General features: G+C 41.6%; 3 protein-coding genes, 1 long non-coding RNA gene and 1 other non-coding gene across 18 annotated transcripts; 3 read left to right on the top strand and 2 right to left on the bottom strand.

The window, feature by feature from the left end:
- Positions 1–7,277: 7,277 nt before the first annotated feature.
- Positions 7,278–7,542, top strand: LOC148148504 (RNase MRP). The gene has a single exon (XR_015758970.1).
- Positions 7,543–57,462: 49,920 nt separating this feature from the next.
- On the bottom strand, positions 57,463–77,069 carry ets2 (ETS proto-oncogene 2, transcription factor). 3 transcript variants are annotated; one of them, XM_087992518.1, is made up of 10 exons: positions 76,853–77,069; positions 71,991–72,059; positions 68,838–68,952; positions 67,209–67,328; positions 66,339–66,539; positions 64,658–64,747; positions 62,015–62,119; positions 61,528–61,788; positions 60,386–60,504; positions 57,463–59,517 (listed from the first exon to the last, which is right to left on the bottom strand). In XM_087992518.1, exons 2-10 carry the CDS (start codon positions 72,051–72,053, stop codon positions 59,302–59,304), a joined length of 1,290 nt encoding a protein of 429 aa, XP_087848644.1. In that variant the 5' UTR covers positions 72,054–72,059; positions 76,853–77,069; the 3' UTR covers positions 57,463–59,301. The 3 variants fall into 3 exon arrangements, with proteins under 3 accessions (XP_087848644.1, XP_087848642.1, XP_087848643.1); XM_087992516.1 differs by having other exon boundaries at positions 62,015–62,242; positions 76,853–77,066; XM_087992517.1 differs by having other exon boundaries at positions 62,015–62,242; positions 76,974–76,992.
- Positions 77,070–182,012: 104,943 nt separating this feature from the next.
- erg (ETS transcription factor ERG) lies at positions 182,013–451,807 on the top strand. 6 transcript variants are annotated; one of them, XM_087992514.1, is made up of 12 exons: positions 182,015–182,220; positions 238,198–238,286; positions 267,345–267,447; positions 354,731–354,948; positions 403,461–403,612; positions 413,918–414,121; positions 429,707–429,787; positions 432,203–432,274; positions 434,722–434,784; positions 446,224–446,283; positions 447,469–447,516; positions 449,778–451,807. In XM_087992514.1, the coding sequence occupies exons 3-12, from the start codon at positions 267,391–267,393 to the stop codon at positions 450,296–450,298; spliced, it is 1,476 nt and encodes a 491-aa protein (XP_087848640.1). In that variant the 5' UTR covers positions 182,015–182,220; positions 238,198–238,286; positions 267,345–267,390; the 3' UTR covers positions 450,299–451,807. The 6 variants fall into 6 exon arrangements, with proteins under 6 accessions (XP_043557271.2, XP_087848640.1, XP_043557266.2 ...); XM_043701336.2 differs by lacking the exon at positions 429,707–429,787 and having other exon boundaries at positions 182,013–182,220; XM_043701331.2 differs by lacking the exon at positions 267,345–267,447 and having other exon boundaries at positions 182,020–182,220.
- A 54,407-nt stretch (positions 451,808–506,214) lies between these two features.
- kcnj15 (potassium inwardly rectifying channel subfamily J member 15) lies at positions 506,215–572,975 on the bottom strand. 7 transcript variants are annotated; one of them, XM_087992512.1, is made up of 4 exons: positions 572,874–572,975; positions 549,713–549,831; positions 538,655–538,722; positions 506,215–509,093 (listed from the first exon to the last, which is right to left on the bottom strand). In XM_087992512.1, exons 3-4 carry the CDS (start codon positions 538,699–538,701, stop codon positions 507,971–507,973), a joined length of 1,170 nt encoding a protein of 389 aa, XP_087848638.1. In that variant the 5' UTR covers positions 538,702–538,722; positions 549,713–549,831; positions 572,874–572,975; the 3' UTR covers positions 506,215–507,970. The 7 variants fall into 7 exon arrangements, with proteins under 7 accessions (XP_087848638.1, XP_087848636.1, XP_087848637.1 ...); XM_087992510.1 differs by lacking the exon at positions 572,874–572,975 and adding an exon at positions 571,192–571,255; XM_087992511.1 differs by lacking the exon at positions 572,874–572,975 and adding an exon at positions 551,214–551,421.
- Positions 558,841–562,542, top strand: LOC148148503 (uncharacterized). The gene is made up of 3 exons (XR_015758786.1): positions 558,841–559,081; positions 560,275–560,556; positions 561,180–562,542. It is a non-coding gene; the product is annotated as an uncharacterized LOC148148503 (long non-coding RNA).
- Positions 572,976–576,716: the final 3,741 nt, after the last annotated feature.

The following is a 576,716-nucleotide window of genomic DNA, read 5'->3' as shown; positions in this document are numbered from 1 at the left end:
TTTACAGATGTGGGGTTGGAGGGAGAATGTGGACTGGGGGCTATGTCTGACTGCAGGATTGAGGGGTAGATAGGTGCTGTGGACTAGAAGTAAGAGGTGGGTATAAGTGTAACATTTACCTCTTGGGTCCTGCAGTTTGCATCTGCTAGATGTTGCCAGGCTTTTTGAGTCTCAGCCAGCCCTAAATCTCAAATGGTGAATCAATAGACCGCGTTAGGGAACTGGAGCTGGAGTTGGATGAACTTAGGATCATTCGGGAGGCAGAGGGGGTCATAGATCGGAGCTTTAGGGAAGTAGTAACTCCAAAGATGGCAGCTAGATGGGTGACAGTGAGGGGGACTGGGAGGAAGCAGCCAGTGCAGGGACCCCCTGCGGCCGTTCCCCTCAAGAACAAGTATACCGTTTTGGATACTTGTGGGGGGGACGACTTACCAGGGGTAAGTAATGGGGCTCAGGCCTCTGGCACGGAGCCTGTCCCCGTTACTCAGAAGGGAAGGGTGGAGAAGAGCAGAGCAATAGTAATTGGGGACTCAATAGTTTGGGGCACAGATAGGCGGTTTTGTGGGAACGAGAGAGACTCACGTTTGGTATGTTGCCTCCCAGGTGCAAGGGTACGTGACGTCGCTGATCGTGTTTTCCGGGTCCTTAAGGGGGAAGGGGAGCAGCCCGAAGTCGTGGTCCACATTGGCACCAATGACATAGGTAGGAGGAGCGCTGAGGATGTTAGACAGGCTTTCAGGGAGCTAGGTTGGAAGCTCAGAGTTAGAACGAACAGAGTTGTTGTCTCTGGTTTGTTACCCGTGCCACGTGATAGAGAGTCGAGGAATAGGGAGAGAGAACAGTTAAATGCGTGGCTACAGGGATGGTGCAGGAGGGAGGGATTCCGGTATTTGGATAACTGGGGTTCTTTCTGGGGAAGGTGGGACCTCTATAAACAGGATGGTCTGCACCTGAACCAGAGGGGCACCAGTATCCTTGGTGGGAGGTTTGCTAGTGCTCTTGGGAGGGGTTTAAACTAACTCTGCAGGGGCATGGGAACCCAGACTGTAGCTTTAGGGTGCAGGACCTGGAGTGTAGGGAGGTTAGGAACATGGCATCATTTTCAAAGGAGGGTGCCTGTAAACAGGGAAGTGGCTTGAAGTGTGTATACTTCAATGCAAGAAGTATACGAAATAAGGTAGGTGAACTTGCAGCGTGGGTTGGTACCTGGGACTTTGATGTTGTGGCTATTACGGAGACATGGGTAGAACAGGGACAGGATTGGCTGTTGCAAGTTCCAGGGTTTAAATGTTTTAGTAGGGTCAGAGGTGGGGGCAAAAGAGGGGGAGGTGTGGCATTGCTTGTCAAAGATAGTATTACAGCTGTGGAAAGGACGATGGATGAAGACTCGCCATCAGAGGTAGTTTGGGCTGAGGTTAGGAATAGGAAAGGTGAGGTCACCCTGTTAGGAGTTTTTTACAGGCCCCCTAATAGTCCTAGAAACGTAGAAGAAAGGATTGCGAGGATGATTCAAGAGAAGAGTGAAAGTAATAGGGTGGTTGTTATGGGGGACTTTAACTTTCCTGATATTGATTGGGAAAGCTATAGCTCAAGTTCGTTAGATGGGTCAGTGTTTGTCCAATGTGTGCAGGAGGGTTTCCTGACACAATATGTAGATAGGCCAACAAGAGGTGAGGCCATACTGGATTTGGTTCTGGGTAATGAACCAGGCCAGGTGTTAGAATTAGAGGTAGGTGAGCACTTTGGGGACAGTGACCACAATTCGGTGACTTTTACTCTAGTGATGGAGAGGGATAAGAGTGCACTACAGGGCAAGAGTTATAGCTGGGGGCAGGGAAATTATGATGCGGTGAGGCATGACTTAGGATGTGTGGCCTGGAAAAGTAAGCTTCAAGGCAAGGGTGTAATTGATATGTGGAGCTTGTTCAAGGAGCAACTATTGAGTGTCCTTGATAAGTATGTACCTGTCAGGCAGGGAGGAAAGGGTCGTGTGAGGGAGCCGTGGTTTAATAAGGAATTGGAATCCCTTGTTAAATGGAAGAGGGCGGCCTATGTAAAGATGAGGCGTGAAGGTTCAATTGGGGCGATTGAGAGTTATAAGGTAGCCAGGAAGGACCTGAAGAGAGAGCTAAGAGCAGCAAGGAGGGGACATGAAAGGTCCTTAGTTGGTAGGATTAGGGAAAACCCTAAGGCTTTCTATAGGTATGTCAGGAATAAAAGAATGACTAGGGTAGGAATAGGTCCAGTCAAGGATAGTAGTGGGAAGTTGCGTGTGGAGGCTGAAGAGATTGGGGAGACACTGAATGAATACTTTTCGTCAGTATTCACTCAGGAACAGGACATTGTTGTCGATGTGAGTACCGAGTCACAATTAAGTAGAATGGATGGCTTTGAGGTATGTAGAGAAGAGGTGTTGGAAATCCTGGAAAGGGTGAAAATAGATAAGTCCCCTGGGCCTGATGGCATTTATCCTAGGATTCTCTGGGAAGCAAGGGAGGAGATTGCAGAGCCATTGGCCTTGATTTTTATGTCCTCGTTGTCTACAGGAGTAGTGCCAGAAGATTGGAGGCTAGCAAATGTGGTTCCCTTGTTTAAGAAGGGAAGTAGGGATAACCCTAGTAACTATAGGCCGGTGAGTCTCACTTCTGTTGTGGGTAAAATCTTAGAGAGAATTGTAAGGGATAGGATTTATGAACATCTGGATAGGAATAATGTGATCAAGGATCGTCAGCATGGTTTTGTGAAGGGCAGGTCGTGCCTCACAAACCTTATTGAATTCTTTGAGAAGGTGACTGAGGAGGTGGACGAGGGGAAAGCAGTAGATGTGGTGTATTTGGATTTTAGTAAGGCGTTTGATAAGGTTCCCCATGGTAGACTACTGCAAAAAGTACGGAGGTATGGCATTGAGGGTGAGTTGGAGGTTTGGATTAGGAGTTGGCTGGCTGGAAGAAGACAGAGGGTAGTAGTTGATGGCAAAGGTTCATCTTGGAGTGCTGTCACTAGCGGTGTTCCGCAAGGATCTGTTTTGGGACCATTGCTGTTTGTCATTTTTATAAATGACCTGGAGGAGGGGTTAGAAGGTTGGGTGAGCAAGTTTGCGGACGATACGAAAGTCGGAGGAGTGGTAGACAGTGAGGAAGGATGTGGCAGGTTACAGCGGGATATTGATAAGCTGCAGAACTGGGCAGAAAGGTGGCAAATGGAGTTCAATGTAGCTAAGTGTGAGGTGATTCATTTTGGTAAGAGTAATAAAAAGATGGGGTACTGGGCTAACGGTCGGATACTTGGTAGTGTGGATGAGCAGAAAGATCTTGGTGTCCATGTACACAAATCTTTGAAAGTTGCCACCCAGGTAAATAGTGCGGTGAAGAAGGCATATGGCGTACTGGCTTTTATTGGTAGAGGAATTGAGTTCCGGAGTACTGAGGTAATGTTGCAGTTGTATAAGACTCTGGTGCGGCCGCATCTGGAGTATTGTGTGCAGTTTTGGTCGCCATACTATAGGAAGGATGTGGAGGCACTGGAACGGGTGCAGAGGAGGTTTACCAGGATGTTGCCTGGTATGGTAGGAAGATCGTATGAGGAAAGGCTGAGGCACTTGGGGTGACTTGATAGAGATGTACAAGATGATTAGGGGTTTAGATAGGGTCGACAGTGAGAATCGTTTTCCACGTATGGAGTCAGCTATTACAAGGGGGCACAGCTTTAAATTAAGGGGGGGTAGGTATAGGACAGATGTTAGGGGTAGATTCTTTACTCAGCGAGTCGTGAGTTCATGGAATGCCCTGCCAGTAGCAGTGGTGGACTCTCCTTCATTATGGGCATTTAAACATGCATTGGATAGGCATATGGAGGATAGTGGGCTAGTGTAGGTTAGGTGGGCTTGGATCGGCGCAACATCGAGGGCCAAAGGGCCTGTACTGCGCTGTATTCTTCTATGTTCTATGTTCTATGTTCTAATATGAGACAGACAGCCTCATTAAAATATCTAAACTGATAACTGATTCCCCTGCTTTCGATAAAACCATTAAAAGGTATGAGTTTGAGGCAGTTTGAGTTCATGGTTCTGATTTTTAAGACTAACCTTCCACCCAAAGCAAATTGTTTTGAGATTAATATGTCCCCAGCTAAATGGGGATAGATAGAAAAGGAAAATTAAAAATCCACAAGGTGGATCAAATGCCAGTAATTCACTTAGATCACCTTGTCATCATTGTTTGACGGAGGTTCCACTTTATGCACAAATCTGTTTCATGTCCTATCTTTGGAAACATAAGCTCTCACTCTGCATTGCTAGCATATAGTACCAGCCAGAAAGTTAGACTTGGAGATGCTAAAACTAACATTAACCTAAGGGACTACAAAGTATCTCAGACAGTACGATAATTCAGAGGAACATAAACCAATTGAATGGACAGGCAGGCGTATGCTGCAAATCAATGTGAAGATGTGTCAAGTGTATTATTTCTGAAGGATAAGCAGGGAATGTAAGTGTGTGCTCAATGAAAGAAGCTGAAGGGCATGGATGATCAGCAAAATCTAGGAATTTGAATAATTTGCCTTGAAAATAGTTAAGCTAGAAAAACGAACTATGGAATTTGATATGTTATGAATAAGACCATAGAATAAAACAGCTAAGTGATAATGATAAATTTCAACAAAGGACTAGTAAGGCCTCAACTTTACGCAGTTTTCAGGACTCAAAGAACAAAGAACAGTATAGTGCAGGAACAGGCTGTTTGGACCACCATGACTGTGCCGACACGCAAAGTAAAAACCTTTTGCCTCGACACAGTCCCTATTCCTGCCAATTCATTTATCTGTCAAGATACCCCTTAAGTCTTGCTATTGTACCCACCTCCACCATCTTCCGTGGTAGCACATTCGAGATGCTTAATACCCTCTATGCAGAAGAAACTATGTCTCACATCTCCTTTAAACTTATCGCCTTTTACCTTAAACCTATGTTCCCTAGTTATTGACATTTCTACCCTGGGGAAAGACTCCAACTATCCATCTTATCCAAGCCTCTCATAATTTTGTAAACTTTGATCACGTTGGTTCTCATCCTTCAATGTTCAAGTCTAAACAAACCAAGCTTGTTCAATCTCTCCTCATAGCTATTACCCTCCAAACCACACAGCAACCTGGTAAATCATTTCTGCACCCTGTCCAAAGTCTCCATATCCTTCTGGTAGTGTGGTGACCAGAACTGTACACAATATTCCAAATGTGGCCTAATTAAAGTTCCATGCAGTTGCAACATAACTTACCAATTTTTATACACTATACCAGGACTGATGAAGGCAAGCATGCCACATGCCTTCATGACCATCTTACCCATTTGTGCTGCCAGTTTCAGGGAACTGTGGACTTGTATGCCCAGATCCCTCTGTACGCTGATGCTTCTGATGGTTTAAAAGGTACTTGAATCCTGAGTTTTATATTCTTTCTGAGAGAGAAAGAGCATTCCATAGTTGTATATTGTGTTAGTAAAAGTACTTTCTGCATCCCACAGTGGGAATAAACCCCTTTGAATGTTAATTATTTAGTTGTTTCAATGTCCAAAAGATTCCAGAGAGATAATGGGGCAGAAATCCAAAATAACTGAGTTGCCACCATTGTGCCCTCATTTCCTGGAGTGTTAAAGTAAACATTCTCCTTGGCAGAGCCAAAATATCAAACATCACATCAAAGAATATCAAAGACATAAAAGGGAGAGTGGAAACATCTGAAATTTCCTCAGAAAAAAAGTAATATAACGAAGGGAATGTTTGCCCAAATTAAATGTTCTATATTTCAATAAATAAGAAATAAAGTTTAAATAGTTTATTTTTAATTAACTGTTCATCACCATTTAATGAACATTAAAATGTAATTAGAAGTCTTACACTCCCTTTTGTGTCTTTAATATTCTTTGATGCAACCTTTGATATTTTGGTTTTGCCAAGACGAATGCTATACATTAATACTTTAGCTGAATTTGCCAAACATTGTTGCTTTTGTCAAGTAAGCTGAGATGCCTTTGGGTGACTATTTAGCTTGCATGGCAAACCTGTCACTGGGACACTCAACCAGAGATAGTGCTCACTGTGTGGAAGTGAATAAGTTCTAATATAATAGTACTGTGGCTCATACTCCATCTGATGAAGGTGCATAGGCAATAGTGCAACGGTCCAGAGCAAGTTCACTGCAATGATGGGGTTTGCTTGAGCAAGGGGTGGCTCTATTCATGAAGAAGATGGCTGCTCAGAATATGTTTTGCCTTATGGGGAAATTGAGAATAAGGAAGCACAGTTTCAAAACAAGGTGTCTTCCATTTAAGGTAGAGGTGAGAAGGAATTCCTTCTCGCAGTGAGTCATTGACCTGTGGAATTGCCTCCTACGGCTAGTAGTGGAGGTTCTGGCACTTATTTATGACTAAGTTAGAAGATTTTTGATCTATCAAGAAGTTTTATTTTAATTCTTGTAATATGGTGTTCCTGGCTGGGCCTGCATTTATTGCCCATTCCTAATTACCCTTGAGAAGGTGGTGGTGAGCTGCCTTCTTGAACTATAGCAGTCCCAGTTGTTGTAGGTAGACCCACAATGCTGTTAGGAAGGGAGTTCTAGGAGTCTTGGACCAGCAACACTGAAGAAATTGAAATATATTTCCAAGTCAGAAGAGTGTGTAAATTGGAAAGAAATGTTTGAGTGAAGCCATTCTATCTCATGTGAGTGGAAGCAGGCAGAAAAGTAGAGTTAAACTTTCAATCAGGGCAAGATCCTATTATTTTGATCATAATTAAAATCTGCTTAATTTTAATGTGTGCAGAATCCACAGATTGTTGAACATCCCTCCTGATATCCTGTTCAACTCACTGCACATTTGTGGCTGATTATCATTCCACATTTAAATTGTATTAATTTATAAATGACTCTTGTTGTTAGATTGGAGAATTGTTTCAGTTTCAGTTTCAAAGTAAGTGTGGTATATCCATTAGCAAGCATTGAGTTCAAGAAAGCCATTTTGATATGTCAACTGCATCTTACCATTTAATCTAGTAACATACCCCTAGTTGCATGACTGGAATGTCAGCAATCAAATTGAACATCAAGTCACATAAAGTAATAGTACAAGTTGCCATAAGCTCAGTCAAAAAGGTAGTTTTATGGAGTATCTTAAAGGAGTACAGACATGTGGCATGGGGATGAGGTTCAGTGATAGATTTCCAATGCTTAGAACTTGGAAAGTTGAAGGTACAGCCTCCAAATATGCTTTAACAAAAATCAAGGCGAGGCATTCTGAAGACCTGCTTACTAGGCTACCAATGGAGGACGTTAGTTTCTCTTCAATCTAAACTGCCCAGGGAAAGTCCCCGGAGCTATGGCAGAGAGTGTTCCGCTTTGAAGCAATACCCTTCTGCAACCTCCGCATTAAAAGTGCTAAGATGTTCTCCACGACGGAGTGCGCGGCCACAGTTGGAACATCCATCACAGCCGGAAGTGATGCAGGTAATGTACAGGGTACATCAACAGCACGGGGCTCATTCTCAGAATGCTCACCTTTTATTGGTGAAGAAAAAGAAGGAAGCTTATGTCAGGTATAGACAGGATAGATCGAGTGAATCCTTAGAAGAGCATAAAGAAAGTAGGAGTATACTTAAGAGGGAAATCAGGAGGGCAAAACGGGGACATGAGATAGCTTTGGCAAATACAATTAAGGAGAATCCAAAGGGTTTTTACAAATATATTAAGGACAAAAGGGTAACTAGGGAGAGAATAGGGCTCCTCAAAGATCAGCAAGGCAGTCTTTGTGTGGAGCCACAGAAAATGGGGGAGATACTAAATGAATATTTTGCATCAGTATTTACTGTGGAAAAGGATATGGAAGATATAGACTGTAGGGAAATAGACGGTGGCATCTAGCAAAATGTCCAGATTACAGAGGAGGAAGGGCTGGATGTCTTGAAATGGTTAAAAGTGGATAAAACCCCAGGACATGATCAGGTGTACCCGAGAACTCTGTGGGAAGCTAGAGAAGTGATTGCTGGGTCTCTTGCTGAGATATTTGTATCATTGATAGTCACAGGTGAGTGCCGGAAGACTGGAGGTTGGCAAACATGGTGCCACTGTTTAAGAAGGGTGGTAAAGACAAGCCAGGGAACAATAGACCGGTGAGCCTGACCTCGGTGGTGGGCAAGTTATTGGAGGGAATCCTGAGGGACAGGATGTACATGTATTTGGAAAGAGAAGGACTGATTCGGGATAGCCAACATGGATTTGTACGTGGGAAATCATGTCTCACAAACTTGATTGAGTTTTTTGAAGAAGTAACAAAGAAGAGTGATGAGGGCAGAGCAGTAGATGTGATCTATATGGACTTCAGTAAGGCATTCGACAACGTTCCCCATGGGAGACTGATTAGCAAGGCAAGATCACATGGAATACAGGGAGAACTAGCCATTTGGATACAGAACTGGCTCAAAGGTAGAAGACAGAGGGTGGTGGTGGAGGGTTGTTTTTCAGACTGGAGGCCTGTGACCAGTGGAGTGCCACAAGGATCGGTGCTGGGCCCTCTACATTTTGTCATTTACATAAATGATTTGGATGTGAGCATAAGAGGCACAGTTAGTAAGTTTGCAGATGACACCAAAATTGGAGGTTTAAATTAGATTAGATTACTTACAGTGTGGAAACAGGCCCTTCGGCCCAACAAGTCCACACCACCCCGCCGAAGCGCAACCCACCCATACTCCTACATTTACCCCTTACCTAACACTACGAGCAATTTAGCATGGCCAATTCATCTGACCTGCACATTTTTGGACTGTGGGAGGAAACCGGAGCACCCGGAGGAAACCCACGCAGACACAGGGAGAACGTGCAAACTCCACACAGTCAGTCGCCTGAGGCGGGAATTGAACCCGGGTCTCTGGCGCTGTGAGGCAGCAGTGCTAACCACTGTGCCACCGTGCGAAGAGGGTTACCTCAGATTACAACAGGATCTGGACCAGATGGCCCAATAGGCTGAGAAGTGGCAGATGGAGTTTAATTCAGATAAATGTGAGGTGCTGCATTTTGGGAAAGCAAATCTTAGCAGGACTTATACACTTAATGGTAAGGTCCTAGGGAGTGTTGCTGAAAAAAGAGACCTTGGAGTGCAGGTTCATAGCTCCTTGAAAGTGGAGTCGCAGGTAGATAGGATAGTGAAGAAGGCGTTTGGTATGCTTTCCTTTATTGGTCAGAGTATTGAGTACAGGAGTTGGGAGGTCATGTTGCAGCTGTACAGGACATTGGTTAGGCAACTGTTGGAATATTGCGTGCAATTCTGGTCTCCTTCCTATTGGAAAGATGTTGTGAAACTTGAAAGGGTTCAGAAAAGATTTACAAGGATGTTGCCAGGGTTGGAGGATCTGAGCTACAGGGAGAGGCCGAACAGGCTGGGGCTGTTTTCCCTGGAGTGTCGGAGGCTGAGGAGTGACCTTATAGAGGTTTACAAAATTATGAGGGGCATAGATTAGATAAATAGACAAAGTCTTTTCCCTGGGATCGGGGAGTCCAGAACTAGAAGGCATAGGTTTAGGGTGAGAGGGGAAAGATATAAAAGGGACCTAAGGGGCAACTTTTTCACGCAGAGGGTGGTACGTGTATGGAATGAGCTGCCAGAGGATGTGGTGGAGTCTGGTACAATTGCAACATTTAAGAGGCATTTGGATGGGTATATGAATAGGAAGGGTTTGGATGGATATGGGCCGGGTACAGGTAGGTGGGAGTAGATTGGGTTGGGATATCTGGTCGGCATGGACAGGTTGGACCGAAGGGTCTGTTTCCATGCTGTACATCTCTATGACTCTATGATATGCAGTGGCTAGAATTAACGGAATGCAGAAATCTGGGTACATTATAGCTTTTGAGGGCCCCAAAGAGACGGCAAGAAGTAAGACAGTGATGTATTCAAAAAGCATGATGAGAATTTTAAATATCTTGGCATTGCTGGACTAGAGCCATTGCAGGTTGTAGAGAATGGGGTGAGGGTAACCAAGTTTTGGCATATGTTGGGCTAAGGACTGCAGTGATTGGAGAATGATGTAAGATGAGAAGTTGTCCTGGAGAACACTGGAATATTGAAGACCTGGAGGGAACAAAGGCATCAATGAAAGTTTCAGTAGAAGATGAGCTGAGCAAGGTTCAATGATGAGAAAGATTTCAGAGGGAGGCAGTCTTACTGATAAACTGTGTATGCACTGGATGCATGGTCATAAAGCATGGCAAGTTTGCCACCTCAGACTGAGACAGTGATCAAAGAGAAGGAAAGGGTCAGTGAATATGGAATGGAGCTGGTAATGAGGACTGCTGCCTTTGTCTTCAGCCTTTCCAACATTTGGCTGAAGAAAACCTGCTTTCCAGTCTGACATTCTTTCAGCACTCGATGTGAAACTGCAAGCAGCAAAAAATCAAAGGCAGTGGAGGAGTGTAAATTGTTAACAGTGAGTTAACAGTTTATTCCTCTCTGGCTGCAGGAGAGGTACCAGAGGAGTGGAGGATAACCAATGTGGTACCATTAATCAAAAAGGATGAGATGGATAAGTCAGGAAACTATAGGCCCTTCAGTCTAATCTCAGTGTTGGGGAAACTATTGGAAGAAATTCTGAGGGATGCATTTTGAGAGGCAGAGATTCATTAAGAACAGTCAGCATGGTTTTATTAAGGGGAGGACATAAATAGGGTAGACAGGAAATCATGTTTGCCCTTGATGGAAGGACCAGTGGCTGGTGAGGGTAGATTTAAGGTAAGAGGCAGAAATGTTAGAGGAGATGTGAGGAAAACCTTTCTCATCCAGAGGTGATGGGAATCTGGAACTCACCCCTTGTAAGGGTGGTAGAGGCAGAAACTTTCATAACATTTAAAAGGTATTTAGATGTGCACTGGCAATGCCAAGGCATATAAGGCTATTGGAGCAAGTGCTGGAAAATGAGATTAGAATACTTAGGTGATTATTTTTGACTGTAGTGGACAGGCCTTTTTCTGTACTGTAGACCTCTGTGACTATAGGTTAAGCTAGGTATTATCAATGTGTCTGTGAAACTCAATGTGTTTTCACATTAAGTTGGGAAAATCTGAGTTCTTATTTTTGTTTCCTTGACATTGCTGACTTTGAACGTTTGCTTATTGAGGAGTCCTACAGCATCATCATAGAATCATTCAGAGAGTCACAGAGCTGTATGGCATGGAAACAGACCATTTGGTCCAACCTGTCCATACTGACCAGATATCCTAAATAAATCTAGTCCCATTTACTAGCATTTGGCCCATTTCCCTTCAAACCCTTTCTATTCATATACCTATCCAGATGCCTTTGAAATGTTGTAATTGTACCAGCCTCCATCACTTCTGCTGGCAACTCATTCCATTCACACACCACCCTCTGTGTGAAAATGTTGTCGCACAAAAGTCTCTTCTAAATGTTTCCCTCTCACCCTAAACCTATGCCCTCTAGTTTGGGACTCTCCCATCCCAGGGAAAAGACCTTGCCTATTGACCTTATCCATGCCTCTCATGATTTTGTAAACCTTTGTAAGGTCGCCTCTCAGCCTCCGACGCTCCAGAGAAAACAATCCCAACCTATTCAACCTCTCCCTATAGCTCAAACGCTCCAACCTTTTATGAATGCTTTCATGTTTCACAACATCCTTCCGATAGGAGGGAGACGAGAATTGCACCCAGTATTCCAAAAGTGGCCAACTCAATGTCTTGTACAGCCGCAGCATGACCTCTCAACTCCTGTATTCAATGCTCTGATCAATAAAGGAAAGCATACCAAACACCACCTTTGCTATCCTGTCTACCTGTGACTCCACTTTCAAAGAACTATGGACATGCACTCCAAGGTCTCTTTGTTCAGCAACCCTCCCCAGGGTCTTACCATTACTTGTATAAATCCTGCCCTGATTTGCTTTTCCAAAGTGCAGCACTGCACAATTCTCTAAATTACACTCCATCTGCTACTCCTTGGCCCATTGATCCATCTAATCAAAATCACATTGTACTCTAAGATAACCTTCCTCGCTATCCACTACACCTCCAATTTTGGTGTCGTCTGCAAACTTACTAACCATATCTCCTATGTTCACATCCAAATCATTTATGTAAATGTCAAAAAGTAGAGGACCCAGCACCGATCCTTGTGGCATACCACAGGTCACAGGCCTCCAGTCTAAAAAACAACCCTTTACCACCACCTCTGTCTCCCAGCTTTGAGCCAAAGCTGTCTCTAAATGGCTAGTTGCCCCTGTACTCCATATGATCTGACCTTGCTAACCAGCCTACCATGAGGAAACTTATCAAATGCCTTACTGTAGTCCATAGAAATCATGTCCACCATTCTGCCCTCATCTATCTTCTTCATTACTTCTTCAAAAAACTCAATCAAGTTAGCGAGACATGGTTTCCCAAGCACAAAGCCATGTTGACTATCCCTAATCAGTCCTTGCCTTTTCAAATACATGTAAATCCTATCCCTCAGGATTCCCTCCAACAACTTGCCCACCACCGAGGTCAGTCTCACTTTTCTATTGTCCCCTGGCTTTTCATTACCACGTTTCTTAAATACTGGCCAACCTCCAATCTTCTGGCACCTCACCTGTGACTATCGATGATACAAATATCTCAGCAAGGGACCCAGCAATCACTTTCCTAGCTTCCCACAGAGTTCTGGGATACACCTACTCAGGTCTAGGGGATTTATCCATCTTTATGCGTTTTAAGATGTTCAGCACCTCCGTAATATGGACATATTTCAAGATGTTGCTATTATTTCCCAACATACTCTATCTACAGGGTTACTACATCCTTCTCCATGGTAAACACTAATGCATCTCCATTAATATCGCCATCAGAATGTACATTTTGTAATATATAGCAATTCTTTTTAATCTGGGTCTAAAAGGACGATAAATTAGGAAATTTGCCTACTTTTATAAAATCTTTAACTTTTGTGATGACTCCAGGAATATTAGAGCTTGATATTTTGCTGCGCAACCCCAGGTGTGACAGGTTTGCAAATGGTGGAAAACTAGAAACAATTGAGAAACAAAGGGGGTTCAGGTGTAGAGATGATTAGAATGTCATGGGCATGGACAGAAAATAATCAAAACGACTCATTTTAGTTGAGAATTTCTCACGTGGAATCTTTTAAAAGATGTTCTGGAATTGACTGCTGCCAGCTGCGATTATTAGTCAGGAGAACAGACAGATAGTAAACTGCAAAAAGAGACAAGTGGGGCATGTAAGTGGGCAGAAGTTTGTCAAATGAAACTTAACACCAGCATAAAGGTTGGATAAAGGAAAGGTATACAGGTGACATAAGCACTCCATTCTGTTGAACTAACAAAACGTTTTGAAACCAATTGAAGGTTTTTAGTAGATTTGAGTTCATCACGTCTGATTGACTAAGTGATCAATAAAGCAAAAAGAATGCTAAATGATATAAACAAAATTATAAAGTATAAGTCGGACAGAGTAATGCTTATTGAATATAGTGCCCTGGTCAAAACTCAGACACAGGGAGGCATCAGGGAGGCAGGAAGTGGTTCAGAGTGAACATCAAAGCTCATTCCCAGCATCGCAGAATATAGGAATAGGAAAAAGCTGGTTAGCCCCTTGATGCTGTTGTGCCATGATTAATATGTGACCTAATTCCTTAAACCTACATTTACTCCATAACCCACCCTATCTCTGGCTAATAGAAATTTTCAATCCCAGATTTAAAAGGAACATCAATTGCCATTTGTGGATGGATGTTCTAAATTTCTATCAGCTCAGGTGGAATTTAAGGCAGGTAAAAACAATGACTACAGATGCTGGAAACCAGATTCTGGATTAGTGGTGCTGGAAGAGCACAGCAGTTCAGGCAGCATCCGAGGAGCAGTAAAATCGACGTTTCGGGCAAAAGACCTCCATCAAGAATAAAGGCAGAGAGCCTGAAGGGTGGAGAGATTAGCTAGAGGAAGGTGGGGGTGGGGAGAAAGTAGCATAGAGTACAATAGGTGAGTGGGGGAGGGGATGAAGGTAATAGGTCAGGGAGGAGGGTGGAGTGGATAGGTGGAAAAGAAGACAGGCAGGTAGGACAAGTCATGGGGATAGTGCTGAGCTGGCAGTTTAGAACTAGGGTGAGGTGGGGGAAGGGGAAATGAGGAAGCTGTTGAAGTCCACATTGATGCCCTGGGGTTGAAGTGTTCCGAGGCGGAAGATGAGGCGTTCTTCCTCCAGGTGTCTGGTGGTGAGGGAGCAGCGGTGAAGGAGGCCCAGGACCTCCATGTCCTCGGCAGAGTGGGAGGGGGAAGTTGAAATGTTGGGCCACAGGGCGGTGTGGTTGATTGGTACGGGTGTCCCGGAGATGTTCCCTAAAGTGCTGTGCTAGGAGGCGCCCAGTCTGCCCAATGTAGAGGAGACCACATCGGAAGCAACGGATACAATAAATGATATTGGTGGATGTGCAGGTAAAACTTTGATGGATGTGGAAGGCTCATTTAGGGCCTTGGATGGAGGTGAGGGAGGAGGTGTGGGCGCAGGTTTTGCAATTTCTACAGTGTCAGGGGAAGGTGCCAGGATGGGAGGGTGGGTTGTTGGGGGGCGTGGATCTGACCGGGTAGTCACGGAGGGAACGGTCTTTGTGGAAGGCGGAAAGGGGTGGGGAGGGAAATATATCTCTGGTGTTGGGGTCTTTTTGGAGGTGGCGGAAATGTCGGCGGATGATTTGGTTTATGCGTAGGTTGGTAGGATGGAAGGTGAGCACCTGGGGCGTTCTGTCCTTGTTACGGGTAGTTGTGGGAGTCGGTGGGTTTGTAAAAAATGTCAGTGTCAAGTCGGTCGTCATTAATGGAGATGGAGAGGCACTCAATTTAAGGCACTCAACCTTCTGAAGAAGGGTTACTGGACTGGGAATGTTAAATCCGCTTTCTCTCCATAGATGCTGCCAGCATCTCCAGTAATTTGAGTGTTATTTCAGAACTCTAGCATCCAGCATGTTCTTAGTTTTATCCTACCTCACCTGATCAAGTTGGGATGTGGGAGGAATTTAACTGGGTCAAGGTGTGTCAGGTAAGGATCCTGCCACCTTTCTGCCTCTGGCCAGATTTAGACCAGGGCAGGAACGTTCATGGTCAATATTACTGCTCAGGCATGAATTGAAGCCTTTGAGGGTATTAATATCCATTTAAAGACCTCATCTGGAAGCTCAGCAAACTCCAGGTCAATCCCTTATTCAAAGACATTCTGTGTTTGATTGATGGACTGAGCACCGGGAGGGGGAGACCTGCTGAAATCCACTCCTCAGCTTTTGCTGCCCACTCCACTCACCGCCCACCAACCAATGGCTCTCTCTCCTCTCATCTGCTCCCTACTCATGTATGGTCTTGGGGCAATCACTGATCCTAGGCCTTTGGTGGATACACTAATAGCAGATTCTAACATTTTGGTTGTATTTCCTAGTCCTAGCCTCCACAACCAATGGGAATAGATCCATCTCCCCTATCAGATTGCCAGAATATCTTGAAAACTTAATGAACTTAATTCTCAAAATGGCCACAAGTGGATGCCACTTCTGCCAACACGATAGTGATATGATGCTTTTGGGGATGGCTGCCACCGACACCTGAGGTGACATGAAGACGTACAAAGATAACAGCATCACATATGGAGATCCAAAGCAGAGCATGAGGCAATCAAATAGGGTAGAGAAAAAGATTGGGTTTTATGGAGAAAATACAGAGGCATGGAATTGAGGGTGATTTAGCAGTTTGGATTAGAAACTGGCTTTCTGGAAAAAGGCAGTGAGTGGTGATTGATGGAAAATATTCAGCCTGGAGTCCAGTTACTAGTGGTGTTCCACAAGGATCTGTTTTGGGACCACTGCTGTTTGTCATTTTTATAAATGACTTAGACGCAGGCATAGGTGGATGGATTAGTAAATTTGCAGACGACACTAAAGTCGGTTGAGTAGTGGACAGTTTGGGAGAATGTTACAGGTTGTGGGGGATTTGGATAAACTGCAAAATTGGGCTGAGAGGTGGAAAATGGAGTTCAATGCAGCTAAATGTAAGCTGACATACTTTGGGAAGAATAACAGGATGGCAAAGTCCTGGGTCAATGGAAAGGCTCTTGGTAGTGTGGAGGTGCAGAGGGATCTTGGAGTCCATGTGCATAGATCCCTGAAAGTTGCCACCCAGGTGGATAGTGCTGTTAAAAAGGCATACGGTGTGTTAGGTTTCATTGGTAGAGGGATTGAGTTCCGGAACCGCAATATCATGCTGCAACAAGACAAAACGCTGGTGCGGTCACACTTGGAATAGTGTGTACAGTTCTGGTTGTCCCATTAAAGGAAGGATGTGGAAACATTGGAAAAGGTGCAGAGGAGATTTACCAGGATGTTGCCTGGTCTGAAGGTCTTATGAGGAAAGGCTGAGAGACTTGGGTCTTTTCTCATTGAGAAGAAGAAGGCTAAGGGGGAGATTTGATAGACATACAAGATGGTCAGAGGATTAGATAGGGTAGACAGAAAAAGACTTATTCCTAGGATGATGACGTCAGCTTGTACGAGACAGCATAACTACAAATTGAGGGGTAATAGATTTAAGACTGATGCCAGAGGCATGTTCTTTACGCAGAGAGTGGTAAGGGCGGGGAATGCTCTATCTGCTAAGGTAGTCAACTCAGCCACATTAGGGAGATTTAAACAATCCTTAGATAAGCACATGGATAATTTTGGGATAGTGTAGGGGGACGAGCTGAGAATAGTTCACAGGTCGGCGCAACATCGAGGGCCGAAGGGCCTGTTCTGCGCTGTATTGTTCTATGTTCTATGTTCTATGCTCTATGTTCTATGTGGCTGTTCTTGCACCGATGAAGGCAGAGAGACCTTGCATTGCATGGAGATGGTCCTGATCACAATTCAACTAAAATAGGCAATGACAGCAATGGAGTTGAGAAACAGCACAAGGCCCAGAGCCTTTCAGTGGGGAGTATTCTCCCAGTGGGGCCCAGACATTCTGCCAGGAAGTTTGACAGGCTTCTGTCTTGAGGGCCTTAATGTTTTGTCACAATTATGCAACTTTATGTTTTATGACAAAAAACTATTCTGACTTATTAAAATGAATGAGGTAACTAGAAGATGGTTTCTGGAAGTCACATAACTGCTCCTATTGATACACTATCAACCAAAAAACATGCAGATTGATTATCTCAGCAGCAATCACAAAGTGAGACATTTTGAATTTGGTTAACTCATGGACAGCATCATGAATCTTTTTACAACTTCGGAGAATTCAAAGGTTCTGAGAAAACAGGGGAGTAGATGACTCAGAGGAAATTTCTACATAACTGATTTTGCTTGGTTTGATAATGATTTACTAACATTAACATAGTAGCTGTCTTAGGTTTTGATCTGTAGAAGATAGGCCTTGAGACGTACGTTCATGAGAACTTCAAGAAGAACTCTAAGTATGTAAGGAAAGCTTTTCAGAAATTAAACACAATTTTGTTTGAAAATTCCAGACAATCCGTAGGTGCAGTAACCACAGAACTAGTGAGGACCAAGAACCCACTCTCTCTCAAACCCTGCTAGACTTATTGAGTCCACTTGTGCAAGTACCGCCAAATGTTTGATTACGGAGACCTTTGCAGCTGATTCAATATTTCAGCATTCACTTTGGAAAGAGAATCTTCAAGCTAGTAACAGGCTTGCAATGATACCAAACTGATATTACTTTAATCTTTATTGCTATCTTTTGCCAGTGCCTATTTTTAATCTTTACCTCCATATCGTAGGTAATAATTATGTTTCTTTTTCAGCAATAGTTGTATAAGAAACTAACCCTTGATTTTATTTAAAACTGATGATTTATTGCTTGTCATTTTTAATTTGGGGTACTGACCGACCCAGTGAGATTATGTCCAGGTGGGAAGGCAGTTTTTGGTACGGCCACTGTTGGAGTGCCATGGTCATCCGGCGATCGGAAGAATGTTCTTAAACTGTAAAGAATGCAAAAAAAAATTTACAAGGATGTCACCAAGAGTTTGCGTTATAAGGATAAGCTGGTATGTTTTTTCCCTGGAGTGTCGGAGGCTGAGGGGTGACCTTCTAGAGGTTTATAAAATCATGAGGGGCACAGATAAGGTGAATAGCCAAGGTCTTTTCCCCAGGGTAGTGGAGTCCAAAACTGGAAGGTATTGGTTTATGGTAAGAGGGGAAAGACTTAAACAGGACCTGAGGGGCAATGTTTTCACAAAGTGAGTGGCATGTAAATGGAACAAACTGCCTGAGGAAGTGGTAGGGGCAGGTACAATTACAATATTTAAAAGACGTTTGGACAGGTACATGAATTGGAAAGGTTTTGAGGCATATGGAACACATGCAGACAGATAGATCTAGTTCACTTTAGGAAACCTGTTCAGCATGGACGAGTTGGCCAAAAGTCCTGTTTCAATGCTGTATGACTCTGACACTATGACGTGAAAAGCTTAAAGAGGCCTAAACAAGCTGAACAAATTTACAGTTCATGGATCACTTTGTGGTCACTTTGGTTTGATTGTGGTAGTTTTTTCATTTTGTTTATACAATGTAATTTAGTTGAATAAATAAATGTCGATATCTAAGTTTGCAAGTTTTATAAATCAGAAGGGAGTGTAAATTGTGTAGATGAGAGTAGCATGTAACAAAAGGTATAGAAAAATTAAGTGCATTAGCTAAACTTTGTCCGATGGACATCAGAAGTATAATGGGATATCATTCATTTGCCAGGCTGGATGCAACTGAGAGGATTGATTGATTTTTTTGAGGAGGTGACTAAGTGTGTGGATGAGGGGAGTATGATAAGTGCCATCTAATGCTGATAAAATGCTGCATGAGAGATTGGTCAAGGGCAGCATGGTGGCTCAGTGGTTAGCAAAGCTCCCTCACAGTGCCGGGGCCAAGGCTTGATTCCAGCCTCGGGCGATTCCACCCTCTGTGTGGAGTTTGCACATGCTCCCAGTGTCTGTGTGGGCTTTCTCTGGGTGCTCCGATTTCCTCCTACAGTACAAAGATGTGCAGGTTAGGTGGATTGACCATGCTAAATTCCCCATAGTGTCCAGGGATGTGCAGGCTAGGTGGATTAACCATGGGAATGTAGACAAACATAGATAATATAGGAGGGGGAGTGAGTCTGGATGGGAAGGTCTTCAGAGGAGCAGTGTGGATGTGATTGGCTAAATAGGGATTCTATGACTCTAAGAAGGTAAGGTCCAGATGATCCAGAGCAACTTGACAAATTGGGTCCAAAATTGGTTTATTGGCAGAGGAAGAGGATGAAGTTTGAAGTATGTTTTGTCTACATCCACTGACATAAAGTTCACTGCTCGGTTCCCTACTGTTTGTAGCATACCTTAATGATCCAGACATGCATGTAGAAGTTTGATAAAGTGGATAAAAAGGCTCCTGTGGTACTCTCCTTTAGTAGTCAAAGTACTGAATACAAGAGCAGGAAGGTTACAATGGAGCTGTATAAATTGTTAGTTAGTCCACAGCAGGAATATTTTGTACAATCGTCATCACCATGCTATAGGAAGATGCGATTGAACTAAGTGAGGGGCACAGTGTTTTACAGGACACCAAAGGCCCTTTTGCCCATTGCACCTGCACCAGTCAAAAACAACCATTCCTACACCCATTTTCCAGCACTTGGCCCGTGGTCCTGTATGCCTTGGCATTACACCTATGACTTAAATATTTTTTGAATGTTGTGAGAATTTCTGCCTCTGCCATCCTTACAGGGTTTGAATGCCAGATTCCCATTACTCAGCGTACAGAGGAGATTCACCAGGATGTTGTCTGGTTTAGAGTTTCAGCGAGGAAGAGAGGCTAGATTGTTTTCCTTTCAGAGAAAGCTGAGAGAGGATCTGATAGAGCTGTACAAGCTTCTAAAAGCATAGGCAGCTTAGATAGGAAGGAACATTTTCCCTTAGCAGAGGGCTCAATAAAAGGTGGCATTGAATCAAGTTAAACAGCAGAGTGTAGCAAAATGGGATAAGAATAGATTTGATGACCAGCGGAGACACAACATCTCTCTGGTATAAACTATCAGCTGGAATAACACTCAAGGAGCTGACACCAATCAGACAATGCACTCGTGATCCGGGCCTCTTCCACTAGTCTAAACATTTGTCACATCCATCAGCAGTTTAAGTAGCTACAGTGAATATGCCTACAGAACAAATCCAGCAACTCCCCAATGCTTGTTTAGCAGCACTCCCAAGTCTAAGACATTTACAACCTGGAACATCAAAAGTATTGGAACAGTATCACAACAAATTTCCAAATCACATGGCATTTGACATGGATGCTTATCACAAATCTTTTCTTTCATTGTCACTGGGAACCATCCTGCAACTCCCTAACCAAAATCTGGGTGTGAATATCTTCATTGCAAACAAAGAAACATAGAAGAAAGAAGCAGGAGTCAGCTATTTAACCCTTCAACCCTGCTTTGACATTAATTATAATCATGGCTGTTCATTCAACTCAATAGTCTGTTCCTGCTTTTCTCTCATATCCTCTGATTGCTTTAGTCTCAAGAACAATGTTCAACTCCTTATTGAAATCATACAATATTTCAGTCACAACTGTTTTCTGTGTCAGTGAATTCCTCAGGCTTACTCCTCTCTGAGTGAAAGAAATTCTCTTCATCTCAGTTCTAAATGGTTGACCCTGTATCCTTAGACTGAAATCCAGGTCCTAGACTCTCCGTCATCAGGAATATCCTTCCTGCATCTACCTCTTCTCATCCTGTTAGAATTTTATGGGTTTTTATGGGATCCACCCCCATCCTCTTCCGACCTCCAGTAAATATAATCCTAAACAAATTCAATCTCTTCTCATAGTTAGTCTTGACACCCCAGGAATCAGTCTGTTAAACCTTTGATGCACTCAATCTCTAGTAAGAACATTTGTCCTCATATTAAAAAATCACAGCATACAATACTCCAAGAGCCGCCACACCAAAACTCTTTATTACTGCAGCAAGACATTCCTGCTCCTGTACTCAAATTCTCATGCTATGAAGATCAACATACCATTTGCCTTCCCCTTACACACCTATACAGACCAGCAACTTGCAAGGCACTCTATCATCTAGACAGGACAATCAAGGTTGGGTAATAAATACTGGCCTCGCCAACTGTGGCCATATTCCAAACTATTATCCATTCACCTTACTAAAAAATTTCCTTGAAAACCTCTTTGGGCTGAATGAAACAGAAGGTCAATCCTCAATCTGATTAACCATACAGCATTATGATTGTTGGTATAATACTGAGTGGGAGAGCAAATTGAACCACTGTTGTCATCTATTTGGTTTGGAGAAAGATTGCAATAAAAGAACTTTTGACAAGCATTAAAAACTGTCTGTTTGAGGAGAGACTTGAATTTTTAACAAAGATATAACTGCAATGTCTGCTTGGATCTTTCCATTTATTATACCTCTGACCCACCTACACAAATACAAAAGCTGCAGTGCAGCATGTCCTTCTGTGGAAAGCATGGGCGTTGCATTTACCACTCGAAAGACACATGCTGCGTAACATGGGGATGATTTTTAAAAGACTTTCTTATCTACGATTTTGTGTGTTGAAATATAGTGCGATTGTAAACAAAAATTTGTGCAATGAACAGTAATAGTAATTGGCAGTGTTTGCCGTAAATGATCCAGGTAGCTGATGCAGTGCCAAAGCAAAATAAATATTCTGCAGAAAGTTTTTTTTTAGATTAGATTAGATTACTTACAGTGTGGAAAAAAACGGGCCCTTCGGCCCAACAAGTCCACACCACCCTGCCGAAGCGCAACCCACCCATACCCCTACATGTACCCCTTACCTAACACTACGGGCAATTTAGCATGGCCAATTCACCTGACCTGCGCATCTTTGGACTGTGGGAGGAAACCGGAGCACCCAGAGGAAACCCACGCAGACATGGGGAGAACGTGCAAACTCCACACAGTCAGTCGCCTGAGGCAGGAACTGAACCCGGGCCTCTGGCGCTGTGAGGCAGCAGTGCTAACCACTGTGCCACCGTGCCGCCCATGGTTTCTGGTTTCCATATCTATTTAAGGTAGTAACTTCAGTAATGGTTTAGTTATTTTCTGTTCTAGGCATGAAGGATATTTTTGAATTTATTTTATAGTTTTGTTTTGAGCTGTATTTAACAGATTGAATGAGAATATAATTGGCTAGTAGGAATGGGGAAAGAGACATACAACAGAAACTGAATGCGAGGGAATGTAACTTTAACAATTTCTATGATCTCCTTCATCTCTCCAATGTCATGAATCTGAATCTTTGATTCCTGAAATCTGTTAACATGACATGCATACTAAATATTTTTGCACACTGTTAGTGAGAGTTTAACCTATTCATTAAAGAACATTTCTCATGAAGGAAGGCTTGGCTCATCATTGTTAATTGTTTCACAGTCCGTGGGTGACCACTTCAATAGTTCTTTCCTCCCTTCCCTTCTAAGTACCACATACAAGTGAAAACAGAGGACGGCAATTGTTGGCAACCTTAAACAAAAGGAGCAAATGCTAAAAATGTACAACAGGTCAGTTAGCATAAGTGAATGGGACAAGAGCTAAGATAGTGTTTCAAGTGAATACAGTTCTTCAGAAGTGAAACTTAAGCGATAGAAAGGCAATTGAACACAGTCTGAAATAAGAGTGGGAGGGAAAGAGGGAGCAAAAGGATATGTCTAAAATACAATGAGGAATCATGATTGGAATGATGATCACCGCCCATTTAGAAACAGTACTGAATTTAATGATAGACAGTGGCCTTACACCAGAGACGTGGAAGTGGATAAAACGGATGCTGTACCCCATGTTCCTGCTGTGATTGTATACCTAATGGCCAATTATCCGTTGGCTGGCAAATCGATAGCCTAGGCCAGAATGTCTTGGGGTGATGGGGGCAGACCCTGACTCTGAAGGATGTTCTGGCGCTTGTTTTAAAGGACACCCTGAAATATTATTGCTTCTAGACTGAGGGACTGCCTCTTGATCCTCAGGTCAGACAGGCAATGCTGGTTAGAACAGGGCAGGAGGGATGCTGTATTCTGGTTATTGCTTTGTCACCCTACCAAAAACTAAAGGCAAAGGTCACAATATCACCTCCAGGCCACACAATTCCTTCAAATTCAACTCAGGCAATGCTTTTTATTTTGTTACAGAATCGACAGAGACAATGAATAGAATATTTTTCTTCTGAGTCTCAGTGCCAAGGTAGGCCTGAAAAAGGAGAAGGACCTGCATCTAAGGACAGGTTGGACTTTTGTCTACAATTATGTTCCTCGCAGCTTGTGACATGTGCATGTGTGTGTTATGTTGTAAGGTGTATGATTTAAATACATATCAATGTAGAGTTTTTGAAATTATGTATTACTGAATTATATATTAATATAATTTATGTTAGAGTTTACTTGGGGAACTAGTGATGTGTGATGTTTTGGTCTGTGTCTTGGAGGAATTTTAATGACTACTTTGTCAGCATTTCTGGAATGCAGATTTTTAAAAAACCAATATGGATGAGAGAGAGCCTGGGGTTGAAGTGGGAATTGGTTTGCCCTGTAAGAGGTTTACAAATTGTCAGTGTTTTTTATTCATCTATGGGATGTGGGAGTCTCTGGATAGCCAGCATTTATAGCCCAATCTTGGTTACCATTGAGAAGGTGGTGGTGAGCTACCTTCTTGAACTGCTGCAGTCCATGTGTTATATATAGACCGTAGGAGAGATGGAGTTCAGAGATTTAAACCCAGTGACACTCAAAGAATAGTGATATGTTTCCAAGTTAGGTTGGTGCATTGTTTGGAGAGGAACTTGTAGATGGTGGTGTACCCATGTCTCTGCTGCCTGTGTCCTTCTGAATGGTGGCGGCTGTGTGTTTGAAAGGTGTTGTCTAAGGACCCTTGGTGATTTTCTGCAGTGCATGTTGTACATGATAAGACTGTTTTGTATTGGTAATGAAGGCAGTAGATGTTTATGTATGTGGTGCCAATCAAGTGGATTGCTTTATCCTGAAAGGTGTCAAGCTTCTTGGGTGTTGTTGGAGATGCAGTCATCCAGACTAGTGAGGAATATTCCATCACATTCCTGACCTGTGCCTTGTATTTGGTGGATAGGCTTTGCAGAATCTGGAATTGAATTGCTCACTGCAGGATTCCTAACCTCTGACCTGCTCTTGTAGCCATTGTGTTTATTTAGCTACTCAGTTGTGTTTCTGGTTAATGGTAACCCCAGGATGTTGATAGTATGGGATTTAGTCATAATGCAATTGAATGTCAAGAAATGGTAATTAGTCAACACTGAAGAGTTTTGAACAAGGGTCACTAACTCAAAATAATGACTCTGCCTACTCTCCACAGATGCTACCAGACGTTTTGAATTTCTTCAGCAATTTCTGCTTTTGTTTCTCATTTCCAGAATCTGCAGTTCTTTGTTTTTTATTAAAACAGATTTCGTTCTGAGGTCTGATTTGTTCAACAGTAACATCAGCTGGAATCTTAACAGTGTGAAATGCCAATTTTTATAAGCTGGAATTTCTGCCCATATACTGAGATATTCTGAGTTCCAATATCCAAATTTAAGAGGCATTCTGATAGCACTTCACTCTCTGCAATCCATTAACACCATTTAACCTCTGATCATCATTCCCTTTGCTCTTGGAGATGTCAGATACCAGGAAAAAAGCTGTGCCAGTTTTTGGAGAAACCTCTCTAGAGCTACTTCTGAAGGCTGTCCAGGAGAGAAGGGAAGTTCTTTTCTCTATGATGGCAACAGGAGGCGATTCTAACAGATGAGTGCAGCCTGGGCATAGGTGTCTATGGTGGTTTGTGTCCATAGATAGCTCAAGGCAATCTGGCTCCCTCCAGTGCTACAAGAGGATGAGTGATCTTCAAGTACCACTGGCTACTCAATGTTTTGTGCTCTTAAGCTTACATGAGATAACATAGTAAGGCTCCTGCTGCAGAGGACAGCAGCACAAGGATTAGTGGCAGGCATCTCTTTCAGATGTTTCATGTATGACCAATGCTCATCCCAGGGAGAGAGTGAGGAAAGAGATCTATCTGAGACTGTTAGAGTTGAGAAAAGAAGTGAGTCAAACAGTCAGGGCAGGCAGGGACAAAGCAGGGAACAAGGTAGGACTGATAAATTAAACTGCATTTATTTCAATGCAAGAGGCCTAGCAGGGAAGGCAGATGAACTCCGGACATGGTTAAGAACATGGGACAGGGATATCACAGCAATTACAGAAACATGGCTCAGGGATGGACAGGACTAGAAGCTTAATGTCCCAGGATACAAATGTTACAGGAAGGACAGAAAGGAAGGCAAGAAAGGAGGGGGAGTCATGTTTTTGATAAGGGATAGTATTACAGCTGTACTGAGGAAGGATATTCCCAGAAATACATCCAGCTAAGTTATTTGGGTGGAACTGAGAAATAAGAAAGGGATGATCACCTTATTGGAATTGTATTATTGACCCCCTAATAGTCAGCGGGAAATTGAGAAACAGATTTGTAAGATCTCAGTTATCTGTAAGAATAATAAAATGGTTATGGTAGGGGATTTTAACTTTCCAGACATAGATTGAGACTGCCATAGTGTTAAAGGCTTAGAAGGAGAAGAAACAAAAAAGAGAAAATGCTGGAAAATCTCAGCAAGTCTGGCAGCATCTGGAAGGAGAGAAAAGAGTTGACGTTTCGAGTCTAACTGACCCTTTGTCACAGCTCAAAAAAAGGAGAAATGGGGAGGTATTTATACTAGGCTGAGAGAAGGTGAGTCATGGCTCCAGAAGCAAAGGTAGCAATAAAGAGATGATAATGACAGTGCATAGAGAGATTATAGAGAGATTAGGAGCTGTGAATGACCAAGGCTGAAGCCAGTGCTATGTGACAAAATGTGTGGGGGATGGGGCAGATGGGTAAAGCAGAGGCAAAATGGAAAACAGGGGAGAAGGGTAGCAAAGGGGGGAAGAGGAAAAAGGTGATGAGAGAGTGGGGAGAAAGAGAAAGAAATAAGAGATACAGAACAGTGAAAAAAATATATAAAAAAGACAAAAAACAATAAAATTACATTGCAAAATGAAAACAGAGGTGTCGAGATGGGGTAATCATCTGAAGTTGTTGAATTCAATGTTGAGACTGGCAGGCTGTAACATGCCTAGTCGGAAGATGAGATGCTGTTCCTCCAGTTTGTGTTGACTTGTACACTTGTACCTCTTTCAATTTGGTCTATTGCATTCATTGTTCCCAATGTGGTCTTCACTGTTCTGTACCTCTTACTTCTTGATTGCCTCTCTTTCTCTTGCTCCCACTCTCTCATCACCTTTTTCCTCTCCTTTTCCCCCCTTTGCTACCCTTCTCCCCTGTTTTCCATTTTGCCTCTGCTTTACCCATCCGCCCCATCCCCCACATATTTTGTCACATAGCACTGGCTTCAGCCTTGGTCATTCACAGCTCCTAATCTCTCTATAATCTCTCTATGCACTGCCATTATCACCTCTTTAGTGCTACATTTGCTTCTGGAGCCATGACTCACCTTCTCTCAGCCTAGTATAAATACCTCCCTATTTCTCCTTTTTTAGCTTTGACAAAGGGTCAGTTAGACTCGAAACATCAACTCTTTTCTCTCCTTACAGATGCTGCCAGACTTGCTGAGATTTTCCAGCATTTTCTCTTTTTTGGTTTCAGATTCCAGCATCTGCAAAAATTTGCTTTTATTAGATGGAATGGAATTTATTAAGTGTATACAGGAAAATTTACTGATTCAGTATGTGGATGTACCTACTACAGAAGGTGTAAAACTTGACCTACTCTTGGGAAAAAGGCAGGGCAGGTGACTGACGTGTCAGTGGGGGAGCACTTTGGGACTAGCGACCATAATTCTATTAGTTTTAAAATAGTGACGGAAAAAGATAGACTGGATCTAAAAGTTGAAATTCTAAATTGGAGGAAGGCTAATTTTGACGGTATTAGGCAAGAACTTTCAAAAGCTGATTGGGGGCAGATGTTTGCAGGTAAAAGCACAGCTGGAAAATGGGAAGCCTTCAGAAACGAGATAACGAGAATCCAGAGACAGTATATTCCTGTTAGGGTGAAAGGGAAGACTGGTAGGTGGAGAGAATGCTGGATGACTAAAGAAATAGAGGATTTGTTTAAGAAGAAGAAGGAAGCATATGTCATTTATTGACAAGACAGATTGAATGAATCCTTCAAGAATAAAGGCAAGGTGGTACGTGCATGGAATGAACTGCCAGAGGAAGTGGTGATGGATTGTACGATTGCAACATTTAAAAAGCATCTGGATGGGTATGTGAATAGGAAGGGTTTGGAGGGAAGTGCCCCGGGTGCTGGCAGGTGGGACTAGATTGGGTTGGGATATCTGGTTGGCATGGACGAGTTGCACTGAAGGGTCTATTTCCATGCTGTACATCTCTATGACTCTATGGTCACTTCATTACAGCTATCAATGTAACTCTCCTGGTTCCAGATCAGTACTGCCTCTCTCACATCTCCTAACCTTCATACTTAAAATATAAAAGGAGCTGTAGCTTTCAGCAGATCACGCACCATCAGATCATTGACTTTTCATCACAGTTAATGAGAAGATACATATCTGATAGCTTTTCACCAAAGGTTTGCTTGGGATAAGGTCAGAAACACAAAATGACTTTTTGAGCTGAGTTTTGACTTCAGCTCCACTTGCCTGCCCTTGGCTAAGTTTGCTGAAGTCCATCACTGTGGCTCTCTCGCTTGGGCAAGCTTGTTCCACTCCTAACAACAAGTATTTTTATCAACAATATCCTGCATATGGCTGAAACTTCCTATGTAAAACATTGAGAGACTTCACCCTCAACACTGTAAGCTTTGTGCAAAGAAACAACTTGATTGTGAAGGAGCTGAGTAATTGAAATTTTTTGTACTCACTGGAGATTGAAAGAAGTCTGTTGTGCTCTGCCAGGTTCATGGTTGTTTGTGATTAGAGGTGTTCCCTATGTTTGGCTGACAAACACCCATGAGTGCAATTTCAGCTGGCTGGGGTGTTAATGAGTATTCATAAGCAGCTTCCTGACATCTCACCCTCCTGAAATATTCTAAGAATTTAACAGCAAAAGATTCACCGGCTTGGGAAACTGAAGTTTTTTTGCCTCCTGTCTAATTAGCTTCCTCCTTTTGCTTTTTTAAAAACTCTGGGTGGACCCAGAAAATCTGCAAATACATTTGGGAAGTCACTTAAAAATGCAAATGCATTTTCCAGGTGCAATCCCCTTCACCATTTCAGATTAAAGAGTTTTAAAAAGAACAATGGTCACTAGATCTATTGGTTACTTGAAGATGGGATTTCAAATATTTTAAAGCCATTCTGTCTGACAATCATAACTTGAAGTTTTGGTGGGATATCAATTATTTCCCCATTGTGTGTTGATTTCCGCTGTTCAACTTAATGTGTGGCAATGACATTGATACTGCCATTATATGACCAAGAGAGGCTGGAGGGGATCTCAGCACCTCATTGTATGACAAGGATAACCCACAAGGCAGTCTAGACAAGCACCGCAGGAAGACAGACTATTCAGTGAAAAGAACAACCCCTACTCTGAAAAGTTAGCCATCTAAGGCAGTGAAAAGTGGCCAATTCATCTTGTTAGTGTGATCAAATCTTATCGCTACAGAAGCTTGACTTGAAGTTTTGACCAGAGTTTTGACTGAAAAGCCAGCTATTTCCAAGTACTGTTTGTGTTCAAGGAACCAGGAAATAATACTCCAATTCTGCAATATTTTCAAACAGCATCTTAAGAATTTAAGAAATAGGAAAAGGCTATTTGGCTTGCGCTACCATTCAACAATATCATGATTGAGCTTTCCCAAGCCTCTACTCTGACTTCATGCCAGCTCATTACAGCTGTCAACTTCCTGATATTTCAAAAATGTACGTGACTCTTCTTTAAATATTTTCAATGATCTAGTCACCACAACTTTCTGGGATAAAGAATTCCACACATTTACTACGTTCTGGGAGACAAAATTTCTTGCATCTTAATTTTAAATCAATATCCCCTTATTTGTAACTATGTCCTTTAGTTCATGAATCCTCCTCTAGCGGATGCACCTTCTCAATGTCTACCCTGTCAAGCCATCCCAGACTCTTGTAAGTTTGAATAATATCATCCTTTATTCTTCTAAACTAATGAATAAAGACCTCGCGTGTTTAGCCATTTTTAATAAGTTAACTCCTTCATCCCAAGAATCAGCTTAATGGGTCTCTTTTGAATTGTCTCCAGGTGAAAGTCCAAATCTGTTGGACTATAACCTCTGTTATGTGATTTTTGACTTGTCCACCTCAGTCCAACACCAGCACCTCCACATCTTGAATTGTCTCCAATCCTTTTTAAATATGGCAACCAAAACTATACACAACACTTCAGGTATAGCCTCACCAACACCCTAGACACTTATAGACAATAGACAATAGGTGCAGGAGTAGGCTATTCTGCCCTTCAAGCCTGCACCACCATTCAATATGATCATGGCTGATCATCCTTAATCAGTATCCTGTTCCTGCCTTATCTCCCTAACCCTTGATTCCACTATCCTTGAGAGCTCTATCCAACTCTTTCTTAAATGAATCCAGAGACTGGGCCTCCACTGCCCTCTGGGGCAGAGCATTCCACACACCCACCACTCTCTGGGTGAAGAGGTTTCTCCTCATCTCTGTCCTAGATGGTCTACCCCGTATTTATAAGCTGTGTCCTCTGGTTCGGCACTCACCAATCAGCAGAAACATGTTTCCTGCCTCCAGAGTGTCCAATCCTTTAATAATCTTATATGTCTCAATCAGATCCCCTCTCAGTCTTCTGAACTCAAGGGTATACAAGCCCAGTGGCTCCAATCTTTCAGCATAAGGTAGTCCCGCCGTTCCAGGAATTGACCTCGTGAACCTACACTGCACTCCCTCAATAGCCAGAATGTCTTTCCTCAAATTTGGAGACCAGAACTGCACACAATACTCCAGGTGTGGTCTCACCAGGACCCTGTATAGCTGCAGAAGAACCTCTTTGCTTTTATACTCAATCCATCTTGTTATGAAGGCCAGCATGCTATTAGCCTTCTTCACTACCTGCTGTACCTGCATGCTTGCCTTCATTGACTGGTGTACAAGAACACCCAGATCTCTCTGTACTGCCCCTTTACCTAAATTGATTCCATTGAGGTAGTAATCTGCCTTCCTGTTCTTGTCACCAAAGTGGATAGCCATACATTTATCACATTAAACTGCATCTGCCATCCATCTGACCACTCACCTAACCTGTCCAGGTCACCCTGTAATCTCCTAACATCCTCCTCACATTTCACCCTGCCACCCAGCTTAGTATCATCAGCAAATTTGCTAATGTTATTACTAATACCATCTTCTATATCATTAATATATATTGTAAAAAGCTGCGGTTCCAGCACTGACCCTGCGGTACCCCACTGGTCACTGCCTGCCATTCCGAAATGGAGCCGTTTATCACTACTCTTTGTTTCCTGTCAGCCAACCAACTTTCAATCCAAGTTAGTACTTTGCCCCCAATACCATGCGCCCTAATTTTGCTCACTAACCTCCTATGTGGAACTTTATCAAAAGCTTTCTGAAAGTCCAGGTGCACTACATCTACTGGATCTCCCTCATCCATCTTCAGAGTTACATCCTCAAAAAATTCCAGAAGATTAGTCAAGCATGATTTCCCCTTCACAAATCCATGCTGAGTCTGACATATCCTGTTACTATTATCCAGATGTGTCGTAATTTCATCCTTTAAAATTGACTCCAGCATCTTTCCCACCACTGAGGTCAGACTAACTGGTCTATAATTTCCTATTTTCTCTCTCCCACCTTTCTTAAAAAGTGGTACAACATTAACCACACTCCAATCTGCAGGAACTGATCCCGAATCTATCAAAATCTGGAAAATACTCACCAATGCATCCACGATTTCTCGAGACACCTCCTTCAGTACCCTGGGATGTAGACCATCAGGCCCCAGGGACTTATCAACCTTCAGACCTAACAGTCTCTCCAACACCAATTCCTGGCAAATATAAATTCCCTTCAGTTCAGGTCCTTCAGCCGCTGTTACCTCAGGGAGATTGCTTGTGTCTTCCCCAGTGAACACAGATCTGAAGTACCAATTAAATTCTTCTGCCATTTCTTTGTTCCCCTTAATATATTCCCCTGTTTCTGTCTTCAAGGGCTCAATTTTAGTCTTAACAATTTTTTTGCCTTTCACATACCTAAAAAAGCTTTTACTATCCTCCTTTATATTTTTGGATTAGTGGTGCTGGAAGAGCACAGCAGTTCAGGCAGCATCCAGGGAGCTTCGAAATCGACGTTTCGGGCAAAAGCCCTTCCGAAACGTCGATTTCGAAGCTCCCTGGATGCTGCCTGAACTGCTGTGCTCTTCCTGCACCACTAATCCAGAATCTGGTTTCCAGCATCTGCAGTCATTGTTTTTACGTCCTTTATATTTTTGGCCAGTTTACCTTTGTACCTCATTTTTTTCTATGCGTATTTCCTTCTGAGTAATCCTCTGTTGTTCTTTAAAAGCTTCCCAGTCCTCCGTTTTCCCACTTACCTTTGCTATGTTATACTTTTTCTCTTTTAACTTTATATGTTTCTTAACTTCCCTCGTCAGCCACGGCCACCCATGCCTCCTCCTAGGGATCTTTCCTCCTTTTTGGAATGAACTAATCCTGCATCTTCTGCATTATACGCAGGAATATCTGCCATTGTTCCTCCACTGTCATCCCTGCTAAGGTATTGCACCATTGAACTTTGGCCAGCTCCTCCCTCATAGCTCCATAGTTCCCTTTATTCAACCGAAATATTGTCACTTCCGATTGTACCCTCTCCCTCTCAAATTACAGATCGAAGCTTATTGTATTATGGTCACTACTTCCCAATAGCTCCTTCACTTCGAGGTCCCTGATCAATTCTGGTTCGTTGCACAATATCAGATCCAGAATTGCCTTCTCCCTGGTAGGCTCTCGCACCAACTTTTCTAAGTGCAAGACTTCCTCGCTTTAAAAGGTTTTTAAGTAACTTATGTTATGAGATCCCATTCTCTAACCTTCTAAATTGCATCAAGTACAAACCCAGAGTATCCAATTGCTCCTCATATGACAAACTCTTTATTCCCAGGATTATTCTTGTGATCCTCCTCTGGACCCCAGCACATTCCTTCCTTAGATATGGGTGCCAAATCTGCTCACAGTGTGATCTGTCTAGAGTCTTATACAACCTCAGCAGTACATCTCTGCTCTTGTATTCTAGCCTTCTTGAAATGAATAGTAATATTGCATTTGCCTTCCTAACTGCTAACTGAACCTGCATGTTAACCTCGAGAAAATCTTGAACTAAGACTGCCAAGTTTCTTTGTGCTTCAGATTTCTGAAGCCTTGCCCTGTTTTGAAAATAGTCTATGTCTCTATTCTTCTGACCTTATACTTTTACACATTGTATTACACCTGCCACTTCTTTGCCCATTCCCCTTGCCTGGCCAAATCCTTTTACAGCAGCTCTGCGTCCTCAACACTACCTGGCCCTCCACCTATCTTTGTGTCATCTGCAAACTGAATAAATTCTGGATTAGTAGATCTGCAAACTGAGCAAAACTACCCTCAGTTCCTTCATCCAGGTACCTAATGTATAACATGAATAGTTGTGGTCCCAACACCTACTCCTGCTGAGGTTCTCTAGCCACTGGCTGCCATCCTGAAAAAGACCTTTATCCCCTGTCTCTGCCTTCTGCAGTTAACCAATCCTCGATCTATGCCAATACCTTTCTCCTGACACCGTGGGCTCTTATCCTACAAAGCAGTCTCCTGTGCGACACCTTTTCAAAGGTCTCTGGAAATCCAGATAAATCATGTCTACTAGATGTTCTTTGTCGAACTTGCTTGTTATTTCCTCAAACAATTCTAACAGATTTGTCAGACAGGACCTCCCTTTGACAAAGCCATGCTGATTCAGCCCTATTTTACCATGCACTTCTACATACTCTGCAGTCTGATCCTTAATAATGGACTCTAAAATCTTGCCAACAACCAAGGTCAGGCCTACAGACCTTTGGTTTCGCATTGTCTGCCTCGTTCTGTTCTTAAACAGGGTGTTACATTAGCTATTTTCCAGTCCTCTGGGACCCTCTCTGACTCTAGTGATTCCTGAAAGATAATCACCAATGCCTCTACAATCTCCTCAGCTATCTCTTTCAGAACCCTGGGGTGTAGTCCACTTGGTCCAAATGATTTATCCACCTTCAGACCTTTCACCTTCCCCAGCACATTATTCCTTAGTGATGGCCACTACACTCATCTCTGCCTCCTAACTCTCTTGAAGTTCTAGAATGCTGCTGGTGTCCTCCACTGTAAAGATTGATGCAAAGTCCCTATTCTGTTTTTCCTCTATTTCCTTGTTCCCCATTACTACTTCTTCAATTTCCAGCGATCCAAGGTCCACTCTTGCCTCTCTCTTATCTTTTAAACATCTAAAAGAACTCTTGTAATTTTTTTTCATATTACTAACCAGCTTATCCTCATATTTAAATGGGTGGCACGGTGGCACAGTGGTTAGCACTGCTGCCTCACAGCGCCAGAGACCTGGGTTCAATTCCTGCCTCAGGCAACTGTCTGTGTGGAGTTTGCACATTCTCCCCGTGTCTGTGTGGGTTTGCTTCGGTTTCCTCCCACAGTCCAAAAATGTGCAGGGTAGGTGAATTGGCCATGCAAAATTGCCTGTAGTGTTAGGTGAAGGGGTAAATATAGGGGAATGGGTTTGGGTGGGTTGCTCTTCGGCGGGTCGGTGTGGACTTCTTGGACCAAAGGGCCTGTTTCCACACTGTAAGTAATCTATTCTAAAAAATTTTATCTTCTCCCCCCAGTTGTTTCTTTAGTTATCCTCTGCTGGTTTTTAAAGGTTTCACAATCCTCTGGCATCCCACTAATCTTGTATACTTTTTCTATTGTATTTATGCTGTCCCTGGCCCCCAATTTTCCTTGTCAACCCTGGTTGCCTTGTTCTCCCCTTAATAATTTTCTTTTTCCTTGGGATAAATTAATGTTGCGTCTCCCGAATTATCCACAGAAACTCCTGCTGTGCTGCTCCACCGTCTTCTCTGCTCAATCCCCTTCAAAATCAATCTGGCCAGCTCCTCGTCTTTGTAGTTACTTTTGCTCAATTACAATACTGTTACATCTGATTTCAGCTTCTCCCTCTCAAACTGGAGGGTGAATTCTATCAGTTGCCCCTTGGGTTTTCTTTGCCTTAAGCTCCCTAATCAAGTTTGCCTCATTGCAGATCACCAAATCCAGAATTGTCTGTTCCCTAGTGGGCTGTTCCAAAATAGTCATTTCATAGACATTTTCTTGGGAACTGCTACCAACCCAATTTTTCCAGTTTACCTGCACATTGAAGTCTCCCATGTTTATTGTAGCCATGATGTGGAGATGCCGGAGTTGGACTGGGGTGGATAAGGGGAAAAATCAAACGACAACAGGTTATATTCCAACAGGTTTATTTAAAATTGCAAGCTTTCAGAACCCAGCTCTTTCCTCAGACGTGGTATGATAGAAAGGTATAAGGCACAATATTTATAAGCAAAAAGTTAACAAATTTGAAACTAATTGTCCTTGTTGAATCCTTTAATCAGTTAAGAGGTAAACTGCCTTTACTTATAGATATTGTGTCTTATATCTCTCTATCATACCACAGTTGAGGAAGGAGCTGAGCTCCGAATGATTATTATAATGTGCCTTTCTTCCCTGACTTTTCTATATCCTGATTTATTTTCTTTCCCACAATCTGACTACCGCTCAGAGGCCTGTACATAATTCTTATCGGTGTCTTTTCCCATTGCAGTTTCTCAGTTTTCGTTTCGGGCATAAACCCTTCATCAGGAATGAGGCTTGTGAGCCAAGGGGGTAGAGAGATAAATAGAGAGATGATGAAGGGCTTATGCCTGAAATGTTGATTCCCCTGCTCCATAGATGCTGCCTGACCTGCTGTGCTTTTCCACCACCACACTCTCGACTCTGCAGTCCTCACTTTCTCTTAGTTTCGCAATTCTACCTATACAGATTCTATGCCTCCCAACCCTGTTTCACTTCTTGCTATCAATTTGTTTTCTTACTAACAAGGCCACCCTGCCCCTCTGCCCACCTGCCTGTCCTTTCCATAGGATTTGTATCCTTGGATATTTAGTTCCCAGACCTGATCCCCTTGCAGCCGTGTCTCTGTGATACTGACAACATTGTACCTGTCAATTTCAATCTGCGCTACAAGCTCATTTACCTTGTTTCATATACAACTTCCTCAGACCTGCGCTGACTGCCCCACTTCTCACTCTTTGTCCTCTTGTCTGTTATGCATGAAGTTAGAATTCTGACCCTTTTCATACTCTCATATTACTTGTCCTGGAAACTTTAATAACCTCTGCTGAACCCTCCACCCTTCCCCTCCCCCCTTAACTCATTTGATGTCATTGTGATCTTGATTTACCTCGATTTGCATAATCATTTTTATTATTCTGAAATCTTCATGTGTTAAGATACAAAATCTTTAAGTTATCCTATTGTCAAATTTCCCTACACTTTTTTGAATACTAGGTACAATATGACATTCACACTTCTTGTCCCTTTTATTTTCTGGTAACAATCAACTCCATCACTAACCAGCAATCCTACTTTCTCCTTTACCTTTGATTTTATAATTTTCCATGCAACTGAACCCAATATAAAATAAACATACATCTCTGAAGGAGTTGCAGGAGCTTAGCTCCCAGATTGTCTATCATTGACGGTAACAGGATCCATAATGAAGTATATGAAATTCTGCGCTTTATCAGTGGAGCAAAGAATGGAAAAGTAAGGGGTTTGTGTTAAACTTATACAAAACATAGCTTTGTTTCAACAGGAGTATTGCACCTAGTTCTGGGCACTACCCTTTAGGAAGTATGTGAAAAAATTGGGGAAAGTATCAAAAGAATTCATGAGAATCATTCCAAGGATGAAGAACTTCAGTATCCAGAAAGATTTAATAAATTGGGATTATTCATCTTGGAGAAAAACATGTTGAGAGAAGAACTGATAGAGGTGTTCAAAATCAAAAGGGGTCTGAATAGATGGGGAGAACGGTTCTTATTAGAGGAAGGATTGAGAATCAAAGGATATAATCCTATGGTCATTGATAAAAGATACAGTACAACATGAGGAAAAGCTTTTTCATGCAGTCAGTCATTAGGATCTGGGATTCACTACTTGTGAGTGTGATGGAGACTGGGTCCTTTCAAAAAGGAATTGGTGCAAATTATGTCAAGGAAACTTGTTCAGTGCTGTGCTGAAATGGCAGGGAGTGGCACTAGGGAAATTGTTCTTTCAGAGAGCCAGTATAGATACAATGGGCTGAATGGCCTACTTCCAGCCATACTTCTAAGTTCTTTGGTAACATAATAACACAGTATGCATGAACTATTGAAGTGATAAATGTCACATGATTTTGCACTCACTTGAGATCTCAAGCTACAGTAAAATGTTTCTTAAATAAATAAAATGTTTTCTTTAACATTTTTGACCTCCAGTCTCCCTTTATCTTTCCTGACCTGTTACATGCTACCCACCTCCCATTTTAACAGCATAAAACCCAGGACTTTTCCACCTCTCTTCAGTTCTGAAAAGTCATTGGGCTCTAAACATTAACTTTTTTTTCCACAGGTGCTGCTCGACCTGTTATGTTTTCCAACACTTGCAGTTTTTATTACTATGAATGTTTTCCATGCCCCAGGGCACTCTAACTACTTTGACGGCACTGTGAGACCAAGGATATGATACTGAAGTGCTTAGATTTTGAATATGTTGAATTTTCTTTAACTTTTTAAAATTTACAGCTTTTTCTCTCCTATTGGTGATTGTTTTGACTATTCTGCACAACAGAACAATGAGGTACTGAGACTCCGGATAACCACTCAGTAGATGTACAATGCTTCTCCACGGCCCTTTAAAGATTACCTACAATAACAATTGTAGTATAATTGAATATTACATGTATGGTTTGGAATGCTCTGGGACAATATTTCAATAGTCTGCAGTGGTCTGATTATCTCAACTGATAAGTTTGCAATGAACGCAATTGAGACAATGACTCAATTGAGCTTTGCACTACAATAGGATCTTTATCATGAACATATTTCACACTGCAATAGAATCTCTTTTAAGTTTGATAACATTTGCTTCCATAAGCAATATCAAACAGAATACAAAAATATACATCGGCTGTTCTCGGTAGAGCTTACTGCTCTGACTGGGATTGACAGCATTAATTCTGTTTCACAGTATTCTGTGGGACCGTACCTACCAATCTCTTACATACTTATGGCATCTGAACCAGAATCTGAACCCAAGACTTAAGTTTATCAAAACATTCTACTTTAAACAATTCATAAACCTCTCAGTACAGCATTTTCAGAAATCCTTTAAATTCACAGAGAAAATATATTCCCATGAATCTACAGACATAACTCTGGATATGAAAGCAAAATCTGAACTCAAAAATTAAGTTGATCAAGGTAGTTAACTTTAAACACTCACTTAAATTTGCACTGTACTGATTTATTTTCCAAATGTTTTTCAGAATTCACTGCAGTTTCATAGACATCAATGAAGAAATGGAGGTGAAAGTAGATGCACAGTGTTGGTCTTAGTCCACATTTCATTGCTAGGGTGAGGTTGCGTTTCAGGTTAAATGAGTTAGTCTAGCCTTGCATAGATCATTGGCAAAGCCACATTGAGAGTACCAAGATCATTTTAAAATGGTTTTTGAGCAGGGAGTCCATTCATGCTGTTCATGACTTGACAATTAAAATAAGTGAATGCATAATCATGAAGAATAAACTCATAATTCTCAGTGAGGGAGGTCCGCTATCAGAAAATTGTGGCCAATGTTGAGCCATCTGTCTTCTGATAGTCATTTATATGTTAAAGACAGTTTCAAGGAGATCAAAAGGAATGATTGAGATGTAAGACTTCAAGTTATGAGAAGAACTAAATTGTTTTCCTTGGAAAATAGATTAAAGGGGAAATATGATCCAGGAATTGATGATGTTGAAGCAACCAAACTTTAAACATAAGAGGTTAAAAGTTTAACATTAACAGGTTATAAAAGAGATGAGATTTTTTTACTCTGAAAGCACTGGTTATGTGATTCAAATTCTTAACAAAAATTTTGATTAGCTCTTGGTGAACACAGATGAAGATATGTGGCTGAATACACATTAAGATGATCAAATAGTTAACCTGTGTGTTTCAGGGTAATTACAAAGATGCATTCAAACTATAAAAATGTGAAGATGCATATTTTAGATGTTATGGCCACAAGTAGCCTCCAACTCAAAGCAACCTAAGAATTGCCAAAGAAGCATTCTAATCTTATTTTCAATACATATGCTCTGGGAACATTAAACTTGTAATCTGGCTTGGAGTGTAGTATAAGATGCATGGCAAAAGGATTGTCTTTCAAAATCTGCCTGAACATTATTTTGGGATTTAGAGGATCTGGGTGTAGGGTAAATAAGTGCAGTTAAGGTGGAGGATCATCCATAATCTCCTTAAATGAATGTTCTCCTCTTGCTCTTATTTCTTATGGCTTTCTGAACCCATCTCTGACAAGATCAGCCTTTTAGAATAGCACCAATTTGGTGCAGCTGTAGGTGGGTGTTAATTGTAAAATTGTTGTAGATATGAAGAAAGTTATTATTGGATCTTCTATTGTTAAAACATATCATCCTACTTTCAGATATCAACCAAGCTACTTGATTTCAGTTGCCAGAATTTCTAACATAACACACCTAATATGCACAACACATTAGGTACTGTCCATTTGAGAAGAATGAGGGAGGGGGAAAATCAGTGCAAAATGAGCTCCTATGTAACATGCAATGACGCCTAATTTAATTTCTGTGGATAATGGGCAATGATAGGATAAATTGTGATGCTTTCCACAAGAAAGATAATCTACCTACAGTTATAATAAAGGCTCATCAATATATGATGGCCACTTGGGAGAGGTATGAGTCATATGTTTTGGAAGCACTGGCTTTCGAGAGAAATTAAACCAACATGCCCATTCTAAAAGATGAGAGAATTAACAAACAATCCAAGTCTTTTTCAATACATAATTTCAGCTATATCACACTGTAAACTTTTGCTATAAATTCTGTGTCCTATGATCTTATATTCCGCAACCACCTGAAGTGCTCAGAAAACTAGTGCTTCCAACTAAACCTGTTGGAATATAACCTGGTGTTGTGTGATATTTAACATTTTATTTTGTATGTTTCTATTCCATATGTTTTTTCAAACACTCACTGCTTCCAGTATCACCTACAAAGAAGAGATAAAGTACCAGAGAGGGGTGCAAGTTTGAGGGAAGCATTCCCATTGTTCTATTTCCATTCTCTTTGTGCAGCTTTCTGTGACCATGTCGGATGTGATTGTTATGACTATGCAGGGTTCTCTTTGAATAAATACCCTTTCTCTGAGATGAGTGGGTCATCAACATACCTGCATTCTGTGATTAGTCAGTAGGCCTGGAAATGCGATGTTAATGCTATGCCTGAGTTAAATGGTAATGCTGTTAAATGCGTTGCTTTGGTTCCTGACCTGCTGTTGACCTCCACTGCAAGCAGGTTGGTTGAAATTAAATTATACCCAATAACTCCAAAAAAGAACAAATTAATCTCTTATCAGCACTATGGGTGTATGTACACCAGATGGATTGTGGCAGTTGATGAACGTGACACCACCACCTTCTCAAAGCTATTAGGGATGGGCAGCAGATGCTGCTTTTGCCAATAATACTCACATCCCATGAAAGTGTTTCCTTGTGACAAGTCTGTGAGTAAGAAAGCAGCTGTGGACACTGAGAATTTATTGTTAAATTTGCATACCTTAAGGGTAGCCATTTTGTTCTCACCTTGATTTCAATGTTGAGTTTCAGTAATCCAGGGCATGTATGCAGAGATATACACTTTAACAATAAACACCAGTTAAAGCATTATTGTTGTAATCCACTGGTATGAAATATTCAAATCTTTAATCAGTCTTTCTTGAGGAGTGGTACACACATGCAGTGTTAAACCAGAAGCTGGAGCTAGTTACAAACCAACTCCCACCAACACCTTGATCCATGTGCTCTTCAATGTTAACTTTCCTCACCTTTTTATTTCTCTACACAAATGGTACCTGATCTGCTGACATTGGTTGCATTTTTCATCATTTTATTGTTGAAAAAGTGAGATGTGACACTAATTTCAATTCAACATTTTATTTATTTGCTTAAAAGTAATCTTTGCTTGTGTTATATCAGGATATTTATGTTAATAGGACACAAAATTCCATGGTCATGAGAATTTGTTTATTATTTGGATGAGATATGGTTTGATGCTCTACATCTCAATTCAGTTAGTGACTTTTAATTCTGTAGCAGGCAGCCACTGTTGACATCTGTCTGCGGGTTACAAATGGTGAAGTTCGGCAGTTTGGAGATTTCACAAAAGAACAACAGAATTGATTGTGCCTATCTCCAGTTTGCAATTATCTTTAAGCATCATTCAGTCAAGAATGATTTTCTATCCTTTTCAGAACTCTTTCAATGACTTTGTGTTGCTGTTTTGACATTGCATTTGTTCACCTGGAAGCCCAAATTCCCAATGTAGATTGATAAGAGGTAAAAGTGGTTACTTTAAAATGGCTGTTTCAAAGAGCTAGCACAGGCCTGATGGATCAAGTGGCCCTGGTCTGTGCTGCAGGATTCTATCAGGACCCTTGTTTTGTAAGATTCTATGGTTCCATATCATTGCTGTGATAATTCTGTACCTGTCAGAAACAAATAATTACTGATGAAATATCTGGTTTTGCAAGCCACTAATAGCAGCCAACCTGTGTACAAAATGTTCCACAAACAACAATATGGTGAATGGCCATTTCACAAAAAGCAAAAAAGATATTCTATTTCAGGAATCAAATATTTATTTGAAAACAAAGAGTGCTGTTAAATATCCCATTTGGAATATCAAAGGCAATACTATTTTGCAACTTAAAGTACCTTGCCTTGACTTGGTAACCATGAACTCTTGTTCTTTGAACAACACCCACACATAAGTTTAATGGGTTGGCTCATGGCCAAACCTTTGATTCGCTCTTAACAGAGTGTTCACAGGACTTTTCTGGTGGCATATCTCACTGATAAACTACACATTTTGCACATTTCATACTGCAACAAATTTTAAAAACACCTGCAAGTCTCTAAGAATATATTGTACTCTTAGTTCATGTGGAAAATAAAGAGAAGCAGTGGAATGATTTGCAGACTCATTAACAGCCTGATAGTGATACCCTATCCATAAAGAAGGCATTTGGCATGTTTGCTTTCATTGCTCAGAACATTGAGTATAAGAAGTGAGATATCATGTTGTGGCTATACAGGACATTGGTGAGGCTGCTTTTAGAATTTTCTGTACAATTCTGGTCACCCTTCTAAAAGAAGGATGTTGTTAAACTTGAGAGGGTACAGAAAAGATTTACAAGGGATTGGAAGGTTTGTGCTATATGAAGAGGCTGAGGCTTTTTTCGCTGGGGCATCTAAGACTGAGGGGTGACCTTATAGAGGTTTATAAAATCATGACGGCCATGGAATAGCCAAAGCCTTTTTCCTGGAGTGGGGTTGTCCAAAACTGGAGGGCAGGGGCTTAAGATAAGAAAGGAAAGATTTATAAAAGACCTGAGGGGTAATGTTTTCATTCAGAGGGAAGTGCGTTTATGGAATGAGCTGCCTGAGGAAGTAGTGGAGGTAGGGTTAGAGCTAAAAGGCATCTGGATGCGATTATGAATCGGAAGGGTATAGAGGGATATGGATTGAATACTGGTAAATGGGACCAGGTTGGATTGGAATATCTGGTTGGCGTGGATGAGTTGGACTGAAGGGTCTGTTTCTGTGCTGCATAACGTTATGACTCTATTAGCATTTTTAAGGCAGCCAAAGATTTGATGAGATCAATGTGGCTCCCACAGTCCATAGGCTGGGGTAGGAGTGATCAACTATATTCCATTCTTTCAGAATTAGGTCAGGTCTGCAGGAGGGGTTAGAACCTTACATCATCTGCCTTTACAGGTAAAAATATTGCCATGAAACCAAAGGCTCACTCCACTCGGGAGGTCACGCTGTTTATATAACCATGGAATTTTAACCACAATGACTGGGAAAGAATGATAGTGGGATTGTAAACATGACATTTACTGGATGTGTGAGCTACATGCTGACCAGTTCAACTCCCCTCCCACTCCACCAAGGTCAGGCAAGTCCTGGGCCACCTCCAATGCTATATCCAAGCCACCCGATACCTGGAGGAGGAATTCGTCATCTTCTGCTTTGGGACCTTCCAACCACACAGCATCAATGTTGATTTCATCAGTTTCCTCATCTCCCCTCCCCCCCCACCTCATCCCAGATCCATCCCTCCATCTCAGCACCGCCCTCTTGAACTGTCCTGTCCATCTTCCTTCCCACTTATCCACACCACCCTGCACTCCAACCTACCACCATTACCCCCACTTTTATCTACCTATCGCCTTCCAAGCTACCTTTGCCCCAGCACCCCCACCCGTCCCATTTATCTCTCCGTTCCTCGCCCCCACATTCCTGATGAAGGGCTTATGTCCAAAATATCGACTCTCCTGCTCCTCGGATGCTGATTGACCGGCTATGCTTTTCCAGCGCCACACATTTTGACTCTGCTCTTCAGCATTTGCAGTCCTCACTCTCTCCTAGTAATTATAACCTGACTGTGAAGCCTCTTCCAAGGATCATTAATATGTCATGTAGATATTTGGGACAGTTGAGGTGTCATTACCTTGTTCTCAACAGTCCTGGAATAATGAGGTAAACCATTGCCTGCACTTTCTGATCCTGACTGCCATCCAGTTACAACTGCCAGGTTTTGCAGTGACAGCTAATGTTTGAGCATTGAAGACAAATGAAGGATTTGGCTTTGTGCTATCTCATCATCGTTGAATACCCCACGAAAGCCTCAAACGTGAAAAATTCAATGATTTGCTGAAATGCTCCTTGAGCATTGTCCCACTGAATTCATACACATATTTCCAGCTTAATTTCTCACTGCCTAGCTCAGGGAGCATGAGGCAACTTGTAGTCCCAGCTATCCCTACATTTAGCTATGCAAGCATTGAACCCTGCAGATTAGCATGCGTCATACATTCACTGATGAAACTCACGAAATACTAATGTTCCAATTATTTTTCTAAACTTCAGTTCATTTGCCTTTCACTAAAGTACGACGCTCAATCTCAAATCATGATAACTATGACTTGCAGCTAAGTCCAAAGTCCTCAGACCTTTGTTTATCACAAAATACTGGAAATTTAAACAATTTAAATCAGTCCCTTGCCATAGATAGAGTATGGCATAATGACCAATTTAAGGTATTTTACATACTGTTAATGTTTACAATTATTAATTCAACCTGGATTCTAAAATCCGATCTAATGATTGTTAAGGGATCCAAAAAAACTTCGATCCTGTTGAATAATTGTAGCTTCTTTTATTCCAAAAGCTAACAACGCATTTACCTCATGGTATACATAATTGGAATATAACTGGAATATATAATGCACAATCTGCCAAAGGTATCTTTTATAATGCATGATCTAATTCGATTGCTCTGTTTTGCTCTGCCCACTTGTCAGTTTTGTGGTTCTGCAATCCCTTTGTGAAAAGTGCAATACATCTTGATCAAATGGTTAAGCACCTCCAACAGCGGAGGGATGACGCACACGAAACCTGCTGAGTGTCTGTTATTCCACCTACCTTACCTTTCTGTGGCTTTCTTATTCATTCACTGATGGGAGGTGGGTGTCACAAGCTATATCTACATTATTGTCCATTCCTTTTTGCCTTTGAGCAGGTGATAGTGAGTTGCATCTTGAACTGCAGTCCATTTGGTGTACACAGATCCACTGGGGAGGAAGTTCCATGATTCAAATTATTTCTGGTCTCCCTGCTATTGGAAATATTTTGTTAAACTTGAAAAGTTTCAGAAAAGATGTATAAGGATGTTGCTAGGATTGGAAAGTTTGAGCTATAGGGAGAGGCTGAATAGGCTAGGGCTATTTTCCCCCTGAAACATCAGTGGCTGAAGGGTGATCATATAGAGGTTTATAAAATCTGAAGGGCATGGATAGGGTGAATAGTCAAAGATCTTTTCACCAGGTTCGGCGGAGCACAGTAGGTTGTGCCTCAATGGAATGAACTGCCAGAGGAAGTGGTGAAGTCTGGTACAATTACAAAATTTAAAAGACATCTGGATGGGTATATGAATAAGAAGGATTTAGAGGGATATGGGCTAAATGCTTGCAAATGGGACTTGATTAATTTGGGATATCTAGTTGGCATGGATGAGTTGGACTGAAGGATCTGTTTCCATGCTGTACATCTCTTTGATTCTGTGACCCAGTGATATTAAAATGAATAGTGATAGTCAGGATAGTGTGTAGCTTGGAGGGTAACATACTGGTGGTGTTATTCATGGGTTTGGACAGTACTATCTGAGGAGTCCTCATGGATTTGTACAATACATCTTACAGATGGTACACATGCAATGCTACTGAGCATTGTTGTTGGAGGGAGTGAATGTGGATATGGTTGCAATTAAGTGGGCTGCTTTGTCCACAATGATACAAAGGTTCTTGAGCTTTGTTGTTGGAGCTGCACTCATCCAGACAAGTAGAGAGTATTCCATCATACTCCTGACTTGTGTCTTGTAGATTGGGCATAGGCTTTAAGGAGTCAGAAGGTGAGTTACTCACTGCAGGATTCCTAGCCTCTGACCTGTTTTCATAGCCATTGTATTTACATGGCTGGTCCAGTTGAGTTTCTGGTCAATGGCAACACTCAGAATGTTGATAATGGGGGTTTCAGTGATGGTAATGCCATTACATGTCAAGGGATGATGGTTAAATTATTTCTTCTTGGAGATGGTAATTGCCCAGCGTTTGTGTGGCACAAATGTTACTTGCCACTTTTCAGCCCAAGGCTTGCTGCCTTTGGACATGGACTGCTTCCAGGAGTTGAATTGAAGGTCACTAAGTAAGAAGTTGAAGATGTTTGGGCCTAGGACATTATCCTGAGGAACTCTTGCAGAGATGGTGCTGAGATGACTTACCTCTAACAACCACAACTGACTTCCCAAGTGCCAGGTATGACTACAACCAGCAGAGAGTTTTCCCCGATTCCCATTGACTCCATTTTTGCCAGGGATTCTTAGTGCCACACTCAGTCAAATACAACCTTGATGTCATGGGCAGTCAATCTCACTTCATCTCTAGAAATCAGTTCATTGGTCCATAATTGAACCAAAGCTGTAATGAGATCAGGATAGCAAATGTTGTCCTCTTGTTCAGGAGGGTGAGTAGAGACAACCCTGGTAATTATAGACAAGTGAGCCTTACTTTGGTTGTGGGTAAAGTGTTGGAAAAGGTTTTCAGAGATAGGATATATAATCATCTAGAGAGGAATAAGTTGATTAGGGATAGTCAACACGGTTTTGTGAAGAGTAGGTTGTGCCTCACAAACCTTATTGAGTTCTTTGAGATGGTGACCAAACAGGTGGATGAGAGTAAAGTGGTTAATGTGGTGTATATGGCTTTCATAAGGCATTTGATAAGGTTCCTACAGTAGGCTATTGCACAAAATATGAAGGCAAGGGATTGAGGGTGATCGAGCCATTTGAATCAGAAATTGGCTGGCTGAAAGAAGACAGAGGGTGGTGGTTGTTGGGAAATGTTCATCGTGGACTTCAGTTACTAGTGGTGTACCGCAAGGATCTGTTTTGGGGCCACTGCTGTTTGTCATTTTTTATAAATCACCTAGATGAGGGCATAGAAGGATGGGTTAGTAAATTTGTAGATGACACTGAGGTCAGTGGAGTTGTGGATAGTGCTGAAGGATGTTGCAGGTTAATGAGGAACATAGATAAGCTACAGAGCTGGGCTGAGAGGTGGCAAATGGAGTTTAATGCGGAAAAGTGTGAGGTGATTCATTTTGGAAGGAGCAACAGGATTAAAGAGTACAGCGCTAATGATAAGATTCTTGGTGGTGTACATGAGCAGAGAGATCTTGGTATCCATGTACATAGATCCCTGAAAGTTGCCACCCAGGTTGATAGCGTTGTTAAGAAGACATATGGTGTGTTAGCTTTTATTGGTAGAGGGATTGAGTTTCGGAGCCACGAGGTCATGTTGCAACTGTAGAAAACTCTGGTGCGGCCGCACTTGGAGTATTGCATACAGTTCTGATCACCACATTATAGGAAGGATGTGGAAACTTTGGAAAGGGTTCCTGGTATGGAGGGAAGGTCTTATGTGGAAAGACTGAGGGACCTGAGGCTGTTTTTGTGAGAGAGGAGAAGGTTGAGAGATGACTTAATTGAGACAAATAAGATAATCAGAGGGTTAGATAGGTTGGACAGTGAGACCCTTTTTCCTCGAATGGTGATGGCTAGCACGAGGGGACATAGCTATAAATTGAGGAGTGATAGACATAGGACAAATGTCAGAGGTAGTTTCTTTAATTAGAGAGTAGTAGGGGCGTGGAAAGCACTGCCTGCAACAGTAATAGACTTGCCAACTTTAAGGGTATTTAAATGGACATTGGATAAACATATTTTTACATTAGATTCCCTACAGTATGGAAACAGGCCCTTCAGCCCAACAAGTCCACACCGACCCTCTGAACAGTAACTACCCAGACCCATTTCCCTACCCTATATTTACCCCTGACTAATGCACTTAACACTATCGGCAATTTAGCATGGCCAATTCACCTGACCTGCACATCTTTGGATTGTGTGAAGAAACCAGAGCACCCAGAGGAAACCTGTGCAGACACAGGGAGAATGTGCAAACTCCACACAGACACTTGCCTGAGGCAGGAATCGAATCTGGGTCCCTAGCACTGTGAGGCAGCAGTGCTAACCACTGAGCCTCTGTGACACCCAATGGATGAAAATGGAATAGTGTAGGATAGGTAGGCTTCAGAATGGTTCCACATGTTGGAGCAACATCGAGGTCTGAAGGGCCTCTACTGTGCTGTAATGTTCGATGTTCTATGATTAGGAAAGTATCAAGTTCTGGAGCATGCGTCTTCATGTACTTTGCTGGAATATTGTCAGGACCTGTAGACTTTGCAGTATCCAATGCCTCCAACTGCTTCCTGCTATCATGTGGAGTGAATCGAATTCTTAGAGGACTGGCATTTGTGATTTTGGAGAAACTGAAATCTACTCAGCATCTCTATCTGAAATTGTCACGAATGCTTCAACCATATCTTTTGCACCAATGTATTGGACTTGTCCACCATTTCACTATCTGTGGAGGCTCCTCCTCCAGTGAATTGTTTAGTTTTCCACTGCCATTTACGACTGAATGTGGCAGAAATACAGAACTTAGATGTACAGAGGAACCTCGATTATCTGAAGGACACGGGCAGGGAGTATGTAGTTTGGATAATCGAATTCCTGATAATTGAATGCCCGATAACATAGTTTAGCCAAGCATCGGGACCTTGCAATCTTGCCAGATAATCCAATATTCAGATATTCGAATGCCAGATAATTGAAGTTCCTCTGTAGTCCATTTGGTATGGAATTGCTTAACACTGTCTATCACTTGTTGCTTATAGTTTTGACAGGTAATCAGTCTTGTGCTGCAGGTTCACCAGGTTAACACCTCATTTTTACATCTCATTGACACCTGGTGCTGCTCCTGGCATGCCTTCATGCACTTTTCATTGTGGGGGAGGGTGATTGAAGATCATAGCAGCATCCCAGTGTAAGTTTGTCATTGCTGGCTGAACTCATCACAGATCAATGATCTCCCTAAAGTGTACAGCATAGTAAAGCTCTGTCACCTTCTACTTTTTATCCTGAGCAGAATCAGATTTCAGCATTTGGCCTTTTTCTGTGTTAAAGTATTGCTCCATTATTTCCTTTACTTAATGATTCATTGTAATAAACAGTAAATTTCACTTTTTTTCAAGATTAAGACAGCCTTTAACATCCGAGTGACTGCTGTACTATGTCACAGATGTCAGGAAAGCTCCTGCATTTGCCACAGGTCTCTGCTATAATGATTGATTTCAAATACAATATCCTTTCAAAGTGTAACTTGCTTGGTATAAATAGTCCGATGGAGAGATGAAAAACAGCCCAGGTGTTGCTGTCATTATTTCTAAACACTGACTGACATTCTTTTCATATAGTTTATAGCAGCAAAAGTGCCAAACTATTTATTCATTTGCGTAACTGAAATTTATATCTTGTTGAAACGTGCAGTTGTGCCACTGGTTCGGAGTTAGTACGGGCAGAGATTATCTTCAATTTGTAGAAAGATCGCCAACTGCATTCCAACAGTCAGAGATTGGGCAGGCTTCAACAAGAGAATTAGTTGAACAACATAAAACTTGCAACAGAAGTCTATTTTTGTGCGTTGAAATAAATTGGATCCTAAAAACTGGGGTTTGGCTGGGAATTAGGAGGCAGATAGGAGAGATAAAGGGAACTAAAAGAGTAAAAGCAAATTACTGAGGATGCTGGAATCTGAAACCACCAAAAGAGAAAATGCTGGAAAATCTCAGCAGGTCTGGCAGCATCTGTAAGGAGAGAAAAGGGCTGACATTTTGAGTCTAACTGACCCTTTGTCAAAGATAAAGGGAACATTTTCTAATTGGTAGTTTGTGATCAGAGGCAGGTAATCAATTACTGAGAATATAAATCTATTTCATTTTGAACTGGTGCTGGCTCACCCCCAACCATCATGAGTTGAGGTCATTAATGCCAAAGTTTCCTTGCTCCATGACAGAGCAGTAACTCTGAAAGGCTATAGTCCCACCAATGATTAGGCCTGTAGAAGGATTTGCATTCCATTCTTATGTTCCAGCTGGTTTTGGGAGTCTTCAGTGTGACTATTCTCTATTGGCCGGCTGGGGACCCTCCATGTCCAGGCACCACTGTGATTTTCCAAGTTATCTTATCAGTACCCATCTCCTCCAGTGGGACTGCAAATGTTGAGTCAGAAATATCAGGAGGTGGAATTCAATATAGGGAACTGTGAAGTCATCTACTTTGGATCAAGAGGGAGGTTTTTTTGATGAAGGAGGGGAAGTGCGTGTTTCTGATAGGACTCTAATAGGGTTACACTACGTTGACTCCTGGGGTCGTCATCACTGCTAAGCCACTAAATGTGAATTCTAGCATGCATTTCTCATTGGCATCATGGATGAATGTTATGCAAACCACCCAAGTTGCTACCCTAGTAGGTATCTCTTTAAATCATAAATGAAGACCAATTCTCTTTTGTCATAGAAATCAAAAGTAAATCAATACTATTAATCTTTGTGTAAATACAAATTTGTCTATCTGTTTTTTCTGTTGTTTGAACACTTGCGGTTTTGTGCCTCGCTTTTTCTCAGGACTCTTGCAATGGTAATTAGCAACACTGCTGTTTTGTTACCCCATTGAAAAACTCCCGAAATACTAATTCAGAAACTTCTTTTCAGACTTGTAACCATTTCCTTCCTGTATGATCTGATCATCTGGGGTTGATATGACTAAGATGCACTATCAGTGTAAGAAAGAAGACATTTCAATGCTTCTACTTTCTTAATAACGACATCTAAATATCAATTATCAGAAAGCAGCAAAGTCATAGGGGTTTTTATACCCCGCAAAAACCCCAATGAATTTGCTGCTTTCTGATAATTGATATTTAGATGCTGTTATTAAGAAAGTAGAAGCAGTGAAATGTCTTCTTTCTTACACTTAATATTCAACAGAGGTAAGTTGTAATTCAACAAAACTATAAATGTAATGCATGAGATAATGCCTCTGCATGTCTCAGTTTAAAAAGTTAGTGTTTGAGCAAGTTTTAGATTCAAACCTAGGCCTTACATGTAATAATGCACCACCACATTTAGATTGACATTATTAAGTCTCAAGCCAAAAATAAAGCCAAACTAAAATATTTACCTGTATTAGTCACTTATGCAACTGTACTGAAGCATTATGAATTTTGTTGGAATTTTAATTAGGGCCATATATCATGAATTCTACTGCTGTAGATTCCAGACCAATCACTGCACATTAAGCCTTGAATAGCATACACTTTTGGCCTGAAGGTTGACTTTGGTTTTGGATTACACAGACGGTTGCAGTTTAGGTGCGTACAGCTCCACGATAGGCTTCAGTGTTTTCGGTATTGTAGGTTCTTCCAATTGGATAGTGGTGCATCAACACAAGACATTGGTTATTGGTCAGCCATTGTTAATGAAAATATGCCATTTGTTGAATTTCATATTTAAACAACATATCACTTGCTAAAATGATAGATCTCTTTCAGATATTACAACCCTTTCTTGTCATTTATTAGGAGAATTAACCTGTTGCAGTGTAACATCTCATGACAGATCCTGAAGATTTCTACTTTTACTCAATGACTATGATTTATGTGTGGAAATTTGTTGCATAATAATACCCAGGAACACTTTTCTTAGCTGATCTTTTAAATATCAATTTACTTATTGCTAAACATTTGCTGAACTTTTGCTTTCTGGTTGATATTTTAGATTTGCCTGAAATCACAAGACAAAGGGGTGAATTTTCGTTGGCATTTCACACTCAAAATCATCAAGGTTGGCTTGCATTCTGACTTCTGTTCCTTGTACACACATAATTATACCTGGCTGACTTGTTGGAGATGGCTCACATGCCTCGTTTACACCTCGGAAATCAAGAATCTGTGATAAATATGATAGGCTCGTGGCAGTTTCAGGTGCCAATTGATGAGGCCTTAATTAAAGCATTATTCAACCATACTACATTCCATATAATTTGTTTTGCACTTAACGTATCAACGAAATAAGACCATGTTGGATCTTGACACACTGCCATCTCCTGTGTTGGTTTCATTGGTTGGAGAATGTTTAGAGAGAGATCACTTAAAGAGATTGTTCCCGATTAGGTTCAAAATATTTAAAGCAAATGCCTTCAGTTCAATACAGCACAGGAGTGGGTCCTTTGGCTCACCAAGCCTGCACCAATGCTATTCCTTATTTAGACCCACTACTTATTGCCCAAGCAGGTTCACCTCCCCCGCCCCCCACACCCGACTGTTCATGTGTCTATCAAGGTATACCTTAAATGTTACTAACGTGCGTGCTTCCACCATTTCCATTGGTAGTGCATTCCAGGCACCCACCACAGTCTGTGAGAAACACTTTCTCCCTCTCACTTTGAGCCTGTGCCCAATCGACATTGGGGAGAAAGTGAGGTCTGCAGATGCTGGAGATCAAAGTTGAAACTTTATTGCTGGAACAGCACAGCAGGTCAGGCAGCATCCAGGGAACAGGAGATTCAAAGAAGAAGGGCCTGTGCCCGAAACGTCGAATCTCCTGTTCCCTGGATGCTGCCTGACCTGCTGTGCTGTTCCAGCAATAAAGTTTCAACCCCAATCGACATTGGCATACTATAATTACTGCTCCCCCTGACAATCTGACATGGCACTTATTTAACTATCTTTGCAGTATGAAAAGCTGTATGACACATAGAAGAATGAGGCTTATCAGAATTTGAATACTTCTGGGTCCAATCTTGTGTTCAGTCAAGTGATCTATATGAACTACAAATTCAGATAAAATAATCAGGGTACCATCACTATTCCAAGTGTATCTCAGCCAAGGTAAGATTTGCAGTTCATCTTTCATAGGTTTACAAAGTTGACAAATATTCACTTTGGAATCTTCCACAATTTTAAAATATTGTCATTAACTCTATGTGTCCATTGATGTTGCCACTGATAGCGATGACACAATCTAATCACATTTTCTTTGTAATAATCATTGCAACTCCTCCCATGCCACAAGTTGCTTAGGCACAATTGCTGTATGACAACCTTGAGCTAAAACTAAACAGCTGTCCAAATTAGGCCAATTTACTTACCTGACACACTTCATTACTACTGCCACACTGAGCTGCTACGTATGTCAAGAAACTGCATGCATGTTTTTCTTTCCTGCTCCTCCCAGTATTTTCAAAGGAGAATCAAGCATATTGGATCATATCATAGGAAAGAACGACTGCATATGTTGGATTCTGTACTGAAAACAACAAATGTTGAAGATCACAGTGGGTCAGACAGCATCCATGGAGAGAGAGCAAGCTAATATTTTGAGTTTAGATGACACTTCATCAGAGCTGAAGTGTGGAGGGAACAGCATTTATGCTATGGTTTTGGTGGGGTGGGGTGGGTTGGTAGTTCATGAAAAAAGATGTTGATAATTCAGATTATGTGAGAATAGCAGAACAATGATGTGTCTCCTGCCAGATTTGAAAGGTCAGTAAGTGGAATGGGGTGGAGGTGGGGAGGATATGATAATAAGCTAAAAAGAAGTGGGAGTTGTTTCATAATTTGAAGGTGTTGGACTCAAGTCCAGAAGGCTGTAATGTGCCTACTCTGAAGATAAAAATCTGTTGTAGTGGTCACAAGGCCTTCTTACCCATTTTCAGTACATGAGTAGGTTTAGGGTGAGAGGGGAAAGATATAAAAGAGACCTAAGGGGCAGCTTTTTCACGCAGAGGGTAGTACGTGTATGGAATGAGCTGCCAGAGCATGTGGTAGAGGCTGGTACAATTGCAACATTTAAGAGGCATTTGGATGGGTATATGAATAGGACGGGTTTGGAGGGATATGGGCCGGGTGCTGGCAGTGGGACTAGATTGGGTTGGGATATCTGGTCGGCATGGACGGGTTGGACCGGAGGGTCTGTTTCCATGCTGCACATCTCTATGACTCTATGAGTGTATTGAATCATGTGGAATAGGAAGTCCTAAATTTTGATTTATCATTGCTTCAGTTGGTATCAACTATTCCAGCCTAGCACAGTGATCCTCCTTGACTACAAAATTAGAGTCATAGAGATGGACAGCAGGAAACAGACCCTCAGTCAAACTTATCTATGCTGACCAGATATCCTAAATTAATCTAGTTCCATTTGCCATCACTTGGCCCATATCCTTCCAAATCTTCCTATTGATGTGCCCATTTAGATGCCTTTTACATTTTATAATTGTACAAGCCTCCACCACTTCCTCTAGGAGAAAGTGAGGACTGCAGATGCTGGAGATCAGAGCTTAAAAATGCGTTGCTGGAAAAGCGCAGCAGGTCAGGCAGCATCAAAGGAGAAGGAGAATCGACGTTTCGGGCATAAGCCCTTCTTCAGGAATGAGGATGGTGTGCCAAGCAGGCTAAGATAAAAGGTAGGGAGGAGGGGCGTTGGGAATGCAATAGGTGGAAGGAGGTTAAGGTGAGGGTGATAGGCCGGAGAGGGGGTGGGGGCGGAGAGGTCAGGAAGAAGCTTGCAGGTCAAGAAGGCGGTGCTGAGTCTGAGGGCTGGGACTGAGAAAAGGTGGGGGGAGGGGAAAAGAGAAAGCTGGAGAATTCCACATTCATCCCCTGTAGCTGGAGGGTTCCTAGGCGGAAGATGAGTCGCTCTTCCTCCAGACGTCGCGTTGCTATGGTCTGGCGATGGAGGAGGCCAAGGACCTGCATGTCCTTGGCGGAGTGGGAGGGGGAGTTAAAGTTTTCAGCCACGGGGCGGTTGGGTTGGTTGGTGCGGGTGTCCTAGAGGAACCCTCCAGCCACAGGGGATGAATGCGGATTTCTCCAGCTTCCTCATTTCCCCTCCCCCCACCTTATCTCAGTCCCAGCCCTCAGACTCAGCACCACCTTCTTGACCTGCAATCTTCTTCCCGACCTCTCTGCCCCCACCCCCTCTCTGGCTTATCACCCTCACCTTAACCTCCTTCCACCTATCGCATTCCCAACGCCCCTCCCCCAAGTCGTTCCTCCCTACCTTTTATCTTAGCCTGCTTGGCACACCCTCCTCATTCCTGAAGAAGGGCTTATGCCCGAAACGTCGATTCTCCTCCTTTGATGCTGCCCAACCTGCTGCGCTTCTCCACCACTTCCTCTGGCAGCTATGCATGAAAAAGTTGCCCCTTAGATCCCTTTTATGTCTTTCCCCTCTCATTCTAAAATGATGCCATGTAGTTCTGGACTCCCCCACCTGAAGGAAAAGAACTATTTACCCTATCCATGCCCCTCATGATTTTATAAACCTGTGTAAGGTTATCCCTCAGCCTCTGATGCTCCAGGGAAAACAGCCTCAGGCTGTTCAGCCTCTCCCTATAGCTCAAATCCTCCAACCCTGGCAACATCCTTGTAAATCTTTTCTGAACCCTTTCAAGTTTCACAACATTATTGCTACTAGCAGGGAGACTAAAAATGCATACAACATTCCAAAAATAGCCTAACCAATGTCCTGCACAGCGACAACATGAAGTCCCAACTCCTATACTCAATGCTCCGACGAATAAAAGAAAGCAAATAAACAGCTTCTTCACTATCCTATCTAGCTGCGACTCCCATTTCAATGAACTATGAACCTGCACTCCAAGTTCTTTATGTTCAGCAACACTCTCCAGGACCTTACCATTTAGTGGATAAGTCCTGCTTTGATTTGCTTTCCTAAAATGCAGTACCTTGCATTTATCTAAACTAAACTCCATCTGCCACCCCTCGTCCCATCTGAACAAGATCCCATTGTACTCTGAGGTAGCCTTCTTCACTGTCCACTACACCTCCAATTTTGGTGTAATCTGCAAACTTACTAACTATTCCTCAAATGTTCACATCCAAATCATTTATATAAGTGACAAAAAACAGTGGACCCAGCACCAATCCTTTTGGCACTCCACTGGTCACAGGACTCCAGTCTGAAAAACGACCCTCCACCATCACCCTCTGTCTTCTATCTTTGAGCCAGTTCTGTATCCAAATGGTGAGTTCTTCCCCATTTCTACGTGATCTAACCTTGCTAAACACTATACCATAAGGAACCTTGTCAACACCTTATTGTAGTCCATATTGACCACCACTCTGTCCTCATCAATCCTCTTGATTACTTTAAAAAAACTCCATAAAATTTGCGAGACATGACTTCCCATGCACAAAGCCATGTTGACTAACCCTATTCAGTCCTTGCCTTTCCAAACACATGTACATCCTGTTGCTCCTACTCCAACAACTTGCCCATCACTGATGTCAGACTCACTGGTCTATAGTTCCCTGGCTTATCCTTACCGCCCTTCTTAAACAGTAGCACCACATTAGCCAACCTCCAGTCTTCCAGCACTTCACCTGTGACTGTCGATGATTCAAATATCTCAGCAAGGGGCCCAGTAATCACTTTCCTAGCTTCCCACAGAGTTCTAGGGTAAACCACATCAACAAGGACAGAAACCCCCGGTCCTCATCTTCCACCCAACCAACCCCGCATACATTGCACCATCCTCCACCATTTCCACCACCTACAAACAGCCCCCCCAATCAATATATTTCCCTCCCACCCCATCTGCTTTCCGTAAAGACTGTTCCCTCTGTGACTACCTGGTCAGGTCCACGCCCCCTAACAACCCACCCTTCCCCCCATCCTGCCACCGCAGGAATTGCAAAACCTGCACCCCTACCTCCCCCTCACCTCTGTCTAATGCACCAAAGGAGCCTTCCACATCCATCAAAGTTTCACCTGCACTTCCACATGTCATTAACTGTATCTGTTGCTCCCGATGCGATCTCCTCTACATTGGGGAGGAAGAATGCCTATTCGCAGAGTGCTTCAGAGAACATCTCCAGGACATCTGCACCAATCAACCCATGGCCAAACATTTCACCTCCCCTCTCACTCTGCCCGAGGACATGCAGCTCCTGGGCCTCCTCCATCACCACTCAGCACCTGGAGGAAGAATGCCTCATCTTCCACCTCAGAACCCTTCAACCCCAGGGCATCAATGTGGACTTTATCAGTTTCCTCATTTCCCCTCCCCCCACCTTACCCCAGTTCCAAACTTCCAGCTCAGCATCAGCCTCATGACCCGTCCCATCTGTCCATCTTCCTTCCCACCTATCTGCTCCACCCTTCTCTCCATCCTATCACCATTATTCCCACCTCCATCCACCTATTGTACTCTCAGTTACCTTCTCCCCAGCCCCAACGTCCTCCTATCTATCTCTCTACATCGGAGGCTCCGAGCCTCATTCCTGATGAAGGGCTTTTGCCCAAAACGTCAATTTTCCTGCTCCTCTGATGCTGCTTGACCTGCTGTGCTTTTCCATCACCTCACGCTCAACTCTGATCTCCAGCATCTGCAGTACTCACTTGCACCTCATCAGGTCCTTGGAACCTTGATGCGTTTTAAGAGATCGAGCACCTCCTCCTCTGTAATATGGACATTTTTCAGTTGCTAAGGGTTTCATTTCCTGATCACTTTGCAGGAAACTATAAGGGTGTGGATGTTGAATCAGGATAGGATCGCTTTGATTGTGATGATTCGTAGAAATAGCTTTCAAGTGCTAATGCTATTGGATCAATTTAAAACTAATCTGGAATGAAAGCTAGTGACTGCAACAGTGAAAAATTAACCCATCAATTTCCATAAAGGCTGAAACATTTACTCATTATCAGTTAATTATGACAAGTGCTTGAGTTGAAAAATGGAAAATAAGAATCACACCATTCAATTGCCAGGCAATGACCATCTCTAACAGAAGTTCAATTCACTTCACTTCCTATTGATATTCAGTGACATTAAAATAGTGAAATGATTTGGTAATGGCAAAAACACTATGTAACTGCAAGGTTGGTCATTATTAGCAAGAAACTAACCTGTGCCACCTATATAAATGCGATTGTCAGCAGAGAAAGTAAAAATTTAATTCTGAAAGGCAAACTGGCTCACTTCTTGACCTGCAGACTGACAGAATGCGTCCAGAAATACATCCCATTTGTCTGAATGAGGTAACTTTACCAATGAGCTCAACACCATCTATTGCAAAGCTAATTGTGCTTCACATTCTCCCATTAATGATTTATACTCTCCATTACTTTAGTGCCAGGGCTGCAATTTCTACTATCTACAAGACAGGCTTTTGCAACATGCCAAGGCTTCTTTGGGAACCTTCACCAGCTGAAGGGACAAAGATTGCATGCAAACACTTATCTTCCAGTTTTTTTCCAAATCACATCCATCCCAATTTAGACATGCATTTTCATTGTGTCGTCATTTCTGGAATAAAATCCTGACATTCCTGACATAACACCATTGTAGGAGCACATGGGACCAATTTTCTTGCCTGGAGTGATTTATCATTTATTTTAAACAATCATTCAAAAAAAGTAAGTAAATCAAGTTTCAGAAAATGGATTTATTATTTCAAAAATATATTGAAACCACAACCGTTTATACAAAAAAATTAATATTACAAATTCTAATCACTGTACAGGAAATTACACGTTTTGCATCATTTGAAAAACCTCCAAAATTATGTAAAATATTTTCCCAGCTTGTTTCATACAATTCTCAAATTCAATGCAGATAACCAGCTGCAACACTTGCCTTTTCTAGGTTTCTTATAATTTATATATAAAATTAATCTCCTTGTACCTGACCCAAAATAAACTAATAACATTTTTCTTTTGCTTAGATGGTCTAAGTTCTGCATATCCAATCTGAGGCACACAGACATAGAAAACCTGAGGTGAACCATTGCAGGGTAAGATTCAAACTTCCTTGCCTTATAATTATTAACAGTAAAAAGACTGATCATAATGAAAGGGCAGTTTCATTAAATGAGCTTCTAGCATCTGGGAAGTTGTCTCAATTCATGACCCAGTCATGTAAGTTCATTCAAAACATTTTCCATTGATTAACCAACAGAAATACTTTAAGATAGCTCTTGGTACTTCAGCCTATCAAAAATATTTGCTGCAAGCAACCCTACAAGTAAGCCATATAAATAATATATACACATATTTACAGAAACTTTTTAATGCATGGTAAATTAGAAAAGACCAGTGATAGAATCCTTCACCAGTATATTGCTGTAAAAGGACTGCATTTTTAGTTACCTTCTAAAAAACGCTGTATTTGTACAACTCTCGCACACTTCAGCCACTCCAGCAGTCTTTTATAATGCCTTAACCTTGGCAGCAAAAAAAATGATAGCTGTGTGATAGGAAACAGCTGCCAGAGTCATTTATAAAGCTGTTAAATTACCTTGCAGTGTTTAAACGCTGACTTTTAAATGCTATCAAGCAGTTTCATGCCTTCACTAAAAGGACAGCACTAATTCTTGAAACAGTCAACACAAAAGGCAACGACATATGGGAACTCTTGGTTTTACAGGCTACAGATGTGACTACCAGTGCGAGGGATTAATGATTGTTTTGCATGTTAAACTATTTCCTGATAGTTGCTTAGCAACTGTTCAACATTTCCATGTTTTGATCAGAAGACATTGGCCTTTGGTCTCGGAGTAACATTTTACATTTATCAAAGAAATATACAAAGATGTGAACAACTCCAGTGTAGGATGCAATCCACTATTTTGAAGGACGTGACTATGTTGGGGCTGATGTGAACTTGTATCAACATTTGTAGCCCAATTCTCAGCAAACCAAACTGTTTCATGTGGCAGATAAATATTAACTAATTTGAGATGAAAGGTATCATAGAACAATAGACAAGTGTTGGGCTTGGGGGAGTGACCCTGAATTGCAAATAAAACACTCCCACTTTATGGAAACACCTTTGGTCTGAAACTACAATAGCACAACGGCACTCATGTTATTGTTAAACAATTTGTTGCTGGCACTAGATAGCTTGTAGAAGTTCTCAATATTTTCAACAAAAAGAAGAAAGAAAAGCTCTTGTTTAACATTCAGCAACTTGCAATCAGAAGGAAAAATGCATTGATGCACTGAATTGATGTAATGGATCAATACTTCACGCCTCCACCAGGTAAGCAGTAACTATATTAGAAGGGGTTCCATTGCCAGTTGTCACCTTTGGCAAAACAAAATCAAAGGAAGATGCCTCCTAACTGCCCCTCACTGCAGAACCCACATGTCGCCCACCACATTAGACCGGTCCATAGTGAAATCATTTGACCACTGCCAGTCCCATTCTCACTGTTAGGTAATTACAGAATAAAATAAAGTGGATATAAAGGGACAGCAAACACATCAATCCTCAGTGTCTGGCTGGACTCCGAGCATAGCGTGAAGTTCCTCTGCTGTGTATCCCAGCAGGTTGTGAAGGTCGCAGACGAAACGGTAGACATATCTTTTGCCACAGGTCTTATGGATGATGTTCTTGTCATAGTAATAGCGCAACCCCCTGCTCAATTTCTCATAGTTCATTTTGGGTTTGTTCTTGCGCTTGCCCCATCGCCGAGCAACCTGTGACCCAGCAAGAAAGCAGGAAAAGGTGTTAGCACATTCAGCATCACTGCTGCAGCAAACCAGCAGATCACTTTCTAAAACTGCTGTGCTGGTGAACATAATAACTTGGTCAATAAGACTCAAAATTGGTATGAATTGGCATTAGATAATTTTGACTATGTACAGTTACTTTAAATTCTCTCCTCTTTCTGTACAGTATTTAATTCCTCTAGGCCTTTCTGCATGAACTGCATTCTGGGGCTGAGTGTGACCAATTTTCAGGCCCATGTCAATATTGCCCTTGTCCCAAACACTAGACTACCATTCCTTTCCAGTGGAGCTTCTCTTCAGTTGCTGCCTCCCCAAGATGACTCAACTAGGATCATAACTATTGGTACCAGGCATTACTGGATGAGGAATGAGGACACAAGCCTTCTATCTGAGGGCTACAAATATGAATCCTGGTGTGGTGCACATCCTGGTCATTCACACTATGACTCAAGAGATTCCAGAGTAGCCAACATGTGTTAATGTCTATTCAATTCTTATTCTAATATTCCCCTTAGAAGAATCCAACATGAATTCAATTCATAATATGAATTTAAGTGACATATTAAAGTTTCAAACTCCTTAATAATCATTAACTGTTTGTGCACTTTCAAATCAGATATTCAACCTTAAAATTATTAAATACAAGAAGCCAAGGATTTCACATTGCAAACTCTGCATAAACTGATTAGGTGGTAGCTTCTTTTGTCTGAAACTTTCACTTTCTCTGAAAATAGCTAGGGACTGTCTGCCAAATGTCCAGTATTTTGCTTTATGTCTTGAAAATGTGACTGTACCCACCCCCAACCCATATGCTGATAATTTAGGAGGTTCTTACTTCATCAGGGTCAGTTAGTTTAAACTCCCATCCGTCGCCGGTCCAGCTGATAAACGTCTGACAGGATTTATCTGTCAGTAACTCCAAAAGGAACTGCCAAAGTTGAATGGGTCCACTTCCTGCACAAACAAGTTTAAAGAAGGATGCAAATTAAAAATGGAAACACATTGTGGTGGTTGAAACTTTCACAACAATGCCTCAGCTCAGGATCTTGGAAACGGATTATTTTTGCCAAAGTTGTAGATCAGTCAATTCTTATTATCAGGCATAAAAACAACACTGCAAATATTCCCAGATTCTGTAACCTAACATGAAAAGTCAAGTGGTTTCTCAACCACTGGCATTTTATTCTGAAGTAAGATATTTTGAAAAATGATAGTACTTTTGTGAGAAATTGTCAGCCATTCATTGCTAATCATATAAATCAAAACAAGTGGAATGGCTGATCATGAACTGGGATTTTTTTACTCAATAGTAATCTATTGCAAAATACTGCCTTAAGTCTAGTTAATGAGTCAGCAATTGCAACCTAATTTGCAGATCGTTAAACATGCAAGACACAGGGCTTTCTTTTTGCCAGCTGGGATATCTGATTATGACTAAGTCACAAGCTCTGTGGGAAGACCTCAGCTGTCTCTGCTGAAAGATGATGCTGTTACGTATTTCTTCAGAAATCCCAGCAACATGTACTGTGGAACAGGTCAAAAGACTAGCAATTGGTTTTACTTCAGTCCTCGTCCCCTCACTTTCCACAAGCGCTTGCTCTGTAATTTTCATGGGAACTGGCAGCCCTCCACTTCTCATGGTTGTGAGTTGATGTACAGGTACTGTTTTCCTTTTCCAATTGGGAAAAATTCAAAGATCCGTAGATAGCACAATCAAGATCCACAATATTACCATCTTGATGGACAAGTCAGCAGATACATGCGTGCACCAGGATTTGCAAGTTCCCCTCCAAGCCACTCATCAGCCTGATTTGGAAATGTATCACAGTCAGTTCCCGGATCAAAATCTTTGAATTCCCTCTCTTGCCAGTTCAGGAAAGAAGCTTACCACCACCTGCTTAGGGGCAAGAAATACTGGCCCAGCCAGCAAAGCTCACATCCCAAAAGTGAATTAAAAAAACACAAAGAATCGCTTACCAGTGAATCCGGCCAACACTGCCGCTGGAATGACCGGTTTTCCTTGCTCCAATGGCTCTTTTCTCTCTTGGATGTAATCTTTGAAGGAGATATTTGGTTTGTTTGGACACAGAGGCTGGCTATATTCATCTTCAAAGCTATCCTGAGAGGGTACACGTTGCATGTCACACAAAGATGACTGACTGTTCCAGGATTTCAGCATCGCCCCTGTACTGTCAAAACTATCCATGCTTTCAAGAGATCCTGGCTTCCTGCTTTCAACTGATAAAAAGAAAGAGAAGTTTGGTAATGCACATAAAAAGGAAATTACAGAAGTATCTTCTTCCCATCTCCCTTTATAGAATTCTTCAGATTATTTGACATTGCCCTTTATTCCAATTCTGTAACTTTCTGTATTGCCTGTGAAACTATGGACAAGATTACAACTCACAAGCTCATTCATCTGGCATTAAAAATGAGGCCCGATACGTACACACCACACACTTACCATGATCGATTATGCCAACTTGCAGACTGTTCACTTGCTTTTGCTGCACGGGGTAGTAGGTCATATCCACCTTATCCAGGTGTGGGTTAGAAAGATTCGGGAAGCTTTGGTTCAAATTGAGAAAATCTTGATTATTTGAATCCGATGAGATCTGACAAACTTCTGACAGGAAACTTCCAGTAAGATCAGAAAGTTGACCTCCACATTGGGTCTGATTGGAGAAGAACGCTGAAATATATTTCAAAACAAAGCAGCCAAATCAACTGGATTGTTATTTAAACTGTCACCTCCATTTGGTCTGAATGGGATAGAGTCAATAAGAACCAAAACTTCAACTATCACTTCAAATCTAAATATTTGCTACTGCAGTCATTATTTACTGGAATTATTTGATGCTCAATAGTGGCCATACCAACAGTTGGCCCCTATATGTCTCACACTCGATGCAGTTTTCATACCCTCCAGCTCCATTCTTCTTGCAAATGGCTGATTTGACCTTGCTGATGTACAATGAACTACTGCCTGAAAAGCTAGATTAACTCTGTATGCATAATGCCCATTAAATGTAGGAGTCAAAGTCAAACTAGAAAACTGATATTTTTCAAAGATAATGTGAATAAACTGCTGAACTTAACTTTCTCAGTGATTAAGCACAAATTATTCTGTTTAGTGTTAAAAAAAATCACATTTTTATTGAGTGAAGGATATCAATTTAAACCAAACCTAAACAAACCAGTCTAATCTGCATTCATCTTGGAGTTGTTCCTGACCAGACATGTTTCCAAACATTGACAAACAGAACTAACCTAACTAAATGTTTTGACAAGGGTAGGCTGTAACTCAGAACACAAAACCCAATATGCAAAAGAAAAGTAGTTATTATGAGTAATGTTATCTAACCTGACTGCTGAAATAAGAGCCAAGAGCTGGAAAAATTCCTCAAGCCACAACAATTAGATTCTTATTGATTTCAGAATGTGTCTATTAAGAGCAGGGCTGGAATTACATGGAGGTGTCACAGGGGTTTTGGACAGAGGTTACAGAGCAAGCAACAGAACCATGGTGCTAGTTTTGATAAGGCAATTGCTGAATTCTGAGCCAAATCAGTCAAAGGTCATCGACTAAGCTGCTAGATCAGGACCCTGGGGCAGTAATTCCTGCTTGCCAGGAGCTGCATGCTCTTCGAAGACTCCAGATAATGGACCAATCCAGTACATAGGCTGTTAGGAGGGATTTCACAGTGAAGGCTGGCTCATCAACAAGGACAGAGAGGGGGCTCTTAGTCATTGAGTCCTATGGGAACAGACGTTTTGGTTCAACTCATCCATGCTGACCAAGTTTCCGCCCAAACTAAACTAGTCCCACTTGCTTGCGTTTGGCCCAGCCCCCCCTAGAACTTTCCTATTCATATGCCTATCTTTTAAATGTAGTAACTGTACCTTCATCTACCACTTCCTCTGACAGTTCACTCCACTTTTGAAATACCCTCTGTGAGAAGGTTGCTCCTCAGGTCCCTTTTAAATCTTTCTCCCCTCATCTTAAAATTATGCCCCCTAGTTTTGAACTCCCCCACCCCAGGGAAAAGACCTTTGCTATTCATCTTATCTATGCCCCTCATGATTTTATCAACCTCTATAAAGTCACACCTTAACTTCCTACACTCCAGTGTAAAATGTCCCAGCCCATCCTTATAACTCAAACCCTCTGTTCCCGGTAACATTCTGGCAAATATTTTCAGAATCCTATGCAACTTAATACTATGCTTAGTGTCCTATCACTTCTTGGTGCTCAGCCCATTGACCAAGCCCAGTCTAGTGAGACTGCTTGCTTGGCATTTCCCTACCATGTGGTCTTTTCTGTTTGATTAAAAGGTTGCCTAGCCACCAAACCCACATTTGAGGAGGGCATTATACCTCCCCAACTGCCAGGATAAGGCAAATTGGTTTTCAATATTCCTAGCAATCTCGTATTGTGAAAAGACAGACACTCAGAACGTGGGTGACTTTTTATAAAAGGCTTGTTGGCTTGCTGAACATTCCATGTTCATCTTGTTTTCATGGGGTGGCTGCAATGTCTTTTCTAAAATTAGTGACTCAGAGAATTGGGCTCCCCCCCGTGACCCCCAACCCCACCAGACCCCGGTCAATCAGTCGAATTTTCATCCATACTCCCTGATCAAATTACCCCATCCACAAACTGGGTTTTGTTTTCATTCATGCAACAGGCAGTTAAAGAAACCCATCCAGGAATTTTGGTGCAAGTTCAAATAAAACTGTATGGTGCTCCCTTGTTAATGGGATATCTTGACAGGGCTGTATTTAATACCATATACGTTGATGATATATGAAAATGCATCATCTATAGACGGGAACTTTATACCAAAAATCTATTTAAACAGTTGCAGAGAACAAAAACCTCAAATGACACTGTCACCAAATATTTTACAAATTTTCAGTAAGACAGCTGCAGTATCTTAGTAGTCAATACAATCAAAGGAGCTTAGATTACAAGATGCTCCCGGTGATTGTTGGATTTTCGCCAGCATTAGTAACCAAAACCTATAAGGTGGATTGAGGTTGTTCAGCACAATCAGACAGATAATGTCAGAATATATTATGATCAGTGAACTTGGAAAAGACATACCTAGGAAACTGTTATTATCCACCCAGCGAGAACTTGTATTGATGAGAGAGGAGGTTCCAAAATAGTTCAGTTGTGGTGCTTCCTGGCAATCTAAAATTCAGAAAGATAAAGAGGAAACCAGATTAATCTTTTTGCTTGAAAAAAAAAGCAAAACTCCCCATTACTTCAAATACATAGAATGTAAAAGGTGGACTGGTTCCAGGCCTTTCCTTCATTACTTCAATAGTGTCTAACTGAAACATCTCTGAGAGGATCAGAGATCAGGAACTCCATGAAAATGTAAATCACATGCTCAACCAATGTCTGCAGTATACAATGGAATTGTGTACCGTTTGATCACACCAAAAGCTAAATCCAGAGTAAGAAGATATTAAACAAGCACTTTGGATTGACAATTACGTCCAGTATCAGAACCTTAAACTGTTCTGCATCAAGATAGCTCTCTGATGTCTGTGGTAGAAATCAGGAAATACTTGGTTATTTAGACTTCTTTTAAACTGAAAGCTTGTCCATTGGATGAGAGGTTCAAGTTTTTTTTTTGACACCCATACTCAAAAAGTAAATGGCCATATTTAGTTTAAACATAGTTAAAGACTGGGACTGTCAGATGGGATTAAACTGAAATGCTATTCAGTGGATCATTCTTGCTTAAGTAGCACCAAAAAAAAAGTGAATTATTCCTCTCACATCTTCCCAAGTATTTTTATCAAATACAGTCATGAGTGAGTAGGTCTTAGAGCACTTGTGGTGCAGAGATTGTGTCCCTTCCTCTGGGCCAGATGTTCTGGATTCAAGTCCTGTCTGCTTTGGAGGTGTGGCATAATGTGTCTGAACAGGATATTTAAAATAACTAGCAATCGGCTCTAAATTTTATAGGCAAATCCTTTATATTCAATGGTCTGTGCATTCCCAAACTAATCTTTGTTTGTTGTCCTTAGTGTGCATATTAAAATTAATTATTTTCACTAGCAATAGGCTGATTACTATAAGAAGCAGAAAGTTTTATTGAGACGTTAGAAGTCTTGCAGGAATGGGAGATTGTTAAAACAGTAATGAGGGGTTTTTACTCTACATCAGCCTTGTGGCACGGGATTAGAAATTATTGTACAGACATTCTTTTATCCCTAATGGACAAAAAACAGCCTAAGCATCCAACACCAAAAAGATATGAAATCTCCCCAACAGCACAGCTATCAGACAAAATTACAGACACTCAAAATTTGATTGCTGGGGTCTGTTACTAAGTTTGCTGATCCCAACGAAGATGATTATGTAGGTTCTAAACTGGTCTCTGGGTTAGACAAGGGATCAAAGAAACAAATAGGTCAAACTGATATCCAGAGACAATAACTGGATGAACAAAAAAAACTTGTTACAAGTAATATAGGTCATACTGACGAGTACAGTTGTGATGGACTTTGCAAGTGAACAGACATGCCACATTAAGTGTGACAAATCACACCAGTGCCATTAGGTTGAGATATTGGTAGGCAACCGATGGTTAGAAAACAGCACAAAGGCCATAAAAGACATCTGAGGTAATTGTTAGACAGGAAAACTCAATAATTAATAAGTTGTAGAGACTAGTTGATGAGGCTATTCCCTGTAGCAAGGAATATCTCATTAATTAGGGCCACTTGTTTCATGCTTTTAAAGGAAATATTTCTCATGATTGTTATACCTTTCATTAGTTGCTCCAAGTGCTCCCAAAGAATGTCTCCAATGAAATCAGGTGCTAGCTCCAGAAAACGTTCCTTCCCAAGATCACAGAGGGCCCGACCGGTCATGTAGAACTTTTGGAAATTGACATTCTCTAGACTGAATTCATTCACAGCCCAGTGGAGCCACTGATTGACATGTTGCTCAGTCCAAACATGAGGGTCTTGAAAGAAATCAAAAATCAAGTTTAACTGCAAAACCTGTATCAAAATCAGACTTAGACATGCTGATATTTATTATACTGTTTCCCAAAGATAAATGCTTGGGTCATTTGTGCTCTGATCAAAGCTCGTGTCAGAGTGATTGAATGAAAACATATGGTTCTAAATATGTATAATGTATGTGGTTACCCTTATATGAAATAGAAGGACTTTATATCCAAAAGAAATAAAAATGATCTGCATCTAAGATCATTCTTCAAAATTTTCCTGAAAGTGGTGAGTCATGCCACCAAGCGGTATGGCCATTCAGGCAGCAGCCCCCTCAGGTAAATAAAAATCACCCAACTACCCATTACTCATGGGTGAGTATTATTGAATCCTGGACTCACCCAGCAACAAAACACTTTGCAGTTGATATCACCATGCAACTACTAAGAATGGAATTTTAATGTTTATGGCCCATGGTGTGTATATCTTGACGTTTGACGCCATTTGCAGAAATTGTTTAGTCTATATTGAATTTGGATTGCCTTGTCCAATAACAAATACTTTCCATTTACTGTAATCACAACCCCTTAACAGTGGACAAGAATAAGAATTCCTTTGTGAGCAATTTTTGGAGAGGAAAGTTAGAAACAAACAAGTATGTTGACTGTTTTCAGGTTGGTTACCTTTTGGGATGCTGAGACGACGTCTTTCTTTAACAAAGCCACTAAAGCTTTCCTTCAGGGCCTGGCTCATGACTGCTTTGCTGCCAGGGGTTAGGAGTGGAACCTCATTAGCTCCAACATCTGCAGACGAGAGGAACAACAAAGTGAGAAATAATTCTTCCACCAGGAGTACATTTTCCTTCAGAGTTTCCTATTTAAACTTGTTCTTTAATAAATCTTCAAAGACAAATTTTGCAACTGTGACAATTGTAAGTAGTGTTCTATGAATTTCCAGTGCCATATCCCAATACCCAATTATTCAGTTTAACTGACATACTGGATAGTCAGTTAGTCCTCAAATAAAACTTCACAAATATTAATGCAGACAATTAAAATAGATCGAATTCTATAAAATGCAAATGAGTTTTAAAAATGTTTTAGAATACTTTGATTATATTGAAAATTAATGAGGTTTTGGGAAAATATTGGGTATAGATGTTATCTCTGCAAATTTATTGTATTCGAGTGTGATTTTGAGAGCTGATATGCATAAAACATTCCTTATTGTTCAGTAACCAAACATTAATAGATTTTTCACTGTTCTAAAGAGGCATATTCAGCTCAAAACATGAACTCGATTTTTCTGCACAGAGCGGAATATTTCTAGCATTTTCTTTATATTCCAGATTTCCAGAAATCAATGCTATTTGCTTTAAACCATAACTAATTCTGGGAAAGCAGTATTAACTTGGAAGGTGTTTCATCAGTCAGAAGGGAAGGAAATTGACAGAAACTCTAGTGAACATGTTTTGAGTTGTAAAAACAGATGGGATTGATGAAATATTAACCTAGCCAATGCCTTATAACAACCTGTTGTTGCTCACAGAATGGGACAAAACTACATTACAAATAGGATTTCAAATATGACTTAGAAAGCAGTCAAAAAACAAAACTGAAGATGTTAAAGCAAACATTTTCATTGTAAATGACTTTCTCCTGAAGCATTAGCTTATAACAGGATACAGCTCACTATATTTTGTTTATCCAACATTACCCAAGTGCTCATTTGTACTGAAGCCCCATTTTACTCAGAACCACTGTCCTGGAGCTAATTACACGGAGATTGGAGCATGAATTGTGTGGATAAGATCATAAGATATAGGAGCAGAAATAGGCCATTTAGATCACTGAGTTGGCTCCACCATTCCTCAACTCCATTTTCCTGCCTTTTCCTCACAACCTTGATTCTCTTACTGATTAACAATCAGTCTGTCTATCTTGGCCTGGAATATACTTAATATTCCAGTCTCAACAGTCCTCTGCAGCGAGGAATTTCACAGATTCAACAATCACTGAAAGAAATTCTCCATTCATCGATATCTTAAATGTGCAACCTGTTATTCTGAGATTATGCTCACTCGTCCGAGACCCTCCCACAAATGGAAACAACCTCTTCACATCTACTCTATCAAACCTCCTGATAATTTGTCAGATAAGGGATGTAATCCTCTCACTAAATCACTTTCAAGTTCCTGCAATATTATCTTCAAAAAGAGATGGGAACCAAAATATCAGTGTTATGTGCAAAATTCTAGCAATGACAAATTTTACATTTAAGCATGGATGTGTCTCAGTTAATTAAGCATTTACCAAATAAAAAGGAGGACATGCCAGTTGGAACCTCCTGCACGCTCTGTTCTTCATCTAAATGCGACAATAATCCATTGAGTCCAATAGCTTCATGCATGTCAAATGCTGCCTGGCGCTGAAACGAAAAATAACCAAGACTTGTATAAAAACGAGCAATGATTATGGTCATAACCAGATAACTCTTATCTCCCCCAGAAGTGGATGGTGTTGATAAATCAAAAATTTAACACAGGGAATTAGCACTGTTTTTAACACAGGGAATTAGAGATGGGATCATATGCCATCTTGATTTGAACACAGATAACAGTTCCTTCAATGTTAGTATGGTCAAAATTCCAAGATTATGGGAATCACTGGAATGCAGTATTACGTCATTATGAAATACTAACACCATAAGCACTGTCCCTCATTTGAAGGTGGAAAAGTAATGACAGATGGATATAAAGGTGGTCTTATTCTCGCAGTCACATGCCAACAACAAATAGAAGTGAACATTTCTGATGTCAGGAGTTTGAAGGGAGAGTGGATAGTTCACCAGACTCTTTTGTCACAATTCACAGATAACCTCAACTTGAGGCTCAGTTACTTATGGTTCAATTCAGTTGTGTAGAATATAACTGTCCAAATAATATAGTGTGTCAATACTGAAACTCATTAGCCTTGAGATACTCATACAACACTTCCCGATGTTGAAAAACAATTGTAGGATGTATGGCAAGAAGAAAAATTCACTGCTCATTCATTCTACTTACTTCTGTATATCTAATCCAATTTAACCTGTTTCACAATATTTCTACCACTTAAGAAAAATCTATGAAGGTACAGTAGAGTTGCCAATCTAGTGAACTTACATTTAATATTGGTCTCATTGAGGTAAAGGAAAGTAGTGCTGGAAAGAGAACACCTTCCATACCATCAAGCACTTCCAATTCAGGTTAAAACCAGCAGAGATGTAAAGTTCTTTCAACTTTATCCAATTGTGTAGCTCAGTTGACAAAAAGCATTTGGTATTCACATTTTATCATCCTAGACATTTTATCATCCTGTGTTCTCTCAAAAAACATCATCACCTCTCATCAATTAGCCAAGATTAAGGATTGTTTTGATATTATACCCCCTCTAAGATCTGGTTTTGCACTGCGTAAGCTTATTTTACACATAAATTTAAACAAATTTAAAAATCACACAGCACCAGGTTATAGTCCAACAGGTTTAATTGGAAACTGTGTCTTACAATCTATTCCACAACCACCTGATGAAGGAGCAGCGCTCCTAAAGGTAGTTTTTCCAATTAGACCTGTTGGACTATAACCTGGTGTTGTGTGATTTTTAACTTTGTATACCCCAGTCCTACATCAGCATCTCCAAATCAAATTTAAAACAAGACATTATAAAGTTGAAATCTCTGCCCATTATTAAGAGTTGGATTTGAATCAGGTCCTTTAACAGGAATGAAAATACAATGACAGGGAAATAAAGGTTACATTGAAAACACAAATAAAAACTTGAACAAGATTAAGCAGTAATAAAATGTGAAAACAATTCCACTGGAATGAACATTCTTACGTCTTTTTGCATACCAGCAACATTTCCTTAGCTTGGTTGCAGTTTGTCAACAATGGATGAATTTTTTGAAAAATGGATTATACAAGACATTCATTATCTCCAAGTTTGCTAAGTCTATCAATGAAACACACCTTAGGTAAACTGGAAAGTCAAGTATGGTATGTGTTAAACATTTACATGCTTACTCACCCAAGCAATGTCTGCTGATTATAATTGGGAGGAGAATTTTTTCATCAGTTCTTGATAATTGAAAATGTGTATGCACTGTGGAATGATCTCCATTCCAAAATAGCACAGTTTTTCAAGGCATAATGAAATGTAGAATATTAATGATCTCACACCAGGCAAGGACTGATTAGGGACAGTCAACATGGCTTTGTGCGTGGGAAATCATGTCTCACAAACTTGATTGTGTTGTTTGAAGAAGTAACAAAGAAGATGATGAGGGCAGAGCAGTGATCTATATGGACCCCAGTAAGGCGTTCAACAAGGTTCCCTATGGGAGACTGATTAGCAAGGTTAGATCTCATGGAATAAAGGGAGAAGTAGCCATTTGGATACAGAACTGGCTCCAAGGTGGTGGTGGAGGGTTGTTTTTCAGACTGGAGGCCTGTGACCAGTGGAGTGCCACAAGGATTGGTGCTGGGTCCTCTACTTTTTGTCATTTACATAAATGATTTGGATGCGAGTATAAGAGGTACAGTTAGTAAGTTTGCAGATGACACCAAAATTGGAGGTGTAGTGGACAGCGAAGAGGGTTACCTCAGATTACAACAGGATTTGGATCTGAATAGGAATGGTTTGGAGGGATATGGGCTGGGTGCTGGCAGGTGGGACTAGATTGGGTTGGGATATCTGGTCGGCGTGGGCAGGTTGGACCGAAGGAACTGTTTCCATGCTGTACATCTCTATGGCTCTATGAGCTGCGATGACTAAATTCAAAGAGTGGCCAATCAAGTAAGAAACTGTATATCCATTTAAAAATTTTAATTTGTACAGCTATATATGAAGAGATGGGGAGTAGGAGTACATAGTTCTTTCAAAGAGTCAACATAGACATTGTGTGCTAACTGACTTCTTTCTGTGCTTGCATGTACTTTATTCAATCTTCAAGTAACCAAAATAAAAAGTGCTTGTGAATCCAGATTATGCTTTAAATCACTTCCTCAGGAGAGAATTAGAGGAAAGCATCTTCAATGATCAAAGAATACATACACTGGATATATTCATCTCCTTACCACAACAGTGGACAGAATGATGGACACTACTGATTAGGAAAACAAAACACATTGTTTGCTTGCATTACAAACACTCACCCTTTTCTCCTCATAAGAGGCTAAAACTTTGCAAATACATCTACAGCTCTGTGACAAAGTTGGTAAAGTGTGCAAATTGAGACAGATATTGATTTAATTTTCCAATCACTGGGGAATTACATTACACACCTGCATGATCCTTGTGTACACGTGTAAGCTGAAGGTGTAGCTAGCTCACAAAACACACACAAGCTTCATCACATTCACCACAACTTGAAAGACTTATGTATACATGTTTCACAGAAGTAGGTTCAGTCTTGGCAAACCTTACCTTAAGCACTCCTCGAGTCTCCAAAGCCACAGGGGCTTCCTGATCCCTTAACAAATCACACATGTTGACCTTTGCAAAACAAAGAGGGGAGATAATTAAAAATTGACTGAAACAAAAAATCAGAATGAACTCCATTTTTATTTAGATCATATAAAGTCATGTTGAAAACAGTAAAAAAAGGTTTCTATAAACTGCAGCTCTTTGGTAATCAACACTCACTTTCTTGGGAAGTCAAGGCCAAATTCTAATCAGTACCTAGGCTGTCTACTGCATTCTTTTCTTTGATTAGCTGTTCATCTTTGATTGCACCAGACACATTTTATTCCATTTACACCTGGTGAATGTACAAGTAACTGTGAATCAGAAGGTTCAGGATTACAGCAATACTTGTGAAAATCACATTCACAACATTAACAGCTGCTCGGGGATATGACTCAGATGCATGCAAGGTGAGTTCAGATGTCTGGTCAAAATAATATTTTATAGCAATAGTACAACTTATCCAGGAATAACATTCTGAATTAGACTATCAAATATGCTCCCTTTTAGGAGATGAATAGCTCATCATTAAATCAATTAAAAGTTTTGGGCTAATACAGAATAATTTTAGATTGATTCGATTGTTTATTTTGTAGTTATTGGCCAGTAAAAAGAAGATTTCAAAGCTGGGAAGGACACATTTGTGGGGATTTTTCTGCAAAACCTTGCCCAGACTATTACAGTCCTTAAAATAGGTTAGAAAGTCCCCATGAAATAACTCCTCACTCCGTGCTCAGTGCCCTGGAATGAGTACTTGACATCTTCTTTCCTCGCAGTTCCTCAAACTATAACTCCTTATTTTTTCCAATCTTCCTTTTCTGCCACAAGCGGAAGACATTTTGCACTAGATTAGGTTATGTACAATGTGGAAACAGGCCCTTCGGCCCAAGAAGTCCACACTGACCCTCCGAAGAGCAACCCACCCAGACCCATTCCCCTACATTTACCCCTTCACCTAACACTACGGGCAATTTAGCATGGCCAATTCACCTCACCTGCACGTTTTTGGACTCTGGGAGGAAACCGGAGCACCTGGAAGAAACCCATGCAGACACGGGGAGAATGTGCAAACTCCACACAGACAGTTGCCTGAGGCGGGAATTGAACCCGGGTCTCTGGCACTGTGAGGAAGCAGTGCTAACTGCTGTGCTGCCTACTCTAGCATTACGTAATTCTGCTTCATTTTTTAACTTGTTCAGCTACCTTACTCTTTCAAATGTTGCATGGCATTCAGAACTACGGGCCTTGACTCTCAGAATCAGCTTCTCTATCATTACAGAAATAAAATAGTATAACATTGAGTGGCAGGCATTAATATAAAAACTAATTAGCATGAAAAACCAATTAGTTAGCTAAACAAAGAAAATTGCAACTACACAAGTATATGGAAACCATTCTAATATTACACCAGCATGAAATTTTCACAAAATCTTGCAGTGCAGGAGGTTACTTGGCCTGCTCCTGAGGGAAAAAAAAACCCTGTCCAGTCAGCCCCATTTCCCTGCTTTACTCACCTAAACCCTCACAAAATTTATTTCCAAAGATAGATCCAATTCTCTTCTGAAAGTTACTTTCATTTTTAAATTTGTTCCCATTATCTGTACAAAATGTTGGTTAGGGTTACAGCTATAGTACCATGTGCAGTTCTTGAATTTCCATTATAGGAGGGATGTGATTGCACTAGAGGGTGCAAAAGAGATTTGTCGTGACGTTGTCTGGGCTGGAAAGTTTCAGTTGTGAAAAAAAGAGGTTGGATGGACTGGGGTTATTTTCCTCTGCTCTGATGAAAGCAAAGGGGGACATGATTGAAATGTATAAAATTTGTGGGGCTTAGACAGTGTAAATAGGAAGCAACCTTTCCTCTTAGCAGAGGGATCATTGGCCTGGGGTACAGATTTAAGGTAATGGGTGGGAAGTTTGGAGGGAATATGAGAATAATGATTTTCAACCAGCTGGTGGTAGGAATCTGGAAGGTTGAGGCAGAAACCCTCATAATATGTAAGTAGTATTTAGATGTGCACTTGTAATGCTAAAGCACTAGACCCCATGTGCCAAGTGGTGGAAATAGAATTAGAATTGTTAGGTAATTGTTTTTGACCAGAGCAGACTTGATGGGCCGTAGGGCCTTTTTCTGTAGACCTCTATGACTATCATTCAGATTATAATCGGTGGGAGAAAAATGTCTTAGAAGAATCAATTAGTTTTTCACTTATAATTCCTAGCGCATAAACAAGCTGTTATTTGGCCCAGCTACTTAAATGTTAAATGTCTGTGCTCCACTTAAACCTCTCCCACCCTATTTCATCTTAGAATTTACTGCTCCTCCAGTTCTTCTCCTCTCAGCATAAGCATTTTACTGTAACTGAAACTTTGTAAAAACAGCTATATAAAGTGCGTGAAAGCATTACACAATCGTTCTCGGGCGAGCAGAAGGAACAATCACCTCACTAGTTATAGATGCAACAAGATTAAACAGATTACTTTTGTTAAGTGAAACAAACATGAAAGATGCCAAATCCTAAACAAGCAATCCTTCGAGAATGCATGCTTTGGGAAAGACAACCAGACAAGTATATTGTACATTTCTGCTTTCAATGTTTAATTAAAAATGGGAAGGAAATACCAGAATTTCAGATCTGACATTTAACATGTAAACTGTATTAGGGATGTACCCTATCAATTTGTAGAACAGCGTATAAGCAATATAAAGTAATGCCATCATATTTCGCTAGCCCTGCTCTTCGGACTCCATAATCAGCTTATCCTTCTGCTTTGTGTGAATACATTATCAGATGACAAGTATGGCTGAGGTTAATCATGTTATTAATTAGATTTATATGGCTCATACTCCACTTGCCAAAGTATCTCAAGCTCAGTTGCAGTGATAAATTCAACAGATATGCCCACAATTCAAGCAACCGGTCAAGGTAACCTCTGTCAACAATTACACTGATTAATATTTAATATAACAGATCGTGGATGGGGGGGAGGGTGCAAAAGTTTCATAATTACTTATGAAGTTTACTTCTTTGGTTACTTCAGAAGAAGGTTTCATAGGATTACTCTTTAACAAACTGTACAGGACCAACGCCCGTTTTCTTTTGATGGATTTATCAGATTAAGGTTTACAAAGCAAAACAAAAAAAAATCAAAAGTTAGCTGCTGCATTCATGATATGAAGCATTATTTAGAATTGACATAGAATTTTCCAGATAGGGTACACATAGCAAGAATAGCACCTAACCGGTTTAAGCAATCCTTTATTCTTGGCTCAGCAAATTGCTCATGGCTCAAAATAGACCTTTTTTTAAAAAAATGGTAACACAGTACACATTGGAAAAAAACTGAAAACTTTTTTTTGGCCTGCCGTGATTCTGGGCATCAGGGACGGTACTTATACAGCAACAATCTTGCCCATTGTGGCACTGCATTGTCTTTGTCTTTCAATGCATAAGATTTGAGACCTGAGGTCATCATTTAGCCTTACACTTCACTGCAACAAAGCAAGTTTTATGGTGTTGGAGGTGCCATCTTTCAGCTGAGATACTAAAGTGCTCTCTCATGTAAATGCAAAATTCCTCTGGCACTATTTGACAAAAAAACACGGTATGCCCTTTGTCTTAGCATACATGTATATTTCAGCCATCACTGATTTAATTGTTTTGTCTGTGCCCAAATGCCTTTTACTTAATCTTCATTTCAAAAAGGTGCTTTAAGTGCCTCCAAGCTACTTAAGAGTGTAAAGTATTTGGGGCACCCTGGATAATGAAGGATGTTATAAAAATGCAAATTAATTCTTTTGTTCACTTCTATAATGCAATCCCTGGAAAAACCCTTTTACAGGTCATCTGGTTTAAGATGCAGACATTTTTTCTGTTGTCACACCTGCTGATAGTTATTAAAATGTATAGATCAACCCAGATAATACACAAAGACCATAAAGTCTTGCAACGATATTACCTTGATCTCAGTTTACTTTTATCTTTATGTAAATAAATATTGAAATTAGAATGAAAGGTTTTGTCGTGTTAGTAGCATCCACTCCAAAGGTTGCAGACAATAGCACTTTCCGTGAAACAGTGTGCAGCATTATAGTAAACTATAGGTCCAACTTCATACAGAATAGGCTGAGGTACGGTCACTGGACCCGAAACGTTAACTTTGGGTTCTCTCCACCGATGCTCCCAGACCTGCTGAGCTTTTCCATTAATTTCTAATTATGTTCCACACAGTATATATTAGCGATACAGCTCACACTCCTGTCGCTTGAAACTTCCCACCTGAGCAAAGTACACATTATTCTCCAACTCAACCGAATCCATCACAATCGCTTTTTGAGCAGGAGGGCTCAAACTCGGGACTTACACTGCACTCTACGGTAGAGTCAACCCGGGCTGGCACGACTCAAGCCTGGGGTGCACTCACAAGTCGTGGCATTTTGCACCTTTCGTCTTTACGCATTCTCAGTTTGCTGGTTCGACTGTATGGAGGTCAGCATCGAAAGCACAAAGTGATTTGTATGACACCATAGCAAGCCCTGTACAACCAGGACTCTACTCTGTTCCACCTCTGTTGTAACAAGCTGACGGCATCATTTCCAACCAGCAGCCGGGCCAACACAAGAGTCGGGAGATCAAACTTCGTGTTAGGCCAAACTACAGAAAGACTGTGAAATACTAAACAGCATGAACAAACTAACCGTCTCCTTCATGACAGAGAGAGAGAGAGAGAGAAAAATTGCTTTTCTTCTCATAGCGTTTGGAGATCGGTCAGCTCACAATCTCAAAGCTGGACAATCTCAAAGACCTAAATAATGTACTTACGGTATCACTCCTTTCCTGCGTTAAGTTTGCGTACCGCGGAATCGGTCAGTTAAAATCCAGCAATGCCTCACGATCAGTGAGTTTGATCCAACAAAGTAATGATTCACGAAAGGTCGTTTACCTCGGAGGAATTTCAGTGTAAAAACTCCCCCTCAGTGCGAATAAGGTACAACTCTTGAGCAATCTGAAGAATTAGTACTGAGAAGCCTCGCCTTTTACATCAATTCCCACAATCTCTCTTACCGCGCCACTTCCTCTTTATTGGACCTGCTGGGGGGTAGGAGGAGCCGAGAAGCGAACCATCGCCAAACAAGGTTATCTCGTCAGACTGGTTTCCCTTCCCGCAGTCATGGTAACCTCCCCCGTTTCTGTGCCCGACAGAGTCAGATGACCGTTCAATGTTTTGCATCCGATCGTGATGAACAAATTGCTGGCGAAACCTAGCAGAGCTGGGGAGTAAACAAAGTCGTAGCGTCGAGTCCGGTGGCTCTTCGAAGAATTGTCAGATGCTGCCGTTTCGCCAGCAATTTTAGATTTCAAGCATCTGCAGTTCTTTGGTTTATTTTAGTGATAGACACCACTTCCTGTGAAGACTGTTTCTAACGCCAAAATTGACAGATCTTATTTCAGTAGAATTGCATATTTTGTCTGACAATGATATTTAAATTATACCTAGTTATATCTAATACAGGAGACCTACTATCCCCAGGAGGCTGAGGAAATCTAGCATAGGCAGGGGGGTGGAAAAACACAGCAAGCAGGGAGCTGCAGATAAAGAAGGTGATGGGGGCAGGGCAGGGTGAAGTGGGAATAGGCGAAGACAGGCAGAGGGTATGACATGGTTGGTCAATGGGAGGAATGAATCCACTAGGTGGCTGGGAGGAGTGGAAGGGATGGATAGGGGCTTGGAAAGGAGTCGGGGAAGGGAAGGGAGGTTATTTGAAATTGGAAAACTCAATGTTGAGTCCTCCAGACTGTAGGCTGCCCAGGTGGAAGATGAGGTGTTCCACCAATTTGCGGTTTGGTTCATTGTGGCAATGGAGGAGGAGAAAGTGAGGTCTGCAGATGCTGGAGATCAAAGTTGAAACTTTATTGCTGGAACAGCACAGCAGGTCAGGCAGCATCAAGGGAACAGGAGATTCGACGTTTCGGGCACAGGCCCTTCTTCAGGAATGAGCAGAGAGTGTTCAGCAGGAGAAGATAAAAGGTAGGGAGGAGGGACTTGGAGGAGGGGCGTTGGAAATGTGATAGGTGGAAAGAGGTCAAGGTGAGGGTGATAGGTCGGAGTAGGATGGAGGCGGAGAGGTCAAGAAGAAGACTGCAGGTCAGGAAGGCGGTGCCGGGCTGGAGGGATCCGGCTGAGACAAGGTGGGGGGAGGGGGGATGAAGAAACTGGTGAAGTCCAAGTTCATCCCCTGCGGTTGGAGGGTTCCCAGTCGGAAGATAAGACGCTCCTCCTCCGACCGTCGGGTTGTTGTGGTTTGGCGGTGGATGAGTCCAATGACCTGCATATCCTCGGTGGAGTGGGAGGGGGAGTTGAAATGCTGTGCTACAGGTTGGTTGGGTTGGTTCGTCCGGGTGGCCCAGAGGTGCTCTCTGAATCGCTCCGCAAGTAGGCGGCCTGTCTCCCCAATATAGAGGAGGCCACACCGGCTGCAGCGGATGCAGTAGATGATGTGGGTGGAGGTGGCCAAGGATGGTCATGTTGGAAAGGGAGTGGTTGGGGAAATTGAAATGGGTGGTGACTGGGAGGTCCGGTTGGCTCCTGTGATCTGGCTGAGATGCTTGGTGAACCGTTTCCTAAGTTTATGTTTGGTCTCCCCGATATGGAGAAGACCATATCAGGAGCACCTGATGCAGTAAACTAGGTCAGAAGAGAGGCAGGTGAACCTCTGTCTCACCTGGAAGGACTATTTGGGGTCCTGGATGGAGGTGAGGAATATCGTGTGCTGACAGGTTTTGCATCTTTTCCAGTTGCAGGGGAAGGTACTGGGGGTTTGGGATGGGGGAGTTGGTGGGGAGAGTGGCGCAAACCAAAGACTGTCAAAGGGAACAGTCCTTGCGGAAGGCAGAGAGGGGTGGGGAAGGGAAGATGTTCTTGGGGTGGGGTCTAGTTGGAGTTGGCAGAAGTGTTGCATGTGAAGGCTGGTGGGGTGGACAAGGGGGCTCTGTCTTTATTGCACTGGGGGGGGGGTAGAGCAGTGGAAAGCTGTCTGGAAGACAGAGGGGGAAAAGAATGTTGTTCAAAATAACTGGGCATCTGGAATGCTTGGGAGTGGGATTTCTCTTCGGCTGAGCAGTTGCAGTGGAGGTGGTGGAATTGGGAGAAAGGGATGGAGTTCTTGCGGGATACTGGCTGGGGGGAGGTGTAGTCCAGGTGGTTATGGGAGTCTGTGGGTTTGTAGTAAATGTCAGTCTAGAGACTGTTGCCGGAGTTGGAAATGGAGAGGTCAAGAAAGGGGAGGGAGGTGTCTGAGATGGACCAAGTGAATTTGAGGGTGAGGTGGAAGTTGTGGGCAAATTTGATGAACCGCTCCAGTTCAGCCTGGGTGCAAAGGTGGAAGTGTTGGGGCACAGTGCCTGTGTAGGTACTGAAGAGGACTGTTTGACATAGCCAACAAAGAGGCATGCGTAGCTAGTGCCCATGGCCGCCCCCTGGATTTGAAGGAAATGAGAGGAGTTCAAGGAAAACCTGGTGATGGTGAGGACCAGTTCGATGAGGCAGAGGAGGGTATTGGTGGAGGGGGACTGGATGAGTTTGTTGGAGAAGAAGAAGCGGAGGGCCTGGAGGCCATCCTTGTGAGTTATGGTGTGTAAAGGGACTGCACATCCATAGGGAAGATAAAGCACTGGGGGCCAGGGAACTGGAAGTTACTGAAGAGATGGAGGGCGTGGTTGGTATCACAGATATAGGTGGGAAGTGCCTAAATTAAGGGAGAGAGGGTGGAGTTGAGGTAGGACGAGATGAGTTCGATGGGGCAGGAACATGCTGAGACAATGGGTCAGACGGGGTAGTTTGTCTTGTGGATTTTGGCGAGCAAGTAGATCTGGACACTGTGGGGCCATGAGTTTGGAAGCATCGCTGGATGCAATGAGAGCGCAGACTGTGCAAGTGATTGTGGCATGATGGGTTGTAGTGGGGTCGTGGGTAAGGGGGAGGTAGGATGAGGTGTCGGCAATTTGGTGTTAGATCTCTGTGACATAGTGGTCCATTCTCCACCCTACCACTGCCATGCCTTTGTCAGCGGGTTTGATGGTGAACTGGGGGTTGCTGCATAGAGAGTGGACTTTCGGAGGGGGTAAGGTTGGAGTGGGTGAGCGGGGTGGAGAAATTGAGGCAGCCGATGTCATGTTGTCAATCTGTAATGATGTGGTCTAGGATAGGTACAAGGCTCGTGCGGGGGTGAGCAAGTGGAGGAGGAAGTTTGGAGGTGGGAGAAGGGGTCCTCAGAGGGAGGTTGGGAGTTTTTGTCAAAGAAGAAAGCACAGAAGCACAGGGGTGGCACGGTGGCACAGTGGTTAGCACTGCTGCCTCATAGCGCCAGAGACCCGGGTTCAATTCCCGCCTCAGGTGACTGACTGTGTGGAGTTTGCACGTTCTCCCCGTGTCTGCGTGGGTTTCCTCCGGGTGCTCCGGTTTCCTCCCACAGTCCAAAGATGTGCAGGTCAGGTGAATTGGCCATGCTAAATTGCCCGTAGTGTTAGGTAAGGGGTAAATGTAGGGGTATGGGTGGGTTTCGCTTCGGCGGGGCGGTGTGGACTTGTTGGGCCGAAGGGCCTGTTTCCACACTGTAAGTAATCTAATCTAATCTAATCTAAAAAAAGAAGCGGAGGTTGTGAAAGAAGAGCTCTATGTTGTGGTGGGTCTGGAATTTGTTGGGGTGGGGGTGGAGGGTACGAACATGAGCCCTTTCCTTAGCACAGACTGTTCAGCCTCAGAGAGTTCAAGGTAGGGAGGGGTTAGTAAATATGTAGCAAGGCTCTTGTGTGGGGTTTTGGGGTGTCCCTAGGTGGCTATGGGGAAGGGTGGGGGTGTCATGTGGTAGGTGAGGGTTGAATGTGGTGCGGTGGTGGTCGGGGCGGGGTAGTGGTTGTGGGAGAGAAAGGAGATGGGGCCGGGGAGTGGGCTGGAGAGTGGGGTGGGGAATGGGAAGGGGTTCTTCCAGGCTTCTGCCTGCCTTCTTTGGATTCCAGTATTTGCAGTTTTTTTGTCTCTAACCAGGAAATGTGACATGGCAGACTTTGACTCAATTGATGCAAAGAAAGGCTGTGGGCTAAAGAAGTATATTACTCACTGACACCTGTTTTCTCTGAGCTCTCTTTGACTTGAATACAAGAGCAGCGGGGTTATGATGGAAAAGACTCTAGGCCACAGTTGGAGTGCTGTATGTATTTCTAATCCACACTATTGGAAGGATGTAATTGCACTTGAGAGGAGATTCCCCAGGATACTGAACGGGCTAGTGCATTTCAGCTGTTAACAGCTGGGGTTGTTTTCCTTAGGGCACAAAAAACTGAGAGGAGATCTGATTGAGGTGTACAAAATTACGTGTGGCATAGATAGGACAAAACGTTCCCTCTTGGTAGAAATTTAGAAGATATTTAGGGAAGATATTCACACAAAGGGCAGTGGGAACTGGTACTCACTGCCTGAAAGATTGGTACAGGTGGGAATCATTACAACATTTCAGAAGGATCATTTGAAGTGTCAAAGGATATAAGGCTATGTGTTAAGTGTGGAAAATGGAGCTGTAGTAGATAGGTGCTTGACCAGCACAGATACAATCGGTCAAAGGGCTTCTTTCACTGTTGTAAAGCTATGACTCTTGGTTAACTGAACTTTGTGTCTTTTCTCTTCAGAACAATCATCCTCATGAGGTCTTGGTCACTGTCTCCCAGTTGACAGAGCCAAGGTCATAACTCATTAGTAGTGAAGGTAGTGATGCTCAAAGGTTTGTGACCACTGACCAATGAAACATACAGGAGCACTTTAATTATACAGCCATCATCCATCCAGTGAACATGGCCAAGCCAGTTCAGGTATTACTGGCTTAGCAATGGTGTGCATGTGATTAAAATAACATACCCCAGAAACTCTAGGTTGGTGACCTTGCCCTGCCAATGGATGCAAGGATACATCTCGAGGTGGCACAGTGGTTAGCACTGCTGCCTCACAGCACCAAGGTCCCAGGTTTGTTTTCAGCCTCGGGTGAATGTTTGTGTGGAGTTTGCACATTCTCCCCATATCTGCATGGGTTTCCTCCCACAATCCAAAGATGTGCAGGTCAGGTGAATTGGCCACATTAAATTGCCCATAGTGTTAGGTGCATTAGTCAGAGGGAAATGGGTCTGGATGGGTTAATCTTTGGAGGGCCAGTGTGGACTGATTGGGTCGAAGGGTCTGCTTCCACACTGTCAGGAATCTAAAAAAAAACTAAGACAGCAAATTATTCAGCATTTTCTCCTTCCTATCATGTGTGGTCTTGGTCTCACCACTGCAGAGCAATGTGCTGAGGATACAAGCCTGATGGAATCACATTTTCTGGTTCTCAATCAGGGTGCAGTTGTTCCACACTACCTTACTCAGATTGGATATTACAGCTTCAGCTTTTGTAATACATAAGTTGTTTTTAGCAAAAAGTGACTTCTTAAGTGTTAGAGCTGCATTAATCAAGACAAGTGAAAAGTATTCCATCACACTCCTGACCTGTACTTTGTACGTAGTGGAAAAACCTTGGAATACAAAAAGTGAGTTACTAACTACAGAATTCCTAACCTCTGATCTGCTCTTTGTAACCACAGTGTTTATATGACCGCACTAGTTCAATTTTTGGCCATCCTCCAGAATGTTGATACTTGGGACATTCAGCAATGGTTTAGCCATTGAATGTTAAGGAGAGATTCTGTCTAGTTGGAGATAATCATTGACTGGCACCCATGTGGTGCAAATGTCACTTGCCGTTATCAACCTAAGACATCCAGTCCTTGCTTCTTATGAACATAGACTGCTTCACTACCTAAGGAGTCACAAATGGTGCTGAATATTCTGCAATAATCAACTAACATTTCCACTTCTGACCTTATGATGGAAACAATGTCATTGACAAAGTATCTGGAGATGGTTGTGCCTGGATATTATACTGAGGCACTCCTCATCAGAGAAGGCAGGGGATGAAACATATCAGCTATGATTGAATGGGGCAGACTCAGTGGGCCATGGCTCAGAGAGAGAGAGAGAGAGAGAGACTTAGGGTGACATGGTGGCTCAGTGGTTAGTACTGCTGCCTCACAGCACCAGGGTCCCAGGTCCAACTCCAGCCTCAGGCGACTATGTGGAGTTTGCACATTCTCCCTGTCTCTGTGTGGGTTTCCTCCGGGTGCTCCGGTTTCCTCCCAAAATCCAAAGATGTGCAGGTCAGGTGAATTGGCCATGCTAAATTGCCCGTAGTGTTAGGTGCATTAGTCAGAGGGAAATGGGTCTGTGTGGGGTACTCTTCGGAGGGTTGGTGTGGACTGATTGGGCCGAAGGGCCTGTTTCCACACTGTAGGGAATCTAACCTATTCTGGAGGGAATCTATTCAAATGGTCTAATTCTGCTCCTATATCTTATAGTCTTATGGTCTCTTGCAGTGCTATCCTGGAGCTGAGATGACTGACCTTCAACAATCACTTCTTTCTTAATTGAGCCAGGCATGACTTCAACCAATGGAGATTTTTCCTCCTCATTTCCATTGACATTGCTATGGCACTTTGATGCCATTTTCAGTCAAAATTTGCCCCAACTCCAAATGCAGTCGCTGTCATTTCACAGCTCTTTTCTCCCTGTTTGGATTGATGCTATAATAAGGTCTGACCCTGGTGAAACCCAAACTGAGCGTCAGTGAGCAGGTTATTGCTGAACAAGAACAAAAGCAGTTTTTCACTGTCATTGTTTCCTTCTATCACTTTGCTGAAATTTGGAAGTAGTCTGATGGAATACCATTTGGCTGGGATGGATATGTCTTGTTTATTTGTGGGCAAACATGAGCGATTTTCCATTTTTCCAGTTTGATGTCATTGTTGTAGCTGTACTGGAACAATTTGTCTAGAGGCACAACACTTCTCTTGAAGCTGGCAGACTGAGAAGATCACATTATTTGCAGATTTTCTAGTTCAGAAACATCATTAAGATTTGGCGTAGATGTGTTCAGCCAAGATCTGCTAGCTGCCAAGGCCAATAAAGGAAGTGATATCCTGGAGCTGAGGTGATTGGCCTCCAACAACCACTACCATCTTCACTTAAACTAAGAATGATTTCCTCCAATGGACAGACCAGTTCTGAAGAGGAGCCAAGCTGGATTCAAACCATTGACTCCATTTTTCTTAGCATAGGTGTTGCCAGACCTCTGGAGTTTCTCCAGTATTCTCTGTGTTTATTTCAGATTTCCAACATCTGCAGAATTTTACTTTTATGCTATTTTTTCCCATAATGCTTAGCAGGGCGGTGCTTCAATAGTTATTGCAATTGTACAAACTGCCTTGCATATATACTGGGAACTGCCCCATCTCTCCAGCAGAGACAAAGAAGTTGTGAAGTTGCCATGGGAGTGCCAGTTTTCCATGCTTGGTGATTTAAGGTGTATAGCATCAGTTTTGTCCATGGGAAGCAAGTCAATAATTTTGCTAAGATACTCCATTGTGGGTTTAAAATCCAGTTATAGACAATAGACAATAGGTGCAGGCGTAGGCCATTCAGCCCTTCGAGCCTGCATCGCCATTCAATATGATCATGGCTGATCATTCCTAATCAGTGTCCTCTTCCTGCTTTATCTCCATAACCCTTGATTCCACTATCTTTGAGAGCTCTATCCAACTCTTTCTTAAATGAATCCAGAGACTGGGCCTCCACTGCCCTCTGGGGCAGAGCATTCCACACAGCCACCACTCTCTGGGTGAAGAAGTTTCTCCTCATCTCTGTCCTAAATGGTCTACCCCGTATTTTTAAGCTGTAAAAAGCACCTTATTTGGTGCTTAGAACTTCCTTGGTCATGGTATTCTCCATGGAGTAAATTGAAGGTAGTGTCTTACCCATCTCTCTAACTGCTAACTGAAGTTGTTGAATACATCTTCTGCCTTCTCTTTTAGTGGGGGCCATTTTCAACCCTGGTGGACTTGTTGCCTTTTTGATCTCATCATACATGGCTCTTGAAGGGCATTGGGTTACTATGCCTAAATTGTAATCAGTAATCAGTGGCAGACTGCCTAGCAGTCTGTTGGACTTTACTTCAAGTGGCTTTGAGTTCATTCAGAATTTTCCTGCTCATATTCCTCTTGAAATTAACAAGAACAACCACTTGGCTTCAATGACAGGTTAAATCACAATAACATTAACATCCAACCATATGTTTGCCATGTGTTAAGTGTGCGGTTTCGTAAATTGTGTCTTGAAGTATGTTCCAGCTCCACAGTCTGTGTGGAAATGCTGGGAAGTGCCCATTCAATCAAGTCAAGGAACTAATCAGTGATTTACGAACAAAAACTGGGTGCCCCAGTTCTGAAGAAGGGTCACCAGACCCAAAGTGTTAACTCTGATTTCTCTTCACAGATATTTCCAGACCTGCTGAGCTTTTCCAGCAACTACTGTTTTTGTTTCTGATTTACATTATCTGCAGTTCTTTTGGTTCTTATGTAGCCATTTATGAAGGTTTGTTTTGTATTTTATCAACTGAAGTCCAAGATGTTTGGCAGGGTGGAGGTTAGTGGTAACAATTGCACAGATGTAACTTGGAAGAAAATCTAGCTGCTCAAAAGGTTTGAGTTGAGTATAGTTGCCTCCCTATAATTTTATTTGTTCATTTTGGATCTCTGCAGTGCATCAGTGGGCATGATACTTAATGTCACAATTTAAACTCCAGTATTAAATGACCTATACAAAAAATGAATTTGGAGTATTTGGGAGATTTTAGAAAGAAATAGTGAGAAACATTCATTATGAATTCAGAACAGGTAAAGTTTGATAATTAATGATGTTTCTCTGGCTGCACTCAGGAGCAGGAGGGAGATCATTTTTCACAGCAATGTGAATACAAAACCTATTCCTCTCACCAAGAAAGTAAGATTGGAAGATTGGAGGTAAACAGGTTAAATCCCTCCCTGGATACAGTGCAAGGAGTGGTTTAATGACCTCACCAAGTCAGGAAAAATGAGTATAGTTGTTCCTCCAACTGAATCCTGTAAGTTCACCAAACACCTCCCATTTCCCACTCCACCTTGCTAAGTATAGTTCATTCCACTTATGTTTCAACAGCATCCATCCTTTACTTTTTGAGCCCTTCTCCATATTCCTATTTATCCACTCAGCACTGCCACTCATCCCAATCGTTATGAAATTGGATGCACTTGTCTTATGTTCATCCTAACCAAACATAGTGAATTAGTAACTTTGTGTGACTTTTATGTATGTTCATTCTTCATTCTTTGGAGGTGAGGGTGTAAACAACAAGGGAGAGAGTGGAGGGCTGTTCGCCACAAACTGTGCAGCTGATGCAGGCAGAGAAAGAGGCACCTCTGGAACTAAGTGGTACCTCTGCATTTCTCCGAATTGGAGGTGGAGAGACTGAGAACTTGCAAATGCCAGGTGACAGTGCTCAGAATTTTTCTGAGAAACAATTATTTCATAATGAACTAAAATTTCAGAATCATAATAGTCTTATAGTACAAAAGGAGGCCATTTGACCCATCGTGTTTGTACCAGCTCTTCTAATGAAATCATTACCTGCTACCGATCTCCTGCATGTTCCCCATATCCTTGCACATGATTTTTATCCAAATCATTGTTCAGTGTCCTCTTGAATGTGTCGACTGAACCTGTCTGCATCGGATTTCCAGGTAGTGCATTTCATATCCTAAAAATTCATTGAGTGAAAAAGTGTTTTCTCAAATCACTGTTGCTTCTTTTGTAAATACCTTTAAATATATGCCTTCTTATCCTTGTTCCTTTTATGAGCATTAACAGTTTCTCCCTATCTACTCTATCAAATTCGCTTATCATTTTGAAATCTCTTTTTGATCTTTATCTGAAGCTCAGAGGAACAGAGGGATCAAGGGTACATGCCCATAGATCCCTGAATGTAGCAGGACATGTGAATATGGTAGTTAAGGAGAAAGTGAGGACTGCAGATGCTGGAGATCAGAGCTGAAAATGTGTTGCTGGAAAAGTGCAGCAGGTCAGGCAGCATCCAAAGAGCAGGAGAATCGACGTGTCGGGCATGAGCCCTTTTTCAGGATTCCTGAAGAAGGGCTCATGCCCGAAACGTCGATTCTCCTGCTCCTTGGATCTGCCTGACCTACTGCGCTTTTCCAGCAACACATTTTCAGCTCGAATATCGTAGTTAAGGCATACAAGATGCTCAGCTTTGTTAGTCAAGGCATAGATTATAAGAGCCAGGTAAGTTACGTTGGAGCTTTACAGAACTTTGGTTAGGTCACAGGCTGGAATACTGCATGCAGTTCTGCTTGCCACATGAGAGGAAGGATGTGATTACACTGGAGGAGCTGCAGAAAAATTCACCAGAATGTTGGCTGGAAAGGAGCATTTCAGCTATGAAGAGATGCTGGATAGGCTTGAGTTGTTTTCTCTGGAAAGGAAGGTTAAAGGGGGACCTGATAGGGATTAGATTAGATTAGATTAGATTACCTTCAGTGTGGAAACAGGCCCTTCAGCCCAACAAGTCCACACCGCCCCGCCGAAGCACAACCCACTCATACCCCTACACCTAACACTACGGGCAATTTAGCATGGCCAATTCACCTAACCTGCACATCTTTGGACTGTGGGAGGAAACCGGAGCACCCGGAGAAAACCCACGCAGACACGGGGAGAATGTGAAAACTCCACACAGTCAGTCGCCTGAGGCGGGAATTGAACCCGGGTCCCTGGCACTGTGAGGCAGCAGTGCTAACCACCGTGCCACCGTGATGGATAAGATTATGAGGGACATGGATCAGGTGATAGAAAGCAGCTGTTTCCCTTCATTGAATGGACAAGAATGAGAGAATACTTTTAAATGAAAAGCAGGAGGTTTAGAGGGGATTTATGGAAAACTTATTTCACTCAACCCGGGTTCGATTCCAGCTTTGGGTGACTGTCTGTGTGAAGTTTGCACATTCTCCCCGTGTCTGTGTGGATTTCCTCTGGGTGCTCCAGTTCCCTCCCTCACTCCAAAGATGTGCAGGTCAGGTGGATTGGCCATGCTAAATTGCCCATAGTGTTAGGTGCATTAGTCAGAGGGAAATGGGTCTGGGTGGCTTACTCTTCGGAGGGTCGGTGTGGACTTGTTGGGCCAAATGGCCCGTTTCCACACAGTAGGGAATCTATTCTAATCTAGTCAGAGAGTGGTGAGAATCTGAAATGCACTGCCTCGTAGGTGGTTAATGTGGGAACCCTCACAATCTTTTACTGTTGCTTGGATGAACACTTGAAGTGTTAAAACAGTCAAGGCTAAGGTCTAGTGTAGGAAAGTGGGAGAAGTACACATAGAAATTTATTTTGGCTTTACAGATGTGATGGGCTGAAGGGCCTCGTCCATACTGTATGGTTCTGTGAGACTACAATCCTATGATTTCTGAATGCCTTTTTCTTTCCAAGGATATCAATCCTAACTTTTTTCCATCTATCCTCATAACTGATGTTTTATGTCCCTGGTACCATTATTATAAATCACTTCATCACTCTCTCCAATGACTTTGCATCCTTCCTGAAATTTGCTGACCAGAACTGTACATGGTAATCTGGCTCAGGTCTAACAAGTGTCTTACACAAGTTCAGCAACACCTCCTTGCTCTTGTACTCTATGCTCCAATGAATAACACTGAAGACTTTGTATGCTTTATTTACTGCTCTCTACCTATCCTGTTACCTTCACATATGTGATTTGTGCAGATATAGATCCAAGACCCTATGGCCCTGTACCCCCTTTAGAATTCTATTCCCTATTTTGTGTTGTCTTTCAATCTTATTCCTACATAATGCATCACCTCACATTTCTCTGAATTGAAACTCAACTGCAATCTTTCTACCCACTCCATCAATCTGTCTATGTGCTTCTGGAGTTCTACACTGTCTTACTCACATTTACAATTCTCCAACTTTCATGTTGCCTTCAAACTTTGAAATCATCCCCTATCCACCAAGTTCTGGATCATTTTTATATATCAGGAAAAACAAAGGTCCAAATACAGACCCCTGGAGAACTTCACTCCACATTTTCCTACAGTCTGAAAAGTATCAGTTATTCATTCCTCTCTGTTTCATATCACTTGGCCAATTTTGTATTCATATTACTACTGATCCTTTTATTCCATGATCTATAGCTATCCTTACAGGTCTGTTGTGCGACATTGCATCAAACACCTTCTGGAAATCCATATACACCACCTCAACAGTATTACCCTCATCGAGCCTTTTTTTAATTTCAAAAGTTTACTTTATTCATAAAAATATCTTTATATACATGGTCACTAAAACAATTCAATTCTGTACAGTTGCATATGAAGAATCAAACAAACATTGGAATTTGACACCCATCCAACAAGCAAATCAAAGGCATTTCTTACTTGTACAAGACCGTACTTACTAATATTTGAGGCACTAGGGTTCAGGCGATGGGGCTACCTGATAACTGAATGGACCCTGTTTAACTTCAACAGAAACATGCTAAACAATGGTCTTTCCAAAATACACAGCTTCCCCTTTTTAAATTCATGTTGGTCTATTCTTAATCAACCCACCTTTTTCCTTGTGATTACTAATTCTCAAATAATTATTTCTAGAAGCTTCCCCACCACTGAAGTCAAACTGATTGGCCTATAATTGCTGGGCTTATCTTTACGATCTACCTTGAACAAGACAATAATGTTTGCAATTTTTCAGTCTCTGGCATCTCCCCGAGACTAAGAAAAATTGAAAGTTTATGGCCAGTGCATCTGCAATTTCCACTCTCACTTCCTTTAAAGTCCTTTGATGCATCTCTTCTGGCCCTGTTTCCTTGTCAAATGTAATGGTCGATAGAACATGAGTTGCCACAATGACAACTTGATAATTTGAATTAATTTTAAAAACATCAGGTTCTCAAAATCTAGTTTTGGTAAAAAAGACCATAAAAAATTGGCAGGTTCACAAATGTCCTTCAGGGGAAAAAAATCTACCATTCTTACTCAAGTTAATTTATACATCCCGGTACAGTCAATGGACTTCTAACTGCCCCCAGAAGAAGTCAAGAAAGCCATTCAGTTGTAAGAGACTGTTACTGAGCACCTTCACCACATGAACTGCAACTGCATGAGGCAGTGTCACCTTCACAGAACCTAAGTAGGGTTGGGCAATAAATACTGGTCTTACTGATGATGCCAAAATCACAACAGAGAATTAAGCAGAATATCAATATAATACTACAATGTTTTCAGAATTATACCCTTACATTACCTTATCATTTATCTTACTTACTTAAGGATCTACAAATTATCAATAGATGTCAATTATTTTACTTCATCCTGCTTTTGTAAGTAATGCTACAGCTGTCCATTAATCCTCTTTTTGTATAATAAGACTATATTTTTCTACTCCGTAAGATTTGTACCTAGGTGCTTGTACCTAAGATGGCACCAGTAAAAGGCAGCCATTACGAAAACTTTTCACTGTACTCTTGTACTTCTGTACTGGAGTACAAGTGACAATAAAGGATATTCTATTCTATTCTATATTCTATTTTATTCTAACTCAGCTTCTCAGTTACTGTGTTCTGGCAGAATTATAGCCTGTATTCATCCTAACTACTCTTGGTGGTTGAATATACTGCAAATTGACTCACAGTGCAGAGATCTCAGGCTCCCAAAAGAAGGAAACCTTCATTTATAGCTTAACTTTGGAAGTAAAGTCAGTGATAAAAGGAGTTTTCTCATTAATGTGATCCAGCTATAATGCAGTTTTTTTTGGATGCTAATATCCATGTTAATACAAACTTTTCCCATAGTTATTATGAAAAATACTGCTGTATTTTCAATTAAGTTGCAGATAATCATGTCTGAAATACCAGCTACAATATCTGGAAACCACAGAAAGAGAAACACAGTAACAGTGTAGAAGGAGTTTTCTTTTCAGCTAAACCCGAACCTATACCAAAAACAAGCATAAATTATTACTCAAACCTTGCATTGTGAATCAAAGTTAACATACAATTTGTACTGAAACCCAATTTAGTTATATGATACCTGTATATTTCTGCAAGAATAAATAATTAAACTGTGTGTGGTAACAGATAAATCATGAAACCTGTACCTTTGGCTTATCCTTCTCAAGCTTGAGTAAACTTAATGTAAACTATCAAAAAATGTTTAAAATTGGATTAACTATTTCTTTGTCAGAGGAAAATCAGATATTGATTTGCAGTTTAGTAAAGTGTGAAGCCTTCATAGAATCTTAGAATCCATACGGTGTGGAAGCAGGCCGTTCAGCCAGTTGAGTCCATATCGACCCTTCAAAGAGCATCCCATCCGGATCTACCTCATCCCTGTTACCCTAAATTTCCATTGGCTAATTCACCTAATCTATGCATCCTGTAACTCAATGGGCAGTTTATCATGGCCAATCTACCTAATCTGCATATCTTAATACTTGTGAGTACAAAAGAGGTCAACTGAAATTATTTCACAACCTAGAGAGAACTTAGTGCTATTATCTCTTAGAGCCTCAAAGTATTCAACAAATGATGCAAAGTTTCTACTGATGGTCCATTGATTAGGGTGTCCACAAGACCATAAGAAACAGGAGTAGTATTAGGCCATTCAGCCCACCAAGTCTGCTCTGCCATTCAATCACGACTGATAAGTTTCTCAACCCCAATCTCCTGCTTTTCCCCTGTTACCTTTGATCCTCTTGATACTCAAGAGCCTATCTATCTCAGTCTTAAATATACTCAACGAACTGGCCTCCACAGCCTTCTGTGGCAAGGAATTCCATAGATTCACCACTCTCTGGCTGAAGAAGTTTATCCTTATCTCTGTTCTAAAAGGTCTCCTCATTACTCTAAAGCTATGCCCTCAGGTCCTTGTCTCTTCTAGCAATGGGAACATCTTCACAATATCTACTCTGTCCAGGGCATTCAGTGTTCTGTATGTTTCAATTATATCCCCTTCATCCTTCAAAGTTCCATTGAGTGTAATCCCCTTTATGTTAGGTTTTTCATTTCTGGGACCGTTCTCGTAAACATTCTTTCTGAGATATGGGGCCCAAAACTGTGCACAATACTCCAAATGTGGTGAAAGAAATATTTACAATTTTATAAGGCATTCTTGCACTTTTCAGAAACATCTAGTACTAATTGAAATACAATGAACACATTGCAATGCATAGAACCTTATATAGACCAAGAGCTTTCTAAATTTGATCCTATGCCTATGTTAGGACAGATGATCTCAGTTGGGCTACTACAATTGCCTTCAATGCCTCAAATTTAGGCATTGTAATATTTGTCAGCATTAGCAATTCTGCTGAATGTGCTTAGGACATGTACTTCAGATCAAGCATTAGGCATGAATCATGGCCACTTGAGCAAACGCCAATGAACCTCCTATTCACATGGACTACACACACCTCAGCAAGAAATAACTTTCTTCTGGAAAAGAAATAAGCATAAAAATTTGGTTCCCATTTTGAAGAATGGCTGTTTGAATGAGGTCACAACAATGAAAGCTGAAAATGTGTTGCTGCAAAAGCGTAGCAGGTCAGGCAGCATCCAGGGAACAGGAGAATCGACGTTTCGGGCATAAGCCCTTCTTCAGGAATGAGGAAAGTGTGTCCAGCAGGCTAAGATAAAAGGTAGGGAGGAGGGACTTGGGGGAGGGGCGTCGGAAATGTGATAGGTGGAAAGAGGTCAAGGTGAGGGTGTTAGGTCAGTCTGGGGTGGGGGCGGAGAGGTCAGGAGGAAGATTGCAGGTTAGGAAGGCAGTGCTGAGTTCGATGGATTTGACTGAGACAAGGTGGGGGGAGGGGAAATGAGGAAACTGGTGAAATCCGAGTTCATCCCTTGTGGTTGGAGGGTTCCTAGGCAGAAGATGAGGCGCTCTTCCTCCAACCGTCGTGTTGTTATGGTCCCTCTCCCACTCCACCAAGGATATGCAGGTCTTTGGACTCCTCCATCGCCAGACCACTGTTGACCCTGTTATAAAGTAACTACCATGGAGGGTTTCACAAAGGATGCACCCTGAACTGTAACAGTTTGTTACAGAGTTCGTAAATTTATTTAAGAATAGGTAATAAAGGTACCTGAAGGAAGGATAAGTTTCAATGCAGCTAAGAATATTGGAATAGAGCTATTGAAAGCTTGGAAGGTTAACGCAAACATAAACTGGTTGAGCTGAAATGACCCCTTTTCCATGTTGGATTTCTTTGTAATTTTATTTAATGACTGAAAATTATTGGTAAAGGGGAATAAATTGTGAAGCCTCCTTTAAAAAATTGAAAATTGGAAATGCCATTTAAAGGAGCAATGATGGAGTTAGTATAGAGCTAGACTTTCTATTTGTCTCACCCATCCTATAGGTTGATGTTGACACTGTAAGAGTGAAAAAGAAGTTTATTCGCTCTCATTTGATAAGAATTCCCTACCATATACTGGATGAATAAGAAAGGTGATTGTGAATATATTAAGATAACATAAACAAAATCAATATTAAATAATGTTCTGTCAGATAGCTATTTAAAGCAGTTGTTCCCTTGTACACTATTGATAGCATAAAATAGTCCTTGCTGATATAATTATGGTTGTGTTATAGCACACCCAACAGGCAGTGCCAATCAAGCACAATACTATTTCATTGCTGACCTAACAATTCAGTCAGTGCAAAATAGGGATTGATATATCTGTTGTTTAGGTGCAATACATGCTTTCTGGGGACCAAAATGGCACCTCTGCCAGGGAGGCAGATTGTGATGGCATGCTGGTTTAATTCCAGTGATACCATGTCGTAGCTCAATGCTCCAGCTAACAATGTCTCTTAACCTCACACAGCTGATCATGCATTCAGTACGAAGACAGCCCAGCGACACTATTTAAACAGGACACTTAGAGGTTAAATAGCTGGTTGATTTCTTATTTTGATTCAAAAAATGTTTCACTGGAAAAACACAGCAATCAGCAGCATCCGAGGAGCAGGAGAGTTGATGTTTTGGGCATAAACCCTTCATCAGGAATGTGGGGGTGTGATGTGGGTTGAGAGATCCGCCTCCTCATCACCTCAGGAGATTTCCCACCCACAGCCTCCAGCCTCATAGTCCCGGAACCCCGCACTGCCCAGTTCTACCTCTTACCCAAAATTCACAAACCTGGCTGTCCCATCGAACCATTGTTTCCACCTGCTCCTGCCCAGCAAACTTATTTCCTCATACCTTGACAGCACTCTGTCCCCCTTGGTCCCCATATTCATTCGGGACACCACCCATGCGCTCCACCACCTCCATGTCTTTCGTTTCCCACCCCCCCCAATCCCTCAACTTTACCGTGGACATCCAGTCCCTGTATACGTCCATCCGCCATGGCGAAGGCTTCCAAGCCCTCTGTTTCTTCCTCTCCGTGGGTGGCACGGTGGCACAGTGGTTAGCACTGCTGCCTCACAGCGCCAGAGACCCGGGTTCAATTCCCGCCTCAGGCGACTGACTGTGTGGAGTTTGCACGTTCTCCCCGTGTCTGTGTGGGTTTCCTCCGGGTGCTCCGGTTTCCTCCCACAGTCCAAAAATGTGCAGGGAAGGTGAATTGGCCATGCTAAATTGCCCGTAGTGTTAGGTAAGGGGTAAATGTAGGGGTATGGGTGGGTTGCGCTTCGGCGGGTCGGTGTGGACTTGTTGGGCCGAAGGGCCTGTTTCCACACTGTAAGTAATCTATTCTAATCTAATCCTGCTGGCCCAACTAGTATCCTCCACCAACACACTCATTTGATTGGCTGAACTGGTCCTCACCCTCAACAACGCCTTTGGATCCTCCCACTTCCTTCAGACCAAAGGGGTAGTGATGGGCACCCACATGGGCCCCAGATATACCTGCCTCTTCTTCAGACATGTGGAACAGTCCATCTTCCATAGTTATACTGGCACTATTTCACATCTTTTTCTCCGCTACATTGATGACTGTATCAGCGACACCTCGTGCTCCTGCAAGGAGGTTGAACAGTTCATCAACTTCATGAATACCTTCCACCCTGACCTCAAGTTCATCAGGCTTATCTTGGACACCTCCCTCCCCTTCCTGGACCTCTCTGTCTCCATTTCTGCTGACAAAGTCAACACAGGCATCTACTTCAAACCCACCAACTCCCACAGCTACCTGGACTACTCCTCCTCCCAACACCCCCCCCATCCTAGTAAAAGCACTATCCCTTGCTCCTAATCTCTCCGCCTCCGCCGCACCTGCTCTTCGGCGGAGCAATTCCACTCCAGGACATTCCATATGGCCTCCTATCTCAAGGACCACGATCTCCCCTCCCACGTGGTCAACAATGCTCTCCAGTGCATCTCCTCCACTTCCCTCAACTGTGCCCTTGAACCCCATCCCTCCAGCTGCAATAAGGATAGAAGCCTCCTGGTCCTCATCTTTCATCCCATCAACCTCCAGATACAACGCATCATCCTTCGCCGTTTCCACCACCTACAATCAGACCCCACCACCGGAGATATATTTCCCTACCCACCACTATCAGTGTTCTGCAGAGACCATTCCCTCAGTGACTCCCTTGTTAGGCCCACACGCCCACCAACCCACTTTCCACTCCTGGCACCTTCCCTTGCCATTGCAAGAGCTGTAAAACTTCTGCCCACATCTCTCCCCTCACATTCATCCGAGGCTCCAAAGGATTCTTGCACATCTGGCAGAGATTTTCCTGCACAGTCAAACACCTCATCTACTGTGTCCGTTGCTCTCGAAGTAGTCTCCTCTACATTGCAGAAACAGGACACCAGCTCATGGAATGTTTTCAGAGAACACACACCAGACAACCCCACCGCTACATGCTCACCCCGTCCTGTGGCCAACCACTTAAACATCCTCTCCCACCCTTCCAGGAACATGCAAGTCCTGGGCCTCCTCCACCACCAAATCCTAGCCACCCAACACCTGGAGGAAGAATGCCTCATCTTCAGTCTTGGGACCCTCCAACCGTACGGCATCAATGTCGATTTCACCAGCTTACTCATCTCTCCCTCCCCCACCTCTTCCTAGATTCAACCCTCCAACTCAGCACCACTCACTTGAACTGTTCCACTTGTCCATCTTCCTTCCCACCTATCTGCTTCAGCCTCTGCTCTGACCTATCATCATCACACCCCACCTGCTTCTACCTATCACTTTCCAAGCTACCTTCCCCCCAGTCCCACCCCTATCAGCCCCCATTTATCCCTTAGCACCCTTCCCACTTCCCACATTCCAGATAAAGTGCTTGTGCCCGAGACCTTGTCTTTCCTGCTACTCAGATGCTGCCTGACCTGCTGTGCTTTGCCAGAATGGCACTTTTCGACTCTGATCTCCAGCATCTGCAGTCCTCACTTTCTCCTTCTTATTTTTATTGTACAATTTGGTGATTTCTGTAATTTTGACTACAGGAGATGGTGTGATTGATTTTTGCTGACGTTGAGGCATCTGCACAAACTAGTTACTGCATGTGTGCCAGTACGTGGTGCATGTACTGGCACACATGCAGTAACTAGTTTGTGCAAATCAACAGAGGAGAATCAACAGAGACAATGAAGGGTAGGACTAATTGCTGGCAGACAAAGGATGAGAGAGAGAAGAGCTCTCAGAAAAAGCCTACACCCTCCTGGTGCTTAGTGAGCAAACCTCCAACCTGAACTTTGACCAGGTTGTGCAGTGTATCCTTAAATAAGGACAACCTTATTCATTCATGGAATGTGGGTGTAGCTGACTGATCAGCTGACTTGACTAATTCTCAGTTGCCCTTGAGATGAGTGGTCCTATTGAACCAATGCAGCTCATGGGCAGGTAGGTAGATCCACAGGGAAGGAAAGTTGATGTGCACGTGACATCATTAGCACTGGGGATCACTGACATACTACTCAAAGAGTACCAGTGACATTTTTCTCTAAAAGGTGGAGTGAGCATGTAGCTTCTTCAGAATTGCAGAGCTCCCTATGGTCCAGGGTACATTTGAGTGAAAACACTCGACTTTACTTGCTCCATAAATCAACACTTCCCTAACCTGGAATAGAAAAATGATTCTGGTCCTTTAACATCTAACTGGTGTGTGACCACAGGCAGAGAATAGTGCAGTTCAATGTTCATTGTACTGACATGATGCAGCTCTGCTGTACCAGCTATATTTAAGCTGCAATGCAAGTCAAAGATTGGCTACTGGGTTACAAGGTCTATCTATGGACCACGTGGCTTGTAAGTCTGGTGCACGTAATGAAAGCCATACAGCCACATAAAATGTGATAGGCAGGGAACAGCTGAGGAGCAGGAACATGAGGAGGCAAAGGGGAAACAATCTAGACAACCTAATTCTAGGGAGGCTGTCTGTGAAAACCTTTCTGAGTGCGATATCACTAATTGCAATCTCAATCCTAGACTGTGCCATACCTGACCTTCCCACTGTCATGGAGCACGAGTGTTCTCTTGACTGCAATAGAAAAATAAAGTCACCACAGATTAAGCAGTGCAAATCAAATGTATAAATTAAATCCCTCCATTTTGCACATCTGTGTCATTTCCTTAATGCTTGTGCCCTTGGAGTCTTTGCCTGTCCAGGCATTGCAACCCCAGTATTTTCAGTATGACTAGTGGAAGACTGACTTCTAGTGAAGGAAAGTACAAACAACCTTGAGCAGCACTAGAAGCCTGGATGTGGATTGTACTACGTCAGCATGGTCAACAATTGAATTATAGGAAATAGTCAGTGCACAGGTAAGGGTAAAAGGAGGAAGGCTGTTTTGCTAAAGAGGACACTGCCTGTCAGAGCATTGACACTTCCCGAGGTCAGCATATCAACACATCCTTTTCATCTGTTGAAGGACAGATTACCTGTATTAGACTACTGTGACACGCTGCAAGCTTCTTCAGCAGTTGTTGTGGCAGAATGACAGTTTGCTGGCCTTGCATAATCTCAGTCTGAATGTGCACTGGAACACTCAGACCTCTGGCAGAAGCTCCTTATGCTGTACTGGAAGCTGAAACATCAATATGGGGTTGTGTCCACAGGTATGCTGATAGAGTTAGTTACCATTCCATACCCAAACGGATTGACTCCAAACACTGTGCATAGACCTGTGCCAAGTTAGTGCTGGTGTCCCCCATGAATTAATATTGACTATTTGCTTCCAAAGGATTTTTTTTAAGATGACTATTTTAGCTCTCATCAAAAATCAAATATTAGAACTTGTGTATGACCTTGCCCTATGTTGAGCTTTATCATTGACCCCTCCCCAACATACCGTTGACTGAAAACCACGTTTTCTTATCACAGGCATTCAAGGGGAATGGGGAGAGAGTAGGAAGATGGTGCTGAGATAGCGGATGAATATGTCGTATGGTGGCGTAGACTCAGTGGGTCGAAGGGAGCTTTCCTGCTCCTATTTTCTGTGTTTCTGTTCTGGTCCTGTCTCCATTCTATCTTTTTTATATTTCAAATTCCAGTCAGTGGCTGTATCTGAGCTGGTGACTGAGTGTGAGATTGAGTGATGGCCCATTTTCATCATCATTTTCTTGTTGCTGTTCCTCCACTACCAGCCAAATTTTACTTCTTATCTGTCTGAAAAGATCAGGACCATTTGTGGTGCGAAAAGTGACAGAGAAAGGGAAAGGTTGGGAATGAGGAGAAAATAAGGGGTGCATTACTTACACCACATGGTGCTTATAAATCAGAAGACAGCACGGGATGAAACCTAAGAGGGCGGCACGGTGGCACAGTGGTTAGCACTGATTAGATTTTTTTAGATTAGATTAGATTACAGTGTGGAAACAGGCCCTTCGGCCCAACAAGTCCACACCGACCCACCGAAGCGAAACCCACCCATACCCCTACATTTACCCCTTATCTAACACTACGGGCAATTTAGTATGGCCAATTCACCTGACCCTGCACATCTTTGTGACTGTGGGAAGAAACCGGAGCACCCGGAGGAAACCCACGCAGACACGGGGAGAACGTGCAAACTCCACACAGTCAGTCGCCTGAGGCGGGAATTGAACCCGGGTCTCTGGCGCTGTGAGGCAGCAGTGCTAACCACTGTGCCACCGTACCGCCCACTGCTGCCTCACAGCGCCAGAGACCCGGGTTCAATTCCCGACTCAGGCGACTGACTGTGTGGAGTTTGCACATTCTCCCCCTGTCTGCGTGGGTTTCCTCCGGGTGCTCCGGTTTCCTCCCACAGTCCAAAGATGTGCAGGTTAGGTGAATTGGCCATGCTAAATTGCCCGTAGTGTTAGGTAAAGGGGTAAATGTAGGGGTATGGGTGGGTTGCGCTTCGGCGGGTCGGTGTGGACTTGTGGGCCGAAGGGCCTGTTTCCACACTGTAAGTAATCTAATCTAATCTAATCTAAGTACGATGCAAGGAGTGGTGGCTTGAATATTCTGTAATCTTCAATCATGTTTACCTTGATATGGCTGAAGCAATGGCTTTGTGCCAAAACTATCTCCTTCATGGGGTAAAGATAAATCTGTTCCCTTCTTGTTAATTCCTGTTTCACCTGGCTTGCGTTACATTGTTCTTTGAGAGAGAGAAATGTGTGATTGAGTATCATGTATTGTGAAATCCTCCCTGAGATGGTTGAATAGCAAGCAGTATATGCAAGCTTTGAAATGTGGGTGTGAGGATTGCAGCAGATTTAATTATGTGCGTGTAGGAAAGTATATGAATTGTATCCTGATTGGTAAACTTTGCTGATGGGTGAATGATGTGTGTTTGGTGAATTGAGCATTTTCTGAGGTTAGTGGGGCAGTTGGCATGATAAAGCATTTGAAGATGCATTCAGACACTTTGATCATTTGTGTCATATGATCCCAGTTGCTCAACACTTAAAACTCGAGGCTGAAATATGGTTTAGCATCATTTCTTTTGTTTTAATGAGGTTGTCTTTCAATGAAACATGAGGAAACAATGCTGTCAGTTTGGTTTTAACATTAAAACAGAAATTTATTATGCATTAAAAATGAAAATCAAAATAGAATAAACCAAACTATGTGTATATAACATAAATTTAAAATAAAATGAAACACAAGGTAAAATACAATCCCATTAATCCCAAGAGCACTCTTTTATAGGACTCACACCAGACAGAATTTCTCTCTCTTTCACACTATAAGGCTTAATTTGACTGTGGCCATAATTCCCCATCTTGAAAAATTGATAACCTTTCCCTAGAGCATCAGAAAACAGAGTTTAGACTTTCTCAAAGTTTTAGCCAAACACTTTTAAAGTAAACTCCTTATACTGCAGTAATCTATTTCTTAACAGTTCTCAGGAGCAATTGATTTACATGTCCAGCTTCAGCTAAAATTTCTGCTAAACTGGAACCCAAAATATTTTTTTCAAGCTAAAAACGTTTAAAAAAACACTTACAAATTAATCATTGAACCCCTTCGGACACAGAAAACTCATATTCAAAAATTCAATATAAATGATATTAGTATCAGATAAATCATCAAAATCTTGTTGCAGTATTGAAAAAAGGTTCACAGGAATTTATTCTGGGCCTTGATTTCAATCGTTACTCCTCCAAGATCCAACCTTTCCCCTCTGGAATTCTTTATATCTCACCAGAGGTGCAGGCTATAAGATCACAGATATTGGAGCAAAATTAGGTCTTTCAGCCCAGCAAGTCTGCTCTGCCATCCAATCATGGCTAGTATGTTTCTCAAACCCATTCTCTTATCTTCTTTCTGTAACCCTTGATCCCCTTATTACATTAGATTCTCTACAGTATGGAAACAGGCCCTTCAGCCCAACAAGTCTACACCACCCTACCGAAGAGTAACCCACCCAGACCCATTCGTCTACCCTATATTTACCCCTGACTAATGCACCGAACACTATGGGCAAGTTAGCATGGCCAATTCACCTGACCTGCACATCTTTAGATTATGGGAGGAAACCAGAACACCCAGAGGAAACCCATGCAGACATGGGGAGAACGTGCAAGCTCCATACAGACAGTCGCCCAAGGCTGGAATTGAACCCAGGTCGCTGGTGCTGTGAGGCAACAGTACTAACCACTGAACCACTGTGCCACCCAAGAAACTGTCTAACTCTGTCTTAAATGCACTCAATGTCTTGGTGTCCACAGATTTCTGCAGCAATGAGTTTCACAGATTCACCACTCTCTGGCTGAAGCAATTCCTCCTCATCTCAGCTCTCAAGAGTAATTCCTTCACCCTGAGGTGGTGTCCTCATGGGTCCTAGTCTGTCCTAATATTAGAAACCTCTTCTCCATGCCCACTCTATCCAGGCCTTTTAGTATTCTGTAAGTTTCAATCAGATTCCCCATCGTCCTTCCAAACTCCATCAACCTAGAGTCCTCAACCGGTCCTCATATGACAAGGCCCTTTATTCCCAGGATCAGTCTTATAAACCTCCTCTGGAACCCCTCCAATGCCAGCACAACCTTCCTTCGAAATGAGGCCCAAAACTGCTCATAATATTCTAGACCTTATAATGCCTCGGTAGTATATCCCTGCTCTTGTATTCTCACCCTTTTGAAATGAATATTAACATTACATTTGCCTTCGTAACTGCCATCTGAACCTGCATGTTAACTTTAAGAGAATCCCTAAGTCTCTTTGTGCTTCAGATTTCCAAAGCCCCATTCCACATTTAGAAAATAGTCTATGCCTCTATTTTTCCTACCAAAGTACACAACTTCACACTTTCCAACATTGTGTTCCATCTGCCCATTCTCTGAACCTGTCCAAGTCCTTTTTCAGCTTTCCTGCTTCCTCAACAGTACCTGTCCGTCCACTTTTCTTTCTGTCATTTGCAAGCTTAGCTAGCTTTAACTGGTGTTAACCACTGTCAGACATCCAGGCAATTAACAAGGTGATTAATATTGGATGGACACTGAAAAAATTTAAATTCTAGACAAATGCAGTCAACATCATCTTCTTCCATGCTCTTTGTTTGAAGCTCTCAGTAACTTTCACAGAAAGGGAAAATGAAAAGTTGTAATTTTGTTCATTTATTTCCTTTAAAGCAGAGTCAAAAGATATTATGTTATGCAAAGCTGGTGACTAATGCTGAAAATATTTAAAAGTTCAATAGAATAAGAGGAAAATACTTTTGCACAGAAAATCATTCTTCGATTTATATAGCACCAAACTACATTGTTAAAGTCTCTCAAAGTGCTTCATGTATGATTTATGCCTGAAATGTTAGACAGACAACAGCAATAGCCAGCAACATTTCATAACAAATTATGACATGAATGATAGGTTAATATTATTTCATGATGCTTGTTGGCAGAGAAAGGTTGACTGGGTGTTTGGAAAAAATTCTTGACTTTTTTCGAAGTACCAGCAATAGATGTTAATATTCACCTGAGCAAGCATGATCTTTCTGCATGAATTACGCTAAAGCACCTCCTCCCCTCGGATTCCAATTATATATCTTGCAAATATAGGTTTTCACAGTTAACCACAGAGCTCGTTCACATCTGGCTTTGTATTTATTTCAGTTTGCATAGTTACACACATTGGGCAATAAGCTCAAGCACATCGTGTCAGATTCTCAGCATGTGTTGACTTGTACCATGTTCCTTTTTTTCTTTTGAACAGTTAATTGCAAAAGAGAAACATGATCTGCAAATAGTTCATGTTTGGCAGCTTACATCAATAATATTTAACGTTTATGGAGTTTTTTTTCTTTTCATATAAATATTCATTAAAATGCCATCTTTTGATATTTTCACTTTGGAGAAAGTGCATAATTTACAATATGGGTTAATCACACTTTTAAAGACACACAAACAAAAAAAATTGTATAACAGATTGTTCATTACAAAGGGAAAGATAGCTTCATGTTACAGAAGCAACTCTTATTGAGCTAGTATGCATGAATTTTTTTTCTTAACACTTTCCCTCCAATTTCACCCCTGCATTATTTCTCCCCTCTTTATACTGGAGGATGCTTCCATGGATGTTAGGAAACATATGACACCTTATTGATAATTTCTTCTAGTCAATTGTGACCATTGGTAAGGTTTTTTTGGGTTCAACACAACTGTGACCAACCATGCACTCATTACATGCCTACATGGCAGAAGTAACTGCAAGGATGGGCAAGAATACTGGCCTAACTAACAACTCACACATACCTTGTCAAAGTCAGCTCATTTATAATGCATAATGTTTGAACACTGAAATCAAGGTTTTGAGAATTTGAAGAAATCCTTCAGAAAGAAAGACTTGCAAATGGTGGTGGAAGTAAATTTAGTAGTAATCTTCGAAAGGATATTGGATAAATAGTTGAAAAGAAAGCTTTACCAGGGGTAGCACTGAGGAAAGATTAAAGAAATGAAACTAAGAGAAACAAAGGCCTGGTGAGCTGAGCAGCAACTTTGAATCCATAGAATAGATGATTCCACAGAATCAAAGATTGATTCTATGAAACTTTACAATTATAGATAAGTGTGGCAACCGTTTTGCAGGCAGCATGATTTTGCAAAGAGCAGGGAGATCCATGACCGGTTAATTTGCTTTTAGTGGAGGTGGATGATGGAGGAGTGCGGATGTGTTGGACTCTTCCATCATTGAGAATGGGAGTATTTATGAAGCCTCCTCCTTCTGTGAGTTCCTTAATTTTCCACCACCATTCATGACTGAATGTGACAGCCTTCAGAGCTTAGATATAAACTGTCGGTTGTGGGGTCACTTAGCTCTGTCTATCACTTGCTGCTTATGATGTTTTGAATGCAAGTGGACCTATTTGGTAGCTTCTGTAGGTTGACACCTAATTTTCACATATGCCTGGTGCTGCTCCTTGACTCTCCATTGAACCAGAGTTGACCCCCTGACTGGATGGTAAATGTCACATGAGGGATGTGTGGGCCATGAGGTTATAGATTGTGTTGGACTACCATTTTGCTGCTTTTAATGGTCCACAGTACCTCATGGATGTCCAGTCTTGCATTACTAGATTTGTTTGAAGTCTGTCCCATTTGGCATAGTGATAGTGCCACACAATACGATGGAGGGTATTCTTTTTGGGAAGGTGGAATTTTGTCTCTACAAGGACTGTGCGGTGGTCACTCTTACTGATACTGTCATGGACAGATGAATCTGCAGCCAGCAGATTGGTAAGGATGAGGTCAAGGATGTTTTTCCCTCTTAAAACACCAATGGGCGGCATGGTGGCACAGTGGTTATCACTGCTGCCTCACAGCGCTAGAGACCCGGGTTCAATTCCTGCCTCGGGCAATTGTCTGTGTGGAGTTTGCACATTCTCCCCGCGTCTGTGTGGGTTTCCTCACATAGTCCAAAGATGTGCAGGTTAGGTGAACTGGCCATGCTAAATTGCCCGTACTGTTGGGTGAAGGGGTAAATGTAGAGGAATGGGTCTGGGTGGGTTGCTCTTTAGAGGGTCGGTGTGGACTTGTTGGGCCGAAGGGCCTGTGTCCACACTGTAAGTAATCTAATCTAATCAAAAGAACTGTGGATGCTAGAAATCAGAAAAAAAAATAGATTGCTGGAAAAACTTAGGTTTGGTAGCATTTGTGAACAGACATCAGAGTTAACGTTTTGGATCCCCTTCTTCTGTTGAAGGGTCACTGGACTCAAAATGTTAACTCACCACAGATGCTGCCAGACCTACTGTGTTTTTCCAAGCAGTCTCTAATTTTGCTTTCGCTCTTGTTGGTTCCCTCACCACCTGCCACTCTTCCTTTAGGACCCGACCAACACAATCAGTGGTATTGCTGCCAAGCCACACCTGATGCTGGATATTGAAATCTCTCACTTCCACCCTTGTCACCCTCAGTGCTTCCTCTAAGTATTTTCAATCTGGAGGAGTACCGATTCAACAGCCAAGGAAGAACAATTTATTGTATTCAGCAGGAGTTGTCTTTGCCATGAGGCTTCATGGAGTCTAGAGTCAATGTTGAGGACTCCTAGGGAAACTTACTCTTGACTCTATACCGTTGTGCAACCAGCTCTGCTGGGTCTGTCCTGCCAGTAAGATTGTGATGGTGGTGTTTGGGACATTATTTATCAGATCTGACCCCATGAGTATGACTATGTTGGGCTATTGCCTGGCTAGTCAGTGAGACAGCTCCCCGAATTTTGGCACTAGCCCTCAGGAGGACTTTGCAAGGTCGACAGGGCTCTTTCTGCCATTGTCCGTTTCATTGCCTTGGCGAATGCCAGGTTGCCCATCCAGTTTCATTTCTTTGTTGAGACTTTGTAGTGATTAATACAACTGAGTGGCTTGCTAGGCCAATTCAGGGGGCAGTTGAGAATCATTCGAATTGCTGTGGGTCTGCAGTCACATGTAGGCCAAACAAGGTGAGGACGACAGATTTCCTTCGTTGCAGGATGTTAGCAGACTAAAATAGTTTTTAACAAGGTAGAAACGTGGACCTAAAATGCTGCAGTGGTCACCTGACCAGAGATGTGGCAAGATTTGAAAGACCATTGTGGAATAAATAAAACCATCAGTACTGACTTAATATTTTTATCTAAAGACATTGAAACCAGGCAACTGAGTTAGCATCAAGAAGTTTGAAGCTCCTGTTCTAATTCACATACCTATGTTCATTTCGCATGTTGAGATATAAAAGATTGCCTGCTGATTGGCCAGCTTGGAAAGACAATGGAGCTGGAATATACCCTGAATTATAACAACTGTTGAGCAGAGAGAAGCAAAATGAATTTGTAAGCAAGATCTGGAAAATGAGTGAGAGAGAGGAGGACTCAGGAACAGTGACAGAGACACCTAAAAGAGCTGGAGACAGAAATTAACACCTTTGAGAAAGAGAGAGAGAGAGAGTGAGAGAGTGTGAGAAAGAGAAAGGACGTCAGATAAAGCAGCACAAGGAAAAGAGGCAAAGCTCTAAGAATGATATTGTAAGAAAGTTGTGAGTTGATTGGGTGTGAGCAGCTGCTGTTCAAGACGGTGTTTCAACTCCAGTCATTTTGAAACATACATGTCTGAACTGGCACAGGAAAAAGTACAAATTTATTGGCGCAGGAGAGGGGCTAATTTGTGAGTAAGTACAAAGACTTTGTACTTTCTACTAATCTCCTTTTTTTTAGTTAATAGTATAAGATTAAAGTTAAAATAAGTTAATTAAAGCTAGTGTAAGAAAAACAATTTTCAAGCATAAGTTAAGATATGGCAGCACAGACGGCCAAGCAGAATGCCCAACAAATGGTACATGTAGAATTGTGGCCACTTCTCATGGCCTGGATGACCCCATGTTCAGAAAGTGTCACCATTTGCAGAAGATATGACTCCAGTTTAGTTTGTTGCCATTCTGGTGCTGGGCTCAAGGATGTCACAGAATGGTTGCAGCACACCCCTTTGAGTTAGAGGCTGAACAGGAAGAGATTATGGCCCACACTGGTACTAACAACATACGTAAGAAGACAGATGTGATCTTGCAATTGGAATTTAGGGATCTAGGTTGAAAATGAGCAAGCAAGCCTTCTAAGATAGTAAACTCCAGTTTCCTCCCAGTGCCACATGCAACTGAGTATGGAAATAGGAATAGTTGACAAAAACAAAGTATGGTTAGAAATATTTGCAGGAGTGAAGGCTTTAGATCCATGAGAAATAGGACTGGCTCTGGGGAACAAAGAGCCTCTACAAACATAGGCAGGACTGAGTTTCTCATGGCATGTTTTGCTATTGGAGGATTTAACTAATTTAGCTTGAATGTGGGAATCAGGAGAGAATATTAGAAAGTAGTCCTAGGGTGCATGGAATGCTGCGAGAGGCAGATAGCACTAAAATTGATAGTACTAAGTTAATATTTGGAGCTTGGTAAGGAAAAAAGTAATGAAGTCTAAATCAGGTTTATACTGCATGAGCGTAAATACATGGAGTATGGTCAATTAAGTTGGGGGATTTACAGGCAAAGATTGCCTTGTAGGATCTTGATGTTGAGGTGATAATGGAGATGGGGCTTTTAGTGATTCTTTAGGGAAGTGGATGCATTCCTTGGAAATCTGGTGGAGGCGGGTTCAACTGATACATTCAAGAGGGCATTCTTTGGATGATACTTGCAGAGATACAATGTTCATGGTTATTGGGGTAACAACAAGAAATTGAGACAAAGGTGAAATGCTCAGAGAGCTAGTGCAGATAAGATAAAATATCCATTCATTGAGAACTCAAGGGTCTCTCCAGATTTTATCACTGCTAAGGATATCAGTCAGCAAATAAACAAGTGTCAGCTCAGTTTACCTTGGGATTAAATTTTCATTCATTCAAGGGGATCTGGGCATCACTGTTTGGACTGGCATTTATTGCCCATCTCTAATTATCCTGGAGAAGGAGCAGTGATCTGTCTTCATGACCCATTGCTGTCCTTGAGATTTAGGAGCATGCACAATGCTGTTAGGAACGGAGATCCAGGATTTTGACTCAGCAACAGTGAAGTTGCAAGTTCCAAGTCAGGATGGTGTTTGACTTAGACCAGAGCTTGCAGGTAGAGATGGTCCTAAGCACTGTTGCCCTTATCCATCTAGGTGTAGATGTCATGGGCTGGGAAGGTGTTGTTGAAGGAAACTTAGCAAGTAACTGTAGTGCATCTTGTATGCAGTACATTGCTGCCATTGTGTGTCATTGCTGAAGGAGGTGATTATCTGAGATGGTGGATGGGGTGCCGGTCAAAGGACTTTTAAACTGTGGAGCATTTATTTCCCTTTATGTAGCAGATACTCTCCCTTATAAATTTATTATCTTTGTGTTTGATGTCACAGTTTTAGAACCTTCAGGCTTTGGAGGTCACAAAATTCTTCATTCTTCGGCTCAAGAAAATCTTGTAATTGACTCCTTCATTTATACCTAGTTTCTTGCATTTTGATTTGATGCCTTATTTAGTTACATGATAAAAAAAATTAAAATATTTGTTGTGACCGATTGAGAGGGGAGCCATTCCCCTTCCTCACGTGGTCCTACAATTTGAATCAAACTTCCTTTCACCAGTACACTAGAATATAATGAATTGTAATGGGAGTTGAAGCAATATTTCACACAACTACAAAAGCATTAGATGGGCGCAGGTTACTAATTCTCTAGGAAAATTTGAAAGTTGGGTGTGAGCCAGCCCACAAAACCATCACAAGTAAAGAAATCAGCTACATCAAAACTGCTATTGAACATCAGGGAATGGCACAAATTCGGACTTGCTTGAATGTGAGCCGACTCCAGAGAGTTAGACATGTGCGACTACCCAGAATTGGACCTCACAGATTGAACTGAATCCACACAGAGAGATGAAATACAACTGAAGTCTTGCTGAACCAAATTATACTGTGACCCCAACCACAAAGAAACCTTGCAGTTTGTTGTCCAGGCACATGAGTAATGGAAAGGTGACAGAATCGTAGGTGTCACATGCACAATTTATCCCCACTTGGATATGAATCACTATTTCATTTAGAAGCTGAATGTAGTCCAAATTGGAATTCAGCCAAAGTCAGAGACCTCTGGATTTTCATTAAATAATCCGAGGAGAATAGATTGAGATCAGTTTGCATCCGATCTTCAGATTCTATGCTCATCCCAAATGCCTCTTTCAGAAAGAAATATAAAACTATACTACTCACAGTAAATTTCTCATAAAGGCGTCTGGATCTGAATCTACCATTTCACTTATTCCAAGAACAGGGAAAATCACATTGCTAGGACTTTTCAATCCCGTCTGTACATGCGATGTGGCATACATTCAAGAATGTGTAGCAGGATATAATACGATCATAAATTCTCATTTTTGATGGCTTATAAATCAGTGCAGATCCAAAAATGTGATACCTTGCCTTTATTGGGTACAGCTAAATCAATCTTTTAATGTTGCAGCTTTTGTTTAGGTTTTAAAATGGGATCTATTTCTTTTGTGGGGTTCTCATAATGTTGAAGCAGTGATGAATTTGCTATGTGTTTCCTAAACCTTAACAAAACAATTAATTGTGACCCGTTCAGCTGCACAGTACTTCATTACCACCGTGCTAAGAAAAACTTGCGGTCTGAAAAATGAACACAGCAGGCTGAAGACTTCACTAGGTACAATTTTTAATACTTCTACAGAAATGGCCGATGACATCACTATTGTACCTATGGTGAAGTATGCAAGATCTAGCGTGAGATCATCTTGGTGTCTGTGGGAAGGAATGTTTTCAACAGAGAGCACCCCCTGTTTCAGTCATAAAAGAAAGAGAATACTGGAAGCACTTAGCAGGTCAGGAAATGTCTGTGGAGTGAGAAATGGAATTAATGGACATAATTTTAACAGGGATGAAAAGGATGGCTGGGGTAGGAAGGGATGTTAAAAGTTTAGAAATCTTAGAGGTGACTCAGCCTATTCTTTCATTTAGTTTTGTTTCGTGTAACATATATCTAGGGAGATGCAATGAAAAGTGTTCTGTAACCAAACTCCGGCACCAGTTTGAGGTACAAAAGAATAAAAAGAAGCTATTTAAACAGAGTTCATCTTCATTGGCCAGGGTCTCAACCAGGACTTCTGCAAGGTCTCCACAAGGTCCCTGCTCTGTGCCTACCACAGCCAGGAGTCCCTGCTCCACCATTTCTGCAGCTAATGTCTCGCCTTCAATTCAAGGAGTCCATGCATCAGCCTATGAAGCCAGGAGTCCCCATTCTGATCACCACCACACCACTGTGGCATCCCTAACAATGGCAGGTAGATGGAGAAAAGAAGAAGAAAAAGAAAAAAAGGACAAAGATGTCTGGGTGTGTGAATGGATTTTACGTTTAAATATAATAATGAGGTGGCACATCTCACATTTAACTAGCCTTCCAGACTTATCCCTAGCTTGTTGCATTTCCTGAGCCTTTTGGAACCTTGCAGCTGAATGGAGTCAAGAATTGGTTTGTTCAAAGGTAATGGCTTTGTTGCACCTCTTATGGGTCAAGAAGAACAGCAGTGTGTCCCGCTAACTAAAGTCTTTCTTGCCTACCACAGGCTTCTCCTCACATATCAGATTTACCATCCTCTTTCCAAAAATCTATGGATTGTGGAATACCACCATTCCCCATATTAATGCAACTCAATTGCAGGCTCTCTACTTGTTCTTGGATCATCAGCTTCCTCCTGAGCTTTTCCTGCCTGACACTGACCAGGCCTTAGGCCTGGCTCTGTCTGAAAGAGGAAATGCAACTAAAATATCCACTCATGCAGCATACCCCATTTCCTGCAACACCACAATTAAACACAATTTTAAGCCAGGTAATCTTCCTAGAGTTTATTATTTTCTGCACCTTTCATGCAGGTCAACTGTTTTCAATAACATATTACACACACACACATATATTTGTGACAGATAAATGGACTGAATATTTATGGTGCCTAAATTTGCTAATGACACCCAGATTGTTGGAAAATAAGATGTGAAGAGGCCATAAGGAGGGGACAAAGTGATGTAGATAGAGTAAAAAAGAGGCATATAATCTAAATGATGAGAGATCGCAGAGGTCTGAGAGATATTGGGATCTGGGTATCCTAATGCCTGAATCACAAAAGGTGCAATTTCTGCAAGAAATTAGGAAAGCTAATAGAATGTTATTATTTATTGTGAGTAAAATTGAATGTTAAAGTGGGAGGTTATGCACTGACCACTAGTGACACCTGGTCTGGCATACTAAGTACAATATTGGTCTCCTTATTTAAGGAAGGATATAAAAGATTTGGAAACAGTTCAAAATTTACAAGAATAATATCCGGAATGGGCACTTATAAGAAAATGTTGGACAGTTAGGTTACCCAGAAACTGAACTGGACCAGCCCATTTACATGCTGCAATTACAAGTGCGGGTCAAATGTCAAGAATTGTGAGGTGAGTAACTTACATCTTGTCTCCATGGCACAAGGCCATAGTCTACAATACACCCCACTTAAAGTCATAGAGTCATACAGCACAAAAACAGATCCTTCAGTCCAACTCGTCCATGCTGATCAGGTTTCCCAAACTAAAATAGTCCCACTTGCCCGTACTTGGTCCATATCTTTCTAAACCTTTCCTATTCATGTACATGTCCAAATGTCTTTTAAATGTTATAACCATACCTGCATCTAACACTTCTTCTGGCAGTTCATTCCACAAGTGAACCACCCTCTATATGAAAAAGATGACCCTAAGGTTCCTTTTAAACCTTTCTCTTCTTACTCAAAACAAATGCCCTTTAGTTTTGAACTTCCCTACCCTGGGGAAAAGACTTTTGCTCTTTGCCTTATCTGTGCCACTCATGGTTTTGTTAACCTCTACGCTCCAGTGAAAAGAGTCCCAGCACATCCAGCCTCTTCTTATAAGCCAAGCCCTCCAATCTGGTAATATCCTTATAAATCTTTACTGCTCCCTTTCCAATTCACTAACACCCTTCCTATAGCACAGCAACCAGAGCTGTACACAATACTCCAGAAGTGACTTCACCAACGGCCTGTCAACTGTAATATGACATCCCAACTCCTATTCCAAAAAAAAAGCATGATGCTATCCAGCAGAAAGCAGCCACTTGATTGGCACCTTATTTACCATTATGAACATTCACAGCCTTCACCACTGACAAGACAGCAGCAGCAGCACTATGTAGTATCTACAAGCTGCACACCAGCAACTCATCAAAGTTTATTTGACAGTTCCTTCCAAACACATGACGTCTAGCATCTAGAATGACCAAGTCACAGGCCCAAGTCAACACCACCAACTGCAAATTCCCTTCCATGTCACTCACCATTCAGATTTTGATCCATATCACTGTTCCTTTGCTATCACTGAGCCAAAATCCTGGATCTGCTCACTGCATTGTGAGAGTGACCTCCACCATATGGACTATAGAACATACAACATAGAACGTATCAGGACAGTACAGGCCCAACAGCCCCCGATGTTGGGCCAACCATGTCGACCATGTCTGAAGCCCATCTATCCTACACTATTCCATTTTCATCCATATGTCTATCTAAAGACAATTTAAATGCCCTTAAATTTGGAAAGAGGATGTTTCTGGGAAAGCACAGCAGGTCAGGCAGCATCTGAGGAGCAGGACAATTGACATTTCAGGCATAAGCCCTTCATCAGGAATGAGGCTTGTGGGCCAGGGGCTGAGATAAAAGGGAGGGGGTTGGGGGAAAGGTAGCTGAGAAAGTGAGAGGTGTATGAAGGTGAGGGAGAAAGTGCAAGGTCGCGGGGGGGGGGGGGGGGGGTGATGGGCAGGTCAGGAGGGTAGTGCTGAGTTGGAGGCTTGAGACTGGGATAATATGGGGGGAGGGGAAATGAGGAAGTTGTTGAAATCCACATTGATCCTGTGTGGTTGCAGGGTGCCAAGATGGAATATGAGGTGTGCTTCCTCCCGACGTCGGGTGCAAACTGTTTGGCGGTGGAGGAGGCCCAGGACTTGCATGTCCTTGATCGAGTGGGGGAGGGAGTTGACGTGTTCAGCCATGGGGCGGTGGGGTTGGTGGATGTGGATGTCCCAACAATCTGCAAGAAGGCATCCTGTCTCACCGATGTAGAGGAGACCATACCGGGTGCAATGGATGCAGTAGATTACATTGGTTAGAGGTACAGGTAAATTTCTGACGGATATGGAAGGATCCTTCGGGGCCTTGGATGGAGATGAGGGGAGTGGAGTGGACACAGGTTTGCACTTCCTGCAGTGGCAGGGAAAGGTGTCAGGAGTGGGGTGAGGACTGGTGAGGGGCGTGGAATCTAGATTAGAGTGGTGCTGGAAAAGCACAGCAGGTCAGGCAGCATCAGAGGAGCAGGAAAATTGATGTTTCGGGCAAAAGCCTTTCATCGGGAATAAGGCAGGGAACCTCCGGGGTGGAGAGATAAAGGGGAGGGGTGTGGGGCTGGGGCGAAGGTAGCCAAGAGTACAATAGGTGGATGGAGGTGGGGGTGAAGGTGATAGGTCAGAGAGGAGGGTGGTGCGGATATTTGGGAAGGAAGATTGGCAGGTAGGACAGGTCATGAGGATAGTGCTGAGCTGGCAGGTTGGAACTGGGGTAAGGTGGGGGGAGGGGAAATGAGGAAACTGGTGAAGTCCACATTGATGGCCTGGGGCATGGACCTGATGAGGGAGTCGCTAAGGGAATGGTATCTCTGGAACGTTGATATGGGTGGGAAGGGAAATATATCTGTGGTGTTGGGGTCCGTTTGGAGGTGGCAAAGAATGATGAGTTATATATGTGGAGATTGGTGGGATGGAAGGTGAGGACCATGGGGACTCTGTCCTTGTTGCATTGGGAGGGGTGGGGTTCAAAGGCGGTGGTGCGAGAAGTAGAGGAGATGCACTGGAGGGCATTGTCAACCACGTGGGAAGGGAAATTGCAATCTTGGAAGAAGGAGGCCATCTGGGACTTTCTGAGGTGGAATTGGTCATCCTGGGAACAGATGCTGCGAAGGAAGAGGAATTGGGAATAAGGGATGGTATTTTTACAGGAGATAGGGTGTGAAGAGGTGTAGTCTCGGTAGCTCTGAGAGTCAGTGGGCTTGTAATGAGGTTAGTCGGTCACCGGAGATGGTGATGGAGAGATCCAGGAAGGGGAGGGAGGTGTCCGAGATGATCCAGGTGAATTTGAGGTCGGGGTAGAAGGTGTTAGTAAAGTTGATGAACTGTTCAACTTCCTCGTGGGAGCATGAGGCAGCACCGATGCAGTTATCGATGTAGCGGAGTATCAGGTGGAGGGTGTTGCCTGTGTAATTGTGGAAGATGGAATGTTCCACGTTCCTGACAAACCGGCAGGCATAGCTGGGTCCCATGCAGGTGCCCATGGCTACCCCTTTGGTTTGCAGGAAGTGGGAGGATTGGAAGGAGAGGTTGTTGAGGGTGAGGACCAGTTCACCCAGGCAGATGAAGGTGTTGCTAGCAGGGTACTGGGTGGGATGGCATGAGAAGAAGAAACGAAGGGCTTGGAGACCTTCATCATGGCAGATCAATGTGTACAGGGACTGTACACCTCAGAAAGTCCTAGATGGCCTCCTTCTTCCAAGATCGCAACTTCCCTACTCATGTGGTTAACGATGCCCTCCAGTGCATCTCCTCTCCTTCATGCTCCACCGCTTTTGAACCCCACCCCTCCCAATGCAACAAGGACAGAACTCCCTTGGCCCTTACCTTCCACCCCACTAACCTCAGCATACAACGCATCATCCTCCACCACTTCTGCCACCTCCAAATGGACCCCAACACCAAAGATATATTTCCCTCCCCACCCCTATCAGTGTTCCGGAGAGACCATTCCCTCCATAACTCCCTCATCAGGTCCATGCGCCCCACCAGCCCACACCCCACTCCTGGCACCGTTCCCTGCCACCACAGGAAATGCAAAAACTGTGCCCACCCCACTCCTCACACCTCTGTTCAAATCCTCAAGGAATCCTTCCACATCTGTCAGAAACTTACTTGTACCTCCACACAATGTCATCTACTGCATCCGTTGCACCCGGTGTGGTCTCCTCTACATCAGGGAGACAGGATGCCTTTGTGGATCATTTCAGAAAACATCTCTGGGACACCAACCCCACTGCCCCATGGGTGCACACTTCAATTCCCCGTCCCACTCCATCAAGGCCATGCAAGTCCTGGGCCTCCTCTATCGCCAAACCATTCGCACCTGACACGTGGAGGAAGAACGCCTCATATTCTGCCTTGGCACCCTGCAACTACATGGGATAAATGTGGATTTCAACAGCTTCCTCATTTCCCCTTCCCCCACATTATCCCAGTCCCAAGCCTCCAACTCGGCACCACCCTCGTGACCTGCCCATTTGACCCATCCACCCCCTCTGACCTATCACCTTCTCCGTATCCTTCATCCACTTATGGCTTTCTCAGTTACCATCCCCCAAACCCCACCCCTCTCCCTTTTAGCCTCATTCCTGATGAAGTGCTTATGCCCAAAATATCAATTCTCCTGCTCCACAGCTGTTGCCTGGCCAGCTGTACTTCCTCAGCAACATGCACTCGACTCTGATTTCCAGCATCTGCAGTCCTCATTTTCTCCTCCTTAAATTTGGCAAGTCTACTACTGTTGCAGTCAGTACGTTCCAAGCCCCTACTACTCTCTGAGTAAAGAAACTACCTCTGACATCTGTCCTATATCTATCAGCCCTCAACTTAAAGCTATGTCCTCCTGTGCTAGCCATCACCATTCGAGGATGGTCCACCATATCTAACCCTCTGATTGTCTTGTATGTCTCAATTAAGTCACCTCTCAACCTTCTTCTCTCAAGTGTCGCAAAGCTAGTCCTTTTTTCCCTAAAAGTTGTTCCTTGGCTCAAGGATAGTCTGTCCTTGATTTTTTTTCAGAGGGGTAATAAACCAGGCCGGGCTACGATCAGACTAGTTTGGTACAGAGATGGAAAGGAGTTTGAGATTTTGAGAGGTAAACAGATGAGACTTCAGGCCAAAGTGGTCATGTTTTAGAAGTGACCTGCAGAACGCAAGGAGAGTGGTCAGCTCTCTCACTGAGCAGTTTAGTTCTGTCCAGAACTGCTTGGGAGTTCAACAGTGAGCTGTGTGGAAACTCTCTCTTCTGCCCTTCTAACTTCAACCTGTAAGCATCTGACTCCTTTTTTGTACTGTGTTTTAAAGGGGCTTTGCTTATTGGGACTGTTGTGTATATATTGGAACAGTATGCTTAAGTCTAGTTTGGATAGACTGAGTTCTGTAGGGGTTCTTTGTTCTTTGTATTTCATTGTGTAATTTTGTGAATAAATTCTTTGTCTGTTTTAAGTTACCTAGCTAACTCAATCCGGGTAATTTTCATTGTACATCTATTGAAACAAATTGCAAAGTTATGGTTTGGGCTGCCTGCTTAAGAATGTTTTGAATGGTCTGGCCTCATCCATAACATTAACGAAAACAGCCTCAACTCCCTCAGTCTTTCCTCATAAGACCTTCCCTCCATACCAGGCAACATCCTAGTAAATCTCTTCTGTCGGCTCTCCGACGCTTCCACATCCTTCGTATAATGCGGTGACCAGAACTGCGTGCAATACTCCAAGTGCGGCTGCACCAGAATTTTTCAGCTGCAGCATGACCTCGTGGCTCCAAAACTCAATCCCTCTATCAATAAAAGCTAACACACCATATGCCTTCTTCACAACCCTATCAACTTGTGGTGGCAACTTTCAGGGATCTATGTACCTGGACCCCGAGATCTCTCTGCTCATCTACGCTGGCAAGAATTTTATGCGGAGACATTTCTTCCGCCAGAGAGTGGTGGGCGTGTGGAATTCATTGCCACAGAGTGCAGTGGAGGCTGGGACGCTAAATGTCTTCAAGGCAGAAATTGATAAATTCTTGATGTCACAAGGAATTAAGGGCTACGGGGAGAATGCAGGTAAGTAGAGTTGAAATGCTCATCAGTCATGATTGAATGGCGGAGTGGACTCGATGGGCCGAATGGCCTTACTTCCGCTCCTATGTCTTATGGTCTTATGGTCTTATGGCTTATCATCAGCCCAGTACTCTTTATTCCTGTTGTCCCTTCTAAAGTGAATCACCTCACACTTTCCCGAATTACACTCCATTTTCCACCTCTCAGCCCAGCTCTGCAGCTTATCTATGTCCCTCTGTAACCTACAACAACCTTTAGCAGTATCCACGATTCAATCGACCTTAGTGCCATCCACAAATTTACTAACCCACCCTTCAGTGCAGTGTTTCAAGAAGGCAGCTCACCACTATTTTCTCCAGGGCACTAGGAATGGGCAACTCTTCAAAAATTTAGAAGAAGTGTCTCTTTTTCCCAAGATAAAATTACATACAATGTAATGTAATAACATACATATATAAGAATAATGCAAAAATGTTTACAGAAAGAAAAATTGACAAATTTAGGAGTTAAAGAGCCGTAGAGCTTGTATATTCAATTGTCAGTGGTTTGTGATTGGTTTTCATGATGAATTGCTTACCAAACATAGACCTATGAGAACTTGAGATACCAAATATTAGAACAAGTGCTTCACACTCTATGTTAAAAATGGCTGGATTGTGCTTGCCAAAAAGTTTTGCATTCAAATGCAGCCAGTTCATCATTCTGCAAGGTGCACACTTTAGACCTTTATATGTTGCATCAACTCCTACGATTGTCTTCTTCTTTGGGTTGTAGAACTGTAGTGTTTATGTTTCCAAGGGCAACAGTTATTTGAGTATTTGGATGGTCATCAATGCCATACTTAGGGGATTTCTGTCCTTAAGATCTCTCTTAAAACTTCTGCTATCACAGTGAAGTTTGGTCTGTATGATGCTAAGAAGCTAAATAATTCACAACAATTCTGAAGAAATTTGTTGTCCCGTGAAGTAGGCATGAGTTGTGCATCTTTGACTTTGTCTGCATTGAGATGAAGTCTTTAACCTGAAAAGATAAAGGTGAAAAGATTGATCTGAGCCTGGATTCACTTAGTATGTTTTGCTGTTGAAAACAAGCCCATCATATCGAGCTGCCATCATTGGTAGATTTTGGGTCATGTCCCCCTTTGGTTTTGCCCATCATGCAGTATCATCAGCAATACACATAAATCCAGGAATTCTTTCTGAAGCTCTGTCCATATGCTGCTGGATACATCTTGATTGACCAATGGGCTGAAACATAGTGTCTGGAAGAAATATCATATATGCTGTCTGGTAGTTTCTTGAGACTACTTTGCAAAATGAACTAATCAACACCTGTGTTTCACATTAAGCTTGAAAAAGAATTTAGCAGCAGTGAATGTGGGATTCAATTCCTCACATATTGGAATTTAGCTTGTGTGCATCTCTTTAGAGAAAGATTTAGACATCTTAAATCCAAACTTACCCTGATTGTGCCACCTTTCTTCAGGTCATACATAATAGAATTGGATAAGTTTATGTGTTGATATACATAACAGATTGTGCCATCATGTACCACAACATCCAGCTCACCCTCAGTACTGGGACCGTAGCTTTTTACAATATATATTAATGATATAGAAGATGGTATTAATAGTAACATTAGCAAATTTGCTGATGATACAAAGCTGGGTGGCAGGGTGAAATGTGAGGAGGATGTTAGGAGATTACAGGGTGACCTGGACGGGTTAGCTGAGTGTACAGATGCATGGCAGATGCAGTTTAATGTGGATAAATGTACGGTTATCCACTTTGGTGGCAAGAACAGGAAGGCAGATTACTACCTAAATGGAGTCAAGTTAGGTAAAGGAGCAGTACAAAGAGATCTGGGTGTTCTTGTACACCAGTCAATGAAGGCAAGCATGCAGGTACAGCAGGTAGTGAAGAAAGCTAATAGCATGCTGGCCTTCATAACAAGAGGGATTGAGTATAGAAGCAAAGAGGTTCTTCTGCAGCTGTACAGGGCCCTGGTGAGACCGCACCTGCAATATTGTATGCAGTTCTGGTCTCCAAATTTGAGGAAAGACATTCTGGCTATTGAGGGAGTGCAGCGTAGGTTCACGAGGTCAATTCCTGGAATGGCGGGACTATCTTATGTTGAAAGATTGGAGCGACTGGGCTTGTATAACCTTGAGTTTAGAAGACTGAGAGGGGATCTGATTGAGATGTATAAGATTATTAAAGGATTGGACACTCTGGAGGCAGGAAACATGTTTCCGCTGATGGGTGTGTGCCGAACCAGAGGACACAGCTTAAAAATAATGGGTAGGCCATTTAGGACAGAGATGAGGAAAAACTTCTTCACCCAGAGAGTGGTGGGTGTGTGGAATGCTCTGTCCCAGAAGACAGTGGAGGACCAGTCTCTGGGTTCGTTTAAGAAAGAGTTGGATAGAGCTCTCAAGGATAGTGGAATCAAGGGTTATAGAGATAAGGCAGGAACAGGATATTGATTGAGGATTATCAGCCATGATCATAATGAATGGTGGTTCAGGCTCGATGGGCAGAATGGCCTACTCCTGCACCTATTGTCTATTGTCTATTGCTTCCCTCTTATGTGAACATTGCTCTTTGTAGGAGTGTCAATTGACAGAATTGCACCTTCTCTGAGGTGAAGTACAAGCAACAGTATGGTGCCAGATCTTTCTGAGTGTAATTGTTGAAAGGCCTGGACTGGGTTGTTGCAAGTAATCTTGATCTCTTCGCCTGTATTGCTATGTTGGTGAGCTCTTAAGTTGTCAAAATGTTTTTTTTTAGATTAGATTACTTACAGTGTGGAAACAGGCCCTTCGGCCCAACAAGTCCACACCGCCCCGCCGAAGCGCAACCCACCCATACCCCTGCCTTTACCCCTTACCTAACACTACGGGCAATTTAGCATGGCCAATTTACCTGACCTGCACATCTTTGGACTGTGGGAGGAAACCGGAGCACCCGGAGGAAACCCACGCAGACACGGGGAGAACGTGCAAACTCCACACAGTCAGTCGCCTGAGGCGGGAATTGAACCCGGGTCTCTGGCGCTGTGAGGCAGCAGTGCTAACCACTGTGCCACCGTGCCGCCCATGTTGAGTTCTATGCCAATGGTAATCCTGCTTTTGCTGGTCCACTTATGTCCACCAGGTAAAATCAATGCAGAATTGTCATAGCTGTTTATCACCATTAGTACATCAATACAAAGGTTGGGCGTCTCGTCATTTGCTTTCATTTTCCTATTGTAGGTTGTGTCATTGACTTCCAACAAACCAGGTACCTTCAGGGTTCTGATTGTTAGTATTTCATGCTAGCTCCTCTGTTGACTTTTGTCTTGTATGTTTTCGATTTTCTTTGGGCATAGTGGCGAAAGTTTCTAATTGTTTGACTTTGTACACATTAATTATCCCATTGACAATATGGAAAGCCACTTTGCCATCTTGTAAAAAAAAAATCCACCTTTTGTGCATTTGTTGTGTTTCTTTTTTTTAAAATGCTGCCCTAAGATGATTTTAGTTGAAGCCCAAACCTATTTTGGTCTTCTACCCTTTGTTTCACGGGAATTACACCTAATGTTGTCTCAATGGCCCTGCTGCTCTTACAGCCTAAATTAAAACCAAATGTCTTGAACAAATCTCAAATCAAGTACTCAATGTTTCAGTACTGATTATTTTCCTGGGTCTTAGTGTATACTGTGACTGTTTCAAGACTTTCCTGAAGTTTTATTCTGTTTCTAATCTTGCATCACTATTGATCACCATATTAAAATGTTTGTGTTATTGGTAAATAACACAGATTAAGTAGAGTGGAAACAGTTTACTTGAAAATCTCATGCAAGTTTAATTAATAGTTTAGACTGTACTTGCAGTTACAGATAATTATGCATCCCCTTCTTGCATTTTTCTGCTGGGTGTGCCTGGCTGTTGCTCAGGTAATTTCTGTTCTGATCCTGGGACCATTAGCATATCTAGGTCTTTAAAGCTACAGAACTTTTAAAGCAACTATACAACAAGTTCAGCCAGGTTTACAGGGGCCAGAAGCTTCTTGTGTACATTGGACAGTACTGTGTGATAGTGCTATTAATGATACCTTCCTCAACTGAACTACCGGGATGTGTAGGTCTTCAACTGCTCCAATGGCTCCTTACCAACAACTCTTTCTTATAAGTCTTCTTCTTTCTTGCATTTTGTCCTGGTGGGATAGATGAGGGAAAGAAGAAAAGTTGCCTGGAACTTGAAGCCATTGACATCATTAACAAGGGCAGACAAAAGACGGGGCACCAACTGATATTGGTACCAGTGGGCTTAGGACGAAGTGAAAAAAATCTTTAGATTAGGTTACAGTATAGAAACAGGGCTTTCAGCCCAACAAGTCCACACTGACCCTCTGAAGAGTAACCCACTCCCTCTGACAAATGCACCCAACACTATTGGCAATTTAGCATGGCCAATTCACCTAACCTGTGAGAGGAAACCCACACAGACAGTTGGCCCAAGGCAGGAATTGAACCTGGGGTCCCTGGTGTTGTGAGGCAGCAGTGCTAACCACTGAGCCACCATTGTTCATTTATATTAAAGCTAGCAATGTGACAGGTGATTTCCCTGCTCCAGTTTTATTGCAGCAGCTTTCTTGGCACTCATCAAAATGGGCTAGTTTCCTGAAGGTGAATCCCATCTTTAGAGTGGCATATCAAAGCTGGAGGTCAACTATTTCCAAAAGCTATTCACATTACTGATACGCAGACTCTATCAAACTACTGTCAACTGTTGAAATCACCTTTACTACCAAAATGGCAATAGAGATCAGGAAAGTTTCTTACAATCTTTTCCTTTTGCATTGATTTTTTTTTTGTTTATACTGAGTTCAGAAAGGTGGCAAAATCATCCATCTTGGTTTACCAATTCAGAACAATAAAATAAACTAAAATGATACAAGACAGAAAGAGGTAATTCAGCCCATTATGCTGTGCTGGCATTCTGACAGGCATATTCCTTCAGTTCCACTGCCATATCTTTGTGGTCTATTGTTTGTTTCCAGTGGACACAGCACTGGCTTATACATTAAAAGCATCTAATACTGTAGCGTCTGTCTCCTTGATTTGTAGATTTGAGTGGCAATGTTTCACTGGATTTCATTTGCAAGCTCTGAGAAAGTTCAGCATCACTGTAGGGTGCAGATGGCTGAAAATCATTTGTAAACCAAGCCTTTTTTTCTTTAAGTAGCATGTGCTTTTACTGCCAAGAAAGAAACAAGCAGTTCAATAAAAAAAACAAATTGTGTTGCCAAAAAAAAGGGTGGCAACCTCATAATTTCATAATAAGCTGACATTCTTTTTAGTGCTGCATACTTCGAGTGGCATTATGTTCCTTGGGAGCCAAAAGTGAGCAGACGCTCACTTGGGGGTACCAAACTTGGCAGAAACCTAAACATTTGTAATATTCCCAGTAGCAACACAAGGAAATACTTGAATTCTGGTATTATTTGCTCTGCATTTACTTACAGCAAATTCTGGCTACCATCAGTGCCACCTCTGAAAGTGACTGTCTGTGTGCTTTTCCTTTGCTTTTGAAGCAGTATGTGGTATGTAAAGCCTTGTACCATCTTTCACCGTTCTCTGACTGATAAATGTGCACCCTGCTTTTTGTCCCCTCAAGTTGGGTACTATCAGATTAAATAGAAATTGGAACATTTAACTTTATATTTTTGTTCCATTTTATCTGAATTTTTAACCTATTTCAGACGACTCCCAAGCATACAACATCCACCTTGGCTGGCCCGGAAGAATAGAGCAGCTGAATATTATAGAAATGGAGAAAGACTGCAGAAAGCTACAGAACAGAGGGATTTGGGAATCTCCATGCATAAATCACACAAAAAAAACTAGCATCCAGGTCCAGTGGGTAATTGGCAAGGCAAATAGAATGCTGGCCTTTTTTTCAAAGAGACTGGACTTTGGCAAGGCCTTGCTAAACTATACAAGGCACGAGTCAAACCCTAACTGGAATGCTGTGAACAGTTTTGGGCCCCTGATCTAAGGAAAGATATGTTGATATTGGGAACATTGACTAGGATGAGGTATGGAGGGTCTGTCTTATGAAGGGAGGTTGAGTAAGTTGGGCCTGTACTCACTCAAATTTAGAAGAGTGAGATGTACCCTGAAACATACAAAATTCTTAGTTGACAATGTAGATGCAAAAATATTGTTTTGCCTTGTGGGAGAGTCTAGGACCAGAGGTATCAGGTGTCAGAAAAGTATATTCATAGAATCATAGAGATGTACAGCATGGAAACAGACCCTTCGTTCCAACCTGTCCATGCCGACCAGATATCCCAACCCAATCTAGTCCCACATGTCAGCACCCGGCGCATATCCCTCCAAATCCTTCCTATTCATATACCCATCCAAATGCTTCTTAAATGTTGCAATTGCACCAGCCTCCACAACTTCCTCTGGTAGCTCATTCCATACCCATACCACCCTCTGTGTGAAAAGGTTGCCTCGTAGGTCTCTTTTATATCTTATCCCTCTCACCCTAAAACTATGCCCTCTAGTTCTGGACTCCCCAACACCAGGGAAAAGACTTTGCCTATTTACCCTATCCATGCCCTTCGTAATTTTGTAAACCTCTATAAGGTCATCCCTCAGCCTCCGATGCTCCAGGGAAAACAGCCCCAGCCTCTCCCTATAGCTCAAATCCTCCAACCCTGGCAACATCCTTGCAAATCTTTTCTGAACCCTTTCAAGTTTCACAACATCTTTCCATTAGGAAGGAGACCAGAATTGTATGCAATTTTCCAACAGTGGCTTAACCAATGTTCTGTACAGCCGCAACATGACCTCCCGATTCCTGTACTCAATACTCTGACCAATAAAAGAAAGCATGCCAAACACCTTCTTCACTATCCTATCTATCTGCGACTCCACTTTCAAGGAGTCATGTTCTCACTGAATTTCAGAAAAGACTTTATGAGTTGAATGCTACTTCTGCTCCTACATCTTATTGTCTTAACTATTGGATCATGAGTTGAAACTTTCCTCTTGTGGATTCCCAAAATGCACATCAACATCCTGCATCTTACATTTATTTTAAGTGCAAATATCTTAATTGTGATGGTTCCTGGAATAATGCATTCTCTGATTTTATCTCCACCTCTGTGATGAAGCATCCAATTGAATCGACTACCCAACCCCCTCAATCATGGGTAGAAACTGTTTTGAAATCAGCTGGTGCGTGTGATCAGGCTTCTGTATCTTCTCCCTGGTGGTAGAGGTTGTAGAAAAACATTGCCAGGGTGGGATGGATCTTTGAGAATGTCTTGAGAATCAGATGTGTACAGAATCCAGAAAGATGTGCATTTAGACTTTGAAGAATTTTGTCCCTTCCCTTTTCAGATTTCTCTCTGCCATTCCAAGAAGGCACTGAGTCTTGCTGGATTGTAGCCATGTTTCTCAGCAGGGATCATGGAATAGCAATTAGGTATGGGCTAATTGCTTCTCCCTAGCCCTGCTGTGTTGAAGCCAATAGTGGTACACCTATGACAAACTGATAGAGTTCTTTATAACTGGCACTATTCTACAGTTATGTATCAGCGTTTGGAATTGTTTAATATATGTAGACAGGGTAATGACTGTTACTGTAATATATTCACTTTTTGAAAAAGTAAAAATGTTTCTTTTTATCGCAGGAATGTTTTATTATCTGTGAAGATTTGCTTCTCCTGCACGAGGCCAAGCTGAATGTGAAAACACCCCTGGTGTATTGGAGGTGGTAATAAATTACATGATTTTAATAGCAAAACATTGAATACAGAAGTTTGCCCACAGTACAAGCTGATGATTGTGAGCTTTGGAAAATTTATGCTGCTGACCTGGAGCTTTGCGTGGTGATAGTGCAGCTTGGAGCATTAGGTGTGGAGAGCACATTGCTCCTTATTTTCTGCTGATTAATTTAAATGATGGTGAAGTCAGGAAGACTGTGAATTGGCCACACTGACTGACCAGCATTTGCTGAGACTAAGGCTCCAAAATATGCCTTTATGTCACATACATTTAACTACCTCTGCACTGAAGGCCCATTCACGACACACTGTGATATTTGGATCTGGAAAAGGACTCAAAGCCCTGCTCTGTGATGGATTAGCTGAACTGCGCCCAGTACTACTACAGAAATTCCCTATTAGTATCTCTGATTTTCACTCTGATTACTGATGTCTGTCAGATGACACCTGATGGAACTGATATTTATGGAGATTAGCAAAGGACAACACTGTTCTCTTCTGTGATGTTGCATGGTCAAGTAGCATGTTAACTGTAATCACTCAGGAAACCTGACCAGAAAGGAAAATAATTTACTGTTGAACACCAAAATAGACCCATTACGCATGATTTACATAAACTATTCTTCGCCCAGGACAGACAGTTCTGTAGAACCATCTCTGAGTCTGCTTTTCTATTTTTATATCCAGAATTGCTCTTACAAACAACTGAAGTTTTCTTTTCCCACCATCAAATCACTGGGTCTGCCTGACATATTTCTTTAATTAACCTGCTCATAGATTTTTTTTTACACACCCCTAGTGCAAGTGGGACCTGAAACAAAATCTCCTGGTTCAGAAGCAGTGACACTACCATTGCGCCATGAGAGCCTCCCGGGTTTGCCTTACTTTTTATTGAATTCAGATTTCCACATCTGCCTTAGTGGAAATCTGAACCTATGTCCCCAGAACATGTGCTTAGGGTTTTGGATTACCAGTTCAGTAATATTACTGAAAGACAACTGACTCCCTTGGCCTGCTTTGTTTTTTCTTGGACCAGGATCTACTTTCTTTTTTTAAAATCAGCCTGTTCAGAGATGTTATGACACACTTCTGGAGCATGTACCTGGGCTTTTTGGTCTGAAGTAGGGGCACTACCACTGCACTATAGGAGACCCCCCCCAGGGACCTGTTCTTTTCAAGTTAACCAATGTTTGTAATCTGTTTGGAGATGTTATTACATACCCTGGAACAGATGGGACTTGAACCTGGAGCTCCTCATGCCACATAAGTCCTCTAACAGAGGACTGCTTTGTTTATTTTTAATTTAACTGATTTTTCAAATCCAGCAGTTCAGGGATTTTATTACGCACATCTGGACCTTGAACCCAGACCTTTGGCTCAGAGATTGTTGACCTGACCAATGGACCACAAGAGCCCTCATTGTATCCACTTTCTTAAAAAAATGAGGACTGCCTTTGTTTATATATCAGAAGTCTAATCATACATGACTGAATGACTTTCCCATCACCAAATCACCATGCCTTTTTTTGTTTTTAACTATTATCCACCATCAGGAATCACACATGCAACCAATTTGAAGTTTACAAGCAAAGTCCACTGGGTCTGCTTTATCACTTCATTTTTTTAATACCCAGTAGTGCTGTCACACACGACTGGATGAATTACCAAATCACTGTGACTTTTGTTTTGTTTTTCTCTTTCCCAGTTTAAACTATAACTACCACCAGTAAAACACCCATGTAGCCAATTAAATATTCATATGCAAAGCCTGTTAAAGGAAATTGGGTCAGCTTAATAAAGGCCTCAGGTATTACTGCTGTTAGGTGGTAGTGCAGGGAATAAATAAAAAAGAAAAAATATAAACAGGAGGTAAAAAAAGAGGAAAAAGATAAGGGGCTCAGGTACTGAATCCAAGCTGGGCAGGCCATTGCCTGTTACCAAAGGAACTCATACTTAACGAGCTCTATGAGGAGATTAATTAGTTAATCCTAAGGATCCCCCCTTAGGCCATGTAAGGGTTATACATTAACATTCATTGTTTAAATCATGCGCAATTACAACCCACTTGGTTGAGTGACTGGAATACCAATGAGTTTACCCCAGGACACATTGATTTCTTTGGGAAGACAAAGGAGGGAAAAAGACAATCTGTTATTTCCTTATTCTGGATTAGTGGTGCTGGAAGAGCACAGCAGTTCAGGCAGCATCCGAGGAGCAGCAGCAAAATCGATGTTTCGGGCAAAATCCTTGCCCGAAATGTCAATTTTGCTGCTGCTCCTCGGATGATGCCTGAACTGCTGTGCTCTTCCAGCACCACTAATCCAGAATCTGGTTTCCAGCATCTGCAGTCATTGTTTTTACCTTGTTATTTCCTTAGCCAAACAAGGACAAAAACAGCAAAACACAGTTTTTGGTATGGAGCCTCACAATTTTCACCCTATAATTAACAATAGAGCAAAGCTTTGATAATCTAAGTTAAACACTAGTTTAAAGGTACAACTGTTACCGACAGTTGAAGGGATTGGGAAGTTGCGGAGTACAGTTGGCTGTATATGCTGTTTAATAGAGGTGATTAGTTGCTGGAAAATTTTACTCTACAAAGAACAAAACAGCCAGCTTCAAGTCAAACTACTAGAGGTCCTGATGAATCTGCTCTGGTAGTTCTTTAGTGTGGCCTCTTTGTTTGCTTTAACTCTGCAGGTGTAGATATGATTCTTCACTTAGGAGGAAAAGCCTGCACCATTGCATAAGTTTCAAGAATCTGGATGGCAGGTCTTTGGTAAAAGTATGAATTACTTTTGCAGTTTGACTTATCCGAATCTACATTTGCGCCAGACCCCCAACCACCTTCCTGTGCTCCACGGGAAATTTACAGTATTTGAACCATATCCACATTGCATTCCATCAAATTTCCTGTTCATGAGTGCCACGCAGATGTAGGCTTTCATCTATTTCAAATAAAAAGGATTAGATAATGACTCAACATAGAGCTTGGAGCATTTCCAGTCAAGTAACAGATTTCTGATAACCTATGGTTCAAAATTTACTGCTGTTCCCTATAACCCTTTCAGAAAAATGTTCAAAAACTAATTGGCATTTTCTTCAATTCAGTACACTAACTAAATCCCATGATTTCAGATACATTTAATTTCATCCACTTCACCTTCCCCCTAATATATTATTATAAATTAGAGAAATTGTTCTGCAGCTGTTTGTGAATATCACATAACTGAGGGGTTCAAGATGGTCCATAGTTCTTTGGCTATCATACCTAGTAGAAATCTTACCCTTGGGTCAGAAGAATGAACATTCCAATTCCTTTCCTGAGCAGATAATTTAAGCTAACACTTCAACGGAGTCTCGCGGAAATGTTACCTTTCAGATGAGATGTTGAATGAACTAGAGTCATAGAGTCATACATCATGGAAACAGACATTTTGGTTCAGCCAGTCCATGCCAAACATAATCCCAAACTACAAGTAGACCCACCTACCTGTGCTTGGCCCATATCTCTCCAAACATTTCTTATTCATGTACTGATCTAAATATCTTTTAAACGTTGTAATTGTACCTGCTTCCACCACTTTCTCTGGAAATGCATTCCACACAAGAACCATTCTCTGTGTAAAAAAGTTGGCTCTCATGTCTTTTCAAAATCTTTCTCCTCTCGCCTTAAAAATCCTGTGGTATTCTCTACCACAGAAAGTAGCCAAAACCAAAACATTGAACTTCTTCAAAAAGGAGTTAAATGTAGTTCTTTGGGCTAAATGGATCAAAGGGTTGGGGGTGAAAGCAAGAAAGCAATAAGTTGGATGATTAGCCATAATTGTATTAAAAGCTGGAGCTGCCATATTTCTGTTCCTATTTTCTATGTTTTTATAAATGTAAAGCAGTCATAGCACTATCTGAAGAATAGCAGGGAATTATCTAAGTGCCCAAGTCAACATTCGTTCATGAAACTTCATCCTGAAAACATATTAGCAATTTATCACATGAAACCTTATTGTGTCCAAATTGACAGCTGTCTTTCCACATATTAAAATGGCTGCCCTGTAAAAAAATATATAAAGTGACTTGAGATGCCTTCAATGCAGGAATGCAGCTATATTTGTTTCACTTCCTTCATTTCTTTTGTTTGCATAAATATCCAGAAAAGCGTAAAAGATAAATTGCATTGTATAAAAAAGTCTTTATTTTCTTCCGTCAGAAACAAACCTAATGTATGAGTCTGCATAAATAAATGCTAATGTATTGTTTAGCAAAATCCGTTGGTATTCAGCCACAACAAATTTACTCCTTCAGCAAATGAATTATAAAGACAAGGAAAGTTTTAACTTTGACCTTAATTTGGTTTCAAAACAGAGCTGAAAATGTGTTGCTGGAAAAGCGCAGCAGGTCAGGCAGCATCCATGGAGCAGGACAATCGACGTTTCGGACGTGAGCCCTTCTTCAGGAAGGGCTGCCTGACCTGCTGCGCTTTTCCAGCAACACATTTTCAGCTCTGATCTCCATCATCTGCAGTCCTCACTTTCTCCTTTGATTTCAAAACAGGTTAGTAGTTTTTTTAGGTAAAGGTAATATAGGAAGTGGAACCAAGGTGGGTCAATGGAGATAAGTTTAGCCATGATTGAGTTCAACAGTGGAACAAACTTAAGGGATTGCATGGCTTAATCGTCACAGAGTAATTACAGTACAGTGAAGAAAAAGGTTATTCAGCCCATCGTGTCTGGCTCTCCAAATGAGTATTTCACTTTGTGCCTCTCCCTGCAACCCTGCATGTTCTTCCATTACAGCTAGCAGTCTAAGTCCCTTTTCAATGCCTCAGTTGAATCTCCATCCACTACATTCTCAGACAGTGTATTCCAAACCTGAACCACTTACTGAGTCAAAACATTTTTCTTTGTTTCCTTTGCCAATTTCTTTAAATTCATGTGCTCTCACTTTGAATCCTTTTAAAAGTGAGAAGAGATTTTCTGTCCAGCTATTTTGTTGGGATCCCATGTGATTTTGAATATTTCTATCAAATCTCCTCTCAGCCTACCTTTCTCCAAATTGACTCAAATTTCTGCTAAGTCCCTCAGCTCTGGAACCATTATCATACATTTCATATGACTGCGCACGTTCAAGAAGGCAGCTCACAGCCACCAACTCAAGGGCAACTAGGGATGGGCAATAAGTGCTGGCCCAGACAACAACACCCACTTCCCACAAGTGAATAAAGAAAATTATTCTGCACTCTCCAATGCCTTCACAGTCATCCAGAAATATGGCTCCTGGAAATGGACACAATGTCTGACTGAAACTGAACTAGTGCTCTACACAAGCTCCTTGCTCTTGTGCTCAATGTCCCATTAATAAAGCCTAGGTTACTGCATGCTTTATTAACTGCTCCTACAGCTACTTCTATCATCTTCAATGATTCATGGATGCATACATCTAGACTCCTCTGAAACTACACCCCTCTAGAATTAAATCCTTTAGTTTGTATTTTCTCCCAGTGTTCCTCCAACCAGGATGAATCACTTCATCTGTCATTGCATCGAATTTTACCTGCCACTTGGTTACCCATTTCACCATTTGCCCATGTACTTTTGACATGCAACATTATCCTGCTCAGAGTGTACAATGCTGTCAAGATTTGTACCCTGTGGAAACTTTGAAACTGTGATCTCTACCCCAAGGTCAAGGTCATTAACATATATTATGAGAAACAATGCTGGCAAACTGGTCGCTGGGAAGCCATTACAAACACATTCCTCCAACCCAATAAACATTCACTAATTACTACTCGCTGTGTCCCATCTATCAGTCAATTCCATATCCATGTTGCTACTATCTCTTACATTCCATGATCTCTACCTTTGTTCATGAGTCAGTTGTGGGTACTGTATCAAGTGATGTTTTGAAGTCCATTTGCACCAAATCAACAGCATAACTCTTATCAGCTTTCTCTGTTACCTCTGTGAAAAGCACCAGCAAGCTGGTTAAAGATGATTTTTTTCTTAAGAAAGCTGTTCTGGCTTTCTGGCTTTCCTTAATGTTCTTGCATTTTTCCATATGTTTGCATTTTTCCATAAGACTGTCATTTTTGTTTTTAATTTTTTTTTCTCAAAGCTTCTCTTCTTTGAACTGACTGGCCTACTCCTGTTCCTACGTTTTGGTTAGTTCAGTTCAGTATGTCAGAACTTATACAACTCCCCTTGCTGCAGAGAAAGGGAACTCCTTGCTAGGATTTTTCACTTCAGTGACCTCTATTCAAAGTGCATATAGATGATCACAAACTGGGCTTGGAAATGATCCCTGACAATTGAATTGTCTGTTGATGTTCATTGTCAAGTTTCAAACTACTGGCTTTTTGGAAGAAAAGGTATATTGCTTGTCCAGAAGTTCTGCTTTTTAATAGGGTGGAACTTGACTATCAAGCCAACAGATACGCTGGAAAATTGAACAGAACTGGCCTCCACCTAATTTCTAGCTCTTGGTAGCTTCCATACTAAATTGCAATGACATTGAATGATATATTGTCACTTGCATTTTAATGTGAACAATGCAATAAATTACAATGAAAAGCTTGAATTGTTGCCACAATCTGATGCCATTTTGAATAGTTAAAGAATAAAAAGAATAATACGATATAACTGAAAGAGAGTCACAGGTCCTGAGCTGGCCACCCTCCTCCACCATCTCGCTGCTGATTGTGCCAGCACTAACAGTGTAGGCGTGGTCTCTCTTTATGTGCAAATCTGGTATGCAGGCCCACCTTGCCGATGCCAATGCCAATGCTAATACTGCATCCTTTGCTGAACCCACACTTTCCCCACAGCTTGGATTCCCAGCTCTGCTGCTGTCTCAATGACACCAGGAGTTCCTGCTGCAGGTGTACCACACTCCTGCCGCTGTAACTGCTGCCTCAAAAGTGCCAGGAATCTCTTCCCCGGGCCTACACCCACCAGGAGTCCTGACTCCCCTGCCAGGCCAGGCTGCTGCTGCCACCTTGCCCAGATTCTCACTTTGGCTGCCCTCCTCCAAAAAGTCACTTAGTTTGAGCCATAGGGAGAGCCTGAATAGGATAGGGCTATTTTCCCCAGAGAGTACGAGGCTGAGCGGTGACCTTACAGAGGTTTATACAATCATGAGGGGCATAGGTAATGTTGTATAGTCTGTCACCGCCTCTGATCACCGGAGGAACTGCCATTCTGCACATAGCTCACTCTTGCTGCTGTGTCAATGCTGCCAACTAACACACCACAAAAGGCTCAAAGAAAAGAAAAACAAAAGAAAGAGCAAAAAAGAAAGAGCAGACGGGAGCAGCTGAGCCCCAAGCAAGAGCCGTCATGCGGCCTTGCTACTCCACTGCCATCTTGGAACCAAAGAGGAAGAGTCTTGACCCACTCTCTCCCCCACTGCAATTCTGAGGCTTTGCCCTTGGAAATTCCACAAGGTACACTCATAACCCAACCAGCAAGAACCAGACATATGTAGTGTGTATGTAGTGAAGTTTGCCAAGTAGCTTTTCGTCAATTATATAAATGATTTGGATGTGGTCATAGGAGGTATAGTTAGTAAGTTTGCAGATGACACCAAAATTGGAGGTGTAGTGGACAGCAGAGACTGTTACCTCAGAGTACAACAGGCTCTTGATTAGATGGGCCAATGAAATGAGGAGTGGCAGATGGAGTTTAATTTAGGTAAATGCGAGGTGCAACATTTTGGAAAAGCAAATAAGAGTAGGGCTTATACACTTAATGGTAAGGTCCTGGGGAATGGTGCTGAACAAAGAGACCTTGGAGTGCAGGTTCATAGCTCCTTGAAAGTGGAGTCGCAGGTAGGTGGGATAGTGAAGTAGGCATTTGGTATGCTTTCCTTCATTGGTCAGAGCATTGAGTATAGGAGTTCGGAGTTCATTTTGCAGCTGTACAGGACATTGGTTAGGCCACTTTTGGAATAATGTGTGCAATTCAGATCTCCTTTCTATCGGAGGGATGTTGTGAAACTAGAAAGGGCTCAGAAAAGATTTACAAGGATGTTACCAGATTTGGAGGATTTGAGCTATGGGAAGAGGTTGAATAGGCTGGGGCTGTTTTCCCTGGAGCGTCGGAGGCTGAGGGGTGATCTTATAGAGGTTTATAAAATCATGAGGGGCATGGATAGGATAAATAGATAAAGTCTTTTTCCTGGGATGAGGGAGTTCAGAAATAGAGGCATAGGTTTAGGGTGAGAGGGGAAAGATATAAAAGGGACCTAAGGACCAACTTTTTCACTCAGAGGGTGGTGCGTGTATGGAATGAGTTGCCAGAGGAAGTGGTGGAGGCTAGTACAATTGCAGCATTTAAAAGGCATCTGGATGGGTATATGAATAGGAAGGGTTTAGAGGGATATGGGCCAAGTGCTGGCAAATGGGACTAGACTGGTTGGCATGAATGAGTTGGACCGAAGGGTCTGTTTCTGTGCTGAACATCTCTATGACTCCATGACTCTTAGTCAAACAGCAATTGATTCATTTTGGGGCTGGGCTGTACCATCCTGTGAACAGCAGTGAAAGATATACAGTTGACTAAATGACCAAATAAAATCCCTGAGGAAATAATGGATCATTACTATAAAATCCTATTGAGTACAAGGGTGGATACCAACATCGTGATCTCAGGATGTAGATGTCCTAATCTTCTATGAGTTTGGGAAGCCATAGCATTAACCCCAAGGTAAGTGAAGGTCCCATCAGGACTCACCTTATTTCATTTCTAGTGTTAGTTAGTAAATTATGGAAAGATTTCCACTGCACTGGAATTAGGTCTGGGGCATTTTGTTGTACGTTTGAAACAAACAGCACCCTGCCGAAAGCACTGTGCATTATTTTGAAATGGTTAGTTCTTTGGAAGTTTAAACTACATCAAAGAGCAGGCCAGATGTGATGAAATAATTCCAAAAAGCATTAATTGTGCATGACACAGCTTACAAACCTGGTAAAAATATTTTCCATTATACTTCATCAGAAGAATAGAGGAATGATTCTAAAATACATTTTATCATCATGATCCTGAGAGTGAGCACAGTTCGACATGTGCCAGATGTTCTGCGAGAAATTAACTACTGCACTTATTAGCACAGAAAGTTACACAGACATACATGAATGTCTGAAGTCAAAAGAAATCACTTTCTAGCTTGTTGCCCAGTAAATTATGGCTAAATCATAAAGTTAGAGTCACAGCACAGAAACAGACCCTTCAGTTCAATTTGTCCATGCAGACCAGATATCCTAAATTAATCTAGTCCCATTTACCATGATTTGACTCATATCCCTTTAAACTTTTCCTATTCATATACCGATCTAGGAGCCGTTTAAATGATGTAATTGTACCAGCCTCTACCTCTTCCTCTGTTCATTCCATACACACACCACCGTCTGCATGAAAATATTGCCCTTTAGGTCCCTTGTAAATCTTTCCTCTCTCACCTTAAACCTATACCCTCTCGTTTTGGACTCCGCTAACTTGGGGTAAAGACCTTAGCTGTTTTCCCTATCTATGCCCCTCATGATTTTATAAACCTCTATAAGGTCAACGCTCAGCCTCAAACTCCCTATCCTATTCGGCCTCTCCCTATGGCTCAAACCCTCCAGTTCTGGCAGCGTTCTTGTTAATCTCTTATGAACCTTTTCAAGTTTCACAATTTGTTTTGTTTAGCAGGAAGATCAGAATTGAATGCAGTATTCCAAAGGTGTCCTAACCAACATTCTGTACAGCCCACAACATGACCCCCAAATCCTATACTCAATATACTGACCAATAAGGGCAAGCGTACCAAACACATCCTTGATTACCCTGTCTACCTGTGACTCCACTTTCAAGGAACTACTAACCTGTACTCTTAGCTATCTTTGTTTGGCAACACTGTCCCATTAAGTGTATTCAACTGCCTCCACTATTTTTTGTGAAAGCAAAATATTATGGATTCTGGAGATCTGAAAGAAAAACAACAAGCTGAAGAAGTTGGGTATTTGTGGAGATAAAAGTCGAGGTTAAAGTTTCAAGTTCAGTTTGAGTCTTCTTTGGAACTGAAGAGAAGTGGAAAAATGATGGATTTTACACTGTGAGGATAGAGGATAAGTAAATGGTCATGAAGAGAAGATCAGAGAAAAGTTATAGGGTTTAGAGATCAAAGATGTCACATAACGCAAAGAGTGGCAATGGTTTTAGAGAAGGTACAAAGCATGCATGCAGAGTTGGTGTCAGAAACTTCGTATAGGTCACGTCTGCTGACAGCAAAATACTGGGGAGACGGTGGAAGCAAAATGGAGGACAAAGTTGTGAAGTTGACAGCAAAGAGGGTTACCTCAGATTACAACAGGATCTGGACCAGATGGGCCAATGGGCTGAGAAGTGGCAGATGGAGTTTAATTCAGATAAATGCGAGGTGCTGCATTTTGGGAAAGCAAATCTTAGCAGGACTTATACACTTAATGGTAAGGTCCTGGGGAGTATTGCTGAACAAAGAGACCTTGGAGTGCAGGTTCATAGCTCCTTGAAAGTGGAGTCACAGGTAGATAGGATAGTGAAGAAGATGTTTGGTATGCTTTCCTTTATTGGTCAGAGTATTGAGTACAGGAGTTGGGAGGTCATGTTGCGGCTGTACAAGACATTGGTTCGGCCACTGTTGGAATATTGCATGCAATTCTGGTCTCCTTCCTATCGGAAAGATGATGTGAAACTTGAAAGGGTTCAGAAAAGATTTGCAAGGATGTTGCCAGGGTTGGAGGATTTGAGCTATAGGGAGAGGCTGAACAGGCTGGGACTGTTTTCCCTGGAGCATCGGAAGCTGAGGGGTGACCTTATGGAGGTTTTTTGCAACATTTAAGAGGCATTTGGATGAGTATATGAATAGGAAGGGTTTGGAGGGATATGGGTCGGGTGCTGGCAGGTGGGACTAGATTGGGTTGGGATATCTGGTCGGCATGGACAGGTTGGACCGAAGGGTCTGTTTCCATGCTGTATATCTCTATGAGTCTATGATTCTATAACTCAACATTGACTCCAAAAGGTTAAAAAGTGCATAAATAGAAAATGAGGAGCTGTGTTGGACTTGACTGGAACAATGAATCCCATAGTGACCTCAGCTAAACTTCCTCAGTCTATTTCCTCTCAGAACTTCATTCCATTCCCCCAGATTCTGCTTTAAATTGCACCTCATCTGATGCTGCCTCTGACACGTCTTTTTTCTCCTCAGATAAGGAGTCCCTCCACTGTCCTGGCCAGGGCTCTCAACTATGTTTGACCTAGTTCCTGTTCTTCTGCCCTCACCCTTTCCCCACTCCCCCAGAATCACTGTAAATCTCCCTGTGGCTTCACATATTCTCATAAAAGCCTCCAAATTCAAACAGTAAGCCATTGACATTTCCAGGATCTTCAGTATGATGACACTCACATCTTTCCCTTCCTTCCCTTGTCAATATTCAAAAGGAACACACTATCTATTGCTTAGTCATGTCACAGCCTTCTGGATAAAACATCAAGTTCAATAGCTTCAGACAATGAACTCTGTCCTCTATTTTCTTCCCATCCTGCCCCATTCCCCCATTTCTCCCCAGTGTCTGGTTTTCATGCATTTGCTTTCTGCAGGAATGATCCACATTCTCAATAAGCATTACTACTCTCTTTGTTTTTTGTTCTGGAATGCCTCTGATCTCTAACCTATGTCAGTCTCTAACTTTCTCACACTGTTTCATTTGCTCCTCCTCAACTTTTTCAGTTCCAAATTCCATGATTACAGCTCATGGACCTAGCAAGCTTTAATTCTACAATGTATTTTTAAAAGAGGATTGATACAGCCAAAATGATTGCAAATGCAAGCTCAATAACCGTTTGAAGAGAGAGAAACCCAGGAATGAGACATCCGGTGGGGTGTCAAGAAAGCTTTAAAGGAATTGACTTAAAAATAGAGAAATGCGCCACAAACTGAATCATAATCTCCTGAAGATCATCTCAGATTCTATACATGATTATTTTTAAAAAACTGTATAGGAAAGGCACATATTCACATTTTCCCTTTCATAGAATTTATTGGGACAGGGGTTAAATGCAAACATACACTGTTGTGTCGGTATGTAAGTGGCCTGATGTCCTAGCATGTGGCCTATGTGCTGTGAAGAATGAATTTAATAATAGTCATTAAATAGACTTGGATTAGAAGTGAAGTTCTTCCAGCTAGCCACTGTTGAAAGGAATCAGGACAATGCAATTTCAATCAACTTCAAAGCTGGGAATCTTTAAATTGACTGACTATGGACATCAATGCTCACATCCACTTACACCCATTGTAAAGGCTGCAAAATCTACCATCTACTGTTCATGAATGATGCAGAGACTAACTCATATAATTTTTTCAAACTTTTATCTTTTTTCTTCTGCTCACTTCTTAATCCTAATTCATGAGTATGTGTACTGCGTTATTATTTTTTCTTGTGTTTAGTAACTGATAAACTCATTCTTTGTCAACCCAAGAAAGCTTGTTTTAACTTGGCTCTTTTTAATGAATAAATTAATTTGGTCTCGGAGAAAGATATATAAGGAAGTGGACGCTTTGTAAACTAAACTTGTTCCAACAAAACAAAGGAGCAGGTGAATAAAGAAATTATAAGAAATGATTCATCATTTCTCATCCAGAGGCTTAACAATTTGAGGTATCTGGAACCATAGTAATGCACTAGGCAGTGAGCACCACAGAGCTCTCAATGTTAGATCACTGAAAGTATTTAAAGAGAAGATAGATACATATTCTAAATTGTGGAGCTAATGGTATGAGGGGCTGGCATGAAAGAGAAGTTCAGATCTACGCGGATTATCCTTTATCTTACAGAGTAACAGGGCAGGTTTGAGGGGCTAAATTGCTTACTGGTGCCTTTATTTCTTAAGTTCTTATGCTGTTAGAAATAAATTAGTGAGCCTTAACCAAAGCTTGGTCAAACATGAGGAAGAGTACTATTGGAATTGAAATATTAACTCTGTTTCTCTCTCCATAGATCCAGTCAGACTTGTTGAGATTCTCCAGTAGTTTCAAACCCCTATGCTCCTTCTCACTTCTCTCATCCTTCCATTGTCCTCTGTTGAAATGCAAGAAAGACAGCAGTCAGTTTGTACAAAGCAAGCTCCCATGAACAACATTGTTATAATAACCAGATTAGAAATTGCCTCACTACAGCTATGGAGTTTCAAGCTTGTTTTTTTGCGCACAAGTGCTCAAACAGAGTGGAACATAAACCAATAATCCTGTGGCTCAGAGACAATTCTACTACCATGTGAAGCATTACTGACATTTCGATATTATCCAGTGAAACTGAGCAATAGGAAAGGAATGATCACCTTATTGCGGTTGTCCTGTAGGTCCACCCCCCTCCCATCCCCCCCCCAAGTAGTCAGCAGGAAATTGAGGAGGAAATATCTAAGGATATCTCAGTATCTGTACAAAAGTTAGAGCTGTAATGGTAGGGGATATTAACTTTCCAAATATAGACTGGGTCTGCTCTAGTGTTAAGGCTTGGATGGAAAGGAATTGCTTAAATGCATGCAAGAAAATTTTCTTCTTTAGTATGTGGACATATCAACCAGAGAAGGAGTAAAACTTGATCTTCTCTTGGGAAATAAGGCAGGGCAAGTGATTGAGTTGTCAGTGGGGCTTGAAATCATAATTCCTTTAGTTTGAATATAATTATGGAAAAGGATAGATCTGATCTAAACATTAAAGTTCTAAACTGGGGTAAGGCCAATTTTGATGGTATTAGGCATAACATTCAAAAGTTGATTCGGAGTTTATTCACAGGTAAAGCAATGGTCGGAAAGTGAGAAGCCTTTAAAATGAGATAACGAGAGTTCTGAGACAGTAAGCTCCTGTTAGTGTGAAGGGCAAGGCTTGTAGGTGTAGGGAATGTTGAATGACTCGAGAAATTGAGGCTCTAGTAAAGAAAAAGGAAGAGACATATGTCAGGTATAGTCAGCTGGATCAAGGGAATCCCTAGAAGAGTATAGGGGTAATAGGAGTATAATTAAGAGGGAAATCCAGATGGTAAAAAAGAGACATGAAATATCTTTGGCAAATAGGATTAAGGAGAATTCAAAGAGATTCTACAAATACATTAAGGGAAAAAGAGTAAATAGGAAGATAATAGGGCCCCTTAAAGATCAAGAATGCTGTTTATAGATGGAATCACTGGAGATACTAATTGAGTATTTTGTGTCAGTATTTCATCAGGATAATGAAGGAAGGCTGTGTGTTGAACTGAGCGAATAACTGAGATTCTGAATGATTACTTTGCATCAGTGTTCACTGAGGAGAGGAACATGATGAATGTTGAAATTAGAGATAAAAGTTTGATTAATCTGGATCACATTGACATAAATAGGGAAGATGTGTTGGGTAGGCTAGAGGTTATTATTCCCAGGACCGGATGGGATCTATCCCAGGTTGCTGAGGGAAGCAAGAGAGGAAATAGCTGGGGCCCTGACAGATATCTTTGTGGCATCCTTAAATACAAGTGAAGTGCCGGAGGACTGGAGTGTTGCTCATGTTATCCCCTTATACAAGAAGGGTAGTATGGATATTCCGGATAACTACAGACCAATGAGCCTGACGTCAGTGGTAGGAAAGTTGCTGGAGAAGGTACTGAGGGATAGGATCTATTTATATTTAGAAAAGAATGGGCTTATCAGTGATAGGCAACATGGTTTTGTGCAGTGGAGATCATGCCTTACCAACTTAATAGAGTTCTTCAAGGAAGTGACCAAGTTGATAGATGAAGGAAGGGCTGTTGATGTCATGTACATGGATTTTAGTAAGGCGTTTGATAAGGTTCCCCATGGTAATGGAGAAAGTGAAGTCACATGGTGTGTAAGGTGTTCTAGCTAGGTGGATAAAGAACTGGTTGAACAATAGGAGACAGAGAGTAGTAGTTGAAGGGAGTTTCTTGAAATGGAGAAAGGTGACCAGTGGTGTTCCACAGGGGTCAGTTTTGGGGCCACTGTTGTTTGTAAATGATCTAGAAGAGGGCTCTGTTGGTATGATCAGCAAGTTTGCAGGTGACACGAAGATTGATGGAGTAGCAGAAAGCATAGGGGACTGTCAGAGAATACAGGAGGATATAGATAGACTGGAGAGTTGGGCGGAAAAGTGGCAGATGGTTTTCAATCCAGACAAATGTGAGGTAATGCATTTAGGCCAAGTCTAATTCGAGAGTGAATTATACAATGAATGGAAGAGCCTTGGGAAAAGTTGATGGACAGAGAGATCTGGGAGTGCAGGTCCATTGTACCCTGAAGGTTGCTGCACAGGTGGATATAGAGTGGTCAAGAAGGCATATAGTATGCTTGCCTTCATTGGATGGGGTATTGAGTATAAGAGCTGGCAAGTCATGTTAAAATTGAACAAGACATTGGTTTGGCCGCATTTAGAACACTGTGTACAGTTCTGGTCACCATATTACCAAAAGGATGTGGACGCTTTGGAGAGGGTGCAGAGAAGGTTTATGAGGATGTTCCCTGGTATGGAAGGTGCTAGCTATGAAGAGAGGTTGAATAGGTTAGGTTTATTTTCATTAGAAAAAAAGAGATTGAGGGGGAACCTGATTGAGGTTTACAAAATCATGAAGAGTATAGACAGGGTGGATAGAGACAAGCTTTTTCCCAGGGTGAAGTATTCAATAACAAGAGGTCACACTTTCAAGGTGAGAGGTGGAAAGTTTAAAGGGGATACATGTGGCAAGAAGTTCACCCAGAAGGTGGTGGGTGTTTGGAACGCGTTGCCAGCAGAGATGGTAGAAGCAGGCACGGTAGATTCATTTAAGATGCATCTGGACAGATGCATGAGTAGGGGGGGGGGAGCAGAGAGATACAGATGCTTAGGAATTGGGCGACAGGTTTAGACAGTAGGTTTGGATCGGCTCAGGCTTGGAGGGCCGACGGACCTGTTGCCGGGCTGTAAATTTTCTTTATTCTCTTTGTTCTATTTACTGTGAATAAGGACGTGGAAGCTAGAGAGCTTGGGGAAATAAGACCATAAGACATTGGAACAGAAGTTAGAACATTCAGCCCATCGTCCCGCTTTCTCCCTGTAACCCTTGATCCCATCGATACTCAAGAATCTATCTATCTCACTCTTAAATATACTCAACGGCCTGGCCTCCACAGACTTCTGTGGCAATGAATCCCATAGATTCACCACTCTCTGGTGGAAGAAGTTTCCACTTATCTCCATTCTAAAAGATCTTCTCTTTACTTTAGATTAGATTCCCTAGAGTGTGGAAACAGGCCCTTTGGCCCAACAAGTCCACACCGACCCTCCAAACAGCAACCCACCCAGAGATTCCCCCTAATGCTACAGGCAATTTTTAGCAGGGCCAATTCACCTAACCTGCACATTTTTAGACTGTGGGAGGAAACTGGAGCACCTGGAGGAAACCCATGCAGACACGGGGAGAATGTGCAAACTCCACACAGACAGTTGCCCGAGGTGGGAATTGAATTTGGGTCCCTGGCACTGTGAGGCAGCAGTGCTAACCACTGAGCCACCGTGCCACCCCTGAAGCTATGCCTCAGGTCCTAGTCTCTCCTACCAATGGAAACATCCTCCCAAAATCTACTCTGTCCAAGCCATTCAGTATTCTGTATGTTTCAATAAGAATCCCCCCGCCCTCGTCATTTTAAATTAAATTAAATTCCTTCTAAATTCCATTGAGTATAGACCCAGAGTCCTCAAATGTTTCATTCCTGGGACCATTCTTGTAAACCTCCTCTGAACATGCTCCAAGGCCAGTACAACCCTGCTGGGAAGGAATAGTAATATTACAGGAGAGAAGGGATGGACATCTTAAAACACAGTAAGGGGGCTAAATTCCCAGGACCTGATCAGGTGTTTCCCAGAACTTTATAGTAAGCTAGGGAAAAGATTGGTCAGCCCCTTGCTGAGATATTTGTATCATCAATAGCCATGGGTGTGGTGCCAGAAGACTAGAGGTTGGCTAATGTGTTGCCATTTTTTAAGAAAGGTGGTAAGGAAAAGCCAGGGCACTATAGACTGGTGAACCTGATATTTATGATAAGTAAGTTGTTGGAGAGGATTCTGAGGGACAGAACTTACGTGCATTTGGAAAGGCAAGGCTGATTAGGGAGAATCAACATGAGTTTCTGCATAGGAAATCATGTCTCACTAACTTGATTGAGTTTTTTGAAGAAGTGTCAAAGAAGACTGATGAAGCAGAGTGTAAGACATTGTCTCTATGGACTTCAGCAAGATGTATGACAAGGTTCCACATGGCAGACTGGTTAGCAAGGTTAGATCACATGGAGTCTGGGGGAGCTAGCCAATTGGCTCAAAGCTGTTTATGTATGTTTCCTGCTTATTTAGTTTCCAAGTTTCATTATGGTATACTGTCCACACAAAATGACATTTGTTATTCACCGGCCAATACATTCAAACGTAACCTTGATTTGCTTGTACCCTATTGTCACTTGCACTGTCTTTTCTATAATAATAATACTTTCTTACTCCTCTTTCTATGTTTATTGTTCTTTTTCCTCACTGCTTTAGTGGTTTAAGAACTTCCCATGTTGCCTTTTTTTGTCTTATGTAAACATGATACCTGATACTTTCAGGTGGGGTCCATCTGAACTGCATATTTCACAATATCCCAGCAATTCTCAGTACTGCAAATCTTTTTAGTCAAGAATTGACATGTCTACCCTGACGGTCATTTAATTTTTCAACATATGTTACTGTTAATACTTCTGTGATCACTATCCATTTTCCTACGCCTTTCAGTTCTGAAGAAGAATTATACCAGACTCAAACATTAACTCTGTTTCTGTTTCCACTGCCCAACCTTGCAAAGTTTCTCCAGCATTTTCTGTGTTTATTTTAGATTTCCAGCATCTGCAGTATTTCACTTTTATTATTTTATAACTATCCTTGAAGTCTTACACGTCAGTCTAACCTCTCATATTCCTCCTATGAAACCATAGGGCGGCTCGGTGGTACAGTGCCAGAGACCTGGGTTCAATTCCTGCCTCGGGCAACTGTCTGTGTGGAGTTTGCACATTCTCCCCATGTCTGCGTGGGAAACCGGGTGCTCCGGTTTCCTCCCACAGTCCTAAAGATGTGCAGGTTAGGTGAATTGGCCATGCTAAATTGCCCGTAGTGTTAGGTGAAGGGGTAAATGTAGGGGAATGGGTCTGGGTGGGTTGCTCTTCAGAGGGTCGGTGTGGACTTGTTGGACCGAAGGGCCTGTTTCCACACTGTAGGTAATCTAATTTAATCATACTTTCCTAAGTCATTATTCTTGGTGCTGTTATTTTACGTCACACACTTTTATAAGTTTTATCTGCACGCCAGAGATGCAACTCATTATATTGGATTTGTGGTCATGTCCGCAAAGGTCTATCCACATAATCACCAAGTCCCTATAATTACCACTCTTCTCGCACCTAACTCTATCTAATGAGTCAAATAGAAGCCTATTCACCTCTTTCAACTAAAATTGCAATCAACACAATCCAGTTAACTTATCCAGTTAAAATACATGATTAAAAGAGTCCCAAGCAGCACAAATTGAGAACTGAATGACACCAAACAAAATAATCTATTGGCTATAGGTTTGTATTAAAGGATTATTTGTGTATCAGTATGCATCTTAGCAATGCAGTACAGACTGATGAAGAATAACATGCAGCAGTTTCCGAATTTTGAACATATTTTAATATTGGAAGTTTGTTTTAACGCCATGGTATCTTGGGTAAATATATACACCTTTTAGACTACCGCTCCAGCCAGTCTCTTACAGCAAGGAAGGAAGATATTGATGAGCTCTTGTAGTGCAATTGTAGTATCGCTACTCCAGGGCTAGAGGACCTAGATTAAATCCCACCTGCTCCAGAGGTGTATCATAACACATCTGACCGGATTGATTAAAAATATAGAAGGAAGACTTAGATTGCTGCTATTGCTAATTTACAGGGTTCAAGCCCCGCTTGTGATTTAATCCTCATTAACTGCAACATTAATAATTTAAAAAAAGTTGAAAAAAGAATATCCTCAATGAACTAAGTTTGGAAATGATAGTAGAAGACATATTATTTCACCTATATTGTCATTCACCCCATCTCTTCAGATGGCAGTAGAATATCCTGTGTTATAGTGCCACACAAAATGGCAGCTACCTAATTAAATGATAGGAATTACAATCTCTCCCAGTCCTGTCTTCATCCAATGCTGATTTGTCTCCTGAAGGCAAACTCATCAATGCCCCAGGGGAATCAATTAATCCCACACAGACTTTGTACATGTTGAGTCCGTACCTCAGTAACAAAGTATGCAAATTCACTAATCTTGGGGGCTTTTGCCAACTTTCAGAAATAGGTCACACACTATTGCGATTAATAATTTAAAAAAAGTTGAAAAAAGAATATCCTCAATGAACTAAGTTTGGAAATGATAGTAGAAGACATGTAGATGTCAGTTCCACAGAATGGCTGCAATACAGACATGACTGATATTAACAGTTCAGACAGTGATTTACAGAGCAGGTGTTAAAAGAGTTAATGCAAAGGTTTCATTCAAAGATTCTCCAGAAACTCCACTAACTTCAAAAACACTAGCTGACACTTTGTTTACCATTAGCCATCAATATCACCTTGCAGCCAGACTAACCAGTGACTCACTGCCCATTTATAGAGATGCCAAACATGTGACAGAGCACATAATGCTTGTGCATTCAAGACCATAGCTTTCAGTATCTGAGGAATTGGGTTATTCATTACACTTATCAGTCTCGGAAGGTCCTTTGGGGAATTAATGTTCTTAAGAATGACTAAAGTGAGTCAAAGCAAGTCAATGCTGAGAAATGGGATGAAGTAAGCACTAAGGACTTTCTGGCTAGTTACTGATAACTCACACCAGAAATTGATCCTGAAGAGTACAGCTGATGGGTAAAAAACAAAAACTTACTTTCATTTAAGGAAAAGATTGTGTCTCTGCCATGGACTGTTGAATGTCTCCTTCTTTCTCTGCCTCATTTCAATCAGTGGTTTGGTTTAGTAGCCAGGAATGGTGTAATGATACTAACTGGTGAAAGTGAAGACTGCAAATGTTTCAGTTCAGAGTCGAGAGTGTGTTGCTGGAAAAGCACAGCAGGTCAAGCAGCATCCGAGGAGCAGGAGAATTGACGTTTCAGGCCGGAGTCCTTCATTAGGAAATCCTGATGAAGGGCTCTGTCCTAATGATGCTGACTACTAACTTTGAAGCAAAGTCCCCACAGAGTTTTAGCTATCTCTGCGTCAAAGCTTTCTCCCTCTTCTGATGGCATTTTAAATTTGATGGCCAATCCAAGTGAAGACCCGAAGTACAACAACAGTGATGTCAACAAGTCGTATTCCCTCAAAGCAAACCAGGAAGCTAACAGCATTCAAAATCTTTCACTTTTCATTTAAATGCTCAGACAGTAAAATAAATGTGTGACCATAATAAGATAGATGCAGAAACAACAGGTGTTTAACAAAGATTTATTTCTAATGTTTTTTTTAAAATGAGAATTGTTTATCATTTGTGACATTCCACTAAGATCAAATAAGCCTTTCTTAGTTTGAAAGTGATTATGAAGTTAGTAAGCTATTAAAACAACAGTAATGCCTCCTTCAACAAGGTATAACCTTTTGCAGGGTTATTACAAGGGGACTAATAGATAGTTCTTATCAATTCATGATTGCAATGGAGACTACACTTTGCAAAAACCTCTAGATCCCATAGAAGAATGTACTCATTGAGAGAGTTTCATGTCGTTCTCTGCATGTCGGAATATGGTACGTGTATGGAATGAGCTGCCAGAGGATGTGGTGGAGGCTGGTACAACTGCAACATTTAAGAGGCATTTAGTTGGGTATATGAATAGGAAAGGTTTGGAGGGATATGTTAGCAGGTGGGACTAGATTGGGTTGGGATATCTGGTCGGCATGGACAAGTTGGACCGAAAGGTCTGTTTCCATGCTGTACATCTCTATGCCTCTATGACCCAATGGTAATGTTAGTTTCAGTGGCAGCTGTGACAGTGATCACTGATAGATTTGCCTTTTTCACCATGGCAAAATCAATATGTTCCTGAGGGGAATGAATCACCCAGGCAAAGAGTGAGAGGAATGGCTTGAGAAGGACAAGTGTTGGGAATAGGCCATTAATTTAACTTATTTAACTCATTGCCCACCATTGTGTTGCCCAAGCCTCCAAAGTATTTTTCCACTTCTCCCTCCACTTTCATAACATTGCTGACTTTTGCTTAGCATAGTTCCATGAGGGCCAGCTGCAATCTGATGCTTTGTCAAGTGGCAGTTCCAAACTCATGAAGAAACAATAAAGAAATCACACAAATTGAAGTGTGTGGAAACCACTGTTTAATCAAATCTATCTTCACCCAATGTCCAAATACATGTACTTATTCAACAGGAGCCAATAGGTAAGGCGCGTAATGTTTCTGTCTGAATTGTTTTTCTTCTGACAATGTTAAAATATCCCAATTCTCTTTACAGCAATGGAGATATTTTTGAAGTATCATATCTGGTGTAATGTAATAGACATATGAACACCAACATGCACAGAGCAATCTTCCACAAACAGCAATTAGAATGAAGACGTAATATGTTTTTTTTCAAGTATGTTACTTGGAAGATGAATCTTGGCCCACAATCCCTCTTCCTTCCTTCATTCCTGTCTTCTGCATTCTCTCCCAAAAATGGTGCCATTCATGTTTACTTTTATTTTTTCATGGGATGTGGGCACCGCTGGCAGGGCCATTGTTTATTGTCTATCCTTAATTGCCCTTGAGAAGGTGGTAGTGAAATTCCTTCTTCAATCGCAGCAGTCCACATGCTGTAGGTTTATCCACAATGTGGACCCTGTGACAGTGAAGGAATGGTGATTTATATCCAAATTCTAGGTGCATAGTCTCAATGTTCAGGAGAAATGTCAGGAATTACTTCTACACACAAAGGTGTAAGAGTTTGGAATTCTCTTCCACAAATGGCAATTGATGCTACATCTGCGATAGATATATTTTTGTTAAGCAAAGGTATTAAGGGATATGGGCCAAACCCAGGTACAGGTAGTTGTCCTATACCACAGTGGTTGCATTTGTGTGCAACCCTGCACTATCGAAAAATTGTGCCTTAGAAACAGGGAATAAAATGTTGCAGACGTAATTGCGTTACAGCCAACACACGGTTTAAATGTTCCCTCTTTAGAAACAGTGTCCCCAAATTATCAGTTGTATTACATTGAATTTGTATTATGAATGACCAATATATGGAGTTCGGCTGTAGATCAGCTATGATCTCATTGAATGGCAGAACAAGCCCGAAGGGCTGAATGGCTTACTCCTGTTCTTACATTCCTATATGTCAGGATGGTGAGTGTCTCTGAGAGGAACTTGCAGGTGGTAGGTTTTCCCATGTACCTTGTCCTTCTGGAGCATAGCAGTTGGAGGTTTGGAGGGTGCATTCTAAGAAACCTTGGAAAATTTATGCACTACATCTTGTAGATAATACATACCACTGCTCTTGAACATCAATGGTATAAGGACTGAATGTTTGGGAATGTGGTGTCAACTGAGCAGGCTGCTTTGCACTGAGTGGTGTCAAATTGCCGATTGTTGTTGGAGCTGCACTCATCCAGGCAAGTTTTGAGTATTCCATCACATTCCTCATATTTGACTTGTAGATGGGAACAGGCCTTGAGAGTCAGGAGAAGTGTCACTTGCCACAGGATTCCTATCCTTTGACCAGTTCTTGTGGCCACAGTAGTTATTTGGCTAGTTCGGTTTAGTTTCAGGTCAATAGTAATCTGAAAGATATTGATAGTAGGGATTTAGTGGTGGTAATGCCATTGAATATCAACAGACAATGATTAGATTCTCTTTTATTGGAGATGGGCATTGCCTGGCATTTGTATGGCACAAATGTTATTTGCCACTTTGTCATTCCAAACCTGGATATTGTTCAGGTCTTGCTACATTTGAGCACGAACTGCTCTGGTATCTGAAGTCACAAATGATGTTGAACAATGTGCAATTGACAGTGTACATCCCCACTTCTGGAGGGAAGGTCATTGATGAAGCAGCTGAAGATGGTTGAGTTGAGTACACTACCCTGAAGAATTCATGCAGAGATATCCTGGAGCTGAGGTGATTGACTTCCAACAATCACATCATCTTCCTTTGTACCAGGTATGATTCCAATTAGGTTTCCCCCTGTTTCCCATTGACTCCAGTTTGACTAGGGTTCCTTGATGAAAATGTGTTGCTGGAAAAGCGCAGCAGGTCAGGCAGCATCCAAGGAACAGGAGAATCGACGTCTCGGGCATAAGCGATTCTCCTGTTCCTTGAATGCTGCCTGACCTGCTGCGCTTTTCCAGCAACACATTTTCAGCTCTGATCTCCAGCATCTGCAGTCCTCACTTTCTCCTCTAGGGTTCCTTGATGCCACACTGAGTCAAATACAGCCTTGATGTTAAGAGCAGTCACTCCCACCTCCCCTCTGAGATTCAGCTCTTTTGTCCATGACTGAACAGAGGCTGTAATGAGGTTGGAGCTGAATGGCCCTGACTGGACCTTAACTGAGTGTCAGTGTGCAGGCTATTGGTAAACAGTTCTGCGTGACAGCACTGTTGATGTCACTTTCCATCACCTTTTTGATGGCTGACAGTAGACAGTGGGCAATAAGTTAACTGGGGTTGATTTGTCCTGTCCTCTGTGTACTGGGCACAGCTGGGCAATGTTCCATATTTGAAAAGTATGGCAATGGAAAAGCACAGTAGGTCAAGCAGCATCTGAGGAGCAGAGGATGCAACATTTCGGGTATAAGCCCTTCATCAGGAATGGATATATTGTTGTTGGGTAGATGACAGTGTTGTGGTGATACTGGACTAGGTTGGCTAGAAATTTGGCAAGTTCTAAAGCATATGTGTTCATTATTATTGTCAGTGTCAGGGCCAAAGAATTTTGCAGTATAAGTGATCCACCAATTTTTTTTCATATCACATGGAGTCAATTAAATTGGCTGTAGACTTGCATCTGTGATGTTGGGGATCCCTGGAGGAGACTAAGATGAACTTGTACTCTGAACTTCTGGCTGAAGATTGTTACAATTGCTTCAGCCTTATCAGTTGCACTAAAGTACTGGGCTCCCTCATCATTGATGATTGGGATACTTGTGAAGCCTCCTTCTCTAATGAGTTGTTCAATTGTCCACCAATATACTCCATGATGTTTGTCACCATCCTTTGCCTCCTCCACAATGACATGGAAGTCATGATAATGACAAATGGCTCCACCACCGACCAATTCCCCACTCAGACCAGTGTTCAGCAGTGATGTGTCATTGCCCCTAACACTGTCCTCGATCTACCTCACTGCAATGTTGCATCTCACCACTGACAAACTCCCTGCTGAGTGGAGTTAACTTAGAGCACTTGAGGGAAATTATCCAAACTCTGCCACCTTCAAGCCAAAACCAAAGTCAACCCAACCAGTGTCATCAAGTTGCAGTATGCAGATTATGTTTGTGTACGTGCAATCTCAGAGGATGTACTTCAGACCATTGTCAGTGTCTTTACGGAGGAAAATGAAAGTATGAGTCTAACCTTGAACATCCGTAAGATGAAGGCCCTTCATTAACCTGGCCCGGCATTGTAGAGCAAACGCACAACTCATCAAGGTCCATGGGGAGGCCTTAGCGAACGTTGACCACTTCCAAAACCTTGGAAGTGTCCTGTTGGCCAAAGCAGCTATTGATGAAGAGATTTAGCATTGCCTTCAGTGTACTAGCTCAGCCTTCAGCTGCCTGAGAAAAAAAGCACTGGAGCAGGACCACCTGCATGTGCAAGATCCTACAAATTCATTGGGAATTCCAGTGTCCTCAACCAGGCCAACATCCTCCGTATTGAGGCACTGACGACTATTGATCAGCTGCAATGGGCTGGAGACGTTGTCTGTGTGACCAACACAAGGTTCCCCAGACAGGTGCTGTACTTCCAGCTTCAAAATGGCAGGCAAGCCCCAAGTGAACAGAGGAAGAGCTTCAGGGATACTCTCAAGGTCTCACGGGTGAAGTGCAGCATTTCCATCGACACCTGGGAATCACTGTCCCAAGACCGTTCAAGGTGGGAAGGCGTTGAGCACCTTGAGACTTGCTGTCGGGAAAAATGGAAGTCAGGCGAACACAGTGAAAGGTGTGTGCTGCCACACCCTCAATGCCCCACCCACCCCTTTCTGTGACCACCTGTCCCAAGTATAATAGAGTCTGTGGTAACCACATTGGTCTAAACAGCCACCTATGGACTCACCCTGAAAGTGGAAGAGAGTCATCCTCATCTGTAAGGGACTGCCAATAATGCTGACTGGATACAGCAGTACTACAGAGCTTGGATCTGAACCATTGATTGTGAAATATTTATCTCTGCCTATCATTTGTTGCTTATGCTGTTTGGCACATAAGTAGTCCTGTTTTGTAACTTCATCAGTTGACACCTCAGTTTTAGATATGCCTGGTGCTGCTCCTGACATGTCCTCCTGGACTCTTCATTGACTCCCTGTCTTAATGGCAATGGTGGAGTGGGGGATATAGTTATAATCATAGAGATGTACAGCATGGAAACAGACCCCTTGGTTCAACTCATCCATGCTGACCAGATACCCTCAATTAATCTAGTCCCATTTGCCACCATTTGGCCCATATCCCTTCATATCTTTACTATTCATATAGCCATCCAGATGCCTTTTAAATGTTGTAATTGTATTAGACTCCAACTCTTCCTCTGGCAGTTCATTCCATACATATGCTGCCCTGCGCATAAAAAAAGTTGCCCCTTAGGTCCCCTTTAAACCTTTCCCCACTCACCTTAAACTATGCCTCCAGTTTTGGACTCCCCACCCTGAGGTAAAGAGCTTGTCTATTCACCCTATCCATGCCCCTCATGATTTTATAAATCTCTATAAGGTCACTCCTCAGCATCCAATGGTCCAGGGAAAATAGCCCTAGCCTATTCAGCCTCTCCCTATAGCTCAAAAACCTCCATTCCTGGCAATGTCCTTGTAAATATTCTCAGTTTTGGTCGCCATACTATAGGAAGGATGTGGAGGCACTGGAACGGGTGCAGAGGAGGTTTACCAGGATGTTGCCTGGTATGGTAGAAAGATCGTATGAGGAAAGGCTGAGGCACTTGTGGTTGTTTTCATTGGAGAAAAGAAGGTTTAGGGGTGACTTGATAGAGGTGTACAAGATGATTAGGGGTTTAGATAGGGTCGACAGTGAGAATCTTTTTCCAAGTATGGAGTCAGCTATTACAAGGGGGCATAGCTTTAAATTAAGGGGGGGTAGGTATAGGACAGATGTTAGGGGTAGGTTCTTTACTCAGCGAGTCGTGAGTTCATGGAATGCCCTGCCAGTAGCAGTGGTGGACTCTCCCTCATTATGGGCATTTAAGCGGGCATTGGATAGGCATATGGAGGATAGTGGGCTAATGTAGGTTAGGTGGGCTTGGATCGGCACAACATCGAGGGCCGAAGGGCCTGTACTGTGCTGTATTCTTCTATGTTCTATGTTCTATGTACCTTCCAAGTTTAACAACATCCTTCCTATAGCAAGAAACAGGATCATGAGGTGGTAGATTGTGAAGGAATACAATTTTGTTGCTGCTGTTGGAACATCATGCTTCCTTTCTTCCTCATTTTTCTGTTCAAAATCTATCCCATTTAGCACTTTGATAATGCCACACAACATGACAGTGGGTCCACATGAAAGAACAGGGACCTAGTTTATCCAGAGTACCATATCTTCACCAGTCTCTCAATTTTGCACTGAAATGCTAGGTTCAATTTACTGTTCATATCTTGGAACCTTCAATCTTTTGACTCAGGTGTATTAAGTGTTATCAAGAGAGCCACAACAACTGTGGCTAAGTCCAACTACAGTGTCAAAACTCCTGCTTTAATTCAGAACTCCAATTCAGGGAAGTAATTTTTGAGGATGAAAAAACAAATTGGGGCTTTGTGTGAAAGTGTAGAGCTGCCATCTACTGGTATAACCTCCTCAAGCTTCTAATCAAACCAACAGAAGAGCTCCTGGAATACTATTCCCTGAGGTAACGGGGGTGGGGTGTTCCAATCAGCACAGAACTTATCATTACAAATAAGAATTGATTCTTCAAAATGACTTTTCCAAAGAACTGTGTGTCCGAATATACAACAGGCCACTGTTGAAAAATCCCAAGTGTAACGAGGGTCTCAATTCGCTTGTAATTATTTTTGGCAAAAGAAGCAGGTGAACGGTAGATTGACACTTGGCTACAAAGAGCCTTTAACAAGCACTGGAGAGAACTTGTTCTAGTACTTGGCGTGAGGTGGGTGTAAGAATTTAAACATTAATTTAATTGTACTATAGGGCTATTTTATGGTATTCAGTTTTTGTATTAACAACCCCCTTGTGTTATATTTGGCTAAAAATGGGAAAAAAATAAGTAGGCAGCACATTTCATTTCAATGTAATCATGACTTTTCACATATAATATTATCCTGTCTTTCTAACAGACTTTGTTTTCCACTGAGAAGCTTCCGTCAGCAGAGTCCCAGTTATAACATAATACACTTAGAGGAAATGCATCAAACATTCATTTTATGTTCAACCCAATTAGACACATAATTTCAATGATGCTTGAAATAAGGCTATAAAGAAACCTATGATTTGACCATAACCACCCTGTTCCTGTTGGATGTGTTAAATTCTGGGATCAAATCCTTTTCTCCATTTGTTTTTCTGTCTCTGTTTCTTTGTTTGTGAGGCATGGGAAAATTTTGCCCTCAGAGACTGTACATTCAGTGCTGATGGCTTTGGGTTTCAAAGGTTATCTGGAGTCAAACTTGTCTTCCCTCAATGACAAACAGAAGCAAATCTACTGCTGGTGCACCACAATCATAACAGGGCAGAGTATCTAACCTGGGGTATCAACAGTCTTCCTGAACAGATTATCATCATCATCCTGTTCTTACTCAATGTCAGCATTGCAGAAGATCTGGACATTAGTCAGATTTGGGAACTTTAGCTGGCATCTGCCTTCACTAACTGAAGGGTATTATAACTAGCTGCAGTAGTTCAGAGTCCAACTTCTCTGCAATCACCTAGCCTTGATCAAGATTCAACCCTGAAATCCTCAGCATCTCCTCTGCAAAATGAAAACCGAAACTAAAACAAATTGCTGTGAAAACTCACCACTTCTGGCAGCATCTGTGGAGAGAAACCAGAGCTAATATTTCAGGGCTCCAGTGACCTTTCTTTAGAATTGATTGTAGTGATAAAAAGGTTGGGATATATGCTGAAGATGGAGTGGGGATGGGGGGAGAAGTAAACGATAGGTGGAGATGAAGCCCAGAGAAAGAACAACAGTTGGACACACAAAGAAACCCTGGGGGAGTCAACAGCTGCTAACGGGGACTGGTTGTAGCTGACAATGGGTTGTTTGTGATAGCAGTCCCTGTGATGACAAGGCCTGGTGTGTGGGGATTGGGGTAAAGACATGGGGGAAGGTGCTCAGGCCCTAAAATTATTAAACTCGATATTGAGTACAGAAAGCTGCAGTGTATCAGGTGGAAAACTTTACTGGAGCACTGCAGCAAACTCAAGACAGGGATGTTAGCCAGGGAATACAGTGGTGTTTTGAAGTGCTTGACAACAGGAAGCTCAGGGTCATTTTTATGGACGGAATGTGGGTGTTCTACAAAATGGTCACCGAGTCTGCACTTCATCTCCCTGATGTAGAGGAGACAACACTGTGAGCAGTGAATGCAGTGGACTAGATTGTGTGAAGTGCTGCTCCACCTGGAAGGTATATTTGGGGCCTTGCAAAGTGAGGAAGAAGGAAGTAAACAGACAGCTATTACACCTTCTGCAGGGTAGATGCCATGGGGGTGTGGGGGGGATTGGATTTGTATAGGACTTTGGAAGATCCTGTGGATCCTATAATGAATTTAATATTCAATTAACTACCTTACAAGGAATAGCTGCTGTTGTCATACTTGCAAATGTGTCTGCTAATCCACGGTAAGATCTCACAAAGCAAAAAATGAATGAGTGGACAGATAATTTAAATTTTATGTTGCTGGATAAGGAAGAGTGTTGGTTTGAACAACAGGAGATCTCTGGTTATGTTGAAGTAGTCAACCGTTCTCACTGGATGAAAGAGAAATCCAAAAGAAGGATACCCATATGTGGGGGAAAATCAGGATGGGTAGCACCAGATTAGCCAAACTTGTACAAACATGCTATATAACTACCCCAACCAGATGGAGTGAAGTTAGACCATGCTGCCATGTAATATCATTTTTCAACATTAATATTTCTCCATTAAAATGCGCAAGTAAAGCTAAACATGTGAGAAAGTTCAACATGCTTTTGATTGGAGACAACGTTGCAATGGCAAATAGGAAGTCATGGTGTGAAGCGAGAATGTCAGAAATTCCACCATCACACCTGTCAACCATTCAAAGGCTCAAGACAAATGCCTTGGATCAGTTTGACGAGAAGATATTCTTGCCAGCAAGGAAGCTGATGAGAATGGCTACTTAGTCTAATATCAACGAAGTCTGCTAATGTGGTTCAAGCCAGCTTGACAGAGAAAATTCCCATATCTGCTCTAATCCTACAGGGAAAGGGAAGTGTCCTGGCAAAGAGTATGGGCCACAAAGAGTTCACCTGCTGTGGAACAATTGAAGACGAAGCACATCATCAGTAAGTAGTGCGAGTGCTGATAGATGACTGGCTACAAAATAGTCTTATCTATCATTATGGTTTTCCAGAGCTTTACTGTTAAAGATAAAGCCATTGTGAGATGTGAATATTACAGACCAGACCAAACCCCCTCAAAACATGTCAAGGAGATAGTCGAGACCCTAACCTTTTCTTATCTTAAAGGCAAGTGCCAGGCATTGTGTTCCTGTTGCAATTCGATTAGATTTTATTCATACACTATAGTTAAAATACAGACAAAAACAAAAAAAGAGTTGGCTTAACTGTAACTCTATCAAAATGCTTAACAAAATAATAAACTACTCATTAATTGCTTCAATAAAGTAACATCCCAGAAGCACACCTTTGGCAAAGACAAATTCTGTAATGTAGATTGTCGACATACATTTCTAGCAGCAGGAGGAGAACCCAAGTTTTAAGGTCTGGAGATGTTGCAGCTTTCACAACCCCAACAGCCATTAAGTAAAATCCTGGCTCTGTGGGAGCTTGACTCCACCCATTCAGGCTGCTTCTGTTGTTCCAATTTTTCAAAAAACCCAAGGCCTCATGAGTTATTTACTTTACTGGCTTTGAGCAGATTGCTGTACACCTCTTCCTCAACAAGTTTTCATTAAAAAAAGACAAAATACACCTCTTAAGGCCATAGACTCATCACTGCAAATGAATTGAAAAATAGACATTTTTCACATATTTATCACATCACTGTGCTTTTATTTGTTTTTAGATTAACATCATGCACATTGTTAAACAAATCTGGTTACATAAGGATCTCTTCTGCTATCTGGAAACTCTGCTTAACACAATTTGAGAATGCCACCTGAATTCAACTTATTGTGATTTTACTGCATGTTCACTTTCTTTTTCTAATGTCTGAATCCCTCTCTGTGATTTAATACAGAACCATTTTTAACTCAGTTGTTTCTTTTAGGTAGTTAGACTTTTCCAATTTGTGCTTGAATTTTACATTTTTCAAGCTTCATTCAATGATTTGCTCTGAGCCTTTCTAAGGTACTAGTTAACTCTAGGAGCTCTGTAGTTAGGTTTCCTACTTCTTTATTCAATCAAAACTTGAGCTCTTCATGGCTTTCTAGTGAGACTCAGTTGCAGACATTAGCTTTCATTTGTACAGATCAATTACCTGTGAACTTTTACGATTGGCTAGATCCAATTTGGACCTCAACTTAAGCATTCTCCCTGGGTAGCTTTCCAATGGCAAGTTGCAGTTGCTTCTCCATCACCTCTCCTCAAATTGACAATTATCAATAAGACGGTAGATGTCATTTATAAAAGAAATTCCCCTGGATCCTGGTTGTACTAATTAAATGGCCCATGGTCTATAATGAGGTTATGCCATAAAGTAAAATAAGAATCAAGGGCCTTAATTATGTCATCATATTTCTTGTTTTTTCCTTCTGTCCCTTGTACAATGAGAATGGTTTGGAACTGCTGCCAATTGCCTACAGCAATAGCAATATGCTAACCTGGTGCTTATCTGATTTTTGACTAAGGTTCCTTGCAGTTCAGGACTTGCATAACTGTCACCACCAGTAGATTCTATACCTGGTTTGGTTGGGGCTCTACAAGCAGTTCAAAGTCTTGGGTAAATGCAATGTTTTTCCATAAATTGTTGCTTATATTATTTCAGTCAGCTGATATTTTTTAACTTTCTTCCGTTTGATGGTATTGTGTACAGTTTTCCTCCATGAAGTCTGATGGCCTCAATGTCCTTCACCCACTTTTCTCTGGGGATGCTGGGCTTCTTTTTATCTCTGATCATCATTTTGTTCTGGGACAAGTCACTGACTCCCACCACATAAAGAATATCATCAGGAGCTTCTTGGAGATGGAGACGTGTGGGTTGAATGCAAAGTGTTTTCGTTTATTGCCTCTGAGCAATATACAGAAGTATGGCACAGTACAGTCTCAGTTTCATGTGCTCTGGCATCATTATGACATGGGCGTGAAATGTTACAAGAGGTGTGAAGGCATGTAGAGTAAACCAGATCAGCCATTACCTTTTTTGCATAACAAACTAGGCTGAGTTGTCCTCTTCTGCATCAATTTAATATGTTCATATAGTTCCTTACGCGCACGCTCAGTAGCTGCTGTCAGAGTATTGTCCCAGTAAATCCATCTGCCTATAATGTGATGGCTACAGTTGGCCATGAACTAATTGTCTGTGCTATCAGATGACAGAATATCAGAATAAACATATCCACAATTTCAAGATATCAGCTTCCACTTGGTAATTTTCTTAGTCTGGAAAACATCATCTTTAAAATTATCTCTTTTGTCAAAAAAACTTAATGAACGATGACTTAAATTGCTAGGATAATTCTTGGTGTACGGTTTCTGTTTTGGACACAAATTAAGGTCAAAGGTCACCTGCGAAGTGAAGTGTTTTTCTGATTTATTTTCTTAAGCCTCCACTGCCCCTCAGAAAGCAGAGCAAGGAAAGTGGGTCTAAGGGCAAACCTTTTCAAAAACGTAAATTTGCTTAAAAGTGTTCTTTATATTTTGGAGTAATATCTTGGCAACTAATACACTGCAAATTGATTTATTGTGCGAAAGAGCACTTTTAATCAGGATATCAAGTTCAGTAGTGGTGAGTAATCTGATTTGAAAAGACTGAAGACTGTCTTCAAAAGTCTAGCGTTGTCTGGAATACCTTTCTAGTTTCATTGAGAACAGCATTCAGTTTCTTAGTAAATCAATAAGAAATTACGTTTCAAAAAAATCTTTTGAAACGTAAATCAGCAGTCTTGCACCTTAAATTCTTTTGTATGAAACAAAGAACTGGAGATCTGCAACAAATAAAAACAGATATTGCTGGAGAAACTCAGCAGGTCTTGCAGCAAATATGGAGAGAAAACAGAGTTAACTTTTTGAGTTCTGTGACCTGTGAAGTGGAAGCAGCTAGGAAACGATAGAATTTAAGTTGATGATGCCTGCGGGAAAGGAACTGAGTGGATAGGTGGAGAGGGAACTTGGAGAGACAGATGAAAGAATAAGGAGAGAAAAGGGCTGTTAATAGTATGCCAGGAAAGAAGAGAAGCTATACAGGGACTATGATTAGTTGAAAATGCACTGGCTGCACTGAAAGCAACCCATTGACAGCCAGACTACTGTGACCACTAGGACTCATAAAAGCACACAAACCAACAGCCACTCTCAGACAACAACTCACCAGAACGAAGGATCTGATACCCAGCATGAGCAAAACCAATGTAGTGTACAAAATTCCACGCAAGGACTGCACAAAACACTACATAGGACAAACAGGAAGACAGCTAACGATCTGCATCCAGGAACACCAACTAGCCACGAAATAACACGACCAGCTATCCTTAGTAGCCACACACGCAGATGACAAGCAACATGAATTCGACTGGGACAACACTACTATTATAGGACAAACCAAACAGAGAACAGACAGGGAATTCCTAGAAGCATGGCACTCATCCACAGATTCAATCAATAAGCACATCGACCTTGACCCAATATACTGACCACTGCAAGACATTTGGAACTGACAACTGGAAGCGGCAGATTCAAACCGCTATAAATGCCGGAGGAAACATCACAGAAGCACTTCACAGGAAGCTCCCAAGCACTGAGGATGTCACCTAGACAGGGGACGAAATGTCTGCAACACAAATTCTCAGCTCGGCGAACAGAACCACAACAACGAGCACCCGAGCTACAAATTTTCTCACAAACTTTGAACCCATTTCATGATGGGACCTTGGGTAGTGGGGAGGGGGGTCAAAAACAAGGAAGGGGATGTTCATGCTCTAAAATTTGTTAAACTCAGTGTTGACTCCTGATGGTTGTAAGTTGCCAAGCAGACACTAAGGAGTTGCTCCACTAGCTTTGCTGAAGCATTGCAGTCGGCCTAAGACAGAAATATCAGCATTGGAACATGGTAGTGTATTGAAGTGGAATACTGAAGAGACTATAATCTGATGTTATGTGACTTCTGACCTTGTCCACCCCAGTCCAATACCAGCATCTCCACATGGTACTGACTATAGTTAGAATAGAAATCAGGCAACTAAAAAGAACTTTTGAGCTGAAGGTTTGAGCCCTGCTCTCTTTAAGGACAATTAGTGGCTTATTGTTTCAAAATTGACAACACCTAACTTTTATTTTGCCACAGGCTCCATAGCAACAAGTTACAGTGAAGCACATTTGGAAGGTAGTAAAATCAAGCAGCTAATTACTGTATTTTAACGCAGTTTTGAAATTTAATGCTCCAGGACAATACGGTTCACATGAAATGCAAAACACTGCATAATACAGGCATGTAAAAGGTGCATGTTGAAATTGAACAGCAACAAATCCAGGAACAGGAGGAGGCAGATAATGATCATCTGGAACTTGTACAAACTGAATGATTAACCCCAGGCTCCTCTCTACCCTTGGTTATTTCAATTGATTATCTCCACCCTACACACTCTGCTGGCTATCCATATTGTGCCACTTGAATATGGCAAATGGGAACAGGATGGTCATTTGAATCATGAGCATGTGGGCACTGTGACATTGAGGTCCAAACTACAAACTTGGCTCAGAACTCAATGCTTCCGTAAATGGAATGACAAAGTAGCTTTACATGTTCAGGTGAAAGTTGGATTTGGTTCTCCACAGTTCACCCCTCTGGGCTGATAATTGTTTTGAACCGTAATGCTGTTGAGTGTTTTTGCTGGGAGTTTTTGCCTTGCTACTGGATCAGTTCTGATGAGATAAGAAGAAAAGTAAGGTATGTTTTCTGGTCCTGACTATACTGCCATATAAAGATGAAATAAACGGAAATCCAAACAGGGACACACTCAGTGGAGTTCAGTATAATTATGTGGCGTGGGTCAGGTTAGCATCATATTCTTTTTCAGTAGTCCATGTAATCAGAATTATGCTTCATGATGTGAATGTGAGGGCAGTTGGTATTCTAGAGGACGATCCCCAGAGGGCAGTAGTGCATCACACCTGGCTTGAGGCGATGCCCGGTTTCACTAGGCTGTACAGTATTTGCGTGACCTGCAAATGAATACAAATCGAGAATGTGCCGTGTATTTATCTGAACAAAATCTTTACAAGGCAGTGGTTCAAGAATTCATATCATGTTGCTTATCAGCTGGTTCCTCACATAAAGCTCACATAGTCATTTCTATCATTGCACTTCATTCTTACTCATACCATAGGTAAAAATCACACAACATCAGGTTATAGTCCAACACATTTATTTGAAAACCTGTTGGACTATAACCTGGTCTTGTGTGAGGTTTAACTTTCAAGATCAGAGTGGTGCTGGAAAAGCACAGCAGGTTAGGCAGCATCTGAGGATCAGGAAAAGCGGTGTTTTGGGCAAAAGCCCTTTATCAAGAATTTTTAACTTTGTTAATCCTCGTCCAACACTGACACTTCCACATCATGGATACCATAGTTAAGCCTTCATCCAAAAAGCAAATTACCATTGAAGGTTGAGGTATATTCTTATCTTATCAAAACATCACATGCCAAATCAATGTAAGGAATTTAACTGCATGGTCATTTAGAGATGCCTAGGTTTAACTGCAGAAGGCATACACATTGTTCACTGCATTCACTACTGGATAGTGTTTGTGTGCTGCTGTGTGCTGCTTCTCCCTTGGTCTCCAAATTGTCCACATTGTGTCCTTTTTCAAATCTGGCCTTTTGCATTTCCTTAATTGTATTTGGTCCACCATTGGAGAAGTTGTCTTTAGATGACTTTAATCTCAGCTCTGGAATTCACATCCCATCCATACCTATCAAGCAACAACCCCCTTCCACAATTCTCCACCTCTCCACCATTCCTCCTCCTTTGAGTGCCCCTTAGAACTTATTTTGTTTTGTCATCTATCCTAATAACTCCTTAAGTGGTGGATGTCAAATAATTTCTGTGAAATTGCTTGGAATAGTTTACTATGTTAAAGGTGCTATATCTGTGCATATTATATACATAATCATAATGGAAGGTATTATTCACTTTATCCTTGTCTGTCACTAATTACTCTGACTCTTGATCTCAGCAAAGACTATCACACACTATGCTTATGTTGTCTCCTTTCTCTGTTCCTCCCACAGAGGTGTAAACATAACTGCATACATCTCACACTTTCATAGTATCTTGCATTGAAGTCGTTGCTTGAAATTATTTCCTGTAGCCAGTATTCTAACAATTATTCCAATTCTATCATTGTAAAACTGGAAGAGCAATTGGTAAACACTGGCAATGGTTCTGAACAAGACCCATTGGAGATATTTTACATCATTCTCATGAAAACATCTCAGTGGACACAGGTCATGAAGAGTACTTCCAGCTTAAAGGATTTAGGTAGTAATTTTAAGAAAATAGATCTGCATGAATCAGACAGTATAGATCAGGAGAAGCAAGTGGTTGTAGCAAACTGGGAGAGAGGCATTTGCTCTCCAGGATGCTGTATGGGTTCCATTGTTGAGTTCATTCACATGAAAGATTAGCTACTCCAAAGTGGCAAGGTGTCTTGTCCTGCTGCTGGTGTCTTTCCATTCGAAAAAGTGTGAAATAATTTAACCTGCTAACCAAGACTTCAAGGGATATTCGAAATGATACAATGTACGGCAGACTGCCTGCAATGGAATATTGATAACTTGTGTGACATTAATCAATGAAATAGCAAGCAATGTAGTTTCAGAAAGGAGAGACTGATTACCCTCCCTCAGATCATTTATCAAAAGGTAATCCAAAAATCATGAAGAAAGCAATGGCGGAATCAGCATTAGCTACTCACAGGAGCTTCTGACTGGTGTTCTCATTCAGGCCAAAGCTACAGTGAAGCCGTGTTAATGATAAAATGTGACATCACGCAGTTTGCAATTTCTGCAACTGACTGCTTTTTCATCATCATCATAGAGATGTACAGCACGGAGACAGAACCTTCGGTCCAACTTGTCCATGCTGACCAGATATCCCAAACTAATCTAGTCCCACTTCCCAGCACCTGGCCCATATCCTTCCTATTCATATACCCATTCAGATGCTTTTTAAATGTTGCAATTGTATCAGCCTCCACCACTTCCTCTGGCAGCTCATTCCATACATGCACCATCCTCTGTGTGAAAACATTGCCCCTTAGGTACTCAAGTTCTTAACATAATATCAATTCATTTTAAACTGCAATGTTAGGGGGTAGCCTCTGAGTCACAAGGTCCTGGTTCAAATCCAGGGCAAAAATCAAGGATGACACTCCAGCACAGTCCTGATGGAAAGTTTCATTGTCAGAGGTACCATTTTCAGAAAAGATGCTAAACTGAGGCTTCACCTGCCAACTGGGATGGATAGATCCCCTGATACTATGTTGAAGAAGAATAAGACCAATATTTATCTCTCAATACATAACATACAAACAGATCAAGTGATCACTACTATATTACCATTTGTGGGAAATAGGATGTGGGCATAAGGGCTGTCACATTTCCTATCTTACATCAGTGAGTACACTTTAAAAGTATTTCACTGGTTGTAAAGCACTTTGGTGGCTACAGCATGTATTGTATAATTGTATGTCTACGTTTCAAGATTGAAATTTCTCATATCTGTACTGATTAGAAATCCCACAAACAATTGTCTGGTGGCTATTTTATGCACCTTGACTACAGAAGTCAAAACTGTGTAATTCGCATTAGCTTTCAAATTTATGAACACACAAAATAGGAGCAGCATTAGGCCAATTATCCCCCCAAGCATTTTTCACCATTCAATAAGATGATGGTCAATCTGATTACTCACATTTCTTTTTATCCCTGATAGTATTTTACCCCCTTACTAGCCAAGAATCTATCTACATGTGCCTTAAAGATATTCAAGGAGTCTGCTTCTATCACCTTTTGTGGTTCCAAAAACTCATGACCTTCTGTAAGAAATAAGTTTTCCCTACCACTGTCTTCAATGGTTGGCTCCTTATTTTTGGACATAATTCCAGTTCTAGATTCTGCCACAAGAGGAAACAAGAAATTTCAACATCTGCATTAAATTCTGATAAAGGTTCTAAATACTTGACTGATGCAAGCTGTTGTAACAATCTAAAGAGCTTCCAAGAAAAGGGATGCTATCCTTGGTGATTGGAAACTCAAAATGCTCAGCTAAGCTTTCTTCTGTTTACATTTACAGTATTTCTTATTTTCCCTTGGAACACCTTTTACCGTCCTGTTTGTCATGATAAGTTAGGAAATAGACTTTGAGATAATGATTTGAATACATGATCAGTGCATCCATGTCAATTTAATATTTATGAATCAAACTGTTTGTGCTGGAATTCATTAAAGTCCTCAGGACTGCTTTCTTTTCCATTTCTGAACAAAATAGTCTGTGAGGAGGTGTATCACTGGAGAAGTTATTTTTGGAGAGCTAGTCAGAAGACACAAACTTTGACATTGACATTGCAATGAAGAGATGCAATGATACTCAGTGTTCTGGCTGGTTTGGTGTAGTCACTTTTATCTACACCGTAATTCCCTTTATGATCAGTCTACAGGAGCCATTAAACATAGAACATAGAGTCATAAAGATGTACAGCATGAAAACAGACCCTTCGGTCCAACCCGTCCATGCCGACCAGATATCCCAACCCAATTTAGTCCCACCTGCCAGCACCCTGCCCATATCCCTCCAAACCCTTCCGATTCATATATCATGCCTTTTAAATGTTGCACGTGTACCAGCCTCCACCACTTCCTCTGGCAGCTCATTCCACACACGTACCACCCTTTGTGTGAAAAGGTTGCCCCTTAGGTTTCTTTTATATCTTTCCCCTCTCATCCTAAACCTATGCTCTGGACTGCCCGACCCCAGGGAAAAGACTTTGTCTATTTATCCTATCCATGCCTGTCATGATTTTGTAAACCTCTATAAGATCATCCCTCAACCTCTGACGCTCCAGAGAAAACAGCCCCAGCTTGTTCAGCCTCTCCCTATAGCTCAAATCCTCCAACCCTGGCAATATCCTTGTAAATCTTTTCTGAACCCTTTCAAGTTTCACCACATCTTTCCGATAGGAAGGAGACCAGAATTGCATGCAATATTCCAACAGTGGCCTAACCAATATCCTGTACAGCCGCAACATGACCTCCCAACTCCTGTACTCAATACTCTGACCAATAAAGGAAAGCATACCAAATGCCTTCTTCACTATCATTTGAAATATGGTGTCAGAGTGGTGCAGCTGAAAATATATGGATTTTCACAGCTGTTGGAGAGACAGCTACTGAAAGAAACAGTAAGGAAAAAGTAAAACAAAAGTAGCCTGTGGCTTTGAATAATTGAGAGAAAGTGAGGGCTGCAGATGCTGGAGATCAGAGCTGAAAATGTGTTGCTGGAAAAGCGCAGCAGGCCAGGCAGCATCCAAGGAACAGGAGAATCGACCCACTGGTCCTCACCTACTACCCCACCAACCTCCATGTACAACGTATCATCCGCCGCCATTTCCGCCACCTCCAAACGGACCCCACCACCAGTGATATATTTCCCTCCCCTCCCCTATCAGCATTCCAAAAAGACCACTCCCTCCGTGACTCCCTTGTCAGGTCCACACCCCCCACCAACCCAACCTCCACTCCCGGCACCTTCCTCTGCAACCGCAAGAAATGTAAAACTTGCGCCCACACCTCCCCCCTTACTTCCCTCCAAGGCCCCAAGGGACACTTCCATATCCGCAACAAATTCACCTGCACCTCCACACACATCATCTATTGCATCCGTTGCACCCGATGTGGCCTCCCCTATATTGGGGAGACAGGCCGCCTACTTGCGGAACGTTTCAGAGAACACCTCTGGGACACCCGGACCAACCAACCCAACCACCCCATAGCCCAACACTTTAACTCCCCCTCCCACTCCACCAAGGACATGCAGGTCTTTGGACTCCTCCATTGCCAGACCATGGCAACACAACGGTTGGAGGAAGAGCGCCTCATCTTCTGCCTGGGAACCCTCCAACCACAAGGGATGAACTCAGATTTCTCCAGTTTCCTCATTTCCCCTCCCCCCACCTTGTCTCAGTCAAATCCCTTGAACTCAGCACCGCCTTCCTAACCTGCAATCATCTTCCTGACCTCTCCGCCCCCACCCCACTCTGGCCTATCACCCTCACCTTGACCTCCCTCCACCTATCGCATTTCCAAAGCCCCTCCCCCAAGTCTCTCCTCCCTACCTTTTATCTTAGCCTGCTGGACACACTTTCCTCATTCCTGAAGAAGGGCTTATGCCCGAAACGTTGATTCTCCTGTTCCTTGGATGCTACCTGACCTGCTGCGCTTTTCCAGCAACACATTTTCAGCTTTGAATAGTTGGGTGAGTTAAAATGGCTGTGTATTTTCTATTCTCTCACTGCTGTATAAATGGACGGAGATATGAGACAGAATGGTATTTTTTTTCCACTTTCCATAATAAAACTTTGAAATAGCCGCAGAATTAATAAAAATTACACTCAATCAAATAAGAAGAGCAACCATTCTATCAATGTTACAGAAAGCGTGTTACAAGCTGTATTCCAGCCTGGCTCACTGAAGAGCAGAAAGGTTAGACGGGAAAGAGTTCAAACACTATGAATATATTCTTTGAACAACATATTAATACTTGAAATGTATATTATGTGTTCAACATCAGAGCTCAGGGGAAAGGGAGATTGGTGATCAGTATATCAGTGCACTAATATGTCTAGCTGACTTCTGAGCATTTGGAGAACAAAAACATGATGATGTTCGTGGTAGGACTGACTTCTTATTTGGATTAGAATCAATCTAAACATCATGGCATAGACAGAGAACACAGGGGGCTAACACCTTCAACATATTGTCTAGCTATCACCATTGTTAACAGCTAACCTGAGAATGCAACTTTTTAAAAAGGTTTTTGTGATTTACACATGAAAGAAGTGAAACAATCATGGCATTCAAACAGATGAAAGACTTAACAGACAATCAATTTTTCAATGTATAATTTCAGTTACATCACACTGTAAATTTTTGCTATAAATTCTGTGTGTTAGGATTGAGCCCTCCACTATCACCTGATGAAGGAGCGATGCTCTGAAAGCTAGTGTGCTTCCAATTAAACCTGTTGGACTATAACCTGGTGTTGTGTGATTTTTAACTTAGGACTGAGTTAGGCATGAAAATACCTGCTGTGAGTACATCTGCTGAGAGAAGAGAAACTTGCTCTTCGGAATCTATTGACAAGCATAGAAGCTCTGAAATTGTTAATCATCAGCTAGAGGGTACTAATAGGAGGCCATACAAAACTATACATTACGCTGAGAAACATTCCAGGTTGAATGAAAGATTCTGTTGAGAAAAGGGAAAGTATTTGCGGAAGAGCCAGGATAAAGATCAAGGCCAGAGGACAGGATGTAAATATTATGTAGAACTTCACAGAAAAGAGAAGTTAACACGTCCTTGTGGAGAAAGCACTGCATGAAATGAAATTACTTTGCACACTCATGTTTAACCTATGAAGTATCAGATAGACATCAGTACTTCAGGCATTGTTATGAACCATGCAAACCTTGACTTAAGATGCTGACTTAAAAATGAAGCCCTCAAAAAAAGAATGGAACAATCTTCATGCCAAAGGACAAATGAAACTAAGAGCCCAATGCAAAATGAAGGTTTGCATTTCCAGATAGTAGACATTAAGGAAAACCCACTTATCTTAGCTGAGGCAGACAGTATTAGCTTGTTAAAGAATGTTTATTTGCTTGCAGGGATATCTGGACATTACACACAAGCAAGGGAAGCAGATATACATTGCTGACATGCTGTTGAGAGAAACACTGTATAAGAAGAAAGCTGATGATGCTAAAATAATGTGTGAAATCTTGCAGGTTCAACAGGACACTTGGTATCCTCTGGAAGACATCAACGTAGCAGAGATATTGAATCTGAACGACAAACATCTGCTTAAATCAAGCAAACTTTATAACAAACTAAAAAAAACTCTTGCAGGAAGAAGTAATGAAACAAAAGTTTGAAAGCATCAAGGGCACAATTGTTACAGGTATTGAGCAGAGAGAATTAAATTGAAAATTCAAATGGAACACTGTGCAAAGGAAATGTAGTCATTATTCCTGAGGAAATGAGAAAAGAAATGCTGAAGCAAATCTTTGCAAGCCATCAAGGAATTGATTTTGTCTGAGAAAGGCAAGAGAAGTCTTCTACAAGCCAAACACAATGAGGTTAATGAACACATCAGCCAATGCAGTGCTTGTAACAATTGCCTAGAAAGCTAAAGAGCTACTTGTGACATATGACATCCCAGAGAGGTGGGAGATAAAGCCTGGAGAAGACCTTTTCACACTCACAAGAATGATTATCCTGACACCTTGACTACTATTTTGACTACTGGGATTGGAATAGTTTAAGTCAATGACTGCCTGAATATAGAATACCTGATGGCACACTTCAGTCAATATGACATTTCAAACTTAATAGTGAATGACACAGACCCACAATTTATGAGCGAAGAATTGCATTTCCAAGACTTCTGAAAATCTTATCAACCCCATTGCCCTCACCATTAACAATGCCTGCATGCAATTTCCAAGTCAGTTGCTTTTTGTGCTAACCTGAATCCACCCAAAGTGGATTGAAAATTGTTTGGTCTATTTAATTGAAACCTGAGTCTCAAGTTGATTCAATTTTCACAGCAGGCAGGCAGTCAGAGCATTTTGTTGATTAGCCACTTAAATGTTCAACATGACTGAACTTTTGACCAATCAGTGAACCATACTGAAAGTGATAACAGCATGGCTCTTTCCAATTGTCCTTTCCATTAAAAATGTCCCTTGTAAGCTTTCCTCCAGAGTTACAAGTCTCATCACAAATCAGGCATTGTTGATGTGAGATTCAATGATTGTCTTAAAGATCTCCATCTTGTAAGACTGTTCAGTGTTCCAAGTAATTGGTTTGTATGATTTATTGAAGTCTTTGATAAGCCATTAATAGTGTAAAATGCTAATCTTCCTCATGACTTCTGCTCTCTGTGGACAGCATAGACCATTCTGATTCTCCTGCATGACAAAAACAAAGTGTCAAAGATGTTTGAAGCTTAGTTTATTTCCAAAATGTTTCCTGATGTGCTGAATTTCTCCACCATTTTTGTTCTTATTCTGACTCTCTTGCTGCTGGTTTCTTAGACAGGGCATATGGGTGGAGCTATGGCTGCTTTATCATTGTGACTGTTTTTTATCCTTCTCAAGACAAAAACCTTATACCTGTTAGAGTCAGAAACCATTTCTTTGAATGGCTGATCTAGATGAGATGTGATCTGTCAAAAACCAGTAAAAACATACCATGTTTTGGAAATTATAAATAATGGATGGGTATATGAATAGGAAGGGTTTGGAGGGATATGGGTCGGATGCTGGCAGGTGGGACTAGATTGGGTTGGGATATCTGGTCGGCATGGACGAGTTGGACCGAAGGGTCTGTTTCCATGCTGTACATCTCTATGACTCTATGTCTAAATAAGCTCATTGCCCGGGTAATAAATTGACACCATGCATCTCACAAAAGAAATAATGGTGGACGATGCTGCTGTACTTTATGAATGGATCCTTTATGCTCCAGTTGTGACAAAAGTTGAATACACAGTTTGTTTCATGATGCTAGAGAAACAGATAGTAGTTATTTGTGTAAACAGGGCTAATCTCAAAGAACCTGCTGTTCTCCTAATCAGTAAATTTTTGGAGAGCAGCTTTCCAATCTGTTTTACTTGAGAAGGTTGGTTTTAATTGACAAAAACAATTAATCTTGGAAATAGAAGTCCAAATTTAACTCTACACAGGTGAAAAGACTACAACGATGTGTAATTCTGTCAGTTTTTTGATTTACTCAACTATCCTGTTTGTGGCAAAATTTATCAGTGAGATTTAGTGAAAGAGGAATTGATGATTAACACATAGAATAATGCCCGGCAGGGCCTAGTATGAAACACAAATGGTAGGGCTATTTTGGTCTAGCACAGAGATTCCTATTCTTTATTTGTTGCACGTCTCTTCAAGATCTATGTGCTGATCACATCCCCACATGTTTAGTGTTTTAATTCCTTTAATATCCATTTACTGTGCAAAGTTTTAATACACACCCACTTGATAGTGTTATTCACAATTAATGTGATTGATTAAGTTGTTTATTTAAGTAGATGTGCATTTTGTTACTGATAGCTTGAGTAAAAGGTTATTTCCTACACATTGGTTCCATTCTTTTCCAAATCTCTCCAGTTTCTGATCCTTTAAAATAATTCTGAAGACCCAACTTTTTGGCCAGTTTTAATGAACTGCTGCAATTCTTTCTCCCATGACTCTCATTCCTTTCCCTGCCGACTTCTATTGCGAAGTCCCTTTGGTCATTTTTCTTAAGCTTAAATGTACAATCTGAATTTTTAGAATGAATTTTATCCATGGATTTTGTATCATATCTGCACATGAATCAATTGAACACTTCTCAGCTAGACAAGACTCTGTTAAAAGTTAAATCATAATGCACACACTTGTCTGAAGTATATATAATTCATTTTGTTAAACAATGCAATGATTTTCTTTTATAGACAGATATTCATTGAAAAGAAAGAGAACTCTGAATTTCGTACCTGAATTTTTTTTCATGAAACTACCCATTCTGCACTAACTTGTATTATAGAAGATCACTGCTGTCTCACTTGCTCCTCCTGACATTCCTATGTACAGATCAGAGACAAGATCACGATGGAACCAAGTTACTCTCAGGGCATAGAGACTATCCATGGGGCTGAATAAAGTGCTTCCACTTCCCTTGGTTGGCTAACCTTAGACGTGGGTGTATCCTGGAGCCACTCGAGTGTTTGAGGTGAGAGATTTGTAGAGCAGTTGATCCCTCATTCCTCCAGACCTAATAATCCATCTTCAGTCAGGATTCTCATGATCCCAAATGCTGCTGGTAGTGGGTAGTTTCTCTCGCCAAAAGGCTGGGTTGGTGTTGATGATGGGCTCTTCCTCCCAGGCAGTGATTCTACAAGCTCCAAGTACTTTGGAGGACAGCGAGTTTTCTGTGGAGACTCCCAACCTGCATGAAGAAGGGCTGAGAGGCTTCTGACAACCAAGGCACATTTACCTGCTTCCCTAGATTAATCCAAGATCATTTGAGAAAAGTATAACAGATAGAGCATCCACAATGAAGTACATTAATTTTTTTCTCCATATACACATACAATAGTTTAGGAATCCCTGATCTGAAGGTTGTAGGAATGATGCAAGTGATAATGGGCAACATGATGGCTCAGTATTTAGCACTTTTGCCTCACAGTTCCAGGACCCACATTTGATTCCACCCTCGGGCAACTGTCTGTGTGAAGTTTGCACGTTCTCTCCATGTCAGTGTGGTTTTCCTCTGAATGCTTTGGTTTCCTCCCACAGTCCAAAGATTAGATTAGATTTGATTCCCTACAGTGTGGACACAGGCCCTTCGGCCCAACAAGTCTACACCGACCCTCCGAAGAGTAACCCACCCAGACCCATTTACCCCTGACTAATGCACCTAAAACTATGGGCAATATAGCATGGCCAATTCACCTAACCTGCACATCTTTGGAGGAAACCAGAGCACCCAGAGGAAACCCACGCAGACACTGGGAGAATGTGCAAACTCCACACAGACAGTTACCCGAGGCAGGGATTGAACCCAGGTCCCTGGCGCTGAGGCAGCAGTGCTAACTACTGAACCACAATGCTACCTTGTGTGGGTTAGGTGGATTGGCATACCAAATTTCCCATAGTGTCCAGGGATGTGCAGTCTAGGTGAATTAGCCTTGGGAAATGCAAATTTACAGGGATAAGGTAACTCGGTGGGATACTTTTCATGAGGGACAGTGTGTAATTGAATGACGGAATGACCTACTTCAACACTGTATGGAGTCTGTGATTCTATGATAGAGGCACAGCAGATGGAGCCCTTATGTGTTATTGTAAAGTAGGAGTTGCTAACTTATTTAGAAGGAATCTTAAAATCACAGGGCCCCAGATTTGGGAAAGGGTGATTCACTCAATTAGGAAGAGCTCTCAGTCCTATGTTTGCTCCTGAAACCAAACTAACAGCCAAGTTGTAAAATCCAGCCAACTGACTCAGTGGAATTAAAAAATGACCAATGCATTGAACTTCAGTGCCATTGGCAGCTTCCAGACAACCGCAAAAGACAAATTGGATTGAGCAGTGTGCTGCACACTGCTGTATCATGGAGTTAGCATTTCTCTCTGACTCTCATTGACCTATACCATATATGTGATTGGGAAATGCAGATTTAATTGTTGTGTTTTCCTGCAAGGCCAGGATCATACATTGCAAATGAAGCAAATGTTAGTTTTGTGGTAGCATGCATGCAACTAACCCACATCTTTCCAATTCTTGAAATGTTTCAATGTCAGTAACTATGCAGGTGGGGCTTTCCCAGTGTACATTTCATCAATGTTGACATTGAAAAGGACGTTCATGTGTTCACCAAAGGAACATGCAGCAAAATAGTTGCAGAAAAAAGGAGATGGGAATATGTCCTCTCAGTTCACTATTAGTACTTGTCAAAACAATCCGGAATTAAGAGTCTAATGATCACCATGAAACCATTTTTAATAGTTGGAAAAGCCAATCTGGTTCACTAATATCCTTTCTGGAAGAAAAGTGTAATTTTTATCCAGTCAGGCCTATGTGTGACTCCCGATCTACAGCAATGTGGTTGACGCAATGGGCAATAAATGCTGGCCAAGCCAGTTGATGCCCACATCCCACAATGAATAAAAAACAAATTACTTCTCTAACTATCGTTCAATAACCAGGAGGATAGAATGCAAAATGTTTTCAATATATTTTTGGACTTACATTGTCTTTTTCTTTGTACTTGATTTGGTGTAGTATCCCATTATGATGTATAAACCTAGATCTCCTGTGTTAATATATGTAATTCAATTTCAATTCATGATGAAGTGTCACATTAGCATTATACATATCATTTTATTCATTACACAGTATAAGAAAGTCTTGAGTAAGAAGTCAAACCAACCACAAGCACAAGTCTTTCATCCTTCCACCATTGGTGCTCAGTAGTAGCAATGTGTACCACGCACATGATGAACTGCAGAAATTCACCAAGGGTCCTTAGACAGCAACTTCCAAACCACACTACTATTACCAAGAAGGACAAGGGCAACACAAAAATGGGAATATCGCCATCTGCAAATTCCTCTCCAAACCACTCACCATCCTGACTTGAAAATATATTACTGTCCTTATACTGAAATTGGTTCAAAATCTTGGAACTCCTTCCCAAACAACGCTTTTGATGTATCTTCACCACATTGATTGCAGCAGTTAAAAAAGGCATGTAAACAAATGAACAAGGAGCAAGAGTAGGCCATTTGGCCCTTTGAGCCTGCTCCACCATTCAATATGATCTGATCTTAACCTGAACTCTACAATCCTGTATATCCCTGATAATCTTTTGTCTTCTTTGTAATCAAGAATCTATCAACCTCTGCTTTAAAAATATTTAAAAATTATGCATCCACCACTGTTTGAGGAAGGGAATTCCAGAGACAGTTAGCCTTTGAGGGGAAAATAATATTCCCTCATCCTCAGAGACTGCTCACCAGAGAAATTAGGAATGGGTAATAAATGCTGGCCCAGCCAGCCAAGCCCACATCCCCTGAATGAAGTTAAAAAAAACTTGGGAATATACAGCCAGGGAAATGCAATTCAGCCTGTTTTATCATTCAATTAGATCACAGCTGATTTTTATTGTAACTCCGTCTACTCTTGATTTTGTCATCCTTAATACCTTTAGCTAACAAAAATCTATCAATCTTCATTTTGAAATTTTTGAAATGCCCTTGCCTCATTGGTATTTTTGGTGGTGAGAAAGAATTTCTTAAATTAATCACTGAATAGATTAGCTCTACTTAGAAGGTTATGCACATTTTTCTGCACTTTCCCATCAGAATAGTTTCTCTCTATCTACACTGAAAATTTTAAACACTTTATGTGTTTACTTGACTTAAATATGATCCATTCTATTAAGACTCAATAAAGTGCAGGAAATCAATAATGGTTATAGGCTGAAATATTATTAGACAGATTAGAAACCAAGTTTAAAAATTAACAATAAAGGATCAGCAAACAACAAAGAGAGCAGAACCACTTAAATGACTTACAATAGCTTTGAAAATCATTTCAGCCAATTTCTCACTCTGTCAATAACCTAACAATATAGTACTGAAAATTTCTGTTGCCAAAAATTTGCAAAAATGAATCTTCAATTTTACTTATAAAAATTCTTCATGGCCTGGGGATGAATATTTATCACTAAAAGGGCCTTTCAGAGATATGTATGTCATTTTTTTAACATCCATTTTGTCGCTTGATTTTTACAACTGATAACATTTTTCAGGTTTCCACACAACATGATTTTCAAGCCTCTGTGACCTCAGCTTGCACAAAAGTGTTAACCACTTGGTGACCATTCCAACCTCAGCATCTAACCTATGAGCATCACTCAGTCAACTCTGATTTGGTACAATTCATCAATTACTAGTGGATATGATATTAAAACCAATTCTAGCCATGTTGTTATTATGTCTCTATGATTGATTTCTAAAGGCATTTTATTCTATTTGTGCAGCAGACTCGAATTCTCTCCCATCATAAATTAACTCATAGCCCACTTTCCAAACCAAACACTTACCTGACTCATGTCTTTATATTCTTGCCATTTTAGGGCCTTTGACTGTGCTTTCAGGTGAGCAGACCCATCCTCAAGCCTTTAGGTTCCTAATTGTAGTTATGAATGCTACAGAAGATGCCTTTGTTTTACAGAGTTATTAATAGCTAGGTAGTGATGAACATTATTGCTGTAAAGCTGGATTTATGCAACACATTTACCTCTGTAAACAACTATCTAGTTCCCAGGATGTCATTAAGCATCTTTCCACCTTGTTAGCCTTAGGTAATAACCAGTTGGGAGAATTGGATGTGGAGAATTGCTGAGGGGTCCCAATTAGAACCTGGTTAAAACTTTTTTTGCGTGTGTTAATCTTCGTGTGTTGCTCACTGTGTTTCCTGTGCATAAAGAAGAGTATCCTGGTTTGGTCTGCTTCTGCTGCTGTTTGTGTAGAAAGTAGATAGTGACAAAGGAGTGGCAGTAAGCTCAAAGTCATCTGGGATTCTCAGGAAGGCTGCCACCAGAAGCTGTCCTGATCTGTGTGCAGTTGTGGTTGTCTTGTGGTAAGGCTTTTGGATCCTTCTCTGTTGAATTTGTTTTCAAATACATCAAAACTGTACTGTACAATGTCCTTGACAATGGATCTTAATGTTTCAATATCACTTCCCCTTCCAGAGCCAAGCAGTTCAGTGTTCTATTATTTATTCAGCTCAACTTAGACAAGGGTCTGTGCAGCTGAGTATTTTCCTATGCAATATATTTACCCATTAAGCTATCACTGTAGCTGTTATCATTTATGTCAATGTACCTCAATGATAGCAAATCCACCTGATTCAGATGGTCTTGAGTTACTGACTCAGTCTAGAGACCTGAGCACAAAAATATACACAGACACTTCAATACAATTATTGGAAAGAAGCCATTCAGCCCAATGACCTGTACTGGCTCTTCAAAAGAGCATCAGTTCCTCCTTTTCTCCATACTGTTGCACATTCTTTTATTCAAATAAACATCCAACAATGATTGTATATATTACCATACCATCAGCAATTGTGTTTTGCAGACAATTTGTTAAACTGATGTCCTCACTGCATTTTCAGACTAAAAGACCCAATTATTCAATTTCAAAGAAGAGATTTTGCTGGTGTGTTAGCCAATATTTATCATTCAAATAACTTTATTAAGACAGATCACCTGGTAAATGTTACACTGCTGTTTATGGGACAAATTGGCTGTCACTTTCCCTGTTTTACAAGAATGATGATACTTCCAAAAATAATGGTTCATTGGCTGTAAAGTGATTTGATGTACTTGGATTTGAACACTGCTACAAAAATGCCCAAGCTTTTTGTTTTCATTTTCATGCTTATTATCAGCTCTTCCTGGTGCAATTAAAAACATTGACAATGCCAATCAGTGTATCAGAATTAGTGTGGAATATAAGGGGAATTACTGCTGCGGCCGCTGCCCACTCGGAATTTTCTCAGGTTTTCTAACGTAATTCTAAGGAATGCCAGGTGGAAATCCCATTTAGGAGTCGTCCCATTTTGACTGGATAAACTTCGTGGAAATTTCCAGCATCTATGACTGTATTTGGGAAGGTTTCCTCTGCTCATTGTTTCCAATGAAATTGCAAATTCTTTAAAGAAAAAAAATCAGAAAATCTGTACATTTAGGACAAGATTTCACAGAGAAAGTGAACTGATTCTTCACGGGAAATAACTGTGTGGCCATTTATTTGCAGATTCGGGAATTTCCAGGAAGTTTAACAGTAAGAAAACTGTTATTTTTGTAGTGCTGTGTAATTGGGGTTGACTTACATTGTATCAGAAAGTGTCTGATGTAGTGAGAGTTTCGAAGCCACTTTCCAACAGGTTTGATCCTCCCTTGGTAGATAGGTGGCAATTCCCATTTTGTATAAAAGCCTTTTTCAATATTATGCATCCTTTTAAAAAGGACAATTTTAGCTGATCTTAGCCCACTTTAAAAATTGTAAAGTGACTTGGGGTTGAAATTGCATGGTATAATGCTATAAATGATTGGAAACTGATTTACTGTAATAATTCCATCCAAGCTAATTTATCTGAGATCTATCTCTAAGGAGCAAATAGTAAATAATGGAAACCAGACCTTATTGGAAGATGCATTTATGTCATTGAATTAATCTGATGTGTTGTCCTAGCTCACCTCCTGATTTTCATACACTTGCCACCCCCACCCCATGACTGTTCAGCTCATCCTGCTGTATCCATATTGTATCTCCATCACCCTGTTACTGACTGATCTACACTGATGTGGAGATGCCGGTTTTGGACTGGGGTGGACAAAGTCAGAAGTCACAGGACACCAGGTTATAGTCCAGCAGGTTTATTTGAAATCATTTGACGTGACGAAGAAGCTGCGCTCTAAAACTTGTGATTTCAAATAAACCTGTTGGACGATATGTGACTTCTGACTTGATCTATACTGGGTCCCATTTCTGCCGTTCCTCGATTCTAAATTTCCATATTTTTGTTCATACCTTTCCCTGGTCTCCTCCAATCGACAGCCTGTTGAGATATCTGCATTGCAGTAATTCTGGCATCTTTCCTATTTCCGATTTTTGTCACTCCACTATTGGGTGCCAAGTGCTGCCAATGCCCTAAGGTCTGGAATCCCCTCCCTAGAAAAGATGAAGATAAAACAGCAGAGAGAAATTGCAAGTGTCTTGGACAGAGGCAAGGGATTAGCATGAAAACTTGACAATGTCATCTATCCCCCAAAATTCGATTTTAATCAAAATAAACCGGAACCAGGAGGGGTGGGGTGAAGAGGGGTTCATGGGTCGCAAATCAGTGAACTCATACAGCGTGCGTTTTGCTCAATAACCCTTCTCATATCTAAACATACAGTATACACCCTGGTTGGCTCTGTAGAGTTCCGTTCACATCTGAATCCCGCTGGGAGCGGAACGGAACCTTTACCTCCGCAGATATATTTGGAAGATCAAAACCGACGTTTCAAATGTTACACGGCGGAGCTAGGACTTTCAGTAAGAGTAGACCACGCCGGAATAAGGTGCTGTCTCCTGAGCGATCAAAGCACCTGACTGGGACGGTGCCCTGTCGAACGCTGCGGGCTCCTCGTCCTGTGTCCTTTCCCATTCGTTTTAGCAGCTCATAGGAGCTGGGCTCCTGAAATTCCAACGCATCCTCCAAAATTTGAGAGAAAGAGTGACAGTATGAGAATAGCTGCTATTCTGTGGAGTGAGCTAAAGGTTTGAGAGTAGCGCATATGTTGAGTGCAGTGACAATGGCTACAGCAATGGGGGATCTGGCCGCTTTCTGGTCCCATAGCTGACTCCATGCCCGACAACACACGTTTACTCTTGAGCTATGAGCCGGACGTCTCTCCCTGGCCGGTATCTCTGGAGACATATTCAATCGATTTTGTTCGGTCAGGGCAAACTGGAGGCTAAACTCCCAACCTCTGGCACAGCAGCAGCCCAGACAGTCAGCCGGAGGGAGTTAGACTGCAGTTAGACACATATCTCCCCGGTTGTGCATCTGATTGTGGGGTTATCCTGCTCCGCGTGTGTGTAGGTTGCTGGAGGCGGCTGAGAGAGAGTGTATGTGTATGTGTGTGAGTGTAAAGGGGTATAGGTCTGTGAGAGGGCGCGAGTGTCGGGGGGGGGGGGGTATGTGTGAGCGTATGAGAGAGAGCTTGTATATGAGAGAGGGTCTGCGAAAGTGTATGGGTCTGTAGGAGTGTGTGCGTTAGCACTGTGAGGCGGGACACCAAACGTCTTTCCCTCCATTGGGAACTGGTTTCCACTTTCTACCCACAGCAACCGTGCGATGTGCCAAAGGTGTGAAATTATCCAAATGGAATCACCCCCAGGAGGCGCTGTCACACGGCCCCGCCTTCACACAGGCTGCCACTGGTCCAAAGCTGAAGCCCCCCGGGTCCTCTCAAGTTTTAACGTAAAACTCTTGTTGAATGTTGGCAATCAGGTCACTGGGGCGCTGGCTTCTGGTAACGCTTTGTGAGTAAAATCGTTAATGCTTCCGCGTACTAACATCGCAAGCTTAGTCCCAGTGAACGTGCCAAGGTATGTGAATATTGACGAGGTCTCTTGTGGTTTACTGGAGAGCAGGATAGAGTTTGTGTTCTCACCCTGCGCTGCTAGCGCCTTGTTGCTCTGGGGAATCACTGCTGGTGAAGTGAATTAGACAATCTGAGGCAGAACATTTCGATATGGTTAAACTGAGTTCATATTTGAACAAAAGGTGTTAGGAGGCTAGCTCTTCCGCTTCCAATATATTTTTAAAAATCCATTTTTTCACTCTTAATTGAGAGAAGGAGTTTGTGCCCAGTTTTCCAGTGAAATCTGAGCTCGACATTTCTCCAATCAGTTCCATTCCACAGTAAGTGTTCCCAGTCTGGCCGAATGGCTTCCAGATTTGGACAGAATCTCTCCTGTCTAGACTCTACGTTGCGCGATTTTCTCTCTCTTTTTAGCTGCACAGACTGGAAAATAAAACGCCAAAAAAAAGGCACATCGTCTATCTCTGAAATTTTCTCATAAAGATGCGCGACAGATCCGCACAGTCGCGACGTCTCTGCCCCAAGAGCTTTGCAAAATACGTGTCGTCTGATCATTTGGCAGTTAATGCTTTTCCATCCAGTTCCTTCAGATAGTACATAAAGAAATATTTTATACAAGGCGGAATAGCAAACGGAATTTTATTCAGCTTCAGACTCTGAGGAGTACTGTTTACATAAATTAATATCTTGAAAGAAAACTTTTCTAAAAAAAATCTTCCATAAATTTTAGAGAAAGTTGAAACGATTTTGCATTTTGATAAAGATCGCTCGCAATTTCTTTTTTGCCAAAGTAAAGATTGTTCTGATGTGAACTGATTGAATCTTGAATTAAGAATAACACACTCAGAAGTTGATGGTGAATGAGAAGCGATTTTATCCCAGATAATTTGAACAACGACTCCACTCTAACAACTTCGACTCATTACTTTGCTAACTCACATAATCAGAAAAAATCCACCGCTCATTATGTTTTAAAATGGGTTAGATCACTTTCTCTTTAACTGTCTCAATTATTCCTAACATAAGACCACCTATTCCCTAATTAACCCTGTGCTGTCTTGAAGTACCTTTTCGGCAGCTTTTACTATTCTACGACTTCTGCATAATTGATTTTCTGCAATTTTTGAGGCTGAATATGACATAGCGAGAGTTGCAGAAATGCGAGCACAGTTCTAAGCACCAAACACAATTACCTAAACACTAGACAGAGATTAAACCTACTGTGTACATTCAAAAAAGATTAGCACGTAACATAAGGATGGCACACATGTATACGTGCTGACATCAAATATGCTACAACTATGTTCATCCAAAACATCATACACACACAACACATGCACAAACACATATGCACTACATATATACAGAACAAGCTACGTGCATAGAGAACTATCCCGCATGCATCAAAATACCATCAAAAAAGAACGAGTTAACATTATATACCAACTGCTCGGGATGGCTTGCGATACTTTCTAGCTAATGAAGCTCCTTTGAGATCTAGTCACTGTTGTAATCTGGATAAACTGCAACTAATTTGAGCAGAAGGCCCCATAAATAAAAATGAGATAATGTCCGGGTAACTCATGTTTAGTGTTGTTCCTAGAGGAACAAGCGTTGGGTGGGAAATTAGAGAGCTTTCCTAGTCTTCTTCAAAACCACACCAAGCCACACACCATCCTAACTTGGAACTATCAGCAATTCAGTGTTGCCAGGTCAAGATACTGGGATTCCCGCATTAACAGCACTGCGGGGTACCCCCACACTAGACAAACTGCAAAAGTTCAAAGATAGCACACATTTCACCCTCACAATAGTAAATAGGAATGGATGTTCTGGACTAGACAACACATTGACGTCTCATGAAAAAAAAGAATAAAAACAATGCTATCTTTATGTCAATCTGATATAGCAATTCGGGCTATTGGACAGCTTCATCAGAAAGGGATCAGCCTCTTTAGGCTGCATTGACGTCTGAGCTGGCATTTTGTGTTGAGGGCCTGCAGTGGGGTTTAAAACCCTACCGTTATGACTCAGAGCACTACCCACCACTCAAATCAATTGCACAAGCACAAGAGGGAGGAACAGGGAGAGAACCGGGACCTCATTATGTTTTAAAATGGGTTAGATCACTTTCTCTTTAACTGTCTCAATTATCCCTAACATAAGTCCACCTGTTCCCTAATTAAATTACTTATTACAGAATCCCTGCAGCGTGGAAATAGGCCTTTCGGTCCATTGAGACCACACTGACCTTCCAAAGGGCATCCCATACAGACCCACCTCTCTACCCTATCCCTGTAATCGTACCTGCAAACTCACAAAATTAATATGCAGACAAACGGATGTGTATATATGTATAACTGACAACTTACGAGTTTGTAGAAAACTACCTTAACTTACAGGCATGATATAAATATGTAAATATGTATGTGGTAACCATGGTAGCCATCCACCTTGGCAGATGATTGTTTGTGCAATTGCAGTCAATTCTGTGTTGAGCATGGCCTGTTGTAGTTCAGCAGCTTTACCCTGAGATGTCCGAATAAGACAATATGACAAAGGAGCAGAAATTAGGCCACTCAGCCCATCTGCTCCAGTATTCAATCAAAGCTGATAAGTTTTTCAACTCCATTCTCCCGCTTTCTTCCTGTAACCCTTGATCCCCTTGACAATCAAAAACCTATCTCCGTCTTAAATACTGTATACTCAATGACCTGGCCTCCACACCTTCTGTGGCAGTGAATTGCATAGATTCACCACCCTCTGGCTGAAGAAGTTTCTCCTTTTCTCCGTCCTAAAAGGCCTTCCCTGTGTCCAATATGGGTTAAAAAGTAATAGAAATTCACACAGAAGTGCGTAGGTGAATAATCAGGTACATTGGTGCAGTGATGGTTTCCTTATCTCTGAGCTGGAGTCGCTGCCTTCAAGTTCCACTTTTTTAAACAGGTTGATAAACAATATCTGGACTAGCACACATTTATGTGCACACCATATAACACTACTGTGCATGATGTTTAAATATAAGAACAGTTCATGACTACTCCCGAAATGTCAGGACATTATCGAAGGTGACACTTCAGTGCAGTACCTGGGTGTTGCTGCAGTAGAGTCGAGGTGATTTTGGGATGAAGCCTGAAACCCAGGCCCCATCATTCCGCTCAATTGGACAAAAAAGGATTACCCAGTCCATAGTCCAAGAACAGCAAGAGAGTTTTCCCAAAGTCCCGGTTAATATTTCTCACACTCACATCACGACTTAAAACAGGTAATCTTTCCATGAACCCAATTTGGGATCTTGCTGTGTGAAAATTAACTTCACTTTAAAAGTGTGTCTCCACCCTGGAGGCTCCCCGCCTTCAGTCCTGATGAAGGGCTTTTGCCCGAAATGTCGATTTTCCTGCTCTTCGGATGCTGCCTGACCTGCTGTGCTTTTCCTGCATCACTCTAATCTAAACTCTGGTTTCCAGCATCTGCAGTTCTCAGTTTTGCCTACACTGTAAAAGTGGCGATTCCCCAAAAGAAGTTCATTGATTGCAAAGTGTTTGAGCACCTCCCGAGATCCTAGATTTAAAAAAAAGCTACATAAATGCAAGGTTTATTTCACGTTTTAAAATACAGTTTCCTATTGTGAAGTTACGACTGAGCATTTACATTGGTCGAGAAAGTTGTATTGGAAACACATGATTAAAAAAACCCTTCATTTTCCACCAGAAAGTTCTATCGCGTTGATGTGTTGTCATGGGGAGGACTCGAAAAGAAAATCCTGATAATATTGTAATTCCTTGTAATATCCATCACCAACAGGAATACAAAAGGTCTCTTCATGTCTGTATCCATATAAACTAGCCTGTCCCCCGTGGTCACTTTTGAACTCTAGCCGTACTTTCATAGCGCGCTTCTGAGCATCATATCCGTCTTAAATGCATAAGAGCGATCGTTTCCCTGTTCGTTGGGAAGTTGGCTATAACTTTGCTCTCAGGCCTTAATCATTTTTCCACATCTGGTAGCTAATAATGTTACAGAAATGGACTTCCTAATCACTAGTGCAGTCTGATTGCATTTAAGGTTGTGTAAATATAGGAGAAAGGATGCAGGTCTGAGTGAGGGAAGAAAGGGGAGAGGATTGAGGAAATAACTTCAGCAAAGATACATGCATTGTGCAAGAAATATCGAGGAAAAGGGAACTCCAGTAATGAAACATGCAAGGAATAGTCTGGGTTGCGCGCAATTCTTGGTCTTTCAGACGCACTACCTTGTTTAATATCTGCAAGGGTTGACCCATGCTCCTTTTGAGTTGAAAAAAAAATCAGGAAACCGAGTCTTGGAGGTTCTTCTTACGTGGTGGTGTTGGGATGAAGGGGTGGGGGTGGCGGTGTGTGTAGATGGGGAGATTGGCATTACTAAAAGAAACGGCACACCCCAGTCTTCACACAGCACTGTGTCTGACCCAGTCTTGGGGGTCGGTGAGCTTTTTTTAAAACAACTTATTTTTTTAAAAGCAAAAAAAAAATTGGCAGACTTCAGGAATGTCTGGGAGCTGAGGGAATGGGGCATGCGCGTAGTCTAGCGTTCTGAAAAAGGAGAAAGTTATAGACTAAACCGCAGAAATGTAAACACGTCTGCAAAAAAAAGAGGAAAAAAAGGGCAGTGAGCAGGACAGGTACCACAATCAGACTTCTGTTTGAACAGAGCCCAATGCGCCCAGTGAAACAGGAGTGTCATAGGCTTATTGTAGCATCAACAAATATCGTCAACATTTCTTTATAGATTTCATTCAGAAAGCCTCTGTTTACATCTACGTGCAACTTTTAATGTAGTTCCCTCATCTAGTTTGTTCCTCCCTTTGCCGATTTATGGTGCCATTTTCTAATTGGAAACTTTTTATCTACTCCATCTTCCTTATTTCTTTTTTCGCTTCTTCTTCCCATTTTATCTCTTTTCCTCTGAATTCACTTCCGACTCTCATTCATTTGTGGGTTTGGGTTTCCGTCACTGTGTGAACGTATCTTTCCCTTTTCTCTCGGAAATCTTTTCCTCCTCGTCTCACCCGAACTTCTCGTCAGTTTTTTTTTAAAAAAAACGCTTCCGTCTTTGACTCCCTTGCCCTTGAGATTTTGCCCTCTCTTCCTCTGTCTGACACTTTCTCTCTCTCCCTGTCGATTTTCTGTTTTCCTGTCCAACACTCTCGCTATCTTCCCTCTTTTCCTGTCTAACTCTCTCTCTCTCTCTCCTCCCTCCCTCCTGTTTTTGTCTGGCCAGGCTGCAGAGTGTATGGGGAGTCTGGGCACTCTCACTGATCCGTGATTGGAGATCTCAGCGAAATAAGGAATTCCATTCACCGAGCCTCCCATTCACAGCAGAAACTGCATCTCCGCCACTCGACTGGCTGCCTGCTGTCCGCTCTGTAAGTACGCGCCCGTTATAGCCCACAGCCGCCCGGCTTCGTGTTAAAATGTATGTATAGGAAATACATGAGCATTGACTTTACAAAAAGAGACGGGCTCTACTTGGGTAGAAACGTCTTTTTCTTTCCCGGTCACGTTCTGATTTACAGCGAATGGGACGCAGTTGAAATGATTCTGCAGATGTTAGAAAGATGTTTACCTCCTGGTAGTCCATATCAGTCAAAGTATCTGCACTGTAGTGACGTGATATCCTGATTGGAGTTTTTGTGTATGCTTGAGAGAAACAGAATTTGCAGCCACAACGTGTTTTTGTTTCATGGAGAGAGAATAACGGAACCGCTCAACTCCGAGAATTTACTGTCACAGGCAGATCCGAAACTCATCAGGGTCAGGGGTTCCTTCTGCTCCCTCTCAAATGTTTTGTATTTTTTTGCCGGGCAAGTGTTGAAGCCGCAGTGTTAAATATTTACCTTCGAGCCCATCAAGACTCCAAACTAAAGGCGACGGGATTTTGCGGGCACCGTTTGCGCATGTTCGCCCACCTTTCCTGCTTTCAAGTGCGCTGTGTCATTTTTGCTGACTCCAAAATCGCCTCTTTCCCTGAGTCTTTTCATCTCCCACCCCCGCCCTTCAGGAGCGCTCACCTTTACGGTTAGATTCTCCCATTTGTCTCCGTTCAGCTATCCTCTGTGCAGTACCCCCACCAACTATGTTTTTACACTGTCTTGCCCCCATTACCCGGCTGATCCACACAGAGTAAAATCCCCCAGCCCCTTAGTCTGACACGTGTTTGAAAAGTGATTTCTGGGTTTATTTAGGCGATCACATTGCTTTGGGATTTTGAAAGCTCAAAGCCAGGAGTGAAGTTTGCTCAGTTATCCTGTCCAGATGCCTAACTAACTTGGTGCAAATGGGAAAGATTATTACCCTGGAACTTACCTTTTAATTGTAGTTGTGTTTCGACTTTAAAAAAAGTACTAATTTCACATTGAAAACTCTTAATTATTCAGCCTCCTTGGGAAAGGATTGAGTGAAGTCAGCTAACTTTTTGTTTCAGTTACATTTCTTTCACCAAGTTATTGCCCTTAGATCATCAGTTTCCATCATACTTCACAACGCCGTTATTCACATCAAGATAACACCATCAAATGCACACTCTTCCTTCATTTTACGTTTACCCCCTTCATGAACCAAGTTAGAAGTAAGTCGCCCAGTCTGATAAGCGTTAAAGCATGTTATTTCCCCCCCAAAATAAGGTAAAGAGAACAAAGCGAGGAGGGGAAAGGAGTGGAAAAGCCGAAAAGGAAAGAAAAGGGGTATAAGAATTACTAAATATGACGCAGTTTTGGTGTTTCAGTGAAGACATGAGCCGAGAGCGGGTAGAGGCTGACAGTGAGTCTAAGAGAAGAGCCGGAGCCCATCTCCATGACCGGCTGGTTTAGTTCTCCCTTACAGTTTAGCCCGGAGACGACAAATTAAACCATACCGTAAATCTTCTATTATAGGTAGTAAAAACTAATTTTAGATTTCCTGTCCATTGCAGCCGCTCGCCTGATTGCTACCAGTTGCAAGAATGCCCCAACGGCTTAAAAGGGCAATGCCTCATGGACTTTTTAACACAGTTCAGATTTTTTGGAGCCCCTGGCGCAGCAATTGTAAGATATCAATCCCCCTCTCACATATATTTTTTCATCCCAAATTCAACATGATCCCTTTATTAACCCAACATCTTAAATGATTAGTTCTGGAGGTTGCTGGGTCCGACCGTGGTTTCTTTATTGTATTTGTGTTGTACATGTAGTGTTACTAACATGAATCTGCCCTGATTGCATTGAAAAGTATGGAGTAAAACGAGAATAAGGAACTTTTCACACAATCTTTCATTGACAAAATCACAGTGATGTAAATATGCCCGAAGTGGCAGCTTATTGTTGACTGCTCTTTAGAGGGGTTGCATGTGATGGATTTGAAGTGTTTACAAAATATGATTTTTCTTTGCATCGAACTGTAAAGCAACTGGGCTGTGCTAAGTAATGTAGATAGGTATAACAGATTGATCTTTTGCAGTTTTAATTCAATCACGTTCAAAGTGCTAGAATTTTGATTGTTCTATTGGGGATCATTTCCTCATGAAATTATATAAATTAGAACTTCAGATAGTGGAAAATGTACATGCCCCACAGAAGGAGAAGCACTGAGAAACTATTTTTCTTCCTTCATTCTCTCTAATTGCAATTTGCATTTATATAGTGCCTTTAATGCAGTAATGTGTCTCAAGTGCAAAAAAAAACTAAGCCAAAATTAGGATAGTTGACACCAAATTTGGTCAAAGTGGAAGGGCTTAAGCAGTGCAATTAAGAAAAATAGAAGAGTGCTTGAGAGAGGAAACACCCAAGCTGGGCATTGAGGTGACTGAGTACATTGGCACCAATGGTGGGAAGAAAGAACCCAGAGATGGTCAGGAAGCCAGAATTGAAAGAATTCATAGGTCTCAGAGGTTTGTGGGGCTGGAGCAGATGACAGTTATAGGGACGGATGAGGCCATGGAGGGATCCAACAACAAGGATAATATTTAAAATTTCAGCTGTTGGTGGACTGGGAGCCCATGTGGGGAGTGAGCACAACAATGATGGTAGCATTAATTATATAATTTTGGATGTAAACTGGATGCATATAATATGTCTTATCATGGTGTTGGAATATTGTAAGTTATAACTTTGCTGGATTCTGGGCTTTTTTACATTATATTCCATTGCTTCTCCATAACTCATTCCTCTGAGACCCAATATCTAAGTACATGAATATGTCCAGATGTGATCCATTGAAGGCACTTACTCATGTGGCAAAGCAGTGTAAATATTCAAAAGTCACTGACTCACAGGAGCTCTGGCAATTAGAACATATAGTATCATCAGACTTGGCTCCATGATGGAAATATTTCATGTGGTATCATCATTTGGAAGAGCACAACTATGCAATGTACCATTTAATGATTTCCTTTCTAATTCTGCCTTTTCCACTTCGGTTTCTTTTCTTGCATTATTAAAAGTGTTCTTTCATTTTAGGTTATAGTCTTACAAATGTGTCCTTTTTCTAATATCCCATTAAGTGATCATTTTCCATGTGCAAACCTGAATGTTGCAAGATTGGCTGTTTGCCTCTTGGTCAAAGTCCAACCTCTCTTAGTTCCCACTTAGAAAAACTAAACATGATTAGGAATGGGATATTTGCATATTTTTCTCTCCATCCTAACATGGTGGCCTTGTATGTTAAGAAAGCTTGGTGAAGTGACAGTGTTTATTTCATATCTTGGCTGTGCTTGCTTCCTACTATTGTCACAAATCCACCAGAAAGATCCCTTTCAGTAGTATCAAATATTTATGACATTTTGTCTGAACTGAAATAGTAGCTACAACTTATTTATTTGTCATAAAACAAATACTGCAGATGCTGGAAATGTGAAATGAAAACAGCAAGTGCTAAAAATGCTTAGGAACACCTGGTAGCATCCTTGGAGAGAGAGAAAAAACTGAATTAAAGTTTCAGGTTGTGATCTTTCAGAAGTTCTAATGAAACACCATGACCTGAAATATTGTAAATTTTATTTTACTTTCTACAAATGCTGCCAGAGCTGATAAGCATTTTCAGCATTTTCTGTTTTTATTTCTTTCTTTGTCCTTTGAGTCAAGTCATATTCTTGAAACAAAGAACAAAGGAAGGATGTCGTGAAACTTGAAAGAGTTCAGAAAAGATTTACAAGGATGTTGCTGGGGTTGGAGGGCTTGAACTAAAGGGAGAGGCTGAATAGGCTGGGACTGTTTTCCTTGGAGGGTCGGTGGCTGAGGGGTAACCTTATATAAGCTTATAAAATCATGAGGGGTATGGGTAGGGTAAATAGACAAGGTCTTTTCCCGGGAGTGGGAAGTCCAGAATTATAGGGCATCGGTTTAGTGTGAGGGGGAAAGATTTAGAAGGAACCCATGGGGCAACTTTTTCATGCAGGCAGTAGTGCATGTATTGAGTGAGTTGTCAGAGGAAGTGGTAGAGGCTGGTACAATTGCAACATTTAAAACGCTGGATGGGTATATGAATAAGAGTGGTTTAGAGTTATATGGACCAAGTGCTGATAAATGGGACTAGATTAATTTGGAATATCTGGTTGGAATGGATAAGTTGGACCAAAGAGTCAGTTTCTATGCTGTACATCTCTACGATGCTACGAATAGTCCATCACAGGAACAAGTCCTTTGGTCAACTGAGACTGCGCCGACACATGATGCCTTTCTAAACTAAAAACCTTTAGCATCTATGTGGTCTGTGTCCCTCTATTCCCCACCTATTCATATATTTGTCAAGATGCCTCATAAACATTGCTACTGTATCCATCTGCACCACTTCCTCTTGCAGACCATTTCAAACACTTGCTACCTTCTGTGGAAAAAACATGCCTCCTTCCCACTTTCCCTCCTTTTCCATTAAACCTACATCCCCTTGTAATTTCTATCATGGGAAAAGACTATTCATCTATCCATGCCTCTCATAAGTTCGTAAACTTGTATCAGGTCGCTCTTCATCCTTTGACATTCAAGTGAAACAAAACAAGTTCGTTCAATCTCTCCTCATAGCTACTAATCCCAGATGAGGCAACATCCATTTTTGCACCCTCTTCAAAGCCTGCATATCTTTCTTCTGGTGTACCAATCAGAGCTGTAAACAATATTCAAAATGTGGCCTAAGTAAAGTTCTAGGAGAAAGTGAGGACTGCAGATGTTGGAGATCAGAGTCAAGAGTGTGCTGCTGGAAGCATAAAGCAGGTCAGGCAACATTCGAGGAGTTGGAGAAGCCCTTCAGAACTTATGCCCGAAATGTCGATTCTCCTACGCCTCAGATGCTAAAGTTCTGTATAGCTGTAACATGGCTTGCCCATTCTTATACTCAACGCCAGGACTGATGAAAGCAAGCATGCTAATATACCTTCTTGACCACCTTATCCACTTATGTTGCCACTTTAATTGAGCTGTGGACCTGTATGCCTAGGCCCATCTGCGTTAATGCTACTAAGTGTTCTGACAGTTACTGTATACTTCTCTTCTGCATTAGATCTTTCAAAATGTATCACTTTAAATTTGTCCACATCAAACTCCATCTGCCATTTCTCTGTCTACGTTTCCAGCTTATGTATTTCCTGCTCTATCCTCTGGCTATCCTTCTCACAATCTGCAGCTCCTCCAATCTTTGTGTCATCCACAAATTTACTAATTAGACCACCTAGATTCTCCTCTAAATTATTTACATATATTACAAACAACAAAGGTCCCAGTACTGATCCCTGTTAAACACAACTGGTCACAGTCTCTGATCAGAAATATACTCTTCCACCGATGCTGTCAACTTTTATGAATAAGCCAGTTCTGTATCCATTTTACCAGCTCACCATGGATCCCATGTGACTTCATGTTTTGAATCAGCTTGTCAAAGGCCTCACTAAAGTCCATGTAGACAACATCTATTGCCCTGCCCTCATCAATCATCTTTGTCACTTCCTCAAAAAACACAATTATGCTTGAGACACAAGCTTCCCTGCACAAAGCCATGCTGTCTATTGCTAATAAGTCCATATTTTTCCAATTGTGAGTAAATCCTTTCCCTAAGAATCTTCTCCAATAATTTCCATTCAACGAACGTAAGTTTCACTGGCCTGTAATTTCCTGGATTATCCTTTTTGCCTTTCTTAAACAAAGGATAGGCACTTAGTTTGCCTTCGTCTTTATAAAATTCTTGAGTATGCAAAATAAAGATCTACACAATGTGAATATTTAGAACCAAACAGTATTTATGATGCCTTGTTAACACAAGTTTAATACATTATCTCTGTAGCAATGCTTTTCAAAATATGAGCCAGTATTTCTAAAATAGACAAACAATTGATATAATGCTATTTCCCTTCCAAACAATGTGGCTTTGGTTTTTAAAAAACTTGTCTTACCCTTATTTATCACCCTGTGTAACATTCTGGATGAGGTAGAAAACAAGTTATTCACTTCCAGACCTCTGCCTTGATCCTGAGACGCATGCAATGTGGTCCAATGCCTGGGAATGTTCAGGTCAGAAACTCACTGTGAGACAGACACCAGATTCAAAACTATATCCCAACTCTCCATAATATGGTGAGTTGAGGCATGACAATGTAGTAGCTAACATAATTGGGATTGACAAAGCATTCTTTCTGATTTGAAGAATTCCAATAAAAATAAGTAAAGTAATTGTTTATATTTCAATAATCCTTATGCTCGGGACTGAGGTATAATGTAATGCTCCAAGAAATCAAATGGCCTAAAATTTCACGTTTCCAATTAAACATTAAACAATCAAGATAGGCTTGGACTGTCAGTATCCCAGAATTCTATTTTGGCCTGAGTGCAACAAAAGAAAACCAAAGTTTTTTTTTAAATTGGCCTTACAAATGCTGAACCATAGCAGACAGAATAATAAAGTATTTTTATTACAAATGCCATAAAAAAGTTCAAGCTTACTACAAATATCAGGGAGTGAATGGATGATAAAACAACCCACACTGCAATACTATGAAATGATATGACATAAAATGAAGAATTAAAAATATATTTAAAAATCTACTTATAATGATTGCTCCTAATGTTTGAAACAATACTACTTATTGATGTGTACATGTACAGGCAAACAAGAGATTATCCATTGGCTTAGACACCAGTCTTCTTGTTGACTAATATAGTCCATGCCTGACAACACAATGTGTTTTATTCCAACACTTCGATTCTGTGGCATGGACAATGTTTATCATCAGCCACCATCAGTAAAGCATATTATCTGGTCATAAGCAACATTGCTGTTGCAAGTGCTCAAGTTGGCTCCTGCCGTTCCATTATAACCATGGCTATACTTGCCAAATACCAGAAGCACTCCAAACTCAGTGACTTGCAACCCACTAATCCATATAACTTTGATTTGCATCTTGAATCAAGTTCCAGTCTACCTCATTAAAGTGTAACTTAAATAAAGACAATATTTATATAATATAAGAATAATTAATTTACATTTTTGGCCATATTATAATTGTGATTTAACTTTGGCTGGACAGTTTCTGACATCATCAGAACTTTTCAATTCGCTGATGAATAAACTTTAAACAAAACTCGTACTTTATAATATAAACCTTTTAACATTTACTTGTTTACATGGTGTTTTTAATAGCTGAGAATTACCAGAATTTGTGTGCAGTTTTGATTATGTAGCTCAAATGTAATGCAGGGATAAAAATAGCTAAAAACAAAGAAGTGAACAGGAAGACCAAATTTGTGCAGTATCACATTACTGCCATTTGTGATAGGAAATATAGAACCAGAGAATCATAGAAAGTTAAGGTAGAGACAGTGGACATTCAGCCTATCATGTCTGCACGTGGCTAAAAATGATCTTTTCTAATTCTGCATTCCAGCACTTGGCCCGTAGTCATACAAGTTGGAATGCTTCAAGTGCAGATCCAGGGTCATTTTAAATTAGTTGAGAATTTCCCTCTCAACCACAAACTGGGCAGAAAATTCCAGACACCAACCGTCCTCCTGATGCAAAGGATTTCCTCATGTCCACTTTAATCCTTGTGCCAACCACCTTCAGTCTGCAAACTTTGGTAACTGACCTCCATGCTTGGGGAAACAGGTCTTCACCATCCATTCTATTCAATCATCTTGTGTATCTCAATTAAGTACCCCTCAGTTTTCTCTGTTCTAAGATGAACCTTACTGAACCAATCTTTCCAATCATAGCTGCAGTTTTCAAGCCCTGGCAACATTCTTGTAAATCCTGTCTGTACTCTCTCTAGAGTAATGATGGCATTGCTGCAATGTGGTGATGGAGCTATATATAAAACTCCATCTGTGACCTAACCAGTGTTTTCTACACATCTAGTACTACTAGATATTTTATTCAAAAGTTCTCAAAATTAAGGAAAGATTCCAATATGCCTTGTTTGCCACAGTGTACGTGAAAGTCATTAGAACAACATTATTTTCATTTAAAGTCATCACTGGGTTGCACAAATGGACCTCCCAATTTGTTTGGCAGAGGGTTCAGTTCTTCAGTTCAGCATCTTAACCTTTAAAGTTCTTCCCATTTACATTATGGATAATCAAATGCTATCGCCTGTCAACCACAATGTGAAGGTCAGCATTGATCAAAAACCAACAAAGCCAGATATAGGATTATCAAGAACTTATAGGGGAAGGGACGAGTAGGCGCCAATACACACCGAATAGTTCACATATGTGGAAACTCTAAGATGGCAACGTTCCGAATCGATTGAAATTATTTGGTAACGGTTCAATTGTCGTTTGCTATTCTTAATTTCTCCTCAGGATGACACTATTATTTTTTATTTAAAAAGCCCTGAATTTGCTGGGGAAATAACAGTCCGCTCACGGCATTCTGCCAGGGCGAGAGAAAATTCAAAACGGCAATATGTGGTGAGGTGGGGAGAACCTGGGAGTTGCGAATGGCCACAAGTTGCTGGATGACTCGTTAGCCTGCACAGAGAGAAGCTTGCTGCCAACTTTCCCTTGGGTAACAAGAAGTCATTCGAGCTGCCCATAAATATGAATGAAATCCACTTTCAAAAGTTAGATCTGCTATTCCTGGTCTAAGGGCCTCGATAATAGGCAAATTGATGGTCCTAACGGCCTTCTAAATCAGAAACTCACAAAGGAAACAGTTCATAGAGCCATTGAGTCATAAAGCATAGAATCGGATCCTTCGGTCCAACTGGTCCACTCCAACCATGTTTCACTTTGCGGGTGATAGGTGGTTGTTTTCCTCCTCTCTCTACAAGGCTCTATTCCTGATGAAGAGCTTTTGTCCGAAACGTTGATTTTCCTGCTCTTCGGATGCTGCCTGACCTGCTACTTGACTACTCTAATCTAGATTCTGGTTTCCAGCATCTGCAGTCCTTGTTTTTACCCTGTTTTTCGAAGTTATTAAAATGGTTCTTTATGTTTTACTCTTCCCTGTCCCTTTTTCTCTCTCCCAATCTAATTTCTCCCTGTCTTAATTTCTCTTTGTATGTATCTGCTTTGACTTGAGTTTATTAACTCGCTATTCAAGCATTGTATAGCACATTGTTTGAGACTGATCAAAAGCAAGGCGAGGGAGATTGTATAGGTGTCTTTGTAGGAGACATCAAACATAACCGATATCAAACTATAGAAGATCCCATTTTGCTATCAAGCAAAAAAGTTGTAAAAAGACAATTATTGATCAGCGATTGAAATTTAAAGCTACATTCGACCTTCAATGGCCTTGTTTACAGCGAGCTACAATTCAGGTGTAGAGTTGTTTATTTTTTTCCCGGGATTTAGTTTTAATGAAAGTTCTTTCGTGTGACCGATATCCTATGTTTCTCTCTAAAGTGGAGTCACAAGGGCAGTAAAGAAGGCGTTTGGTATGCTTGCCTTTATTGGACAGTTATTAAGTGTAGGAGTTGGGAGGTCATGTTGAGGCTGTACAGGACATTGGTTAGGCCACTTTTAGAATACTGCATTCATTTATGATCTACCTGCTATAGGAAACTTGAAAGGATTCAGAAAAGGTCTACAAGGATGTTGCCAGGGTTAGAGGATTTGAGCTATAGGGAGAGGCTGAATAGGCTGGTGCTGTTTTCCCTGGAGCGTCGGGGTCAGAAGGGTGAATTTATGGAAGTTTATAAAATAATGAGAGTCATGGAAAGAGTAAATAGACAAGATCTTTTCCCCAAGGTGGGGAGCACAAAACTAGAGGGCATAGGTTTAACGTGAGAGGGAAAGATTTACAAGGCAACTTATTCACACAGTGGGTGGTGCGGGTATGCAATGAGCTGGCAGAGGAAAGTGGAGGCTGGTGCAATTATAACATTTAAAAGGCATCTGGAGAGGTATGGGAACAGCAAGGGTTCAGAGGGATATGGGCCAAATGGGACTAGATTAATTTAGGATATCTAGTCGGCATGAATTTCGCGCTGTGAGGTAGCAGTGCTAACCACTGAGCCACTGGGTTACCTTGAAACCTGGAGAATTAGAAGTTGCGTGACCATACAAAGAACATGTCAGGGACTAAATTCAGTCTTCTCATTCCATCTTTTCCTGCAAACCCATAGATTCGCATGCACCCCAACAGGTCGCTGCATAGACAGAGAGACAAAGGAGCTGGTCAATTCTCGATCGTTGCCACAGTGAGACTTAGAGCAGTTCCCTGCTTTAGCTGAGTCATCACATCAGCAGAATGCACATCGGAGCCTTGGCAAAGACTGGAGCGGTTAGCACTGTTTTTAGTTGTAGGGAGATCTGATTGACGTGTTCAACATCGTGAGAAGCTGGGACAAAGTAAATAAGGAGAACATGGTTATCCTCATGAAAGGATCGAGAAGGAGAGATTTAAAGCAAACGTGAAAAACCTTTTCACGCAGCGAATAGTTTGGATTTGGCATGCCCGGCTGATAGTGTGGTGGGGACTGGTCCATTTGGACATTCAAAGGGTTATTTGAAAAGGAACAATGTGTGGAGTTAAAGGGGCAGAAAGGAAAAGGGCACTAAATGGAACGCTTATTGGGAGAGCCAGCACGGATACGATAGGCCGAATGGCTTCCCTCATTTAATATTTCTATGAATGGCCTACTTAAAAGTGGTCTTGATCATGTAAGAAATTCGGTGAGCGTTTTGCTTTAATTCCATGGCGGGATTTCACAAGACAACTATTCAGAATCGTACATTGGGAATCAAGAATTGACAGTGTGGGGCCAACCATTTACTCGGTGCACTGTGTTCGAGCATTTCTGACAGTACATCTCCTTCTAGGCTGACCACATTATGAAGAGATGGGTGTTCAGGTCTAGCGCATAGAAGATAAAAAAAAGCATTACATTTGTTTAAAACGGACGCCGTTTAAGAACACTCAGGAACAGCCTATTTTTAATTCGTTATTTCAATATTTCGCTTCATCTTTTGTGAAAACAGTGCTTGGCATTGCAAAACGTTTTTGCAAACACGCACATCCTTTCCCATTATTGCCCAATTTCCCAATAAGTGGCTGTTCTTTTCCATAACACAGTTACAGCTTTCAATGTGGTCTCTGTCTATTCAGAAAATTCCATGACTATTAGTGTGCCTATTGCCTCCAGCTTCACTGATCAGGCTGATGCTAACATTTCTACTGCCATCGTCAGCCTCAGTGCAGACCACAAAACAGTGTTACCAAACCCCGCAATGTTGGTCTAACTGGTACCTGAGCAGGTCGCAGTGCCTGCAGAGCTGTTTCAGACTCCTACCCTCGGAAACGATGCAAACCAGCGGCACTCCGTCACATAGCGGCCAGAAAACGGCAAACAGCAGCTTCCACTTATGATCAGGCATACACTCGACAGCTTTCAGATGCCAATCCATTAAAATAAACGCGAATGAACTTGCATTAATATGTTTCAAAGTCAAACAAAAGAAATCCACATCTCCAGCTCACAGGGAAATGTTGCACTTTCTAAAATATTCCCAGTTCCTCCCTCAAGCCGCATTCACATTGATCAATGTACCGTTTGACGTGTAGCATTGACTTCTGCTGCACTTTTCATACTGCTCCCGATACCGGGGACTCATCATCTCTGTCTGGCTCAGCTCGTCCTTCAGTCACAGGGCTGGATGGGTGAGGGCGGGAGTTGTTGTCTGTCGCTGGTCAGTAGACTCTTCAGACTCTTTCTCTCCAGGATTAACCCTTTTTGGGGAGAAAGTCAGACATTAACGTGTGAATATCAAATTCGTAGGGCGTATCTGGACTCTAGAAAAAACACGGGTACCTCTGACAGTGACTGAAAAGCATCGTTCGCTTAGAAATCACAGGGAGTGATACTGACTAGCCACTGTTTAACGGGAAGCAGCGTTCTGATGCGTTGATAGAGCGAATTTCAACAGATTTGAAAAATTAACAATACAGATTCATTCTTGAAATAGGGAGCGGCCAACAGTTGGATTTGGAAAGGAGGACAGAGTGAACACACGTATTTAAATGGCATCTGTATTACAGATTCTTTAACGGTGATCTAGGTGCTCTGTATTGATGAATTGACTGGAGACACTCAGGATATGCATTTTTGCAGAGTTCACATCTCCTCTGTCATCTGACAATCTCCATTGTAAATCATTTTAAAAATGCGAAATGACAAGTATTTAAATAAACCTTTGAAATCGATGCCCCGGATTATAATGTGGCACAGTGGTTAGCACTGCTGCCTCACAGCGCCGGAGACCCGGGTTCAATTCCCGCCTCAGGCGACTGACTGTGTGGAGTTTGCACGTTCTCCCCGTGTCTGCGTGGGTTCCCTCCGGGTGCTCCGGTTTCCTCCCACAGTCCAAAGATGTGCAGGTCAGGTGAATTGGCCAGGCTAAATTGCCCGTAGTGTTAGGTAAGGGGTAAATGTATGGGTGGGTTGCGCTTCGGCGGGTCGGTGTGGACTTGTTGGGCCGAAGGGCCTGTTTCCACACTGTAATCTAATCTAAATAATACACAACCTTTCACTATTGCTGCGTATATCACTTATTAAATTCGATTCCCTACAGTGCGGAAACAAACCCTTTGGCCCAACCAATCCACACCTACCCAGACAGCCTCATTCCCCACTGACTAATGCACCTAACAATGGTCAATTCACCTGACCTGCACATCTTTGGACTGTTGGAGGAAACCAGAGTACCTGGAGGAGACCCACGCAGAGGAGAATGTCCTCACCCGAGGCTGGAACTGACGCTGGGAGGCAACAGTGCTCACCCCTATATTGGACGCATCTATTTAATGATTTTAAAATACATTGAAAAAGCAAAAAAACACTCCCCCGTTATTAGCATTCAACCAGAAACCCCTTTGTACTGTCACTGTGTTGCAATGCGGCTAACACACCACTAAATAGGGAACACCCAAACTCCATGGTTTAACAAATACACTCGAACCACTGAAACCCTCCTACCTGCTCCTGAAATAAACTCACCGTTTACGTTGGAACGACTCGTGGAATTTATTTTTGTTTTAGAACTGCCATTGCATTTCATTGGGGTGTCTTTTGAACAGAAAGTAAACCCACGCTGGTATTGCGGACTGCGCGTTCGAATGACCGATACCCAGACCTACTTGCTGGAACTTGGCTTCACCTTCACTGTTTGATGAAGCATTGCTGGGTTTTTTTGCCAGGACTTTGACTGTAAGGACAGTTCAGTAACTAATCATCAAGAATTGGCAAATGTGCATCAGAAGGGATACAGAGAGAAAAGCACGTTTTTCTGAAAAAAAAGAGAAATGTAATACCTGCATCAAATTGTCACATCCCCATGTGGTTTTGACAGACTGGGAGGGTATGAGATATTTACTCTGTTCGAGGTTTCCATTCCACTCAGTAACAGCCTCTGTCAATGCCTCTATTTATTTTACTACAGTTGCTATGTTGACAGGGTCGACAAGAGGAGAGGATGTGGTTGAGATTCTGCATTTTTCCAGCAATGACTTCGAGATATTAGCTGCTGGTGGCAGCTTTAGTCAGCTCGGCAGTTTGGAGGAGGGAAGAGCAAAACTTCTTCAGGGTGGGCATTCCTCGAAGACAATGTAGCAGTCGATTTAGCTCAATGTGGGCGGCACGGTGGCACAGTGGTTAGCACTGCTGCCTCACAGCGCCAGAGACCCGGGTTCAATTCCCGCCTCAGGCGACTGACTGTGTGGAGTTTGCACATTCTCCCCGTGTCTGCGTGGGTTTCTTCTGGGTGCTCTGGTTTCCTCCAACAGTCCAAAGATGTGCAGGTCAGGTGAATTGGCCATGTTAAATTGCCCGTAGTGTTAGGTAAGGGGTAAATGTAGGGGAGAAAGTGAGGTCTGCAGATGCTGGAGATCAGAGCTGAAAATGTGTTGCTGGAAAAGCGCAGCAGGTCAGGCAGCATCCAGGGAACAGGATAATCGATGTTTCAGGCATAAGCCCTTCTTCAGGAATGAGGAAAGTTTGTCCAGCAGGCTAAGATAAAAGGTAGGGAGGAGGGACTTGGGGAGGGGCGTCGGAAATGTGATAGGTGGAAAGAGGTCAAGGTGAGGGTGATAGGTCAGACTGGGGTGGGGGCGGAGAGGTCAGGAAGAAGATTGCAGGTTAGGAAGGCGGTGCTGAATTCGATGGATTAGACTGAGACAAGGTGGGGGTAGGGGAAATGAGGCTGTGCAGAGGAGATGACCTGGGGGGTGCAGTGAGAGAGGGATTCACTGAAATCTTTGTAGAGGGAGGAAGAGAGCTTCTTCAAGGAAGGCATCCTTGTAAGAGGATTCGCAGTAGGTTGAAATCTTTGAGGAGAAAGTGAGGTCTGCAGATGCTGGAGATCAGAGCTGAAAATGTGTTGCTGGAAAAGCGCAGCAGGTCAGGCAGCATCCAGGGAACAGGAGAATCGACGTTTCGGGCATAAGCCCTTCTTCAGGAATGAGGAAAGTTTGTCCAGCAGGCTAAGATAAAAGGTAGGGAGGAGGGTAGGGGTATGGGTGGGTTGCGCTTCGGTGGGGCGGTGTGGACTTGTTGGGCCGAAGGGCCTGTTTCCACACTGTAAGTAAGTAATCTAAAAAATACTGAAAACAAAACAAAAAACAGCGGCTCAGCCAGCATCAGCTCTGATGAAGAGTCATCCAGACTCGAAACATTAGTTTGCTTTTTCTTCACGGATGCTGCCTGACCCGCTGTGATCTCCAGCATTTGTTGTTTCAGTACAGATTTCAATATTGGCAGTAATTTGCTCCTACAGTTGAAAGGAGCCCACCCCGGAAGTTGTGTGATCTGTTTCGATCAGGGACCATATCCAGGGATGACCCGCCAGGCCAGACACTGTTGATGGAGGTGGGGTGGGATGGGGTAGTGTAGAAATACCATTTCAAGTTTCTAAAATGTATACATTCTAGGAATGTTAGTGAGCAGTTGAAGAGTATGTTCTGTCATTCAGTGACAAAATAAAATGGTGAGTTTAATCACGGTATGGACATTAAATCAGAGCAACGAGAAGACAAATAAGACATTATTCCCATTGGGTTGGCAACTAGAGTCATAGAGATGTACAGCATGGAAACAGACCCTTCGGTCCAACCCATCCATGCCAACCAGATATCCCAACCCAATCGAGTCCCACCTACCAGCACCTGGCCCATATCCCTCCAAACCCTTCCTATTCATATACCCATCCAAATGCCTCTTAAATGTTGCAATTGTACCAGCCTCCACCACTTCCACTGGTAGCTCATTCCATAGGGGAGAAAGTGAGGTCTGCAGATGCTGGAGATCAGAGCTGAAAATGTGTTGAAGAAGGGCTTATGCCCGAAACGTCGATTCTCCTGTTCCCTGGATGCTGCCTGACCTGCTGCGCTTTTCCAGCAACACATTTTTAGCTCATTCCATACACATACCACCCTCTGCGTGAAAACATTGCCCCTTAGGTCTCTTTCATATCTTTCCCCTCTCACCCTAAACTGATGCCCTCTAGTTCTGGACTCCCCGACCCCGGGAAAAAGACTTTGCCTATTTACCTTATCCATGCCCCTCATAATTTTGTAAACCTCTGTAAGGTCACTCCTCAGCCTCCGACGCTCCGGAGAAAACAGCCCCAGCCTATTCAACCTCTCCCGATAGCTCAAATCCTCCAACGCTGGCAATATCCTTATAAATCTTTTCTGAACCTTTTCAAATTTCACAACATATAGGAAGGAGACCAGAATTGCACGTGATATTCCAACAGTGGCCTAACCAATGTCCTGCAACATGATCTCCCAACTCCTGTACTCAATACTCTGACCAATAAAAGAAAGCATACCAAACGCCCTCTTCACTATCCTATCTACCTGTGACTCCAAGACCCAATGAGGGAGATGGGATGGTTTTTCTTTTGCACAAGGAGCTGCTATGACCGAGAAAGCTTTGTTTAAAAAGAGAGTGGAAGTTCTCCAGTGACTTCCAAGCTAGAAATGATAAGGAGAACTAGCAGGGTAATGGGGAAAGGACAAGATAGTCTTGTAATTTGGTGAATTTGTCAAAGATCAGGTGTAATGAACTGAAAAACCTCCTGTGTTTATTTTAAACAAATTGTTTTATGGGAAGTGGGCAAGGCCAACATTTTGAATCACAGTACATCATACAGCATGGAAACAGACCCTTCAGTTCAACCAATGCGATCCTTAAACAAAAACATTATTCTCTCTCCTCTTTTGCCCCTTTTCTATTCTTCCTATAGCATTTATACCCTGGAACTTTAAGCTACCGGTCCTGCCCTTTCCTAGGCTATGACTCTGTTATTGCTATGGTATCCCAACCATGCCCTAAGTTCCAACTCCTTAGCCTGTTAGTCCTTTGCATTGAAATAAATACTGTTTAATTTATCAGTCCTACCTCATTCTATGTCTTGCTCTTGCCTGCCTTGACTACTTGCTCCTCTTCTCGACTGTACCAACCTCAGACAGATTTCTTTTCTCACTATCTCTTTGTACAACCCCATCCCAAGCCTTGCTAGTTTAAAGCCTCCTGAGTCCAATCGCAAATCTCCCCTTCCAATTCAGGTGCAACCCATCCTTCTTATCCAGGTCACTTTGTCCTCAGAAGAGATCTCGATGATCCAAAGCTGTGAATCCCTGCCCCATGCATCAGCTCCTCAGCCATACATTCATCTGCTCTATTGTCCTATTCCTACTCTCACTAGCACAAGGCACCAGGAGTATTCCAGATATTACTACCCTTGCGAACCTACTTTTAAAACTCTTGCCTAGTTTTCTCTATTCACTCCTCAGAATCTTGTCCTCTTCTCTTCCTATGTCATCAGTTCCAATGTGTACAACGACCTTCTGCAAGTCAGTCTCCCTTTTGAGAATATTCTCCAACCTCTCTGAGCCATCTTGGCACCAGGAAGGCAACATACCATTCTGACGTCTTGGTGTTGGCCACAGAAATGCCTCTGACTGGAGAGTCCCCTATCACAATCGATCATTTGGAATGTGACATACCCCTCACTACAATAGAGCCAGTCACAGTACCAGGAATCTGGCTGTCACAGCTATATTCCCCTGAGACTCTATCAACCCTATAATATTCAAAACAGCATATTTGTTTGAGATGGGGATAGCCACAGGATATTCCTGCACTTCCTGCCTACCCCTCCTAACTTTCCTAGTGGTAACCGAACTACGTGATGTATCTGCAGTTTTTCGACTTTGCTGAAAGCGCCATCCATCACATTCCCTGGTTCCTGGAAACTTCTCATTGCCTCTAACCACCGCTCCAGCTGATCCATGTGATCTGATAGGATTTGCATCCAAACATACTTTCTGTGGACATAACCTCCAGGAACATTAAAATTCTCCCTGATCTCCCACATTCCCATGTGTAGAAGAGCACATCACCCTATTAAAAGCCATATCTGCTTCTTAAACAATTTCACACCCAGAATTGCTATGATTAAAAGTAATGTAAAACTTCTTCTGCTAAAAAAAAGTCCCGATCCTTTTTCATGAAGATTGTTACCAATCAACTTGATGTGAGATGACTCATCCCATGGGGGTTGTTGCTGGGTGGACAAAGCTTCCACATTAAATATTACATGAAATTCTGGGGCATTGATAGATCTGGTAAATTGCAACAGGAATGCAGGGAAGTGTATCTATAATTTTAAAAAAAGTCATTAGGTCTAATTACTTCTAATAACATTGTCACCCCAAACTTTCCCTGTAGGAGAAGAGATCCAAATCACTCTGTGGTGACTGCTCAGTTACACTACCTATTTCTTGTTTAGTGCTTTTTCTCTTCATTTTTACACAATTTTCCCTTTTTTCCTCCCTGTTTCTATGTCCTCTCTATTTTGTTCTTTGCATCCCCAAGTTCCATTTTTGCTTTACTCCAAGCTGCTATGTTCCTTCCTTTCCCCTCTTTTCCCACCATCTATCTCACTACCTAGGGTGGCTCAGCAGTAGTACTACCTATTGAGCAGGTCAGGTCCTAAGACTGGGTCTGTGGCTGGAGGTGAGGGAGCCAATGAGAGGGAAAAACATACTTCACCTCATCCTCACCAATCTGTTGCGTGCAGATGCATCTGTCCATGATAGTATTGGTAAGAGTGACGGCCGCACAGTCCTTGTGGAGATGAAGCACTGCCTCATTGTGTTGTGTAGCACTAGGACCATGCTAAATGGGACAGACTTTGAATAGATCAAACAACTTAAGACTTGGCATCTATGAGGCACAGTGGGCCAGCAACAGCAACAGAATTGTACTTCAGCACAATCTGCAACCTTAAGGCCTGGTATATCCTCCACTCAACCATTACCATCAAATCATGGGATCAAGCCTGGTTCAATGGAGAGTGTAGGAGGGCATGCCAGGAGCATCACCAGGCAGACCTAAATATGAGGGTCAACATAGTGAAACCACCAAATACTTGGATACCAAACAGCATACACTGCAAATGATAGTTAGAGCTAAGCAATCCCACAATCAATGGATCAGATCTAAACTCTGCAGTCCTGCCACATCCATCCATTTCTGGGTCTGAAAATTGGGTGGTGGTCAATTAAACAACTCGCTGGAGGAGAGGGTTCCACAAATATTCCCCTCCTCAATGATGGAATAGCCCAATAAATAAGTGCAAAAGATATGGCTGAAGCATTCACAGCAATCTTCAGCCAGATGTGCTAATTAGATGATCCAATTCGGCCTTCTCCAGTGGTCCCCAGCATTACAGAGCCAAGTCTTCAGCCAATTAGATTAACTCTACATGATATCAAGAAATGGGAAATGGTTTGAGGCGCTAGATACTGCAAAACCTATGGACCTTGACAACACTTCAACAATAGTACTGAAGTATTTACTGTATAGAAAAAGCAAAATAAATCAAATCCAGCCAATCACCACCCCATTAGTGTGATTTTGATTGTCAGTAAAGTGATGAAAGGTGTCATCAGCAGTGTTATCAATCAGCTTCTGCTCAGCGATAACCTGCTCAGTGATACCCAATTTGGGTTCCATCAGGGGGACTCAACTCCTGACCTCATTATAGCTTTGGTTCAAACAAGGACAAAAGAGCTGAATTCCAGAGCTGTGGTGACAGTGACACCCTTTAACATCAAGGCTACATTTGGCAGAGTATGGCATTAAGGAGCCCTATCAAAACTGGAATCAGTGAGTATCAGGGGAAAACTCGCCCCTGGTTGGTGTTATACCTCGCACATAAGAAGATGGTTGTGGCTCTTGGAGATCAGTCATCTCAGCTCCAGGATAGCTCTGCAAGAGTTCCTCAGATAGTGTCCTGGGTCCAACTATCTTCAGCTGCTTCATCAATGATCTTCCTTCGATCATAAAGTCAGAATTTGGGATGTTTGCTGATTATCACTCAACGTTCAGCACCATTCATGACTCCTTCAATACTGAAGCAGTCCAAGTTCAAGTGCAACAAGATATGGACAATATCCAGGCTTGGGCTGACAAGTGGCCAGTAACATTTATGTTACATCAATGCCAGGCTATGACCATTTCCAATAAGAGACAATTAACAACAGCCCCCTGAAATGTAATGGTGTTACCATCATTGAATTCCCATTATCAAGATCCTCGAGGTTACCAGTGACTGGAAACTCAACATGACTCACCGTATAAACACAGTCACTACAAGAATAGATCAGACACTAGGAATACTGCAGTGAGTTACATACCTCCTGTTGCTCTAAAGCTAACAAGTCACATCTACAAGTCACAAGTTAGGAGTATGATAGAATAGTACCAACAATACTCAAGAAGCTTGACACCATCCATGAAAAAGCAGCTCACTTGATTGGCAACATGTTCACAAACAGTCACTCTCTCCAGTCAGTAGCAGCAGTATGTACTATCTAAAAGATATACTGGAGAAATTCATCAATGGTTCTTAGAAAGATCCTTCCAAACCCCCAAACACTTCTGTGTGGAAGGGCAATGGTCGCAAATACATGGGAATTCCACCATCTGCAAGTTTCCCTCCAAGCCATCCATCATCCTGTCCTGGAATTATATTGGGCTTCTTGCACTGTTGCTGACTAAATCTTAGAATTACCTCCCTAAGGGAGATCAGCACATGGATTGTGGTGGTTCAAGAAGGCAGCTCAGCATTACCTTCTCATGGGCAACTAGAGACAGGCAATAAGTGCCATAGTCAGCAGCACCCACATCTCCAGCAGCGCCCACATCCCACAAGATAATTTTAAAAATTACCTCTTCCTAGTTATTATCATTTGACCTATCAATTTTCCTGAGTCTCTATCCGCTCTTCCTTGTTTTTTCTATCTTCCTTTGTTCCTATTGGCAAACATTGCCGACTGGGGTCTCTTTACTTCGTAGTTGGAGACTTTGGAACATTTTACTCCTCACACCTTTGGAAGATTGGCTGGTTACTACAAACATTGTGAACCGTCTAGTGCAAATCCAGGTCTGAACAGTCACATCTGCACACAGTATAGCTGACAAGTACCACATTCAGCAGCCAGTAAAGGTCAGAAAAACAACTGAAAGCTATAGTGCCAAGGAACATTGTAAAGTAGCGAGTATGTTACCTAATGTCTGTTTTCCTAGTGTGTTTTGAGTCAATTGGCAGGTTCCACTGATTGAACTGACGAAAAATTTGAACTTTGTGGAGTTTTGCTGTTAAGAGCAAGTTTATATAAAACATATTCATTCTATTTATGTTTACACTTCTATGTTTGTACTTACATCTTGTATTTGCAATAACTGACAAACTTTACAGTGTTACATTTATATTTAGCATTTTATGTTTTTACGTACCCAAAAACATTTTTATCATTCTTGATTCATGGTGTCATATTAATACTTTTAAGGTAAAACCTTTCAATCTTGTCATAGAATTTCAGTTAGAAATGGTAATGGTAGAAATATATGGTAATTAGTCACCCTTCACTGTTGAAAATAACCTGCATCATTAAGCAGTTTCTGAACCAAATATTTCTCTTAATCAAATAGTTGTTGTATACAACATGCCAAATATTAAAGGTTACTGCCCCTGCAAGGGTTTCATCACATTCATAACAGTCCCCCAGTGGGCAATCTTATTTTAATTATATATTCCAACCTCTGGTGCCAAATTGCCTCTGAATTCTTTCAGTATTACTTGTTTTCCAATTTAAAGTTTAAATGAACCCCTGGAACAAAAGAAAAGTTGTAATAGTAGCTTGTGATAGAAATTATACACCATTCAACCTGAAGGTCAACAACTGCTAGTTATTGACGTTTAGTCTGCCTTCACCTTTCATTCAACATTAGCCACTTCAGTCCTCTAACGCCATTTGATACTATGCTAACTAAAAACAGTTTGCAGATTGCTTTCAATTGTTTGTAAATTCACCTTGGAATCTCAAGGCTTCTCAAAATCAAGTTTGATCTCATCTAACTGCTGCTACAATGACCAGATTTGTTTCTCTTCCAATCAATTCATTTAATACTTACTGCCATCCTGCCCAATTGCCAAGGCATGTTTTGATTCATTTTGGATGAAAGTGTCTTTATTAACAATTAGAAAGTAATCTGATATGTTGAGATGGACTGGGAGGCTGGATAGGGGAAGGTGCATGTAAAATGGTGAGGCAAAACACTGAGTGGTTTATTTGTCATGCACTTGCTACCATATTGCTCATAGTTGTGAAAGTGACAGATGGATTCTCCCTTCGGGTAGAAGCTGGGTGCACTTCAGCTTTGGCATTTTAACAATGTTGGTTGGGCCCTCTACTACACAGGAGGCTGGCCAGTCTCCTAATGGGCTCGGAGAGGGATGGCCCCACCTAATTTGGCATTCATTGATTCCAGAGATGCCTACTCAAAGCACCTACCAGAATCCTGCCTGGTTAGCCTCAGCAGACCCACCCCACATGTGTTGGGATGTTAGTATCCTTCCATCATGCCCTCTTATTCCAGGTGTAGGAACAGACGTGGCCCCATAACCTATGAAGCTGCTGAATTGTTAATTCTGCAATTCCAAATATCACAGATCCCCTACAGCCATTTAGCCCAATGAGTCCACATCAATCCTCCAAAGAGCATCCCATCCAGACCCACCCCTTTACCCATCCTTGTCACCCTGCATTTGTCATAGTTATCCCACCTAGTATGCACATTCCTGAGCATTAAGCATGGCCAATCCACCCAACATGCACATCTTTGGACTGTGGGAGGAAACTGGAGCACTTGGAGGAAACCCATGCAGACACAGGGAGAATGTACAAACTCACACAGCCAATCACCCAAGGCTGGAATCGAAACCGGGTCCCTGATACTGTGAGGCAGCAGTGCTAACAACTGAGCCACTATGCCACCAAATTGGTCAACAGTTTCTGGCACAAGGCAGCTATTATTAACAGGGACAACAATCCCACTTGCAATTAAAGCTGGCTGACCTCCCTGCCCCCATCTGCCCCCACCCTGCCCCCATCCTGTAAAGTGTGCTCTACATATTGTAAATAGCCGAGGCAGGGTCACCCCTCATTTTTGCCTCTGTTTATTGGTCATACAAAATGGAGAAAAAGCAATCCAGCCCATATGTTTTTCATGAATAATGGTGATAAGAGGTGCTTCACAGTTGTGTACATACATACTTGCAGAAACACGGGGGAGGGCACTGTCTCAAGATAAAGTGCCTAAATCCTAATCATTTTGAACAATAGGGTAAAATCTTGTTAAGGGTCTGAGTGATGTGGGCTTCGGCGAGATGTGTGACAGAATCGGGTGACAAGTGCAGTGAGGGGAATCAGCTTGATGTTGAGATCATCTTGTTCCATCTTTTATGTTTTGCATAAATGGTGTGATAAGATAGTGCTAGGCAGCAAGGAGATGTCAATTAATGGGCTTAATTGTTCATTAAACACCTTGTTAATGCCACAACTTGCTTTAATAATATTTAGACTCTCATCTTACCAAACCTGTCAAAAACACTCGATGTTGGGAAAACTCGACAAGGAAACTAAAGCATGTATCTGGAGGATTCAGCTCAATGCTTGCTCAAAATGATCTCCATGTTGGACATCAGAAAGCAACACACCTTTCCATGGACATTAGCTTTCTGAACCAGCCACTCACCTTGACCATCTGGCAATTCCCCTGTGCATTGGTACTGCATTCTGGAGGCATAGGCTGACATTGCAGGGCACACCAGCAACCACCATTGAAAAGCTGAGGGATACTCACTTGCTCTCTTAAGGCTTGCTCACAGTATCCTGCCACGCCTTGCCTTGTTGTGCCAATTAGCACAGTCACACAAACAGGCAACTTGCTGTTAAGCAATCATCAGTCTAGAGGGTATACATCATGCTGTATCGCAGTGTGCTCCATCAATCTCACACCTGGATCAGTGTCAGCAGTGTGTGACAAATGCTCTGCATGTTTTGGAGAGGTAGTCCCTCATTGAAATCCATTGAGCTACCTGTCAGCTAGGGTTTCCCAGCAAAGTAAGCCACAGGCAACCACCCATCCCCGTCCATGGAGACTGGGCATGTGTTGCGTGGAGCTGTCTGGCCACGTCTGTCAAAGGGGTGGGCCACTTTCAATCTGAAGTATTCATCTACAGAAACTAAGGGGATAGGGTGAGTGGGGTGTGGGGTGAAATAAGGATGGCCAAAGCCTCAGCAGTTTTATTTTTGGCTCTAGAGAGTTGCAGGTTCTGGGCAAGGGCTCAGTGCAATTGTGAATAGTGCCAAAGGGTTTGTTGTTGGGTGATATTGTAAAGCAAGGCAGGGAATAGTGTAATCTGGGACATTGGGCATCCACAGTTTGGAGCACCCTGACTTCAAAGTGGGGCCAAGATGCAGGGAATAGAGTTATCAAGTCATAGAGTCCTACAGCATGGAGACAGGCCCTTTGACACAAACTGGTCCAAGGTGACCAAAATGTCCATTCACGCTAACCCTAATTCCCTACACTTGACCTATATCCTTCTAATCCTTTCCTATCCATGAATTTGTCCAAAGGCCTTTTAGATGTTGCTAATGTACCTGCCTCAATTACTTCCACTGACAGCTCATTCCATATGCGTGCCACCATCCTGTGAGTAAAAAAGTTGCCCCTCAGGTTCACTTTTATTCTTTCCCCTCTAACCTTAAACTGATGCTCTGTGGTCCTCAATTTTCCAATCCTGGGTAAAAGACTGAGTGCATCCACCAAATGACCACACCAAACATACGTTCACTGACATGGTCAGGCTGAGGCTGGGAGCCACTGGAAAAAGAGTGCTCAATGTCACCTTCCATCATGCTGGACATTGAAGTATACAATGGGGAAGTAAATGACTACAACCTGGGGGATTGGGCAAGTGACTACCTGTGAGGGAGGGAGCTGCAGTTCAAGGTGTTCAGAGGGCAACAACATCAAACACAGGCCAATGAAAGGTAGAGCACCCAACATACAAGCTGCCTACTCCTTGAACATCCTACAGCATTGACCCTCTCTGAATGTTGCACCTCCCTAGCATAGCCAGTGCTGGAGAACTGTTTGACAGTTACACCTCTTCACAAGAGAGAGCCAAGTATGATGGATGTCGAAGGAGATCAAAAGTTTCACGAGAACACAATGTCACGTGTATGCTGTGGAGTCCAATGGCCCTGGATGTTGGGTAGAATGGCCCGGGGGGGGGGGGGGGGGTGACTGTTTCTCGATGGGTCAGAAATGCCAGCGGCAAGTCGACTCTCCTCAATGCGAAGTTCGGAGGGTTGAATGAGGGCAGACAGGCTGCAGGTGGAGGGTCTGGCCACCTAAGCTGGGTCCTGAGAAAATGCGCACCAAGGGGCGTGTGTGTGGCTCCACTTCTGGCTGAGTATTTCTTGACATAGTCCTGTCTCCTTGTGTGGAAGGGGCACATAAACTGGGAACAAGGTTCCCCATGCCCCTGCCACAGTGTCCTCAGCCCTGAGGACCAATGCCAGGGCTAATGGAATGCAGATGTGTTTTCACCTTGAGCCGTCCCTGAAGGTGCTGAGCCTGTCTGGCCATGGCAGCTGCAGACAGACCATTGCAGGATTTGCTGCATTGATGCAGCTTTTGGACAATGAATGCCACTGTGTCCCAGATGCCTGTCTGCTGCTGCTTCTCCTTTGCAGTTGGATAAAACACCTGATTGTTGGTTCCACAGGGTCCTCTCCTGCTTGGGATTGAGCTGTTGCCTGGTCGCTGATCGGCCTCCGAGTGCCACCTACCTTGGTTGTTCCTTCCATGGCCAGTTGCAGAGCTGTCACAGCATGGTGCTCAACAGACTGTCTATCCACATTCTCTAGTTCGACTCTTTCTCCCTCAGTGTCAGTATTTGGTCTGCTGGGTGGTGCAGCGGGCGGTCTTGCTGTTGCTACCTCTGAAGCATTGATATCATTGTACTCTGAGGTCTTGGGACAGTTCTGTTGGACTGCCATTTTTCTGCAGATGTTGGTGGGAAAATTGCGGAACCTGCAAGACAGAAGAGAGAGAGAGAGAGAGAGAGGGTGGGGGGGGCAACGTTGCAGCCAGTTGTCGGGAGTGGAGTGCAATGACTGAGAGTGACAGTGGGTTAATGGCAGAGTTACAGTGGCATGCACAGTAGTACTGAGCCATTTGGAGGGATCTGGATGTTTATGCATTCTCGTAGGAATAGTCCTAGTCTTCTCCTGTTAGGACCAGGATTTTTGTCTTGTAGGGAGTGAGAAAACAGGTGTCGGGCCTCCCTGTACCTGCACAGTCTGCCTCCAATCTGAGAATAAGGGTGGAAACAAGTGCGCTGACATGGCTGTTAGTACTGATGAGGCAGCACAGAGGGCATGCAGGGTTAGTGGTATGACAGGCTGAGGAGGAAAAGCGGGTGAGGGAACATGTTGCATTTTAACGGTGAGGGTAGGACCATGAGCTTTGGTGGAAGTTGTGTGTAGCGGTACTGATAGATTGAATGTGAGACAGCAGAGAAAAGAATGTGGCACTTACCCTGGAGGCATAGAGAAGATAATTGACTGTATTTTTGCATAGCTGGCAGTTACTCTGCATCCTGGAGAAAGCACTGACCTGGGTGGTGATCTCAGACCTGGAGAAATTGATGAGTGTTTGATTATTAGTGGTGTCAAGTGTTATGAGTTTTGTGTGAGTAAAAGGCAGTGAAGTGTTGGGTCAGTCATAATTATATGAAATGGCAGAACAGGCTCAACAGCTTGCACCTGTTGCTATGATCCAATGTTCTTATGTTTCTATCATATAGAATTGTGGAGTAAGCTTGACTGCCCATTTGATATACTGCTGCTCCTATTTCTTGTGCTCCAGTGATTATGATTTCACGAAAGCCCTCCACCTTCATAATTTAAAGGTATTACCAAGATGTCCTTTTATGTCCTTTAGATTGAAGCAAATCATTTATTCATTACATTTGCCTTTTCTTTATTATCTATTAACTTCACGATTTCATCCACTAGTGGATTAGCCCTCACTGATTTACTTGGTTCCTTTCTCTCAATACATATAGAAACTCTTGTTATTTATTTTTGCATTTCTAGTTAACTTGCTGTCATGGTCTAATTTATTCCTCCAGATTAAAGTGTTAGCCATTCCTTGCCGATCTTTGTATTCTAACCAGTCATCAGAACTGTCACTCACCTCATGCAATTATATGCTTTTTCTTTAAATTTGCTGCTCTCCTTAACTACTTTAGTTAACCACTTTGGAATTTTTCTTTACAGTAGGAATGCACATATTTTGAGTATTCTGAAGGATCCTTTTATATGTTTGCCACTGCTTCTCCATTGATCTATCCTCTAGCCTCATATGCTAATTCACTCTGGTATAAACATTGTGTCTTTTCATTTTTGGTTCTTTAAAACAGAAACTTACTAGAATGGCTGTGTAATTGCACAGCAAGGAATTTAATGCCTATTGAAAACTCTGTTTTTGTGGCTATGTGATCCTGCCATATGCAGACAATCAGGTGCTGAGGTGCTGTTTACAAGTGAAGCTGATTGGTCCTTAGCTAACTGAGCAGGTTGGAATGGGAAACAAAAGACATGGAGAAAGAGAGAAAGACACAGGAGGGTGTGTTGTTGTTCTCCCTAGCAGATATTGTTTGTTCTCTTCCTTGCAAAGAAATCAGTTTAAACTTGAAGAAAACTTGCCTGTAGTAGTTGTTGGGAACTGTGAATTGATAAATCAGAGACATTTTCCAAGTGAAGCAGTCAGTTCTTATAAACTAATGGAAGCTTCCAGAGAAAGACAACTGAGCACCAAAGGGCTGGGCCAGCTGAAGTAGTATTACTTAACCATTGGAACTGGGAAGCAAAGACCATAAAACTGACTTTCCAGTCTTTTTCATCTACCTCTGCCAATAATCTATTTTTCCCATTTGTTTGTCTGTGTATGCTCAAAGAGGAGTTTATAAGGGGTGTAGAGTTTAAGTTAGTCATGTTATATGCTAATGGTTTATAACTGTCTCCCTGTTGTTTAGAGCCTAAGTGCTGACAATAAATAATAATTATTGTTTAGTCCAGAAGCCTGGTTTGTGCTTTATATCAACCTTGGTCTGAAATGTCAGGTAAATTTTGACATCTCTGCTTACTTTAGAAGAACTTTAAGATTTGGTATGATACTGGAAGAATGGGCTTAAATTACTGGGTGGATTGTAACATCAGCCAGCTGAGGTTTCATGCCAACATAGTTGCCCTCTTTAAGTTTAAAATACTAGTCTTTGGATGTAAAGTTCAATCATATTCTATTCACTGGAACCTGGAAACATCTTTACTTGGAATCATTAATTATTCCAACCTTATTACAAAGTACCAAGTCTAGTATAGCCTGCTTTTTGTTTGGTTCCAGAATGCGCTGCTCTAGGAAACTACCTAAAATGCATTCTATGAACTTTTGACAACGGCTACCATTACCAGTCTGATTTTTCCAATTTATATAGAGAATAAAATCACCTGTAATTATTGCTGCTTCTTTATCACAAGTTCCGAATATTTCTTCTCCAATGTTGTGATTATAGTTTTGGAGAAATATTAATTCCTCTAATATTTTTCATCTCCACGCAAACCAGTTCTACATCTTAACTCCTGAACCAAGGTCATCACTAACAGATGCACCAACGCTAGTTTTGATCAGGCATGTTATCCTATACCTTTATCTGCTTCCTGTTCTTCTAAAATGTCATATATCCCTCAATATTGAGAACCCAATTGTAGCCACCTTGTAACTATATCACCGTAATCGCTATCAGGTAATATTTATTCACTTCAACATGTACTATCAATTCATTTACTTCGTTATAAATACTACACCACATTCAGATATGAACTCTTTAGTTCTGTTTTCCTTGTTATCATTGTAGCTACTAGTTTTAACTGCTGTTATATTCTGCGGTATTTTTCTGTCTGTGCCTCCTTGTCCTTCCCAGACCCTTTTCTCCTTCATTAGTATTTTTCTGTCCTGTCTCGGCCATGTCACTTGATCCAATTCAATTGGGAAGACTGATAAATCATTTTACTTTTCCATGGTGTACTGGTGCTTGCTGTCATATTTTACAACTTTTTAATGTCAAAAAAATGTAATATACCAAAAAAACTAACTCGTGTAGCTAATGATCTATTGAATGTAATTGTTGTTATCTTCAGTGATTTTACATTGAGTCATTTGGACATAGATCACAACACATTCCAATTAAGCAATACTTTTACCGATAAACCCAACATTAGCAGTATTAACAAAACTACACTAGGTTATCACCTCTATATAGTTCAAAAACTACTTTATAATTAAATAAGCATCATTCTACATTGCATCTTTTAGATAAATAGAATGTGCAATGTTAGCTGATTGGTGAATAATCAGTAAAAAAAAAATTTGGAGTAACTCCATGAAGGCCAGTATCCTGTCACCAACTCACCCTTTATTTACATGGGCATAGTATATGACAGTATCCCAGCCAGCTCAGAGCTGGCTCCTAGAGTGAGCAGAACCTCTGATATTCCTGTTTATATCTGTAAGCCAGGGGTCCCTGATTAGACCAGGTTAAGATCCGCAGGTGGGGAACTCATATCCTATGAGGTCAACCTGGCTGACCTTGTTCGAATCTCTACAAAACTGGAGTCAAAACTTATCCAGAGATAGCAATGGAATGATCAGGACATCGGCAGCATGCTGTAGGGAAATAATTTCTGATGCACATGTGAGCCTTTCCAGCAAAACCCATTCTCAGCTCTTTGTTAGAGCTGACCTGTGGTGAGAGTCTTTGCACCCCTGCTGACAGCTGTGGATCTGCATTTGTACTAATTATAATATTAATACAATATAATGATTGAGTTCATGTTTTCTGAGCCACGTGCATTCTACTGTTTCAGACATTTCAGACATGGCCTTGATTATTCATGTCTGAGATGCAAGTGTAACTGCCAAAGTCAGTCTGTGGTACCCACTCGTAGTTACTTTTGAAACGTTGGTACTAATCCTTCATATTGTGCCACAACAGTCCACGTAATAAGGTGCTCTTACTATACTATCAGATAGCACATTCCACAATTTGATCCAGTGTTGATAAAGGAATGACAGGATGTGTTCAAGTAGGTGAACAGAACTAAGTAGGCAAGCATCTATTCCTTTAGGTGCCAGAGGTCACAGCTTTGGACCAGTTGAGTCAGCCAAATTCTGTACTTCTAAAGATATCACTGTATTAGTACATTTTCATGTAGGTTTAATACATTTCAACTTAAGGAAAGAAATGAATAGGTCTTGAACCTGGTCAATGAGTTATGTTAAAATTAGACAATAGAGCTTGTTTATTTTTAAATGACAAAACTATTCACACTCATTTAATCAAAGAGTGCCATAACCACTAATAACCCGATTTGTTATTTCATTGGTGGAATCTTTTGGGGGTCTGAACATTTTGGGCTTTTGTATATTTGCGGCAGAATCAGACAAGATGTCCAATGAAGCTGATCTTGACAGCACAACAGAGACACTACCCACTGTGCCTCAATATCATCCTTTTATTGAAATCAACCATTTATTTTAAGATTTAAAACAATATGAACTCAGACTCTGGAATGGCCAAGGTGGTATTAAATCCATTCTGGCTTATTAATCATGTCATATATGTTAGCAGATCAGTGACATAACCACTACACCATCATGAAAAGTAACTAATTGTGTTGTTTGTATTGTCTAAATAATCTTGGAACTACTAATTGTCAACAGAAGCCTAATGTGATCTGCTGATTTAGGGTAGAATCAGCCTGCAGCATGATGCTTGAGTTAGACTGATTAGTAATAAAAAAACACAAAGAATTGCAGATGCTGGAAATCAGAAACATAAGCAGAAATTACTGGAGAAAATCAGCAGGTCTCTCAGCATCTGTGGAGAGAAATCAGAATTATTATTTCAGGACCAATGACTCTTCTTCAGAACAGCTTGTAGTTTTGTTGTAATTTTTATCCTGTTCCTGTAGAACTACATTAGCACTATATCAATTAGTCAGAACATTTGGAAATAATAGCAATGTGTCACTAGTATCGGAAAACAGTATAATAAGTGTCCCTTCCACCACTCCCAAATGTATATTACCACATAATCCATTCATAAAAAAAATTACTGAATGGATTGATAGGAAAAACACTTACTTTTAATTTTCTGAAGGAGATTTTAGGCATTGAGCTCAGAACAAGTCAGGTAGACAGATTCGTGCTTTGGTAAATGATTACTTGTTGAAGAAAGGACATAGCACTTAGGAGTATGGATATGACAAAGGTCAGAAATTCACCTCGGCAGGGAACCCTAGGCATGAACCTATGTAAGCTGAAAATGTGTTGCTGGAAAAGCGCAGCAGGTCAGGCATCATCCAAGGAGCAGGAGAATCGACGTTTCGGGCATGAGCCCTTCTTCAGGAATGAGGAAAGTGTGCCAAGCAGGCTAAGATAAAAGGTAGGGAGGAGGGACTTGGGGGAGGGGCGTTGGAAATGCGATAGGTGGAAGGAAGTTAAGGTGAGGGTGATAGGCCGGAGTAGGGGTGGGGGCAGAGAGGTCGGGAAGAAGATTGCAGGTTAGGAAGGTGGTGCTGAGTTCGAGGGTTGGAACTGAGACAAGGTGGGAGGAGGGGAAATGAGGAAACTGGAGAAATCTGAGTTCATCCCTTGTGGTTGGAGGGTTCCTAGGCGGAAGATGAGGCGCTCTTCCTCCAGCCATCGTGTTGCTATGGTCTGGCGATGGATCCGCTGCACCCGATGTGGCCTCCTCTATATTGGGGAGACAGGCCGCCTACTTGCGGAACGTTTCAGAGAACACCTCTGGGACACCCAGACCAACCAACACAACCACCCCGTGGCTCAACACTTCAACTCCCCCTCCCACTCCACCAAGGACATGCAGGTCCTTGGACTTCTGCATCGCCAGACCATAGCAACATGACGGCTAGAGGAAGAGTGCCTCATCTTCCGCCAAGGAACTCTCCAACCACAAGGGATGAACTCAGATTTCTCCAGTTTCCTCATTTCCCCTCCTCCCACCTTGTCTCAGTCCCAACCCTCGAACTCAGCACCACCTTCCTAACCTGCAATTTTCTTCCTGACCTCTCTGCCCCCACCCCTACTCCGGCCTATCACCCTCGCCTTAACCTCCTTCCACTTATTGCATTTCCAACGCCTCTCCCCCAAGTCCCTCCTCCCTACCTTTTATCTTAGCCTGCTTGGCACATTTTCCTCATTCCTGAAGAAGGGCTCATGCCTGAAACGTCGATTCTCCTGCTCCTTAGATGCTGCCTGACCTGCTGCGTTTTTCCAGCAACACATTTTCAGCTCTGATCTCCAGCATCTGTAGTCCTCACTTTCTCCATGAATCTATGTAAAATCATCTAAGATTCCACATAATCACCTAAAATTTCTGATGTCTCTAGTTGATAATAGTTGGTTTTTCTGTTTTCTTTCCTCAGGTTTCCCTAGGCTTATAATCAATTATGAGAACTTCTGCCAATCCCACATTTTACGTCTTTCTGAATGGGCACAGTAAACATGGCATAGTAATGTTAGAATTACCAAGTTTATTGTCTTACATGGTATAATTGGAGTTTTGTTCCGGTCCCCAGAAAATTCCGAGAGTGTAAGTGTAAGGGCAGCATGGTGGCTCAGTAGTTAGCACTGCTGCCTCACAGCACCAGGGTCCCAGGTTCAATTCCAGCCTCGGTTGACTGTCTGTGTGGAGTTTGCACATTCTCCCGTGTCTGTGTGGGTTTCCTCCGGGTACTCCGGTTTCCTCCTACAGTCCAAAGATGTGCAGGTCAGGTGAATTGGCCATGCTAAATTGCCCATAGTGTTAGGCGCATTAGTCAGAGGGAAATGGGTCTGGGTGGGTTACTCTTCAGAGGGTCGGTGTGGACTGGCTGGGCCAAAGGGCCTGTTTCCACACTGTAGGGAATCTAATCTAATCAGAACATGTCTCACAGATTCTTATGGGAATTAGCTCAGTTGCCCAAACCCTGAGCAGAACTTTTGGTTAAATGCCACTTTAACTTACTTACTGCTAACCTGGAGGAAGCCGTTAGCCAGGTTTGATTCATGCAATACAAATGGATTGATTTGAGCTGTGTGTTTACATTGACTTAAGCTGTGTGTATAGGGTGACCTGAGCTGTCTGTTTAGTTATACTTGAACTATGGTGATAATGTAAGTCTAGAAAGTCCTCAATGTTTTCACTCTGTCTATTGGAAATGTAAACCATGTGATTTTAAAACTCTTATTATGAACTGGAAAGATGAATTGCTGTCAGTGTGTTCCTTCATTAATCACATTTATAAATTATTTAAAGTATTTTGCCTGCTGATGATCTAACATTTCATTGATGTACATTTATATAAATATTACGTTATCAAATTACACAATCAAAGTTGTATGAGAGGCTTTCTGTTCCCTTAAACACATAGAAGAGCAACAGATTTTTATAAGTGACTTGGCTCAAGATCATGTTTAAGAAATCAAATAGTTACAACACGATATCACTGCCAATCTTTTTTAATGTGGAACTTTTTTTTATCGAGAAAGATATTTTATTTAAGCAGTAAGATATCAGGAGAGGTACTAAACAGAGTAAAACACATTGTGCTGAAAAGTTTAATAGTTTTACACTGGCGGGAAAAAAATGCACGTTTGTTCAGAAATCTAGAGTTATTTTCTCTTGAAAACAATTGTTCAACATTTATCCTTAATATTCTTCACCATCTGAGTATGGGCCTCATCAAGGGCCTAAAATGATGTTGTTCATGGCCTGCCAGCAGATGGAGCCTCTTACTGCATTCCTGTGCTCCTCCTCTTTCATTATACTTCCCTTTTGAGTTGATCTCTTCACCACATTCTCCTGTTGTTCACTAGCAATTAAAAAGTAAGGAAAGTGCAAAACATTTTTCAAAAGCTACCTATAGTCCTGAGCACTGTGCACTGACATTGCATTTGTCATTACTTGTAATTAAGAATTATTAATCAATTAAATTTTAGTACATGCTAATATTTTTCATGGTTATTCTAAATTTTAATTTTATCACTGTAAACTGTGTGAGGGAAAACAAAAAAGAATAGGATTTCAAAGTGGTGTAATGCTATGTAAAACAGAAACAAAAATTGTTGGAGGAGCTCAGCAGGTCTTGTAACATCTGTGGGAAGAAAGCAGAGTTAACACTTTGAACCCAATGACTCTTCATCTCAATTTAGGGAAGATACTAGTCTTGGAGGGAATCTGAAATTTTCTCCTTCAAAACTTGCTGAGTCTTGATCAACTAAATATTTTAAAACTCTGAATGCTAAACGTAGGCAGAGGCATTGAGGGATATGGAACAAAGTCAGATAAATGGTGTTGAGGTACAGATTCACCAGGATCTATTTGAATGGTGGAATGAACTCAAGGGGCTGAATGGCCAACTTCTGTTCGTGTTTTGCTTCATGCCTCAGTGATATGTAAAGATGACACACGTTACTATGTCTAGACAGGAGCTTTATTTATAGAGCTTTTAAAAGTCTGCACTTTCATGCTTCTAGTATCATACTTCAGTTTAGTTTCTGTTTTTCTAACCACTCCCACAGGCTTTACTAACTGCACAAAAAACAGACTACGGACAGCCAAACAATGAGTAACTGAACTCAACATCTTTTTCCACCTTATAAAATTAAAGGACCTTATTTGAAATTAAACATCCAAAATAACATATTGTACACACATATATCAAAACATTTCTTAAAGTGCAGGTTATCCTTTTTCCCTAAGGAGAGAAAGTGCTGCAATTTACTAACTTATTTTATTCACTGAAGAGATGCTCATGTCAGCTGGGTCAGTATTTATTGCCTGGCCCTAGTCACCCCCTTGAGATGCTGGTAGTGATGTGCCTTCTTGAACTGCTGCAGTCCATGTGTAGATTGACCAACAATGCCTTTAGGGAAGGAATTCCACGATTTTCACCCAGGGACACTGATGGAATGATGATATCTTTCCAAAGTCAGAAGTCACATGACAGCAGGTTGTAGTCCAACAGGTTTATTTGAAATCACAAGCTTTCGGAGCGCAGCCCCTTCGTCAGGTGAAACTGAAAGCTTGTGATTTCAAATCAACATGTTGGATTATAACCTACTGCTGTGTGATTTCTGACTTTGCCAACCCCCCAACCCCCCACGCCAACATCAGTACCTCCACAACATAATATATTTCCAAATCATAATACTGAGTGGCTTGGAAGGGAACCTGCAGGTGATGGCATTCTCATATATCTACTGTCCTTGTCCTTCTAGACGGCAGTGGTCATGGGTTTGATAGGAGTTGTTTACAGAACCTGGGTGAATTTCCACAATGTATCTTATACACCAAGGTTGTATATACTGAGGATGTGGTACCAATCAAGCAGGCTGCTTTGTCTTAGATGGTGTCAGGTTTGTTGAGTGTTGTCGGAACATCACTCATCCAGGCAAATGGGGGGGTATTCAATTGTATATAGGCTTTGGGGAGTTAGGAGGTCAGTTTCTTGCTGCAGGGGTCCTAATCTCTAACCTGCTCTTGTAGCCACTATATTTTATACTGTGAATCCAGTTCAGATTTTGGTTAATGGTACCCTTGAGGATGTTGATAATGAAGGGGGTATTCAGCAATGATTATGCCACTCGATGTTAAGATGCATTAGATAGATTCTCTTTTCTTGGAGATGGTTATTGTCTGGCATGAACATTACTTTTCACTTGATGGCCTAATCCTGTGTAATGTCCAAGTCTAGCTGCATTTGGACATGGGTTGCTTCAGTACCTGAGGATTTGCGAATGGTGCTGAGCATTATACAATCATCAGCGAACATTCCCACTCCTGACCTAATGGTGGAGGGAAGGTCATTGATGAAGCAGCTGAAGATGTTTGGGCCCATGACACTACCCTGCGGAACTGCTGCAGAGATGTCCTGGAGGTTGTTGTTCAGTATGACCAATACCCTCATGTTCACTGTCCTCAAAGTAACCTACTACACTCACTATAAACCATCTTCATTGCTTGAGGAACTCCCGTCTCAGAGTTGATGAGCTGGAGTCTGCAATTTGAATACTGTGACACATCAGAGAGGGGGAGATGCTGTGTTTCAGGAGACAATCACACCCCTTAGATTAGCTACCTCAAATTCAGTCAGTGGTCAGGGACAGGAGGCTAATACTAGAAGCGACGCAGGTAGAGGTCTCCGGGAATTAGCATTGATGAACCTCAGCTCTTGAGCTTGTCTAACACATTTGAGATTCTTGCTGTGTTTGTGGATGAGAGTGGGGCTGTAGGGAGGATGAGCAAACTGACCATAGCGCCATAGCAATCCAAGAGGGAGGAGCAATGAGAAATATAGTTATAATTGGGGATAGTATAGTCAGGAAATAGACACTGTTCCCTGTAGCTAGGAACAAGAATTCCAAAGGCCATTTGCCTGCCTGATGCCCAGGTTTGGGATTTTTATCCAGGCTGCATAGGAATTTGGAATGGGAAGGGAAAGATCCAGTTGTTGAGGTCCATGTAGATATCAACAATATAGGTAGAAGGAGGAAAGAGGTTCTGCTGAGGGAACATGAGCAGCTAGGGGCTAAATGAAAAAGTAGAATCAACAAAGTAATAATCTCCAGATTATGCCCTTAGCCATGAGTTAATTGGCACAGGATCAACAAAACTAAAAATGTAAAAGTGTGACTCAGAGCTTGGTGTGGGAGAAATGGGTTAGAATTCATGGGACATTGGCACCGGTACTGGGCAAGGGGGATGGGCGCCCTCTGAATCATAGTGGGATCAGAGTCCTGGTGAATTGCAGAACTAGGGCTGTGGATAGGGCTTTAAACTAAATAGTGGGGCCAGGGATTCAGTTGTATGGAAAATTATAGAAGAAGTAAAACAGGGAAGAGTTCAGCATTGATTATCAAAGTTTCCAGAACAAATAAAAGGACGAAGTATGAAAAGGGTTGGGAATCTAACTTCATGCGCAGCAGATAAAGGGACAGTTATAAAAAGGGGGACAGTCAGTGCAGGACTGCGGGTGTTGTACTTAAATGCACACAGCGTGTGGAACAAGGTAAATGACTTTGTAGCAGATTTGAATTGGCAGGTACGATATGTGGGTATCACAGAGATGTGACTGTAAGGGGATCTGGGCTGGCAACTAAATTTCCAAAGATACACATCCTATCGAGAGGACAGCCAGGTGGGAAGAAGGAGTGGGTTTGCTCTATTAGGAAAAAATGAAATTAAATTGATAGAAATAAGTGATATAGAGTCAGAAGATGTAGAATCTCTGTTGGTAGGAGAAAAATACCTGATGTGGGTTATGTACTGCACTCCTAGCAGTAGACAGCATGTGGGGAAGAAAATAAATCAGGAGATAGAAAAGGTAAACAAACCGAACTGCGGACACAAGAAATCCAGAACAAAACAAAAATTTCTGGAGAAACTCAGCAGATCTGACAGCACCAGTTAACGTTTCTGGTCCAGTGACCTTTCTTTAGCACACGCAGATAATTTACATTAATCCTTTTGGCTTCAATATCCAGGTGAATTGGGAAAATCAGGTTGATCAGCGAATCCCAAAAAACAGAACTTGTGGAATATCTATGAGATGTAATGGTACTATAATTGAGTAAAGGTAATTACAAAGACAAGAGGGAGGAGCTGGCCAGAGTAGATTGGAAAGGGAACCTAGAAAGGAAGTCAGTGTAGCAGCAATGGCAGGGGATTCAGGGTATAATTTGGCAAGCACAGTAGAAATTCATCCCAATGAAGAAGAAACACACTGAGAAGCAACCATGACTGACAAAGGAAGTCAGTGACAGCATGAAAGCAAAAGAGAATGCACATGACGTGTTGAAGGTCAGTGGTTTAGGAATAGTCACCATCCTGCAAAGATTATGCTCAGTCATAGGTTTGACCGATATCTTTGCAGTCAGAAAGAGTGGGATAGATTGACACATGCAAAGACAGATATGAATAGATTGTTCAAATGTTTTCCCCATGAAATGTTAGCTCTCAGACTGTCCTTGAAAACCTTATTGAATCATCCAATACCACCATTCGATTCATGTTGAAATGTGATGTCAGGTGGTGATGCAATCTGTAGATGGGGAGCTAGGAGCTCTGTGAATTGGTGGTCTGCTGTGCTAGTCTTCAGCAAATTCTATTTTATGTACAATTACTTTACAGTGTCAATAAGTGAAGTGCTGATCATGGAATGTGTTGCAAAACATTCTATCCATTTGCTGCTTAGATCACAGACAATGAGCAAAAAATATTGATTGCTTGCACCTCTCCAAAATCTGTACGTGGTTTTATTGCATTGTTTTGTTGCTTGTGGCTCAATTATGGACACGGGTTTGGAACACAGTTTAACAGAAGGTACATTCTATGTAATTCTAATGAACGTATTGCTGGATGCCAGAGTGCTTCACAGGATCATTGTTTCATCTTTAGAACTGGCTGTACTTTGTGGCTAAATGGAATAGATGTTAATGGAGCATTTTCAGAAGAAATGCTCAAGCTCTATGTGATCCAGTGATTATCAAACAGTGTGGGTTCATTGTGTACTCTGTGATAGTTGATCAGACCTTCCTCTATTTCATGAGGCTACTCAACTACTGGCTTACTTTCTGCAGTTTCTCTATTTGTTCATGGGTTATGGCTATTATTGGCAAGGCTGGCATTTGTGCCACCTAATTACCCTGAGTGGTCCACAAGTTTAAAGCTAAGTATATTGAAAAGCATTTGCCTTTGGCAACATAGAACATGAACCTCTCTAGGGTGACACCTTTTAATGTATTGGAACTGATTTTTCTTCTAACACTGGGACAATTTACTCCCGTAAACTTGAAGATGGTCTCTTGCAAGATGAATGAAAGTAGCACAAATTCTCAATGTTACTGAGTGTTGTTTGATGTAGATATGCTGATGAGTGAATGAGTGACACTGGAATGCCTGTGATCTCCACAGATAATTCCAGAATATAACCAGGTGATTTACCTTACAAGATGGAATACATATGCCACACTTCCCTCTCAGGTACAGCCCCCTCTATGTATGAAACCAATTAAGTGTTTTTCAATAATACCTTTGAAAAGTTGTTCCAATTTAAGAATGTGTTTCATTTTTTTCCTCTTGTTATACATGGATACCAGTGGTACCTCCACAATTTGTGCACACTTTTAAGATGTGTGTTGGGCTTCCTGGCACCTCTGGTCAGATACAACCCATTTGATCATTAGACTTTTCCTTGGCCAGAGTATTTTCTAAAAGCACTTACCACCATATCACAAAGGATAGGCAACACACAATCAAACAAATTATACACTACAATTCCTAGACTCCTATAATCTTTCCTAGGTGTGGGATTTTGATGGTTACGTTTGGGACAGTAGGGATTCTATCTATTCTATTTTATGGGTGAGATCACTAACAAAGTACATGAAATTTGATGGGAAAGAGTTAACCAGCTCCATATCACATACAGTCATCTCTGAAGCTAACTTATGAATGCATTGTGATCAGATTGGATGAAAAGCAGATTAATGACTTACAATTGCTTCCTTTTCAGACCAAGGTTACAATGAGCTAAATTACTTGTGACTGACACAGTGTCTATTATGTCATTGGAGTTGAAACATGTTGTTGAGGCAAAGTGTTGTTAACATTGCATCAGTCCTTATGGGGATTCTTAAGGGCAAAATCTTCCAGCATGGACCTTACTCACTTTCATGGATATAACAATAGATTCACTGAAAAGGGGTCACTGATCCCAAAATGTTAACACTGATTTTTCTCCGAAGATGCTGCCAGATCTACTGAGTTTCTCCATCAATTTCTGTCTTTATTTTTGTAAATCTACCTTTGTTTTGTATCTGTACCAACTTTAACACAGCAAGCTCTATAGTATCAGAGGGCTTTTCTCTGACAAGCTATACTCAATATTCTCTTGGGTACAGTGGGTCTGGTTCCTCCATTAAGCTGTCTGAAAGCATAATTCTGAGCAATGTATTTGTTCTGCCTGTATCTAACAGTCAAAAGCTCTACTCAGGTGCAAGTTAAACATGTGTTTCACATGCAAATCACCAGTTATTTCAAAGGTGTTCTCAGAAACATTTGATGAAATGAGGTGAGAACTGAATTACTGTACTGTTTAATTTCACAGCAAGTGGATATACAGAATATTAACTCAATTTCACATGGTTAATTCATCATACTTCACTCTGTAAACAATTATAATCCATGCCCATTGTGAGCTAATATATTTTCAATTAACATGCCTTCTCTCTAGTCAATGTGTTATTGCAAAGCTTGATCTCCTGCATTTACAGCAATCAGTTTGTCTGGGACTTGTGTCTTGGAGTCATAGAGTTTGACAGCACATAAAGAGACCCTTCTGTCCAGCATGTCCATGCCAGTTATCAAGCACTATCTACTTTAATCTCATTTTTGGGACTTGGATGTAGGCATTTATGCTGTGGCACTTCAAGTGTTCATCTTGTTAATCTTCCCAAACTATAGCATTTCACACTTCTCAGAATTTAATTCCACTTTGTGACTATTCAGCCTATCCGATCAGTCTGCCTATATAGTCCTGTAGTCTAAGGCATTCCTCCTCGTTATTTAACACCCCATCAATTTTTGTGTCATCTGTGAATTTAGCGATCATACCTCATACATCATTCCTGAGAGGCCCAGCACTGAACCCTGTGATATGCCATTGGACACAGGCTTCCAGTCACAAAAACTAAGACGGACCATCATATTCTACTTCTTGCCACTAACTCAATTTTGGATCCAATTTGCCAATTTGTCTTGGATCCCATGACCCTACAGCTTTTTAATTAATCTTCCATGTGATACCTTGACAGAAATCTTAGTGAGCTCTATGTTGACTATGTCAACTGCCGTACCCACATCTACATGCCTAGCGACCTCAAAGAACTCTGTCAAATTTGTTAGAAATGATCTTCCCTTTACAAAACCATGCTGGTTATATTTGATTACATAATAGCTGTCCAAGTGGAGATTAATTTTCCTCAGAACTTTTTCCAATAATTTCCCTACCACTGATGTCAGAATCATTGGCCTGTTGTTTCTGGATTTATAGTCGAAAAGTGTGGCGCTGGAAAAGCACAGCAGGTCAGGCAGGATCCGAGAAGCAGGAGATTCGACGTTTTGGGCATAAGCCCTTCATCTTATGCCCAGATTGATTAATTCTTGATGTCACAAGGAATTAAGGGCTATGGGGAGAATGCGGGTAAGTGGAGTTGAAATGCCCATCAGCCATGATTGAATGGTGGAGTGGACTCAATGGGCCGAATGGCCTTACTTCCACTCCTATGTCTTATGGTCTTATGGAAACATCGATGCTCCTGCTCTGCGGACACTGCCTGACCTGCTGTGCTTTTCTGGTGCCACACTTTCTGACCCTGACTCTCCAGCATCTGCAGTCATCATTTTCTCCTAGTTTCGTGATTGATGCCTACTAATCTTCTTGAATAATAGCACCACATTAGCTGGCTGCCAATCCTCTGGCATCTCTCCATTGGCCAGAAACAAATTTGAACATTAATATCAGGTCAAAATTAGAAATTGCTGGAAAAGCTCAGCAGGTCTGGCAGCATCTGTGAACAGAAATCAGAGTTAATGCTTCAGGTCAAGTGAGCTTTCCTGAAACGTTCTTCTTAATCTCCAATGCAGACTGGAATACATTTCAGCTGGGTTTGCGTGTTAAAACTATTAATGCCTCTTCTTGCTTGATAATAATTTGTTCAAGTATATCACTGTTCTCTTCCCTGATTTCCAAACCTACATCTATTGTGAATACAGATGCAAAGCAGTCAGTTAAAATATCATTTATGTCTGATAGCTCAGCACAGACATTGCCGCTTGCATCCCTACTTTTTCCCTGGTTATCCTCTTGTACATAATATATTTGTAAAATGCTTTGGATTTTTCTTTATTTTATCCCACTGTTTCAAGCCCCTTTTTGTTATCCTAATCTCTTTTCTAAATAACCCTCTGTATTTTCTATATTCCTTTTGGACCTCCAATGTTTTAAGTCCTCAATATCTACCATAAGCTTCACTTTTTCTCCTTACCCAATTCTTTACAGCTCTTAACATCCAAGGTTGTCTGGACCTATTGGTTCCACCCTTCACCTCTGTAGGAACATGCAATCTTTACACTCTCACTATTTACTATTTAAATGACTTTTACCGCTCTGATGTGGATTTTCTTATGAGTAGCGGCTGGCAGATATCTTTGGGCAGGTCCCATCTTATATTAAAATCTTGTGTTAAAATTGGTTTTCTGCACATTTCAGAAATTTTACTTTCAGTGAAACCCCACAAATCTTACTGAGTTATGGTGAATATGACCAGAACATTCACCCATTGACACTTCTACCACTTGTTCAGCTTCATTCCCTAAAATTAGGTCCAGAACCAATCCCTCTTTTGTATGACTTTCTACATGCTAGCATAAAATACTCTCTTTGGTACATTTTAGGTATTCTGCTCCCTCCAAGTCTTTAACACTTCTATCCAAGTCTATCCCAGTTAATATTGGGGAAGATGAAATCTCCTGCTGTTATTACTATTTTTCTACATTTCTCTGAGATTTGGTGACCTACCTGTCCTTCTATCTGTCCCTGAGTGTTGTAGAATCTAAAGTACAGTCCCAGCAATGTAAGTGTGCTATTTTTGTTTTTAGTTTTTACCCACAGGGCTTCATTTGAAGAATCTTCTGAGATATCATCCTTCCTATTATGTAATTGACCGATCAATATTGTAACCCTAATAATCTCCCTTTGTCACACCTCCCCCACCCCCCTTTACTGTCTCAAGATTCTATACTCAGGAATATTGAATTTCCAGTTCTGTCCCTTCCTCAACCATATCACTATGATGGCAACATTATCAGGTTCCTATGTGTTAATCAACATTCTCAACTCATCTGACCTACTCACAAAGCTCCTTGCATTAAAATAAATACCACCCAAACTTGACATTCTCCCTCTGCTTTCCAGGCTAACTTCGGCTTTCCTTCTGTTTTTTGTCAGTCCAAAATCACCTTCTACATCTGCACTCTGTCTCCTATTCCTTTGCCAAATTAATGTAAAATCCCACTAATAGCAGCAGCAAACATCCCCACAAGGATGTTGGTCCCATTTTGGTTAGATGCAGCCCCTGGGGCTCAGAAGCGAACCCAGTGATCCAAGAATCAAAAGCCCTCTCTCCTGCTCTGAATCTTCAGCCATGCATTCAGCTGTTTGATCTGCCTATTCCTATACTCAGTAGTGCATGTAATCCAGAGATTACAACCTTTCTGACTTTCTGCTTTTTAACCTGCTACTAGTTTTCTAAATTTTTATTACAGTACCTCATCTTTTTTCCCACCTATGTCTTTGGTATCAATGTAAATCATGATTTCTGATAGTTTGCCCTCCCTTTCAGCATTTCCTGCAGCATTTTGTGACATCCTTTAGCTTGGGCCCAGAGGGACATCACACCATTGTTGAGTCGCATCTGCGGCCCCAGAAATGTAAGTCCATACCCCTCACTACTGATTCACTGACAGTCTTTGCTGTTTCTCTCTTTCTCCTCCTATCTTGTGTAGCAGCACTGACTGCATTCTCCAGAAGGACATCACTCTCAGCACTTTCCAATGTTGGAATTCAGTTCTTGAGTGAGATGCACTCTGGTGTTTTCCTGAGTACCTGTCTGCCTCCCTTCTTCTTACTAAGGTCCACACAAAAAAGATTGTGTACGTTTGAAGGTCTGTAATGCTGGACTTTTTATTTATTTATTTTTCTATTTTATTCCAAAGAATTTGTAGTCAAGAATCTGTACCTGGGGATCTTTGATTCTGAGATGGTGACATAAGTGGTGACTTGTCAACTTTTCATTGTGAGTACATGTAACAATAAAGCTAATTCAATTCAACCCATTCCCTCTCTAGCTATACTTCCTTAAGATGTAGGGTAACTATGTCAAATAAACAGGCTGTCCATGTAACTCCCAACCTCGTGGATACACTGCTATACCTCCAGCTGAAGGTCTAGCTCCAAAAGCTGGTCGTCTAGCTGATGAAACCAGTGACACTTGCTGTAGAGGTGGTCATTCAAACAATCAAGAATGTTAAGACTTCTCAGATTTTCACACTGCTTTTAAATTCAGTTTAAAATTCAAATAGTCCCTGCCATGGGTTTACTTTTCTTTCCTATTTATTCTGATCATTGGAGTGAAATGAATGGCATCACTGCTATCTTCCTGTTCAGAGACCCACAGCAGGTCTGCCATCCAAGCTCATTGCCTCTTCTCACACATGTAGTTTGTCCATAATCACCTTAGGTGGTTCGACATGAAGAGAAACATTCTTATAGCAATGGGCATGGATTTTACTTGGCTAACAGTAAAAAGACAATAAATACTTAATGTCTATAGGCTTTGGGGTAACGCAATTGATCCCTAGTTGTTATGCAAACAGAAAGTACTAGAAATTTTCAGCGGGTCAGTCAGTATTTATGGAGAGAAAAGCAGAGGTAAGGTTTCTGGTCTGTGTTGACATTCCTTGGTGTTTGAATTCGACTGTGAATTGTCACATTCCCTAAATTCATCTGGCTCCATTCAATATGATCATGGTTGATTAACAAACTCAGTACCCTAATCCTATCCTCCCCCGTATCCCTTGATACCTTTCCCCACAAGAGTTATACATCCCTCTTTCTTTAAAACAAATAAAGTTTTAGCCTCAACATTTTCTGTGGTCGTGAATTGCACAGGTTCACCACACTCTCAGTGAAGAAATTTTCCCTAATCTGTATGCTGAAAGAGATAGCGTAACTCGTATCCATGAGCTATGACCCTGGCACTGAACTCCCACACTGCTGAGAACACCTTTCCTATATCTAATCTGTCTAATCCTGTTAGAATTTTATAATTTCTATGAGATTCTTCTAAATTCCAGTAAAACAATCCTAACCAAATCAATCTCCCCTCATGTTTCAGTCCTGCCATCCCAAGAATCAATTTGGTAAATTTTGTTGTAATTTTTCAATGGCAAGAACATCCTTCCTCAGATAAGGAGACCAAATCTGCGCACAATATTCTAGCTGCAGCTTCACCAATTCTCCGTATAATTGCAGCAACGTATTCATGTTTCTGTATTCAAATCCTCTCACTTTGAATTGAATTGAATTTGTTATCACATGTGCTGAGGCACAGTGAAAAGCTTTGTCTTGCAAGCAATACAAGCAGACCGCAAAGTTAAATAGCATGGATAAGTTAATAATAGGTAAACAGTGGGAAAACAAAAATACAGGTACAGGTGAATGCTAAGAGTTTGTGAGTCCATTCAGTATTCTAACAACAATAGGGTAGAAACTGTTTCGAAACCAGCTGGTGTGTGCATTCAGGCTTCTGTACCTTTTCCCTGATGGTAGAGGTTGTAGAAAAGCATTGCCAGGGTGGGATGGATCTTTGAGAATGCTGGCGGCCTTTCCTTGACAGTGGGCCTGGTAGATAGAGTCTATACATGGGAGGTTGGCCTTTGTGATTGCCCGAGCCGAGTTCACCACTCTCTGTAACCATCTCCGATCTTGAATGGTATAGTTACCATACCAGGTAGTGATACATCCAGACAGAGTGCTCTCGATGGCTCACCTATAAAAGTTGGAAAGGGTATTCGCCGTCATGCCAAATTTTCTCAGCCTGAGGAAGAAGAGACGTTGTTGGGCCTTTGTACCCAGTGCATCCACATGAAGAGTCCAAGAAAGCTTGTTGTTGATGACTACTTCCAGGAGCTTGACATTCTCCACTCGTTCCACCTCTGTGCTGTTAATGAGTAGGGGGCATGCGTAACATCCCGCCGAAAGTCAATAATGAGTTCCTTGGTTTTGCCGGCCAAGTGAACATCCAATTTGTCTCTGTTTTCCCTGCTGCACCTGTGTACTTACGTTCAGTGACTGGTGTACGAGGACACCCAGGTCAGGTTGAACATTCCCCTCTCTCAATTTACAGATTTTCAAGTACTCATTTGCCTTCCTATGTTTGCTACTGAAATGGATAACCTCACACGTATCAGTTGTACAGCATCTGCCATGCATTTTCCCACTCACTAAGCCTGTCCAAAACACATTACAACATCTCTACATCCTCACATTTCCATGATCTGCAAAGTTTGACATATTATATTTCATTCTCTCATATAATCTATTAACATGTATTTGAAAAGCTGGGGTCCAAGTATCAAACTCAGCAGTAATCCACCTATCTCTGCTTGCCATTCAGAAAAAGGCTCATTTATTCCTACTCTGTTTCTGTCTGCTAACCAATTTTCAATCCATCTTAATACACTATCCCAATCCCATGGGCTTTAATTTTACATATTAATCTCTCATGTGGGACTTTGTCAAAACCCATCTGACAGTTCACATAAAGCACATCCTGCGGCTTCCCTGATCAACTCTGTGAGTTACATCCTTGAAGAATTCCAGTAGATGTATCAAGCACAATTTCCCTTCTGTAAATCCATGCTAATGGTTTGATTCTATCATTGTTTTCTAAGTGCTCTTCTATAATATCCTTGATAATGGACTCCAGCATCTTCCCACTGTTGACATCAGACTCACTGGTTTATAATTCCCTGTTTTCTCTCTGTCTCCCTTTTTAAATCATGGGGTTACATTAGCTACCCTCCAATTTGTAGGAATAGTTCCATAGTCTAAACTTTGATCAGGTCAATTTTGATGGCATTAGAGAGGAATTTTCAAAAGTTGATTGTTGGAGGCTGCTTGCAGGTCAAGGGATGTCTGGCAGTGGCAGGTTGTCACAGGCGAGATAATGAGAGTCCAGGGCTAGCATGTTCCTGTGAGTGCGAAGAGCAAGACTGGCATGAGTAGGGAACACCGGATTCTGAGAGACATTGAGGCTCTGGTGAAGGAAAAAAAGGAGGCACTTGTCAGGTATAGGTAGCTGGGATCAGGTGAATCCCTTGAGGAATACAGGGGGTGTAGGCCTACACTTCAGAGGTAAATCGGGAGGGCAAAAAAACGGACATGAGATAACTTTGGCAGCAAAGAAGACCACTGATTTCTTATGTGTGACTGCAATTATATGATAGAAATTCCCACGCCACCATTGCTAGTGTAGGCTGGCAGGTAATCTACGAGGTAAAAACAATGACTGCAGATGCTGGAAACCAGATTCTGGATCAGTGGTGCTGGAAGAGCACAGCAATTCAGGCAGCATCCGAGGAGCTTCGAAATCGACGTTTCGGGCAAAAGCCTTCATCAGGAATAAAGGCAGAGAGCCTGAAGCATGGAGAGATAAGCTAGGGGAGGGTGGGGGTGGGGATAGAGTAGCATAGAGTACAATAGGTCAGTGGGGGAGGAGATGAAGGTGATAGGTCAGGGAGGAGAGGATGGAGTGGATAGGTGGAAAAGGAGCTGGGCAGGTCGGACAAGTCCGGACAAGTCAAGGGGACAGTGTTGCTGGAGGTTAGAAACTAGGATGAGGTGGGGGAAGGGGAAATGAGGAAGCTGTTGAAGTCCACATTGATGCCCTGGGGTTGAAGTGTTCCGAGGCGGAAGATGAGGCGTTCTTCTTCCATGCGTCTGGTGGTGAGGGAGCGGCGGTGGAGGAGGCCCAGCACCTCCATATCCTCGGCAGAGTGGGAGGGGGAGTTGAAATGTTGAGCCACGGGGCAGTTTGGTTGATTGGTGCGGGTGTCTCGGAGATGTTCCCTAAAGCGCTCTGCTAGGAGGCGCTCAGTCTCCCCAATGTAGAGGAGACCGCATCGGGAGCAACGGATACAATAAATGATATTAGTGGATGTGCAGGTAAAACTTTGATGGATGTGGAAGGCTCCTTTAGGGCCTTGGATAGAGGTGAGGGAGGAGGTGTGGGCACAGGTTTTACAGTTCCTGCGGTGGCAGGGGAAAGTGCCAGATGGGAGGGTGGGTCGTAGGGGGGCGTGGACCTGACCAGGTAGTCACGGAGGGAACGGTCTTTGTGGAAGGCGGAGCGGGGTGGGGAGGGAAATATATCCCTGGTGGTGGGGTATGTTTGGAGGTGGCGGAAATGTCGGCGGATGATTTGGTTTATGCGAAGGTTGGTCGGGTGGAAGGTGAGCACCAGGGGCGTTCTGCCCTTGTTGCGGTTGGAGGGGTTGGGTCTGAGGGCAGAGGTGCGGGATGTGGACGAGATGTGTTGCAGGGCATCTTTAACCACGTGGGAAGGGAAATTGCGGTCTCTAAAGAAGGAGGCCATCTAGTGTGTTCTATGGTGGAACTGCTCCTCCTGGGAGCAGATACGGCGGAGGCGGAGGAATTGGGAATACGGGATGGCATTTTTGCAAGAGGTAGGGTGGGAAGAGGTGTAATCCAGGTAGCTGTGGGAGTCGGTGGGTTTGTAAAAAATATCAGTGTCAAGTCGGTCGTCACTGATGGAGATGGAGAGGTCCAGGAAGGGGAGGGAGGTGTCAGAGATGGTCCAGGTAAATTTAAGGTCAGGGTGGAATGTGTTGGTGAAGTTGATGAATTGCTCAACCTCCTCGCGGGAGCACGAGGTGTTGCCAATGCAGTCATCAATGTAGCGGAGGAAGAGGTGGGGAGTGGTGCCGGTGTAATTACGGAAGATCAACTGCTCTACGTAGCCAACAAAGAGACAGGCATAGATGGGGCCCATACGTGTGCCCATAGCTACCCCTTTGGTCTGGAGGAAGTGGGAGGATTCAAAGGAGAAATTGTTAAGGGTGAGGACCAGTTCGGCCAAATGAATGAGAGTGTCGGTGGAGGGGTACTGTTGGGAACTTCTGGAGAGGAAAAAACGGAGGGCTTGGAGGCCCTGGTCATGGCGGATGCAGGTGTAGAGGGATTGGATATCCATGGTGAAGATGAGGCATTGGGGGCTGGGGAAATGGAAGTTTTGGAGGAGGTGGAGGGCGTGGGTGGTGTCTCGAACGTATGTGGGGAGTTCCTGGACTAGGGGGGATAGGACAGTGTCGAGGTAGGTAGAGATGAGTTCAGTGGGGCAGGAGCATGCTGAGACAATGGGTCGGCCAGGGTGGTCAGGCTTGTGGATCTTGGGAAGGAGGTAGAACCGGGCAGTGCGGGGTTCCCGGACTATGAGGTTGGAAGCTGTGGGTGGGAGATCTCCTGAGGTGATGAGGTTCTGTATGGTCTGGGAGATGATGGTTTGGTGATGGGGGGGTGGGGTCATGGTCAAGGGGGCGGTAGGAAGAGGTGTCCTCGAGTTGGTGTTTGGCTTCAGCGATGTAGAGGTCAGTGCGCCAGACTATCTAACCCTCTGATAGTTAAAAATGACTCAGCTACTGACTCACTCCGAATTCTACCCATTCCCGACATTTCCAAATTTAAGCTGAATGTCAGTGATATGCCTGACTAAATCGTGAATTTATGTGAATGGGTCAACTATGATTTAAATGAGATATCAATACCATTTTAACTCTCCTAAATGGGCATATTACTGTGGCTCTCCCATTCAGTGAAACAGATAACAGGTGGTGAAAGAACAAAGGTACTTTTCAGGTAAGGGGGACCATTTATTGAATGGGACCAGGAAGGTCAGGTGAGCTCTTCCAGCTCCTTCTAAGAAAGCAGGTAGTACGTGCATGGAATGAGCTGCCAGAGGAAGTGGTGGAGGCTGGTACAATTGCAACATTTAAAAGGCATCTGGATGGGTATATGAATAGGAAGGGTTTGGAGGGATATGGGCTGAATGTTGGCAAGTGGGACTAGAGTGGGCTGGGATATCTGGTCAGCGTGGAGGGGTTGGACCGAAGGGTCTGTTTCCATGCTGTATGTCTCTATGACTCTATGATTTAGTGGCTTCCCCTTCCCTAGATCTGTTCTCTCTCTTACACATCTTCCCAGATCCTCCCTTTCCACCTGCAAGCTGGTGAATGCTGAGGGCTTTTTAATCTTACCCTGCTCTGTTTCCTTCTCCTGTCCAGAATGGGTCAGACATGGACTGTTGGCATTTAACATGGATGCAGAAATGTGTTTGACATTTGTTCCAGTTGTTTCCTGCTTACCCAGAAGGAAAATATGTATAATTGGTGAGTGGCACCAATACCTCAAATGGAGCTCCTGTATGAGCAGTATTTTATTTCTAATTTCTTTTGTTCACTGGGTTTTCCTCTGGGTAGGACCTGATTGGAATTAACCTCTTCCCCACATGTGACCTCACAGTCTGCCATTTGTCCCTTCACTAACATTAAATGGATGGTACTGCTTTCATTTGCATTATGTATTTTTGGTATTTCCATAACAGCATACCAAAACTTTTACTTCCCAGTGCCAAATGCTATTGTCTAAGAGGGACGGTTTTATGCTGTTATCTCTTTTCTGATGCCTTATAGTTTTTTGAATTGATTCAATCTTCTAATAGTGAGAACTTTCACCTGGTTTATTTACCTTCGTGTTTCAAATGTTCCATTTACATTTCTGGGTTACACTTCCAAAGTCCATTATGAAACAAAAGACATCCTGAGAAACGTAAGAGATTGGTAGCTGGGTAGTCTATAGTTTCCTAAATGATCTTGGCATAAAGTCATCCAGTACTTATTTAACCACAAATATATTTTCTGGTCTTAATAAACCTTGTTTTTCCTGGAGCTGCAGAACATATTGCCATCTGCAGTACAATGGTGATGTCATTAGAGAAAGCTTTCACCTTCATGTGACTAACATCATGAGAGGTCCATTAGCTTACTTAAGGTGTGGATGCCACATATCATATTTTACTGTTTATGTAAATGTTAGTGCCTCACTCAGAAAAAAAAATTCGGTGGTTTAAAAAGAAATCCGATCTTTTTTTCTGACTTTCTAGAGGAACTGGAGACTTAACAAACCTTGCTAATAAAAGAGAAACTTGCCTAGAAAATATGAACTGTCATCCAATTGAGCTTAAGGGACAATTATTGGAAGAAATTGGACCTCTTTAGTATTTTGCATAATGGAATAATGCCCTTTGGAAGATGGTGTATTTTATGACTCAGTACCATGAAAATGCCACAATTATGTAACAACATTTAAAATCTTGGCAAAGTTTCAAATATGTATGATGTTGAAAAAAGAAACAATTGCTGTTATGTAAGTATCAAATTTAAATAATGTAACAGTTACACAATACACACAATTCCAATAGCATCCAGTAATTCTATAAAATCAGTTGTATCTCCAATTAAGTCTTCAGCTATGAATGCCTGATATTTCACTTATTAGAAATATATAAAAGCCTAATTTATATTATGGAATGGTGTAAAAAATTTGTAAAAATTATTAAATGGTCATATATAAAGAAAAAGTCTAACCACTGCAGCAAAATCACCATCTTTTAGTGGCTGATAATGTATTTCACAATGAATGATGCCAGTGCCTTGAAAGAATGCTATAATGAGGCAGGCACAATGATCTTCTGCCCTACTTTCCTATCAGTCACCATTAAAGGGGCAATTCTGCTATTTCATAAATTCCCAAAATGTTCATGATACTGATGTGTACATCATCACTGTTAATAGTACTGAGAAGAAATTTGTTCCCAAGTGACTTGATAAATAGTGAAGTGCATTATATTAAATTTTCAAGTTAACCCTTCTGTATACTTCCAAACTAGATCACCAGCCCAAGGAATTTAATGGTACTGCATGAGTTTCAAGGGATCAATCTTTAAAAGCAATCTCTAGTCCTAATCCTAATCATCAAAACTCTTTAAGGACTCTCTTCAGAACTCCAAAACTCTTCAAGTCTTTTTATTCATCTATAATCAATGTTAAAGGTGCAAGTCCAATTTTAAAGTAGCACTACAATTTTTGATTTACGTCATGTTGAGTCATATTATTCTGGTGGTGCTCCATATAATGGGCCTCAGCCCTTCACTTCATCCTCTCAATAAAAAAAAAGACACCAGTTCTGGCAGCCTTCCCTGAAATCATTTTCCACACTTTACACTTTGCTGCTGAGACAGATTTCTCCAATGAAGGATTTTTTTTGACTAAAATGATGTGGTAAAACACAGTGCTGGTCTATAAAAAAATTCAGCTGCATTAAATCAGGCACCAATTATGTTTTGTCTACAAATTTCAAATAATTCACAATGCCCTCGTTATGTACAGTTGATAATGTCTTTGTCAACCAGTCAGAATTTAATAGACAAAAGAAGATGAACTGTATGTTGTTTTTGTAATTTTACCTGTTGGCTACTGACACTTTCAATAAAACTAGTACCCTCACAAAGTTAGCCTTAGTTTTGTGACTTGTTTCTGTGAATTGAGGATGTTATGAAGGAAGATGGACTTGTTGTTATGTTGTATCTTTTATAAACTCAGCATGTACCAGAATGCTTTACTTTACATTATGTAGTAGCACAAAAGAACAGAAGTAAGCTACTCAGCCCCTTGTGCCTATTCTGCTATTCAATTAGATCATGCGTGGTTGTACATCAACCAAATGTACATCCACCCACCTTAGCTCCATAATCCTAAAGGCATATATTTATACTGCAGTAACTTTGATCTCTGAATATGAGATGCAACTTCCTTCAGATTAACAGGGCCCACAGCTCCAGCAGTAATTCACATCTGCCATGTCACCCAATCTTGCTTATAAAGGCCTCAACTCTCTCAGTTTTGACTTGCATGTGACAAGTCAAACCGATAGGGCTGTTGGTCATGCTTACCCCTACACGTTTTCCACAGGCCCAGAATGACATCTTTGGCAGACAGCTTTTGGGCATTTGAGAAGGTGAGGACCCCTGTCAAAGACAGCCCCATGTCAACCCACGCAGGGGCAGGCTCAATCCAGTCGGGGCAGGTGTCAGTCTCTGGGACAACGTTTAAGGTGGGGAGCACAAGTAATGAAAAGTACAAACTTCCATTAGTCCTTTCCCTTTCTTCCCTCTGAGGACCTAGCTGCATTTCTCTGTTGATCAAAAGCGGGAGAGCACAGTGTGAAGTTGAGGCGCTGAGGTGGAAACTGACAGCCAGGTAGTGCAGGCCATTGAGATGGATCAGCATGAACTTGGTGGCCTGGTGAGCTTGGCTACTCTGTCAATGGAGGTGATGATCAGAGGGAATAGCTTGGGCAACACAGACATAAAGCTAGAAATGGACTCCTCTCTCCTCTGTGTTCTGTGCAAGGGCATGGACTGCCTCTGGAAATTCTGACCGAAGCACATGTATTTTCCACTGTACTGCATGAGTTACATTAGTGTACATCCCCTGAGACTCAGCATCTGTACCCAGCTGAGCAGAGCTTGGACTCACCTACATCCTTAGATATTTGCTGCTCACTATTTCCATTGTGGTACCTCTTTCTAGCACCTACTTCTGTTCATTTTCAATGTGGGGCTCACCATATGCCTAAATACCTACCATTACCCTGCATCTCCCCTATCCCTCTATCAGCAATATGCTTCTACCAACCTGTCAATCTCCAGGACTTTCCCCTCCCTCACAGTCAGGGTGGCTTTGACTTTCTGTGTGTTCTCCCTGGAATTGGAGACTCTTTGTTCCTGTGATTTCAGAATGCAAAGCTTTACAAGTGTGAGGGGTGAACTGATTGCTGAGGATGGAGGGTGAATGTTTGAGGAGTGTGACTGAAAATTTGGTGGAAGTGGGTGAGTGGGAATGCCATCTTTTGAGCTGAAGGAGGAAGCTGGAGCGAACGGAATGTTTGTGATGGGAAGTTGAGTCAGTTACAGGAGTGCCATGTTACAAAACACCAGGGTACAGAGAATTGCAGGAAATGCACCTTACCAAACTCTTCCAGAACAGGAGCTACACTTTAACGGTTCATCGCCTTTGCAGCTTGGGTTTAACGAGGCTGGCTAGATTCGTCTTGTTGGCCCTAGAGAATAGAACTTCCCTTTGAGCACTCACCAAATGAATGTCACCTCCAGGATAAATTTGTGAACCAGGAGAAGCCTGGTCGACATCTTCCTCCATTTTTCAGCTCATTTATCCTTCCCATTGGTTTGGAAATGGCACACACTAGTACCATTGTGAGTCTTGATGGCATCCCTTCAAATTGAGATCCCTCATTAGCTGGGTCACCCTGTCCACTCTCCTAGATTGGGTGGAGAACCTGCAGGAGGGTGAACAAAGGCAAGATGCACAAATTATTTCATCAGGCTTCTGGTCCGAAGATGCTCTAGCATGGACTACATTCACAAATAGTCTCCATTTTGGATGGCCCAAAATTCGGTTTTGTTCTGTCAGTGAAATTGAGAAAAGGTTTTGTATCATTGTGGTGCTTTTTTCAACGTCAGGACATCTCAGAATGCTTGGTAGCCCTTATAGGATTTTCGAAGTGTTGTTATTGTTGAAGTATAGGAACAGCCAGGCCCCATAAACAGTATGATCATATAATAGGGATATTGACTGAGGGATGATTAAGGACGAGGATAAAATCATAGAATCACAGAGTTTTTATAGTGCAGAACACATTCAACTCATCGTGTCTGCACTAACTCTCTGAGCATTTTGGTTTAGTGCCAATTTCCTGCTCTTTCCCTGTTGCCCTGCACAATGTTTGCTTTTAAATAATAACCTAATGTCTTCCTCAACATTTCAGTTGAACCTACCTCCACCACAATTACAGGTAGTGCAAGCGTTTCTTTTGCAAAACATTTTGAATCTGTCTCTCTGGTCTTGATCTCCTTACGAGCTGGAATGGTTTCTGCTGATGTACTCCTCCCAGACCCTTCATGATTTTGAAAACTTCTATCAGCTCTCCTTTTAGCCTTCTATTACCTGGGTAAAAATAGACCCACTCTCTCTGATCTATCGTCAAAGCTGAAGTTTTTCTTTCCTGGAATCATTCTCGTAAACATTTCCATAATCCATTCTGTATATTTACCTCATTCCTGAATTACAGTTCCCTGAACTGTACCCAATGCCCCATTTGAGGTTCGACTCTAGTCCTATCTAAGGTCAATTCTGCAGCTCTGTGGAGGAGTTATCGTGTTGCATTTAGAATAATGACAAAGAATCTTTAACATACACCGGAAAGGAAAAATGTATCCTTCAGTGTTTCATTCAAATTAAAGAATATAGAAGAAAAGTAAGTGAATAGAATAAAGTCACATTAATCATAACCTGAGTGGTACAATTGCCCTTTAATTGCTGAATAAAAAGTGGAAAATAGAAGCAGGAGTAGGCCTTTTGGACTTTTGAGCCTGCCCCATCATTCAGTATGATTATATCTGATCATCTCAGTCAGTATCCTGTTCCCACTGTCTCCATTTTACACTTTGATCCCTTTAGCCCTAAAATCTATATTTAACTCCTTCTTAGAAACATTCTGTGTTTCTGAGAGGCTGAATAGGCTGGGGCTAATTTCCATTGAGCATTGGAGGCTGAGGCATGAGTTCATAGAAGTTTATGAAATCATGAGGGGCATGGATACAGTAGATAGCTGAGGTCTTTATCTGAGGGTAGGGGAGTCCATAACTAGAGGCATAGGTTTAAAGTGAGAGGGGATAGATTTAAAATGCACCTGAGGGCTAACTTATTCACTCAGACAATGGTGCATATATAGAATGAGCTGCCAGAGGAAATGGTGAAGATGAGTACAACTATAATATTTAAAAAGCATCTGGACGGGTACATCTTTAGGAAGGGGTTAGAGGGATATGGGCCAAATGCTGGTAAATGGGACTAGGTCAAATTGAGATTCTGATCAGCATGGACCAATTGGACCAAAGGGTCTACTTCTGTACTGTACATCTCTATGACTTTGGGTGAAGAATGGCTTCATTTTCTTAATCATTTGTTTCTCTGATCTCTTTATTCTCTAACTTTTCAAATAAATTGCTCTTAAGTCATGGCTAGCATTTAACATCTCACTAAAAAACTAGCCATAAATGGCTTTGATGATTGACACACTTGTATTGTAGACACACCAAAACAATAGCAAGTTTGATCTGTGAGCAATACACAGGCATTCAGTTTTAACTGGATTGGCCCCAACAATTCAATCATTCCCCAATGTGATTATGTTGCCAGAAGAGTCAAAATCACTACTCACTTATTTTTCAATGTCCTATTCTATTTGCAAATATTCCAGAATGTGTATGGGTTATGTCTACTGTTTATGTAAAATTAAAGAGAAATCCCGGGACAAGTTCCTTAACCCAAAATGATTCTATTATTCAAAACATCTGATGTCATTGGGCTATTTATGATATTGGAAAGCTCAGTGTGCTGAGGTTAGTCTGGAATATAACTGACATCATCAGTTTCTGGCCATTTCAAATATATGTTTCCAGAGATAAATCTGTTCTCTTTAAATCTGATCACCCAATTGGCTGGCACCATTTGAATTTGTTGTTGCATTGGATTATTAATTAACCTGGCTACACGTGTAGAAGATTTCATCTCCCTGTTGGTCTAATCTTTCTTTCTCTTTGCATACAGGAATTGTGAGGCTTGTCCTGTTGTTACATCCTACAGTTCAGCCGAAGGACATGATTCAGACTGTCCCAGACTCAGTGGCTGATATCAAAGTAAGTCAGTAAGATACATTTCTGTTATTATTGCCTGTGAAGGGGAGTTGAGAATAAGGGAGTCGTTATGGTGCAATTCTGGTGCTGATTAATTATTTACATGCGTATTTCTCAGTGAAGCTCTGCAAAAAGTTGAAACATGTGACAATTAAGATTTGCCAATCCGAATCTAGCTCCAGTGTCTTTCATTGTCCTTTTGCTTCCCGTTTACAAGGAGTCAAAAGGAAAACAAGACTTGCATTGATATAACATCTTTCATATACAGCGTACACAGGATGTGGCAAAATACTTTGCAACCAATGAAGAAATTCTGAAGTGTAGCCCCAATGTAAGATAATATTGCAGCTGAGCAGCGTAGTATGTAAGACATGGGGGACAAAGTTGGGCAAAGGAAATATGAAGAAAAGAGTAGCACCTGACAGATAACATACTGACTGCTGTCAGTCATGGGCACTCAATAATGATCATTTATGAGTAGGCTGTGACCATTTCTGAGTTCAAACAATTAAGAGGCTGTGATCTCAGCTACACAGAAGGACAAGCAAGAAGTGAAGAGATGGACAAAGGCAAAGAATGAGAATCACTGTCGTTGACCCTCTGAATGTGGTTTCACATTGAAGCCTTAGGAAATGGACTTTAAGTTGATAATCTTCATTAACTAATGGCTCCCCTATCAATGCAATAGAACATTTAAAAAAAGGAACAGAAGTAGGTTATTCATCACAAGAAGCCTGTTCCACCTCTTTACATCTCTCCATCTATTTGCTTTGGTTTTGTAGCTCTTAACGTCTTTGTTAGAATAACAAAAATATGCATGTGAATATGAACGTTCAATTGATAGACCTAGATCAAATGGACAGCAGCGGTTCAAGAAGACAGCTCCCCACAACCTCCTCAAGGGCAGCTAGGGATGGGCAATAAATGCTGGTCAGCTAGTGACTCCCAAGTCCCATGAACAAATAAAAAGAAAAGGCAGTGGGCAATTTTGGGGTGTAAAATGCTGCTGTTTCTTGATGCAAGTTACGAAAGAGGAACAAAATACCAGCACCTTTCTAATAGAAAATATTTATTTCTATTTAGTGCCAGACATGTACTAAAATCTGGCAAGGTGGCTAATCCTTCTGTGAAGACATTATCCATAGATTCATGAAAGATGCACAACATAACTTCTGTCACTGGTATGCAACCTCCTCTAAAGAGATTAAAAATGATATACAATCATCTGTTGCAATTCCACCATTCAAATTATGACTAAATATAATGGGTGAAAGAGTGTCTATTAGATGACTTCAGTGTTGTTTGCAAAACCTCTGGTACTTCATTCATTGCTGAAACTAAATTCCTTAATTATAATTTTGCTGCGAATCTTGGGGATTATTTTTGCATCTCCTATATACATGCTTTAGTTTTATAATGATGTGGTTTAAGAGCAAGTGCAATCTTCCTGTACAAATCTGTGGGAAATGCACCTTAATATTGGATCCAAACATTTTTATCATCTTTCAGCTGTTCAATTTTTCTATTAAGGTGTGCAGCTTCATTAACATATATAAATGCTGTCCCTACCCTAACCCACCTCTGTTAAAATTGGGTGGACCGGTTGCAGGCAGATTGAAATTGGATTCAGACTTTTGGAATTACCCTGTTGAGTTCCCATGAAAGAGTGAAAAGGGAAATGTAACATGAATGGGTTAAGCATTCATATGATAATACTTGGCATTTGGAGAATATTAAGGAATTTTTTTCTTCCATGCAGAGCAGTCAGCATGGCTAATTCTTTTGACTTGTAACTTATTGCTTTTGCATTATTCTGTATATGTATGTGAATCATGGGACACTGAATCCCTGTGAATCATAAAATTATTATTGTAGGCAGGTTAAACAGAACAGGTCATCAGGAAAAGCAAGGTCCTTCAATTAATTGAAAAGCAACTAAACGTTGGGTAAAGATGCTAGATCCTTGGAATAGTTTTCGAGTGAAACAATAGGATATGCACAAGCTATGCGAGTTCCTGTCTTTTGAGGCAGAGCAGGAGCATGTGTTTAAAGTTTGATAGCAGAGATATAAAGATGAAAGAGAATTTCAGAGTTTGGTTTTAGAAATCAGTATTTATGCAGAGATGCTTCTCAGGACTTTAAAAGTATTGGAGATAGGATAGATTGTGTATGACCTTTAGATCGGTGGGAGATCGAACTTGGTGAGACAATTAGCCTTTTATAATTAAATGCTTTCTTCCATTGCAATGATAGTACATGTTTTTCTCTCTCTACCGCAGTGCAGAGACAGTACTGGCAAGAAAGCTTGGACTGCATGAACAAAAATTCTGATTGCTAAATATTTGGCTTCATGTTTTTTAAAAAATGACTGTGCTTCTGCAGTTTGAAGCATGTGGTTTCTATGTGCCAGGTCTAGCATTTTCAAGTGGAAAAGTAAATTATGGATTAGAACAACCCCTGATGCAAGCAAGGTTTTTCTTGGCAAATTGATCTTGATCTGCTCAGTGATTGACTTCAGATTAAATGGGCATATGTGTCTTTGCATGCGTGTGTGCAGTGAAAGAGTTGGGCAAATGATTTTCTTTAAGCAGCAACTATACTCCATACTTAATGCTTTTTTTAAACATTGCATCACGAGATACTGAGCAGTTAAATTCACATTATTAAATTGATTTAATGGGTTTTTCGCAGTGTGAGGACAGTGAGATCTGACATATAGGTCAAAAGTTAGAACAGGGCAGAGGACAACAGCTAAAAACACATGCATCAATTTTCAAGGATCTTTTGTTTCTCATGTAAGGCTTGTTAAGATGTGCTCTTTCATCATGCTGCTTCAAATTGCCTTTTATTTACTATTTGCTCTCTCACTGTATTATCCCAGCCATTTCTTTTATAAAAACACTCTATCCAGCCTTTCCTCTTATATACCCCGATTTTCTCCTCCCCTTCTTTGCCTTTCTAGAAGCCCTTCCTCCTTCTCCCTTACTCTTTTTGCTGTCTTACATTTAAAAAAAATGCAAGGTGCTGGGGGAAAAGAAATCATGTACAGAAAAGATCATACACATTCAAATCAAACTGAGTGGTCTACTTCAGCTCTATATAAATGTTTCTACCTCCTTTCTACTCACACCTGAAAGTAATCTTTGTCCGTTCTGGTTGTTGCTGCTTCTCTACTGCATTGTGTGACACTTTAACCAGACTTGTTGCATTCTCTCATGTGCCACATACTCTTGTCTGAGTCTTTTAATTGAAAACAGAGTCTGCACATGGACAGCTTCGGAAGGTATTGCAAGTAGATGACATTGGTCAAGCATGCCTGCAAGAAGAAAATAATTGAAACAAAAATAAACTTGAGATCCCAACTTATAAAACTTTCTGAATTAGTTACAATTTACAAATGAGAACAACATGCAAAAACATAAAACAATAATGCAAAAAATGTGTAGTCAGCGCTGTCATTCTAATTCTATTGCTATAATGACTCTCTGGAACAAGATTAAAGTATACTTTTTTAGATCTCACATATATATGAATGATTGCATTCCATTTGAAGTTTATCGGACTAATTTTGTTTGATATGGTAATTGTTTTTTCTTTCCAATCTTAGTCTCTCTCTTCTCTCATTGGTGACTACAGCTCTCTGTTACCTCCAATCAGCTGACAGCTGTTTATGGCTGAGTCCTGCAGTTTTTGTGGGTTTCTTTACTGTATCTTCAGTCTGAGATTTACAAATACCACCCATTCCAATATCAAGGCAAAGGGATACTTTATTGGTGGTGTTCAGAACACTGCATCTTCCAAGTGAACCATTGAAAGAAGTCATTTTCACTGGCTGGATCAGGTTGACGATATAACTTTGTAATTCTACCACATTTAAAAAAGATACAAATTGTTCTCAGGAAATGGACACTGCAGGCAAAGGCAGTATTCTTTGCCCAACCCCACTTGTTTTTGTGATGGTAGAGACTTTGTGGTGTTGGAAGGGACTTTGTGGGAAACAGCAGTGATGAGGTGTCACATGATGCATGTGTCAAGTTGACTTGTTGGGAACTGTGAGTGTCACATGTTCTCATACACCTGTTGTTCCAATCGTTCGAGGTAGTACGGTCCAAAATACCGGAAGGTGCAGAAGTAAAACGTAATGCCATGCAAAAAAAAATTGAAATGGTTTTAGTACTCCAGTCTTCTTGTTTGAACGTTCCTGTTAAATATAATTAGCCCTCAATTGAATGTTCCCACCTGCAGCCCAGGTATTGTTCAATGGTGGGGCCTATCTCTCCAGCTGGTGTTGTGGGGGAGGGGGAAACCCTGGAGGCAGATTGGAGGGGAATTGGCTGGCGTTGGGCCATTAAAATAAGAATTAAAGCACCCTTCAGAGAACCAGATTATATTTCACTTTAATATCGCACTTGTCAAACTGTTCAGTCAATTGCATAATTAATTCCAGAACTTGAAATACACTCAACTCTACTTCGATGAAAACCAGATCTGTGAAAGTTTTCAGAAAGTCCCAATTTGCTCCCAGTTCATTCCAGTGGTTTTCTGTGGCATTTTAATTCAAGTCTCTGAATACAACAGCCAGACAGATAGAAGTTTTTTCTCGTTTTCAAAATTATGGCTCGTAATTGATTGAATGAACTGTAAAGGTCAGATCAGCACTTCTTCTTCCTGACCTAGCTGTACACTTGAAAACAAGCATTACCTTTGAAGAGTTATATGACTGGCGAATGCTTAATACTGACATTTATGGGCCTTAGACTGTGGGATAGGAGATGGGAGGTCCCGGCAAATGGCGGAGATAACTCCCAAACTTTCATGGCTCTTGGGACAGTTTCTGAGGCCTGGGAAAGTCAGTGAATCAGTTGTCAATTCAATGGACTCAATCAGTTAACTTAAGCAATTAAAGAACCTATTTTGGGTGACTTTTCACACCATGCCAGAATTTTGCCAGTGAAGGAGTAGTTTCTCACCATGTGACACCATGACACCATGTGCGGAGTTCCATGGAGATGGTCTTATTGTGGCAGGCTGAATGGCCGTTGGAATTAAAGGGCCCTTTTCCCAGAGAGGGTGTTGTGAGTAGGGATATGAGTAACCCGGTCTGTCTGTTTTATTAATTTTTAACCCTTCCTAGGGTGTTTCCATTTTGAACTGCCCTTGGAAAATCAGAGCCACCTCAGCAGCCTCCTCATCTGCGGTTTGTTTGCTCAAGCTGGAAGAAATGCTTCTATTCCTGCTGGCCCACAAACTGCTGGAGAAAGCAGGAAATTGATGCAAGGTAATGATGCTTACCTGAAGAGTCTAAGTTGGGGCCGAATGGCCTTCTTCTGCGCTGTAACTATTCTGTAATTCTGTATAAATGGTTTGAGCCCTTTTTGCCTCTTTTTACCTATCAGGTTCCCCAAACATGGGAAACCTGCTGACATTAGGTAAAATTAAAAATGATAAAAGTGCAGCCTTCTTAGACGTTTCAGTTAATGACCCACCTCATGATAGCCTGCCCTGTCACACACCTCTTACAAAACTGGATATGCGTGTGTTCAAATTGAATTTAAACTTTTTAGAATTTTTATTTCCAATTTTCCTCAAACTGACCCGAATGTGAGAGTTAAAATTACTGTCTGTGTTTCTGAAAGTTTGACATCGGTTGTTCAACACTTTGAGACATCCAGCATTCATGAAAGGCACTATATAAATTCAAGTGTAAGAGGAAAATAAAAGGGTGTGAAGGATTTGTTCTCCTTATACTTAACTGAAGCTACCAGAAAAAGCATAGAACGCTTTGGAGAAGTGATTTTCTCTGACTTCCTTTTCCTTTCTATGCAGATGTATTTTCCCTTCACTTAATGACTGGTTTCCATGATATATTAACAGACTGTACACACAATAAGCCACAGGCCAATGTCAAACTTTAAATAATTGGCTAGTGTTCAGAATTTGTGGATGGCTTTCAATTAGCTTTTCCAACGAAAACAATAAACTGCAGAGAGCTTCTATTAGTCATTTCAGTGATGTTGGCTTATCCACTCAGGACTATTTAGCAGCCTTCACAGCAGCAACGAATAGCAGGTTATTAGCAATGTTTAAAACAAAATCTGAAGATATCACAATTCCATTCCTCAGCCCTCATCCTAGTGTACCTTGATTCAAACTTCCTTCCTGTACATCAGCAATCTAATATCTATACCTGCTTTTCAAGTCACCTGTGGTGATTTACTGGCTTTGTTATAGGGACCATTCCTGGTGTCCAGTTCTCAAATCGCATAATTTCTACTCCTTTACCTATTTCTTTAGTCAAATCAATCAGTCAATTCTTCAAAGGACTGTTAAATTTGTCCATCTTGTTTATCTTATTTTTGAGTAAGGTAATAGCTCTGAAAGAGTTAATGTTTGATTTATGCTGAGTCCTGCCCAGTCTAATGATGTTACACAGATTCTGGCTGTAGAATCACTTGGTTTCTGGCATTGTCTCCTAATGGAACAGCATGTGTTTTTTCTACCTTCTATTAGTAATAATTAATATACATCAAAGTTAATGTAACCTGTGTTTAATTACTGTTATGTATTGAACAATATTTTGTTATGAAGGACTGGAGCTTCTTGGCTGAGACCTATTTGTGGTCTGTCTTCCACCATAGACTACTGAATAGACCCTTAGACTAACATAGGAAGGAGGATTGGGGGCAGCACTTTCCCCCAATTGGAGTATAGGAGGGGTGTGATTGCGTTGGAGGTTTACCAGGATGTTGACTGGGCTGGAGAATTTCACTTAGGAAGAGTGATTGGACTATTTTTCTTAGAACAGAGGAGATTGAGAGGGAAAAAAAATACTATGCATAAAATTATGAGGGATGGAAAGGGTAGACGGGAGGAATTCTTTCTCATTGATGGAAGGATGAATGACACAGGGGAATAGATTTAAAGTAAGGGGCAAGAGGATTTAGAAAAGATATGAGGAAAACAGTTTTCACCCAGAGGGTGATGGGAATTTGGAACTCACTGTAAGGGGGTCGAGACAGAAAGTCTCACAGCATTTAAGAAGAATTTAGACCTTAGAGGTTTATAAAATCATGAGGGATATAGACAGGTAAATGGCAGGTGTCTTTTCCCTAGGGTGAGGGATTTCAAGACTATGTGACAATAATTTTGAGGTTAAATGAGAAAGATTTAAATAAAACATGAGCAGCAATTATTGCACAGTGTTTCGTGCGTGGCATGAACTTTGTGTGGAAGTGGTGGATGCAGGTGCAGTTACAACATTCAAAAGACATTTAGATAAGTACATGGATAGGAAAGGTTTGGAGGGATATAGGTCAAGCACATATAGGTGGGACTAGTTTAGTTTGGTATTATAATTGGTATGGACTTGTTATCCTGAAGGGTCTGTTCCCATGATGTATGAATGTATGTACATTTGTGATGTGAAGGCATGCAAAGCTATGGTTCAAGTGTTGGAAAATAGGATGAGAACAATTAGGTGTTTGTTCTTGACTGATATGGATGTTATGGGCTAAAGGACCTTTTTCTGTGCTGTAGACCTCTGAGACTGTGACTCAATGGCAAATGGTTGGTACCCAACAATGTTCCCTTTAAGCTCCAAGGTCCTACGCATAGTGGTCAGCATTGGCACGTTGATTGTGGCCAGTTCCCAGATGTTGCTGCCACGCATGGAACTTGGAGATCCTTATGGCCAGAATGAAAGCTAGAGGAAAGTTGGTACAAAGGCATCACAGTGGAATAAATCAGGGTGTTAGCTGTGAGCATCATTGCATGAAACTACACCAATGACTGACATTTCCTCCTGCACAATACTTCATAGAGCATTACTTTGCTCTCACGTTCAGCTTATGCAAAGTTCAGAATTCATGACACTGTAGTTATTCTCAAACTTTGAAGATATTTATTTGATATATTGGATGATTTTTTGTACCAGCAAATTGCAACTTCTCATGAGAGCTTTCCTTTCCTCATGAGAACAGCTCAGGACAACAAATTGATTAAATCTTAAGGAGAAATCAAAGATTTCTTTCCCATCGTGTTCTGATGTGGACCCTGGGTCTCCTGCAAACTCTTTTACAATGATCTGTTTTAAGGGGTATCCTTCCTAAAATCTGCAGTTTAATGATCACAAGTCTGAGAATCTCTTACCAATTGGCAGGCCTTGCTTCCTTATGTCTCCAACTGTCAGCATTGTTTCCTGTTATCGGTTCCTTCCGTTATAATCTTACACAGGTTCCATTACGTCTGGCTAGCCTTTATGTTTCCCTCTCCCAGCAGCCTGGGCCACAAGGCAGCATACTAAGTTTAATCCAAATACATTCTTCATGCAAAGATTTCGTTGAAGCCCTTGCTTTGCTTTTTCTTTGAAACATGTATAAAATAGCCAAAACCCTTCACTGACATATACTAACTCATCCAACTCCTCCACTCCAAAAGCTGACCCCTCCAGTTCCTCGATACAACCACTACCAAAGACTGACTCATGCAGTCTCTCCTTGTTTCCCTCATACCTGCTGGTTACTGTGCACTGAACTGCTAAGCAAGACACAAGCTCCCCCATCTCCCCCACTTCCCCACCTCTGAAATGATCACTGAACTGGACTGAATGTTTTAGTTGTTTCATTTGTGATCACCTAAATTCAAAAAGGAATCAAATAAATAAAGAAGTGAAAAAAAACTCAATACTCCAAATATATGTATATTTTTCAAAGTCCTCTGTGTTTTGCAGCTAGTAAATAGTGTGTTTTCTGTGGGTGTAACACAGTTTCCACCCAGAGAGGTTTTAAGCTTCCTAACTAGTGATTTGTAATGTTAGTTTTAAGGAAAGGTATACATAATGAACCATATACTATAATTATTTAAAAATGCTACAAAGGAAACCCACCAGACCTGGGCTTTTGGAAGTTGAATAGATTAAACGTGCATCGTTAGTTAATGCCAGGTTCTGCTCCTGGAACTACTTTGCTTTAGGGTTTTGGTGGAGAGGCAGGCAGAAGGAAAAGTCAGAATTCATTTAAAACATTACTCTTCTCTATTAGTTTGGAATATTGTGGCACTGCACAGATTATACTCGGTGCACTTAGAGGTAACAATAAGTGGTCTGGTCACGTTCCCTGATCTAACCATCCGATATACATGTGAGAAAAATATGGGCAGACATTGTGCAGATCCTGCGAGAGTTTTATGGGATGGAAATTGTTGTTTAGGGGTGGAGGTGGTGGGGGCGGGTAGGAAATGTCATTGCCAAGATGTGGCAGACACATACACACATTCTCACGTGCCCAGTCAGCTCACTCTGTACTCCAGATGTCCAACTAACTACAGCTGTCTGCTCCTCTCAGCCACACTCACAATAAAAGGTAAAGACTATGTTATCCTTTACTGTTCAAGTTTTTAAATTGCTGTTATTCTGCAGTGTGCTGGGGGAGGGAGTGGGCTGGGGGATCGAGGAGAGGAAAGGGAAACTTCTACTGGTTTCTGCTTTTCATACGGAGAAAAATGCTTCATAATTTAATGGAAACAGAAACAGCTTATTTAGGATAAATGAAGAGCTTGCATTTTTATTTGGCCAGAATGTCTTGCATAAAATTATGGTGAGGATTGGTTGAATCTATAGTTAGGCAACAATTTCATGACAGATTTTTATTTTGGAAAGGATTATGTATGTACAGACTCATAACAACTGCACAACCCAGGGTGAGCCAATTCATGACACTCGGCTTCAAACCACCAATTCTGTTCTCTCTGCTCAACTCATTTCAGAAACCTACTCAGTGTTGCTGCTCATTGCATTTCACATGGTGTTTTTTTTTCATGTACCTAAACTCCTGCCAGTTCAATAACCGTTTAAGTGATGCAAAGGAAGCAGTGTAGCACTATCGAGCAAGATCAGTAAGTTTGAGTACCAACAATAGCAACATGTACAATTCTCATTTTTGTAAGAGCTGCCATTCACTCCTGTATATAAGGAAGCATTTGGTTGAACCTAAGTATTAGAGATACTCAATAAAAAGGCAGACGTTGAAACTTTGAGAGAAGCTCAGCAGATCATCTACTAAAGATATACTGTCGAGAATCGGTTGCTGGAAAAGCACAGCAGGTCAGGCAGCAACCAAGAAACAGGAAAATCGATGTTTCAGGCAAAAGCCTTTCATCAGGAATGCCCTTCATCATGATTCCTGATGAAGGGCTTTTGCTCAAAACGTCGATTCTCCTGCTCCTTGGATGCTGCCTGACTGGCTGTGCTTTTCCAGCAACACACTCTCGACTCTAATCTCCAGCATCTGCAGTCCTCACTTTCGCCTACTAAAGATATACTACCTAGGCCAAGAGCTAATTTGCACAGGATCAACAAGATTAAGGAGATAAATGTGTGGCTCAAGGATTGGTGTGGGAGAAACTGGCTCAAATTCATGGGACATTGGCACCAGTTATAGTCATAGAGTCATACAACACGTAAACAGCCCCTTGGGTCCAATCAGTCCATGCCGAACATACTCCCAAACTACACTAGTCCCACTTGCTTGTACTTCGCCCATATCCCTCCAAACATTTCTTATACATGTACTTATCTAAATGCATTTTAGACATTGTAAATGTAACTGCATCCACCATTTCCTCTGGAAGTACATTCCACACACAAATCACTCTCTATGTAAAAAAAATTCCTCTTTTTTTTAATCTCTCTCGCTAAACTTTAAAAATGTGCCCCCAGTCTTGAAATCCCTCACCCTTGGGACCTGCCATTCAACTTATCTATACCCCTCATTATTTTATAAGATCACCCCTCAACCTCCTAGTATCCAGTGAAAAATATCTCAGCCAATCCAGTCTCTCCTTTTAATTCAAACCCTCCATTCCTGGCAATATCCTGGCAAATTTCTTCTGAACCCTCTTCAGCTGAATAGTAACCTTCCTATTACAGAGAGATCAGAACTGGACACAGTACTCCAGAAGAGGCCTCATCAACATCCTGTACAACCTCAATAGTGGTGGAGGGTTGTTTTTCAGACTGGAGGCCTGTGACCAATGGAGTGCCATAAGGATTGGTGCTGGGTCCACTACTTTTCATCATTTATGGAAATGATTTGGATGTGAGCATAAGAGGTATAGTTAGTAAGTTTGCAGATGACACCAAAATTGGAGGTGTCATGGACAGCGAAGAAAGTTACCTCAGATTACAATGGGATCTTGGTCAGATGGGCCAATGGGCTAAGAAGTGGCAGATGGAGTTTAATTTAGATGTGGGAAAAGATCTGCCACCCTGCCTACCCATAGTAGGCCCACACAGAACATAGGAATGCAAACTTGGCCAAACTACACCAGAAACACCCAGAATGCCTCAGCAGGGACCAAACAGGCAGACAAGTGAAACCAGACAGCACTCACAGATAAGGGAATACAATTCCCAAAACATACTAACAATACCAGGTCAACACAGCTGTCCCAAAGCCCTGAGGGCAGTCTCATAACACAGCAATACCAAAGCAACACAAAGAACAGGTCAGACAGAGAGGGACCATCAAAGACATCATTTCCAGGACAGGACAATGGAAGCAACTTACTTTTTCAAAAGAGACATTCTCACCTACCTGCAAAGAGAGCTGGAATCTCCTGATCCCATTGATACTGTCAGGATGTTGGATCGTATCGGGAATCAGGACATTCTTCTGATAACTGTTTTGCAATTATCATCATTGTAACTAGATTACTCCATTTCCAAATACATTGTATCTTTCCCCATTTTAAATAACCTTCTTGTACAAGATTCCTAACTAACCTGGCATCATCCTCAGCTCGTGGAAGAGAATTCTTGCTACCTGGACAGTCTGTCTGTGCTGTTTCAGCTTAGTCAATTTCTCTTCCATGATATCGTGTACTAATAAACTGTTTGTTAATTTCACTTCGAACTGTGCTTTGTGATCTCTAATTTATTGGACTAATTTCTCCGACATTAGATAAATGCGAGGTGCTGCATTTTGGGAAAGCAAATCTTAGCTGGACTTATACACTTAATGGTAAGGTCCCAGGGAGTGTTGCTGAACAAAGAGACCTTGGAGTGCAGGTTCATAGTTCCTTGAAAGTGGAGTCGCAGGTAGTAGGATAATGAAGAAGGTGTTTGGTATGCTTTCCTTTATTGGATAGAGTATTTGAGTACAGGAGTTGGGAGGTTATATTGGGGGTGTACAGGACATTGGTTAGGCCACTGTTGGAATATTGCGTGAAATTCTGGTCTCCTTCCTATCGGAAATATGTTGTTGAAAGGGTTCAGAAAAGATTTACAAGGATGTTGCCAGGGTTGGAGGATTTGAGTGATAGGGAAAGGTTAAATAGGCTAGGGCTGTTTTCCCTGGAGCATTGGAGGCTGTTGGGGTGACCTTATAGAGGTTTATAAAATCATCAGGGACATGGATAGGATAAATAGGCAAAGTCTTTTCCCCAAGGTTGGGGAGTCCAGAATTAGAGGGCATAGGCTTAGGGTGAGAGGGGAAAGATATTAAAGAGACCTAAGGGGCAACGTTTTCACGCAGAAGGTGGTACGTGTATGGAATCAGCTGCCAGAAGATGTTGTGGCGGCTAGTAAGATTGCAACATTTAAAAGGCATCTGGATGGGTATATGAATAGGAAGGGTTTGGAGGAATGTGGGCCAGGTGCTGGCAGGTGGGACCAGATTGGGTTGGGATATCTGGTCGGCATGGACAAGTTGGATCGAAGGGTCTGTTTCCGTGCTGCACATCTTTATGACTCTATGACCCTATAATATCCTAACATTGAAATTCAAAGATCTGAACAATGAAGGCAAGCATGCTAAATTAAATTAACCACCCTATCTATATGTGGTGCAAAATTTTAAAAAATTATGTATTAAAAAACTACAATCATTGTGTTCCTGTTGGAGTGAAAGGTAAGGCTGGTAGAATTAGAGAACAATGGATGAATGAAGATATTGAGGTTCTAGTCAAGAATAAAAAAAAAGTTAGATAAAGACAACTAGGTTTAAATGAATCTCTTGAACAGTATAAAGAGTGTAGAGGTATTCTTAGGATGGAGATCAGGAAGGCAAAAGGGAGGATATGAGATAGCCTTGGCAAATTAGATTAAGGATAATCCAAAGATTCTACAAGTATGTTAAGAACAAGAGAATAACTAAAGAGAGGATAGAGCCCTTAAAGATCAAAGAGGTCATCTTTGTGTTGAACCACAGGAGATGGGAGAGACATTAAGTAAATTGGTTTTTACTGTGGAGGAAGAAATAGAGACCTGAGATCTCAGGGAAATAAATCTTGATGCTTTGAAAAGAGTACATGTTACAGAAGACAAAGTGATGGAGTTTTTCCAGAAAATAAGAGGGGATAAATCTCCAAGACCTGACCTAGTTTGTCCCTGGATTTTATGGGAAGCTCTGGGAAAAGAGGGAGTTGTTCTGATGAAACAGATAACAAATGATTCATGTTGGGACCAGTATCCTGGCAAATCGCACAACTAGGACTTTGGATAGGGCATTAATCTAAGCAGTAGTAGGGGTGGATCCATTGCATACAATGTTCAGCTCACTGCAGCGATACCAGTTTTGGGACTTGATACTGCAGTAACTTCCCTCTCTTAACTTCATACAGCTGAACACACGCTTAGCATCAGGAGAGACCGCACACGGCTACTATTGAAAGGATCATTGCTACTAACAGGTTATCTGTTGTTTGATATTTTCCGGCTGTTGTTATGATCCTACAAGTGTTTGAAGCTTTCTATAATTCTTTCAGGTTGTAAAAGTCTACTTCAGCAGATGTATTTTCTAACTTTAAAGCTTCTGTGCAAATCAGTTATTCCCCGGCATGGGTGTATTCATACACATTCCCTGTAGAATATGGAATAACTTAGAGATTCAACAGGCCACACAGAGCAGGCTAGGCTCTGACTGCCTCCAATTGCACACCACCTTGTGCTGCAAAAGGGTAGGTATTGTCGGAGCGTGTCCTGCAATGTGTTTGCTTACTGTGGCCTATATGATTGAAGTGCTGCTCAATTTGGATTTGAGGTGTACAGCAGTGCTATGCATGTAACAGTGAGGAAATATATATGAATGTTGGTCATGCTCATTTAGAATGTTAGAGATTGTTGGTAGACGAGTGGTAGGTGTGTGGTGATTTTAGTGCCTGAACCCAATAGAGTGGGATAGAGCTTTCTAAATTAAGCTTGACACTTTGTGTGAGAACATTGAACTTTTTGTGGTTCTGCAATCAGGTTCCTTGAGTCTTAATTCTGGCATTGACTACCATGACTATTGTTCCATTCTTTTTACCATAGATCTGGAGGGCTGACTTGTCCCTTGTGCAGAATGGATATCCCTCCTTCTTTCCATGTCCTGCGCCAAGAACTCTAGTGTGGAAGCAGGAACCTTGGAACCTGCTCTCTCTCAGGTTGTGCCAAAAGACTGATATCCATGCTGTGCACCTGGACAAATGTTAGCAAGCTAGCATTTGCCCCTCACTGGCAACATCATGGTATATCAGCAGCAAAGCCACACTGCCTAAGGCACATAGCTGGCATGAATGGCACTCCCTTGCAAATGCTACCCCATTGTCTCATCCTTGGTGCTGTTTAGCCACAACACCACCCACTTTACTTGTCTTTAAGTCCATTCTGTCTAAGCGCCCTCTAAGTCAGTGTTACCCTGTCCCTATTGACCACTTCTCATTGTCCAAATGGGGGACTTCAAATTCAGGCAAACAAATAAAAATACAAACATGAGCATTCATTCATAGGATGCAAAAAGCAACAAAAAACAAAACAAACAGAGGCTGAAATTTGCCTCCACCACACCAACCAAATTTAAGAATCACTACCAATGAACAATCGTACTCTGTTTCCAATTCTCTTCCAGAAATGGGTCTCTCAATGAGATCTGAACTGGAGTGCCCGATGCAGCTGAACCCTGTCGTAGATGATGTTAATTTCCTCCTTCCCAATGTCCTTGCTCTTCCCTCTTCAAAAGACTTCACACATTCCCCCAGCTCCTCATAATCGTTGGTAGCTCCACTTGTGCAGAATACAGCACACAGAATGATGCAGCACACTCTGGCTGGACTAAACTGGAGGGCATCTCCCCCCCCACACACTGGTCAAAGTAACAGAATAATATTTTCACACAAATAGATTAAATTATTGCAGAGGAATGGGATATTATACATTTTTGGTAGAAAAAGTAAAGAGAAGCAATAATAGTTAGCTACTCCAAGGGTATGGATTCAAACATCACACTGAGCAGCTGGTGGAAGAATTTGAATGAATTTAGTAAATCTGGAATTGAGAGCTAATCTCAGTAGTGATGTCCACGAAACTATAATAGGTCATTATACAGATCCATCTGGTTTTACCAATGTTCATTACAGGAAAGAAATGCCACAAGATACACTGCAGCAACTTGATGAAGTCCATAGACAGTACCTTCCAAACCTGCAACCTCTACACCTTCAAAGGACAAGGGCAGCAGATGCAGGGGAACACCACCACCATATGCAACTTCCCCTTCCAGTCACTCACCACTGACTTGGAACTATTTTGTCTTTCTGAGCAATTTTGAACTATTTTGAGCAAAAATCCTGCAATCCATTCCCTGATAGCACTGTGGGTGTTCTTATAATAATAGGAAGGGGAGTCATGGCCCCTTAAACCAATCTCATGAATCTTTTTTGCAACTTCTCAAATGCTGTCACATTCTTCCTAAAGGGAATACACATATTGGACACAATGCTCCACTTAAGGCCAAAAAATGTTTTAGAAAGGTTTATTATAGCTTCTTACTTTTGTATGGTATGCTTTCCAAGTCCTAGCTATAAGATATCAATGTAGGAATTTGTATGCGAGGTTCATTGTTTTAATACCAGTACTTTGAAGGGATTAATACTACCATTTAAACAATGGATAAAAATAATTTCATTCAGATATTGTTAAGCATTTGTAAACTGATCGCATGATGCATAATTTCGTTTGAATTAATATTTATAACCAGTAAAATTAGGGAATTTATTTTATAAATCAAGTGAGGTGCATGTCTTATGAATGATGACCTCCTCCAGTCCTACAGAAAACATCATGCCTAACCTTACCACATATTTAATTCTGTTAAACGTACATCCGCTATTCCCAGAAACTGTATTCTTGGATTGGAGTTTGATTAGGATTAGGGTGTCAGCAAACACTCAAAAACACTGCATAAAAACTGAGCAATTTGTAAAGCATAGCCCACTCAATCACTCCTTCAGCGACCTAGTCAAAACACAGAGCTTAAGTTCATTTTTAAAGAGGAGTGATGAGATTTCTAAAATATACTGTTGCCTTATGGTAGAATCTGGGAATGAACTGAGCATATGTCAAAACTGAAATTAATGGCTGAATAACAATGGAATCTCAGAGGCTTGAGTCTTGAATTCTGGTACTAAAGTGGTAAGTTTGGATCATATGCCAACAATGAATAATAGGTCGCTATTACACACATTCAAAGCTTGTGTTTGAATAAGATGAATGATGTACATTCCATCATGGTTGTTATAAACAGAAATGTTACTACTTTTCTGCCAGCCCTTTGAGGCCACTTCAATGTAGAGAGCCTCTGTCTTGGAGGATCAGCTGTGGGTGGCAATGCCAAAACTACTGACTTGTCAGGGGTTCTGAAGAGGTAGACTGCAATCCTTAATTAGGCAGCAACCTTGTTGGTGACCTCTTAGTTGGCAGTTGGGGGTAAAATTGCCTGTGCAGGCACAAGGGGCAGAATTTTGTTCTCACACTGGGACATGTGGTGAGCCAATAGAGCTGTCTGTGATTTCAGTTCCACTTTCATGGAGGGTTTTGCCTGCAACACTGACCACAGTGAGGTATGAAGCCTGATGTCAAGGCCCTCTCGCCTGCAGTCAAGACTAGAGTGGTGCTGGAAAAGCACAGCAGGTCAGGCAGCATCCGAGGAGCAGGAAAATCGACATTACGGGCAAAAGCCCTTTATCAGGATTTTCCTGCTCCTCGGATGCTGCCTGACCTGCTGTGCTTTTCCAGCACCACTCTAATCTAGATTCCCCAAACTCTGTACAATTGTAACAATAGCTTCCAATTTTTCAGAATTTTCCTAAAGACCGGATAACTTGTCTATAGTTTCCTCCTTTCTATTTCCTTCCTTTCTTAAAAAGTGGTACTACACCTGAGTTTCCCAAACTGCTGGAATCTTTCCAGAATCAGGGGAATTTTGGAAGATTACAATCAATGCATCTAATATCTCTTCAGCCACTTTCTTTAAAACCATAGACAATGGGATCCAAAGAATTTGTCAGCCTTTCATCCCATTAGCTTTTCTAGTATTTTTTTCTAATAATCATGCTTGTTTGAATTCCTCCCTCCCTTTCTTCTCCCACCTTGAATTTCTACTATTCAAAGGATGCTGTCTATGCTTTCTACTGAGGAGAGATACAAAATATATGTTCAAACACTACTATTTCCTTGATTCCCATTATTAATTTGCTGTTTCATTTCACCTAATGAACAAAATGTCTTATTTCAGCTATACTCTTCCTTTGTGTAATCTTTTTACAGCTAAAAGTGTTTGTTTTTATATTCTTGCCAGTTTTTCCTTCCATACTTCAATTTTTTTTTCCATTTTTAAAAATCACCCCTACTATTTTCCAAAATTTTCCCACCTTCTAGACTATCATTAAACTTTGCATCATTGTACATCTTTCCTTACAATTTGATACCATCCAATAACATTCCTACTTAGCCATGGATGGTGCATCCTTCTTTCACAATAGAATATATCTTTGTTGAGAATTATGAAAATCTCTTTAACTGTCTGCTGCTGCTTCTCAGTGTTTTACCTTTTAGGGCCTATTTTCCCAAGATTTCTTTTGTGTTAATCAAAGCTGTATGGTTGGATTGGGTTCTGCTAGAACAGTTTCTTCCAGAAATAACACAGATCAGCGAAAAGAAGATGGTATTTTCCTTTCCTTCCTTTTGTGAAAGCAGTGGTTTTGTATTTAATTAAGAAGTCAGTCAAAATTACACCTTGTCAAAAAATTTACAACCCGAACTATAAATAGTTATATCAACATCACTTGTGAAGCATACAGTCACATTAAAACAAGTAAAAATGATTGACCCAAGGAATTACCTTTTGAGTGTAAGAAACTTTTGGCAAAGCTCGTGCACTTACCCTCAATCTTGGTCTGATGGCAATTTTTGTTTAGGTGTCAGTAATGAAGGTACTTTTTCTTGTGAAAATGTGCAAAAAAAGTTGGAATAACTTTAAAATTAGAGCAAGGCCATTTCACACAGATTTTGGGAAGCACTTCAAATAAACCATAGTGGAAATCTGGGAATTTCTCTGCTCGAGGACGGAATGGCTCATCCTGTCTGTGTGGGCTGTAGTGATATGGTTTAAAGAACCTCATCTCAACACGTCTGAGCCACACTTTAAGTACTGGCTGTGGGAGAGATCAGAATCTCAGTGGCCTCAAATAAGTGAACATCGTGAGGAACTGTTTAACAGGCTGAGGAGGTCAGAATTGCAGTTTTCAAATATGATTCAGATGAATCCAAACAGTTTGGTGCACATTAATGTACTACTCGTGGGTTCAAAGTGATGACAGGAAGATTTTCAGCCTTTGGGGGATGTTGAGGTGAACCAAGCATAATTATCTCTGATTTGGCTGTGTAGATGCTTTCCTAAGCCTTGATGCTGCCTTTCTCCTTCTCTTCTGCAAAGCAACAGCAGGCCACATCATGGCCGCCATCTGCCCTTGCTGCTCACATGCTATAGCCAGCTCTTGCCTTTTGGAGAAGCTCGGCATCACTAATTGGTCACTGAGTTCTCTTCAGTTCAATTAGACCATTCACATTTAAAAATAGCATCATGTGAGCTACATGTGAGATTGGGTCTTGACATTTATAAAGGTGTTAGGCTCCTAGTCCTGTTTTGAAAATCCAAACCTATGTTTTTATTTGCATGAACCCAAATGTCAGCAGTGCATTTTTACCATTGTTTCACCTACATATATTTATTCTGACTATTACTTTGCAATCTGTATGAGGGAGAAGCTCCATCATTTTGTTTAGAACATATCTTTTTGGATCAGAGATTTTTTGCTGTAAATCTTAACATGTGTGCCGAGCCAAGAACCATGCACGTACCATGAGATTGAGGAAAGCACTCCTTCTGAATTGATATATTTCCCTCTGCTGAAGTTTTTTTGAGTCCTTCAAAATTAAGATTGATTAAGAGTTGGGCCTTTCCTTTGCCAAGCTGTTCAATTCGTTTCTTTTTATGTGAATTATTTCTGACTGTGGATAACGTCTGCAAGAAGTGAATGCAGCCAAGTTTTCATAAGTGAAGCCATAGCTAGTTTAAGCTAAATGTTGTTCATTTTTAAGGGAAAATATGTTATATCTTAGAAATTACAGTTGGTGATAGGTTAATTTAACATATTTTCATTTAATACCTTTGTCTGCTTTTTAATGGAATCATTAAACCACTTATTTCAACCCATTGCTTTTATTTTAATTTGATTAATGCCTGACTTACAAATTTTTTCTAAAGCTTCAATATTAAAGCATTGCTACAGGATGATATTAAGGGACACTAAAGTTACTATCCCTTTCATTCTGTTATGTATTGAAAGAGATGGTCTTTTTTAAAAAAGAATATAAAAGCTTAACTTATATTTCATACAGGTAGGATAATGACAAAAAAACCTTGCAGGTCTATTAGCAGCTATGAAGAGAAAAGATGGCAAGTGTTTTAGATGGAAAGCTTCAGTTGAGAGTCAACCACAGGCAAAGAACTGGAGTGGAATATTAGTGGCAAGGGATTTGGAGCTTTGAAAAACCATTGAATGCCATAACCCCCACCTCAGTCCATTCTATTGTGCATCTGATTACAGACAGATTTCGTTGTCTTTAAAAAAGGGTCTCTCCTCACAATACTTATTTATATTTTCTTATCAGTAATAGTGTATTTCCAGATTTATTTGTTTCTTATTCTATTGTTTAAGAGAGTTAGAAAACAAAAGCAGAATGTATTGCTGAGGGCATATAAGGCTGTTGTCACATTGCATTTGAAATATTATGAGCAGTTTTGAGCCCCGAATCTAAGGAATGATGTGCTGGCCGTGGGTGGGTTCCAGAGGAGGTTGACATGGATGATCCTGGAGATGCAGGGCTTGTCATATGAGGGGCAGTTGAGGACTTTGGATCTCTACTTGATGGAATTTAGAAAGGGGATCTAATTGAATCTTACAGAATACTGAAAGATCTGGATACAGCGAAAATGGGGAAGAGACCAGAATATGCAAGAACACAGCCTTAGATTGAAGAAATGACTCATTTGAACTGAGATGAGAAGGGATTTCTTCAGCCAGAGCATAATGAATCTGTGGAATTCTTTGCCGCAGAGGGCTGTGGAGGCCAAGTCTTTGATGGTAGTTTATACAGAGATAGATAGGTTCTTGATTAGTAAGGGAATCAAGGGTTATGGGGAGAAGCAGCAGCATTAGGTTGAGAAACATATCAGCCATGATTGAAAGGTGGAACAGACTTGATGGGCCAAATGGCCTAATTCTGCTCCCATATCTTACAATCTTATATTCAGCCTTATGTATATTGTTCTTCTTAATCTCAGGCACATATGTTTTACTAAAATTGAAATTTGGAATCATGCTGACTGATGTAATTAGACACCCAATAAGAGCTGCTATTATATACCAGCCCTATCTCCCAAAGCTAACTGTTCTCGAAAACTGGAATTGAACTCAAACTGAAATGAATGTTGGCTCTGTGTATCTCAGCATAGTCACTGGAAGGAATCCCATTCAATTGTACACAGTTTCCAGCTGGAATCATCAAGTCATTAAGGGACACAAGTAATTGACCGGGTAGTTGTAGTGGAAGATTTACATTGGAATCAAAGAATACCCAAGCAGCCTTGAGGTGCGAGAAAGCCTATTGATGCTCCGAATGCCTTATGCTTTCATGTGTATCATGGTAATCAGGAGCAGAAAGCTACTGTTTGAGATAGCAGCTAACTCTCTACATACATGAGTTCATAACCTTACAACTTTAGCAAATTATACACTATTTCACCCAGGTTTCCAATTGACCATCTTACACAGAGGTAGAGTAAGAAATAGAAAAAATATGCAGTGTCAACACTGTACATGAGTGGTAATGTTCTGAGGTTGAACTGAAGAAATATTTTATGGGAATAATGATGAAAAGACTGAATAAGTGACATGAATAAGTTTTGTGGGCAGTTTTGTGACTTTCTCTTTTAAACTCTGACGTTCTGCTTAATAGGTAGCTCAAGCAAAATTTAGTACCTTATTTTATGTACATGAGTCATAAACTATATCCTTCTTGTGGTCCTAACAAGAATTCACTTGTCATATTGTCGTTTAGGAGTCATCAGATTAGTCACTGATAAGATACCAGCGAGAATTGGACTAGCTATATAAAGTGTGACTAGAAGGGCAAATCAGAGGCTGAGAATTCTGCAGTGATTGACTCACCTCCTCACTGTTCACCACCTACAAGGCACAAGTCAGGATTGTGATGGAATACTCCCCACTTGCCTAGATGACTATAGCTCTAAGAGTCAAGTAGCTTGACACCATTCAGGTCAGAGCAGTCTGTGTGTTTGGCACCCCATCTACTTTATTTAACATTCAATCCTTCTACCGCTGAAAGCACCTTCTGCAAGATACATGGCAGCAATTCACTCAGTTTCCTTTGACAGCACTTCCCAAACCTACAGCCTCTACCACCTTGAAAAATAAGGGCAGCATATATGTGGGACGCCCACCATCTGCAAATTCCTCTCTAATTTACACACCTGATTTGTTTTGGAGATACTGGTGTTGGACTGGGGTGGACAAAGTTAAAAATCACACAACACCAGGTTATAGTCCAACAGGTGTAATTGGAATTACTTATTCAGCAGGTGGTTGTCCTGATGAAGCACCACCTGATGAAGAAACAGCACTTCGAAAGCCAGTGATTCCAAATGCACCAGGTTTGGAAATAGATCACTGTTCCTTCAGTGTTGCTGGGTAAAGGCCTCGGTCTCCCTTCCAAAGAGCATTCTAGATTACCTACCCCACATAGTCGGCAGTGAAATAGACTGGGTAAAAACAAGGACTTCAGATGCTGGAAACCAGAGTCTAGATTAGAGTGGTACTGGAAAAGCACAGCAGGTCAAGCAGCATCCAAGGAGCAGGGAAATCAATGTTTCGGGCAAAAGCCCTTCATCAGGAATAGAGGCAGGGTGTCTGCAGAGTGGAGAGATAAATGAGAGGGGGGTGGGGATGCGGAGAAAGTAGCATGGAGTACAATAGGTGAATGGGGGTGGGGAAGGAGATGATAGGTCAGAGAGAAGGGTGGAGTGGATAGATGGGAAGGAAGATAGGCAGGTAGGACAGGTCATGGGGACGGTGCTGAGCTAGAAGGTTGGAGCTGGGGTGAGGTGGGGGAAGGGGAAATGAGGAAACTGGTGAAATCCACATTGATGCCCTGGGGTTGACGTGTTCGGAGGGGGAAGATGAGGCGTTCTATCTCCAGGCGTCGGGTGGTGAGGGAGCGGCGGTGGAAGAGGCCCAGGACCTGCGTGTCCTTGGCAGAGTGGGAGGGGGAATTGAAATGTTGGGCCACAGGGTGGTGAGATTGATTGGTGCGGGTGTCCCGGAGATGTTCCCTAAAGCGCTCTGCTAGGAGGCGTCCAGTCTCCCCAATGTAGAGGAGACTGCATCGGGAGCAACGGATACAATAAATGATATTGGTGGATGTGCAGGTAAAACTTTGATGGATGTGGAAGGCTCCTTTAGGGCCTTGGATAGAGGTGAGGGAGGAGGTGTGGGCTCAGGTTTGCAATTCCTGCGGTGGCAGGGGAAGGTGCCAGGATGGGAGGGTGGGTTGTAGGGGGACGTGGACCTGACCAGGTAGTCACGGAGGGAATTGTCTTTGTGGAAAGCGGAAAGGGGTGGGGGGGAAATATCTATCAAAGTTTTACCTGCACATCCACCAATATCATTTATTGTATCCGTTGCTCCCGATGTGGCCTCCTCTACATTGGGGAGACTGGACGCCTCCTAGCAGAGCGCTTCAGCGAACATCTCTGGGACACCTGCACCAATCAACCACACCACCCTGTGGCCCAACATTTCAACTCCCCCTCCCACTCTGCCGAGGACATGCAGGTCCTGGGCCTCCTCCACCGCCGCTCCCTCACCACCCGACGCCTGGAGGAAGAATGCCTCATCTTCCATCTCAGAACACTTCAACCCCAGGGCATCAATGTGGATTTCACCAGTTTCTTCATTTCCCCTTCCCCCACCTCACCCCAGCTCCAACCTTCCAGCTCAGCACTGTCCCCATGACCTGTCCAACCTGCCTATCTTCCTTTCCACCTATCCACTCCACCCTCCTCTCTGACCTTATCACCTTCATCTCTCATTCACCTATTGTACTCTATGCTATTTTCTCCCCACCCCCACACCCCTCTCAGTTATCTCTCCACTCTGCAGGCACCCTGCCTCTATTCCTGATGAAGGGCTTTTGCCTAAAACGTAGATTTTCCTGCTCCTCGGATGCTGCCTGGCCTGCTGTGCTTTTCCAGCACCACTCTAATCTAGACTGCAGTGAAATAGAGGCAGCTCCCCAGTACCTTTTTAAGGGCACATAGGATTGGGAATAAATACTAGCCTAGCCAACAACATACACAACCCAGGAAAGAATGATGAAAAAAATACAAATTAAATTTAACAGATATTCATTCTGCATTAGAACATAGAACATAGAACAATACAGCACAGCACAGCCCTTTGGCCCTCGATGTGCCAAACCTTTATCCCATTCTAAGATCAAACTAACCTTCATATTCTTCATTTTACTATCATCCACATGCCTATCCAAGAGTTGTTTAAGTGTCTCTAATGTATCCCATTCTACTATCACTGCTGGCAGTGTATTCCACGCATTATCCATATAGTGACATGTTGACAGGTTGACTACAATGAGTGGTATATTTTACAAGTAAAATGTTTCAGTTCATAAAGATTCTATACAGATTAAAATCTCCAGTGTGGAGATTTATTTTTCTTATATGCGTTACATTTTTAGATTGCTGGTTGTTTTTACACTTGTCCAATTGCACACTTAGCTTTCCGTTTCAAAAGATGATGGTTTGTGGTTGTCAACTCCATGTTAATTGTAGCCTGAAATGACTCAGGAAGACACTCTGTCATGGCAGTATCTGCCATATTAGATGCAGTGGAAAGTTGTGTGATGTGCTGCTCTCTATTATAATTGGCTCCTCTGCTTGGTCAGCTCACTTTTTGTTTCTGTTATGTTCATGCCCCTCCAAATAGTCAGCTTCCAGAGGTAATGGCCATCAGCAACTGGTTCCAGTTTTTGCTGTCGATGTCTGCCATTATAATATCTCATTTATATTTTTCCATGGAGTGGAGAAATGGATGGTCAGGAGCTTTAGACCCAATGGCTAATGAACCATGCAGAAGACCTTTTAGTGTATGCCGTCATCCATCTGATGAATGTGGCTGAGCCAATATACATGTCATTTGCTTAGCAATGGAATTAACACACTCTAGGATCTTTGCATTGATGGCTTTGCTCTGCCAAGTGATGCTGCAGAGACAGTGAGAGAGGAAACTGTATAGCTTTGTCTCGTGCCTAGCAAATATTGTCCAGGTCTCATCACAGAGTGCGCTGAGGATACAGGCTTGGTGGATGCACAGTTGATGTTTCTCAGTCAGGTTGCTGTTTCTCACTCCCTTACTCAGCTTGGATACGACAGCTGCAGTTTTTGTGATGCATCTGTTGATTTCAGCATCTAGTGACACATTGCTGGTGATTGTGGAGGTTAGACATGTGAAGCTATCAATAGCCTTCAGCATCAAACTTGCAAACTGAGGCAAGGAAATTCTAATGGAAGAGATTAGAGTGGCAGAGCGTGATAAACTGGAGACTGAGACTTTACTCACATTATTCATCAATTCAGACAAGAATCTGGGCCACAGTGCTTGTGCATTGGTCTGAGTCAGTTTGCTACAGATTTTTTTGATTTTATAAAATATGTGAAATGAATAAAGGGTGACACGTTCAACAAAGAAATATGATTATTGTTTAACCAGAAAATCTCTTCCAGCTGCTTATAACAGAGCACGCGACAGTAATCAATTCCTGCACATGCACTTCATCTGGACATTTTCCTGTTTGGTGAAGTTGATTTTCTGCTGAGTAAATGTGCCTCCGAAAGTTTTCCTTCAATATAAGAGCCACAGTGGGCCAGACTTGCTTCAGCTTTCCTGAATAGCTAATGTACACCACGTGATGTGATAGCAAGCCTTCTCCTCACTATAGTCTCGCACTCTCTCACTTTCACATACTCACGCTTCTCACTCTTTCACTTTCACTCTCATTCTCATAGGCTGCCATTTTCACATACTCACACTTTCTCACTCTGAAGCACTTGCTCTCTCTTTTAACACTCTGACACCCTCACTCTCACGTTCTCACGTTCTCTCATACACTCACTAGCTCACCCTCATACACTCACTAGCTCACCCTCAGTCTCTCACTTGCTCACAATTCTCATTCTATCTCACACACTCACTTTTACAATTCTGACCCATTTCTCACACTGTCATTCTCACATTCACTGTCACACAGTCTCTCTCTCACATGCACTCTTGCTCTCATTCTTACAATCATACTCTGACATTCTCTCACACATTAACTCTCTCAGACTCTCACTCTCACAAACTCACCCTCTCAAACAGTCACTCTTTCAAACAGCTACTCTCTCATACTCAATCTCACAAATTGATTTACCCATGCAATCTGTTGGGTGGAAGTGAAGGTGTGATGGTGTTGTCACTGAAGTAGTATTGCAGAGACTCAGATAATGCTACTGGAACCTGGGTTTTAATCCTACCACAGCAGATGGTGGAATATGTGTTTTAAAAATGTTAAAATGTGCCGGCACAAAAAACGAATTTGTGGCCTGGGACAGATCAGCCAATGATCTTGCTGAATATGGAGCAGGCTTGACGGACTGAATGGCCTACTCTGGCTTCTATTTCTTATGTTCTTATGTTATGTTCACACTGTCACTCTCTCGCATGCTCTCACGTTTACTCTCCAAGAAGATCCCAGCTTTTAACATGTCCCTTACTGAATTAGTAATGTTACAATTGGCATCATCGCTCCTAGGTGAGGTGGCAGTAGGATCACAGAGTTCTAATCTTCATTCCATGTAAGGGGTGTAACTGATAACTTTTCAGGATCAAATTATTGCTTTTTTGTTCAAGAGTATTAAGTCTTGAGCAGATGTTGGCCCCAGTTTTGTTCCAGTGTAATGTGTGCAGGGCCAGGAAAAATCCTGGTTCCATGAAGCCAACCTTGAAAATGGTTGACTGCACTCCCTAGTTTAGGCCTGGGCCAGGGACATAGGTTGCATTATGAGCCAGACCTGGTGATCAAGGAAGAGCTAGTTCCCAAGGCATGCTGGGTGGAAAGCCTGAATAAACTATCAAGTTCACATGGATGCAAATTAAGACTTTTGCTCCTTCCCTATGTTGCAAACTAAAACTAATATTTGGGTAGCTAAAATCCCCTACAATTACTGCCTTATTATTCTCACATTTATCTAAAATTTGATTGCAAATTTATTTCTCTTTCTTTCCATGTTTGGGGCATATATTGCACATCCAACACTATGCTTGCCATTTGTGTGTTTTTTAAACTATATATATATATATGTGGTCTCATTTGATGATTCTTCCAAGATACATCCCTCCTCACTGCTATAAATGATTCCTTGGTCAATGTTAAGACCTCCTCTCCTTTCTACCTCATCTGAATACCCTATAATCAGGCATGTTGAGCGGCCAATCCTACCCATCTTTCAGTTAAGTTTTGGTCTTAGCTATCATATCATACACCCATGTGCCTATCTATGCTTGGCTCATCTGACCTATTCCTCAAATTCCTTGCATTATGTTCCATTTAGTGCTTCTTGAATTAACTGTTTTTATCTTGTATACCTTTCCTCTGCCTTTCAGACTCATTTACTAGCATTTTAACTTCTAATTGCTTTTCTCCCATCTGACTTACTTGTTTGAATCCCCTCCTGCTGCCAATCTAGGTTTTAAACCACATTAACTAATCTCCCCAGAAGTAGCTTGGTTCCATTCCTATTCAGAGTAACCCAACCAATTTGTACTTGCTTGGATTGTATCATTGCTGTTTGTTTTTCAATTTGGGATGTTTGGGATTTTGAGATGGAATATAGGTTGCTCATTCCTCATAAATATATGTTAATGCAAGGGCCCTAAGTGAAAGGACAGATGAGCTGAGCATAGGCAGGCATACGGGTATACACAAGGTTTGTGAAGGTTTGTAGCTCAGGTTGGGATTTAGGGTGTAGGTTTGCTCGCTGAGCTGTAGGTTTGATATCCAGACGTTTCATTGCCTGGCTAGGTAACATCATCAGTGGCGACCTCCAAGTGAAGCGAAGCTGTTGTCTCCTGCTTTCTATTTATATCTTTCTCCTGGATGGGGTTCCTGGGGTTTGTGGTGATGTCATTTCCTGTTGAACAGGAACCCCATCCAGGAGAAAGATATAAATAGAAAGCAGGAGACAACAGCTTCGCTTCACTTGGAGGTCGCCACTGATGATGTTACCTAGTCAGGTAATGAAATGTCTGGATATCAAACCTACAGCTCAGCGAGCAAACCTACACCCTAAATCCCAACCTGAGCTACAAACCTTCACAAGCCTTGAGCAAACCTACACCGTATATGATCTAATAACTCATACTCATGCTCCGTCACAGAAATAATCACTTAACATGACTTTCCAAGAAATGGCCAATTCATGGTCTGATGTCAATGTACAGAGATGGCAGACTCCTGACCTTGGAGGGACAATTGGAGGCTCTTCAGCCATGAGAGAATGGCCACCATCTGTTGATGTGGGTTAGAATGAGAGAGAAACAGCAGGACAAGAGGTAGGAGCTCTCTTGGCACTTTGCATAAGACTGAAAAAAAGAACCAGCCAGAGCTAACAGTTTGCCATTGTGGAGGGGTGTGACCATACAGCGACAGTTGTGGGTCTTCTTTCTACACTGACAGTGAGGAAGAGCCTTTAAGTTATCCTGGAAGACTCCTCCCTCTTACTGATGCCTCTATCAACTCCATGCCCCCTCCCAGCCTCACCTATTCTGATCCCCTTATTGCTTCAGCCAACGAGCTGTTACACTTCCAACCTTCCAACCTTCTTGAAAATAAACTGGAGAAGGGACTGTGTAGTTCCATTTCAGTGTCTTTTTGCCCAGGCAGCTCCAGTCTGTTTTATCCAGAATGTTCCACACAATGGCAATGCCTTGTGTATTGGAATCTTTGCACAGCCTGCAGCTATGTGACATGCTGGATGAGACAAATAACCAGATAAAAATCTAACTGTGGAAAAACATCTGGAAAAGACTTTGAACCGGCTGGTTTGCAATGCAGAGTAATGCCAACAGTGTGGGTTTGATTACTATACTGGCCAAGGTTACCATGAAGGACTCTCTTTCTCAGCCTCTCCCCTTGCCTGAAGTGTTGTGAGTCTCAAGTTAAACCAACAACAGTCCTCATCTCTCTCTCTCTCTCCATCTCTCTCTCTCTCGAAGGAGAGAGCTGCCCTCTGGGACACCAAGAGACAACTTTGACCTTGACTATTGTCATGTGGTGCTTACGTTTTCAACCCATTGATGTCCTTCTATGCCACAACTAATCTTGAAGGACTTTAGTAGATCCTCAGGTTCCCTATTCCCTGGGAAAGGAACCAGCATTGTTCAGCCTTGCACAAGCTGAGCAGTGATCCCGGGTCAGTATGGTGTGAGGCCTGACTTAAATGATCATCCTGAGCAACATGCAGGATATAAAACAGTGCTAAAGGTTAGAGGCTGAGTGAGCATCAAGGTCCCAGAGATCTTGCAGTGACTGTCAATACAAATTTAATCTTTCAGTGAAGACGTCATCATTCATCAACTGAATGGAAAGTCCAGGCTGTCGATGTTGACCATGACACCTGCTGTTGGAAAAAATCCGCCTTCCACACGGCAACAACAGGTCAGACTCCCGTTTGCTTGTGATACAGTAACACTGCTCTAAATATGCATGGGTAAATATACCAAACATTATGCAGGGAAGTGGTCTTCACTGACCACACAAAGAGGAATCATAGGAAACCAGCTGAAACTGTGTGGTATAAACTCTGCATCCAGTGTAGTATTTTTATTTGATGTGGAATGTTTATGTTAGCCCATGACTTAGAACTAGATGTCAGTAATGAGTTATTGAAAGATTCAACAGACACTTATTACAGTCCTGGTATTGACACAGATATTACAGTCACAGGCACCTCAGTGTGTTGGCTAATATTAAGCTTTTCATTAACAAACACTGTGCGTGCTATGTTAAAGGTTATGTACATCAGTACATTCTGTTTCAAGTGGTCCCAGCTAAGATGGAACCTGACACCTTTATACACTCAGGACATATGCTGTGATCTGGTGATGATGTTAGGAGTTTTACTGCATGCTGGTAGTATGTGAGACAGAATACAACGCCGGCAGCAAATCTGTCATCTCCATGCTGTCCCTAAGCAAGTGCTATTCAACTAGTTACATTGCCCTACCTTTTTCTATAGCTCTGCACCCTAGACTCATTCTTGTAGATCTTTCCTGCACCCTTTCCAGTGCCTTTATATCCCTCCTAAATCGTGGTGCTGAGAATTGGACACAATATTCCAGATGAGGTCAAAACTCATTTTTAAAAGTTCACTATAAATTCTTTGCATTTGTAGTCTATGCTTCCAATTAAAAAGCCCAGGATGCTGTATGTCTACTTAACCACTTTTCCAAATATCCATTTCACCTTCAATGACATAGAAACATATGTTGCCTGGCTTCTCTTCTCCAGTCCCTTTAGAATTGTAATCGGAAATGTATAACTATATTCCAATGAGACAGTAAAGAGGTCCATTGACTGAAGACTAGGTTGGATGAATGAGGAGATTAAATTCAAAACTGAGATTAAACATATTGACCATGGCAAAAGATAAGGTAGAAAGCCATTGAAAACCTAAGAGTTTATGAAACTGAGAAAATGGTGCTGAAAGAGATCAACCAGGAATTTTAACAGCAAATTCCATAAAAGCATGCATAACAAATAAGTAGGCTTAGAAATTTTAATATTAAATGTTCGTCAAGGAAGGCTAGATGAAGCAAGATTTAAATTAGACAAACTTGTAGAGGAAGCTGAAGGGACAGCTGGGTACTAAATAGGTAAAACAGAAAATGGCAGTAACATCCTTGACAGGTCAATTTCTCTCAACGTTTCCAATTTCTAATTTACATCTCCAGCTTCAGCAGCATTTCTCCCTCACTATGTAAAAAGGTACTTTATTTCAGTTTCCACAGATGAGATGATCAGTAGAATTGCAGAACCATCAAATGTAGATATATCACATTATTCATCGATAACAACTTGTACTTATGTTGCATCACTAATCTCAATGCAGGCATTTCACAGAAAACTCTCAAAATTTTATCATCAGAAAATTGTAATTAAAACGTGACTAAACGTGGACAAATAACAAATGTAATGGTTTATATCAGGGAATCCAAGGAAAATAAAGCAGAGGCCTTGACTCAGTTTCTAAATTTTGAACTACCTCCTCCAATCCCACTATTGGCCCTAATTTGGTGTCATTTGAAAATTAACCATATGTGACTGGAAATGTCAAAGGTCATTGTTAGGTTGGCTGGATGTGCACTTTGGAGACAGCTCCCATTTATTGTAGAAATCTGTGGAGCAATACATTTTAAAGCATGGGAAAATAAACATGCTGAATTATTATTTTTATTGTGATGTAAAGGAACATAGAGATCAAGACGTCCAGGTCATCTTACACCATAACAAAGGCATAGAATATAAAAGCAAGATGCTAAATGTGGACCCAATATTAGTTAATTTGTAGCAGAAGGGTTGTGGACTGTTATTGGTGCAGTCTTTCTATACAGGATATAAAACTAATGGGGAAAACCTTATACAGTTTAACCAGTATATGATTGAAAATGAGGTGTTTAGAGTAATGTAGAAGGGTTTATCTTCAATGGAGCTGAGAAGGTTAACAGTGACTTGACAGATGTCATCAAGGAAATGGACGGTATATGGTTGTTAAGGCGATAATGAGAGAGTGCAAATTTGACATTGCCATGAAAAGCATTAAATGGGAGTTTAGAAAAATATTTTTTTCTGAGGGAGGTAAGAAGCTGGAACCAAGTTCTTTTTCAAAAGGAATTATGCTTTGAGCAGAAAAAGAGGCACACTAAAAGGTGTGGGTAGAGAGCAGTAGTGTGAGATTAGTATAGATGGCTTATCTGGACAAGTTTCCGAGCACAGACTAGGTGAACTAAAATAAATTGATCACTAGATGGATTAAGAAAAAGTAATATCATCAAATAATGGTGAGTTTGTATGAGAAAAATGCTAATCACAAAGTACAGCCCAAATTTAAACATGTAATTTGAAGTTTTGATTTTCCACCCTCAAGTTATATGACTTAGTTGGTGGAATTCCTGTGTCATCCTTAATTTCAGCATAATGTAGTTCAAAATAGAGACAAAGTCTCCTATTAGGCCCAACAATAGAGATAGACTTCCTCTTCATCAAAATGGTTCTGATTTTACTGCAGCCAACGCGTGGGAATTTCTCTTGATTGTCCTTAAATCTAATCTCAAGGGAACATCCCCATCATTATTAACTTTGTAAATGGCATATGAATATGCCTATTTCTGCTTAGCTGTGTGCTGTGGGCCTGTGCCCAGCAGGATCTGGGTGGAAACTACCGAAACGCATTTAATTAAAGTTCTTACAGCCTTCAGATGTTTTGTCCATCAGTGTCCTTGGACTTAAACAAAGGCCACAGAGGTCAAAGGATAGCTCTACCCTTATTATTTTTGTACAATCTTATAATTTCTTCATATTTTTTCAACATCTCCTCAGGCTGAGATGTAACTTGGATCTGGTTGTTGTTGACAGGATGAGGAAGAAGGTTTGTTGAAGGAATTTTAACAGTTACAATGAGCAATACGAACTGGCCCAGCGAGTGACAACAATGTCCCTCAAGTGATTTTAAAAATATATAATAAAATAAAAAAGGACGAGAAAGGCAAAAGTGAAAGTATAATACTTAGACAATGAGGATTGAGAATTAACAATAGGGAACCACTGTTGTGGAAGAATCACTCAATATTCTGTAAAGGATTACCAGGAGATGGAGAAAATCCTTCACGAAATTAAACTTTAAATTTGCAAAATCAAAGCTGTGACAGCTAGAAAATGTCTTCCCTGTCTGCCCACAAGACCTTTGTTTCTCAGCAGTTTATACAGTGTTAGGTTCCCGCACTTATCTAATGGCATTAGCATACCCAATCATGCTGGCTTGTTTTGTCTTCCTAACCTAATCATCTTCTGCCTCACTGATTCACTACATTACACTTAACCTATCACATTACAACAACATCGCCTTCAGTATTACTTCATCTATCAGTGATTTAACCAGCCTATCACAGCGCACAACCATTATCTGTTACTGGAGTCCTGGAGTTTGACTCTGTGCATGCATTACAACACTAAGTTAGTTACATAACTGCCAAATTAACTTCCATACCAGGAATTGGCAAAGGAGTTGAATAATACCTTGCTGACTAATTGTCTAATGAATAGAAGGTGGAGAGTTGGGATTAAGTGGGGGAATGGGGAGGGGGTGGGTCGTAGGGAAGAACAATGGTGGCAATTCCTGAACCTCAACCTGTACCAGTGGAGTGCCACAGGGATCAGTGCTGGGTCACAATTATTCATAATATAAGCCAATGATTTGGGTGATGGAAATGAATGTACTATTTCCAAGTTTGCAAATGACACAAAAAGATGGGAAAGCAAGTGGTGAGCATGACACAAGAATCTGCAGAGGGGCAGAGGCCGACTATAAGATCATAAAGCATAGGAGCATAAATAATACATTCATTCCATTGAACCTGCTCTGCCATTAAATGACATCATGATTGATATGAAAATCCACAACTCCACTTACCTGTCTTTCCCCAAAATCCTTGATTTCCTTACTGATTAAAAATCTCTTGCTCTCAGCCTTGAACATAACCTCTACAGCCCTCTGTGGTAAAGAATCACTACTCTCTGAGAGAAGAAATTTCTCTTCATCACTGTCCTAGATGGGTGACCCCTTATACTGAGATCATGCCCTCTGGCCTTAGACTCTCCCACAAAGGGAAACAATTTCTCTGTGAGTACCCTGTAGAGCCCCTTAATAATTGTGTATGCTTCAATTCATTCTTCTAAACACCAACGAGTACAGGCCCAACTTCCTCAACCTCTCCTCAGAAGAAATTCTCTCCAAGATCAAACTAGTAAACTTTCTCTAGACAGCCTCCAAAGCCAGTATGTTTTTCTTAAGATACAGTGACAAAATCTGTTCACAAACTTTAGGTATGGGTTGACCAGTTTTAGTAAGGCCCCCTACTTTTATAGAGAAAATGAGGTCTGCAGATGCTGGAGATCAGAGATGGAAATGTGTTGCTGGAGAAGCGCAGCAGGTCAGGCAGCATCTAGGGAACAGGAGAATCGACGTTTCGGGTGATTCCTGAAGAAGGGCTAATGCCCGAAACGTCGATTCTCCTGTTCCCTAGATGCTGCCTGACCTGCTGCGCTTCTCCAGCAACACATTTCCACCCCTACTTTTATACTCCATTCCAAAATATCAACACTTAACTTGCCTTTCCAATTACCTGCTAAACTTTGATGCTAGCTTTTTGGTGATTTTAGATTTCTGCAGTCATCCTTTATTTTAAATTATTTGTATAAAAATATAGGAGACATGCTTAGTAACGTTGTGGCTGGCACCAAAATTGGTGGTATAGTGGACAGTGAAGAAGGTTACCTAAAGTTACAAAGCAAGTGGGCCAGTGGGCTGAGTAGCAGATAGAGGTTAATTTGGATAAATATGAGGTGTTGCATTTCAGTAAGTCGAACAAGGGCAGGATTCATACAGTTAATAGTTGGGCTTTGGGTTGTGTTGTTGAACAGAGAGACTTATGGGCTCAGGTACATAGTTTTTTGAAAGTTGCATCACAGGCAGACCGCATGATTAAGAAGGCATTTAGAATGTTTGCCTTCATTGCGCAGACCTTAGAGTGTAAGAGTTGGGATGTCATACTGTCACTCTACAGGATGCTGGTGAGGCCACTTTTGAAGTACAATATATAGTTCTGGTCACCCTGCTATAGAAAGGATATTATTAAATTGGAGAGGGTTCATAAAGGTTTACCAGAATGTTGCACTAACTGGAGGGTTTGAGTTATAAACAGAGGTTGGACAGGCTGGGACCTTTTTCACTGGAGTATTGGAGGTTGGGGGGGGGGGGGTGACCTTACAAAGGTTTATAAAATCATGAGGGGCATAGATAAGGTGAATAGTAAAAATATTTTCTCTAGGGTAGGGGAGCTCCAAACTAGAGGCATACTTTAAGGTGAGAGGAGAAAGATTAGAAGAGACCAGGAGGCAACTTTTTCTCATGAGGATGGTTCGTATGTCAAATGAACTGACTGAAGATGTGGTAGATGCAGGTATAGTTACAACATTTAAATAACTTTTGGACAGGTACATGAATAGGAAATGCTTAGAGGGATATATGCCAAACATAGGCAAATGGGACTAGGTTAGTTTGGGAAACTTGGTCAGTATGGATGGGATGGACTAAGAGGTTTGTTTCTGTGCTTTATGACTCTCTGACTGTCTAAGACTCTGTCACTCTATTCTTCCTGCCAAGGTACAAACCTCACATTTTCCCACTTTATATTCCATCTGCAAAGTTATTTTTAATTGTTCACTTACATGCCTCTGCAGGCTCTTTGTTTCATCTGCAAACTTGGCACAGTATATTTACTTCCTAATCTAAGTCATTAATATATATTGTAATTGATTGTGACTCAGCACTGATCCCTGCGGCACTCCACTTGTTACAGGGTGCCAGCCTGAAAATACTCCTCTTATTTCAACTTCTATTCTTGTCTTGTATTAATTAAATAACCCTCTTTTCAAGTTAATACACTTTGCCAAAAGTATGTGTTCTTACTTTGCTTTTTTACTATTCATTGACGGGATGGGAGATCACTGGTTGGCCGGGATTTGTTGCCCATCTCTTGCTGCCTTTGAGAATGTGTTGGTGAGCTGACTTCTTGATCAGCTGCAGTCCAGTAGGTTGACCCAAATATAACTATGGAGGGAATTCTAGGGTTTTGACCTAGCAGCAATGAATGAACTGCAATATATTTCCAAGTTGGGATGGGGAGTGTATTGGAGCGGAACTTGTAAGTGTGGTCATCCCACTTACAGTCCAGTACAAATGCAACAAGATCTGGATAATATTCAGGCTTGGGCTGAAAAATGGCAAGTAATATTTGTGCCACACAAAGGACAAGCAATGACCTTTTCCAGCAAGAGGGAATCTGATCATCACTCCTTGATGACCTTGTCCTTCTAGATGGAATTGATTGTGAGGTTGGTAGGTACTTTCTAAGGAGCGTTGGTGAATTTCTATAATGCATCTTGTAGGTGGTACACAGTGAAGTTCCTGTGTGTCAGTGGTGGACGGAATGGATACTTCTGTGGATGTGGTGTCAGTCATGCAGGCTGCTTTGTTGTTGTTGTAGCTGAACTTATCCAGGCCAGTAGACAGTAATCATCATATTCTTCATTTGAGCTTTGTTGATGGTGGACAGGATTTGGAGAGTCAGGAGGTGAGTTACTTGCCACAGAATCCTAGCCTTGATCTGTGTTTGTACTCACTATATTTATATCACAAATCTAGTTTGATTTCTGGTGCATAGTAATGCCCCAGGATGTTGATAGAGGGGGATTCAGTATTGGTAATGCTACTGAATGTCAAGGGGTGATGATCAGATTCCCTCTTGCTGGAAAAGGTCATTGCTTGTCCTTTGTGTGGCACAAATATTACTTGCCATTACTTCCCAAGCCTGACTATTATTTAGATCTTGTTGCATTTGTACTCGGACTGTTTCGGTATCTGAGGAGTCATGGATGGTGCTGAACATTGTGCAATCACCAGCAAACATCCCCATTTCTGACTTAATGATGGAGGGAATGTCATTGATGAAGAAACTGAAGTTGGTTGAACTTAGGACACTACCATGGCGAACATCTGCAAAGATTACCTGGGACTGTGATAACTGGCCTTCAGCAATACAACCATCTTCCTATGTATTAGCTATGAACTTCAACCAATCTTCCCCTGATTCCTATTGACTCCAGTTTTGTGAGGGCTTCTTGATGCCACATTCGGTCAAATGTGGCCTTCATATCAAGAACAGTCACTCTCAGCTCGCCTCCCACTTTCAGCTCTTTTGTCAATGCTTGAACCAATGCCGTAATGACCTCAATAAACAAAGATTTGCGGATGCTGGAAATCTGAAACAAAACCAGAAATAGCTGGAGAAACTCAGCAGGTCTGGCAGCATATATGGACAGAAAGCAAGGTTCACATTTGAAGTCCATTGACCCTTCTTCAGAACAAGTTGTAGTGTGGTCAGGAACTGATTGGCCCTGGTGGAACCTAAACTGAATGCCACTGAACAGGTCATTGCTGAGAATGTGCTGCTTGATAGCACTGTTGATGACACCTTCTAATGCTTTATTGATAATCAAGAGAAGACTGATAGAGTATTAACTGGCCAGGTTGGATTTGTCCTGCTTTTTTGTGTACAGGACATGCCTGAGCTGTTTTCCACAATGTCAAGTAAATGCCAGTATTGTAACTATACTAGAACGCTTGGCTAGGAGAGCACCAATGCTGGAGAACAAGTGTTTGGTGGGATATGAATAGAAAGGGATTCATTCTATGAGGGATATGGGCCAAGTGCTGGCAAATGGGACAAGATTAATTTAGGATATCTGGTTGGCATGGACGAGTTGGACTGAAGGATCTGTTTCTGTGTTATACATCTCTATGACTAAGGGTTCAGAAACGATTTACAAGGATGTTGCCAGGATTGGAGGATTTGAGTTATAGGGGGCAGTTGAATAGGCTGGGGCTGGAGCATCGGAGGCTGAGAAGTAACTTTATAGAGATTTATAAAATCATAAGGGGCATGGATAGGATAAATCGACAAAGTCCTTTCTGTGGGGTGGGGGAATCCAGAACTAGAGGGCATAGGTTTCGGGTGTGAGGGAAAATATAAAAGATACCTAAGGGGCAACCTTTTCACGCCAAGGGTGGTACATGTACGGAAGTGCTGCCAGAGGAAATGGTGGAGGTTAGTACAATTGCAACATTTAAAAGACATATGGATGGGTAGATGAATAGGAAGGACTTGGAGGGATATGGGCCAGGTGCTGGGAGGTGGGACTAGATTGGGTTGGGATATCTGGTCGGCATGGACAAATTGGGCCGAAGGGTCTGTTTCCGTATTGTACATCTCTATGACTCCATGACTCTATGGACTCTAAGACTTCAGTACTATTGCCGGAATGTTGACAGGGCCCATAGACATTTCAGCATCCAGTGACTCCAACTGTTTCTTTATATCATGTAAAGTAAATCGAATTGGCTGAAGACTGATATCTGTAAAGTTGGGGACTGCCAGAGGAGGCCACAATGGATCATCTACTTGGCACTGCTGGCTGAAGATTGCTGTGAATGCTTCAGACTTATTTTTTGCACTGATATGCTGGATATTTCCATCATTGAGGGTGGGGGTATTTGTGAAGCTTCCTACTCCAGTGAGTTGTTTAACTGTTCACCAATATTTGCAAGTGAATGTGGCAGAATTGTTGAGCTTACATGTGATTTGTTGTTTGTGGAATAATTTATTTCTGTGAACACTGTTTAGCACATAGGTAGTCTTGTCTTGCAGGCTGTCTTTCAGCAAGACACCTCATTTTTAGGTATGCCTAGTGCTGCTCCTGGTATGCTCCTACCTTGCGTTCTTCACTGCATCAAGGTTAATCACCTGGCTTGAGGTTAATGATAGAGTGGGGGAATATGTTGGGCCATGAAGTTACAGATTGTGCTGGAGTATGATTCTACTGCAGATGGCCCACAGTGCCTCATGGATGTCCAGTCTTGAGTTGCTAGATCTGTTTGAAGTCTGTTCCATTTAGCACAATGATAGTGCCACACTATCATTGGTTAAAAAGGAATTATTTGCTTCTTTGCAGATCACAATGACTTATCTGACAGACTTTACAAACTTGTTCATAACAAAATCTCCAAGTGAGCTCAACATCACTTTTAGGGGATAAATTCATCACACAGACCCAAACCTGCATCACCTTGGCAGTTAATATTCTGCCTTATATTTTGAAAGTAATGAATTATCTGTGAAGGATTTTGAGATATTCTGAGAATTGGAAAGCAGCATATAAGTGCAAGGTCTTTTATTATGCAACTAATTTCCCCTAAGTGCTTGTGCCATGTGGATCATCAAGGTTACAGATTCAATCCAAGAAAAGCCTGGGTGCAAACCTATATGATACCACACAGTGGCGTCACACACTAGAACACCAAAGCACTGTCAGACTACGCATTTCCTTCTTTCTGGTTAATCCCTTCAGCCTACAGAGTAGAATCTAATGCCTCCAAACATTCAAAGTCTGGCATTCAGAAAGATCAGGAAGGACATACTCAGAAAACCTCTAGATATGGAATTTATTTTAAGAAAGGAATGAAAAATCTAATATTGAGACAGGAGTTAATATTTAACATAATTCATTGTCAAATATGTCTTGTTAATAACTTTTTGTTTTCAGAAATTAATATGGATATCTGAAAAATGTGAGATCACTATTTCCTGAGAAAGTTAGACTTGTATTTCTAGCCGTAACTCATCATGTTAATTCCTGAAGAAGACAAAATAAAAGATTTAAGATAAATTTAAGCATTTCTTCTACCAAATCTTTAGGCAATCACACTTGTTAGCCTCAATACATCATTTAGTGAATTTAACCATTCCGTATCTCCGATATTATCCATACCAATATTTAACACCCAGTTTAATCACGTTATGTCATTACTTAAATACTTACTCATGACCACAACTTTAAATCTTTGGTTGAATCCCATGAAATTCACCTGGAGTGAGGATTTCACTTTATACTGATACAGAGTATGCCATTTTGAGATGAAATGAACTACACAGGGGTTTTCTTTAAATATACCTCGGACACAATTAAAGGGAGTTGAAGGAGCACTTAACTTCTGATGAGTCTGTGGATGCCAGTGACACTGAAATGTCGGTGGTTATTTTGTGCTGGTGATGCCAAATCCCGGGAGTTAATGATTTATTTCTTGGGGAATGATTTTCCAGAAGTGGGATGGATGGAAATACCATTGGTGCAGGTTCAAAAATTAGATTAAAATGTTCCTTTTTTAATAAGAGTCATAAAGTCATACAGCAGGGAAACAAACATTTCAGTCCAAAAATCCACCCTGACCATGTTCCCAAACTAAATTAGCTCCACCTGCCTGCATTTGGTCCATATCCCTCCAAACCTTTCCTATTCATGAACTTATCCAAAAGTCTTTTAAACATTGTAACTTTCCCTGCATCCATCACTTTCTCTAACAGTTCATTCCACACATGAATTACTCTCTGTGTAAGACTGTTGCCTCTCATGTCCTTTTTAAATCTTTCTCCTCTCATCTTAAAATATGCTCCCAGTTTTGGACTCACCCACCCTAGGAAAAATACCCTTTTGCTTCACCTTATGCATGCCCCTGATGATTTCACAAACCTCAATAAAGTCAATCCTCAACCTTCTACGCTCAAGTGAAAAAAGTCCCAGTTTTCTAGTCTATTTTTATATCTCAAACCCTGAGTCATTTAAATGTTGGGCATGGAATGAATAGTCAAGAATCATCCAAGTGCTGATGAAGTGTTTGTTGAATTTCTAATTGGTCTGGAAGGTGCTGTATTATGGGGATAGTCATTTTGGGCAAACAGTGGCGAGTGTATAGTGGTTACGCAATTACAGACAGACAGCCATGAATGAGTCTTCCACAAATATGTGCAATCAATGTTGCTAATCCTGTCAGGTATCTGCACTTATTTTGAAGCAACAGTGAAAGAGATAACATAACATAATTAATGTGAAGTGAACAGATATTAAAAATCATCAAATACTGAAACCCACTGCAATCATTCCTCCTAAGCAAGCAATGTTATAAATCACACCACACTAGATTATAGTCCAACAGGTTTATTTGGAAGCACTAGCTTTCGGAGACTGCTCCTTCATCAGGTGGTTGTAGATGAAGAAGCAGTGCTCCAAAAACTAGTGCATCAAAATAAACCTGTTGGACTATAACCTGGAGTGTGATTTTTAACTTTGTACACCCCAGTCCAACACCAGCACCTCCAAATCATAAGTGAACAATGCTATTTGTTATTCCTGGTTCTATGGTATTCTAATTTTTCATCTATTTCCACATTTGAAACTCACCAACCTGCATTTCTACTGCATCACTTTTATGTCAGAGGCATATTAGAAGTATAATTAACACAAATACATATAGAACTGGATACTTTCCATAACTCCATGGGTAAATATGAAGTGCACCTGTTTTCCAAATTAGATTTCAGTTTGATTTCAAACATTGATTATAAAATTCATCTTTTCATTTTCAAGTTGCCAATCTCTGTCAGAACTTGTGATTTACTGAAACTGAGTATATTTAAGACCAGTAATAAGGCAATCAGAAACCAGTTTTCATTTTGAAAACTTACCCCCAACCGTAAAACAGATGAGAGAAACCACACAAACAGGGGAAGAATAGGTTATAAATAAAAGCAAGTAAGCCAAGGACAGGTGATTTGAAAACTTAGAAAAAAAGATTATCAGGCTACATGGTTTTCTAATCTGTCTTAATTGTTTATACTTGGCTGAGAGTGCACAACAATGTAAGTGAGATGTAGTGAATATGTTTTGAAAAACAAATTAAATTATTAACTGAACATGATTGACATCTTTAAGTGGCGAAAGTAAGTTTTAATTTCTGTGACCAATTTTGTCAATGTATCAATGCTTATTCTGACAGCATTAAGAGGATTGAAGTTTTTGAATGTCTACATGATCAAATAGTTTATAGTGCTGTAAAATTAACAAACATTCTTAAATGGATGCATTTTTTCTAAGTTGTTCCAGACATGCCATTGCTATCACATGACTCTTTGTTTGTGCACACTGGATAAATGTTCATGAGTTGGCATGGAGAGTACAAGAGCCATAAATAAGGTCTTGCGAAGGTTACCAAATCCAGAATTTTGTTCATTCCTTTCCTGAATGGTTGTGAACCAGGAGTCAGGGAGAAACTGCCTCAAGATGTTTATTTCTATCGTAGAGCTGGTTGGGTGGGAATTTCAGGTTGTGGGCTTGATACCTGAACCTTTATTTCATGCTGATGAAAATAGGGTAGAGGGAATAGTGTTAGACATCCAGGAAACAGATCTTTTTTGCCAATTCTTAAAAGCATCCTTTTGGTTTTGATAAAAAAGCAATTTTTTTCCACCATTCTGACGCCATTTGCTGTGGCTTTTCTGGTGGCCAGAAAAGTCATGAAAAGAAAATGCAAAGGTACCACTTCCAAAGCTGGGGTCTTCATTGTGAGGACCACAGGAAAGCATGGTTCTGCTGGTGTTGGTGTGGGGCCTAGTAATGCTAAAAAAAACAGACCTGCTTGGAATATTTGTGATCACTGGAAAAATCCTGCTACAGAGTCTGAAACATCCTGGAAGGTAAGTGTAAAATATTTTAACACCTCCAAATGTCATTATCTAATTGCTGTATTGTAATGTAGATATGATTTTAATGTAATGATTCAATATAGGATTCTGTTCTCCAAAGTGAAGCTAACTATTACATTAACCATCAATGTGTGAGTGTTGAAATGCATTACAGGACTGATTCTATTGAGGAAAGTAACAAATTATAATTCATTCGCAGACGTACAGAAACGTGTTGATAAACTCCCCTTGTCATGTTTGGTACTGGGATTTAAAGTTACTAGCAGTTCTGCTTGTGAAGAAAGTATACACTCTTGAAAAAAGTAAAAAGAAACTAAGCACCTGCTGCACTCTGCTGGTTAATCGGCAATCTTCTTTGAAATGGAGAAGCCATCATCCATTCTTTCAATTTCAGGCTCATGCAGTTGAAATAATGTTTCATTGTGGTGATATGTGTGGGCATAGTAAATGCTTGGCTGAGTTCTAAAACTACTGAAGTACAAAGTTCTGCTGACGCAGGTGTTTGGGGAAATGACTAACTGTTTCACAATGGTGTCATAATCTGTTTACGCAATTTCATTTATTTTTCACGGAGAACAGTTTTTGTGCATTATTGATGATATACTTTTCAATAGGAGTTTGATTATATTGTCAAAGGTTAAATTGTTTTGCATCTGCACTAGGAATATTTTCATTAGTATTGCACAGCTTGTAAGGATCATAAGTGTCAATTGTAGAGGGTATGGAGAGTACGTGGATGACTTAAGTGGAGGATAGTGAGGGATGAGATGTTAGAGGACCTTTAAATGATATTGAGAGCTGAGCTGATGTGTCGGAGAACGGAAATTGGCTTTCTAACCAGTTTGTTTCTGCACCTACAGACTTCCTTACTCCATTCCAGATCACCACTGCACTGTGAACCCAAAAGCTGGATGGGGAAAGGAAAGTCACTCATGCTCTTGATGCACAGTTTGCAAGTGCCAGACTGATTCCTGAGATTGCAGCACTGACATATGAAGGAAGACTGGATTAACTGGGCTTGTACTCATTGACTTTAGAAGAAACACAGAATGAACATGAAAGTATCCCTACAGTGTGGAAACAGGCCATTTGGTCCACCCAAGTCCACACTGTTCTGCTGAAGAGTAACCCACCCAGACCCATTCCCCTACCCTATTACTCTGCATTTCCCCTGACTAATGCACCTAACCTAAACATCCCTGGACAATTTTAGCATGGCCAATTCACCTAACCTGCACATCTTTGGACTGTGGGAGGGAACCGGAACACCCGGAGGAAGCCCATGCAGACACAGGGAGATTGTGCAAACTCCACATAGCCTGAGGCTGGAATCGAACCTGGATCCCTGCACTGTGAGGCAGCAGTGCTAACTGCTGAACCACTGTGCCGCCCATAGCATTGTGCCAGTCTCTGGGGAAGGTGAACCTCATAGAAATACATAAAGTCCTGATGGGACTGGACAGACTGGATGCAAGAAACATGTTCCCAGTGTTGAAGAAATCCAGAACTAGAGGTCACAGTCTTAAGAATAAGGGGTAAGCCATTCAGGACTGGGGAGAGGAAGAATTCCTTCACTCAGATAATTGTGAACCTGTGGATTTCTCTATCACAGAAAGCTGTTAGGGCCAGCTCATTAGATATATCCAAGAGGAAGCTGGACATGGCCCTTGTAGCTAAGAGGATCAAGAAGTATGGAGGCAAAGCAGGAATGGAATACTGAAATTGCATGATCAGCCAGGATCATATTGAATGGTAGTACAGGTTCAAAGGGCCAATTGGTCTACTCCTGCACCTAATCTCTATACTTTTTCTTCTTTTCTTTTAAAGGTATAAGTTTTGTTTTTCTCAACCCTCTCCTTTATTCTATTACCAATATTTTTTCACCTCATCCAAAACAACTCACTCACTGAAATCCTTAAAAATCACACAACACCAGGTTATAGTCCAACAGGTTTAATTGGAAGCTAGTGTGCTTCCAAATAAACTTGTTGGACTATAACCTGGTGTTGTGTGATTTTTAACTTTGTACACCCCAGTCCAACACCGGCACCTCCAAATCATGACTGAAATCCTTGGTAGTCATGATTTGGAGGTGCTGGTTTTGGACTGGCGTGTACAAAGTTAAAAATCAGATGGATGAAGGAACAGTGGTCCAAAAGCTAGTGCTTTCAAATAAACCTGTTGGACTATAACCTGGTGTTGTATGATTTTTAACTGAAATCTTTGCATTAGAAGCATTAGTTAACCTGGATAAACTAAGCAGTTAAACTTGTCTTATTTCAACAATAGAGGTGATGATGGTTTGGGTTAAATAGTCTCCAAATGGTGTTCCTGACAATGAAAGACCAGAATTCATTTAGGTCTGCAGCTAAGGCCTGCTATAGCTGTTATGGAGCAACCAACATCATAGAATTACAAGATAAATTGATGGAACATACACGGTACCTTTCCATCCCATTTCTAATGTTGTTGAAAGATTTAGCTATATAATCATAAAGGCAGCATTGAGATCAATCCATAATATGAAGACTGGAAGGTTTTGGGAGCCTAGGAAGAGCATGCATGTTGCACTGAGCTTCACAAAAATCTTCTGGTCTGCTCTCCCAACTCACTGAACCCATGCCATTGGCTGGCTGCCCAAGTACAGCCAGTTGCCTAATTTTCTCTTCAGGAAGCCAGAAGGATTGGTGTTCACTAATTAACTATTTATGCATTAACCTAAACATCCAGGGCATCCTACTGAAGTTGCATTCATTTGGCCCCCAATCTTAAAGTCTACCCTGGTATTTTCATACTGGAAACAGGCAGGTTTCCACATAACTGATATTTGACAATTTGCTAACTCACTAAGAAGGTATAATATCATAGGCAGGTCTCTTTGGGCCCGGATTTTTTTCCTTCTTACTTCCAGATAATCCTATAAAGCATACTAGAAGGATAGAGCGGTCGTTGATGCAAAAGGAATGTCAGTTCACCTCTCCCCTTATCTGTGAGTCAAATTGTTCATCCAATTCCCAACATACGTAGAAATTAACCCTTCACTTTATGGGTTTCTAATGCAGGGTTTAAGTAAGTATAAGTACCAGGAAGATTAAAACTATACAGCTTTAGAGAGAAAAGAAACAAGACAGAGCATAAAATTTATCAAGGCCTTTGACATGGTTCTGCACAGTAGACTGTTTAATGAAGTTCAATTAAATAGAATCCTGAAAGTTCACCAATTGGATACAAAATTGGCTTGTTGATAGGAGACGGAGAGTTGTGGCAGAGGGTTGTTGTTCAGATTGGAGATTTGTGAGAATCCGTGTTCTGCAAGAATCAGTGCTGGGTCACTGTTATTTGTCATCTATCTAAAGGATTTGGATGAGATATAGAAAGCACAGTTGGTAAGTTTGTGGATGAGAATACAATGGAATCTTGATCAACTAGGCCAGTTGTTTGAGCAACAGCAGAGTGTAATTCAGGTAAATCTGAGGTATTGCATTTTGGTCAGGCAAACCAAGGCAGGGTTTATACAGTTAAATATAGGGGCCTGGGGAGTGTTGTCAAACAGAGCGGTCTAGGCGTACAGGCACTTAGTTCCTTGAAAATGGCATTGCAGGTAGACAGGATGGTGAAGGTGTTTAGCATGCTTAACATCATCAGTTAGAGCACTGAGTACAGGAGATAGGGCATCATGTTTTGGTTGTACAACACATTGATAATGCCATTTGTTGTATTGCATCCAACCATGGTCTCCTACCTATAGAATTATTAAATTGGAAAGAGTGCAAAAGAGATTTATAAGGCTGTTACTAAGAGTGGAGATTTTAAGTGAAAAGGAGAGGTTGGATAGGCTGGAACCATTTTCTCTGGGACTGGAGTGCAGGGTTGAGCTTGAGAGATTTATAACTTCATGAGCAGTACAGATAAGGTGAATAGCCAAGGGTTTTTCCTCAGAGTGGGAGAATTCATGGATAGGAAAATGTAATGATTGTAATGTGGTCAGCCAGCTGGATCTCATAGATTATAGGTTCCTTGATTGGAGCTGTTAATCTGGTCCAATCAGGGAGCCCTGGCTGACAGACATAAACAAGAGTATCAGATTTTCTGAGGGCTGGCTTTGATGGAGCTGGATCAGTGTCAAGGACTTTCCATGTGTAAATAAAGAGTGACGTGGTGGTGGATACCAGCCTCTATATAGTTATTTCATAAAGATTTAGAGGGATATGGGCCAAATGCAGATGTATGGGACTTGTTCAGTTTAGGGAAACTGGTTGACATGGACAGTGTGGGCTGAAGGGTCTGTTTCCATGCTGTATTGACTCTATGATTCTATGACACCCAGAGCATTTTAAATGCAGAGGTATATGCTTGTAGAAAAAAATTATTTTGTATTGTATTTCAGCACAAACTGTGATAGAATAGTACAGTGAATAGAAGGGAGTTTTGTGAGAATAGCATCAATTTTCATTTCTATACCCTTATAAGCACTATTACTGAAAATCTGAAACAAAACTTGAAACTTCTACAAGCACAGAGCGAGTTAAGAAATAGGGAGAAACAGGAGTTCACATTTCAGCAGTGACCTCTCAGCCTTTAACATGGATTTTGGGACTTGTTCAGTAACTATTACCACACTCCCAAGTGCAACAGCACTCTGTGTAGCCCATTTGTATAATTTCAGCTGTCTTGGGCAGTGTACAGTTCTCAAGCATGTCTGGAGGGATTTGGAGCACCTTTCTCACCTGTCTGCTTCAGGTTTCAGCTCCATTCCGTTCAGCTTTCTAATCAGCAGGAAACATGGAGCATGGCCTGCAGCAATTATTACAAAATGCTGCAGTACATCTTTTTTACTTCTAACTGCACTCTCTGGGCTGATTGTGTTGAAATTGTTCAAAATGAGGAAGTTATTATTTTTATCCTTCAACTATAAAGAGTAGGTCTAATTTTATAGAATTTTTCACAGTTATAGAATTCAAGCTGGTAGCAACTTTAACATTTTTCAACTTAAAGCGTTTACAAATAATTCAGAAGACTTTTAAATTTTCATTGATTTGCGAGTGTTAATAATTCTAAATAGGCATTTATTCATTGCTAAATTATGGCATTGATCAGGGATCTTATCAGTTAACTGTATTTGTCTACATTGCTCAGAGGCAATGCTGCTCAAGGTAGGTGCTGGTGTGATGTATGGCATTGAGCTGTTATTTATTTGCAATCCCTAGTGTCTCTTTTCTTGACTAGTGAGCTCCATGTTCACTCTTACAGTACTTCCTTTGGCATAATGACTGTCTTTGAACTTCCCTTTGACTACACTTACTCCTTTACTATGGCATCAGTCTAAATAAGTTTTGCTTTACATCTGTACTATGAAAGTGAAGCAAGGTTTCTGAGACAGTGGTGGTAATGTTGAAATGTAAATAGTGTGCAGACTGACTACCACATGGCAAGGAGTGTAAGTAAAGAACATTGTCCTATTCTTACCTGGTACAACTGCTTCATATCCTCATCTGCCTTTACACTCTCCACCAGACACATCGGACTGGACTTTCCTGAAACTTTTTAAAATGATGGGTGAGTCCTTAATATGGATGTTGTACTCCCATTTTCAACAGATTCCATTTTTTTGTCAGTAGGGGCTGGAGTGTGAAACACACTAGATGGAAACCCGGTCTCAGACAAACCATTTGAAATTAGTATTAAATTCAAATAGACCCTTTTTTTGGTGTTAAGGGTCTTCAGTGTGGGAATCACAAATTTGTGGAGTTGATATAAATGCTTTTGAAGGGCAAATAAAACTTATTTAGCTGGCACGATTTAAAGTTACTTAAATGGTTACGTAGGACTTGGTGAGACCACACCCTGAGTGTTGTGTGCAGTTTTGGTCTCCTAGTCTGAAAAAAGACATTCTTTCTACTGAGGGAGTCCAGCAAAGGTTCACCAGATTGATTCCTGGGATGGCAAGGCTGACTTATGAAGAAAGACTGGACTGACTGGGCTTGTACTCAATGGAATTTAGAAGAATGAGGGGGGGATTTCATAGAAACATATAAGATCCTGATGGAACTGGACAGATTAGATGCGGGAAGAATGTTCCTGATGTTTGGGAAGTCCAGAACTAAGGGTCACAGTCTCAGAATAAAGGGTGAGCCATTCAAGACTGAGATGAGATAGAATTTCTTCATTCAGAGAGTTGTGAACCTGTGGAATTCTCTCTCACCGGGAGCTGTTGGGGCCTATTCATTAGATATATTCAAGAGGAAGCTGGACATGGCCCTAGCGGTTAAAGGGATCGAGGCGTATGGAGAGAAAGTGGGAATGGGATACTGAGATTCCATGATAAGCCATGATCATATTCAATAGTAATGCAGGCTCTAAAGGCTAAATGGCTACTCCTGCATCTTTGTTTTGATTTTTCTAAATCCCTTGAAAATTAAAAAAAAAGGCTACAGCAGGCAGTTGGAATTAAAGGATTGACTTCTGAGCTGTTTTAATTGATAGGCAATCTGGTGCAAGTTAGAAAAACCATTAGCACCTGTACCTAAGGTTTCAATAGAGCTCAATGTTCATATGCTAGTAAGTGTATTATGAATGTTTGTTTGAATTTCAAAATCTCAAATATATCTCAGTGAAGGTTGTGAATTCCCATTTTAATTGGCAGTTTGAAGATACTGTTTAATGCTTAGCTCATCTTTGTTGTCATGTCTGAATAAAATGGAGTTTTTGTAACAGTTTTAACACTGAGGCAAATTTAAAATTTTTGACTGGGTGTCAGAACAAGGGCATGAATTGACATTAGGGTGTGTATGTATTTGAGAAATGTTGGTCAGAAGGCATAACTATTTCTAGAACAACTAAGTCCCTGAAAACTGATTTGGGTCTTTTTACCAGCTTGCCTTGAGATTCATTTCCCTGTGCCCTCCCTCTGACATGCTCAGCAAGTCAATTCCCGTGCATGTGATGGATCCTTGAGGTGAGTCCGTTAAGTGGCCAACTTCCAGACTCATGGTAAATACTTTAGTAGCAAAATTCTGGCCAGGAGAGGATGAATTTCAAGCAAACACTTACATTGGAAAGTGAGAGAGTGAGGTAAAATCTGATGGGTGACATAGTGGTAGATTCAGTGATGGTAATATGCACTAAGATCTTCTTGTTGGCACTTGTGTGCGTGAGTGTTACTTGCCATATATCAGCTCAAGTCTGAATGCTGTCCAGGTTTGGTTGTGTATTGACATGGACTGCTTCAGTATCTGAAGAGTCATGAATCATGCTGAACAATGTGCAGACATCAGAAAACAGTCCACCTCATGATCAAATGGACATCATCAATGAGGTAGCTGAAGATTGTTGTGCCTAGGACACACCTGAAGCACACCTATAGTGATATCCTCAAGCTGCGATGACTGACCTCCAAAAATAACCCAACTATTTTCCTTTGTGTGACTCTAACCAGTGGACTACTTTCTCCTGATTCCCATTAATTCTTGTATTGCAGTTAAATGCAGCCTTGATTATGAAGGCCAGTCACTCTCACTTCATCTCCAGTGTTTGTGTTTTGATCAAGGCTATAATGAATTCAGAAGGCAAGTGGCCCCAGTGGAACCAAAATAAGAATTAGTGAGCAGGTTGTTCCTTTTGCAGATGCTGCTTGATAGTCCCTTCCATCATTTTGCTGATGATCGAGAGTAAAGTGATAGGCTGATGATAGACCGGTTTGGAATTGTCCTGCTTTTTACATTCAGAACATACCTAGGCAATTTCCCACATTGTTGGGATGTGGTTATTGTAGCTATTCTAGACCTTGGCTTGGGGTACTAGTGCTCCGCTGATGTTGTCACAACTGCATCCATGCAACATTAAACTCTCACACGGAAGCAAAGATTTTGCACTTGGGTAGCACTTGCCATTTTGTCTGAAAATCTCAACGTATTCCATAGTCAATGCTGTGCTTTTAAGAAGGGCTGCAAAGAAAAACCTGGGAACTGTAGACCAGTAAGCCTAACATCTGTGCTAGGTAAGTTACTTGAGAAGATTCTGAAAGATAACATATACATGCATTTGGAAGGACAGGGTTTGGTTAGGAATACTCAGCTTGGCTTTGCGCATGGGAGATCATGCCTCAAATTTGTTTGATGAAGTGACCAGGAAGGTTGATGAGGGCAGGGTGATAGATGTAGTCTATATGGATTTTGATAAGGCCTTTGATAAGGTTCCACATAGTAGGCTGCTCTGGAAGGTTAAATCGCATGGAATCCAGGGGATGATGGCAAATTGGATACAAAATTGGCTTGACTGTAGGAAGCAAAGGGTAATGGTGGAAGGATGCTTGTCAGACTGGAGGCCTGTGAGTAGTGGAGTGCGTCAGAGGTCGGTGCTGGGCCCAGTGTTGTTTGTTGTCTATATCAATGATTTGGATGAGAATATACATGGCATGATTAGTAAGTTTGCTAATGACACTAAAATAAGCACTAGAATGGATGAACATTTTGGTCGGCATGGACCAGTTTGGGCCAAAGGCCCTGTCTCTGTTATGTAGGACTTTGTGATTCTCTGACTCTATAACAACTTATATTTGGAATGTTGTCAAAATTGGTTTTATGACCCCAAAATCTGGGATAAAGATTGCATTTGGAGTCCTGAAGCTTTTAACTTTGGGAATCATGAGCAAAGGTTTCCATTAGGACTCTCAGCATGATGTGGATGTGTTAAAGGTTGTCACTTCTGTTTGGACTCAGTTTTCCAGCTTATTATGTTGAACAGTGAATCTTAAGGAGCAGGCAATGAGAATGTTTTGGGACCAACAGTTTAGGCCCCATATTTAAAGCCTGCTGCGATAGACCCTCTCTCGCTGTAAGTCTGCACCAATACTGGATGTTGCTTGCCCACTCAGGAACAGGGAAGGAATAGGGCGACAACTACCATCAGGCAGGATATAGGAGATCACACATGTGTGTGAATGAGGATTTGTGGAGGCCATTTAACCTCTTCAGCTATGGTTGACTTGATTATAATCTCAAATCAACATTCCTACCTACCACTGACAACCTTTGACCCCCTTTCTTAACAAGAATCTATCTCCTTCTACCTAAAACATATTCATGGACTCTGCTTCTACCACCCCTTCAGCAAGGGAGTTCCAAAGACCCATGATCCTTTGTTTCATCTCTATTTTAAATGGACAGCCAATTATTTTGAAATTGTAACATCCAAGTTCTAGATCTCCCCATAAATGGACATGTCATTTCCATGTCTATCCTGACAAGACGCCTCAGGATCATATATGTATCAATCAAATTGATACTTACTCTTCTAAATTCCAGATGATACAAGTCTAGACTGTCCAACATTTCCACAGAAGACAACCCATCCATTCCAGATATTAGTCAAGATTAGAGTGGCACTGGAAAAGCACAGCAGGTTAGGCAGCATCCGAGAAGCAGGAAAATCTATATTTCTAGCAAAAGTCCTTCATCAGGAATGAGCCACAAACATTCCTGATGAAGGGCTTTTGCCCAAAAGGTCGATTTTCCTGCTCATTGGATGCTGCCTGACCTGCTGTGCTTTTCTAGCACCACTCTAATCTTGACTCAAATCTCCAGCATCTGCAGTACCCACTTCTGCCATTCCAGATATTAGTCCAGTAAATCTGCTTTGAATTGGCTCCAATGTTTTCAAACAATCCCTATAATGTGAAAAAAAGACTACTTGGCCCATTGAGTCTGCAATGACCCTCCTACCCCGACACGTATTTATCCCAGTCGATATATCTAGCCTATACATTAGATTAGATTAGATTACTTACAGTGTGGAAACAGGCCCTTCGGCCCAACAAGTCCACACCGACCCGCCGAAGCGTAACCCACCCAGACCCATTCTCCTACATTTACCCCTTCACCTAACACTACGGGCAATTTAGCATGGCCAATTCACCTAACCCCTGCACATTTTTGGATTGTGGGAGGAAACCGGAGCACCCGGAGGAAACCCACGCAGACACGGGGAGAATGTGCAAACTCCACACAGAGAGTCGCCTGAGGCGGGAATTGAACCCGGGTCTCTGGCGCTGTGAAGCAGCAGTGCTAACCGCTGTGCTACCGTGCCGCCCATAATATTACTGGACAGTAAGGACAATTTAGCATGGCCCACCCTCATAACCTGCACACCTTTGTAAACTGTGGGAGGAAATCAAAACATCCAGGAGAAACAGAGAGAGCAAGAAAACTCCATACAGAGAGTCACCCAAAGGTGGAATTGAAATCAGGTCCCTGGCACTTTGAGGCAACAGTGCTAGCCACCATGCCATTTTCACATCCTTCCTTAAATAAGGTGACCAGTATCAAAAACAGTTCTCCAGATGTAGTTTCTGCAATGCCCTGCATAACTGAAGTGCAACATCCTTGCCTTTGTATTCAATTCCCGGCCTGATAACTGTTAACATTTGATTAGTTTTCCTCGTGTCTTCCTAAGGAATTTGGAAGCATGCTGTGAGGTGTGGTGTAATCTGTCTCCTTTTTGTTTGAGGCAAAGCCCAAAATCATTATAAGAAATACATAACTGAAACAGAAATGCACCCAATTTTAAGGGAACTTGACAAAGTAGATATGGAGGGGTTATTTCCCCTTGGTCTTCCCATCATTTAAAGCCATATTATGGTTATTACTAGGACAAAACAGCAAGCACTTCTTCCGAAATTCAAGAGCTTGTGTCAAGTTGTAATTTTAATGAGATGTTGATACACATGCAAATAAAGTTCTCACAAACCTGTAGCATGCTAGTTTCATCCAACATTTCAGGTCAGGAAACTTAATCACAAGAGTTTATCCTATGAGTCAGAATCTCCTTTTCTGACTGTTGCTCAATGATGGGGAATGGTGAGGTAAGGACCCCATAACACGCAGTCAGAGACAGAGCGAGGTTCATTGGAGCTAATTGCAATTTGTTCTGCTACAGAGAAAGAAGCAAGCTTTTTTTAAGCCCCTGGTAAGTGGTTAAGGTCCCTTCTATTCTTAAATTTAACAGACTATGTAAAATAATAATAAATAATCAAATATACTAAAGCCAATCGAAGTAAGTGAATAATATAATACCATAACTAAAACTTATTAAGATACTGAGTGAAGTCTGCAGTGATCTGAATCCCATTGTGATCCAGGATGAACACATCAGCGGTAAGCGTTTGATGTTTGAGCAGCTTTGCCTCAGAATTTATGAGCTGGAGATTGAACTATAGACACTGGGATACATCGGAGAGGAAGAACATCTCCTGGATTGTTTCTTCCAGGAGGCAGTCACATCACCTAGAATAGGGTCTTCTGATTTGTTCCATGGTAAAGGAACACTGAGTGATGCAGCCAAGAGAGCCCAGAGAGAAGCACAGCAACCTCAGCCTCTGTGATTATCCAATAGGTTTGAGTTCTTTCAGCCTGTTTAGATGGAAGTGGGGATTGCAGGATATATGTGTAAACTAACTATGGTACCGTGATACAACAAGCCTTTTAAGTTGGTGGGGGAGGAGGGAACAACAAGGAGTGTAATAAGAGCAGTAAGAGATAGTTGAGTAAGGGTGATTGTCATCATTGTCTGCAGCAAACACCAAGAGTCCGTAAGGCTGTGTTGCCTGCCCAATGCCTAGACTTAGGACATTGCTCGGGGCGAGAAAGAAATTTACAAAGGCAAGGGGAGGATTCAATGTCTGTGGATCATGTATGTGCCAATGACATAGACAGAAAAAAGAAAGATGTTCTGCATAGTGAGTGTGTGGAGCTAGGCACTAAATTGAATCTCGACAGTTATAACCACTGGATTACTGTCTGAGTCACCTGCAATTGGCATAGAGTACATAAGATTAGAGAAATGAATATATAGTTCATAGACTGGTGTTGGAGGAATGTGTTCCAGTTCGACGGCCTAATACAGGTCCTGATATTGGGGCAAGTGGAATGGTTTATACTCTAACATTGCTGGGGCCAGTGCTCTTGTGAATTGTTTACCAGAGAGGGTTTTAAACTAAATGTTGGGGCCAAAAGTCAAATGTGGAAGGAAGTATATTAAAGAGTAGAGATAAGGTAAGGAAAGGAAATAGTGATATGGGAGATGAGGGTCAGAGAATGCTAGGAAGGTGCGCAGAGAAGCAAATGCCAGCAATACACCAACAGTCAAGACATTATGTTCCAATGATCACAAAAAGACAAAACTAAAGGCCCGGTATCTGAATACATGTAGCATCTAAAACTCAGTAACTGAATTGAAGTAAATTAAGAAAAGTTAAAAAAATTCCCGAATGCCGTCCTTAATTGCCTCAACTGAATCTGCCTCACCTACTTCCAGTCAGTGCATTCCATATCCTCACTACTCAATGAGTGAGAGAAGTTTCTTTTTATCACCTTCACTTCTTTTGCAAATTGTTTTAATTTTATGCCCTCTGACTCTTGTTTCTATTATAAGCAGGAATAGTTTATCTCTCTAGTTAGTCCAGTCCAAGATGGCAGCATAGTAGAGCTCCTGTGCTGGAGCTCATCAGCTCTGACTGCTTATCTTTTTCTTCTTTTCCCTTCTCTTTTCCTTTTTTAACTTACTTACCAAATCCTTTGCATTGGCAGTGGTGAGAGCCTCGCATATGGACCTCAAGTGGGCTTATGGCATGAATCTCAAATGGTTTCGAGCCAGGCCCAAGGTGTGGATCTTGGGCGGGCCCAGGGCACAGACCTCAGGTGGGCCCACAGCAGACTTTGAGCAGGTCCAGCACAGAGGACAGTGAGCACCTAATTACTTTTCTGGAGCAAGCACCGGACCTGGAATTAGTGCTACTATATTGGTAGAGATGAAGTTAGCAAGATAGGCCTCATGGCAAAAGATGGCCTGAGGGTCAGCGACTTTGTTGTTGGTTGGGTCTGGTGCTGGTGACAGTGAAGCAGTAGTGGAAGGGCGTCAAGACAACATTGATGTGGTGGGCCCAGTGGTGAGAGATGTGACTCTGATGTTATTGGGTGTTGTGCAGAAGGGAACGAAGTGGTGGTTGGGGATTGGCTATTGTGGTGTTGGTTGGGTTCAGTGTGGATGGCGCCGAGGCAGTTGCAGAGGGTTGGTGGTGTAGAATCATTGATGGTGATGAGCTGGATCAGGACTCTCGTCAAGCTATATCTTTCTTTTCCATATTCTTAATTTATTCAAAATTGTGTCATTTTCTGGTGACAAATGAAAGTTTTTCATTGTATTTTATTGGATTTTTACTGTAAAATACATGTGCCAATGTAATCAAAAACCAAATTTAGCCCACTCACAATTTTGAAAATCTCTAACAGATCTCCTTAGTCTTCTCTTCAAGGAGAACAGTCTCAACTTTTTCAAGATATCCCTATAGTTGAAATTCTTATTCTTGGGCCCAGTCTTGTTAATAACTTCTGCACTTTCTCACATCCTTCCTATAAGGTGATGACCAAAACTGTGCACAAGGTAACAGCTAAGGTTTAACAGGTGTTGTCAACATCACCTCCTTATTTCTGTACTCTATACCCTTTTTAATAAAGCTGAGTACACTGTATGCTCTACTTACTGCTCTTTCTACCTGTTCTGCTGCTTTCAATAATCTGTACACTCAGTCCATTTTCCCTTGCACCTCCTTTAGAATTGTACTCCCTATATAATATATAATGTTGTTCCTGTAAAAATGCACCAGCTCACATTTCTCTACATTGAATCTCATTCTCCACCTATCTGCCCAGTCCACTAACTTGTCAATGACCTTTTGCAGTTCTACACTATCCTCCTCATGGTTTACAAATCTTTCAAGTTCCATGTCATCAACAAAGTTTGAAGTTGTTATTAGTACACCAAGATCTGGATCATTAACATAAGTATAACGTTAATTATCCGAACATCAATTATCCAAATCTTGGAATATCCGAACAAGATCTCCATGTCCCATAAAAACTGTATTAGGTGACTTAGTATTCAGTTGTCGGTTAAATGGCATTATGGTTGTGCATTCTCAGAAAACCGAGAAAAGTTCAGATAACCAACGCTCATAAATTACTGCTTGTTTACGATCAGATCGATTATCTGAAAGATCAGTTCTGCAAACAAATACTTCCTGCCTGTCTCATTCGAAAAATTGATGTTCTACTTTATTAGGAAAAGGAAAGGTCTCAATGCTGTCCCCTTGAGAACTTCAGTACAAATTGGGAGAAGTTTGGATCTGAGACTAATTTTTAAACCTAAATAAGGTCAATTATGTGAATGTGATAGCTCAGCTAGTTGAAGTGTACAAGTACACTAGACTATGGATAAAACACAATAAAATCTTCCTGCAGCCTGAAATATATTCAATTATCATTATTCTCTGCTATCCCTCATCCAGTATTGTACGCACTTTACTGCTGACCCTTTTATTCTGTGATTTATAATGTTCCTCACAAATCTGTTGTATGGCAATATATCAGAGATCTTGCAGGTGTCCATGAATACAACATTAACAGTGTTAGTTTCATTGAGTTTTTCTATTCCACCTCAAAAATTCCAGAATGTTAATTAAACAGAATGTCCCCATTAGAAATCCATGCTGAAACTTCCTAATTCTATCCAGAATAATTGTTTGTGGAAGCATCTCCTCCCTTGAAGTTAATATAGTTTCTTAGAGCAGCATATTTTACAACAGAAGACAGGTTAGACATCGAGTTGTACAGTGTGACAGGATTAATTAATGACGCGGGGCTTGATGTACTTCTAGGTTGCAGTGACCAAAATATGATCGAATTTTATATTCAGTTTGATTGGGAGAAGTTTGGATCTGAGACTAATTTTTAAACCTAAATAAGGTCAATTATGTGAATGTGATAGCTCAGCTAGTTGAAGTGTACAAGTACACTAGACTATGGATAAAACACAATAAAAACACAATGACAGATATTTAAAAGGATATTATACTTTACTCAAAATAATTATGTTTCTATTACATAGAAAAATTGTGAAGGGCAGTCCCACCTTACATGGTGAATTGCAGACGATAGGAAGAGCATTAGACTTAAGGAGAAAAGGCATTTGATAAAGTGCTACATCAAAGTTAAGGTGGAAAATGAAAGCGCATGAATGGAAGATTGACTGAATGACAGGAAACAGAAATGTGCAGAAATGGGTCTTTGATTGGAAGGATGTAACAATCGAGTCCGCAGAGGTCTATGCTGAAGCCTCAATATTTTGCAACTTACATCAATGATTTAGATGAGGAGAGCAAAGGTATGATTGCTAAAATGATACCTAGTTCAATAGGAAAGTACAATGTGAAGAAAGCATAAGGAAGATGGTGGATAGAGAAAGGTTGAATGTATGGGCAAAAATCTGACAGATGGAGTACAATGTGGGAAAATGTGAAATTGCTCACTGTAACAGGAAAAATGAAAATTAAGAGTATTAGTAAAACAAAAATAACTGCAGAATTTCGTAGTACAGAGGGAATTACATGTTCTGGTACATGTTCTGGTGCAGGAATTACAAAATATTAAGTTGTAGTTCAGCTCATAATCAAGAAGATGAATTCGATGCTGACTTTTAGTACTGGAAATATTGAGTGTAAAATGAAGGATTAATGTTTCGAATCTGATATGATTCTTCTTCAGAACTAGTCATATTGGACTCAAACATTAACTTTTGTTTCACAGGTGCTTCCAGACTTGCTGAGTTTTTGATGAAGGGCTCCGACCTGAAACGTCAATTCTCCTGCTCCCCTGATGCTGCCTGACCTGCTGTGCTTTTCCAGCAACACACTCTTGACTGCTGAGTTTCTTCACCACTGTCAGTTTTTGTTTCAGTGTTGCAACATGCATAGTATTTTGAGTTTATAACAGTGAGGATGTTTTGCTTCAGTTGTGCAGAACTATGGAGATACCACATCATAGAGATAGCGAAGAATCTACAATATAGCTCAAAGTCAGAAAGGTGAATGGCTTGGAGGGGAAATTATAACTGGTGGTTTTCCCATGCATCTGCTGCACTTGCCCTTTTAGGCTGTAGGTTATGTACATGCTGTTGAAGGATCCTGGGAATGTTGCTATCGTACTTTTTTGTAGATGGTGCATATTGCTGTCATTCAGTGTCACTGGTGGAGGGAGTGCCAATCTAGATAGTTGCCTTGTTGGGATTGTATCAAGTTGTTGACTGTTGTTAGAGATGCACCAACCCAAGCAAGTAGAGAGCATTTCATCACACTCCTCGATATGCCGTATCAATGATGGACAGACTTGGAGAAGTCAAAGACTTTTCAGTATCTGACCTGAACTGTGACCTGAGTAAAAGTTAACATTCTGGTCAATGGTAACAACCGAGATGCTGATAGTAAGGAATTCAACAATGGTAATGCTGCTGAATGTTAAAGGGAGACGGTTAAATACTCTTTTTTTGGAGATGGACATTGCTGCTTATCAGCGAAGCCAAAATGTTTTTCAGATCTGTTTGCATTTAGACATGTTATGCTTCTGTATCTGAAGAGTCACAAATGGTACTAAACATGTGCAAACATCAGCAAACGTCCCCATCTATAATGGAGGGAAGGGCATTGATGAAGTAGTTTGAGATGGTCGGGCCAAATAGTCATGGTAGGTTTTCAATTGGGTAGCATGGTGGCACAGTGGTTAGCACTGCTGCCTCACAGCACCAGAGACCCAGGTTCATTTCCTGCCTCGGGCAACTGTCTGTGTGGAGTTTGCACATTCTCCCTGTGTCTGCGTGAGTTTGCTTTGGTTTCCTCCCACAGTCCAAAAATGTGCAGGTTAGGTGAATTGGCCATGCTAAATTGTCCGTAGTGTTAGGGGAAGGGGTAAATGTGGGGGAGTGGGTCTGGGTGGGTTGCTCTTTGGAGGGTTGGTGTGGACTTGTTGGGCTGAAGGGCCTGTTTCCACACTGTAAGTAATCTAATCTAAATTCATATTTGTATGAAGTAGGTGTCTGGGTCATGACTCTGGTGACACAATCAATGTAAAATCAGAAACTGTTATTAAAATAATAAATCCGTTGGTTCTAATCTGATAACTATAGAACAAAACTATTCATTTATGAATGGAAAGACTCACTCCTTTTTTGTACATTTTGTACATTCAGTTTGGATCAGTCATCATGAGAATATTTCTTGATAACCACATTCACCTCCTTTTCCTTTGCAATTTATACAAGAGTTTGATTATTTAGAAATGTATCGCAGCAGAATAATATCAAGCAAAAATCAGCAAGGGCAATAAGCTTTGCATGATCAAGTAGCATTGATAACATCTAAATGAGACACAGCCCAAGATAATATATAGCTCTGGGAATTTGGAGCTCATGGGGGAATTTGGCTCAGAATTGAAGAGGCACTTTTTGCTTGCTTTTTGTCTTGGGTCCAAGTTTGTAAGGTTTTCTTTAAACAGGATAAGTTGGTCAGGGACCCAGCACAAACAGTGACATCACAGGTAAACCATAAGGTCATTGGTTGATAATAGCAACTTATTTGTCTGTCTATTTTAGGTTGCCTTTCAGATTGGAGGAAAAGAGATGAAATATTTGCAGGCTACAAATTAAAAGTTAAATTGAAATTTAAAAACAATTAAGACCTAAGTAATTAAATAAAGGTGCTGGATGAGATGATGTGTTGCACCTGCATAATATGGGAGCTGATGGATTCCATTGTGGTTCATAGTAGCCACATGTATAGCAAGTATTGGTTGCTTGAAGGATTCAAGCTCAGAGTTGATGAGCTGGAATCTGAGCTTTGAAAAACGCAACACATCAGGGAGGGGGAGAGTTACCTGGATGCTGTGTCTCAGAAGGCAGTGTCACACTCCTCAGACTAACGAGCACAAATTCAGTCAGTGGTTAGGGACAGGAAGGTGTGATTAGGAGAGAGTAAGGTAGAGGGATCCAGGAGGTAGTGCTGAAGAAGCCTCACCCCTTGAGCTTGTCTAACAGGTTTGAGCTTTTTGCTGTCTCTGTGGATGAGAGTGGGGGCTGTAGGGACGATGAGCAAACTGACCATAGCACCATGGGTCAGGGAGCCATTCAAGAGGAAGGGGAGAAAAGAGACATGTAGTTGTAATCTGGGATAGTATAGTCAGGGGATCAGGGCCTGTCTGATGCCTAGTTTCAGGCTATCTATCTGGAATTCAGAGGAATTTGGAGTGGGAGGGGATACAGCCAGCTGTCATGGTCCATGTAGGTACCAACGATAAAGGTAGAAAGAGGTTCTGCTCAGTGAATAAGAGCAGCTAAATGAAAAAGCACAACCAAAAAAGTAATAATGTCCAGATTATGAGCTCAGCCATGAGCTAATTGGCACAGGGTCAACAAGATTAAAGAGGTAAATAATAGCTCAGAGATTTGTGTGGAGAAATAAGTTGAAATTTATGGGACATTGGCACCAATACTGGAGAAGGAGGGAGCTGCTCTGATGGGACAGGCTCTACCCGACTCATGCTGGGACCTGAGGCTTGGTGAAATAACTAAAAAGAGGGGGAGGGGGTTCAGTTGCATGGAAAGTTATGGAAAAGGTTAAAGGATGCAGGGTTCTACAGTGATTATTAAGGTTTCCAGAGCAAGTAATAGGGCAGAGAGTGTAGAAATGTCAGGACTCTAACTTCAGGCACAGCAGATGAGGGGAATGGAAAGGGACCCTAGCAGGGAAGGCGGTGGAGCTGCTCTGGGGAGGGTTGTCAAACAGAGACCTAGGGTTTCAGGTGTATAGTTCCTTGAACATTGTGTCACAGATAGACAGGGTGGTGAAGAAGGCATTTGGCACACTTGCCTTCCTTGTTCACTCTGTTTAGTGTAGGAGTAGGGACATCATATAATGGTTGTCCAGGCCATTGGTGAGGCCAGTTTGGAGTACTGTGTATAGTTCTAGTCACCCTACTATAGGATGGATATTATTAAATTGGAGAGGGTGCAGAAAAGATTCACAACTGAACTGGAGGGTTGGAGTTGTAAGGAGAAGCCGGATAAGCTGAGACATTTTTCACTGGAGCTTAGGATGTTGGGGGTGACCTTATAGAGGTTTATGAAATCATGAGGAGTATGGATAAGGTGTATAGCAAAAATCTTTTCCCTAGGGTAGGGGAATTCAAAAATAGGGACATAATTTTAAGACGAGAGGAGAAAGATTTTAAAGGGATATGAGGAGCAACTTTTTTTACACAAAGAATGGTTTGTATGCAGAATGAATTTCCAGAGGAAATGGTAGATGCAGGTATAATTACAACATTTAAAAGACATTTGGACGGGTACAAAGACAGGAAATGTCCAGAAGGATATAGGCCAAGCGTAGGCAAGTGAGATTAATTTAGTTTGGGCAACTTCGTCAGCACGGACATGTTGGACTAAAGGGTCTGTTTCCATGCTGTATAACTCGATGACTCTATGACACTCTGACTCTAAACATATCAGCCATGATCAAGTCACTGAGTAGATTCGATTGGCCAAATAGCCTAATTCTTCTCCTATGCCTTATGGTCCAATCCTTATGCTGCTATTGAGCATACTACTTTACACAGGAAACATCAATCTTTCATAATATCACTTTACACTGAAATATTCAGCATAAGGAGATTTTATTGCAACCTAGGAGGTTTCAAAAGTTGATTACAGGCTGCACTGGCTACAGGATTAACCAGCTATAGTCAAAACATTACAGTTGACAAATGAGTTAAAAATGATGTATGCAAGAAAAATTTAACTTTCTTACATATATTACTTCCTACTAAAAAAAGTTTTGAAATCATCTATGGGTAATGAGTGTGTCACCTGACCACAATTCTCTCTTAAGGTATAACCAATGCCAAAAGTTTCAGAAGCTGGGTGTCCTTGACAATAAGTCACTGAAGCAGACATGCAGGCACAGCAAGCAATTAGGAAGGCTAATGTTATTGTTAGCCTTTATTGCAAGACGATTTGAGAGCAGGAGTAGTCAAGTCTTGCTTCAATTGTATAAGAGCTTGGTTAGAGTGCACCTGAAGTACTGTGTTTAGGTTTGCTCTCCTTAGCTGAAGAAGGATATTATTATCACAGAAACAGTGCAATGACCATTCAGCAGACTTGTTCCCTGGACAGTGGGACTGGCCTTTGAAGTGAGACTTTGGAAAAACTAGGCTTGTATTATCTAGAACTTCGAAGGTTGAGAGGTGATCTAATTGAAGCCTTCAAACTACTTTCAAAGATAGACAAGGTAGCTGCACTTGACATGTATCCCCAGATTAGGAAGCTGAGGATCAAGGAATATAATTTTAAATAAATTGAGAAACCACTTAGGAACAAGATGAGGAGAAATTCTTTTCCTCAGAAAGTTGTAAAAGTTAAATCATTAAGTTTGTTTAAACGTGATTATGACAGATTTCTAAATGCCAAAGGTGTAAAGAAATAAGTTAATAACACGGAATGGATTATCAGCCATGATTGTATTGAATGATGGAGCAAGGTCAGTCAACTGAATGGTTTATCCATGCTGCTGTACTCCTATGTGGATTGTTAACATATCCACATCACACAGGCCCTGAGAAGAAACTGTTCCAAATTTGGGTTAATGATTGCTGAAATATTTAGGGAGAATTTTTAGATGACCCCAATGTAATTTCAGGTCCATGGCTCTTTTGGACAGACTGTAATCCTGTAGGATTTTATTGTACTATAAGTAATTAGTAAAATCTTTGTTAGGGTTGAATTTATCTGCACATCCCTTGTCCCATATTTTAGATGTTATATAAGAGAAGGATTAATTTGACTATAATGTGTCTCACTGATGAGAAACAGCACTTGGGCAAGATACCAAAGGTCTGTTACATAGCAACATACATCAGCACCTTCAAAAGAGGAGGGGGAGGAAAATGCCAGTGGGGGCAAAGAGGAAATAATAATCATCATCACCGTAATGTACACAGGGCCTCAAGTTCAGACTTATGGTCAGATTTTTAAGTCCTTGTTTCAATATGACATCTGTATCCTGTGGTAAAGCTGTGTGAATTAGACATGTAACCATCATCTCACACCTGCCTTGAAGATCAGCTTTCGAAACATAGCAGAGAGAGGAGAAAAAAGAAATCATCAACTACGCATCAAGAAAAACAACATTGTTTTCTGGTCACTCTTATCTCTGTACTCCAAAATATCCTGTTTCTTAGAGCTAACCCAGCCAGAACCAATAGAAACCTCTTCCTGCTACAGACTGACTTCATTTCCCAGACTTAGCACAATCTCGCCGCCTCCAAAAAAAAACTTCAACAGCCCTGACTGGGCATAAACTTCGTTAACAATATATAGATTCGAAAAAGAGTTCTTTTGATTTAAAATGGCCAGTACAATAAAGGTAAGAGTCGATGGATTTTGTTTTGTGTTGTAAATGTTGGTCTACAAATCATTGCTCTTCGTCAGATGTATTAAACAGTGAATGAAGCAACACCCTCTTTTCCACAATGGAAGGCGATGAGCAGATTTCCTTTGTGCTGCCTGTAAAATTTCCTCTTTCCTACTTGAACTGTCCGGGTCGTTAGAACGACGTTTTTTGAGGAAAAGATAGAGATTTTCATGTGCGTCCTGGACAGAAGTGAGGTGCTTAATTGTTACTTTCTTCCTTCTCTAACTTTTTTTGTACCTCGGTGCCAGTTTCATGGGCTTGGCTGAGTGATCGCTTCAAAGAGTGAGTGTGAGTCTGCCTTGAGGATGTGAGGATGGTCTCTCATTACTGGTTTGAGGTCTAATTGTATCGAGCTCTCTGTGCATTCTAGAATGGGAGTAGCAGTAAACTGAGTCAACTAGTGCTAAATTATTGGATGAATTTGCAAGGGATTTCAAAACCATGTCTTGGTAAAGAACCCTTGTAAACTCACCTGAATGGATGGAAGTTGTTGATAAATCTCAAAACGTAACCTTGGCTGTTTGTAGAAATGGATTGTGTTTCTAGGCTTATTAATGACAAATTACTGTTCTGAATTGTTTCTTAGATTATGCTTATTCAGCTCAGCCCTGTAATTTTATTTTAGTTATGGGGAATTTTGATATGAATGAAAAATCACAAGTACCTTCTATGAAGCTAATTGAACATTTTCATTAACATTGGTGTCAGTGTGTCAAAGTGCATGGAAACTCTTTGATCTGAAATCTCAATTGGTTCATTCCAAAAGAGATTTGTTTTCCTTTAATTTTAAATTTCTGATGATTGAGGTATTTTGCTTGGTCAAAGTTGCTGAGTTATGTTTCAAAGGCGTTATTCTGTTTTAGCGTACCATTTTAACTTTTTGTAATTGGGGAATATTGTGAGTTTATGAAGGGATTTGTTTTAAAAATTATTTTCGAATTTGCTTGTGTGTGTATGTCTGTATATTCACACATAGTCATTGTAAGTATTTCATGGAGCGTAGTCTTTCCCCTGGGTTCTACCACAGTTACTGAGCCTTGTTTCCATTTTCATTCTTAAACTGCTACCTCTTGATGTCCAAGGAGTAAACAGATAGAATCTGCTTTTTGCATTCTTATCGAACTCTACATGAGATAAACATTTGAGTTTACAGATCCCCTCTTCTTTATTGAAATAGAAAAAGCGTGAAGCGTAAAGTCTGTTGGATAGAAAGCTTAACTGTGACAGGTCAGTCTATTTAAAGTTGGCATTGAACGCTAATTCTAACTGTTTTCAGTGTTTTTTCTCGCACTCTGGTGAATTTGTGCACACCACTGACAGTCAATAATGGTTTGTGGTAATGTAGATATATATCAGTTTGAAAACAAGAAGAGTAAATACTTTGAACTCCCTAGGAATGAATATGTTACCTCCTCTGATTAGTTAACTATACCGCACTTGGCATGAAACTATGCTATATTTCATTTGAGTCTGTTATTCCAAGTCAAACTGAAGCAGTTGAACAGAGTAAGCAAGAAATCATTCTTGAAGCAGTTTGTGCCAACCTTGCTTGAATATTCCAGCACATGCAGACTGTTTTTCTACACAGGCTGTGTGTGGGATGAATGCTTGGTGGCCCAGGTTTCAGCTTCACACTTTTGCTCATTGGGAGAGCATGCCATTCGGAAGATTCTGGCAGCGGCAGCTGGGGCTGTTATTTAAGCAGCAAAGCAGACAAAGTGTAGAAAGGCAATTCTAAAGAATGCTTGAACGCGCAGTAAATCTGTACCATCAGAATCCTTCTTCTGGTTTCACTTTGACGATTTAGCTTGAAAGAACTCTTTATATTTTTGACCTGTGCAGTTTGCTTAAGTTTTTATTTCAAGTAAATCTGCCCATCTTTCTTGTCTCGCTTGCATTGAAGGTACTGCTGGTAATTTTGTCATTTGCTCTCTCTTTTGTATACAACTTGAACAGTGATGTTTATTATTGAAGTCACACCCATTCCTTCTGCTAAAGTGGTGGAGAGTTGACTGGTTGCAGCAGAACTCTTAATATACCCATCCACTGGGAAGTGTTGAGAGAAATTCCCAGGAAGTCTTGATATGCCAACTCCCCATTGCTTTCCCCAGTATAGATCTCCAGCTTGTTGGAAGGCAAATGATGACTTTTCTTTAACAACATCAACAACTGTTCAGAAAAGAAATGAATGCATACTCTAGTTTTAACAGCACTGTACAAAGCCATATTATGTCTTCATAATGCCCTGAGGCTCAATCCTAAATCACAGCAGGATTTTATTACTGAAGACTAAGTGGCACCAGTAATAATTAAATTGATGAATAGTCTTTGTGTGCATTTCGAATTACTGATTCAAATCTTGAGTTAGGTTATATATGTCCAAGCTTACAGCACTCATAGGAGCTCAGCGGTCAGGGTATTCTGCTCTGTTAATTTTAATGCTACCAGAATAAATGTCTTCATACTGACAGGATGTTCCAATGGTCTCCTGGCTGGCCTCTCACCTTGTACACTGCAGGAACTTAAGCCTGTAATTCAAACTAAATGCCGTTCCATCTATACTTCTGTGTTTGCCGAATAACGTTAGTTCACAGCAAGTAAAGCAACTCATTTAAAATTGTGGACACTGATTTTGAATTTCTCCAAAGCCACACCATTCGCTTCCTCTGCCATCTCCTTCAGTTTTTTCTTGAGATATCTATGCATTGTCAATTCTAGCCTCTTGGGCATCCTTGATTTTCCACATTCCACAATTTATTGGCAGCTGCCTCTTCAGCTTCCTAGGTCCTAAACTATGGACTTAAACTGCTTGAACCTCTCCTCCTCTCTAGTTATGGGCTCTAGATTCATAGTGTTTTACAGCATAGGAAGAGGCCTTTAACCCGCTGTGTCCCTGCCAGTTTTCCATCTATTCTAATACCATTTGGTCTGTTGCCTTGTATGCTATGGTGCTTCAAGTTCTCAACTAAATAGTTTTTAAAATGTCTTGCACGTTTTTCCCTCTACCACCCATTCAGCAGTGAGTTACGGATACCTACAAAACACTTGCCAATTTTTTTCCCTCTTATTCCTCTAAACCTCCAGCTCTTTCCCTTAAATCTGTGCCCCCTTGTTAGTGACCCCTCTACTAAAGGGTAAAGTTCCTGCCTCTCTCCGTTGTCTTTACCTCTCAGAACTTTGTACACCTCAATCAGATCCCCCAATCAGCCTTCTCTGCTCCAAGGCAATCAGTCCTTCTTTAAGACATTCCTTCGAACCTACCCCTTTCACTATGGTTTAGTTTGTGGCCTGGTGTTATGTTTTAGCTGTTAACACCATTGTGAAGAGCTTTGAGACATTTTGCTGCCTTAAGCACGCTATTTAGTTTGTCTGACAGACATAAGCAATGATATTTGTTCATTTTATCAGTTTTCCTTTTGGACTTGTCACAACTTTATTTTAAATTATTTAATTAGTTATACCTTCTGAAAACAAAATGCCATCTAAAACTGTGTTACAATGTGGGGCAACTATGAACCTGCTTTACAATTTGAGTCTATGTGTTGGATCAAGTTTATGAATCCACCCTGAGTTGATTTAAAAGTTTTGAGGTAATGCTTGTTCAAACTATTGATGACCTGCAAAATACTTAACATGGACCCATTTGACTCAAGTTCTTCATGTGTTGGTGTAGAGTTACACTCAGATTGAGGTCTTCCAATCACTGCCAGGAATTGATTACAGTACAGCTGTATTTTCAGAATGTAGCAATTCCAATATTTAAATTGGAGTGAAGAAGTTTAATGGATGAGGTGTTTAAGATGATTAATATATTTGTCAGTGTATATGGAAACGACTTTCTGTGGGAGGGAATTTCAGGTAAAGTTGTGTAAACCAAGCTGTTCAAATAATGGTGTCAGGAAGCATGTTTTACAAAGGTTATTGGAAATATGGAACAGATTCCTCTAGAAAACTGTTGAGAGTAGATGTCAAGGGATATGCATCAAAGGTAAATGAGTGTTAAGTTGGTTATCAGCCATAATCCATTTGAATCATGGAATAGACTTGAGGGTGAGTGCCGAACCAGAGGACACAGCTTAAAAATACGGAGTAGACCATTTAGGACAGAGATGAGGAGAAACTTCTTCACCCAGAGAGTGGTGGCTGTGTGGAATGCTTTGCCCCAGAGGGCAGTGGAGGCCCAGTCTCTGGATTTGTTTAAGAAAGAGTTGGATAGATCTCTCAAGGATAGTGGAATCAAGGGTTATGGAGATAAGGCAGGAACAGGATACTGATTAAGGATGATCAGCCATGATCATATTGAATGGTGGTGCAGGCTCGAAGGCAGAATGGCCTACTCCTGCACCTATTGTCTATTGAAGGGCTGAATGGGCTATTTTCAAGTCCCTCACTGGAAGCGTTTAAATTAGCAATAACAATAACCACACCTAACAATGAGAATATCAAAACACTTTCAGGCCTTGTGGTTACTCTCAGTCATGACAACTGGAAAGCATTTTTAATACAAATATTGCTTCAATTATTTTAGCTACGTATGAAGAGTTATGTAATGTTTTCATTTTTTTTCCAATTTAAAGATATTAGTTTCCAGAGTTCCCTGCTCAGTATCCTCTATAGTTTGTAATAATGCAACATGGTGCTGTACAGTGCAGTGAATCTCCCTCAAACCATTAACTCCTATCACAGGTGAAGGGAAAAGGTCAGGAAAAAGGCACGGTGACTCTTAGTGGGCCCCTGTCTTTCCACTGTTGGGTCCCTTGGCCAGGTATTGGGTGCCTCTGAACAAAGGACTTCATTGGAAGCCTGCAAGCAACCTGAACAGGATATGCTTGTAATAAACAAGAGAAAGCAAGTACTAAGAAAATTTAGCAGGTCCGATGGCACCTATGGAGAGAAAACAGAATTACCATTTCCAATCCAAAGATTCTTCCACAAAATCTGAAGAAGGGTCACTGGACTCCAAGCATTTACTCTGTTTTCTCTCCACAGTGGATCTGGGGACTAGTGAAAAAGAGTGAGATCATAGTAAACTGTAAGATCATCGACTGGTAATAGCAACTCACATGACTCTCTAATATAGATCGTTTTCAGGTTGAAGGTAAATAAGGGAAATATTTCCAGGCAACAATCTAAAAGACCAGTACGAAACTTTTACTAATCAAGAGATGCCGGGTAAGGTAATGTGCTGTACCTGCATGCTATGGGAGCTGATGAATTCCATTGTGGTTCATGGTGATCGCATCTGTAACAAGTGTTGGTTGCTTGAGGAACTCCAGCTCAAAGTTGATGAACCGGAATCTGAGCTTTGAACAGTGTGACATACCAGGGATGGCAAGAGTTATCTGGACTCTGTACTTCAGGAGACAGTCACACTCTTTTGATTAACTACCTCAAATTCAGTCAGTGGTCAGGGACAGGAGGGTGTTACTAGGAGCAAGGCAGATGGAGGGATCCAGGAGGTAGTGCTGAAGGAGCCTCAGCCCTTGAGCTTGTCTAACAGGTTTAAAATTCTTGCTCCCGGGATTGATGAGAGTAGGGGCTGTAGGGAGGATGAACAAACTGACCATGAATTGTGTTATAGGAAGCTATTCAAAATGGAGGAGAAAAGAGGAATGTAGCTTTCATCAGGATAGTATAATCAGGGGAATAGATAATGTTCGCTGTGGCCAGGATTGAGAGTTCCAAAGGCTGTGTTACCTGCTTGTGCGTGGGTCCAGGATGTCTCATCTGGGCTACAGAGGAACTTGGAGTAAGAGAGGAAAGATCCAGTTATCATGGTCCATGTGACTACCAGTGATCCAGATACAAAGGGGAAAAAGGTTTTGTTGCGGGAAACTCAGCAGGAGTAGAGGGGTGCAGTTCAGGTGCATGGAAAATTATGGAACAAGTTAAAGAAGGAGAGGGTTCATCAGGGGTTATTAAAGTTTCCAGAATCATTAATAGGACAGGAAGTATGGAAAGGGTCAGGAATCTAACTGGAGATAAGCGAACAACAATGAGAAAGTGGGCAGTCAGCGCAGGACTGTTGTGATTAAATATACGCAGTATGTAGTGCAAGGTAAATGAGCTTGTAGCACAGATTGAAATCGGCAGACATGATGTTGTGGGTATCACAGATATGTGGCTGCAAGGGGAGCAAGTCTGGGATCCAAATATCCAAGGCTAGGGAAATCAGGTGGGCTAAAAGAGGACGTGACAAAGCTTTGGCAAACAAGGTTAAGGAGAATCCAAAGGGATTCTATAAATAAATCAAGGTGAAAAGGGTAACTAGGGAGAGAACAGGGCCCCTTAAAGATCAGCAAGGCTGCCTACATGAGGAACCACAGGAGATGGGGGAGGTACTAAATGATTATTTTGCAACAGTGTTTACTGTGGAGAAAGATATGGAAAATATAAACGTGGTAAAATAAATAGCAATGCCTTGAAAAATGTCCAAATGTCCAAAGGAGAAGGTGCTGGAAGTCCTAAGATGCATAAAGGTGGATAAGGTGTACCCTAGAAGTCTGTGAGAAGTGAGGGAAGAGATTGCTGGGCCCCTTGCGAAGATATTTGTATCATCGATAAACACAGGTGAGGTGCCGGAAGACTGGAGGTTGGCTAACGTTGTGTCACTATTTAAGAAAGGTGATAAAAAAAGCCAGGGAACTATAGACTGGTGAGCCTGACATTGGTGGTGAGCAAGTTGTTGGAAGGAATCCTGAGAGACAGGATTTACATGTATTTGGAAATGCAAGGACTAATCAGGGATAGTCAACATGGCTTTGTGCGTGGGAAATTATGTCTCACTAACTTGATTGAGTTTTTTGAAGAAGTAACGAAGAGGATTGATGAGGGCAGAGCGATGGATGTGATTCATTTGAACTACAGTAAGGTAGACTGATTAGCAAGGTTAGATCTCATGGAAAATAGGGAGAACTAGCCATTTGGATATAGAAATGGCTTGAAGGTAGAAGACAGTGGGTGGTGGTGGAGGGTTGTTTTTCAGACTGGAAAGATGGGCCAATGAACCGAGGAGTGAAAGATGGAGTTTAATTTAGATAAATGTGAGGTGCTGCATTTTGAAAAGGCAAATCAGGGCAGGACTTATCCACTTAATGGTAAGGTACTGGGGAGTGTTGCTGAGCAAAGAGACCTTGGAGTGCAGGTTCATAGTTCCTTGAAAGTGGAGTCGCAGATAGATAGGATAATGAAGAAGGCACTTGGTATGCTTTCCTTTACTGGTCAGAGCGTTGAATATAGGAGTTGGGATGTCATGCTGCAGCTGTACATTGGTTTGGCCACTTTTGGAATACTGTGTACAATTCTGGTCCCACTCCTATAGGAAGGATGTTGTAAAACTTGAATGGGTTCAGAAAAGATTTACAAGGATGTTGCCAGGGTTGGAGGGTTTGAGCTGTAAGCATAGGCTGAATAGGCTAGGACAATTTTCCCTGGAGCGTCGGAGGCTGAGGGGTGACTGTGTAGAAGTTTATAAAGTTATGAGAGTCATGGATAGGATAAATAGGCAAAGTTGTTTCACTGGGGTGGGGGGAGTCCAAAACTGAGGGCATAGGTTTAGGGTGAGAGGGGAAAAATGTAAAAGGGACTTAAGGAGCAACTTTTTCATGCAGAGGGTGGTGTCCATGTGGAATGAGCTACTAGAGGAAGTGATGGAGGTTGGTACAGTTGCAACATTTCAGAGGCATCCAGGTGGGTATATGGATAGGAAGGGTTTAGAGGGATATGCGCCAAAGGCTAGCAAATGGGACTAGATTAAAGTAGAATATCTCGTCAGCATGGACGAGTTGGACCAAAGGATCTGTTTCGATGCTATACTTCTCTATGATCTTTATGATATTAATCCTATCGAAAGGATAAGCAGATGTGCAGAGGGGGCCGGGTTGCCTTGTTAGTAACTAATGAAAATAAGTTGAGAACAAGGGGTGATATAAAAGAATTGAGGAACCATAAATGATAAAAGACCCTTATTAGAGCTGTGTTCAGGCCTCCTAGCAGTCATCAGGATGTGGGGAAGAAAATAAATCAGGAGATGGAAAAGGTAAGATTACAGTAATCATGGAGGACTTCAATTTGCAAGTGGACTGGGAAAATCAGGTTGGTCGTGGATCTCAAGAAAAAAGAGTTTGTGGAATATCTATGAGATGGGTTTTTGGAGCAGTTTGTGGTAGAGCTCAGTAGGCAAATGTAATAAAAACTGAAAGAACTGCGGGTGCTGTAATTCAGAAACAAAGACAAAAAGCTGTAACTTGGTATTCCTTGCTCTGTTTAATTACCCTATGAACTTTGTATGTTATGATCTGCTTATACTGCAAAACAAAACTTTTAATTGTACTTAGGTACATAAACAATAATAAATGAAATGAAATCAAAAATTTCTGGAAAAGATCAGCAGGTTCGGCAGCATCAATGGAGAGAAGTCAGAGTTAATGTTTCGGGTCGAGTGACCCTTTGTCAGAACAGATTCTGGATTTGGTAATGTGTAATGAGGCAGACTTGATTATCGAGCTGAAAATGAAGGAACGCCTTGTGGCCAGTGACTGTAATATGATAGACTTCACCCTGTAGTTTGAAGGGTGGAGCTGGAATTAGATATAATGGTATTACAATTGAGTAAAGATAATTATGTACACGTGATGGATGGGCTGGCCAAAGTTGCTTGGAAGGAGGACCTAGCTGGGAGGATGGTGCAGCAATGACAGGAGTTTCTGGGACTAATTTGGGAGGGCAGAGCAGAAACTCATCCCAACGAAGAAGAAAGGGGAGTATGGGGTAATGATGGCTGACAAGAGTAGTCAGGGACAGAATAAAAAGCAAAAGAAAAAGCATCCGAGGTGATGAAGATTAGTAGCAAGCTAGAAGATTGGGAACTCTTTAAAAGCCGGCAGAGTACAACTGGAAAAAGCAGCAATGGGGGAGAAGGTGAACTATAATGGCAAGCCAGCTAGTATTAGAAAAGAAGAATACGAGAGCTTTTTTTGATATCAAAAAGGTAAGAGATATAAGAGTGGACATTGGGACAGTGAAAAATGAAGCTAGAGAACTAGTAATGAGGAACAAAGAAATGGCAGAGGAACTGAGTAGGTACTTTGTGTCAGTCTTTACTGTGGAAGACACCAGCAGCATGCCAGAACTTCGAGAGTGTTAAGGGGCAGTGGTGAGTGCAGTGACTGTTAGTAAGTAAAAGCTGCTAGGGAAGCTGAAAAATCTAAAGGTGGATAAATCACCCAACCTAGATTGATTACACCCCAGAGTTCTGAAGGAGATAGCTGAGGAGTCGGCAAACGAATTGGTGATGATATTTCAGGAATCATTGGAATCCAGGTGGATTCCTGAGGACTGGGAAATGGCTAACATAACACCCATCTTTAAGAAGAGAGCGAGCCAGATAAGATACCACGCAGGAGGCTGCTAAGTAAGATAAGAGGCCATGGTGTTAGGGGCAAGATACTGGCATGGATAGACGATTGACTGACTGGTAGAAGGTTGAGAATAGGGATAAGGATTCCTTTTCAAGAAGGGACTAGTGGAGTTCTACAGGGGTCAGTGTGGGGACCAGAACTATTTACATTATTCATTAACAATCTGGATAATGGAACTGAGGGCATTGTTGTTAAGTTTACAGATGAACAAAGGTAGATGGAGGGACAAGGTAGTGTTGAGGAAGCAGGGAAGCTGCAGAAGGATGAGGACAAATTAGGAGAGTGGACAAAGAAGTGACAGATAGAATACAATGTGGGAAAGTGTGAGGTTATGTATTTTGGTTGGAATAGTAGAGGGGTAGAGTATTTACTAAATGGGGAAGGCTTCAGAAGTTTGAAGTACATAGGGACCTGGGAGTTCGAGTTCAGGCTACTCTTAAAGTTAACATGTAAGTTCAGTTGGCAGTTAGAAACGCAAACGTAATGTTGGCATTCATTTCATGAGGGCTGAAATACAAAAGCAGAGATGTACTGCTGAGTTTGTACAAAGCTCTGACCAGACCACCTTGGAATACTGTGAGCAGTTTTGGGCCCTCTATCTAAGGATGGATGTACTGACTTTGGAGGAGTCCAGAGGAGGTTTATAAGAATGATCCTGGGGATGAAAGGCTTGTCATTGGGGGTGCTGGGGGGGGGAAGGATCTAATTGAAATTTACAGAATACTGAGAAGCCTAAATAGAGTGGATGTGGACAAGATTTTCCACTACTAGGAGAGACTAGGATCTGAGGGCACAGCCTTATAGTGAAGGGATGACACTTCAGATCTGAGGTAGCGAGGAATTTCTTCAGCCAGAAGAAATCTGTGGAATTAATTGTCATAGAAGGCTGTGGAGGCCCAATCATTTTGTGTACTTAAGATAGAGATAAATAGATTCTTGGTTAGTAAAGGGATCAAGGGTTCTGGAGAGAAGGCAAAAGAGTGGGTTTGAGAAAGATATCAGCCATAATCGAACAACAGAGAAGTTTTGATGGGCCAAATGGTCTAATTCTGTTCCCATATCTTATGGTCTAAGATGACTGAGGCCCCAGTTATCTTGCTCCTGCCAAAGTAATACTCTTGGCCATCAAACTCACTGTTGGGGAGTGCATTATATTCCACTCATTATGTTGCTGTAAGATCATAAAAGTTCCTGTGATTTTAAAACTAACTGCTTAGCTGAGGCTTTTGAAACCGAGTCAAAAATTCATAATAGTGCAGCTGTCATAACGAATCTCCCCACTCCATTGATAGGAAAAATATGCATTTCTATTTCAGACAAAGTGTCTATCAATCAATGGGGGAAGGGGGAGAGGAACAGGTGCAGAACTATTTTATTATCGTCAGCAGCAGGTTGTTTTTAAAGCAACACTCCAAGTAAATTAGAACATAAAACCCTGACAGCAGAGGACATTTTTTTTAAATTGTTCATTGCAATTTGGCATTTTCTCTATTGGCTGAGAGCCCAGACTTCCATAAAAGGCTTCATATGATTGACACTGACACTGTTAGGTAGAAGGGAATTTTGTCTAATGGAGATGTTGTCATAAGCTAATTATTCTGTCCTTTTTTGTTAATGCCTCAATAATTACTTTTCACAAGATAAATTTATAGGGGAGGTGATAGCTAGTGGTATAATTGCTGGACTGTTAAACTAGAGACCCAGGTAATGTTTCGGCAATGTGGGTTCAAATCCCACCACAGCAGACAACAGCAGACATTAGAATTTGAATTCATTACAAATCTGGAATTAAGAGTCTGATGATGACCATGGCACCATTGCCAATTGTCAGAAAACCCATCTGGTTGACTAACGTCCTTTAGGGATGGAAACTGCCATCCTTATCTCATCTGGACTACAGAGAAACCTTGATTATCTGAAGGACACGGCCGGGCAGTATTTTGTTTGGTTAATTGAATTCCGGATAATTGAATGTTGGATAACATAGTTAGGCGAGCATCAGGACCTTGCGATCTTGCCAGATAGTCCAATTATCGGATAATCGAATGCCAGATGATCGAGGCTTCTCTGTACATGTAACCCAGATGTACAGCAATATAGTTGACTCTTAAGTACCCTCTTGACGGGCAATAAATGTTGGTCTAACCAACAATGTTGTCAACCTGTGAATGAATAAAAGGAAGTGTAAAGTTTTGTTACTGGCACTTTAAAGGCCTGATTAATTAGCACTTTTATATGGCTTCAACAAGACAGTTTCTTTAAAAGAAAATTATGATTGGTTGTTTCTTAAGCTTCCCACATATGCCATTGTTACTTTTATATTCTGTATGAATAGGCATGAAAGCCCAATGTGGTGACGTGGGGGGTATGTTTGGGGATGAGTTAAAGGGCATGGTTTGGCATGGGTTCATGTGGACATGAATGGGAGTGGATAGGAGTGTAAGGAGTCAGAACTGAAGATTGTGGTGATGACCCTAAGAACTGAGATCAGCTTTATAGCAGCATACCTCAGCATTCAGGCACTCCTCAGGCTGCTACCGATTTGCTTCTGCTCTATCCTGCAGCAGACCCCAGAATGAAAAGCAGGTCTGGAAGAACACTTTCTACCAAGGCTGGTCTGCCGGGTTGGGAAATTAGACAATTACTTTCACCCATCTTGAGGATGAAAGTCCATGCTATTAAATATATCTTTGATGTGATTCTTTTCTTGTTCATAAACTTAAGCCTTGAGTCTCTTGGTCCAGTATCAGTGGTAGATTATTAGACGTTTAGTGGTTTTCCATCCATTTTGTCATAGCTCCAGTTGCTATTACATGGTTCCTGAGAACTGGGTATTGTGCATATTGGGTAAGTGTCTATAGAGGGATACATGAGGATGGAGGAACATAAAGATAGTTTAGGGATTGTGAGCTGATAACAAGTGGTATGGAGGAACCTGAGGAGGCATGGGATAGCATGGACGATGTAAGGTAGCATGGGTCATTTTTGGGGTGCATAATATGATAGAGAATGTGGTTGCATGGTGATGGGTGTGGGGTGAGTGAGAAGAATGGTGAGGATGTGAATTGTGTGCTTCAGGGAATTTTTTAATTGATGTGGGAGCCAAAGGTGGGCCTTCTAACTAGCCTACTACCACTCCCACACTCTCTATTTACTCCATCACAATTCACACAATGAACTCAGAGATCGACCCTTGTGTGAAAAGTTGAAACTCCTTTATGAAGTCACAAATGCATGAGGTGTGAATTTTGTGTGCCATGAAAGTCCGGTTGAGTTTTCCCTGAGCTCAGAACAATATTCAGCTCTATATTCATGATTAAGAATAGGTTAAACAAATGTTTGAAAGATGATAAAGAAATAGGGGAACAAGAAGTGCAGGATTAGCACTGCTGCTTGTAGAAATGATAAACACCAGCATGGACAAATTAAACAATATGGATTGCTTCCGTGATGTAATTTCCATGTCACTTTAAAGAAATAACTTAAAAATAGCTCTTACCATTTACTCCAATATCTTATTTATCTCTATCATGTTTCTTGCTGTAAATGTCTTCTCAACAGTTCTTTAAGATGGTGCATTGTTTTGCCTACAAAATGTCCATTCTTACATTACATTTATGTGTTGATATTACCTATTTTCTGAAACTCATGTCAATATTTTTACATTGAGGTTCAACCTCAATTAATAAAAAATAAATAATTTTTCTGTAACTTTTATCTCACTAAAACATCAAAATAATGCTAAATTAGGGTCAAAGTTCCTGTTTACATTGTATGATGAAAAGCAAAACAGCATAGGAAAGTGTCTGATTTAATGTTTGGTCTGTGCTGTTACCTGGCAACCATGGATGAGGTGAAGGAGTGTAGTTGGCCTCAGTGCCCTGAGTTAGTATAGAATGATCAGTCAGGCCTCGTGCTCCTAATAACTACCCAGAAATTTCAGTTAAATAGTGTGTGGAAGAAACAGAGTTGCACTTAGCAATTTACTTTATCAACAGTTGTTGACGTATCTTGGGCTGCTGGCTTTTGCCGAACTATAATCCCACTTCCTTAGACCCACCAATTAATTTCACCAATTATTATGCGTAACAAGAGTACATGTAGTTCAATTTAATAGGATCATGGAGCTGAGAAAGAGTTTCATATTTTTATTAAGTTGAACTGACTTTGTCTCCACATTTTTGTCTCTTTCAAGAGTTATTAGTTTTATTATAGATAGTGAGGGTAAATGAGGAAAGATTGTGTGACAGGAGCATTGATAAACCTGACAGTCTTATCTTGCTCCTCTCTTTGCGTGTTTGCATGAGATAGTTGCTCAACTTTTCTTCAATGTAGCCTTGGGACATTTAGCTATTTAAAGAGATGATATAAATTTAAGTAATTTGCTCTTGTTGACAAGATGCACTTCAGATATTCATGTGCCTCTGCTGCACGAAATGAGTATGCTTGCAAGGGTGAAATAAAGTGGATTTGACCTGCTTGAGAAGAGGTTGCCTAAAGACTTATTTCCTCTTCCTGTAATCTCTCCCGCTTGACTCTCTGTATTCATTTTGTGATCAAATGTCAACAGAACTACAAGTGTCAATTGATCAGAGACAGATAATAACAATGTTTCTGCTAGAATATCCTCTTTGCTCATGACAGGAAGATACTGAGGTCCTGACCCAATACTGTGGCACAAAGTGTGTGGTTGAGTTTAACATCTGTCAAACCTCAGTGGGGACCTGCAACTACAGGTTAGTCCAATTTACAAAGCAGCTGCAAATCTCCATTACATGTAAATTCAGAACTGATTCACGCCCACATAATGTAGGGTCACCGATTATTTTATTGTTCAGATTAACTGTGCCAAGAAACAGATTATCTGTTGCCGGTGAGATGGATGTTGGTGAACCCTTTTGTATTTTCTGCAAAAATTTGGCAAATGCTGTAATTAGGCTTGTGCCATTTGAGAACCGAATCTTTCTTGCCTGAAGAAGAAGCACAGCTATAATTTTCACTTCTTTTTTTTTTGCCCTCAAAACTAGTCTACTTGTTTTTGCGCAGCTAATGACAATTTTCTTTCCTCGTTTAGGAAATAATACTGATTTTTCCGGCAAATCGTCGTGAAATCAATGGAAGCGGTGCAATTTTCAGACTAGGACAAAAACAAAATAAATTTCATTGACATTTAGGTCCACACCTTTGGTATTCCTCAAAGCAGTGAGATGGTCAAGTGATTGATGCCAGTTTGTTCTATTCCCAATAGAGCAAAGGACAGACTGTTTAACACCACTAGGCCCACCAATGGTTCTGCGTTGCTTGTCTTGAAATATTTATTGGAAATAGATCTTTTTTTTTCTTTTGCAAATTCTTCAAGATAACAAACTGCTACCCACAATCAATATTTGCTGCGGTTCTGGGTTATAAAAGAAAGATTTACATTGTTAATCACACTTTTCATGGTAATGGGACATCTCAAAACAGTTTACAGACAATTAACACTTTAAAATGTAGACATTGTTGTAATGGAGGAAAGCCATAGATAATTTGTTTAAAAAATTAACCTGTTTTGCTTAGTATTGTTGATCTAAGGACAAATATTGGTCAGGACAGTGGGAGTTATTCCCTCACTTTTCTTCAAAACAGTGGTATGGGATCTTTTACTTTCACAAGAGGAGGCAGAGGAGCCTTTAATCTTAGACCTTAGATCTTTTTGAAACATTTGGCTGAAAAATTCCTGAAGCTGTGATATTTCAGCTGCACATTCAACAAGTTAACACTGGTGAAGCGGGATTAGCTCCAAGGAATTTGTTGGCCATAATCGAAAGCAACCTTAGTGCAGGGTTAATAGAATCAGAAATTGCTGAAAAAGCCCAGCAGGTCTGGAAGCATCTGTGGAGAGAAGTCAGAGTTAATGTTTTGAGTTTAGTGACCCTTCTGTTCTGAAGAAGGCTCACTGGACCCAAAATGTTAACTCTGCTTTCTTTCCACAGAAGCTGCCAGATCTATTGAGTTTTTCTGGCAATTTAGTTTCTGATTTCCACCATCTGTAGTTCTTTAGGTTTTTTTTGTTCAGTGCAAGGTTATTTGGTCTATTATGTCTGCATCTTTAGGTGTTAATCTAATTTGCTCATAAATGTCATCCTTGTTTTAAAACCTCACCTCCATCCAATGTCCCACAGGATCCTTCCATATCCAGCAGAGATTTTTCTGCACCTCTAAACACCTCATTTACTGTGTCTGTTGCTCTTGATGTGGTCTCCACTACATTGGGGAGACAGGACATCAATTTGCGGAACGTTTCAGAGAATATCTCTGGGACACACACTAAAAAGGAAGAGAAAATAAGTCTTTGGGATGGCGTAGTGGCTCAGTGGTTAGCACTGTTGCGTCACAGCACCAGGGACCTGGGTTCGATTCCCACCTCAAGCGACTGTCTGTGTGGAGTTTGTACATTCTCCCCGTGTCTGCGTGGGTTTCCTCCATGTACTCCGGTTTCCTCGCAGTGTCCACAGATGTGCAGGTCAGGTGAATTGGCCACACTAAATTGCTGATAGTGATAGATGCATTAGTTAGAGGGAAATGGGTCTGGGTCGGTTAGTCTTCGGAGGGTTGGTGTGGACTTGTTGGGCTGAAGGGCCTGTTTCCACACTGTAAGGAATCTAATCTAAACAACCCCACCACCCTGTGGCTGATCACTTCAACTCCCCTTCCCACTCAGCCAAGAATGTGCAAATCCTGGGCGTCTTAGCCACCTGATGACTGGAGGAAGAACACCTCACCTTCTGTGTTGGGACCCTCCAACTACATGGAATCAATGTTTATTTCACCAGTTTCTTCATCTCCCCTCCTCCTACCTTATTCCAGATCCAATGCTCCAACTTGGCAGTGCCCTCTTGAACTGTCCTACCCGTCCATCTTCCTTCCCACCTATCTGCTCCACCCTCCACTCTGAACTATCATCATCACCTCTCCCACCTACATCCACCTATCACATTCCTAGCTACCTTCCAGGCAGCCACACCCTCCCATTTATCTCTCAGCCCCCTTGCGTGCCCCCCCTCTACACATTCCTGATGAAGAACTTATGCTTGAAATGTCAATTCCCGTGCTCCTCGGATGCTGCCTGGCCTGCTGTGCTTTTCCAGCTCTACACTTTTTGACTTATTTTAAATTCTATTAACAATATTACTTTCAGTTTTTGTAATGTGAAGGTTATGGTGGAATCTAATTATTTAACTTTGCTTTTGATACTAATAAGTTTATATCTCCTTATTAATTCATTGACCAATGGGAATACTCTCAGTATTTGTTCTCTAAATTATTGAATACTCCTATTGAATACATTGTCTTTTTCCAGTTAATGGATATTTTCTTAGTTTTCTAATCATATTCTAAATTAATAGGCTAGTTAATACAAACAGCTTTTCCAGGCTGTAATATACTTTCAATAATGATTCAACTTTAGCTTAGTTAATGTCTTGTCCAATATGTAGAAGCATAGGAAATAGGAGTAGGTGTAGGCCATTCGGCCTGCCATTCAACTAAATCATGGCTGATCTACCTTAAAGCCATTTTCCCACATTATCCCTGATCCCTTGATACCCTAAAGATTTAAAAACCTATCATTTTCTGTCTTAATGATTGAACCTCCACATTTCTCTAAGATAGAGAATTTTACAACTACCCTTTTCTCTCTGAATGAAGAAATTGCTCTTCATCTAAGCCCTAAATGGTCCACCTCTTATTCTAGATTGTGTCCCTGGTTCTAAATGTATGAGTCCTTCATAAATCAAAATCTATTGGAATTTTGTATGATTCATTAGCTGCTCTCCCCTCCCCCTCCACCTTCATACTTCTGTATGAAGTTGGATCTGTTTGAATTTTGTATGATTTATCACTTCTGTATTCAACACCCTTCTACATAAATGCCCAAATCCTATTTGTATTTTAGTCTCTTGAGGCTATGTACCATTGGATCACATCATGGCTAATTTGTTTTTACTCCAGTTACCAGATATTGATTCGTGCCTAAGATACAATTACTTATCCACATTCTATCGATGTCTGTTCTGAAATTTTTAAATGATCCAGCATCCATTGTCTTTTTAGTGGAGGGAGTGTCAAATTAACACCAATACTTTGGGATTTAAATCCTAAATTGTCCAGCTGTAATTTTAAGATTGTGTTCTTTGATCAGAATTTCCCTTTGCTATGGCTTCTCTGGGTCTATCTCATCAAATTCCTTCATTACTTAAACAGCACAATTAGCTTAGCCTTCAAACTCTTAAACTCAAGGGAATGCAAGCCAAATTTATATAATCTGATTTTGTAACTTAATCCTCTCTCAGATATCTCTGTTGCATAACAATTTTTCGATCTTCCGAATTGTGTTAAAATACATTATCTATATTTGCTTTATATCTCCCCATTTCTCTCCACTGTTTTCTTTTTCAGCCTTTGACACTATTTTTCTACAGTTTGCTAAATTCTCTAATTTGGTTTTAATGTAAGTTTATATGTTGGTCTGTTCAAGATTGTTTAAAGCAATTTGGTAAAATCTTCATAAACAAACCCACAATTTGCTAAGAGTTTCTGTATTTTGCTCAGTAGATTGATAACAATCAGAATAAAATATATACCATTCATGCTATCAATCATTCTAGGATTTGGAAGACACTGAACAAATAGATTTTATGTAAGATAGACAATGTGACATTTTGTGCCTAATGCAATGTAACAATAGAGTTTAATTTGCTGAAAAAGTGTGGCTTATATTTCAAATTTATCCTTCTATCATCATTTTATGTTTTAACAGTGTACTCAAATCAGGAATGATTAAAGCTGATTTGTCCTCTGGGACTTTAATTCAATGGAAATAATAGTTAGTCGTTCAGACAATTTTAGAGAGTCAAAATGAGAGATAATTAGTCTGTGTAGAGAACTGAGAATGTAGAAGAATGAGCAAGATTTGGCTCTTTGAAATTCTATGCTTGTATTCCAATTGTTTGGACTAAACCCTGTATGTATTTCTAGTTGACTTTTGAATCAATTTTGAAAGAACAGTTGGATCCTGTGTAATCAACTTTCCATACTTCTCTTCTGCAGTTTTTTAAAATTTTCTGTTGACACATCAGGTTTATGATGAAACAAGAGAATAACAGATATTGTGGGATTGCCCAATCAAGTCACTGTTTCATTAAACTGTAGCATTAAAGGGCAGAGAGGGAGTTGCAGCTTCGAAAAGGCCAAATATAACTTGAAGAAAGGAGGTTACAGCATTTAAATCTCTCACAGATTCGAAGGTGTTTGTGTATTATGTTAAATGGGCAGTTACATTGCTGCTGTTTCTGCTTTACAAAGTATCCACATGTATAAAGGGACCGCTGGAACCCTGACCTTGTTTTAAATGTTTAGAGAGTGTGGATGCAACTAAGAGAGCTGTATTCAGAGCTGGACATCATTAAAAAGGTTTTACAGGCCTGCAACCTGGTGCCATAACTACTGACCCGGGATTGTAACTGCAATACATGATCTCTTTGAACAGTGTCTCTTCAATTCAATGAATTTGAAAACCCAGGACAGCAGTGTGCATTGTTCCACCAGCCATCAACATCTGAAATGATCCATTTATTATTATCCATGGTATCTTTGTCATGGTGTACTGAATTCCATTTTTGTCACTAACAGAAGATCTCCAGGCAAAGTCTAATTTAGCTAGACAATGCACCTCAGTTGATTCCTCTCTTAACATTAAGAGATATGGAAACTATTTGGTGCATGAACCTCCTGTATCAATAATCTTGCCTGCAATAAGCAAAGGTTCCACTCCTCACATTTCAAAAAACTCCCAGGAAAGACCAGGACGCAGTTTCATTTCAGACCTTCTGGCACAATTCCATTCTAGTTACAGGAGAACACGTTACAAGGGCTGTGGCTTATTGGCTTTCAGGCCTTTTCCTGGGCTTTACATCATAGATAATTTACCTTTGAATAAAAGCAGGCCAATCTTGGATGTGACAGAATTGGTGAAGTCTAGGAAAATTCTTAGGAATTTGAGAACTGTTGTGATAATCTGCTACAAACCGGAATGCAGAGGTCACAGAAACTGAACTGAAAGGATGTTTGCCTAAATACTTGAGGGCATAGCCTGATTCCTTTCTCCAGCTGTGAGTATCTTTAGTGCCCAGGAATTAGCAAAAACAAACTAACTCTCTCAACTGGTTCTATTAAGTGAACTGACAAGTCTTACAACATTTATAAGACTTCTTCCTTTAATAGAACATAGAACATAGAAGAATACAGCGCAGTACAGGCCCTTTGGCCCTCGATGTTGCGCCGATCCAAGCCCACCTAACCTACACTAGCCCGCTATCCTCCATATGCCTATCCAATGCACGTTTAAATGCCCATAATGAAGGAGAGTCCACCACTGCTACTGGCAGGGCATTCCATGAACTCACGACTCGCTGAGTAAAGAATCTACCCCTAACATCTGTCCTATACCTACCCCCCCTTAATTTAAAGCTATGCCCCCTTGTAATACATAATGATTTGTGACAAGAAGATTTTTATTTTCCAATTTTTGCCTGAGACTATGCAGAATTATATTCACTTGAAGCTCATCGCTCTTAAATCACTAACAGTTATGGGTTTTGCCTTGTGTGCCTTTCTTTTAAACAGATAAGGGTTACTTTCACACATATATTTCATACATGCTTAATTTAGAGCCCATATTGGTATGATGTGCAAAGATTCAACCAGAATAATCCAAATTCCAAATACCTGCCAGGGTTCTCTTTAAATAAAGTTACCACTAATTGCACCTTACAATGCAGTAATTCCCCAGGCTTTTCTAGCAATGTCATCTAAATCTACAACCTCCACCATTTGCACGGTAAGGGCAGCAAATAAATTGGAAAACCATCACCTGCAAGTTTCCCTCCAGGTCTCACACCATCCTGACTTGGAACCTAATCACCGTTTCTTCCCAGTCACATGGTCAAATTCTTGGAACTCCCTTCCTAACAGTGGGTGTCCCTATACACCTTAGACTTGAAAAGTTCAAAAAGGCAGCTCACCACCTCAGAACAATTAAGGTTGTACAATAAATGCTGGCCTAGTTAGTAATGTCCCATGAATGAGTAATAAAATGCCCTTGCTCTACAATCCATTGACATGAATCTTCACTTTTCATGGCATTGCCAGTGGCTGCATTGGCAAGGTAGGCTTGAAGCAGGGTGGTGGCAGAGTCGAGTTTGAGCCAGTACGGTGCTTGATGGCATTGGTGGTGTCTGCATTGGCAAGGTCCAGCGAGGGTATCAATGGAGGTGAGGGTGTCATGGAGGCAGGATGGCACTGCAGAGTGGCGATTTCATTTCAGCAGCAGTGGTGCAGAGAAAGGGACTCGTACCTGGTCACTAGGCCCATCAAGGACTATAAAGTTGGACACTTTTTATTTCTTTCCTTTTCTGCCTTTATTTCTATATTTTGGGGTTTTTTTTTCAGTGTTTTAAGGTGGCGCAGGAGAGTGGCGACACAATAGAACCCTTTTCACTGTAGTTTGTAACAAAATGCATATGACAATAAATGAATCGAATAAATCTCTGATCTGTGTGAATCATTTTAGCTATTGTACAGAACAAGACTGCAAACTCACCCAAGTTGGGATTGTGAATTCCAACTACACCGTTCCCAATAAAAACAAATGAAACAATCAATGGAGAATAGTTTTAATATTCCTAAAAACTAAATTATTGGTGAAAATCTACAGAAAAGAGAAAATGCAGGAAATATTTAAATCTTTTATTTATATTTTAAATCATATGTGGCTATTAATAAAGGACACTGCATTTTTTCATCAAACTGGCTGAATTCAGCTGTGTCGATACCACAACACAAGGAATGATTCATGTATTTCATGGTGCTGTACACAGTGCAATCAAGCATTGGCAAATCACTAGGGAGCCCAAGAGGGCGTTTGCATAATCAGCATTTGTTAATTTCTCTCTCTCTCTCTTGCATTTCATTTTTGTGTTCTGTTTAACGGTTGGCTTGAGCCAGTCTGGTGAAGGTTAATTACTCTTTTGGTTAAAGCAGTTCTTTGCACAGATGGGTTATCAGACCCCAACACTTTGAACAGGTCTAATCTCATTTCCGACACCACTTCCTCTTCCTCAAACTGATTCTTACTCAGCCTTTGGGTCTATTGTCAGTCATTTGAGTGAGGTTGACTTACTGCTCGCTAAAGCACTGCCTGTTTTTTTAATTATACAATAACACAGAAGATTACTTGTAAATGCATAATGTATTTGTCACAACCCTATCAATGTTTAGTTCCTTCTCAGAATCAAAGGCTATGTGTCATCAGAAATTTTTAAACTGCAAGCCAAAATGACTGTTTACAAAATACCATTGAGGGTACTATGGATGACAATCACACAGCAGTATCGTTATGGAAACTGTATTTTATGTTTAGGGAGCTGAAGCTACTCAAGTTAGCTGACAAGTCAATCCTGGCTCTTTTGTCAATTACGCAACTTGTTCTGCTGTCAAACTGTTGGTTTCTCTTCAATAGTTATGGAATGCCACATTCAGAGTAAAACAGCTTGTAAGATATTGCTGTAAGCAAGAAAAAATTGTATATGATGTGACTAGAGGACATTACTAGCTTTCACCTAGTGTATTTTGCATCAAGAAGCATTTGTTTGAACTTTGAGTGAAAGCAGTCAATATCAATGTCCTTACCACTGAGCCTGGGATCAAACCCCAAGTTGCCATAACACATCTGAACAGGTTGATAAAAAAGCAATATCTCCTTTGATTTTTGTTTCCATTTAAGTCAATAATAAACAGATACAAAATTGGTGCTAAATTCATATCACTTTATACAATCACTCAATGTCAAAATGATCCTAATACACATTGAGCCAGCCTCAAATTTTACGTCTCTTGGAAAGGTTTGTATGCTCAGGTTATCAGCAGGAAAGTAAGTTTGCTGTAAGTTCTTTCATGTTAGACTGGCTAAGGAGTAGTATGCTTTGTAAAAGAGAAGCTTTTGGGTTTGGCCCCACACCACACTAAGTTATCTGTCCTCATTTGAGGCACTATAATTAACCTTTATTTCCATAGAATACAGAAGAGAAAACCATCAGCAGACGCAATTTCTAAATGCAAATCTGTAATTCCCACTGGCAAGTTTGGATGCGTGAATGTCCTGTATGAATCGGCATTGACATGGCACTGGGGATTTCCATAGTTTAATAAAATGGCTAATCTCATTGTCTCCGTTTTGAATCAGTGACATTCCTAGTGTGTGTGGCTCAGTTACTCACTGGATAAGCTTTCTGAGCTGTGAGAGCACCATCTATATGACAGCAGTGACAAGGGGCATAATGCAAGCCAAAAGCAGTAGTGCCTAGAAATCCTGCAAAGGGCTGAATTATAGAAGAAAACAATGCTAAGATCTTAGATTTTGATGCAGAGGATAAAGAAAAACATGTGGACAATTTCCTTTATACTAATTAACTTAATACCTATACAGGATGAGGTGAGTTGCTTCAGCAGACATTCAATATGATTCTGTGCACAATTCTGAAATATTCAGTCCTTTTATCAGTATCAGTCTGTAACCAAGAGGAAGCAGAGGTTTAAGGTTTTCCTGGTTTAAATTATGTAAGCAAGGAAAAGAACTGCTCGTCCCCCTTTACTACAAATAATGATTTGTGTGCCTCAATGAAAGTCCGAGATCCACTCCATTTTCTTTCTAGGTTGTAGAGCTTAAGTTTCCCATAAACTGTTCTCACACCAAATCTCTTTTTCTCACTTGAGATTATTTCCTTTGCTCACATTCTCCACTTCCTAGTGTTGTATTGCAGTCAGTATAAATAAATATCAGGCACAAAATATAATATGAAGCTGTTCTGATATTGCCTTTCAGCTTAACACTCATTTCTATTCCCTTATTTATATGTCAAACTAGTTTTAATGTACTACCATATTTTCCTTTTTTGCATATGGGGAGACAATTTCCTGTTTAGGGCTTGCCATGTGGGAAAATAGTGTACAAGGAGACATGGAGACAATGATAGCAGCACCTCACTGGTTAACTCATAAGTAAAAGGTACACATCATAACAGGAAATATTGTAATTTCAGAGATATTAGTTGTGCCATAAATGTTTACTTCCAGTCATTGATCTCTGATTAAAAGCAGTATATATGTATTTGACTCACCAAATGGAGGGAAGTTTCCATTTAAGTAGAACTCATGGTTGAGTCTTGTCTCAGAGATGATCACCTAGAAATTTAATGATGCCAATTACATTTTTTGGTGTAAAATTTAGGATTAAAGTATTTGATAAGGCAAGTGCTATCCACCTACACTTTATGTGCCAGACAGGTGCCACCCACTATATTGTTATAGGCATCAAAAGAGGTGTCCATGCCCTCTATCTATGATTTGTGTCCTTTATCTGTGCAAATGAAAGGGCCTCTTGTCTATTTGGTCCTCCTTTTATGAAATTGAGTAGCTCGAACCACAATCATTGCTTGGCTGACCGCATTTGGGGAAAACCGGCTGTAAATGTGAATAACCTATAATCCTTAAAGGAGCCACTGCAGACTGTCACCACACAGGTATAGTTTTTAAAATTACTTAAACAAATGTGTATTGTGGTGCTGACTCTGTCTCAGTGCTTCTTCCTCCCTCTTCAGGTTACCCATCTTCCATCCTGCTCAACATCACCCATCTGACTTTGAACACTGATTTGAGAGCTACTGCTAGTAATGTAGTGGTCTGATAACATTCAAATCCCTTTTGCAGTCCATTTGCCTGGAGAGATCAAACAGGCATCTATAACTTGCTGGTGTGATCTCAACAAGACCAAAGGACCAAGATTGGCCGGGCGACAGGCCTACCTTCCCAACACATTCTTTACGAAACACTTTTAAGGTCCATGTTATTTATTTATTCTTCAAGGGGTGTAGCTGTCACTAGTGAGATTCTCTGCAGATTTAATATAAACCAAATGGTGTGCTAAGCTATTTCAGAGAACAATGAGAGTCAGCTATATTCCTGTGGATCTGGTGTCACAAATAGGAAAGATCAGGTAAGTTTAACAAATTTTCTTTCCTAAAGGACATTAATGAACCAAATGGATCTCTATGAAACTGGTTTCATGGTCACCAGAAATGATAGGCAATCAGCAATTACTGAGATTAGCTTTTAATAGCAGTGTTATTAATTCCACCAGCTGCCATAGTGGGATTTGAACACATATTTCCAGAAGTGAATGACTAGATTACCAGAATACTGATATTATCACTACATTACCATTTCCTCCAAAGGCTTCTACTTCAACATGTATTGGAACAAAAGCTAAATTGTTTTGGCTACATAGACTGGAATGCTTTTACAAATAAAAGTGCTGTTGTGAAGATGCATTGAGGGGAGTTGATAGCAATGTCCTGGTTGCACCATCAGCAACTTATGCAAACGTGGTATGAAGCAAAGTGGAAAAGAACAGCCAACAATGGTAACTTTTAAAGTGAAAGAGAAAACGCCCAGCACAACATCTGAAACTGGATGTCACGTGTGGATTTTACAACAATAGCTTATTGCATTGCAATCTGCTGATTTTTGTTGGACATGTCCAATAATGTTGAAATGAAAGTCAAAGGCAGTGGAGAAAAGACTTGCATTTACACGGCATTTTTTATGACTTTAGCCAGTACTTTTTAAAGTGGAATAGCTGTTGCAATAACCCTATTCATAATACTCATTTTGGAAATGCAGGAACATATTTGTACATAGCAAGATCCCATAAACAGTTACAAGATAATCAACTATCATCTGTTTTAGCGATGTTAATTGTGTGATAAATTTGGAGGGCACTTCCCTGGTCTTCTTGGAAAAGGGACCAGAAATATTTGACTGAGTGAACACTCCTGGTTTAACATTGCTTAAAATAACTTGCGAAGCTGCAGACCTCTCTCAGCACTAAACTGCAATACAGCAATGTTTGAATTGAGATTTTGCTAAGGTTCAACATTGCATGTAACCTATAATGAACAAGATTGGGCATTCCTAATAACTTCTTCAGTAGCATCACAAAGCTTGATTTCAGTGATGTCATGAATGGGGTACAGCCAACTTGGAATGGAACTTCATGACATCAGTGAAAAAGGGATTCTGCAGCAAAATGTCTATTTCCAGGCTACCTCTGATCAGCAGTTTTAAAAAATGTATTTAATACAAGAGAAAGACACCTGAAATGTACCAGTAAGCATATAAACATTGCATAATTCTTTTGAAATATTACGTGACAAATAAGTCAGGAAGTGGTTTGAAAATATTCTGTATTACACATCAAAATAATAACATGCTTTCATGGAGGAGAAAAGGAGCATTGTATGTTTAGAATATGTTAGTATAAGATTTGTTTTGAAAGTTCATAGTACTGTATTTATACTGGCTGAGATTTTGACAGGTAAATAATGCAAGATTAAATTTTGTTCTGAGAACAGAGTGGAAATGTTTAATGAGAAGAAAGGGTTTTTGTTATTAAGTACTTAAGGGAACAGGTTCCCATGTAGACAAATGGAGGAAATGTTGACCATTCAAACTATATGCTGCAATAAACATACATGACGAATACATTGTGAGTCTGCTGCTTTCGCTGGACATCTCACAGATTTTCTGGTTTATCCCCATTTTATAGTTGCGACTATTAAGGATTTAAGTAGTGCTTTCAGCCTTTTTTTAAAAAAAAGTGAATTGATTTCAAAAGGAAGTAAGTTTGAAAATTTTTGCTTTTAAAGTCATTCAGCCAAATATGACTGCAGGGGTCATCAAGTACTGAAAAGGAACGGGATGGGTTAAATTAGTCATGTTATAGCAGACAGTGATGTTGAAAGCCTGCAGGGTGTAGATTGGCTTGTACTGTATTGTGTATAGAAGATGATGCGTAATGTAACTGAAGTGTTTAAACAGTTAAAAGGATTTGATAGTGGAGTTGCGGGAACTCCACTAGAGGGAATTAAGAGTATAGGGCCTTAATCTTAAAAATAGAAACTGGTCATTTAGTCTTTGGAGCATTTCATTTCACACGGAGGGAAATTCTGATAATGTTCAACTCCGTATGTAATTGTTCAGAACTCTGAAATTCTTTCCTCCAAAAGGGTGTGGCTATTGGGAAATTAGGAACTTTCAACACTGAGAGCAAAAGATTTTGAGTCAGGATATCAAGAGATATGGAATGAACTTGAGGTACTGAACAGCCAACACCTAATTATATATATCTTTAATCAACCTGTTTAGACTGACTACACCTGTTTCCATTTTCCAATGTGATAAGAAATATACATTTTTTTTGGTTTACTTGTTTGTGGCCTTGATTGTTTGTGTAGGAGACTCCTCTTCACCTGGAAATGTTTTTCCTTGCTTTCCTGGGGATTCTCTCCCCTGAATCTCTGTCAGACATTTCCTCTTAGGTTAGTGCCAAGTGTTGTATTCTCTGGTCCAATAGCTAGGCAGATGCTTCCTGCTGGTATCCAGGTAATTTCAGTCGAAACATAAGGCAGTGACCTGTTAATGAGGCCTGCTTGTTAGGCTGCCCTTTCACTGGGACTTAATCTAAAATATTGAGGCTGATTTTTAAGCTTGAGTTGAGTGTAAAGAGGAAGCATGTGGAGACATTAGTGATAAAGAATGTGGAAACTGAGAAACACATTGTTAACAACAGAGTAAAACTTGAGACACACACAGAAACGCAAATGCGGTGGATCTCAAGCTATAAAGACGATGGAAGAATCGAAGAAAGTATAGAAGGTAAAGTTGTTAGTTAAGGAAACATACAATGAGAAATATTAAGTTAAACATTTCGTAGGATACCTTGAGTAAACTTGATGTGGAGATGCCGGTGTTGGACTGGGGTGTACAAAGTTTAAAAATCACACAACATCAGGTTATAGTCCAAAAAGTTTAATTGGAAGCACACTAGCTTTCGGAGCGACGCTCCTTCATCAGGTGGTAGTGGAAGGCTCAATCCTAACATAAATTCTGTGTGTTAGGATTGAGCCCTCCACTACCACCTGATGAAGGAGCGTCGCTCCGAAAGCTAGTGTGCTTCCAATTAAACCCGGTTGGACTATAACCTGGTGTTGTGTGATTTGTAATCTTGAGTAAACTTGGGAAGGAGAAAAAGTGGCAAAAATATCTCTATTTTGGAAGTTTATTTAAATACCTTCATAAGGAAATACTCAGGGCCCTTGTGTTCATCTGTTCTGGATAGGAAACAGTATGCTGGTGATCCTGCACTGTGATTGGAGATAACAAACTGGTGTTATCGCACTGATCCATAGAAGTAGCCATTGCATCAATGGAAATGCCATAGATTTCCTTCATAAAGGATGACAATCGAATCCTGATCATATGAATCATCATACCACAGTGAATTAACAATACACCATATTTAGTAATGACTTATTTTGCCTTACTGAAGTCAATAAAACAAGTCTGTTATTCACTGACCCCCAATACCATGGTTGAGATTACACATTCCAAATGGGCTGCAATCGACTATTTTGTTCAACACTTTTTTTCACAAAAAAATTACACCAACTGCTTTACTCAAAACCAAATACAGACTGTACTCCTAATCCAAAGACGTTTGCTAAAACTATTGGCTTTAAATTAATTAGGCGGACTACTGCTGATCAGATATAGATTTTCATTTGAAATGGGAGGATAAACTGAGGATAATCAGATGGAAACTTGTTCATTTTGCAATAAAGTGAATAATAGCTTTCAAATTTGAATAACAGGCTATTCAGTTGAGAAATACTGTAAAATGAAACAAACAACAAATAAGCAAGGGAGTAAAAGAGGAAGGAGCGTGAGATGCAAAGATAGAATGAAAACAATAATTTTATATAATTATTTTTAAGCTTTTAACACATGGAAGATACAAACAACCATTTTCAGTATTAAAATCACTCCTTACATTTCAATGCCATTATATTTATAACATAACGTAAGAACTGAGAAACATGTAATGAGTTAAACTGTTAAATGAAAAGTTAAAAATGTGCCCCAGGGAATATAAATAATGTGGGGAGCTTAAGAGTTACAATTAGAGAAGTATATTGCAAATAATTGGCTTTTTCTCAAAGGATGAGTGTTAGCTGGGATTGTAAACAACAGGGAATGTCATGGCAATTATTATTTGGCAAATATATAAAACACTTGATAAATATTTACATTTGCAGCAAATTTTCCTGATCTGCTGCAACGTGAAGAAAGCGATATTTGAAAGAGGTTTCTTTAGAAGCTCCCTGTGAGAGCAACAGCCCACTTTACAACATCTACTCCATTTTTGGGAACAGGAAGCACTAACAACAAATCAAAAAACAATGTATTTCCAGTCTGTTGGAGTCATACTGCTCTTAATAGAAAGAGATCGTGTCACTTTGGTTAGAGGGTAAATGTGGGTGACCCACAGAGGAAACCCAAATGTTCTCCACAACCCAAATTGCAATAGACCTTCTCTGATCCTCATTCTTACCCAGGGGACTCAGTTTAGGAAACTAAGATACAGTTCTCAATTTTCCTCACTAGTAATTTTATCATAAATACGTTAATTTCTCTGATACAATGTAATGAAAATTAAATTAGGAATTATTTATTGTTGTTTAATTTGACAGTATATTTTGTGGGTATAAGTTGGTTTACTTACTTACTTTAAGATGTGTGCAGTGGAGGTGGATAAACCATGGCCTCCTAATTTAGCTGATACAAGCTAAGTTAAATGTGGACTTCTAGCCACCTCTCCTGTGGCTCATGCAATAGCCCAGTACAGAAAGGCTGATAATGCAGGAAGGAAGGTTTCAGGCTTGTGATGACAGAGGTGTTGGATACTGATTTAGTACCTAACCTGCAGTTTGGACCTTGCAGTCTGTATTTTGATGCTCTCCAAAACACTTCCAACTGAATATCTATTCAGCTGAAAGGAGGGCCAACCCCACTGATCATTTTTGGATTGAAATGCATTTGTGTACAAATGTTCTTCCTGTCCTCACATAGTCATATGACCTCTACAATGAGACACACACAGTCAAGGCAGATATTTTAAGTTCACTTCATTACAAACCTCATGTTAAACACTGTACTATATTTTACACATGAAACATTGTGTCACAAGTCCAACTGAGATAATGTCATTAACCCAACTCATGGAAACCTGTGAATTTGTGCAGTTTAATGATGATCTAATTAAAGGCATGATATATTAAAATAAGGTGTAAGAATCACTGCAGTTTGAAGACATCACCTGATAGAGGTGAAACATATACTCAGGGGAACAATTAACATGTGCAGAAGTTCTGAGGTTGCAAATTGGCAGTTAGAACAGATTTATGGCACAACAGACCAGGTCTTGCATTATGCTGAGAGATCCTCCAGGCACTCAGGGCAAAACAGTCACAGATGAAGGACAGGATTGAAAGGAGGACATCGTACTAAAGAGAAAAAGGCATATCCAGTTTTCTTATTGTAAGAAGCTGAATCATTTTGTGCAGAAGTGTCTGGCTAAAACAAAGCACAAGAAGCAGGTACAGATGACCACGGGAGAGGTATCAGCTGAAGATTCTGATAGATCACTCTCTCCAGTATAACAGATTGGTTCAGTCAAGTCGATAGGTGAAACATTATTGGTAACAGTTGGAATAAGACTGTAGAAGGAGAACTTCAGGTGAACATAGTGTCAGATAGATACTGGTGCACCTTATAACGCAGACCAATGTGAAACATAGCAATCCAAAAATGAAGCTAAAAAATAAAGTTAATGCTTATATAATGACATCACATTAGTATTGAAAGGTTGGATTACTCTGTGAGAGAAATGCAATAACATGAATGAGGATCAAGGGTTCCAGATCATGGACAGCAAGCATCTCAACTGGGGCAAGTATAAAACTTGGACTAATGACCCTCAGAGTGTCAAAGGAGATTTGCAATGTGTCATAGAACAACAAAGCATTGACATGGAACAGATTTTACAAAGATGTGTTCATGGCATTAAGAGAATATAATCTCAAAATAGGTAAGAATGTAAAACCAATTTAGCTTCTTCTGAGGAGAGCTGTGCTCAAGACTAACCTGAAAGAAAGGAAAGATTGGAAAAGAAAGAGGTAATTAACCACCATAGATGAGCAGCATGGTAGCGATTAAACAACCTGGAAAACTGAGAGTATGCATCAACCAAAAGAAGCTAAGTTAAACCTTGAAGAGATCTCACTACCCAGTGCCAACCATTGAAGGAATTTCCCACAGTTTGCAAAAGGCGATTATGTTCATTAGCCTCTGAAGGATGGTTACTGACAAGTGAAGCTGGATGAAAGCAATAGATTTCGAGCTACATTCTGGAAACCTGTTGGGCGATACAAATGGTTATGCATGGTATTTGACATTTCCACTGCTCTAGAAGAAAATCAACACAGACTTCGTAAAAAGGTTAGTGATCTTCCTGCTGTGATATCTTCCAAACTCCACATAAAGCAACAGTTCGTCATGCTCTGGAAGTCATCAACTCAGAGTTGAATATTGGACAACCAGGAGACAGTGAGGTCTGCAGATGCTGGAGATCAGAATTGAAAGTGTGTTGCTGGAAAAGCACAGCAGATCAGGCAGCATCCAAGAAGCAGGAAAATCAACATTTTGGGCCAGAACCCTTCCTGATGAAGGGCTCCAGCCTGAAATGTCGATTTTCCTGTTCTTCGGATGCTGCCTGACCTGCTGTGCTTTTCCAGCAACACACTCCTAACATTGAACGACCAGACAGAGTACAAATGCTTAATACTTGTAAAGAAAGTCTGCCAAATGACAAATTTGGAAGTATGGAACAGTTGGCACCTTGATCATACCAGTGCAAGTGAATGACCAAATATACCATCACCACCGCAAGTAAACAAGCCTAACTTGAAAATGTCTCCTCAACTTCAGGATGCCACACTGCTCGTCAGGAACAGGTGAACATGCCATGTGCCCAGGTCTCACATCAAACATTAGAACCAGAGGTCCATAGCTACCCGTTAGCAAAATGAAACAACAATGGGTACCATGGCAATAACAAATGGTATAGAAACAGCAATTCCTGTGGAAACAACATCAACTGGATGAACAGCCATGGGTACCATTAGGAGACCAGCACCATTTAATGACTATGTGTGCAATGGAAGTGTATAGCTGAGGAGAGCAACAATCTACTAATGCATGAGAACAATTGTGTATTTGGTAACTTAGGTATCTTAAAATATACACATGGTGGATGCAAACGTTTTCTTCTTTTGTATAAAGTGTAGTCATGTGCAAATGTCCCTCTTAGTCTGCTGTAGTCATGTGATCTCTGCTTTCATGCAGACATTTCGACGTCAGATCCGAAATTGAACACAATACAGAGTTCTGCACCTTAAACACACCCCCATCCCCTCACTCACACTATTTGAATACTTCATACAATAAAGCACATCCTGTTAAGACAACGTTTAACTAAAATAGTGGTATAGTAGTTAGTGTTCATTAATCATGCCTACAGATGAATGAGAAACAGTGATTGTGGTGCTTTAAAATCAGCATTGACAAGAGAAAAAAAACATTTTTTTATATAATTATCAATGAGGCTTTGTCACATTTACTACAGTCCTACAGTCCAAAGCAGATTTGACTTTGGAGCAAAGTATTAAGATTGTGCTGAAAGCAGAAACCAGGAATAAATGTAGACCTATCAAGAGCATAAAAGGACAACTCATCCCAAGAGAGCAACAGAACCTATCTACCTTTTCTGTACAGAGTTGAGAGTTTACAAAAGGGTCATCGCTACATTGTTGCATTCTGGAGCTACCATCCACCAATGATTGATTTGGATGAATCAAATGACAAACGCTTGATAACAAGTGTCTTCAGACTGTGATCAGATCCAGAGTCAATAGTCCCAGCCAAAGACCTATCAATCTTTCAACTCTAAAGAAAACAAATTCTGGAAGAATTGTGAAACCTCCAATTTATCTGAATTTTAAAATTCAGAGTCTTCAGAGTCATAGAAAGTATAATTATATTCATGAATATACAAACATTAACTATGGGGGAAACATTTGGGGGAAATATTGTATGAACTAAAGATGCAGAAAGTATTTATGTTAAAGATTACATTGAGTTCCAACAATCTGAGGTTGTTGTGCAGAACTAGATGGAGAAAAGGTAGAAGTGCTTCAGATCTTATCCTTGGTGTGTATCGTTGGTCTCCTCATCAACATAGTAATAACATTTAGATTCCTAATTTTACTTGTGTCTGATTGCATTCATGCAATAAACTGCAGCTTGTTAATACAAAAGTCTCTTGTTAAGATTCAGTAATGGTTGATCCTCTACAACTGTAAACCAATAGGCTGTTAGACCTAGTCAAAGGAAAGAGGATTAACGGCAGCATCTTTCCACCCACAGTAGTTCAGGAGTGATGTAAGTAAGTTGGGGGATTTTAAATTCCCAGTTTCCATGCATGTTGCAGGAATGGCAGCCCTTGTGGTTACTTGCACATTTGTTCCATGTTGTGGAGTCACTTTGGCAAGAACCTGCATTAAAACTGGCAGGCAGATACAAGTGAGGCCTGGGACTTAAAATATCTTTGGGCACCTTTTCTCTGGGCAATACATGGTTGTCAACGTGGCATCATACTGTACCTTCTAGAAAACTGGCCCATGGTTAAAAGCAGTTTGAAACAAAATACTGTCCCAAAGTGCTTCACAGTCAACAAAGTCATTTTCAGGTATAATTACTGTTGCAGTGAGGGAAAACACAGCAGCCAAAAATAACAAGGCCCCACAAACGACAGAAGAAATCACTTAGGATCAGTTTTGCTGGGCTTTGAGGGATAAATATTGATCAGGACAATAGCTGAAGATTGTTAAAGGCCAAGGTAAATAAAGAAAATAGAGAAAGATCATTGGTTTAGAGATAGAAAGAAACGTTGGAATATAGATCTGAAAGAAAAGTTAACGAGAAACATTTTCCTTGTATTCTTTTCAGGAACCTGAGTCCCTGGAATAAATACATAAATCATTAAGAGTTTTAAAATTTAAATCTTTATAACACACACTTCAAAAAAAAACTGGTCACACTGAACTCCAAACAAACAAGACCTTGTGTCAGCATCATTTATATTACAATTGTGCTCCAAACTTCCTGTTGAGGGAGGTTAAAATTTCTGACCTTAACCATCGAGTTGTCCAGTCCCCTGACAGTGATAGTTTTCTTTTCTACTGTTTGCTGCTTATTGTTCTGTGGAAGTCATTTGTTTTGAGTTTCTCACTTGCTTTTCCTGCTGTTTTCTTGAGGGTTTGGATGAGGTGGAAAGGATGTGAGAGTAGGAAATGGGTTTGCGTGGTAACTGTATAAAAAAAGAGAACACAAGAATATTCAAGGTCAAACAAGTAAATGGACGAGGAGAGCTGGTTTTCAGAATTATAAAATACATAAAAATGCATTTGATCAGTAATGAACCTCAATTTTTCTTGTAAGACTTCAAAAGAATATACTATCAATTAGCACAAAGAATGTCTTTGAGGATTACAATTCATCAATAATGTAAACAAAGCATGAATTTGATCTGGGGACACTTGTACGTTCCCTGTCAATACGCGCTGTTTAGGAGAAGTAAAGTGTCCTGGATTGTTAAAAGTTAATAGGATTGTTAGACATGAAAATGCATAAAAATGGTTAAACACAGTAAAATTGTCAAGTTCATTTGAACTGTCAAGGAAGCTGCAAACTTGTTAAGGGACTCATCAAGGACATTATCGCAGCTCATAGGAACCCTCAAGTGGTTAAGGAATTTTAAATCTCCTGGATTTTAAATTTAAAAAACTCCGAACATTAAACTCCATGCTTTTCAGTGAATAAAAAATAAGATTAAAGTTGGGGTGATATCCAATATTTACTTGAGAAGACCTTCTCAGCCTCTTACCTATACTCGTATCTCCTAAGGGATCCAGGCTGTGGCTGGTCACCTATTGTGGTGTCCAATTCATTCAGGCTTCTAGGAGTAATATGATCAGCAGCACTTCTAGCTTCAGTTTCTGCCTTCCTGTAGATCCTCTATTCTCCATTTTCCAGCCAGGAGTAGATCTCCCTGCACTGAATACATCTCCTGTTCCTCGGATGCTGCCTGACTGGCTGTGCTTTTTCAACACTACTCTTTTTGACTCTGATCTCCAGCACCTGCAGTCCTCACTTTCTCCTCCCTGAAGCTGTTTCCCTGCTTTGGAAACCCCTCTGACAGTTGTGGCAGACATCAATATCAGCAGCCATTCCAGGCCAGGAGCATTGCTGTCTGCTCAGGGCTGTGGTCTTTTCCATGCCTTGATATCCTGTTTGACATGGACTGCTCCCATCAGTTGACCCTTGAGACTGTCAGAAAGGATATACTGCTTCAGCTTTCTCTCCTGGTGATGAATCAGCCAATAGAGGACTCCATTCCCCTTTTCTGATATTTTTCCAGACCTCAGTAGTTTTCTTGCCAGTTTGACCTCCCTCCTTCCCTCCTCAGCTGGCATCAGTTGTTTGATTCTGTGCCTTCCAGTAATGGGGCAGTCCACTAATGTCCACTCCAACCAGATGAAGTTATCTGAGGTCCTCTTTCAAGATAGATGGCAAAGGTGAATGAGAACAGTGATCTACCTGTTTGAACCTGGTTTGGGTCTCACTCAGAAGTGCACTAGTGACTCTCCGCTGCATCTTAGTCTGAATGTTGTGGGGAATTGGGGTAGGAATGTTACTCTTGAGTAGGGATATGGACAAGAACTCTGGTTTAACATTATGCTGCTTTTGAAAATTGGATAGTGGTTACAATAATAAACAATAGTTTTTGTCTGTTTACGACCACAGAAATGGGAAAAGACTATTCCACCAGACAGTTCATTGGACGTCTCAATTTCTCCATAATGAGAAGTCTACTATTAGGCATCAATAGGTCAAAGAGAGTTGAAGACGAGTCCAGAGAGAAATATCAATCTCAATATTGCTCAAGGTCTGTAGAATCAACAATATGCAATACCAGCCAGGCTGGAACATGTGGAAGATAAAGGAAATCAAGAGGTTGTGGGTTTTAAACTCTGTAGTTTGTGGTCAGGGTTGAGGGAAATACGATTTTGCACAATTTTCAGCTGCTGGAATAACTTATAAGAGGATATGATGAAACCAGGGTCAGGGTCAAGATAAATATACTTACTATCAATGAAGCCCAAAATCCAGAAACTGCTCCTTCTTCAGCATGTGGGGATAGTGAATGTGGTGTGAAAGGTGTTGTGGGAGTGCTGGCAGGTTGGAGTAGTGCAACGAGAAGACCCAAAGGTCAGTGTGAAGCTAAATCCATCTGCTCTGTTTTCAGTTCAGTATCAGAAAACCTTTAGAACTGTCACCTACAGAGACTGTTTTAAGCACCACTAGTTAGGATGCATATTGTCCCAATGGCATCAGGCCCAAAATGAATATCCAGTTATGTGATTTGGGGCCCAAAGTGTAGGAACGTCTCTCACATGTAGCCCAGTTAAGGTCTGCCCAGTTTGTGTTGCAAGCCAATCAATGCAATCCCTAACCATTGTACAATCTTAAATGATATGACATTTTTTCAAATTTATTTAAGTCAGGTTCAGAATCAAAAAATATGAATTAAAAATTCCCAAACAATCTCAAAGATTAGTTTGTATTCAGTTGCTGAATGATTAAACATTTGCTTACTGCAAAAAGTAAATTTTATGGTTCAATAGATTCTGAGAATGTCAAATGATTTATTTTTGTAATAAATATTTTAATAAATATTAATAAATATATTAAGTTTTTTGATGCCTCAACGTTAAAGATATTATTGGGAACTCTGTTAACTTTATATCTATTTGAGTCACTGATGACCTTCACAGAATAAAAATAATTCCTTCTCTAGGATATTCAAAAGACACTGACATTATGGGAACCTAGACATCAACCTACCCCAAATCACTTGTCAAATCACTTGTCTTTCAAAAGGTGGGTAATTAATAATGAATAATTAACTGTTCTTCTAGCCTTCGATTTCTTTGACATAGAGTCATAGAAATATACAGTATGGAAACAGACCCTTCGGTCCAACTTGTGCATGCTGACCAGATATCCTAACCTAAACTAGTCCCATTTGCCAGCACTCGGCCCATATCGCTCTAAACTCTTCCTGTTCAAATACCCATCTAGATGCCTTTTAAATGTTGTAATTGTGTCATATAGTGTTAAACGCTAACACACCATCTTTGGCAACAAAATGTTTGTACTTAACATTATTGTGTAAAGAATTTAATGCAAAATAATTAACTTTATCTTCACTCTGCATGGAATGGTATTAAAAAACTTGATCTGGTCACAAATCATGTTAGAAAATCAAATTGTTTAAGTTCCCAACAAGGTCTTATCTGAACTGAAAATGTGTTGCTGGAAAAGCGCAGCAGGTCAGGCAGCATCCAAGGAACAGGAGAATCGACGTTTCGGGCATAAGCCTTTCTTCAGGGATGAGGAAAGTGTGTCCAGCAGGCTAAGATAAAAGGTAGGGAGGAGGGACTTGGGGGAGGGGCGTTGGAAATGCGATAGGTGGAAGGAGGTCAAGGTGAGGGTGATAGGCCGGAGTGGGGTGGGGGCGGAGAGGTTAGGAAGAAGATTGCAGGTTAGGAAGGCAGTGCTGAGTTCGAGGGATTTGACTGAGACAAGGTGGGGGGAGGGAAAATGAGGAAACTGGAGAAATCTGAGTTCATCCGTTGTGGTTGGAGGGTTCCTAGGCAGAAGATGAGGTGCTCTTCCTCCAGCCGTCGTGTTGCTATGGTCTGGCGATGGAGGAGTCCAAGGACCTACATGTCCTTGGTGGAGTGGGAGGGGGAGTTGAAGTGTTGAGCCACGGGGTGGTTGGGTTGGTTGGTCCGGGTTCCCCAGAGGTGTTCTCTGACACGTTCTGCAAGTAGGCGGCCTGTATAGAGGAGGCCACATCAGGTGCAGCTGATGCAATAAATGATGTGAGTGGAGGTGCAGGTGAATTTGTGGCGGATATGGAAGTATCCCTTGGGGCCTTGGAGGGAAGTAAGGGGGGAGGTGTGGGCGCAAGTTTTGCATTTCTTGCCGTTGCAGGGGAAGGTGCCGGGAGTGGAGGTTGGGTTGGTGGGGGGTGTGGACCTGACGAGGGAGTCACGGAGGGAGTGGTCTTTTCAGAACGCTGATAGGGGAGGGGAGGGAAATATATCCCTGGTGGTGGGGTCCGTTTGGAGGTGGCGGAAATGACGGCAGATGATACGCTGTACATGGAGATTGGTGGGGTGGTAGGTGAGGACCAGTGGGGTTCTGTCCTGGTGGCGGTTGGAGGGGCGGGGCTCAAGGGCGGAGGAGCGGGAAGTGGAGGAGATGTGGTGGAGGGCATCGTCGACCATGTCTGGGGGGAAATTGCGGTCTTTGAAGAAGGAGGCCATCTGGGTTGTACGGTTTTGGAACTGGTCCTCCTGGGAGCAGATGCGGCGGAGATGAAGGAATTGGGAATATGGGATGGCATTTTTACAGGGGGCAGGGTGGGAGGAGGTGTAGTCTAGGTAGCTGTGGGAGTCGGTCGGTTTATAGTAAATGTCCGTGTTGATTCGGTCGCCCGAGATAGAAATGGAAAGGTCTAGGAAGGGGAGGGAGGAGTCTGAGACGGTCCAGGTGAATTTGAGGTCGGGGTGGAAGGTGTTGGTAAAGTGGATGAACTGTTCAACCTCCTTGTGGGAGCACGAGGCAGCGTCGATACAGTCATCGATGTAGCGGAGGAAAAGGTGGGGGGTGGTGCCAGTGTAGCTGCGGAAGATGGACTGTTGCACATATCCTACAAAGAGGCAGGCATAGCTGGGGCCCATGCGGGTGCCCATGGCTACTCCTTTGGTTAGGAGGAAGTGGGAGGATTGGAAAGAGAAGTTGTTCAGGGTGAGGACCAGTTCAGTCAGTCGAAGGAGGGTATCAGTGCAAGGGTACTGGTTGGTACGGCGGGAAAGGAAGAAGCGGAGAGCTTTTGAGTCCTTCGTGATGGGGGATGGAGGTGTACAGGGACTGGATGTCCATGGTGAAAATAAGGCGTTGGGGACTGGGGAAGCAAAAATCATGGAGGAGGTGGAGGGCGTGGGTGTGGGCGTGAGCCCCTCCTCCCTACCTTTATCTTAGCCTGCTGGACACACTTTCCTTATTCCTAAAGAAGGGCTTATGCCCGAAACGTCGATTTTCCTGCTCCTCGGATGCTGCCTGACCTGCTGTGCTTTTCCAGCAACACATTTTCAGCTCTGATCTCCAGCATCTGCAGTCCTCACTTTCTCCTCCAACAAGGTCTTATCCTCTGGTAAACCCATGAACAAATGTTTTCGAATTGGTTTCATAGTCTCGATGGAGAGTGTATTTGCACAAGCTGTAGGTGATAGAGAATGTTATAAAATATTGTTCTGATTCTCAGGAATTCTCTGATCGGGCCATGATTTATTGCCTATATCTAGCTGCTTATGAGGAAGTGGTAGTGAGCTGCCTTCTCGATTCGCTGCAGTCCATTTATTATAGTACACCCACAATAAGGAGGGACTTTCAGGAATTTGACGCAATGACATGGAAGAAATGTTCGAGATGGTGAGTGTCTGGAGAGGAACTTTCAGGTGCTAGTGTTGTTTCTGTTGCTCTTCTCCTTCTAAATGGTAGTGACTGTGGATTTGCTGCATAAGGAGAATTGTTGAATTTCTGCAGTGCACCTTGTAGATATTAAGAAACTATTGGTACTGAGCATCAGTGGTGGAGGATATGTGTGAGGATGGGGTGTCAATCAAGCAAGCTACTTTGTTCTGGATAGTGCCAAGCTTCTTAAGTACTGTTGGAGTTGCAATCATTTCACCAAGTGGGGAGTATTCCATCACAATCCTGATTTATGCCTTGTAGATTGGGATCTGGGAAGTTAGAGAGTGAGCTACTTGCATGATACTGAGCTTCTGACCTGCTTTTGTAGTCTTTGCATTTATGTAACAAATCCAGTTTAATTTTTAGTTAATGGTAACCTTGAGAATTTTGATAGTGGGTATTTCAGTGATAGTAAAGTCATTGAAAGTCAAGGGGTGATGGTTGGATTCTCTTGTGCTTGAGATGGTCATTGTCTTGCACTTATATGACGCGAATGTTACTTGAATTGCATTGAATTGAATTGAATTTGTTGTCACACGTACTGAGGTACAGTGAAAAGTTTTGTCTTGCGAGCAATACAGGCAGATCACAGAGTTAAGTAGCATAGATAAGTAAATAATAGGTAACAGCAGCAAAAACAAAAACACAGGTACAGACGAATGTTAAGAGTTTGAGAGTCCATTCAGTATTCTAACAATAGTAGGGTAGAAACTGTTTCAAAACTGGCTGGTGTGTTTGTTCAGGCTTCTGTGTCAGCTCAAGTCTGGATATAATCCAGCTGTTGCTGCATTTGGATGTGGACTGCTTCAGTACCTGAGGAGTCACAAATGATGCTGAACATTGTGCAATCATCAGTGAACATCCCAATGTCTGACTTTAAGATATTGAGAAGGTCATTGATGAAGCATCTAAAGACATTTGAGCCTAGGACACTACCCTGAGGAACTCCTGCAGAGATGTCCTGGAGCTTAAATGACTAACCTCCTACATCTACAACCATGCATTTCTCATGTGTATCTTTTAAAAAATGTGCCATATTTATTTTGACGTGAAGAGTAGATAATAAAGTTGTTTTGCAGGGTGTACAGTGTTAATGTTACTTTGAGCTTATTCCTAGCTCCCTTACAGCTCAGTATTGATGAAAGTTATGACCATCTTAAGCAACTTCCACCAGTTAGTCCTTGTTTATAAACTTGTAATTTGTAGTTTTGCTGAATACTTCAGACCAGTGGTTAATCAAGGCAAATTTCAGATTCTATGAGTGTGATGAACGTTTTGAACACTCAAACTGGGATGAAACAGCATTCATTACTACTTATTATTAGGTCTGTGTGACAGGCTGAGCAGAATGTATCTTTATTTTCTCATGATCTTCTAGCAACATACTGAAAAAGGAAAAAGGAAGGAAACAAATCGAGAAAAGTCAGTGAATAAAGAATTGAACTATTTTGACATTTACAGCTTGCTCACGGCATGCAGAAGTCAGTTTTTCCCATGGGCAGAGTATGTCATTCTTTTGTATATCAGCGAACAGAGTTTAGCTCCACGGACATCTTGGTAACTATTCTGTTTGTGTCAGATGATCTCCTTCTCTGTTACCCTCAGGATATTGAGGAGAGTGAATACCAACATTAGGCCAGTCAAACAATTCTGAAGAAATTAGGTTTGTGTCACTGTGCTCATGTGCAACAGTGCAGACAGATGACTGAACTTGCACTTTATAGATGACAGAAAGCTAATGGAATACGGGCCTTTATATCGAGAGGTCTGGAGTATAAGGATGCAGACGTTATCCTGCAGTTTTACAAAACTCTAGTTAGACTCCACTTGGAGTACTGTGATCCATGCAGGTCCGGCAGCACACCTTAGGAAAGATACTTTGGCCTTGGAGGGAGTGCAATGTAAGTTTACAAGAGGTTAAGTTTATGTGGAGAGATTATACAACTTTTACAACTTATACAAGTTTTCTTTAGAATTTAGATGATTCAGGAGTGAAAGGATGAAAGTCTTCAAGATACTAGAGGAAAAGATAGGATAGATAAAGATAAACTATTTCCACAGGTTGGGATTCTAGGACTGGGTAGAATGGCCACAGAATTAGGGAAAGATTATTCAGGATAGATGTTTGGAAACACATCTAAACACAAAGGGTGCTAGAGATTTGGAACTCTCTTCCACAAACAACAATTGATTGCTAGATCAGTTATTAATTTTAAATCTGAGATGGATAAATTTTTGTTCAGCAAAGGTATTAAAGAGTGTGGGCCAAAGGCAGATCAGCCATTATCTCATTGAATGGCAGAACTGAAATTCCTCCCTAATGGCATTGTGGATCAACCCATAGCAGGTAGTCTGCAGCAGTTCAAAAGGCAACTCACCACCACCTTCTCAAGGGCAACTAGGGGATGGGCAATAAATGCATTCTCGCCAGCAACGCCCACATCCCAGAAATGAATAAAAAAATGGAACAGGCTCATAAGGCCAGATGGCCTACTCCTGTTTCTTTGTAACTAAACCAGAAATATTCTTTTCCAGTACTGAGTTCATGGAATCATGCGTGTAAATTTGGTGACAAGTTTGTCTACAAAGTGACATCATTCAAAGGTAATCCTGAAAATGTGGCAATGTACTGTTTAAAAGCAGCTTTCGTGCTTTAGGAACTTAGCAACCGCAACAGGCTATTCAGCCTCTTGAGTATGTTGTTGTACACAGGAAGTTAAATGCCTTTTGCCAAATTCCAGTCAGAATTTCATTTCAAACAACCACAAACAATAAAACTCTCTGACCTTCTGGCTGCTCTTATTTATATACTTTTGAAAACCTTTTTGCAAACCGACAAACTGAGTCATGTGAAAATTAAACAACTCATGAGGGCTGAGTAACTCTAAAGAAAACTTGGGGATCAAATCAAAATCTAATGAATTGGTGAAATAATACACTCCATCCCTACAGAGCCTCTCAGGAAAAACTTATACATTTGAATATAATTAATTAATTAGTTCACAACAATCATTTGCATTGTTTACCTTTAACTTTCAGGTATTTAGCATTCTAATAACCTATTAAATACTATTGGATTTGTCTCTTAACAAACAAAAAGAAATGCATATGAAAATATATACAATGATAGGACATTGTATGTCTCCTTATTATAGGTTCTTTAACACCAGTTATTTGCAAAGTTTTGACTATGTGCTTTGGGTCCTTTGATACTGATGTATCTTTATTACATGTGAAGAAAATGGAGTGCCACAAAAGTTATTATATTTAACTTGCCTTGAATTAACATGGTTTAACAGGAAGAATAATGTTGCCTGTCTATCAGAAAATTTATTTTGGAAAAGATGTGTTCAGATGGTTAATGTGATAAAGCTCTTGACTGATTGTTCATACTGTCTGGAACTTCCTCTTGCAATATTTCTGTCCCTCTGGCCTTCTGTCGACTTCAGAAAAGCTCTGTTTGAACAAAATTGTTTGTTGGACCGTTTAATCACTCCCTTACCAGCTGAACATCATTGTTCTCATGGCTGTTTATGAAGTGTATTCTTTTCTTTGTGTTAGATGTGATATGTAAAGATAAGCTGCAGTTAACATTTCTTAATCTGTCTCTCCCCCGGATTCGGATAACAGATAAGGATAAAGATTGGAACTTCTAACTTATTGCAAGTGTCCCTTCTCTGGGCCAGAAAATCTAGGACCAACCCTCACTGGCATAACAGGTCTGAAGAAATTGATCAGCAGTAGCTGCAGGGTGTTGTGATACAGTGCTAGTGTCCCTACCCCTAGCGTAGAAGATCCTGGTTTAGGTCCCATCTGCCCTGGAGGTATACCTGAACCATTTAATTGAAAATGTTTAAAAGGATAAACATCCATAATAATCTAATGGCCGTGCTCATTATTTTAAAAAGTAAGTTGCGAAACCAGATAAGAATTTAGCCTTAGTCGATAAGAATAGTTGAAGGCAAACTAGTGAGTTTAGTTCCACAAAACTGGGATTTCTGAAAGGAAGTGTTTGTTTTTGTTCATTCACAGGATGAGGGCGTTACTGGCTAGGCCAGTATTTATTGCCTAAGCCTAATTGCCCAGAGGGCAGATAAGAGTCTACCACATTGGTGTGGATTTGGATTCATTAAAGACCAGGCAATAATGGCAGCTTCCTTCACTAAAGAACATTAGTACAACAGATGGGTTTATTATGGCAGTGGCTTCATACTCATTATTAGGCTCTTAATTCCAAATTTGTATTGAATAGAATTTTCATCATTGCCAGATTCAAAACCAGGTACCCAAACTGTACTTGGATTGTTGGATTAATAGTGTAGTAATAATGCCACCACGCTATCACCTCACTACACAAATAAGCATTGAGAGAGCTAAGGTTTTTATTGTTCCAAGGCTGTGTGGAACACAAGAGGACTATATAAGTTGAGCTTTGATTTCCACACACTCCACATTCTCTCGTAACTGTTTACAATAAATATTTCAAGACTGTTGTCTTTGGAAATAATGTTGCACAATGCATATCTTTGTCTCAGAAAGGAAAACACTTTGAAGAGTCTTCATTTCTCTACTTTTATATTTTATGTTTTGGTTTATTTTTCTATGTTGATGCCAACAAATGGCGACATGATACCAAAAACATTTTTCACTGTACTTTGTAACAAGGTACACGTAACAATAAATAAATCAACTCATTACCATGTTGGTATTTGAGACTCTGCCACTTGAACTGGGGAATTGTTCAAAGCAAGCATATAGTGTTAACCAATTTCCATCATTGTCAATTACCGCTTTCAGCATGTTCAATTGGAGAAAGAAACCATAGTTCCTTGAGTAGTCTAAGGCATGTTTCCAAGTAAATAATATATCACCAACCCAATTTAAGTGTATCTAACCCAGCCATATTTACAAATACCTTTTGTATTTGCTTTTCAGCTGTTGTCCCATTGTGCTTCAGGGCTCACTTTTCCCTATGGCAGCCTCTAATGGAGGCGGTCACTATGACAGTAGATGCTAGCAAAATAGTGATATAGAATAATCACAGGATGCTTTCTCTGTGCAAAATACTCATGTCACTGTGCAAGGATTCTCCTGGAGGGTATTTCTTTTCCACTTTATGTTTCAGTGAGCATCAACATGTTGTTTTCATGTAAACATCCAACAGCATATTGTGGACCGATCACACTAGCACCAACTAAAAGTGATGATAACTATATTCATCATGAATGATATGTTGATATTTTTGAAGTAATTTCTAAAGTATCATTCATAAATATAATTTATAAATTTATAAGTTATAGGGAGAGGCTGAATAGACTGGGGCTATTTTCCCTGAAGCCTTGGAGCCTGCGGGATGACTTTATAGAAGCTTATAAAATCATGAGGGGCATGGATAGGGTAAATAGACAAGGTCTTTTCTCCAGGATGAGGGAGTCCAGAACTAAAGGACATAGGTTTAAGGTGAGAGGGGAAAGATTTAAAAGGCACCTGAGGGATAACGTTTTCATACATAGGATGGGACGTGCATGGAATGAGCTGACACAGGAATAGTGGGCGCTGGTACAATTACAATATTTAAAAGGTATCTAGATAGGTATATGAATTGGAAGGGTTTAGAGGGATAATGGCCAAACGATGGCAAGTGGGATTAGCTTTATTTAGGATATCTGGTCGGCATGGACGAGTTGGACTGAAGGCTCTGTTTCTGTGCTGCATATCTCTATGACTCTAAGTAGGTAACACTGGGACTACACATTCAATGTCTTCTCTCTTACAAGCATATTATCAATGACAAACTCAGCATTTACCATAGTTCCCTTCTTAGGCAAGCTATCATTGCAGATGGTAGTGAGGAAATCTCAGTCCTTCCAGAACCGACACACCTTTCATGGATATTCTAACATATGTATTTCAACTGAAATGAAGACAGCATTGACATTGTTTGGTGGCAAGAGTCTGTCCTGATCAAAAGTACAAATTGAAATGTGAACAAACTTCAGGAGTGCAGTTGGACACTACACAATAATATTCACAGCATTTTCTGATTTTATTTTATATGACAAGCACTGTACCTACTTGATTAACTGACTACTTCCAATCATTTGCAGGTATAAACATTTCTGGGTACAAATCCCTTCTGCTCCAGGAGTGCTGTGTTGTTGAGGTTGATTAAAAATGTCTATCTTCTCAGCATTTAACTATAATTGAAACAAGTTACCTAGTGAGACCATAATTAGAATATTGAGTGCAGATTTCAGTACTTGCTTCAAAAAGCAATTGAGGACAATTTAGAGAAGAATAATGAAGATAATTCTATCAGGGGAAGATCCTAAGATTGATTGCTTTCATCAGAATGGCAAAGATTAATGAAGAACATGCTTGATTCTTTAAAATGCTGGCAGGCATAGATGACTTATATGTAAACAACCTTTTGACCATCACTGCATTAACAGAACAAGCAAATATAGGTTAATAACCTCAAACAAGATTAAAGTGCAGCATAATTTATACGATAACATTCCAAACAAGGGCTTCCAATGTTGTATTGATAAAATTCTTCTAACAAGAATTGGTTGAACATCTGCTTGCGAACAGGATTGAAGGTGTAATAATTATAGCCTGAAATGGAATATGTCAGGTCCTACACTCTTTGAGTACGCTTGTGTGGGGATTGTTATTTTTGGAAGGAAGCCAGGCAGTGTTCAATTGTTTGGAAAGGATAAATCTGCAGCTTTGCCTGATTACAACTGGGCAGTAAATATTCATATCAAATATTAAATAAATGCAGGTGGAGTGCATGATGTGGCAGGTTGGACAATACAGGACTAATGGCTAATAGATGGAAAAAATTAATCCCACAGATGATTTGATGATAGGAGGGAAGTAAAAAAAGGGCTACAATTCTAAGAGCTCTTGTGGTAGATATTTTCCTGATCAGCAACATCATTATTTCAACCCTTTGGGGCAAGTGGGATTTGAACTTGGAATCTTCTTGACTGCCACTGCACCACCATGTTAGCATAGCTGAATATGATTTTTTAAACAAATGACACAGATCTGATATTCCAGCCTTTATTTATTCCATGCTTTATACTTGTGAATGTTTTTAACTGGCACAACATCAATTGTTAAGCAGGGCATCTATTCCAAATAATACAAAGGAAAATAAACCTTAAAATCTCAAATATCACTTTAGGTTGGTTTATTGTTAACTAAGAGAAAGTGAGGACTGCAGATGCTGGAGATCTGAGCTGAAAAATGTGTTGCTGGAAAAGCGCAGCAGGTCAGGTAGCATCCAAGGAGCAGGAGGTCAGGTCAGGTAGCATCCAAGGAGCAGGAGAATCTCTTGATGGTACATTCCTGAAGGAAGGGCTTATGCCCGAAATGTCGATTCTCCTGCTGCTTGGATGCTGCCTGACCTGCTGCGCTTTTCCAGCAACACATTTTATTTGTTAACTAAGTGTTCTTTGAAGAGCATATTGACATAATCAATTGGATCATATAAAGTTATATGGGAGCATTAAGACCAGCTTCCATGATAAGTGAAAATCTTTGTGGATGATCTGTGAGCTAAGGAGTGTACTAGTTATTGTGGAGATGACACTGCTTCAATATCAGAGTAAATAACACAAAATTATTGTAGTTTAAAATGTTGGATTGAATGTGCTGGAGTCCAGTACATCAGATTTTGGTTGTGGCTCAATTGGCTGCATTTTTGCCCCTGAGGCAAGACACATTTACTCCAGGATTTACCTGTAAAACAACAAGGATGGTAGTCCAGTGCTGAGGGACTGATGCACTGTTTTGTGAATGAGACATTGAACTCAGCCCCCTATCTGCCTTTGCAGGTAGACGAAAAAGCCCTATTGGCACAATTTCAAAGGCCAGAAGAGTTATCCCTGTGCCCTCATCAACATTGGAAAAGCAGATTAACTGGTCATTATTACATTACAGTTTGAAGGAGCTCCTGTGTGCACATTTATCTTGATTTTTCCTGAATTACAATAGTGATTACACTTAAATTAGTTGGCTGTCAAGCTTTGGAATATCTAACGATCAAGAAAGGCACTTTATAAATGCAAATCCTTTTATGTCAATGGAAATTATGAAGCTGGAGTATAGCCACACACTTGGCTGACATCCCATTGGAACAGTTTTAAGGAATTATTCAGGGTTAAATGTCATTAGGGCTCAAAGTACCAATCATATCCTCAATATGTCCCAAATTATAAACAGGTCATATTTTCCCTCTCTATTTTGATTTCCACATACTGTGCATCTTGGCTTGAGAAACTTGTTCCTGAGGAGCTCATGAAGGATTTTGGCCTGAACCTCCCTCTAGGTTTTAATCCTGACTTTTGAACAATATTTGTTTTTTGCTTAATAACTCTCTTGATGGTACAATCTGGGCAACTTGTGCCATTATGATGGTCCATGTTGGGCTGTTTGAGGACTTGCATTCCATCACCTTGAGACACAGCGTACTCGAGTACAATCTATTCTGCCACACTTGCCAACTCAATATGGCATCCATTCCACTTAGCCAAATTCAAGTAAAATGTTACTGTGTCTCAATCTAATGTCAAGTTCCAGCAGTAGAAAAGTAGTTTAACTTGTCTTCCAGAGCAAAGCCTGCAATCTAACTCTCGGAGGAGCAGCCACAGAAAACAAGATGATTCATAGTACTGGTCTGTTCTCCTTCATGGTGGGGAATCTTGCTGTTTTATTGTTAACAGGAACATTGATGGAAAGAACTGGCAGCTTGAGTGATCTTGGCCACAGTTTGACTGCTGAATTTGATAACTTTTGTTCCACAACAGATTTTCCATTCTGGCCTACTTATTGAAAACAAGGTGTAATGTTTCACACTCTTGTAAAACAGAAATAAATATTCAATAATGATTTAATCTAATAAATCATTGATACTAAATGAAAGTGTATCATATGCAATAGCAACTTCTACAGCACTATTTTACTTCTTACAGTGTAAAAAGGCTCTCCGAAAGCCCTTCATGGGAGCATTAATGACGAACTTTGACATTGAATTACATGGGAAGTATTAAGCCAGATGGTCAAGGCTTGGCCAGACAGGTAGACTTTAAGGAGTGTTATAAAGGAGGAAAGACATCGCAGGAAAGGTTTAAGGAGGATATTTCAAAGCTTGAGATATTGACAGCCCAAAGCGTGGCTACCATTATGAGTATCATTAAAATTAGGGATTTGATGAAAATGTATGAATGTGAACAAGTTATTCTATATCTGTAGCCATTCTGTCATTATATTCAAAAATGATGCTCCTGACTTTCACAGATCACTTTCAATTCTCTGCTGACCCAACAACACTGAATTCCTATTAGTCTGGGACATCTGTCTGTTACTTTCAGAATATTGTGGATGCTCATTATTAGTTAACATTCTCCCTGTTAGGGTATTACATATATTACAAACTCCAAAGGGTTTTCCAATTCTATGAAGGAATGTTTGGAAGCTCTTTTTCTGTGTTCCTACAACACAAGGCTATGGTGATATGATGTGCCCTGAAACACAATCCAAGCTGTAAAAATACCCTTGTTTTGTTTGCACTCAATATCATCATCACATCAATCAAATATAGTTATTTTGGTTGTCATCCTTACCCAAGACAAAGACAGCTAATTTCTACATTGAATTCAAAGATTCATATACCTTATTTTTCTTCTGGATTTACAAGTGAAATTCTCAACATTTTCTTAATGTATTTTCCTTCTGCTATTGAGAAATCTGATTAATTTAAGGAGCAATTTGTTCGACATACTGTGTTGCTGTCATGTGTGTGAAGCCAGGAAAATACACCATATGCAGCAGTACTGTAGTCAAATCAATATCCATTTTGGATCTGGATATTTGATTTACAAGCTCATGGTCTTAGACAAGAATAAAGTATAAAGAGAATTGAATTCCTTTGTGTTGTGTTATGAATTATAAATTATATATTATTCATGCCCTCAGGATCTTTACGCTGAAGTTTTTTTCTGAAATGAAGTCACTGTTGTTTGTAGGCAACCAATTTGCACATACCATTGTTATACAATCCGCAATAAGACAAATGACGGTTTTGTTTATTATGGATGGAGGGATATTGAGAATAGACAAGACCTTGGTTTAACATCTCATCCTTAGATAACCTGTCTGAGTAATTAATGTTCTCATGACTGTGGATTGGAGCTTGAATTTACAATCTTGTCAATCAGAAGCAAGCATTGAATGACATTGACACCTAGCATTCTATTTACATTTGCAACAGTTGCAATGCTTAAAAAGACTAATATACCTAATGGTTTGTCACCTGGTAACTTCTCATGACCAGTCCAACTCAATATCTACACTATTTGTTGTTTCTTTAGTGAAGTATGGTTACTCACAGAAAGATGGCAAACTTTGAAAGTGCTGGATTTTAAACTGATGTCAATTGTAACAAATGTGCTTGAATTACACTTTCAATGATTGCTCTGCTACCACACTTTTTTTTATGTTGTATCATTCACTGTACAATAACTTTTGTTTGGTTAGCACCTCTCAAATGTTAATTCTGATCTCTCTCTCTCTCTGCACCTTCTGTGTGGCTGTAACACTGTTTTCTGCATTCTGTTCTGCTACTCTAATGCACTTTTTATGGTACGATCTGCCTGTATAGCAAGCAAATTAAAAGCTTTTTGTGATGTATCATTCACCGTACAATAAGATTCATTCGTCAAGGGCATAGGTCAGAGGTAAATGTAGAGTAATAGGGTAGGGAAATGGGTCTGGGTGGGTTACTCTTCGGTGTGGACTAGTTGGGCCAAATGGCAAGATTCCACACTGTAGGGAATCTAATCTAATCTAATTTCACTGTATCTCGGTACATGACAACAATGAATTAATCAATAAACAGATATGCTTATTTACAGTATATAAACTTATAGCTATATATTTAGTCTATTGTGTTGGTTCCAGATTATTCCAATATTGGATAGTTCAAAACCAGAGTGAAACCTGGCTTGTTAGATCCTAACTTTGTCTTTTCCAAGTGTGGAGCTTTGTTACTGAATACATCCACACAAAGCTTTCAATGTACTTTTGGCACCAAGAATAAAACATTATTAAACAAGAAAAAAATGAACAATACAACATTAGGCAAAAGAAGGAGGAAAAAAAAGTTGTTATAGATCTCAGGAAAAGGTTAAATTTCTCACGACCTCTTTTTATCCCAACAATATTCTTATACCCACTCAAACATCAATAAAGATTCACAAATATCTTTACATTAAATCTTCCTGCTCTGACAAAGGTAGGATAGTTATAACCAGCTTTCTTTCAGCAGTTTTCTGACCAGTCACTTCTTCCATTTATCCCTTCATCTGGTAAAACAAACTACCAGCAAAACTCACTCTTACTTTCACAACAAAAATGTGTGTTTCGTGGGGTGGCATGGCGGCTCAGTGGTTAGCACTGCTGCCTCACATTCGATTCCTGCCTCGGGCGATTGTTTGTGTGGAGTTTGCACATTCTCCCCGTGTCTGTGTGGATTTCCTCTGGGTGCTCTGGTTTCCCCCCACAAATCAAAGATGTGCAAGCCAGGTTAATTGGCCACATTAAATTGCCCGTAGTGTCAGGGGTAAATGTGGGGTAGGGGAATGGGTCTGGCTGGGTTGCTCTTTGGAGGGTCAGTGTGGACCCGTTGGGTCGAAGGACCTGTTTCCATACTGTACGTAATTTAAACTCAGTTGTCTAGTTGAATTGCCTCCATCCTGTACACATATTCCATGCAATCTTATCACTTGCAATTGACTGGATTGTTCTGCTTGTCTGTGTTGTTGAGCTACTGCCACTGGCTCATAACAGGTTTTCTTTTTGCCCTACTATATTTAACACACAGAACCACTCACCTCAAAGGTTTAAACATCATTTAAAATTTACATAAAACAAAATGAATCTCTAGACTTAGATTCACAGAGTCATACAAAACAGAAATAGACCCTTCGGTCCAACCAGTCCATGTCAAACATAATCCCAAACTAAACTAGTTCCACCTGTCTGCTCCTGGCCCGTATCCCTCCAAACCTTTCCTATTCATGTACTTATCCAAATGTCTTTTAAATGTTGTAATTGTATCTACATCCACTACTTCCTCAGAAAGGTCATTCCACACACAAATCACCCTCTGTGTAAAAATCTGCCTCTCATGCCTTTCTTAAATTTCTTTCCTTTCACCATAAAGATTTCTCCCCTAGTCTTGAAATCTTCCATCCTAGGGAAAAGATGAACTCTATTCATACCCCTCATTATTTTATAAATTTCCATCAGGTTGCCTCTCATTTTCCCACTCTCCAGTGAAAAATATCCCAGCCTATTCGGCCTTTCTTTATAACTGAAACCTTCCGTACTTCCCAGTAGTAAGTACCCAACTTCACAACACAAGCACCAATATTAAATTAACCTATGTCTGCCACTTCTTAACACATAAAATACAAAACAAAATTTAAACACAAAGTTATGCATTATTCTTAACAATTCTAGATATATACTACATTTCTAAAGGTGAATTGTAATTTACTGCTTTGAAATAAAATTATAGAGACGGGTATTAAGATAATTTTTGTGCTATTTTGTATAACCGTTTTATAGGTAATTTACTCTTATTATTCCTGTCTTAGGGTAGAAGTGATGCCATGAATTAGTTGTGTTAGCTAACATTTTCCTATTGATTTTACAATATTGTTTATGGGTTTTGGAGAAGGATATTAAAAAAATCTATCTTATGTTTCATTCCACTGCTTTTAGCTATCCCCTTAATCTCGTGCTGAATACTGTTCTTCAAACTGAGAGTGCCAACTAAATCAGAAATTAAAACAGAAAATGCAGGTTTGGCAGCATCTGCAGAGAGAGAAAAAGTCAGTGTTTCAAGATGAAGCCTTTCAGTCCTTTCATTCAGAAGCCAACCCCTAGTCTCTGTCAAATTGTATCCCAGTACTTGCTCCCCAAGAGGTTTAAAGTCCAACTTCACTTTCCCAGGGTCATCCTCTTTATATATTGTGCAACAGAATAATATTTTCCATCTTGTTTATAACATAATAGAATGATACAAAGTGAGCTACAATAGAATATAATCCCTACAGTGTGGAAACAGGCCATTCTCTCCAACTGGTCCGCACCAACCCTCCGAAGAGTATCCCACTCAGACCTATCCTCCTACACTATCCCTGAACCCTAGATTTCCCATGGCTAATGCAGCTAACCGATGCATCCTAAACACAATGGGCAATTTAACATGGCCAATCTACCTAATGTGCATATCTTTGGACTGTGAGAGGAAACCAAAGCACCTGTCAGAAACCCACGCAGACATGGGGAGAACGTGCAAACTTCCCACAGCCACTCACCCAAGGGTGGAATCAAACCCGGGTCCTTGATGCTGAGGCAGGCATTGAGCCACCGTGCCACCCCTTGAGGAATCCAAAGATGAAAATGATTCCAAACACTGTGAGATTTCTGAACTGAGCTGAAAAGCAGAGATGGTGGAAAAAACCCAATGAGCAAGCTATTTGAGATTATTACTAGGTCATTCTTAGTTTAACTCCTGGAAGAGACATAATATATGAAATAAAGATGGGGGAAATAGAAATGGAAAACACTCCCAAAAACTTGATTATTAAAGACTTGCCTAAACTACAAACAAATTACACAACATAACATCATATATCTATTGAAGAGAAGAAGCTCTAAATATTAACTCTATCTCAATTGTTGCCAATCAACAACACAAAAATTCAAATTTTGCACCAATAATATGAATTTGAGTCTTTTGCACTACAACATTTGAATCAATCATTGATTGGGGTTAACCAATAGAGGAGAAACAATATTAAATTTCCTTAAAAACTTACAGACATAAGTGGCAATTTTTAAATTGCATTGTAAATTAAGGTGGAAAATGACATCTCAATAGCTTAGTCAAAGATTGAGGTGCTCTAGGAGACTGTCAGATTTTATCTGCATATCTTTCTTTCTGACAGGAAGCACTATCAGTAGTCAGTGAAGACCAGTCCTTATTTGAGTGTGCCTACGGAACATCTCACCTAGCGAAAACAGAAATGACAGCGTCTTCATCAAGCGACTATGGGCAGACCTCAAAGATTAGCCCCCGTGTTCCACAGCAAGAGTGGTTGGCACAGCCACCGACCAGAGTGGCCATCAAGATGGAGTACAACCCAAATCAGGTCAATGGATCCAGGTAATGAACTTATTCAAGGAGTTGATTCAAAATGTTATTTGGACACTGTGTACCAGATACTTCCAAAATTATAGAATTACTTCAACTTATATCTTTCACTTGCTGAACTGCATTTTAATTCAGTCATGGCTGATGTATTTTCTAAATGCTAAATATAAAAGTCATACCAAAATGATTTTGAATGGTTGTACAAAACTGGAGTATCTCTGGGAAAAAGACACATTTTTGCCAAGATTTTTCATCCTGTACACATAAAATCATACAATGTGGAAGGGGGTCTTTGGCCCAACAATTCCACCACCAAAGATATACTGCTACCTATGCTTTTGTAACTTTCCCATGCTAGGCTCAAAGCCTTGTAAGTCACATTACTTAAAGTGCTCATCCAAGAACTTTTTAAAGGTTCTGTTTTTGCCCACCTCAACTACTCTCCCAGACTCCCACCAGCCTCTGTGTGAAAAAAGCTTTCCTCATATCCCCTCCTACCTTTCACATTAAAATTATGCATCCTAGTTATTGATCCTTTAACAAAGGAGAACACTACTTTCTAGTCACCCTGACCACGCTCCTCACAATTTTGAACACCTCGATCAGTTTCCCCTACCCTAACTTTCTCTGCTCCAAAAGAAGCAACCTGAGCCTATCCAGCCTCTCTTCATGGCTAAAATGCTCCATCCCAGGCAACATCCTGGTGAATCTCCTCTGCACTCCCTCCAGTTCATTCACCTCTTTCCTATAGTTTGGTGACCAGAACTGCATGCAGTACTTCAGCTGTGGCCTAATTATAGCTCTGAGTTGAAGTTGAGTGTCTGCTTTGATTCTCACAATCTCAGTCTCACTGATAGGTGCTACCAACACAAGGCTCAAAGGCAGGACAGAGTTGCTTTTGTTCTCTGATGGATCAGATAGTGATTACATTGCCACCTTCACAACTCAAGCCAAGTAAACTAAGAACATTCAAGTTCAATCACAAGTATTACATTATCAGATCTCGCCTCGGTGGTGATAAAGGCAAAATTGACTCTGCATCTCAGGATCAGTTGAGAGACAACTGTCTATGTGAACTCAAATTCTGAATGTCATCCAATGGGTCTCACAGAGAAATGTATTATTGTGAGTAGAGCAAAGAAACAGAATCAGTGTCATGTCCTATTGTTGTCTAGTTAACTAGCACTTGATTCCGACTCATACATGGAAGTTATGTTTGGTATAGAACGATGTTTAGTAGCTGTGGAACAGGTATCTGGAATTAACGGCACCATCTTCAGAAAAGGAGGGATAGGTTTTTTTTTAAAAAACGTGCGAGAAGTTTCCTCAGAATAACTTCAAGGGGGAAATCTACCATTGAAGTTTATAGTTTATGATTCATTTGAATCTTTCGTTATATTAACCTCTTGTAATCATTGCCAGAATTCTGCCGACACCACATTTAGCAAATAAAAAAAAGACACTATGTGATTGTGTCAGAGCTTTTAACAGCATGGAAAGAGACCCTTCAAACCATCATATCCATGTCAGTCAGCAAGCATCTATCTATTGTAAACCCATTTTTCCAACATGTGTTCATCTAGATACTTTTTAAATATTGCGTGGGTTCCTGTGTCTACCAAAACTTTAGACAGTGAGTTCCAGATACCCACAAGAAAATAAAACTTTCCTCAATTCCTCTCTAAAACTTCTCTTGACTTTAAAATGGCACCCCCGGTTATTAACTCCTTCACTAAGGGAAAGGTTTATCCCTATATACTCAATCCAAGTCCCTCATAACTTTGTACAGGTCAATCAGGCTCCCCCTCAGCCTTCTCTGCTCTGAGGAAAACAGTCCCAGCCTATCTGGTTTCTCTTCATAGAGAGTCCAGCCCAGGTAATGTCCTGATGATTCTCTTGCACACTCTCTTTCCTGTTGTGTGGCAACCCAATGTGCACAATGTATTCCAACGATGGTAATATACACTGCCATCATAACTTCCTTGCTATTGTATACAATGCCTTGACTAATAAATGCAAGTATCCCATATGCCTTCTTAACCTCTTTATCTACCTGTGCTACTGCCTTCAAGGATCTATGGTCATGTACACCAAAATCCCTCTGATCCCCTGTACATTTTTGGGTGTTACCATTCAATTGTACTCCATTGCTTGTTAGTTCTTTCAAAATGCATCACCCAATACTTTTCAGGATTAAATTTCATATACCACTGACCAGTCTGTCTGACCAATCTGCCTATATCATCCTGAAGTCTAAGGCTTTCCTCCTTGATATTTACCACAACACCAATTTCCATGTCATCTGAAAATTCAACAATCATACCTCCTAAGTTCTAGACCATTAATGTACACAACAAACAATGAGGGACCCAATGCCAAATCCAACATCACACCACTGGACATTGGTTTCCAGTCAGAAAAACACACTCCTTCTAACTACCAAGTCAATTTTGGATCCATTGGCAAATTGCCCTAGATCCCATGAGCTCTTAGCTTCTTAACTATATGACATATGCCATATGACACCTTGTTAAACGCCTTAGTGAAAGTTACATCAACTGCACTACCCTCATCTACACATTAAGCCACAGCCTTGAAAAATTCAATCACACTTGTTAGACATGATCTCTTCTCGACAAAATCATGCTGACTATCTTTGATTACACCATTCCTCTCCAAGTGAGCATTAATTCTATCCCTTGGAGTTTTTTCCAATGATTTCTCTACAAGAGATGTTAGACTCATTGGCCTATAGTTTTCTGGTTTATCCCTACCACCCTTCTTGAATAATAGCACCACATGAACTGTCCTCTGATCCCCTTGCACCTTTGCTATGGCCTGAGAGGAGTTGAAATTTAATGTCAGAGTCCCTGCAATCTCCTCTCTTGCCTCCAACCATAGCTTGAGATACATCTTCTCTGGGCCAAGGGATTTATCCATTTCATGTTGGCCATGCATTCTCACTATTATGCTTTTGAATGACTCCCACTGCTCTAACGTGAATTTTCTTGCAAGTAGCTGATTCCAGTCCAATTTGGCCATATCTTGACTTAGTATGTTAAAATCAGCCTTAGCCAGTTCAGAATTATTTCCAATTTATCTTAACCGTTATCCATAATTCCTTAAATGTTAGTGATTTCTGGTCTCTATCACCAAAATGGTCTCCCAATAACATACCTACCACCTAATCAGTGTCATTCCCTAAAATTAGGTTCAGCACAATCCACTCTCTTGTAGTACTTTCTACCTGTTGGCTTGAAATTAAGGGCTTATGCCTGAAACATCAATTCTCTTGGTCCTCAGATGCTGCCTGACCTGCTGTGCTTTTCCAGCACCATACTCTTGATCTTGAAAAAAATTCATGGATATATTTTAAGAATTCCATACCCTCTAAGCTTTTCACATTTTGTCTATCCCACATTAGGGAAGTTGGAATCCCCTATTATTACTATATTATTTTTATACTTAGAGTCATAGAGTCATCGAGATGTACAACATGGAAAAAGACCCTTCGGTCCAACGTCCATGCCAACCAGATACACTAACCTGATCTAATCCCACCTGCCAGCACCCAGCCCATATCTCTCCAAACCCTTTCTATTCATACACCCATCCAGGTGCCTTTTAAATGTTGCAATCATACCAGCCTCCACCATTTCCTCTGGCAGCCCATTCCATACAGGCACCACCCTCTGTGTGAAAAAAATGTCCCTTAGGTCTCTTTTATGTCTTTACCCTCTCACCCTAAACCTATGCCCTCTAGTACTGGACTTCCCACCCAGGGTAAAAGACCTTGTCTGTTTACCCTATCCATGCCCCTCAGGATTTTATAAAACTCTATGAGGTCACCCCTCAGCCTCTGACACTTCTCTGAATGTTGCCAACATTTCTATCTTTCTATCTGTCCCTGTCTATAGTGCATCCAGCAAAGTGGTTTCCTTCTTTTTGTTTCTGGGTTCTATTCATATGGCCTCATTTGAGGAACCTTCTAAGATGTCATCCCTCCTTACTGCATTAATTGACTTCTTGATTAATATTATGATATTAACTCCTCTTTTATAGAATCCCTACAGTGTGGAAACAAGCCCTTCAGCCCAACAAGTCCACACAGACCCTCAGAAGAGGAACCCACCCAGACCCATTCCCCTGTATTTACCCCTGATGTACCTACCCTACACATCCCTAAACACTCTGGGCAATTTAGCATGGCCAATTCACCTAACCTGCACATCTTTGGATAGCCCACCAACTTGCCTGAAGATTCTAAACAATGCAATATTGAGCTTCCAGTCCTGTTCCTCCCTCAACTATGTCTTTGTGATTGCAATGATGTCACTTCCCATGCATTAATTAACACTTTCCACTCATCTGCCTTACCTGCAAAGTAGCCTTACTACAGATCAACTCCATTTCCAATCCCTTTGCCAAATTATTTTAAATGACCACTAACTGCACTTGCAAACCTCCCACAGGATTAGATTAGATTCCCTACAGTGTCGAAACACACTATTTGGCCCAACAAGTCCACACCAACCCTCTGAAGAGTAACCCGCCCAGATCCATTTCCCTCAACGAATGCACCTAACACTATGGGCAATTCAGTATGACCAATTCACCTGACCTGCACATCTTTGGACTGTGGGAGGAAACCGAAGCACTGGAGGAAACACGTGCAGACACGGGGAGAATGTGCAAGCTCCACACAGACAGTCACCCGAGGCTGGAATCGAACCTGTGTTGCTGGCGCTGTGAGGCAGCAGAGCTAACAAAGTGAGCCACCGTGCCACCCCTAGGCGTTGGTCTCATTCTGGTTCAGGTGCAATCCATTGGACTAGCACAGTTCCAACTTCCCTAGAAATGGGCCTAGTTATCCAAGAATAGAAAACCCTCCCTTCTGCTTCAACTCTTCAGCTCTGCATCTGCTCTTTCTGCCTATTTGTATTATCATTAGAACTGGGAGTAATCCAGAGATTACAAACTTTAATGTCCTGCCTTTCAATCTGTTACCTAGCTCCCTAAATTCTTGTTGTAGGATTTGCTGCCTCTTTTTGTCTGTGTCGTTGGACCCAATGTGAACCGCGATTTCTAACTGTTCACTTTTCTCCTTTGGGATGCCTTGCAGCCATTCAGTGACATGCTCTGACCCTGGCCCCAGGAAGGCAACCCCCCATTGTGGAGTGAAGTCTGCAGAAATACCTGTCTCTATCCCTCACTATTAAATCACCAAATATTATTGTTGTCCCTCGTTTGCTTCTTCCTCCTTGTAAGGTAGGGTTTGTGCTGCACTCCTCAGAAGAACAGTCAATCACACCATAAGACTATGTGTATGGGACAGCCTAAAGGAGAGCCACAGCACCTATCATCTTTCTAAAGGATGAAATCAGTCATGGTCAACATTAAGGAGCTGACATCTTGAAGATGAATTTGGCCGTATTTTTCAGATTTGAACCAGGGAAGAGTTAGGAGAGGTATACCACTTCCAGTGTAAGGGTGACACTTATCTATGTCTGAATAGATTCAACTGATAATGATGTGATTGATAATGTTTCAATAGCTTAACTAGGAGAAAAGAAACTGAATAGGAAAATTAGATTTAAGCCAGACATGAAGATGGCTTTTTGAAGACATTTGCAGGGATGTCTGTTACATTATTGATCTGCATTTGATGACTCATATTTAAAATGATTAGCTATTGACTTTAGTTTGCCTGTCCCCTGTTAGTAGTGGGTTTTTTTCAAGGGAGGTGGCTCAGTGACTAGCACTGCTGCCTCACAGCACCAGGGTCCCAGGTTCAATTCCAGCCTCGGCGACTGCCTGTGTGGAGTTTACACATTCTCCCCATGACTGCGTGGGTTTCCTCCGGGTGCTCCGGTTTCCTCCCACAGGATCCAAAGATGTGTAAGTCGGGTGAAGTGGCCATGTGAAATTGTCCATTGTGTTCGATGCCTTTGTTGGGTGGAGATGGGTCTGGCTGGGTTAATCTTTGGAGGGTCGGTGTGGACTCGTTGGGCTGAAGGGCCTGTTTCCACACTGTAGGGAATCTAATCTTAAATTTTATAGTAGGTTTGGATTTTATGGCATACTAGCTTTGCACAAACTGGAATATGCACTGGAGCAAAGGAAACATCTATTAATGTTCACACACTTTCATTACAGCAAATCAAAGTGCTTTATAGAGCAAGATCTGCAAAGTGTGGGTTTAGTAATTTCATATTTGGGCTCCAATTTGCAGAAAGAGCTGGCAAAAGAACAAATTCATCCAGACATTAGTGTGACATTTCCATCTATTGTATCATTCTTCAATGACACAGTTGAACTTGGCTCAATTCATCACATTGTGTTCTTGAGAAAAAAAATCTTGCAAAAGTTTACATTCACTTTTTAATAAATAAAAAAGAACGTTTTGATTTGGCACATTTTCACATCCCTCAGATATCCAACAATGGTCCACAGCCAAATATTTGCTTTTGCATTGTAATTTCAGTCCATGTTTACAAGGAAATGTGGAAACTGATTTGAACACAGTAAGATCCCAGAAACAGCAATGTGATGAGATGTCTGTTAAAACAATTCACTTAATTTATACAATTCAATACAGCTTGAGAACAGGACCTTTGGTCCACCAAGCCTATTCCAATTCCTAAACCTTATTTAGAAGCACTATTTATTGCCATGCATGGTTTGTAGCTCTCTGTTCACCTCCGGTTCATGTGTCTATCAGGTACACGTTAAACGTTGTTAACCTGCCTGCTTCCCCTACCTCCATTGGCAGTGCTTTCCAAGCACCCACCAACTGTATGTGTGAAATCTTTCCCCCTCTCACCTTGAACCTGTGTTCTCTTATAGTTGACCTTTCCACCTTGGGAAAAGGCCTCTGGCTATCCACCCTATCTATGCCTTGTAGTGCTCTATCAGGTTGTCCCTCAGCCTCCATCTTTCCAATGAAAACAATCTGAGTTTATCCAACCTCTCCTCATAACTAAAATCCTCCAGACCAGGCAACTTCCTGGTAAACCTTCTCTGCACCCTTTCCAAAGCATTCTACATCCTCCTGGTAGTGCGGTGATCAGAACTGCATGAAATATTCCAAATGTGGCCTAACTAAAGCTTTGTACAGCTGTAACATAGCTTGCTAATTGGTATATTCAATGCCCTAGCCCATGAAAGCAAGCGTGATGTAGGCCTACTTGACCATCTTATCCACCTATGGTGTCATTTTCAGGATCTGTCCACCTGTGTATTTCTGTGTATTTCAATGCTCCAATGGTTTCTGTCCCTCATTGTATAATTCACACCTGAATTTGGTCTTCCAAATGCATCACCTTATATTTTTCCCTATTAAACTCCATCTGCCATTTCTGAACAAATCTCTTTTGACTGACATTGATTGAGGGACAAATGTTGACAATAAAACTGAATGAACTCCTGATTCTATAAATAAAATGTCATGGTAATGTACCTGTTATGGCAACCAGAACATACAGACTCCTTGTTTGGCATAACACAAAAATTTTGTTGAGCTCGCTGTATACTAACTTTTTTAACTGTATAGACCTGACATGAGTACATTACTGTGAATGCTGTAAGTCTGAAATAAATGTGGAAAACACTGGAAATGTTCAATATTTCTGTCAGCAGCTGCAGAGTGAGAAATAGAATGAATGCTTCAGGTTGATGAACTTTTGTCAGAACTAGCAAATGTTCGCGATCAGTATGTACTCAACAAGTTCAGAGGGAAATAGCAGCAGGTACGAACAAGCTGCAGGTAGCATCTACGGTTGAATGAAAAGCAGGAGATTAAATTATAAAAGGTTTACTATGTAAAGGTAGTAATGGGACAACTAAAGAAACAAGAAAGGCATCTAACAGAACTCTTTTAGAGCAGTGATTCTGATTCTTGATACAACATCTCTTCTGAAAAACTGGTTAAAACACTTTGCTTCTCATAGTATATAGTGAGCTCAATTAACATTTGTGTGCTCTATCACATTAACTCTGAAAGTCACCTCATCTTGCTGATCCCTTCTCCAATAATGTTAATAAGTCTTCTTTGTTAAAAAATAAGAAAAAAGAAATTGAGATGAATAAATTATATTGCCACAAATGAAAACTCTTAGCAAATGGTTTAATTTTTAAAAAGTTTTATTACCAGTGAATGGGAGAATGGTGGAATGCACAGTACCCTCTGCAATCTTTCTGAATTCTATCCGGACTGACTGAATGAAAGTCCTCTTTGTCAACTGGAAAGACTCAGAATGAATTAGGTTTAAGACAGCCTCAGCTTAACTCCCAGTGCACCCACTTAGAAGAAAACATCTACAAGGTGTCACTAAATTAACACCCCTGTGAAGGTATGGGACTGGGGGCCACACGCATCAATACTGTTTGAGATTTCAATCGTCAAAATGGATGTGATGCTTTTTTATTTCCTTCAGATGGGCTCGATTTAAAAAAAATCATGTGTGTTCTATAACAGACAAACTGTTCCAATCTACTATCCAAGGAACACAGAGAAGTCCCATAAATGCAGTATGGAGTTCTGTTCTGAGTGTGGGGATCTTGCTTAGCATATAGGATTGTAATTAGATTAGATTACTTACAGTGTGGAAACAGGCCTTTCGGCCCAACAAGTCCACACCGACCCGCCGAAGCGCAACCCACCCATTTCCCTTCATTTACCCCTTTACCTAACACTACGGGCAATGTAGCATGGCCAATTCACCTGACCTGCACATCTTTGTGACTGTGGGAGGAAACCGGAGCACCCGGAGGAAACCCACGCAGACACGGGGAGAATGAGGCGGGAATTGAACCCAGGTCTCTGGCGCTGTGAGGCAGCAGTGCTAACCACTGTGCCACCATGACGCCCACAAATGTGTTGTAACAGATCTGAACTGGGGTACTTAATATTGGTAGTGAGTGAAAGCCCAGCAATGACACCCCAGCAACTTCTAAAGATTCCAAAAGTTGGATGATCTTTTGAGTAAGAAGATTTTCTTTTGCCTCTTCAGTAAGAAGGCACGGTGGCTCAGTGGTTAGCATTGTTGTCTCAAAGTGCCAGGGTTTGATTTGACCCTGCGTGACTGTCTGCATCAAGTTTGTACATTCTCCCTGTCTCTGTGTGGGTTTCCTCCAAGTGCTTGTTTCCTCCCACAGTCCAACGATGTGAAGTGAGGTGAATTGGCCATGCTAAATTGCCCGCTGTGTCCAGGGATGTGCTGGTTAGGTGGATTAACCCTGGGAAATGCAGGGTTACAGGGGTAGGGTGGGGGGTGTGGGTTGAGGTAGGATGCACTTCAGATTTTTGATGTGACTTGATGGGCTGAATGGCCTGCTGCCACACTGTAGGGATTTTATGAAAACATTGAATTTGTTGGATAAATCATATTCCAGATGTTTCTAAAAACAAAGTTTTTCAGGCAATGAAAGTCTGAAATAAAAACAGAAAATGCTGGAAATGTTCAGCTCTGCGGAATGAAGGTCACAGCTAGATTACCTCTCATTAGAACTGAGCCAAAGTAGTTTCTGAGCAAATGCAGCGATGGGGAAAGGGAGTGGTGTGAAGTGGAACGAAGGATCTTCCAGGTCAGCAGGGCTAAAACAACAAAAAGGTTCCAAGGTACAAAAGGCCAAAGGGGTAAAGTGGGCAGAGATATAAAAATGTGTCCATTTTCTGTTTTTATTTAAGCTGTTTATATTGTGGGTGACAGCTGACAAATAGGGAAGACATTGTGCTCTTGTACAGTCAATTGGTTCTCATCCTGCACTCAGCCTCAGAATCGGTCAGGGTATTGGCTGTGGACCAGCAGTTTCATTTAGGTATACCTATAGCCAGGTATCAAGCCTAGCATCATTGTTCTTGGCCTAGCGAATTGATGTAAGCCTGAGGGTTCAGCTTTCTTTACAGCCTGCCTAAAATCAGCTATAATATAAATTGAATGTCTGAAGTGTTTATGACATCAAGTTTATGACAGTGTATTAAGTTTGTGTATGAATGGAACATGAGTTAGAGACTGGAATACCAATTCCCTGCCAAAAGTGCTTCATTTGTGTGTACAGTGAGAGAATTTACCTGATGGAATTTATGTGGTTACAAAACAAGCATAGAACTGAGTAACCTCTGCCCTAAGCTATTATCCTTTTGCACTAAATAGATATTTGAAAGGAATAAGCATTTATACAGCTGATCACCACCAGTAAGACAGAAATGAATGGTGTTTCATGTATGGCCCCTCAATTTTAGGTTCATTGAACTCTGCCAAATGACACCAGAGACAAACATTGGCATCCTGCTGATTGGAACTGAATACATTCATTGTGCACTGGAGTATATTTTAATGAGTGGGGAGCCAGGAACAGCATGAAAAGTCACCAGGACAATCAGTTTTTGCAAAGTGTACAGTTCCAAACCTGTCAAATCATTCAGTTACCATGAGGGCTCACTCAGCTTGGTTTTAAAAAGTGATTTGGTGTGCTCTTAAAAATAAACACAGCCCTGTGTTTAAGCGGGTGTTATGATCTGTCTCAGTCTGATCGTAAATCTCCCTCTCAACATTTCTCTCACATTGACAGCTGTGAGCATGTGTGAAGAGGGGAATTGATGAATTACTTTAATAAAATTTGGTAAGAGGACAAAATTTTTAAAAATCAAAGCTTAAAGATATAACATTTATTCCAAAATTAGAGAACTGAAAAATAGAAGTTTTCTCAAACAGTTTTGATAGACACACCTACCAATTTCTTTCACTGGAAACACACAATGAATTTCTAATGTGGAAAACAGACAGTTGCAACTTATGGAAATGTATGCCATTTTCATCGAATGAGTCACTAAAGTAGAATATCAGCAAAAATACAAACTTCTGAGAGTGATGAATCTTCTTTTTCTGTTCAATATGAGGAACTTGGTTGAGTAAACAGGGACAAATCATTGTTTGGTAGCACAGAACTTAAGCATTGCTAAAAAGAAATATGAAGTTGAACCTTTACAGCTTGCACTCATAAACTCCAAAATGTGAGGAAACCAACATGGGAAGTGGAACAGCAATTTATACATGAGCAAAGTGTGCTGATTGGTTGGCATGGAGATGCAACAGAAACTGTTAACTGTTTTAGATTAAATTTGAAACAGACAAGTTGAATTTGATTGGTCAGAGGGTTACTATGGAGATTCAGCAGGGATCGACTGTTTCCTTAGCCCTTTCAGTAAAAAAGGTGCAATGTGTGGATAGATTCCTTTTGCCTACAAGAATAGGGGCCTGTGTGTGAATCAATGTAGCTTCTAGCATTTTCAAAGGAATCAATTAAAATACACCCACATGCATAGAATTAAAAATGGGTCCACCATATCCAATGGTTGGACTCACAATTCAGAAACCTCCAGGTAATGTGCTGGGCACCTGGGTTTCAATGCTTGAATTTTAATTCATTAGAAATCCAGAATTAGAACGTAATGACGACCATGAAATCATTGTGAGTTGTTATAATACCATCTGATTCACTATTGATGTTTGGGGAAGGAAAATCCCATCCTAAAGTGGTCTGAGTTACATGTGATTCTAGACCCACAGGTTAACATCTTGTGAAATGGCCTAGTAAGCCACTCAGTTTAAGGACAACTGGAGATGAGCCAACAACGCCGTCATCCCATGAGTGAATTTTAAAAAAAGGGTGAGGGGGAAGGTGATCCTGTAGTAACTTCAAAAGAGGAATTGTAAAATTAATCATTTTCTGAGCTATATGACAGATGAGTGAGGGGAAAATGTCTGATTGGATAACTCTCATAGAGCTAGCGCATTCCTAATGGGAGAATGGCTTCTTTCTGTGCTGCTTGATTTGATGATGATATGATTATGCTGATCAAGGTGTAATGTTGCTCATTGGGAGACAATCAGCTGGACGGTGTTTGGTATCTGACTGGCTGAGCCTCTTCCTTGTGCAGGGCAATGCTCAATTCTCAGTGTTCTCTTGCTATCTGTCTCCTTTGATTTGAAAATCCACTGAGCTGTTCTTCTTTTGTTCTCTCTCATTCCAATAGGAACCTGAAACTATTCTTTCTGTGAAACTTTCTCTTCTCTACCCTGAACGAGCAATACCAGTCTGTTCTCCTTCCTTTACTATCCATTTGGGTATCCAAGGTGATGGTGAGCTGACCTCTCTGTCGGAAAATGGTAAAAGTCTGTTTTTACCTACAAAACATATTGTTTTATTTGCTACAATCATGAAGAGGATGGGGACTAGAATGGACTGTGGAGACATATTACATAAGCATTTATATGTGTGTGTATACATAAATATTTGTATAATATAGTTAGATGGACAGTAAAAGCAGAAACAATACAGGGCAGCCATGTTTTCATCAAGTCGCAGAACAGGATCAGGCACCTAAATGGTCTACTCATGTTCCTGTTGAATGTTTTTATGAATATTGAATGTATGTTAATATATTGCCAATGTTGCACACTTGAGTGGAGATATTGTAGACTATTCTTAGTCTGGGTAAAGATATTGTTTCCCAAATCCCCCTCTCTGTCCCAGACTTGTATCTATCATTTCACGTTGACAGAGACAAATGGTGTTGGTAGAATTATTCAACTACTGTCTTTCTCAGTGGTGCATGGGCTGCCTGAGTTTACAACAGGAAAATTTCTTTTTAAAATATCTCAAAATGAAGATTGAGAGTTATGGACAAAATGAAAAAAAGTTTCTTCTCCTGGCCTGAGTTGTTGTTTTTATTGAGTAATCGTTAAATTGAAAGCGAGTCTTGTGTGGTGGGAGTCAGTGAAAGTTATAAGTGACTTAATGTTACTTTTATCCAAAAAAAAAGAAAGAATGGCAGATGCTAGAAATCAGAAACAAAAACAGAACTTATTGGAAAAACTCAGCAGGTTTGGCATAGTTAAAATTTTGGGTTGAGTGACCCTTCCTCAGAACAATTTTTTTGTAGGTAGAGACTGGACCAGAACAGAAAAGACCAAGTCAAGGTAGGAAGGGAGGCATTCTGTGGGGTGGGAGTAGGCAGAAACAATGGGTCCTTGTGGGCAGTCCTGCTTGTGGATTTTTGCAAGAAAGTAGAGGCGAGCTGTGCGGGGTTAATCTTATCTTTTAAAATTAATTGTATAAAATATATTACATAAAATAAATGAAAATAATTAAAATTAATTTTAATTAACGTTGTCTAATTTTATTGATTAGATTAGATTCCCTACAGTGTGGAAACAGGCCCTTCAGCTTAACAAGTCCACACCGACCCTCCGAAGAGTAACCCACCCAGACTCATTTCCCTCTGACTAATGCATGGGCATTTTAGCAATTCACCTAACCTGCACATCTTTGGACTGTGGGAGGAAGCCAGAGCAAATGGAGGAAACCCACACAGACACAGGGAAATTGTGCAAACTCCATACAGACAGTCACCCGAGATTGTAAGGCAGCAGTATAACCAATGAGCCACCATGCTGCCCCAAATGGTTGGTGTAAAATTATTAGGTTGATATCTGCAGTAAAAATTATAAAACACTTGCATTTATAAGGTACTTTTCATTACCTCAGGACATCCTCAAGTGTTTTCATAGCCAATTAAGTTTTTGAGAGTAATAACTGTTGCAATATACATAGTGCAGACAGAGGCATATTTGTATGGATGCATTAAGTATTGGTGTGGAGAAATTGTAGGTGCAGAATCTGCGTAGTACCTTGTAAAGAATGAATTGGGGGTGGTGACAGTACAATTTACTGACTGCAATGGCATGTGTGGAATGCGTCAATAAGAATAAAACATGGCATACTGAATCTCAAACTTACTGACAAATAAATTGATCCCCGGTGATATCTCATGAAAAGTATGAAAACTTTCAATGAAGGTAATGCACGAGTTGAACTTGACTGAAATTATACCAAATATTCCAAGCTAAAACCCTCTGTGGAATATTATGGCTCCAGTTCTGTTGGGCTCATGGAAATGCCATATGTGGAATGCAATGGAATTAATAAAATAGCTCAACTTGTTGGCTTGCTATTCTGCACATTTTGCTCCATTCCTACGTTACAACTGTAAGTATACTTTAAAAGTTGGAAAGCACCTTGGGACATCCTGAGGTCAGGGAGGCGCCTATAAGTCTTTCGTCTCCTTTAAGACTGATGAAAGAGAATGCTCAGAATCTTCAGTGATACTAACTGATTGGAGTACCAATTTAGAAAAAAAGGTGGATACATTGAGGCTGATAGAACTGGAAGAGATTGACAGAGTCCATATATTCCAATCATCTTATTTTGTCTTGGAGAAATGGTCACTGATGTAACAGGTATTATGTAAAATATTACTTGTTGATGTTCTAGAGCAAAGGCCAAATGGCTTTGATTTAATGTCTCATCTTAAAGACAGCACCTTCAATTATGCAGCAGTCCCTCAGCACTGCACTAAATGTGCATTATTTATTTGTTCAAGATTGCAAGATGTGCTCAGGATTTCAGAGCAAATTACTCCAGATGTTGGAATCTGTACTGAAAACAACAAATACTGGAAATCACAGCAGGTCAGGCAGCATTTGCCTGACCTACTTTGATTTCCAGCATTTTTTGTTTTCAGTGCTAAAGATTTAGATGCATGCACAGTGGGCGGCACGGTGGTTAGCACTGCTGCCTCACAGCGCCAGAGACCCGGGTTCAATTCCCGCCTCAGGCGACTGACTGTGTGTAGTTTGCACGTTCTCCCCGTGTCTGCGTGGGTTTCCTCTGGGTGCTCCGGTTTCCTCCCACAGTTCAAAGATGTGCAGAGCCAGGTGAATTGGCCATACTAAATTGCCCGTAGTGTTAGGTAAGAGGTAAATGTAGGGGTATGGGTGGGTTTCGCTTCGGCGGGTCGGTGTGGACTTGTTGGGCCAAAGGGCCTGTTTCCACACTGTAATGTAATCTAAAAAAAATCTAATCTAAACTTTGCACACAATCTTCCATAGGTCTGTTGGATCCTATCAGAGTCTTAATAAATTTGTATTGTTCCTGAAAAGAATTGCTCACATTTGTTGCTCAGCTTCCATTTCTCCAGAATGTGTTAATTTCTAAGTGACTAATGGAGTGGTTGCACGACAGCTGCAATAGTGGCCAGCATGTTCATTATAGTTGGGCATAATATTTTTGTGGATATACACTTTGTCCTCCACTTGCCATTATCTGCCATTATGGCCATTTTATCAGTCTTTAGCAGAGATATTCTCTGTGAGTAATGTAAGTTCAGAGGGTAAAGTCTCTTTTCTCATAATCTCTAAATCTCCAAACAATACATATACAATTCTCTGAGTCACAGAGTTATCTAGAAAGGAGGAAAAAAAAACACAACTGAGACAAAAAAGGTTTATATTAATATTAGGCTTAACAATTGTCTCGCAATCCCATTAAAAGCCAAGTACTCAGAGTTTAGCCTGCATGCCCATTTCTGATCAGTATCAGAAAATGTTTGGTCAGAAATCATATATACAGTAGTTTAGGATGGCTTCCAGTACCTTCACAATGAATATTTTTATATATATTAAGGCCTTCACAAAAGAAAGGCTAAATTCGTAAGCTATTGAAATAGACCTGGAATGGTGACACTAAATTCTGGCAAGCTTTGGCACCTTCAGATGAATTGGAGACGAAATTGTAGAAAGAGAAAATTAATGTCTGCTGAGTTTTGGTGGGTTTGGAGTCAAAATGGTGTGGTGAGGGACAGATACATTAGCTGGTGACTCAGTCATTTAATGTGACATTGGAAAAGGCACAAAGAGTGTACAGTGTTGGGGCTGGAGAATTGGTACTACATTTAGAGTAAATAATGAGCCAGAACAGCAGAGTTTGCAACAACCACTTATTTCAAGATCAGCTCACTTGCATGTTTAATCATTAAAGTTTGATATGTAGTGAAATCTGTTGGAAGTCATTTAAATTCAAAGAGAGCAACAACCATTTTGATTTTTTGGTAGATGTTTGGTAAAGTTTATAATTTGAATAATTTCAAAAATGATGAGTTATTGGAAAAATGATGAGTTAACTCACTGGATTAAAAACAAATGTGGCAATAAAATCCTGGAAATTGGATATGATGCAGTCTGAGGGCATTAACAAGTGACATTTTGCAGGAATCTCCTCGAGGTTCCTGTAGTGATTGGAGCCAGGTGGATTCTGTTGACTATGAGATCCTTGATTGGGTTTGTTAACCTGGGACAATCAGGGAGCCCTTGCTGACCAATATAAACAGGCGATTCAGAATCTCATCAGTTCAAAGATTGACTCCGAGCTGACTGGACACAGCCATTGTACCATGTGCATGTAAATAAAAGGTGACTTGGTGATGGGATACCAGTCTCTGTGCAGTTAATTCAGTTCCTGAATCTTTGCACTCTTCACAAGAACATGGAAGAGGATAATTTTAGCAATACAACTTTTGTTCATAATGCCAAGTTGTGCTATTGTGTGTTTTATTTACAAGCGGCTGGTAGAATTGAAAGCAATCCCTAAAAGAATGATTCAATTGTCAAAGAATAAAAGGTATTGTTTAATGTGGATAAATCAAAATCTATATTATGAATGTAAACAATAAGCTATGATGAATGAGTATTAATAACAAAAGAGGAAAAGGAATAGGATTTGAATGGAATTGTTTAGGTCATTCATGATACTGATTAATTTTCTCAAAACAGCAGTGAATATAGATTTTTAAAGAGAGTGATTTTATGATAATTTATTCAACATGTTTAGTGCATGATAAACTCTGAAAAATAATTGGTTATGGCATGAATAAAAACTTTGAATCCTCCCTGAGCTCCAAAGGAATGGCTTCCTGCTCCCAAATTCACGCCAACCAGCCTCTACTTTCTTCCTGCTCTGAGAAAGGGGTATTGGACCTGCAACATTAACTCTGATTTCTCTGCACAGATGCTGCCAGACCTGCTGAGCTTTTCCAGTGACTTCTGTCTTTGTCTCTACTTTCTTCCCACTGGCTTTGCATGCAATTCCCATTGGAGTGAAATCTGGGAATTAAAAATTGCCAGAGGCATCCCATCAATGTGTAAGCTAATGGATTTCTGTCTCAAAGGCATTGTTCACTCATCCCTCTCCAATACTCAGATGTGCACTCATAAATGCACTCACACTCATGAACACTCACACACATACTCTTGCACACACACATTTGCACGCATACACTTACACACTCTTACACTTACACATTCTTACACACTCTCTTTCTCTCTCTCTCTCACACCCACACACACACAGACACGCTCATGGTCTCTCACATTTTTTTAATGCATACACGACTACATTTGTCTTCTAATTAGGAGAAGGCGATGGCCCAGTTGTATTGTCACTGGACTGTTAATCCAGAGACCCAGTGTTCTTAGGACCCAGGTTTGAATCCCATCTTAGAAGATAATGGAATTTGAATTGAATAATAGAAATCTGGAATTAAGAGGCTAATAATGACCATGAATCCATTGCTGGAAAAACCCATGACCAGTTAAGGCGGGGCAATAAATGCTGGTCTAGCTAGCAATACCCTTAACCTGTGAATGAATGATGAAAAAAATTAACTGTGGCATTATAATCACCACACCCCATCTTTCAAACATTGGAGATTTACTCAGCAAACTAGCACAAAATTATTCACCCAAATGTCTCAGATTCCGTTCCCAAATTAGCACCAAACTTCTGCCCAAAATATTTGTTGACTCTGTTGGTAAAAATATCTTCAAGCCTAGACTGTTCTTTGATTCTGTCTCAAAGCATTCCCTTATTGTAACAGAAATAAAACATGCACTGCCACTATTAATATAAATACATTATGTAAATCAGGCACAAGCTGAATTTTGTATTTTGAGGTGGGCCTGACTGTCCATTTGGAGTTAAAAATTTATCGTGGTGTTATTGTGTTTTTATTAATTAATTTACAAGATGTCGACATCACTTTCAGGTCCAACATTTATTGCCCATCTCTGATTTCCCTTCTGAATCCACTTTCTGAATGAAGTAGGATGCTTGCTGTGTCAATTCAGAAGACAATTAAAAGTTTGCTACATTGCTGTGAACCAGTTGGATGTTCCAAATTTCTCAAGGGCACTAGAGATGGGCAAGAGATGCTGGCCCAGCTTTGTCATGCTGACTTGGAGACAGTAAGGACAATCGATGCTGGAAATCAGAGTCAATAGATGTGAAGCTGGAAAAGGAGAGAAGGTCAGACAGCATCCGAGGAATAGGAAAGTCAATGTTTGGGGCTGAAGCACTCACTTTCCTACTCCTCAGATGCTGTCTGACCTGCTCTCCTTTTCCAGCTTCACATATATTGACTTGTGATATTCACGTCCTATGAATGAGTTTAAAAAAGAAATTGGCATTTCATGAGCACCATTATTAACTTCGTATTTCCAGAATATAAAACTGAAATGATATTTCTAGCTTCTATGAGAGGATTTGAACTCATGTGACTGAATCATTTGTCTGGACCTCTGGATTTTTAGTATTAGCAATCTAGCCACACAGCTACCATATTGATAACACTTTCCTTTTGATGGTTTTTATTCTGCTTTGAATTAAGTGTGCTTTCAGCCTACTTCCTATCTGTTTTGTAAGGGACCTCCATGAAGGTTCTGCAGACAATGTGAAAACAGATTTCAAAAAAACAGAAAATAATGTTCCAATAATGTTATCAGGGTGGCATGGTGGCTCAGTGCTGCCTCACAGTGCCAGGGACCCCAGTTCGATTTCATCCTCGGCAAGTATGTGGAGTTTGCACATTCTCCCAATGGTGGATTGGCCATGCTAAAAGTTGCCCCATAGTCTAAAGGAATGTGCAGGCTATGTGGATTAGCAAATGGTAAAAGTCCCATGCAAGGTGAGAGGGTTGCTCTGGGTGGGATGCTCTTGGGAGGGTTGGTGCAGACTCAACGGGCTGAATGGCCTTTTTCTGCACTGCAGGGATTCTATGAACTCACCCACAAACAGATCGATCACATGTCATTACATTAAAATGAAATCAGCATCATTAATATTCCAGCCTCATTTCTGTCTGCTCTACAAAGCTTGTGCATTTCACAATTGCCATTGCTCCAATGCTATGAATGCTAATCATTACCTTCATACTGAAGAACATATTCTCCATCTCAAGGAGATATCTACAATGAATTGTGTGGTCAAGGCTGACAAACAGTCCTGAGAAACTGTACATTAGTTGAAAATATTCAGGAAGGTTCTTTTGAGGAGATCAAAATGTATTTAAATGCTTTATTTTAGTTTGTTTCTTGTATGTAGTTTAGTTCTTTGGGAATAAAACAAAGGGGCTAAATTTCCTTTGCTTCTGCTCACTACTGTAAAATGGGTGCAAGGTCAGCAGAAACTCAATTTATGGTATAAACTGAGTTATGGTAGCAAAGTGGAAGAAGTGCCCATCAAAATCACTCTCTAAGTAAACACATAGATCAACTATAACTCAACAAAACCATCAGGTCATCTTAGCATTTTTTTTCCCAGTTGATCTCTGTCTAACAAATAGAGGGTTGACCCCTGGTCCAAGCAGTTAGCTGACCTGATTGGTTCTGACAGATTTGAGTCCCACCCTTTAGCCAACCTGATTAGTTGTAACAAGCTTCAATCCTGCTCTCCAGCTGATCTAATTGGGTTTGACAGTCCAAGTTATCTCATTGATTGATACTGACTAACTTTAATACTTATAAAGTAAAGCTGTTTTTTGCCCCTGCGAAAACCTGACACATGGAGAGCTTACACATATGGCTCACTGCTGTGGCAGGCCTACTTTTTGGCTTCAGGCCTTTTCAGTTGCAGACTAGTGGGGTTTATCTTGGGGGACAAAGTTGAAACTGCTTTCACTAAAAAATATTTGATACAAATGCCTGATGAGCCTACATATGTTTCGATTTGATGGCTTCATTTGCAAGTCTTATACTGTAGGACTGGGCATTGTGATTGTCCTAATAAGCATGCAGAAGAAACAAAAAATTATTCAGAATTTTCCACAGGTTTAAGAAGGGATGAAGTTAAGAATCAGATTAGGATATGCAATGAATCACCTTAATCGACTTATCTACGTTACTTATGACTTACTTATCTTCTGGATGTGCAAGAGTTAACAATGCTGCTTGTTCTAAGCTGTATGGAAGGTCTTAATGTTTGGAATTAAAATGTTCCCTTATATTAAACAAAACTGCAAACTCTTACACATTTTGTGTTGGGTAAAATTGAATTGTAAATAAGGACATGTCTTGAGATTCAAATCATTGGGAATAGGAGGGTTGCAGGGAGAATAGGAGAATGCAATGCTTAAACAGCTATGCTTTTACTTTAATTGAATTTAACAGTGAGTACATTGCCTTGGATAAGTTTGATAACAGCTTATAAGCTTTGAGAAGCTTGTATAATACTGAATAGTTCCATTGTTGTATGTGGTTTGCTGGCACTGGAGTTGTTACTTTGAGAAGTCTCATTTGGCACTAGGGATATGGGACCCAGATGAGTAACATGGGACCCAGATGGCATCCATTTAAACAGCGAGAAAGTGATGCCTACCTTAATAATTAACATTTTCTTGTTCCAGATTTTCTTCAATGTTTCAGTGGCAGCTGTAATGGTGAGGTTGAGGGTGAGGGCACGGAGCAGAATGGTATTTATTGTAGAACAACAATTCACAACTCCTGATTTCACAAAGGCCATGACATCAAAATTAATCATTTAAGAAAAATTGACTAAAGAGAGAATTACAGCCAAGTCACCCATTGCTCCAACAAAATGAATAATTGGATAACAATCAGGAATGTGAACTCTTGCTGATTTTCATCTCCCAATGTCAGCGGTACTGGAGTTAATTGAACTATCACAACCCTTGCTTTCTTAGCTGATATCAGTTAACTGGAGCTGAACCTGGTTTGTGTGACTTAATTCTGGAGCCACAAATCCATTGGGAAAGAACCAACATGGAACTTTAGACATTTGCGTGAACGTACTAGCCCTGACAGGACAGCAATGGAAACTAGAGATGATGAGTCTTGGAAATGTTGAGGGTGTGAGCTTATCCTCATTATTCTGTATTCAGAAGGTGTGTCAGAGATAGAGTTAAGCAGGGTGGGCAATTCATCTCTGTAACTCCTGTGTAGTGGGTCCACTTTTGCTCTCAGTACATGGAGGCAATGTGGACTTGGGTATTAATGGAAACTCAAATTTTGCTGATGACAGAAGAGGATTAGCAAACAGGGTTGGCTGTCTAACTCTCCAGCAAGTGATAGTGGCAGGTTAGCAAAACTGAAATGTTGTTTAATCAAGTTAAGGTAATGCACGTGATGACAAGACACTGAAGAATAGAAATAAACTGGGGATTTTACATTGCCTGAAAATAATAATCAAAGAAAGGCCAATAGGTTTCCACATGAAGCCATGCAGCAAAAGACCAAATAATAACAACAACTGGACACAAAATGTTGGTCATATGATGCAACACCATGTATATTTTTAGGCACTTGATTCTATGAAGGGTTACATACAATTGCAGTGGCTGGTACTTTACACAGCTCCACAGGTTGGCAAGGAGGTGATGTAAAATCAGGTGGCTTAATGAATAGTACATGCCAGTCGCCTACCTTTCTCTGCTGGGATATTAACAGAGGTGGTCTTGGTTTGAATTTGTGTCATAAGTAAATAGATTAGTTTATTCTATTTTATCTTCATCCATTTTTCTTAATAAACTTCCATTTATTATTGAAACAAAATCTGCAACATTGTGTGCTTTGGTCTCAGTTAGAGATCACCTTGTTGAAACCAAACCAAAACAAACTATGATCTGTCAAGCCAGGTTTCAGCCTCAGATCTGACTTGTCCAATAATAATATCAGCTGGGATCATAACAATGTGGATATTTTCAATAAGTCAGAGAAGGCTAAGAGAAGTTGTCATAAGTTATTGTTTAATTATGAAGTATTTTGTTAGTGAATAATTTAAGACAATGGTTGGGATTTTGTTGGAGCAATGGGTTCATCCATCCTTTAGAAATAATCAGCAGAAAAATTCTGCACATTCTGTAGGGCAGGCTGATAGAATCAAGTAACCTTCAGGGATTTGTTGGTACTCTCAGTCCTTCCTGGTGTAAAATGTGGAAGTTCCACTTGATGGGAGCTGCTGCCAAGTCAAAACTGAGGTAGGGCAGAATGTGAGTGGTGGGATGGGAGTCTTGGGGCTTGGGGTTGTCAGTGACTGGTCAGAGATAAGAGCAGGGAAGGTTACACTCTGAAATACCTCCACAAAGGCTGGCATCCCATCACTAAGTCACCCTTTATTAACACCCAGACCGTGCTTGCCGTTGATCCAGCTCTTTCAGAGCCAGCTGTTCGAGTGTACAGGATGTCTGACACTCCCTTTCTTGTTAGTGCTCCCTGATTGAACCTGATTAACAGCCCTAATCAAGGAACTCATATTCCATGAGATCCACCTGGCTGACCTTGTTACAATCATTTTATGTTCACTGGTCATCCTCTGCCTCAGTCTTGATTCTCCTTGTGAGGTCTCCCATTTAATCCCTCTGCCACCACGATATTGCAATGGGTCAGGGATAATGGGTATCAATTGTCTCAATAATGCCGTCAATGGCTGGAAGTCCTGTGCAGCCCCGTCCACCCTTCAACTTAGTTAGGGGACAATTTGGCTGCCACTGGGACTCTGACACTGAAGATTAAGTGAACTCAGCCACCATTTTATCTGTCATTGTGGCTGGATTAAATCCAGGCCTAAGCGTGCAAACTTTAACATAAGACCAAAAATGGATACAGTGTTAGTAGAGATGTCCATCCTTGTCAGCCTGAGGCATATTCAGTGTTGGACCTCATTTACATGTGACTGGCTAGTTGTCATGTTGCCAACTACAACGTATGGTGAAGTTTCATGAAATATGAATCAGCATATGTTGTAAAACAAGCCAAGTGCAGTGTAAGAAATCAGGGCCCCCAGGACGGTGTGGGAAACAGGTTACTTATCTTCTTCAGGGCCTTTGTCATCTTGCTGAAATTATGAAAATTCAAGTTTGAAAATATCAAACATTGTTGTAGTGAAACACAATTTGTTTTAAGAACAGGCAGGTGTCAAAACTTTAATCTTTTTTTAATACAGCAGGTTCTGATGCTGTAAAAGCTGTAGCATAATACTCAATAAGGAGAAAAAAACAATGAAGTAAGCCCATATGCAAGAGATTTTAGCAAGATACTTAGAAAATCATAATATGGTCAGGCAGTGTCAACATGGCCTTGTGAAAGCAAACTCATTGTTAACTAATTTATTGGACCTTTTTAAGAAAGTTACACACCAAAGTAGATAAAGGGGAACCAATAGTGGACATGCTTAATATCCTAGGATTCCCAAAAGATGTAATAAGATACATCAAAAGTTGCAATCTACATTCAGAACCTATGGCGTACAGGACAACTTATATTAGCATTGAGAAAGGATTGATTCGCAAACAGAAAGCTGAGAGTAGAGATAAATGGATCTTTTTTAAATAGGCAAGCTGTGTCTTGTGTCACAGGGATCACGGTGTGGAGGTACCAGTGTTGGACTGGGATGGACAAAGTCAGAAGTCACACAACACCAGGTTATTATCCAACAGGATTATCTGAAGTCACAAGCTTTCCGATATTGCTCCTTCAGGTGTCACATCACAGGAATGTAGGGACGTCAACTATTTACAATATATATCAAGGGTGCCACAGTCCAATACATGGTCGCTAAATTTTTTAATGACGAGAAAATAGATAAAACCTAAGTTGTCAATTTGAGGTAGCGAATCTAAAATGGGATAGATTCAGATTGAATAAGTTGGCAAACATTTGGTTGTTAAAGTGTAATTTGAGGAAATGTGAATTTATACACTTTGGCAGAAAGAATATGAAGAAAAAATGTGCTATTTAGATGGAGAGAGATTGCAGAACAATGAGAGACGGAGCGCCTGGATGTACATGAATCACGAGACATTATTATGTCAGTACAGCAAGTGACCATCCTTCAACTCCATTCTTAATAACACCACGGGATCACTGATGCCACATCGATTTTTCAAAAAGGTGGATCACCATCACTTAGCTGGCACAAGGGGGCAAAGGGTACCACATACTGACTCATATCACATGAATGATTGAAAGTAGTTATTCCTTGTTCAGCAATTTGCCATGGTAGCTGGGCCTTCTGTGAATCAAAGCTTATTTGTCTGCATTTTTCAGATAGCGCAAGAAAGTTACGCTTCTGGTCAAAGATCTCATCCGAAAATATTTTCAGCCAGTGTTTCACTCGAGCATTTCGTGCCAGTCTAATTGCTTCAACTCCGTGTCACACATGAAAACAAAAGCTGCCATATTGTCTGCCTTGAGACAAGGAGGAATTATAGTGTGTGGTCAAACTTAAAACAGCTGCTTCTGTACACTGTTAACATAAAGAGACCTACTACTAATATTTATAGCATGTCTGGTCGTTTTGAAGACAGACACCCATGTGCCTAAGCACAGGGGCAGCCCAGGACGAGTGCAGTTGTGGGTTGTTTTTGGAATTTGTCAAAAAAAGAAAGCACACAGTGATCTATTTTTAATTGCGGCCAGTACCCAGGCTGATTAGAGATTTATAATGTGTCATGTGCACATTATAGTAAGCAAATGTGTGATTGAGAAGCCGGCTGCACAAGCTCCATTATTGTCATCTGGAGTTGATTTAATAATAAAAAGAATCTACTTCTGCCATGCTGATGTCCCCAGAGATTTGATATCCTTTGATTCATTTATCTGCATGTCTCGACAAAAGCAAAATCAGATAAAGGTGTTAACTATGGGGATAGATTCTCATTTGTCTGTGTCAGTGTTAGTGATAATTCTACAGATTATGATTGGGATATTTGACTAGTGTGCAATTTAAAAATAATGGTTAACCACCTGCTTTTAATTAGCACCCAAAAGGCCACACTAGGAGAAATGTCCCAGGAGAATTTTTAAAATAAAAACTAGAACAGATTTGGAGGGAGTGCAAATCTGGGATTTCAGTTGTTGGAACTGCAAAGAATTTCACTGCAGTGGATACTGAAGTTGTTTGTGTTCCACTCACTTCCACCCATTGGAAATTGTCAAAGATTATTTCTTAACACAGAATTGCATTTTGCTCCAAAGGGGCAATAACATCTCCCAGTGCAGTACTAAGGCATGGAGAGTAACATGTTCCACCCAAAGATGCTGAATTACTTCAAATCAGGGGTGGGATACTGATGTAGAACAGGAGAAAAAACTTAGTAAAGAGTTCCTATCCCTGAAAGCTACAACAACATGAATTCTTGGATTTTAAGAACCTATTAAGACATTGCATAAAATAAAAAAAAGACATGAGAATGAGCAGGTAGTCAAAAACGATTTATTTTGAGAAATGTTTTAAAGATGGAGAGGGTAGTCGAATAGTTTCACATACACGTGGCGGGGGGGGGGGGGAGGGCATATGACTGAGAAAGTTCTGAGGTAGGATAATATTTCTAGATATGGATTTTAGATCAAATGCATTAGGGGACAGGTAATTGGCATTGATCAGTGTGGAGGAGTAAGGATGGGGACTTTGAGAAATAAGGGTCACAGTTACAGTTTGTAAAAGAAAGGGAACATCTTATATGGCATTTCCTTTCAGGAGAAAGTGAGGATTGCAGATGCTGGAGATCAGAGCTGAAAATGTGTTGCTGGAAAAACACAGCAGGTCAGGCAGCTTCCAAGGATGCTGCCTGACCTGCTGCACTTTTCCAGTAACACATTTCCTTTCAGGAACTGTGCTAGTGGGGATACAGAGTGATAAGAGGATCTGGTTTGACTGCTAAGCCTGCTGTAACTTTTAAAAGAGGTTTTGCGATTTACATATGAAAGAACTGAAACCAACATGGTCATTCTAAAAGATGAGAGACTTAACAAACAATCCAGGTCTTTTTCAATATATCATTTCAGTTACATCACACTGTAAACGTTTACGATAAATTCTGTGTCTTACAATCTTATTCTCCACAATCACCTGATGAAGGAGCAGCGCTCTGAAAGCTAGTGCTTCCAAATGAACCTGTTGAACCACAAACCTGGTGTTGTGTGACTTTTAAGCCTGTTGTAGTACATAGTATTCCAGTACTCAATGCAACATGAAAAATGGCCAGTTACAAGTGCAGTGTCAGAGAGCCACTTGTCCCAATTTTGTACTGTCAAAAGAAAGTGTCATCACACTTTTAATTTAAGAAACACTCCTCACATCTTCAAGTGTTTGAAGAACTTCATAACCAATCAATTAGAAACTAAGATGAGAAAAGGAATGCAGGACAGCATTTTTGTAGAAGGTGACATCTTAATCAGCTGTACTCCATATGGTTCCATCTTGTGTGATAATGTTTCCTAACAACCTTCTCAAAATCATTGTTGTGGATATGCTCTGGGGGCTACCCCCTGCTGCCTCAACTTGACTCAAAAGAATTCTATAGCGAACAGAAGCATGATTTCTTAGCAACACCACGGACCTGAGCAATCGGGGATTGTTGTTTCACCAGTTTCTGATCTGTCTGCAGATGGGTCCCTCCATAACCTGTCACTTATAAGAACCACAGCATTCTTCCAAACATTTCAGCCAGCCAGTGCAAGTCATAAAATCTTCAGGGTCAAAATCAGCTTTTCATTAACAATTCTAGCTCATTCATGTTAAATAATCACTTCAGACAGTGGTGCACCGCAAAATCGTTCTCATAAAAACCACGACCATATTCCTTGTTGATGTAGTGCAGTATCAGCTGTCCTCAATGATCTGTCTTTCATTGCACTAATAAATCCATGTTTCAGGCAAATGAACAAAGCTTTCAGTGTGGCTTTTCTAAATGACAGTTATGGTACTTTTTAATCAACCCTATAATTATTCCCAAATGTGAGACCTTTTTTTAGGCATTTCCTCACGTTCACCTTTTGTGTGTCACCCTGTGACAGGTCAGCAGTGAGTGCCAGTGATGAACATTCCTTCTGATTCCACACAGAAATTGACCATTGGACTGGTGTGAAAGAGCAGTCATGTCAACACCTATAGTTTCGCTGGCAGTTTGTTGACCCTGTGCTATATGCACAGTTTAGGAGAGATGGTGAAAGAAAATTGTTCTCTACATTCTGTTAAACAGTGCAGAATCAATAAATCATTCATGAGACTCCCACTAGAACCCAACAGGACACAGCTATTGGACTGGAATCCTGCAGTAACTCAGTTTTGCCCCAATTTCTGGCCTCTTGAAATGAGACTTTTCGCCTTTTCAAACTCGAGCTCTTTCAAGGCTTGAATGTAATAAAACTGTCAGGGAGGGTCTGTTCGAATGTGTATTCACTTGACATCTGCATGTGCAAGTTATGGGAGAGTGACTTGGCGCTGGGTCCAGAGCAGGACAGAAATTTAAGCATAGAGAAAGGCCTAAAGATAAAATCTTGAAATAGAAGTTATAAATTGCGGAAGTGTCTTTGCTGTTATTTCTCATGCTAAGTCAGAGGAAGTATGTTTTATAAGGGCAAGAGCATATTACGATGGAATTCACAGGGTATTATACTGCTGCTAAGATGAATGTGTACATGCCCAACTCCAATAAAGATCCATAATACATCCTGTTTGTGTCCCAATATTCTCAGCCCTTATATCACCCATTCGTGGTTTCAATACCAATTCAAACTAGCCAAGAGTGTGACACTGTATACTCAATTGTTTAATTCTGAAAGACTCAAAAAAGGTCTAAATATTATATGATAGGTTATTTTATAAGTCTCTTGCTTGGTTATTAATTAAGGGATGCCTGTGATGCCACTGAGCTCTAACAGCCTGACACCAGCCACAGTCTATGAGATTCTTGACTGAAATATTGATATTGTATTTACGATTCATTTTGGCATAAAGCCTTTCTTTGTCCTTTATGTATATGTTCCATCAATCCTCAGATGCTCCAGAAGATTTTAAATAATAAAATCATGGAGTGATTCTTCAATGTGGTTTCTACAGATTGGTTAAATCCAATGTCATTTTATTGGGCTGAATTTGTTGATCACATTTTCTTTAGTTTTTGAGATGTGGGAAATGATGACATTTACTGTTTACTCCTAGCTTTCCAGAAAGGATATCAGTGACCTTTCCTTGAATTCCTGTTCCAATGGTGGATATTTAGTTGATAGATTTCAGACATTGACCAAGCCACTATAAAGAAATGGAAATCTATGTCCAAGTGAGGATTGTGAAGGTAGGAGGGGAACCTAGACATGAACATGCTTCCGTGACCTTGCTGCTCGATTCCTTCATGGTGGTAGAGGATATTAGGATTGAAGTTGTTGCAGGAAATTCTATAGAAAATGTGAATTCAGAATGATGTGTTAATCATGGAAGAGACACATATTGAATCTAATGTTAGGAAGAGGGATGCCAGGACATTGTCAAGCCTCTTCAGTGTTCTACTAGTTACGACGAGTGATGAGTATTTTGTCAGACCTCTGACTGGGATTTGTAAATGGTGGGAAGAATTTGAGGAATCAGTAGGTGGGTCAGACCCAGTGTATATGGCTTCTTCTTTCATCTTGTGGTCATTATCTTTAAATGCGGTCCAGCACAGCTTCTGGTCAATGGGAAGCTGCATCCCCATCATCATCTCAAGGATGTTGATGATGTGGTGAACTTTCTCTTATTGAGCTGCTTTACAAAGCATCTGTGGTACAAATATCACGTAAAGAAATGACCCTATCAAGGTTCATGGCCAACAGGAATGAGATAGCCTGGACCCATAGAGTCATAGAGATCTACAGCACAGAAGAAAGCCCATTGGTCCATCATTTCTGCACCAGTCAAAACCAGCCACCTAACTATTCTAATCCCATTTTCTAGCACTTGGCGTGCAGCCTTGAATGCTTTGGCATTACAAAAGTACATCTAAATGCTTCTTTAGTGTTACAAGGGCCTCTGTCTCTACCACCTTTATAGGCAGTGAGTTTCAGATTCCCACCACCCTCCGAGTGAAAAAAATGTTTCTTCACTTTCCTTTGAAACCTCCTGCTCTGCCCTTATATCTATGTCCTTGGTCATTGATCCCTCCATCCAGGAAATGTTTATTCTTGGCTACCCTATCTATGCCCCTCATAATTTTACACATCTCAATCATCACCCCCTCAGCCTCCTCTGATTTAAGGAAAATAAGCTCAATCTCTCTTCCTAACTGAAACCGTCCAGCCTAAGCCGGATTTTGATAAATCTCTTCTGCACACTCTCCAATGCATTCACGTCCCACCTATCATGTGGATTCCAGAACTGCACACAATTCTCTAGCTGTGCCCTAAACAACTTTTTATAAAGTTTCAGCATAAATTCCCTGCTCTTAAACAGTAAACCTTAGCTAACAAAGGCATATGCTTTACCATATACATTCCCATGTACATTCTTAAACACATTAACCCTCTGACATGATATTCTCAGGGACCACTGGACATGCTTCTCAGGGTTCTATTGCTCATCATGTATTCCTTAGATACTTGAATCTTAAAAAGAAAATCACTGTTTCAATCTGGCATGTGATGATTTTACCATTTCACATCAACCCATGCAGTTGTACTCAATTGAAATGAGTGCAGATTCTTTTATTTTACTTACTTTTTTATTTCTATGTTTTATTGCTTTGTTGAAGTGGGGGATACAAATGATCATGAAGGCAGTTTCTCCCTTTTCCTGCTACTGCCAGCATCAAACATTCCCAAACTCAGATGGGGCATAGGCCATCAGCACAGTGAGGCTTTCATAGCTCTGCTCCAATGTTATTTGTCAGAATCCCACCCTCTCCAGTGTAACAGTGTAAATTTTTCCATTTTCCACATCAGTCATCCTTATGGCCTCCTTGATTGAACTGGAATTATGGAAATAATTATGGAAACAGGAACAAAATTCCATTCTCCAGTACAGACAGCTCTCATCTTAATAAGATCAAACAATTCATTTTTAAGTTTTGTGCCAGTAAATAATATTGGAATTCAGAAACCAAGCAGGATTCAAATTTTGCCATGTAAAGTTAATAATAAACCTATTAATACATTTTCATAAAATTCCTTGGTCTGTCTCGTTAACAAAAGAGTTAACCCATTACAAATATGAGAGCTCATGCTTTCATTAAAATACCAGAATAAAAGATTTTTGTTGCTGATATGAGATGGCATGATTTTAACCCCAGAGATTCTTATTTCAGAATTCTTTGACCTCAGTAGTATTCTCCAGCTCTGACAGTGCTGGACCCAAAAAGTCAGGATGTGTCTCACTAACATGGAACAGACAGGTTCATGGCTGACTACAAACCATCTCTGGTGTCTGCCTGTTTATGCCTGTGGAAATGAGGGCCCTCTCCCAACCCCAACCTAATTTTCCTTGTCCCTCTCAAACAAGGGACCTGGTTGAATAGATTTAAGATTAAAGAATTCTAAGATTGAAGTGGAGAAATCACTGGAAGAATATGTAAGTCATCATTTTGCAACTGTTTTGTCCAACTTACAGTTCATTTGTTTCTGAAGGAGTCTTGTCATTTGTTTTCAATTCACCAAATTCTCACTCCATGGACTCGGTGATACAGTGGACGATCTGATGTTATAGATTATATCTACACCGAAAACTCTGTGTATAGCAGTTTTCAGAAATACAGTAAAAAGGGAATGAAAAGTCATGACCGACAGGATATAAGCATAGTGTAATTTGCCTGGGAGGAAACTGATGACTTTGAACCCATAGGTCTCTAAATTTTCCTCTCCTTTTGTGATGTCTCTGACATTGTGTTTGAATCTTTTGTCTGCTAACTGATGGAGATTAATCACAATGATTAGTCAACATCCTCATAGTTGTGTCAAGAAACTATGGGAGTGTCGAAGAAGAACTAGATAGGCCATGATTTATTTTTATCAAGTAATTTCTATTCCTTTAAGAACTTGCATTTAGGTTGTGCTGTTTCTGTGACAAAATGTCTCTCGTGCTGCCTAGAAGTGGTGGACATAGGGTAAAGAGTAGAGGCAATTTTGGATGAATTGACCAAAGGGGCACAGCATCAAGGGAGAATTAGGTGCATGATTCTTGGTTATGGGCGAGAGGTTACAATGCAGAGAAATCTAGTAAAGAATTCTAGAGTGCTGGGGCTTGCTAGCTAAAGTGTCTACAGATAACAGTGACACAGGAGGAAGGGATAATACACTATGTGAATCAGAATGGTACAACGTTTCTGCTAGGATGTAACAATGCAGAAAATCACAGATGGAGTGCAATCATGAGGATAGGAAATAAGAGAAAATGAAAAGGAGTAAATAAATGAAAATGGGGTAAAGTGTAATTTTTAAAATTGAATACACAATTGTAATTTAGCCCCCTAAGTTAATGGTAGACAGAAAATACTTCAGTTCTCTTCCATATTCTGAAGTATCTGTAACCTTTTCTTGTTCTAGCTATTTATAAGAGTACTCACTGAACAACACTTTGAGCATCACCTCACGATTTCCTTTGATCTTTTTATTTCATTTCCTTCTCTTGGTGAATAAACCACATAACATTCTTTTGTTATTTGTATTGCATTTTACTTCATTCCTAAGTCAGTAGTATTGCAGCACCATATGTAGGAGACCTCACTTTCATGACTGCTCATTATTTGCCAGCTTCCTTTGTTCCTGAGGCAGTGTTACCTCTATTTTTGCAGACAATGGAGTCTTTAGCCTTCTAAGTCTCTCTCATTTCTAACTCCAGCCCAGCTATTCCAGTGCGTTTCTCCAACCTTACATCAGTTGTAACCTTCTGTTTCCATGCTACCACTGGAACGTATGTAAACGTTTAAAAACAAGTCACCATCCTTTCTTTATTTGATTTGCACCCAAAATATTAAAAATAGTATTAAATATAAATATATTAAAATATTTTGATCTATGGGAATGTTTTTCATTAAATAACAAGGGATAGAATCTTGTAGGGGCCTAAATGTGTTGGCAACGGTGAGGTGTGTGGCAAGTATGGCCAGGCCCATTTTGAAATCAGTAAGAACTCATGCCATCGTTAATGCTTTTTACAAGCAGCATGGTGAGATTGTGACCAGGCAGTACTGAAATGCTAATTTCCAGAGGGAAAAACCACTTAAACGTGCAAATGATACATACTGGTTCAACTTGTCTTGGATACCACAGAACTGTGCTCCAGTATGACCAATACACTAACTTCCAAATGTTACTAGGTTTATACTGGATTTTCGTTTTGAGACAGGCATCGATACCTTGTTAACATTCCAATTCGTCTTGTTAATACTCAGCTTCCCATCTTAACAAACTCAGCAAATGAGATTGACGTCAGGAAAACGCAACAAGAAAACTAGAAAGAGCACTTGGTGGATTCAGTTCACCACTTGCTCTGTAAGCCCTTCATGTTTGTAAATGGGCACCATGATACAAACATATGAACAAGGAACAAGAGTGGACCACTCGGCCCTTCAAGCCTGTTCTTCTGCTCAATAAGGTATTGGTCGATCTGATTTTAACCTCAACTCTACATTCCTGCATATCCTCAATAATGTTTCATCCTCTTGGTAATAATTACAGAGAATAATGATGTAGATAAAGCAATTTATTTTGCTGTGGGCTACATCTTTCCACAATGCTGTACATGGGAGAGCAAGCACATGTGAGATTGCAGCATTTCCAGTAGTGATGTACACTGTAACGTTTATCACACAGGCTGAGTCCTTCAGGAAGTTCAGTAGAAAAGGCAAGAAATTGAGAACCTTTGGAAACTTCTTTCAAAGAGCTGGCATGGGCACAATGTGTCTAATAGCAGCCTTCTGCACTATAGAATTACCATTGGAACATGAGAATAGCATTGATCAGTTAAGAAGTTCAGAGATGTTGATGTTCATTTGAAATTATGTAGCTATTCCAATGGCTTGTTGTCAGGGATGACTTGAGGAGCATCAATATTTTCAAATCTTGTGCTATATAATTTAAAATGTAAAGCTACAATTTTTTTTCAGGAACAATTAGCTCAGGATATCAGTCCATAAAGAATGCTAGGTATGCAGGAAAATATATGTTTGAGTTGGCAGGAGATTCTTGAACCTCTCGTGTTCTAAATTCATAAACTGAAATGAAACTTCAGAAGCTATTTATGGAATGTAAAGTCAATGTGAAATTGAAAGGACGAGCTTTTCTTCCTTTCATAAAAAGCCTGAAAAGCTTTATCACTTCTTTGCTGCTTCAAGCTTAGATACTACTGACTTAGGGTTCTCACTTCTTGAGTACATGAGGTCAGAGTGAGATAATTATGATAAAGTCAGGTGGCTGCCCAGCCTAACTGGGCCTGTCTTGGTTAGCTGCTGAGGGAAGGATATGGGATAGATGGTTGCCACATGGAAGGAGGCCACTGACAAGTCTGCCCAGAAGCTGAAATAAGAAATAGATGGAGATCCTTATGAAAACGGAGTCAACCATAAACAGAAAAGATGTTTGGTGAGTTCCAACTTATGACAACAGGCCGGAAATCCAAATTAGCCTCATTTCTGCCTCTTAGCTGACCTGTCTTTGTCATATAGCGAAAAAAAAGACAGGAAAGACAAATTTAAATCCCACCCAAATTTCTAGGCTAATTCTGCATTCTTGATCACCAATGCCAGCTGGTGTGGCCCGTTGTTACAGAGGAAATTCAAGGACAGCCAGACCTTTGGATATTTTTATCTCAGGGTGGGGTTGATGATGCATGTTCGGCAAGTCTGGGTGAATGGCAAAATTGCCAGCCAGAAGGTTACAACTGTTCAACCATTTTTTGCTCAGAAGATGAAAGGCCAACTCTTGGCCTGTTGTACACACTTCAAGACCTGCCAAGGTTATTAATGTGTTGTTGATGCTTACTAACATATTCACTCTACTCTTTTGTCCCTCCATTTGTAACTGACAACTCATTTAATTCTTGCATTAAATGTATTGTGCTCTTAAAGCCTTGAGTACAGTGCCTTTGCAAGTCATGACATTGTAACAGACATTAAAGAGGCTTCAGCTGTTTAGTGCTGTCAGTTTAGTGTGGATTGAATTTACCCACACCTCAGCATTATTTGCAGTGAAACTACCTCAGCAGGCATGGTAATGCTTCTTATAATTGATGTTACCATCAGAGAAGGCGATTCCACTCGTTATTCCACACATTGACAAGTAAGAGTCTCATTTCTTTTTAAGTGTTGAAAGAAAGATCTAGCATTTTTCATGACTTCAGGAAATCCCAAATTCTGATGCAGCCATTGAAAGATTTTAGAATTAGGAAATAAGGAGCAACATGGTTCAACAAACAGCAATGTCAAAATGATTTTAGTGATAGTTCTTGAGAGGTAACCAGACCAAGACCAAAGCACAGCACTTCTTTAGTTATACATGTAATCTGGTCAACAGTATGCACAGAAATTATGCCCCATTCACCAGTAATCTGTCAATATTGTCTGGAATCTCATGTAAAACATTATTGAGATTTATAAAATTCCTTCAATAGCGTTGACATTTATTACACATCCCCAGATGCAATTGATGGAAGACATTTTTAACTTAGCGTGGAATTAACATATGATTTCAAATCCTCCACCATTTTTGTTTGAAGTGTGACAACCTTCATTTGTTGAGTTACAGTCATAGAGTCATAGAGATGTACAGCACGGAAACAGACTCTTCGGTCCAACTCATCCATGCCGATCAGATATCTTAAATTAATCTAGTCCTTTTTGCTAGCATTTGGCCCATATCCCTCTTAAACAGTTCCTATTCATATACCCACCCAGATGCTTTTTAAATATTGAAATTGTACCAGCCTCCACCACTTTCTCTGGCAGCTTTGTTCCAATCACGTACCACCTTCTGTGTGAAAAAGTTATCCCTTCGGTCCCATTTCAATCTTTCCCCTCTCACCTTAAACCTATGTCCTCCAGGTTTGGACTACTCCACCCAGGGGAAAAGACTTTGCCTATTTACCCTATCCATGCCCCTCATGATTTTATAAGCCTCTATAAGGTCACCCCTCAACCCCTGATGCTCCAAAGAAAACAACCCCAGCCAATTCAGCCTCTCCCTATAGCTTAAACCGTCCAACCTTGGCAACATCTTTGTAAATCTTTCAAAACCCTTCCAAGTTTCACAACATCCTCCCTAAAGCAGAGAGACCAAAATTGAATGCAGTATTCCAAAAGTGGCCTAACCAGTGTCCTGTACAACTATGACATGACCTCCCAATGCCTATACTCAATGCACTGACCAATAAAGACAAGCATACCAAATACCTTCTTCACTATCCTATCTATCTGCAACTTTATTTGCAAGGAACTATGAACCTGCACTCCTATGTACTTTGAGACCTACCAACTGCTTGAGTTCAGCAATGTTTCATTGATGATAACCACGGAGCAGGTTCACTCCAATAGTCTGTACTTCAGCTTGTAAAAAACAACTCATTTCATTCAGCCTCTTGTGGTAGATGTTGTTAAACCCTTGAGTATATTGCTTTTTTAATAACTGATACCAAAGGCTTGCAAACACTGCAATGTGGGGCTGACATTTATTCGCAATTATTGCCTCTGCAGATACATTGACTCAAAGTTAATTCATCACCAGTGTGCAGATGAGGGGAAGAGAAAGCTATTGTTTTGTGCACTGTGAGTAGATGTGTGCCAGCTGAAAATACTGAAAATAAATAAATAATTTCATCACACATAGCGCCCAACATCTTCCACAACACTGGAACAGATATACAGGGACATTGCTGGTCAATACAAACCTGATAAAAAGACACCAAATGATATTCAGTTTATTTTAATCTTCTCTCTCCCAGTATGTTAACAATGAACTAAGCATTGTTTCAAGCTATGTATGTCAGGATCACTAATGGTCCAGTAAGGGCCAGACTCCATGATGCACAGATCTCAGTGTAATCACAATTCATAATATTTGAACCACATTACAATGGTGGAAAGACCATATTTGAAACAGCTGAGTGAGTTGAAGTTGAAGATGTTCTCAAAGTTGATCTCTTACACTTTGGCAATAGCCATTGGGAACAGTTGCAATCATAAAGATCAACAACTAGATAATCTGCTTCAGTGACTTTGACTGCGGGATAAATATTGACCAGGTTGCTATGGAGAACCCCTTTGCTCCTTTTCAAAATAGTAAAGTGAGAACTTTCATATCCTACTGAGCTGGCAGGCGGGCCCTCATTTTATAGATTAATCTATCAGTACTTACAACTTTCTGACTCAGAGGCAAGTGTGTCATGACTGAGCCATGGTTGAATATTCCATTTGGCAGAATTCCTACTTCTGAATTCTTTCCAGTGACCAGTGCTTGACTGTTAGGTGAGCTAAGGGTTAGTAGTGATTCCCTTCAGTTGAGTAATTTAGAAACTATATTGTCAAGACTTGGTTCACGTAACTGAAGAAATGGAAGACTGCTGATGTTGATGCATCTGTACCCTGTGAGTTAGAAACCATATTTTCAGAAGACATTAGACAATTAGGTGCTGAATGTCTCTGGAATGAGACATAGCAGTGGATTGTCGTGTTGGTGGAGTGAATGGTTATGAGGTCCAAGGTACTTTTCAGCTTTCCAAAGTAATCCCAAATTTCTCAGTTGAAGGATAGGCTACCTTGGTTATCACTGTGAATGTTTATCCTATGGACCCAGATCATTGCCGAGATTGGTTCTTTCAGTATTAAAGTCTTGCATCTAGAGCACATCCACCCTAACCTCAGCCTTCACATTTCAAAACTTTCAAAGGACTGAAAAAAGACAACGTAAACCAGTCATATCCTGTTTTTTTTTGGATCAGGATAACCTGGCTTCTATCCAGAAACTGGAGCCAGGAGTTTTGAAGCGGTTATCTTTGAATGGGCCTCAGGATATATCTCTGCAGTTCACTTTTCCTGAGGAAGTAGCTGACCTCTGACATTAAAGGACAAGAAAAGTTAAAACACAACTGCATCTTATGAGCTAACTATCGCAACCATTCTCCGACACCAAAGGTCACTCCCAGCAAAACTGCAGGAAGTTGACTAGTAAATGTTTTCAATTTGAGAATAATTAACATTCCTATTCTACGCCTCTTGTTGCTCAATATTGCAAAAAAGGGTAGAGTTAGCATACTTACTAATACATTCATACAACATTTAAAATAAATTGGTTAAAAACGTTAAAAGCCCAGCAGTCATAATGCACTGGAATATTCAATGTATAACCTCCAGATGGTGCTGCAGGTTGAAGCAATGTTTGTCCTTCGCAGGTGAATCAGGATTGTGAATGGGACTAGGTCATTGTCTGGTTGTTCTGATTTGAGTTCTAATATGAAGAGATAATAATAAAAAATTATTGCACCGAGGTGGATTTTCATCTTGTGTTAACTGTGCTGTTCTCCTACAACTTATAGGGTTCATCTCAAAATTCATCTGTATCAATAAATACTTGACTCACTGTGAACTCAATCCAAATCAGCGCTACCCTCTCATTAATAGAATAGCTCTTAACATGACCTAAAAGCATTAACAATATGCTAAGTTTTTAAAAAGGCTAAAAGTTCTTTTAATTAAACTTGAATAAATTTGGCCTGTTATGTTTAAAGATCCCAGAATTGTTGTAGTGAATGTAATCATTATTACATAAGTGCTTGAGATGAAAGGACAGGCATTATTGTCAAAAGGAGAGGAAAGAACTTGTTTTTTTTATTTGATCATGTGATGCAGATGTGGCTGGTTGGCACAATGTTGATGCCCAACCCCAACTGTCCTGGAGAAAGTTGTGATGAACTACCTTCTTGAGCCACTGCAGTCCTTGGGCTGTAGGAACACTCTGGTGTTGTTAGGAAAGGGGTTCCCTGATATTGACCCATCAACAGTGAAAAAACACAATATAGTTTCAAGTGAGGATGGTGTGTAAGTTGGAGGCGGAGCTTGTAGGTGATGTGTACCCAGTGTATCTGCTGCACATGTCCTTCTGAGTGTTAGAGATTGTGGGTTTGAAAGATGGGGTATGTAGTGTCTTTCATAGTCTCCTGATTTCCTAAAGCAGGAGAAAGTGAGGACTGCAGATGCTGGAGATCAGAGTCGAGAGTGTGGTGGTGGAAAAGCACAGCAGGTCAGGCAGCATCCGAGGAGCAAGAGAATCGACGTCTTGGACATAAGCCCTTCATCAGGAATGAGTCTCATTCTCACACATTCGCTCTAATATCCTAAAGCACCTTACAGGCAACTACTTGTACATACTTTTTCTTTTTTCATTGGTCTTGTGGTGCACCTGAGAGTTTGAGTCAAGACTGAAGAGTTCAAGAACTTTCTTCATAGTTAGGCTTCTGGAAAATTCTGATTATTGTGTTGTAACACTATATATAACTATACACAATAATCTGAGATGCACCAGATTGTTCAGAGATTGTTATCTACATGTGCTTCTCTCTTCAAATCTAATAACTATGATCCCAGAACTCTACTGATATTTCATCCTCCATCTATCTCCACCCATGCTGTGCTATTTATGCCGTCTGGGAAGCAACTCTGTGACATCATCACAAGGTTTTTCCATGGTCTTAACACCCTTATACAACACTTTTGAAGTGCTGTTATTGTTATAATTTAGGAAGGACGCAGTCATACTGCAAACAGCAAAGGCCCTGTTAACAGCTATGAGATCATCATTAGATAATCTGCTTTTATCATACTCGTTAATGGATAAATAATGACCAAGACAGCAAGAACATCTTTTATTCTTCTTCAAGTAGTGTCAAAATATCTTTTGCATTCATCTGATGGAGTAGATGCGGATATTCTTTAATGACTCAACTAAAGATCAGCACTTCCATCAGTGCACCACACCCTCAGTACTGGACAGTCAGCATGGATTTGGTGACAGTTCTCCAGAATGGCACTTTGGACAGAATAACTTTCTCATTCAATGTTGATTCACTGAGCCAAACCTGACACTAACAACAATAGTTATACTCTGAATGAAACCAAGTTCATTGCCAGTGAAGACAATAAGGGTTTGTCAGCATAGATCCACAGGAGGTCAAAAGCAGCACTTCAAAGTAAAATTTCAGACCGTCGTTGCAAAAAAAAGCACAAATAAAGCTGAAGTGAGGGTCAAAGGGAAAATTCTCCAGTGGCTGAAGTCACACCTGAAGACAAGAAGGATGGTTGGAGTTGTCAGAGGCCCATCTTCACAGCTCCAGGGCACTGTTACAGGAGTTCATGATAGATGCAAGCTGCATCCAGACCACCTTCAGCTGTTTCACCAATCAGCTCCTTTAGAACATCAGGTTAGGAGCAAGGCTGAATGCTTCCAAGCTGTAGACCTCCTTTCACAATCCTCTGATCTTGATAATGAATTCAGAGCCTGAATAACATCAAATGAGTACCAACAAGTGGAATTTCCATGACTGGACGAGGATATCTAAAGTAAGAAAAGGTTCATCAATCTCCTTTAGAACATGGTATCAGCATGAAAGATCCCAGGAACTTCTCATTAATATCTTTAGAATTAATCATTGATTAGAAGCTGACCTGAATGATCCATACCAATAAAAGTTAGGGTGAGGTTAAGTGCTCTGTGATGCTCCAATTGTGCAAAATTATTTCCATATCTAAAAGTGTCAAGGTGAGAACATTAAGCTGTTAGTGTACATATTAATTTGTGTAGGTGGGAGGAACAAAGACTTTTAAGTGTCTAGATTCACAAATTGTTAAAAGCTAATGCGTATAAGTACAAAAGGTATTTGAAACAGCTGGAGGAAAGGGGCTTTTATCTGAAGGGGACTGAAATTCAAAAGTAAAGGTGCAATGTTTCAGTTGCACGGGAGCTGAGTGTCATCTGATTGCACTCATTTGGATACTATATCTCAGGAAAGATAAATTGACCTGGTAGAGAATGCAGCACAGACTAATAGCAGAGTTTGGAGTGTTAAGTTATTGTAGAGATCTGGAAGAGAGATAATTAAAATCTTTAAAATGATAGCACAATTCAATAGGATTGAAACTGGAAAGAAGGTGAATGGATGTTTCCTCTCACGGAAGAATCTATAACTCGGAGTCACAGTTTGATGTCACAGTTTGGTACCGTTTGGTCTCCCATTTAAGACACAGATGAGAAGGAATTTCTTCTCTCAGAGGGTCATTAGTGTTTGGAATGTTCTTCTATAAAAATCCATAGAAGGTTTAGTCATTGAAAATATTCAAGGCCAAGTTGAACAGATTGACAAGAGAGTCAAACATTAGACAGGACAGAATGGAAAATGGAGTGGAGATGAGGGGTCTTATCAAATGGTGGAACTGGATGGTGAGGTTACATAGCCTGTTCTTGCTCTTATTTATTATGTTCTTTCATTGAAAACAAGTAAATCATTTCTATTTTCTCATTGAAGAATCCACAAACCAGTATGGTGGCTCAGTGGTTAGCAATATGGCCTCACAGCGCCAGGGACTTGGTTTGATTCTACCCTCAGGCAACAGCCTGTGTGGAGTTTGCACATTCTCCCCTCTGGTTTCCTCCCACACTCCAAAGATATGCAGGTTAGGTGGATTGGCCATGCTAAATTACCCATAGTGTCGAGGGATGTGCAGGCTACATGAATTAGCCAGGGAAACGCAGAGTTACAGGAATAGGGTAGGAGCTGAGTCTGGATAATATGCTCTTTGGAGACTCAGATTGGACTTGATGGGCCAAATGACCTGTTTCCATACTGCAGGGATTCTATGATTCTGTGAGCAGTGAAATCAGGAAACACGTCTTTATACAAAAAATAGGGGAAATCTGGAATTCTTGTTCCCATCCCCAAAAACTGACCTGATACATTTTTGTTAGGTAGGGGTATCAAATGATACAGAGCAAAGGCAGATAATGGAGTCAAGGTACAAATCATCCATGAGCGAATTGATTGATCAAACAGGCTCAAAGGGCGAAATAGTCTACGTCTATTCAAAGTTCCGGCTGAAGGTGAATACAGCAATGACAGGATTTCCATTACAGCTCTTTAAGAAAGTCCCAGCTGACCTTGTCTAAGAAAAAGGTAATTTTTCCTGAATAGTTTTGGAGGTGCTGTCACTTCTGAGAGCAACACAAACATAAAGAAGGTTGCAATCTGAGGTAAAAGTGGAAGGCAGGCTTGCTTGGGTACTGCTTGAGTAGCTGCATCAGTGTTGAAGAAGAGTCACTGGACTCCAGTTTCTCTCCACAGATGGGGCCAGACCTGCTGAGACTTTCCAGCAATTTCTGTTCTTGTTGCATCGGTACTCATCTGGATTCTTCAGCAGCGTTTGTCATCTGTTATTGGGAGATTTATGGGAACATTTCAAAGCAGGACTGATTCAAAACATTCCTGTGGCAGTGAAAACGCCAGGGCCTTGAAATGAAATTTCAGCACCTCAGGCAGGGAGAGGAGCAGTCAGTTCTGAAAGTGAGTGGCACTGTGTATAAACATGCAACATCTCTGTGAAGAGCGGCTAAATAGGCTGATGTCAGGAAATGGAAAAGGAGCAGTGAGGCCAGCTGAAGGCCACATGCTAATTGAAAGTACATGACTTAGTGCAATCCCCCTGAAACCTAAATCTCTCCCCAAATCTCAAGCACTGATTTCTGACCTTGTTTGGACTTAGCAGTACTCATGGCAATTATAAGTAAATAGGTTTTAGGTTTTCAAATTTTGGATTGTTGCTTCACAAAACTATGGCATGAAAAATCAATAAGTCTGTTTTCTAATTTAACTGAACATCTCAGCACCAGCATTTCCCACTGTCTCAACTGGCCAAAGTCAACGATGTCAGATCCATCATGAATCAGGTCAGAAATTGGCTGCGGCCAATTTCATTCATATGGAAACAAATCAGATTCTTTTCAGTGAGTTGTTAGTGGGCTGTCTAGAGGCACAGACCTCCATTGGCACATAACAGCAAGCATTTTTTAACTGTGCATTCCTCTGGGCATTCTGCAGCACCATTCTGCTCTATGCCTGCCATTGGCTCAAGATTTGAACCAGACAGTCTTGTTTATAAATGGGCTGTAGGGAAATGTCTAAACTTCATACTGAAGAACCAGAAATCTGTATTTATTTTAACTAGAAGGCAATTCTTTCCACTTAGAATATGATAGTGTTATATTGAAGTGTTATTTTATGTGATTTCAGCAGTAACAAACCAAACATCAGAACTGAGGCCTGTCTCACCCCAATCCTCCTCCAATTTTAGGCTTAGGAAAAAAAAACCCAACTCACCTCTAATGCATATTATCAAGTGAATGGAGGAGAATCGGTTGTACCCCAATATCTGAGGCTGGAGGAGGGTCTTGATTTCAATCAATGCTCAGTCAATGCAAACTGTTACACATGACTCAAAGTTTCAAAGTTACAGGGAGAAGTCACTGATTGGAATCAACTTTCAGCATGGAGATATTGCTGGATACTGACCAAAGCTCCCTGCTTTAATGAAAAGAGATTCATTTAGGTTTGATTTCTGTCTGCATTGCACACATGGGTTGTTGCAACTACTCAATTTCCACAGAATCGTGCATTTTCAAGGATATACAAGTGTTTGGAAATCATTTTCAAATCATTTGCTAGCTGTCTGAAGTTATATATGACATGGAACTGAAATCTCCTGTATCTTTCACTTTTTTTCTTTCTATTCAGTAATGGGACATGGGTGTCACTGGCTAGGCCAGCAGTTGATGTTCAGCTAGATGGTGATTAAGAGTAAACCACTTTGCTCTGAATCTGGCACCGTTTAAAGTCCAAATGCCAGAATGTCTTCCTGAAGAAATTTAGTGAACCAGATGGGTTATTTTTATGGCATTATCACTAATTTTTTTTCATTCATTCATGGGCCTCACTGGTTGGGTCAGCATTTATTGCCCATCCTCGAGGGCAGTTAAGAGTCAACTTCTTTACTCAGCGAGTCGTGAGTTCATGGAATGCCCTGCCAGTAGCAGTGGTGGACTCTCCCTCATTATGGGCATTTAAGCGGGCATTGGATAGGCATATGGAGGATAGTGGGCTAGTGTAGGTTAGGTGGGCTTGGATCGGCGCAACATCGAGGGCCGAAGGGCCTGTACTGCGCTGTATTCTTCTATGTTCTATGTTCTATGTTCTATGTACATTGCAGTGGGTCTGGAGTCACATGTAGTGACTCAAAGAACTTTCCTAAAGCACATTAGTGAACCAGATGGGTTTTTTTCCCAAAAATTAACAATGAATTCATGGTCATCATTAGACCCTTGATTTCAGGTTTTTATTGTATTCAAGATGCATCATCTGCCATGATGTGATTTGAGCCTGGGTCCCAGAATATTCCCTGGATTTCTGGATTAACAGTCCAGCAATAATATCGCTAGGCCATTGCTTTCCCTTGTGTATGGTTGTCATTAGGCTAGTATTGTTTTTAATTGAATTCAAATTTGACTGTCTGTCACATTAGGATTTGAACCCATGTCCCCACACATTAGCCTGAGGCTCTGGATTACTTGTCTACTGACATTACCACCACTTCCCCATTTCTCATAAGACATAGAAATAGGGGTAAACCATTTAGGCCTGTTGGGCCTTCTCCACCAGTCAAAATGTTCACAACTGATCTTGGACGTCAACTTCACTTTTGTGCTCACTCTCAATACCCTGTAATTCACTGACAGACCAGAAACTTATCTTACTCAGCCTTAAATATTTCAACGATGCAATATCTACAAAGCTCTGTTATAGAAAATTCCAAAGATTTGCAACAGTGTAAAAATTACTCCATCATCTCAACCCTAAATGATTAATCCCTTATCTTGAGACTGTGTCCCCATGATCTAGATTCCCCAGCTAGGGATACAACTTCGGCAGTATCTACCCAGTTAAGTTCCAAGTAGAATCTCATATGAATTTATAAGATTACATCTCACTCTTTTAATTTAATTTTAAGTTACTCAGTCTATCACCAAATGAGCTACAATCCTGGAGCTCCGAGAGACCAAACACCTGTTTATCTTAGGTTTAAAGACATTCAACCATGGAACATCTGCAAGCCTCTGAGGTCGAGAATTCTAAAGATTCATAACATGTTCCATCACCAAATGATCTTACCCCAGCAACCAATCTGGTGAACTTTCAAGGTACTGTCCCCAATTCAAGAACTTTCTTCTTTAAGGATGGAGACCAAAACTGCAGGTAGTGCTCCAGGTCTCACTAGAGGCCTGTACAGTTGTAGCAACACTTACTAATTCTTGCACTCAAAATCCATTAAAAAAAGGGTGACATGCCATTTGCCTTCCTAACTGCTTGCTGTAATCTGCAAGCTAAATATCTGAGTTCCTTGTGTTTGTCTGGCTATGTCTGCTTGGGTATAATCTCGGATTTGTCAACACATGACCACCTACCTCCAATTGCCCCACCCAAACAGTCTTTTTCCTCCCTCAATCATTTCTTGAATACCAGTGTAACAAATTCATTAAAGAAAATAAAAGCAAAGCAGTTATTAATTCTGTATGATTTTTCTCCTGCTTGCTGGCATCAATTCCATGGCAATTATTCATTAATTCCTGGAGATTTTAGGATAGTCTCAGAGGGTTGGCCATCCTGTGAATGCACGGCATGATTCCAACAAGCTGCTGCTCAAGGATCTTTTTTATATAAACATTGAAATGTTACCCTTTTCATACGGAACAGACTCAAATTGCTGGTGACAATATAAACCAGAGACACTCACACTTGGCCAGGCCTTCAGGATAACTATTGCTTCCAGCCATTGAGGGCGATTAACCCAATTGGCTTTGCCAAACTTGATCATAGCAACCAGGCAATTCCACCGACTGGAAGGAAACAGCATTTTATTTGTGCCCAAAGCATCTTGTTTCACCACTGCTGTGCATTTTGATGGAGCGTTACTTGCACATTTTACATTGGGGTTGATGAGAAGAACAGGTGGAGAAAGTGAGGTCTGCAGATGCTGGAGATCAGAGCTGAAAATGTATTGCTGGAACAGCGCAGCAGGTCAGGCAGCATCCAGGGAACAGGAGAATCGACGTTTCGGGCATAAGCCCTTCTTCAGAGATGAACAGGTGCAAAATTTTCATTCACTCTATTCGAAAAGCTATCGTCAGTATGTATTGCATGCAGAATGGTTACCAATATTCAATTCTCTGACCAGTAATCATAGGTTTTTATTAAAATTATGCTCGTTCATGGGGCTAATTTTAACTGGGGCTGATAATGTAATATGAGCAGTATTAGGTTGAAAATCACACAACAGCAGGTTATAGTCCAAGAGGTTTAATTGGAAGCACTAGCTTTCGGAGCGACGCTCCTTCATCAGGTGATAGTCTATCACCTGATGAAGGAGTGTCGCTCTGAAAGCTAGTGTGCTTCCAATTAAACCTGTTGGACTATAACCTGGTGTTGTGTGATTTTTAATTTTGTACACCCCAGTCCAACACCGGCATCTCCAAATCATATGCAGTATTAGAGTATTTACAACTCGATTGCATTCCATTGATGTCAATGGCATTTGGCAACTGAGAGACTTATATTAATGGTGACTCATTTCACTTTTGCAGAAATGAAAAAGATCCCCTGAAAGCCCATTTAACAGATGTAATCTAGAGTTTTTTTTACACATCGTGGTATGAGGCAATGCATCAGGCTCATGGATCCTGACAATACTCCACAGCTCAGATTCGCTGAATGCTAAAATCTCTGGCTGTGCTAAGACGGAGAGTAAATTTTTCATTCAAAACGTTAAGAATCTTTGGAATTCTCAACGCCAGAGGCTTGTAGATGTTCCGTCATTGAATGTCTTTAAGTCTGAGATAAACAGGTGTTTGGTCTCTCGGAGCTCCAGGTTTGCAGGTCTCACTATAGCCATGAGTTTCTGCTCTATCCCACTTTCCAGGCTGGTGAGTTGTACAGCAAAACACTTGATGGCCTCATTAATAACAGCATTTTAAAATTTGCTTCTGGCAAGGCTATAATTATGAGATGATGTTTGTACTGCTATGATGTCTTTAAATAGTGACTTTGAAGATTTTCTTATGGTAATGATATTGAAAGAAACAGAAACCTCCCAGTAATCATGATATGTTACTTGTGGGGGAACCCATGACACTATTAAATGCTGCTTATCCTTCAGAAGGGAATTGGATGAAAGGAAATTGTTTCATCAATTACTTTGATGTCATTGTAGTAATCAATTGAAGAACTGTGATTTATTTACATTAATTTGAATTTTAATTCCTGTCAGGACATTTCTGAAAATATCCTAATCATAACAATTGACTTCATAATCCCTGAACTGAATTCTATTCTTTTTTATTGTTTTAGAAGGCTCACATGTATGGGTATTGTTGAGAATGCCATTCGGTTCAGAAGTGACGTAAGACTACAAGTTTGTGATGATGCTGTAGCTTTAAGAAGTTACTTTGTCCTGGTTTCCTTTAAGAGAGAAATTGAATGAGAGGTGCCAAGCTAGCTAGTTAAGACAACTTGATTAAACAGCTTGGAGGCCTTGGTTGTTCTTTAGAAGCAGAAGCTATTGGGGTGTCAACAGAGTTTGAAGCTTCAGTGAAGGTTGCTGCTAATCTGTCTGAATTATCTATTCATGGTTTTTCCTCCTGGATTGGAGAACTGCATGTGAGAATCTGTGTCTGAATTTTCCTTTTTTGCCAAGGGCTTTATTTACGAGATGTTATGATATTGGAACTGTTAATTAGTAATAGTTACTGTATCTATTATTCTGGTAAGTTTCCAATAGAGCTAAATTATTCGAAATTCCTCTTTCTTTGGTTATATTTTAACTACAGTGTTTAAGTAAGTTGTATTATGCTTAATGTCGAGTAGTGTGACCAGTCAAATTGCATTTGGAACAGACACTTCACATCTGCTTTTACAATAAGAAAAAGTTAGGGTTGAGGCTACCTTCTTAAAATATTTTGAGGGGGTCTGGACTAGTCTGTAACATTGTGAGGCACTTGCATGAATTATAGCAATTCCGTTTGTTAAGGAAGGTGAGATATAGATAGATTGCACAAAGAATTTGACCAAAGCAACAGTTGGCATGTTCAAGAGAATTGGAAGGCAACTCTAAAAGTTGAAAATGTATTGCTGGAAAAGCGCAGCAGGTCAGGCAGCATCCAGGGAACAGGAGAATCGACGTTTTGGGCATAAGCCCTTCTTCAGGAATCCTGAAGAAGGGCTTATGCCCGAAACGTCGATTCTCCTGTTCCCTGGATGCTGCCTGACCTGCTGCGCTTTTCCAGCAACACATTTTCAGCTCTGATCTCCAGCATCTGCAGTACTCACTTTCAACTCTAAAAGTTGTTAAGCTACTGGGGAGAGTGCCCAGTATGAAGTTAGTGGGGTGAAGTGGTAAATTATTCCAGGCCATTTTAACATCGAGGCCTTATTACCAAAGTACAGAACCCAACTCCCACCTGAACCTACCAGGAACAATAGGGAGTTGGTGAATGGGTGGAGGTAATATGTCAGGGCACTACCAATAAGTCGCCGAGGTAACAGCTCCAATCGATCCGGTGAATACTGTGTGATTAGGTGGCAGAGAAGTGATCTCTGCGCGGAATTATAGGCAGAGGGAGCATATCTGGGGCAAGAAATGCCAAAACTTTCCTTGTGGGATTGGAAGGAGCATTCCTCTTCCACATAGCCCATAGAAAATCCTCTGAAAAAGCCAATTAACTTCATTGATCCTTAACTCTGGTTTGGGCTTTGCTGCTCCTTCTCACCTGGCAGAAGCATGCCAAGTTCCCATCACACACCACGGCTTAAACGAATCATGGTGAGAGTTAATTTGACATCACTCTGTAGCACATTAATGAGATTGTCGTCCAGTCTGGGCCCAAGATCCCAAACCCCACTCAAATGTGTCTGGCAGGAGCAAATTGGCAAGGTATGCACTACGCTGCTGTTGTCTAAATGTCCCTTATTCCCCTTTTCTCATCAGCTGGGGTTAAAATTGGAACTTTGCCATAAACAGGATAAAAGGATGATGCAGTGACTGATAACTTTGAAATTGTGTTGTCAAATTGGCACTCAGGTAGGGAGCTTATTCATTCCAGTCACTGAATCACTATTTCACTGAGCAAAACTTGATCACTACATCACATGTTGCCTTTGCCAAACGTAACCTCGTTAAATTGTTTCGTGCCCCTTGCAGACCCCAAATCACTAACATTTTGTTCTGCCAAAAGAACCCCCTGCATGGAATTTTATGCAATGCATCTGTTGTTTAAAGGGATGTGAAATGCACACCACATAATAAAACATTCATTCTATTTAACACTGAAGTGTGTGCATTTGTGTGTGTGTGTGAGAGAGAGAGATTATGGAGGGCTATATGTTCTTGTGCAATGCCAAGCTCCTTCTCCTTCCCAGCCACCCCCAGGTACCCCAGCCGCATAACACCTGCATTTGGCTTGTAAATATTCCATTGGTTTTTTTTTCACACAACCTTTTCACTCGCACAGAAATTCACCAGAACACTGCAGCATAGCGAAAGCGGGGAAGATGGTCAGCGGATCCGACAGCGTTCCAATGAGCTACAGCAGCTACATGGAGGAGAAGCATGTGCCACCTCCCAACATGACGACTAATGAGCGGAGAGTGATTGTACCAGCAGGTAATTGTTTCAAAGGATACTCTTTGTGCTTGTAGCTGTTAACTTGAAGAACAGGCCACCTTGGAAATACACACAAAACTAGAAATGGTCAGGTCCGTAGGGAGGGGTGGGCTGGCGGCGAGATGGATCAAGTCAAACATGAGCAAGTGTGCAAGATACGTAGGATCACATTTGTGGTCAAGCAGTGCTCTTATCGTATTTGCCTCTGATTATTTAAAGGGATGTATGCTGATGCATTTCCTTTTCTTGTTGTTTGGCATCCCCAGCCCATAACCAAATGGCCTAATTCAGTTCCTATAATTAAAGGAATATTAAAGCCATGAATGTGTCTGTGTTTGGAGGTGTGGCTGGGGAGCAGGGAGGCATTGATTTGGAGACAAATACATAGGGCGCTTGATCCGATTTTAACCTCAACTCTATTTTCATGCAAGTTCCGAGGTCACACGACACCAGGTTATTGTCCGACAGGTTTATTTGAAATCACAAGCTTTCAAAGCTTTCACCAGACGAAGGGGCAGCGCTCCGAAAGCTTGTGATTTCAAATAAACCTGTTGGACTATAAGCTGATGTTGTGCTTTTTCTGACCTGATTCCTGATGAAGGGCTTTTGCACGAAACGTCGATTTTCCTGCTCCTCAGATGTTGCCTGACCTGCTGTGCTTTTCCAGCACCACTCTAATCTTGACTTTTTCTGACCTTGTCCACCACAGTCCAACATCAGAACTCCCGAATCATATTTTCATGCATATCTCCAATAATCTTTCATCCACTTGGTAATCAAGAATCTATTTATCACTGCCTTAAAAATGTACAAAGATTCTATATCCCCTGGCTTTTTTGCATTTGCAATGAACTTTAGTAAAGGTTGTTGGGGTGTGATGTGAATGACCTCGTGATTTCACAGTCTGATCACATTTTTTTCCCGAAATCTCCCCAAAAGAAACCCAAAGAAGCTGACTCTGAACTAGGTCAGACAAATTCTAATCTCTACACAGACCATTATTTCTAATCTCTACATAGATCACTATTTCTACCTGGATTTTCTAGAAGAAAAGGATAGAGAAGGAGGGAGGAACCAGCTCGTTTAAGTATTTTTGTAAATTTGATTTGATTTGCTTTTATTTTCACATACCAAAGTACAGGAATACAGTGAAAAGGTGATAATATCGCCACAACAGGTGCCACCTGAGGTACAAGTATCTAGGTACAGAATCTTAAGAACAAGTGGAAAGAATGAAAGTTTAGAATGAATGAATAGCTGTTATTGTCATGTGCACTCGAATGTGTGCAGTGAAAAGTTTGTAGTGTCACCTGTCAGCACCATCTTAGGTACAGGGTTTCTTGGTACAGATATTTAAAGTGTTGTCACAGTGTTGAAATAGTAAAAAAAAATTGACATGTAAATACAGAGTTTAAAAGTCCAGAATGAGAATAAAAAATGTCTATAAAGTACTCAAGTTATAGTCCTATAGTCCTTTTCCAACACGAGTCCATGCCTGCTGGGCTTCAGAACATGAGACCATGCTGTCTCCACAGGCTGGTCTCCGTCCAGGACTGCTCTTCTCCCTGCTCCGGGACTCAGCACTGATCCCTGCTCTGGGTCTCGCTCTGCTCCCAAACACGCTCTGCACCCTGCTCCGGGACTCAGCACTGCACCCTGCTCCGGGACCTGCTCTGCCCCAGGACTCTCTCTGCTCTCCGCTCTGGGAATCACTCTGCTCCCCACTCCGGGACTCACTCAGATCCCGGCTCCTAGACTGTCTCTGCTCCCCGCTCCGGGAATCACTCTGCTCCCCGCTCCAGGACTTGGCTCTGCTCCCCACTCCAGGATTCTCCCTGCTCCCCGCTCTGGGACTCTCTCTACTCCCCGCTCCCGAACTCACTCTACTCCCCGCTCCGGGACTTTCTCTACTCCCCGCTCCGGGACTCTCTCTACTCCCCGCTCCCGAACTCACTCTACTCCCCGCTCCGGGACTCTCTCTGCTCCCCGCTCCGGGACTCTCTCTGCTCCCCGCTCCGGGACTCTCTCTGCTCCCCACTCCGGGATTCTCTCTACTCCCTGCTCCTGGACTCACTCTACTCCCTGCTCCGGGACTCTCTCTGTTTCCCGCTCCGGGACTCAGCTCTGCTCCCGGCTCCGGGACTCTCTCTGCTCCCCATTCCGGGATTCTCTCTATTCCCTGCTCCGGGACTCACTCTACTCCCTGTTCCGGGACTCTCTCTGCTCCCCCCTCCGGGACTCACACTACTCCCCGCTCCGGGACTCTCTCTGCTCCCCGCTCTGGGACTCTCTCTGTTTCCCGCTCCGGGACTCTCTCTGCTCCCTGCTCCGGGACTCACTCTACTCCCCGCTCCGGGACACTCTCTACTCCCCGCTCCGAGACTCACTCTACTCCCGCTCCGGGACTCACTCTACTCCCCACTCCAGGACTTGCTCTACTCCCCGCTTTGGGACTCTCTCTACTCTCCACTCCGAAACTCGCTCTACTCCCCGCTCCGGGACTCTCTCTACTCCACGCTCCGAGACTCTCTACTCCACGCTGCGGGACTTTCTCTACTCCCAGCTCCGGGACTCTCTCTACTCCACGCTCCGAGACTCTCTACTCCCAGCTCCGGGACTCTCTCTGCTCCCCGCTCCGGGACTCTCTCTACTCCACGCTCCGGGACTCTCTCTACTCCCCACTCCGGGACTCTCTCTACTCCCCGCTCCGGGACTCTCTCTGCTCCCCGCTCTGGGACTCTCTCTGTTTCCCGCTCCGGGACTCTCTCTGCTCCCTGCTCCGGGACTCACTCTACTCCCCGCTCCGGGACACTCTCTACTCCCCGCTCCGAGACTCACTCTACTCCCGCTCCGGGACTCACTCTACTCCCCACTCCAGGACTTGCTCTACTCCCCGCTTTGGGACTCTCTCTACTCTCCACTCCGAAACTCGCTCTACTCCCCGCTCCGGGACTCTCTCTACTCCACGCTCCGAGACTCTCTACTCCACGCTGCGGGACTTTCTCTACTCCCAGCTCCGGGACTCTCTCTACTCCACGCTCCGAGACTCTCTACTCCCAGCTCCGGGACTCTCTCTGCTCCCCGCTCCGGGACTCTCTCTACTCCACGCTCCGGGACTCTCTCTACTCCCCACTCCGGGACTCTCTCTACTCCCCGCTCCGGGACTCTCTCTACTCCCAGCTCCGGGACTCTCTCTGCTCCCCGCTCCGGGACTCTCTCTACTCCACGCTCCGGGACTCTCTCTACTCCCCGCTCCGAGACACTCTACTCCACGCTGCGGGACTCTCTCTACTCCCCACTCCAGGACTTGCTCTACTCCCCGCTTTGGGACTCTCTCTACTCTCCACTCCGAAACTCGCTCTACTCCCCGCTCCGGGACTCTCTCTACTCCACGCTCCGAGACTCTCTACTCCCAGCTCCGGGACTCTCTCTGCTCCCCGCTCCGGGACTCTCTCTACTCCACGCTCCGGGACTCTCTCTACTCCCCACTCCGGGACTCTCTCTACTCCCCGCTCCGGGACTCTCTCTACTCCCAGCTCCGGGACTCTCTCTGCTCCCCGCTCCGGGACTCTCTCTACTCCACGCTCCGGGACTCTCTCTACTCCCCGCTCCGAGACACTCTACTCCACGCTCCGGGACTCTCTCTACTCCCCGCTCCGGGACTCTCTCTACTGCCCGCTCCGGGACTCTCTCTACTCCCCACTCCGGGACTCTCTCTACTCCCCACTCTGAGGCTCTCTCTACTCCCCGCTCTGGGTCTCTCTCTGCTCCCTGCTCCGGGACTCTATCTTCTGTTCCCCACTCCGGGACTCTCTCTACTCCCCGCTCCAGGACTCGCTCTACTCCCCGCTCCAGGACTCTCTCTGCTCCCCGCTCCGAGGCTCGCTCTACTCCCCGCTCCGGGACTCACTCTACTCCCCGCTCCGGGACTCTCTCTGCTCCCTGCTCCGGGACTTGGCTCTGCTCCCCGCTCCGGGACTCTCTCTGCTCCCCGCTCCGGGACTCACTCTACTCCCCACTCCAGGACTCATTCTGCTCCCCGCTCCGGGACTCTCTCTGCTCCCCGCTCCGGGACTTGGCTCTGCTCCCCGCTCCGGGACTCTCTCTGCTCCCTGCTCCGGGACTCTCTCTACTCCCCGCTCCGGACTCTCTCTACTCTCCGCTCCGGGACTCTCTCTACTCCCCACTCCAGGACTCATTCTGCTCCCCGCTCCGGGGCTCTCTCTGCTCCCCGCTCCGGGACTTGGCTCTGCTCCCCGCTCCGGGACTCTCTCTACTCCCTGCTCCGGGACTTGGCTCTACTCCCCGCTCCGGGACTCACTCTACTCCCCGCTCCGGGACTTGGCTCTGCTCCCCGCTCCGGGACTCACTCTACTCCCCAGTCCGGGACTCGCTCTGCTCCCCGCTCCGGGACTTGGCTCTGCTCCCCGCTCCGGGACTCTCTCTGCTCCCCGCTCCGGGACTCGCTCTGCTCCCCGCTCCGGGACTTGGCTCTGCTCCCCGCTCCGGGACTCTCTCTACTCCCCACTCCAGGACTCATTCTGCTCCCCGCTCCGGGACTCTCTCTGCTCCCCGCTCCGGGACTCGCTCTACTCCCCGGTCCGGGACTTGGCTCTGCTCCCCGCTCCGGGACTCTCTCTACTCCCCGCTCCGGCACTCGCTCTGCTCCCCGCTCCGGGACTCTCTCTACTCTCCGCTCCAGGACTCTCTCTACTCTCCGCTCCGGGACTCTCTCTACTCTCCGCTGCGGGACTCGCTCTGCTCCCCACTCCAGAACTCTCTCTACTCTCCGCTCCGGAACTCTCTCTACTCTCCGCTGCGGGACTCTCTCTACTCCCCACTCCAGAACTCTCTCTACTCTCCGCTCCGGGACTCTCTCTACTCCCCGCTCCAGGACTCTCTCTACTCTCCGCTGCGGGACTCTCTCTACTCCCCACTCCAGAACTCTCTCTACTCTCCGCTCCGAGACTCTCTCTACCCTCCGCTCCAGGACTCTCTCTACTCTCCGCTGCGGGACTCTCTCTACTCCCCACTCCAGAACTCTCTCTACTCTCCGCTCCGGGACTCTCTCTACTCCCCGCTCCGGGACTCTCTCTACTCTCCGCTCCAGGACTCTCTCTACTCTCCACTGCGGGACTCTCTCTACTCCCCGCTCCGGGACTCTCTCTACTCTCCGCTCCAGGACTCTCTCTACTCTCCGCTCCGGAACTCTCTCTACTCTCCGCTCCGGGACTCTCTCTACTCCCCACTCCGGGACTCTCTCTACTCCCCACTCCGGGACTCTCTCTACTCTCCGCTGCGGGACTCTCTCTACTCCCCACTCCGGGACTCTCTCTACTCCCCACTCCGGGACTCTCTCTACTCTCCGCTGCGGGACTCTCTCTACTCCCCACTCTGGGACTCGCTCTACTCCCCGCTCCAGAACTCTCTCTACTCTCCGCTCCGGGACTCTCTCTACTCCCCGCTCCAGGACTCTCTCTACTCTCCGCTGCGGGACTCTCTCTACTCCCCACTCCAGAACTCTCTCTACTCTCCGCTCCGAGACTCTCTCTACCCTCCGCTCCAGGACTCTCTCTACTCTCCGCTGCGGGACTCTCTCTACTCCCCACTCCAGAACTCTCTCTACTCTCCGCTCCGGGACTCTCTCTACTCCCCGCTCCGGGACTCTCTCTACTCTCCGCTCCAGGACTCTCTCTACTCTCCACTGCGGGACTCTCTCTACTCCCCGCTCCGGGACTCTCTCTACTCTCCGCTCCAGGACTCTCTCTACTCTCCGCTCCGGAACTCTCTCTACTCTCCGCTCCGGGACTCTCTCTACTCCCCACTCCGGGACTCTCTCTACTCCCCACTCCGGGACTCTCTCTACTCTCCGCTGCGGGACTCTCTCTACTCCCCACTCCGGGACTCTCTCTACTCCCCACTCCGGGACTCTCTCTACTCTCCGCTGCGGGACTCTCTCTACTCCCCACTCTGGGACTCGCTCTACTCCCCGCTCCGGCACTCGCTCTGCTCCCCGCTCCGGGACTCTCTCTACTCTCCGCTCCAGAACTCCCTCTACTCTCCGCTCCGGCACTCGCTCTGCTCCCCGCTCCAAGACTCTCTCTACTCCCCGCTCCGGGACTCGCTCTACTCTCCGCTCCGGGACTCGCTCTGCTCCCCGTCCAAGACTCACTCTACTCCCCGCTCCGGGTCTCTCTCTACTCCCCGCTCCGGGACTCTCTCTACTCCCCGCTCCGGGTCTCTCTCTGCTCCCCACTCCAGAACTCTCTCTACTCCCCACTCCGGGACTCAGCTCTGATCCCTGCTCTGGGACTTTCTCAGCTCCCTGTTCCGGACTTAGCTCTGTTCCCCGCTCCGGGACTCAGCTCCTCTCCCTGCTTCAGGACTCACTCTGCTTCCCACCCCAGAATTTAGCTTTGCTTCTGGCTCCAGGACCCAACTCTGCTCCCTGCTCCGGGACTCTCTGCTCCCCGCTCCAGGACTCACTCTGCTCCCCGCTCTGGGACTCTCCCTATTCCCCGCTCCAGGACTCTCCCTACTCCCCGCTCTGGGACTCAGCTCTGATCCCAGCTCCGGGACTGTCTCAGCTCCCTGTTCCAGACTTAGCTCTGTTCCCCGCTCCGGGACTCTCTGCTCCCCGCTCCAGGACTCACTCTGCTCCCCGCTCTGGGACTCTCTCTACTCCCCGCTCCAGGACTCTCCCTACTCCCCGCTCCGGGACTCTCTCTACTCCCCGCTCCGGGACTCAGCTCTGATCCCAGCTCCGGGACTGTCTCAGCTCCCTGTTCCAGACTTAGCTCTGTTCCCCGCTCCGGGACTCAGCTCTTAGAACATAGAACATAGAAAAATACAGCGCAGTACAGGCCCTTTGGCCCTCGATGTTGCGCCGATCCAAGCCCACCTAACCTACACTAGCCCACTATCCTCCATATGCCGATCCACTCTTCTCCCTGCTTCGGGACTCACTCTGCTTCCCACCCAGAATTTAGCTCTGCTTCTGGCTCCAGGACCCAACTCTGCTCCCTGCTCCGGGACTCACTCTGCTTCCCGCTCTGGGATTCTCTCCGCTTCCCGCTCCACGACTCAGCTCTGCTCCCCACTCCAGGACTCAGCACTTCTCCCTTTTCCGGGATTCACTCTGCTTCCCGCTCTGGGGTTCACTCTGCTCCCTGCTCCAGGACTCAGCTCTGCTTCCTGCTCCGGGACTCACTCAGCTCCTCGCTCCAAGACACACTCTGCTCCCCGCTCCAGGACTCACTCTGCTCCGGGATTCACTCTGTTCTCTGCTCCAGGACACACTCCAGTCCCTGCTCCGGAATTCACTCTGTTCCCCGCTCCAGGACACACTCTGCTCCCCGCTCCAGGACTCACTCTGCTCCCCATTCCGGGACTCAGCTCTGCTCCCCGCTCCAGGACACACTCTGCTCCCCGCTCCAGGACTCACTCTGCTCCCCATTCCGGGACTCAGCTCTGCTCCCCGCTCCAGGACACACTCTGCTCCCTGCTCCAGGACTCTCTCTACTCCCCGCTCCAGGACTCACTCTACTCCCCGCTCCAGGACTCACTCTGCTGCCCGCTCCGGGACTCAGCTCTGCTTCCAGCTCCGGGACAGCTCTGCTCCCTGTTCCAGGACACGGACTGCTCCCCACTCCGTGCTCTGGTGAGGACTTGTCTCCCTTTGTGTCACCTCCATTCTCCCAGTAGAGTAGGGTTGTTTCAGAAGTTGGGGGTGTGTGGGGAATAAAAACTGCTGCAAAGAGGTTAAAAAAAAGAAAAAGGAAAAGGAACTGGCGACCACTGGAGCTCCGAATGGAGCATCTTACTTTACTGTCATCTTGCAGCAGAATCCACTCCAGTGCAAAAGAACAAAGTTACCAATTAAACATTGCAGTAATTATGGTACAATGACACTTTCTTAGTCAGATGTAGAAAATTAGGAAATAAAATTGAAAGTTCAAGCATTACAGTCTTTTTTAAGCGTTGAAATCCTGTTTAGGACAGTACACATCTGGGAAAGGGAAAGGGAGGAGATTTGACTTTTCTCTTAGTGTTCCATGCAAATTTGGATCTTTTCAATTTTTAGTTTCAGAACTAGGTTCCAACTTATTGAGTGACCAAAGCATTCACCATTTGTCTAATCACACAATCTCAGAATTGTTACAGCACAGAAAGAAGTGATGAGCAGGTCACTGAGTATCATATTTTCTGCCTTCTTCCTGCAAACCTGCACATTGTTCCTTTTCAAATAATAATCTAATTTTCTTTTGAATGCCTCGATTGAGCCTACCTCCACCATGCTCTTGAGCTGTGTATCCTAACCCTAACTTCCCACTCTGTGAAACTTTTATCTCTCAAATAATTTTTACTTCTTATTCTTTCTTTAAATTCACTCATGAGATGAGGGTGATGCTGGCTGGGCTCACACTTATTGTCCTTTCTTGAGAAGGTGGTGGTGAGCAGCCTACTTAAGCCACTGCAGTCTATGTACTAGGTGAACACATAATGCCATTTGATGGGAGTTCTAGGATTTTGACCCAAAGATACTGAAGGAATAGCGATATATTTCCAAGTCAGGATGGTGAGTGGCTTGGAGGGGAACTAGCAGGTGATAGTGTTCCCATATATCTGTGCCCTTCACTTCTAGATAGTAGAGGTCATGGGTTTGGAATGATACCGTCGAAGGAGCCTTGGTGAATTTGTGCAGTGCATCTTGTCGATGATGCATATTGCTGCTCCTGAGGTGATGGAGGGAGCACATGGTTTTGGATGTGATACCAAATCAACTGGGCTGCTTTGCCTGGATGGTGTCAAGTCTCTTGAATGTTGACACCATCCACTTATTACAAATTACTTTAAATTTGTGCCCCTCATTCTTGGTCCTCCCAGTATTCTCCTTATTTAACCTGTCCACAATTCTCATAATTTTAAATACCTCAACCACATCTCCTCTCAACCTTCACTTTTCCCAGGAAAATTGTCCCAACTTATCCAATCTATCTTTATAATTGAAATTCCTCATCCCTGAAATAATGCCCAGGAGCCATTTCTCCACTTGTCCCAATATGTTCACAGTCTTTCTAAAGTGTGGTAGTCAGAACTGGACACTGCATTCCAACTAAGGCTGAACTTGTGTCAAACTACCCTCGTGACTTTTTCCCATGTTTGTGGCATCACTTAGCTGTTGGTGAGAAGGGAGATCCTTCTTGTACACCCAGGCTTTCTGCACCACTGCACGCTACCCTCAAAGCAGATGTGGGGGAGAAATAACTGTCACACATCTCCTGTTGAAATGTGCCTTTGCAGAGGAAGTGCAATGTTTTTTTTGTCAATGTTCACCTGAGCAGGTGCATGACACAGGACTCTGTGCTCTACAGTGTGTTCCCTGGGAGTTGAAGGACCATCAACTCTTTGGTCTGTCTGCAACTTGTTGGTCTTCCGGAACAAGAAGTTGACTTCGACTGACTGTTGAGTCAAAAGTGTGGAGCTAGAAAAGCACAGCAGGTCAGGCAGCATCCGAGGAACAGGAAAATTGACGTTTCGGGCAAATGTCCTTCAGGGAACTGGCACTAAAGCTTGGGGCAACTGCCACCAAGGTGTAGTGTGAAAAGACCACTGTCTAAGGTCTTTCTTCCAAAGCTAAATGAGGATCCATTCAGTTATTGGAAACTCCTGATGCTTCAAATACATGTAAATATAGCCTGGTTCAAATAAGAGGTACCTCTGGTTTGGTTGGATAGAGTCAAACTCCACAGTTTCTTTGTTTCTGTGATATGCTACTGTATAGAACTGAACTGCATTTGTGACTGTGTGTATATACAAATATATAAAGATATTTTTTATGAAGAAAGCATATTTTGAAATTTTAAAAATCGCTAAGTTGAGGGACAAAAACAGAAGTTGTTGGAAAAGCTCAGCAGGTCTAACAGCATCTGTGAAGAGAACCAAAGTTAATTTTTCGGGTCCAGTGACTCTTCTTCAGACACTGGATCCGAAACGTTAACTTTGATTTTTCTTCACAGATGCTGCCAGATCTGCTGAGCTTTTCCAGCAACTTCTGTTTTTGTTTCTAATTTACAACATCTGCAGTTCTTTCGGTTTTTACTAAGTTGTGGAATCTTAATGTTGAGAATAGAACAGCTTTAACTCAAATGTTTAGTCTCAGCTTGAAGCACTAAGGTCAGGTATAACACTTTTAGGGCCAAGTCGAGTTTGCTCAGTGCCTCTGAGTTACCCTTATTAAATGTAAGTGTTTGTTTTTCTCTGAAACACCCCAATTCCCTTTCACACACATACATATATATATAGATCCTACACTATGGTCCACGGATCACGTCAGGCAGTGGCTGGAGTGGGCAGTGAAGGAATACAGCTTGATCGATGTCGACGTGTCACTCTTTCAGAATATTGATGGGAAGGAGCTATGCAAAATGACCAAAGAAGATTTTCAACGTCTCACCCCAAGCTACAATGCGGATATCCTCCTGTCGCACCTGCACTACCTCAGAGAGAGTAAGTGCGGATTCAGTCTGGAATGAAATACTATTAACACTAATGGTAATGATGCTGAAACTACCATAAAAAAGATTGGTTTACCAATGTCCTTTACATATGGAAATTTGGTCCTCAACTGGTCTGATCTTGATATGGAGCAGGAGAATCGACGTTCCCTGATGAAGGGCTTATGCCTGAAACGTCGATTCTCCTGCTTCTCGTATGTTGCCTGACCCGCTGTGGTTTTCCAGCACGACCCTCTCGACTCTGATCTAGGTATGGCTATAGTGCCACTGTAATATAATTGCCTCTTAAATGTTTTCTGAAATGGTGTAGCAAGTCACTCAATTGTAACAAATCCTGATGATAAAGTCTGTGACAGTCCTGTCAGTATTTATGCACTATATGGAATGTGGTAACTCAAGAAAGCAGTCTCATGACCTCCTTCTCAAGGTCAATCAGGGATGAGCAATGAATGTTGGCCCAGCTAGCAACGCCCACATCCTGTGAATGAATGAAAAACGATCTCTTCAAGGTGAAGCGGGGTTGAACCTAACTTTGTAAGATACTGTAAGATAATGAAAACCAGTTGTTTTACATGTCTCACTGTTTTTTTCCAATTGAAGTCAATTCACTATCATTCTTCCTGCACTGTCACACAATCCATGCCAAACTTCAAGGTTCCAATCAATGGAAACATCAGCAACATTTCTTTCTTTTCAGATGCTTCCTGACCTGCTGAGTCAGGTCCTTGGCCCACAACTTTCATTCCCAGGTAGGGAGCATTCAGACTGGAAGTTTCAAGTATACCCCCCACCACAGTGTTGACCCAGGGAAACTGGATTTTCATTCTTAGATGGTGGAGTTCCCTTGGGATCAGGCTGGGCAACTCTGAAATGAGAAAGGAGGATGCTGGCTGTGGATGTGGGCATGAGGCACACCTCTTTGCAGCAAGGCCTTAATATGGTTTAAACGTAATCATTGCATTTGCTCCCGTCCCTCTCAAACCATTTTCCCTTCACATTCCTCATGCCCCATCTGTGTCATCTCATGCTCGCTCATACCTTCATGCCATCCTATTATACCCCCTTTGCCATGCTATGACCCTCTTTTCATTCCTTGTGACCTCTCATACACCCTTTGCTAACACCCTGTGCCCCCATACTCACCACTCTGGTCCGTTATGACTCCTGTGCCAACTTAGTGAGAACTCAAATCAAGCCATGCCCTCACCCCATCCATTACCCTGTGCTTTCCTCTGTCTGTGCTTATTAACCTCCTGTCCATCTCGGGAAATCCAAAGGAGCCATTAAGTTATGGGTCTATTCATTGTTTAAAAATTCAATACATTAAGATTCTTTCAACTTATCTCTCATGAAAACAAATTTTTGACAGCTTTTATAGTTCCAGTAGAACCTTTTACGCACATTCACATATAATTTTTAACAGTTCAAAGTGGTACCTGAGAACTATCCTCTAAATAAAGGTACCTGACCCTCGTTCCCCTTTTAAATAACCATTGTCTTTGGAAATCACATGTGTGAGAAATCCAGGCTGTGCAAACCCACTCTCTGAATATTGTAAATGGGGAGGGGATGCTTTTATATTACAGGGATTTTCACAACTAATGCTGTGATAGAGTAGGTCTCCATCAATGCAGAAATCAGGCCTTTGTTTCAGTTGTTTTGATAAGCAGTTGAAAAGTTAATCCTCAAAAGAGTTGTAATGTTTACTTTAATATACATTTGTGACTGTCCTTTGCAAAAGATTCCATAGCTTTTCCACAACATATCACTCTATCTAATAGTTTTTGCTGAATAGCAAAGCTCCCTTCTTCCCCTCTCCATTTTTCTGCTGAGGATACAGTCCCATGTCCCTTTGTTGTTCTTCTGTATCTTGGCCAAGAAGACATCCTTAAGGCTTGGTGTGTGAGAAGCTGCAGGCTATTCAGCATGAGGGAAAAGTCAGAGGGTGGAACATGAGAATTACAAAGAGTTTGAGCACCAAAACAGGTCATTATACCAATAGATCCATGCCGGTGTTTATGGTCGACATATCTCTCTTCACACCATGCAACATTTAAAACTATCAGTGTGATCTTCTATTCAGCTCCTGCTCATCCAAATTCCTCTTAAAGATGTTGATACCAATTGCTTCAACCACTGCATTGGTATTAAGTTTTAGTATCATCTTGACAATCCAACCATTTCCTGGCTTTATCTAAGGCTCATACAAAAGCAGTGTCCTTGATGTTGTTATGACACAGAGTATACCCCTCTGCTAATTTAGACCCAACAAACAGAAGCTCACTTCACACCATAATCTGTTAAATTTCGAGACGCAAGAACTATCCCAGAGGTCACCATTTAAAATAAAGATTAACAGTTTTATTCTTTAAGTCCAAAAGAGAATATTAAACAACTATTTATAACTCCCTTCTCGAAAACCTATCTTTTACCTCCCACTCTTCAATACTGGTCTGATTAAAAAAAACCCTGATTAAGATTTACTAAAAAAAATCACATTATAAAACCAGTCAGCTTTGTCGATTCTCCTTTGTAGATTTTCCTCTGTAGATTATTCTCTAGGTCGGCTTCAGGGTTCTGCTGTAAAAATCTCTTATGGACAGGTACCTTTCAGAGAGTTCTTCGGCTAGAAGTCTGTACTTGTTGGTTTTCTTGGCAGTTCTCCCTCTAACTTTTCAAAATGTCCAGTTTTATATCCTAAAACATTGGATCATTTCATTGGTTTGATGTCATCAAAACACTAAATTCAAATTCGATTGAATTTTGGTATCTGAGCATAATTTAAACTGATTGACTGAATTGAATTTGTTTTTGTTCCATGCCAACACAGCTCCAGCTATTTGTTTCAACAAGTGTTACATTATTACCTTGTTCAGCACACACTGTGCTTTCAGTCAGTCCTTGCTAGCTTCCTCTCTCTCTTAAAGGTAGATTACACATCTACACTTTCACAACAAAGTTAATGCTAAATTTTTTTCCCTTCCCTGTTCAGGATAAAATGCAACAACTACTGCTGTAAGCTTTGTAATAAATGTATAATAGAAATACTGACAACAGACTCAGCTGGGTTTTTCCTGGTTGGTATGTCTCCCTAACCTTCTCAATCGCAGAGAAGACGTTTTGTTTTTCAAATCCTATTCCTCTAATTGATTTCCTTTGTTATCTGTTTCTCCTACCCAGGAGATCACATGATTGTGGATACAATGGAGAATGCCATGTCTTGTAACATAACAACAATGTCCTGGGATGGACAACAAATACTGCCCTTGCCAGTGATTTTCACATCTCATTAAAATCTGATGAAAGGTCAAAAATGACAAGTCCCTGCAGCTGCGTTGGACAATTTGAATTGAGCTGAGGATCTTTTCATGTCTGCCACTTTTCGCATGTTTATATAAACACAAACCGAGGAGTATATTTAATTGATGAGCCACTTAATTTTCCAAAACCTGTCCTTTGAGCTCCCATTTTTTTCCTTTCCATAGAATTTCAAAGTAACACACAAGGGCAGGAAATTGCATGGCTGAAAATGTAGGGCAGTAGATAATTATTGTAGATTGAATTTAACATGACATAAATTATACTATAGATAGCAAGGCTTGTCTCTTAGGATAGTTATAGTTACTGACATATTGAATATATGATCATCCACAGTAGCATGTGACCTCTGCACTTTATTCTAATGCAACAAGATTCTGGTAAATGCAGAAGGGTGCATCGAATAAGCGGAACAATTGGGAAGGGAGCAGTAACTGGATTGTGAGATAGTGGTGACTGATGGCAATAGTGGTGACTACTAGGGGGGAAAAGTGGTGAGCTCAGACAGGAGTGGGGACAGGGGACATTGAGGTAAGTGGTAATGGGGTTAGTGACCAACATAGCCTATATTCCTTCGGTGTGGCCTTCTCCTCCTTATCCAAGCTGAACAATCAGGTTAGAGTAGTGATTGTAATGATGTCAGCCAGATGGACTTCATGGAATATGAGTTATTAGATTGGGGCTATTAATCTGGTCCAATCAGGGAGCTCTGGCTGACAGATAAAAACAGTGTCAGGTCCTCTTCACTCTGAGAGCTGGCTCTAAGGGATGTGGATCAGTGTCAAGCACTCTCCATGTGTAAATAAAGAGTGACTTGGTGACAGGATACTGGCCTCTGTGGAGTTATTTCAGTTCACAAATTTTAAAAACTCACTGGCCTAACAGGTAGTGCCTTTAAGAACCACCTTTGAGGCTCTATGTAGGCCTGGATTTCCTGAATGCAGCTGCCTTGGGATAAAACAGTGTGGGAGTTGGGAGCCCAAATACAAAGGGCCTGCTGCCTGCTTTCAGGTTTAAGAACTACACTTTGATTTTTACCAAAATGTCAAGTGGATGACTTCTGTCTCATAGATGGCTTGCAACTCCTATCTAACCTTTAGGTGACTTAGAAGGGCTTTAAATGGCAGAAAATTACCCTCTATGATGATGAGTTTCTTTAGGTCTCAGTCCTTATTAAACCTTAAATGACTACAAAACAACATGGAATTAATTAATTAAATTGACTGGTGGTGGTTTGGTTTTTCCACGTGAAATTAACGCTTTCAGAAGTAGGCTCTCAATCTATTATGTTCCCTTGCATTTTAATTGGCTTGCATGAGTGTGAAATACTCAGAAACCGATGTGAAGATAACTCTTCCTGCAATAATGCGTATTACATAAGCTCGAAGGTTGGAATTGATATGGAGCACAAATAAATAAATGGCTGAATGGAAAGGTGCAACATTAATTCTTGCACTAACGGTTACTCTTAATCAGGCTTTAGTCTTCTGATTTTTGGGATAAAGTCAACTGAACCCTATAAGCACTGGTATTGGAATTCCAAAATCCAGTTCAACCTGGAAGCTGGGTGTGATAGTGTTGACAAATTGCAGTGTCATGGTTACATATCATGGTCAACAATGTCACTCAAGGCACTGGGAGAATACCTCTATCGCCTGTTAAGAAAACTGCACTTTCTGTTTTTATTGTAAAGGGTTAGAGATAAGGTATAAAGAGACTTATCAGAAAGCTATAAATATTAATTGTTTACATAAGTAATTGACTTTTTTAAATGTCCGATATGGTTTACATCAATTAAGTGTAATTATGTACAAATTGTAATCTACATTTCTGTTCAAAACTGACAGCAGTTAATTATGGTCTGTTTTCTGGTATGTTATGCAGACAGACAATCCAGAAGGCTCAGGCCTTTCTGTTATTTGGGTCTTGGGCCTCATTACAATATGTTGATGGCATCAGCGACTTTTTCCATGCCTTGACTGAGTAGGCCACTCATTTTAAATAGATTATTTATGCTCTACTTACTAGCCATATCCCTCAGGTAGGATATCAAGAGGGCATTCATTGGAGGGAAGGGAGTGTGGAGTTTTGGAGGGGAACTTGCTTCTCCACATTGACCTTCATGTACTGTAGATTTGGAAGGAGCAGTCGAGCTCTGTCTGAGGCACCTAAAAATAGCAATTTTACACGGCTTTTGAATGGTGATCATCCAATGGAATTCATTGATGACAGGAATTATTTTGCTTTGTGTCCATGTTTCTGCCACTAAACAGCAATGCATTGGTTAAATTTGACAGTGAGTGCTTGTGGATATTGAGGGTTGACAGCTTTTTCCCATGACAGAAGCTAGGATCATATCCAGTTGTGATCAGTGTGACACAGGAAATCACAAGTCCTGGAGGTCATAGAGAAAAGAGCAGTGTTCTCAGAGAACAGAATATGACGAAAAACTGGAGAAATAGGGCTTTCAGCCTTGAAACAAGTCATAAATGAAAGCATGATATCAAAAGTAAAGGGAACATAGGTTCAAATTGGATAAAGGTTAATTAAGTTGCAAGGTTCATTTCCAGACATTTCGTTACCTTACCAGGTAACATCTTCAGTGGGCCTCAGGCGAAGCAATGCTGAAAATTCCTGCTTTCTATTTATATGTTTGTGTTTCTTTGGGTTGGTGATGTAATTTCCTGTGGTGGTGTTATTTCCTGTGGTGAAGTCACTTTCTGTTCCTTTTCTCAGGGGGTGGTAGATGGGGTCTAACTCCATGTGTTTGTTGATAGAGTTCCGGTTGGAATGCCATGTTTCTAGGAATTCTTGTGCGTGTCTCTGTTTGGCTTATCCTAGGATAGATGTATTGTCCCAGTCGAAGTGGTGTCCTTCCTCATCGGTATGTGAGGATACTAGTGAGACAGGGTCATGTCTTTTTGTGGCTAGTTGGTGTTCATGTATTCTGGTGGCTGGTTTTCTGCCTGTTTGTCCAATATAGTGTTTGTTACAGTCCGGTAATTTGTAAATGACGTTAGGTTTGCTCATTGTCTGTATAGGGTCTTTCAAGTTCATTAGCTGCTATTTTAGTGTGTTAGTGGGTTTGTGGGCTACCATGATACCAACGGGTCTGAGTAGTCTGGCAGTCATTTCCAAGATGGCTTTGATGTAGGGGAGAGTGGCTAGAGTTTCTGGATGTGTTTCATCTGCTTGTTTGGGTTTGTTGCTGAGAAATCGGCCAACGTGTTCATTGGGTACCCATTCTTTTTGAATACATGGTGTAGGTGATTTTCCTCTGCTCTGCATAGTTCCTCTGTGCTGCAGTGTGTGTTGGCTTGTTGAAATAATGTTCTGATGCAGATTCGTTTGTGGAACAGGAAATGACTTCACCACAGGAAATAACATCACCACAGGAAATGACATCACCAACCCAAAGAAACACAAACACATAAATAGAAAGCAGCAACTTTCAGCATTGCTTCGCCTGAGGCCCACTGAAGATGTTACCTGGTAAGGTAACGAAATGTCTGGAAATGAACCTTGCAGCTTAATTAACCTTTATCCAATTTGAACCTATGTTCCCTTTACTTTTGATATCATGCTTTCATTTATGACTTGTTTCGAGGCTGAAAGCCCTATTTCTCCAGTTTTTCTTCATATTCTGTTCTCTGAGAACACTGCTCTTTTCTCTATGACCTCCAGGATTTGTGATTTCCTGTGTCACACTGATTACAACTGGATATGATCCTGAAAGTGCAGACTAGCCAGATCACTCTGAGGTCTAAGTACAGCTTCCTCCAATTTATCCAAGAATTTAGATAAGACATTCAGTTATTCACTTGCTTTTAATGAGTATTGAATCTATTAAATTCATTAAGTCCCTACACGTTCGCCATGCTTCTCTGGAAATGGAAGGTCAGCCCATCGCCTGCTATTATTTTCAACTCATCCTTTGTCATCATTGCCAAAGGGCAGGTAACATGCTGTACTGTTCTATGTTCAATGTTCTATCACATCATGATGAGGGAATCCTACCACCATGCAAACCTCCCTGCCTACATACCTCTCTTCAGCTACATACAAATCTCCCTGCATTTACCCTACATAACTCCTTGCATCTATCTGCAAACTGCCCCATATTTACCTAAATACCTCCCCATAAGTACTTACATACCTTCAAAATGTACCTACAAATACCCTTGCATCTACCTTCAAACCCACCTGTATTTATTTGTTAAATACAAGTGACTATAAGTCATTTTATTTAATTCAAATCAACACAAACCTCCCTGCATCTAATTATAAACCTCCATGCATCTCTTTAAAACCTAAAAGTCTTATTGTGACATAGACTATGTTGAACAGAGTGGTAGAATTAGATGAGAAGTCTTGTGAGTCCTATCTCAACAGAGGCATTGCTCCATACTATTGAAAGGCATCAGGCTTATTTTCTTGTGAAGCAATAGTAAATTGTCAGTTAAAAGGATTATTGCTTCTTAATGGCCTTGTTAACAGCCCAACACCTCTCATTAATATTCAGCTTTGGATTTTACTGACCATACCAACCAAGTTAAATGTTGAGAAAAAGTGACAGGTACTGGGAGAATTCAATACTCCTTTTGAGCGAAAGGACCTCCATGTTAGACATCAAACACCAACATCTCAGGGTGCGCTTCTTGATCACCCAGTGACACACATCTCCACAGACATTGACATCTGATATACACCAGCCTCGAAGAACCTTCATGGTATATCTCCACTCTACTTACAAGGTTGACCGATAGCTGTATTTTTGGCTCAAAGGGCTGAACGGCCTCTTCCTGTACCTATGTTTCTAAGATTCTATCCCAGGCTACACTGGCAACTATCATTCTAATCCTGTAGCAAGGACACTGCTCACTCTTGGACATGCACCAAACTCTGGGACTGGACCCAACTACATCTCCAGGCTCTTTGCTCGCTGTTATAGGACTCACTCACTTTGACTCTGCCAGGGTACTCACAGTAACGCAGTCTTGCATTGCAATGCTTTGCCATATTGTGCTTTACCCTCTTGGCCAGAAACACTAGACTCATCTTACTTTTGTCTTGCTTTGCTGTCTAGCATAGACACAAGTGCAGGAAGCTCCCCTTGATTGTCTGCAGGCCTCAGTGAAGTCAAGGGAGATGGCAGGCGATCCCTGCACAGTAAGCCAAAGGCAGCCTCTGATACCTTTCTGGGGGCTTGGACACAGTCAGCCAGCCACTCGGAGTGGTCATGGTCAAGATGGTCCCCACATGAGGGGTGAGGAGTCAAATGTCAGGCAACCCACCATCCATCTTGAATTATTCAGCCGTGTCGTGAGCTCTTTTCTTCCTGGAATGAGAGAGAAAGAGAGAGAGAGACAAGAGTGGACAGTGCACAGAATATGCAGAGTTCAAGTTGTCAGGATGGGCAAGAGTGAGTGAGGGAAGATGTTGAAGGCAAAAGTGAGAGTGAAAGAGCATGCGCTTTGCTGGGAGTTAGGTACAGTACCAGAAAGAGAGTGAGTGTGAGGTATCAGAGAGAAGTTGGGACCCCTCTATTGGCAGAATGAAAAAATACTTCCTTCCTACAAATCTGGCATTCCTCCAGACAGCTGAGACTGCTTTAATCCAGGGAGCAACCTTGATCCAGCTTGACACAGCCTAGTCATAGAGATGTACAGCACAAAAGCAGACCCTTTGGTCCAATCCATCCATGCTGACCAGATATCCCAAACCAATCTAGTCCCACCTGCCAGCACCCAGCCCATATCCCTCCAACCCTTCCTATTCATTTACCCATCCAGATGCCTCTTAAATGTTGCAATTGAACGAGCCTCCACCACTTTCTCTGGTAAAGCGCAGCAGGTCAGGCAGCATCCAAGGAACAGGAGAATCGACGTTTCGGGCATAAGCCCTTCTTCGGGCTTATGCCCGAAACATCGATTCTCCTGTTCCTTGGATGCTGCCTGACCTGCTGCGCTTTTCCAGCAACACATTTTCAGCTCTGATCTCCAGCATCTGCAGTCCTCACTTTCTCCACTTTCTCTGGTAGCCCACTCCAAACACGTACCACCCTCTGTGTGAAAAAGTTGCCCCTTAGGTCTCTTTTATATCTTTCTCCTCTCACCCTAAACCTATGCCCTCTAGTTCTGGACTCCCCCACCCCAGGGAAAAGACCTTGTCTATTTACCCTATCCACACCCCTCATGATTTTATAAACATCTATGAAGTCACCCCTCAACCTCCGATGCTCCAGGGAAAACAGCCCCAGCCTGTTCAGCCTCTCCCTATAGCTCAAATCCTCCAACCCTGGCAACATCCTTGTAAAGCTTTCCTGAACCCTTTCAAGTTTCACAACATCAACAAGACCAGAATTGCACGCAATATTCCAAAAGTGGCCTAACCAATGTTCTGTACAGCTGCAACATGACCTCCCAAATCCTGTACTCATTACTCTGACCAATAAAGGAAAGCATACCAAACGCTTTCTTCACTATCCTATCTACCTGTGACTCCATTTTCAAGGAACTATGAACCTGCACTCCAAGGTCTCTTTGTTCAGCAACACTCCCTAGGACAGTACCATTAAGTGTATAAGTATTGCTAAGATTTGCTTTCCCAAAATGCAGCACCTCGCATTTATCTCAATTAAACTCTATTTGCCTCTCCTCAGCCCATTGGCTCATCTGATCAAGATCTGTTGTGTCCACTACACCTCCAACTTTGGTGTCATCTGCAAACTTACGATCTATACCTCTTAAACTCACATCCAAATCATTTATATAAATGACGAAAAGTAGTGCACCCAGCATCGATCCTTGTAGCATTCCACTGGACACAGGCCTCCAGTCTGAAAAACAACCCTCCACCATCACCCTCTGTCTTCTACTTTTGAGCCAGTTCTGTATCCAAATGGCTAGTTCTCCCTGTATTCCATGAGATCTAACTTGCTAACCAGTCTCCCATGGGGAACCTTGTCGAATGCCTTACTTAAATCTATATAGATCACCTCTACCACTCTGCCCTCATCAATCCTCTTTGTTACTTCTTCAAAAAAAAATCAAGTTTGTGAGACATGATTTCCCACACACAAAGCCATGTTGACTATCCCTAATCAGCCGTTGCCTTTCCAAATACATGTTGGATTCGCTCCAACAACTTGCCCACCACCGATGCCAGGCTCACTGGTCTATTGTTCCCTGGCTTGTCCTCATCACCCTTCTTAAACAGTGGAACCACATTAGCCAACCTCCAGTCTTCTGGCACCTCACCTGTGACTATCAATGATCAAAATATCTCAGCAAGAGGCCCACCAATCACTTCCCTGGCTTCCCACAGAGTTGTAGGGTACACCTGATCAGGTCCTGTGGGTTTATCTATTTTTAAGTGTTTCAAGACATCTAGCACTTCCCCCTCTGTAATATGGACAATTTTCAAGATGTCACCATCTATTTCCCTACAGTCTATATCTTCCATGTCCTTCTCCACAGTAAATACTGATGCAAAATACTTGTTTAGTATCTCCCCCATCTCCTAAACCTCCACACAAAGGCCACCTTGCTGATCTTTGAGCGGCCCTATTCTTTCCCTCGTTACTCTTTTGTCCTTAATGTATTTGTAAAAGCCCTTCGGATTCTCCTTAACTCTATTTGCCAATCTTGTGTCCGTTTTTTGCCCTCCTGATTTCCCTCTTAAGTATACTCCTACTGCCTTTATACTCTTCTAAGGATTCATTCGATCTATCCGGTCTATACCTGACATATGCTTCCTTCTTTTTCTTAACCAAACCCTCAATTTCTCTAGTCATCCATTATTCCCTATATCTACCAGCTTTTCCTTTCACCCTAATAGGAATATACTTTCTCTGGATTCTTGTTATCTCATTTCTGAAGGCCTCCCATTTTCCAGCCGTCCCTTTACCTGCAAACATCTGCCCCCAATCAGCTTTTGAAAGTTCTTGCCTAATACCGTCAAAATTGGCCTTTCTCCAATTTAGAACTTCAACTTTTAGATCTGGTCTAACCTTTTCCATCATTATTTTAAAACTAATAGAATTATGGTCACTGGCCCCAAAGTGCTCCCCCACTGACACCTCGGTCACCTGCCCTGCCTTATTTCCCAAGAGTCGGTCTAGTTTAGCACCTTCTCTAGTAGGTACATCCACATACTGAATCAGAAAATTTTCTTGTACACACTTTACAAATTCCTCTTCATCTAAGCCCTTAACACTATGGCAGTCCCAGTCTATCTTTGGAAAGTTAAAATCCCCTACCACAACCACCCAATTATTCTTACAGATAACTGAGATCTCCTCACAAATTTGTTTCTCAATTTCCCTCTGACTATTGGGGGGGTCTATAATAAAGTCCCAATAAGGTGATCATCCATTTCTTATTTCTCAGTTCCACCCAAATAACTTCCCTGGATGTATTTCCGGGAATATCCTCCCTCAGTACAGCCTAACGCTAACCCTTGTCAAAAATGCCACTCCCTCTCCCCTCTTGCTGCCCTTTCTGTCCTTCCTGTAGCATTTGAATCCTGGAACATTAAGCTGCCAGTCCTGTCCATCCCTGAGCCACGTTTCTGTAATTGCTATGATATTCCAGTCCCATGTTCCTCACCATGCTCTGAGTTCATCTGCCTTCCCTGTTAGGCCTTTTGCATTGAAATAAATGCAGTTTAATTTATCAGTCATACCTTGTTCTCTGTTTTGTCCCTGCCTGCCCTGACTGTTTGACTTGCTTCTGTTCTCAACTGTACCCATCTCAGATCGATCTCTTTCCTCACTATCTCCCTGGGTCCCACCCCCCCACCTTACCAGTTTAAATCCTCTCCAGCAGCTGCAGCAAATTTCCCTGTCAGTATATTAGTCCCCTTCCAATTTAGATGCAATGTATCCTTCTTGTCCAGGTCACTTCTAATCCAAAAGAAATTCCAATGATACAAAAATGTGAATCTTTCTCCCATAGATCAGCTCCTCAGCAATGCATTCATCTGCTCTATTCTCCTATTCCTAATCTCACTAGCTCATGGCACTGGGAGTAATCCAGACATTACTACTCTCGAGGACCTCTTTTTTAAATTCTTGCCTGACTCTGTGTAATCTCTCTTCTGAATCTCAACTTTTTCCCATCCTATGTCATTGGTTCCAGTGTGTACAATGACCTTCTGCTGGCCTCTCTCCCCCTTGAGAACATTCTACACCCTCTCTGAGACATCCTTGATCCTGGTGTATAAAGACTGTATCTTTATTTGGTTTTTCCATCTATCTTTGAGAGTTACAAAGGTTTATTGTTCCACCTTTTCCTTCAGGATGCCTTAATTATCGATAAGCCAACACCTGATGGAGAAGAACCCAGTGGTTTGATATTTTCTAATTATGCTCTTCAGTTTAGAGATGTTACTATAAATCTCTGGAGCAGGTGCAATCTGAACCCAGACCTCCTGGTTCAGAGGTAGGGACATTACCACTGCCTGAACCCTGTAGCCTTTTTTTTGTAAAACCACCGCCAAACATTTTATTGTTTTATATTTCTGACTGGGTGGTAGAATACCAAATGGTTTATTTGACAACCATAACTTGTGGAAGGAATTTGTAAAGTTACTTATGTTTTATTTTACTGAAACTTGTTTTAAGTCATGTTAGCGCAGCTAGTTTATCTAAATAATGGGGAAGGTTGTTTGTAGGTGGGCCGGCACTGGGCTGTTTGCACAAAGTGCGATTCGACTGGAAACAGGTTGCTGATTTGTTTGTGGAGTTGACAATAACTCTTTGATTGGCTGCTGCATAGCTGTACAGCTTGTGGGTGCACACAATATTGGCAGAAGCCTTCAGACTGCTGAAAAATGTAGATGTTGAGTCTTTCTCTGTTGTAAGCTACTTGAAGCTTTCAAATAAGCCAATTTATTTTTGCGCACTAGTTGCTGTGCACTGAAGCCCTTGTCCAGTAACTGAGATATCTTGTTGTTGATGTATCAACCATATGCTTTCTGCAAAGGTGTAAAAAGAACTTGTGGAAAGAAAATAATTGAAGAAAACAAAGTCCTGGCCTGGCAAGCAAAAACAAAAACTCAGTGAACCTTGAGGACTGGGGCCATTGAACTGCATCCCCAGTATACTTTTATCTCCAACCATAACAGCAATATTTTTCTGTCTGTGTTTATCTGTGTGAGACAGACTAAGGGGGGTGATGGATATGGTTTGGAAGGGTGTTGAGGTTTAACAAGTAGAGTTATATGTCAACAATTCATTGTATACTTTTGTTTAGAATCTTGTTTTTGTAATAAATAGCTCTTATGAAATACGGAAATCTGGTCTGTGTTTTCTGTTAACTTGGGTCTAACAGGCAGGTATTTTAGAGACCTTGTGTACTTTGCTAAAGTTTTTAAATTTTGTGATGACTGGGATTAGTGGAGCTTGATTTCCAGCATACTACCCACTCAGTTGTGACTTGTGTTGTAGCCTCCTCTATTGGTCATAGGGTTATACAGCACAGAAACAGACCCTTCGGTCCGACTCATCAATGCTGACCAGATAGCTTAAATTAACCTAGTCCCATATCCCTTTAAACCCGTCCAATTCATGTGCCCGTCCAGATGTCTTTTAAATGTTGTAATTATGCCAGCTTCTTAGCTTAAAAATGTGTTGCTGGAAAAGCGCAGCAGGTCAGGCAACATTTTTTATCTGGGGGGTGCAGTGAGAGAGGGACTTCCCTGCTGCGCTTTTCCAGCATGCTGCCTGACCTGCTGCGCTTTTCCAGCAACACATTTTTAAGCTCTGATCTCCAGCATCTGCAGTCCTCACTTTCTCCTAGTTGATTATGCCAGCTTCCACCACTTCCTCAGCCAGCTCATTCCATATACACTCACCTTCTGTGTGATAAGGTTTCTCCCTTGGGTCCCTTTTAAATCTGCCCCCTCTCACCCTAAACCTATGCCCTCCAGTTTTGGACTCCCCTACCCTGGGGAAAAGACCTTGACTATTTACCCTATCTATGCCCCTCATGATTTTATAAACTTGTCTTGTAGGATAAGGAAGTCCTGCGTCTGCGGTACCCCATCCAGCAGGAGCTTCAGATTCCTTCCTGTACAGTGGGGTACCAACTTTCCCCTGTCTCCCATGTCTAAGGCAAATGTCAGGACCTGTGCAGAGTAGCTCCGCACTGATGGTACTTATCTGGCTAAAGATGGTGTGGGTGCATAAGATATTGCTTAATTCTGGGATATCACGGCAGTTTCCAGGTTGTTCCAGGAAAGGCACATGATAAAATATGGCAGGAATTGGATGTGAAGGATGATATAGGGATGGGGTAGGTAGCCAATGAGGTGAGTTTGGTGAGATCGGGTGAGAAAAACTAATAGGTCTCATGGAGAACATCCCTCCAAAAACCGCAACACACTCACACTTAGCCAAAGAAAGCATCAGATTCAGCTACAAACCTTAGTGCTGCCTAATCATTTCCTCTGGTTTATATTTGGCACTTGTTTGATTATTCTCAGTCCTAGTGGTTTCTACTGGAAAGACCTGGGCCCTTTAGTTAGGCTGCATTGTTTAAAAAGAGGTGAATAATTTTTACATCCTCACCAAAGGCTAATCAGCAATACTGAGCCATGCAGATGGTATGGCTGTATAGAGCTAGGGCTTTGCAAAAGGCATCACTGATTCAGCAGTGACAATAAATTAGACATTGATATTGCATAGAAACTTAAAAGAGAAATTTGCATTTCCATAGCACCCTCTGTGATCTCAGAATATCCTGAAGCACTTTACAACCAATTTGAAGTGGTGTAATTCAGGAAATTCAGCAGCCAATTTGCACACAAGCTCCCACAAATAGCAATGTGACAATGGCAAGACAATTTGCTTTTGCGATCTTGAGTGAGTGATAAGTATTGATCAGAAATACTGACCTTACTCCAATCCACAATGGCACCATAGGAAGTTTTTCTACCTACAGAGATGATTGACAGAGCATTGGTTTAAATTCTCATCTTAATGACGGCACCTCTTACAGTGCAGCACTCCCTCAGTACTGCACTGAAATGTTACCTTTGATTTTTCTGTTCTCAAGTCATAGAATCGGACTTGAACTTGTAACTTTCTGTCACAGAGGTGTGATTGACAGCATTGGTATCACAGGGTGACTGTTGAGCCAATTCTTCCATAGAGCAGAGCTTTCTTTTTTAATCGTTGGCACAAGCATCTTCCTTTGTAACTGTCACTTTTTAATGTTTTGGTGACTGTTGAATCAAATCATTTCCTATTTTGCAGCACCACTTCCTCATTTGACTTCAGATGATGTCGATAAAGCCTTGCAAAACTCACCACGTCTGATGCACGCCAGAAACACAGGTAATATATTAAAGCTGAGCTGTCATGTTCAGATCTTTAGCCTGCCAGCTGTCAGCCCACCACCGTTTCCCTCACTCCCCCACACCATGGGGTTCACAGTAACTTAAAATAATAAAATATATTCATTGATAAAACAATAGTCAGCACTGCCCAAATGTAAGAGATACTAAAGGCATAACCAAATCCCTTCCAGTTCATTGCCACAAAAATGTTGCAACGATGCATGGGATGGTAGGACATGCATTTGACCTTGAAAATTCCCTGCAGTTCTCTAACTTTGAATTCTTACTGTGAAAGTCAAGGGAACAGAGTAGATAGGAGGAGGGGGTGTGTGGTACAGGGTTGTTGGTGGATGGTAAAGGTGGAGTGTGGTGCGGTGCTGCTGAGAGTAGAGGTGGTCAAGTTGCTTTTGTGCATCACCAATTAGCTGTTCACAAATAGACTTGGCAATGACTGTGGGATGGGGCTTTTGCAATTCCTTTTTCACGTGTGCCCACAGGAGGGATTTGGCAAAAGAGTTTGAGTGCATTTAAGTAATTGTGATTATGTGACATTTCTAGTATCAGTGCTGTGGATAAGATACACATTCCAGCATCTGCCATCTGCAAATTGTCCTCTCCATTTGTGTCACTCTGAAATTTGAATCTGGTGTGCAGAACGCTGCAATGAAATAATCCATTTGAAGATGTCTGCAGAATTTCACTGCTTCCAAGTGCCAACAGCGGTGGCCAAAATAGCTCCTTGTGACCTAATGAGTTTTTCGGGCAGCTCACAAAGACAGGTGACTGGTTCTGGACCTTCATTGAGATTCTTTCGTATATAATCTTGCTGATACTTTCATGGAAGTTAAGGATTGCCCCTCCACAAAATCCCACTCCTTTCACTCCTGACACCAGTGAAAAGGTAGATTTTCTACTAATCTTATGTTATAGTAGAAACTTAGCACCACTTTGTACAAATCCTGTGTGGTAATATTCAGAGCATCATTAACAAAACATAGAATTTGGGGAAAATTGAACACAAATAAATGTGTGGAATACTGATCACAGAAATGTCAACCACCAAAAGTAACAAGTCAAGGATGTTAATATAGCAACCAAAATATTAGGTTAAATTCGGTAATAATAGAATACAAAAGGTAGTATTACTTTTATAAAGAATCTTGGTCAAACTAAGTTTGGAGTACTGTATGTAGTTCTAGTCTCTATGCGCCACAAAAGGCAAAACATAAGTAGAATTGAGATGATATAATGATTAGGAAGGATTGAGCAGGTTACAGCTCTTTTGTACAAACAAGATTAAAAGAAACTCTTATAACAATCATTAAAGGATAAAGAACACCAGGGAAATAAAGGTGCTAAAGACCTATGACTAATCTATGATTGATTAGTTTAAGAGGAAGAATTTGCAGTCAAACGGAATGGCTGAACAGGTAAATATAAGGGGAGGTTTGATACACGCTTGAGGGAGAATGGAATGGGGTGTGAGGAGGTGGGAGGATGCAATTAGGAGAAGGTTTGTTTTGACACCAGCATGATCTGTTCATATGCTTTAGAATCAATGTAACCTGTTGAAAATTGTCTGCTATTCTGCTTTTAGATAATATGTTCACAATAGATCTTCACCTCTTTCTTTTGAACAAAATGATCAATTCCAGTTTAAGTTCCCTTTCTCAGTTTTTCCATCAGTCATCCCTATATACTGTATGCGCCTTGCTCTTTGATATTGTTTCTTTGGCAACGTTCAAGTTGCTAACAGCAAACTGCAGAAATTGCCCGTTGTGGCTTGTACGTTTATGTTGAATGGAAAAGACAACTTAAGTTGTACCAGAAACTGATCTGGACACCTTTAAAACTTCTTTTTTATTCTCTCCTCCACCCTGTCAAATATTACCTCCAGGTTTCTTCTGAATGCAATAATGCAGCCTCAGATCCCCTGCCCAATGACTATTCTTCAGGCATCAACATATCAAAGGAGCTCTGGGCTGTTTCTCAGAGAGAGTCATCTCCAACTGAACCTGGTCCTGTTCTCACTGCAGCCAAGAATTGCTTTGGTTGCTCCACTCAGTGACATGGTAGAGCGGTCAAGAAAATATCGACTGATTGGTATCTGTGTAGAAATCATAATCACATTCAAACTAATTCTTCAGTGCTGGACCACTATCCCTCCCAATGACCTTTCCAACTACTCCATTATAATGATTGCTAAATAGCAACCTGGAATCTTGCAAAGTCTTCCATTCCTTGAGGAATGCTCTAAAGCCAATCTTAGAGTGATTTCAGCAGTCACCTTCAATCAAGGATCAAACCTGAGGATGATTGATTTGAAGGAAGCTGGAGTATAAGGCATTTATATCCATTTGCTCTCTTTTGGAACTCAATTTCATGGCTGCTATTTCTTGTTTTTTTTTTGCAGGAGGTGCAACTTTCATCTTTCCAAATGCAACAGTTTATCCCGAACCATCTCAGAGACTCACAGTTAGACCAGGTAGGAACTTATATGTTAAACATAACTGACAACAGGCTACACACATGCTTTAGGTGAATTTGAATGGAAGATTCGATAACAGATGTTTGTTAGATGTTTTGCTTCCTTTACTTAACTTTTGGCAATCAAGCTTACCACTTTCTCATGTAATCTTCAGAGTATGTTTCCTAAATCTCCCTACCTCTCTACTATTCTTTCCTCCTTTAATGCTTTCATTAAAACGTGCCATTTAGATCAAGCTTTTTGTCAGGTAATCTAATAATTGTGTGGTTTTTGTTATCAATATTTGATATCGATCCTGTAAAACATTAAAGGTACAATATAAATGTAAGTTTTGTAGTTAAGTGAAAAAAAAATCATTTTTTTTTAGTTCTTGCTCTCCCCACAGTGCAGCAGCTGAATCTTCCTGAAGTGTGTGTCAGTTTGGGCCTGTCCAGTTACGAGGCAGTCACTACAGTATAATTTGGTTGAAGGAGCAATTGAAAGCATTTTTGAAAGAAAAAGGAATGAGGTTTCTTGTAGGCCGGGCTGATGTTTTTGAATTTCTGTAGTGGTTTGACTGTACTGACTTGCAAGGCCACTGCAGGAAGTGGTTAATAGATAACTATATTGCTGTGAGACTGGAGTCACTTGTAAGCCAGACTATGTAAGAATATAGATTCCCTTCCCTAAAGGGGATTGGTGAACAAGCAAGCCTTTCCTGACAATTCGTGTCATCACAAAGTCTGGCTTTGAATTTCAAATTTATTAATTTTAAGATTTCAAATCCTTTCAGCTGCTAAGATGGGATTTGAACCAATGCCCTCACACCATTAGCTTGGGCCTTTGGAATACTAGACCGGTAACATGACTAACACCCAACCATTTCCTCCTATCAGCTAAAAAGAACGAATGCTTTTAAAGACCAATGATCCGGTCCTGTAATTAAAATTTCACACGTTCTCAAAGACCTTCCCTTAGTTCTTCCTTTATAAAACACCTGTTTGCAGTAAAGTGAAACATCCTTTTATATTAGATGAACAGTTCCCCATTGAGTAAAGTTACATACTGTGATCAAGTACTGAGTCATTATAGATTAGAGGGTCTCTATTTGATCTTTGTCTATGTTAAGTTCTCTGATTTTAGTTAAGCAGTGGGTGAGGATCTTGTCATTGGCTTCAGCGATTCTAGATTCAACAGGGCAGTGGGCAAGAGGTGAACATTCTCCACTGACCCTTGAAGTTAAATAGACATGAAGTCGTTGACATGTAAAGCAATGTTGGACTTTGCTGAATAAGGTAATGATTCTGAAGATGATATGAAGCCAGTCATAGACTCCCTGCAGTGTGGAAGCAGGCCACTCAGCCCATCAAGTCTATACCAATCCTCTCAAGAACATCCCACCCAGATCCAACTCCATCCTTATAACCCTGCATTTCCCATGGCTAAAAGGTCTTGCCTGCACATCCTTGGGCACCATGGGAAATGTAGCATGGCCAATCCACCTAACCTGCACAACTTTGAAATGTGGGAGGAAACCAGAGCACCCAGAAGAAACTGACACAGACACAGGGAGAATGTGCAAACTCCACACAGACAGATGCCCGAGGGTGGAATCAAACCTGGGTCCCTGGCACTGTGAGGTGGTAGTGTGAACCACTGTGCCGCTCCTTTCTCTAAGTGGAGACATTAAATTCTGTTCAATCTTCCAAAAGGAACAGATATGTCAATACCAGCTCCTTAAAGTCCTGACGACTGACCAAATGTAGTTCTACTTACAATCATGCAATAAACCTTCTTGTTATCCAGGAACAGTGCCACTTCTATAAATACTCTGTGATGGTGTATCCTCTCCCGATTATCACTGGATAAGCTAAAATCAAAACGGAGACAAAGCAGGATCAGTGGCAACAAACTATCTAAAAAAAAACCCTTTCCAGCGCCACAAACTGGCAAAGATGGTAAATAACCACAAGGAATCAGAAGTAGTCATCTCAGAGAACGCCACATACTTGCTGGTCACTCTCTCTCTCTGGGTAGATAGTATACTCTTAATGCGAGAGGTGCATTTGTGGAATGGCCACTTGGGAGAAGGACTGTGAGAGGCCACAGTCTGGGGAAGGGGAGAAAACAGAAGAAGAAAAAAAAACTGAGTAAAAAGACTTCTAGGAATTTACTAAATGGGGTGGCATTGGGTTAAAAAAACAAATGTTACAACAAATTCCTTAGCTGGAAACAGTTAAAGTATAATAGTTTTTTTTCTCTCTCGGGTGGGATTGGAGTCTGATTGCAACACCAGCCGCCCACATTTTAATTCCATAAAAGAATAACCCAGATGTGTTTTCTTAATACCAGATGTCTCGGACTATCACCAAGCAGTACTCAGCAGTGGTCTGGTGGTCTGCAGGAGAGTCTGTCAGATTTCTCAGATTGATGAATATTTCATTTATTCTGCTTTCTATTTTTAGATTTGGCTTACGATGCAGCCAGACGGTCAGGGTGGGCAAGTCATGCTGGAGTTCCGCCAAAGGGTAACAAGTTTATGTTACTGTAAAGTTGATCAAAGGAGACCTTTGTTCTCGTAGAGATTGAATGGGGTTGTAGTGGGTCAAACATTTTGAAAAGTCTGCGCTCAGAAGATACCAAAGGCTAATGCTAGGGAAATGGAACTCTGTCCCATTGCCAGTGCATTTCAAATCAAGATATACACAGAGAATAAAATCTCCCTTATCAATGCACCTTAACCACAGAATGAGAAAAACACCACTCTTCCTGTACAAATGTGAATTTTATCCCTTCCTAGTAATTTACTTCCATTCCATACAACAAGTAATTTGCTTGTTGTATTCTTTAGACCCAGTTTTTTTTAAAATAAAAGTTAGCTTTAGAGGGATGGCAGTGAAGGCAGTGCAATGTTCCTCCTGCAACATGTATGAGGTGAGGGATGCCATCGACGTCCCTGCCGATTACACTTGCAGGAAGTGCACCCATCTCCAGCTCCTCCAAGACCGTGTTAGGGAACTGGAGCTGGAGTTGGATGAACTTCGGATCATTCGGGAGGCAGAGGGGGTCATAGATCAGAGTTATAGGGAAGTAGTAACTCCAAAGATGGCAGATAGATGGGTGACAGTGAGGGGGACTGGGAGGAAGCAGCCAGTGCAGGGACCCCCTGCGGCCATTCCCCTCAAGAACAAGTATACCGTTTTGGATACTTGTGGGGGGGATGACTTACCAGGGGTAAGTAACGGGGCTCAGGTCTCTGGCACCGAGCCTGTCCCCGTTACTCAGAAGGGAAGGGTGAAGAAGAGCAGAGCAGTAGTAATTGGGGACTCGATAGTTAGGGGCACAGATAGGCGGTTTTGTGGGAACGAGAGAGACTCACGATTGGTATGTTGCCTCCCAGGTGCAAGGGTACGTGATGTCTCTGATCGTGTTTTCCGGGTCCTGGAGGGGGAGGGGGAGCAGCCCGAAGTCGTGGTCCATATTGGCACCAACGACATAGGTAGGAGGAGTGCCGAGGATGTTAGACAGGCTTTCAGGGAGCTAGGTTGGAAGCTCAGAGTTAGAACGAACAGAGTTGTTGTCTCTGGTTTGTTACCCGTGCCACGTGATAGAGATTCGAGGAATAGGGAAAGAGAACACTTAAATGCGTGGCTACAGGGATGGTGCAGGAGGGAGGGATTCTGGTTTTTGGATAACTGGGGTTCTTTCTGGGGACGGTGGGACCTCTATAAACAGGATGGTCTACACCTGAACCTGAGGGGCACCAGTATCCTTGGGGGGAGGTTTGCTAGTGCTCTTGGGGGGGGGGGGGGGGGGGGTTTAAACTAACTCTGCAGGGGCATGGGAACCCAGATTGTAGCTTCAGGGTGCAGGGCCTGGAGTGTAGGGAGGTTAGGAACATGGCATCAATTTCCAAGGAGGGTGTCTGTAAACAGGAAAGTGGCTTGAAGTGTGTATACTTCAATGCAAGAAGTATACGAAATAAGGTAGGTGAACTTGCAGCGTGGGTTGGTACCTGGGACTTCGATGTTGTGGCTATTACGGAGACATGGCTAGAACAGGGACAGGATTGGCTGTTGCAGGTTCCAGGATTTAAATGTTTTAGTAGGGTCAGAGGTGGGGGTAAAAGAGGGGGAGGTGTGGCATTGCTTGTCAAAGATAGTATTACAGTGGTGGAAAGGACGATGGATGAGGACTTGCCATCTGAGGTAGTTTGGGCTGAGGTTCGGAATAGGAAAGGTGAGGTCACCCTGTTAGGAGTCTTTTACAGGCCTCCCAATAGTCCTAGAAACGTAGAAGAAAGGATAGGGAAGGTGATTCAGGAGATGAGTGACAGTAATAGGGTGGTGGTTATGGGGGACTTTAACTTTCCTGATATTGATTGGGAAAGCTATAGCTCAAGTTCGTTAGATGGGTCAGTGTTTGTTCAATGTGTGCAGGAGAGTTTCCTGACACAATATGTAGACAGGCCAACAAGAGGTGAGGCCATACTGGATTTGGTTCTGGGTAACGAACCAGGCCAGGTGTTAGAATTAGAGGTAGGTGAGCACTTTGGGGATAGTGACCATAATTCGGTGATTTTTACTCTCGTGATGGAGAGGGATAAGTGTGTACTACAAGGCAAGAGTTATAGCTGGGGTCAGGGAAATTATGATGCGGTGAGGCATGACTTAGGATGTGTGGCTTGGAAAAGTAGACTCCAAGGCAAGAGTGTAAATGATATGTGGAGCTTGTTCAAGGAGCAACTATTGAGTGTCCTTGATAATTATGTACCTGTCAGGCAGGGAGGAAAGGGTCGTGCGAGGGAGCCGTGGTTTAATAAGGAATTGGAATCCCTTGTAAAATGGAAGAGGGCGGCCTATCTCAAGATGAGACGTGAAGGTTCAATTGGGGCGATTGAGAGTTATAGGGTAGCCAGGAAGGACCTGAAGAGAGAGCTAAGAGCAGCAAGGAGGGGACATGAAAGGTCCTTAGTCGGTAAGATTAGGGAAAACCCTAAGGCTTTCTATAGGTATGTTAGGAATAAAAGAATGACTAGGGTAGGAATAGGTCCAGTCAAGGATAGTAGTGGGAAGTTGCGTGTGGAGGCGGAAGAGATTGGGGAGACACTGAATGAATACTTTTCTTCAGTATTTACTCAAGAACAGGGCATTGTCGTCGATGTGAATACTGAATCACAAATAAGTAGAATGGATGGCTTTGAGGTATGTAGAGAAGAGGTGTTGGAAATCCTGGAAAAGGTGAAAATAGATAAGTCCCCTGGGCCTGATGGCATTTATCCTAGGATTCTCTGGGAAGCAAGGGAGGAGATTGCAGAGCCATTGGCCTTGATTTTTATGTCCTCTTTGTCTACAGGAGTAGTGCCAGAAGACTGGAGGATAGCAAATGTGGTTCCCTTGTTCAAAAAGGGGAGTAGGGATAACCCTAGTAACTATAGGCCGGTGAGTCTCACTTCTGTTGTGGGCAAAGTCTTAGAGAGAATTGTAAGGGATAGGATTTATGCACATCTGGATAGGAATAATGTGATCAAGGATAGTCAGCATGGTTTTGTGAAGGGCAGGTCGTGCCTCACAAACCTTATTGAATTCTTTGAAAAGGTGACAAAGGAGGTTGATGAGGGGAAAGCGGTAGATGTGGTATATATGGATTTTAGTAAGGCGTTTGATAAGGTTCCCCATGGTAGGCTACTGCAGAAAATACGGAGATATGGCATTGAGGGTGAGTTGGAGGTTTGGATTAGGAATTGGCTGGATGGAAGAAGACAGAGGGTAGTAGTTGATGGCAAAGTTTCTTCATGGAGTGCCGTCACTAGCGGTGTTCCGCAAGGATCTGTTTTGGGACCATTGCTGTTTGTCATTTTTATAAATGACCTGGAAGAGGGGTTAGAAGGTTGGGTGAGCAAGTTTGCGGATGATACGAAAGTCGGAGGAGTTGTTGACAGTGAGGAAGGATGTGGCAGGTTACAGCAGGATATAGAGAAGCTGCAGAGCTGGGCAGAAAGGTGGCAAATGGAATTCAATGTAGCTAAGTGTGAGGTGATTCACTTTGGGAAGAATAACAAAAAGATGGGGTACTGGGCTAATGGTCGGATACTTGGTAGTGTGGATGAGCAGAGGGATCTTGGTGTCCATGTACACAGATCTCTGAAAGTTGCCACCCAGGTAAATAGTGCGGTGAGGAAGGCATATGGCGTACTGGCTTTTATTGGTAGAGGAATTGAGTTCCGGAGTCCTGAGGTCATGATGCAGTTGTATAAAACTCTGGTGCGGCCGCATCTGGAATATTGTGTGCAGTTTTGGTCGCCATACTATAGGAAGGATGTGGAGGCACTGGAACGGGTGCAGAGGAGGTTTACCAGGATGTTGCCTGGTATGGAAGGAAGATCGTATGAGGATAGACTGAGACACTTGGGGCTGTTTTCATTAGAGAAAAGAAGGTTTAGGGGTGACTTGATTGAGGTGTACAAGATGATTAGGGGGTTAGATAGGGTTGACAGTGTGAACCTTTTCCCGCGTATGGAGTCGGGTATTACAAGGGGGCATAGCTTTAAATTAAGGGGGGGTAGATATAGGACTGAAGTTAGGGGTAGGTTCTTCACTCAGCGAGTCGTAAGTTCATGGAATGCCCTGCCAGCAGCAGTGGTGGACTCTCCCTCTTTATGGGCATTTAAGCGGGCATTGGATAGGTATATGGAGGATAGTGGGTTAGTATAGGTTAGGTGGGCTTGGATCGGCGCAACATCGAGGGCCAAAGGGCCTGTACTGTGCTGTATTCTTCTATGTTCTATGTTCTATGTTCACTGATTCACTGAGAGGTCCAGCATATATCAGTCATGACTAATTGCCCTTGAGAAGGTGGTGGTAAATTGCCTTCTCAACATGTTGCAGTTCTCGTTGTGGAAGTTACTCCCACACTGCTGTTAGGAACACATGAATACAGAAGCAGGAGCTAGCCACTTCATCTCTTGAGAATGCTCTACCATTCAATGAAATCTATGTCCTAGCTCCATATACTGATGTTTGCCCCGTATTCTTTAATGCATTTGGCTCAGAAAAATATACTAATCTCAGTTGTAACATTCACATCAATTACTGCTTGTAAAGAGACAGAAACATTTATCACCCTTTGGTTGAGGATATGTTTCCTAATTTCACTTGTGACAGATTTTACCACTTTTTTTTGCCTTTGTTTTTCAGTTGGGTCGATTGTTCCAGGATTTTAACCCAGCAGGTTATTTCCAGTACTCCTCTGGATACTTACCCTCCACAGCTTCCCAGCTCATAGACCCCTACCATGCACAGTCTGCTTCTCCCTTCTTCCCAAAATTCACAAACAGCACAGTCCTGGCGGACAAATCATTTCATAGTAATTTCATAGTAATAGAAGCAGGAGTAGGCCATTTGGCCTGTTGAGCTCAATCTGCAATTTGAGAGGGAGAGGGTACAATCAGAAGTGACAATATTTCTGTTGAATAAAGGGAACTATGGAGCTATGAGGGAGGAGCTGGCCGAAGTTCAATGGTGCAATATCTTAGCAGGGATGACAGTGGAGGAACAATGGCGGATATTTCTGTGTATAATGCAGAAGATGCAGAATCAGTTCATTCCAAAAAGGAAGAAAGATCCTAGGAGGAGGCATGGGATGCCATGGCTGATGAGGGAAGTTAAGAAAAATAGAAAGTTAAAAAAGAAAAAGTATAACATAGCAAAGATAAGTGGGGAAACAGAGGACTGGGAAGCTTTTAAAGAACAACAGAGGATTACTAAGAAGGAAATACCCAGAGAAAAAATGAGATACGAAGGTAAACTGGCCAAAAATATAAAGGAGGATAGTAAAAGCTTTTTTAGGTATGTGAAAGGCAAAAAAATGGTTAAGATTAAAATTGGGCCCTTGAAGGCAGAAACATGGGAATATATTACGGGGAACAAAGAAACGGCAGAAGAATTGAATTGTTACTTCAGATCTGTGTTCACTGGGGAAGTCACAAGCAATCTCCCTGAGGTAACAGTGGCTGAAGGACCTACACTTAAGGGAATTTATATTTGCCAGGAATTGGTGTTGGAGAGACTGTTAGGTTTGAAGGTTGATAAGTCCCCGGAGCCTGATGGTCTACATCCCAGAGTATTGAAGGAGGTGGCTCGGGAAATCGTGGAAGCGTTGGTGATTATTTTCCAGAGTTCGATAGATTCGGGATCAGTTCCTGTGGATTGGAGGGTGGCTAATGTTGTACCACTTTTTAAGAAATGTGGGAGAGAGAAAGCAGGAAATTATAGACCAGTTAGTCTGACCTCAGTGGTGGGAAAGATGCTGGAGTCTATTATAAAGGATGAAATTATGACACATCTGGATAGTAGTAACAGGACAGGTCAGAGTCAGCATGGATTTTTGAAGGGGAAATCATGCTTGACTAATCTTCTGGAATTTTTTGAGGATATAACTCTGAAGATGGACGAGGCAGATCCAGTATATGTAGCGTACCTGGACTTTCAGAAAGCTTTTGACAAAGTCCCACATAGGAGGTTAGTGAGCACATGGTATTGGGGGCAAAGTACTAACTTGGATTGAAAGTTGATTGCCTGATAGGAAACAAAGAGTAGTGATAAACGGCTCAATTTCGGAATGGTAGGCAGTGACCAGTGGGGTACCGCAGGGATCAGTGCTGGGACCGCAGCTTTTTACAATATATGTTAATGATATAGAAGATGGTATTAACAATAACATTAGCAAATTTGCTGATGATACTAAGCTGGGTGGCAGGGTGAAATGTGAGGAGGATATTAGGAGATTACAGGGTGACCTGGACAGGTTAGGTGTGTGGTCAGATGCATGGCAGATGCAGTTTAATGTGGATAAATGTATGGTTATCCACTTTGGTGGCAAGAACAGGAAGGCAGATTACTACCTAAATGGAATCAATTTAGGTAAAGGGGCAGTACAAAGAGATCTGGGTGTTCTTGTGCACCAGTCAATGAAGGTAAGCATGCAGGTACAGCAGGCAGTGAAGAACATTAATAGCATGCTGGCCTTCATAACAAGAGGGATTGAGTATAGAAGCGAAGAGGTTCTTCTGCAGCTGTACAGGGCCCTGGTGAGACCACACCTGGAGTACTGTGTGCAGTTCTGGTCTCTAAATTTGAGGAAAGACATTCTGGCTATTGAGGGAGTGCAGCGTAGGTTCATGAGGTCAATTCCTGGAATGGCGGGACTACCTTATGCTGAAAGACTGGAGCGATTGGGCTTGTATACCCTTGAGTTTCGAAGACTGAGAGGGGATCTGATTGAGACATATAAGATTATTATTGGATTGGACACTCTGGATGCAGGAAACATGTTTCCACTGATGGGTGAGTGCCGAACCAGAGGACATGGCTTAAATATATGGGGTAGACCATTTAGGACAGAGATGAGGAGAAACTTCTTCACCCAGAGAATGGTGGCTGTGTGGAATGCTCTGCCCCAGAGAGCAGTGGAGGCCCAGTCTCTGGGTTCATTTAAGAAAGAGTTGGATAGAGCTCTCAAGGATTGTGGAATCAAGGGTTATGAAGATAAGGCAGGAACAGGATACTGATTAAGGATGATCAGCCATGATCATATTGAATGGTGGTGCAGGCTGGAAGGGCAGAATGGCCTACTCCTGCACCTATTGTCTATTGAGCCATTTCAGCTTATCCCTGTCCCATTGAACTTATTTCTTCCTATCTGAGTTCTATTTATTCCCCCCTTTTTCAGTATCTTCCTGCTTACATTTGTGATTCCTCTGACACTTTGAATCAGTTCCAGAATTTCCAGTTTTCTAGTTCTAGCTGTCTCCTCTTCACTATGGATGTGCAATCGCTCTACACATCCAAACCCCATCAAGATGGTGTGAAGGCTCTCCAATTCTTCCTGAAAAGAGGCCTGAATAGTTCCCATCCACAACCTCCCTGCTTCACTTAGCTGAGCTTGTTCTCACTTTAAACAAATTTTCATTTAACTCGTCTCACATTCTCCAAGTCAAAGGTGTTGCTTTGAGCAGCTGTAAGGGTCCTAGTTATGCCTGCCTCTTTGTGGAAAATTCTTGTTTCAGTCCTAGGGCACCCACTCACAGCTCTTTCTCCATCATTGGTGTTACTTTCTGGAATTGGGAAAATCCATCAGTTTTACTTCCAATTTCCATTCTTCTCTCACCTTCACCTGGTTCATCTCTGACTCTTCCTGACCCTTCTTTGACTTCACTGTTTCCATTGTTAGGAATAGGCTGTTCAACGATTGTCACTATAAACAAACCAACTCTCACAATTAACTAAAAGGGTTCTGGGTAATCCAAGATGGAGGATGGGAAAAACTTGTGGAAATAAAAGCTGCTCCATTTTTGAGGTATTTTCAGTGTTGGAGCTGATTTCCTTGAATTCTACGAGCAGTAGTTACTGTTTTATAAGCTGTTGCATTGTTTTCGAACTTTGGAAAAAAGACATCAAAACAACTTTAAAGAGGAAGAGAAACAAAGCAGGAACAATGAGGAAGGTGAAACAAATGGAGCAGTAAACATGCACAGCTGTCTGACCAGGCAGTAAACCTTCATTGCTGACTGCTTCTATTGTTTAGTTTCGAGTATATGGAATGAACCGCCAGAGGAAGTGGTAGAGGCTGGTACAATTGCAACATTTAAAAGATATCTGGATGAGTATATGAATTGGAAGGGTTTAGAGGGATATGGGCCAAATGTAGCAAAGGGACTAGATTAATTTAGGGTATCTGGTTGGCATAGACAAGTTAGATCGAAGGGTTTGTTTCCATGTTCTACATCTCTATGACTCTATGACTGTATGATTACACTATCTCACATCATGTTTCTTGCAAGATTCCATTCCATTTCCAGTTTCTCCATCTTTGTCACGTTTATTCATATGATGCCACCTTCCACAGGGCTGTCTCTGTCATGCCTTCATTTTTCCTCAACCATGGATCCTTCCCCACTCTGTGATTGACATGTCCTTCAGCCATGTTTGACTATTGCCTGCATGCCTGTCCTCACCTTTCCCCCCCTCGCTCCCAGAACAATGATAAGATTCCAGCCTACTGGTATTCATATTCAAAGGACGCATGAAAAATGTTGATTTTGTGTTTGACTTGTAGTTGTCCTATGTACTGAGATGCAGTGATATATATCTTTACCTCTTCTCAATTGTCAATGTTCCACAGGACTGTACCTTCCACTCCGGTCCATTGCTCCATCACTCCTAATACTTCCTCATGTTCTATGGTACCTGTCTGTTCAAGTGGTACCTGTCTGTACATTCACCTCCTCCTTCCTCAACATCTAAGCCCCAAACACATCTTCCAAGTCAAGAAGCATTTTATTTGTAGTTCTCTTAATATAGTCTACTGTATTTGCTGCTCACAATGCAGTCTCCTTTATGTTGGTGAGACCAGTTGCTTGCCGTTTCAATAAACCCCTATTCTCTGGTGCTACCTTTTCTGTCCTTGGCCTGCTGTAGTGTTCCAATGAAGCTCATGGCAAGATGGAAGAACAGCACCAAGTTTTCCACTTAAGCACTTTGCGGCTTTTAGGACGCAATAATGAGCTCCACAGCTCCTGACCTCTGTATGACCTCTATACTCCATTCTTCTTATGTTCCCCCACCTTTTCCTGGCCATATTTTGTTTGTACATAAACACAATAAGCTGAGTGGGTCTGACAGCATCAGTGGAGAGAAATCAGAGTTAACGTTTCGGGTTGAGTGACCCTTCCGCAGAACCTGTTCAGAATGAGTTCTGAGGGAGAGTCACTTAACCCAAAACGTTAACTCTGATTTCACTCCACTGATGCTGCCACACCTGCGTTTTGAGCAATTTCTGTTTTAATTTCTGATTTACAGTATCTACAGTTTTTTTGGTTTTTATTCATATACTTGTTTGCTATGAGTAGAATGGACAAATTTATTTTTTACACCTAACATTCACACATCTATTTTGTATGTCCACCACTCCTTTACCATAATGATCATTGCCTTTGTCTTTTGGTCTGGGCACACTCTGTTCCACTTGCTCCTCCTCCCCCTAGCATAACAACTATAATTTCCTGCTTCTTCCCGTTTCAAAGAAAAATCACCCTGGACTCGAAACATTAACTCTGTGTCTCTCTCTACAGATGCTGTTAGACCTGCTGAGTTTCTCCAGCACTTCTTGTTGTAATGAAAATGACAATTTTCCCAAGCTGACTGCTACTCAGGCAAAAACAATTCACACCAGATTGTATCAATAACAGAAAATAACTGTGTTTATTGTAAAGCTTTGACAAAAGCAGTTAAAAGTTACAGTTTCTAATTTGTGCAACTTAAACTGTACCCCTTTAAAACCCAAATGCACACACACATACACTCAATCACAATTAAGACACAAAAGACAAACAGTGTTATACATATACTCTGGGTAGGGAAGAACATGTACAGATTAAGCAAAATTCTGAAGATGAAAATCCCAGACCACAAGGTGGCAAGTTATTTTCTTCTCAGTCTTTTTGATTTTTGCAACGGTGAGATGCTGTTGCCTATAGAGTGACAAAAGGGACCCAAGGGGCAATTTTTTCACACAGAGAGTGGTGCACGTATGGAATGCACTGCCAGAGGAAGTGGTGGAGGCTGGTATAATTACAACATTTAAAAAGTATCTGGATGGGTATATGATTAGGAAGAGTTTAGAGGCATATGGGCCAAATGTTGGCAAATGGACAAGAATAACTTAGGATCTCTGATTGACATGGGCGAATTGAACCAAAGAGTCTGTTTCTATGTTACACATTTCTGTGACTCTATGACTTGAAGTGCTGACAGCTTGAGTGCCAAGGCAGCCTCAGCTCTCACAAAAATGCTTAAGAGGGGGATTTGGAGGATGTCATGGTTGGCGATTGAGGAAAGGGAAGCCAGGGGTAAGAGATACTCGAAATTTCATCCATTTCAAGGAAAATTTTGAAATAAAATCAAAAAGGATAACTTTGCCCAAGTTGATTGAGAATTGTCTCACTGTCAGGTTTTACCTAGTAGGTCTCATAGAATCCCTACAGTTTGGAAAGATGCCATCAGCCCATTAAGTCTGCACTGACCCTCTAAAGCGAATCCCAGTTAGACCCAGCCCCTAAACATATCCCCACATTTTCCATGGCTAACCCGATTAACCTACCCATCCCTGGAGATGGCAAGCAATTTACCATGGCCAATCCATCAAACCTGCACATCTTTGGACTATGAGAGGAAACCAGAGCAAACACCCATAGACACAAGGAGAATGTGCAAACTTCACACCCTCAATCAACTGAGGGTGGAATCAAACCCAGGTCCCTGGTGCTGTGAGGCAGCAGAGCAAACCATTGAGCCACCATACTACCTAAAGGTACAGCACTGGGACAGACTCACACAAATTTCAATGAAAATGCTATTGGAATCCAATTGCATCCTAGGGCCCCAATCATAACTTACTCTGATGACCTCATCTTGTGATGATCTCTCCCAAAAGTAAAGATAAAGTTGGCATAGTCCTACTGGACTACAGGCTGCTCCCTCATTAGAGAGAGATGACTGGTAGTTGTTTAATCTGCGAGCTATTCCCCAAGTGAGGGGAAAGGCTGAGAAGGAGATTGCATCATGGTTACCACAGCTGGTTTGGGAATTGAACCCATGCTGTTGGTATTACTCAGCATTGCAAAACAGCAATTGAGCCAACTAAGCTAACTGAACTCCCCTCCTAAATGTTGCACTGGGCAGCCATATGCTGTCTGTGCATTGATTGATCCTTTACTGCTGATTTATTTATCAATTTCCTTCAGGCACAAGGGGTTAAAACCCAGAGCTAATAAAGAATGCATCATAACTCTCATGTTTCATTGCAAAACAATTTTAGCTCAAACTGCCAAAGAAATCAAGAACTGTGTATAACAGCTTCACATAAAAACTATTGGTTTTGAATTCATATTTTTCTGCCTTTTTCCCTAGGAACCCCTTCATCTTCCTCAAATGTAACCAAGGTGGAAGACCAACCTCGTCACCAAATAGGTACTTGAATTCTAAACTCAAAACAATTAACTATTTAGCTGCATTGATGTTTTCAATATTTGTGCAAGCAAGCTACAATTACAGTTTATAGTTGTAATTTACAGACCTCTAAATCTTTGTACATTTCAAGCAGACAATTGTTGTACAGGGCATTAAATCCCTATTTTAATGCAATGTATCAATCTGTCACTAACACAATCTCTCTCACCGTATCAAAGTGGCACATTGTTTTGATCCTATACAGCACCATCATTGGGGGTAGAGTGGAACAAATATTTTCTCATATCTCCCATTCCAAATTTCATGGCTGCAAACTCTCTGAAAACAACTAGATCTGAAAAAAAACTGCATAAAACATCTGAGTTTGACAACATAAACATATATGATGAATGTGGCATTGACACTGGCTCTCAGCAATGTGCTGTAAAAGGTCCAGTTGGTTGAAAAAGAAACAATGCTCTAAAGATGAATTCACAAACCTCCCTCATGTAAAGGATACTAGGGAGGTCATCTGTCATCTCCCAACTGTTGCAATAGCTGATATCATTTCACTTACTAAATGTTAGACACCAAACTTGAATGGTAGCTCAGTGGTTAGCACTGCGGCCTGACAGCCTGACAGTTCGATTCCAGCCTCAGGGCTTCTGTCCACATGGAGTTTGCACATTCTCCCTATGTTTGTGGGTTTCCTCCCACAGTCCAAATACGTGCAGGTGAGGTGGATTGGCCACGTTAAATTACTCATAATATCTAGGGATGTGCAGGGAGAGGGTGGCTCTGGGTGGGATGCTCTGCAGACAGTTGGTGTGGAATCAAGGGGCTGAATGGCCTGTTTCCACACTGTAGGGATTCAATGAAACCAAAAGAACTGCAGATGCTGTAAATCAAAAGCAGACATTGCTGGAAAAGCTCAGCAGGTCTGGCAGCATCTGTGGAGAGAAATCAGAGTTAACATCTCACTCGATTCGAGGTTAACTCTGATTTCTCTCCACAGTTGCCGCCAGACCTGCTGAATGTTGAACTTGTCGGGTCTGTATGGCTGAGCATCTAAATAATTGAATCATTCAGAAGGCTAAGATAATTTTATTTCTTAAGTCTTAACTCTAGGGACTTCATAAAATTGGAAAAAACTACCTTCATTCAGAAAGAGATCAGTATGTTAATACTTATTTTTGATTTTCACAGATCCTTATCAGATTCTTGGGCCTACAAGTAGCCGTCTTGCAAACCCAGGTAAGTTCGATATAAAGTTCAGTAAAAGGAAGTAGAGTAAGAATTAATGTACTTCTTAATTAATTATTCTTCTTTCATTTGTCTTCCTCACTTCACCTTCAATATTGATTGTCCCATCATAATATCTTCCCAAGGCCTCAGTATTGTGGAACTCCTTATTTTACTCAGTTTCCATTCTGCTACATCAAGTAGTATGGAAATTGATATACTTTATCTCTCATGTGAACATTTATTAATTTATTTCTTATTCACTTGTGAGTCATAAGCATTGCTGGCTGGACCAGCATTTATTACCCGCCCCTAGTTGCCCTTGAAAAGAGCTGGTTTCTTGAACCATGTTAAAAATCAGCCAACACCAGGTTATGGTCCGACAGGTTTATTTAGAAGCACTAGCTTTCAAAACACTGCTCCTTCATCAGGTGATTGTGAAGCAGGACCACAAGACACAGAATGTATTGCAGAAGATTACAGTGATACAATGATACATTGAACAAACCTAAATTGTTAAGTCTTTCATCTTTTAGAATGGGTTTGCTGGTTTTGGTTCTTTAATATGTTAATCCCAGAACTTCTCTTAAGTCACATTCTCAAGATAATTTAACAAAATGTGGTATCTCAACTCAGACAATGCCTTAAAGGAGTGAGTCAGACCAATCTTGAGTCAGACTGGTTCTATTTCCAAAGTGGAATTTACAAATATTATATGGATTCACTCCCTGCATTTTTTTCTGCATTTTTTGAGCAAAATAGAAGATATCCGCAAGTATAATTCTGCAAATATGAATTCAACCCATAAACTTACATGTGTGTGCACGTGCAGGAGAGAGAGACAGAGTGAGTGTGTGCGTGTGAGTGACTGCACATGAGAGAGTGCGTGTTTGAATGTGTGTAAGCTTGGTAAAGTGTGTGTGTGAGTGTGCTGGGTTATAAGGCCATGAGAGGGTGTGTGCGTGGGTATGTGTGTGGGAGGTGTATGTGTGTGTATGAGAGAGAGCTTGTGTATGAGAGAGGGTCATCATGTGTGTGTGAGTATTTAAGAGTGTGTGTGTGAGTAAGAGAGAGTGTATAGTGTAGTGGACTCACCTGTAGTGTGACATGAACCCAAGGTCACGGTTGAGGCCTCTTCATGGGCACCAAACCTGGCTATCATCTACTGCTCAGCCACTTTGTGTTGTTGCGTATCCCGAAGTCTGCCTTGGAGGATGGTTACATGAAGATCTGAGGCCAAATGTCCCTGACTGCTGAAGTGTATCCCGACTGGGAGGAAACACCCCTGCTTGGTGATTGTTGTGCAGTGTGAATATGACTTAAAAGAAGTTCTAGGATTAACATATTAATGAACTGAAACTAGCAAATCCATTCGAAAAGATGAAGGATTTAACAATCTAGTTTTGTTCAATGTATTATTGTATCACTGTTAAAAATCATGCAACACCAGGTTATAGTCCAACAGGTTTATTTGGAAGCACTAGCATTCGGAGCGCTGCTAATTCATCAGGTGGTTGTGGAGTTTAAGATCATAAGACACAGAATTTATAGCAAAAGTTTACAGAATGATGTAACTGAAATTATATATTGAAAAAGACCTGGATTGTTTGTTAAGTCTCTCATCTTTTAGAATGACCATGTTGGTTTCAGTGCTTTCATTTGTAAATTCCAGAACTTTCTTAAAGTTACATTCTCAAGTGAACTTTAACAATCGGTGCCATGTTGACCCAGATAATGCATTGAAGGTGTGAGGTGCCCTGTGTGAGGCTGTCTGTGCCCCAATGTTCAGACTGATTCTATTTTTAAAAAAGGGATTTACAGAATCTTACATAGATTCAGGCAGTTTTTGAGCAAAATAAAATATAATTCTGCAAGTAAAAATTCACTCCACAAACTTATATATGTGTGTGTGTTGTGTTTGTGCATCATTGAATCACTGTAATCTTTTGCTATGAATTCTGTATCTTATGGTACTGCTTCACAACCACCTAATGAAGGAGGAGTGTTTTGAAAGCTAGTGCTTCCAAATGAACCTGTTGGACTATAACCTGGTGTCGTGTGATTTTTAACTTTGTCCACCCCAGTCCAACAACGGCTCCTCCACATCATTCTCGAACCATTATAGGGCAAATGCTGTAGGTTGACCCTCAATACCCACAGGAGGGAAATTCCATGATTTGACCATGGCACTCACCTTTGTATCTCAACAAAAAAGAGTCTTTTTGGAAATGATTTTCCATGAATTAACATAAAATATATTTATTTCATTTCAGGAAGTGGGCAGATTCAGCTGTGGCAGTTCTTGTTGGAACTTCTGTCTGACAGCTCCAATGCTAACTGCATTACCTGGGAAGGAACTAATGGAGAGTTCAAAATGACAGACCCAGACGAAGTGGCAAGACGCTGGGGAGAGAGGAAGAGCAAACCCAACATGAACTATGATAAGCTGAGCAGGGCCTTGCGTTACTACTACGACAAGAACATCATGACCAAAGTCCACGGTAAGCGTTACGCTTACAAATTTGACTTCCATGGGATTGCACAAGCTCTGCAACCCCACCCCCCTGAGTCTTCCATGTACAAGTACCCAACAGATATCTCATATATGAGTACCTATCATGCACACCAGCAAAAGGTGAATTTTGTGGCTCCTCACCCTCCTGCTCTACCTGTGACATCCTCTAGTTTCTTTGCAGCTCCGAGTCCATACTGGAATTCTCCAACTGGAGGTATCTATCCAAATGCCAGACATCCGTCCACCCACATGCCATCTCACCTTGGAACATATTATTGAACAATGCTCATTTTTTTTCAATTAAGACTTGGGTTACTGCTCTGGGAATGGAGCATTGGGTTAAAAACTATGAATTTAAATTGGAGGTAAAAAACACAAAGTATAGTCTCAAACCATACAGGAATACCAAAGATGTGATGTCTCAAATACTGGAAGAGGTAAAACCATGTGTTGACATATAGATATAAGCTTGACGTCTGTCTGTTGAAGACATTATAACTGGCTAACTGACTGGAGTTGAATTATTAAAAAGAGGAGAACTTTATGGAGAGCGTATGAACTGAAAGAAGATCTAAGGATCGACTGATCCCTGCTGAAAATCAGGAACGACAACACAAATTGTTAGAAAGGCAATGTGTGTTGCATGTGAAATAAGATTGTGGAATTTAAGAAACAAATATCAACACATGGCAAGAGAATGAAAAGCATGTCAGAAATAATGTAATAGTCGAATCTCAAAATCAGATACCTGAAGTGTAACGTCTTGGATCTTCTTCAGCAGTTAAACTCTGGCTGTCTGAAATGAAATATTTATACCTTCTGGAATTTATTTGTTAACAGGATTTATCATCGAAGTATATTAAAAACAAAATTGTGGGAGACTGTTGGACAAGACTGTATGATTTGGTACAATGATTTCTTACTTTGCATGGCTTGAGCCAAGCATTTGGATTTGAGTATGTGCAGAAGGCTATGTGTTGGAATAGAAATTAGGCAATGGCAATGGAAAAAAAGAGAACTGAAGAGTTAGGCGTAAAGGAATAAGCTGGTGTCTGTGTGATTTTTAAAAGGACATGCAAAAACAAGGCTATATCAATTGGATGTAAAAAAGGATTCTCCAAAGAAGAATCAAAAATGACAGACCTGTCTTCATAATCATTAATATGAAGGAAAGAAAGAAAACAAAACAGAAATCTGGAGCCAAAACACTTCATAACCGAGGGAAAAAATACATCTCTTAAGAATTGGAAAACTGGGATTGTCTGGAATTATTACATTTTGAAAAAAAAAACCGGGGATCTTGTAAATGTGCTTGATGTAAAACTGATCGGGACCTGAAACTTGGGAGGTTACTACCGTTTTTCTTTATCCTGCACATTTGGGCCAGGACTAGCCCACTATCAAACCTGAGGAGATCTCAAATGCATTTTTTTAAACCAAGGCGGTCGCCAGATGTGAAGAGTCGCGAACGCTGTGCGTTTGTAAGAAATAAGTATTCAAATCAAGGTTATTTTGCATTTTATATTGTGAACTTATTATGTAACTTATGCATTTATATATTCCTTTGTTTCTGACACTACGAGTTGACCTCGGCCAACCATGAACCCAAAACAAAAACAAAACAAAAACAGAAAAAAGTGAAAAAGAGGAAAAAAAAAATGCGATTAAACATTATGGCCTCGATTTATAACTCTTTTTAATGAAATATGCTTTATGTTTACATATGAAACTCTTAGCACATAGGATGCAAATTATATATGTATTAAAATAAGCCTGGCTTTCATTTCAGAGTTTGTTTTTCCCATTGTTACTTATACCTCAAGCTTATCATAGCACTATATGACACAGAAGGTGAGGGGGTTGGTTAAGGTCAATTAATGTGATGGCAGCCACACCTACGTGTGGACAACCTGTTTACTTGCCTGAAGATTGAATAGATGGAGACTCACACCTTACAAGATTGGATATTATTAGAAACCAGTTCGAAAGGCTTAATGGACTTTTTGAAAAAAAATTAAGTAGTTTTTCTCAATAAAGTTAATTTTATTGCTGCAAAATGTGCCAAGATAACCATTTACATGACATAATCCTCTCTTTTAATGGGATTCTAAGGTTCACTTTCTCAAAAACTGACTAAAATCATGCAGCCTTTAAAAAGTAATTAGGAAGAGAAATTAAGTTTTTATTTCATTCACGGGATATGAGTGTGGCTGGCAAAGCGTAGCCAGCATTGATTGCCCTTGAGAAGGTGGTGTTGAGCCTCCTCCTGTTCTACACCAGTCCATGTGACTAAAGTACACCCACAGGTGCTCTTAGGAAGACAGTGCTTCAAGAGTTTGACCCATGCAGCGAGAGAAGGCACAACAGAAGACATTGAATTGCGAAGGTTTCAACAACCAAGTCTTCACAGCTTCATTCTAATCCAGATAAATATACATTAGAAAAATGATTTTTTTGTCCCTCAAGTTACAGTCCATACTTGGCATTTGGTTCTTTGCTGCATTGTCATGTCAATTTAGAATAAATGTTTGATAATAATGAGATTAAGCTTAATGAGATTCCATCAAGGCATCTTTTCTTAAATTTCAAAAATATACTTTATTCATTAAAATTATCTTTATATATACATTGCCATTAAAGCAGTTCGGTTCTGTACAGTAGAGTGTGAGGAAACAAGCAAGAAATGGAGTTTGATTCTATCCAATAAACAAACCAAAGGCATCTCTTACTTGTATAAGTTTATATTTACCTGCATATAAGGCATGGGGAGAGTCCGATAACTGAACAGATGCCTATTTAAGTTCAGGAAAAAGATCTCTAGCTTTAGTATGTCCTTCAGCACGTAGTCCTGGGTCTTGGAATGTGTCAGTCTGCAACATTCAGTTCAGGTCAACTTCTTGCTCTGGAAGACCAACAAGTTTCAGGCAGACCAAAAAGCATCTTTCACTGAGTTGATAGTTCTCCAGGTGCAGTTGACATTTGTCTTGGTGTGTATCCCAGGGAACAGACTGTAGAGCACAGAGTCCCACTAGTGAGATTCCATCAAGGAATCTTACCCTGGAGTCAAGCTGCACTCTAACTTGGGTTTAACTTGCACTTATACTGCAGCTATATTGTCAAATGTGAAACATGTACATTTTGTGGTGTTGGTGACATTTATACTGAAAATGTATCCTCACTTAGGGCAGCACAGTGGCTCAGTGGTTAGCACTGCTGCCTCACAGCACTAGGGTCCCAGGTTCAATTCCAGCCTCAGGTGACTGTCTGTGTGGAGTTTGCATGTGTTTTCTCTGGGTGCTCTGGTTTCCTCCCACAAGTGTGCAGGGCAGGTGAATTGGCTGTGCTAAATTGCTCATAGTGTTAGGCGCATCATTCAGAGGGCAAATGGATCTGGTTGGGCTGAAAGGCCTGTTTCCACACTGTTGGGAATCTAATCTTAAAAAAAAAAAAATTTTGGTCCAATATTTGCAAGTACAGTATGCAATAAACTGTTATAACTAGTCAGAGAATGATATGTTCAGAGCTGCTATTTTTCCTATGTACACACTTCTCAAATCCTTCTGAGAGTTAAAAATCATACAAGACCAGGTTATAGTCCAACAGGTTTATTTGGAAGCACTAGCTTTTGAAGTGCTGCTCCTTCACATCCACATGATGAAGGAGCAGCAATCTGAAAGCTAGTACTTCCAACTAAACCTGTTGGACTATAACCTGATCTTGTGTGATTTTTAACTTTGTACATCCTGGTCCAACACCGGCATCTCCAAATCACGAATTTCTGAGAGTGACCTGAATTCAAATTATTCAGAAGCTCGCCACCCAAGCTGCAATATTTCTCAGAGCATAAAGGTAAAAACAATGACTGCAGATGCTGGAAACCAGATTCTGGATCAGTGGTGCTGGAAGAGCACAGCAGTTCAGGCAGCATCCGAGGACAGGCAAAATCGACGTTTCGGGCAAAAACCCTTCATCAGGAATAAAGGCAGAGAGCCTGAAGCGTGGAGAGATAAGCTAGAGGAGGGTGGGGGTGGGGAGAGAGTAGCATAGAGTACAATAGGTCAGTGGGGAAGGAGATGAAGGTGATAGGTCAGGGAGGAGAGGGTGGAGTGGATAGGTGGAAAAGGAGCTGGGCAGGTCGGACAAGTCCGGACAAGTCATATTTCTCAGAGCAGTCTAGGCAAGAATAGAAGAAGTAACAGAGTTTAGCAGCACAGTGGCTCAGTGGTTAGCACTGCTGCCCCATGGTCCCAGGTTCAATTCCAGCCTTGGGCAACTGTCTGTGCGGAGTTTGCACATTCTCCCTGTGTCTGTGTGGGCTTCCTCCCACAGTCCAAAGATGTGCAGGTCAGGTGAATTGGCCATGCTAAATTGCCCATAGTGTTAGGTGCATAGTCTGAGGGAAATGGGTCTGGTTGGAGGGTTGGTTGGGCCAAAGGGCCTGTTTCCACACTGTAGGTAATCTAAAAAAAAACCTTCAACATTTTATTTTACATTGATAGGACTGAGAGATACATCACAGCTGCTTGTTGCTACATATGAGTAGCATTGAGTTGAAAAAGTGCTTTTAAATATTGGCCACCACTGTTTACAAAGCAAAACCTGTTTTGTAGACAATGGTAAAAATGTACATTTCAAAGGTGCATGCTCCTGGCTTTAAATAAATGGTTACACAGCACATTGAAACATGCAATATCACAATCCGTCTCTTACCCCATTTTTCTTCATAGGAAAAGCAATATTTATCAATAGGGATTAAAATATTGTTCTTGTTGTTGAACTAGCTGTTGTAGTTGCTGCAGTAATAGCTCTAATAGAGGCCACTCAGGCCAACAGGTCTATGCTAGTTTTATGTACTGTACAAGTCTATCCCTACCATACATCATCTTACTCTAGCTACATATCCTCTTGCTTTTATCACCCTCATATATTCACACATATAATTTCCCCTTTAATGTGGCTGTGCTATTCATTCATGTGGCAACAGGTTCCAATTCATAACCACTCTGTGGGTGATTGGACTTGAAAGCACAGTCAAACTTCAACGCTAGAAAAGGGTACTTCACTTTTTTTGTTCCAACAGTAGCCTTCAGAGAGAAAGAAGGACATTGACAACCGATCATTTAAAGGTGATGGATTCCACATTAGATGCTCAGCTGAGTCAAACAGGATGTCTAAATTCCATTCACATCTGGCTCTGTCTGATCAAGATTGAAAAGAGGTGATGGACTTGGAGGTAAATTAGAAACAGGAACTTTACTGGCTGCCAAAAGAGATTATTTTGGCATTCGCATTGTTCAGTTAGAGGAAGTTATAGCTTATCCTGATGTCTGAAAGATGGTCTGGCAACATAAGGATGCTGGAATAGAGATAGAACTGGGTATAATCAACACACAGGAGGGTATAGGTTTAGGGTGAGAGGGGAAAAATATAAATGAGACCTAAGGGGCAACGTTTTCACACAGAGGGTGGCACATACATGGAATGAGCTGCCAGAGGAAATGGTGGAGCTAGTACAATTGCAACATTTAAAAAGGCATCTGGATGAGTATATGAATAGAAAGGGTTTGGAGGGATATGGGCCGGGTACTGGCAGGTGGGGCTAGATAGTGTTGGGATATCTGGTCGGCATGGACGAGGTAGACCGAAGGGTCTGTTTCTATGCTGTACATCTTTATGACTCTATATTGAGAAACTACCCCTTTGTCTGCAAATCAGCCATCTTGGCTTCCTCCGAAGGTCCCCAGAATCACACATGCCAATCTTCAACCAAATCGTTTCACTCTAAAAGATATCATAAAATGGCTGAAGTCACTGGGGGTGCAAAGTCTACGGGCTCTGAAAACAACAGTTCGGCAATTGTACTGAAGACTTGTGCTCTTGAACTAGCTGTGCTAGGAGCCCAGTTGTTCCAGTACAGCGATGACACTGGGTTTCTACTCAACAAAGTGTACAATTGAAGCAAAAATAAAAATTGCTGGATAAACTCAGCAGGTGTGGCAGTATCTGTGGATGGACAGCAGAATTAACAGTTTGAGTCCAGTTAAGGGTCAGTGAGTGTCTCCAACAATTTCTGTTTTTTTTTCAAAGTTTCCAGCATTCTTTGTGCTATATTAATGTGTAAAATTGCCTGGGTGTGCCTATTAACAAAAAACAGAACAGATCCAATCAGTAATTTACCATTCTATCAGTCTCCTCTCAATCACCAGCAAAGTGATGAAAAGGGTTGTCAACAGTTTTGTGAGCAGCATTAGCAAAGTGATAATTTGCTCACTGATAATTATTTGAGCTCTTCCAGGGTCACTTGGCCACTGACCTCATTACAGCCTTCATCTGAACATAGCTAGTAGAGTTGAACTGCAGAAGTGAGGTGAGAATGATTGCTGTTGTCATCAAGGCGATATTTGACTGAGTATGGCATTCAGAGAGCCCTAGCAAAATTGGTGTCAACGGAAAAAAACTCTCTGCTGGTTGGAGTATAACTTAGTCAAAGGAAGATGGCTGTGATTGTTAGAGATTAGCCACCTCAGCCCCTGGACATCTTTGCAGAACCTCCTCAGGATAGTATCCTAGGCCTAGCCATCATCAATTGTTTCATCAGTGACCTTTCCTCTATCGTGACGACAGAATGGGGGATTATCACTGACAATTGCATAATGTTCAGTACCATTCATGACTTCTCAGACACAGAAGCATGTTTATATTCATATCCAGCAAGTCCTGGGTAATATCCAGGATGAGTGGCAGGAAACATCTGCATCACACAAATGCCAGACAATGACCATCTCCATTCAAACAGATTCTAACTATCACTTCTTGACATTCAATGGCATGACTAGTATTGAATCTCCTCAATATCAATATCCTGGGGTTTACCAACATCAAAAACTGAAGTGCACAAGCCATATAAATACTATGGCTGCAAGAAAAGGTCACAGGCTAGGAATCTTGCAGCAAATAACTCCCTTCCTGTCAGCTGCAAGCCTGTCAACCATCTGCATGTCAAAGTCAAGAGTGTGATGGATTACACCCTGAATGAGTGCAGCCCCAATAATAATGAAGTAGACATGATCCAGGTCAAAACTGCCTGATTGATTTGGACCCCAAATATCACATGAGTCATTCCCTCCCTTCACCACTGATGCTCAGTGCGACAGTGCATCGCATCGACGCAATGCACTTCAGTAAGTCACCAAAGCTCCTTCAAAAGCAGCTTCCAAATCCATGATCTTTTATCCCTAAAAGGTCATGGGCAGCAGCTACCTGGGAACATTTGCCAACTATTAGTTCCCCTCCAAACTACTCACCAGCCTAATTTGGAAATATATCACTATTTCCTCACCATCACTGGGTCAAAATCCCTTCCTAACCATACTGTTGGTATTCTCACAACCTAAGAAGACAGTTCACCATGACCTTCTCCAATTAAGGATGGGCATTAAATGCTGGACCATCCAGTGATGCCTACAGCCAATGAATAAATTTTAAAAATTGAATTACACATGAGGAAAAAGGAACTTCACTATTTCAATAGCACTACACATTATTGTTGCGGAAAGAGGGGTCCATGTCTTCGGGATGCACTCATCTTTATTATGTTATTTATGTTATCATTTTAATTTTCTGGTTGGTCATGTGAAGGTGTTGGTGTTGGACTGGGTGGACAAGGTCAGAAGTCACATGACACCAGCTCATAGGCCAACACGTTTTTTGAAATCTCAAGCTTTCGGAGCAGCGCACATCTAAATGATTAGATTAAACCTCTGGATTGCTAGGCCAATAACACCACCATTTTCCCAAACAGCAAGATCAAAAGATAGGTTTTTAAGGAAGAAAGATGTGTAAAGAGGCAGTGATGCTTTGGGGTTAGAATTGCAGATCATTGGGCCTTGGTAACCTCAGACACAGCCATAGAATCTGGAGCAATTAAGATCAGAAATTATAAAGAGACAGGACTAGAGGAATGTGACTCTTTTTTTGTTTTGATTTGAGTTATTATTGTCACATGTGCGTAAGCACAGTGAAAAGTTTTGTTTTGTGTGCAGTACAGGCATATGATACCATACAAAATGCATTAGGGTAATAGAACAGAGCAAGGAATACAAGTTGTGGCTGCAGAGAAGGTGCACAAGCAATTAAATTAAATTTAATATTTGAAAGGTCTACTTAGAAGTCTAATAACAATGAGGAAGAAACTGTTCTTGAATCTGTTCTTACGTGGGTTTAAGCTTTTGTCTCTTCTGTCTGTTAGAAGAGATTATTGTCGCGGTGACATCTGGATAAAGTGCCTTCTGTGGTACATCTATCAAAATTGGTAAGAGTCTTTATGGACATGCCAAATTTCCTTAGCCTCCTGAAGAAGTAGAGGCATTGTTTTGGTTTCTTGGCTGTGACATGGGTGGACCAGGACAGATTGTTGGTGATCAACACTTCGAGGAACTTGGCACTTTTGACTATCTCCAGCTCAGCAACATTGAGGTCTTGTCCTCCATCTTGCTTCCTGAAGTCAATGACCAGTTCTTTTGCTTTGCTGACGTTGAGATTGTTATCTTCACACCTCACCACCAAGCACTCTATCTCTTTCCTGTATTCTGTCTCGTGGCAGTAAGAAATCAAAGACGTACGAAGTGGGAAAAGCCATGGATTTGAAAACAGGGATGAGGATTTTAAAATTGTAACATCGGTTAACAAGAAACAAATATAGGCTAGTGAGGACAGAAGTGGTGAGCAAACAAGATAAATGTAATTTAAGACAGAAGCTTTAGAGTTTTAGTTGAGTACAAGTTTCCAGACTTTAAAATGTAATACCTGCCAAGACTCCATTAGAATTATCAAGACTGGAGGAAACAAAGACAGAAATAATGCCTACTGCAGCTGATGGCAGATATGGGACAGAATTAGGTGATGTTGCAGAGGTGGAAACAGGCAATGATGGCATGGATATGGATGCAGAAGCTGGAATAAGCTAACAAGGTTACAATCAATCCTGTTAGGTATCTGATGGCTTCCGGGCAGAGGGATTGGTGGATGGCTACAGAACAATTTTGTAGTAGGGGGTTTATGCAAATTATGCCAGTTCACAGCATCATCTTCTGGTTAATGTTGAAGTAGGCAATCTCTGCATCTCTTTAGAGATGTCAGTGTGTGTTCTCCAGTTTGTTTTCGTGGCTTTTTAAAAATTCACTCGTGGATGGATGCATTGCGGCTGGCCAGTGTTTATTGTGTGTCCCTAGTTTAGATTAGATTAGATTAGATTACAGTGTGGAAACAGGCCCTTCGGCCCAACAAGTCCACACCGACCCGCCGAAGCGAAACCCACCCATACCCCTACATTTACCCCTTACCTAACACTACGGGCAATTTAGTATGGCCAATTCACCTAACCTGCACATCTTTGGACTGTGGGAGGAAACCGGAACATCCGGAGGAAACCCACGCAGACACGGGGAGAACGTGCAAACTCCACACAGTCAGTCGCCTGAGTCGGGAATTGAACCCGGGTCTCTGGCGCTGCGAGGCAGCAGTGCTAACCACTGTGCCACCGTGCCGCCCACAAGAAGGTGCAAGTAAGCTGCCTTCCTGAACCACTACAGTCTATGTGCTATAGCTTGACCCACAATGTAGTTAGGGAGGGAATTCCAGGAATTTGACCCAGCAACAGTGAAGGAATGACGATATATTCCCAACTTAGGATGGTGAGGGGTTTGGAGGGGAATGGGTGGTGGTGAGGCTAGGCAGGATCAGATAAGAATCATGGGGTGTGTGTGTATGTGTGTGTGGGTCTGTGTGTATGTGTGTGTGTGTGTGTGGATGTGTGTGTGTGTGGATGTGTGTGTGTGGGTGTGTGCGCGTGTGGTCTGCATTTATAGCTGCAAGTACTTTCTCAATCCTTTGGCTGACCACTAACCTTTCTTTCAATTTGATACTAACCTTAACTTCCTTTGTTAAGAATGATTAGTTTGTCCACTTCCTAAAATCCTTCTTCTACAGTGGGACATATCTTTGCTGTAAATCATGAACTAGTTTCTTAAATGTCTGCCATCATTTATTTCCTCTCTTTTCTGCAACAGCTTCCCAATCCATTCCAACCAACTTTGTCCTTGTTCCTTTGTAGTTACCCTTATTGAGTTCAGATTAGATTAGATTAGATTAGATTAGATTACGTACAGTGTGGAAACAGGCCCTTCGGCCCAACAAGTCCACACCGCCCCGCCGAAGCGCAATCCACCCATACCCCTACATTTACCCCTTACCTAACACTACGGGCAATTTAGCATGGCCAATTCACCTGACCTGCACATCTTTGGACTGTGGGAGGAAACCGGAGCACCCGGAAGAAACCCACGCAGACACGGGGAGAACGTGCAAACTCCACACAGTCAGTCGCCTGAGTCGGGAATTGAACCCGTGTCTCTGACGCTGTGAGGCAGCAGTGCTAACCACTGTGCCACCGTGCCGCCCACTGCTTTTTCAGTTCTGCTTTTTCTGACACACGTTTCTCCCTCTCAAATGCTAAAGTTCTACCATGTTAAGCTCACCAATTTTTAGGAGATCTTTTGCTCCAAGATAATATATTAAACTTGCTGCATCACACATCACCAGGTTCAAAACTTAATCACTGGTTAGATCCATAAAATATTGTTCAAGGAAGCTGACTCAAATCCACTCTATGTTTTCTTCTACATGGCTACCTCTGCCAATCTGACTATCCCAATCTACATGAAGATTAAAGTCACCCATGAGTAACATACTGTCTTTTTTACTTGCCCTTGTTATATCCAATTTTATTGATGGATTGCAATTGCCACTTTACTTACTGCCAATAGACAATCGTCATGCCAATGTCTGAAATCAGACTCAATGTGTGCTGATCCATTATATCGTCTAGTAAATGTCTATCATTTTTCTAATTAAAGTCTCATGGTTTTCTCTGAAATAAAAGAACCTCAGTAGTATATAGTTCCTTCCCCCCCCCCAACATCTTTTCTATTTAAACAGTGTTTATTAAGATTGGTGCATAGTCTGGAAACATTTGAGGTTAGCCACAGTAGGCAGGGGAGGGACTGATTTCTCCTTACACATAATTTTTAATATCCAGGCTTCATGCCAATCACGGCATGTGTGCAGATACTGCTTACCAGCAGAGGGGGCAAGGAAGGAAGGGAGGGTCTACTCATTGACTCTCAAGCATACATCTTGGTAAGACAAATCAAAGAATGTTGTTACCCCTCCTACTGTTCTCAATGTGTTGGTGTCTGGTAGCATCCTGACAGTAACAAGTGTGGAAAACAGAAATAAAGGAAGAAATGGAGAACTGAGCAAATTTCTTTCACCTTGCTCCAACTTTCAGAAGTTTCCATCAAATGTAGGTTGTCAAATTTGAAACTGGAGCTAAATGACTGAGGAGAAATTGACATTTTCCAAATTACACTGTGCTTCACTAAAGTCAGTGTATGCCATAGGTCATCAATTTGCATATTAAAAGAGAGCAAACTGCCATTTTCAGGTGAAGACTTTGGAGGGTCATTGGTAGGTTGCTTTTAAAATGGCACACACCATATGAGCGTTGTCAGTGCAGTAAGACTACTGACTCCACATTGAGATTGTTAGTGCTCCATTGACATTGAGCTGCCTGCTATTTTTCTTCCATTTCTTACTTTGTTAGATTATTGTTGGGGAACTTCAACATGCTAAATGTTTGTTCAGCAACTCTTACAGCCTTGATATCTGCTAAGTTTCCATGCAGCCAATAGAACATTTTTGGTGTGTTGTCAATATTGGAATGTAGGAAACACAGTAAGCTGAATCTTATTTTTTGTTTTGGCAAGTGTCAGTTTCATTGATTTTAATGGAGAGTTTCTCTCCATGGGGCCCAGTGAGAACTCTTGATGTACTTCACCAAAATTGCCGTGTTAACTACCTACGCTATGGTGCCCAATTCTGGCCTTAATCAACCAGTCACGATTCTTGGAAGAACTAATCTCCACCTGCCCTTCTTTGCCACACAACTCCTGTCATATGAAGGGACCATGCCAGGTATAATCGTACACCATCTCTCCACCCACCTCGAAATCAGAGTGCTTCAGTCATGGATTAACTCCCTTCCAAATTTCCCCGCTCCCATCCATGACGTACCACAATCCCCCTTACAAATACAGCTGCCCCCTTTACATTGGTCAACCCACATTCTCGTAACACCACAGATAGTTTGCCGAGTCTCCTTCCCACAGCTACAGCCTCTCCTGTAGCCAGGTAAATGAATAGGCAAGGTTTTAAGAGCTATGGGCCATCTGCAGGCAAGTGAGTCTGGTTTAATTTAGGAATATGGTTGGTGCAGACTTGTTTGACTGAAAGGTCTGTTTCCATGCCGTATGATTCTATAATCTTTCCACTAATTTGTCTGCATGGACTAACTATGGCCCATTCGCTTGAGCACCTTAACTGGATCGCCCTGGACAAGAAATACTCAGACCTCTGACAACTCAGAAAGTTGTATATCTCCCAGACTGTGTTAGCCCTACTTCCAGGACTGGCCACTGGGCAGTCAGAGGGTTGACAATGACCCACTTCCCAGACTACAGAGGCATGGACCCCCTGAGAACACACTGAAGAGATGCCTGACTGGAGCTAATCCCCTGGACTAGTATAGGAATGCCATCCAGTCCAGGATGACACTTACTGTGTCAGGATTCCCTGACTCACAGGTGCCTCCATGCATTTTGCTACGAATAACATCCCCAAGACTTTGAGCCATGTCTGCTGGATTGCTGCGCATGTAGTGGTTTCTCTGTGTCATCTCCTGGCACATGATGCAAGTGTAATATTGGCATAGCATAGTGCTGCACTGCAAAATGTACATACTCGCTTGACTGAGAACTGCTGATCTACAAGGCATGCTGCCTGGTTGTATTACTATACTAAATGCCAAGACAAGGCAAAACAGAGATGCTATGAGCTTGCAGCTGGGCACTAAGTGAGTGAGAGCTAAGGGAGCAAATTAGAGTTCTGGAGATGCAGCCTGGTCCAGGCTGAGAGCTTGTCCCATAGTGTCCTTTCAGCAGCCTTTCATGCTAGTTGTCTGTGCACCCTGAAATGCAGGTTTCAAATTGCAAGGTATTCTGCAAGTGAGTGGGAGAGCATTCATGAGGATCCTGAGGGCATTAGCAATTATCGGATGTCAAAGTTTGCAGTTGATGTGTGGCCATCTATCACTCCCTGAAATGCTGTTGCATGATGAGCAAAATAGAATACAGAAGCAGCAGTAGGCCATTTGGCCCTTTCAGCCTGCTCTGCCTTTCTACATGATCATGGCTGAGTCCTCTGTTCCTGCTTTCACCCCATTCCCCCTGTTCCCTTGAGCCCCAAGAAATATATCTACATCATTCTAAACATTTTTCAATGTTTTGGCCTCAACAGATTCCTGTGATAGAAAACTCCACAGGCTCACTGTTGTCTGAGTGAAGACATTTCTCGTCAACTCTGCCCAAAAAGGCCTACCTCTTGTCATTAGACTGAATTCCCTGGTTCTGGACACCCTGATCACCAAAAGCATCCTTCTTGCATCTGCCCTGTCTAATCCAGCTGGAATTTTATAGGTTTCTATGGGGCTGCCCTTCACTTATTCTTCTAAACTCCAGTAAATGGTTGTAATGAATCCAATCCTCTTTGTACATCAGACCTGCCATCCTAGGAATCAGTCTGGTAAACTTTTGTTGCACCTCCTCAATAGCTAGAATATCCTTCCTTAGATAGTGAGACCAAAACTGCACACAATATATCAAAGCCCTATACAGGGGTTGCAATAAGACATTCCTCCTCCTATACTCAAATCCCCTCGCAATGAAGGCCAATATACCATCTTTGCTTCTCCGCTGCCTGCTGAGCTTGCATGCTGACTTTCAGTAACTCATACATGAGGATACCCAAGCGTCATTGCACCTTCCCTTTTCTCAACCTATCCCCATTCAGAGAATAATCTGCCTGCCTGTTTTTGCAACCAAAGTGGATAACCTCGCATTTATCCACATTTTACTTCAGCTGCCATGTAGTGGCCACTTCTTTAACTTGTCCACAACACACTGAAGCTTCTTTTCATCCTCATTGCAGCATACTCTTCCATCCAGCTTTATTTCATCTGCAAAAGCTTGGGTCCAGCACTGATCCCAGCAGTACCTCATTAATCGCTGCCTGCCACTCTGAAAAAGACCCGTTTATTCCTACTTTTTTAGATTAGATTACTTACAGTGTGGAAACAGGCCCTTCGGCCCAACAAGTCCACACTGACCCGCCGAAGCGAAACCCACCCATACCCCGACATTTACCCCTTACCTCACACTACTGGCAATTTAGCATGGCCAATTCACCTGACCTGCACATCTTTGGACTGTGGGAGGAAACCGGAGCACCCGGAGGAAACCCACGCAGACACGGGGAGAATGTGCAAACTCCACACAGTCAGTCGCCTGAGTCGGGAATTGAACCCGGGTCTCATGGCGCTGTGAGGCAGCAGTGCTAACCACTGTGCCACCGTGCTGCCCACTGACAACCAGTTCTCACTCCATTTCAGTGCACAGCCTCCAATCCCATGTGCTTTAATTTTACAAACTAATCTTTACATGCAGGACCTTATTACAAGACTTCTGAAAATTAAAGTAAAACACATCCAATGATTCCCCTTATCCACTCGTTACATCTTCAAAAAATTCCAATAGATTTGTAAAGCACAACTTTCAGTTCTTAAATCTGTGCTGACTCTGTCTGAACATCTCATCATCTTCCATGTGCTCTGCTATTCCTCTTTTTCCATTCTAGCATTTTTTCCATTACCGATGTCAAGCTAACTGGTCTATAATTTATTGTTTTCTCTCTGTCTCCCTTCTGAAATAGTGTGATTATATTAAGCTCAGGGCATGTGATTCTGGTCTCCCTGCTATAAGAAAGATGTTGTGAAACTTGAAAGGGTTCAGAAAAGATTTACAAGGATGTTGGTATGGTTGGACGTTTTGAGTTGTAGGGAGAGGCTGAATAGGCTGGGGCTGTTTTCCCTGGTGTATCACAGGCTGAGGGGTGAAGTTAGAGAAATTTATAAAATCATGAGGGACATGGATAGGGTAAATAGACAAGGTCTTTTCGCCAGGGTTGGAAGTCTAAAACTAGAGGGCATAGGTTTAGGGTGAGAGGGGAAAGATTTAAAAGAGACCTAAGAGGCAACTTTTTCACACAGATGGTGCTGCATGTATGGAATGAGCTGCCAGAGAAAGTGGTGGAGGCTGGTGCAATTACAACATTTAAAAGGCATCTGTATGGGTATATGAATAGGAAGGGTTTAAAGGGATATGAGCCAAATGCTGACAAATGGGACTAGAACAGTTTAGGATGTCTGGTCAGCATGGATGAGTTGGACTGAAGGGTCTGTTTCTGTGCTGTACCTCTCTATGACTCTTAGAACTATATCTAGATATAGTACATATAGATTTAGCTATCCTCCAATCCACAGGAACTCTTTCACAGCCAGTCAGAGTTTGAAAAATGCTCACTGGTGCCCTTGCTATTTCTAGGGCCACTGCCTTAAGTGCTCTAGGATGAAGGTTATCAAGCCCTGGGCAATTATTTTGCTTTTAATCCCATTAATTTTCCCAGTAACAATTCCCTACTAATTTCTTTCAATCCCTCCTTCCCATCAGACCTTGAGTTCCTCCATATTTTTGAGGTGGTGTTTGTGAATTGCTAACTAAATTATGTATTTAATTGGTCTGCCATCTCTTTGTTCCTGATTATAAATTCCCCTGTTTCTGACTGTAGGGTATCTGTATTTGTCTTTACTAATCTTTTTCTCTTTGCATATCTATAGAAGCTTTTATTAGCAGTTCTTATATTGCTTGAAAGCTGACTCATATAAGATGCGGGCTGTTGGCAGCCAATGGAATGAGCTGAAATTGTTAAGTACCTGCTCTGACTTCAATGTTGAGAATTGTTGACATCTAGTTGCTGACTAGAATGAAAGCTGAACATATGCGGAATGTTTGAGGACTCTGCGTCTGTACATGATGGAGTTTAGAAGGATGAGGAGACATCTAATTGAAACTTACAGAATACTGAATGGCCTGGACAGAGTGGATGTTGGGACGATGTTTCCACTGGGAGGAGAGAGAGTAGGACCTGAGGCCACAGCCTTAGAGAAAAGAGAAGACCTTTCAGCATGGAGTTAAGGAGAAATGTCTTCAATCAGAGAGTGGTGATTGTATGGAATTCACTGCTGCAGAAGGCTGTGGAGGCCAGGTCATTGAGTGTATTTAAGATGAGATAGATAGGTTCTTTATTGTCAAGGGGATCAAGGGTTACAGGAAGAAGGCGGGAGAATGGGGATGAGAAACTTATCAGCCATGAATGAATGGCAGAGTAGACTTGATGGGCTGAATGGTCGAGTTTCTGCTCCTACGTCTTACAGTCTTATGGACTGCTAGGATAAGAAGCTGCATATTAATGAGGTGAGATGTGTCCCCTCTCATCCTAAAACTATGCCCTTTAGTTCTGGATTCCCCACCCCAGGGAAAAGACTTGGTCTATTTATCCTATCCATGCCCCTCAAGATTCTATAAATCTCTATAAGGTCACCCCTCAGCCTCCGACACTCTATGGAAAACAACTCCAGCTTATTCAACCTCTCCCGATAGCTCAAATCCTCCATCCCTGGCAACATCCTTGTAAATCTTTTCTGAACCCTTCAAGTTTAACAACATCCTTCCGATAGAAGGGAGACCGGAATTGAATGCAATATTCCAAAAGTAGCCTAACCAATGTTCTGTACAGCCGCAACATGACCTCCCAACCCCTGTACTTAATACTCTGACCAATAAAGGAAAGCATACCAAATTCCTTCTTCAATATTCTATCTACCTATGACTCTACTTTCATGGAACTATGAACTTGTCCTCCAAGGCCTCTTTATTCAGCAACACTCCCTAGGACCTTACCATTAAGTGTATAAGTCCTACTAAGATTTGCTTTCCCAAAATGCAGCACCTCGCATTTATCTGAATTAAACTCCATCTGCCACTTCTCAGCCCATTGGCCCACCTGATCAAGATCCCATTGTAATCTGAGGTAACCTTCTTCACTGTCCACTACACCTCCAATCTTGGTGTCATCTGCAAACTTACTAACTATACCTCTTATGCTCACCCAAATCATTTATATAAATGACAAAAAATAGAGGACCCAGCACCGAACCTTGTTGTACTCCACTGGTCACAGGCCTCCAGTCTGAAAAACAACCCTCCACCACCACCCTCTGTCTTCTACCTTTGAGCCAGTTCTGTATCCAAATGACTAGTTCTCCCTGTATTCCATGAGATCTAACCTTGCTAACCAGTCTCCTGTGGGGAACCTTGTCGAACGCCTTACTGAAGTCCATATAGATCACGTCTACCACTCTGCCCTCATCAATCCTCTTTGTTACTTCTTCAAAAAACTCAATCAAGTTTGTGAGACATGATTTCCCACACACAAAGCCATGCCTTTCCAAATACATGTACATCCCATCCCTCAGGATTCCCTCCAACAACTTGCCCCCCCACCGACATCAGACTCACTGGTCTATAGTTCTGTCCTTACTGTCCTTACCACCTTTCTAAAATAGTGGCACCGCTTTAGCCAACCTCCAGTCTTCCTGCACCTCACCTGTGACTATCGATAATACAAATATCTCAGCAAGGGGCCCAGCAATCACTTCCCTAGCTTCCCACAGAGTTCTAGGGTACAGCTGATCAGGTCCTGGGGATTTATCCACTTTTATGTGGTTCAAGACATCCAGCACTTTCCCCTCTGTAATATGGACATTATTCAAGATGTCACCATCTATTTCTCTACATTTGTTTTATTTTTCTGTGGTAAAATTTCAGAATTTTCTCTGCTGCCTTGTCTGTGCTCCTTGGCCTCATAACTGGTGTTGTCCACAACTGTGCCAAGTTACTATGGAAATTTAGCAATATCTTACCCCACTGGCTGTTTAAAACTCAATGCAGCAGGAAACGTGCAACCTGACACCCCCCCGCCACTCCATTTAGCTACCCCTCCCCTGCCTCCACTATAATAATACCAGCACTCGGTGTGGGGGAGAGGGGCGGAACTTGCCAATGGCACAGTTGTGGGAAGTGGGCAATGAATTCCCTTTTAAAAGCCTCATCCCAACACCAGGCCAAATTGAAATCCAGGAGTAATGCAGTGCTCGGAGGAGCGGGAGTGCTGAAGTGATTGGTCAGGAGATGATAGCAGGGGACAGTAGCCCACCTCCCAAGATTGTTCTTAAATCTCTCGGACCTTGTCTTGGGGACAAAAATATGATGTGAATGGAGTTCAGAGCTGGGTCTGGGTCTTGGAAACTGGAAAAATGGCTTCACTGAGGTGTTTTCAAACTAAGATGCTTATAAGCCCCAGAATTGTATCAGTGCTATGGTTTTTTGTAGGCACCTGAGTGTGAGTCTCTGTCTGTGTTGAGTTCAGCCACAGCATGGAAAATTGTTATGAATTATATAGAGTCAACAGCAGAAAAGTGGACCATGTTCCACATGAGTCTCTTCTGTCTCAAGTTTTTCCTTCTCATATTCAGTGCCCTTGGACAATATAGAAGTATTGGGGGTGCTGACCAACAGATGATACTGAGAATCACATCTTGAAATAAGTGTAGTTATTTTCAGGTCTTCCCTGCATTATGTATTGAAGCATAGGCCACCAGTAACAGAGGTCGAGGCAACATAATGGACAAGTACCGTGGACACAGCTCTTGTGAACGCTGTCATTGCTGCTCTGGAGAGTTTGGATGTTTGAAATCTCAATTCTTGATTAAAAGGGAAACTCACCATTGTCATTCCAGACCATCAGATAGAGAAAGACAGCTTGAGATGCTCTAATGTGAGATTTTCTGTGCCTCAGATGTGGGGAGAGGTGGAGAAGGAGGATCATTCATGGTAACCTCAGTAAATGAGGGAATTCAACCCACACTATTGACATCACTCTGCATGGCAAACCAGCTGTCCAGCCAACTGAGCAAACAGACTGCCAACTACTTCACTAGTCGACAAGCTGCTCATAGTCTTTGTCGAGGACACACAGATAGTCCATGATATCACACTCAAAATGCAAAATCACAATTGATCATTTGAAGATACATCTTGGCAAGTGATAACACTCTTCGTAATCATGTTGGATGAAACATTGGTTTTAATTGTGAATTATTAAATGGGGGGAGTCTAACTGTGACAGTGAGCAAACCATAAACAAATGGTCAGGCTCCATTTTCGAAGTGTTATCAAATATGCTAGGGCCTCAGTTATTCTCATTATTCATTAACGACATGAATGATGGGATAGAAAGTCATATTTCCAAATTTGCTGATGAAACAAAGTAAGACACTGTAGATGAGAGCTTAAAATTACAAAGGGATATTGATTGGCTGAATAAATCAGTAAAGCTGTGGCAGATGAAATTCAATGTAAGCAAGTGTGAAGTTATCCATTTTTAACATTTTCTAGATGATATGAAGTTAAATACAATGAATATCCAAAAAGACTGGGGTTCAGGAGCATAAATCTTTAAAATGTTACAAACAGATGCAGAAAATAACCAAAAAAGCTAATGGAATACTGGCTTTCAGATTTCGGGCACAGGAATACAAGGATGCAGATGTTATGTTGCAGCTATACAAAACCCTGGTTAGACCCCACCTGGAGTACTGAGAGCAGATCTGGGCACCACACCTTAGGAAGGATATATTGGCCTCACAGAGACCACAATATAGGTTAACAAGAATGATACCTGGACTTCAGGGGTTAAGTTATTAGGAGAGTTTATATAAATTAACCCAACTTCCTGTAGAATTTATACAAGATGATCAGAGGATTAGATAGGGTGGACAGTGAAATACTTTTTCCTTGGATGATGACGTCAGCTTGTACGAGAGGGCGTAACTACAAATTGAGGGGTGATGGATTTAAGACTGATGTCAGAGGAAAGTTCTTTACACAGAGAGTGGTAAGGACGTGGAATGCCCTATCTGCTAATGTAGTCAACTCAGCCACATTAGGGAGACTTAAACAATCCTTAGATAAGCACATGGATGATTTTGGGATAGTGTAGGGGGACAAGCTGAGAATAGTTCACAGGTCAGCGCAACATCGAGGGCCGAAGGGCCTGTTCTGCGCTGTATTGTTCTATGTTCTATGTTCTAATTTAGAAGGCTAAGGAGTGATCTAATCAAAATTTTCATGATATTAACAGAAAAGGACACAGTAAATAAACATATACTATTTCCACTGGTTGGGAATTCTAAACTAGGGGGCATAGTTGGAGATTTAGTGTCAGACCGTTCAGGAGAGATGTTAAGAAGCGTTTCTACATGCAAGGACAGGTAGAGACTTGGAACTCTCTTCCACAAACAGCAGTGGATGCTGGATCAGTTGTTAATTTTAAATCTTAGATAGATAAATTATTGTTAGGCAAAGTACTAAGAGATATGAGCCAAAGGCAAGTATATGGAGTTGGGCCGCAGATAGCCACGATCTCATTGAATGGCGGAACAGGTTTGAGGAGCTGAATGGCCTATTTCTGTTCCTTAGTTCCTATCATCAAGAGAGAAAAATAAGGATACTGGACTGGAAAAAGACATGGTTTAATACAAAACAACTCTGGCTGAAATAAACTGGGCAGAAAAGATAGGAACCATGTTGATGTGAATCAGTAATGAATACCTTGTGGTGAGCGATAAAACAGAAGTTGATTCTTAAATGCTTTTCTCCATATTTGCATTTCCTAAAGCCCAAAACCAATTCCACTCTGTTCATCTTTCTAAGAAATCAAATGAATCTGAGCTCATGTCCATTGCCTGGACCCAATTGAGCACAATTACTGTACAACGAATACTGAGAAGGTGCCAAAGAGTGTGGTGCTGGAAAAGCACAGCTGGTCAGGCAGCACCCGAGGAGCAGGAGAATTGAAGTTTTGAGCATAAGCTCTTCATCAGGAATAACGGGGTGGCCCAAGGAAGCTGAGGGATAAATGGGAGGAAGGTGGGGTTGGGGGGAAGGTAGCTGAGAGCGCAATAGGTAGATGAAGGTAGGGGTGATGGCGATAGGTCAGAGAGGAGGGTGGAGCGGATTGCTGGGAAAGAAGATGGACAAATAGGATAGGTCAAGCGGATAGTGCCGGATTAAAAGGTTGGATCTGGGATAAGGTGGGGGGGAGAGAAAATGAGGAAACTAGTAAAATCCACTGATCCTGTGTGGTTGGAGGGTCCCAAGGAGGTAGATGAGGTGTTCTTCCTCCAGGCGTCGAGTGGTAAGGATTGGCAGTGGAGGAGGCCCAGGACCTGCATGTCCTTGGCAGAGTGGGAGGGGGAGTTGATATGTTCAGCCACAGGGCAGTGGGGTTGGTTGGTGTGGATGTTCCAGAGATACTCTCTGAAACGATCTGCAAGTTGGCGTCCTGTCTTTCCAATGTAGAGAACACCACATTGGGTGCAACGGATACAGTAAATGACTTGTGTGGAAGTGCAGCTAAAGCTCTGATGGATGTGGGAGACTGCTTTGGGGCCTTGGACAGAGGTGAGTGGGAGGCATGGGTGCAGAATTTGTAGTTCTTGCAGTGGCAGGGGAAAGTGCCGGGAGGGGATGGTCGGTTGGTGGAGAGCGTGGACCTAATGAGGGAGTCAAGGAGGGAATGGTCTTTACGGAACACTGATAGGGGTGGGGAGGGAAATATATCTCTAGTGGTGGGGTCTGACTGTAAGTGGCGGTAATGGAGAAGGATAATGTGATGTATCCTGAGGTTGGTGGGATGGAAGGTGGGGACCGGGGGATTCTGTCCTTGTTGCGGTTGGAGGGGTGGGGTTCAAGGGCGGAGGTACGAGAAGTTGATGAGACACACTGGAGGGTATTATCGACCATGTGGAGGGGAAATTGCAGTTTTTGAAGAAGGAGGCCATCTGGGATGCTCTGTGCTGGAATTGGTCCTCCTGTGAGCAGATGTGGCGGAGGTGGAGGAATTGGGATAAGGGATAGCGTTTTTACAGGAGTTGGGTTGAAGGAGGTGTAGTCCAGGTAGCTGTGGGAGTCAGTGGGTTTGTACAAGATGTCAGTGTTGAGTCGGTCACCATTAATGGTGATGGAGAGGTCCAGGGAGGAAAAGGAGGTTGTCCGAGGTGATCCAGGTGAACTTAAGGTCGGGGTGGAAGGTATTTGTGAAGTTGATGAACTGTTCAACCTCCTCACAAGAGTACGAGGTGGCATCAATACAGTCATTGATGTAGCAGAGAAAAGTTTGGAAATGGTGCCAGTGTAGCTGTGGAAGATGGACTATTCCACATACCTGATGAAGAGACAGGCATAGCTGGTGCCCATGGAGGTGCTCATGGCTACCCCCTTGCTCTGGAGAGAATGGGAGGATTCAAAGGAGAAATTAATTCAGGGTGAGGATCAGTTCAACCAAACGAATGAGAGTGTCAGTGGAAAGGTACTGGTGGGGACATCGGGAGAGGAAGAAATCGAGGGCTTGGAGGCCTTTGTCATGACAGATAGGTGTATACAGGGACTGAATGTCCATAGTGAAGATGAGGCATTGGGGGCCAGGGAAAAGAAAGTCATGAAGGAAGTGAAGGCGTAGGTGATATCCCAAATGTACGTGGGGAGCTCCTGCACCAGGGGAGATAGGACAGTATTGAGGTATGCAGAGATGAGTTCGGTGGGGCCGGGTTGACTGAATGAAACAGATTCTGAAGAGAAGGCCGTGGTAAGTCTGATGGTGGGATGAAATTTGTTGATACCACTATGTGAAAGTGAGGACTGCAGATGCTGGAGATCAGAGTCAAAGAGTGTTGTACTGGAAAAGCACAGTTGATCAGACAGCATCCGAGGAGCGGAAGAGTTGACATTTCAAGCATAACCTTTTCATTCCTGATAAAGAGTTTATGCTCAAAACATTGACTCTCCTGCTCCTCAGATGCTGCCAGACCAGCTGTGCATTTCCAATACCACACTCTGACTCAGATACTGCTATGTATTTCAATGATTCCTCACCATGAGTCCAAAGGAAGAAAATGTCATTTATGCATCTGGTTTAAAGCATTGGTCAGAGGATAGACAAGTTCCATACCCCTCAATAGTGATCGTGGGCTCATGTCACACTACATGTAACGCCACCATACTGTTCTGTATCTGTAAAGTCTTCCTTACTGTCCTGTCTTGGCACCATCACCTTGATAAATTGTTATGATCTCTCTACCTCAACTAGTTTGTACAGTTTGGAACTACTTATTACTTTAATTTGACTCTTGGCATGTGACTCTTATACCTATCATCTTATTCCAGTCATTTGGTTTGTCTCCAGCACCACATTGTTTTTAATTTTTTGTAATTCTCTCTCTGCCTCATTTACTCGAATTATAGGTCATCCCTTCACTTGTTATTCAGCTGTTGACACTTTACTCACACTGTCTGACACTTTTGATCATCTGCAGAGACTTATTATTCGACACTCCACTCACACCAATTGTATGATCTTTTGATTTCTCTGCCCTTGATCTCTCTGCTTAGAAATTCTGTGTCTGTGTGCTTCTCTGCCACTTCACCTGACTACACTCCACAAGCCTGTGATTTCAAATAAACATGTTGGACTATAACCTGGTGACCTGTGACTTTTGACTTTGTCCACTCTAGTCCAACACTGGCACCTTCGCATCAAGTAAATAAGGAAATAATATTACCTAAATAAGGAGAGAAAAAGTGTCCAGAACACTCCAGGTGAAGTTTCATGAAGGCTGTATATAATTGCAGAAAGATATCTTCACTCCTGCATTCAAACTCCCTTTGCAATGAACACCAACTTGTTGTTTGTCTTCCTAATTCCTTGCTGTACCAACATGCTAACTTTCAGAGACACACGAATGATGACACCCTGGCCCCTTAGGTCACATACACTCCGCAACCTTTCATCATTTAAAAATGATTATGTCTTTCTGATTTTTCTAATAGAGTGAAAACTTTACACTCATTCACATTATATTCCATCTGCCATGTTCCAGTGAATTCACTCAGTCTGTCCAACCCCTCTCTATGGGTCCTCTCAGGACTGAGCAGCTGGATGTAGCGTTGAACAGACAGTCAGTGTTTGGTGAACCTCCTGCAACTGCATAACTTTTTGTCCATTCTCTGGACATGTCAGAGTTGTGAGTGTTCTGTCAATAGTTCTCAGAACACACCAAATCAAATTTCAGTGCTTTCCTGCATATGGGCTGCTCAGCTCCTGAGATTTTCCAAAAGAAAGAGGAATGCAGAAATTGTTTTTATTGGGCGTCCTCATTTCTACTGGTCACCTTTTGAGCAGTGAGCCTGCCTACTTCTAACTACCACAACTGCATAGCAGACTACTTCCGCAATTCCTTTGGACTCACGTGGCCCATTTCAATTAGAACCATCCCATTGAGCCTAACTTCTGTCACCTAGACCTCCTCCTTCACACTAGATGACCAGATGAAGATTAAAGCTTTTTATTGGTACTATTGTCAGTCAAGCTGACTCGATCAAATACCTATTTGCTTCCTGCTTGCCCACCTTTCATCCATAAGTTTCTTGTAAGAAGTCATTGGAAATTGTTCCATTGATATAGAAAAGTTCAATTTATTGAATCAGGCATACAGGTGGAGACCATTCTGCCCACTGTGCCTATACTGGCTTTATCATCCCATTCTTCTACTCATTCTCATAACCTTTCAAAACCTTTTCTTTTCAAGTCCGTATCTGATTCCCTTTTGTCAGTTACTATTAAATCTACTTCACCTGTCGCCTGAATCAGTATATTCCAGTTCATAGCTGCACAAGAATGCAGGTCTCCCCATCATCCCTATGGTTCTCAGTCAGCCTGCCAATGGACACAGTGTCTCCCTATGAAAACTGCTCACCATGGTATAGTTACTACTCTTTGGAATCTTGCTGATCTCTCATGATACCAGTTTCCCTGTTTACTCTGCAGCTGCACAAGTCTTTCGAGATCAAGACAAATAAAATTTGTTTGAATTCTCTTGGCTAAAATTTATGAAACCATTTTAAAGTCAAAGAAATTCTAAAAGCAGACTCATGAATGGTCTTTTAGTGACGAGAAGAATATGCAGATCCCTGTTTGTACTACATTGGTTTACAATCCAGTTTTCTGCATAACATTTACTGAGCAAGCTCTGATTATTTAATCTGTTGATGCAACACCTTAACCTCCTTCTACCTACCACATTCCCAACGCCCCTCCCCCAAGTCCCTCCTCCCTACCTTTTATCTTAGCCTGCTTGGCACACCCTCCTCATTCCTGAAGAAGGGCTTATGCCCGAAACGTCGATTCTCCTGCTCCCTGGATGCTGCCTGACTTGCTGCGCTTTTCCAGCAACACATTTTTCAGAGTTGATATCACAGTCTAATACTGCCATCTACTGGAGATCACCCATTCATGCAGGCCACATAGTGTCTTTTACTTATTCGTCTGGTATTTCCTTTAACACATCAGCAGCATGCTTGCCTTCATTGCTCAGAGCATTGAGCATAAGAGTTGGGACGTCATGTTGAAGTTGTACAGGATGTTAGTGAGGAGAAAGTGAGGACTGCAGATGCTGGAGATCAGAGCTGAAAATGTGTCGCTGGAAAAGCGCAGCAGGTCAGGCAGCATCCAGGGAACAGGAGAATCGACGTTTCGGGCATGAGCCCTTCTTCAGGAATGAGGAGGGTGTGCCAAGCGGGCTAAGATAAAAGGTAGGGAGGAGGGACTTGGGGGAGGGGCGTTGATGTTAGTGAGTCCACTTTTGAAGTACTGTGTACAATCTGGGTGCCCCGTTATTATTAAATTGGAGAGGGTGCAGAAAAGATTTACAATGATATTCTGAAGAAGGGTGACTGGATGCAAACGTTAACTCTGATTTCTCTCTACAGATGCTGCCAGACCTGCAGAGATTTTCTAGCAATTGCTGTTTTTGTTAACTGTGATTTTACTGGAGTTGGAAAGTTTAAGTTATAGGGAAAGGCTTGCTAGTCTGGGACTTTTTTCACTGGAGCATAGGAGGTTGAGGGGTGACCTTATAGAGGTTTGTAAGATCACGAGAGACATAGCTAAGTTCCTGAGGGTAGTCCTTTCCTGAGGGAAGTTCAAAACTAGAGGGCATGGGTTTAAAGCGAGAGGAAAAGGATTTAAAAGGACCTGTGGAGCAACTTTTTCACACAGATGGCTGAATGTGCTGCCAGAGGAAGTGATAGATGTAGATACAGTTACAACGTTCAAGAGACATTTGGACAGGTTAATGAATGGGAAAAGTTTAAAGGTATTTGGATCAAATGCAGGCAAATGGGGCTAGTTTAGTTTGAGTAACTTAGTTGGTACAGACGAGTTGGACCGAAGAGTCTGTTTCCATGCTCTATGGCATCACTGATTAGATTAGGTTCCCTACAGTGTGGAAACAAGCCTTTGGCCCAACAAGTCCACACCGACCCTCCGAAGAGCAACCCACCCAGATCCATTCCCTCTGAATGATGTACCTAACACTACAGGCAAATTAGCAAGGTCAATTCACCTGACCTGCACATCTTTGTGACTGTGAGAGGAAACAGGAACACCCGGAGGAAACCCAAGCAGACACGGGGAGAATGTGCAAACTCCACACAGACAGTTGCCCAAGGCTGGAATCGAACCTGAGACCCTGGTGCTGTGAGGCAGCAGTGCTAACCACTGAGCCATCGTGACACCCCATTTAGATCCCTCTATTACAGCTCCATTTGCAGCTGCTCAGGAAGTCCCCTCACCAGCAATATTTCAAGGGTAAATAGTAATGGCCAAAAAGAACCCAATGATACCCTTAACACAAGAACGACTGAAAAAAAAACACTGCTGTGGATAGGCAGAGTCGCTGCCCCCCAAAAACCTTTTTTTTGCTTGCCTTTTGTTTTATTGCTCTGTTGGCTAAGACAGTGGCCATTAGTGTTATCATGACTGTTGCAAGAGTCAGTACAAGCGGCTGGTGTAATGACATTAACTAGGAGAAAGTGAGGACTGCAGATGCTGGAGATCAGAGCTTAAAAATGTGTTGCTGGAAAAGCGCAGTAGGTCGGGCAGCATCAAAGGAACAGGTGAATCGACGTTTCGGGCATAAGCCCTTCTTCAGGAATGACATCTAATAATGCTATCTACTGACATTAATTACCAAAGAGCAGCAGAAACGCAGCACTGCTGCACAATTAGAACAAAATACTGCCCCACTCTCTGGTTGGCCGCCCCTCTATCTCATTTGCAGTCCTTCAAATCCCCCTTTACATTCTCTCCCCATGTTGGCCCTGTAGCTGTCTGACCAACAGGTTTCTGCTCATTCAATCCACCTGCACCAACAAGCTGAGGACAAGACTGGACATAAACCACAGCAGGAAAATGCTGAAAACGCCTTAAACTTTTGTCAAACAGGGGTGAGCGCTTTTTTTCCTTAACGAAAGCATGTTGTCACTAGTTGAAGATAGTTCTTTTTATTCATTCTCGGGATGAGAGCATCAAGAGCAAGACCAACGTTGACATTTCTTATTCATTTATGGGTGAGGAATGGAGGACCTAGCAGCTGCATCGAGGACTGGGTCAATGTCTCAGTGAACAGCAATGTGCCTTCTAACCTGATGGCCTTGGGATCTGTCCACCCTCATTCCCACCTTAGTTCTGTATCTGGAGGCAAGTGACCAAGACTCCAGTCTATCCCTTTTCTCTGGAAGAGGAAAGTTTCAGGCAAACAGGCTGACTCTCAGAAGTCAGGAATATATGTTGGAAAATGATCAGACTTTCCCTCATCGTGGAAAATCCTGCCCATTATCCTAATACTGAGCAGCCTTTCAACTCTGTGCAGAGATGTTATCTTAGCTATCGTTCTCACCATCATTTCGACTGGGACAACACACCTATCCTGGGACGTGCTATGCAAAGACATGTCAGAGAATTCCTAGAGGCCTGGCACTCCAAACCACAACGCCATAAACAAACACATAGATCTAGATACCATCTATCAACCCCTCAGAAAATGAACAGGAAATGACATCACTACAAACCCCAGGAACCCCATCCAGAACAAACATATAAATAGAAAGCAGGAGACAACAGCTTCACTTCACGTGGAGGTCGCCACTGGTGATGATACCCAGCCAGGTAATGAAACATCTGGATATCAAACCTACAGCTCAGCGAGCAAACCTACACCCCATTGTTCTCAAGTCTCCAGAGTGATGATCTCGGGACTCAGAGTATAATCCCCTCAGCCATGATGAAGGTGTGGGGGGCATTGGCAGTAACTGCCTCAGCTGGACTGATGTTTTTCACTGAGTCAAGTAGGTGTACCTGTTGAATATAAAGGATTCTAATCCCCTGCATATAAGTAAAGGGACATAATGTAGGTCGTAACTTCATTCCTGTTGCTTTATTATTACCCTTAAGGAAATTGCATGCAGTTAAGTGTTCTAATTGGCTGGCTGCAAAGATGCTGACTTTGGCTAATGTCACAAAGTCAGGCCATTTTGGTAGCAGCACATGCAGATCATTGGGCCAGGGCTCTTGGAGAATTAAGGATTGGAAGGTCACTAGTTTGGGCTTTGCTGTTCAACACTGGATCTTGGTCAGCAGCGGTCAGGGCCGGTGCCTTGCGAGAAGCAGTGGAGCCTGGCGTTCCTGATGGTGGTCAGCAGCAGCGGTTGGGCTGAAGCAACTGGCAAGACCAAGTAGGACCTGGCCCCACATGGGTGAAGGTGTGCCCAGTTTGGGTGAGAGTGTGCCCATCCTGGGTGAAAGTGTGCCCAGTTTGGGTAAGAGTGTGCCCATCCTGGGTGAAAGTGTGCCCAATTTGGGTGAAAGTGTGCCCAGTTTGGGTGAACGTGTGCCCAGTGTGGGTGGAAGTGTGTCCAGTATGGGTGAACGTGTGCCCAGTGTGGGTGGAAGTGTGCCCAGTGTGGGTGGAAGTGTGCCCAGTATGGGTGAACATGTGCCCAGTGTGAGTGGAAGTGTGCCCAGTGGGGTGGAGAGTGAGCCAAAGCCCAGCTTGGAGTGTCTGCAGGCCTATGGCTTAAGAAAAGAGTGCAACGTTTGACTTTTTAACTTAATTCTTCATATTCTGTACCAAAGATTTTGTACCTTTGTACCTAAGACGGTGCCAGGAATGGTGAGATTGTGTCCTTTTCACTGTACTCTCTTACCCCATATTTGAGGTAAGATTTAGGTTTATTGTAAACCTAAATCAAATCAAATCAAATGATTTTTGAAGGCCACTAGAATCCTGGCCATTTATTTATTATCATTGGTCAGCAAGGAAATTCATCCTTTTTTAAAATTTATAATTCTCTATAGGGAATATAAAATGATGCAATGCTTATAGTTCAGTTGCAGCCAACTTGCACATAGCAAGCTACCATAGAATCACTAGTTAATCTGCTCTGTGTTGGTTAAGGATAACTGTTGGCTAATCACCAAGGCTAAATCATGTTTGCTTTTCTTCATAATAGTTCCATGGGATCAGGACACCCAGAGCAGAAGTCCCACCAGCAAGAGTTCCTGGGTTCCAGGCCAATCTGAAGGTTGTAGCTCTATTGAATGTCTTTGACCTATGGCCTAGTATTGTTGCTGTATCCCAGGCAACTGGTGACTGGCAGCAGTGGTGCTGGAGGGAAGGGGTAGGAGACAGGCCGGGAGCAAGGCCAATGGAGTTGGCTCTCAATGGGCCCTCCTTTCCTCGTACCAAGTCTCTTGATCAGGCATTAAGGGATAGAGAACAAATGTACCCCTCACATTCCCCAGAAGCCCACAAACTATGCCCCAAGGAGTTTCCTCACCTTGCTCCTTGCCAGACAGGTCACCTACCTCCTGCAGTGATGGCAAGATAGACACATAGCAGGTAGGAGCAGGAATTCCCTTGTGCCCTTCCCTGCCCTGCTAGTCAACAATATCATGACTGATCAGCCAACTCAGTATCCTGGTCCCTCTTTCACCCCATATCCTTTGGTCTCTTTCGCCCTGAAAACTAAGGCCCTTAGCGTGTTGTTAAGTGGCCACTTAAAGATCTCAATTGGTAGCTAGGCAGAGATGTCTAGGGGTACGCCCACCACAGACTTAATCAGGGTGACCACCCACAATCCTCCTGCCTAATTAAACATTCCTCTCACCACAAGGCAATGCATTAAATTCTGCACTGTGTGTGTGCCTGTCCTTGTGTGAAGATGTGTGTGGTAGTAACATACTCCATATCTGAAACACAGAACTAAAATAAACAAGTACTGTCTTTGAAATATTTTTCGGTGTTTGGGCATTCTCATTAAAAGCATTTCACCTGAAAAAATTGCACATTTATTACCTGTTATCAATGTAATTTCAAGATCAAAATACCTTTGGTCAATAAATCTTACAATAAAATTCATCACTCAAGCATTTTGTATGAATTCTTTTAGTTTATAAGAAATTACCATATAATAACTTTGTGTAATATGGAATGTGATTTCAATGTTGGTACAATGCAAAGTATATAGGCTCTATTCAACTAGGAGAAAGTGAGGAATGCAGATGCTGGAGATCAGAGTAGAGAGTGTAGTGCTGGAAAAGCACAGCAGGTCAGGCAGCATCCGAGGAGCAGGAGAATCGATGTTTCGGGCATAAGCCCTTCATCAGGAATGAGGCTTCTTGGCCGGGGGCCTGAAAGATAAATGGGAGGGGGCAGGATTGGGGGAAAGATAGCTGTGAATACGATAGGTCGATGAAGGTGGGAAGAAAGTGATAGGTAATTGCACCCAATATCCGTTGCACCCGATGTGGTCTCCTCTACATTGGAGAGACAGGATGCCAACTTGCGGATCATTTCAGAGTACATCTCTGGGACACCCCACCAACCAACCCCATCACCCCATGGTTGAACACTTTAACTCCGTCTCCCATTCCGCCAAGAACATGCAGTTTGTGGGCCTCCTCCATTGCCAAACTCTTACTAACCAATGGTGGAGGAAGAACACCTCATATTCCACTTTGAGACCTTGCAACTACACGGGATCAATGTGGATCTCACTAGTTTTCCTAATTTCCCCCCCTCCCCCAACATTATCCCAGTCCTAGGCCTCCAACTTGGTACTGCTGTCTTGACCTGTCAATCACCTTTCTCATCTATCTGCTCCACCCTCCTATCGCCTTCACAGCTACCTTCCCCCCCCACCCAAGCCCAGTCCCCTCCCATTTATCTCTCAGTTCCCCCGACCTGCAATCCTCATTCCTGTTGAAGGGCTTATGCCCAAAACCTGAATTCTCCTGCTCCTCGGATGCTGCCTGACCTGCTGTGCTTTTCCAGCACCACACTCTCGACTGTTTATAGGCTCTATGTCTCAAAGACTGGAATATCAATTCAAACAACATGGCCTTTCAGCTGGTCAATACAGGCAAAGTACTGACTGCACCCAACAAGTCCCCACTTGTAAAACTGTAAGCACACTGTCCATTATTAGATGTAATTCTGCAGTCGGACAACAAATTGTCTTGATTTTATTTGAATTATGCTCAGAACTGAGTTGAGATTGTCATACTAATGTGGTAAATATGCATATATTTGAGCAGCATGTATTAATACTCAGGGCCCCGTTCCTTGCAGACAGAGAAAAGAACCTGATGAAAACACATTTTGCCTATTTCAACTAGGGTGGCACGGTAACTCAGCTGTTAGCACTGCTACCTCACAGGGACCCGGGTTCAATTCCTGCCTCAGGCAACTGTCTGTGTGGAGTTTGCACATTCTCCCTATGTCTGCGTGGGTTTCCTCCCACAGTCCAAAGATGTGCAGGTCAGGTGAATTGGCCATGCTAAACTGCCCATAGTGTTAGGTGCATTAGTCAGGGGGCAGGGGATCTGGGCAGGTTGCTCTTAAGAGGGTCGGTGTGGACTTGTTGGGCAGAAGGGCCTGTTTCCACACTGTAGGAATCTAATCTAAACTGAACAAAATAGGTTTCAGTAATTCTTGCTACATTTCTCAGGGATATGCCTTGACTGATCAGTGAACCTATCTAATTTAAATTAAAGTAAATCTTGGCAGTTAACTGTCAGTTATCACCTAGCTGGTGCATTCTCTATGGCAATACTGTGACTTCTGATCTGTTTCAACAGAGAAGGAGCTTTTTCTTAACCAAATAATTAGATGTGAAACTGCATGTTGCTAAATGCCAGAGTGGATGTATTCAACTCAAATATTGGAATGAATAGCTTGTGCAGATGAACCAAAAGAACTAGCTCTATCATTTTGCATAAGGGATGAATCCACTTCAAGAATAGTTTCAAGACTCTTTCATGAGTCATTTTATTTGCAGTTAGTTATTGTCAACTGAATCTGCTTGAGAAAATTGAAGACTTATTAATAGTCATCTTGCCGCAGACTGGGGCTATCTTTCCTAAGTAAACCTCTCAGGAGAGATCCTTTTCTGCAAAGTTGGAAATACAGAGTGAGGGGAAGTTGAAAAATCTGAGGCAGCATCACAGATTCTCTTTATTCTATTGGGACTGAGATTTGTTTAAGATCCTTGATACTACTTGGATCCGACAGCACACTATGGGAGCAGTAAATGGACCCAAAACATTTATTGGCTGATGTCAAGCTTGCATTTTGTGCAGTTAAATACCAATCCATATCATTGTGCTGCTGCTGCTATCAATGGGTGAAGATTATGGTCATGGTCCTTGTCTAACCTAAGCTGAGGTATTATCAACTAAATGAACAAAATCGGGCACATATTCAATAATCTTATCCATATATTACTTGAATAAGTGTAGGCTTACCAATAGCCCAAATGGTGATGGCCAGAAAAAAGTACTTTCTAAAAGGCATCTTTCATGAACTCCTGAGTCTTCCACTAAATGGATGGACCAGAAGCTGTGTTTTGCATTTAGTTTGGAAATGGACCTGCCCTCTGAAAAATTTGAATTTGATTCTCCCAGTGTCAATAATTTATGTAGACACCTGTTTAGTTACAGATGAAGGCACCTTCTATATACGCATACTGTTGGCGTGTTACCTTTCTTTAAGATGCATGTGATGGACTGATAACAAAGTGTGTTGATCTTTCGAATGATATCATTTCAGTCCACATTGTTTGGTTTTGCTTGAAGCTTCTCCTGAAGTCCACACTGAGTTTCCTTGGAAAATCAATAAATCATCATTTATCTGATCTTCAGTGAGGTTTCCAAATATCTACCACCAAGAACTGGGACTTTTTACAAGAAGGGACTGCTGCTAATCACCATATAGATACCATTGTCTGCTAACATTAGATGATCTTTTAGGTAGGGGAGTATAAGGTATTTGTATCTGATAATGCAATATTAATGTTATTTCCCACAATATAAGAGCTAGATGTGGGTAGTGAAGTGCTGAAAGATTTAATAGAATTTTATTACAGGTCCTGGTGTATGCAAATAATACAATCAGAGACACATCAATATTTGAGCTAATACTAAGCTATTGAGTTCCAACAATGTGTTATGCTTCAAGTGGCCCAAGCTAAGATGAAAACTAGAGATATTTCTAGCCTCAGGTCACATACTATGCTACAGTGGTACTATCATAAACATGTCACTTAAAGAGATACTGCATACTGTGAGGCATAACGAAACCAGCCATAGAGAGCAGCTTCATCCATCAGCCTGTCTAATCTAGAAAGTATAATCCATTCTGTGGAGACCACCACCAACAACCATAGAGATCAACATGCCTCTACTTCCCTTGACAATTTGAATGAGATATGACTTGTTCCAGACCTCATATGTTTTCTGCCTAATTAGCCCATGTATCACATCTAAACTGTTGCTTCTAAGTACCCCGGATAAATGAATGCTAAAATTGGGAGAGCCATCCCACAGACTAGTCAAAGAACAGCCTGACATAGACATACTCAGACTTATGTCAACAGACAGCTTTGTAAAATTGCCAGCACTAACCTTATTCAGCTGTAATACTTAAAATAATTCAAATGTTATTTTGTTTTACCTCAATATAGTTCCTGAGAATTGCCTATAGTTGATACTTGGTGAGTTAGCATGGAGACAAATGGTGGTGAGTTGGGGGGAGTGTAAGTTGGTACCAAACTTACATAAAAGGTACAAAGGGTCATGGAGGGCAGAGTGAGGCTGCATGGTGAGAATGAATAGTATGAGGAACCCTGTGGAATGTGTAGAGTGGCATAGGCTGGCTGGTAATGTATGGGAGTCATGCACATTAGCCTGAAGAACCACTATTTGAACAACCCTTGATAAGTCATTCTTTTTTCTCAAATGGTCATTAATTTATCAAAATAAATAAACACCATTCATTTACTGCTAATATCTGGTCATAAATCTGTCAATCAAACAATCACTCAGTTGCCTGCACAGCAGTGTCAACTATCTTTCTTGAGTCAAATCCATCATTAGGCTTTGAAATGCCAGGGAAAATTGGTATCCATTGGGAATGGCCTGGCAAGTTTCAATTACAGTCTAGATTAGAGTGGTGCTGGAAAAGCACAACGGGTCAGGTAGCATCTGAGGAGCAGGAAAATCGACGTTTCGGGCAAAAGCCCTTCATCTAGACTCTGGTTTCCAGCATCTGCAGTCCTTGTTTTTACCAAGTTTCAATTACTGCCATCCATTCCTTGAACGTGCAGATCATGGAATTATTATAATGCAGAAGGAGGCAATTCAGCCCTTTGTGATTACATTAACTCTATTATGCAACTTGGCTCTATATCTCATGATAATCTCTCACCTTTTCCTCATATCACCATTACTAACTAAAAAAGCCACCTAATACCATCTTGAATATCTAAATTGAACCTGACACCATCACATTTTCAAGTAGTGAATTCCATTCTCCTACTACTCGCTGTGTGATTTTGTTTTTCTTCACATCACCCTTCTAGCCCACTCGACATTTCATTAACGTCAATCAGATGTCCTTGGCTTCTTGACATGGTTTGCGCAGCAAAGGGAGGGGATAATCCATTCTATTTTCTATCAGCTGAGTCATATAACCGAAGCTCTGTTTGTCACCTCTCAGATGGACCAGTGACAGTACGTAAAGAAGAGCTGGGGAATTCTGCCTGATGTGCACCCTAATATTTATCCTTTAACTGATTAATCATTAAAACAGCTTACCTGGTCATTAATACATTATTATCTGTGGAACCTTGCTATGTATACATCTTGATGCAGAGCTACTTAATATATCCTATGTTACTGCAGAGAGTACATCTCCACACTGCTTCATAGATCCAAGCACTTTGTGATATCCAGTAAATGTGGAAGATGCTATTGCAAGGCAAGGCTTTCTTTTCTTTCACTGATAATCAAGTGCTCTAATGCATGAATCACATTTCTATAAGGTTTATATTCTAGACAGACCTTGATCCCAGTGACTGTAAGTCTGTGTTCAACGTTTAATGTTAAGCAATACGCCCTAGTTAGCAATGCTCTGTATTTACTTGTTTACATAGTTTGCAGTTAATATTTTACCAGATTATGTTTGATTATCTTGTGATCAAAGCACTTCTGGTTTCAGAATTCTCTGAGTGCAAATATAATTTACAGCTGGTGGAAGCTGGAGTATGATCTGTGTGTCACCTGTGCAGTGGTAACCTTCCCAAATGTTGCAACACCCTTGGTGCTCGCTGAATAACAAACACGTGCAGATTTTATCCGATAGCCATAACAGCAAAGACAAGCTTTAATGAATTGTACTTTGGATTGGACTGCTTTTGGCTGCATGTATTGAGAATTTTGGGAAGTCAGAGTCAATATTTTTCCTGTCAGGACAGAGCTACTTTCTAGATCCATTCTTAGAAGTCGCACAACACCAGGTTATAATCTAACAGGTTAATTTGAAATTACAAGCTTTTGGAGCACTGCTCCTTCATCAGATAAAAGTGGAGGAAAGCACACAGGAACAGAATATATAGGCAGTCTCCACCCCTATATTCTGTGCCTGTGCACTTTCTTCAACTTCACCTGACTAAAGAGCAGTGCTCTGAAATCTTGTGATTTCAAATTAATATGTTGGGCTATAATGTGGTTTCATGTGACTTTTGACTTTGTCCACCCCAGTGCAACACTGGCACCTCCACATCTTGAGTCAATCTAGGGTTGTGGCATCTCTGGCACTGTCCGTTCCCAGTTATTCTTGTAATGATGGTGAGCCTTATTCTTAAATCTACGTAGATTCTTTATAATAGTCGAGAGAGCAGTGCTGGAAAAGCACAGCAGGTTAGGCAGCATCAGAAGAGCAGGAGAGATAAAAGCAGATTATCTAATGATGCTCTCATAGCTGTTAACAGGACCTTTGCTGTTTGCAGTATGACTGTGTCCTTCCTAAGTTATAACAATAACAACACTTCAAAAGTGTTGTATAAGGGTGTTAAGACCATGGAAAAACCTTGTGATGATGTCACAGAGTTACTTCCCAGACGGCATAAATAGCACAGCATGGGTGGAGATAGATGGAGGATGAAATATCAGTAGAGTTCAGGGATCATAGTTATTAGATTTGCAGAGAGAAGCACATGTAGATAACAGTCTCTGAACAATCTGGTGCATCTCAGATTATTGTGTATAGTTATATATAGTGTTACAACACAATAATCAGAATTTTCCAGAAGCCTAACTATGAAGAAAGTTCTTGAACTCTTCAGTCTTAACTCAAACTCTCAGGTGCACCACAAGACCAATGAAAAAAAGAAAAAGTATGTACAAGTAGTTGCCTGTAAGGTGCTTTAGGATATTAGAGCGAATGTGTGAGAATGAGACTCATTCCTGATGAAGGGCTTATGCGCAAAACATCGACTCTCCTGCTCCTCGGATGCTGCCTGACCTGCTGCGCTTTTCCAGCACCACACTCTCGACTCTGATCTCCAGCATCTGCAGTCCTCACTTTCTCCTAGATTCTTTATAGGAGTTTGATTCATCTGAGTGGCTTGCTGAAGGGTCAACCCCATTCGTGTGGATCATGTGTAGGCAAAAATGCACAAGAGTTGCAGATCACTCATGAACCAGGTGTAGAGTCGAGGGAATTATACCGTTACTCTGAGAGGATCTGCTGAATATGTGCAAAAGGAGCTTTGTTACTGTGGTACCAGATCACATGGCCATGGGACATACTGCCTGAAAGTATGGAAGAGGCAGGTTCAATTGAGACATTGAAGAGGGCATTGGATAAACATTTGAATAGAAATAATGTGCAATAATTCAGGGAAAAATAAATAGTAACCATCTTTAAAATCTGTTGCAGTTCTTTCACAAGACTGTAGATGTCACAATAATACCTTAGTTGAATGTTTATTGCAGTTCAGCTGTATACCCGGACAAATTTAAATTCAAATTCTCAAACTGGATGGGGTTTTCACTACAGTCTTAGCTCAGGCCTTACACAAAAATAGCCACTTCCATACCAAACCCAATAAGGCCATTAGAGTAGACAGTGCAGCCTAGACTTTATGATTCTGCCTTGATTTGAGTGGGTCAGGGTATTGTTTGAAGTAGCACTGGCGGGGGTAGGAGTTGGAAAGGATGACCAGTTGTTACCATACTGAAGAACAGTCTGATTTACAGGCATCTTTCAGGTTCATTCTTCTGAGACAACATTAGGGTTATACAATTAGTTTCAAAGTGCTCCCAGAGTAATTAGTTTCTCTTGCTTTCAGAAATCTCTGAGTCTACAGACTTCAATTGCTTCAGGTTTCAGTAGACAGCAGTTTTTCTAACTTCACATACAGCATCACTGTCTGGGCCAGCATTATCGCCTGTCCCTAGTTGCCCTTGAGAAGGTGGTGGTGAGCTGTTTTCTTGAACCGCTGCAGTTCACTTGCTGTGGGCCGACCCACAATGCCCTTAGGGAGGGAATTCCAGGATTTTAACTCAGAGACAGTGAAGGAATGGCGATATATTTCCAAGTCAGGATGGTGTGTGGCTTGGAGGGGAACTTGCTGGTGATGGTGTTCCCATATATCTACTGTTGTTGTCCTTTGAGATAGAAATCATCATGGGTTTGGAAGGTGCTGTCTGAGGAACTTTAGTGAACTACTGAATTGCCTTCTGTGGATAGCACACACTGTTGCTACTGAACATTGATTGTGAACAGAGTGAATATTTGTCAATGTGGTGCTAATCAAGCAGACGTCTTCATCTTGGATAATGTCAAGTTCTTTGCACCCATCCAGGCAACTGGGGAATATTCTGCCACATTCGTGACTAATGCCTTGTCGACGGTGGATGAGCTTTGGGGAACAAGAGGCTAGTTACTCCCTGCAAGACTCCCTCCAAGTCTCTGATGTGCTCTTGTAGCCATTTTGATTATGTGGTGAGTCCAGTTCAGATTTGAACTAATAGTAACCCCATAGATGTTGATGGTGGAGTACTCAGTGATGGTACACATTTGAATGTTAAAAGTTGATGCTTAGATTCACTCCTGTTGGAGATAGAACAAAGAAGAACAAAGACATTTTACAGCCCAGGAACAGGCCCTTTGGCCCTCCAAGCCTGAGCCGATCCAAATGTACTGTCTAAACCTGTCGGTCAATTCCTAAGCACCTGTATCCCTCTGCTCCCCACCAACTCATGCATCTGTCCAGACGCATCTTAAATGAATCTACCGTGCCTGCCTCTATCACCTCTGCTGGCAATGCATTCCAAACGCCCACCACATTCTGTATGAAGTACTTACCGCGTGTATCCCCCTTAAACATTCCACCTCTCACTTTGTGAGATGATGCACTTGGCAGGATAAACAAGTCAGGGGCATTCACAACAAATGGTAGGACCCTGGGAAACACCAAGAATTGAGGGACCTTGGGGAGTGTGTGTGTGTGTGTGTATACATGAGAGAGAGAGAGAGATAGAGAGAGAGAGAGAAGATGATGATGTGCGAGATCAATCTTTGCACAGCAGTTTGATCAAGTTTAGTGTTACAGGTAATGCTGGAACTGTATAGAATGTTGGTTAGGCTGTAGCTGGGGAATTGGGTACAGTTTTAGAATCCACATCACAGGAGTGATGTGATAGCATTGGAGAGAGTGCAGAGGAGATGTATCAGGATATTGCCTGAGCTGGAGAGTTTCGGTGATGAAGGATAGACTAAGGTTATTTTCCATGGGGCAGAAGAAGTTGAGAGGGTACGTGATTGAGATGTATAAAATTATGTGCGGTATAGATAAGGTAGATAAGAAGAACTTTTCCTCTTGATAGAGGCGTAAATGACCAGAAGGCACAGATTTAGGATAAGGGGCAGAGGATTTGGGGGGGCTATGAGGAAAACTTTTTTCACTAGTGGAATCTGGAACTCTGGTGTTAGAGGCAGAAACCTTGATCACATTGAAGAAGTATGTGGATATACACTCTTGATGCAAAACAGGCAAGTGTATAGGCTGGAAAATGGGATTAAAGTAATTAAGTGGACTGGCATGGATGCAATGGGCTGAAGATTATGATTAGATGCCCTACAGTGTGGAAACAGGGCCTTCAGCCCACCCAGTCCACACCGACCCTCCGAAGAGTAACCCACCCAGACCCATTTCCCTCTGACCAATGCACCTAACACTATGGGCAATTTAACATGGCCAATTCACCTGACTTGCACATCTTTGGACTGTGGGAGGAAACCGGAGCACCCAGAGGAAATCCACGCAGACACGGGGAGAATGTGCAAACTCCACACAGATAGTTGCCCGAGGAGGGAATCAAAACTGGAACCGTGATGCTGTGAGGCAGCAGTGCTAACCACTGAGCCACCATGCCGCCCTTTTTCTCTGTGCTGTAGATCTCTATGACCCTATGTTCATTGTTTGGCATTTGTGTGGTGAGAATGTTACTTTCCATTTCTGATCTGTGATGGAGGGAAGGTCATTGATGAACAGCTGAAGATGATTGGACCTAAAACCTACACCAAGGAGCTCCTGTGGAGATGTCCTGGAGCTGAGATGATTAACCTCCAACAATCATGACCATTTTCCTTTGTGCCAAGTAACAGTAACCAGCAGAGAGTGTGCCCCCTTAAACCCATTGATTCCAGTTTTGCTAGGGCTCCTTGATGCCATACTAAGTCAAGTACAGCCTTGATGTCAAGGGCTGTCACTCTCCCCTCACCTCTAGAATTCCGCTCTTTTGTCCATGGTTGAACCAAGGCTGTAATGAGTCAGGAGCTGAGTAGCCCTGGTGAATCCCAAACTGGGCATCACTGAGAAGGTTATTGCCGAGCAGGTGCTGAGTGAGAGGATTGTTGATGACACCTTCCATCACTTTCCTGATGACCAGGAATAGATTGATGGGGCAGTAATTATCTGGTTTGGATTCGTTCTGCTTTTTGTGCACAGGACATACCTGGGCAACTTTCCACATTGTTGGGTTGATGCCAGTGTTGTAACTGTACTGGAACAGCATGGCTGGGGGAGCGACAAGCACAGAGCACAAGTCTTCAGTACTATTGCTGAAATGTTGTCAGGACCCATAGCCTTTGCACAACCCAGTGCCTCTAAACATTTCTTGGTACCACATGAAGTGAATTGAATTGGGCATCTGTGATGTTGGGAAGTTCTGGCGGAGGCTGAGATGGATCATTCACTCAGCATTTCAGAGTACAAAGGAATAGCAAGGAAGCAAATAGAGGCAGACCTTCCATCACACATTGCTTCCACACACTGAGCCCACAGGAAAGTTCACGGAAGGCAGAGGCACTAAAAGCTCTCACCCCAAGCACCTTTCCAAGCCCTCCCTGCCCAACCAGTCAGTGAGAAACCCCAGTCTATTATTCAGTAGAGGAGGTAAAGTGTGCAAAAGAAGGCACTGAGTTACCGGAAGTTGAGACATATCAAGACTGGAGGATGTAAATTTGTGTATAATGATTCAGAGATTTTATCACATTTTGAATCTTTTATTTTGCATTCATCAGGGACACTGGTCATTATAAATGTTTTAGCAGTTGCCATTAGAATGTGTACAACATTACCAGAAAGCTCAGCTGGAGTGAAATGAGTTGGCTCTAGTTCATGGACTTCTTGCAACTTTCTTGTTGGTTTGGCTTTGCAAAGGATCAGCATCTAATCAAGCATGTAAAACCATTATAGCTGAACAAAGTACTTCATGATTTTCTGTTTTCTTTACTTCATTGGTTCAGAAGATATCTGGAGTATTTGATCTGTATTGTAAAAGGTAACGTTCTCACAGCCATTCACCTTACTATATGGCCATGGCTTTGAGCTGTAGGTGTATTAGTGTGACTGATTGAGAACTCCTTATAGGAACTGTGGGATGATTTGCTTGACATAGATTTTGCAATACCCACTTTACACACACTAGCTCTCCTCTGCAGTTACATTTAACCAAAATATACAAAGTTTGCAGCATCAACAGTGAATCAATTTTTGCCGTACAAGTATCCAATTCAAGTTTCAATCCAAAACAAGCAAACGAAGAGCTACTCAAGATTCCTGCTTTGAGAAGAGAGTAATAAAGCAAGAAAAACAAACAAAGTTATTTTCACAACTATACTGGTTTCTATTAAAAACATAGAAACACTGGGCCAAATCTTATTGAGCTCTGAGTTCCATGAGCAATGGTAGAATCAGACAGAAAATCCTGCAAAGTGTATCTCGGTGTCTGAAGCATCTCGCTGCATCTTATATGCCTTCGTCGAGAGACATGTTTCTCAATGGACTGCCGTAAATTGTCAGTGAAGGGGATTACTGCTTGTTAAATGCCTTACTTATGCCACAACTTGTCTTGTTACCTTTCAGCTTCCTACCTTATCAAATGTGCCAAGCAAGTTAGATGTTGAGAAATCTCGACATGGAGGTCAGAGTGGCTACCTGGCAAATTCAGCTCATTCCTTGCTCCTAAGGAACTCCATGTCAGACACCAGACATCAATATCTCTCAGGGCATGCTCAGTGGGCACTAGCCACATGCATCATGGTCATTGTGGACATTTGTGCCCCTCCAGTTTATCTGCAGCCTGTTCTTCATGTACTGGTCCCATCTTCCCCAGAAGGCATCCCAATGGTCTAAATATCTGAAGCCTTCCCTCCTGCACCAGCCTCTCAGTCACGTGTTAAGCTGCATTCGCTGACTGTTCCTCACCTCACTATCTCATGGCACTGGTCACAAACCCGAGATCACTACTCTACGCGTCCTGCTCTTCAGCTTCCAACCTAGCTCTCTGTAGTCACTTTTCAGATCCTCGATCCCTTTCCTGGCTATATCAATATGTAGTGGTGTCAATATGTACCACGATTTCTGGCTGCTCACCTTCCCCATTCAGAATCCTGTAAACCCGATTGGTGACATCCCAGATCCTAGCTAGGCCAGTACTTATTGCCCATCAACTACATTGCTGTGCATCTGGAGTCACAGGTAGGCCAGACCAGGTAAGGATTACAGTTTCTTTCCCTAAAGAACATTAGTGAACTAGAAGGGTTTTTCTTGACATTCGGCACATTTTCATGATCATCGTTAGACTCTTAATTCCAGATTTTTATTGAATTCTATTTCTATCATTTACCTTAATAGAGTTTGAACTCAGGTCCCAGAACATTACCTGGGTCACTGGATTAATAGTCTCGTGATAATACCACTGGGCCATTTTTTCCCCTACTTGACACCTTTCCTGAGCTATATGTCTCAGTTAACCCCACACAGTATAACCCTGTATGACACATGATAGTCTAATTTCTTCCTGGACTGCATAAAGTTGACAGGAAAGAAATAGGCCTTTTTTTTTAAGAAAAGGTTTATTCATGGAATGTGGCCTTTACTAGAATTTATTACCTGTCCCATTTGGCCCAAATGGTCTCTGCTGGTGTTCACACTCACATGGGCCATCTCCCACTTTGTTTTATCTAATCTATCCTTCCATTTGTGGGGCAGCATGGTGGCTCAGTGGTTAGCACTGCTGCATCACAGCACCAGGGATCTGGGTTCGATTCCAGCCTTGGGTGACTGTCTGCACGGAGTATGCACATTTTTCCTGTGTCTGTGTGGGATTACTCCCATAATCCGAAGATGTGTAGGTTGGGTAAATTGGTGATATGTAGGTTAGGTGTTTGAGTCAGGGGTAAATGTAGGGAATGGGTCTGGGTGGGATACTCTTCAGAGGGTTGGTGGGCTTGTTTCCACACAGTAAGGATTATAATTCTAATTCTAATTCCTTTTCTCCCTCATGGACTCATCAAGCTTCTCCTAAAGTGTACCAAAGCCCTTTGCATCAATGCTCCATAAGGTAGTGGGTTGCACATTCTCACTGAGTAAAAAGGGAGGAATTTTCCTTTGAAGGTAAAGGAGAGCCGGAAAAATTGGAGCAAACCTCATCTGGACCACTCATTGCATTTCTAAATGAATTTCTCAGGGTGTCTGTGGCTGGAATCGGTATCTGTGCACTGGTGGTGGGTGTTCAGTTAAGATGCTTAGGGTCTCCACTACCAGCAAATTTGAGAGACTGGTTCCCTATTCCCTACCCTCTCAAAGAAAGTCCTCATATTTGGTTCCTAGAGCATGGCAATGCTTCAAAGATGACTTCACAGGTGGAGGTTGGAACACCAGCATGGTCTGGTCCACATGCCTATGTGAAAGATTCAGAATATGGTATTCAGCACAGCGGGAAGTGGTGGCAGAATGGTAATGTCACTGGGCTAATTATCTCCAAATCCAAGCTACTGGAGAGGTGGAGTCAAATCCCATGATGGTAGATGGCGAAATTTAAGCTCAATGAAAAGATTTGGAATAAACCATTGACGTAAATAACAATCTGATTCACTGATGCCCTTTGGGGAAGGAAATCTGTCATCCTTACCTAGTCTGGCCGACATACGACTCAGATCCACAGCAATTAGTTTACTCTTCAGTGCCCTCTGAGACATTAGTGCAAGGTATTCAGTTCAAGGACAATTAGGGAGAGGCAATAAAGCTTGGCATTGTCACATGGCATGACTGAATTTTAAAAAATACATTCTTTATGGAGCATCGCTCCTCCAGACTGATGGCCAATTCATGGCCTTTAATTTTCCATATGCTTTTTGGATTCCATCCTAAAGTGCCCACATGCCATCCCTCAATTTGAGCGCTGCTCTCTTGTCCAACCATCCCCACAGGCTTTCCTACTGACTTCATTTGCTTGCTATCTCATCTATACACTGTCTATATCTTAGAAATCAACAATAATCAATAATGTCCAAAGAATCGTCAAAAGGTTAATATCAACTTCCTGTGTCCATTACTTTACGGAAAGAGTTAAGGGGGTAATTTTAAATCAACTTCATTAGGCGGGAAATGGATTACTTCAGTTGGAGTGCTGGGTTTAGATGTTGACACAGCAATCTCTCCTTTGACTCCAATGTAGAATTGAGGTGTAAAACCGGCATTGGATTCCCTCCAGACAATCAAGGATAAAATGGGCCAATGCATTTAGAACTTGTCTTGTTAATTTTGCACAGGTTCATTTTATGTTCCTTATCATGTTCTTTCCATTCCAGTGCAGCCATGGAAATAGAATTTAAAGGCCCTGAAGCACTATTTGAAGCTAAATGGAGCATTCTCCTGCAACTTAAATGTCAAAAGATATTAATTAGTCATTGACCATTCCCAGTTTGCAGGCCCTTGGGCTGCCCAATTTAGCTCCCTGCTTGTCTGCAATGATCACAGTAACTACATTATCAAAATAATTCTTTGGTATAAATGAATGTTGGGGCCTCCTGTAACTTTGAAGGATGTTAGTTTTTATGTGAAATCAAAGGGTTAGAATTGTTCCTATTGGTATTTGTAGAAAATCAATGCTTTCACATGAACTTCATTTTTGTGATTCTTATGTGTCTTCGTGAATAATTAAAATGCCAGAATAATTTCAAATAAATGTCTTATATGAATAATTTGATTTGTTTTCCTTGAAGAGCCTCTAATTAATTCAGAGTAATAGAGCCACAGAGATCTATAACACAGAAAGAAAAATCGCTTTGGCCCATTGCATCTGTACCAGTCTGAAACAAACACCTAACTATTCTCATCCCATTTTCTCAGCACTTGGCCATAGTCTTGTCATCGCAAGTGCACATCCAAATCCTTCTTCAATGTTATGAGGGTTTCTGCCTCTACCATAATTACAGGTGGTTCCAGATCCACACCAACCTCTGGATGAAGGTTTTTTTTCCCTCATAACCCCTCTAAACCTTTTGCTTCCTTGCCTGAAATCTATGCCCCTTGGTCATTGATTCCTCCGCCAAAGGGAAAAAATCTCCTTTCTAAGAATCTCCTAAAAATGCTAAAAAAACAAATCTAAAGGTACTGAGTCTGAATGTATGCAACATTGGCAATGAAGTGGATGAATTAACAGTGCAAATAGTTGCAAATGGGTATGATGTGTTTGCGATTATGGAGTTGTAGATTAAACAGGGCTGGGAACTGAATTTGCAAGGGCATCCAATCTTTATGATGGACAAACAAAAAGGAAAGGAAGGTGGTGTAATGTTGTTAGTAAACAATGAAATCAGTGCGATAGCAAGAAAGGATATTGGTTTAGAAAATCTAAATGTCAAATCAGTGTGGATGGAGCTAAGTAACATCAAGTGGTGGAAACTATTAGTGTGAGTAGTCAATAGGATTCCAAACAGTTGTGATAACGTAGCAGATGACATTAAACATGAAATTGGATGGGATTTATCCTAGGATTCTCCTTGAAGCCAGAGAAGAGATTGCCGAGCCTTTGGCTTTGATCTTTATGTTGTCATAATCTCCAGGAATAGTGCCAGAAGACTGGAGGATGGCAAATGTTGTTCCCTTGTTCAAGAAGGGGAGTAGAGGCAACTCTGGTAATTATAGACCAGTGAGCATTACTTCAGTTCTTATAACCCATTCAGCATTACTTAAGATGCTGAATGGGTTATAAGAAATAGGATTTATAATCATCTCGATAGGAATAAATTGATTAGCGATAGTCAGCATGGTTTTGTGAAAGGTAGGTCATACCTCACAAACTTTATTGAGTTGAGGAGGTGACCAAACTGGTGGATGAGGGTAAAGCAGTTGATGTGGTGCATATGGATTTCAGTAAGGCATTTGATAAGGTTCCCCACGGTAGGCCACTGCACAAAATACAGAGCCATGGAATTGAGGATGATTTAGCAGTTTGGATCAGAAACTGGCTAGTTGAAATAAGACAGAGGGTGGCTGTTGATGGAAAATGTTCATCCTGGAGTTCAGTTACCAGTGGTGTACCGCAAGGATCTGTTTTGGGTTCACTGCTGTTTGTCATTTTTATAAACGACCTGGATGAGGGCGTAGAAGGGTGGGTTAGTAAATTTGTAGACGACACTAGGGTTGGTACAGTTGTGGATAGTGCCAAAAGATGTTGCAGGTTACAGAGGGACATAGGTAAGCTGCAGAGCTGGGCTGAGAGGTGGCAAATGGAGTTTAATGCAGAAAAGTGTGAGATGATCCACTTTGGAAGGAATAACAGGAATACAGAGTAGTGGGCTAATGGTAAGATTCTTGGTAGTGTAGGTGAGCAGAGAGATCTCAGTGTCCATGTACACAGATCCCTCAAAATTGTCATCCAGATTGATAGAGCTGTTGAGAAAGGATACAGTGTGTTAGCTTTTTATGAGAGGGATCACGTTTCGGAACCATGAGATCATGCTGTAGCTGTACCAAAAGTCTGGTGTGGCTGCGCTTGGAGTATTGCGTGCAGTTCTGGTCACCGCATTATCAGAAGGATGTGGAAGCTTTGGAAAGGGTTCAGAGGAGAGTTACTAGGATGTTACTTTGTATGGAGGGAAAGCCTTATGAGGAAAGGTTGAGGGACTTGAGGCTGTTTTCATTAGAGAGAAGGAGGTTGAGAGGTGACTTAATTGAGACATATAAGATAAATATAGGGTTAGATAGGGTGGGCAGTGAGAGAGCCTTTCTCCTCAGATGGTGATGGCTAGCACGAGGGGACATAGCTTTAAATTGAGGGGTGATAGATATAGGTCAGATGTCAGAGGTAGTTTCTTTACTTGGAGAGTAGTAGGGGTATGGAATGCACTGCCTGCAACAGGTGTAGACTCACCAACTTTAAGGGTATTTAAATGGTAATTAGATCAGCATATGGATGAGAATGGAATAGTGTAGGTTACATGGGCTTCAAATTGGTTTCACAGGGTGTTGCAACATTGAGGGGCGAAGGGCCTGTACTGCACTGTAATGTTCTATGTTCTATGCTCCCTTGGCTGGGAATCTAGAACATGGTCTCAGGATATGGTGTAGAATTTACACAGGGAGGAATGTCTTCACTCAGAGGGTGGTGAACCCGTTGTCGCCAAATCACTGAAAACATTTAAGAAAGAAATAGATAACTCGACACTAAAGGTGACAAAGGTTATGTGGAGAGAGTGGGATTATGATCTTGAGATCGAATATCAATCATGATACCTGCAATTTGAGTGGGAGAAGGAAGAATTGGAAGTGTCAGTTTTTGCAGTTGAACAAAGGGAACTATAGAGCTATGAGGGAGGAGCTGGCCAAAGTTCAATGGTTCAATACCCTAGCAGGGATGGCAGTGGAACAACAATGGCTGGTATTTCTGGATATAATGCAGAAGGTGCAGGATAAGTTCATTCCAAAGAAGAAGAAAGATCATAAGGGGAGGCAGAGGAAGCCGTGGCTGACGAGGGAAGTTAAGGACTGTATAAAGATAAAAGAGAATCATAACATAGCAAAGATGAGCGGGAAGCCAGAGGAGTGGGAAACTTTTAAAGAGTAACAGAGAATAACTAAAAAGGCAATATGGTGAGAAAAAATGAAGTACGAAGGCAAAAATATAAGGGAGGATAGTAAAAGCTTTTTTAGTTTTGTGAAATGAAAAAAAATGGTTGACTGAAATTGGGCCCTTGAAGACAGAAACAGGTGAATTTATTATGGGGAACAAGGAAATGGCAGAAGAGTTGATTAGGTACTTTGGATCTGTCTTCACTAGGGAAGGCACAAGCAATCTCCCAGATATAATAGTGGCTGAAGGACCGAGGGTAATGGATGAACTGAAGGGAATTTATATGAGGCAGGAAATGGTGTTGGAGAGACTGTTAGGTCTGAAGGCTGATAAGTCCCCGGGACCTGATGGTCTGCATCCCAAGGACAGGGAGGTGGCTCTAGAAATCATGGATGCATTGGTAATCATTTTCCAATGTTCTATAGATTCAGGATCGGTTCTTGCAGATTGGAGGGTGGCTAATGTTGCCCCACATTTAAAGAAGGGAGGGAGAGAGAAAACAAGGAATTATAGACCGGTTAGCCGAATGTCAGTGGTGGGAAAGATACTGGAGTCAATTATAAAAGATGAAATTACGAATCATTTGGATAGCAGTAACAGGATAGGTCAGAGTCAGCATAGATTTATGAAGGGGAAATCATGCTTGACTAATCTTCTGAAATGTTTTGAGTATGTAACTATGAAGATAGACAGGGGAAAGCCAGTGGATGGTGCATCTGGACTTTCAGATAGCCTTTGACAAAGTCCCACAGAGGACATTAGTGAGCAAATTAGGGCACATGGTATTGGGGGCGATTGAAAATTGGCTGGCTGACAGGAAGCAAAGAATAGTGATAAATGGGCCACTTTCAGAATGTCAGGCGGTGACCAGTGGGGTACCCCAAGGTTTGGTGCTGGGATCACAGCTGTTTACAATATACAGTAATGATATACATTATTACTGTATATACACCACGTCAACTGCCCTATCTTCATCTACCTGCTTGGTTTGTGGGCGGCACGGTGGCACAGTGGTTAGCACTGCTGCCTCACAGCGCCAGAGACCCGGGTTCAATTCCCGCCTCAGGCGACTGACTGTGTGGAGTTTGCACGTTCTCCCCGTGTCTGCGTGGGTTTCCTCCGGGTGCTCCGGTTTCCTCCCACAGTCCAAAGATGTGCAGGGTCAGGTGAATTGGCCATACTAAATTGCCCGTAGTGTTAGGTAAGGGGTAAATGTAGGGGTATGGGTGGGTTTCGCTTCGGCGGGTCGGTGTGGACTTGTTGGGCCGAAGGGCCTGTTTCCACACTGTAATCTAATCTAATCATAAAGGCATTAAAAGTAATATTAGCAAATTTTCTGATGACCAAAGCTGGGTGGCAGGGTGAAATGTGAGGAGGATGTTATGAGAATACAGGGTGACTTGGACAGGCTGGGTGAGTTGACGGATGCTTGGCAATTGCAGTTTAATGTGGATAAATGTCTGGTTATCCACTTTAGTGGCAAGAACAGGAAGGCAGGTTACTATCTAAATGGAGTCAAGTTAAGTAAAGTGGCAGTACAACGAGATCTAGGTGTTCTTGTACATCAGTCAATGAAGGCAAGCATGCAGGTACAGCAGGCAATGAAGAAACCTAATAGCATGCTGGCCTTCATAACAAGAGAAATTGAGTATAGGAGCAACGAGGTCCTTCTGCAGCTGTACAGGGCCCTGGTGAGACCGTACCTGGAGTATTCTCTGCAGTTTTGGTCTCCAAATTTGAGGAAGGATATTCTGGCTGTTGAGGGAGTGCAGCGTAGGCTCACGAGGTCAAATCCCGGAATGGCAGGACTATCATATGTTGAAAGCTTGGAGCAATTGGGCTTGTTAACACTTGAGTTTAGAAGGATGAGAGGGGATCTAATTGAGACCTATAAGATTATTAAAGGATTGGACACTCTGGAGGCAGGAAGCATGTTTCCGCTGATGGGTGAGTCCAGAACCAGAGGACACAGTTTAAAGATAAGGGATAGGCCATTTAGAACAGAGTTGAGGAGAAACTTCTTCACCCAGAGACTGGTGGGAGTATGGAATGCTCTGCCCCAGAAAGCTGTGGAGGCTAAGTCTCTGGATACTTTCAAGAAAGAGATGGATAGAGCTCTTAAAGATAGTGGAATCAAGGGTTATGGGGATAAGGCAGGAACAGGATGCGGATTGTGGATGATCAGCCATAATCATAATGAATGGTGGTGCTGACTCGAAGGGCCGAATGGCCTACTCCTGCACCTATTGTCTATTGTCTATTGAAACGAAGGTTGTCAAGGAAGGTTTGTCTACTGAGTCAGTATGGGTGGAAATTAGGAACAGCAAGGGAGCTGCCCCTCATTGGGGGAATTTCTACAGACCACCTAATAGCAGTAGAGAGTTTGAAGAAGAACTAATAGGCTGGTAGATTTTGGAAAAACGCAGAGGTAGCAGGGTTATTATTATGGTGACTTCAACTTACCCAATATCGACTAGAACCTCCTTAGTGCAGATGGTTTGGACAGAGCCATTTTTGTCAAGTGTGTTCAGGAGGGTTTCCTTACTCAGTATGTAGACAGACCGATGAGGGGAGGGGCTATTTTGGATTTGGTGCCCAGCAATGAGCCAGGTTAGATGTCAGATCTCACGGTGGGAGAACACTTTGGTGACAGTGACTACAACTGCTTCACATTTACCAGAGGGTAAAAACAAGATCAGCAGATGCTGGAAACCAGAGTCTACATTAGAGTGGTGCTGGAAAAGCACAGCAGATCAGGCAGCATCCGAGGAGCAGGAAAATCAACGTTTTGGGAAAAAGCCCTTCATCAGGAATAGAGGCCTCTATTCCTGATGAAGGGCTTTTGCTCGAAACATCGATTTTCCTGCTCCTCGGATGCTGCCTGATCTACTGTGCTTTTCCAGCACCACTCTAATCTAGACTCACATTTACCAGAGCCTTGGGAGAGGGAAAGGAGCAGTTACTAAAGGAAGATATTTAATTGGGGAAAAGGAAATTATGACACTATGAGACAGGAGTTGGGAAGTACAGACTAGGAGCAGTTGTTCCACAGAAAGGGCACAGCAGACATGTGGAGACTGTTTAAGGAGCAGTAGTTGCGAGTGATGCACACATTTGTTCCTCTGAGACAGGTAAGAAGGGGCAAGATTAAGGACCATTGGATGACGAGAACAGAGGAGCTTCTCGTCAAAAGGAAGAAGGCAGCTTACATAAGGTGGAGGAAGCAAGGATCTAGCACAGCTTTAGAGGATTACAGGCTTGCTAGAAAGGATTAAACACAGGATTCTTGGCAGTGTGGAGGAACAGAGGGATCTTGGTGTTCAAGTACATAGATCTCTCAAAGTTGCCACCCAAGTGGATAGGGCTCTTAAGAAAGCAGTATGGTGTTTTGGCTTTTATTAACAGGGGGATCGAGTTTAAGAGCCAGGAGGTTTTGCTACAACTCTACAAGTCCCTACTGAAACAACACCTGGAATATTGTGTCCCAATCTGGTCGCCCTACTATAGGAAAGATACAGAGGATTTGCAGAGAGTGCAAAGAAGGTTTACCAGGGTGCTGTCTGGACTGGAGGGCTTGCCTTATGAAGAGAGGTTGACTGAGCTCAGACTTTTCTCTCTGGAGAGAAGGAGGTAGAGAGGTGACCTGATCGAGGTATACAGGGTAATGAGTTGCATGGAGAGAGTCAATAGGCAGAGACCTTTCCCCAGGGCAGAACTGACTGGCATGAGGGGTCATAGTTTTAAGATATTAGGAGAAAGGTATAGAGGGGATGTCAGAGGTAAGTTCTTTACGCAGAGTTGTGAATGCAAGGAATGCATTGCCAGCGATGGTGGTGGAAGCAGAGTCATTAGGGACGTTTAAGCGACTGCTGGACCTGCACATGGACAGCAGTGAATTGAGGGGTTTGTAAGTTAGGTTGTTTTATATTACATTAAGATTAATCCTCAGCACAAGATCGTGGGCCGAAGGGCCTGTTCTGTGCTGTACTTTTCTATGTTCTAGTGACACTCAACATCCTGTGAACGAACTTTTTAAAATCTTGATAATAGAAGCATAAGAAATATGAGGAGGAGTAGGTAATTAAGTCCTTTGAGAATGCTCTGCCATCCAATATGATCATGACTGATTGTCCAACTCAGCAGCCTGATCTCAATTTATCTCTATTCCGTTTAGCCCTAAGAACTATGTTAACTCCTTTGAAAACATTCAATGTCATGACCTCGACCATATTCTGTGGTAGAGAATTCCATAGGCTTACTGCTCTCTGGGTAAAGAAATTTCCCCTCATCTCAGTACTAAATGGCCTACCCCATATCTTTAACCATGATCCCTGGTTCTGGATAAAGTCGGAGGAATGTTTCAGGGCCTTTGGAGGTAAATCAGGGCCTTTGGGAATAGTAGGAGAAAATTTCATCTGGAACTTTCCCCAGAGTGTTTCAGGGTATCCATGGGTGAAATTGGCATGCACTAGAAGTGGGCAGGTAATTCATGTTGTAGATCATCTGAACCAAGGAGGGAGGGACAATTTATGATTACCCTCAGAAGGGACAAGATTACTCAGTGATTTTTGATAAAAAAAAAGTCAGATTCAGGACTGGATGGTGATGGATCCATTGACAGACAGCCCTGGTATTTACTGTTTAGGAGGAGAAAGTGAGGTCTGCAGACGCTGGAGATCAAAGCTGAAACTTTATTGCTGGAACAGCACAGCAGGTCAGGCAGCATCTAGGGAACAGAAGATTCCACGTTTTGAGCACATGCCCTTCTTCAGGAATTTACTGTTTAGGCTCATGTTTGAACAATGGGCAGTAGGAATAGGGACTATCTTTCAAATAGTCCCTAACATGAGTCAGGGACTGCATCAAGGAGGGCGCAAATTATTAGTAGGAGAAATAACCTCAAACAATGTTCCATGAAAATATTGATGACCTTTCTAGAGTTGTGCATCACTTTGACTACCTTTGTTCACAGAACAATTGTTAATGTGATGGGTGTGTAGAATATAAAAGACATAAAAGGCCTTTGTGTGGAGTTGAGGTTTATTATATAATAATACATCCATTAATGCATGTGACATGCATGTCAATGTGAATTTGAGATGATTTTTTCTTCCAACTAAATTCTACAATTTGAGATAAAAGAGATTGAATTTCTTCAGAGCATTTCCTGAATAAATCTAATTCACAACATGTTTCTGAGCTTCTTGCATCTTGTGTCCAATGTGGCAGGCAGACAGAAAGCACCCTCACTGCCATCTAAGTTTGTGATGTTATGTTCCATCATACAGATTGTACTGTGAAACTGAACAGGAATACCCACTCCAATGTGAGTTCACCAGAATCTCTTCCTCCAATATGCCATTTTGAAATGGCCTATTGCTAAATGAATTCTTTTTCACAACAATGTTTAAAATGGTGGCTAAGAATATTGAGTTTCAAAGCAAAAATATCCTTACCTTATTGGCCTTTTGTGATTTCTGATATGACAGATGACATGTAACTCTTAGCACTAACCCCCACCACCCTGCACCTCTGTCTACCTCACCACAATCCATCATAGATCATAATATCATAACATATAGAACCAGGAGTTGGTCACTCAATCCCTCAAACCTGAATGACCAATTGAAAAGCTTGTGGTTGCTTAACACACTTGCCTTCCTGCACAGCCCCATTACCCCTGATTCCCATCTCGATCAAAAATCTAACACAGCTGTCAATATATGCAATGATCCAGACACCATTGCTCTTCCAGGAAGAGAATTCCAAAGTCCAATGATCATCAAAGAGAGTGAATTCTTCCTCATCTCCCTCTTGAATGGGTGACCACTTAATCTTACTTGCATAATTTTAGACTCCTACACAAATGGAAACATCCTTCCAGCTCCCACCTTGTCAAGTTCCCTCAGAATACTATATATTTCAATAAGATCATCTCACAGAGCTACCAACATTGGCTTCAAACGAGCACCATGGCAGACAGACATATTACCCTGATATCCACCACATTATACCAAAACTACTTGTAGTTACATGCATTCTTAAAAGAATATCAAAATTACATATAAATGGCTCTTTCTAGAGATTGACAATGCTCATCCACATTTTGTACATGTAACACATTTCTGTTGGCTATTTCTGGTGATCATTTTCCATCATTTTAAGTGCATTTTCTCCCTCAGTTGTCTACCCCAAATACAGTCTTTATTAAGGGCTCTGGCAAAGTCCATGACCAGATGAATGCCCCCTCTTACTGCCCATAATAGAACAGAGATGTGAAGGTGGCTGGGGTGCGACTTGTCATTCGGATCCTCACCCCTTACGAGCGGAAGATCCTGATTGTGAATGTCCTGGGTCAGGCCTGATATTGGAGGCTGCTCTTGACTTACTGTGCTGGGATCCCCTGAACAAAAGCTACCTTCCTGACTGGGCTGAGGCCTGCTGACAACAATGGCATATTTCCTAGCTTTGTGATTGTACTAAAGGAATGGTCAGACAGCAATATACAAGCCTAGTATCTCTGGCTGAGCGGGCAATTCACGAAGGAGCAAAGCAAAGCAACACAGGGCAGGAGTGCTGTGAGTATACAGGTAGGTTCAGAGTGAGTGAGAGCTATGACAGTGACTGTTGGACCGATATATACAGCCTGATCCAGTCCACCAGCTGTACACATGTCCCTGAGGGGACACTGTCCTTGCCACGTGTTTACAATGATAGTTGTTGGCGCAGGCCAAGGTGCAGTACTGAAGTGCAGAAGTGTTCCACATGTGGGTGTACCAGGTGTTGTGAGGGTTCACAGAGCCTGACACAGGTCAGATGCCAAAGTTGAAAATGTGTTGCTGGAAAAGCGCAGCAAATCAGGCAGCATCCAGGGAACAGGATAATCGACGTTTCGGGCATAAGCCCTTCTTCAGGAAGGGCTTTCCTGAAGAAGGGCTTATGCCCGAAACGTCGATTCTACTGTTCCCTGGATGCTGCCTGATCTGCTGCGCTTTTCCAGCAACACATTTTCAGCTCTGATCTCCAGCATCTGCAAACCTCACTTTCTCCTCAGATGCCAAAGTCCCTGGACATGGGGTTCATGGGACCTGCTGAGGTGTTACGCACAGTGTTCAATATGGAGGTCTTTGGAAGCAAGTGGTGAATTGAACCTACAAAGAACCTGCTGTCGTTTCCACATTAAGTTTTCCTGATGGCTAGCTCGCATGGCAAGTTTCGTCTGGTTGCAATCTATGCTGAGTTAGATTATTAACAAACAATAATAATGATCAATTGATAACGCACCTCTCCCTTGTGATAATTTCACCAGACCACTTCAGTCCAGCTCAATCATGTTGACCAGAAATCCTCAATTAATCTAGTCCCATTTCCCAGCATTTGGCCCATATACCTCCAAACCCTTCATATTCATGTACCAATTCAGATGCCATTTAAATGTAATTATACCAGCCTCCACCACTTCCTCTGGCAGCTCATTCCATACACACCACCCTCTACATGAAAATGTTGCCCCATAGGTCCTTTTTAAATCTTTCTCCTTGCACCTTAAACCTATGCCCTCTAGTTTTGGACTCTCCTGTGCTGGGAAAAACAGACCTTGGCTATTCACCCTATCCATGCCTCTTATGATTTTATAAACCTCTATAAGGTCTGTCCTCAGCCTCCACTGCAGGGAAAATAGCCCCAGCCTATTCAGCCTCTCCCAATAGGTCAAACCCTCCAAACCTGACAATATCTTGGTAAATCATTTCTTGCACTAAGTACTACTCCAGTCCAGTAGCTCAGTCTTAATATTTCCTCCTTCTATGTTAAACAGCATAACGGATTGTAAAAGGTGCTTATACATTAAACAACCAGTCCTTGTACCAAAAATAGCAGAATGTAGTAAATACATGTTCTATATTGCATCATTAGAAACTGTGTATTGTGATCTATATCAAAACAAGCTGTAGAGAGTTAAACTAGGTCATTTTGACTTTTAGCTTTTGACTCTAAAACAAATTATCTTGACTCAGCCTGGCGTTTTAACACACCTCTTCTAACATTAGGTCAACAGAAATGGGAACCAGGAACATTGCTTAAAGCATGACCTAGACGATAACACCTATTTCACACGAAATCAGGAGTCCCACCATCCAACAACTCCACCTACATCAAGTAATGTACACTACTCATATACCAGACTTGCCTTTTTTCAAAAACAAAGCAGCCAAGCAATGAGATACAAACAATAACAAACACAGGCACAATAAAATATGAGGTCTTGCTTCTCAGGATAACAACACAGTGATTGCATTTACTTGTATTTTTTTGGAAGGCAAGATAAGGCCACATTTAACTAAGAACCTAACATATAACTCGGCTTCCATTTCTCAAAGTCCACAATGAGTATAGCTCCATACCTTTTCAATTAATTATTAGTTTATTAATTATTGACATAAATAGGTGGAAGCATGAAGTAATTTAAATAAATCTCTCCGTTTCACAGAAATGTAAAAATAAACAGTAACCATACATATTAAAGGAACTGTAAAATGTTTTCCAGTTATTAACAGTATGATATGTCACTAATAGGATATTCTAATTAGTTGCATCAAGATCAATATAAACCTTTACAAATATGTGTCCCACTAACATGTCACCAAAAGAACCAACATTATTTTTACGGGATTAACTTCTTTTAAAAATCACCTATTCAATTACATAATTCACATTTATTTTTTATCAATTAAGAAATATTCAAGATGGGCCACACTTTGTGCAGTGAATTTTATGAAGGGGTGGGAGTGAACTGACTGAATTTAAAAACGGCTGGCCCACAGCGATATTATACTGGGGGGGGGGGGGGGGGGGGGGGAGGGGGCCTTAACGATCTCAGTGTGAAGTTTCCCCCATTTTGTGAAAAGAAGCTCAAATCTCAAAACCTTCCAGTCAGTCAATCTGATTGGCCAGAAGCTCTTGCAGTTGCAAAAGAAACCAGCATGGTCACTGGGTGGAGCTAAGTCCAAGATTTTGGGAAGAGTGATCAGCATGATCAGCATCCCAGGCAGGGTTGGGAACGAAGTTGGGTCTTGGACATGTGGGGGGGGGCGGGGGGTGTGGGGGGATTTCCCATAGAAAGGGACGACTCTTCATTCCCATTTATTTACAAGAGTTGGTGAAAATGCAGCCTTCCCAATTTAGTCCAAATTCCATGGCCAACCATTTTATGGAAGCAGAGGCAGAATTATGACCATAACTGCTCCTTAATGGGCTTCAATATTCTAGGTACAGGCAGGTGGGCTTTGGGTGCAATACCCACCCATCATATTTTACATGACCCACTACCAGCAAAAACATACCTGGCATGGCAGCCACAAAATTCATAGTATAGGACAACCTGTAAGATTAAATAGTGTGGATCCAGCAATTAGGTAAATCAAGACATTGTTGTTAGATCATCACAATCCAATCTATTACCAATTAAAAGTATAAATCCAGGTATGGAAAATTGCATGGGTTCTGGGTAGGGGTTCTAGGGAAGGCTCACTCGACCCGAAACATTAGCTCTTGATTTCTCTCCATAGATGCTGCCAGACCTGCTGAGCTTTTCCAGCAATTTCTGTTTTTGTTTGTTAAGGAAAATTACAGAACTGATTAGTAACATAAAAGCTGTGTAACAGACTGCATAGTCAGCTTTGGGTCAGTTGACACCTACCATGGATGATGATAGTTTATAAAATGAAGTCAATACAGAGGGAAGGAACTGGTTACCCAGTTTGGAGGCTCTACAAATGAATACACTAAAGTAAGAGACAATGTGAAGAATCTAGATTTTAACTGTTAGGAAGCAAGCAGAATGGCACAATTGAAATTTAGGAAAAATGGAGAAAGTTCTTAGGCTCAAGAACCAGAGTCCTCCATCTGCAGACACTGTTGGATGGATTGTATGATACAGTTTTGACAAAGTGAGTAATCAAATAAAAATAATACATTTTTCATTAACACATTAACCAACATTGTTCTTGTTACATAAGATCATTGGGAACCTTCTGACATTAATTTTGACTAAATGCATTCTTTTGTTTTATAAGGCTTAAGGCTTGTTATGTACCAGACAGGTGTTTATCGATTTAAAAACTTCCTTACGCTGGTCTGTTCTGTGCAAATGTTTAACTAGACATTGCTATGGACTGTTGGAATCTTACTGAACAATGTGTTTCGTTCATCCTCTCGGTATTTTTCTTCAAGTCTTAGCTTATCAATATCCCCATACCTCAGAGCTCCAGAGGAAAAGTAAGGGTTGGAACTCTTCCTAAGTTTGTCAAAGAAACTGAAGTCAACCAGATATTTCCCACCAGGGGACAGTGACATAAGAGGGACAAATTCGTAGCCCCATAGAATCTCCTCTGGCACATACGAGGTTCTGATCTGGCAAGCGGCTCCCGTGGACTCCACTGTGGCATTTAAAATGACAACCAGCTCAAAATCTTTATCCCTTAGATTTGCCGATGCGTATCTGTTCAATGGACTTTTCTCATCAATAACGTGATAAAATGTCAATGGGAAAGTGAGGAATGGACTCTCTGAACCAGTATCCACCTGGAAATTCACATTTGCCTGCCTGAGTTTGATGGTCTCACCTTCCTCAGTGACATGATTATGCAGGAATTTCCCAGAAAGTTGACACTGTAGCAACAGACTCTTCCTCATGTTGGCCACCCGGATCATGAGGCAAAGTTTATTCTTGTGTATGGCAATGGCAGCATGGTAACTAAACCTGATGGTCTCAGAACGTTTTTTGGGTCTTGCAATCTTTGCCAGAAAAGTACCAGTGACAAAGATCTCTGCCAAGGTGGTAATGACCAACTGAATGATTAACAGGATAATGGCAAATGGGCACTCCTCTGTGATACAGCGGAATCCATAACCAATGGTCGTCTGGGACTCCAGGGAAAACAGAAATGCTCCTGTTAAGGTCTCAATGTTCACTACACAGGGTGTGTGGTTAGCTGGGGGGTGTAATAACTCTAAATCCCCATGTACAAATGCTATAGCATACCAGAGAATGCCAAAAAGGAACCACGTAATCACAAATGTTGCTGTGAAGAGAGTTAGCTTGTAACGCCACTTCATGTCAATGACGGTGGTCCAAAGATCCTGCAGGTAAAGGAAGGCCCAACCATCCACTTGGTCAATTTTCACATTGTTATGGCCATCTTTTGACACAACACGCCGTTTTGCAATTTGGGAGATCATGCTAATGTTCTCAGTGTTCTCCATCTTCAAAGATAATGATCTAACAGAGAGGAGGACAACAAATGGTCTGTTACATGAGAAATGTAATGCTCAACCAAATGGTCAATATGCAGAATAGTAATTCATACAGAAGTATACATGGAAAATGCTATTTTACCCACTTTTCTTCTTACAGTCTATCAGTATTATCCTCTACACAATTCTATTACATTTGCCCACATCATTCCCATATTCCTTAAAGTTTGCTGTTTTATCCACCTATTCAAACTAATCTTAAATACACACTACCTGCTGTGGAGTAAAAGGTTAATTGTCCCTTTACTTTAACAATAGTTACTAAGCATTTGCAAAAGGGGTTAAATTACAGTCATTCCAGATTACACTGACGGAAGCCTGAGTCTGTAAGTTTCTAGCACAATGTCCTCTTTTAACATGCCTTACGAGTAGTTATGTTTAATAATGCCTGTTAACATGTACTTTTAACAGTACTGACCTCATTTTGCAACATGATGGCAGTGGTGCCAGAGCCACACAGTCTGCCACCCAACACAGACAGCACCTCAGGACACTGACAGGGACTCATGTGAGCAATGAATTCTACCCTAAGCTGCTTACAATCTTGGGTCAATGCTTCAGGACCCAATACAGACTGAACAGGACTGAAATTACCATAGAGGATAAAAAAGAACAAAAATTGCACTACAAATCAAGCAACAAATCAAGCAGAAAAAGTGCCAACAGCTATTTTACAGATGGTGCAACAAAACTCCACATTTGGGAAGAAAGCCTGCCCATATTACAGAAAGCCATGGTTGCAGTCAAAACATATGAAGCTCACCACAAGGACCTACATTAAGAAGAAACAAGGCAACCATTTTTCGAGATAAAATACACGGTACATTTTTTTCCTCTGGGAGTCATGGATCAGAATATTCAATACCGGACCACAGATATTGCTGTAAATGTCCACTGCACAGACTTTAAATGGTAGACAGGGACGACAGACCCTGTTTTGTTGGGCAGCCTTAAATGGCTGAAGAAGGTCACCCTGCAATCTTAACTAGCCAATTGCAAGGCTCAGGAGGAATCAACTTCATGATCAAAGTTCAGCTTCAGGTAACAAAGAACAAGGAAGAACAAAGAACAATACAGCACAAGAACAGGCTCTTTGGCCCTCCATCGTGCGCCACCACATTTTGCCACTAAAACTGTCTTCACGTACAGGATCCGTATTCCTCTATTCCCCTCCTTTTCATGTATTCATCTAGGTGCTTCTTGAATGCTGCTATTATGTCTGCTTCCACCACCTCCTCTGTCAGCGCATTCCAGGCATTCACCACCCTTGCACGTCTCTTTTAAACTTCACCCTTGTACCTTGAACCCGTGTCCCCTAGTAATTGACTCCTTCACCCTGGGAAAAAACCTCAAACTTTCTACTCTATCCATGCCATTCACGATCTTATAAACTTCTATTAGGTCGCCCTGCATCTTGCTATTAGATTGCTCCTTGCATTCCAAATGAAAACATACCCAGTCTATCCATCTTTTCCTCATAGCTAAAATCTCCCATACCAGGCAACATCTTGGTAAGTCTTTTCTATACCGTCTCCAAAGCATCCACATCCTGCTGGTAGTGTGGTGACCAGAACTATATGCAGTTTTCCAAGTGTGGCCTAACTAAAGTTCTATAAAGCTGCAGCATAACTTGTCTATCCTTATACTCCATGCCACTTCCAATAAAGGCAAGTATGCAATTGGCCTTTTCTACTACCTTACCTACCTGTGCTGTCAACTTCAGTGATCTGCATACCATCACTCCTAAGTGTTCTGCCATTCACTGTATAATTTCCCGCTGTATTTGACCTTCAAAAATGCACTCAGCATGGACAAGTTGGATTAAAGGTCTGTTTCCATGCTAGATATCTCTATGGCTCTAAGAGTCAATCTCAAATGCAAATGTGAAGCCAAAGGGCAGGCAGCTAAAACAATAATGTCCATTTTGGAGCTGTTTTCCCTGGAGCATTGGAGGCTGTGGGGTTACCTTATAGAGGTTTATAAAGTCATGAGGGGCATGGATAGGATAAATAGATAAAGTATCTTCCCTGGGGTGGGGGAGTTCAGAACTAGAGGGCATAGGTTTAGGGTGAGAGGGGAAAGATATAAAAGAGACCTAAGGGGCAAATTTACTCACATTAAACTCCATCTGGCATTTTTCTGCCCATGCCTCCAACTCATCTATATAGTGATTATTAAGACTAAAAGACAAATTGTTGAAACGTACATGTTATCTAGGACCAGCCATGCTCACTCTTCAATAGCATAGCCCAAAAACTTAAATAGATGTGGCTTTCAGTCAGGGATGAAATAATGAGTTTAGACAACACATCCCAAACTGAGTGTTCCATCACACTGAGGGCAGATGCCAATCTAATCTGCTTGTCCACACCCAGGGAGATCTTCCACCTACTTAGAATCAAGACAAAAGCAGAGACTAAGATCTTTCTGTAAAAAGGCATTATTTCAAAAGTCATGCAGGCAACAATGTGGTGCTTGACTATAGTGCCACTTCTTAAACTAAACAGATTCTTAGAATTTGTCTCAACTTTGGAACAAATCAGTTAATAAGAGATGATAGCCTTACAAACTGAAAAATCTTCAGCAAATTGAACAGCAGCTTCTAGCAACTTCCCCAGATGAGGTCTCTGATCTGGTGAACACAGTCAAAACGCCAAATGGACATTATTGTTTAAGCTGCCTGGCCTTTGGCTTCACATTTGCATTTGAGATAGACTCATAGAGCCGTAGAGATGTTCAGCAAGGAAACAGACCTTCAGTCCAACTTGTCCATGCCAAGTAGATATCCTAAATTAATCTAACCCCATTTCCTAGTATTTGATCCATATCCCTCTAAATCCTTCCTATTCATATACCCATCCAGATGCCTTTTAAATGCTGTAATTGTACCAGTCTCCACTACTTCCTCTGCCAGCTCATTCTTTACATGTACCACCCTCTTTATGAAAAAGTTGCCCCTTGGGTCCCTTGTAAATTCTTCCCCACCCCCACCTTAACCCTATGCCCTCTAGTTCTGGACTCCCCTACCTTAGGAAAAGACCTTGGTTATTCACGTTATCTTATAATGAATGAGGTCCAACATATGCCACATAGATGACATTTACATCAATGAGTCCACTAAACCTCAGGACAACAACAATGTTAGAAGAGTCTTGAATAATTTGCTGAATACGGGTTGACACTCAATGACTGGTGTGAATTCTCAAATCCTGTGGTTACATTTTTAGGCTGTGTTGTTCAGGAATGTTATATAACAGTTCATAGGAATGGTGAACAAGGTTGGAAAACCTTTATCCCACTTAGCCCAAGTTAATAAACCTCTCAAACAACCTTTGAAGCAAAATCAGGCCACTTTTGGAATATTGCACGCAATTCTGGTCTCCTTTCTATTGGAAGGATGTTGTGAAAGTTGAGAGGGTTCAGAAAAGATTTATAAGGATGTTGCCAGCATTGGAGGATTTGAGCTATAGGGAGAGGTTGAATAGGCTGGGCTGTTTTCCCTGGAGCATTGGAGCCTGTGGGGTGACCTTGTAGAGGTTTATAAAATCATGAGCGGCATGGGTAGGATAAATAGACAAAGTCTCTTCCCTGGGATGGGGGGAGTCCAGAACTAGAGGGCATAGGTTTGGAGTGAGAGGGGAAATATATAAAAGAGACCTAAGGGGCAACGTTTTCACGCAGAGGATGGTACATGTATGGAATGAGCTGCCAGAGGGAGTGGTGGAGGCTGGTACAATTGCAACATTTAAGAAGCATTTGGATGGTATATGAATAGGAAGGGTTTGGAGGGATATTGGCCGGGCGCTGGCAGGTGGGACTAGATTGGGTTGGGATATCTGGTCAGTATGGAGGGGTTGGACCCAAGGGTCTGTTTCTGTGCTGTACATCTCTATGACTCTATCAAGCATGGCGACGGAATGAGCATCAACAGCACTGATGTTACAGATTCAAAGACATGCTTATTTAATCCATTATTAAGACTTATTTAATCCATTATTATAGCTCTGTCCTTCCAACTTTAATATGAGCCTTGCATCATCCACAGCCGAGGAGCAATCTTACTTCAGACCCAATGTGACAGGATCAGATGACCAGTGGACAACCCCTCCACAACTCTACTGACACACAATAAATGTATTCCATCATTTAAAAAGAGGCACTTCCTTCATTCGTGAGAGAAACGTTCTATATCTAAGGCCTACTACTCAAAGTAGAAACTGTCCACAAGCTACTGATAACTTTGTACAGCACAGGTGAGCTCACAAAGGTGCCTCCCAGAATCCAGAGTCATAGAGTGATACAGCACAGAAACAGATTCTTGCGTCCAACTTGTCCGCCGATCAGATATCCTCAACCAATTTCATCCAATTGTCTGGCATTTGGCCCATATGCCTATAAACCCTTCCTATTCATGTACTCAATCAGATGGCTTTTAAAAGGTGCCTCCACCACCTCCTCTGGCAGTTTGTTCCATACGCACACTATCCTCTGCGAGAAAAAGATGCCTCTTAGGTCCCTTTTAAATCCTTCTCCTTTGCAGCTCATACAATACAATAATCATGAAATATCCAGGGGAGGTATAAGATTACTGCTACAGTTCTATGAAGCAGGAGAAAGTGAGGGCTGCAGATGCTGGAGATCAGAGCTGAAAAATGTGTTGCTGGAAAAGCGCAACAGGTCAGGCAGCATCAAAGGAGCAGGAGAATCGACGTTTCGGGCATAAGCCCTTCTTCAGGAATGAGGAGGGTGTGCAAAGCAGGCTAAGATAAAAGGTAGAGAGGAGGGACTTGGGGGAGGGGCATTGGGAATGCGATAGGTGGAAGGAGGTTAAGGTGAGGGTGATAGGCCGGAGAGGGGTTGGGGCGGAGAGGTCGGGAAGAAGATTGCAGGTCAAGAAGGCGGTACTGAGTCCGAGGGTTGAGACTGAGAAAAGGTTGGGGGGGGGGGGGGGGGGGGGGCTGGGGGGGTGGGGGGGGTGGGGGGGGGTGGGGGGGAAAAGAATGCAGATTTCTCCACCTTCCTCATTTCCCCTCCCCCCACCTTTTCTCAGTCCCAACCCTCGGACTCAGCAACGCCTTCTTGACCTGCAATCTTCTTCCCGACCTCTCCGCCCCCACCCCCTCTCCGGCCTATCAGCCTCACCTTAACCTCCTTCCACCTATCGCATTCCCAATGCCCCTCTCCCAAGTCCCTCCTCCCTACCTTTTATCTTAGCCTGCTTGGCACACCCTCCTCATTCCTAAGAAGGGCTTATGCCCGAAATATCAATCCTCCCGCTCCTTTGATGCTGTCTAACCTGCTGCGCTTTTCCAGCAACACATTTTTCTGTTTAATGAAGCAGCCCATCAACAATGCAAGTAAGGACCAACTGATTTCTTCAAGAAGTCAAGGACTTTGTGACCTTAACCACTACCATTTCAACCACAACATACTTGCTAGCCAGTGATAAAGTTGCAAAAGTTTTGTGAGGCTTAGTTACATGATGATGAATGTGTGCTGAGTTGCATGTCTTGTCGGGAGGGTTGAGCACAGGATGTCTCCCAATACCTCTGCCCTGTGGCACTATTTTAAATAGCACTATCACATTTATATTATTGATGATTGTGTAGGTTACAAAGTGCAGTCAGTGATCCCACAAACTCTCTGACTGGATGTCCTCCAGAAGATTAACAAGTGACATCAGTTGATTTCCAGGTGCTAGCCAGGGCACCGCTATCTGGTATGGTGGCCTGGCATTTCTCAAGGATATGGACACCAACTGCACTATTCCTGGATAGAAGAAGAAAGGACATTTTTCACCTTCTCCTTTCCAGCTAGACACCAAAACATAGAAAATAGGAGCAGACATTGACCATCCAGCCCATTGAGCCTGCTCCATTATTCGACATGATCATGAATGATCCTTTAGTCCATCTCAATGCCACCTCACTTCCACTATCCCTTTGATACCTCTGTCTCTAGAAATCTATCTTCTTCTTCCTTAAATATATTCAGTCATTTGGCCTTCACAGACCTGTGTTCGAGAATTCCAAACGATCATCACCTTCTGAGTGAAAAACCTTCTCATTTCAGTTTGAAATGGTCTGTCATATATCCTGAGAATGTGATTTCTTGTTCCGGACCTGGCCTGGTCAGGGGAAACATCATCCCACTATCCAGTCTGTGTAATCCTGTTAGAACATTGTATGTTTCAATGAGATTCTCTTTCACCAGTCACTCTTCATACAATAAAGCTGCCGCACTCATTCAATGGCAAATATATTTCTTCTGGTAAGGAGATCAAATGTTTTTTAAACATTATTTCAGGGGATATGGATCCTGTTGGCTGGACAGCATTTCTTGCTCATCTCTAGCTGCCCTTGAGAAAGTAGTGGTGATTTGCTTTCTTGGACCTTTGCAGTCCATATATGGTCTCACCAAGACACAGTACAACTGCATTAAGACATCTTTCCTCCTCTACTCAAACTCTCTTGCAAAGGAAGACCATGGGAATGCCTTAACATTGTTCTCTTCCAATTTAAAGGAGACAGTTTTTCTTATCTTGCTCAATAACTGTGTTAAAGGTCATGTTTTCCATGTATGAAGTCCTGAACATAGTTGTATTTGATAACGGACTATAATTTGTCAATGAGCTTTCAAATCAGTGCAGCCAAGTTGTAAGTTTACCGATATTTCCTCAGGCCAATAGTGAAGCCAAAGAGAGAATTAGCTACCATTAAAAATAACTTCTGAGAAAGAACGACAATTTTCATTTAGCCTTACTCAATTACTGCTCTACCTTCTTCAGGCACCTACAGTGGGCATTTGACAAGTACCTCATAAAGGTCAAGTCATAAGATAAGAGCCCACAATGTTGGAGGTAATATATTGGCATGGATAGAGAATTGGTTAAAGAGCAGGAAACACCAAGTTGGGATAAGGGGTTAATTTTCAGGCCGACAATGTGAAACCAGTGGGATTTCACAAAGGTTAGTAGTGGGACTGCAACTGTTTACAATATACATTAATGACATGGAAGAATGAACTGTAGCCAAATTTACAGATGACACAAAAATATTTGGAAAGGCAAGTTGTGAGAAGGATACAGATAGTTTACAGAAGGATATTGATAGGTTAAAGTTGAAAAGTGTGGTGCTGGAAAAGTACAGCAGGTCAGGCAGCATCTGAGCAGCATAGAGTCGCCATTTCGGGCATAAGTCATTCCTGATGAAGGGCTTATGCCCAAAACATTGATTCACCTGCTCCTCAGATGCTGCATGACCTGCTGTGCTTTTCCAGCTCCACACTTTCAGACTGACTCTCCAGCATCAACAGTCCTCACTTTCTCCTATGGATAGGTTAAGTAAGTTAAAAGTTGGCATTTCAATGGTGCATACAGAAGACCATACCTTTCACTTGCTAAGTTTGGGTATTCTCATGATTACGTGAATAGCTGAATTTGTGCTTAGGACCTGTAAGGTTCATCAACTTGTGAGGAGCATAGAGTCAAAAAGCTTTCAATCGATAAGCAAGTGGAAAACGTTTGCAGATGGAATATAATGTGGAAAACTGTGAATTTATTCATTGTGGAATGGAGAACAAAAGAACAGAGTATTATTTAAAGGAAGAAAAGCTGCAGAAATCTGCAGCATAAAGGGATTTGAGGGGTCTGTGCAGGAAACACAGAAAGCTAGCACCCAGGTACAGCAGGTGATCAGGAAGGTGAATGGAATGTTGGCCCTTATTTCAAGGGAGTTGGACTATGAGAGTCAGGAAGTACAAGGTGCTGGTGAGACAACAAATGAAATATTGTGAACAGTTTTGGTCCTATTATTTAAGGGAAGATATTACTTAATTGCAAGAAGTTCAGAGAAAGTTCACTAGGATGATCCCTGGCATGGAAGGATTGTCTTATATGAGCAAAGATTAAACAGATTGGAACTCACTGGAATTTAGAAGAATGAATGGTGATTTCATTGAAACATATAGGATCCTTAAGGGTTTGACAGGGTAAGTGCTGAGGGCGGCACGATGACTCAGTGGTTAGCACTGCAGCCTCGCAGCACCAGGGACCCGGGTTCGATTCCAGCCTTGGGTGACTGTCTGTGTGGTGTTTGCACATTGTCCCAGTGTTTGGGTTTCCTCTGGGTGCTCCGGTTTCCTCCCACAATCCAAAGACGTGCAGGTCAGGTGGATTGTCCATGCTAAATTACCCATAGTGTTAGGTGCATTAGTCAGACAGAAGTGGGTTACTCTTTGGAGGGCCAGTGTAGACTTGTTGGGCCGAAGGGCCTGTTTCTACACTGTAGGGAATCTAATCTAGAAAGGATGTGTCCCATCGTGGAAGAATCTAGGATCAGAGGACAAAGTGTCAGAGTTAAGGGGTGCCAATTTAAGGCTGAGCTGTGAAGGATTATCTTCTCTCAGAGGGTCGTCAGTCTTTGAAACTCTTCGCTACAGAGAACCATGGAGCAGAGTCCTTGTGTTTAAGGCAGAGATTGGTAGATTGGGGAATCAAAGGTTATGGGGAAAGGGCAGAAAAGTGATTGTGAGGAATGTTGGATCAGCCATGATCCTATAGAATGGTAGAGCAGGCTTATGGGGCCAAATGCTTTCTGTTTCTTATGATTTTATGGTTGCCGAACACTAATGTCTCAGTGCAGGACCATGAATAAATACAACAGACTGAGGAACTTTACAGGACAAAACTCGAACCTCCAACCAGAGGAAAAGGCTCACAACTTACTTTGCAAAAAGAGTTTGAGTTGTGGTTCAGAGACCAGCAGCGTAAGGGTCCTAATGCAGGGCAGACTTCAACAGGGGAGGCCAACAGCAAATGGTTCAAAGGGACACAAGTGTTTTGATTTTGCTCAAATATAAGCCAAGAGCTGGATGGACTCCATACACTGATCTTAAGGAGGTCACTGACAGCGGCACGGTGGTACAGTAGTTAGCACTGCTGCCTCACAGCGCCAGAGACACGGGTTCAATTCCTGCCTCAGGCAACTGACTGTGTGGAGTTTGCACATTCTCCCGTGTCTGCGTGGGTTTCCTCCAGGTGCTCCGGTTTCCTCCCACAGTCCAAAGATGTGCAGGTGAGGTGAATTGGCCATGCTAAATTGCCCGTAGTGTTAGGTGAAGGGGTAAATATAGGGGAATGGGTCTGGGTGGATTGCTCTTCGGAGGGTTAGTGTGGACTTGTTGGGCCGAAGGACCTGTTTCCACACTGAAAGTAATCTAAAAAAAAGTAATCTAACAATGACTAGGGCGACGGAGCCTCAGAGAAGGGGTTAGGCTTCTGTCATTGGAGCAGTAGGAAAGTCCATGCTGGCATTAACAGAGTGTCCAGGACACTGGGAACTAAGGTCCAGGGTCTCAGTGAAAGCCAAGAGCTGGCAGGGGTCAAGGGATAGAGCCAAGAGTGTGGTGCTGGAAAAGCACAGCAGGTCAGGCAGCATCCGAGGAGCTGGCGAATCGACATTTCGGGCATAAGCTGAAGGGTTTATACCCGAAATGTCGATTCTTCTGCTCCTCAGATGCTGCCTGACCTGCTGTGCTTTTCCAGCACCACACTCTCAACTCTGATCTCCAGCAACTGCAGTCCTCACTTTCTCCTTAAGGGATAAAGTGCTGATGACTTTGGCCAGGATGCTGGAAGTCAGGTGGGGTGGGGGTGGTGACTTTTTCCCCAGCCCAGAAAGGACTTTCTCCATATCCATCTGTTGGGTCCAGTGGATGCATCAGGTAGGGGAGGGATGAGGGAGGAGGCAGATATAGGAGGGTTCACAGAGGGAAAAGGAGGCTGCAGGAGGGTATCGAGAGGGAAAGGAGATTACAAGAGATGGGAGAGAAGGGACCTGCAAGAGGAGTGTGGGAAGGGAGAGGAGATTGCACGAAGGCTGTGCAGGGAGAAGGTGAGGGAGGCTACAAATAACAAAGAATTATTTTAAACTCATCAACAAAGGAATACGTAACTAACTGGGATCCGTGAAAATGACTAGGGTTATGAACTCCTTGCAAATGAAGTAGAATCTTTGGTTTTAAGATTGTGCAACTTCAGGAGCTGGTATACTTGGCAAAAAACATGATGGGCCCTCTGGCTGTGAGTTGCTTGTCATTCCCCGCCTTCTCCCACAATCTGAAAAGTTCCACTGCCAGACTGAAGCTCTTAAGTGGCAGATAATTAGCAAATTAAAATCCTAATACACCTAAGGGTGGACAAACTGCCTGATGCCTTATCCAGCGCCTCTAATTCAGTAGGCTGACCACAAGATATTCTGGCTCTGGAAAAAAGTCACCTCTTTGTATAAACTACTCTCCATTCTAAATAACTTACATTCAATTTTATATGTCCACCTCCTTGCTTTTGGTCTCTCAACTAATAGAAACTGTTGAAACTTTATTGCTGGAACAGCACGGCAGGTCAGGCAGCATCTAGGGAACAGAAGATTCGACGTTTCGGGCACATGCCCTTCTTCAGGAATGAGCAGAGAGTGTTCAGCAGGAGAAGATAAAAGGTAGGGAGGAGGGACTTGGAGGAGGGGCGTTGGAAATGTGATAAGTGGAAAGAGGTCAAGGTGAGGGTGATAGGTCGGAGTAGGGTGGAGGCGGAGAGGTCAAGAAGAAGACTGCAGGTCAGGAAGGCGGTGCCGGGCTGGAGGGATTCGGCTGAGACAAGGTGGGGGGAGGGGGGATGAAGAAACTGGTGAAGTCCAAGTTCATCCCCTGTGGTTGGAGGGTTCCCAGTCGGAAGATAAGACGCTCCTCCTCCGACCGTCGCGTTGTTGTGGTTTGGCGGTGGATGAGTCCAATGACCTGCATATCCTCGGTGGAGTGGGAGGGGGAGTTGAAATGCTGTGCTACAGGGTGATTGGGTTGGTTCGTCCGGGTGGCCCAGAGGTGCTCTCTGAATCGCTCCGCAAGTAGGCGGCCTGTCTCCCCAATATAGAGGAGGCCACACCGGCTGCAGCGGATGCAGTAGATAATGTGGGTGGAGGTGCAGGTGAATCTGTGGCGGATATGGAAGTTTCTTTTGGGGCCTTGGAGAGAAGTGAGGGGGGAGGTGTGGGCGCAAGTGTTGCACCTCCTGCGGTTGCAAGGGAAGGTGCCGGGAGTGGAGGTTGGGTTGGTGGGGGGTATGGATCTGACAAGGGAGTCGCGGAGGGAGTGGTCTCTACGGAAAGCTGATAGAGGAGGGGAGGGAAATATATCCTTGGTGGTGGGGTCCGTCTGCTGTGTTCCATCCTTGCATACTTTTAAACACTTCAATTTTAGAAACCTGTATTGTGTTTTACTCTTATGGGAGAAAGCCCCATATTTCTACCTCATTATGTTTTCTTCTTTGTAACCAAGTTTCAATCCACTTTTTTGTCCTACTACTAATGTCATATTCTTTAGTAATCGTCTATGTTGCCCATTGCTAATGTCCATGTGCATGATATCCTCTGACATTTCCTTCATTTACCATATCAGTTACATCATGTATAAATTTTATGAGAATTGTGTTACACAAGTCTATTTTAAAATCCATACTGATTTGTTTTAATTATCAGTTGATCTAAATTTGTGTTTATTTCATATCATTAGACTCTCTTACATTTTCTCTATCACTGTGTTTAAGCGAAATGGCTTATAATTACTATATTGCTCCATCGCTATTATTTAAAATGATAGTGTATTGGATACTTACAGTCCTCTGACACAAGCCCAGCCTCATATAGAGTTCTCTATTTAAAACATTTAGGGCCTCGCTAATTCCATCGTTTATCCTTCAGAAGTTTAGAATGGATTGCATTGGGTTTGCAGGCTAGTTTTCCTTTGGTTTATCTAAAGCTTTCACCTGAGTAGTATTACCCAAATTGAGCAATTACTTCAGGATTTAACTTGTCATCCTTCTCCTTAGATCAGTATAGACCAATAAGAAATACAGTTTACCTACCTGCCAGATTACGTATCACCTACAAAGTGAGGATCGTCTCTCCCCTAGGAATCTCAATTCAACTTTAGCAGCTCCTATTTTACTGACAGTCCTAAGAAAAGAAATGACTGTTTCTTTCTATGTTTTTTGAAATTATTTCACTACCTTCTTAGTTTATCCCTAACTCATCCTCTTTAGACCTTTTTCATCATATGGGCTTTCAGCTTCATCGCTCTTACTGTACATATAGATCTCTCCAATTTTCTGTGCGCTAATTTGTCCATCCATCACACTTTAGCTAATTCACTCTCCATTTTTCCAAAGCTGCTATAATCCAAACTCTGATTTTAATTCCTGGACTCGCTTTTCCCTTTTTTAGTTAATCTCAACTCCATCAGCGAGTATGACTCCGAAAGGTGCTCAACTGTATTTAGGGCTTCTCCTCTTCTATTTCATTATTCATAATGAAGAGCTGGCAAATGTTTTTCTGTTGATCTGTGGAAATGGGATTAGGATACATGCAGAGTTGACTGTTAGAAGGACAATGTCTCAAAGATTTCACCTTGTTCATTTATTGGGGCACAAGAAATACTTTGAGTCATTGTACTAAACTTCCATCATGCAACATCAATGGCTAATCATTCAGCTACTCATGAAGTTTATATATTTTACAAAGTAGAAACCTCAGTTGACAGGGATCCTCTCAACAAGTAATGAGGAGTGAGAGGGCTTTACCCTGAAAGGTATATATTTCACTTATTCATAAAAATGTTCGGCTTTTGCTTTTGTTTTTTTGGAGTGAAAATGTTCTGTTCATTTTAGAAATGGAATTTTGTGTTAAAAAACACAAAACACAAAACAGAACTGCAGATGATGCAAACAAAATCAGAAATTTTCAGAACATGAGTTCACAAGAAGAAGGGTCACTGGACCCAACGCGTTAACTCGGCTTTCCCTCCACAGCTGCTGCCTGATCTGCTGAGCTTTTCCTTAAATTCCGAAATTTGTTATGGGCTACATCTGCCTCCATTCTTTGATAGGTGTTTCTTCTTATTCTTCCAGATTCCTGAAAGGAAATCTAAAAACAATATTTTTTTCTTGTGGTGAGCCTTCTACTGTTTCACCAAACCTACTGAGACCTACCTCTGCCCTGTCCCAACCCTGACCACTCACTCCTTGTTTACAATACACAGGACTGGAGATGATCGGGAGGGGGAGACAGAAATACCATCTTAAAGAAAACCTGCTCTGCCAGTCAGCACTTAGCAACTGATTGGCTAAACAGTGAAGTTAATCACCCCATGTTTTTAGACAGAAAATTCCAGGAGTGCGGTCCAATGCTAATTAATGAATATACAGAAACTAAGCATAACTCTTGCTTGGGCTGGATACCTTAGTTCAGTTGGTTGCAATTTCAATGCTGAGTTAAAAGGCTACAAGTTTAAGTCTTACCCCAGGTCTGATTAATAAGTCTAGATCTGTTCCTTGAATGCATTATATGTTTACCTACTGGGTCCTAAAAACAATGCACAATGAATTTGTTCAGGAATGTCAATATTTTTTTAAAAATGTTGGCAAGGGAGCAGCCATTACACAATCATGAGCTTAATCCATTGTTTCGCATTTTACAGGAGAAAGTGAGGACTGAAGATGCTGGAGATCAGAGCCGAGAGTGTAGTGCTGGAAAAGCACAGCAAGTCAGGCAGCATCCAGGGAGCAGAGAATCCATGTTGAGGGTATACGCTCTTCATCAGGAATCACACTGGCTGAACCATAACCTGATTCTTCACACACAGTTTTAACAATAACCTGACAAACACTCCTCTCTCAACTAACACCACGAGAACAAATTTAGCTGTTTTTTTTGATGTGGTGTGTAGGATATACTTATGCAAGAATGACTGTGGCATTTGGAAAGAAAGGACTCACCTGCAGATCGAACCTTTACAGAAGTATTATGACATAGAAAAAGGCCACTTGGCTAATGTGTCTGCATTGGCTCTCTAAATCATCAATATGACTCAGTGCCAATCTGGTGCTGCTTTCCCTACAACCTTGCACCTTGTTTCCATTCAAATTATCATCCTCTGCCTTCAGAAATGCCTCAGATGAACCTGCCTCCACCACACTTCCAATCAGTGCCTTCCTGATCTGAAGCACTCGCTGTGTGAAAAAGGTTTATCTTGAATCACATTTGCACAGCACAGTTGAACATCTGCTGTAATGTGGAAAAACATTTATCTTGTGACTACGAATTAAACTGCTTTGTAGTGTTGGTTAAGGAATAAATGTTGGCCAAGATATTATGAAAGAGCTTCAATGATCTTCTTCAAACAATGTCTTAGGGTTCTTTTACATTCACCCCAGGAGGCAAATAAGACATTGTTTCCATCTTAAAGCTGCCTCTCTCAATGTGTGACATAAGGCATCATTTTAAATTCGAGCAGCTCAAGAGAGTGTACGATTCAGTGAAACAGAGCCTTGTTCAGACCAATTTGGAGTACAATATTCAATTCTAAGTACCATAACTCAGGCATTGAGCTTGGAGGGATAGGCATTTTCACCAGAATGTTAAAAATATTAAATTATTAGAACAGGTCACATAAACTTGGTTTGTGTTCCCTTTTGTATTGAGGAGAGATCAAATCAAGAAGTTTAAAATGATAAAAGATTGAGGTAAGTGGACAAAGACAAATTATTTCCATGGTGAGGGGATTGGGAATGAGACAGCATGATCGTAAAATTAGAATTCAGCCTTTCAGGAGTGAAACTGGGAATTATTTCTTCACACAGCAGAAATCTGAAACTCTCCCCACCCCCCAATGGATACTCATCTAAACAACCTTTCAAAACCATGGCAAAGAGATGGTTGCCAGAAAACAGCAGCTGCATTATCTGTCAATTTGGCTTTAAAAGATGGTGCTTATGGCCAGAGTGGGACCATTCGGCGTAGCCACTTTGGCGCGAGCGATTCGGCACGACCCATTTCGGCGCAGAACTGTTTTATAGTTATTCAGTAGTAGTTATTAAACTACTATTACTAAAATTATTAAAATCTATTAAAATAAAACATATTAATATACAAATTATTAAAATAAAATAAAACCTTTTAAAATGCCATCAACAATTTTGTATTTGCCTTATTTCTTTCATTTTTATTTTCTTTTTAACATTTTTACTGAAGAGGATAAACATTATTTTTCTTTTTATTGCTTTCATTAATGCTTGTAAGTAAGCCTGAAAAGGAATAAATAAGAGCTGCGCTGAATCCCTCGTGCCGAAATGGGTATGCGCCAAAATGGGTCGGGCCAAACCGGCCGAGCCAAATCGCTCGCGCCAAAGTGGCTGGGCAGAATGGTCCTACACCCTGCTTAAGGCAGGTTGAGGTACAGATTAGCCAATCATCTAACTGAACAGCCTCAATGGTCTGAATAGCCTCCTCTGTCCCCAGAAGTCTGGAACAAGCTTTGAACCCTCAATTTACTGATTCAGAAATGAGACAGCCACCATTGTACTGAGTCTGGGACCTTGTCATTTGTTGTTTGCAGCACCTTGAAACAGTCTGATGACACCATAACATACTTTTAAAATACAGGGTATTCTTTCTGCTATCTTTTTAAATCATGGTATATTACATCATTCTTTTTCAACCAGAAATTTACTTAGAAGTACATCAAAACTAGATGGTATAAATGTAAGCACAAAATGTAAATTTTAAGTTCATTTAAATGAAGAATTTTTGATGGAAATAATGAAAGAATTTGGATTAATTTTCCAAACAAGGTAGTACAGTGAATCACATAGGGGCTTTCAAAATACACTTAGCCACAGGTCAGACAGATTGGTCTTTTCTTGTCCTTGACTCTTCATTACTTTGGGAGCATTATGGAGTGACTTGGCTGTAACGGGTTATTCAGATTTATCATTACAGTTTTCATCAATATGACTGATTGCACAACTGACAAAAATAAATTTGGGTTCTTATTCACATTCAATAGACAATAGACAATAGACAATAGGTGCAGGAGTAGGCCATTCAGCCCTTCGAGCCTGCACCGCCATTCAACATGATCATGGCTGATCATTCCTAATCAGTATCCTGTTCCTGCCTTATCTCCATAACCCAAGATTCCTCTATCTTGGAGAGCTCTATCCAACTCTTTCTTAAATGAATCCAGAGACTGGGCCTCCACTGCCCTCTGGGGCAGAGCATTCCACACAGCCACCACTCTCTGGGTGGAGAAGTTTCTCCTCATCTCTGTCCTAAATGGTCTACCCCGTATTTTTAAGCTATGTCCTCTGCTTCGGCACTCACCCATCAGTGGAAACATGTTTCCTGCTGCCAGAGTGTCCAATCCTATAATAATCTTATACGTCTCAATCAGATCTCCTCTCAGTCTTCTAAACTCAAGGGTATACAAGCCCAGTCGCTTCAGTCTTTCAGTGTAAGGTAATCCCGCCATTCCAGGAATTGACCTCGTGAACCTACGCTGCACTCCCTCAATAGCCAGAATGTCTTTCCTCAAATTTGGAGACCAGAACTGCACGCAGTACTCCAGGTGTGGTCTCACCAGGGCCCTGTACAGCTGCAGAAGCACCTCTTTGCTTCTATACTCAATTACTCTTGTTATGAAGGCCAGCATGCTATTAGCCTTCTTCACTACCTGCTGTACCTGCATGCTTACCTTCATTGACTGGTGTACAAGAACACCCAGATCTCTCTGTACTGCTCCTTTACCTAAATTGATTCCATTGAGGTAGTAATCTGCCTTCCTGTTCTTGCCACCAAAGTGGATAACCATACATTTATCCACATTAAACTGCATCTGCGATGCATCTGCCCACTCACCTAACTTGTCCAGGTCACCCTGTAGTCTCCTAACATCCTCATCACATTTCACCCTGCCACCCAGCTTTGTATCATCCGCAAATTTGCTAATGTTATTGCTGATACCATCTTCGATATCATTAACATATATTGTAAAAAACTGCGGTCCCAGCACGGATCCCTGTGGTACCCCACTGGTCACTGCCTGCCATTCCAAAATGGAGCCGTTTATCACTACCCTTTGTTTCCTATCAGCCAACCAATTTTCAATCCAATCTAGTACTTTGCCCCCAATACCATGCGCCCTAATTTTACTGAAAATGTGTTGCTGGAAAAGCGCAGCATGTCAGGCAGCATCCAAGGAACAGGAGAATTGACGTTTCGGGCATAAGTCCTTCTTCAGGAAGGAGAATCGACGTTTCGGGCATAAGCCCTTCTTCAGTTCCTTGGATGCTGCCTGACCTGCTGCACTTTTCCAGCAACACATTTTCAGCTCTGATCTCCAGCATCTCCTGCCCTCACTTTCTGCCCTAATTTTACTCACTAACCTCCTGTGTGGGACTTTATCAAAAGCTTTCTGAAAGTCCAGTACACTACATCTACTGGATCTCCCTCGTCCATCTTCAGAGTTACATCCTCAAAATATTCAAGAAGATTAATCAAGCATGATTTCCCCTTCATAAATCCATGCTGACTCTGTCCTATCCTGTTACTACTATCCAGATGTGTCATAATTTCATCCTTTATAATAGACTCCAGCACCTTTCCCACCACTGAAGTCAGACTAACTGGTCTATAATTTCCTGCTTTCTCTCTCCCATCTTTCTTAAAAAGTGGTATAACATTAGCCACCCTCCAATCCTCAGGAACCAACCCCGAATCTATCGAACTCTGGAAAATAATCAGCAATGCATCCATGATTTCCCGAGCCACCTCCTTCAGTACCCTGGGATGCAGACCATTAGGCCCCGGAGACTTATCAACCTTCAGACCTAACAGTCTCTCCAACACCAAATCCTGGCAAATATAAATTCCCTTAAGTATAGGTCCTTCAGCCACTGTTACCTCAGGGAGATTGCTTGTGTCTTCCCCAGTGAACACAGATCTGAAGTACCCATTTAATTCCTCTGCCATTTCTTTGTTCCCTGTAATATATTCCCCTGTTTCTGTCTTCAAGGGCCCAATTTTAGTCCTAACCATTTTTTTGCCTTGCACATATCTAAAAAAGCTTTTACTATCCTCCTTTATATTATTGGCCAATTTACCTTCGTACCTCATTTTTCCTCTGCGTAGTTCCTTCTTTGTAATCCTTTGTTGCTCTTTAAAAGCTTCCCAGTCCTCAGTTTTCCCACTTATCTTTGCTATGTTATACTTTTTCTCTTTTAACTTTATATGTTTCTTAACTTCCCTCGTCAGCCACGGCCGACCATGCCTCCTCCTGGGATCTTTCTTCCTTTTAGGAATGAACTGATCCTGCAACTTCTGCATTATACACAGAAATATCCGCCATTGTTCCTCCACAGTCATCCCTGCTAAGGTATTGCACCATTGAACTTTGGCCAGCTCCTCCCTCATAGCTCCATTGTTCCCTTTATTCAACAGAAGTACTGTCACTTCCGACTGTACCCTCTCCCTCTCAAATTGCAGATTGAAGCTTAATGTATTATGGTCACTACTTCCCAATGGCTCCTTCACTTCAAGGTCTCTGACCAATTCTGGTTCGTTACACAATACCAGATCCAGAATTGCCTTCTCCCTGGTCGGCTCCAGCACCAGTTGCTCTAAGAATCCATCTCTGAGGCACTCCACAAAGTGTCTTTCTTGAGGACCAATACTATCCTGATTCTCCCAGTCTACCTGCATGTTAAAATCCCCCATAACAACTGTAGTAACATCTTTATGACAGGCCAATTTCAGCTCCTGATTCAACTTACACCCGACATCCAGACTACTGTTTGGGGGCCTGTAGATGACTCCCAAGAGGGTCTTTTTACCCTTACTATTTTGCAGCTCTATCCACACTGACTCTTCATCCCCTGACTCTAGGTCCCCCCACGCAAGGGACTGAATATCCTCCCTTACCAACAAGGCCACCCCACCCCCTCTGCCCGTCAGTCTGTCCTTACGATAGCACGTGTAGCCTTGAATATTCATTTCCCAGGCCCTGTCCACTTGAAGCCACATCTCAGTTATCCCCAAATTCAACTTGAAGCTACTTCAGGTGAACATTTGCATTCATGGCATCAGATAAATATTGATGCAAGAAATTGCTATTTCAACTGAGATTTGGAGATCTTTATCCCTCACCACAATGTTACATTCATGAACTGGAGTCTGGTAAGCTGTATTTGCAGTGAAGGTATGGAAATTTCAGTTCATATTTAATATTTCGTACATTACAACTGTGGCTATGTTTCAAAAGTTGTGAAATGGATGATACAATCCTTTTCTTTCTTTTGTCTTTATTAATTCCCACAGTAAAAGTTGGAATCTTCAGCAACAGATCAAACCCCTTGTTGGGTCTTGTCGTGAAAAGGTTTGTAAGGAACGTTAGTGCGACATGATCAGAAGGTCATATTCATGGAAATTTAAATCTAATAAAAAGAAATGATCAATTTTCCAAAATGTGGTCTCAATACAGAAGTTTAAAGTTGTGTTCAACAATATTAAAAAAAAATTCATGAAATGCTTGCATGCTGTATTTAGAGGGCTCCAAGGCTACGTTGACAATGTGTGAATGACAGGATTTAATGCACATGAATCACTAAACACAGAAGTACAGGACGGATACCAGCCTGTTTAGTGCATTCAGTGGCATTATAAGAATAATTACATTTAAAAGAAAACAATCTTAATCATGTGCTATACATTTAGGCGAGCTTGTACAGTCACTTGTGCAACTATGAAAAGTGGTTTTGAACTGAGAAGTGCAGGTTAATTCTGACTACTGAGGGCAGTAAAGTCCTGAGATAGCAGACATCAAACACTTCAGAGGGCTGTCTGACATCATAGAGTCATCCTGCATGGAAACAGACCCTTTGATCCAATTCGTCCACGCTGACCAGTATCTTAAACTGAACTAGTCTACTTTGCATGTGTTTGGCCCATATCCCTCCAAACCTTTCCTACTCATGCACCCGTACAAATGTTTTTTTAAATGTTAGAATTGTACCCAGCTCTGCTATTTCCTCTGGCAACTCATTCCATACACACACTATACTGTGTGTGAAAAAGATCCCCCTCATTTTAAATCTTTCCCCTCTCACCTTAACTCTATACCCTCTAGTTTCTGACCCCTCCCCCACGTTGGAAAAAGACTTTTGACTATTTACCCTATCCATGTTCCTCATGATTTTATAATCCCTCAATCTCCTACACTCCAGTGAAAAAAATTAAAGTTAGACACTGGGGTGACTTCACTTTACTAACAGATGGTGAGCCATGGTTAAGAAAACACTATCTACAAGCAGCAATAGTTCAACTCATAGAATCATAGAGATGTACTGCACAGAAACAGACCCTTCGGTCCAATTCATCCATACTGACCAGATATCCTAACCTGATTCCTGATGAAAGGCTCATGCCCAAAACGTTGACTCTCCTGCTCCTCAGATGCTGCCTGACCTGCTGTGCTTTTTCAGCATCACATTCTTGATCCAGATCCCTCTAAACCCTTCCTATTTATATACCCAAGACATGCCTTTTAAATGCTGTAATTTTAACAGCCTCCACCACTTCCTCTGGCAGCTCATTCCATACACGCACCATCCTCTGTGTGAAAAAGTTGCCCCTTAGGTCTCTTTAATATCTTTGCCCTCCCACTCTAAATTTATGCCCTCTAGTTCCGGACTCCCCCAACCCAGGGAAAAGACTGTCTATTTATTACCTGTGACTCTACTTTCAAGGAAGTATGAACCTGCACTCCAAGGTCTCTTTGTTCTGCAACACTCCCCAGGACTTTACCATTAAGTGTATAAGTCCTGCTCGGATTTGCTTTTCCGAAATGCAGCACCTCACATTTATCTAAAATAAACTCCATCTGCCACTCCTCGTCCAGGAAGTATATAGCTCTTAAGATTAAAAGCTCGTTACAAGCAACTTTCTCAGACAGAGGCCACCAAATAATAGAAGACCTATAAATACATCACAATCAGAAATTTTACTCTTGATCTCAAGTTTATTCAAATGACAGAAGGGTTGGAGTTACATAATATAACATTAAGAAGCAACTGGTTAAGGAATAACAAGTAAATGAACAGCAAATCAAGGAACAACCAATCAAAGGTCAGCTAGTAGAAGATTACATAGCACACCCTGAACTCATGGTAGAACCTAAGACAAGATCAGAATCCACAGAGGTCAGTCACACTGGGATAAGATAGTTGCTTCATACTGTTAATGAGGTGGGAACCTGTGGCTATACAGGATTGGCATAAATGTTTTTCACTATCATTAACATGGAAGAGCACTCAGACTGTACAGCTAGCAATATTTATGAGGGAAAACGAGCAATGAGATAGCCCACGAAAGCATACTTCAACTAACTAAATGGTGAATTTATAACTGATGCAACTCAAAAGTGCAACACAGCCTGGTAAACAAATAGATGTGACAGATTCACATTTGATGTTAGATGCTGAGGTGACTCGGAAGAGGCAATTTCAAGCATAACAATTCATTTCTTTATTTCCCTCTGAAAAGTCCTCAGTAATAATGACAGAAGCTATCTTCAAACAGAAGGGAAGTGAATACAGTGATTTCACCAAAAATGCAAGTGTTGAGGGTGAAGCAGAGGGTCCAAGCCAATAACCAGGTTGAAATAAGAGGTTTACAGCACAGATAAAAAGGTGGAGTGAGAATAAAAATCTGCTAACACAGATTGATGATCTGGTGCATACAACTATTTGGAAGCAACCACTGAAAAGGGATGACCGATGTCCAATTAATCAAGATACTGTAAAGAGGAAATTGCCTGTTTCAGCTGGAGAGCTGGCTTCCCTAATCAAAATCCACAAGATTAAAGGTCCTCCAGTTTAAAAGGATTGACTGACCTCAGGCTGTCAGCAAAATAACCAATATCAATAGTCTTCCACTCAGCAAACTATCAATTTCCCAAGTCTGAGCAGAGTATGCTCTTTGATAACGGTGACACCTCCAGATTATCTGATTTTGAAAAGGCAGAGTCTTTTGGAAGATGGGGTAGTTGCAGATGTGATTATGTTTTTATGTATGATATCAATAATTAGAAAAAGAGTTTGCAGATTAATGCTGTATATTTTGTTCTGAGAGGGTTAGTACAATTCTGGTCACCACACTACCAGAAGGCTGTGGATGCTTTGGAGAGGGTATAGAAAAGGTTTACTAGGATGTTATCTGGTATAGGGGATTTTAGCTATGAGGAAAGGCTGGCTAAATTGGGTTTGCTATCACTGGAATGCAGGAGGTTGAGGAGTGACTTGATAGAAGTTTATAAGATTTATAAGTTTATAAGATGCCCCCTTACACATTAACGGCACAAAGGTGCAACGAGTGGACAGCATCAAGCTCCTGGGAGTGGTCATCAACAACAAGCTTTCTTGAACTCTTCACGTGAACACACGGGTTGCAAAGGCCCAACAACATCTCTTTTTCCTCAGGCAGCTGAGGAAATTTGGCATGACGGCAAATACCCTTTCCAACTTTTATAGGTGCACCATCGAGAGTTTTCTGTCCGGATGTGTCACTACCTGGTATGGCAACTGCACCATTCAAGATCGGAGACGGTTACAGAGAGTGGTGAACTCGGCCTGGACAATCACAAAGGCCAACCTCCCATCTATAGAATCCATCTACCAGGCTCACTGTCAGGGAAAGGCCGCCAGCATTCTTAAAGATCCATCCCACCCTGGCAATGTTTTCCCACAACCTCTACCATCGGGGAGAAGGCATACACGCCTGAACACACGCACCAGCCAGTTTCAAAACAGTTTCTACCCTACTGTTGATAGAATACTGAATGGACTCACAAACTCTTAGCATTTGCCTGTACCTGTGTTTTTGTTTTTGCCACTGTTTATCTATTATTTACTTAGTTATGCTACTTAACTCTGTGATCTGCCTGTATTGCTCACTAGACAAAGCTTTTCACTGTGCCTCAGCACATGTGACAATAAATTCAATTCAATCCAATTTAGTTCAATTTTAATCTCCGCACCATTGGTGGCCACACCTGAAGGTCTGGAATTTCCTTTCATATCATTTACTTCTTTCTCCTCCTTTAAGATGTACTATAAAACCGGTCTCTTTCATATCATCTACTTCTTTCTCCTCCTTTAAGATGTACTGTAAAACCGGTCTCTTTAACCAGCTTTTTGGCCATCTGCTCTAAAATAGCCATGTGTTGTGGGTCTCAATCATGCCACATGTTATAATGTTCTTGTCTCCTGGACAGTGTTTTAGGATATTTTATTACACTAAAACTACACACACACACACACACCTACACACACACACATCTACACACACACACATCTACACACACACACGATTGTTATGTGCATGAAATCCACAAATCTAGAAAATATTCATAGTTCGCTGGTGAAAGGGAAGGTACTGATAAGAAACACAGCTACCAGACACTTTCTGGTGAATGCACAGTTCTCAACATGTGCGTTTCTGAATAAAACACACAGACATGATGAGTAATGCACTTCTACTCTGGGTGTTTCTTTCAGAAAGGGATATGCTCAGAAAGTATGGGTAATGTTAAGTGACTGTTCTTAAATTGCTGAGATGGTGGGATACTTTCTATGGTTGTGAACAGGTCGAAGCATGCTTACTTACAGATAGCATGCCATCAATATAAATAGGGACTAAAGCTGCGCTTCATCAAATAGAAGATGGGGAAGATTGTCATAAAATAATTCAGCAGGTTAAGAATACCTAAGGTGGAGGATGAAGGTGCAGGGAAAGGGGTCTTCCAGTGTTTTACTGTTTTACCACAAGCATTAACCAACAGGTAACATAAAAACTAATATAAAAACAGAAAGCGCTGGAGAAGTTTGCAGCTTCAGTGGAGAGAGGAACAGAGTTCATGTTTCGACTTCTTTGGAAGAACAGCCACATTAGACTCAAAATACTAATTAAGTTTTACCCACCATTCTGACTTGGATCTATATCATGGTTTCCTCACCATCTCCAGGTCCAAGTCTCAGAATGCTCTTTCTAACAGCAAGGGTGGTCAGAAAAGCAATAGTAATGGGATATTAAATAGTTTAGAGAACCAACAGCTATTTCTACAGCCACAGATGTGAAGCGAGGATGGAATGTTGTCTTCCTGGTGCAAGGATCAAAGATGTCATTGCATGGCTGCACAGCATCTACATGGCTAAAAAAAAGCAGATGTTGTGGTCCATATTCATATCAGACTGGTAGAAAGAGGCTTAAGATTGAACAGGCCAAAGTGAGGACTGCAGATGCTGGAAACCGGAGTTTAGATCAGAGTGGTGCTGGAAAAGCACAGCAGGTCAGGCAGCAGGAAAATCGAAGTTTCGGGCAAAAGCCCTTCATTAGGAATAGAGGTAGAGAGATAAATGGGGAGGGAGGGGAGAGGGGGTAGGGCTGTGGAGAAGGTAGCAAAGAGTACAATAGGTGAATGGGGATGGGGATGGATGTGATAGGTCAGAGGGAAGGGGAGGTTGGAGTGGATAGGTGGGAAGGGGGATTGGCAGGTAGGACAGGTCATGAGGACAGTGCTGAGCTGGAAGGTTGGAACTGAGGTAAAGTGTGGGAAAGGGAAGTGAGGAAACTGGTGAAGTCCACACTGATGCCCTGGGGTTGAAGTGTTCTGAGGCGGAAGATGAGGCGCTCTTCCTCCAGGTGGTGAGGGAGCGGTGGTGGTGGAGACCCAGGACCTGCATGTCCTCGGCAGAGTGGAAGGGGGAGTTGAAATGTTGGGCCATAGGGCGGTGGGGTTGATTGGTGCGGGTGTCCCGGAGATGTTCCCTGAAGCACTCTACAAGGAGGCGTCCAGTCTCCCCAATGTAGAGGAGACCACCTCGGGAGCAACGGATACAATAAATGACATTGGTGGATGTGCAGGTAAAACTTTGGTGGATGTGGAAGGCTCCTTTGGGGCCTTGGATGGAGGGAAGGGGGGAGGTGTGGGCCCAGGTTTTGCAATTCCTGCAGTGGCAGGGGAGGGTGCCGGGGAGGACGGTGGTTTGTTGGCAGGTGTGGACCTGACCAGGTAGTCATGGAGGGAATGGTCTTTGTGGAAAGTGGAAATGGGGGGGAAGGGAAAAATATCCCTGGCGGTGGGGTCCGTTTGGAGGTGGCGGAAATGTCGGCGGATGATATGGTTAATGCGAAGGTTGGTAGGGCAGAAGGGAAGGACCAGGGGGGTTCTGTCCTTGTTACAGTTGGACGAGTGGGGTTTGTGGTTGGAGATGCGGGATGTGGATGAGATGCATTGGAGGGCATCTTCAACCACGTGGGAAAGGAAATTGCAATCTCTAAAGAAGGAGGCCATCTAGTGTGTTCTGTGGTGGAACTGGTCCTCCTGGGAGCAGATACTGCGGAGGCAGAGGAATTGGGTATACGGGATGCCATTTTTGCAGCAGGTAAGGTGGGAAGAGGTGTAATCCAGGTAGCTGTGGGAGTCGGTCGGTTTGTAAAACATGTGTCAAGTCGGTTGTCATTAATGGAGATGGAGAGGTTCAGGAAGGGGAAGGAGGTGTCAGAGATGGTCCAGGTGAATTTAAGGTCGTGGTGGAATGTGTTGGTGAAGTTGATGAACTGCTCAACCTCCTTGCGGGAGCATAAGGTGGCGCCGATGCAGTCATCAATATAGCGGAGGAAGAGGTGGGAAGTGGTGCCGGTGTAATTACGGAAGATGGACTGTTCTACGTAGCCAACAAAGAGACAGGCATAGCTGGGGCCCATTTGGGTGTCCATGGCTACCCCTTTGGTCTGGAGGAAGTGGGAGAAATTTTTAAGGGTGAGGACCAGTTTAGCCAAACGAATGAGAGTGTCAGTGGAAGGGTACCGTTGGGGACATCGGGAAAGGAAGAAACGGAGGGCTTGGAGACCCTGGTCATGGTGGATAAGATTGGCCAAACATAAGATTGAACAGACAGATTTTAGAAAGCTAGGAAGAAAATTAAAGTAACAACCTCTAGATTGTATCTGATGCCATGCACTAGTAAGCACAGAAATAGGAGAATAGTGCAATTGAATGCTAGCCTGGCCTGGAGATACAGTACAAAAGGGAAGACTTTAGATTCTTGGGGCAATAGAAACCAGTCTAGAAAAGGTGGGATCTGTACAAGTCAGATAGTTTGTGTTTTAACAGGGCCAGGTACCATATACTTTTGAACAGGTTTGCTGTTGCCTTTGTTGATCATTGAATCATAGATCCCCACAGTGTGGAAGGAGGCCATTCGGCCTATCAAATCCACACCGACCCTCTAACGAGCATCCCATCCAGATTTACCACCTAACTCTGTTCCCATGGCGAATCCACTAACCTACACATCCCTCGACATTGTGGAAAATTGAGCATAGCTGATCCACCTAACCTGTCCATCTGTGGACTGTGGGAGGAAACTAGAGCACCCAAAGGAAACCCACACAAACATGGGGAGAATGTGCAAACTACACACAGTCAGTCACCTGAGGGTGAACCTGGGTTCCTGGTGCTGTGGGGCAGCAGTGCTAACCACTGAGCCACTGTGCCAGCCATAATGGTTCAAACTACCTTGATCAATGAGAACCAAAGTCTAGATTTAAAAAGGAAAGCTGGCATCACATCAGAATGGTGAAAGGGGAAGGGAAAGGGAGATGTGTTCAGTGATGGCATCACAATGGAGATGGTTGAAAATAATGGAGGTTGGTGGGGTGAAAGGGGTATTCATGGGACTGAGATAATATAGAAAGGATGAGAGGAGAATTGCAGGCAAGTTCATGGGCATTCTTGAGGATGCTGTCAACTATGGTGGCAGAGTGTCCTCAGTTTAGGGAAAAGAATGATGTCAGAAACACCGATAAGAAAGACTGTATGAGTGCATTCGATACAACAAAGTATGGAATGATATTCCTTCAGCACTTAAAGGTGTGCTAGTGTGCAGTATTAGTTATGGAAATCAGTAGGCTATCATTTTTTGACGGTCAATCCTATAAATGGGGACAGAGATGTTAAGGTATTTCGAAGAGTCAGACATGTGAAAAAAAGAAAAACTTGGAAATTGAAAGCAATGTTGAGTTTTCTAGCTCAGGGCATGAGCAAGAAGTGGTACCTAGACAGTCCTCAATGGATTGGGAACAGAAGGGTAGAAGGAAGAACGTATCATGCATCTCAAAAAAAGGGGAAGCACAGCTCAGACCCAATATCTTTTTATTTGGATGAAATGAGCATTGTTCACAAGAAAGTTGGAAAATGAGAGAAGACATTCATCCAGATACAGGAGAGTGAATGGTGGATAAAGACTAGAGCCATGGTCATAGAGCTTTCCAGCACGGAAACAGACCCTTTGGTCGAACTCTTCCATGCCAACCAGATATCCTAGATTATTGTAGTCCCATTTGCCAACACTTGGCCCATATCCCTCTAAACTTTTCCTATTCATGTACCCATCCAGATGTCTTTTAAAAGTTGTCAACAGCCTCCAGTACTTCTGCTGACAACTCATTCTATACATGCACCATTCTCTGCATGAAAAAGTTGCCGCTTACTCCCTTTACATCTTTCCCTCTCACCTTTAATCTATGCCCTCTAGTTTCCAACTCCCCTTCCCTGGGAAAAAGACCTTGGCTATTCACCAAATCCATGCCCCTCATGATTTTATACCCCTATAAGGTCACCCCTCAGCTTCTCATGCTCCAGGGAAAATAACCCCAACTTATTCAGCCTCTCCCTATAAATCAAACCCTTCAATCCTGGCAACATCTTTGTAAATCTTTTCTGCACCCTTTTGCACTTCAGTTCAAGAAAGAAGCAGAGAACCTTCAATTACCCATGGTGGATGGAAATGTCGGAAGATTGGTCATCATGATGAAGGAATGGCAGGTTGGACCATGAAAGTGGAACCTGCTAAAGTGGCAGGGTGGTCAGAAGAATGGTGGATATATATGAAAGAGATGATTATCGAGGGATGACTGAAATGACGGTTCTGGTTAGTGCATTTTGGGAAGAAGGTAGAAGTGAGCTGTTCAGGACTAGGGAGCTATGAGGTTGCAGTCAAGATTAGAGTAGATCAGGTAGCATCCGAGGAGCAGGAAAATCGACATTTCAGGAAAAAGCCCTTCATCAGGAATGAGGCTGGGAGCCTCAGGGATGAGAGAATTCATACTCTAAACCTCCTTCCGAATCCTCTGCTCCACACTTGCACCACCACTTAACCTCTTTACAGTCAGCTATGCCTCAACTGAGGGCCACACTCTCTCAAAACTGCAAACTACTACTGTATTATATCCTCAGAAGAATTCATACTCTCAATCTCTCCACTCCCGAGGCTCTCAGCCTCACTCCTGATGAAGGGCTTCTGCCCGAAACGTCGATTTTCCTGCTTCTCGGATGCTGCCTGACCTGCTGTGCTTTTCCAACACCAGTCTAATCTTGACTCTGATCTCCAGCATCTGCAGTACCCACCTCCACCTAGCTATGAGGTTGCAGACAGTGACAAGAATATCACCAGAGGTCAGTCCTGGAGATGATGGCTTGATGTTCACTGTTGGGCTCATGGTTCAGTTAGCATTCAGTTTATGCAAAGTAGATGATAGTCCTCCAACAGAATTTAAGAAATGGAGTGCAATAGGTTCAGAGAGAAACAAAGTAAGGAGGAGAAACAGAGAATTTCAGACAGCCAATGACACACTACCTCACAATGAAAAGGTCTAGAGAGAATTTGAGGCCAAAAGGAGTGATCCAGATGGAAAGGGATTACATGTGACAGGTAAACAGCGCAAGGGGAGGACTCATCACAAGTGAGTGCAGAATTGGTCACACCCCATTTTAAACGGTTGCAGTAAATCCACGCTCAACATGCCAGCTTAAGTGCTGAAAAGTGTGTTGCTGGAAAAGCGCAGCAGGTCAGGCAGAATCCAAGGAGCAGGAGAATCGACGTTGCGGGAATTCCTGAAGAAGGGCTTATGTCAATTCTCCTGCTCCTTGGATGCTGCCTGACCTGCTGCGCTTTTCCAGCAACACATTTTTCAGCTCTGATCTTCAGCATCAGCAGTCCTCACTTTCTGCCAGCTTAAGTACCAATAATCCCCTGTAAAAAGAAAACTTCCCCAATATTGCACAAATAAAACTGGCAAATGAGACATGCCTGTCTTGTGCACTACCAAATAGAATTACGATCCAAACTATCTTGCTCAAAATGTCTTTCCACATATAATCTGAAGACTTAATTATTTTTAATACTTCAGTTATGTCACCCAAACAAATCTGTGCTTAAATAGATATCTCTGATAATTGAAAACTTTGAACTAGGGATCACCCCTAAATCCAGGCCTTGTGTATATCACATAATGTTGATTGAAGGATGACCATTGCCCATATTATCAGAAGATCTTGGTCCATCTTCCATCACAATTAAACCTTTTATATCAATGCGAACAGGCAGTGGGGCCTTGGTTTACAATCTCATCCAAAATCTAACCCTAATAGCACAGCATTCTCTTAATTCTGCTTTTAAGTGTCAGCCTAGATTAGGTGATTGAGTCCTGGAATGGGAATTGAAACCACAAGCTTCTGACTCAGAGATGACAGCAGTGCTACCTATCAGTTACCTCAGAACTGAAAAAGTTATAAAGGGCTTACCGTGTTAATTTTTCTGCAACATTTGAAGGTAGTAGGAAAGTGATCATTGGTGCCAAGTACAGACAATTCTTGGAAATAAAGAGCAGGTAAATCAGCATCAGATCAGTGATTAAAGCAGTAACACTTCAGCAACCTTCACTTCACCACAAGTAGCACAGTCCAACAGAAGTCCCTGATGTAAGAAAAGCCAGAACATGCCCAGGAATGCGAGAGCTGTACTCACCTGAGCATGTCCTGATTTGTCTTTTTGCAGCAATGTCAGGATCTTTCCAGACTTATAATTGTAGTTCTAACGTAGGCTCTCACCTGAAGCAGTTTCTTATCCTTCCCCGCTTCAGACTCTGAGTAACATGCAGCCAGAACATTTTGTCTTTATTCAAGATTTTCAGCTTTTTACCATATGATCCTACTCAGTGAATACTGGACACTGAGAACATAACTTGCAGAAGAAATGATTAAAAAAATTGCACATTTTCAGACAATCATGCAAGATCAACACGCAAGACAATGGAAAGTTCAGAAAACTAAATTTTATATCAGATATTAAATAATCTATAGAGTTAAACAGGTATAAGAATAAATTTCTGTTGATTATACCAGGCCTGGTCAATGCAAGGCACATTTACTTTTGTGTCAGGAATATCTGCATCTACACAGAAAAAAAACACTCAATCTCAAAGTATCAAGTGAGATTTCAAGGAAAGGAGAGGCATTCTAACCTACCAATGCATAAACTGAAGGAGATATCTGAGACTTTGAATATTCAAATGTATAACACATTTTAATAATTCCACACACTTTTCTCCATTCTCAGCATCACCCTACCCTTTTGTTGGTACAGTTTTCATTCACTGATGTACATTTCTAGATTTTACATTTTGCACTGGATGCAGCACAAAGTGGTCTCACATTCTGAGTGTTTAGTGAGTTGGCTGTAGCTGGCCAATGGAAGTTTTTTTGATGATTGAAACCTCTTTTCACAGGCTTAATGACACGGTTGGTCGTACTCTCAACTGAGCCAGAAGACTGTGGGTTCAAGTCCCACTCCAAAAGCTCCAGGCCATCAATGTAGTGGAGTACTGAAAGAGGGCTGCACTACTGGAAGTGGTGTCATTTTGATGCTAATACAGTGCAGAAGAAGGCATGATTCAGCCAGTGATGTCTGTACTAACTCTCTGAATGTGCATGAGAAAAAACAGGGAGGTTATCTCTGATGCCTTAGCCGATATTTATCTCTCAATCAACAACTCAAATTTAGATTGTCTAGCCATTATCACATGGGTGTTTTTGGAAGGTGCAGTGCGTATATGACTTCCTGCCTTTCAAGTGAGGGCATAGGTTTAAGATGAGAAGAGAAAGATTTAAAAGGGACCCGAGGGGCAACCTTTTTCACGTAGAGGGTGGTTCGTGTGTAGTATGTACTGGCAGAGGAAGTGGCACATACAGTAATAACACTTAAAAGACATTTGGAAAGGTACATGAATAGGAAAGATTTAGAGGAATATGGGTCAAACTCAGGCAAATGGTTTAGTTTGGGAAACTTGGTTGGTATGAATGAGTTGGACCAAAGGGTCTGTTCGCATGGTGTACGACTCTAAGTTCAAGCACATCAAATTCTTTGCTTTTCATACATTTATATATCCGTTGCAGAAATTCAGGCCATCCCAGAGTACTTTACTGACAATGAAGTGCTCTTGAACTGTTGTAAATACATAAATTGCATACGGCAAGATCACACAAACAGCAATGCAACAAACTGCCAACACAAATTTGAATTTGTAGAGTGCCAATTCGCATAACCAAACTTCTCAAGGTGCTCACGTGAGCATTATAAAACAAGATATGACACTGACCAGATAAGGCAATATTAGGGCAGATGATCAAAAAATGTGGTCAAAGAGTCAGATAATTTGTTTTAGACAGTAGTCACAGGATAAAGATTAATCAGGACACTCCCATCGTTTTTCTTCGAATTAATGTCACAGGGTACTTTCCATCCATCCCTGAAAAGGATGGAAAATTTACCATCTCATTTTAATAATGCCACCTTTGAGTGTGCAGGACATTTCATTCGTTTTGCAATAGAGTGTCAGGGGAGAATTTGTACCCGAATCCCTGAATTGGCACTTGAAGCCATGATTTTTTCTTAGAGGTAGGATTGCAGAGCCACTGTAAAGAGGGGGGAATTGATCAGAGTGACCGGCAACTTTCACTGGCTCTCTTCCCTCAGCCTGTTGGGTTCAAAATTCCTGTCCTAGTTACAAATCTCACATATAGCTTTGTGAAATTACATATTTTTCTCAGTGTTCCGTCATCAGTGATAGAGACATCAGCAGTTATGTTAGGTATAGTAGAATTTTCTCTCTAGGCTCCACCACCTTACTGGGTAGTCCCTCCCTTCCGCAAACTAATGACCTAGGATCAGAAGGAGACTATTTGGCCCATTTAGCTGGCTCAATATTCAACATGATCATGGGTGATTTGATTGTGGCTTCAACACATTTTCCTGGCTAGTCTCATATCCTTTGACTACCTTGTTAGTCAAGAATCTATCTAAATCTATCAATATTCAATTACCATGCCTCAACCTCTCTGCTGGAAAGGGAATTTGACAGATGCAACACTATCTGAAAGCAAAAATATTACCCTCTTCTTCTTCAGAAATTGGAAACACCTTATTTTCAAACTGTGTTCCCATGTGCTAGACGCTCTTGCAAAGGGTAACATCCTTTCAGCTTACACCTTAAAGACCTTCAGATCTTATATGTTCCAATGGATATGGGCTTAACCTATGCAACCTTTCTGTGTGCCAGAAATCACTTCCGTGAATATTAGAGTCATAGTGTCCTATAGCACAGACTGGTCCATGCCGACCAAAATGTCTATCCACGGTAACACCATTTCCCTGCACTTGGAACATATCCTTTTAGTCCATTTCTCCGAATGCCTTTTAAATGTTGTTAACCCACCTGCCTAAATCACAAGTGCAGGAATCTTCTGTGGCTATCCCTATTTCAAACAAGTATGCTGGTTTGGAAAATGTAGTAGGTGATGGATTCTCAAGAGAATGTAAAATGAACAGTCAAGTTTCTGATATTGAGACTGGCTCTAATGCAATGAGGTGTAATTCGGGTTCCAAGAGATCGATTGTGTTCAGGGACTCTCTAGTCCAAGCTACAGACAGAGGTTTCTGCAGCCAGGATAAAAATCACACACACCAGGTTACAGTCCAACAGGTTTAATTGGAAGCACACTAGCTTTCTGAGTGCTGCTCCTTCGTCAGGTGGTTGTGGAGGACACACTTGTAAGGCACAGAATTTATAGCAAATGTTTACAGTGTGATGTAACTGAAATTATACATTGAGAAATACCTTGATTGTCGGTTGAGTCTTTCATCTGTTCAAATACCATGATAGCTCCACATCTTTCATGGTATTCGAACAGATGAAAGACTCAACAGACAATCAAGGTATTATTCAATGTATAATTTCAGTTACATCACACTGTAAACTTTTGCTACAAATTCTGTGCCTTACAATTGTGTCCTCCACAACCACCTGACGAAGGAGCAGCGCTCCGAAAGCTAGTGCTCCCAATTCAACCTGTTGGACTATAACCTGGTGTTGTGTGATTTTTAATTTTGTACACCCCAGTCCAACACCAGCATCTCCAAATCAGGATCAAGGATGTCTCAAAGAGTTGCAGAATGTTCTCAAAGTGGGAGAGGGCCCAGCAAGAGGTCATTTTACACATTGGAACCGACCACATAGGAAGGGAAAAGGATGAGATTCTGAAGGGAAGATATAGATAGATGAATGCATGGCTGAGGAGCTGGTGTATGGGAGAAAGATTCACATTTTTGGATCACTGGAATTTCTTCTGGGGTAGAAGCGACCTGTACAAGAAGGATGGATTGCACCTGAATTGGAAGAGGACAAATATACTGAAAGGAAGACTTGCTCGAGCTGCTCGGGAGGATTTAAACTAGTAAGGTTGGGGGGGGTTGGAATTCAGGGAGATAGTGAGGAAAGCGATCAATCTGAGGCTGGTACAGTTGATAAAAGAAGCGAGGTTGGCTAACGTGGTGCGACTATTTAAGAAAGGTGGTAAGGACAAGCCAGGGAAATATAGACCGATGAACCTGACGTCAGTGATGGGCATGTTGTTGGAGGGAATCCGGAGGGACAGGATGTACATGTATTTGGAAAGGCAAGGACTGATTAAGGATAGTCAACAGGGCTTTGTGTGGGGGAAATCATGTCTCACAAACTTGACTGAGTTTTTTGAAGAAGTAACAAAGAGGATTGATGAGGACAGATCTACATGGACTTCAGTAAGGCGTTCACCAAGGTTCCCCATGGAGACTGGTTAGTAAGGTTAGATCTCATGGAATACAGGGAGAACTCGCCATTTGGATACAGAACTGGCTCAAAGGTAGAAGACAGAGGATGGTGGTGGAGGGGTGTTTTTCAGACTTGATGCCTGTGACCAGTGGAGTGCCACAAGGATTGATGCTGGGTCCACTACTTTTTGTCATTTATATAAATGTTTTGGATGTAAGCATAAGAGGTATAGTTCGTAAGTTTGCTGATGACACCAGACTTGGAGATGCAGTGGACAACGAAGAAGTTTACCTCAGATTACAACAGGATCTTGATCAGATGGGCTAATGGGCTGAGAAGTGGCAGTTGGAGTTTAATTTAGATAAATGTGAGCTTTTGCATTTTGGGAAAGCAAATCTTAACAGGGCTTATACACTTAATGATAAGGTCCTAGGGATTGTTGCTGAAAAAAAGAGACCTTGGAGGCAAGTTCATAGCTCCTTGAAAGTAGAGTCACAGGTAGATAGGATAGTGAAAAAGGCGTTTGGTATGCTTTCCTTTATTGGTCAGAGTATTGAATAGAGGATTCTGGATCAATGGTGCTGGAAGAGCACAGCAATTCAGGCAGCATCAAGGAGCTTCAGCAAAATCAACGTTTTGGGCAAAAGCCCTTCATCAGGAATAAAGGCAGAGAGCCTGAAGCGTGGAGAGATAAGCTAGGGGAGGGTGGGGGTGGGGAGAGAGTAGCATAGAGTACAATGGGTGAGTGGGGGAGGAGATGAAGGTGATAGGTCAGGGAGGAGAGGGTGGAGTGGATAGGTGGAAAACGAGATAGGCAGGTCGGACAAGTCCGGACAAGTCAAGGGGACTGGAAGTTTGAAACTAGGATGAGGTGGGGGAAGGGGAAATGAGGAAGCTGTTGAAGTCCACATTGATGCCCTGGGGTTGAAGTGTTCCGAGGCGGAAGATGAGGCATTCTTCGTGGCCCAACATTTCAACTCCCCCTCCCACTCTGCCGAGGACATGGAGGTCCTGGGCCTCCTTCACCGCCGCTCCCTCACCGCCAGACGCCTGGAGGAAGAACGTCTCATTTTCCGCCTCGGAACACTTTAACCCCAGGGCATCAATGTGGACTTCAACAGCTTCCTCATTTCCCCTTCCCCCACCTCATCCTAGTTTCAAACTTCCAGTCCCCTTGACTTGTCCGGACTTGTCCGACCTGCCTAGCTCGTTTTCCACCTATCCACTCCACCCTCTCCTCCCTGACCTATCACCTTCATCTCCTCCCCCACTCACCCATTGTACTCTATGCTACTCTCTCCCCAACCCCACCCTCCCCTAGCTTATCTCTCCACGCTTCAGGCTCTCTGCCTTTATTCCTGATGAAGGGCTTTTGCCCAAAACGTTGATTTTGCTGAAGCTCCTTGATGCTGCCTGAATTGCTGTGCTCTTCCAGCACCATTGATCCAGAATCTGGTTTCCAGCATCTGCAGTCATTGTTTTTACCTTATTGAATACAGGAGTTGGGAGGTCATGTTGCAGCTGTACAGGTCATTGCTAAGGCCACTTTTGGAATATTGCATGCAATTCTGGTCTCCTTCCTATCGGAAAGATGTTGTGAAACTTGAAAGGGTTCAGAAAAGATTTACAAGGATGTTGCCAGGGTTGGAGGATTTGAGCTATAGGGAGGGGTTGAATCGGCTTGGGTTGTTTTCCCTGGAACATCGGAGGCTGAGGGATGACTTTATAGAGGTTTATAAAATTATGAGGGGCATGGATAGGATAAATAGACAAAATCTTTTTCCCTGGGGTCGGGGAGTCTAGAACTAGAGGGCATAGGTTTAGGGTGAGAGGGGAAAGATATAAGAGACATAAGGGGTATCTTTTTCATGCAGAGGGTGGTTTGTGTCTGGAATGGGCTGCCTGAGGAAGTGGTGGAGGTGAGTACTACTGCAGCATTTAAAAGGCACCTGGATGCGTATATGACTAGGAAAGGTTTAGAGGGATATGGGTCGGGCGCTGGCAGGTGGGACTAGATTAGGTTGGTATATTGGTCGGCATGGACGAGTTGGACTGAAGGGTCTGTTTTCATGCTGTACACCCCTATGATTCTATGACTTCTACTGGCAGAGCATTCCATAAAAAAGTTGCCCCTCAGGTTCCCATTTATTCTTTCCCCTCTTACTTTAAACTGATACCCTCTAGTTCTCCCCAACCCTGGAAAAACCATGGAGTGCATTCATCCTATCTATGCTTCTCATGATCTTATACACCTCTGTAAGATATCCCTTCAGCCTCCTACTCTCTAAAGAAAAAAGTCCAAGCTTGTCCAACGTCTCCTTATAACTCAGTCCCTCAAATTTCTCTGAACTGTTTCTGTAATCAAATTCTTTCATAAATAAGGAGTTTAAAACTGGGCACAGTACTCAAAATGTTGGCCACACACAATGTGGACAGTATCCATGCTTGACCTGATAAGTGCCAAGTAACATTTGGATTGCAAGTGTCAGGCAATCACTTGCTAATAAGGGTGGTGCTGCTGTCATCTATCATGCTGGTCTATGACTTGCAGAAGCTGAGCTCTCAGACACTTCAGTCTGTATCCTTCAGAATCATGAACCCGCGACTGAACATTCCAGGACTATCACTGACTTCATCTCCTCTGGAGATCTCCCATCCACAGCTTCTCACCTCAGAGTGCCCCTACTCACACAGTCACTTCCACCTTTTTCCTAAAGTCCACCAACAGGACTACCCTGGCAGTTCCATCATTTCAATCTATTCCTGCCCCACTGAAATTATTTCTCTTTACCTTGATTTGACAATCCCTCTGTCCCCCTTGTTCAGTTCCTTTCCACCTACATTTATGAAAAAGAGGTTCTGAAGACGTCATATTGGATTCAAAAGTTTCTCTCTCCATGGATACTGCAAGACCAATATGTCTGTCTTTATTTCAGATTTTCAGCATCTGCAGTAGTTTGGTTTTAAATGATCATCTCCTACAATGGGAGAACCCAACTACAGCTGCTTGGAATTCACTGGCATTACCATTGTTGAACCACCTGCTTTCACCATCCTGGAGACTTACTGTTGATCAGAAAGTGAACTGGGCCAGTCATATATTAGATTAGATTACTTACAGTGTGGAAACAGGCCCTTCGGCCCAACAAGTCCACACCGCCCCGCCGAAGCGCAACCCACCCATACCCCTACATCTACCCCTTACCTAACATTATGGGCAATTTAGCATGGCCAATTCACCTGACCTGCACATCTTTGGACTATGGGAGGAAACCGGAGCACCCGGAGGAAACCCACGCAGACACGGGGAGAATGTGCAAACTCCACACAGTCAGTCGCCTGAGGCGGGAATTGAACCCGGGTCTCTGGGGCTGTGAGGCAGCAGTGCTAACCACTGTGCCACCGTGCCGCCCAAAATATATATACTGTAGCTACAAGAACAGCTTCAAGGCCAAGAATTTTGCTGTGGGTAACGGCATGGTGGCTCAGTGGTTAGCACTGCTGCCTCACAGCACTAGGATCCCAGGTTCAATTCCAGCCTTGGGCAACTGTCTGTGTGGAGTTTGCACATTCTCCCCATGTCTGTGTGGGTTTTCTCCAGGTGCTCCGGTTTCCTCCCACAGTCCAAAGATGTGCAGGTCAGGTGAATTGGCCATGCTAAATTGTCTGTAGTGTTAGTTACATTAGTCAGAGGGAAGTGGGTCTGGGTGGGTTACTCTTCGAAGGGTTGGTGTGGACTGGTTGGGCCGAAGGGCCTGCTTTCCACACTGTAGGGAATCTAATCTAATTGAGCTCACTTCCTGACTCCCCAAAACCTGTCCACCATCTGCAAGGCACAAGTTAGAATTGTGATGGATTATTCTCTATTTGGCTGGATGGGTGCAGTGCAACATTAAAAAGCTTGATACAATCCAGGAAAAGGCAGCCCATTTGAGTGGCACAACATCCACCATAGCTTATAAAAATATGGGCAAAAAATCATGAAAACAGCCTTGTACACTTTTGTATTATATCCTGCTTCCCATAACTTCTTTGTGCAACAACTGTTACAAAACTGATGGCATTTTAACCCTTGCAGTACCTTTGTACACTAACTTTAATTTTCGCAATGAGAGTTTCCGGTATACTCTGTCATGACAGTGTAAAGGGTAAAACAACCTAATCAAAGTCCCCTGGATAATTGCGTCTCAAAAGGTAAACTTCCAGTAAATACTGTCTTCAGCAGTTTGGTTTATTTGCAGTTCTCTCCTTCCAGAGCTGTCTTTAAAAAACTATGCTTGAAAGCTGACTTCAAAAAGGAGGTCAGAACTGCTTTTGGAGCAGCTAATGCAAATTGTTTCTCCTCATCAACAATGAGCTTGAGCTCTCAATGCAATGTTTGCCTTTTAAATGGAGTGTGTAGGTTGTTAACATATTCAAGGAATTTTGAGCTCCTGGGGCAACTATTGTATTTAAATCACAATCACCCGATGAAGGAGCGGCACTCCGAAAGCTAGTGTGCTTCCAATTTTAAACCTGTTGGACTATAACCTGGTGTTGTGTGATTTTTAACTTTGTATTTAAAGTTTATCACTCCCAGAATGGGATAATTAAACAAAGTCTAAATAAATACATCAGGGCCAGTCACATTAACTGATCAATCTGGTAATCATTCAAAATAATTTTAAAACACAAAATGTACTTTTCCCATCCTCAAGTCTTTTTAAAATTTTGGGTATTGTTATTACTAAGTTTCCATTTCTTGGTCCCTTATTCTCTCACTCTCGACCTGACTGTCTTGCTCCTTGTTAAAAGAAGTCTTGACTTTTACTTTGATTCCCATACACCTTGTAGAGCCATCGAGTCACAGAGATGTACAGCATGAAAACAGACCCTTCCGTCCAACTTGCCATGCTGACCAGATATCCTAAATAAATCTTATCCCATTTGCCAGCATTTGGCCTATATTCCTATAAACCATTCCTATTCATATACCCATTCTGATGCCTTTTCAATGCTGTAATTGTACCAGCTTCCACCACTTCCTCTGCCAGCTCATTCCATACATGCACTACCCTCTGCGTGAAAATGTTACCTCTCAGGTCCCTCTTAAATCTTTCCCCTCTCACCTTAAACCCATGCCCTCCAGTTTTGGACTCCCCTAGCCTGGGGAAAGGACCTTGACAATTTACTCTATTCAAGGTCCTCATGATTTTATAAATCTCTATTAGGTTATCCCTCAGCTTCCTTGCTCTTTATCACAGCATCACTTTTGGCATTATGTCAACGTTTATCTTTCAATCACCATTACTAAAAGCAGATCATCAGATCTTTTTAGCATCAGCTGTGGTTCAGTTGGCAGCTGTCTCACCACTGAGACACAAGGCTTTGAGTTCACTTGCACTCCAGGACTAAAGCACAAAGAGCCAGGCTAAACCGAGGTCCCATCAGATGTATGTGAAAGATCAGGAGGTAATTCAAAGGTTCTGGCCAATATTTATCCCTTTACTGATTTCACAAAGACAGGTTATGCAGTCATTATCACAATGCTATTTTGAAAGAGTTGGCTGAGTGAATCCTGTATTGCCAACTACACTTCAAAAGTATTTAATTGACATGGTTGAGACTCAGCCATGAAGCACGCAATGCAAGTGAAAGTTTGTATTTTCCTTTCCGTTATCACATTGCTATTTGTGGGATCTTGCTGTGTCCAAATTGGCTGCTGCAATTCCATACAATGCCACACTTTCAAATTACTTCATTAGCTCTAGAGTACTGTGCAGCACCGTGAAACACCTATAGAAAGTCAAGGATTAAAACAATGGTCAATGCTGACAATTTGAAACAAAATCAGAAATTGCTGGCGAAGCTCTGCTTTCTCTCCACAGTTGCTGCCCAACTTGCTGAGTTCCTCCAGCAAATTCTGATTTTGTTGCAGAGAAAGTCAGGTCTTTCATTTTTTTTGAGTGGGGAAGCGAGATGGGAGCAGGTGTTTGGTCCAGTTGTACAATTTTTTAAATTATAATTTCAAACTTAATGGTGGAGAAGGAGTTAAACGTTTTTTTAAATCTATAGTCTTGATGGTAATATTTAACTTGTTTCCACACCTTGCCAAACTGCCTGGATTTTCACATGAACTCTGCTTAGCGAAGTTCAAAACTTCAGATCTTACACCTTCAGGTCAGGAAGTTTCTGCAGGAGGTACTGTCCACAAAATTCCTCCTTATTCAATTTGATTCTCACGCTGGCCGTACGAGGAAAGGGGGTTGGGGAGGGAGGAAGTCATTGCATTGTAGTCACATCTTTTTTTTACTCCAATCCTTGAACAGGACGTAAACAAATCAAAATCGCCAACTAACGTGCCAAACTCGTCATCAGAGGAGGTTAGTCTCTCAGAATGATTTATTAATAAACTTTCAGAGAGGGGAAAAAAAGATCGTTACATTCTGACTCTAGCATAAAAGTCTGAAAGGAAAACTGAATTATATAATTTTAAAAATCAGCAAGAATAAAATGTTGCAACATGCAAATAGTTTGAAAATACATTTTTCGGTGCAGATCAAAGGTTGTAGGAAATTAAACACATCAAAAACAAGTAAACAGGACTATAATCTTTTTGTTTAATTTTCTTTCAAATTTTGTTTTTAAAAGTTCATTGTAAGAAAAAAAACAGTGCTTGGGTGAGGGAAAGGACGCGCGGGCTTTCTCCAGAAATGAATTGAAGAGAATTGCTTACCTTGAGAGAGAAGGGAATCAGAGGGTCATTGTGCCGGGGCTGCGGTGCACTATGAGGCGGCGATAGGCTCGCTGTAAACCGGGACGATCCAACACCAGACACGGGGCAAGATTCTGGAGCTGGGGGGGGGGGGGGGGGGGAAGAAAACAAGTCAGTGCCTGGATGGTTCCTACCTGCCGAGAGAGGGGTGAGGAAGGATAAGGAGCTTTTATTAAATGCACCCCCTCCTCTCCCAGTGATGTCACTGAACTATTAAGAAACATTTTTGTCAACCCCCCCCCCCCCCCCCTTCAAAAGGTTACTGCCACGGTTGGCTGAACTTTGGTGGAATCAAACACTCAAGCCAGCCCCCGTTGCTCGCTATATCATTTAACACTTTTAACATTTCAATCTTCACCTTGAGCCTCCTGCATACTGCCACCCCCTCCCTTCAGAAGCAGCAGAGTTAGAAAGTATGCGGAAAAGAGTTGTGGAAAACTGGCAGAATTGTTTTTAAGTGGGGGAGAGACACGCGCGCGCACACATACAGTTGATAAAAACAAAAAAAAATACATGAATAAAATCAATGGAGGACACTTTTCAATCATTTTAGCTCTTTTTAAAATTTTGACACAAGTTTATACTCCAGGAAGACGATGTGAATTTTTAGCAATAAGAATAAACTTATTTTACTGCTATGTTTTGGCAGTTTTGGAACAGAGATTGTGCCAAACAGGAAGATAGAGTCATAGAGATATACAGCACAGAAACAGACCCCTCGGTCCAACTTGTCCATGCCAATCAGATATCCTAAACAAATCTAGTCCCATTTGCCAGCATTTGGCCCATATCCCTCTAAATCTTTCCTATTCATATACCCATCTAGATACCTTTTAAATGCTGTAACTATACCAGCCTTCACCACTTTTTCTGGCACCTCATTCCACACACACGCGCCACTCTCTGCATAAAAAAGTTGCCCCTTAGGTCCTTTCTAAATCTTAATAACACTATTTTTATCAGAATGTGACTGTGAATTTTGACAGGAATTTTGACATTGTTGACACAGGCTGAAAGGTTAAAAATACGTTTTAGCTTTGGTAGTTTTTTTTCAACCCCTAAATGATTTATTAGAAGCATTATTTTAAAAAAAACTTTTTAAATCACAGCAACAACTTAGATAAGGAAGGTCACATTTGAACACCTAAAAAGAAAATACTCTTGACTTTAGGGTCAATGCAGGATTTTTAGTGAATATTATTCAACAGAATAAAGGGTTAAGTGTCTTAAATATTATTCCACATTTTCTTTCAGAAAAAAACCCACATCTTAAATCACGAGAATTCTGAAATATTCCATGCTGCTTTCAAAATTATTAACTCACAGCATACCTCAATGTTTTCCAATGCTTCAGGGAAATTGTAAACAACATTAAAACTTTTTTTAACTTGTAATTTACTTTTATCTTGATAACTTACTCCTAATGATGGGTGATAAGCAATACTTATGTATCTATATTTACCTTAACTTTGCAGTGCTGGGGAATGGACAGTTTGTGCCACTTTAGGGGCTAATTCAGGTCTGGTGTATCCCAGACCAAACACAGCAGAAAGCTCCCACTATTCTTGCCACAGAAATGTCCCTGGTCTCTTAAATCAGCAGCTATTATGCAACCTCTGTTCAGTTTCCATTTCCTCCATCAGCATTCCTGCAGACTGGGAGACTATGAGGCTGTCAGTAGTGTGTCCAAGATTGCAGTTCTTTCCTGCCGAAGCTTACCTTATGGATTGTTACTGCTCCATTGTGTTCTGCTAAGAAATCCTTCAGTCAGCAAGTACAGCTGTAGAAATCATAAAACTCAAATGACTGCCTTTGGGCTGTTTCCAGCCTGCGTCACCTTCACCTTTCCTTAGTTGTTTCAAAAGCAGAAAGTGCCGAATATACTCACCAGTATGGGTAGACAGAATAGGCACATTATTCTTTCAGTTAATGATAAAAGTCTGACACGTTAACTTGGTGTTTCTCTTTCCCTGCATAAACTGACCTAAAGAGCATTTCCAGCATTTTCTACATTTCATTTACTTCCAGCTTTTCAAGTCTTTATTTATCATCAGTATGGGGCATGGGGGTAGATGGAAAAGACATTTCCTCCAGTTTACCTGAAGCCATTTTGATGGCCTCTGTATCAGCTTATCTGCGGCTGACACCTTCAGTCATGTTTTTGCTAGCAGCTCAGAGCGCTGCTCCTTCATCAGGTGACCATGGCTCCTGCCCTACTCATTACCTGATGAATTAGCAGCGCTCCGAAAGTTAATACTTCCAAATATACCTGTTGGACTATAACCTGGTGTTGTATGATTTTTAACTTTGAAGCTTTATGTTTTAGAAAGATAATAGATAGGAGCAGGGAATGGCCATTCAGTCCTTTAAGGCTGTTCTGCCATTCAATATGCCCTGTTCCTGCTTTCACCCCATACTATTTGATATCTTTAGACCTAATTCTTGCACTCATCAATTTGCAAGAATATCAATTTTTTTAAGGGAAAGCCAAGGCATGAAAGAAGATTGCTGATTGATTTAAAGCTAATATCATGACATTAAAGTTCTCCTTATTATTTTGAAATCCCTCCATAGTTTGAGTCTTAGTCCTCCCCTCTCTCCTGCACCTACCACAACAGGTTTTTCTACTGCCCCACAACTCTGAGAGTTTTCTATGGTTGTGTAATTGTGGACTCTTGCCCATATCTAGTTTTCATCACTCCGCTATTGTGGCTATACCTTTAGTTCCCAACACCTCAAGCTCAAGTCCCCTAGTCATGCTTCTCTGCCTGTCTAACCTGCATTCCTCCTTTCAGATACCTATCTTTGTGTCCAAGATTTTGGTTGACTGCTATAAATTCGTCTCAGGTGTCATGGTGTCAGATTTTGTCTATTAATGCTCCTGTGAAGCAGCTTGGGGCATCTCATTAAATTGTCGATGTTGTTGTAGTCACATGGTACACCAATTGCTGCAATGATGACTAATAATAGAAAATCCGTGTCTTTCAATTAGTTATGAATTAATCAGGCATGCATTAAGGAACTTTGAGAATCTTAGATGCGCTCTGCCCCGTTCCTCAAAAACATACCACATTTAACACACTGTCTCAAAATAACTCACATATGGGCTGCATTTAATGAAGTGTGTCATGGCAGAAAACATACCAACAAGGCCCACTTCATCATGGGAGATGGCCGACATCTGTTGCCAGCAGCACAAAAACTCCCCGACTGAAACAGAGAGTCATAGAGATGTACAGCATGGAAACAGACCCTTCGGTCCAACCCATCCATGCCAACCAGATATCCCAACCCAATCTAGTCCCACCTGCCAGCACCCGACCCATATCCCTCTAAACCCTTCCTATTTATATACCCATCCAAATGCCTCTTAAATGTTACAATTGTACCAGCCTCCACCACTTCCTCTGGCAGCTCATTCCATACCCTCTGTGTGAAAACGTTGACCCTTAGGTCTCTTTTATATCTTTCCCCTCTCACCTTAAACCTATGCCCTCTAGTTCTGGACTCCTCAACCCTAGGGAAAAGACTTTGTCTATTTACCTTATCCATGCCCCTCACAATTTTGTAAACCTCTATAAGGTCACCTCTCAGCCTATGACGTTCCAGGGATTACAGCCCCAGCCTGTTCAGCGTCTCCCTATAGCTCAAATCCTCCCACCCTGGCAACATCCTTGTAAATCTTTTTTGAACCCTTTCAAGTTTCACAACATCTTTCTGATAGGAAGGAGACCAGAATTGCATGCAATATTCCAACAGTGGCCTAACTAATGTGCTAACAAAGTGTAGAAAGGCCTCTGGGAGCAAGATGGCAATTAGGCTCAATTATGAGCTAATTGACACCTATTATCCATCAATTTCCTATTATTGATCAACCTACCTGCGGCTAAATTTGAATAAAGATTTGTGCACTTTGTGTCTTTCACTGTGTCTCACACCTGCACACACACACCATGGGTGCTGGGGAAAAAATAAGCACTACCGCACTTAGGTGGCAGTAAAAAAAAGAAAAAGAAAAAAAAACCCTACCTGTGGCTTAGGATTTAAGTGGAGGCTGCATGACCTTCCTGTGACCTCAGGAAGCTGACCAGCAAACCTTGTTGGTGTTTTTTTTCTTTTTTTTCCCCCACACTACCGCAGTTAGGCGGTAGTGCTTATTTTTTCCCCAGCACCCATATTATGCATGAGCAGGTGTGAGACACAGTGAAAGACACAAGGTGCACAAAACTTTATTCAAATTTCCACCATCAGGAAGAAAGGAAACACCCAAGTGGCCAGTGACAAGCAGTGCCTTTCACATCAAAGGGCAATGCTGTGTGATCAAACAGTGAAGGGGAGGGCAGGGAGGTCTTGAAATCTACTATTGTGTCTGTTTCCACCACGTCCTCTCAGTGCATTCCAGGCCCTCACCACCCTTTGTGTGAAAAACATGGCTCTCACATCTCTCTTAAATTTTCCCCCTCACACTTTGTACCTGTGTCCCCTAGTAATTGACCCCTGCACCCTGGAAAAAAGCCTCATGCTTTCCACTCTATCTATACTATTTACAATCTTATAAACTTGTTTCAGGTTGCCCCTCAACCTCTTGCATTCCAATGAAAACATGCCCAGTCTATCCAACCTTTCTTCAGAGCTAAAATTCCCCATACAACGCAACATGCTGGTAGACATTTTCTGTGGTGGTGGGCAAGTTGTTGGAGGGAATCCTGAGGGACAGGATATACATGTATTTGGAAAGGCAAGGACTGATTCGGGATAGTCAACATAGCTTTGTGTGTGGGAAATCATGTCTCACAAACTTGATTGAGTTTTTTGAAGAAGTAACAAAGAAGATTGATGAGGGCAGAGCAGTAAATGTGATCTATATGGACTTCAGTAAGGCGTTCGACAAGGTTCCCCATGGGAGTCTGATTAGCAAGGTTAGATCTCATGGAATACAGGAGAGCTAGCCATTTGGATACAGAACTGGCTCAAAGGTAGAAGACAGAGGGTGATGGCGGAGGGTTGTTTTTCAGACTTGAGGCCTGTGACCAGTGGAGTGCCACAAGGATCGGTGCTGGGCCCTCTACTTTTTGTCATTTACATAAATGATTTGGATGCGAGCATAAGAGGTACAGTTAGTAAGTTTGCAGATGACACCAAAATTGGAGATGTAGTGGACAGAGAAGAGGGTTACCTCAGATTACAACAGCATCTGGACCAGATGGGCCAATGGGCTAAGAAGTGGCAGATGGAGTTTAATTCAGATAAATGCGAGGTGCTGCATTTTGGGAAAGCAAATCTTAGTAGGACTTATACACTTAATGGTAAGGTCCTAGGGATGTTGCTGAACAAAGAGACCTTGGAGTGCAGGTTCATAGCTCCTTGAAAGTGGAGTCGCAGGTAGATAGGATAGTGAAGAAGGCGTTTGGTATGCTTTCCTTTATTGGTCAGAGTATTGAGTACAGGAGTAGGGAGGTCATGTTGCGGCTGTACAGGACATTGGTTAGGCCACTGTTGGAATATTGCGTGCAATTCTGATCTCCTTCATATCGGAAAGATGTTGTGAAACTTGAAAGGGTTCAGAAAAGATTTACAAGGACGTTGCCAGGGTTGGAGGATCTGAGCTACAGGGAGAGGCTGAACAGGGCTGTTTTCCCTGGAGCGTCAGAGGCTGAGGGGTGACCTTATAGAGGTTTACAAAATCACGAGGGGCATTGATAGGATAAATAGACAAAGTCTTTTCCCTGGGGTTGGGAAGTCCAGAACTAGAGGGCATAGGTTTAGGGTGAGAGGGGAAAGATATAAAAGAGACCTAAGGGGCAACATTTTCACGCAGAGGGTGGTACGTGTATGGAATGAGCTGCCAGAGGATGTTGTGCAGGCTGGAACAATTGCAACATTTAAGAGGCATTTGGATGGTTATATGAATAGGAAAGGTTTGGAGGGATATGGGCCGGGTGCTGGCAGGTGGGAGTACATTGGGTTGGGATATCTGGTCAGCATGGACGGGTTGGACCAAAGGGTCTGTTTCCATGCTGTACATCTCTTAGACTCTAAGACTGTCTAAGAAACACCTGGACGAATACATGAATAGGAAGGGAATTGAAGAAAATGGATCCTGTAAGTGAAGACAGTTTTAATATGGAAGGGCAAAATGTGGCAGCGCAGACTTGGACACCAAAGGGCCTGTTCCTATGCTGTATTGTTCTTTGTTCGTTCTTTGTTCTTTGTATCAACATTTAACTAGCATCCTTCAATGCCTGTTACCATTCATGCCAAATTCATCTGTGCCCTCACTGGGATTGTGCACCTCAAGTAGGCCACAGGAAACTGAATAGATTATAATCCTGGATCAATCTAGTGCTTTGTACTCCAGACCATTATTATAAGATCGAGGATCTCAAATCCCTTTTTAATCGATGTTTTAGTTCTCTTACAACTTTTGAAGACTCGTTTCCATCCACCATACGCCACTCCTTTAGAATAATTTGAGTTTGTTTACATGTGTCTCTTCTCATTCCTACAAGAACAAATCACATCACAGTTTGCTGCATTCAATTCAGTCTGCCAAAAGTCTGCCAATCATTCAATTTCTTCCTGAAGTCTGTTCCTTTTCTGTTTACAACTTTTAGTATTTTAAATTAGCCTCATATCTGCATCCAGATCATTAATACATATATCAAACATGACAAATGAATTTCGATTACACTGAATGCCTCATAATTCTCTTCATTGTTCTGGCAACTTTCAGGTGCACAAACATCATCTATATATCAAGTTGTTCCAACTGAACTTTCTCCTAACTTGGAACGCCAAAGATTGCTCAGAGGTGGTCCCAAATTAGGTAAACAGAGTCCTCTGCCAATATTTTCTAAAATAGAAACAAAAGTAAGATGCTGGAAATCTGAAGAAAAAAGCTGGAAATATTCAGCAGCACAGGTAAATGGCCATCAAAACCAGAAAATTTTTAGATGAAATATAGTCTGAGAAAAAGATTAGTTATACAAACTGAAAGTACTGGAGAAACTCAGCGGCATTTGTGGAGAAATCAACTTATAAATCCAATTTGACTCTTCAGTCGAAGACATGTTCCAATGAAGAGCCATACTGGACTTGAAATGTTAACACTGATTTTCTCTCTCTACAGATGCTGCCAGATCTTCTGAGTTCCTCCAGAAATTTTTAATATTGTCTCAGGTCTGCTACATTTGCAGAATGCTGCTTTTATTAAAGATTCAGTTGTGTAAGTAAGAACAAAGAGGAAGTGTTGTGGTCAGTTCTGAGGAAGTATCACTGGACCTAAAACAATAACTCTGATTTCTCTCCACAGTTGCTGCTAGACCTACTGAGCTTTTCCAGCAATTTCTGTTTTTATTTCTGAATTCTTTCATCCTCAGTTCTTCCGGTTTTTATTAAGTGATTATGGCAAGCAGGAGAACAGTTGACGTCAAAATGAGATGACAATAGGACAGAGAAGGAATCAAAAGATGGACCCAGAGGAGATGGAAATGATTGCTTAAAGTTCCAAATGACCAGACGGTTTTTCTTCCAGACTTGCTGAGTCAAACCTTTATCAGTTGTGTCACAATGGCCAGGTGATCTATAAATAAGAAGATGTATATATAGCAAGAAATCAGTAATATCTGAAATAACATTGGGTGCTTTGAAGTCAGAAATGACAAGCAGCAAACAGAGTTGATTCAAAATGCTTGTAATTTTCGAACCAAAGCTGCTAGGGTTTCATTTTCATGTTTTGCTTCTCGCCCGTTCCTATCACACAACACTGCCGTCTGACCATTAAAATCTATGACAAATCCCTGGACAACATGGATCATTTCCCATACCTCAGGAGCCTATTCTCTCAAACAGATATTGACAATTAAATCCAATACTGACTCCAATGCAGCTTTTGGATCCCTGAGAAACAGAATCTGAGATCTCAAACTCAGCAGTAAGCTCATGTCTATGCAGCAGCCATGGTCCCCATCCTCCTATACACATCAGAAGCAGTTGGTGATGTACAGCAGACACTTCACATACCTGGAGAATTATCACAGCATTGCCTTTGCAAAGTCCTGAAAATCCACTGGCAGGGCAAATGTACTAACATGACTGTCCTTTCCCATGGTAATGTCCCCAGTATTGAGGCACAGTGACATCAAAGTTAGTTGTAATACACATCCATGCCTAGACCATTGGGTTAAAGCATCATTGTCATCAGGACAGGCCCGATGTAAACACTGCTGACGTGTCTGACCTCTGCTATTTCTCCACCCAAGCCTCCAGCCTTTCCCTATCCTGCTGCATCCTCTGGCAATTCTCCTCACTATTCCTAGTTCACCCAGTCTTTGTGTCATCCACAAACCTCCTAATCAGACTACCTACATTCTCCTCCAAATCATTTACATATATTCCAAACAACAGGAGTCCCAGCACTGATCCCTGAGGAGCACCACTGGTCACAAGTCTCCAGTTCAGGAAGAACAAAGACAGCACTACAAAGACACTCTGCTTCAAACATGATATCATTACATTAATGACTAGGAGGAGCTCACTACTGATTGTTCAAAATAGTGACAAATTGTCCATCAAGCTACATCATGATTTGAGTGTAAATGAAGCAGACATCATCAGAGAAGGAAGAAAAAGGAAAATGAATTCCTGCACTCCAGATCCCACTGCCATGTGAGATACCTTGCGCCCCCAGTGTCCCATTAACCTGAGTCAAAAATTGGCCTGGTCAGTCACATGAAAACTCCTAACAGAAACTCAGCACCTGAATAGGATTCACCCTCAAATCAAGGGCAGTCGCCACTGTCATTGTCACCTATGATTAATGTTAGTTATTACTGTCATGGAGATCCTCCAGTGTAGAAAGTCATTCCTGTTAAAGTTTTCCTAAGGAAATTTGTAATTAAAAAAATAAATCTTAGCTTGGTTACAGATTATTGCAGATTAAGCAGAATTCAGGAAGTGGTATATCTAATGGTGGTTTAATATTGAAACTGGCCTGGAAAAATGAATCTGAATGGATATTAGTCTGTCTGTAATTTATAATTTTTTGTGGAACAATAGGATATATCTGGTTTGACCTTATGGGTCACAACCAATCTGACCTAATATTCACGTCACAGCATCTGATGTGTTTTATTCAGGAGCTGTGTCTGGCAGCAATATGGACTAAGTTTTTCCCTTTGGCCATCTGCACAAAAATTACTTTATCTTTCTGTATTACTCCCTTCTTTGCCTGAAGGTCTGCTGGGTCACATTTCCACAGCTTCTGGTTACTGTCACATTTTCATGTGTAAGACTAGACAGTGAATTTCACCTGCTGATATGGCCCTGCAGGTAAGAAGCTCTGTAACTGATCTCACACCTGTCCTCACCAGATTTGATAACTTTGAAATAATGATCAGGTTTATCATCTTTCAGTGTAGAAAATCATTCCAATTAACCTTAATACTAAGCAGTTTTTGTAACTAAAATAAAATCAATTTACCAGAGGATTAACTTCTACCAGTTCAGCTTAACTTGGTTATAGATTATTTTAGACTAAGCAGAACCCAAGGCGTGATTCATTTAATGATGGTCTAATATTGAAACTGCCCTGCCAAAATGAATCTGAATGGATTTTAATCTGCCTGTAATTAATTATTTTTAATTTGGAACAATAAGAGACATCTGGTTTGACCTTGAAGAAAGACTAGATAGGCTGTGATCATTTTCCTCAGAGCTGAGGAAGGATAGGTGGGGAGGAGAGAATTTGATTAATGTGTACTAAATTGAGAGGCATAGGCAGGGAGAAACATTTCCCCTTAGTGAATGGATCAATAATCAGGAGGATGTGGTTTTAGGACAAGGCTCATGATTTGGAGATGCCGGTGTTGGACTGGGGTGTACAAAGTTAAAAATCACACAACACCAGGCTATAGAACAACAGGTTTAATTGGAAGCACACTAGCTTTCGGAGCATCGCTCCTTTATCAGGTGATAGTGGAGGGCTCAATACTAACACACAGAATTTATAGCAAAAATTTACAGTGTGATGTAACTGAAATTATACATTGAAAAATTGATTGTCTGTTAAGTCTTTCGTCTGTTTGAATACCATGATAGTTTCACTTCTTTCATGTGTAAATCACAAAACCTTTTTTTAAAAAGTTGCATTCTTAGGTTAGCTGTTAACAATGGTGATAGCTGGACAATATGTTGAAGGTGTTAGCCCTCTGTGTTCTCTGTCTATGCCATGATGTTTAGATTGATTCTAATCTAAAAAGTGAGATAATGGAGTTTTACATGAATTCATGCAGTTTTTGAGCTCAGAGTTCTACATGAATGTATGCAGTTTTTGAGCAAAGTGCAATGTAACCCTGCAAGTAATGTGGTATCTATGTCCACCATCACGTGTCAGAGTGCAAGACATGCAAGACGTGAGAGAGTGTGGGCATAGATACCACTATTACGCGTGGGGACACCTCCCACCTTGTACATGGCAGGTACTCATGTGACTCAGCCAACGTTGTCTATCTTATACGTTGCAGGCAAGGATGCCCTGAGGCACGGTACATTGGGGAAACCAAGCAAAGGCTATGAAAACGGATGAATGGGCACCGCACAACAATCAACAGACAGGAGTGTTCCCTTCCAGCTGGGGAACACTTCAGTGGTCCAGGACATTTGACCTTGGACCTTCGCGTGACCATCCTCCAAGGCGGACTTTAGGACAGGCAGTAGCGAAAAGTGGCCGAGCAGAGGCTGATAGCTAGATTCGGTACCCATAGGGAGGGCTACAACTGGGACCTTGGGTTCATGTCACATTACAGGTGACCACCATTGCATTATACACACACACAGACACTTCTACACACACACACAGGCACTCCTATACACACATATACACGGACACACATATACACAGATGCGCACACAGACACCCACACACACCCTTACAGACACACACACTCCCACACTCACACATGCACCCCCTCACAGACTTAAGACACTCTACACTCACTACACACACACATAGACTTTCTCACATTCACAACCCCCAACCCAGACAGACACACACACACAGATAGACAAAGACCCACATGCACACATATATTTTGTGGGGTGAATTTGTACTTGTAGGGTAACATTGTACTTTGCTCAAAAACTGCATGCATTCATGTAGAACTCTGAGCTCAAAAACTGCATGAATTCATGTAAAACTCTGTTATCTCACTTTTTAGATTAGAATCAATCTAACCATCATGGCATAGACAGAGAACACAGAGGGCTAACATCTTCAACATATTGTCTAGCTATCACCATTGTTAACAGCTAACCTGAGAATGCAACTTTTTAAAAGAATGTTTTTGTAATTTACACATGAAAGAAGTGAAACTATCATGGTATTCAAACAGATGAAATACTTAACAGACAATCAATTTTTCAATTTTAGCATGGCCAATTCACCTGACCTACACATCTTTGGACTGTGGGAGGAAACCGGGGCACCCGAAGGAAACCCACGCAGACACGAGGAGAATGTGCAAACTCCACACAGACAGTCGCCCGAGTTTGGAGTCGAACCTGGGACCTAATATTCAAGAATTATTTTGATGAACACTTGAAACATTATATGGACCAAGTGCTGGAAAATAGGATTAAGATAGACAGATGCAGACACAGCAGGCTGAAAGATCTTTTTCCATGCTGTAAAGAGTTCTTTATGGTAACCTTAGCTGTTGTAGGTATCAAGCCCAAACTGTTGGCATTGCAGTCCAGTGCAAACTGGCTGTCAGGCCAATTAAGCTAATTGACCTCCTATTTCCCCACACTATATCAGTAACAATATATCAAAAACACTTCATTTGTTGCACAATCTTTATGACATCCTATATAGATGCAACTTATTTTCCTCCCTGGTTTTTATTGGAGCTCATTTATTCTGAGTTCACAAAGGTCAATAAATATGACTTTCATCCAACAGGAAGGAAATAACAGAGATTTGGAGCAGCGTGACACACTTGAAGGATTCCTGCCCAATTTCTGCCCATTCTGCTAAATGGATGGGTAATGAGGTGAGACCCATTATAGGCTTATAGTCCTGTGATGGGACCTTTTGGTGCAGTGGTTGTGCTCCTACCCTTGGCCCAGGAGTTCTGGGTTCAATCCTATCTGTTCTGGAGGTATATTGTAACATATCTGAGCAGATCAATTAAAATTAACACAATCTTGTGCACCTTACTTATTTAGACAATCCAATTTTCCCAGATACTGAACTAGTCTTTACAGCAAATAACAAAGTTTTTCCAGCATTTGATTGTTTTATTCAAATACTTTTTATCTCCATGTCAGGCCATTTTTTGGAGGCAGAAGTAATATATGTATGTTTTATTAGTTTAATCCTGTGTCACTGTGATCCACCATCATGATAATAATAAAAACAAATTCCCAATGCCAAAGTTCAAACTTTCCATGGATGTTGTATAAATTTATCCTATTTCCAATTAATTAACTCATTGATTTTTTTGTGGGACCTTTGTACAGTTTCTGTAAAATGTTTGTCTGTATTACAACAATGACTACACTTCAAATATACCTCCCTGGCTGGAAAGCATTTTGAAAAATCCAATGAAAGATGCAACATTAGTAATAGAGAAGAAGAGGATAGAATGATCATTCCATGCCATTAGTGCAATATGCTTCTTAATTGTTTTGTCTTTAAACATGAAAACAATAAGCAAGAAACATGATTAATATTACAATGCCATGATTTGTCCATCTTGCTTTAACACTTTTGTCATACAATAAATTTTAAGTACTTTTCACATTGTCCAGACTAATAAGTTGAGTCATCTGCAAGATTTCTTTTTGCCTCATCTGATAGTGAATCTCATGTTGACTGGATACTTATTAGAGGAAAGGAGGTTAAACAAAGTGGCATGTGATAAATCATGGAATGAGAGAAGGACATTTATCTCCTTCTGGGATGCAAATTTGGCTTGCAGTGTTAATAAAATCTCTACAAAATTGCTTCTTGCCCCAGTGATAATCATAGAGTCATAGAGCTGTATAGCATGGAAACAGACCTTTCGTCCAACCCGTCCATGCTGACCAGATATCCTAAATCAATCTAGTCTCATTTGCCCCATATCCTTCTAAACCCTTCCTATTCATACACCCTGGACAGTTTAGATTAGATTCCTTACGGTGTGGAAACAGGCCCTTCAGCCCAACAAATCCACACCAACCCTTCGAAGAGTAACCCACCCAGACCCATTCTACTACCCTATATTTACACCTGACTAATGCACCTAACACTAACACCTAATTCATCTGGACTGCACAGGTGAGTGGGAGGAAACTGGAGCACCTAGAGGAAATCCACGCCCAAACGGGGAGAATGTGCAAACTCCACACAGTCACCCAGAGGCAGGAATTGAACCTGGGTCCCAGGTGCTGTGAGACAGCAGTGCTAACCACTGAGCCACCATGCCATACCCATCCAGAGACCTTTTAAATGCTCTAATTGTACCAGCCTCCACCACTTTCTCTGGAAGCTCATTCCATAAATGCACCATCCTCTGTGTGAAAAAGTTGCCCCGAAGACCCCTTTTATATCTTTCTGCTCTCACCTTAAACCTATGCTCTCAAGTTTTGGACTTCCCTACCCTGGGGAAAAAGACCTGGACTATTCACCCTATCCATATCCCTGGATCAACTGGAACTTCTGAGAAGCAAGTAATCATTGTGGTTGTTTTTACAAATATCCATATCATTTTAAATCCTGTTCCTATCCCAATCACTTTTAAGACTCATTTCAGTTTCACTTTCATGCTGTTTGATACAATCTGGATCCATTCATTGTTTTGCAACCTTTTTGATCCATTCCAGTTACCTTTCCCATGGAGTTTTCTTTTTATCTTGTTAATTTGCCTCACCCTTTTATAATACTCCCCTTCTCCCTTTCTGAAGTTGTTGACACTTTAGTTCTACATATGCAGCCATTCGTTTAATAACAAAAATAGACCATCCTGTTCGAACATCAATAGAAACATAAATTTGTTTAGCACTTTTAATATGGTGAAACATCCCAAGGCACTTCATATGGGTGTTGAATTTGCACCACAAAAGCTAGGTTACATGTCTAAAATCTTGCTCACAAATAAAGATATGAGGGAATGTCTAATAGGAGTGGAGGGAGAAAGCCAGAAAGGTTTAGGGAAGGAAATCAGCTTAGTCGCCTGAAGACACAGACACCACTGGTAGAGAATTGAAAATCAGAGATATGTACGCACCTTGGCAGTCTCTAGCATTGGAGGAGACAGCAGAGGTGGGAGGGAGGGGGACAGAGCCATGAAAGAATTTGAAAATACGAATGAGAACTTTAAAACTTAGGCATTGCCAGACTGGAACCAAGTTAGGTTAAAACAGGCATGATGGAAGAAAAAGGACTTGGTCTGACTTAGGATATCAGGTGGGATTTGGATAAATTCAAATTAACAGTGGATGCAAAGTGGGAGGGGGGCCAATAGAGTAATGCAATAGTCTAGGAATAAGGTGACAAAGACATGGAGGAGGGTTTAAGCAAAGTCTGAGTTGATGCACGAACACAGAAAGCTGATGTTAGGAGGTGATAATACAAGGTCTTGAGCTTGGAAACTCAGCTCAGGGTCTAGTATGACACCAATGTTGCAAACATTCTGGGTAAGACACAGACAGTTATCAGGGAATGAGATATAGTCAGTGGTTAGGAATATTAGAACATCAAGAAGGATCCTCTAATTGAATTGAATTAGCATTTATTGTCACATACACTCGAATGAGTGCAGTGAAAAGTTTGTAATGTCGCCAGTTTGGCACCATCTTAGGTACAGGGTACCTAGGTACAGAATACTTAAGTATATGTTACAGACTTGAAAGAGTCATAAATAAAAGTTCAGCATAAGAATAAAGAAGTTTTCTTTTTAAAATATACTCGAAGTTTAGTCCATGCCAGGAGGTTTTAGAATAATCCTGGGCTCATCTATAATTGAAGCATTAGTAAGAAGCCATTGCAAGGTTAGAGTGTCATTTAATAACATACAGCCTGATATTGAGTTTAGCTGCACCTAGTTACATGAACAACAACATATATACATAACACTTATGATGGATAAAGTTTGAATCATTCAAGTTCAATTAGCCTCGCAACTTTGTTCAGAGCTGGCCCCAGGGCCTCTTAATCTCACGCATATGGCATCACATCTACTCTCATGCAACACATTGTTCATAAACTCTGAAAAACAGGGGTGAAATGTTCAGGAAATTCCACTCCAATATGGTTTACAGCACACAAGGCATCTGCCAAATCTCCCTTTAATGTGGTACCCATTTCCAAATTTCCATTTCCATAAATAGCTTTTAAGGATTAAATGAAGCCCACATCCTAAAAATCATAAATTAGGAATGAAAATGCTGAAAGTATCCAGCAGGTTACTCAGTATTTGAAAGGAAAATATAAATTGTTGTTTCAAGGGAATCTTTTACCAATACCAGCATGGTCAGGATCCAACGTACTGTTGTCACTGGATCTATATGTTGTATTGTGAATCAATGGCCATGGTAGTGGCATAACTGTGGCATGAAAGGCTATGGGGATCCTAGCCCAGCATAGCAGGGGGATGAGGAGGACATCTTGAATTCCCCTTTCAAAACATTCCCGAATGTGGGAGGTGGGAGCGCATGTTGTGACTGTACAGGACATTGGTTAAGCCACTATTGGAATACTGTGGTCAATTTTGGTCTCCCTGCTATAGGAAGGATGTTGTGAAATTATAAAGGGTTCAGGAAAGATTGACAAGATTGTTGCCAGGTTTGGAGGATTTGAGCTCTCGGGAGAGATTGAAAAGGCTGGGACTGTTTTCCTTGGAACATCAGATGCTGAGATTTTATCAACCTTTTAGAGGTTTATAAAATCATGAGGGGCTTAGATATGATAAATAGACAAGATCTTTTCCCTGGAGTGGGGGATTCCAAAATAAGAGGATTAAGGTGAGAGGGTAAAGATTTAAAAGGGACCTAAGGGGCAATTTTTTTCACATAGAGGGTGGTGCATATATAGAATGAATTATTGTGGTTCTGTTCACCGAGCTGGGAATTTGTGTTGCAGACGTTTTGTCCCCTGGCCAGGTGACATCCTCAGTGCTTGGGAGCCTCCCGTGAAGCGCTTCTGTGTTTTTTCCTCCAGCATTTATAGCTATAAATGCCGGAGGAAACAACACAGAAGCGCTTCACGGGAGGCTCCCAAGCACTGAGGATGTCACCTAGCCAGGGGACAAAACGTCTGCAACACAAATTCTCAGCTCGGTGAACAGAACCACAACGGGCACCCGAGCTACAAATCTTCTTACAAACTTTGAATATAGAATGAGTTGCCAGAGGAATGGTGGAGGTTGGTACAATTACAACACTTAAAAGACATCTGGATGGGTATATGAATAGGAAAAGTTTAGAGGGATATGGGCCAAATGCTGACAAATGGGACTAGATTTAGTTCGGATATCTGGTTGGCATGGATGAGTTGGACCAAAGGATCTGTTTCCATGCTGTACATCTCAATGACTTGACGTAGACCGTGGTTCATGACACCTCTGGGGTGTTGTGAATCATGACTTGTTAAAAAACTGGTCTGACTGATTTACATTGGACAGTCTGTCAATGTCTATCTCTGCAATAGAAATTCAATCATCCCACACCCTTAAAGCACCTCCTGAAAGTTGGAAAGCCCATGAATAGGTTGGGGATACTATTATACTGAAACTGAAAGCCATTTTTGATGGATTCTCATAACACCTCAACTTAGTGAAAATGCAAGTCTATAATGCTGTTTTTGGCATAACATCAATTATTGTCTGTAATTCTGATGGCAGACCTTTTCCTGTATTAAGGCCAATATAAACATTTCAGTAATCCTTAGTCCACAAATAAAACCATTACCTATTAATTTTTGTTATTGCACATGCATTCTTTACATTTCCATCCTGCTATAGAAAGGGTGCAAAAAGTATTTACAAGGATTGGAAGGTTTGAGTTAAACAGAGAGGTTGGACAGATTGTGACTTTTTTTACCTGGAGTGTAGAAGACTGAGGAGGGACCTTATATAGGTTTATAAAATCATGAGGGGCATGGATAACTTGAATAGCTAAGGTCTTTTCCCCAAGGTAGGAGAGTCCAAAACTAGAGGACATAAGTTTAAGGTGAGAAGGGGAAGATTTAAAACGGACCTGAGAGGCAACATTTTCACTCAGAGGATGGCGTGTCTATGGAACGAGCTGCCAGAGGAAGTGGTAGATGTGTTGGGTACCATTGTAACATCTAACAGTCATTTAGACAGGTACATAGATAGGAAACATTAGGAGGGTTGTGGGCCAACTGCAGGCAAATTAGTTTAGGAAACCTGGTCAGGATGGACCAGTTGGGCCCAATGATCTGTTTCAGTGCTGTATGACTCTATGTCTCTGCTAAAATCACTACAAAGCAAATTTTTACATTTTCATAACTGATACATTTTCTTAAAAAAAGGCTCTTAATTTGGCCAGTATTTCAGAATTGGTTGCTACTTAACAATTAGATCCAACTACAATCCATATTTCAGCTAATTTTAACTGTAGGTGAATAGCCAGGGCAGATATCACATTAGCAGTAATGTTACAATGTTAGATGAATGAGTCAAACCCATGGAGTTATTGTTTATTGCCTCAAGATAAATTGCTCCAATCATGTAGATAAATTATAACACCTTTAGTTGACCTCTTTTAGTTTAGACACAAAGGTTCTCTTTAACATCTTGACAGTTTTTCTGATGTCTTATGCTTTTACCAAAAGTCAATAATGACCTTAGTGTAAAGACTGTGCCAATGAAAAAGTAACCATGCATAGCATCAAGAAATCTGACACATTCTTGATTTCTGTAGTGCCCGCAGGGATGATTGCAGGCAAACAAGATTAGATTGGCCCATTGTTAACTGTGCGGCCCAAGCTGCTAAGTCTAGGCATAGATCCATTTGCCTGTCAGTCATTTAAAAAGAGGAAATAATGTATTCTATTAACAGACATCTTTCACGTTGAATATAACATTACTATCAATGTCACCCACCTGTAAGAAGAGATTTTTTTGCAAACTAACACTCCTAACTAGGTTCAGACACAGTTTGCATTTTAGTAGAATTTTGTCTTTTGTTAGGATGATGTTTGGTGTTGTCACTCAATTGAAATTGTCTCTTCAATGAGTTTTGCTGTGCAGAACTATTTCACCTGTATAAATTACCATTCTATTCTAATTTTTGAGTGACACCAGAAAAAAAATCTGTTAATAAAGAAAATCAACAAGGGGGCTGTCTGAATTAGATTTAGTAATGGGTAATAAGCCAGATGTGCAATGCTATGGAAGTGGAAATAGCAGTCTGAATGATGAAGTGCATATGTGGTTGGAAACTCAGCTCAGGTTCAAGTACAAAACCAATTGGAAACAGCCTGGTTCAGCTTCAGACAATTGACAGCGAGGTATAGAATCAGCGGGCAAGGGGCCCTTATGTGGTGCAGTGGTAGTGTCCCTACCTCTGGATCAAGAGACCTGGTTTCAAGCCTCACCTGCTCCAGAGGTGTGTAATAACATCTCTGAATGGGTTGATTACAAAAATATTCCATTAAAAAATCTTAGAATAAATGGGCAAGGAATAGTATTTGTGGATGGAAACATGGCTTCAATCTCCCCATATGTAGCTGGAAGAAATATTTGCACATCCAATGTTGGATGTCAAATAAGTACCATGACAAAATATTCTGCTGGCCATTTCAAAAAGATGTGAGTAATTTTGCAATTGAATACACTATAAGGAAATGGCAGATTGGTTAATTGGTTAATTATTTTATGGCGCTTTCAAATAGAATCGAATGTCTGATATTCCAGGGGATCAAAGGCTGCAATTCACCAAAGTTAACTTGAGCAAAACCCAGTTATGAAATATTAAAGCGGCACTAAGTATTGCCACAAAGGACATGATTTTTACCATCTCAGAAATCAAAGGATTTAGATGGCAACATTAAAGATACTTCAGTCATGACCTGCCAAATGTTCTCAATTCAACAATTGGCCCTAGGTTGGAAAATTGTGAATTGACTTCATTATTTAAGAAAGCTGAGAAGGACAAATAATGAAATTATAGATCTGTTAATCTAACACTTGTTGTAGGGCTGTTATCAAATTCTGGCATTGAGGATAGAGAGAATGGGCACAGAGAAGTTTAAGCTGATTAGAGATTCAATATGGATTTTCAAAGAGTTGGTAACTCAGAAACAAGATTGAATTTTTTTGACAGAGAAATGCATATGGTTTATTTTATAGGGTCTTCCAGAAGGCAGACAATTAGGTTCTGCCTGATTGTAAATTAACTAATGCTAAGATTTTGCTAGTCAAGACATTAAGGGACATGGAGTCAATCTGGGTGGATGAAATTTGGAAATGTATCCAGCCATGATCTTGTTGAATGATGGTGCAAGCCTGAATGACTGAATGGCCTACATTTCTATCAGTAAAAATTTTCTACCAATTGTCAAGTACATTCGCTGGTAGAGTTTGACATCGTGTCACTGTCTAATACTTAGCAATAAATTATAACTAAAGAAATATGTATTATACCAAGTTAAAGTCAGTATAAAAGCTTTCAAATTAAATGTATTAAAATATTTATGAAACCAACCAATGAGGCAAAGGGAAATATTAGAAATTTTTCAATTATGCTTATTAAATCTTTTCAGTTGCAATATTGAACTATCACTATCTGACAGGTTTGAAATATTTTGTAAATTAAAGATCAAAAGAACAGCATTAAAACACTTCAATGTCCAGTAATGTAGCATGTTGCACATTTTAATTGGATTTTACTACCTTTTTCATCAGTGGCCAGTGGCTTGCAAAAACCGCTTTAAAATGTTGGGGCCTGGCAGAGTTACTGCTCTCAGTTGAAAAGATTGAAGTGGGTTTTTATCTCTCTCTCTCTCATATCTTTGCTTTTGTTTCAAAATGATTTTCTGGTAAGACAGCAAAGCTGACAATCCACAGAAGGTGCCAGGACTTACTAATTATAGAGTCATAGAATCATGAAGCATGGAAACAAATCCTTCTGCCCAACTTATCCATACCAAGCAGGTTCCCTAAATTGAACTTGTCTCATTTGTCTGTGTTTGGCCCATTTTCCTATAAACCTTTCCAATCCCTGTACCTGTCCAAATGTCTTTTAAATATTGCAACTGTCTCCACCTCTACTACTTCCTTGTTCTACACATGCACCACCCTCTGTGTGAAAAAGTTGCCCTTCAGGTCCCTTTTAAATCTTTTCACTCTTCCCTTAAACCTATGCCCTCTAGTTTTGGACTCCCATACCCTGGGGAAAAGATCTTGACTGTTTACCTTATTGATACTTCTCAAGGTTTTATTAACCTCTATAATTTGTACTGCCTATCTCTCCCCCAATGTCAGATACCTAAATGTTCTATTATTCCTTCAGTTGTTAGATGCCGTGAGTGGTACACTCATACATGATGCTGGGGCTTCTTCAGTCCCAATTGCAAAAAAAAAAGACTTGGGCCCTCAGTAGCTTCAATTGTTACATGCCTCCATGGAGATGGAGCTGATCTGCTTTGCAGACAACCCCTGGAAATTGTTACATGGAGAAAGAACTGACCTGCTTTACAGCTAACCCCTGAAAAAGTCACCTGAAAGCAAGACTACATTAAGAACCATTCTGAGCTGACTCTCCCCATTTTCCAATTACCCAAACTTCACTTTCATTCCCATCTTCACGTGGTTGGGAAACTTGAACGCAGTTTTTAAATATATGATCTTGTAGTGATGGCATAAAATGCTTGGGTTTAACAACTATTTTGTAAAGAAGTAAAGTAAATGTAAATCAAGAATGTTTCAACTTTGTGCATTGATATTTTACAGGAAAAACAATGCATATTTTCCAGCATTGTTTATAATACACCACATACATAGAAAATGGTATTCAATACTCAGAGGTTTTCACACGGTTTTCCTTTTTGTCTTTCTATTTTGTCATGTGCTTAAATAAAGTAAAACTTATATCAGTTATCCTAACATTTCCTGATGTGACTATTTGACAAATGTGTGATGATATGTTTCACACCATTAAAAATGTTCGACAAGTGAAATCAAAACACAAAATGTTGGAAATACCCAATAGGTCTCATAGTATCTATGAAGAGAGAAGCAAGAATTAAAGGACTGGAATTTCTTGTGGATGCCTCATTTCTAATGTGAGGCCATATTGGCATGCCAGTGCCACCCGATCAGGTGGACTTGTGTCAATATCAACTTGGCAGGCCTCCCAGAAGAGGTGAGCAGAGCTGTGAAGGCTGGCAAGCGAGTGTGAAGTTATATTAATTTGCAGGCACTTTCGATTACCTACAGTGCTGATGTCTTCAAGTAATGAGGCTGAAGCCAGTACAGCCATTAAGATGGAATGGAAACTGCATAATTGTTTTCAGATGCTCTCATAACATTTGAGATCTGTCCCTTTGTTATTGAGCGATAGAGACTCTAGCTGTGATTGCTATGCATCCTGTTGCTGGGAGGCTGCCGTGAGTGGTACACTCATACATGATGCTGGGGCGTCTTCAGTCCCAACTGCAAAAAAAATTACTTGGGCCCTCAGTAGTTTCAATTGTTACATGCCTCCATGGAGTTGGAGCTGATCTGTTTTGCAGACAACCCCTGGAAAAGATACGCAAAAGCAGGAGTACATCAAGAACCATTCTGAGTTGACTCACCCTATTTTCCAATTACCCAAACTCCACTCCCATTCCCATCTTCACATAGCCAGGAAATTTAAACCCAATGTTTAGCATATATAGTTTTTCACCAAAACTGTTTTAGCGTAAGCTATTGATCTGAAATGTTAACATTATTGCTTTAACTGCAGATGCTCCCTGACATGCTGCAAATTTTTGGCACCTTCCGTATTTATTTAGATATCCAGCATCTGTGGTATTTTGATTTTGTGTATAAACACAACTGCTGCTGCGATTAGTTGGATTTTTCTTTCTGATTTATATATTTACTGGCCCTGACTATAAAAACTTATACTGCCACCTGATAATCATAAATCGTAATGAGTTACTTCACCCTGTCTGCTCATGTTATGTTATATGAAATATAATTAATTATCTACATAAACGAGGTCAGTAAAATAATTTGTTGATCACACTAGTCATCAAAAAATTCTTACTTCCTTGAGTTTTCGAAGGGATTGCTTAAAAATATTCTTGCCAATTCTTTTCATGGAAGCATGCTTTCCCTCACACGTCTACACTCGAGAAAGCTTCTTATTCACAGGAGTAATGCTATTAGGGATCTATCAGTTCTTTCAGAATACATCTTCAAATAGTTTCTAGTCTGCAACTGCCTACATTTTTACCACAATTTGACCATAAGGAAAAACGGTATTATGGACAGGCAATAAATGAGAACCAGAAAGGACCTTGTTATACTATGACTAGACTATTTGTCCAAAGACCCAGGTAGAGACATGAGTTTGAATCACACCGTAGCAGATGATAGAATTTGAATTCAATTTTTTAAAAAATCAGGAATTAAGAGTCTAATGATGACCTTGAAACTATTTTTGGGGTAAAATAAAAGCACATCTGATTCTCTAAAGTCCTTCAGGGAAGGAAACCAATGTGCTTACCTGGTCTGGCTTGCATGTGACTCCAGAGAAGCTGAAATTTAATTGACTCTTATCTGCTGTGTGACCAATGGCACCCACATCCAGTGAATAAAAGAGAAATGTCAAAACAATAAAAGATCACTTGACCATTCTGGTTTTAGCTTTATGACACTGCCACCTCTTTTTATTTTTTCACACTTTCCCTACACATTTTAATAATTGTGAGGAAACATTCACAATATTCAATAGTGTTCAATGTTCTGATACCATCTTTCACATTTTAATAATCCTTCCAGTCTTACTTTGACAACAATTGGAATTTCTTATGGCGCCTTGTCACTGATTCATCAACAATTAACATTCAATAGTTACTCTTCCAACATTTTTAACAAACCTTTTCTTTTCTAGTGATACCAACCTGAGCGATGTTCTTCTGTTGTTATAACTGCTAGTATCAACCTTGTGAATCAACTTTGTGCATGGCTCAATGAAGTTTATCAAGACACTAAATAGAAATATTTTGCATACTTGAAAGACACAACAAAGGATAACGTTAATATTAAAACATACTCTTAGAGTACAGATTAGATATAAACTTTTATGTAGGCAGTTTTTGACACTTATGTATGGTGGCTTTGCTATCATATGAAAATATCATTTTCATAACAATAAAACTAAAAAAGTATCAAATGCACAGTTAGTCATACTCACATTTCTAAATCAGAAGGTTTTAGGTTTAAACTGACGAAACAAAACTCTCCCTGATTTGTTTCCATTGAATATAATACTGGCTTAACATTAAAATTTGTATTATTTAATCACAAAATGATATGTTTTTCTGATTTCATTGCTTTGCCTCCAGCCAAATGTTCCACTTGTAATCATTCATCATTTGTCCTTGTAAACACATTTCTAATTTAAATTAGGCTTTCACTTAGCCCATTTGAATGGGATTCAATGCATAGTGTTAGTTGATACTGATACTGTAATCTCCAGGCATAATTAAACATAAGAAATAGGAGCAGGAGGAAGACATTTGTCCCATCAGACGTGCCCTGCCATTCAATGTAGTGATCGGAATGAGGTTAGTCAGGTAGATCTCATTGAGTATGATGAGCCAGGGAGCCCTGGCTGACAGATATAGGGACTGCCACTGAGCTAGCAAGTCAGAGTCCATGTACTGTGCTTGTGTAAATAAACGGTGATTTGGTGATGGGATACTAGCCTCTATACTCCTATGTCTTATGCAAGTATTTCAGTGGTGACAGTAGAAAGCAGTGCGCTCCTGAAGAAAGGTTGCTCACAATAGTCATCTTCGAATTGAAGCAGGTTTTTCTGGCATCATGCCTTCATTTTGGAAGCTTGACTCATTCGATCCTGCAGTTGAAGACAGGGCCTAGTATGTGGGAAGAATGCAATTTTTTTCCGGGCAATTGGCATTGGCAGAGGAAAAGCATTGAGCAATTCTTGCGGACCCACAGCATTTTCAATTATTAGGAGCCTAACCTTCCCTAAGGCACCCGATCCTAAAATCTTTCAAGAGTTTATAGATTTGATTAAGGAATATTATGACCCCAAGTCTCCTCTAATTCTGAGATAATATTGATTTTATTTGGCAGTCCAAGAACCAGGGGAATCTGTATTGGGAATTTTGATGAGGTTAAGGCAGAGGAATGTAATTTTGGGTTAACTCTGAAAGAGATGTTGAGAGACTGTTGTGATACAGAATGGACTTGCTTACACATTCATGAGCACCCTGGCTTCAAGGGGAGGACATTGGGTGACCACACTAGGTGTGGTCTCGCCATATGCCAGGCCTAGGAGGAAAGATGGACAGATCCAGCCTCCTGTAGACAGATTGTGTGAAAACCTGGAGAGATGTGAAACCCATGGCCTCACAGAAAGAATGATCAGGAAGAAGATCTGGATGTGTGGGGCCTCACTGACATGTACAGTGCAGGCTGGAAACCACTGTCATTTTCATTGTGAAGGAAATCCAAACTATGGAATGTAGAAATAAACAAAATGGGAGCACACCCACAGTGGGTGGGATCAGTGTCTCAACCTGTGAGGGAGGGGACTGCAAGAGCCACCCAAGTGAGGGTAGGAACTCAACACACAGGCCCATTCATCATACAGGACAGAAATCTGCGTGCTACCAATCCTTCACAAACTAACCCTCTCTGTGTGTTGTACAGGGGAGACCTCTGAGGGAGATGTGTGTAAGATACAACTCTTTGTGTTTCATGCACAAGGGCACCCAGATCCCTCTATGCTGCACTTCTGTTTTGGAATCTGTCTGTATCCATTGAAATAATAGCTTGCCTTTGATTCTTCCTAGGAAAGTGAATGTTGAAACCTAATTCTCCATTGTATTATATTCTATTTGGCACTGCAAGTCTACATTGGTTTGCACATGTCACAGCTTGCATATTATAAAATGTGTGTTGTTTGACTATAGTTGATCACATCCTTTCCAGGCATTCTTCTATCATTTGATCAGAAACAAAATGGAAAAGTCATTGTAATAATTTTAGTAAGTACTTATACTCCCTCACACACTCACACTTCTATTGGTAATCAGTAGTCAACCAACCTTAGGTTTCTGTATGATCATTGATCATTAGAGTATTGGCAGTGTTGCCAGAAAATTTGGTGCATTTCTTTGGAGAAGATAGTTGTAGATCTTCTGCTTAAAACAGTCTATAAGCCAAATGGGCTCTGTTAGGCTACTTGCTAGAACATTAAGAATCAATAACATTGTGTAGACCTCATGTTGCATTTAGGTCATAAATAAAGTAAGTTCCTGAAGGGCATTAATGAGCCCCATGTGGCTTTTATAACATTCCTGGATGCAAGATTTATTTGATTTGGTTTTGCAACTGGCCACAGTGGGATTTTAACTCACAGTGGCTATTTTGAACCCATCTGAAAGAAGTGCATTGACAACCAACCTGTAGCCAATGTCAGTAGGCCTGAATCATTTCGGTCTCTGTTGAATGTAGCAGTCCAGCTGTGGGTCCACCGCAGCTTACTGATTGTGAGAAGGAAGAAAAATTCTTAGGCCCTGGAATATTCTGAGCTTGACTGATGATACTGAAATGGAGGATATACAAATCTTGTGGCTCATTTCGAAGTTGATTTAAGTTAGCTTACATTACAGGTAGATATTGGGTTTCTGTGTGCCTTGCACAATAATAACATGACGTTTTTAGAAAACTCACTATGCAGCATTTATATCATGTTTAGAAGCTGAGATTTTGATAAACTACCACTTCTGCTTTCTAACATCCCAGCCTCTCCTTGTTCCTTTGCCAAGTTCCGGCTTTTTGAGCAGGAACACTTGTTAACTAAAGTTTGGTAAGATCTGTTGCACAACCTTAGGCCTGTGCAATAACTGCCCCTTTGCTATGTTCTGCTACTGTCAATCTTGGGCAAACTTGGTTAACTTTTGTTCGATTTGATTACTCCAGTACTGTGCTGGCCAGGTTCCCATCTTCCACCTTTCTTAAACTTAGCTTATTCTCCTGCCGATATCCTAACTATTATCCATCAACCCTATATTCATTGTCTTGGATCCCAGTCTGATTTTATCTTTCTCACCCTTGTTTTCTAGTCCCACCATGGACTCACCCCTCACTAGCTCTGTAATCCCTTCCAATCTGCTTTCTTCCACAGTCCTTATTTCCATGAGTCCACCAATGACAGTCATATCATCAGATGACTGAGCTCTAAATGTCACTGACACATAAAACCTCCCTCTTTTACTGAGATATCATAATGTTCCCATGAATGGCTCAATACCAAATTCTGACTGATAACACCATGTGTTTTATAATGTTAAAATTGCGACACGATGTAAGATGTTGTTGCAATGAGCAGAGGAATGGGTGAAATTTCCTGATCTGAATGTTATTGAGTTCACAGTTTGCATTTCTGGTCTGTGGATTACAACATCCAATAATCTGGACAGACTGGTCTGATGGGACCTCTCTGCTCACGTGTTGAGCAAGGTTTTTTTTAATTCATTGACAAGATATGAATGTTACTGGCTAGGTTCCAGCATTTATTGCCCATCCCTAATTGCCTGTGTTTGTTTCAGAACCAACATGGCCTTTCTTCTGGTGCAGCGGTAGTGTCCCTACTCCTGGACTGAGAGGCCTGAGTTCAATTCCCACCTGTTCCATACGTGTGTAATAACGTCTCTGAATGGTTTGATTAGAAAATAGGTTAAATTATTAAGAATTAACAATATTGCTGT

This window comes from Chiloscyllium plagiosum, unplaced genomic scaffold, assembly GCF_037043375.1.
Source record: "Chiloscyllium plagiosum isolate Xiang-an unplaced genomic scaffold, Cpla_swu_hap1 HiC_scaffold_12, whole genome shotgun sequence".
NCBI classification, from domain to species: domain Eukaryota; kingdom Metazoa; phylum Chordata; class Chondrichthyes; order Orectolobiformes; family Hemiscylliidae; genus Chiloscyllium; species Chiloscyllium plagiosum.
This window is presented reverse-complemented; position numbering and strand designations above follow the sequence as displayed.

Coding starts and splice junctions, on each gene's coding strand:
- erg (XM_087992514.1), top strand. CDS start 267,391: ATGTTGACCATGACACCTGCTGTTGGAAAAAATCCGCCTTCCACACGG. Junction 267,448..354,730: donor CTTCCACACGGCAACAACAG/GTCAGACTCCCG, acceptor TCTTTCTGACAG/GAAGCACTATCAGTAGTCAG. Junction 403,613..413,917: donor GAGAGTGATTGTACCAGCAG/GTAATTGTTTCA, acceptor ATATATATATAG/ATCCTACACTATGGTCCACG.
- ets2 (XM_087992516.1), bottom strand. CDS start 72,053: ATGTGTGATTTGTTAAGGGATCAGGAAGCCCCTGTGGCTTTGGAGACT. Junction 62,243..64,657: donor GGATAATAACAGTTTCCTAG/GTATGTCTTTTC, acceptor AATATATTTCAG/CGTTCTTCTCCAATCAGACC. Junction 61,789..62,014: donor AGTTGGCATAATCGATCATG/GTAAGTGTGTGG, acceptor TCTTTTTATCAG/TTGAAAGCAGGAAGCCAGGA.
- kcnj15 (XM_087992510.1), bottom strand. CDS start 571,240: ATGGCTGTACTGGCTTCAGCCTCATTACTTGAAGACATCAGCACTGTA. Junction 549,832..571,191: donor TGAAGACATCAGCACTGTAG/GTAATCGAAAGT, acceptor CCCCCCCCCCAG/CTCCAGAATCTTGCCCCGTG. Junction 538,723..549,712: donor TGATTCCCTTCTCTCTCAAG/GTAAGCAATTCT, acceptor TTTATTTCCAAG/AATTGTCTGTACTTGGCACC.